Source organism: Papio anubis, chromosome 15 (genome assembly GCF_008728515.1).
Source record: "Papio anubis isolate 15944 chromosome 15, Panubis1.0, whole genome shotgun sequence".
Lineage (NCBI taxonomy): Eukaryota > Metazoa > Chordata > Mammalia > Primates > Cercopithecidae > Papio > Papio anubis.
In genome coordinates this window covers 79,442,858-80,019,573 of record NC_044990.1, presented here as the reverse complement: position 1 = coordinate 80,019,573, position 576,716 = coordinate 79,442,858, and the positions used below count along the sequence as shown (strand labels likewise).

General features: G+C 37.8%; 2 protein-coding genes and 1 long non-coding RNA gene across 9 annotated transcripts in view; 1 reads left to right on the top strand and 2 right to left on the bottom strand.

Annotated features, from left to right (window-relative positions):
* The window catches only part of ITGBL1 (integrin subunit beta like 1), a 251,149-nt gene extending 82,710 nt beyond the window's left edge, over positions 1-168,439 (bottom strand). For both annotated transcript variants that reach the window (XM_009192181.4, XM_003914046.4), the window contains exons 1-7: positions 167,926-168,439; positions 166,759-166,976; positions 60,162-60,308; positions 52,563-52,685; positions 47,850-47,990; positions 44,114-44,254; positions 28,865-29,011 (exon numbers count right to left, since the gene is read on the bottom strand). In XM_009192181.4, the coding sequence (XP_009190445.2) occupies positions 28,865-29,011; positions 44,114-44,254; positions 47,850-47,990; positions 52,563-52,685; positions 60,162-60,308; positions 166,759-166,976; positions 167,926-168,023 (1,015 nt within the window). In that variant the 5' untranslated portion in view covers positions 168,024-168,439. The remainder of the gene's footprint in view (positions 1-28,864; positions 29,012-44,113; positions 44,255-47,849; positions 47,991-52,562; positions 52,686-60,161; positions 60,309-166,758; positions 166,977-167,925) is intronic.
* A 35,764-nt stretch (positions 168,440-204,203) lies between these two features.
* NALCN (sodium leak channel, non-selective) lies at positions 204,204-546,885 on the top strand. 6 transcript variants are annotated; one of them, XM_009192178.4, is made up of 45 exons: positions 204,209-204,406; positions 221,815-221,961; positions 225,849-226,031; positions 242,163-242,246; positions 243,747-243,886; positions 243,978-244,106; positions 273,757-273,911; positions 323,929-324,071; positions 324,201-324,305; positions 332,264-332,350; positions 353,158-353,289; positions 373,079-373,246; positions 382,524-382,715; positions 417,310-417,447; positions 431,463-431,537; positions 458,405-458,541; positions 460,085-460,226; positions 477,457-477,530; positions 485,451-485,537; positions 491,546-491,647; positions 492,086-492,155; positions 494,965-495,056; positions 495,145-495,267; positions 497,820-497,876; positions 498,120-498,240; positions 498,337-498,468; positions 499,437-499,604; positions 501,922-502,026; positions 507,102-507,208; positions 512,801-512,921; positions 513,007-513,105; positions 517,626-517,719; positions 518,233-518,339; positions 518,547-518,621; positions 519,775-519,894; positions 524,967-525,035; positions 526,658-526,806; positions 527,650-527,743; positions 532,227-532,359; positions 533,011-533,126; positions 535,192-535,349; positions 538,591-538,741; positions 540,745-540,894; positions 542,628-542,745; positions 545,203-546,885. In XM_009192178.4, exons 2-45 carry the CDS (start codon positions 221,854-221,856, stop codon positions 545,394-545,396), a joined length of 5,304 nt encoding a protein of 1,767 aa, XP_009190442.1. In that variant the 5' UTR covers positions 204,209-204,406; positions 221,815-221,853; the 3' UTR covers positions 545,397-546,885. The 6 variants fall into 6 exon arrangements, with proteins under 6 accessions (XP_021785436.1, XP_003914094.1, XP_009190442.1 ...); XM_009192179.4 differs by having other exon boundaries at positions 204,225-204,276; XM_021929744.2 differs by lacking the exon at positions 485,451-485,537 and having other exon boundaries at positions 204,204-204,276.
* On the bottom strand, positions 536,862-575,942 carry LOC116270508. Its single transcript, XR_004178553.1, has 3 exons — positions 573,861-575,942; positions 549,982-550,067; positions 536,862-536,981 (listed from the first exon to the last, which is right to left on the bottom strand). It is a non-coding gene; the product is annotated as an uncharacterized LOC116270508 (long non-coding RNA).
* Between the last annotated feature and the right edge of the window lie 774 nt (positions 575,943-576,716).

The window sequence follows — 576,716 nt, the reverse complement described above, 5'->3', positions numbered from 1 at the left end:
CACAATTTCTTTTCATTTGTAAAGAAAATGTAATTAAATAGAAAATCAAATAAATTAGCCTTAAAGTGAAGATGAATATTACTGTATAATTATAGCAGTGAAAGAATTCCCTAAGGTATTTACTAACTATAAGATGACATATTTTTAACCATTTGTGGTCAAATATGATTTCATGAAACAGTAGCTCTGTAAGGTGTTTCATGGGGAGAAAAGTTCCAGGATCAATTAATTTCAGGAAATATTGGTTGGACGGAGTTAAAGAGTTTTCTTACTACAGGATATATCAGAGTCTTTAACTAACCAACAACTGCTGAACATCTCCAAGAAGAGCACAGAGGGATCAACATATGTCTGATCAGTCGGAGCATAAGATAGAGCTACAGAACTAGCAAAGCGACAACTCGAATTCAGAACACATGCTTCTGAAATTATTTTAGCAGAAACACTAAAAGAAGTCTTTGTCTTTACTGATTGCAGTAAAAGATACAGCTCCAATTAAACAATAACAAAAACGCCATACAGAAAGGCAACTAAGATTACAAGGGAGCGGGTAAGAAAGAGATAACAACAAAGAAAATAAAAGTACACTGGTAAAATTAAATTTGCCATAGAAAACAATGAACATCAGCACTTACCAGGGGAGATCTAAAAATGATTTGGAATACAAACTGAAAAATATTTCAAAAATGCAGAGAAGGCTGGGTGGGCACGGTGGCTCACGCCTGTAATCCCAGCACTTTGGGAGGCCGAGGCGGGTGGATCACGAGGTCAGGAGATCCAGACCATCCTGGCAACACGGTGAAACCCTGTCTCCACTAAAAATACAAAAAATTAGCCAGGCGCGGTGGCGGGCGCCTGTAGTCCCAGCTACTCGGGAGGCTGAGGCAGGAGAATGGCGGGAACCCGGGAGGCGGAGCTTGCAGTGAGCTGAGATTGTGCCACTGCACTCCAGCCTGGGCGACAGAGCGAGACTCCGTCTCAAACAACAACAACAACAACAACAACAACAACAACAAAATGCTGAGGAAATGAATAAGGGAAAATCATTGGAAGATGACAATAGATGTAGAACTAGCCAATCTAGGAGTTACGGGTCTTCTCTAAGAAAAATCAAGTGCAACAGTACCAGATGTAAGGTTGAAGAAACCATTGAAGTACACATTTTGTACCTAAAACCAGGTCTAAATGTGAAGTTAGAAACAACTTACCATGCTCCATGGATAAATCAATTAAGAGATTCACATCATGACAGAATTTAAATATTTAAGTGGGAAATACATGTAGACCACCTACAAAGGATCAGATTTCTTACAATTAAAACAGTAAAAAATGGAGCCCTTAGAAAGAAATATTGTCATTCGAAATATTGAATGATTTGTCATTTATTTTATTTTCAAAATAAATATTGAATGACAATACTTATTTTGAACCCCAAAGGTAAACTGTGTTCATGGCTAGGGCAAAAGGAAAAAGTAATCTTAGGTATTCAAGGTTTTAGAAGACAAATTGCCCAAATAAAATTCTTTAAAAATGTACTTTGAAATTTATAACAAAAAAATAATAATAATAAGGCCAGGCGCAGTGGCTCAAGCTTGTAATTCCAGCACTTTGGGAGGCTGTGTGGGTGGATCTCGAGGTCAGGAGTTCGAGACCAGCCTACAGCCCAGCATGGGTGGGCTCCTGTTCTCTACTAAAAATGCAAAAAAAATTAGCTGGGCGTGGTGGCACACACCTGTAATCCCAACTACTCGGGAGGCTGAGGCAGGAGAATCACTTGAATCTGGGATGCTAAGGTTGCAGTGAGCCAAGGTTGTGTCACTGCACTCCAGCCTGGGTGACAGAGCAAGACTCCATTTCAAAAAATAAATAAATAATTAAATAAATGGGCTCAAAATATGGGAGAATTGGCAAATGGGACTGTCTATATTATGTTAATCAATTCCTATAGTAGTTAGATTTAAGCACCACTATAAATATGGTTATACAACTCAATAGAAATGTCAGAATTAATGCTTAAAACAGAAGCACTATAAAATAGTTAATATTTTATTTTATTTACCTAGTTATAAAAAGCAAAGTTTATACTAATAATTTCCAGTGAGAAAAGATGGGAGGAAAATTGAAAAGATGTTGGATCTTTTATTTTAAACAGATGAAGAACAAATGACACCATTAAATTTGAGACCTTGATATAAAATAAATACTGACAATGTTTTTAAAATAACATAAGGTAAACATTAGGATAAATAAAAATATATATTTATTTGCAAAGGATTGGGCATTAAACTGTATGCAATGTATTTTATAAAATAATTGAAAGAAGACACAGAAAATTAAAAACAGCATGAAGAAAGGATAAAATAAGTTGGCAGGAATAAAATCAAATATATCAATTATAATAGTAAACTCAAATATTTTAATTCCTACCCTCTTACAGCAAAGATTTGTAGATTAGGTAAAAAATTAACAAAATCATAAATGAAAGTGTATGTTGCTCACAAGTGATAAATCTGACTCAAAGTAATGAAGAAGAATAAAATTTAAAGGGTTGTCAAAGATTTATCAAGCATATAGAAAAAATGCATGGTAGCCTAAATTTCAGACCCAGCAGAATTTAACACAAAACAACTAAACAAAACAAAAAGGTCATACGATTTTCTTTTTCTATATTTTGAATGTTAACGAATATGTGAAGTCATGAATTTTTGGTCAGTATCACTCATTATCAAGATATATGACATAAAAACTGTTAGAAACAGATGAGAAATTGATTACTATTATGAGAAAGTCTAAGCAGTTATTACATAGACTCAGAACAAAATAATTAATAAGAATAATTTAATATGTCAACTTCGCCTCTAATCAACCTTCTCTAAACTATCGACAGAACATTTATCAAAAATGGATATATCCATCATATCCTAGATCATGTAAAAAGCATTGATTTATCAAGAGAGGGCTTGGCATGGTGGCTCACGCCTGTAATCCCAGCACTTTGGGAGGCCAAGGTGGGTGGATCACGAGATCAAGAGATCAAGACCATCCCGGCCAACATGGTGAAACCCAATCTTTACTAAAAATACAAAAAAAAAAAAAAAAAACCCAAAAAATTAGCTGGGTATGATGGTGCGCGCCTGTGGTCCCTGCTACTCTGGAGGCTGAGGCAGAAGAATTGCTTGAACCCGGGAGGCAGAGGTTGCAGTGAGTGGAGATCATGCCACTGCAGTCCAGCCTGGGTGACAGAGCGAGACTTTGTCTCAAAATAAAAATAAAAAAAAGAAAAGAAATATCAAGATAACGAAAAGATAAGTCATAGACAAAGAGAAAATATTTGCAAAAGACATATCTGATAAAGTTGTTATTTTAAATATACAAATAACTCCTAAAACTCAACAATAAGAAGAAAACAATTTTAAAATGGCCCAAAGATCTTAACAGATGCCTTACTGAAGAAGATATACAGATGGCAAACAAGTATGTGAAAAGATATTCCACATTATATATTATTTGTCATCAGGCAAATGCAAATTAATACGATGAAATACCACTATACGCTTATTAGAATGGCTCAAATCCAGAACACTGAAAACATCAAACACTGGCGACGATGTGGAGAAAACACAGACTTTCATTCATTGCTGGTGGGAATGCAAAATGCTACAGCCTCTTTGGAAGACAGTTCAGCAGTTTCTTAAAAAAGTAAACATACTGTATGATCCAGCAATCACACTCCTTGATATTTACCCAAAATAACTGAAAACTTAATGTCCCCATGAAAACCTGCACACCAATGTTTATAGCAGCTACATTATAACTGCCAAAACTTGGAAGTAACCAAGACGTCCTTCAGTAGCTGAATAAACAGTGGTATATTCAGACAACGCAGTATTACTCAGCAATAAAAAGAAGCGAGCTCTCAAGCCATCAAAACACACTTTAAAAACTTAAGTGCATATTCCTAAATGAAAGAAGCCAATCTGAAAAGCCTGCACAGTGTATAACACTCTGGAACATGCAAAACTATGGTAACAGTAAAAAGATTGGTGCTTGCCAGGGGTTGCAGGGAGGGAGGGGTGAACAGGTGGGGCACAGGGGATTTGTAGGGCAGTGAAACTACTCTGTATGTTACTGTCATGGTGGGTACGTGTTATAAAATTTACCAAACACATAGAAAATATAATACCAACAGTTAATCCTAAGGTAAATTATAATAATTACTTTGGGGGATAGTGCTGTGTCAATGCAGGTTCTTGACTTGTAACCAATGGACCTACTGTGGTGGGGTGGGGGATGACGATGGGGGGGCCATGCATGGGTGACAGCAGCGAGTACATGGGATCTCTCTGTACTTTCTGTTCAATATTACTGTGAACTTAAAACTGCACTAAAAAATAAAGTATATTACAAAAAACATTAAAATATCATATGTTTTCTACAAGCTACGTTCTGTGGTCATAATTCCAAAAAACTTGTAAGAAATATAAAGAAATTTACATGATAGAGGAATCTTATAACTCAGAGTACTCTTTGAGAAGCAGTGAAAATGAAAGTACAACATGAAACCTGTTACAGAAATGAGTGAAACAGAAAACTCCCAAGTTTTAATCCTTATTTAATTCTCACAAGTGTTTTATCTTTATTTGTAGACAAGATAAAGGAGTCTCCAAAAGGTGAAGTGACCTCTGCAAAGTCATACAGCCTATAAGTGTCTGAACCAGGATTTCACTGAGGCCTTCTGCCTCCTATTCCAGGGCTCTTTTTAAGATATACCACTGTCTCCCTGTTGAAGAAACACTAGGATCAAAATTGGAAAACATTTAATTAGCCCATCCCTTGACTCTAAAACGTTGTTTTCATATTTTAAGGTTTCTGAAATTAGAATCAATTTTAAAATGATTTCTTTACAAAAAAGATGTACTCCTATTGTCTGGGAATTGGCATATTAACATCAGTAAAAGTATCGACTGATTAGATTTTCTCCACAACTAAATTATCTTTAATAATAATGTGTGCAGCTGGATTTTAATTTAAATTCAAATCCTTCATTTGTATTAAAAATATCTTTAGAAAGCACTGAAAAAGGCCATCATATATACAAAGGACTGTCACAAGCAAAGCGATGCAGATAAAGGTAGTAGAAACTGCCACGTTTCCTGGAGTAGATGGTAGTTTTTAGAGACAGATGAAAGATCTGACTGATAAAGCAAACGGACTATCTCTCCAGGACTCACATCAATCAGTCCCAAGCTAATTTCTAAGGTAGTAAGCTGCTTATTTTGGAGAAAATTGTTATTCACTTCCTATGACATTTTTCTAAAATTAAAATGTCCACAAAACTCATTCTTTTCTGTGCCATTAAATTGTAGTATAATTTTCAAAGTGCTTAATAGATCAAAGATGATGAGAAAGGCTATAAAAATCCATGGGTGGTAGTGATCCTCATTTTAAAATAGCAAAAGCATTCCAGAAAAATCTATAGGCACTGTCTATGAAGAAGACTACAAATTACCTGGGATCTCTTTGGAATGCAAATTCTGATTAATTGGGTCTGAAGTTGTATCTGAAATATGATTTGATGCTGATACTGTTAGTCTAAAAACCACACTTTGAATAGCAAAGGTACAATGGTTAAGAGGTCCGTCAACCCAACTCAGTCAAAGTTCTACCATTTATTAGCCATGTGATCAGATACAAGCCATTCCCTTAAGTTCTACTTTCTCCCTGGGTAAAAGAGAATATCTACTGCATTTTTAAAATACATTACAGGGTTGATGAAAAATATATGTGCAGTCTTTAGAACAGTGTCTAACACATCATTAAATGCTCAATAAAATTAGCCATTACTGGCTGGGCGCAGTGGCTCATGCCTGTAATCGCAGCACTTTGGGAGGCTGAGGCGGGTGGATCACCTGAGGTCAGGAATTCAAGACAAGCCTGGTCAACATGATGAAACCCTGTCTCTAATAAAAATACAAAAAATTTAGCTGGGCATGGTGGCGGGCTCCTGTATTCCCAGCTACTCGGGAAGCTGAAGCAGGAGAATCGCTTGAACCCAAGAGGCGGAGGTTGCCGTGAGCCTGGATCATGCAATTGCACTCTAGCCTTGGCAACGAGAGTGAAATTCCATCTCAATTAAAAAAAAAAAAAAATTAGCCATTACTATTATTAGAAACAAAATAGTGAGTGGGGCCTGATGAGCCCTTGCAGCGCAGTGTAGTTACACAACTATTGAGCTACCACTGCAACACTTAACCTACAGAAGAAGCAATATCATCCCTTGAAGTCAAATTAAGTCTGTTATGTGATTTGTACCTGGCCAGTTGACTTTTCACTGGCAAAGCAAAGACATATGAAGTCTTAACTGGCAGGAATATAATGAATTTAGAATTTGAGGTCTATGAAGAATCCACCCATTTATAACTAAGAAGTTCCTCAACGGCTAAAGTCTGTGCCAAGAGTGTTTACTAAGTCAATCTGTACACAGCAGGGCTACTGTCACGGGGCTTATTTCTGTCACTTTGTGACACCAGTGCTCCATCAGGCATGATGATTACATCTACAACCTTTCATCTGGTAAAACAGGAAAGGTAATTGCAAGAGTTGCAATTGCATCACTGAATGTCTTTTGCTTTAAAAAATAAATATATTGCCTTTGCCTCTGCATGTATCTACCGGCCTGGAACCATTATACAGTGACAATATTCTGTTTCAGAAGCATTATCTCTGAATAATTACCTGCTCCTTGTCTCCATGGAAAGTTGTACCGCAGAACCTCTTTTAATTTGGCATATAGCAGGATTTACAGATGGTATTTTATTACTATAAAAAAAATACCTTTCTCCACCCCCTACAAAAATGAAGGTAACTGTTGACCACGTCGTGAATGATGGACGCTGCAGTTTGGGACGTTTGCAGCCCGCTGATGGAGAGGTTCTCCTTCACCTTCCGGAAGCACTCATCAACAAAGGGAATCTGTGGGTGGCTCTAGCTGGTTGCAGGGACCAGAATTTGAAGGGAGAGGAAATCCCTGATGCTGGGCCCTCCTGCCTGATTCTCCAAATGGTGACAGGGATAAAACACAGAGGGGTAGTGAGCCCTGTGGCAGGACTCAGCAAAGAGAAAGCACAGATGTTCACTGAGCTCTTCTCCCTTTCATTTTATTCTACCTCTGTTTTTCTTTTGGTCTCAATTCATGAGCAACCCCAGGTCAATCTGTATCCTGAGTCCTCACTCACCTCCCTTCCACGGACAATTACTTCATTTCCTTTGGAATTACAGACTATTTTAAAATGCTTTCAGGTGAACACTTCATGGCTCAGAGCAGGGAAAATAAAAAGAAGTGTAGTTACTGGGGCATAGAATGTAAATGTTTATCTAGAGAGGAGTGGTTAGGAGGGAGGTGTGATTCAGGAAGTAATGGTGTTTACTTTTGCTGAAGCAACAGTTTGCACATTTGCACGACAACAGAAAGAAACCGGCAGAAACGTTTTATTCTAAATGAAAGTATTAACAGATCCATGCTAAATAAAACATATGTAAGTGAATTTGCCCAGAGGAAGCAGTGGGTAGGGTAGGTAAAGCTCAACAAGCCCAGATTTCCTCTCACTCTCCAACGCAACCTCTCTAGTAAACCTCTAGGAATATCTCCAGGAATTCTGGTGGCTTTAGGTCACCCTGTACAAATCACTAAACCACATGAATATAAGATATTGTATACATTGTAAACTGGGCAGGGGGAGATGTTTAGCCAGTCTAATGGAAAGTTTACAAAATTGGTTCTTTTAGCTGTTTTAAGCAATAGGGTTTTTAAAAATGGGATTTAAAACAGACCCAGAAGGCCAAAACCAGGCCTAGAAGGCCAGAATGTATACTCAAACAAACTTTCATTCCTTTAAAATATTCTAAAGTCAGACTGTTTACTACACTGCCCTGATGATCTCACCTAATGTGAAGGAGAAAGGTCATTTGTTAATTGTCCACTTTTAAATCATGAATCTCCCTTTAAATTTGTGCTCTGTGAAGGTTAAGTGTGATTACAACAGATTTCTTCACATCTTTGAACTACAGTGACTCACGGTGAACCCACTGCTTGTCTTCAGATGAAAGTCAACAGGAGATTTGGGTTTTATAATTTTATAGAATCATCTTGCCAGGAATCTGTATGGGAGCCACACGTGAAGGAACAACTGTATTTATCAGCCTTTTATAAAAATAATGACATAATGCTTCTCCACGTGTAATGAGAAGTGTATGTATCTCATAACAAAATGAGAACTGTATATGATATAATTGGGTAGGAATAAGAAACTGATTTCAGTATACAAAAATATGAAACTTGATTTTATTTCACAAACATTTTTATGGCTTTTAGAGAAAAGTGTAGATAATTTTATTACTGTGGGCCTTAAGAAGTAATCTCTGAACATTTCTTACAAGTTGTTGATTATATAATCAATATTAACTTACTCTGTCATGGGATCAAGCTCGATTATAAACCTCAGATTCCATTACCATACTAATATTTAATATTTTAAAATTTGTAGAAAATTATTTTCAAAAGGAAAGATCAAAACATACAATTTAAATAGATAATAATATTCATCCTAGTAACGTTAACAAGTGTCAGTGATTTCCAAAAATCACATGTTATTAATGAATTCAAGTTGTTTATCTGCAAAATATAATCTAATCTCAATTAGAGAAAAGAAGCATAAATAATGAAAAGTTCTCATATTATCTGTAATTGTCTTTGATATTAAATCACAACCACAGGAAGACACATGCACGCGCAGACACACACACACACACCCCCACACACATCCCAGCCTCATTTCAGATTCAATTTTCTTTTCCCTTCCAGATCACTGCTGGGGAACCTAGAAGTAACTGAATACTAGGCTAGAGGCGTCGTATTAAATTAAATAAAGATTTTCTATTTATGGATCTGTAACTACGTAAGAATCCATGCTAAGAACCAGTTCTGTAATTACTGGTACATGATCATTTATTCAAAAGAAGAAACACTGGATTCATCTGTGTGCTCATGTAGTCATTCATTTCACAGTCAATCATTATTCTTTACTCTGAGTCAAATATTTGCTAGATTCTAGGTTTTAGAAATACAAAGAAAATCAACACTACTCATGGAGCTAACAGTCAGAGAGACCAACATCAACAAACAATTAGAGTAAACGGCAAATACAAAACTAAAAGTGTGCACCAGTTTAGCTGGAATATGGAGGAAAATGTGATCACAGCTACATGTGAGGTTGCATTTTTTTAAACTTACAGGGTGTCAGTGGTTATTCTAGACAGAGAGAAGGGCAAAATCAAGAACCTGGACTGAATTGGTATTGATGGAAATAGGAATGATTAAATTTATATAGACAGAGAGAGAGAGAGAGAGAGAGAGACACGCTGGTGTTACTAGCTGTGTAGGGATAATCATGATACTATCATCATCATGAGGTTGATGAGATTGTTAAATGACATATGTCAAACATTTAGAACAGTGCCTAGAACTCTACAAGTACTCATTTAATGTTAACTACTATTATTCATTAAATCTTCCATCTAATATTAGAAGCGTTGCTTAAGAACAAAAGTTTAATCATATAGATGGATTTTTGGATATGGAGAAAGGTTAAGTTAATCAACAAGCCTCTAGTAACATACTGAGCTCAGTGCAGGCAAAGGAAACACAATAAATAGAAACCCCTGCCTGCTTATTTATATACCACCATCTTAAATGTTTTAAAACATTTCCTCCCATTTCTTTCTGCTCTATTATTTTTCTTTGCTCCCAACCAGCCTCAGCTCTTGACCTGAGGGTGCGCATCTTCACTCAAATCTATGCTGCCTCTGGCTTATTTCCTTGTCTGATCCAGGCTTTGGGGATAATCAGCCATACTTTTCCATTTCCTTATTTCAATTATCCCCTCAAAACTTTAATTTGTCATTGCCAACAGTCTCATTTCCTTTTGACTAAGATAAAGGTCTGCCTTTTCCCAAGAGAAGTCTTTCTGAGACTAACGTTTTTGAAAAAGCTTTCTTTTCGTACTGTCTTTGTTTCAATGCATTAAGACTGAAAAATCTCCTGTCTCCAAAGTCTTAAGAATTGAGATGGACAAGAGCATTTTAAAAGGTGGAATAAAAATTCTAGAGTGTGGGAACCTTTTTCAATGGGTATGCAAAGCTCATGTTAGGCTTAGCAGCAATCTGGGTGGGTTAGTTTCTTTATCCCTTTTTAAGTGGGAGAAAAAAAAGAAGGGCTCTAACTCTGAGTTTCTATAATAAAAGTCTAGTTTTTCATGGACAGTGAAACTAAGGCTCAAGGTCATGTTTTCATTTTGCTGGAATGTCTGCAAGGGGTTCAGGTGAGAAGCAACACTCTGTATGACAAATAAACAGAAATGGAAACACTGAGGCCCCAGGCTATATGCTTCCAGATTTTTTAAAAATGTGTTTGAAAGCTGATAAAGTGGTAGATGTTTCTAATTCCATACACACCCAGGGAGTGGAAGGATGCCTGGGATGGAGACGTCCACTTGTGCAAAGTTATTTATTCAAACAGATATTTTCCTGTTAATATTTCAGAAGAATGTGTATGATATTAGCATCAAGCAGCAGAAAGCTGCGTAGGTACAAAGGTATCAACAGTCCTTTGGGAGACCATTATAAACCCAGGCAGGCTTCACCTTGTCTGGTGATATAAAGAAAGACTGAACCACAGCACCTGCTCCATCTTTGCAATTGATGTGCTTGTTATTCTTTTGGAGAGGAAAAGTGGAAGGTCAATGACAGTCACGACACAGAAACTCACTGTTCTCCACTTTGGGTACAGCCCCAGGTGCAGTTGTTCAGTATCAATCATCAAAGAGACAGGCACATTCGCCACGGAATTAACAGCAATTCATCTTCAGATTTCCTCACTGGTGGGAGTCTCTGGCACTGGGAAGGACCATGACAATAGATGGCATACATGTTTTAAATTTTTCCAAAATAAGAAATTTTGAGTGAATTAAGATAACCGACTCTCCTTCTATTCCAACTTTGACTCAGCCACATTTCCTCTCATGTCCAGTGGCTCTGGAATGACTCCAGGTACTTCTGAGATTCAGCCAAAGAGAAGGTGAGTTGAGGACACATTCATTTTGAGATTAGTGGGGTACCATCACTTCTATGGCTTTTCAGGGTATAGAAATGCCTTCTAGAAATAGTGCTGTAGACCTCTTGGGTCATGACAATTTAAGACCAGAGATCAAGTAATAAAATTGTATGCATCCTCTAATGCACAGCCCACATTTAGGAAGTTGAGAAGGAACAAGTTTTGAAGTACACAGAGCCACTTACAACAGATGTGTAAGATTATAATTACATCTCCATATTCTAGATCTTGTGAGGTTTATGGTATTTGTCTGATATAAAAATGTAATTTGTGTTGATTGCCTTTTCATCCTAAGTTAGTATTCACCTAACTTCGTACTTTTGATTTTGAATTCATTTTGTTAAAAAGGACTCCCAAAATGTAAACCCTGCAAAATATTAATCTACTTATCTATGTTACACAAAGACATGCATCCCAAATTGCAAAGTAGAACTGTGATGCAAAATTAGTAAAAAAAATTTAGATCATAATATTAAAATATTGTAATTATGTTCATGGACTATTTAAATAGAATAATTGATTAAATGACAGAATATAATGCATATTACGCTTGGTCAAAATATCTTAATATAATGTATAATCATTAAAAACAATGTACCAAGATTATATTACAACATAAAATAAATTGTAAGATTTCAAATAGGTGCAACAGGTAAGCTATAAAGTTGTGTTTTAAAACTAGTTATAAGAGAACTGGTTTCATTTTAAGACAAAGCAAGAAAAAAGCCAAGAAGAAAATCATATCTCAACTAATCTATGTTTACACCTATAGTTGAAATACTCTCAGTAAAGAAAATAATCTTTTATACATTATTATTTTTCAGAATTTTTGTAAAAAAGCTTTTCAAAATACATGGGAATACATAATTCAGAAATAGCTTCTGATGTATATTCTGTTGACTATGCCAAAGAATATGTTCAAAGATCACTGTATTCACTTCCTAGTCCTGCAATAACAAATTACCACAAACTTTATGCCTAAAAACAACATGCGTTTATTATCTTACAGTTCTGGAGATTAGAAGTCGAAAATCATTTTGCTGTGCTTAAATCAAGGTGTCATCAAGACTACATCCCTTCTGGAGGCTTTAGGATCTCTTTCCTGGCCTTTTCAAGCTTCTAGAGACATGCTGCATTCCTTGGCTCTTGGCCCCCTTTCTCCCTCTTCAAAGGCAGTAGTGGTAGGTTGAGTCCTTCTCATGCTGAATCACTTGATTCTGACCCTTTCGTTCCCGTGTCCACTTGTAAGGGCCCTTGTGATTTTATTGGGTGCACCCAGATGATCCAGTATAATCTTTTGATTAGCAATCATAAGTACCCTTTGCCATGTAATCTAACATATTCACAGATTCAAGAGATTACAGGGGTGTCTTTGATGGAGGCCATATTCTACCTACCACAATCATCAATGAATTCTTTTGTCTCATCATGCTGTCATTTGGTTGTAAGTCTGAAAATAAGCTATGTATCATCTTTGTTACACTAAGAAGGTTGTACATATAATCAATGATATTCAAGATCAGTATCAACCTGAATGCAGTTGTATCTACTGAAAACTGTGGTCTGCTCAGAAGGACTCCTTAAAGTCTTACAGTCTGGCATCTCATTCCCCCAATTCCCACCTGCCCCCAGTGGTGACCCAAGTTTAGAACACTATCATCCCTCTATCATCAGTGATTGGTTCAAACTTGACCATTTCATCCAAGCAAAGTCAATCCGAGTTTTTCCCCTGAATTGTTTTTCTTCCTTAAACTGCTAAGGAAAAGTCTGTAATCTTTCTTGGTCAGAGCATAGTAAAACTATAACCTTAGATGATGCTAAAATTCATGTTCCTACTGTATGGAGAAAAATCCATCTGCAATAGACAAGATTCAGATTTAAGGGCTGATAAAAGCAGAAATGTGTGTGTTGGAGGCTGCTGTGTAAATCCATGTGCATGTATGTGTACATGGGTGTAGGTGTGATAGAGAAAGTGAAAGAGTAAGAGAGTCCGTGTAAGGTTGTCTAAGTCCCTTTACCATTCTTCCCCAAGGTCATCTGTACCCCTGTCCTTTTTGGTTGGTGAGCACATAAATCATGTGTTTGTTTCTGGTTGTTTGAATTAGGATTCTGCCACTTTCATCTAAGGCCTTTTAATTAAAATAGATGTTGTATAGTTTTCTTACATGCTCAGCACTGTAATTAATGACAAGGGATTTTAAAACATAATAAAGAAAGCTAGAATTCTTTTAGGACAAAGAAAACAAAGAACAACTCTATATGTCCCAAACTGGAGATCGCTGCTAAGTGTGATCTGGTACCGGCAACACCATAGCTTTTTGTTGCTAAGTCTTTGATCTATAGTAGAAATCAACCATGGTCTCTTGAACAGTTTCCTAATCTATTGCCTATGTTGAACAAATAAATAGCCAATATTCTCGCTAAACATAATTTTCCCCCATGTAGCTAGTTAATAGCATAGAAACAAAGTCCATGGAATCAACCAGAATTTATAAGCAGCATATGGAGAGAGGTAAATAGCAGCAACCCAAATTATTTCATTAAAATGAATACTAGGAAGATTCTCTCGTCATCTTATATTGCCAATGTAACTAATCACATTGAGTGAATGATTAAGTACATGAATATATAGTGAAAAAATAGTTCTAAGCCCAGGAGGTAGGCCCTGGATCATTCAATATCAACAAACCACTGTTACTGCTGCTTCATGATCCATTAATATGTATTCACTATTGTCTCCTCAGGTTCTGGGTGCTCTGCCACACTGAAATTGTCTTTGACAATTTAGCCATATCCCACACATTCACAAGATTCATACGGATATTCACTAGCCAAAGTTAAAACCATAATAATACGGCTGAAGGTTGAGTTAGCCAATCTATAAACTGGCTAAATACTAGGTTAGAGTCATGTAAGAATTGCAAAGCACCAATTATATTTTGTATTAAATTTCTGTATTTTTAATAAAAGACTATTTTTACATAATGAGATGGGTCTGCTTAAAACACTTTCAAATGAAACTCGATTAGCATAGAAATTAAAATTATTTCTCTTCTTGTTTCTGTATTCCTATTATTTCTAGAATGCCAGGTTGTACTCTTATGAGCATCCAGTGCTTCCATATTTATTAATCAGAATAGAGATCCTTCTCATGGATACACCCTAAAACCTAAGGAATTATGGAACAAAAGTCACTCTCTTATGAGAGTAAAACAGGAGAGGAGTTCTTTTCTCTGCTTCAACTTTTGCTTGTTACCAATTATTCTAAAACGAAACTTCAGTGACAAATTCTTATCACTTACAGTAAAATAATTTGGGGCTTGGTCTACCTTTTGATTCAAATATTTTTTAAAGCAGAATCAAAAACTATAAATAAAACTGGGTATCACCAGGTACTTCTATGTTTGACTACCTTTTGGATAATATACTAATTTACTTAGTAAACAATACAGTACCTAGTTAAAGTGTATGTAGCTCAAAATATGTCCCTTAATAATCTATTGTGACAGCTAAAAGTCTTTGTTTGATTTTATGCAGAGATGTCTAAATCACTGCCACCTTTGTTGACATTATGGAGCCCTTTTATAATCCAGCCAAAGAAGCTATGGACTCTTTCTGCACAAAAATATTAAAAGGCAAACACAACATATTTGTGCCATTTTAAGGGGTTCTCATTGTCTGATACCCAACCATCCTCTGGGTTGCATGAATTCCAGGCTAAGAGTCCCTGGATATGGGATTCCCCAAATCCCTCATTACAATGCATATTATTCTGGCCAAGGAAGCACATCAGAGAGTAGCTCTCAGAAAACTAGCTATGGGCGGCATGCAGTGGTGCACACCTGTAATCCCAGCACGTTGGGAGGCCGAGGTGGGTGGATCACTTGAAGTCAGGAGTTTGAGAACAGCCTGGCCAACATGGTGAAACCCCATCTCTACTAAAAATACAAAAATTAGCCAGGCATGGTGGTGCATGCCTGTAATCCTAGCTACTTAGGAGGCTGAGGCAGGAGAATCGCTTCAACCTGGGAGGCGGAGGCTGCAGTGAGCTGAGATAGCGCCACTGCACTCCAGCCTGGGTGACAGTGAGATTCAATTTCAAAAAAATAAACAATTATAAAAAGAAAATGAAAGAAAACTAGCTATGAAGGCAGAAAACAGATCTCAGGGTTCTGAGCAACTGAGAACCACAAAAGGAAAGTTTTATGAAACAGATTTATACCCCCAGAATGTATGCCTAAATACTTCATATTCACACTGGAGATCTACTTACAAATAAAGAGTCCAATCCTACCTTGGATATACATAAGCTGGATGAAACAATTACCTGAACTTATCATATCCTTTCATCTTTCTGTGCTTCGTAATGGGATTTCCTGTCTTGGACATATTCTTCCCCATTTCTCCAGGAGCAAACTTCTGACCATTCAAGACCTCCCTCACCCTCTCAATTTTGCAGGCAGAGTTCATCTCAAATATCTCCACCACAGCATTGACTACATTCTACTGTAATGATTTATGTTTTTCTCTTTCTTTTTTATGCTGTATCTAATTGAACTTTGATACTTGTCTCTTTCCATTCGAGCTGCTATAAAATATACCATAGATGAGTAGTTCATAAACAACAGATATCAAGCTTTTCAGTTCTGGAGTCTGGGAAACCCAAGATCAAGGCACCGGAAGATTCAGTGTCTAGCGAGAGTCTGCTTCCTACACATAGATGGCACCTTCTCACTGCGTCCTCACATGGTAGAATTGTCAAGCTAGCTTTCTGGGGTCTCGTTTGTTATTTATTTATGTATTTTTATTATTATAATTACTTTTAGAGACACGGTCTCTGTCACCCCGGCTGAAGTACAGTGGTGCCATCATGGCTCACTGCAGCCTCAAACTCTTGGGCTTAAGAAATCCTCCCACCTCAGCCTCCTGAGTAGCTGGGACTACAGACATGCCCTACCACACTTTGGGGTCTCTTTTGTAACAGGACCATTCCCTTTCATGAGGACTTCACCTTCGTGACCTAATCACCTCCCAAACACCCCACCTTCTAATATCATCGACTTTGGGGCTAGGTTTCAACACGTAATTTTTAAGAAGGGCACAAACATTCAGACCAAAGTAATGTGCACAAATCAGCAAATAAAGTAGTATATGGTGGATAAGACATTTATTTTCTGAATAAGTATCTCTGGTGGAAGCAGGCCTGATTTCCCCTAAGAGGGTATAATCAGTTGAATAGTGTTCCTCAAAATTCATGTCCACCTAGGACCCCAGGGTGTTCCCAAATAAGGACCCCATCTTATTTGGAAATAGAGTCTTTGCAGAGATAATTAAAGACTAGAGCTGAATCATCCTGGATTTAGGGTGGGCCCAATTGCGCTTATGGGAGAAAGGAGAAGGAAGCTTGGACACACAGAGAGACAGCCTCTCTGAAGGCTGTCTCTGAAGAGAGAGGCAGAGAAGGGAGCAATGCTGTCACAAGCCAAGGAATGGCAAAAGCCACCAGAAGTTGGAAACAGCAAAGGAGGATTCTTTCCTAGATCCTTGGGAGGGATCCTGACATTTTTCCATTTCAAATTTCTGATTTCCAGAACTGTGAGAATAAATTTGTTGTTTTCAGCCATCAAATATGTGGTCATGTGTTTTTGCAGCTCTAGGAATCTAACCTGAGGGCAGGAGTGGGGTATACCTCCAATGTGAATCCCAAGGGGTCACCTGTAGCTAAGAGGGAAGGGGTGTTTCAAAATCGGGTTCTTCAAAGAAGCACTGTGTAAATGAAGGGTTTCTGGGGAGCATCTGAGGACAGCCTAACTTTCTCTGGGCTATTTCCTAGCATTGGTCCTGAGGAGCCTCCCTCTGGACAACGTGCAATGGTTTTACTGCTAACCTAGCATTGGCTCATTGCTCCCCTGAGCATGCGCCTCATTTCTCGGAAGTGTCACCTCTGACCATAACTGTGAAAGCCCAACCAAAAACCTGGGGACAAAGCAGACAAGGAGCCAGCTTAGCAGTGGACCAAGCAGGAAGGCTGGGCTGGGAACAGATCGCAGGGAGCTGATATGGATCTGCTGGTCAGTTCTTTGATTAAATAATGGAAAATGTGCTCAAACTGCACCTACTCAGACTCATCCACAAAATTCTTAGTTTCATTAATAAGGAAAATATAATCCTGAGGAATGCCTCTCCTCAACACATAAGATAATATGCATGGGAAAAAAGACAACATGGAAAACGATTAGTCCTCTTGTGGTAACAGAACTAAATAATATTTTATTATTAAATATCACCATGGCTATTCTAGGAAAATGAGTAGCTAAATACATTCCTCCATATTATTTTTCAAAGCAGAAATTATCTATGGTGAAAACCCAAAATGCATTTCTGACAAAGCCCCTTTTCTGGACTCTTTGACAATTCTATCTATTCAGCCAATAATAGTCATTGTCCTGTATGCTGATGGTATTCAAACATGCCTAAGGTGGTTCATTGTTCAAGATCTCCTCTCTCTATTTCTCTCTATACCCCTGCCGGACCCATCCACCGCTCTTTCCGCTGACTCATTCCTTTCCCTCCTATCCTTATTCAACAAAGCTTTGGGAAGAGACACCACAGAGCAATAGGTTTTGTGCAACTTTTAAGCACTCCCCAAAGCCCTGTTTGCGCAGTGGGAAGTAGGGCAAAAACTAAAGTGTCCATCCCGCTGCAGGACCGTGCCTGTTATACAACCCTACAGAGTGGTGAGTCTTCATGTGGCTGCTCAGCAGAATCACCCAGGGAGCTTTTAAAATCCTGGACGCCCAGGCCATCTCACAGACAAATTAAATCAGGTGGGAACTCAGCACTGGTATTTTAAAAATACTTCCGCAAGCTCTCCAAGTGCTCTCATCTCCTCTGTGAATTTTTTAAGAATGAAGCCCACCTGACTTACATCTCCTTCTGGAAAACTTTATCCCTTGAATCTGAAATTGTCTTCCTGTTTCCTCTGCCATCTTCCCTGAGCTGTCATTCGGCTCACTTTCAATATTCCAATCTGGCCAAATATGACTTCCCGGGAGAGGGCCCCTGCCCACCGTACTTACAGCAGCCCCAGACTGCATCTCGGCCACGCTCTCACATTCTCTTGATTTCCCTTCTCAAGAGAATATGAGAGCTACCCGAAATCACTTGTTTTCTGGTTTAACTTATTTTCCCAAACTCTATGACATCAGTTGCCTCGTCTCTTTTTTCTCAGCACTGAGAATGGTTCTGGGAACACAGGAGGACCCTGGTAAATATATGTTGACTGAGTGAGTGAATGAAGGAATGAATGTTGACCTTGTTTTCTCTATTAAATTGTATGCCCCGAAGGTTATTTGTATGCTCTCTACTTAAATCCCTTGTAAGCCCTTACAATTGCGTATTAGTTTAAAGTTAACAAAGAAGTTTCATATATACTATTTCAAGCGTCTCTCACATTTGAAAGAAAACAGCAATTGTTATAATGCCATTTTTACAGATAACAAAATTAAGGGTCTAAAAAGTTTTTTAAAAAAATACAAAACTCTACAGAGTCGCACAGATAATACATGGTGTGAGACATCAGCTCTGTGACAATGTCATGCAGCCACGTGGCCATCTCTTCCATCCCTGCCCCCTCAGAGCACATGCCCTCACAGTCAGTGCCTGGCTGCTTTGATAAGCTATGGATGCTGAGGGAAGCCATGGCATGGGCAGCATGTGTATCTTTCTACCCAAACAGGAAACTGATGCCTGTTAGGAGTGTTTCCAGGGACCATGGCAGTGAAGAGGGGAGTATCACTGATGAACAGATGAGCAGGGGTGAATAGTGTCAGTATGTGCTCACCCTATCATACCCTTGTGTGATCACAAGACTCCAGGCCTCCTAACACATCCAAAATCTTATTTACTAAGAAGCCTAACCTAAAAACTGCAATCTCTCTGGATTTTCCTCTCTACGTAGGGTTATCCAGAATATATCTAGACTCAAGCATGTATTATGTATATATGTCACTTGGATTTTGCTACCACCTTTTTAAAATAATTATATTACACTACACTCGAGAGGGAGAGTTTTGCAATTCTCTCTCACCATTGCAACTATAACTCAACAGTATCATTAACCATACCCAGACTTCCAGCAAATTAAAGGAAGCAGTAGGAGAGACTTTACCAGGCACTACATACTTCATATTTTCTCTTTTTTTTTTCACATTCCTTTTAACTTCCTTTAGTTAACTATTATACAATACAGGGATCCAGAAAGAAATCTTGGCAAAAGAGTTAACGTCCTTATAAAGGACTTTACACATGACCTCAAAATATTTGCTGTTTCACCCTAGAGACTACCCAAATCTTAAGCAGCTTACAACTGTACCATGCCAGGCCATTTGGCATTATTTACCAACATCCACATAGCATGAATATTTTGAGCATCGAAGAGACCAAAATTATTTATAAACTTAAATAGGAAGCCAAAGAATCCTGCCTTTTTGCCTTTATCCAAATAGTAGGCAACACATGAAAAATAAATATTTATGGAGAACCAAAATCTCATCCATCTTAAATCATTATATTCCAAAGGAAAGAATGTCATAACTGAAGAATATATTAGTTTGAATCCCAAGCAGATTCTTGGTAGAAAGCGGAGTCTGAAAGAATGATGGGTTAGTCACATGGTTCTCATGAGACGTAGTCGGATCTTAGTCTGTCTAGTTAGCTACGCAAAACCAGATCCAAAGTCTGCTACGAAGGTGAGTCAGAAATGACAGACATGGTGTCCATTGAGTAGATATAAAATCTAGGGGTCCAGATGAGTCAGAACACAGTGTCAAATTCACTTATTGCAAAGAGAGGTGAAAGAGTAATTTCAAGGTCACCGAGAAGGGTTTTGCTTCCAGTTCAGTGTATCCCTTGCTGGGTCACACAACTGGCTAGTGACTGAACCCAGACTAACTCAGGGTCTACTCACCTCTATCCCAGTAGCTTACTGTTCAACTAACTGCTGCAACATGTCCCTTTGCCATTTTAAACATGTAGGCATCTATATACATACCCAATATCTAGATAATAGCAATCTCATTCTCAAAATACAAATTTGACTGCTGACAGTTGTCATTTTAATACTTTGCTGATATGAATGCCTTGGAATAAAACAATTTTGGATTTTTGCTTGTTTTCTCATCTTCTGTCAGTAGTTAAGTAAACATGATACAAGGTACAGAAGGGCACATGAAAGGATGCTAAAGTATTTGTCTTGTTCATGGAAAAATTTGAATCTCAGTAAATTCAGTTACATAAAACTTGGCATTTTAGCAATGACCCAATGGATGGGCATGAAACAACGTTAACCTGGCATTTCTGTGACATCATTTTACTAACAATTAACCTCATAAGACAATTATGACATAGAGAGCTCTGCAGAGAAGTGGCTTTTTCTGTCTGAAACCTGTCAATCATGCAAGAAGAAGTTAGGTAGCTGGGGAGAGACATATTTCACCCCAGGCTGTCTCCCACCACTTTCTTATTTTTTCTAAATCATCACAAGTATGCTTCCTGTTCTTTACACGTTATTCCCATCATAACTCAGAGTTTCTGCCCCTGCTGTTCCTCCTACCTGGGATGTCTTTTTGTTTGTTTGTTTGTTTTGGTTTGGTTTGGTTTTTTTCTAAATTATTATCTGGCTAATGCTACTACTTATCTCTGTAGACACCCACTAGGTTCACACATTTCATGAAGCCATATTTGCACCCAAATTGAGCAAATGTCATCTTCCTCTGATTCTCAGGACACTCAATCCCTTCTCCCAACATATCTGTCACAATTATCACAAATGCTTAGCTCAGGGGTAGCAGGCTTTTTCTGTAAGGGGCTAGATGATAAATATTTCAGGCTTTGTGGGCCATGTGCTCTCTGTGGCCACTACTCAACTTTGCCATTACAGCAAGAAAGTAGCTAATGTAAACAAATGAGCATGGCAATGATCTAATAAGACTTTATTTACAAAAAGAGAATGCAGGCCTAGCCCTAGTTTTCTGACCACTAGCTTAGCCCAGAGATACATGGTGGTAAGATCAATAAATATTAGATGGATTAACTATGATAAGCAACATCATTTATGAAAATATGATGTACATGTTGTCTGTATGCTGTGAGTATAGAGTATCTGTATTCATTTTGCAACTATAGCACAATGACCAGACCTATTAATTTTTGTGTATCCTAAGAGGGGCATCACAGGTTCTGATCAGCTATGTGACTCTACAGGCTACACAAAGGGATAACACTCTGCCTCACTGGTTTTCTATTAGAAAGAACATCTGCTGAGGCTGATTCTATGAAGATTATGGCTGATAACCAGAGCAAATTGTTTTCCATAAAAGTATCTGGTTTGCCTGTTTATATTGAATGGAATCAGGTAAATAACTGCTAAAGCTCTCCACTACAATCTGCACTGTAATTTTAGTGTTTTAATAGAAATAAATATATAATCATAGTAACAAAACTGTCCTAGCTGTCACACATGTATTTTAAACTTGCTTAGAGAAATTGGAATTAAATTCAAGTCCAATTTTCTATTTTCATCTCAAATAGATTTTGACAATATTGGTTGCAGTCTTTACTAGGAAGTTATCTTAGCCAAAGAATTTCACTGGTTTTCAACTTACAGCATAAAAATAATGTAAAATATAATGAAACTTGTCTATTTATTTGGATCAATTCCTATCTTTGATACAAACTGTTCTGTTGCCATAGATAAAGATTGTTTATTTAGAACAGGAAAAAAATACTCTCTCTTACTTGGTAGTAATACAGTTTTCAGGACTATTAGTTAGAAAAACCTCAGTTAATTAAAAAATATTATGTTTCTTATTTTCCACTGAATTATTTTCTACCATCTCTTAAAAATAAACAAAACTATTAAATTCAGCTTCTGGATTCTTCTTTTCTCTCTGTTCTGCTGAATATAAAAATAGCAAGATGAAAGGCAAGATCAAACACAAGAGGAGAAATAAGGAACATAAATATCCACTGCAAAGGGGAGTCTCTGAAAAATCAACTTGCATGAGATTATCTCTTCCATTTAACAAGGCTCTTTTCCATTCCCTTTAATAATTTCCTTTCACATATGCAGATTATGTCGTTAGCTTAGTAAATGCTCCTTCATCATATGACTGAGAGATTTAATACTGGATTTCACTAGGACCTTCAAGTAGACGACTACTCTGAGCACCTGCACCTTTGGCTGCCTCTATGAGAATACACAATGTCCCAACACAGAGAAATCCAAGTACACCATAAAGATAGATAAAGGATACCAGAAGCGCCCTATTTAATTCTCCCTCGATCCCAGTCTTCTCATATCAGTACTATCCTTAATAACCTCTTAATAAATAACAATTACATTCCTGAGGTGCTCTGAAATGTAGGATGCATATACAGTTTAAGATATAATGAGTACAAAGAAAGCAAATGATAAACTGGTTCTTTTATTTCTACATATAATATTACTATTGTGGGCTATTGCACGGTAATAGAGCATATACAAGCCGTAATAGCAGGCACTGTCAGTTCAAAGCATGCTCAAAGGTGCATGGAAGACTCCCTGGTGGTACGCAGGCTTATTCTTGTCATTTAATGTCCATAACATGACAAAGTCCAGGCCTTTCCTTCTGAAACAATTCACCAATTCATTTATATTTCTCCTCATTTGATGCACACTAAAAGCACAACCATTCCTCTTGGATAAGAAATAGTAAATAAGTTAATTTTACAGGGTCATTTATTTATCATCTTTGGCTACAGTTTATAAAAAACTAGATTTCAAATGGCATAATTCAGTGCATGACTACTCCAGGGTCCTCTAGTACTGGCAGAAATAATGAATCAATCTAGCAGAAAGCTCAGAATGGAATAAATCTGAACCCCACTTGCTTTCTCAAAGTACTACTGGAAGAATACATTGGGGTTCCCTTGTCACCTAAACACTCAGCACATTTCCTGCAGCAGTTAACTCACGATAAGATGGTTAATTAGGCCACAAAGGATTTTGAAATATAATCAGAATCACTATATATGGTATGCTGCTTAACTGAAAATGTTTGAAGGACTTCCCATTTTTTTAAACTTTCTCTTTGCTCCAAATAAATAACCTCTCTGTAAACATGAATAAGAAAGGTAATGATTCAATTGTCCAAAACTACAAAGAGTAAAAAACAGACAGGTTTAAAAAAAAAAAAAAAAGGAAAGGAAACATGTATCATGAAAACTTCTCTGAAAAATAAAACAGGAAATTAAAGATGGGCTTTGCCAATAAAAGGGAAAGATAAATTGTGACTTCATTGAAAAATATCCAGATGGTGAGAGTTTGGCATGCTATTATTCTTTGAAAGTATGTTCCTAGGTAAGGGAATTGAAACAATTCTTAATTCATTAATTAAAGCATGTTAATTGATAAAAATGAGGACATGGTTTCTATTTTCTAGAAGTTACAATATTAAATAATTAGCCTCCATCTATCATTCTTCCTCCATTTCAAACCTTCCCTTATGGGGGTGTATGGTTACGTGTTTAAGGAACTAAAACATAAGCAATACCTCTTAGAACAAGTCTGACAAAAGAAAACCAAAGGGCAAACCGGACAGATAAGAAAAGCACATGGGATTGCAGTATCAAACAAAAGGATGACTTAGACACAAGGACAAATGATGATCAAAGAAGGCAAATACTGAAAACACAAGCCTCTGAATAATAATGCCTGCAGATAAATCATTCGTTTTGATGATTATAGAAGTCAATGAAAGAAGTTTGATAAATGGCAAAAGTTGGTAACACCAACAGCAAAATACATTGAGAAGAGCTAGCAGATTATTTAAATTGTCACTACTAGTGGGTGAAGAAGACTTTTCTTATGCCCCTGGCAGGAGAGCATACCTGTATAATCTATTTTAGATTTTTTTCTTCAAAATATTTTTTACTGTTTTTCATTTAAAACCTATGTATTCCATATCCAAGAAATAATACTAAGAGATTTGTACATGAATCCTGCTGCAAGAATATAAATTATGGCATTTAGAACTTGAATAAGAGAACATATAGATATCTAACAAAAGGAGGATTGATTGAATTATTTTGCTACAACCATATAATGGAATATTATGCAGCCATTTCAATGACTCTGCAGAATTACATGTGTAACAGGAAATATGTTTAATATATATTGTCCAATAAATTGGCATGTAACAAGAACCTGTAAGTTATCCAAAACAACAACCTTGGAGTCAGAGAACATGTATTTTTTTTTTTTTAAACTTGCACCACTGGAATTATGTAAAATGGCAAACTGTTCAGATATCTAATTTCTTTTTCTGCAAAAAGAATAATAATTATACGTCTTCCTACCTCATTGTGTTTTTAGGAAATTTAAAAAAATGTATCAATGTTCTTATTTTACCTGTTGACTAAGTGTACATAAATGCTGTTGATAGAACAGCATAAATACATCACTTATAAAATATATGCATCTTTTTTAGACCTATGTATTACATATCCAAGAATTAATACTAAGAGATGTGAACATGAATCCTGCTCCAAGAATATAAATTATGGTATTTATAAATTATGTATATAATATAAAATATAAATTACGTAAGTATGATTTTTGTTGTGTTTGCTTACCTTGGCTTAACCATATTCCCCACATTTTATATGAGGAATCAATTATCATTCAGGAGTTCTCCTGCAATAACACCTCCCTCCAAAATCTCACTTGTTTAAAACAACAGGAGTTTCTTTCTCACTCACATCATAGGACCTTGGTGGATCAACAGAGATTTCTGCTACCCATCCTCATTCAGAGACCCAGGCTTACGGGTCAGAGACGATCTCAAGCACTGCAAATCCTCATGCCTGAGACAGAATGGCAGATTTTTCACTGCCTCTTATAGCTTCTGCTCAGATGTGATGCAAATTAATTTTACTCACTTATTTTTTTTTAAGCCAAAGTCAAATTCATGCTCAGGAGAACATCGATAATAATAATGATGTATTCTTAAATCAGGAAGAATGTAAAACTAATGTTTAGCCTATCATAAGCCATTACAGTTTTTGAGCAGAACACTAGAAGACTAGATAAAGTGTTTTCCCACCTTTACTCCCAGGAACCGAAATTAGGACGAGTGTCTTTATATCTATATTGGTTACAAGAGATACATCTCATTACATGAAAATATATCTACAGCCAATATGGCATAGAAATCAAGGAATCACAGGATACAGAATGCAAGATATCATATAAGTTATTCTACCTTCAAGACGTAATGATCACACTTAGTCACCACCAACAGAAACTAATAATTTAACTTAATTTCTGATATATTTTATATAAATATATAAATTTATTTTTTATATAAATATATAAATTTTTTATATAAATATATAAAAATATATCAGATATATATATCTGATATATAAAAAATATATAAAATATATAATATATACCAAATTTATATATAAAATATATATTATAGATATATTATATATGTAAATGCATTCATCTGATATATATATTTAAAAATATAATAAATATATCTGATACATATATTTAAAAATATATAATATATACAAAATTTATATATAAAATATATAAAATATAATATATATTATAGATATATAATGTATATGTAAATGCCTTCACCTGGTCCCTGACGAATTTCAGTATACTCTACTAGGATTTTTTTTTTCCCAGCTCGTGAGCTAATGAGGCCCTCAGGCTTGAGAAACTGATGGGTCTTATAATTGCTTTCCTAACTCATGTAACCACAGCTGCAGTTTTCATTCATAAATTGCAAAACGAACTATTTGAAAGTTTTCATACTGGTCACGTGCCTCAAAACATCCAGTGCCAATGAGTTTGCAGATGTAGCACTATGAGAAAGAAAGGGTACCTGACCTTGACCAAAAGCACTCAACTGGCCATCATAACTTCTTGGTTTTCGTTTTCAAAAATCTTACATAGTGTCATGATTTCCCGCGAAATCACTTTGCTCGTGTAAGGAAACTGATAAACTTATTTAGTTTCAAAGTACTTCTAGAGGCTGAAATGAATTATAAATAATTTTTAAAACCATAATTCTATACATTTATTCAATACCTTTTTAATAAAATAAAGTTTAAACATACTCTGCTGCTTAAAAATGGTAGCTAAATAAGTCAGTGAATCTCGAGAAAGGCAGGAAATACGCATGTTTGAGGAAAAACCTAGCGGAGTATATTAAGTCACCAATAATTTTATTTGACTTGTTCTACATATTAAACAATTTAGAGACAAACGAAAAACCATTGGTAAAAGTATATACTTACAGTGATTTTCTCTGTTTGAGAGCTATTTTGTGTGCTTTTCTTATTTTTCCATTATATGGTTTGACATTTTTAACTTCAAAATATGAAAGCATTTGTTAAAAGTATACATTTTGTTCATTTTTTTGTTTTAAAATGTAAGTGCATATCCCTATTGGTTTCTGTCCTGTTTACTTCTACTGGTGACATAACCATTTGGAGTTTAAATAATTTTACTGAATGTGAACTCTTTAACTTAAATAATGTTTTAAGATACCAGACCTCCCTTTGCTGTGTTTACCACTTTAAGATAACAGCAAAAATCACTGTACCTAAAGTTCTCTAACTTAAATGTAACTGAAAAAGATTCCTCAAGATCAAAAATCTGTTTTTGAGATAAAGTCATTTTCTTTCCCTCCCAAGGTTTTCAATTTGAAATGGAATTGTCCCGAGGATTATAATACATTTTTGAAAAGATACACAGATTTTTTTTAAAAGACACTGGTTAGCCTTCCTATGTTCATTTTTTTTTTTTTTTTAACATGGTTGGGCCCAATAGGTAAAGCTTTTTGTAAATGTAAAATAATAATGTAAAATTATTTTTTGCTGTAGATTACAAGTGTTGGTAAATCAGCAGTCTGAGGGATATGAATTTTAATCTTTGTTTCTTTAAAAGCATGATGGCTTATGCAGCACTATAATGACAATATTACAATGCAGATAGAACAATGGTTCCTGTCTGGGGTTACTAATGAAATACAGAGCTAGTCAAAAATATTTCTGAAATTAAAAAATATATATATATTATACCCATATCCTAGTCCTCTACTCTTCTACCTACAACCATGAGGGGAAAATGGATATGAGAAAATACCTATGCTGCAAACAATCTGAGAGACTTTATGGAGTTTTCTTTATAAAGAATACTGTAAAAAATCAAAAAGACAGACAATACCAAGAAATGGCAAAGATGTGGAGAAACTGGAAACTCCACACGCTGCTGGTGGAATGTAAAATGGTATCGCCATTTTGAAGATGGTCCTGCGGTGCCTCAAAAGGTACAACAGAGTCACTCTAAGACCCAGCAATTCCACGCACAGATACAGATTCCAAAGAAATTAAAAGACATGTCCACCCAAAAACTTGCACAGGAATGTTTGTAACAGCATTACTCATAATGGCCAAAAAGTAGAAACCCCATGTCCAAATGCCCATTAACTGATGAAGGGTTAAATAACTGTGGTGTATCCATACGACAGGATATTATGCAGCCATAGAGGAATGAAGGACTGACATATGCTACAACTTTGATAAACCGTGCAAACACTTATGCTAAGTGGAGAAAGCCAGATGCAAGAAGATCACATATTTTATGATTCCATTTGTATGGAATATTCAGAATAGACAAGTTCATAGAGACAGAAAGTCGACTGGTGGTTTCTAGGGGTTCTGGGACAAGAGAATGGGGAGTGGCTGCTATAGGCTAACAGAGTATTTTATGATGATAAACATTTTTTTTTGGAATTGGACAGTGGTAATGGCTGTGTAATTATGCTAATATATTAAAACACTGAGTGGTATGTGAATTTTATGGTATGTGAACTATATCCCTATTAAAAATACATTTTAAAAAAATGCAAGGTAAAATTAAATTTCTGATCTAATGTTCAAGTGAAGAAACTCTTTCTGTTTCCTCTTTCTTGAACAAAATTGGTAATAGTGTCAATTACGAGTTCTTCAAAAGTATACTTCATATTAACTTCGCTATTGTCATGTGAGAAGTGAAACTGCATTTCTTGTTTTGATAAATCAAGAGGAATGGAACCTGTGTTCTTCTAGATGAATTTGTCCTTCTCCAATTTGTACTGATCTGATACCAAGAACACACCTGAGGCTACATGCCTTCCTTCTAAAATGACAAAAGCTTATTCATAGCTATTTGTTTATACAATGAATTTTCAAAAGCCAACACTGTCCTCAAAATAATGTTACTGGGTTTTATAAATGTCAGTGGACAATTAGATGGTCTCATTCAGAAAGCTTTAAGCAAACGTCTAAACTGTTTCTTTTTTTGATGTCACATTGAACTGAACTGAACTGAAACTGAACATACCTTAAGGCTAAAGTAGACTGACAGTGAGTGAGAGAGAGTGTCTGTGTGCGAAAGATATGTGTAGAGAGAAAGAGAAATATATTTCTCCGTGTACTTTCATTCATGGAGATTGGATTTATTATTAGTTCTAAAAAGACTAATAGCCCCTCATTCAGGGATCTCAGCTGTTTTTTAAATTAAGATGTGTGTGCATTGAATTCATTTGAATCATGATGGAAAGGCCGTGGCAAGCCCTGAGAGACCTGACTTACCCCTCCCAGAGCAAGGCAGATCAGAGCTTCCCTGGCACTTCCTGATGCTCTCCTCAGGCGACAGAGTGCAGGACTGTGGGTGCTCACACTTCTTCCCGTACCAGCCTGCTTTGCAGTCACATCGTCCACAATTACACTGTCCATGACCTTCACGGTGAGAGCGGCAAAAAATAAAAATGTACATGAAGATAATGAGGTCGGAATTAGTTTTCATTCTAACAGCAAATGTCACAAATGAGTCAGGATCTTGATGAATACAATAGAACACATTAAGGCAAAGGCATATTTTTCTCAAATTCTTAAATAACTGATTTACGTGAATTGATCTTGAGGGGTAAAGGAAAGCAACCACTACAGATAAGATAAACAGTTTAGTAAGGCTATAAACTTCAAGCTGTCAAATTCCAGGAGCATGTGATTGTACTGGTCTGCTGGGGCCTTAAAGGAGTATTTGGGCTGGGCACTGTGGCTCACGTCTGTAATCCCAGGACTTTGGGAGGGCAAGGAGGGCAAGGAGGGCAGATCATGAGGTCAGGAGTTCAAGACCAGCCTGATGAACATGGTGAAACCCTGGTCTCTACTAAAAACTACGAAAATTAGCCAGGTGTGGTGGCATGCACCTGTAATCCCAGCTACTCAGGAGGCTGAGGCAAGGAGAATCGCTTGTACTCGGGAGGCTGACATTGCAGTAAGCTGACATCACGCCACTGCATTCCAGCCCGGGTGACAGAGTGAGACTACGTCTCAAAAAAAAAAAAAAAAAAAAAAAAGGAAAAGAAAAGAAAAAAAGGAAAAAAAAAAAGAAAGAAAAACAGAAAGAAGTATTTGGTGGATTTGGCAATTAATTCGCATGGAGGGGAGTCACAGGGAAGGGCAATCAATATACTTTTGAAACAGGATTTTTTTTTTTTTTTGCTCTTTAGACTCTATTTTTTAATATATAAATGTTCCTTTCTCAGTAATTAATGCAATAAGTGAAATTAAAATCAGTATGGATGTAAAAAAATGGACATTAACAGCCAAGTAGACATACTTAACATTTATAGAGCATGTTACAAACAATATCAGAGAGAGTACATATTCTTTTAAGACTTAGGTTTTTCTTAGAGCAGTTTTAGGTACACAGCAAAACTGAGAGATATGCAGAGATGTTCCATATACCTCCTTCTCCCTCACGTGCATAGCCTTCTCCATTACCAACAATCCCCACCAGAGAAGTACGCTTGTTATAACTGATGAGCATACATTGACACATCACCATTACCCAAAGTCAATAGTTTACATTAGGGTCCACTTTTAGTGTACACTGTATGAGTGTGAGTAAACAAATAGTGACATGTATTCACCATTGTAGTATCATACGGAGTAATTTCAGTGCCCTGAAAACCCTCTGTGATCTTCCTAGTCATCTGTCCCTCTCCCACGCCTTTCCCCAATCTCTGGCAACCTGATCTTTTTACTGTCCTCTATAATTTTGCCTTTTCCTCAGTGTTATATAGTTGGAGTTATACAGTATATGTAGTCCTTTCAGTTTTTTTTTTTCAGTTGGTCATATGCATCTAAAATTCCTCTATGGATAAACACACTGTGGTACATCCAAAGAATGGAATATTATTCAGAATAGGATTTTTTTTAAATAAACGATTTAATGTATTGCTATTTATTAAGGTCTCACAATCACAGTCAAATTGGGGGTCACAAACTGACAAAAAGCAAGAAATCTAGAATTCAGAAGAGGTCGCTCTTTTTTCCCCCAGATTTATTGAGGTATAAATGACCAAAAAAATTGTAGATACTTAAAGTATGTAATATGATATTTAGATATGCATATGCATTGTGAAATGATTACCACAACCAAGATAATAAACATATCCATCACCTCACACAGTTACCTTTGTGTGTGTCTATGTACAGTGAGAATATCTAAGATCTACTCTCCTCATATTGCAAGTAGACAGTATTACCAACTCTAGTAACCATGCTGTACATTAGATCTCCAGCATGTATTCATCTTATAACTTTGAAAGTTTGTATGCAAAGTCTCCCCATTTCTCCTACCCCTCAGCCCTGGGCAACCACCCTTCTACTCTGTTTCTAAGAGTTTGACATTTTTAGATTCCATATATGCGTGAGACCGTGAAGTGTTTTTTTGTCTACGTCTGGTTATTTTACTTAACAGAATGTCCTCCAGGTTCATCCATGTTGTGCCAAATGAAAGGATTTCCTTCTTGAGGGACAAATACTATATCATTGGGTACATGTGTGTGTGTATATATATAGATAACAGATTGATGTAAATATATGCATATTATGCATATGCATATCAAATCATGTTACATATATATCTATATATAGATATCTCACGTTTTCTTTACCCACTCATCTTATAACAGACACTTGCGTTGTTTTCATATCTTGGTTATTAGGAATAATGCTCCAGTGACCATGGAGTGCAGACAGCTCTTCAAGACGATGATTTCATTTCCTTTGTACATATATCCAGAAATTCCTAGATTGTATAATTCTTTTTGATTTTTTAAGGAAACTTCATAATATCATCCATAATGGCTGTATCAATTTACATCCTCACCAACAACATGGAAGTTTTCCTTTTCTCCACATCCCTGCCAACATTTATCTTTTGACTATTTGATAACAGCCATTCTAACAGGTGTGATGTCATATATCATTGTGGTTTTGATTTGCATTTCCCTCATTAGTGATGTTAAGCACTTTTTCATATACCCACTGGCCATTTGCATATCTTCTTTGGAAAAATGTCTATGCCGGTCATTTGCCCATTTTTTAAAATCTGGTTATTTGACGTTTTTGCTATTGAGTTGTATGAGTTAGACACAGTTTCAACGTTTGTCCTCTCCAAATCTCATGTGGAAATGTATTCCCCAATACTGGAGATGGGGCCTGGTGGGAGGTGTTTGGACTATGGGAGCAGATCCCTCATGAATGGCTAAATGTTGTCCTTTTGGTGATGAGGGAGTTCTTGCTCTGGTAATTAACATGAGATCTGGTTGTTTAAAAGAGCGTCCCACCTTCTCTCAACCTCTTTTGTTCGCTCTGTCTTCCTCTCTCTCGCCATGTGATGCACTAGCTCTGCCTCCACTTTCAGCCATGATTAGAAGCTTCCTGAGACCTCACCAGGAACAAAAGCTGGTGCCATGCTTCCTGTACAGGCTGCAGAAACGTGAGCCAAAATAGACCTGTTTTTGGTTTTTGGTTTTGGTTACTGATTTATTTATTTTTTTGAGACAGAGTCTCACTCTATTGCCCAGGCTAGAGTGCAGTGGCACGACCTTGGCTCACTGCAACCTCCATCTCCCAGGTTCAAGTGATTCTCATGTCTCACCCTTCCCAGTAGCTGGGACTATAGGTGTGTGTCAACATGCCTGGCTAGTTTTTGTACTTTTAGTAGAGATGGGGTTTTACCATGTTGGCCAAACTTGTCTATAACTCCTTTCCTCAACTGATTTGCCCACCTCGGCCTCCCAAAGTGCTGGGATTACATGCATGAGCCACCATGTGCCTGGCCCAAAATAAATTTATTTTCTTTATAAATTACCCAGCCTCAGGTATTTCTTTGTAGCAATGCAAAAATGGACTAGAACTCATATATTTTGAATATTAACCCCTTATTGGATATATGGTTTGCAAATATTTTCTCTCATTCCAGAAGTTGCCTTTTCATTTTTGTTGTTTCCTTTGCTGCTGTAGAAATCTTTTAGTTCAATGCAGTCCCACTCATTTCTTTTTGCTTTTGTCATCTGTGTTCTGGTGTTACATCCAAAAAAATCATTGCCAAGACCAGCGGCATGGAGCTTTTCTCCTATGTTTCTTCGAGTAGTTTTAAAATTTCAGGTTTTACATATAAGTCGTTAATCCATTTTGAGTTGATTTTTATACACAGTATAAGACTAATTTCTTTCTTCTGCATGTGGACATCCAGTTGTCCCAACAGCATTTATCAAATAAACTGTCTTTTCCCTATTCTGTGTTCTTGTCATCTTTGTCTAAAGTCAATTGGCTATAAATGTATGGGTTTATTTCTATGCTGTCTATTCTGTTTCATTGGTCTATGTATCTGTTCCTATGTTAGTACCAATTACTATAGTTTTGTAATATAATTTGAAATCAAGAGCTATGGTGCCTTCAGCTTTGTTCTTGCTGAAGACTGCTTTAGTCATTTGGGGTATATTGTGGTTCCATGTGAATTTTAAGTTTTTTTGTTATTACTATGAAAAATGCCACGAGAGTTTAAAAATTATTATATGTACATATTTATGGGGTAGAATTACATGTTTTGATACATATATAGGTTGTATTATGATCAAATTAGGGTATTTCACATGACCATCACCTTATGCATCTATCATTTGTGGTAAGGGCATTCAAAAGCTTCCCTAATTATTTTCTAATTGTAATATGCCATGTCTTACTGTTAACTGTCCTCACCCTACTGTGTAATAGAAGTTGAACTTATTCCCGCTATCTGATTGTAACTTGGACCACAGACCAACCTTTCCCCATCCTCCCATCCTCCTCCTCCCGTCTCTGGTAACCACATTTTAAACTCTCTGCTTCTGTGATCCCAATTTTATTTTTAGATTCCAATTTTTTAGTTTTTGAAATAAGCTCTTTCTGTGTCTTATTTCACCTAACATGACGACCTCCAGTTGCATTCATATTGTTGCAAATGACAGGACTTCTTTTTTTAATGGTAGAATTATCCATTCTGTATATATACCACACTTTTTTATCTATTCATCTGTTAATGGCCACTTGTGATTCCATATCTTGACTACTGTAAATAGCGCTGCAATAAATAAAGAAGTACAGATAAATCTTTGACATATTGATTTCGCTTCTTTTGGATATATATCTAGTAGTGAAATTATGGAATCATATGCATATTATAGTTCTATTTTTAATTTTTTGAGGAACCTCCATACAGTTTTCTATAGTGTTTGTACTAATTTACATTTTCACCAACAGTGTGTCAGTGTTCTCTTCTCTACCTCCTTGCCAACGTTTGTTTTCTTTTGTCTTTTTTAATTATAATTCTATAATAAAACCGATTCTAACTGGAGTGAAGAGTATCTCACTGTGTTGTTGATTTGCATTTCCCTGGCAATTAGTGATCTTGGTCATATCTTCATATACCTGTTGGACATGTGACTGTCTTCTTTTGAGAAATATTTATTAATGTATTTTGCCTATTTTTACTTGGGATGTTTTCTTGCTGTTAAGTTCCCGATGTATTCGTGATATGAATCCTTTGTCAGATACATAGTTTGCAACTATTTTCTCCCATTATGTAGGTCTATTTGTCATTCTTTTCGTTGTTTCCTTTTTTGATCAAAAGCTTGTCAGTTTGATGTCATTCTATTTATTTTTGTTTTTGTTGCTTATGCTTTTGAGGGCTTAGTTTAAAAATTCTTGCCCACAGTAAAGTACTGTCCTATGTTTTCTTCTAGTAATTTTGTAGCTTTGGGTTTAACATTTAAGACTTTAATGCATTTTCAGTTGATTTTTGTATATCATGAGAAGTAGTGGTTTAGTCTCATTCTTCTGCATATGGATATCCAATTTCTCCAGCACCATTTATCGAAAACATTATCTTTTCTCCAATGTGTATTCTTAGCACTTTTGCTGAAAATCATTGGGTGTCAGTCATTGGACTTTTCACAGAAATTGCAATGAATCTGTAGATCACCTTAGGTAGTGCGAACATTTTGACAATATTTATTTTTCTGATCCATGAACATGAGATATCTTTCCATTTATTTGTGTCTTCAATTTCTCTCATCAATGTTTCATATTTTTTGGTGCAATAATCTTTCACATCCTTGGTTAATTTTATTCCTAAGTATATTATTTTTGACACAACCGCAGATGAGATTGTTTTCTTAATTTCTATGTTGCTTACTTCACTAAAGCAAAATGTTATCTTATGGAGTCTCCATACTTTATTTTCACACACTTTTAAGCAAATACTAAATGTTTAGCCTAGAGATCCTTAGAGTAAAACCGGTAACCTACATGGAGTTTACAATCCTTGAAGATTAGCCTAGTGTATACAAAAGGGGTCAGAAAAGACATTAAATTTTTTGACACATGAATATACAGTTTGCAAAGAATTCTGAAAAACAGTGGCATGGTTTAGCAAAAATCGACCTACATTATCAATAAAATAATGGGTTCAAATCCTGGTTCTGCTTCCTACAAAGTGGGGCTGGTCAAACGACCACCTCTGAGTTTCAGTTTCTTCATTTTAAAAAGGAAGAAAATATATTATCAATCCACATTTATTGGGAAGTATATTAAATAGTTTAAATGCTACATAAAAGGGAGCTACTATTACTTGTATTCATCAGATCCCACATTATAAGCAGGTAGAGGAAAGCACAGTTTCAATGAGCTTTCTGTAATTCCTAATAAACATGAAGCTACTCATCACTGCAGATGCAGAACAAAGTAGATTTCTATAATTGCTGCAAAAATGCATGAAGAATTTTAAAAGTGGAATTACACTCTTTAGAAGTACATATAAATGTTAATGGATGAAAATGCAGACTATCTTTAGCATCTGATATTAATGTATATCATCCAATATGAAAATTGGCCTCCAGTGAAGACTAGTCCCTTTTACTAATATTCCTTGAGGTTTGTGGTTCCATCTTCTGAATTTGAAGAAACTGGACAATACACATATGTGGAAGCTTTTCACCATTTAACTAATTTTTATTTTTAAAAAATCACAAAATCATAAATCAAAGTGGAATGAGACATTAGGGATCACTGAATTTAAATCTCTTATTTAACTCCAAATTCAGTTCAATTCAGATGCTCATTTGCTGATCATCTGTATGTAACAGAGTCTATTTGACAAATTGTTGCCATAATTATCTACTCTAGACCTCAGTTGGAAGGAAAAGAAAATTGTTATTATTAATAAACATACATGACATACAAATATGATTATTTAGACCTTACATTATGGGAATTTTTGTAACAGTTTATGCTTATTAACAATTATATTTCACATGTTGTTGGGTTCTATGGCTTTTGCCATTCATTCACCTCAGTTTAAGAAGTTCCCATTGGGTGTGGTGACTCAAGCCCATAATCCTAGCACTTTGGAAGGCCGAGGTGGGTGGATAACCTGAGGTCAGGTGTTCAATACCAGCCTGGCCAACATGGTGAAACCCCATCTCTACTAAAAATACAAAAATTAGCTGGGCGTGGTGGCACATGCCTGTAGTTCCAGCTACTTAGGAGGCTAGGCAGGAGAATCGCTTGAACCCAGGAGGCGGAGGTTGTAGTGAGCTGAAACCGTGCCACAGTACTCCAGCCTGTATGACACAGGGAAACTCCATCTCAAAACAAAAATAAACAAACAAACAAAAAACAAGGAAGTTCCTATCTTTCTTTATTTTCAGCCCTCAGGTAAGGTTAAGGACAAACATTGCAAACAGATCTGCATTGGAAATGCATATATAAATAATGATTTTAACACATATATCTTTAACATTTAAAGTGCAGTCAATTCTGTTGTTTCATAGGAGCCAATGGCTTTGAAATTCTTGGGGACAAGTGGTTTTATTTCAGAGACAGTTATATCTGTTGTGAGGAAACTGGGCAAAGTACAGAACATGCTGACATTTGTGAGAGACTTGTTGACACTGGAACAATAACATCGCTTGTTGACACTTTAACAATAACATTGAAAACCAGATTGAAGAGGGAGAAAAACTTTCTCTACTCTTGAAAGTTTAATGGCTGTGAAGGTTAGAACAATACATCTAGCAGATGCAGACCCCGGGAAATCCCTAACTACCCAACAGAATGTCCCTGCCACTACAGCCCACCTGAATTCACACGCAGTAATTCCCCCACAGGAGGATTCCCTCCGTGGAGAGGGAGAATAAAGTAGAAACCTTGGGGGCAAAGGCAGGTACAGAGGGAGACCCATGACTGAAGGGAGAACGTTCTTAAGTTGCATAGTTGGAATCCATGTTCAAAAGCAACCATTATTCTCTATCTGAAGTCCATTCACATGTTGACATCAATTAAAAAAAGAGGGCAGAATAAAACTAATCCTAAAGACAGAAGTTATTCAAAAGAGATTTTTAAAGTTAGAATCCCATCCAATTAGTAACAAAAGTCAGATTAGTTGTGGAAGCCTTAATACATTTTTTTAAGTTCAGATGCTCTAGACCTGCAGGAAGAAATCATTGTCAGTCTTTTACCTTTATTCTCTCATATGCACGTTCTGTTTTCTTATCATTTTATTTTTCTTGGTCAGTTTTTAATTCTCTAAACCTTTTTCCCCTTACATAATTCTATTATTGCAGACTTATTTTTATATCCCATTGCTATTTCTGATGCTCTTCTACAAATATAAGGGGGAAATAGAGCCTATAAGCTCTCACACCTCTTTTCCTGTGTACTTAATGCAGCATCATGAACATTCTCCAGGATCATGCTTCTAACTGCATGCTTCACCTCCAGGCACTGCCAACTATAGCAAAGCTTGGAAGAATATATGTGTATCCTTACTTTGACATGTGTGTGATGACTCCTTAATAGCCTTCTCAATAACACACCTGCAGCCAATTGCTTGCACACTGGGATGAATTTAAGAGATTGTGTCATTGCTGCGATTGGCTGAAGGATAAAAGACCTTAGCCCTAAACAGGAAAATATCAAAGTGGGAGAATATTGTTTAGTTCAAGATGGCCAATGTTCCTCCTCAAATCATCCCCTGATATGTCTTCTATGCTATACCACCAGGATTTGATATCAATTGAACAAGTTCAAGCTGAGGAAAGAAGAGGCATTTAAATATGAGTGACATACGTAAGCCATCCATAAAGAATGAAGCTCCTGAAAGTCAGTGAATGTATGGTAACCAGTTTAAGTGACAAAATAGTGGCACAGAAAGTGTTTGATGGTTTTATTGTTTGGGGAGAGTAGAACTGGTTTTATTGTTTGGGTAAAGTAGAATTTTCTAAATAAGATATCTCACTGTATTTCATAGAAGAAGCAAGCCTAAAAGTGCATGGATAAAGTTTCTATAATTCTAGCCTACTATAATAAAAAATAGTATTGATAATAGTATTGCCTAATTTAAATGTTTATTACAGATTAATTGACAGAAGTTAAAACGTAAACATAACTTTTGCTTTTTCAGTAATAAAAATTATATCCTACATATTTCAAGAAGTTAGTCATGTGCTTTCAAAATATATTTTAGAATATTAGAGATATCACTTTAAGTGAAACTGTATATGTCCTATAACATCCTTCATGATATTTAATTGGTAGAGTTTAAAAATCACTTAGAAATGTCAGGTATTGGTACCAGATTCTCAGGCAGGTATTGGGCTTTTCAGATAAGACAGAAAATTATAAAACAAAATTGCAACTTTTCTTGTGAAGTTACCAGTTTCTCAATTCCAATTTTAAAAGTTATGCCAAAGAAGGAATCATTTGGTAAAGTCAAGAAGATGAAAATGTTGGGTTTTGCTATATAGAAGAGTTTAAAGATAATGACATCTATTTAGCATGAAAACCCTTTCGACTGCCAGAACTTACATCAGGGTTTTTTCTTTTTTTTTTTTCTTTTTTTTTTTTAATAGACAAATCGTGAAAAGGTCATAAAAGAAGAAATCAGGAGACTTGTGTCCTTCATCTAGATGTGCCACTATCTTTTCTGGGCCTTATCTCAAATTGCTTTATCTTTCAAATGAAAGAACTAAAAGAAGATAAATTTGTCGCACGGGTCTGAAATGCGATGCTTCCATGCTAGTTTGTCAAATTTATGTGTATGTTAAGCCTGCAGGTTTTAGTTTCATTACTTCTAACCAGTATTCCTTTAAACTGTGTAGGTAGAAGATCATGAAATAGAGATGAAAGATTCAGAGTGGTGCTGTTTGTCCCTGATATCAAACATCAGAAGAATTCAAATAAGAGAAATGCTATCTAAAGACCTCTCTGTATGTATATACACATGACACACACACACACACACACATCCCAATGGCAGAACAATACGGTGCTTGGTGTTGGTATAATCTACCTACCATAAAAATGACTGTAGCCCAAAATACCCATATGAAAAGGAAGATTTGCAGCAAAAGCAGCCACCAAAGTGGCCCGAAGACCATGCTGGGAAGGCAGGAGTTATTAAGGCTCTCAGGCCGTTACAGGAAAAGGTGTTAACCAAACCTTTTCTTGTTTATTTGTAACTATTGTGTTCTTTGGAGTTATGCTATCCAAACTTCAGAAACAGGTGCAGGCATTTCAGGACAAGTGTAGTTGCATCTATTCCAGACAAACACTTCTCTGTTTTAGAGGATACTTCTTTCTTTTTAAAGGATCAAAAAATGCGCGTGAATTTGAATCTGATGTTAACAAGCCTGTTAACATGCTTCCAAAGTAACATGAAGACAATCAATAGGGAAAAGCCTTGGGGAATAACTTAGTGCTTGCTATTTTTTTAAATTCAATATATTAATGTTTCCTTTCAAGAAAATGCAGTCTGAATATACTTAATCATTTCCTTTAGTTTCTTTTCTTAATGCTTTGGCAATCCACAGTGACAAATTTCGCCACATAATACGGTTCTATCAAAAGATTCCATTTTCCAAACTAATGTAACCCTAAGCCAAAACTTTCCTTATATTTTCATAATTTTCTTAGGCAGGGGAAGCTGAATGATAAAGTTTAAGGTCACATTGCAGCGTATTTTTTCAGTTAAGGGATTTGGGGAAATAGACCTGAGTGGCAAGCAGCCATTAGGAATAAAGCAGTTATATTAGAATCAGAAAGTAAATTGAGTGTAACAAAGAGGACAGTCGGGACACATCAGGATGCCTGTTCATGCCCTGATCATTTCAGTCACACTCAAATTGGGTCAACAGTATTATCTTTGAGGGGTGCATGTATGTGTGTAGTAAAACAGTCATGTTGGTGTATGGGCGAATGAACATACAAAAACACAGGTATTTTGTGGATGATGAACAACAGATCGGATTAAAAGAAGTAAATAAAATTTATTTATTTGGTGGGTGCAGGGACCGTGTTTCAACATATTTGTGTCCCCTATATTCATGATGTGTTAGGCATAAAATATTTACATTTAAATGCATTATTGAATAGATAAATGGAAATAATGTGAATGAATGAATAAAATGGGAATGTCAATTAAAAGAGCTAACTTAAACTAATCCTTCCAGAGATTTCCTTGGACTCAACTAAGACCAATACTCTCAGGATGGCAAGAATAGGAGCTAAAAATAAAACTTCATTTCATCCGAGCCTTATTATACTCTAGTCTTGCATGAATGACTAGAGAATATTGATGTCATTGGGTTACTTCTGTCTCATAACACAAAGGTATTAACATGCTCAATAATCAACTATATGGCACTCTTCTTACACTGCAACTTAGACTGGTAATTAGGAAAAATTTAAAGACTAATAATTCTCTAAGCGTAATACCATATAGCATATAGAATTCTACAGATTCTGTAAGAATGATAAAATACTCCAGAGATTGATGTCTGCTACAGATCATAATGATGTTCAGAGAAGCTTAGTTTCATTTAAAAAAAAAAAATCTGAGTACCCAGAGCACAGTTCTTCCTCAGAAAAATAAAGTAAAATTGGAGAATTGTATTTGCATCACCTGGAGATTAAGTTACATGAGTAGTCAGGCTATATGTGTTTACAGATGACACTTTAATGGCAGTATGAACTTTATCAGGTTACTTAATTTCTCTGAACGTATTTTCTCCTCTGCTAAACTATAGACAGTAATGCCTCCCTGTCTGAGTTAGTGTGTAAATAAAGAACTCAGTAACGGTCCAATAGAGGAGGGTATCTGTAAATATGAGTTTTTTCTTCTTTCCTCAATTCCTCATTCTCAGTGTGGGAGCCAAGCTGTGGAAAGCTGGCCACGTTCAATTCACTTCAACCAGTGGATCATAAAATCACAATAATAGATTGATGTCTTCTTGTCCAAACTACAGTCAACTGTGCCATCACCTCTTCCTACCCCTACCTGTGCATACCCACTGGGTGGAGTCTCATAGGGTACGAAAGAAATGAAAATGTGAGAAAAAAGAAAACAGGGAAGAGGGATTGAAGGGGAATAGCGTGAGGTGGAATATTAGATTCCAGGGCAGCCTCCTTAATGACAGTTCACCTGCTCAGCCTAGAGTAAGCACTCCAAGACTAAATGACTCACTGCAGGAATTGCACACAAGCTTACACAAGGATTAAAGAGTCAATTCAGGAGTCATCACCCATCTGCACCCCATGACCCCACTCCCTCACAGTGAGATGCACTGGCTCATAGGGCCCTGAATTATCACTGTAATGCAGTTAGTTTGAATTTTTCAACCCAGTCCAAAATCAGGATCAACATCAGAATTATGGATTTCACAAGAAAGTGAATACTCATGGGAAAAAGGGGCTCCAAATCAGCAAGTCACACACTTACAATTTTAACATATAGCCTTTTATATGCCTCCCTTATTTTAAAATTGTGTCAATTCACATTTATCTCAAAGGCAATCTCAAAATGACACTGTGGCCTGGCGCGGTGGCTCATGCCTATAATCCCAGCACTTTGAGAGGCTGAGGCGGGCTGATTACGAGGTCAGGAAATTGAGACCATCCTGGCTAACATGGTGAAACCCCATCTCTACTAAAAATACAAAAAAATAGCTGGGCGTGGTGGCGGGCGCCTGTAGTCCCAGCTACTCGGGAGGCTGAGGCAGGAGAATGGCGGGAACCTGGGAGGCGGAGCTTGCAGTGAGCTGAGATAGCGCCACTGCACTCCAGCCTGGGCGATAGAGCGAGACTCCGTCAAAAAAAAAAAAATTACATTGTCAAATGGCATTTCCTGAATGCCAGCATAGTTTTAACTACCAACTCTATGCTTACAACTTGAAATTCTCTTGGTTTAGCCCTGACCCTGACTCACATATTCAACAGGCTTGGAAAAAATATATAAACTTTGGCTTACCCTTTGTCCTCTATGCTGGAGATGTCTAGAAACAAACTTGACAGCTTCCTTCCATATTCCCCATTTCAGTAAATGGCACCAACATTTTCCTAGACACTCAGACTAGAAATCTGATAACGATAGCACTCTACTGCCTAAAACCATCATTAGCTCCTCATTGCCTTTAAAATAAAACCTGGGTCTGCAGGAAGGTTAAAAAAAAAAACCCAGTTCTTGTTTCTTAACCAACTTTACCTTTTACCACATGCTTCCCTACTTGGCATTCTGGTAATTTCAAACTGAGTCTGGTCCCATGCACAGATTCTATCCCTCTGTTCCTTCTGCTTGGAATGCCCCTCTCATCTTTCTTTACCTGCAAACCTATTTTTTTTTTTTTTGGATGAAATCCACATGCATTATGATCCAATAACCTCCTGCAATGCACGAGCCCTACATCGCCACCACTGTGAAGAGCCATATCACCCTAATTAAAATGTCCAAGAGCCCTCTTCCCCACGATTCTCATCATCTCTTTGGAACATAGGCGCCACTCACTAGTCATGAGCTCTTTTATTACCACTGTGTTGACAGCAACGATAATGAAGAACATGAGCATGTATAATGAATAATAGAAAAAATGCCCTCAAGAGAGTAGTGTTCACAAAATGTTTAGGAAATCCTCTGGAGCACAAGACATTATCAGAAGAGGGAAACCCTTCTACAAAGGGAAGATTTAGCAGCAGGCTTTCCCCAGTCAGTCTGGAGAAGGCTTTGAAGTTGCACACTCATAATTAAATGGGGCAGTTCTTTTATCTCCCTTTGCTGGCAAACTTTCAGGAGACCAGAGGAGTTTGTATCCATCTGCATGCACCAATCAGGCAGTCAAGCTTAACAAGATGTATATGTGTATGTCTCTACCTTATGGATTATCAAATGGAACTGGACTGAAAATCTATAACTCCATTTTTGCTAAATGATACTTTTTCAGATAGATTTCTGACTGCTTTCTTTTTCTTTGTACTTTTAGACATCCTGGACTTACGTATTTTATTTCTTTGCATTTAGATTGCAAACTCCATGAAGTCAAAGATCATGGCTGTCTCCTGTCTGCTACTGGCTTCTACCACACCAGTAGCCCAGATGTCACTCAGTCCCTAACAGACAGTATCTGCCCCCTAGTATTTACAGTCAAAGATTTTTGAAACTACTAATGGATATTTAATTATAGACTACATTGCAGAATAACTTTAGTTTAAAGCCTGTCAAAGAGTTAATGCACAAAATAACCCTGGGCGTTGTATTATCCTGTTTTGTAATACATTAATACAGCTGTCCTGATGGCAACTATCCTGTTCATTGTCAACCGCTCTGCGAGTTTTGCAGTCTCAGAGTTGAACTGAGTAGCTATCTAGAGCTAATGGTTCTCCTGGGTGAGGAATTAGACTAACTTGAAAAGAGTGGGTGCCCTCTCATCTCTAGTCTTCGCCAACTTCAGGGATTCTCTGGAGGTTTTCCAAGTCACTAGTAGGAGCATTGCAAATATAAAATGCTTTGGAATGCACATTCAGTTTCTTTTACAGGATCTGTGAGAATCAGAAATCTTAAAAACAGGAAAATATGTATTTATTTTTATTCATTACTTTTTACATTTTTGTGGTTGAACTGAGTAGCTGAGTAGCTATCTAGAGCTAATGATTCTCCTGGGTGAGGTGAATAGCAGAGAAAAGTGGGTGCCCTCTCATCTCTAGTCTTTGCCAACTTTGGGGATTCTCTGGAGGTTTTCCAAGTCACTAGTAGGAACACTGCAAATATAAAATGCTTTGGAATGCACATTCAGTTTCTTTTACAGGGTCTGTGAGAATCAGAAATCTTGAAAACAGGAAAATATGTATTTTATTTTTATTCATTACTTTTTACATTTTGTGGGTATGGATCATGTGTTGTAAGAGTGCATTAAGGGTGTTTTGATACGGACATGCAATGTAAAGTAAGCACACCATGGAGAATGGGGTATCCATCCCCTCAAGCATTTATCCTTAGTGTTACAATCTAATTATACTCTTTACATTATTTTAAAATGTACAATTAAATTATTGACTATAGTCACCCTACTGTGCTATCAAACAGTAGGTCTTATTTATGCTATCTAATTTTTTTTTGTGCCCATTAACCATCCCCACTTCCCCCTCCAGAAAAATAGGAATTGAAAGAGCCCTTACCTGAACAGAAGTCATCAGAATATCGGTCATAGACAGCTCTACAGTCCCTTTCATCGCACTCACAGGTGTCCCCATGAATATCTCCCCAGTCCCCAGTTGGATCAACATCGTGACAGGTACATTCACCACATACACAAGTCCCTAGGTGGGAAGAAGAATTTTATAAGAATCCAGTCAAGAAAAACCATGAAAGAAAGCATTTCACATATTTCTTATTATTTTCTGCTGCTTACTTTGTATTTGAAAAAAAACCACATATATTAGATAAAAATATTATAAAAAGGAAAAGCACCATCTAATATTGGCAATAGAGATTCCTTAATAAACAAAAGTTATTATATATTCTATAATTATGTGAGTTGGTAGAATGTGTCATTAGTATTGTGTTAGTTTCCTTCAAAGATAACACTAAAACAATTTATAAAAGATATAATCCTTTCCCTCAAGAAGCTTGTAATCTATTTGGCAAAAAGAAAGCTAATTAGAAAGAAAAATTAGCAAACACTAAAAACAATGTGTGACTATTTTGTAAACTAAGACATGAATGCTCTAAGAATTTGGAGAAAGAGGATCAATGAGGGTTGGAGTAATTAGCAGTGGATGGATTGGATATATACGGATTAGAGGAAATGTTCTAGGAGACATTGGAGGTAGAACTAAGAGAAAGTCAAGAAGAAAAGACTAAGCAATGAAGGGTAGGGATGGGCATAGGGACCCTGAGGTGCATGTTAAAAAAAGACTAAGAAGTAAGGTTTGCTAGATCAGATGAGTCCAGATTATAGAGAATGTTGGAGATCAGATTGAGAGATATAAACTTGGTCATTTGCAGACTTGCAGAGGGAAATACTCATCTGTAAATCATATTTACTCTGTGTGGATTATCAGTAACTGTCTTTAGGGCAACCAGCTAATCATTTGATAGAGACATAAAGTTAAATCCTTTTCTTACCTCTAACAACAAAATAAGTACCAGTTGGATTAAAGATTTAAATGTACAAAATAAAACTGTAGAATATGAACTAAACTCTTTTTATTCAAGACCCCCAATGCACAATTACTAAAAAAGGAAATTGAAAATTTCAAAAAAAAAAATGGAAAATTTTGGTTGGAAACAAAACACTATAAAAAAAAAAAAACAGACCGATAAAGCTGAAACAAGTGGTTAATATGTCTGTAAAAGACAAAGAATACTTACAAAAACATATAAATAAATCATAGGATTGAATATAGAAAGGATTAATATGCCCAAAGTGAAATAGACAAAACCAAAGAATAGGAAATTTCATACAGAAATAATGATAGATAAAGATGAAAAATGTTTATCACTCAAATGACCACTACTAAGCGGGTAGCAGTGGGAGAGCTTCAAAATAATCATGATTGGCAATTATTTCAGATGTCAGATTGTCAGAGGTGGAAAATATTGCTTGGATCCAGACTTGGTAAAGGTGTGGGACAATGGGTACTTTCTGGCCCTGAACAGAATGTACAAAATGGTACAACTTTCTGGGTAGGGATTTTACAATATGCACTTTTTATATCTGTGTTATTATTTAGACGTATAGCTCGCTTTAATTAACGTACCCAACAGAAATAAAAAGTACACACGAGTATATGTTCAGAAATATAAAATATAGTTGTATTTATATTTTTGAAAAATTACTAGTGACTGAAATATTGATCAATGGGGAATTAGCGCAGTAATGGTACACACATATGGACTAGTTGGCAATCACTGAGTAATAATTAGGTTTTTGCTCCATAAATATGGAAAGATAACATATATTACGAAATAAATAAAAGTGTAAAATTACAAATCAGCATGTACAGTATGATTCGATATTTTTCTTTAATAAGAAGGAAATACAGGGATAGGGCAGCCACACAAGTGAATTTTAACAAATAAATATGGACTGAAAGTTCATGTGACAATATGTAAAAGGAGGTTACACCTGGATGTTAGGTTTATGGGTCATTTTCTTATTTTTCTGTGTACTCTACTTTGTTATCTAGATTTTTAAAAATGAATATGCATTGCTTTCATAAGAGGATAAATGAGTTTGGTCAAGAGGAACAGGGACTAGGAGCACACAGATGTGAAAAAGCAGCAGCTTCTCAGCCATGTGTAAAGGGGTCCAATATGAAACTCAATAAACTGGGTGGGCAATAGAGGACATTTGTTCTATTAATGGCTATGTCTGCGACATTGGGTTTTTGGCCCCTGAAGATGGGGAAAAAGGAAGACAAGTTAGGTATGTGCAGGGACCAGTGTCTTTCTATTACCTATGGATGCAATGGCACAGAAACGCTTTCAGGGTAGTCAGGCGTATAACCTTTTTAGAAAAAACAATGACTCATCTCAGCACCCACTTCTGCCCTGTCTTCATGTACCCCTGAGTCTCAGAAGCGGTGAGTCTCGTTGAGGCAAGCTGCTTCCTATTATGCCTCTGCCAGATCTCCAGGTCAGAACACTCCCAGCACAGCAAAGTGGGAGGCAGGTGGCTTAGCTTATGTTTCTGAAGGACGCCGTCTCTCACAGCCAACGTAACTCTGCTGTGGAACCTGACCTTAATCCACGGCCCAACCAACTCCATTTTCCACCTCTCTCTTTTTGACAGCTAAATAGTCATTTTCCACAGTACACAGTTCAAGCTTCATATACTTATAAATGTTAACTGTGACCCCTACTGCATAAAAGGACCTATGCAGAAAACACATCCTTATACATAAAAAAAAACCATAAAGTAAATTCGTATGATACTGTAAGATTTAATCCTCACAAAGAGAGGACTTCATGATTTTGTTCCAAGTTCCTGCCTTTTTATTTATTTTCTCTATGTAAAGAAATGTGGCACATTTTATTCCTCTATGTCAGTTTCTGAAAGGCAGTATGCTACGGTTTCTGTACTAGCATTATCTATTACAATGCATGTATAGAAACGAAAAAGAAGTTTTCCACCTATCTGATTTTTTTAGTTTTAAAGAAGAAGTATAGTCACTTTTTAATGTCATCGATAGGCAATGAGAAGTTTAGGATGGCTCTCTTTATCATTATGACAGAGGTAAAATTAAGTATTTTCAAGGAATTTTAAAACTATGTTTAAACTGTTTGATTTTTTATCAAAAGTTAGTTAACTACCTTTAAGTTACAGTTTAGCAATATTAATATATTTGTTAACTTCCTTTGTAAAGTCAGTGTACATTTCATATGGCTATTGGATACGTAACTTTGTAAATCTATTGCATTCAATATCACATTTTTATTATTGCACACAGAAGTTAAATTAGTCCATATCAAATCTGCATTTCAACCAAGCCTTCCATTTACTCATAATTAAGACAAGAGGGTTTTCTGAATGCTGTCTGGATAATTAGATGCTCATGCTGTAGATGGTTCTGTTAGTCAAGAGACATTTAACAGAAGTATCTACAGGAATTGCCTTTTAGCTGTACTGTGCTATTTCTGGAGGGCTGCCAAATAAATTACAGTCCCTAAGTTAACTGTTTATTCAGTGAAGCTTAAAGAATGACAGCAACTTTCTTATCTTTCTCTTTTCTACTCAATAAAAAACAAGACAGAAAAGACTGTTGATATAGTAAATGTTGATTTACATCAAAGTAAATGATTAGAAGATAACTTCCTCCCACACTAGAGGTCATACAGAAAAAAGAAGTGTTAGCAATTAAAAGCTTTGTTTGCCTCCCCATTATGTAGTAACATGTATGAATGACACACCTCTGTTACTGCAGATTTTGCCATCTGGAGATGTGCATCTTCGCTTGCTTTCCCAGGGGGTGATATCGCACTGGAATTCACATTTATCTCCATGCCAACCAGCCTTGCAGTAGCAGTTTCCACAGTAACACTTCCCATGGCCTTTACCCAAAATGAATTTTATACAGTGAGGAAAAAAGCAACTTTCATAAGCAGAATTAACTTTCTATCTTTTTGTGATCACTTTTGCCTTCTGAAATAATGTCACAGTTCAACATTCCTTGCCTAAAATCATCAAATTATACAGCTTTCTCCAAACACATCATGGTTGTGCCTTTACCTGCTTAATTACACAAAAAGAGCAAAGTGTCCTTTAACTTGGCCTAGACAGAGAACTGACTGAAAGTATTTTTAACAAAATGACATGAATGACCATGAGAGTCTATTACTTTTCCATCTCAAATGCACGTATCAAACCCAAATATATATGAGCATTCACTCTAAGGATGTTTCTTGAATTAGTTATTAAAATATTTCATTTGAAATCAACTATTGAGAAACCAATGGTGCATATTTACCTAGATACACATTATGAAGGACCAAACAACTCTTTAAAGCAGAAGAAATATTTCATTTTTTCACTCAACTGTGTCCCACAAGCTGTTGGGTTCTACCATGTGAAAGAGGTTTTCAGCCTAGTCCATGTTTAATCCTCATTTAGACAAATAAAATACCACGGGCCCTCGGCCTCACAATCAAACTCCTTTTCGACTTGTCAAGGGGATACCAATGACAGCTAAGGGCACTCATCATTTTGTGTCCAGATGCCCTCTTTCAGCTCCTACCTCTCTGTAACCTGTCACCTGCTCATCTGCACTTGCCTCCAAGCCATCTGTAGTGAATTATCCCATCATTGCTTTCCTCATCCACATCTAGCAATCCTTCTGCAAATTCCCCAAAGATGGTATTTATCCCAAAATTTACTTCTTGTACTGTCATCTTTGTGGTTATATCACCTAAGCATAAATGTAGGTCCTTGCTCTTGTTTTGTTTTTAGTCTATTCTCTCTGTATTATAGGAGTTTGTGTTTTATCAGTCTATGGCTAAAGTCTTTGTCCTTTCCATCTCCCTTCTCTTACAGTCAAAATCCCCCAAAGACAATGCAAAACTGATTATGAGACTACTTTTCATTGTCTTATAAGCATATTTATCATTCTAACGCTATGGTATCTCTGGCCAATGGCAAGAACTTTAGTAGGACCTGTAAAACTCACATAAGAAGCAGGAATTACAATAGAATATTCTGGTCTCCTATGCTATTCACATCCAGCAGATGAGACTTCCATCAAGAAGACATACATGTGAGAGACAGAGACAGACAGATAAGGAGAAAGAGTGCTATAGTGAGACACAGAGAAAGAGACAGGGACCCAGTGCCATGTTTTCTGTCTAAATAAGTTATAATTGGGATATTCAAAGAAAATCACTTCTTAACCTAACAATCAATGACCATTTCCATAAAGAATCTGAATTTTAAATTTGTTTACTTAAGCAAGTGCAAAGGCTGTCAAGTGATTTAATCGGTACAGAAGATATCATCTATATATTTTATTTATGAACTTAAAACGGTGTCCACTTGCACACACAACTAAATCACATCCTAGTGATATATCACAGGCCTCAATAACTCAAGGATTACACTGAAGAAAAGCAATAGTGTATATTAATTGCTTTTCTTAGGAGTCAGGTTTGTAAGACGCAATCACCTTTTTAGACTACAGAATTTATTTTCTTTGTAATTTCAGAAAATTTATACAGAAGGTGCTACATACGTAATGCTTACTATATTAACAAATAATAGAAAATCTATATTTCTCACATCCAAATTCTTTAAATATTTATACAAGTCAGTATCGAAATCGGGTTCTACTGAGAAACCTTTGAGTTAAAGGTAAATAAGGAAGCAAAAATTATGTGACGATACACATCTATGCAGATATGGAAAATTAAACAGATATCCACATAACTCAAATAAAAATATTGAACAAGACACATCTGAATAATTGAGATTAAAATGTGTGCTTTAGGACAATACATATTCCACACAATAAACATAATTCTTTGCTTTGTGCAAACTGATAGAGCAAGAAAATCTCTATTTGTACTGCTTCACTGATGAACTGTAGAATCATCTCTCAGCAGATTGGTTTCATGTGAATGACACATGGAAAGATTTACAATCCCAGGCAATGTCACCCCCAGAGGGTGTTTACTAGAGTGCTGGTGTCCTTGATCAGAGACTTTGCACCATGAAATTGCTTAAGCCTCAAACAAATGGAAATAACAACTAGAAAGTTTGAAAGTTAAACATTTTCTGTTGTGTTGTTTCATGTTTCTATGTATACATGCAAATAGACTCTGCTTTGTTGGTGTGTATCACCACACACTGGCCCCAAAGCATGTTCCAGTCTTTTTTTTTTTTCATCTGTAATAATTAGAAACTAAACTTGAAGAGGACAAATACATATATTTGTGGATGGATTTGTCTAATTGATCTAATTATTTTGGATTGAGCCCTTTAAGAGAGACTTGTCTGAGTAGCATCTTGCTTAGGCCATTGACTTGGAAAAATGAAAACAACAATTTTGTGTTTGTTTGCTTTATCCAGGTGGGTTGTACAGCCAGGAGATCAAGGAGGAAAGGCCAGTCAGGCCTAAAATAAGTGTATTTGTATGACTTATAGGAATTGAAGCTACTAAAATGTAAACAAAGGAACGAGCTTGTCCTATGCTAGCCACACTTTCTCAGGGGTCTCTGGTTCCACCTGGCCCCATTGGGTCCTAATCCTTCTAGAAAAACAATACTTCTAAAACTACTATTTCTGCATGTGGGGCAGTATTCCTTCAGCTGGAATCCCATCAGATAGGAGTCAAATATAAGTTCAATCATAGCAGAGAAGAATTTACCTAAACCGAATGATTCTCTCTGCTTTCTACTTTCCTTTTCCTATGCCATTCAAGGTTGCAAATGGAAACTCTGGGCACAGGCTTGCAGGTTGAGCAGAAGAAACGAAAACTACAAGTGGTGAGGAGAGACCCCTCTTGGAGCTCTGAGCTCTGAGGCACTGATGCAGTCGGGAGTGGTGAGGCGTCAGGAACACAGACACGAGCCCAAATTCTACTATCATCGGTGGACTGACCCTGGGTTCATTACCTAATTTATTCAAGTCCCAGGTTCCACATCTATCTATGAACATAAACATAATTCTTACCCTAGAGTGATGTTGTGAGAGAAAATATAATGAATGTAAAGCACTTATTGCAGAATTTGTCACTAGCAAACATGCAAGAACTGCTACAACAGAAAAATGAATTCAGTAATGGTGGTACATAGAAAAGGTCATTGCAAATGTTATCTAAGTGTGTAGCGACAGAGAGGGGGAGGTAAACTCTAGGCTAATAACCCTGTTGACCTTCAGTGTCCCCAGTAGGATGTGAGACGCATGTTTTAGAAAGGGAAAAACAAAGAAATGAAAATATACACTTAAGAGAGTAGGAGAAAGGAGAATAAAAGTGGCTAAGGTGAGCAGAGGAGATGGTATTCCTTTTTTTTTTTTTTTCCTTTTTTTTAAAATTAATTTATTATTATTATACTTTAAGTTGTAGGGTACATGTGCATAACGTGCAGGTTTGTTACATATGTATACTTGTGCCATGTTGGTGTGCTGCACCCATCAACTCGTCATTTACATCAGGTATAACTCCCAATGTAATCCCTCCCTCCTCCCCCCTCCCCATGATAGGCCCTGGTGTGTGATGTTCCCCTTCCCGAGTCCAAGTGATCTCATTGTTCAGTTCCCACCTATGAGTGAGAACATGCGGTGTTTGGTTTTCTGTTCTTGTGATAGTTTGCTAAGAATGATGGTTTCCAGCTGCATCCATGTCCCTACAAAGGACACAAACTCATCCTTTTTTATGGCTGCATAGTATTCCATGGTGTATATGTGCCACATTTTCTTAATCCAATCTGTCACTGATGGACATTTGGGTTGATTCCAAGTCTTTGCTATTGTGAATAGTGCTGCAATAAACATACGTGTGCATGTGTCTTTATAGCAGCATAATTTATAATCCTTTGGGTATATCCCCAGTAATGGGATGGCTGGGTCATATGGTACATCTAGTTCTAGATCCTTGAGGAATCGCCATACTGTTTTCCATAATGGTTGAACTAGTTTACAATCCCACCAACAGTGTAAAAGCGTTCCTATTTCTCCACATCCTCTCCAGCACCTGTTGTTTCCTGACTTTTTAATGATTGCCATTCTAACTGGTGTGAGATGGTATCTCATTGTGGTTTTGATTTGCATTTCTCTGATGGCCAGTGATGATGAGCATTTTTTCATATGTCTGTTGGCTGTATGAATGTCTTCTTTTGAGAAATGTCTGTTCATATCCTTTGCCCACTTTAGGACTACTTCAGAGCTATGCAATTGGTCTGTTGCCATAATGACACAGCTCTCCTCTGGGGACAATTTGGCTTTGCATCTAAAAAGTACTAGTCTACTCTTAATGCCATAGTCTCACTCTCCTTATGTGAAATGTTTTCCAGATAAACATAGGTTTAAACTGAATTAGTACACCTAGAGCAGAAATTTATGTAGAGATAAAAGAACAATGTAATAGGTGAAAAAACAGGTACTTTTATTAATTTCTACAGAGCCAATATACATACCTCCACATATTTCTTCTGTTTCATCATCTATGCATTCTCTATCGTCACACTCACAAAATTTACCATATACAAGTCCACTTCCATCTGAATTATCACACTTACACCTGCCACAGTGACATGTACCTAAACCATGAAAACAAAAAAGACTATTTGTTACATGCATATAAAATTATAATTAGTGGATTTTTATACCCATTCTTTTAAGAGAGTAGATAATCCAAATCGATTTAATATTTCAATTAGATATTTCTGTGGGCATGGTGAGGTAAAGTGCACGCTACTCTTTCTTGAGGTTACTGTAGCATGGCAATTATATTTTACATCACACAACTATTATTATTGACCCCTAATGGTTTAATGAATGTAAATTTGACCTCTTTAAGCGCAGAGCTACTTTACACATAGCCATCCAACCAATGCATGAAGGTCTTCTGATCACACCTGGGTCTGAAGTGAAATAAAGCAGGAAATTCTAAGCTTTGGGAGGGAAACAACCTTGCTTATCTTCCTCACCAGTATTTATTCAATGCTTTGCACAATGTTTGAACATACTATTTATGTAGTAAATATTTGCAGAAATAATTTATTATCAAATGCATAAATAAAAATCATACGTGCCCCTGATAATTTCCCCTCCTAAGCATTAACTTATACTGATACACATGTCCTTACAATAATGGGACCAGAGTGGATTTCCTTAGGCATGGATTGCTGGGACCTCACCAGATTCTCAGGGGACTTCAGAATTAGAGAGGCATGGTAGTCATCTGGTCTACCACGAGCCACATACTCACCCAAGTCTGAAGATTCTACCACATCCCCCAAAAGTAATTTCACCAACATTAATATTGCACTCAAATAATATTGACAGGTAGAATGCTCACTTGAGAAATTCCCTTTTTAATGCAACTATTTTGAGTTTTAATGCTCATCACGGCCATCAACATGTATCCACCGAGACTTGATTACTCACAAGAAACCACCCCGGACTCTGAAAATCCAACAGGGATCAAGTCAGCCATAACCCTCCTCTCAGAGTTTTATATAAGCAAAAACCAATGTGATAAATACAGAAGTGCAAAGTGTTGCAGAAGCACACAGCAAGGGGATTTAACTGAGACCAGGAGGTCAAAGTCAGAGTCCCTGAGGAAGTAGTTGAGAACTAAAAGCCAAGTGAAAAAGCATAGCTAAGAGAAGTGAGATGGCAAAGAGGCTCACTTCCAGCACGAGACAATAGCACAGGCTCTGCAATAAAAAAGGAGGTGAAGAGAAAACATCACATGGGATTGAGGTATACAGAACAGTGTGAAAAGTGGCATGAAATGAATAAAGCAACCCGAGGTGCAGTTCATGGAAGTCTTATAGGTCATGTTAAAGATTTCCAGCTTTAATCCAACAACAATTGGAAGACACAGAAGCAAGGGAGTCCTGTGATCACGTATGAATTTTAACCAGATTACTCTGGCTGTCATGTAACAAAAACTAAATGAAGCAATAGCATAAGAATGCATGAACTAAAATGAGGCAAAAGTGGACACAAAGAAATAAGTTAAAGGGCTGTTAGATTTATCTGAAGGAAAGAAGACAGTGGCTAGATACATGATGCAGTAAGTTTAGAAAGGACCAAATGCATTTGAAGATATTTTTAGGAGAAAGAGTAGAGGGCATTTGGTGACTGACTGTAAAGGGCAAAGGATGGTGAGGAACCAAAGATGCTGTTTATAATTTGGTTTGAATTACTAGATATTGGCAAATCCATATGTGATGTATTAGAAACAGCATGAACTTGGGAGTAAGGTAGAGCTGTAGCTGAATTCAGGGTTTTAATCTTCATGAGCTATGCATTTTTAAAGGCATTGCTTTCATTTCTAATTCCCAGATTCCATATCTGCAAATAATCTCTGCTTCATAGAACTGCTGCCAATACCAAGTGATGAATATGTACCCTGTCATGTTTCTAGAAGCACTGCTGAACCTAGTACCTAGTAGGATTTGAGAAAATTCCAGGTTCTTCCTCTTCTCCCATGAAGATACAGAGTATATTCGTCATACTTCAAAACATTTTCTCCAGAAAATATATTTACGGACGCTGACAATATCCTTGTTTTCATATCCTCTGTATGATTCTGTTACCCAGATCACTTGTAACTCACTATTATCTATAAAATTTTCTCTCATAGTTACATAAAAATGGTGATTTTGCCAAATTTATTTTTCTGCCTTGCAAATACTCATGTGAATTTTCCTGCTATTAAACTTCATTTTATTGTATTTTTCCCTAAAAGCTATCTCAATTCATAAAAGTAATTTGAAATCTAATGCTATAATTTATGCTATTGCTTCATCTAGTTTTTATTCTCTAATTATCACCCTCCTTTTTCATTTTCACATTTATTCATTCTGTCTCTCAACCACCCACATATCCAGCCAATAAGCTTTCTTGTTATCTATTATGCTATTGGCAAGGAACTAGGTGCTATAGAAAATAATGAGATGCTTAAAATTAAGTAAATTATAGACCAGGAAGAAAGAGATACCCTATTAATACATTTCGTATAGCATTTGCCACAAGTCTATTGCAAAAGCCTTTGTGTCATATGTTTTCTTGTTTTATAAATACAAATATAAACCTATATAAATATTATACATGTAACAATATATAATACGGGTCTCTCATATACAATATGAGAACAGGAAGTCACTTGGTTAGGGTTGTGTATGGGGAAGTTTTTCAGGAAAGATGGGAAGGAACAGCCTATGTCTCCAAATTCTATGACTCCTCACTGAAGTCCCCCATAGGCAGCTTCCTCTCATCCATGCGTCAGAACCATTCCTGGCTGATGTGGGAAGTTTACAACAGCTCAGAGACTTCCTGTCTCACCCATAAAACAGAATTCACAACTGAGCCTCCAAGACATGGCATATGGACACCCAGGCAAAAGCTCCAGACTCCTGTGCTCATGCTATGACACACAGCTTCTCTCTCGTGGTTGCCAGTTATTTCAGCTTCTAGGATTGGTCTTCTGCCTTACACTAGATTATTTTAGCCCCTATTTCTCATAGTGCCCAATAGAGCTGGCGCTCTCTAGGATGACTGACCAGACATGTACAGCAGCCCACACCCCTGTGCAGTGGTGCTGGGGCCTCACTCTGCTCTGCACACTAGACCTCTCTTCTAGTTTTCCCAGAAAGTAAGCCTCTGGAACACTTTGGTTCCCAGTTCTATCTCATCCTGCCCTTCAGTCTCATTCCCCAATCCATTTAACTCCTCTTCCCCTTCTGCTCCAAACTACTCGAGAAAACCACACCGTGATATGAAAGGGAAAGATTAATAGAGAGACTTCATAGGCTAATGCGATTTGGGGGAAGTGGTCCTGAACTCGGATGGTGGAAGTGGGTATTAAAAGAAAGACAGGGAGAATGAAATTGCCAAAGTAAACATGAAAGGCTTAGATATTTAGACAAGAGTAAATGAGACAGAAAAGATTAAATGTAACACTGAATACAAATGTATCCTTTGGCCAATTGCATTTCTGGTAATTTGCCTTGAATATACACCTCCAAAAATATAAAAATATATGTACACTAGATCATTCTGTGCAGTATTCTTTACAATCCAAAATACTGACAACTGTCTAAATGCTCAAGCATAAGAGCTCAATTGAATAAATCACATTGCGTACATAGAATCCAGTCTTATGTTTTTGAAAAAATAACCAGAAGGATTTCTATTAACTGATTTGGAGTGAATTCCAGGAGATTATATTGAGTGGTAAAAGCAGAGTGCAAAAGAACACATGGAAAGCACAACCATTGCACAGGAAAAAAAATGGGAAACAATAACACACAAATATTTCTATTTATCTTTACACAAAAAGAAATACATGCACAGAAAAGGAAGAAAGCGATAAAGTTGGTTATCTATAAGGTGAGGGTAAGCCGGGTGCAAGGTTTGACGAAGAGAGTGATGATTCTCTGAGTATGCTTTTCTGCATAGCTTTGACTTTTAGAAGCAAGTTAGTGTACTATACATTATAAAATATATTAATACAGATGGGAAGGGATTATAAAACCTAAAATTGAAAGTGATCTGAAATAAATAAGCCAACTTGTATTTCAAACAAGTGCCGTAACCACGTGAAAAGAGAAGAAAATAAAATAAGTCTGAGTAACTTATAACACAGTATTCAATTACATACCCCAATCTTGGGCATGATTGAGGTACACTGAGTGGGGGGAAGTGGAGAGGGGTGGACTGCAAATCCTAATCTCTTCTGGTAGATTTTCTTGGTCTAGTGGTATGTCTGCAGCACTTCTAGAAGTAACTAGAGATGTAGTATAGGATTGAGCAAATAAGTAAATATGTTGGAGGTATTGGGAGACACGGTTCTCCCTGTGAAAATGGGACATGCAAATATGGAATGGAGAAAACAAGAAGTAATCCTGTGAGGCTGGACTAGAATTAGATGTATTGGTGTAAATTCATGATTTCTAAAATATGCATGTATGTGTACATGCATATCTTTGTGTAGGTATGTGTATATGTATTTGTGTGCATATGCACAGGCATATATTTACTAGTGTCAAGATAAATTAAAATGGAGACAAGGCCTAAAGAATCCCTGAGCAGACTAAGCCATTGAGGCCCCATAAACAATCCTAACTTTGCCTGATACTCAAAAATAAGTGAAACTTACGTTAAATCTTGTAAATGTCTACATTAAAGAAGAACAGAACTTACGTTTAACCAGTCAGAAGCAACCAACAAACTTATAATTATATAACTAGGGACCTTCCAAAAGGATAGACTAAATAAGGCAACCATATAATGTTAGCCAATCAACTATTTTTCTTTGCTTTCTTTTTCTGTTCACCCTATAAAAGCCTCCCACTTGCATTCCCTCAATGAAGCTCCTGAACCACTTCTGATTTGGAGCTGCCTGATTCACGAATCACTGTTTGCTCAGATAAAATAAAAATTGTATTATGATTCAATCTAGCTTTTTGACACAAGCCTGTTTGCAGAAAGGGCCAAGAAGCAAATGCACTCCAGTGGAAATAAGCATTCCTAGTGCTCACAATTTTTATTGAAATACCATTTTCACTAAAAGGAATCAGGGCTATTTGGATAAGTGGCTGATTCCAAAGGTGTGGTGAAGCAGGTCCAATATGACCCTGGAATGTGTTATTATGCCAACAAGAATTGCAAAAACAAACCAAAAACAAAAAAAAAAAACAAGGGAGGCATGTCACAAAAACACAAAAGCTAGCCCGATGGGCTCTAATACCTAATCTGGAAAACTCTGTGCACCAGAATAATTTTGTACAAAATGAATAACAAATCACTGAAATAATAAGAATTGTGCTTCTAGACTGATAATAAGTCACTAAGTAAATGAAATATCAAATAACTGGTAAATGAGAGAGGATTCCTGTTTGTGACAGAATGCTGAGTGCCAACTAGTCCATTCGGAGAGAATGTTACAGTTCTTAAATCATCATTTTCCAGTCATCATTGTCAATACTGTATCAGGTTATTGTCATCAGTGGATGATAAATCTAGGGTAATTTTAGTGAGGAATGTGATACATGTATGTTTTTAAAGTGTTTCCTCATAGAATGCACATTTGTGAAGAGGGTAAGTCAGAAATAACACAGTTGAGACACCAGCCAACACCTTGACCATCTCATCAAAACTGACATCACCACTATGAGCATATGGACATCATGTGCTTCCATATGAAACATTTGGAGAATATGAAACCATTTCTCCAGTGTTTTACCTCCGAATGTGTGAATGTGTATGATGAATCTAATCATGGGAGACATAAGACAAATCCAAGATAAGTACACTTTTCTTTTAATAAAATGGGGACAACTTTCTTCACAAGTTTCAATGCTCCAAAGGTAAAGTCTGTGGAAATGGCCCAGCTTAAGGAAGACTAAAGAGAGATATAAACATAACATTTTCAATAGACTGAATCCTGCAAGGAGAGAAAAATGCTATAGAGGACACTATTGGGTCACTTGACTAAACCAGATTATGAATACAGGTATTGCATCCATGCTTAAAAAATGAGAGAGTACAGATGTCCTAGAAATGCATTTATATTGTATTGAATATGTTTTATCATCCACTGAAACACTTCTGTATGTTTTCTCCTTTAAGATATGTTAATGTGGTGAATTACATGTTTAGATTCCTTAATATTAAACATCTTTAGAATCCTAGACTACTGCATTTGATTATAATGTTCTTTAAAAAATAAAACCCTAAATTTGATTTGCAAACAACAAATAAATAAATCCAAAAATAGATTTCAAACCCAAAACAGAATTCAGGTCTTGTTTCTGAAATAAATTTGAAAAGAATTTTTTCAAGATGAAAGACACTATGGGGTGTGTGTGTGTGTGTGTGTTTGGAGGGGTGGGTGTTATGAATTGGAAGTAGAGGAATCCTACTAAGAAGAAAGAAAGACTGAAGTGCTAGAGAAATACGATGAGAACATCATGAACACAGAAAGGGACCTAACTGCTAAGACCATTTGTCATGACCCCTGACGGATCCACTCACACCTCGCTTTGGATATGGTCCTGATTCCTATCAGCAAAACACCTTTACTGAGCTCAGTCTAAAACACACAATCTGTTGCAATCAGACTGTGGGGAGTTCTCAGCTCTAGTTAGAGGTGGGCCCTACCGACAATGTGAGCTTCGGGAGGAAAGGTACTCATTCGTGAAGTCAAATCCTCACCTTTAGCATTTAGAGCAATGGGTTGCACACTCGATCTATATTAAAATCACCCAGAGAGCTTTAAAAAAACCACCAAAGTCAAGGCCAGACACCAAAGCACTTGAAACAGAACCTCTGCTGTACTACATGAGAACTGACGGTTTATTCCTTTCCCCTTGGGATGCTGATGTTCAACCATGGTTGAGAAAAACTGATTTTGAGGTTTCACCTGCCCAAATGTAAAAATAGTATTTAATTTAGGTAACACTCACTGAATACCATTGAAACCTAAACTGCAACTCTTTTATATGATTTTGCTAATCAATTTTGATAGCATCTCTATAATTTTGTAAAAAGTATTTTCAAATAACTTCTATAAAACAAAAAATATTTTGATCAAACAAAAAATCTTTCTGAGACTATATCCTTCAAGGAGTTTATAACCAGTATATCTGAAACTTCTATCAGACTTAAAGTATTTGGTTCTATTTTGTGAAGGTAAAAATTCAAAGCACCCTTGATCTGTAACAGAAAATAATTAAGTCGGTTTATATAAATTCCTTTTAAGAGATGTAATCCGGTATTCAATATCATGGCTCACAATTTACGTAAAATGTTGTTGGGATGTTGTTTCCAGTGAATATCCTGCTAGAAGGAGGCATTTGGAACAGCTGGAAAGTATCAGACTTGCCTGTCTCAGCAAGATGGCATTTTTTTTCTATTGATTTATCTGAATTTCACTTCTAAAAAACACACTCAAAAGCAGACTCACTCAGAGATTCGACATTTCTCCATGCCCACATATTTCCATTAAAAACAAAATTTGATTATTTCACTTAAGCATTTTCACAGGGTATACTTCTTACCTGCATTAGAGCAGATGATGTCTTGTGAATTCTTGCACATTTGGTTACTTTTCTTCTTTGTCAAGTCACAGTGAGTTGGGTACTGGCAAGCATCCCCATACCATCCCTGGTCACACTTGCACTTGCCACAGTCACACTCACCATGGCCTGAGGATTGAACAACATCTAGTCAGACTCAAATTGTTTTCCAAAGATAACCATTACTATAACACATACTCTTAACAGTGACATTGATTTGGGACTGAGCTACAATAAATTGAAACTCATGTATATCACAGTGGCTGAGGGGCAATGCTATTATATAAAATGCAATGGAATGTGAAAATTTTATTTCAATAATCAACTGATAAATGATTGTGAAAACATTAATTTATGAAGACATTAGGATAATACATTAAAAGGCGTAATAAATCACATAGTCAGAAAATTCAGCACTGAAAAAACATTCTATCCAGCATCTCAGTATTTAAGAGACAAAAGTCCAATGAAAAAATACTTCTACTTAACTGTATTTTACATAACACATTAAACCACAAACCTTGAATGAAGACTTTTACATGAAACTCTACTGAACACTGGCCTTACAGTTACTCGAATTAAGCAAGTAATGAAATTTATGGATATATTATATACCAACTTCAGTAATAGGGTCATAAAATATGTATATATTTTGTTTCATATTCATCCACCTCCACAGAAATGTCTCAATCTTCAATGTTCTCAATAGTCATTTACCTTTAATGCATGTTGTTTTCGTTGTTGTGATCAGTAACGTTATTAAGTCCTGCTTGATGAAGCCTACTAGTTTTTATTGATTGCACATTAGTCTGACAGAAGTACAAAACATGTGCAGTACTTAGTCCTTGTCCTCAAAGAACTTACAAACTTCAAAGTCAAGGCTAATATACAAAGAAGCTGAGGTGATTGCAGCCAGAAGTGATTGTCACCTCGAGTTAAGTTGAGCGATATAGTCTATGACCTATAGACATAAGAGTAGAGACTTTCTGGATTTCCTTGACGGTTAACTGGCCCTTGAAAGTTGAACAGATTTTGAATGAGTTACAGGAAGAGTGTACATACATTACTCAAGACAATACTACTATGTCTAAATGTCTAAAATTCACAGGCCACATGAAGTCATTGATCCAATTCAATGTGGTAGCTGAAATCCAAGGGATAAGGTCCAGATGGTTGGTCAGTATGAATGGCTTGGAAGCTGCCCATCTGGGCATGTTCGGCAGAGTCTGAATCTGTGATTGCCTGTGACTTTAAAACTGCTCTTTATGTGGCCCAGTCCATGTAAATGTTCCTATTTCTGTTGCATTTATAAAATTAATTATTCTATTGTATAAACAAAACCTTGCAAGTATCTTAATTGAAATTCATTCTATTCGGCACACATTGCTTCGCCAAATTGATTGCATCATTTTGCATTCCTACCTGTCCTTACAAGATATTGTCAATCTTGGCCAACTTGGTATCACTTATAAGCAAAAGTGATCTCTCCTGTCAACCACCTAGACTATTTATAAAAGCATTAAGCCAAATTCCTGCAGTGGCTAAGGCTCTTTGATAAATCAACTATCTTGGAAACTGTGTTGGGCTTAACATTAACATTAGTGTATTAGGTTGAGACATAGGAACACCCACTTTCATAGGATTTGAAGATATAAGCTGTTTCTTAAGGATCCACACCAATAGAAGCAGTCTTCATATAAACATTAAAGAAAATAAAACGTTGAAGATAAAGAGCATTATGGTAAACGTATTTGGTGAATCAAGAATGAACGACTACTTAATGTGATTTTTAAAATTTTATATTGATTTGCATTTCTCTGATGGCCAGTGATGATGAGCATTTTTCATATGTCATTGGCTGTATGAATGTCCTCTTTTTGAGAAATGTCTGTTCATATCAACTGCCCACTTTTGATGGGGTTGTTTGTTTTTTCTTTGCAGGTTGTTGGAGTTCTTCTTTGTAGGTTCTGGATATTAGCCCTTTGTCAGATGAGTAGATTGCAAAAATGTTCTCCCCATTCTGTAGGTTGCCTGTTCCGCTCTGATGGTAGTTTCTTTTGCTGTGCGAAGCTCTTTGGATTTTAATTAGATCCCATTTTGTCAGTTTTAGCTTTGCTGCCGTTGCGCGGTGTTTGGGCGGTCTTTACCCATGCCTATGTCAGATAGTTTCACTAGGTTTTCCTCTGAGATTTTTATGGTATTAGGTCCCCTTTTAGGAATTCTCTAATCCATCTTAGATTCATTTTAAGTATAAGGAGTAAGGAGAGGATCCAGTTTCAACCTGCCTGAAGCTGTAATTTTCCCAGCACCATTTATTAAATAGGGGAATCCTTTCCCCATTTCTTATTTTCTCAGGTTTGTCAAAGATCAGATGGCTGTAGATGTGTGGCAGCAAAAGCTAAAATTGACAAATGGGATCTAAGTGAAACTAAAGGCTGCCACTTTGGCAAAGAAACTACCATCCAGGAGTGAACCCAGGCAACCTGCAGAATGGGAGGCATTTTTGCGTCTACTCATCTGACAAAGGGCTAATATCCAGAACCTACAAGCTCAACAAATTTACCAAGAAAAAAACAAACAACCCCATCAAAAAGAAATTAGGCCAAGGATATGAACAGACATTTCTCAAGAAGGACATTCATACAGCCAACAGACATATGAAAATGCTCATCATCACTTGTATCAAATGCAAATCAATGCGGAATTTTAAAATCACATTAGTAATTAGTTCATTCTTGATTCACCAAATTATTGCTACCATAATGCTTTATCTTCTAAATCGTTTCTATTTTTCTTTAATGTTTATATGAAGACTGTTTATTGAGGTGTGGATCCTTAGAAACAGCTGATATTCAAATGCAAATCAAAACCACAATGGGGTATACACCAGTTAGAATGGCGATCATTAAAAGTCAGGAAACAGCAGGTGCTGGAGAGGATGTGGAGAAATAGGAACACTTTTACATATTTGGTGGGATTGTAAACTAGTTCAACCATTATGGAGAGGAAACAGTATGGCGATTCCTCAAGGATCTAGAACTAGATGTACCATATGACCCAACCATCCCATTACTGGGGATATACCCAAAGGATTATAAATTATGCTGCTATAAGGAACACATGCACCACGTATGTTTATTGCAGCACTATTCCTAATATATACAAAGACTGATTAAATGTCCATCAGTGACAGATTGGATTAAAGAAAATGTGGCACATATACCATGAATACTATGCAGCCATAAAAAGGATGAGTTTCGTCCTTTTGTAGGGACATGGATGCAGCTGGAAACCACATCATTCTTAGCAAACTATCACAAGAACAGAAAACCAAACACACATATTTCTCACTCATAGGTGGGAACTGGTGCTCATGAGATCACCTGGACTCAGGAAGGGGAACACATCACACACGGGGCCTATCATGGGGAGGGAGGGGAGGGATGCATTGGGAGTTATACCTGATGTAAAATGACGAGATTGATGGGTGCAGCAAGACTAACATGGCACAAGTATACATATGTGGCACAAACCACCATGTATGCATGTACCTACAACAAAAGTATAATAATAATAAATAAATTAAAAAAAAAAAAAAAAAAAAAATTTTATATTGAATAGGACATCTTAGATCCTAAAGTATATACAATAGAGATGGGAAGTAATTTGCAGGTCAAAGGCAACATCTTCTTAAAGGTTAGAAGGTTAAAAATAGAAAGATGGGGGAAAATAAACAAAATGTATACAAGATAGGGAGAGATGCATCCCTTCCAAACTGACCCAATGAAGCATCAATAGAAGAAATATTCTAAGTAGCTTATCCCCTGAAGTGAGTTCATGAAGGCTCAGTTTCATGAAACTCTCTTCACAGAAGATTCTAGAGTAAAATAAACACGGAAAAGACTCTGCTATCTTCTGTTTTAATGTGTCATGATATACATCAGCACTCTAATGAGCCTCATATGTCCTATCATGAAAAATATTTTTAATTTTTTTTAGCTTAGAATTTGCAAAACTTTGGCTAGGAGGCCCCATTTTCTCATAACCCATATTAGCATCTTAGGCACATGCTTAAACTAACACTGTGTCAGACACTGTAATGTGTTTTCAGCTTCTTTCTTAGCATCTGTTTGGAGGCAAAGATGACATCTAATGTCAGACAGGGCCATCTGCCTTTACATTCTTTCTAAACTTTATGCCCAGTAAGGGTTCCATGATTCATTTTCTTCCATTTAGGAAAACTCATTGAATAGGAATTGATTTCTGACTGTCAAGAATTATCAAATAGCCTGTGTAACCTTGTTTAAAGATAAATATATATTTAAAAAATAGTATTCAGACTATCTTTTACAATGTTTTCTAAGGTTAGTAAGAGCTTTAGCAGACCTCAGGGGATTAGGTTGCTATATTATTGTGGCAAGGTAATCTATGTTACAGTGTTAATAATATGGCTTCAAAAAACACCTCATTTTTCAAAATAATTTATTTGTTATGTGTTAGTTTCCTGAATCTTCCATAACAAAGCACCACAAACTCGCTGGCTTAAAAAAACAGAAATTTATTATCTCACAGTGATGAAGGCTAGAACCTGAAATCAGGTTGGTTAGTTCTGGAGGACCTGAGGGAGAAATTGTTCCATGCTTCTCTCCCGGTTACTGGTGGTTGCAGGTAATCTTGGGCATTACCTGGCTTATGGCAGTGTAACTCTGCCCTGATGATACTGCATATCCTTTCATATGCTTATTTGCAATACATCTATCTTCTTTTACCCATTTTTGTATTGAAATTTCAGAGTCATTTTTATATATGAATATATAACATATATAATTATATACACATATGTACACATACACATACAAATATACCTATATTTCTACATGTATGTTTATAAATTTATATATACATGTATATGTATGTTTATCCTGGATGCAAGTTGTCATATATATGTATATATAAAAACATATATATGTATATCAACACATATATGTGCACATATATATATCCAGGATACATATGTATATACACACATAAATTGTTATATATACATTTATGTATGGATATATATGTATACAAATTGTGTATACATATATATGTATGTATATCCTGGATAGAAGTTCATTGTCACAAATGTAATTTGCAAATATTCTCTCCCAATTTGTGACTTGCCTTTTGTTCTATTAACAGTATCTTTTGAAGAGTAAAAGGTTTTGATCTTAATCCAATTTATCAAGTTTTTTCTTTAATAGTTGTTTTGTGGTATCTACCAGAAAAACCTTTGCCTAACTCCAGGCTTATTCTTCTGCTACAACCACAGTCTTGATTGCTGTAATTTATAGTAAATATGGAAATCAAGTATTCTGAGAACTCCAACTCTGTTTTTTTAAAAAATTATTTTGACTTTTGTAGTTCCTTTGATTTTCTATATAAATTCTAGAATCAGTATGTTGACATCAGCAAAAAAGCTTACACAGATTTTGATAGGGATTGCATTGAATCTATAGATAAAAGTAGAGAGAATTGCCAATCTTAACAATATTTAGTCTGTGAGTACAGTGAAATATATTGGTTGAGTTTTTAATGTTGTACCAGACTTGCATCTTGAGACATACCTCATTTGGTTGTTAAGTATTATATTTTTATGTATTTATATATTGGATTCCATTTACTAATATTCTATTAAAGATTTGGTGGTCTATGTTTATAAATCATACTGGCAAGTAGTTTTGTTTGTTGTAAGGTCTTTGTCTACTTTTAGGATAAGGAAAATGTTGCCCTAATGAAGTGATTTGAAATGTATTCTCTAATCTCCTAGTTTTTGGAAGAGGTAGTATAGATTTAGTATTATTTTATCCTTAAGGGTTTGGTAGAATTTGCTAGTAAAATCATGGGAGCCTAGAATAATCCTTTTTACAAATGTTTAACTATGATTCACTTTGCTTGACCAATATTGGGCTATTCAAGTTATCTATTTCTTTTTAATTGATTTTGGCAGATTGTGTCTTTCAAGAACTTGGTCCATTTCATTTAAGTTCCTGAAATTAACAGGCATAGACCTGCTGATATCATAAGCTTACTATCTTTTTAACACGCATAGTGTTGGATATTATGTATGCTATTTCATGCTGATGCTGGTAGTATTTGTATGTCTTATATGTTTCTTGATCAGTCTGCTTAAAAATAAATCAATTTTATTGTTATTTTCAAATAATCAGCTTTTGGTTTTGTTGACTTTCTTTATTGTTTTTCTCTTTTCAATTTCACTAATTTTTTCTCTAATCTTTATTATTTTTCTTCCTTCTCCTGCATTTGGATTTAATTAGGTCTTTTTTCTATTTTCTAGGGTAGAAGTATAAATTAATTTTAAACACTTATTCTGTTCTAACATAAACATTTAATTCTGTAAGTTTTTCTGTAAGTACTATGTTAGCTGCAGTCCACAAATTTTTGATGTTATATTTTTATTTTCAGTTAAATATTTTTATTTATAAATTATTTTATTTTCATTCATTAAAATATTTTTAATATCCCTTGAGATTTCCTATTGACCTACGGGTTATGTAGCAGTGTGTTGTTTAAATTTTTTTCAGATCTATTTCTGTAATTTCTAGTTTAATCACATTATTATACGATCATACAGTTTCTTTTAAATTTCTGAAGGCTTCTATTATGACCCAGAAGATGATCTATCTTGCTCAATTTTCCTTATGCATTTTAAAATAATGTATCGTCTGCTGTTCTATAAATGTCAATTTGGTCAAGCTGGTAATAGTTTTGTTCAGGTTTTCTATATCCTCACTAATTTTCTATCTACTTGTTCTGTCGACTACGATAAAGGAGTATTGACATCGACTACAATTGTGGATTTCTTCCCCTTTCAGTCTGTCATTTTTAAAATTTATGTATTTTGAAATGCTTTATGTGCGTATATATTTAGCATTTTTAAACTTAGGATATAATTACTTTTTCATTGTGTAATATCTGTCTTTATCCTTGATATTATTTCTTGTCCTAAAGCCTACTTTGTCTAATATCAGTAAAGTTGATTCAGTTTTCATCTGACGGGTGTTTGCATAGAATACCTTTCCCATTCATTTATATTTAACCTGTCAATGTCTTATCTTTAAAGTGGTTTATTATAGATTAGTCATGCCTCAGTTTTTATACAATCTGACAATCTCTATCTTTTAACGGTTAAAGAGGTCACATTTAACATGATTTTTTACATTGCTGGATATAAATCTACCAACTTTCTAAGCAATTTTCATTAGCTTTATCAGTTCTTGTTTTTGCCTCTTTTTTCTGCTTTCTGTTTTGTTTATTGAGCATTGTTTTTTATTCTATTTCCTCTACTATTTGTATACTTTAATTTTTAGTGGTTGTCCTATTGTATACATTACATATCTTTAATCAACCAGAGTTTACATTCAAATATTATTGTACCACTTTACATGGAATTTAAGGAATTTAAAACATTAAATTCCCAGCTCTTTCCTCTCATTCTTTGTGCCATTTTACTTATGCATAAACACACACACGTTTCCTATAGACACACAATCTACTGCCATTAATTCTGTTTTAAACAGTTATTTTTAGAGCAACTAAAAATAAAACTATAATGCTATTATACTTTAATTTATTCCATTTCCATTGCTCTTCATTTCTTTGTGTAGATTCAGATTTGTCAAGTATCACATTCCTTTTGTCTAAAGAACTTCCTTTACATTTATTTAGGGTAGGTCTGCTGTAATGAATAGTCTCATAAAAATCCTTAATTGTTTTCATGTTTGGAATATACTTTTTGCTGGATATAGAATTCAATGCTAACATCTATCTCTTTCAGGCCTTCAAATACATCACTTCATTTTCCCCAAGCTTGCATGGTTTCTGACAAGAAGTCCCCTGTCATTACTATCTTTGTTCCTCTGCATATGTTTATTTTTCTGTAACTGCCTGTAAGAGTTTGTTTGTTTTTGTGTTTGGTAATTTGAAAATGATAAGTCCACCTCTTTGTTTTTGTGTGATATGTATTCTTCGTTATTTTTCTATGTCGAGCTTTCATTTATTTATGTTCCTGTTTCCTTCCCATAGCTGCCATGGATACTCACAAGTGCTCTAAGAGCAAGAAGATTTATTACCCTTCCCCCAACAGTAAAAGATTTTGTTTTATAGGGGAAATAGGTACCAAGTGTCTGGATAGTTTCATGACCATCCTGGAGGAGTTGCTCCTCTCTTCCTTGAGTTCCCCACTTCCTGGATTTGTTTTCAAAAGCATCCTCCAGTCCTTTCTGTGAGAGCTCAATGGGATTTATAGATACAAATCTGAAGAAGATGTGGACTCTCTCAAATTCTGCAGCACCCCGGGGCTTCATGCTCATTCACAAGGGCACGTTTGGCCGCTAACAACTTTCCCACCACCCTTCTCAGCGCCTAATTGTGTCTACCCAGCTAAGCCCGAGCTCATTTCTCTCTCTCCCTCATCTGCCTATCTATCTCCAGATTTTGGGCCAGTTGCTTTTCCTGCGACTTCAGATCTTGGATGAATTCAGAAACACATGGGGATTTTTAATTGTCCCACTTTTCTTCAATGTAAGAATGGGAATCACACTTTGTAACTTTCTACATCCCTAAGTGGAAACCAGAATCTTACAGCCACTTTGCAAATAAGTTCATTAAGGATAAAGAATAACTAGAGCTCACATCCCCAACACCTGTGATGCTACACAGCCCTGCATTTACATGTATATTGGAAATAATCAATTATAGCTCAGAGATTGCAAATACAAAAAAAAAGATAACTTGAGTTACTTGTATTTGTCTTTTTAACCACTTGGAATGTTTATTTGTTTTTACATTTTAAAACAGCATACAGAGGGATGTAATGTGTAACTTTTGATGTAGGTGTAAATTTTTGTTCATGTATAAATTATTTAACTTAATTTTATAATATCTTTTAAAAGTAAATGTATTATTCTACACACATTATAATGTGTTTTAAGACTAAAAACAAATTTTTAAAATTTGATTTTTATCTTTTCACGATTACTACTGGCAACAATTTTATCACATAGAGAAGGACAGATATTAAAAATTTATTCTCTCTGTGCATCAAATAAGCTAGGTGTACCACTGCTACAGTCTCATGATAACCTTGAAATAGAGGTATTTTAATTTGAACGCTTAGTTGACTCTGCCAGCTAAAATCCATTTGCTTTGTTCAAATATGTAAATTCCCAAAACCTGTTTTGTGTCCTATTTTCCAGGTTATTCAAATATGCTCAGTTTATAATAGATAAACTCAATTTTTCTCTAGTCATTTTTGAGCCACCATAGATTCCTAAGCCTTCTCTAGTAATAAGAAACAAAGAAACTATGTCACATTCTAAGAAAAAATTGTGAAATAATTATTTATCTGATATTACAATTATTTCATGATTTGAGATAGAAACTTCACCATTTTTTTTTTTTTTTTTTGAGGCGGAGTCACCAAGCTCACCATCGCCAGGCTGGAGTGCAGTGGCGGATCTCAGCTCACTGCAAGCTCCACCTCCCGGGTTTATGCCATTCTCCTGCCTCAGCCTCCCGAGTAGCTGGGACTACAGGCGCTCTGCCACCTCGCCCGGCTACTTTTTGTATTTTAGTAGAGGCGGGGTTTCACCGTGTTAGCCAGGATGGTCTCGATCTCCTGGCCTCGTGATCCGCCCGTCTAGGCCTCCCAAAGTGCTGGGATTACAGGCTTGAGCCACGGCCCGGCCTGAAACTTCACCATTTTTAAGAAAGAGCACCAGTCCCTGGCTTGCTTCTCAAGCTGAGGGAAAAAAAAAAAAAAAAGTTCCTCAGATATTTCTGCTTTTCATTCCTGAGAACTCTTTCATGTGGACAATGGAAGAATATAGAAGGTTTCACTGTCGCGAAATTAAAAGGTCTCTACTCTTGTCCTGCCTGGACACTAACTAGCTATGTAATCTTGACAGGAAAATAAAAAAGAAGAGAAGAAAGGGAAACTAATAATTATTGGCTTCCAGTACTATGATGAATACTTTATGCAAGCTAGTCCGATTTTCATAATGAGCCAATAAGATGGGCTTTGTTTTTCCATTCTACAAGTGAGAAGACTGAGCAGAGTTTAAGTGTTTGATTTGGCTCAAGGTCACATAGCTGGTAAGCTCAAAAGCTACGTTTTTCCCATGACAGCCAACATTATCTGTTTAGTTCTGGAATTTAGCAATGGACTTGAAAGGACTCTTTTGCTCTAGGAAAAGTGGTGCTAGCAAAAGCTATGGATTGGTTGTTTGATAGCACTGGTTTTATTTTTACTGCTTCCTTTGAAACACACATGCTTAGAACTGGATTATTCACAATGCTTGGTGAAAGAACTATAACAGTAAAGTTATTGAACTTCACCATTTAAAATTGAATAATGCTAAAACTGGTACATAAAATAATTCAGAAACTAGTCATGAAATTTTTCTTGAGCTACCTCACTGTGCTCATGTGCAAAATTAAGAGATTGGATTGAATAGCCCCAAGATTCCCTTCATCTCGAAAATCCCATACTATACTCTCAATTATTTTCTTTTTCTCATAACAAAGTAGTATTTTCAAATTGGGCACTTAACCTATTAAAACAAAGGGGTGACAGACATCAATTTATTGTGATCAGATCTTGTTTGCTACTAAAATCAATGATAACACAGTTAAAATTCTATGTGTCATTCAAAGTATCCATTAAAATATTACAGATAATCAAGATATGTTTATTGTTCAGGTGCATCTGCATTCATACTACTAAAACTGGGGGCTGTAAATATTAGAATTCTAATAACCTGTAACTGAAGGATGAAGTTGAAATTACAGTACACAAAATACAATATTTTGGCTGAACTTAGAAAATTTTATAAAGTCAAACATATAATCATGTGTATCAAATTCATGAAAGTTATATAAACACACACACACAAATACAAATACACAAACACTAGTTTGGGATTCAGGAAACCTCTAGGTGTTAGTATAGATGATGTCACTGCCAGCTCTGTGGACTTCAGCCAGTTGGTTAATCTTTTAATGTTTCTGGTCCCAATATTTTTGTCTGGTAAATTAAAAATGTATACGAGATCAGAATTTCTTGAGAGAGGCAAGGCCTTTAAGAGGGTATCTGAATTTTTTCTTCCTCTGTCCTGTTTCATCCACATAAATCCCAAAAACTTGGTGATGCTTTCCCTACCAGAAAATCCATGATAATAAAAGAGAGTATGGCATATCTCAGGTGTCCTGAGAAGGGAACGAGAGAAAGGGAAGACCACTAGATTTGATGATAGACATTCTCCGTTCTCTTTGTCACCTTCTAGCTTTCAGTTCTAAGACTCTATTTGTCAGAAATCTTTAAAAAAAATTTTAGATTCAGGGGGTACCTGTGCATGCTTGTTACATGGGTATATTGTCTAATGGTGGGGACTGAGCGTCTAGTGCACCCATCGTCCAAATAATGAACATTATATCCAAAAGGTCACCTTTCAACCTCCACCTCCTCCCTCCCTCCCCCTTTTTGGAGTCCCCAGTGTCTATTACGTCAATCTTTATGTCCCTGTGTACCCATTAGTTAGCTCTTTCTCTTATAAGTGAGAACATGCAGTATCTGACTTTCTACTGTATCAGAAATCTTTAAAGATTCCTCCACCTCTTTTGCAATAAAAACAATCCTCACTTTAGTTTCTTCCTTGGTCTCTTGCCTTCTCGTTGGGCTTCTTTCTTTTTTTTCTTAAGACGGAGTTCGTGGCACTATCTCATCTCACTGCAATCTTCGCCTCCCGGGTTCAAGCAATTCTCCTGCCTTACTCTCACGAGTAGCTGGGACTACAGGAGTGCACCACCATGCCCGGCTAATTTTTGTATTTTTAGTAGAAGCGGGGTTTCACCATTTTAGCTAGGATGGTCTCAATCTCCTGACCTCATGATCCGCCCACCTCGGCCTCCCAAAGTGCTGGGATTACAGGCGTGAGCCACCGCGCCCAGCCCCTTGTGGGGCATTTTATTTAAGAGAGTCTGTTAGCATCAGATACACCAAATGACAGAAGCCTCTCAAGCCGGAGAACTTAACATCTACCAATATTTATTGGTCAATGCAAGTGAACTTGATAATCAAACAGGAATACAAGACTCTTGAAATGTATCCAGAATAGGATACCCGAGATGAGTGAAATCTCCCCAGTTTTACTGAAAAAGAAAAATGCAGCTTCACAAATCACTCTTACTTCCTCGAGGCCTCACTGTAGAGGGAGGAAACTATGTCACATCTAGAATTCTAAGAAAAGATCATGAAAGAATTCTTTATCTGATATTATAATTATTCCATGGTTTGAGATAGAAACTTGAACATTTTTAATACAGAGGCACAAGGAATCTGGCTAAATGAATACAGGCACATTTATGTGTGCATATATGTGTCTATGTATTCACATATGTATGTAAGTATATGCACAGGAGATCAGCAAGGCTATAAACTTTACCTTTTAAATGGTGACTCAAAGTAAAAGCATTGCATAATGAGATTATATTTAACATTCCTCCCAATGTTGAAAATGTTTTTCAGAACTCTTTGAATGTGCATCTTTGATAAACATTAATAATATTCTTCATCTGACAGTGCTGCTGCGTTCTTCATCCTAAGTTCCACTGGATACCTAAGGAGCAATCTCTGCCCACAGCCTTATTCCCCATTCCCCAGCAGCAGCTGTGCATTAGCATGGCACCGCTCTGTCTGTCCCATGAGGAGGGATAGGCAGGGCTGTGGAGTGCAGGCTCCAGTGACAGACTGCTTGACTCAGATTCTGCTTGTATGACTTGCTCACTATGTAACTTTAGGCAACTATTTAATCCGTCATACTAGTTTCCTAAGAACTGCCATAACAAAGTCCCACAAATCGAGTAACTCCAGACAACAGAAGTGTTTTGTCTCATATTTCTTGAGACTAGAAGTCCCAAACCAGGTGAGAACAGGACCAGGGTCTCTTGAGACTCTGAGTAGAATCCTTCGTTGCCTTATTTTGGCTTCTTGCAGTGACCTACATTTCTTGGAGTTCCTCAGCTCGCGGTTGAATCACTCCGATCTTTGCCTCTCCAATCATTCCAATTGCATGGCCTTCTCCAGTCATGTCTCTGTATGTCTCTTCTTTTTTTTTTTTTTTTTTTTTTTTTTTTTTTTTTTTTTTTTTTTTTTTTTTTTTTTTTTTTTTTTTTTGAGACGGAATTTCCTTCTTGTTGCCCAGGCTAGACTGCAATGGCTCAGCCTCCCAACTAGCTGGGATTACAGGCATGTGCCACCACCCCTGGCTAATTTTGTATTTTTAGTAGAGACAGGGTTTCTCCATGTTGGTCAGGCTAGTCTCGAACTCCTGACCTCAGGTGATCCGCCTACCTCGGCCTCCCAAAGTGCTGGGATTACAGGCGTGAGCCACCATGCCCGGCCTCTTTTCTTCTTCTTATAAGGATACCAGCCATATTGGATTAAGGGCCCACTCTACTCCAGTATGATCTCAACTTAATAAATTATCTCTGCAAGGCCCAATTTCCAAGTAAGATCACATCCTGAGGTACTGGGTGTTACAACTTCAACACATCTTTTGGGCAGACACAATTCAACTCATAACACCTCTCATGATCTCTGTTTCTTCCTATGTGAAACAGGAGCTAATAATAGCACCTCTCTCAGAGAGCTGTTAAAGGTACAGAATGAGTCAGTACCCACAAAGCACTTAGAACACTGCTTATCAATAAAATGATAGCTATTACTATCCACACTGAAAGTGTTTGGAGAGCAGGTTGCCCTAACACAACTGTCCTGACCATCACAACCCTAAACTTAAATAAAGAAATACTTTTGCAGAATGAAATAAAGGACATTAAGTGCATATTTTGAGTCTGAGTCCTTCTCTCATATAGCACACAAAAATCCCTGATCAAATACTAATAGCGCATCTGTGTTACAGAGATATGAAATTTTCCTGGAAAATGTCCATAAAACTAACAGACAAATTACTAAGAGATGAATTCAAAATCAATTGGAGCCAGATAAGAATTTAAAGACTTTAAAGTGCTAACCAATGTTTTATCTATATAAAAACACACACACACATAAAACACTGAAATACATGCACATATATTTTCTTGTGTCTATTATCAGTATATTATTTTAAGGTTCCTAAATGCCACCCCTTCCCATATCCATATTATACCTTGACATCAGCTGCCTTTGGAAAAGCAACAGAAACATAACCAACAGCAAAAATTCATTTTTCTGTGTTTTTCATCTTTAGAGCAAAGGTCCTGATACAAACTGGTGGTTTCCAAAATGTAGGGCCCTCACTGAGGGAGTTAAAAAAAAATATTTGGTATACAAAAAGAAAACACTGGAATTAATACTTATCCTTATTTTTGTTTTATCTTTAAAAATGTTTATTTTGCACATTTTAAGTGCACATGTTGACGTAAAATACGCCTATATAAATTATAAATGAATATGCATATATGTGTAAATTTCACTTCTGATGTATAATCAAAAAAGTTTTGAATTGAGGTAAGCATAGGTTTGCAAAGCTATAAGAAAAATTCTATTTTTTAAGCTGGGTGATGAACACACAATACTAATATCGTTATTTTTTATACTTTAGGATAATACTTCACTCAAAAATTTTAAAAAGAAAAAAATATATGTTACAGTCTTTCTATAAGCAATAATATTAAAGATGTTGTTTAACAATGATGGTGTTTTGGGATTTCAATGATATCAAGAGATCTTACAACTCATAGTATCCTGACATATTCGCAAGTCACTGCCTGGGGAAGACAGAGTAATACTAATCTTTGCAAGCCGAGGGGCTGTGAAGAGCCAATAGAATGTAACTACTAACTGTTTAAATGAAAAGGACACTATTATTCAGAAAAATGTTATGCCAGTATGAGAAATGTATAGAAAAGCTATGAATTGTGTGGCACTCCACAAAAGGGCCCTGTCCCCTGCCCCACCCTAGGAGGGGTGGAGTACAGACAGGGAAAGACAGAGCCTGAAGTCCAATCTGCACATCCCTGGAGAGGATTTGCAAATTTTCTCTGAATCATCTCAGAACAATTTCAACAGAATAAACTTGTGGCTGTTGAGGCCACAAGTGCCTGACCTAGGCCACCAAGTGTCCCACACACCCAGCATGGCTCAGGAGAACAACCATAATTGCTTCAAAGGAAGGTTGCTGTCCAAAGAGGGCCTATGGTGAGAACAAGTAGATGGGCCCACAAGGACTGCCAACCATTGACCACATGAGAAATACAGATGTCATCGTGTAAGACAGCAACTAGAGAAATGAGACATAAGCAGGGACCAGGTAACAGTGACAAAGCCCTGTGAGCTGTGAGCAGTTGACTCCCAAGGATTATTGTCTTGACTCCAGGGAAAACCCACATTGATTGAGAGCAACCTGAATGGAATTTAATAACATTCTGTTATGAGCGGACTGAGAGCTGTTATGGGCTAAGTTGTGTCCCCCTACAATTAATATTTTGAAAACTTAAACCCTAGTATCACAGAATGTGACCTTATTTGGAAATAGGGTGGTTGTAGATAGAATTAGTTGAGATCACACTGGATTAGGTGGGCCCTTAATATGATATGACTGATATTCTTATAAAAAGAGGAAACCTTGGCTGGGCACAGTGGCTCAGGCCTGTAATCCCAGAACTTTGGGAGACCGAGACAGGAGGATCACCTGAGGTTGGGAATTAGAGACCAGCCTGACCAACATGGAGAAACCCTGTCTCTACTAAAAATACAAAAGTAGCCGGGTGTGGTGGTACACGCCTGTAATTCTAGCTACTTGGGAGGCTGAGGCAAGAGAACCGCTTGAACCTGGGAGGTGGAGGTTGCAGTGAGCCGAGATAGCACCATTGGACTTCTGCCTGGGTAATGAGAGACACGCTGTCTGAAAAAAGGCGGGGAGGAATCTGGACACAGCAGCAGACACACAGAGAATGCCTTGTGAAGATGAAGGCAGGGATTGGGGTGATGTGTCTACAAGCCAAGGGTCATCAGCTGCCAGAAGCTCCCAAGGGAGCATGGAACAGAGCCTCTCTCACAACCCTCAGGAGGAACCAAGCCTGCCAACACTTTGATCTCAGCCTTCTGGTCTCCAGAACAGCGTGACAAAAAAATTTCTGTAATTCAAAACCATCCCATTTGTGGCACTTTGTTATAGTAGCCCTTGCAAACCAAGGCAGAAGCTCAACATACAGTCTTCAAAAATTATAGGAAAATGAAGATACATCATTTTGCATTTCTGAGTTTACAGTTTCAAAAAGTAATTGCCACACATCGACATATTCAATGCATTTTAATCTATATGCTTAAGAGGTGACCTCATAAATGAGGGTTGAAATTTATATGAATCTTGGCAGAAATAATTACATCTGAATATTGTACCTGGGATACCCAGGGCCATCCTGAAAACTACATCGGAAGGCAGAAACTTCTGAACCAAAATATATATTTCTCCTTGCTAAAGTGTGTCTAAAGGCAGTAGGGAAAAAAAGCAATAGAAATCTCCCATATAATGAAACACAGCTGAGGCAATCACTAAGTAACAAGCCAAATGCCTCTCTATGAGTTTTCTTTCTAATTCTACTTGGGATTCCTCCATTCCCCAAAGTTTGTTGTCTAAAAAACAAGACCACTTTCTTTGTCTGAAAAAGATGTCGGTCCTCTCCTATTAACAACCCTGCATCACTAAATTCCAGTGGGTTGTGTAAAGAATCCCCCACACAAAGCTTACAAATTATGCCTGAGGAGTAGATGTTTCATAGGCAGAGAGAACATTTTTACTGCTCCTTCAAATAAATTTGTGACAAGGCTAAAACAAAGATTACCAATAATCACCTTATGCTCTGCAAATGTTATGATCACTCAATTCTTTGGAATGTTATTTTCTCCTCACCCAACTAGAAAGGAGAAGAGGAGAAGATTGCAATAATTTATTTTTCTTTCCTTCTCACTCAGTTCAAAATTAACAAACGTTTATATTTTGAGTTAACTTTATTGTAAATCCTCTAATTGCAACGACTTTTCTATTAACTCTAACTCCCTAGGGAACCATCACTGTACGCTGTTGTAAAGTGGGTAGTTAATAAATGTTATTGACAGTTTGCTTGATCTGACTTAAAACAAGGCAATTATTCTCTTGAAAGCCAATAGAAGGACTTGAAGGCATGAATTTTCCTACAAAACAAGATCAGCTATCTCAAAAACATCTCGCTTGGCATGGGGACTAAAGTGAGTTCATTGCTATTTATTCCTAAAAACTTCGTAACTCGTGAAGTAGCTCACAAGATTTACAAAGCAATTCATGGACAAGGGAAAAATATTTCAAATGAGTTGTCCCTTTTGATTCTATTTTTAAAAAACACCTAGATCAGTAGACAGAAAAATTAAATTGAGAATAAATCCATAGGCCAAGCAATATTTTGCAGGATGTGATACCCTCTCTCTGCTCTGATGCCCCTATCTCATTTCTTGAGGACTATAAACTGGACATAGTTCATTCAACAAGCAGAACTCTCATAGAAATAATGTATTTTGGTAAACGGACTGAAAACTCTACTCAGGTGTATAGTTAAGGCAAGGTTGCTACAGTAGCCAGTATGCACAGATGTTTTGAAGCCATTTAAAACCAAGGCACTTGGAGATTGAGGAAAGAGCATGACAACAGTGGTAGCAATCACTTCGACAAAAAGGAATATCTTCCCATGAAAATATGATCAGTTCAAAACTCACCACCCCCATCAAGGCTGCCGTCCCTGCTCTTGACCCATGGGCTACATCACCCCCATTCTGAAAGTCTGTCATGATAGATAATCTTCACTTAGTTTTACATTTACAAAATATCTCATTTTTAATCATTCTAATTAATACATCTTGTCTTCCTTTTTGCATTGGCATACCAATATTTACTTTGGAAAATAGCTTTACCAAGTTTATAATGCATAAAATAACATACATATATGTTAATCTTCTGAGTTACAAATCACTCTGACTTGCAAAATGGCACGAAAAACAGAAAACATAATCATCCTCCTCACTTACAGAAAAGGAAATTCTTGGTGAATGTCTTTTCATGAGTCCTCCAAATTTTTAGCCAATCTCTCAAGTCACTTGCCCAGCTCAGGTATCCTGGAGCTGAGGAGCAAGACAGAAATCCCATCCCTTCCTGAACTTTCTTCCTGATCCATCTTGCTTCCTTTTCTCCAGCCCCTAAGGCCATGTCTAGGTCCATTCCTTTCAAGGAGCCTTAACTTCTTTGCCTTCTGGTTCTTTGGGTCCCGAATTCCTCTCTCTTCTCTATTTCAACCTCAGCTTCATTTTTGATACCTCCCCTTAAACCATAAAATTAAGCAGTGTCTCCTGTTGTTTACAAAATATAATCAATACTATATTAGGCAAAGGTAGGTTTCATTCCAAGTCTCACCTTTTATTTATAATCAGATTTCACCATCCTACTGACATTTCTCTAAGATAAACTAATACACTTTTTACTGCTTGGTTCAATTGCCTGGTAGATCCTTACCTCATTGGTTGCTTCTTTGTGTTTTGACAACTTCTCCTTTTCCTCCTACCCTCCCCGTCCTAATCTGTATCCTCACCCCTCTCCATCATGCCTACATGATGACAGGGCGTCAGCAAAATCCATACACCCCAATGGATATAAGAAACGATGAAGCAAATAAAAGAACAAGACTGGAACATGTATTCTGAAGAAAGTTAATTACATCTGAAGATATTCTTCACACGACTGAATCACACTACGTTTTAAGTAGGCTTGAACTAAGTTATGTTTTATTAAGTTTTGTTCTATTTTTTTTTCCTGGCATTCAGTGAACACTTGGAAAATAGGAAGAAAGCTCATGAGAAACATCAGAGAAAATAGAAAGGAATTAAAAGAAATATTTTCTTTGCATATTGGAGATAAAGAATGTGAAGTTTAATCTTCCACAAGCACACACTTACCAGTTTTCTTAAATTTAGTACTCTACCACACATACTGTTCTGAGCCTTGATTTATTTTTCCACCTAAAATATATCTTGGAGAACTTTTGTTGAGACCTGTGAAGGGGGACTGAGATTAGATTTCGCCTTACTTTCAAACTAACAAATTAGCCTGCCACGGTTTCATGGATTCTGGCAGAAGACATGAGACTCTCGAATCAGCATCAAGGGGTTTTATAACAGCAAGAGCGGTAACTGGAATATCAATTTGAGCTAATTATCGAGCTTTACTTCCCAAGGGGTAACACAATGAGAACCAAGTGGTGTTTGAACATGCAGCTGGTTGTGTTCCAGGAGAGGAACCCTCAGGATAGGGGGTCCCGACTCTTTCACAGTGGGCAGTAAGCATTCCTGACCTTTGCCCCAGAAGGAGACAGTGGTTTATTATATTAGGCTATAAATATACTTTTTTTTCTCCAGAGGAAGGCACCACGTCTGTCTTCTCATGCTATTCTCTGAACAAACAGCCATGAAAAGATAGTCTGGAACAAAATTAGTCAGGGCCTATGTTGACAAAAACATGCAAACACAAGAGTCCCATGGAGAATTTTCTCCCAATATCTAAACATATCTATATCCCAGCTCACAGAAAAACACTTCTTCTTTTGAATAGATGCATAACTTGTGACTGTATGTAGTATATAGCCATAATCAGTTAGCAGACCTTTATTAATGTACATTTAACTAGTTTTGACCATTTACTACTACAAATTATATCGTCATAAATATTCTTCCCTACATGAGCATCTTTGTGCAGAAGTATGAATAGACCTCTGGGATCAATTATTATATGTGGAATTTACCGATAAAAGCATATGTATATCAACACATTGTTAATAGATATGGCCAGATTTGTTTTCAAAGTTATATTAAATATATTTTCACCAACAGTGTGTAAGAATACACTTACCAACACATAATAAAAAAATTACCAAATAACTTGTGTCAATCTTGGCATTAAACATTATACTGGATATTTTCATGGACATGTATCAACTGTGAATAAGATTCAAAATCTTCTCATTGGTTTACAAATCATTTTTGTTATATAAACAAAAATCTTTTTAAAAATTTTATTAGAAGTTCTTATATATTTGGTTTATTTTCCATTGAGTCTTGAACATTTTCATTATTTTTACGGGCATTCAATTTTGTATGTTGTTTTCAGCCTTTTACTTCCATCATGTTGCAGCTATTTTTCAGTTTATTTTTGATCTTTTTACTTTTAATAAATGGCAATTTTCCATAAAATGTTAATATTTATTGCTTTAAAATTATTTAATTTATGAATTCTAAGTTTTGTGACATATATAAAGTTGCTTACACTCCTAAATCATATGATCAAATTCTCTTATGCTTTCTTCTTGAAAGTTTGGTTTTATGCATACATCTGGAATTTTTATACTGTAAGTAGTATGGTTACTATCCATATTTATTTTTTCCATATGGCTAGACAGGTTTTTGAAGGACCATTAATGAACAACTTATTTAATTAAAATGTCACCTTTGTTAAATACTACATTCCTGAATATTTATCTTTTTCTCAACTCTATAATCTTATGTTGAAGTCTGCCGATCTCAATGTATGCATGAATTCATGTGTGACTGCCAGACTTTTAAATGTTCAAGTGTAATAATGTATTTTTTAAAATAATTGGTAGATCTGATGTCCCTTTTGTATTCTTCATTTTAAGCCTTTATCTTTCAACTCAGCTTATTTAATACCAAAAATAAATCTTGGAATTTCTTGGAGAGGGTAGTTAATCACATTAAACATAAAGATTAATGTAAGGTAAATTCACAGATATACAATAATTTATAATATAGGAACAGTTTGCCAATTTCAATAAATTGTATACTATATTCTCTTATTACTTCTAAAAATCCTTTTGTTTCAGATATTTTGTTTTCTTTTGCTTTAGCTGTATAATAAGATCTTTATCAAGTTATTGATCATTAGTTAACTTTTTACTTATTTTGTTATTTCCCCTTCTACATATAAAACAATGTTTAAAATGATAACAGAAATGGATATATGTTTCTTATTCTTCACTTAAATGCACTAAACTTAATGCTGCTTTTTGGGGAGACTATGATGTGTATTCTTTTCATATATAGAAGATATTCACCCATTTTAGTTTATTGTCATGCATTTAAGGCATAAATTAAGTTAAATTTTATTAAATAGCTTTTCAAGCTCTGTAGGAATGATCACATGATTTTTAAAGTAGGTCAATCTATCACTATGGAAAATGATATTAAAAGATACTAAGATTAAGCCAGCCTTCCCTCTTTTGTACTGACACCATTGGTAATAGTATAGTATCCTTAAACATGCTGTCATTTCTATTTGCTAATACATTATTCAAAGGCATAGCAATCCAGTGAGTTTGGTATAGAGTTTTGTAATGTCATATTTATCTGGGGATATAGTCAATGTTTTGCAGCCTTGAGGAATAAACTTCAGAAGTTGACCTTCTTTTCTACATTCTAAAAGACTTTAAGAAATAATTAAACTTATTCTTAAAAGTTTCATATTTATCTGTGAAACACTTTGTCTTTTTTCAGCACTTGGTGATTTAGAAATTTTAAACATCTAAAACAGTAACTATGGTTAATAGACCTCTTTAGAGTTTGCTTTATCTCTTTGTGTGTGTGTGTATGAATATATATATACAGAGATATATACATATATTTAATGTAAGAAAGCATTTTTTCATTTTCCTTTTAATTGTTGTGGGTGCATAATAGGTGTATGTATTTATAGGGTGCATGAGATATTTTGATACAGGCATACAACGCATAATAATCATATCAGGGTAAATGGGGATCTATCACCTCAAACATTTATCCTTTCTTCGTATTAAAAACAATCCAACCTTTTAGTTATTTAAAAATGTACAATACATTATTTTTTACTGTAGGCATCCTTTTGAGCTGTCAAATACTAGATCGTATTCATTCTATGTAATTATATTTTTGTACCCATTAACCATCTCCAGTTCCCTCCCCACTACCCTTCCCAGACATCCATTTTATCTAGGCTTGCTTTAATATTTACTTGTACAAAGATTTTTTATTTGCAATACTTTCAGATCTTTTTGTATACTTCCAAAGAGGTGTTAAGGAAAAAAACTGTCTTTTAAAATATTTTTCTTACTAAAGAAGAAAAAATAAAATTAATCTTTTAATTAAAAATAAAGTCACTAAATATCAATTCTAAGAAAAGGAGAAGGACTAATTAAAGATAGCAGAAGTTAATAAATTAGAAAATAATCACATGAATATATGAGCTTAACAAATTCCATAGCTAGTAAAATGACAAAGTCATTAACTTTCATAATAAATTCAAAAAGGAGGAAGATAGGTATACACCAAACAAACAAGAAAAAATTAACAATAAATTCTAGAAGGAAAATAAAGTGCTAAGTAAGTCCATAAAAGATATAAATAGATAGGTTCTGATATTCAGGATTTTCATTATTTTTGTAATCTTGGTGGTCTGCAGTCTGGGTTTGACTTTTGTTGCAAGATTTCGAAGAGAGATTTTTAATAATCAATAGGATTTTATTTTGTGTTTTATTTTCTCTAGTTTTATTATTCTTTTCTTTCTAAAATTATAGAGATCTACTGATACCAAAATATTTGAGAATTGTTTTTCCTCCACATTGCTATGCTATTTTGACTTCACTTGGTAGCATCTTCAGTAAAATACTAAAAACAGTTGTGATTATACCCCACCTTATTTAATTCCTGATAGTTTACCATGTTCTATCTCTTTTTGAGTCAGATTAAAAAATATTTCTGAGAAATTGAGATTCATCTAAATTAATAAGCTTGCTAGGTAAAATTTGTTTGCTGTATTCTTAATTCTATGCTAATTCTATAGTTAATGTATACAGTTTCATTCTTAATATATTTACCCTTTTTTTTTCTTTGTTGTTTTTCTGTTAGGTTTGTTTGTTGCTTTTCACTTTTGTTTGTTTTGTTATGGGTTTGCTAGTTTTTAAAATTAAGTTTGCAGGAAGACTGTACAAAGACTTAACATTTGCGTTTTTAAATTCTTTCCATCATGTTTGTTTTCATTATCTTTCTTTCCTTTTCATGGTTTATTCTGTTCTTTTCTTACTTCGATTTTGGACCCTTAAAATGTTCATTGGTTTCATTTCTGCTATGTGAATTGTTTTGTTACACAATATCATGAACACTAAAGTGTATATATAAACCCTATCTATGGTTTAACACCTAATAATGAAATTAAAGCCATGTAACCACCACCTGGACAATGAAAACAAAAATCACAATGAATGTCCTATGTGGTCCTCTGCAATTGCACCAACCACCCTGAATTTTATGTTTATGCTTTCTTTGCTTTTCTTTACAGTTTTATTGAACTTGTAAATATGCATAAGTGGCCAATTTAACTTCACATACGTTCTAATGTTCATAAAGGTATCATACTACATGAACTCTGTCACTCAAAGCTATCATTTTTATCATAACATTTTACCCAATATTATGTTTGTAATATTTATAATATTGTAAGATTCACCCATTTGGTTACTTGCAGCTGTATTTCACTCATAAATACCTTAATGTATTTCATTGTATGATTTTTTTTTTAATTATTGTTTATTCTGCTGTGGGACTTTGGGGATTACTTTCAGTAGTTGTCATACTAGGAATGTAATTATAAACAGGTATGATATTCAAAAAATTTAACTAGGAGTAACCAATCTGAACACATGTCAGTCTAGAGGCTCACTGCTTTGCTCTGCCTTCACCCTTTAGTTGTTGAATCATGGGCAGGTCCATGAGTCCCAGGGGAGGGCCCCAGTGGAAGAAAGGCTGGAGAATCTTAAAAAACGTGGGGCAACATCTTCTCACCAATTGCTAGAGAAGTATCACAGTATTAACAGTTATTATAATTTAATCAGCACATAACAGCTGAATATCACCCTGGCCAATAAGCATTGTTGAACATAGTTTTGTTTTGTTTTTTTTAATTAATTAATTTATTTATTTATTATTATTATACTTTAAGTTCTAGGGTACATGTGCATAACGTGCAGGTTTGTTACATATGTATACTTGTGCCATGTTGCTGTGCTGCACCCATCAACTCGTCATCACCCATCAACTCGTCATTTACATCAGGTATAACTCCCAATGCAATCCCTCCCCCCTCCCCCCTCCCCATGATAGGCCCCGGTGTGTGATGTTCCCCTTCCCGAGTCCAAGTGATCTCATTGTTCAGTTCCCACCTATGAGTGAGAACATGTGGTGTTTGGTTTTCTGTTCTTGTGATAGTTTGCTAAGAATGATGGTTTCCAGCTGCATCCATGTCCCTACAAAGGACACAAACTCATCCTTTTTTATGGCTGCATAGTATTCCATGGTGTATATGTGCCACATTTTCTTAATCCAATCTGTCACTGATGGACATTTGGGTTGATTCCAAGTCTTTGCTATTGAGAATAGTGCCGCAATAAACATACGTGTGCATGTGTCTTTATAGCAGCATGATTTATAATCCTTTGGGTACATACCCAGTAATGGGATGGCTGGGTCATATGGTACATCTAGTTCTAGATCCTTGAGGAATTGCCATACTGTTTTCCATAATGGTTGAACTAGTTTACAATCCCACCAACAGTGTAAAAGTGTTCCTATTTCTCCACATCCTCTCCAGCACCTGCTGTTTCCTGACTTTTTAATGATCGCCATTCTAACTGGTGTGAGATGGTATCTCATTGTGGTTTTGATTTGCATTTCTCTGATGGCCAGTGATGATGAGCATTTTTTCATGTGTCTGTAAACAGCATGGTACTGGTACCAAAACAGAGATATAGACCAATGGAACAGAACAGAGTCCTCAGAAATAATACCACACATCTACAGCCATCTGATCTTTGACAAACCTGAGAGAAACAAGAAATGGGGAAAAGATTCCCTGTTTAATAAATGGTGCTGGGAAAATTGGCTAGCCATAAGTAGAAAGCTGAAACTGGATCCTTTCCTTACTCCTTATATGAAAATTAATTCAAGATGGATTAGAGACTTAAATGTTAGACCTAATATCATAAAAACCCTAGAGGAAACCCTAGGTAGTACCATTCAGGACATAGGCATGGGCAAAGACTTCAGGTCTAAAACACCAAAAGCAATGGCAGCAAAAGCCAAAATTGACAAATGGGATCTAATTAAACTAAAGAGCTTCTGCACAGCAAAAGAAACTACCAGCAGAGTGAACAGGCAACCTACAGAATGGGAGAAAATTTTTGCAATCTACTCATCTGACAAAGGGCTAATATCCAGAACCTACAAAGAACTCAAACAAATTTACAAGAAAAAAACAAACAACCCCATCAAAAAGTGGGCAAAGGATATGAACAGACATTTCTCAAAAGAAGACATTCATACAGCCAACAGACACTTGAACATAGTTTAATGTTCTATTCTCCAATTTATTTTTCTCTATACCATTGTTTAACTAGAATATTAGCTAAATGAAAACCAAGTTAGTTTTGTCTTGATAACTGTATCTACAATGCCTGGGAAAGGTGTTTATTAAAGGGGCTCATCTGTTACTTCCTTGATAGAAACTTTTTCTCTCATAGTTTCCCCAAAATGCTCTGAACAGGATATTCTTTCAGTTCTTCAATGTGTGAAAATATCTCTTTTGCGCATATATCTGATTGATTGATGGCTGTTTACTATAAATTCCCTGAACAAGATTTTTTTTTATTGTTTATATCTAGCTTGGTTCTCCCATTAGATTTTTTCCTTATCTTTCAAATCTACTAATTTTACCATGGAAGACTTTACTGCTGAATTATCTGTTGTTGCTTTTTTTGAATTTTTGTTTTCCTCCGGGACTTATTTTTCCCTGCCTACAGATAAAAGTGTACATCTTTTCAACAAGTAATCTTGAATTACATCTTTGAAAATTGTTCCATGTTTTCTGTTCTCGTCAGTAAGTGCACCAATTATGTTTATGTTGGATCTCCCTTTTTTCCTTCTTTGTATATTATTTTCTCTCTACTCATTGGTGTAACACTTGATTACACTTGGTTACTTTTCTTTCACTTCTACTAATATTTTTAAGCCTGTGTTTCTTGTTCCCAAAGGGCCTGGGTGAATCTATTCTTCTTGTCACTACATTCATTCTAATATTCTTCATCCTTAGAGTATTTTTATGTTTTCCCTATATTTTCCTCCAAAACACTGCCAGTTCATCTTACTGTTTTAGAAGCCGCACAGCATAAATCTCAAAGTCAAAACTCCGCAACTGTACCACTGATGGCAAAGCTCCACTACATGGATTTGCTGTGTGAACTTCAGCAAGTTATTTAGCCTCTTTGTATATCACAGAATACTCATCCATAAAATGAGAAAATGGTAGTATTTGCATTATAGAATTTCTATGTAAAATAATAATTATAAACTGCTTAAGAGTGCTTGTCACATAATAAACACCATATAAGTATTTCTTAAATCCTTTTAAAAAAGAATGTCTCTCTGCTTTCATGTATTTTTTCCCTTATGTGCCTGACATTTCTCCTTTGAGCTCTTATTTCCAGGAAGTAACATATCCATTAGCTTCTTAGAATGAAACACTTTCTTTTTAATTTTGTAACATAAAATAATTGTTCATAATTTATAGTTCCATAGTGAGATCTTTCAGGTGCTGATTTTTTCTGGAGGTTTGCTTATTATGTTCATGTTATGTATTTTTAAAAATCAATTTCTAAAGGTAAATTTAAAAAATCAAATCTTCATATGTAAGTTTAATAGATATGGCCTTAAAGTTCTTTAAAGTGGTTATAAGCAATTTTCATTTCTACCAACAACTGTAAGTCAGTGTTTCTTCTTTTTTGTTTACTACTTGAAAGGTTTCTTGACACTCAAATGGGAGAGGAAACTTTTCTAGGGCCCCCAGTATGCCTCCTCATATTCATTACTTCTAGTCCATTATCATCTCTTTACATGGTCCCCCAGCCCCAGTAAACTGTTTCCTTCTTCAAAACTAAGAAATCATCTTCTTTAGAACTACTTGTTTATGGGCACACCACTGATAAACAGCAAAAGTAGAATATTAATCTAGTTTTTGTCTCTACAAATCCTGTTTTTCTACTACACATTTCCTTAGTTATACCAATATAAATTTTAAAACTTGAGTCTAGGTAAAAAACCTGTTTTACATACATGAAATTATAATTGTCCTTCAAATGACTCTTATAAATAACTTAGTTATCCTAATACTGATAAAATTATGATGTATGTGTACATAGACATTAATAGGCTTTAATTAGTGTGAAACTTTAAAGCATGATCCAAACATAGTTTTTATCTATGTAACCAAAGTTTGACATAGGATTAACAGTTCTTCATGAAATTATGGTATAATTATTTAAGTTGATTAAGCTGCAACTAACCACCTGTCAATAATCATGACTAAAACTCAGTTGATCTTCATGCAAACAATCTTAGAATCCACTAAACAAAGCTAAAGATATAGATTACCTGTAAGGTTCATAGTAAGATAAAAATGACTGGGAGTTTATTCAAGCAATTTAATACATTGTGATCCACATGACAATTTTAATTCCCTGGGAAATGTGTGTTTTTAAATTAACAATTTAGTTTTGTTAAGATGATTGAATCAACCTTGAATCTAGGAAGTTTAGTGAAGGTACCATACTGCTCCATGCTAAGTGAAACAAACTACCTGTCATTTAAAATGTATACTTTCATTTTAATTTGACCTTTTCCAAGGCCACAGTGAGCAACAGCATCCCAAAATTGCCATATATCCTTAGGCTTCATGGCTGAGTTCAAAGCCTTCCTTGGAAATGTTAAGTTTTTCTAAAGATTAAGTTTCATATAAAATTATTTTAATATCATCTATTTGTCACTCAAAATATGTATTCTATTTTAAATATTTCCTAAGTTACTTGACCAAAATTTGTTTTGGTTCTCAGTTTTCTTCTCAAATAAGATGGAATGGCTTGGAGAGCCAGTCTCTGTGGTTTGAGGCAGTTAGAGCTGAAATAATTTTTTTGTGTCAGGACTTAAAACATACAAGTTGATTAGAATATGATGAATTTCACATGTCTCAGGAAGCTGATCATGGAATGTTAGAGAAGGGACAACTTTAACCTTGTCACCTCTATATGCTTACATATGTTTTATCATAATGGGGAAGAGAAACACTGGGTGCTAGCATAGGTTTAGGAAATAGTTTATTTTAAAATGTAGATAGTTTTCATCACAGACAAAAGCATCCTCCTCAAAGTAGAAATAAGCTAAGAATATCTATGTATTAAGTTTATTAAATGTGATACGTTTAAATTAAAACTTTAAATGCCATTCGTTTCTTAAATATGTACCAGTGACATCTGCTCCATATATTTTCTGGAAATAATTATTAGTATGAGATTATAATAAATTAATTTGACCAGAAATCATCTTCTGTATTGAAGGGTATTATTTGCTAGTGAGATAACCATAGGGAAATAATAGAAGGCTTGCATCAATTTACTCAGAAGTCTTTATGAGGCAGATTTTAAATCCTGAGGGTAAGAAAGGAGTACCTATTGTACCTAGGTCCTCAAATTTATTAGCACAATGAATTATTGGCCACAACTTATGAGTTGAGAATGAGAAAGCCAACATTTAAAACAGGGAGACCAACTGACTTGCCTCAAGTACTCAATCTTAATATCCACGATCTTCTCTTTTCTACTATACTACTCAGCTTCAACAACTGCTCTCAATTTTGCCTCTTCTCAATATCACTTTCAAGAAAATGAATGCCTTCATGGCTATTTATTTTACAATTATGTATGTTTAGAAATTATGCTAAATAATCTTTCCTCTATTAGTTACTCTGGGGATAATGGATGTTGCTTTATGTATTTCTCTTCTGGAGACTGAAAGCTTCTAGAAGTTTAAAAAAAAAAATGCAACTTGTTCTATTAGTAAGCCTGACTTCAGGGAAGCATAGGGCACAAATATTGTTTTTAGAGGAAACAAGTATATCCTAGTCTTCTGATTATTTGCCAGGCAGAGTCCTTTTAAAAGAAAAAGGCCACCAACCTTTCCCAGATATTTATATTTAAGGTAAAGAGAATATATTGAGGATCAAATACAAAATCTATTTCAAAAGCTAAAATACAGAACTAACCATGAGAAATATACTTTAAAAACTCTATTTCAACACAAATTAAGCCAGTTATCAATGTTTAACTTATAGTTCCTAAGAGCTATATGAAAACTTTTATCTTGGACTTTTAAGAATGATTATGAAGACGACGTTTGACTTGGAAAATCTTGCAAGAAAATTTTTTTTTTTTAAGACTGCAAAAGTTTTTGGAATCAAATCGTCTTTGAAGAGCTTAAGAACATATTGGAACAGGTTGTTGTTATTGTCATTGCTGTTGTTTGTGAAGATTATGTCAATTAGCTTCAACATGTTTTCAGTTCTGAAATATGAACTCTCAACTTATCCTTAAGGAAAGAGTCTGGACCTAGATTAAGTTTAGATAAATTTGCACAGGGACAAGCTCTGAGTCAGCCCAGATTCCCTCAAGTCAGAGGAATTTTAGAAAATCTTCTCTCACGATTTTAATAGGGATTCAAAGATGTTTTGAGAGAGGCTGAAAGTTCAAGCTAAAATAATTTGACCAGGATGTCTCTGGCAGCTAACATCATGTTCTCCAACTAAGGTCTAGCATTAACTCCAAGCACTCCCAGAAGAACACAGCCTCCTGGAGCTCTGAAAGAGTGGGTGAAGCCTCATCAAAATGTAATGTCTGGGAAACATCAGAGTACACTTTTCCTAGTCTTCTGCTTGAGTAGGTAAAAGTTTGCTTTTTTTGAGTTAATGAAAACATACTTAAGATTCCTAAAATATCATCTGTGAAGATTCACCTTTAATTGGGCATTATCACCAAGTAGATAGATTGAGCATAATGCAGGTAAGGGCTAATGACAGCAGAGAAAGAAAAGATTGTTCTAACCTCTTTCTGGGGTCAATTCAGGAAAGCCAATCCCAAGTGGAGTAAAAGCAATGATGCTTCTGATGAAGAAACTGTCAAGTCAAGAGGAATATGGCAAACAAAGCTACAGAATGAAGGTAATAAGCGTGGTAGTCACAATCATCTTTGACAAATGCTCCATCTCTCTTTGCCGTAGCACCAACAGAACAACTGATGTTGCACTATTTTATTCTACCCTAGGTTAATTTAACCATCTCTCCTCTTCATCTGGATTAATAATTACTGCTGGAAAAAAAGTCACACCTTTGTGCAGATTTATGGAAAGAAAGCCATGGTCTCCAGATTTCTCTGAGTACTCAACACAGCTTAATAAGCCCTTTATGGCCTTAAAAAAAACCCTCCAACACCTTCCATCAACTTTTTGACCTTTCTGAACCTTTAACACCCCCTTCCTCGTCTTCATCCTTTTCAGTCCTAACAGGCTGCCTTTTTTAATGCTTCATCAAGAAGATGGAGGCCATCACGAACTAAGATTTATTCTCACTGGTCCTGTCGGTTGTGACTGTCCTACCTCTGCACTGACCCTTTCCAGGGTCTTTCCATTTTTAGAGGAAACAGGAAGCTGCCTGTTGATTCCTTACTGGTGTATGTGAATCTTGGAGTCCTTTTTCCTCCTGGATTTGAGTCCATCTTTCTCTTACACTTTTAAATTGTCATATCTTTTAGTGTGTTGCCCTCAACCTAAAACCATGCCTATCTATTTCTTCTTCTTCTTCTAAAAAAAAAAAAAAAAAAAAAAAAAAAAGGCAAACATGAAAGCAACCTTTCTCAACTCCAAGACTTATGTACCTATTTCTTGTTTTATCCTTTCCTTCCCAACCCAAGCTTCTGGAAAGAGTAGACTATGCCTGCTGTTTCTCCTTCCTCCCCATCATCCATAAATGGTTCTCCCCTTCCAAACTTTTGCTCTCAGTACTCCTTGAACCTATCCTTTTCAACGTTGACAATGACATTTGTGCTGTGGATACAAGAACTGTAGTCTATATTTGTATAATTAGACTGTGCTGATTATGATGCTGTTGGCCAGTTACTTATTTTTCCTTTGAAAAAAAATCTTTGTCTTCCCTGACACACTATTTCCTGAACACCTTTCTGTCTCTGATTATTTCTTCTTTGTTGCCTTAGTGGCTTCTTATTTTTTAACTTGGAAAACAGGCAAAGATTTGAACAATTGGACCATTTCCTACTTCACTAATTTAACGTTTTTAATGGAATATTTAATCTTCTTTGATTTCAAGGTGTCCAATGTAGTAGCCAAGTAGATTGTTTTTATTAGAAAAGAATGTTTTATGAATCATATTAGGAAATCACTAATGTTAGGCCTTAGCCAAGATGCTTAGCCAAACTCTTATTGCACTTCAGCATTGGAAATCATAATACTCAATTACCTGCTGCAAAATCTTCTCTTTTATGAAGTTTAATATCATACCAAATCAGTTTCAGAATGTGAATAATATGAACAGAACTTGGTGTTTGGATTTACACTCAACTTCTAATAAAAAAGTTTTGACCATTACATTTAACATTTATTTATCATCAAATATAGGGAAGGATCCAGACTTTAAGGATTATGTTTCTCAATGAAGGAGTAAAGCATCAAGAGAATTTGTGGAAAATATAAGAAATCATGTTGCAATTTTAAGTCTGCTTCTAAAAATATTCAGAAACCATTTCTACCAACACTGCACAGAGCTTTGTTTGAAGACAGTGTGTCTAGTCCCTGGGTTGCAAAGGAAGTAAAGTATTACCTGAATAATTTTCTTTGAGAGAAGAAGAAAAGCTTGATAATGTTGTTACTGCAACACGACCACTAGCAGTAAGCTATACTGGCAAAGGTTGGTCTGGCTCTTCCAGAGACCCAAGTTGAAAGTCAGTGTCCCTTTAGAATGGCAAATGTGCAGCAGGGTCATTCCAGAAATAATCACATGGCAGTGCTGAGGAACTTTCACCCTATATTACAATGCCATGATTTTGAAATTTGACCATAAAACCTTTTAACGATAAAATTAATATCATTAAAGTGTTAGTCACTTTCGGATACACTCTTATAATCCTAGAAGTGTGTCCTATGATGATGACATTCAGCTTTGGCCTATGCTTAGTTTGGCTCAATGTTGATTTTAACACCCAGCCGTTGGAAATATGGCCCCTTTATTATATATTGTTAATTGTGTTTCCAACAGTAGTTCTTTATTTTCTATTCTGATAATCCTAGGTTAGTTTAATTGCATGTCTTTGAACAACCAGGCTATAAAAATTGAAACTAATATTAGGAGTTGGGACCTAATGCTCTAGGCTTCCACTGATAATTACAATCATCCTTATGGCAGTGAAATGCTATTATTTAGAGTTGTTATTTTGGTCAATCTTTTCATTTTATGAAAATAGTGTTATGCAAAAAAAGACATTTGCAAGGCAATGGTTTAAAATTCCTTTGCATATATACAGTTTCATTTGATAATTTCATGTTCAAAAAAGAATTTCGTTTGTTCAGTTACTTTACTTTTTTCTTTCTAATCTTAAGTACCAGAGAGTGAAGAAGACTTTACCAGCAGAAACACTATTTAGAACATCTGCAATAAGAACAATGTTTATAATCCATGGAACTTACATTTTAGGAAGAAAGATGAACTTGCAATTAGCATCTAAAGATGCTCATGCTGAATTCTAAAAATATATATTAATATATATTTGGAATCTGCTAAAATATAGTTAAGCATCTATTAAGCAGAACAATTACGAATTTGATGATTTTTAATTTGCGGTGAATAAACACACTACTTGACAGATAATGTACTGAATATTTACTCTGTGCAGGTTCTTAAGATAGAAATTACCTTCTTAGATAAGGAGAGAATTACTGAAAATGATTTTGTGTACTTCTTTACATATTTTGTTTTAAAAATTTATTCAACAGCAACCATAAGATTAAAAATAATATCTTCAAATAAATAGCTTCTAAGGAATAACTTGGAAAAATTCGTTCTTTAAACAGAGGAATACAACTTAATTTCAAGATGTGCATGTTGAATGTCTTGAATGTTGGAGAGTAAATTAAAAAGTATAAAACTGGCCGGTGTGGTGGCTCATGCCTGTAATCCAAGCACTTTGGGAGGCCAAGGCGGGCAGGTCACGAGGTCAGGAGATCAAGACCATCCTGGCTAACACGGTGAAACCCCGTCTCTACTAAAAATACAAAAAAAAAAAAATTAGCCGGGTGTGGTGCCAGGCGCCTGTGATCCCAGCTACTCAGGAGGCTGAGGTAGGAGAATCACTTGAACCCAGGAGGCAGAGGTTGCAGTGAGCGGAGATCGTGCCACTGCACTGCAGCATGGGCGACAGAGCGAGACTCTGTCTCAAAAAATAAATAAATAAATAAATAAATAAATAAACAATAAAACAAAAATAAAACTTCAAGAAAAATCAAAATCACTAATAAAACCTAAATTACTTAAGAGATAAAGTAAATTCCCCCCAAAAAAATACACTATGAAGTAATTGGGTGTAGCAAGTTCCAGAAACCAATCACCCCTGTTTTCGAGTGCAAATGTCTTACTTCCAATTCTGCAAAATCCTACTCATTGACCTTGACCTCATACTATATTGTTAATGGCTATTTTTTAAATCCTTTCCAGAGTATTGCTTTAAAACAGCACAACATCAACTCATAAAAGTAGCAGAACTTGGATAAATATTTAACAACTGAATAAGTACATGAATGTTAATGATTAGCAAAAACTGAAACTGAAACTTTGTTACAGTTAAGTTAAATTGCAGTTCAGTGTAGTAGCAGCAGAAATATCAGAGCCCTGAAAACATATCATGTAAACAATTGTTTACTTTTTCATATTTCATAACTTTTAAAGTCATTTAAATTACATAAAGTAATATTGACGATCTCTGATTAGAAGTAACTAGTATAAGCTTTTTGTAAAATCAACAGTTACAACTAAGTATATAGTATACCCATTTCAGTTATATTTCATAAACTTAGCCATTATTGAAAGTTTATCCTATATACCTCCAAAGTTTTTAAGATAAAAAAAAATCCTCCAATATTTCTTCCTATATTGCAGCTCTTCTAGTAGTTCAAAAAAAGAGAGACAAGAAACCTCCATGAACTTTCAAACGTGATTTTACTTTTCTTAGTGATTTGTTAAGATGAATCTAGACCCGACCAGACACTAAGTACATGTGTGGTTTGCCCTTCAAGGATCTGAAGTTGATAGTCAGTCCAAGAAGATTTCATTGGAAACTGTTGCTGCTCACATGCGACATATCCCAAAAACGTGTTTTTAGATCAATAGCCAACCTAAGGAATCAAAATCTCATCAGTGTAGTCAGAGACCCATACCTACATTTCTAAAACATTTCTCAACAACCTTAGTGAAATCAAGCAACTCGCCATGACTGTTCATGGTATATGCTGATTTATAGATTAGATAAAATTTAAGATTTAAACTCTGTGTTAGTTTTTTTGTAAACTAAAGGCTACATATGTAAATTGCCAAACATATTCGAACACATTTAGATAAAATATATAAAATATCAGGATGTAAAATAAAATAATACTGATTTCTATTACAAGAAAAATGTCCAGAGAGTACGAATCAGCACAAACAAACTTTACTTTCAGTCTTGGTTTTGGAAGTCTTCCATCAAAAGGGAAGGGCTACGAAACTAGGAGACAGTAGCAGAAGCATTCTTAAGGGAGAACCATCTAAGCAAAACCCTGGGTGAGGAAAGGATCACCCTGATACATGGCATCCAATTATGCCTGGCACAGAAGCAGCAAGGCAATTGCTAATATTATAATTACTCTTAGTTATAGGATACTAGTAGACATCACTATAGTATATTCTTTTCTTTAAAGTGAAAATGTAATTTGATTGTCCAGCAATACTCTCTCACCTACTCTCTCTCCATATATATATTATATATGTGTGTGTATATATTATATATGTATATATTACATATGTAATATATGTGTATTATATATATGTTTGTATATATATGTATAATTACATTTCATGCTTTTCCCCATTAACCTGCATTTAGTCATAGTTCTACATGAAAACTTGTTCTAGTCTTAATACTAAAGTAAGACTTGTCAACATAAGTAACAATGCTTTTAATGCTTCCCACCAGCATTTAATGTGTACCACCTGTCTCTTCTCTCTAGTCATTTTGGTTGTTTTAGGTCGTTTCTTTATTAGATTACTCAATATTCCCTGAGTTCTTGCTTATAGATAACAGTTTGTCTATGCCTTTTATACTGCAAAGTGATTTTTTTAGATAGAAAATTGTTGGCTCACAAATTCGGTTTTTTTTTTCCTTGATTATCTTAGCTGCTGTATTAGTTCGTTTTCCCACTGCTATAAAGAACTACCTGAGACTAGGTAATTTATAAAGAAAGGAGGTTTCATTGACTCACAGTTCCACTTGGCTTCCGGGACCTCAGGAAACTTACAATCATGGCAGAACGGGAAGCAAAGCAAGTCTTGCATGGCGGCAGGAGAGAAAGAGCGAAGGCAGAAGTGCCACTTTTAAACCATCAGATCTCGTGAGAACTCACTCACTATCATGAGAACAGCATCCAGTCACCTCCCACCAGATTTCTCCCTCAACACGTGGGGATTACAATTCAAGGTGAGATTTGGGTGGGGACACAGAGCCAAACCACATGAACTATGTAGACTCATTTTTTTCTGAGTATAGTTACCAAAAATGCTGACGCTAGCAGTTTTCTTTTTCCAGTGTTACATACTATTCTTTCTGGATGCCCAATTATTATTTTTTCTTTTTCTTTAGAATCCAGTAGTTTTATTAGAACATATTTTGGTCTTGGTAAATTCTGGTCAATGTGGCATTTGGTAGGCTGTTTCAACGTGTAGTTTGAAATCTTTTTCATCTTTTTTTCACTGCAGAAATTTTTTCTGAATTATAGATTTTAGGATCGGTTCTTTCCCTTGCTTTTGTTTTCTTCTTTAGGGATGCCTATTATCCATATTTTAGAACTTCTTTACTCATATTCCACGTTTCCATTTCTCTCTCAAATTATTTTTATTTCTTTCTGCATTTCTCTGTCTCATTTTTTTTCTACTTTCAGCTTTGTTTTTTCTTAAAGCATTATCCATGTGTTTGTTTGCTCTTTTGATATTTCTAGTTTAGTCTTCATTTCTGAAGTTATTATTTTCTTTCATTTCTATTTTTCCCTATGTTATAGTGCCTAATTTTTGAGTTTTTCTAATTCTGTTTTATAATGTTATTCCATGTTTTGCATTATTTTCTTAATGCCATATAGCTAGTTTCGAAATACAAGTTGATTTTTTAAATTTATTTTATTTGACTAGTTTTTATTACCTCTAGGGAAGTTATTTGTCTCATTCTCTTTTGTCTTATAATATCTTACCATGAGATTTGGCCTAAATATTTTGCTATGCTTACTTTTATAGAAAATTACTTGATCCATAACTTTGAAGTTCAGAATATCTTGTCTACCTTCACAGAGCTCCCTCTTCTGTAATTTTCATTTCAAGAACTACTTAATGACATTTACAGAACATTCATTATATACATTTAGTATGTGGAGACAAACAACTTATTTCTAAACCATAGGTAAAACCAGAAATCACAAATAAATTTTAAAAATATTTTAAGCAAAATAATAGTGAAAAAATAAGAAAATGCTAAAAATCAATGATCTAAGAGTTCTCCTTATGAATCTAGGAAAAGAAGAACACAATATGGCACAAATAAATTAATAAATATAAGGGCTAAAATAAAGGAAAGAAAAAACAAACCATAGAGAAAAATCAGTGAGGCCAAAAGCTGACTCTCTGGAAAGATGCATGAAACTTATAAACAACAAGGTACACAAACATTTGTGTTAAAACCACAAGTAATCAACAAATTATAATATTCTAAATTAGAGTAAGCATTAGAGATTCCTTGAATATTATGAAGTCAAAAAGACAATATTATAAATAGCTCTATGTCAATAAATTGAAAACTTACATTAAATGGATAAATTCATCGAAAGACAGAAAAAAAAACTGACAAAAAAATAAAAATATTAAAACCTTTAAATATTAATAAACGTATATTTTTATATAATAAAAAGAAGAAATAAAAACAATAACTTTGTAATAAAATATTTTCCAAGAAGGAAACACCAGGTTGCTTATATAGCAGACAAAACACATGAATCATTAAAGAAAATATAATCTACAAATTGGATTTTAACAAAATCACAAACATTTTACCTTCAAAACATACAATAAGAAAAAGGCAAGCTACGGAATGGGAAAAATTACTTGCAATATGTATACCTGCCAAAGGATTCCTATCAAGAATATATAAATGCTGTTCTGAGTAATGAGAAGACAAATTCCTAAATAAATATGATAAAATCTGAACATTCACTTTCCAAATGAATGTATACAAGTGGCCAATAACCATATGAAAATATTCAAAACATAGTTATCAGTGAAATCTGATACCAGTAAAATTTAACTGAAATTTGGTATCAGTGAAATTTGAGCACATTATTAGAATGGCTAAGTTAAAACTCTGAAAAAAGCAAGTGTTGACAGGTACAGAGTAACTAGAACTCTCATTGTTGAGGATTATGTAAAACTGTTTCATAGTTTCTTCTAAAATTAAACGTATTATTACACTTACTCAAGAGAAATAAAACACATGCCTACATGAAAACTTAGGAATGAATATACATCATAGTTTTATTCATAATAGCCTCAAATGGAAACAACTCAAATGAGCATCCATAGTTGAATGGTGAAAGAAATAGTGATATATTCATACTTGTAATACTACATGCAACAGCATGGATGAATCTCAAAAGCTTGCAGAGCAAAAGATGTCGGACACAGAAGAGTACAATGTACATTTTCCTTTTATATTACATTGTAGGAAATGCAAACTAACTTTTAACAACAGAAATTAGCTCAGTGGTTGCCTATGGGCTGATGGAAGGAGAGATGAATAGTCAAGGGACATGAGGAAATATTTTGGGGATGTTGTTGTTTTGTATCTTGACTGTGAAGGTAGAATCAAACATGCATGTATGGCCAATATGCACTAAGGTGTATACTTTAAATGGGTGTGATTCATTGAATTCAAATTTTAGCTTAATAGATGTGATTTTTTTAAAAAGAGACAAAAGAGACATAACTAAATAGGGTGTCTGAATTTTGGTTGGCATAGAATAAAAAGGAAATTCACTTTAAAAATATTCTGGAAACAATGGGAAAATTTTACTTTAGATATTATATTATATAAGAAATTATTGTTATTTTTCTTGGGTATGATTATGGCATTGTGTTGATAAAGAAAATGTTCTTATTTTTAGTAGACGCAAGCTGACTATTTAGGGTTAGAGTGCCATGATATCTGCAACTTACCAAATAATTCAGAAAAAATTATAAGCAGATAATACATAAATCTATGATGGCACTATAGATGAATAAACATAAAAACATATAGAAAAATGCTAACTAGTGTTTAATTTGGGTGCTAAAGGTGTTTATTGTACTTTTCGTACAGACACACACACACACACACGCACACGCACACATACACATAACTCCAATGCTGATTTTTCAGATTTCAAAATCAAACCAAAAGAGTGCCTAGAAACTAGCCTTTGGCTTTCTGTTCCTGTGTTAGTTTGCTGATAATGATTCCAGCTTCATCCATGTCCCTGCAAAGGACATGAACTCATCCTTTTTTATGGGCGCATACTATTCCATGGTGTATATGTGCCATGTTTGTTTTATCCAGTCTATCATTGATGGGCATTTGGGTTGGCTCCAAGTCTTTGCTATTGTGAATAGTGCTGCAATAAACCTAAGTGGGAGTTGAACAATAAGAATACATAGACACAGGGAGGAGAACATTACACACCAGGGGTTTGGGGAGGGATAGCATTAGGGGAAATACCTAATGTAGATGATGGGTTGATGGGTGCAGCAAACCACCATGACACGTGTATACCTACGTAACAAACCTGCACATTCTGCACATGTATCCCAGAACTTAAAGTATTAAAAAAAAGAAAAAAGAAAAAAAGAAACTAGCCTTTGGCTCCAGAGTTCTTACTGCCACAGTTTCAAGTAAAATGTTTGTATTTGAAGGTAGAACAAACTAAAGGTAAGAATGAAACAGACTTCTTGATGTGAAGCAATCAAAATAGGGTTGTTATTTTTCAAAAGTAAAAATAAACAAGTATATCAGAAATATTTATGAACATATACATATACATATGAAAATGTAAAATTTATGATTAACTGATATTGATTTGGAAAAATACAGAGAAGAGAGTTGTGAGGTACCACATATCAAAACCCATAAAACAGTCATATACGTACATATGCATATATATTTAAATGCTTAATAATGACTAGAGGTGTTACTGCTTAAAGAGGGCTTTAGTTTTAACTGTAATACTTTAATGTTATACAAATGAGAACGTTTTCATGTGTGCACATATTCCCTATTTTTTATAATAAATAAAAATTAAAATAGAAATAGTAACTGTAAAACATCACTGATTGCAATTATTTGTGCTTTCTATGGGAGTAACGCATTTCTCTTCAAAATAGTTAACATTTATTAGAAAACAGACATGGAATACATCTGGAATAGTGGAAGAATAAGAAAAAGAAACCTAACTTTTTTCCACAGTAAAAAAAAGGTGCCTGTGTAATCTAATCAGAGTAATCTAAAGCCAGAATAAGGCGGCCAAGAAAGAGATAGGAAAAGGAGCTGACAAAAATGTAGGTTTGAGTCAGTTCTATCTTAGTTACAATAGATAAGATGACCCCAATTGACTTTTTATACTACTCTTATTTTTCCATAATAAAATTCTTTCTTAAAATAGTTTTAGCCATTTGTAATTAACAACGAATCAAGTTTTGTGAGCAATGCTTGAATGAAAAGGAATGAATCCCAAACAAGAAAAGCCCATTAATCAGGATGTAAATTACATAAAGAAGGTTGTCCTTTAATATCAGTCATTTTTCTGTATACAATTATTTTATTTTTAAATAGTAAAGTCTATATATGAACTTGTATCAGTTCAATAAAAGAAAAAACTTTGTAATATCCAAGACAGCTTAAAACACACTGAGCACCCTTATGAAGAAAACTTTTTCTCTATAGCTAGAGGTACTCAAAAAAGTTTGGATAAGCACTACAAAAAGAAATTGCATAAAATTTCAATAATAGGTAGTTATTCATCCATCCTTTCACCAACAAACATACAAATGGAGTGCCAACCATGGGCCAAGGTTGTGTGTGGCCCCCCAAAAGCAGTGCTGAGTCGATGCATCTGTGATTATCTCTACATATACCTGACACTACAGTAGGAGAAACAGATGTTAATTAAATAATTACACAAACAAATGCAAAATTACATCAGTAATGACAGCTATACAAGTATGTCAGTTGGCATCATGACCACCAATATCTTTCCCAAATAAATGTAGATTCATTTTTTTCACAGTCTACTCATCAAGCCCTGGTGTCATTTTTAGTTTTGTATTCAGGAATACTTGCAAAAAAAAAAAAAAAAGAAGAAGAAGAATACATTGGGTTTTGCAATCTATCTCTCACCAGAAAAGAACTTATTTCTTTTATAAAATAAATTAGGAGAAGGGCAATGTGAGATGATTAAATAGAATCTGAAGCACCTCATGAGTGGCACTGTTTTTTGAAAGGCTATGCTCCTAACGAGGAGAATTTCTAGCAAAGGAGCAATTGTTCCCTTCTTTCAACCTTCTGCCAGAATAAGTTGTTTAACCTGCAGTGTACAGGAGAGCTAGGAAAAAAAAAAAAAAGTTTGTTTCTCCCCTTAATCTCATTAAGAAGACACAGATTAATCACACTGCACTGCAGTAAAAATGGTGCCGTCACCTCTCGTTCACCCACTTACGGCCAGAGAATGACTACTCATTTGGCCAGAGTCTACAAGTCTCTCAGCCATCTCATTTTGCCTCTACAAAAACAGACATGGTCTGAGAAGCAGTGAGTGAAGCTTTTGGAAAAGTCATCCTGGACCACACAGCAGTTGCTCATGGCAGCATGAAATGTCCATCCTTTCTACCACCTGGTCCTGAATCCCTGGAAGTGACACACACTGCTTCTGAGACCAAACTGAGGATTACTACGATGGAGCAACACATGAGCACATGATTTGATTTCCTTTCTACAGTCACAACCCCTCCAAGAATCGGCTTGTGTGCATCCATTTTAAGTTCAAAGTTTTGTCAAGTGAATAAAAATAAGTCATCTTAAATGTGAACAACATAAACTCCTCTAGTGAATAAGCAACATCTTTAGTTTTGACGTTTTGGAAGTCATCTGCACTAATAACAAGTTTATGGGTTTTTTAACATGAAAAACCAGCAGTCTAGGATCAGCATTACTCCAGAGCAGAAGGTTCACTGTCAATAAAGGTACACAGTATTTTTGTCAAAATATGCCATATAGATAGCAAAACCTCATTAATTTGACATTCAGTTAGCAAAAACACTTTCAGCTCACAATATAGTGGGTGGTGAACTGCACGTTCCAGGACATCTTCTAATCCAACTTGGAGCCGGACTCTCACAAAGAGGATGGTTTGCCAAAAAAAGGGAAGTCATGGGAAAAATGAAAAGGCTTCTGTGTTTGTCATCCAGGCCTGGCCTTCTCTTATGAACAGGTAATTTGGGGTCATTCACAGATTACTGAAACATGTCCAGCAATAAATTGAATTTCCTAAGAAATCCAGGAGCTAGGGCCAAATATTTATTTCAAGGACAAATGGAGCTAGGATGGACAAATAACTTTTGTTTCATAGAACAGATATGTACTAAGAAAGGTAGCTAAAGATTGAATTTTCATAAAGCAGCATTATTTCCATTTGTCTACATTTTTAGTTTGCATAAAAGAAAAAACATCCCTGAGCGATCTGAGGTGAAATCTTTGGACGCGAGAGGAATGCATTTTGAGATGTCTGTCCATTTGGCATTATTTTGCCCGCAGCTATGTAACCAAAGGCTTTCTTGTCCTTTGTAGACATTGCTTCATTGTCCTAACTCCAAGACTTTATTCCATTCCTACTCTCTGTGCTTGCTCTTTGCCTCTTGTCTGCTTGGATCAAAACAACATCTTCTTGTGTCTGGGTTTAAAGCTTCTCAAATCTGACTTCTCATCATTTTTATCAAAGGCAAATAGCATGAGCACAAAGAGCCCTGACTTGCTCCTGGCACCTAGAACTGGAAATGTGTTACAGTAGATACAGGCACACCATAGACACTCAGTAAATACGTGATGACTGAGGAAACCTCTGCCAACGTCCCACATAATAGTCACATCGGTGTTACAGTAGATACAGGCACATCATAGACACTCAGTAAATATGTGCTGACTGAGGAAACCTCTGCCAATGTCCCACATAATAGTCACATCGCATTTTTCTTAGAGTACTCTAAAATCTACTTGAAAAGTCTCCCTTCTCCTAATCTTCCTACCTCCCACAAAGCAGTTCATGTTTATCTTCCTAAATCATGGTTCTGATCAAGGTATATTTCTCAGAAGGCTTAAATGACTCTTCACAGATGAACTCAAATTTCTCTATGATATGTGTTAAGAGTAACAGAAATCATAACCTCCAGGGCTAGCCCAATGGAGGGAGGGAATAGTAAGAGTGTCTTTCCTCTTCTCCTTCTTTTAGTGTAGCTTTGTGGATGCAAAGTAACTAGTCTGTAAGGTCTTTAGTATAATATAGAATTTTTTAATGCTACAACTTTAGTTCATATACTATTATGGGCTAAATTGTGTCCCCCCCAACATTTATATGTTGAAGTCTTCACTTCCAATGTGGCTGTAAGCAGAGACAAGGCCTTTTAGAAGATAATTAAAGTTAAATGACATCATAAGATGGGGCCCTGATCTCATAGAGTTGGTGTTTTTATAAGAATAGGAAGACACCAGAGCACTCAACCTCTTCTCTCTTCTCTCCTCTCCTCCCTCTCCCTCTCCCTCTCTCTCTCTCTTTGCCACTGTGAGCATAAAGACCATGTTGCCGACACAGCAGAAGGTGCTCTCTGTAAGCCAAGGAGAGATGCCTCACCTAGAAGCCAATCCTAACAGCACCTTGATCTTGAACCTGAGCCTCCAGAACTATGAGAAAATGAATTTCTGTTGCTTAAGCCAAAAAGAAAAAAAGCAAGAAAGGAAAGGTGAAGGAAGGAAGGAAGGAAGGAAGGAAGGAAGGAAGGAAGGAAGGAAGGAAGGAAGGGAGGGAGGGAGGGAGGGAGGGAGGGAGGGAGGGAAAGAACTAGTCTAGAGGGTCAGCTGTTCTGATCTTACTTGTACGGATTGCAAATGGATACGTTAGGAAAGGGGCAGGGTGCTCTTCTGCACTCCCGTGGGGATCACACAGGGAACAAGGCCTTCTCCATGCTGCCCAGGGTGGAGAAGCAATCCTCCTCTGTCCAGGTCTTGAGGCTGGTTCCATGAGACTCCACGGTATCCTCTGTCCCCACCCATCACTTCTCTGACGTCATCTCCTCCCACTCTCCCTCTCATTCCCTTCGGTCCAGGTACACTGGTCTCTGTCTTGTTCCCTGGACACAAAAGCGAGGTCCTTTAAATTTGCAGGCCTTCCCTGGCCACCCAATTTAAAATTGCTGCTCTCATCAGCCCAACAATCCCTGATCCTTCCTCCCATGTAATTTTTCTATAGTATTTATCACCATCTAACCTACTTTATTTTTTACTTCTTTTCTCACTCATTGTCTGTTTCCCATATTACAATGAAAGCTGCATGTAAGCAGAGATTTTCATCAGTTGTATCTGTTACTATGTCCCCTGCTTCTAGAAAAATGCCTGGAAATGAACGAAGAAGTGAAATAATGAGTGAATAAAAGGATGAGGAATAACTTTTCAATATTATTTCAGACTCTATGCCCCAAACACAGCTCTTACATTAGCAAAGTTCTCTTCTTTTGAAACTACTCAGAGTTTGTAAATGTACTACATATTTTTCCATTCCAGCACTTTTTATTCCTCTTTCACTTGGTAACCCTTTATTATTTTATTTCTGTCAAAATCCTCTCAGTTGGCATTTTGATCTAAGACAGGAATCAGCTACAAAAGGACTATGTTCAAGCCGTCTGAAGGATGTGGGTTAATACTGCATCATCCTGCTTATGACTCATTACCACTTCCTTCTCAGGCCCTTGCCACCAATCGGTTAGAATGGAAGCCCATCTGGCCTCTAACATGGTGCATTTCCACCTCCTTTAGGCCCCATAGGTTTGTGATGTGTCCAGCAATCCTCTGGCTTTTCTCTTCTTGTTTTGGCATCTCGGCAAATGACTTGCATTCTCAGCTTAAACTTGCTTTTCTTTCCTAGCATTTGCTAAATCCCGTGGTTCCAGCGAGGCAGCCTTGCAGTGGCTCACATCCTTCCAGTATTCCCCATGGAGACAGCAAGGTGCCCTGAGCAGAGCAGTGGTTATCCTTTAAGAACATGATTGGATCCCATCACCTCCATGGAACTATGGCAACAGTGCAAGATGGAAGTCGATACATGACTTAGTCATGCTGACACATACGTCCAAGCCAGACGATTACTTCTTCCATTTTTATTCCCTAGGAATACTGGATTTTCTCTACCATCGGCTACTACTGCGCTCATTGAAAAAACTGGGCCTGAAACTCCCTCACTGCAAGGTTAAACAAAATAAATGCCTCTTTCTAAAAAGCACTGCTAATAATTGGTTAAAAAAGAGATGCGAAAAATAATCTCATCTGGAGTTTTGATCGTACTTAACCACCGATTCTAATATCTTATTTATTTATTTTGTATCAAAAAGTTGTGAAGAAATCCCCCCAAATTTATGTTTTTCATTAAATCTTACAGTCTTTCCTATTATTTTTTATGGGAACTATGATAACACAGAGAAGTAGATGGAAAAAGAAGACAGGAACTTGAGTACAAACTCTATGTGATCTGCAGCAAATCCCTCTCACTAAATTTTCATTTTATTACTAGTAACACAAGCCTAATATTTCAACCCTATACTCAAAAAGCATATGGACATGCTCAAACATGAGCAGTTACCCCATACTCATAAATCACTGTATACATACATGGCTTTACTGACAGAAAATATATTACTACATCAATGAGTAAAGATCTGACTTTTTACCACACGAGACACTGATGTAAAAATGGGGACCTCCTTCTATCCCATTTGCTAAATGAATACAGCATTAGTATCAGTATCACCATCATCATAATCATTATCATCACCAATGGATCATCATTTATAGCAGGAAGTCTACTTGATGCTTTACATATATTATCTAATTAGCTCTAAAAAATTACCATCAAAAGGACCTGTTATTATTTGTCTCATTAATCCTAAAAATAATGATATAAGTAGGTGTTGTTATTTACTGTTTGCATTTAATAAGGAAAAGCTCATGCATTTACTCAGATTATTATTAAAAAGTGAACTTTCATTTGTCTGTTCCAAACTTTATGTTTATTCTCTTTATTGGAAAGAAGGAAGAAGGGAAGACAGGAAGACAGGCAGGCAGGCAGGCAGGCAGGCAGGAAGGAAGGAGCAGTGGGAGTAAAGGGAGAGAGAGAAAGAAGCAGAGTAAGTGCAGATTAGCCTGTACTTTGTAGTACCATAGCTAATAGCTACATATGACTACTTAGATGTAACCTAATTAAGATTTTAAAAATTAAAAATTCAGTTTTCAGTTTGCACTATGCTTATTTCAGGTGCTCAACGGACAACCATACTGGGCATTACAAATGAAGAACATTTTCATCACTGCATATAGCTGTATCAGGCAGCCCTGGGGTAGACTATGGTGCCCTTAGTGCAGTATTCTCATATCAAAAACATTTTTGAAGAGACCTGGGTACTCTCTCTCATATTACCCCCGAAAAGGTTTATTTCCAAAATATTTCCAGGCTCCCCTTGATATTCCACTATGGATTTGAACATATGTATTTTTAATGCATACCACTAACTTTATTTTTGAAGTTTTGTACCTACTAGAAAAAGGAGTATTTTCTGCATGTGGGTGTGCATGTATCTGTCTTTACAATAATTAGTTTAAAACATCAAGAACTGCCATCAACTTGTATGTCTAAGTATAATGGCTGAAAACATACTGCAAGTCCTAACTGTGGTAACTAGCTGAGTAATTGGAAAAGTGATTTGAGCAATTTCCTCAACTGTGAAATGGAGATAAAATAGTAAATATCCCCATGAGATTATTTGATTAAACAAGACAATGTTTACAGTGTACTAATATGGTCTCCAACATATAGTAAGAACATAATTAATGTAAATTATTGTTACATTGATAAAAACATAAATGCCATTATTTGACTTAGACTTCGTATGACAAAATTACATTTTCTCAAGGCCAATATTATACATACCTGGGGGATCCCTGTCTAAGACAAACTGAGATGATATACTCAGTAATGGTGCTAATCAATATACTGTTCTTTTTCTCACCTTGAATTGGCTTTAAATGTTCACCAAGTAATTAATCCAAATCAATAATTAAGAAGATTCAGAATTATAGGAGCAATAATGCTGATTGGATTAAGATAAATACTCCGGAGTAGACATCAGTTGATGCCATTTTAAATGTGACTCTTACTGTTTAGACAGATGACAAAAGTACCTTAGGAAAACAGAGATGAATTAGATTGATCCAGGAACATAACAATGTATGCGTATGAACACTTTATGTATTATGTATGTTAACATAAAAATTGATGGTAATATACTTTTTAGTGATTATGTTTAATCAAATTATTGCATGCTAAAAAAGTTCTTCAGGACAAAAATGCATGATTTTATGGTTCCTTATAAATGAAAAAAGGAATTTACAAGCTTTTCCTTTAAAAAGAAGAGGAAACATCGGTTGTACTGACCAGGAGTCTCAGTTTAATGATTGGTTCCTTTCTTAACATTTTCATCTGAGGTCAAATCTCTGAGAAACAGCAAACATGTAGTCATTTTCTCAAGTGTGGGGAAGACTGAAGAGGAAAAATTTTTGAGGGACACTTCACGGCAGGTACACGCCAGCTCACTTCATGCCATAACATGGCATGGGGGAAGAAAAATGTCCTGTAGGTGGGGTAAAGGGGCAGTGCTGTGGGGACTTGGGCCACCACTGACCCGCCCTCTACAGACGCCTTGGTGCACATTTCAGCAAGGCTAGCACAGGTAAGTAGCCACCTAGGACAGAGTCCTTTCCAGCCCTACCCCCAAACACTGTATCATCCTCTAAACCCACTGAAATTCACTTGCATTCTTACGGAAAGGAAGAATCCTGAATTGGCCAAGATTAACTCTTCACCACACTGGCTGAATTACAGAATTTGGACCACACAACTCATAATCAACCTGTATTTCTTGAACATCTGGATTTGCAGTCTAAGATCCTTATCCTTTACATACGTCAGGATGTAGAATTATGATATCATTTAGTGGTCCTGGTTTACAAGACATGGTTCTCAAACTTTGAGTGCTTCTCAACCCATAGTGTAGTCACAGTCATGAGAGAGAGCTTACAAAACTACTGATGTCTGGTTGAATCCCAGTCATTCTGATTTAATTGGTCAGTGATGCAACCTGAGTATTAGGAATTAAAGAGCACCCCTGGATGAGTGTAATGTATAGCCACAATTAAGCACCAGTATTCTAAGTTAAATTTCATGTTTGTTTTTTGTTTGAGAGGCTTTAAACTCTTGAAAAAAAAAAAAAGCATCAATAGCTTTAGATAGGAAGGTCTCTGGGTACCATTGGTGGCTTTAGGAATAGGTACTGATGTAGGATTTAAGAGCTGGGTGATGCAGGTCCTCTCCCTCGCCACTGTCTCTCCATGTTGGGAATTCAGTTTTTTGGTCTCTTGCCAGAAATGTAAATATCAAATATTGCAAGGGGCAGACAGAGGCAAGGTGAGGTTGGCATATCCTCAAGTCATTCTTTTCTTCTCATACCCAGAATCAGTGAAGAGAAAAGCCACATTTCTCCCTAGTGACCAAGGAAGCTTAATGTCACCTTGAGTGCAAGAATATTGGCCATAGAAACCTTTGCAAATAAATGTCAGGAGAAGCTTTTAAGCCAAAGTTCATTCTCTGCCAATTTGATTTCACACAGGCTAGACAGGAATAAACTTTCTCTCTAAGTGGTAAATACGTACAATTGGAGTGGTATCTAAGCATGCTGAATTTCAAAACTAGAGCAATTATTCAGGAAACTTAGGAACCCAAATCAGTTTACATGGAATTGTGTGAACATACTAATTAAAACATTTCCAGGTACTTTTTATTCCTAGACAGTATAAACTTAGAAATAATATGACAATTAACAAAGATGTTCCTGAATAAAATCTATCTAACCCAGAACATTTGCCTTGCTTGTTAATTCGAAGACTTCTAAGAGGAACATAATAAAATTAGCTTGTGGGCTATGATAATATCCAATCACTATCAAAATTGGTTGTTGCATTTTTTTCTATCTTTTCTTTTGCTTGTGCATATTTTTAAAATGCAGTCAATTACTAGTTGCAATATTGTGGATTTCCTTGAGCAGAAATTGAATGCAAATGCCTGGAGAATATTATCAAATCAAAATCCCATTGAATCATCAGGACAAACTGGACTGGATTTGTTACTATGTGATTCTGAATAAAACTATTTCAATTTCCAAAATAGATTGTATACAAAGATAGTTTTATAACCACATTTCATTTAGACATGATAATCTAACCCTAGAGATTAGAGTGCTTTTTAATCACAATTGTCTCATGAAGAGAAAGCAAAGGATGGGACAGAGGAGGATTTAAATAAAGAAAGCCTGCTTTCAGAAATACCGTTTTAAAAACACGTACCAAAACATAATTCAAAACACTGCTGTAAAACTATTTCAACAAATACAAAGTACACCAAAATTAGCTCATTTTTATTCTCTTTCTCTAAAGAAAAAGTACAATCAATAATTCTCAGACCAGAATAACATAATGGATAAAAAAGGGGAACAGATTGTTTTATTTTCTTCTGCAACACAATATTGCAGTCTCACAGTCAAAAAGACAGCATCTAGGTGTGGGTGTATAATTGAGTTAGTTAATCAGGCCTTCCATGTTGTTGTCCTCTTTGAGGCACTTTTAAGTGCAGAAATAATAAGTAATGTGTTCTAGAAGAAAAGCAACTGAAAAAGGTAGACTGGTTAAATGCCATTTTCAGTTACTGATGATAAATGAATTGTAGTTTTAAAAGTACATCCCAGAGAAGATCAATCTGATGACTTATATGAAATATTTCACCTAGATTCAAAGAGTTCCTAAAGAAACTTCAAAGTTTGTTCCACTGTCAATTACAACAGTTTCACTAACGGCTAATCCTACCCTCTACTGCATAGCAGAAATATGTCTGCGTAAATAAATACTTTGGTCAGCATTTGGTCAGTACAAAACGAAACAAATTACCATCAATAAAAGAAAAAGAAAAAAATGGCAGATAACTTTGCTGCTTCTAAAACCCTGAGAGGTATTCTGGCATGTCTCAGTAACTGCAAACAGTTCTTGGCTAACACAACCCAATAGGAACTAGTGGAAAGACTCACCAAGGAAGCAATTCTTTGTTCTTCTCCAATGGAACTATTTCTTACTACCAACACACACTTAAAGAAACCCTACCATCTTGTTGTCTAAAGTTTTGTGTACCATCAAAATTCTGGGATAAAAAAAAATACCCAGAGTTTTAATTGAGGATTATTTATATAGCTAGCTTGTGATAAAAAAAAAAAAAAAAAATTGTACTCCAATGACTAGAATCAGTTCTATTTTACATCATTCATATATAAATAATGGATTTACATCCAAATTTACAAACATTAATATTTCAAATGTGGAACCACCAATTATTATTATAAGTCTTACCATAACCTCCAAAAACAAAGACAAAACCAAACATAATTTAATAACTTTATTTTAATGACAGTGTTGGGTATCCCAAGTTTGTTCATTCGAAGTATTTTGTATAAGAACACAATAGGTTTGGAACAGAGAATTATATCATAAATTCCTACAATATTTTCTATTTGATGGTGAACTTTATGTTAGTTGCACTTTGTATTTTCATACTTAGATGGAAGGAATATGGGAGCCCTCTGGTGGCCAATATTAAAGTGCTTATTAGTACAACCCAAATTCCCCTACCTGGGACCTCAGGAGCAAGGATGGAAGGAATGGAAGTCATCTAAGTTTGAATAAGTGAGGGTACACACATGCTACACCTATGTGTCTTCCGGTTTTTAAGACAATATATTTAGTGGTCATTTCAGGTTCAAGGTTAAACTTTCATATATGAGAGATAACAAAGGAATTGAAATTCAGACAATATATAGATGTGATTTTGACAACAGCCAGGGGGAGAAATATGGAAATTTCATAATATTAACAGATATGGTTATTAATAGATATTACTTTGTTTTTATATTTCTCATCATTTGTAGAGTACTTAGCTTATTAATATCTCTCACTACACAAATGACATTAAAGAAGAAATGAGAGACTTTAGGAAATAAATTATCTCCTAAAAATGATTCCTAACCAAAAAGTAACAATAATAATTCAATGTCATTCATCAAACAGCACCTTTGTAACTTAGAAAAGTTTATGCACTTCTAAAATGATTAGTTTTTTCCAAGGGAGATAATTATTCCCTCTAAGGTACTAAGTCATGGCAATTTCAATGATGAAACTTAGCAAATTTTTAACAGATGTCAACATTCTGACCGCTTTCAACTGCAAGTTTCCTTTTATCTTCCATCAAGCAATGAATTTATATCTAACTATTATATTAGCATACACCAGCCAACACACCTCCTCATACAATGCAAGAATACGGGGATGTTTAGGATAGAATATTTAGGATATAGGTAATTTTGTCTCACTTTAGAATGTGTCTCATTTATAGATCATCAAATGGAAACACAGATCATATGTTTATGTGTTTAGAAATGTTTTAACTATCACAATACAAAGCCACAATAATGCAGAAGATAATAAATTTAGGGCATTAACTTCATATGATGAAATTCACATTGAATAAATGAATACTATATATATATTTGTTTATATATGCCCTTCATTCTCGGTTACTGTAGAAAAATAAAAATAATTCTACATTACTAAATTGTTCTTTGAGATCAGGAGTATTACATGTATGATATTTTCCAAGATCATTTAAGTCTAGAATATTATTGGTGCAAAATAATTACTGCAGATGTGAATAATGCATCCTTGTTAAGAATTCATTACTTGTAGGTCAATTTCAGAACTTGATTTCATTGGGTCAATGGTTCTTCATTAATTTGAAGTGTAATTATTACTGACCATTTTAAAGGCTTTAGACTTAGAAGTGCAAGAGCATTATAAAGGCAGAGAAATTGTAGCCATAAGTAATTTTGATTAATGAAAATTATTTTAAGGAGTATATAATTTCTCTTTTAAAACTGTAACATTCTCTTAAAGACATAATACATTGGATAAAATTTTTTGGTATTTTGTCTTATCACGATCATCATGATCAACAACAAAATTTTGGCACCATGTAATAATTTTCTTAAATTTCAGTGTATATAGGCATCACTCGGGAGGCTCATTGGATCCCCAAGCTCCATACCCAGTAATTCTGATTTAGTCTTACTGGTCTTACTTTGTACCTGCCTTATGCCATAAGCAGTTGCACACCTACCCAGACTCATCATATTCACCTTCACAGTATAGCTCACATCTGTCACATCTGGTAGGCATTTGTTACATACTATGGGGGCAACACTTTTTCATTTTTATTTTTCAATATCCCTCTTCACACTCTCTGGAATATCAGGCAAGTCCCAGGTTCCACTGAAGAAAAAGGAATTACACAAAACCATGACTCATAGAGGGTTCCTTAGGGGTGTGTGCCATAGTACTGTACACTCAAAGGCTGTTCCTTTAGAAGTTCTCATTGATAATGCCTAAATAGGTGGACCCATAGTTTTTGCAAGTTAAAGTTGTTAACAACATGCTTGCCAAGTGAAAGAAAGCAAGATTTTCAGCAAAGAAAGAAGCCCCAGACAAAACAAATCCACCAGCACAAACAAAAGAATTTCCTGACACACAAATGGGCAGGACACCAAACCACTGCTATGTCCTGGTACAGGAAACACCCAAGCAATCTTCATAATTTATTCTGTTATAATATATTCTGAATCCCAGCTTCCGAGAATGAGGCACAGATGCGGGACCTGGGTGAGGCTTTGGCATGCAGATTGACTTAAGGGAAGGTAATCATAGATAAGAATCCATGTACCTCACAACGTTCAGAACAGAAAAGACATCTTCCAGTCAAAGAATAACTAAATTTCCTTGCAGTACTCTGGCTCTCAAAACAAAGAGTCAACCATCCCATGGGAATGGTCCTTGTGCTCACTTACAACCTATGAATTACAATCCCACAGTCCTAGATCTTGGATGAGGTATTTAAATACAATCTGTATCCAATTACAGTGAAAAGCTTCATGTCCACTCAAGGTTACACAACCATTTGTTCACTACTTCTCAAGGAAAATAAGTAAATTTGTGAAATATAAATCTCACAAGGCAAATAGACCTAAATCCACATTTCTAAATTTGAAACATCATTCAGAAAATGGAAATTCTTAAGTAGAGGTAAATCTTAAAAGAGACATGGAGACAGAAATTTCCTGCATGGTGAGTGGCCTGAGGAGGAGCAGGAGTGGACCCAGAATGGGAATAAAAATAGAAATAAGTGAGAAGTAAGGAAGAAATACAGAAATAACCAGGCAAAGGCAAAGTAGAAATAACATGCAGAATAAGAGAGCAGATCATCAAACACAAAGGCAAGTGGAAGAGGGATATCCATCTGAGCTTGGAAGTAAAACGACGTAAATGAGGATAGAAAAAATAGGACAAGTAGTCGAATTACAAAGAAACTCAAAATCCACAGGAGTAACTGCTACTATTAGTCAGAAGGGTATTATTTCAAGAAAACTCTCTGAAATTTTTTAATCAGGGTCCCTTTATAAAAATAGTCCACAGGCCGGGCGCGGTGGCTCAAGCCTGTAATCCCAGCACTTTGGGAGGCCGAGATGGGCGGATCACGAGGTCAGGAGATCGAGACCATCCTGGCTAACACGGTGAAACCCCGTCTCTATTAAGAAATACAAAAAACTAGCCAGGCGAGGTGGCGGGCGCCTGTAGTCCCAGCTACTCGGGAGGCTGAGGCCGGAGAATGGCGTGAACCCGGGAGGCGGAGCTTGCAGTGAGCTGAGATCCCCCCACTGCACTCCAGCCTGGGCGACAGAGCGAGACTCCATCTCAAAAAAAAAAAAATAGTCCACAAAGAAAGAAGTACAAGGAGTAACATACCACTTCTTCAGACATGAACATCATTTCAAATTAGAATGACAACATTCAAATTAATCTGCAGACTGAAAAAGAAATTTCACATTTTGGTATGTCTGAGAGAAGGCATTCTTCCTCCCTTAGCTGATGCCATCAAGGAGACCTCTTGTTTTCATTTTCCATCGTAGCATAACAAATGACCACAAACAAGATGCTTAAAGTAACATCTATTCATGATCTCACAGCTCTGCAGATCAGGAGTTGGGGCACAACTTAGGTGGGTTCTCTGTTCAGGAAGCTGACATGAAAGTGCATGTCTGGCTACATTCTCATCTGGAGGCCTTTACCTCCCAGCAACCACAGGTTGTTTGTGGAATCCATTTCCTTGTGACTGTAAGATGTATGAAAACTTGCTTCTTCAAAGTCAGGAAAGGAGGGCGAGAGTCTCTGCTGCTTTGAATCTCTAACTTCAGGGCAGGCCTGGCTTTTCCTAATTTAAAGGGCCTACCGGATTTGGTCAACCCCACCCAGTAAAATTTCTCTTTAGATTAGCTCAAAACAAAAGCTAGGGACTTAATACTTCTGCAAAAATCCTTTCACCTTTGTGTATAAGTTAACAAAATCACGGAAGTGACATTCCATCACTTCTGTCATATTCTAGTGGCTAAAGGCAAGTCTCAGGTTCTACTCAAGAAAAAGGAATTATACAGGGCATGACTCATAGAGGGTTCCTTAGGGGTGTGTGCCACGGTACTGTACACTCGGAGGCTGTTTCTTTAAGAGTTCTCATTGATAAGGCCTAAATAGGTGAACCCATACTTTCTGCAAATTACAATCATCTCCCTTTCTACTCCTGAAGTTTCATTTTTTCAAATTAGAGTAGAAGAGAATGATTATTCTAAGAAAGAAAATAATAAATTAGGAAAATTGAATGTAAGACCTCAAACTATAAAGTTCCTGGAAGAAAATCTAGGAAATACCCTTATTGACATCAAGCTTGGTAAAGGATTTATGGCCAACTCCCTAAAAGCAATTGCAACAAAAACAAAAATTGACAAGTGAGCCCTAATTAAACTAAAGAGCTTCTGCACAGCCAAAGGAACCATTAACAGACTAAACAGACAACCTACAGAATGGGAGAAAATATTCACAAATCATGTGTCCAACAAAGGTCTCATATCCAGAATCTATAGGAAACTTAAACAAATCAACAAGCAAAAAACAACAACCCCATTAAAAAGTGGGCAAAAGACATGAACAGACATTTCTCAAAGGAAGATATGTATGTGATCAACAAATACATGAAAAAATGCTCATCATCACTAATCATCCTCGAAATGCAAATCAAAACCACAATGAGATACCATCACACAACAGTCAAAATAGCTATTATTAAAAAGTCAAAAAACAACAGATGCTGGCAAGGCTGGCAGGAAAAAGAGAACTCATACACTCTTAGTGGGAATATAAATTAGTTCAGCTACTTTGGAAATCAGTTTGGAGATTTCTCAAAGAACTTAAAACAGAGTTACCATTTGACATAGAAATTCCATTACTAGGTATATACCCAAAGGAATATAGATCATTATGTTGCACTCATATGTTCGTTGCTGTTCTATTCACAATAGTAAAAACATGGAATCAACCTACGTACCCATCAATAGTGGATTGGATCAAGAAAATATGGTACATATATATCACAGAATACTACACAACCATAAAAAAGAATGAAATCATGTTCTTTGAAGCAACATGGATAAAACTGTAGGCCATAATCCTAAGTGAATTAACACAGGAAGAGTAAGCCAGATACCATAAGTTCTCACCTACAAGTGGAAGCTAAACATGGAATACACATGAACATAAACATGGATATAACAGATGCTGAGGACTACTAGAGGTGGGGATGGAGGGAGGGAGCACTGGTTTACAAACTACTTATTAGGTACTAAGTTCACAACCTGGCTCCAATATACCCGTGTAACAATCCTACACATGCACCCCCTGTATCTAAAATAAAAGCTGAAATTAAAAGATGAATTAATTAAAGCTAGTACTCCTAAAAAAAAAAAAAAGAAATTAGATTTCTTTTTTGTAGTATCTTTTGTTCTTTCAAGGTCACTCCATAATTTATGTCTAGGAAGGCACACTGTTAAATTAAGTAAGTTAATTGTTATAGTAACCAATAATATTTTTTAAAACATTGGAGATTTGAATTCTGACATGAAGTTAATAACAGGAAACCTGAGAAATGGTGTTTTTCAAAGAGATTAGACTAAAGGAGTTTATTTGATAGGTTAAAACTTTAAAAAGACTATGGGAAGTCATTTCTGTTCACTCTGGAATCAGACACAGAGGATGACTGGCTTTGTGCATCACTAAAACCAAAATTTCCCCATTCATTTTTTCTTTGGGAAGTCACTATGATCAGTTTCAAACCTGAAATTAGGTCCTTGTACAAACCTTACCATACAACCATAATAATGATATTGAATATCTGTTAATATTGAAACAATCACAACATGTGCTAAGTAAACCGGGTCCAATGGTATTATTCAATTTAGAACCTGGATAGAATATTAATTCATGTTTGTTAATAAAATCAAAATGAGGGATGAGTGTTTGAATGTGATTTTCAGACTTGCTTAATGCTGGTGCAAGAATAAACAGATATAAAAGACTCTATGGTTTGGCTGTGTCCCCACCCAAATCTGATCTTGAATTATAACTCCCACAATTCCCAGGTGCCATGGGAGAAATCCAGTGAGAGGTGATTGAATTATGGGGGCAGGTCTTTCCTGTGCTGTTCTGATGATAGCGAATGCATCTCATGAGATCTGATGGTTTTAAAAATGGGAGTTTCCCTGCACAACTCTCTCTTTGCCTGCCACCATCCACATTAAGATATGACTTGCTCCTCCTTGCCTTCCGCCATGATTGTGAGGCCTCCCCGGTCATGTGGAACTGTAAGTCCATTAAACCTCTTTCTTTTGTAAATTGCCCAGTCTTGGGTATGTCTTTACCAGCAGTGTTAAAACGGACTAACATGACAGATATAAAAGCTTTACTTTGATTTTATTTTATTTTTTGTCTGTGATTTATGTTTGGCTCCTTAGCCAATGTTTTCTACTAATATGAGCCAATGTTCATTACTAATAGGAGCCAGTTTCAAATTTGAGAAAGAGAATTTTTTTAAAAAACCTTAAAATACAGTTTATTACAATAAATTTGATTTTAAAAGTTTCTCAAAGAGTTGAAATATTGAAAAGATCAAAGAATCAAATATGGAATATTCATCTGAGCTCTGGACAAAAACTTTCTTAATAATGAGAGAAATCACAAAGAAAAAATCAATTGATTTCACTACATATAAATTTAAGACTTCTAGCATAGAATAAAACAATGTAAATTTTATATCAAAAATATGACCAAGCATAAACATCCATAATATAATAAAGCTTAATAAATATTTATCAGAAAACACACCCTCTAAGCTTTAGTGAGAAAAATTAGCAAATATTTAAATATGAAAATATTCAATTCCAGTGATGATGTGATAAAATGGAAGCTCACACTTTGCTGGCAGGAAGGTAAATAGAACCATATTCTTATAAAGCAGTTTGGCAAATACAAGACGTAAGATGTTCCACACCTACCAATTCAATAACTCCTATCAATCTATCTTATGAAAATGATCAGAAATGTAGACAAATATTTTTATGCAAAGATGCTTATCGTTGGAGTTCTTACAGTAAACTGGAAAGAAACTAAATGTATAACTTTTGGTGAATTGATCATATTACAAATGTGTATAAAATACATAAAGCCCTGGCAAAATGTTAGGTACTGAGGATACAGTATTGAAAGACAAAGTTCTTGCCTTTATGGAGCTTACATTCTAGTAGCAGAGACAGCCAAGAGACATAAATAAATAATTACAGATTGTCAGTAACGCTACAAAGAAAATAAACAGAGTAATAAGGTAGAGTCACTGGGAGAGGCAACCTGTGAGTCAGTGAGCAGATAAAGTCTCTCATCTCACCAGAGGTGACTTTTGAACTGAGGCTTGAAATATGTCAATAGGTTAGTTGTAGAGCCAGCTGCACAAAGAGAGGTCTAGACAAAAGAAAACTACAAAAATCAGTACACAAGAAAAGGTTTGGTGCATTAAAAACTACATTTCCCATACTCCCTTGCAAGCAATGCCCTGTGTACAATCTAAGTTTTATGAACACAACTTGGAAAGAGAATAGGATAAACGTGAAGTTATTTCCAAAAGCTTAGTCTGAAAATCTCTGCCTTCAGTTATTCCAATGGCTCTGTGACCTCATTATATCTATTTTGCCTTAAAGTTATTTCCAAAAGCTCAATCTTAAAATCTCTTCCTTCAGTTGTTCCAATGGCTCTGTGACCTCATTATATCCATTTTGCCTTAAAACATCAGCCAGAAAGGACGCCGTATAAAAATGATGTATACAAAGAAGACAAGAAAGACTACATAAAAGAATTAACAATTTCCTAACGTCGATGATATTGTGGGTGCTTTGCTGCCTCACATTATTCTATATTTTTAAAATATCAAATAATTTCTATATTTTTATCATTAGGAAAGGTAAAAAAATCATTCTACAAAAAGGTATTATTTGAAGCAGGATGATAGGTGAAGAAAAAATCTTTTTGGTCAACACAATCACAAAAATAAAAGCATTTATTTGTAAACAAAAGCATTTATTTGTAAATAAGTCGTTTATTTGTTCAAGTATTTTCTGGATGTCCACTCTACCACTCTATCACTCTACCAAGCGCTGTCCTTGGTGCTGGGGTAAAGCAGAGAACAAAGCAGCCTGTCCTCCTGCCCCCATGGAACTTCTGGTAGGAAAAGCAGAAAGTAAACAGCTCTGACTTCTCAACAGATAAATGAGGAATCACTATCTTCCTGAATATTTCATGAAGTTGCAAGGAAAAGGGTTGACACTACATTATGTGGGAAGACTTTACAGGGGCGTGGAGAGGGAATCTTCTCTACATGTATTCCTTTTTCTACCAAATGTCTTCTTCAGCTCAGCAACCAGGCTTTTCTTATTTCCTCTTCCTCCACCCCGACAGTTCTTCTTCTCCCGGATCTTCCCCAATGTCTGCATATTTCCTTTCCTCATACACAAAAGCTTACCTCTTCCAATTACATCTTCAACCCCCTCATCTCCACTGAACAATGACTCTGAGATTCACAGTTCTTGGAAACTGGAAGCATATTTTGTTTGCATGTCACAATGAGTAATCAGTTTACAGTCAAGAGAGATCTCAGGAGACAAGGATCCTACATGTCACACAGGTCAAAGGAAATAAAAAATAAAATGCAAGTCACAGGAAAAAAAGAGAAGGAATTCTTTAAGCTGAAGCAAATTTTATCTCAGTTACAATACTTTTGTGTTTCCTCAAGAGTCAGGAATCATTCTTCATATGGAAATGTGTGCAGCCTGCAGGTGACAGTGGGTAGAGGTATGGAAGCAGGGCAGGGACAATTCTGGCTCTGCCTACCTGGCTGTGCCCTGACTGCCCACTTGTGTACCTGCTACTTCACCCTGAATACTTGGCATGTCTTCTAAGCATCCCAATACCTTGCTGCATGTGGTCTTTCCAAGTCACTATGAAAAACAATGCCTCCCATCAAAACCACATTGCTCATCTGATACACATGACTCTAGAAACTTATCCCAGAATGAGCAAAATAGAGAGATTAAGACATTGTCTTTGACACATTTTAGTTTTGTCTTTAACAATCAAACAAATTTAACATTTCTTCTATCTTCAATGTCACAGATGCTAGATAAATGTAGAGAGATATGCCTCCCGGTCTTTTGTCCTAAATCAAACCAAATTCCAAAATTCGACACATCAGGAATGTCTTGTTTGGCTCAGCAGTACATTATCACATTTTAGGACATCTGAAGTATTCTTGAATGTCCTTAGGTTAGTTTCATAGTGAGCACATAGTAGTAGGCTTGCCATCAAAAGAATATTCACTTGGTAGGAAAGCCCACCTCTTCAGAAGCAGCTGAGTCTCTCGCTAACAGATCTCTTTCTCATGTCACTATTGCACTGTCATCCCAGGGCCAACATGCAGCCAAAAAAGGGAGCTCAGATGCTGGTGCTCTGCTACTGAAGCAACTTTCAAACCTGCAGGTCTAGTCCCAGCAAGCTCCGCTTCTTCTCTGTTGCCGGTTTAATAGTTTGTGAAGAGCTGGAAAGCTGCCACCCAAAGTTGTCAGTGTCCTCTTATTCAGTGGCCAGTTCAAACAGTGGTAGAATTGCTTTGGGGAGTATTAGCAAGCAGGAAGAGAAAGGGAAAATCGGCTATTGATGGTTTGTCAGATGGAGAGAAAGCCTTGAGTTCGTTGGCTGGCAAGGAGGGTAGAAACCTCAGATCTTTTGCAGTTCTTGACACTGCTCTCTTGTCACCCGTGTATTCCTAGCACCAAATACAGTGCCTGATGTACACTGAAGCAATCAATAAAGATTGAATAAGATAATAAATGTTTTATCCATTTCAATAAAGATTGAATAAGATAAGGAATGTTTTATTCATTATTACTCCCCTAAATCCTGCAGGCCGAGTTAGCCACACCTGCTTAGGGTCCCCAGGGCAAATGAACATCTTTCTCTCCAACATTTCATCACATTCTACTCTACAGATTATTTATTTACATCTTCTGCTAGATTATGAGTTCTTCAAAAACATGCACATCCAGTCCACAGTAGGCACTCAGGAAATGTTCATAAAATAGGTTAAAAAAATTCCATTTACATGCACACTTCTACTACAGGAATCTTCATCATTCTGATTGTCAAAGACAAATGACATGGAGAGAAGCACAAATATCCTTTGAGACAATTCCAATGACAATCCATCTGACAGCAGAGAAATCTCATTCAAATACATTTTCCTTGTGTGAATGTACTCACTGTTAATTTTGGCCTTTTGTAAAGGTCTCAGCTTTAAATGTTTATAATAAATAAGTAGGCAGGCTTGAGAGATGGTAACAGCTTAAAGCACAGCACGAACACCCAAAATGCCTCAGTATTAAACACTTCCTGGAGAGATGACCTGCTGAATGTTCTATTTTGCCCTTCCCTTCTTCCATTTAGTTAGAATTATCCCTAATTGTACAAAAAGGCTGTGTGATGATGGTTTTTTTCTTTGACATTATGTGAAGATTTCATTTTCTCCAGTATGGTGCAATGCACATTAGAGGAATTTGCCAGGTATATTTTCCCCCTAAAACACAGACAAGACAGAAGCAGCAGCTACCAAAGCAAGTCAAAGCAGTGAGTCAGCCAGCCAGCTTCTTTATCTTTCCACAGAATAGGTACAAAAGGCTAAGGCGAGACGCTCATGAAACGTTTCTGACTTCACTATTAATATTTTCACATAAAATATATATATATACAGGCTGTGTTTTAATTTACCTAAAATTAACTTATTAAAATGTTGGTTGTAAATATTAGTCATGAATGGATAATAACATTTTGATGTTCTTGATGAATAATTTGATATAGACATGGAAGGAAATGCACAGAACATTTGCTTTATTAGTGAATGGTATTCTACTTGGCCATAAGGTTATGATGCACTCTTACTATTATCTTATTTAATCTTTCAAGCATTTCTGAGAATCAGTTAGTTAAGAGTTTGGACTTGGGTGTCAGATTGTCATTTTCAGGTTCTTTGCTGGATCGTGACTCTGAGAGGCCATGATTCCTTTCCATCCACTTTGTATCTCTGGTGGCATGTGTCAAGCACAGAAGAGATGAACAGTTTTATAAGAAAAACAGATCTTTAGGCCAGGCGCGGTGGCTCAAGCCTGTAATCCCAGCACTTTGGGAGGCCGAGATGGGCGGATCACGAGGTCAGGAGATCGAGACCATCCTGGCTAACACGGTGAAACCCCATCTCTACTAAAAAATACAAAAAATTAGCCGGGCGAGGTGGCGGCGCGCCTGTAGTCCCAGCTACTCGGGAGGCTGAGGCAGGAGAATGGCATAAATTCGGGAGGCGGAGCTTGCAGTGAGCTGAGATCCGGCCACTGCACTCCAGCCCGGGCGACAGAGCGAGACTCCGTCTCAAAAAAAAAAAGAAAAAGAAAAACAGATCTTTAACTTTTTAAAAAATAAGTGTGTGTATCCGATCTTTAACTTTTTAAAAAATAAGTGTGTGTATCCTAACCACAGTACCTTTGATAGTCCTCCTGGAAATATATGTTTATAAAGCAAAATAATTATTTTTAACAATTATTCCAACATTTAGCAAAAATATGTCTTCATTTACAGTTTATTTTTTAATTGCCTTTATCTTTTACAGATTGAAGGACATGCCCATGTTTTAGCCACAACCTGAATTTTTCATGTAATCTTTACCAAGTCAAATTAGCCTGAAACCATCAAAGTGAGAATAATGATTACAGGATTTGGAGAAGGCCAGATTTGAATACTCCCTGTCTTCCTAGTGACAACCTGCTCCAGTCTATCACAGGCTGCTATTTAGTTATTGGTTGCTCTGATGTCTCAAGACATCATCATCTTTAACAGCATCCATCATCTAGTCCATCATCTTTAACAGCAAAGAAGGAAAGTCTCACCTCTACCATTCATCACTTCCCCGCAGTTTTAGCTATTGAGACTGAAGGAAGATTCTTCCCTTCCAGAGACTAACCCCTCCCCACAAAGAAAACCAGTTCTTTCTGTTGTCAGTGGTTCCTCATTTTTCGGCAAACTCAGGGTGTTTTCCCCTAGGGGGTATGTTGGAGGTCATTTCAGGGGTGCCCACCAGTGTCACTTCTAAAGGCATAATCTCCAAAAACCATGAACAAGCTCTGCATGGATCCAGCCCAGGTGAGTTTCTGGCCCACCTGGGGGCCCTTTCTTGATCCCAGCCCCCAAGGTAGGAATGTGGTCTCTTTTCCTTCATTATTTCAGAATAGTGTTTCCCATTCCTGGAGTCTAATTCTTCAAATTCTTGTTAGCATTTTTTCCACAGGTTCAGCAGCCCCTTCTGTAGAGTAGACACCTCCTGAACCCCTTAAATGGTCATGCCAATGAGAGCCTCACTCCCTGACCCTGAGTACAAACAGTCCGAGGAATAGAGGGTTAGGAAAGATGTGTATGACACTAAGTGCGCAACCATATTTCTTCAGGTGATCCAGATCCTTCTGCCTCAATCCTAATTTTACCTCCCTAAATTTCACAGTATAGGAAAACTTGGAGGACTTTAAAATTGATTTCCCCATATTTCTTTTACCAAATATGACATATGGCTGGTAGAAAATAGCACTTGCTTCAAATTTTGTGTGACTTTGAACAAACCACTATCAGATTAATGCCATTTTATTGGGTACACATAAAATAAGTTCCCAAGAGCACTGCGTTTGAATTGGAGGGAGGAAATTGTTGGAGGGCACAATCTGTAGCTGGAGGGCCATAATGGAAAAAGACTAAGGAACAATCCAATATATCTTGCGTCATTCTCTCTTCTCTCCAAGGGAATCACTGGTGTAGAAAGAAACATATCCTAAATCTTTTTTTTTTCCTTCCTGAAACCAGGCACATGAGAATTTAGGGGAAAAGGGCCTCTGGCATTCTTACTAGTAACACTTCCTTTGCATTATGTTTGGATAATGTATAATCATTGTAGAAGCAAAGACTGTGGTTTACTCGTATCTCTCATAATTATCAAACAAGGCATTAAATATTCAAAGTTAGCAATAAAAGTAATTTAATTAGTAAATGTATGAACCAGCCTACTTGTACCCAAGTAAACAGAACAACCATATAACTAGCAGTCTTTGAGAATAAATTTGCAGGCCAGGATAATAAAATTAATTTAGAATGATATCTCATACACCTAAGAGGCCATTCTGAATGTTTCAGATGGAAAAGATTTGACATATGCCAGGTGCACCATAATGCTTGTTGAATAAGTGAATAAATAAAGGAAGGAATAGGCACCAAGATAACGATCTCTTTTGAAGAAAGAGAATGGGAACAAACTTAGGATGGGACACGGGGCTCCCGCATGGCCACAAACTTTAATTTCTTAGCCTGAGTAGTGGGTGTAAGAATTTAACATTCTGATAACTTATTATATCATACTGTGTGGTTTTCTTAATATGTGTTTTATTTAATGAAGCAAATGTTTTAAATTGGAAAATAAAAAATAATAATTTGCATAAAAATTAAAGACTTAATAGCTTAAACTATCTATCTTATATAAGGTTTAAGCTATCAAAGAGCTTTGTTTTTTTTAAGTGTGTACTTATATATCTATGATATCCATTAAATCCCTAAATTAGGGTGTCTGCTTGAGGTCCAATACACATTCTTACATTTTGTTTTGTTCATATCCCACTTTCTTTCAATGATGAGGCTCACACAAAATGCCCTTTCAGGTAAGAGGGAAGCCTCTGGGGAAAAGGAACTGGCTTACATTCGACCTGGTCCTCAATTTCTCCATCTTTATGATAAAGGATTCCTAAAAATTCAAACATGAGCCACTTCAGGAAGCTGGTTAGGGAGCATGTGCTGCACCTGTCCTAGTCTGCTCACCACTGATCTAAAAGTTTATCCATTAGGACAGACCTTGGAGATGTTCTGACCTTATGGGAACACAACAATCAACATTACAATATATTCTGTAGAACAAAACTGACATTGCTAGGGAGGACAGCCTAAGGTCATACGGCCCTTACAGATCTTTCTATCAAAAAGTAGGAGTGGTGAGGGACTTTAAGGGCTATCATGGGGCATTACAATTCTCTGAAACTACTATAATTCTCTGTTCCAGAGAATTGTAGTGGTTTCCTTGCTGTGTAATATCTAAGAGTCATTTTTCTTTTTTTACAACATTGCATTTTTGTTTACTGTAATCAAGGTATTTCAAGCGTCATTGCGGATGCCGGTGTCAGCTGCATTCTCAAAAGGAAGGCTCTTCCTTGGTTTTGCCTGGAAATTGAATTGACAGGGCACTGCACGCCAGGACTCCCATTCCACTGGGTTCCTGGGAACCAGCAGATAAGGTGGCAGAATAAGTCCAGCCACGCCAGCAGTAGATAACAGGACAATCACTCTCCATACCATGGTCAACCATTACTGCAAGGATTCTGCAGAGGAGTGTAATTCAGGGAATTCCGGAAGCCTAGGCCACCAAAGAAAGATCAGGAAATATGGGAGGAATTCTTATCATCTCTTCATTTCACCCTTCCTTTCCTGAAGAAAGGTCATCAGATTGAGGCCAGATAGCCTGCCAATAATCAATTAAGCCAAAGAGCAGGAGCCAAAAAGTGAACCACCTATCAAACTAAACTCTACCCATTGTGAAGCAGAGCAGGAGACACACAGTAATAATCAGAATAACAGCCACTAATATATATATATATATCCCTTTACTGTTTTAAAATAATTGTCATTGTTATTTCATTTACTGTCAGGAGGAAACAGGAAGAGCAATTAGGTTAGATGGACGGCGAGTACATTCAGCTAGGCAACGAAGTTGGGATGGGATTCCAAGTTTAATTTGCTTTTGTCCCAAAATGGTTCAAAGGCACCCTCAGACTGGATATTGCAGTAGACTCTGATCTCTTATCTAGACACAAGCCTCACAAAGGACTTATATATGTAACCAAACAGTTTTCATTCTTATTATTTTTGGAAAAACAATCTGCTTAAAGGCTGTAAAATGCTACTTCCAACCAGGATGCCCTTCTGCATCTCCGACTGACTGACATGAAAGTGCAGGAAAAAAGCAATTGAGTGGTAACTGACCAACCCAGTATCGGAGAAGGGGCAGTTTCCCTTTACCAATGGGTAAATCTGCTCAAGTTCTTTCTTTTTCTGAGAAATTTAGGAGGATTAATTAGTAAATGATTTTTAAATTATATATAATTTGAAAGAATAATAATCTCTGAAGAATTCTGTAGCAGTTGGTTAATATTCAGAAAGAACATTTCGCTCCTAAGAAAGGATTCACACAAATATAATAATATAGCATAATGAATCTCATTGACAAAGAGCAACATGACATTTTTAACTTGGCAATGCTTTAATTGCATCCTTATAAATGAAACTTTCATTTCCAATATCAGTCAGCAGGAATTTCACTACATTAAACTCTGTTCTAAATGGGAATCCAATGGACTCCACTCATAACTATTCAAGAAAACAATTTATAAAGAGATACTGCATAATATATTTTATTGGACTTTTTTTTTTTTTTGCTGGCTCATGGGAGCAGGCAATGATCAAAAATGATCCTAACCATGAGGAATTAAATAAAGTGTATTCTGGATTTACTGTCTTTATCCTTAGGTGTTATTTTGTGAGACCACAGAAAATGCAAGGGTCTAGTGGCCAGTTTTAATAAGACAAACTGATGGTGGAAGATAAACCAACGGCCTTCAGTGGGGGAGGCATCAGATGAAAGGAGTGGTGACAGGCCCAAGGCCAGCCAGAGGCCACACCTGGAAAGCCACACTGAGGTTCACGAGGTTGAAGAGCCAGTGGAAGGAGGCTGACGCAGCAGACAGCAGGAATGTCCTTCATCTCAGGGGCAAATTAGGGGACACAGGCATCAAAGCCCTGAGCCATCTCTTATTTCTTGTTTCTCTTGTCCCCAATTATTTTAATCAAAAATTTTAAATATAGAAATCTCTTTTTTTAAAGTCAGAGTAATCCATTAAAGATTCCTATGAGGATATGTTACAAATAGAAAAATCAGTTGCCAAAGTCTGTTCATTTCTATGTGACTCACACTAAAGCGACAGGGAAAGCATGAGACATTTATTTGCCCAAGCAAGAAGTGGCAACTCTAGATCACTTCTCTTGTTCTCTTTGCTCCAGTTCCAAAATTGAGTCAGGGCATTTTATAGTGAAAGTCAGAGTCAGGAGAAATGAACTTAAGGAGAAGAATATCTGAGTGCTAGCAAACAATTTTCTTTATCCATATAAAACCATAAAAATTTGTACTGCCTTCTACTGTAAGGTAATCTCTGCAGCCATCTATGCTGCTGATACAACATATTTTGTACTGAGTACCTCTATGTAATTGCAGTGTAAAGACATGAGGGAGGGACTGACAGAACGAAAGAAAAGTAGAAGCCAAATCAGAAATATCCAGCAACACCTGGTCTTTGATAACTAGGATAAAATTTGTAAAGCATAACAAAAGGATATGTGGCAAATGCAGGAGTCTGAAACTGCTTTTTATTTTATTTTATTTTTGCAGATAGCCAGGAAACAAGCAGCATGAAGTTAGCGCACAGATAATGCAAGGCAAAATTGTGCTTGAAGAGGACATTCAGAAACTGATATGGTTTGGCTGTGTCCCCAACTCAAATGTCATGTTCAATTGTAGCTCCCATAATTCCCTTAAGTTGTGGGAGGGACCTGGTAGGAGATCGTTGAATCATGGGGGCAGTTTCCCCCAGACTGTTCTCATGGCAGTGAATAAGTCTCATGAGATCCGATGGTTTTCTAAGGGGCTTGGTTCTCATTTCTTTCCTTGCCCACCACCATGTAAGATGTGCCTTTTGTCTTCCACCACGATTGCAAGGCCTCCTCAGCCACGTGGAACTGTGAGTCCATGAAACTTGTTTTTCTTTATAAATTACCCAGTCTCAGGTACATCTTTGTCAGCAGCCTAAAAACAGACTAACACAGAAACCTAGGTAAAATCCCCATCTGTGGCCGTTCGTGCTATTAGGCTCTAGGAGAAAGGACTGGAGGTTTAAGCTGAGTAATACATCGTACACCTATATACAAGTATACAACTAAACAAATTATTTAGGTCACCTGTATTTTTTTAAACTGAATGTTTTATGACATTTAACCTCTTCCTATTTTTTTCTTCATAAAATCATAAAGCCTTGAACAAAAATTACTTGAATTCTAAACTAACACTACTACAGATCTCTAGATGCAAGCTGACACAAGTATCACCCCTTACCATCTGTCCTGGATAAACAAGTCACCGGTATTAACTTAAATACAAAAGAAAAATTATAATATGTATATGCATTTATGATTAAAAATATGTCACATATTTCTACTCTAAGACAAATCATCATAGAAGATTATTTTAACAGTCTTGGATGTACATCTTATTTGACAAGTTAAAAACAAAAAGCTTGTTCACATCTGCAAGGGAAATACATTCTCATCAGGCCATGTGGAAAGCAAGGCCACTCACTGGGATTTCAAAGGAAATGTAAGTTTGAAATGGAGACAACTCCCAATAGAAGCGATATGAGGTCTCAGATAGAGAACATTTCTTTTGGTACAAAATTTTAAAAAAAGAAAAAGTGTAACAGAGATTTAAAGTGAAAGGTCAGATACATGAAGATGTGCATACCAGGAGTACCAAATCATAAAACTGAATGGAAAACCTTACTGAGTGAAATCCCAACACAGAACCAGGCACTACTATTGGAAAAACATTCTGATCAGACAAAATCTGCCCCAACCTCTGCTGAAACTGTCGACGTATTAAACTTTGCAGAAGGAACACTCATCTTTGAATCCAAAAGCAAAGAATGTTGTAGTGGCCCAAAAAGGAAAAAAAATTATCAGCTTAATTATTGTACTGAGAAAAGAAGAGACAAAAGGCTATTTGCCTCAAGAGCCCCTCCACATCAAAGTTAATTTCCAGAAATCTTCCCTACAGACCATTTGGTCATCATCTGGAGAGATTGCCCTTGAGGTGTGTGACATGGTCACTTGGGGAGTGAGGACTGAGAACTTCCATCTCAGGACAAGCACCACTAGAGACAGTGAGCACCTTTGCTCAGGAACTGCTGGTGGCCAACTTAAATTAAAACACACCAAGTGGAATGAAAATTTGTCTTTCATTTCTAGCTTCACTTTTTCACTACTCTGCCCAATTACATAGAACTTTTCAGACTCTGGCTCCATGGTTTATACGTCCTGGTCCAACTAAACAGGAAAAATTGACATTGCAATTATATATTTTGGGGATGGCATACAGACTGTGGGGCAAGCAGAAGAGAAAAGAAAATGTCATCTCCTTATGTCTAAAGCTGGCTCCATCGCCTGCTACTCATGTGCCTGGGATCAAGTTTTCAGAACTCTCTAGTACCTAGATCATCAACCTACAATGTAGGGACTCAAAAGGATTTACTTAAAAGGAATAATTTGAGGAGTTAAATCATCCACTTACAGTACTTATCACAGTTCCTTGCACATTTGTAGTAGTCAATGAATGTTAGTTATAATAATTAATATGATTGTCAGGTAAATTTACTTACAGAGCCAGAAGGCTACTTTAGAGGGCCTCAATTCTAGCTTCGCTCATCCTGTAAAGCCAACTCTCCCTCTCTTTTCCCTCTGACCTCAGAACCCCCAGGTGGGTCAGCAGGCCCCCAGGCCTCTCGCACTATGGGCTTTGCCCTCTGCTATGCTCATTCTGGGCTGTCCTGGCTCCTTGACATCCCCTTCACTGTGATCTACATGCCTGATACTACAACATCCCAGGCTGTCCACAGGCCCCTGTGAAACAGATCCTATTTACCTAATTCCTCCATGTTCATCTCTGGATTTTTAAGGACACCTTTATTCAGGATATGGCAAGAAGCTTCCACCAAAGTACCTTTATTGGATGAAAAGGAAGGATATGGGAGAGGACTGTCCTACCTGAAAGTGAGAACAGAGAGAATTCAGTTGTGCAGGAATTAATATTCAACATAATGGTCTCTAATATATGTGTGTATTTGTGATTACTGCTATAATGACAGAGAGCAGTGGCAAGAAGGAAGTTGAGGATGGTAAGGGTAAAAGGTTCCAAGGAAAAGTCAAAGGCCATTGATACTGATTATCGATATTTAAAAAACCAATAAGATGAGAAGTGGAAAGACTTAAAAACAGATTTTTTCTCTGTAGGAGTAAAACTAATTACAGCCATTCACTGTGCCCCACTTATCATGCATGCCTAATTATCATGCAAGCACAAGCATAATTATGTCTATTGTTAAATATTAAAATCCTAGAACCAGAATTTTTAAGCTTGGGGAGACTTTTGAGATCATCTAGGTCAAGCCACTCCTTTTACAGTCAGGGAATTTGAAACACAAGAATTTAAATGACTTATAAGATCAGAGATCCGTGCTCTGGCAGAGAGAACCCCAGCCCAAGTCTCCCAACGGTCAGCCCAGGGCTGTATCCCTGCTGAACACTAGCCTGCCAGGGAGCTGATCTACCTCTGGAGTACATTGGATTGGAGTGTGAAATTCTATACTGAACACTATCTGTTGTCTTCCAACAAAAACAGGTTATGTATTAGCAAATCACTCAAGTAGAAATATTCTGTAAGGAAAAGCAACTCTGGAGAAATATAGACTGGAATATATGTATCTGTCAGAAGGGGAGGGTATCTGCATGTAGATAAATTGTGGAATTTGAAGCTGGTGGGAAAATTAAAGAATATTAAGAAAACCAATATAAGACAAGTAAGCTTTCAAAATGTCTCACTATATTATGAAATACACAATGTAAGATATATCAGTTTCTCAATGAATTGCTTTTACCTAGAATTACAGTATTATTTTTCCTGTCTTGAGATAAAGGAAAGCTATACCAGCTATGTAAACTGTAAATTTACCTACACGAATGGGAAAGCTTATTCCTTACCATGTCCCAGACAGACACCATGAAACCTCATACACCTCCCTGGTAGCTCCAACTAAAGACCCCTCCTAATCCTCTTTTAACTCCCCTACTCATGCCTATCCTTCTGGGAGGTAGGCCCTTCATATAGAATGATTGGAAATGTACCAAAAATCATTTACTTAAAAAAAAATCCCTTTTGCTAGTTACCTCTTTGTACAAAAAAACAGTGTGGATTCTGTACAGAAGATTCCTATACAAATGGCAATCCCCCTGTTGAGGAGCTGCATGGATTAAATCCGGGGAGTCAGTGAGGTAGACAGTCAAACCTTGAGAGGATGAGATGAGAACAAGCACATTTTCATAAGAGGACTCTACGAAGGGAACAGAAAAGCACACCTTGTGGGGGTGACCGTGTGTCTGTCTGTGGAATAGAGACAGAGCATGATCTGTGTGGGGCCTGGGAAACAAATGTGAATCAGTTCACAGCTACAATAATGGCCAGCTGAGATGCCACCATTTCCAACACTTCCACATCAGACATTTCTAAGTAATGAACACTAGGAGTTTTGCCCCAGCCACCATTCCTGCTACTTATTTTGGAGCCCATTTAAAGTCAATAGTCTTTCTGGACAATTACTTTGGAATATAAACTACCATAAAAGTTAAAAAGGGTTGGCAACTTCCATGCTCTTGCTGCTCACTTGATGAACATGAAGAGCTAACTGAGAAGGATTCAAAAACCTTCTACCATCAATTAAGAATGTCAATTATGGGAAGTAGAGAAATATAGCACTTGTGTGATATAATCACCATCACTCTTTGTCTAATGCATTCCCATTCTTTGTTAGTGGGTATCATACTACTGTAATCCTGGTGTGTTATGGAACCAACATTAACTTAAAAATATAAAAGTAGAAAAGCGCTTATAATATCATCAACCTAACACTAAGTATTTCACAGACTTTTACATTTTTGTCTTATGCATGTATACTTTTCATATAGTTGAAAGGAAAGTGAACACAGTGGTTTTGGCTTTTTAAACTCAATTGTTCATCATATTTCCATAAATTAAGTCTTCATACTCATCATTTTACTGACTGTAAATTACCACATTAGTTAATATGCTATCATTTATTTTATATTATTGGATACACAATTTGCCTACAACACTTTGCTATCATAGCCATCATATGTATAGCATTTTCCTTCTTCTGGATTATTTTCTTACGATAAATCTCTGGTAAGAGCTTTTTGTTGCTGAAGTTAGAGCTTTGCATGTGAGAAAGTGCATATGAAGCATATGTAATAAAAATATATTTATTTGTATAGAGGTGTGTGTATCTTTGAAGTTTTTTTTCTGACTGCAGTATTATATTTTAGTCTGTTTCCAATGTTTACCAGAATATAATTTTTACAACTGTTTAAAGATTTGTTAATCAAATAATCATAAATAAAATCTGAAGAATAAATGGTCACCAAAACTTCAGTTCTGTAGCTGATCTAGAACATGAAGGCAAATTTCATCTGAAATATGAGCTAATTTTGAGACTTTAAGTAAGCTGCATAACCTCTCTGAGTTTCAATTTACTTATCTAAAACAAAACAAAACAAAAATAAACAGGAACCTCTAAATCTCCTGTTTGCTTTTTGGCTGTCTATTAACAGGCATTATTATTTGGTGACTACCAAATAAACACATGCCGCATGTAATGTCTTACCACAGTAAGTGGCAGGTAAACAATGTGTCTCCTCAAAATGGCTGAATAGTGAATTATTCTGATAAATGATACTGAAAGGACAAACCTAAGTATGTGATCTTGGGTTAAGTACAAAGAAATAGAATTAGTTAAAATGTCTATATAAATCTAACCTGGCAAATCTCTTAAATGGATCTGAAATTAGAAACTAGCAACAGATGGCAACATACTTTGCACAAAGCCAAGTTTCCTATAACCTTGAAATTCTGAAAGGCCCCCAAAGAAGAAACATCTGATAGCCGGGATTGTCCTCAAGACAGATGAAGCTAATGGACTTGTGTCAAAAGAAAGAAAATGAGATCGATGTTCTACAGGCTTAGGTCTCCCAGGTGCAGGGACATTTTGTCATCAGGCATGTGGAATAAATCTTCGGGTGAATGGGAGGACAGATGTGGAAAAAATATTGGCAGGATGAACAGGTGATGAAGGTGCAAGTCACATATCACTCAGGAGGAGAGCTGTTGTGCGGCTGAAGCATGTCCCGGACAAAGAAAATCTTGATGCTGATGTTATCACTCCTCCCATAGATCAGAATCACTCCAGACCATAAAAGTGAGTGCAAAATGTAACTTCAATCAAAGCACTGCATAACACAATTTACTGCAATATTGAGAATCGTAATAAGAGTACATGACATGAGAATTATTAAAACTATGTAATCGAAATAGCTTTAATTTTTTTTTCAATAAGTGACACAGTTGGTATCTTCTTAAAGATACCCAGCCTTCATTCAGTTCATCATCCTTCAGCAAATCTTTGGGATAGAGGATGAAAGACAAAAATGAAAGAGCTCCATTTCTGCTAAGAAACTCATACAGTTCAGCTGGCCCTTTATTTATGAAATAGTAGAAGTGTACCTAAGCTCTAAATATCAGCTCCTTGAGTAAAGGATGATTTGAAATCTACTCATTCCACAAAGTCTGTAATTTCCACCTCCCCTCCCACCCATTAACCCGTGGATTTATTTATACAATGAACTTTTTACAATATCTACTTTGTAAACTTTGTACAATATCTACTATGTGCTTAACAGAGGATTTACTACCAGAAAAGTTCTGGGAGTAAAGGAATTCTTAATAAATGCATTTTATCCTTAGGCAGCCTGAAGCTTCTCCATTTGAACTTGGAGAAGGAAAGGGAGTGAGGAAGTTTAGGATTATTACAGAAGCAATGCAAAGAGAAAGAAAGAGTTAATATTTGGCTTTGGGAATTCAAAAGAGGATTGTACAGTGAGAAAATATACTTGAAAGCCAAGAGAAAGGATTGTCTAAATTCCTCTGGTAGCTACCATTTACTCCACCAACAGCTGAGGCTGGTGAATTACATAATGGAATTCCAGGGAGGGCAGCAAGGCAAAGAAAAGGAAAATCTCACTCTTTCAAGCTCTGAGGAATTTGGGAAAAGAAAGGCAAAGAAAAGAGGGAAGAGAGAAGGAGAGGCAGAGGAGTAGACCCACAGAAGTGAATCCAGACCACCCTCTTAGGTCATAGCTCCAGCTTCTGTTCCAGCTCCACAGAAGCTGCCATCAAAAACTTGAGCAGGAAATTAGTATCCACTGTAAATTACAAAAAGGTCCTAAAAACTGCAATAAACTGTGTCAGCTCCATTGAGCCAAATGGATTTCTGGACTCTAATAGCAACCACATTCATTTCACAGCGCTGTTCTCAGAAAATAGCAAATCACCTCCTAAATGAATAACTGCTGAGCAGAACCACAAATACCGTCATATATTGACTTAAAGCCTTTGAACTTTCAAAAGAAGGAACTGCATTTATTCCAGACACCTCTGTAAGAAAGCAATGCACTAGATCCTTGAGGAATCACTACACTATCTTCCACAATGGTTGAACTAAGAACTAGAAATACCATTTGACCCAGCAATCCCATTACTAGGTATATACTCAAAGGATTATAAATCATTCTGCTATAAAGACACATGCACACGTATGTTTATTGTAGCACTATTCACAATAGCAAAGACTTGGAACCAACCCAAATGCCCAACAATGACAGATTGGATAAAGAAAATGCGGCACATATACACGATGGAATACTATGCAGTCATAAAAAAGAATGAGTTCATGTCCTTTGCAGGGACATGGATGAAAGTGGAAACCATCATTCTCAGAAAACTAACACAGGAACAGAAAACCAAACACCTCATGTTCTCACTCATAACAATGAGTTGAACAATGAGAACACATGGACACAGGGAGGGGAACATCACACACCGGGGCCTGTTGGGGGGTGGGGGAACTAGGGGAAGGACAGAATTAGGAGAAATACCTAATACAGATGACAGGTTGATGGGTGTAGCAAACCACCATGACACGTGTATACCTATGTAACGAACCTGCACATTCTGCACATTGTATCCCAGAACATGAAGTATAAAAAAAAAAAAGAAAAGAAAAAGAAAGTAATGCTCATCCAGGTGACTCGAATTTTTCACCTTATAAATCAGCTTAAAAATCATCAGAAGAATGTGTGGCATAAGAAAATGACAATGTATGATGGAGAAGTTGTTATAATTTGGGAGGCCACACAGGCTGTCTACCATAATGTGATGAATTATAAAATCCCTTCAAATGTAACAATCTGAATAAAACTTCACTACTTACACCTGCTAGATAAAGTTGCTCATAATGATAAAAAAAATTCAAAGTAGGTTAATTTGGAAGCTATCTGCTTTATAGGGTAAGTTTTGTAGTGATGGTAATGGACAGAAGGTCTAAGGAGGGTCTGAGGATGGAGTCTTTAGAGAGTGCTAGAACTGGGCCCTGACAAATCCTACCCCCGACCTTGCAGAGGAGAATGTAGGACAAAAAAGATCGATGCATTTTATTCATAATCTTTAATCACAGACAGAGAAGCAGATAGAGTTTCATTAAGGACAAAATTATTCACAGTAATTTACATAGTTACAGGTGGGAGATATATAAGCACTTACAAATTATATTGCAGAAAAGTCATCAGAACCTGAAAAAACCATTTCTGTTAACTTTTAAGCGGTCCACCAAAAACCAAAAAAGACATTACACACACAATGTGTGTCATACCACTTATTAACAATGGGACCAGTCTGAAGATGTTCTAGAGGTTCTTTACTAAATGTCAATAAGTGTCCGTGGCCCTTGGGCAACCCTAGGGATTCCCAGCTAATCAAGGGAAAAACTTGTTATTCAGTGATGATTTCTCAAATGAACAAGAAACTCTGCCCCTTCTCTCTATAAGTCTGTCAGACTAAAATTGAGCAGGAAGATAAACAGAGCCAGAATTACGGCATGTGGCTTTGCCTACATGTGTTAGGTTTGGCATATTTTGTCAAAACACTTATTTGAAGTTTAACCTCTTCTCTGTGCCCATTTCCAATTTCCTATCTTCAGAAGCTATACCATCTCAAGGTTACAAATCCCTCTCAGTCTTCAAGACTCAGCTCAAACAGCACCACCCGCAAGATAATCCCAGGCAGAATTAATGGCTACTTACTATGTGTGAAAAACACATTACTCACAGCCTTGTTAGTAGTATTATTTTAATCAGTCTTGTCTTCACTGGCTTCAGGGTTAGACTGTTCTTTATTGCCTAAGAGGACTCTGTGTATAGTAGTTACTTATCAAGTGTGTCTTAGTCAGCTAGGGCTACTACAACAAAAATACCATAAAAAGGTGGCTCAAACAATTGACATTTATTTCTCACAGATCTAGAAACTGGGAAGCCCAAGAACAAGGTGCCAGAAGATTCAGTTCTTGGTGAGGGCTCTCTTCCTGGCTTGCAGATGGCAGCCTTCTTGCTGTACCCTCACATGGTAGAGAGAGAAAGCTCTTGGTGTTCCTTCCTTTTCTTATAAAGGTACTGATCCCATTATGGGGCCCCACCCGCATGTACTCAACTAAATCTAATTATTTTCAAAAGGCCCTGCCTCTAAATGCCAACGCACTGGGGGTTAGAACTTCAACACAGAATTTTTGGGGTAAACAAACATTCGGTCCATAACAAAATGCTAGTAAAAATTAATGGAAAACACTACTTACCTTTATTAAATGCTCTCATCACTGCAACTAAGTTCAGGAGACAAAGTTTTAAGTAAAAATATTTTGTTTTCGACTTGTTCTAAAAGCTAGCAACCATCACACCAAGACCTTCAGTCCACCTCTCACTGGTTTCTATTTTTCACCAATGAGTCAGACAAACTGAATGCTATTTTATCAGTTTGATCAGTATCGCAGCATGCTCTGATATCAATGACCTCATCCCTACCAGGACATTTAGTTGCTTTGTTTTTTTTCCTGTACTGTGAAAAATAAAATAAAAGTTCCCTAACTCTCTTCTTTCAGAATGGATCTTACCAAATGTTATTCAAAAGCATGCTTCCCTGGAATTATTTACATTCACTCTTTTCAGAAAACTAATTTTTCTGCTACAGATGCTATGCAATATTTTTCTAACCCTAAATCTGATATATATTCATCTATGTCAGCTGCTCTCTGCAAATCACATACCGAAGTATTGAAGAGGAACTAAATTATACTGAGCCCCTCCTGTATGCTGTGTATTAATAGACGAGGAAGGGTTCCATAAAAATTTAATGGGTGTGCTGAGGTGAAAACTGTCATTTCAAAGCTATAAACAGTTTATATCTCAAAAGAAGTAGAATTTGATTTCTACTTTGGAATGATTTTTGTTTGATTTTTAACACCGCCTGAATCAGACCTCCATCTACCCACGTGTTTATCCATCTATCAATCCTTTATTTCACATTCTTAGAATAGACTGGAATGCCAGGGCTATATGAAGTAAAATTTTATCTGTGTACAAATTCAGTAACCTTTCTTTTAATTGTTGGATCTGTAGATTGACATGATGAAAGCTGTCTTGTAACACATTTTAAAACAGAGTAGTAGTAATCTAGCCACCCATTACAGCTTCTATACTTAAAAATATACTTTAGAGATAAATCACATATTTTCATTTGGAGACATTAGCATCAAGAAATATATCTTACAGAAAAGGCAAAATAACCACACCTCCTAGCTTCTTTAGTGTGGCGTTTTGGCTCCTACTGGTAAACAGCCATTAACATTTGCAGCTGGGCCACTTCCATGGGATGCAGGAAAAAATGGCTTCCTGAAAACACCAAAAGATGAAAATGAACAGCCACAAATGAAAGAAAAGGAATATAACTCCCTTTTGTTGAGAACTGGGGACCTAATATTGGCATGGCTTTAGTCTTCTTTAATCTTTAATGAGTCTAATCTCATTATCACTCACACATAAACAAAAAATTCCATGAGGAAGATGCACAATTATTGCCGTTGTCAGAACATAACACATGTCTCCAGAGGTTGTAGTGGGGGGCTCATGAATAAGACATAGGGTACTTAGCACAACTCCTGAGCACACGGTACATGCTCAGTAAATAGCACTTTCTATTAACATGCTCTGTTCTTACGCTTAGACAAGGAAACTGAGGTGGTTAACAGCTCTCTCAAGTTAGAGTTGACAGTTAGCTTAGGTCTCCTGGTTCAAAGCCTGTGACCAGGAAACTCTTCCACTGTCAGTTCCTGAAAGCACTCCAGTTTTACTCCCCTCAATGCAGTGAACGTAGGAAAACTAAGCAGGCATATGCCTTAGTCCACTTAAAGATAAAGAAATGTACTTGGAAATGCCATGCAGTCCTCTCTGCCATGATAGTTAGTTAAATGTATATATAAACCTAAAAACTAGACTCCCTTTAAAGTGATAGCAGAGGATGAACAGATTGCTCTGAAAAGGCTGTACCTTTAATGTAAAAAGCAATTGCTCCTTTGTCTTCAACCTCATTTGGAATTCTATACTCCCTCGAATGTCAGTGCTAAGGCTGGCTCCTGGGTTAGAAAAGTATGGGCTGTGAAATCCAAACATCCTTCAAGAAAAACCAGTATCTGTTTACTGTAGGTCCCAATCCCTGCCACCCTCCATCCCTTCTCTCCCTTCTCATCACGAGGGAGGCCCATTTGATCTCCTCCTCCGAACCCCAGCATTCTTACCAACACCACCTCCTCAGCCTCAACCTCCCTGCGTGGCTGTTTGCAGTCAGGCCCCCCTGTGCCAGTTTCACACTGAGCATAAACCTAGTTAACTCTCCTCTGTCTTCTGAGCATCATTTGAGTTAGAAAGATTAACCCTTCTTTCTGACCTTAATGAACTGTAAGGAAATAAAGCCTACAAGCTGAGATTGAACATACTTCTATGAGTTCTCTGCATCCAGTTTCTTAAAAAGCATGAGAATTCCTTACTTTAGACCAGTGTGTCACCAGTATATCTGATCAGGAGATTCACTGAGGACACTGGTTAAACTGCACATCTATGGAATACACTTCAGAAAATGGGCTTAGGAAACTATATTGCAGAAACACACCACAGATAATGCTTATGATCACGGAAGCTTAGAATGCATGGCTTTAGGCCATCAGTGATAACTCTATATATTCCTGAGGTAGTTTAACTAAACATCACATTAATTTATATTAAATAATTATTTTGTCAAATATAATTGCCAATTTCAGCTAAATTTTTGCTACCAGGATTTCAAAAATTACAACCATATATTTGAATCCCAAGTTTCTCTTTTTAATGACATTGTGTAAACCTCCAATATGGGTTTTACATTTAAACAAGAGGGTTGGTAATGTGGCAAGTTTGGTATTACTTTAGGTCACAGGACAAGGACAGGCTGTTATCAACAGGCTCCATATAATTTCCTGTGTTCCTCTAACATCTCCCAGCAACAGACCTGATATGATTTAAAATTAGCCTGAGCAATTTGACAGGATCACAACACCTGCCTTGGAGCTGTAACTACACATTTCTCTTGTGAAATGTAATATGCCTGGTAATATGCTAAGCCTGAACATTTATACCTAATAAAGATATAGTAACAAACAATAAGATAGGCTATCAAAATCACTATGAGAACCTTGAAGCAATAAAACAAATCCAAGGTTTATGAAGAAGTATTATAATTTTTTTATTATTATTATTACGAATGTATTTAAGTAGTTCTTTACATATTTTTATAAGTCTTCCCATGTGGCTGATGCAATCTAGAAAGCATTAAAAATAAGAGCTGACATTTAATACCTACATAGGCATTTTTGGGTGTGTGAAATTAAACCAAATAAAATACGGACTACTGGATGTGTGCTTATGTTCCTTCTGGCGTTAAACAAACATGCATTGACTGAATACATGAATAGTAATATAGCCACAGAGAATAGCAATTAGCATTAATGATTAAAATTATCATTATTTACAATACTAAACATGACATTTAAATAGCATCATGAAGTTTTAAAGCTGCAAGAGGTCTAGACTTTTAAAATATGAAATCCATGTGGCAGATTTGCATTATTTACCATTTTTGCCTATTTCTCAAATAGTCCTTATTTCCCCAGTAACCTAACTCTCCTGTGCTTTCCCCAGTATCTTTTATCACTTATTTTTTGATGGGGGTCTTATTTCCCCCATATTCTTTCCCTCTGATCTTTCTTTTTTTAATTTTAATTTTTATTTCAATAGTTTCAGGAATCAGGTGAAGTTCTTTAGTGGTGATTTCTGAGATTCTGGTGCACCCATCACCTGAGCAGTGTACACTGTACTCAATGTGTAGTCTTTAGTCCCTCACCCACCTCACACCCTTCCCTCTCCCAAGTCCCCAAAGTCCATTATATCATTCTTATGCCTTGGCATTCTCATAGCTTCGCTCCCACTTATGTGTGAGAACAAATACTTGGTTTTTGATTCCTGAGTTACTTCACTTAGAATAATGGCCTCCAGCTCCAACAAAGTTGCTTCAGAAGACATGATTTCATTCCTTTTTAGGCTGAGGAGTATTCCATGGTGTATATATACCACATCATTTTTATCCACTCGTTGGTTGATGGGCACTTAGGTAATGTGCTGCTATAAACACGTGTGTGCATTTATCTTTTTCGTCTAATGATTTCTTTTCCATTGGGTAGATACCCAGGAGTGGGATTGCTAGATTGAATGGTAGTTCTACTTTTAGTTTTTTAAGAAATCTCCACATTGTTTCCCATAGTGGTTGTATTACACTAATTTATATTCTCACCAGCAGTGTAAAAGTGTGCCTTTAAAAAAAATAGATGCCTACCAACATCTATTGTTTTTTGATGCTTCTTTAATTATGGCCATTCTGTTTTGTTTTGTTTCGCTTTGAGATGGAGTCTCACCCTGTTGCCCAGGCTGGAGTGCAGTGGCACGATCTCAACTCACTGCAAGCTCCGCACCCCGGTTCACGCCACTCTCCTGCCTCAGCCTCCCGAGTAGCTGGGACTACAGATGCCTGCCACCATGCCCAGCTAATTTTTTGTATTTTTAGTAGAGACGGGGTTTCACTGTGGTCTCGATCTCCTTACCTCATGATCCACCCGCCTCAGCCTCCCAAAGTGCTGGGATTACATGCGTGAGCCACCGTGACCGGCCTAATCATGGCCATTCTTACAGGAGTAAGGCAGTATCTCACTGTGGTTTTAGCCTGCATTTCCCTGATGATTCGTGATTTTGAGCATTTTTTCATGTTTGTTAGCTGCTTGTATTTTTTTTTTTTGAGAACTGTCTATTCATGTCCTTTGCCCACTTTTTTATGCAAATTTCTCTTTAAAAGACATGTGAATAAAAGAAAAATGCACCACATATATTCACCCATGTAATTACCATTTCTAGTTCTTTTCATGACTTTGTGTAGATTCATCTTTCCACTTGGCATGATTTTCCTTGTGCCTGCAGAACTTCTCTAGCATTTCTTCTAGCTCACATCAACCAGTAATGATTCTCTTTTGTAAGCCTGAAAAAAGTCTTAATTTCACATTTGTTTTTGAAAAGTATTTTGCTGAGTTTAGACTTCTAACTTTACATTTTTTTCTTCAGTCCTTTAAAGATGTTGTTTTACTGACTTTGAAATAAGAGAAACCTGCTATCATCCTTATTTTTCTTCCTCTGTATGTAATATACAGTTTTTTTCTCTAGATGCTTTTTAAGATTGTCTCTCTGTTAACGGTTTTGAGCAATTTAATTATGACATGCCTCAGTTTAGTGTCTTCAGGTTTCTTTGTTTATAGTTCAAGTTTATTGAACTTCTTGTGCTTGTGGGTATACAATGTTCATCAAATTTGAAATATTTTCATTATTATTTCTTCAAATATTTTGTCGGTTCCTGTCCTTCACAAATTAAATTATACCTCTATTAGATCATTTAAAATTGTTTCACAGCTAACTGATGTTCTATTCATTTTGAAAACCTATTTTCCGAATAGTCCTAGGATATGATTACACTAAAAACCCAGACTTCCCCCACTATACAACATATTCATGTAGCAAAACTGCACTTGTAATCCTAAAATGTATGCAAATAAAAGTATCTTTGTTTTAATTTGGATAGCTTCTAATGCTCTGTCTTCAAATTCACCATTTTTTCTTCTGTGATGTGAATCTGCTGTTAATCCCATATAGTATTTTTTCATATCAAATATTGTGGTTTTCATATCTAGAAACTCAACTTGGGTCAACTGACAATATTGGAATAGAAAAATGACTGGGAATTCTTAAGAATTAAATAAACTGTGTAGAAAACCTACACATAATCACTGATAGGATAAATAAAAGTAAGTTCGTGGCAGGAAATATTTGAAACCAAAAATCATTATCATTCAACTCTAGGTATTTTGTAATTCCCTTCATGTTTTCCTAGGGTATTAGAGAAGTAAATTTTTTATGCTGATGGGTTTTTACCTATCCTTTTTAACCACAAAAAATAAAAATAAAACTTAGGAAAATACTAGGAAAAATTAGCTAACATGCTGCTTCTGGAAGTTTACTTTTTTTTTTTTTGTGGTATTTGCAAAAGTATCTACAATAAGCAATATGTAACTAGTTAGACAAAAAGCAGAGAAAAAACAAATATGCCATCCACCCAAAAGAATGGAGATTGATGAAAAAAATCATGACAAAGCTCCACAGAGCCTAAACTTTGAAGTACTGTTTTCCCCTTTCAAGAATATCTGCTGTATCTGAGGCCCTGCTGTGTGAATGAAGGATTTCTGATTAAGGCTAAGCTTCCTTTTAAAAAGTTAATTGATACTTTAGTTATCTTAATGATGACAAAGCCTTTAATTATCCTTTAATTGAGTTATTTAAGCCATTCCACTTAAAGAAATATGTGGTAACAATCAGATTAGATTTCTAAAATATGTGGTAAGATAGTAAAATGAGGATAATTTTTACATTAAAGAAAAAATTGAATTTTAGAAGGAAAAACATATTCAAATAAATGTTATTTTACAAACATCAAGCCTATCCTCCACACTAGCCCAAATAACCCAGTATGAATAGTGTAATCAAGGTTATGAAACTAAAATGGCCCTCTAGGTAATAGGATGTTGGAAAATGGGACTGTGCATTTTCTGTGCAAGTGAATATTTTCCCCTTCTCCAGTCAAGTGATTGACTTCTAGAGCATCTCTGACTTTTTTTTTCCATCAATAACTTCAGTTAAATAAATTTTGGCCTGAGGTTGTCTTCTGAAACAACTGAATCTTTGCTGTTTGTGACACATTGCCGATGATATTCTACATCATCTTCTCCTTCTTGTGGCAATGCCCCCATACTAAATAATTGCAACCTTGGAGGTGGATAATACGACTAGAATATGACAACTAGAATATCCCACTCACTCAGCAGCATTGTGATTGGCTAAGGGATAAAGATAATCCCTGAGTCAGGCTACCCAGGAACATCAGGACGACTCTAGGTGAGATAATTTCTCTGTCCACTGGACAGGGTGCTCTGATGATATGTATCTAATGCTGTCATTAGTCACCATGTGAATCCTGGATGTGGGGCTATCCCACTCCTAGCAGAGTCCACATTTAGATCCTGGTGGTATCCTTTGAACCCTAAGTTAATTTGCACCCAGGGATAGATCCAGCCCTACACACCAGTGTTTCTTAAACTTGACTGTGGAAGCATTGGAAGCTGGAGGACTTGTTAATGCACAGGCTGTTGAGCCCCACAGCCAGAGTCTCTGATGCTGTGAGTATGAAACTGAGAATTCACGTTTTTAACAAGTCCCCCATTGATGCGTGTGCTGCTGATTCAGCCTCCTGAGTAGCTGGGACTACAGGTGCCTGCCACCACGCCTACCTAATTTTTTCTATTTGTTGGTAGAGCCTGGGTTTCACTGTGTTAACCAGGATGGTCTCAATCTCCTGACCTCGTGATCCGCCCGCTGCGGCCTCCCAAAGTGTTGGGATTACAGGCATGAGCCACCGCGCCCGGCCAATTCATTGTTTTAAACTGATGACAACACTGATTGCAAAAAATGAACTAACAAGCCAAGAGAAAACTAATGTAAATGACAAGTTAATGGGGGTAGCACAACAACATGGCACATATATACATATGTAACAAACCTGCACGCTGTGCACATGTACCCTAGAACATAAAATATAATTTAAAAAAAAACAGAAAACAAATAAAAACTCTACACTTTAACTTCATCCACCCACTTTTTAACTTTTTATTGTTTCTATTTATGTTATTATATTATGTCTTAAAAAGTTATTGGAGTTATTATTCTTGATACGTTCATCTTTTAGTCTTTCTACTCAAGATATAAATATTTTACAAACCACAATTACAGTGCTATAATATTCTGTATTTGTCTGTTTGCTTACTATTACCAGTGAGTTTTGTACCTTCAGATAATTTCTTATTGTTTGTTAACCTCCTTTTCTTTTAGATGGAAAAACTAGCATTTCCTGTAGGACACATCTAGTATTGACAAAATCGTAAGCTTTTATTTATCTGGGAAAGTTTTTATTGCTTCTTCATGTTTGAAGGATATTTTCACCGAATATACCATTGTAGGGTAAAATTTGTTTTTGTCCCCCTTCCTTCTCCCTCCCATCAGCATTTTAAATATGTTGCACCAGTCTCTTTTGGCCTGTAAGGTTTCCACTGAGATGTCTGCTGCCAATGTATTGGAGTTCCTTTGAATGTTACTTGTTTCTTTTTCTCTTGCTAATTTAAGAATCTTTTCTTTACCCTGGACCTTTGGGAATTTGACTATTAAATTCCTTGAGGTAGTCTTATTTGGGTTAAATCTATTTGGTGTTCTATAACTTTCTTGTACTTGAGTATTGATATATTTCTCTAGGTTTGGAAAGTTCTCTGTTATCCCTTTGAATAAATTTTCTATGCTGATCTCTCTCTCCCCCTTTTTCTTAAGGCCAATAGCTCTTAGATTTGTCCTTTTAAGGCTCTTTTCTGGGTCTTATAAGCATGCGTCACCCTTTTTTATTCTTTTTTTCTTTTGTCTCTTCTAACGATTCAAATCACCTGTCTTCAAACTCACTAATTCTTTCTTCTGTTTGATCAGTTCTGTGGTTGATAATACTGATGCATTCTTCAGTATGTCAACTGAATCTTTCAGCTCCAGAATTTCTGCTTAATTTTTTTATTATTATTTCAATCTCTTCGCTAAATTTATCTGATAGGATTCTGAATTCCTTTCTCTGTGTTATCCTGAATTTCATTGATCTTCCCCAAAACAGCTATTTCAAGTTATCTTTGACAGGTCACATAACTCTGTCACTCCAGGATTGGTCCCTGGTGCCTTAGTTTGTTTGGTGAGGTCATGGTTTCCTGGATGGCCTTGATGCTTGTGGATGTTCATTGGTGTCTGAGCATTAAAGAGTTAGGTATTTATTGTTGTCTTCACTGTCTAGGCTTATTTGTACCTATCCTTCTTAGAAGGGATTTCCAAGCATTCAAAGGGAATTGAGGGTTGTTATCTAAATCTTTGGTCATTGCAGCTGTGTCTGCATTAGGGGGCACCCCAAGCCCAGTAATGCTGTGATTCTTACAGACTTGTAGAGGTATCCCCTTGGTGGTCCTGGGTAAGATCCAGGAGAGTTCCTTGTACTATCAGGCAGACTCTTGTTCTCTTCCCTTACTTTCCTCCAAAAAAAATGTAGTCTCTCTTTTCATGCTGATCTGCCTGGAACTGGGGGAGGGGTAACACAAACACCCCTGTAGCAACCACTTCTGGGACTGCTCTGGGTCAACCCCAAAGACAGCATGGTACCAGGTCTCACCCAAGGCTCACAGCAACCACACTGCCTAGCTACTGCCAATTTTATTCAAAGCCCGAGGGCTCTTCAGTCAGCAGGTTGCAAACTGAGCCAGGATTGTGTTCCTCCCTTTAGAGCAGCAAGTTACCCCCCGGCTCTGGGCTGGTCCAGAAATGCTGTCCATGAGCCACGGCATGGAGTCAGGAAACTTAAGAATCTACTTAGTGCTCTGTTCTGCTGTGACTTGAGTTGGCACCCAAGCTGCAAAACAAAGTTCTTCCCACCCTTCCCTCTCCTTTCCTCAGTCAGAAAGAGTGTCTATCCATGGCCACGACCACCCCAGGACTGGTACCAATGTCCACTCAAGCCTCAGCTTGTGGTGAATGCTACCAGGCCTTGGTTTCTCCCTTCAGGGCAGTGGGCTTCCCTCAGGCCCAGTGTGGATCCAGAAATGCCATCCAGGAGTCAAGGCCTAGAACTGTAGAACTGGGGACTCCAGGGATTCACTTGATCCTCTATCCCACTGGGCCAAGCTGTAAGACAAAGTCCCCTTTACTATTCCTTCTCCTTTCTTCAAGCAAAAGAAATCTCTCCCCATGGCCACCACCCCTTGAAATATGTTAGATCACACCTGAATCTAGCATGACCCTGGGTCTCACCCAAGGCCCACAGCAAGTACTGCCTGGGTACCACTGATATTTATTCAAAGCCCAGGGACTCTTTAGTCTGCAGGTGATGAATTCTGCCAACACTGGGTCCTTCCCTTCAAGGTAGTGGGTTTCCCTCTGGCACAAGGAACTAGGGCCTGGAATGGAGGCTCTGGTACACTATTTTATTGTGGCTGAGCTGGTATCCAAGTTGCAAGACAAATTCCTCTTTACCCTCTCCTCCTGGAGCTATGAGTTGCAGCTGCCTAGGGTCAAAAGAGGGGTGATGCACACACTCCCTTGGCTGCCCTGGCTGGTGTCTTATGAGGTCACATGCATCCCACATCCAGTGGCTCCAAGCCCAGTACAGAGCAGGACTTGCCCAGAAATCATAGTTCTTATGGTCTAGACTGTCTTTCAAGTTTATTTAAGACACCAGAGTATTTTAGTCCACAGTGGTGGTGCCAGCCAGAACTCAGGCTCCAACTGCTGGAATGGATGATTCCTCTCTGGCTGGGGCTGATCAAAATGCTCTGTCTGTGGGCATCAGCTGAATTCTGCCCCTTGTTGTACAGGGCAAAACTGAGTTCCGATCCAAAGTTCCACAATCACTGTTCCCTCTCCTTCAAGCACAGAGATGGTCTCTCCATGCTACATGGCTGCTGTCAGTGGATGGGGGAGGCATGGAGTGGTGATTCAAGACTGCCTTTCCTACCTCTTCAGTGCCTGTTTCTTTGACATGGTATTGAAACCAGGCACTGTGATCACTCATCTGGTTTTTGGTTCTCATAAAGGTGCTTTCCTGCATGGATAATTGTTCAATTTGGTGCTCCTGTAGGGTGGATGATCACTGGAGGGTTCTGTTTGGCTATCTTGTTCCACTTCCCACTCAAGAATCATATTTAAATCTTTACAACCTCTGCAGCTACAAATACAGCATCTTATAAATAGTAGTTGCTTAATAAATAACTGTTGATTGAACAAACAACATAATTACACACACAACATAAATATATACAACTCTTATATTATATCAATATATAAATCCTTGGCTCTATATATGAGAAAGCAGTCCATTTTTAGAGTTTTAATTCTTAAAGATTGTGTCTATTTGATATGGATAAATATGTTTGTCAAATATATCTATACAAATATGGACATCAAATCAAAATATATCTTAAATTTCAAAATTGATGAAACTTTATGGAAATATTAGTTCCTAAAGGACTTAAAGTTCCTCATTAAAAATATGAAACAATCCTCTGCATTAAGTTAATGGACTTCACAATAGCGTTGTCAGTTAATTTACAATAGTTGACAGGCTACCCAGCGTCTGTGTGACAGCTAACACCATTTAAAACCATTTACGTTTTCCTTTCTTCTCAAGTAAGTTGAGTTATATGGTTTAAAAAACCCCAAAACAGAAATTTGAATAATAATAAATATGTTGACTGCTTCCAACACTCTTGAAGTTCTCAAGAAACTCTTAAAAGTAGCTTATTCAAAGATCTAAGCATATTATCCTACATAAAATATTATTTTAAGGTAGAAAAAGCATGAAAATTAAAGTAATGTAACAAAAAATAGGTAAGTGACTTACTGAATGTGCATATGAAAACAGACAACTACTGAATCTGTCTCATGATTTGTACCAGTAGTTTGGTTGTAATCTTTGCTGTGCTTTATGGGATTTGTAACACTCATTTTTACTAAGAGCATTTGGAAGGTGCCATAAAGTGGCACATTGGATATATTTCAGTGCAGTGTTCTTTAACTCAAAAGACATTAAGTCTACATTTAGGAAATTAAGGATTTTTGTGAAGGGACATGAAAATTTTTAAACAAGTAAAAATATATGCAGAAGTTAATACATAAGAGAGTTCACATCAATCTCATAAAAATGAATTCCCTAAACATAGACCTAGTGTCTTATGATGTCAATGTAATTTACTATGTAATTATTAATATGGTTATACTTAAAAATAAAACGTATTTATTTCCAAATTAAATTTAAATGTCAGATATTTACGATGTCAATAAATTAATTTCACTGAATATTTGAATATCCTTTCTAAATTCTACTGATGGTATTACTGCTCTGAGCTCCTCACTCACTCCCACCCTGCCACCATGCAGAGCAGAGATCTCTGCCTTGGGCCTGGGGCTCCTTTTGCCCAATGATATTTGGATATAAACTGCAGGTTATTGGTTCAGAGTCAAAGGTTTAAGAGATCTCAAGCATTTCCTCTCCCTTTCCAGTGCTCCTGTGATCCACAATACCGAAAACATAGCTTGGGCAGCATAAAAATAACACGCAGTAGAATGCAGCCAGCCTTCAGGCTGAAGTCCAGGCTTGCCTGGCTGAGTCGTAGTTCATTTGCACACCCAAGAGTGAGACATATATATATATATATGTGCAATGTATACACACACACACATATATATATTTCTATTGCCTTTTTATAAGGCACTAAATGTTGTGGGGGTCTGTAATGAAGCATTCTTGAAGCAATAACATCAAAGACCTAAGAGAAAACCATACAGAAAATCAGATACTATTCCTGCCCTTGAGGAGTATATAATTTAATCATAGTTACACGGGCATGGCCTGATAATACTGATAACAAAAAAAGAAGCTGTTGCTGAGGATTTACTACCTGCAAGGGAGTTTTCTCAATAATAACACTATGAGATGAGGAAACAGAGGCAAAAGCAAATCAACTAACTTCCCAAAATCAACAGTTCACAATAGGCAGAGCCAGTTTTGGAACCCGTATAGTCTTTCTCCTTCAATCTCCTCAGGATTCTGCCTCTCACACTTTCACATATGAAAATGACATTTAATTATGGTAGATTAATACTGCATGTGATTATTCAAAATTCAGAAAAGAGATTTAATACTTCTTGGGGAATTCGTTAGCCGGTGTCACTGTGCTAAATGGTGTAATAACAAAGTGACTGATGGCACAGTTTTTATGTCAGACAACATGTGATCTTAAACATTTTATTTAATCTTTTTGAGGTTCATGCTTTTATCTTTAGAATGGTAAGATGATTTATCCTGCTATTTGTTTATTGGGAGAATTTAATACCACACAAGAAGTATATAGAAATTCTAAATAAATGTTAGCTGTATTATCATTACCTTATTTCAAATTCATAATAAGCATATAGGATGATTCTAATTAAATAGATTTTTAAGGGCACCCCATAGAATGTTGTCCTATTAGAAAAGGAATTATTTTTCCAGACTATTGCTGTTCTCTTCTAAACACCCCTCACACCGCTCCCACACACACCTCATTCGTTAGTTGTTCTTCAAAGTCATGGCTCTCTCGCTAGGTTGCCCAGTTGACTTTCATATAAAGGGCAGCAGAGACTATCATGGTCTTTGATAACTACACACCCAGAGGGTAAATGTTGAGATGCACACAAATATCATTACTTCATTGTGCTTTAACAGAACGTGTGCATATAGTTGGGGAATTAAAGACAAACACCAAGTCTGCCGTATAAAATAGTAATGCCTAGGCAGGGGAATCACTTGAACCCAGGAGGTGGAGGTTGCAGTGAGCCGATATCATGACACCGCACTCCTGCCTGGGTGACAGAGCGAGACTCCATCTCAAAAAAAAAAAAAAAAAAAAAAAAAAAGAAATAAATAAAATAGTAATGTCTATATTATAATACCTTTCAAGCACTGGACATGCATTAAATAATTATTCATGGATATGAAAGTTCTTAAATCCTGAAGGAAAGCAGAGCTTCCAAGGTTAGCTAACAGAATATTTTGTTTTAGCAGTCAACTATAAGAAAATTATTTCCACCCTTTTATCAAATCTGCAGTCACTGGATTCAGCTCCTGTTGCCTTCTGATGGCTGAAATCTCACAGCTAATGAAGCTACGTCTGGTCACAAGATTTCCCTATTCTTCACTAGACATCCTTTTGGAGATGTTTAATAAGTGCCTTTTGAATTTAACTGAACTGAGGCTCAGAGAAGTTACGTGATTTGTGCAACATCACACAGGCAGCAGCAACAGTGGAGAAAGATCAAATGGCTTTGTTTTTTAATTTCAATTCCCATTTTCCAGAGCATTCTGCCTCTGCATTTTCATCCTACCCAAACCTTCCTGCTTAGTTTTCCTAAGGAAAAGATTGTTAAATTCAATAAAGACTGTACTATCTTTTAATAAAAGATCAGTGCATTGCCACTCATAGGTCTTAAAATTCAACATCTGTTTTGTTTTTGTGTGTGTGTGTTTTTTGTTTCTTGTTTTTTGTTTTTTTAGATGGATAGATGGAGTTTCACTCTTGTCGCCTAGGCTGGAGTACAATGGCATGATCTCAGCTCACTGCAACCTCCACCTCCCCGGTTCAAGCAATTATCCTGCCTCAGCCTCTTGAGTAGCTGGGATTACAGGTACCCACCACCATGCCCAGCTAATTTTTCTATTTTTAGTAGAGACGGGGTTTCACCATGTTGGCCGGGCTGGTCTCGAACTCATGACCTCAGGTGATCCACCTGCCTCGGCCTCCCAAAGTGCTGGGATTATAGGCATGAGCCACAGCACCCAGCAACAACTGGTGTATTAACAGGGATATCTAAAATATTGAAAGATCACAATATCCAGAATCCCAGGTAGGCAGGATGTCCCCATAAGCCTTCATATTACGACCCACGGTCCACCCGTTCATTTCCAAGGTGCAAAGTGAACCTACATGATGATCCAATCAAAACTGTTCAGTTTTCTATAAATGCCTTTCTCCTCTCTCTTTGCAGTATTGTTGGCTCACATTGATTTCATCTCAAAAAGGCTATACATATATTAAAATCTGCATGTCTTTAAATTTTTTGAGCTCACTTTATAAAAATTAGTTTTATAAGAACAAAAGAGAATCTCTGATGTGACTTATTCATAATAGCCAAAATATGTAATACACAAAATAATATAAGGTAATGCTCAAGGAAATAACAAATATGTAGAGTCAACTCTCCTACCTTCCTTTTCTTTCACTTTTATAGACAAGAAAAATTAGGTTATGGAGGAGTTCCTTCAAAGGCTCACTCAGGAGGATCTTCTTATTTGGATATGGTTGATGTTAAATGCAATCTCTCTAAAAACTTCAACTACAGCTGAGAAAATGCTCATTATCAGTACAAGTAATTTTGCCCCAGTGATTTTGGTTATCTCAATTTCTTTAACATTAAATGCATAAGGGGTTCTTTTCCCCAGTACTTTCTTAAGATTTGAGCTTTTACACGCACTCTCGAAGACAAAAGTAGGAACCAAAATCTACTTTTCCAAGAAAAAATTCAAGAGAAGTTATATTTTTAAATGTAAATAAAGTTTCTGAAAATTATGCTTTCATTTTAGTACTCCAAAATCCATGAAGAAATTATCCCCACATATATGGTTTTAGGATAACTTTATTATAGTGCTGAAGAAAACCCTTCTATTGATTTGGGGTGGGAGGAATTTCTCCTCAGGCTTACTTAGCACAATAGTTGGAGAATAATTGTTTTGACTATCTCTTAAGAGTTATTACAAAAATTGAATGAATTCATATGTATGAAAATATTTTCCAGGATAGTATACTCAAATATAGGTAGATACTCCTCTTATTCATTTGTATTACGAATGTAGCGTTAATTTCAAGGCTTAAAATTATCCAAACAGGCAACTGAAAGTAGTCTCTCCAGTACACAGTTAACAAATCAAATATTTTCTTTCTTCAAACAAATGAATTATTTCCACGTCAAGACAGCTCTTAGAGCTTATATAACGAATGGTGTTGCCCAGAAAAGAAAAGAAAATAGAAGTCTATAACAAAATACAAGTCTATAACTTGTCTTTTGTATTTTGGAGATGAAACCGCTTAAATGGCCAAGTCACTTTGTTTATAAAAATAACTAGTTTTTGTCTAACTATTTTGCACAGCAGAAAATGATAGCTTTGAAGGAGCAGTAATGAACAATTAGGAAATACATTTACCACGTTTTCATTTTTCTGATTTTGGCTCCTTACTCTACCCCACTGACTAAGTCGTGAATTTACAGTTAATACCTTGCCATAGGAGAAGTTTTTAAGCAATGCCAAAACTCATTGACCTCTTTAAAAAAAAAAATTAGCCTACCTTTCCCTAGGAAGTTTCCAGATAAAATAACAGAACGGGAAACTAGAGTGGGTAGGTATTCACTTTGAATAATTCGGTGTTTGAACTAGTGACTATGTACAAACAATTAAAACGATAGGGCTCTTGGCACAGGGACTGACTGTATCGTATACCCTAAGAGTGGGGTCGTACAAGGTCAAGTCAGTAAGCACCCTTATAAAAGTCTTATTTTTCTTTTCTCTTTATAAAGCCCTCATTCTTCTACCCACCCTTAAGTAAGATGATTTAAAGTAGATGGAAGAATGACTTCTATTACAAAATATAGTTTCTTATTTGCCAGGAAATGTGATTCTTGGAAAGACAAAGCACTCCTTTTCCAAAGAAAATGAGATTTGCAACCTCCACGCAGCTCTCTATCTTTATCAATTTAGAAGTTAATAGAAAATAGCTTGAGAATTTATCCACGTAGAGTCCCAAAAACGCCCTGGTAAATTCCCCTGATACTCTCAGTCTAGCGGTGCCAGACTTTTCCACCTCCTTAGACGTGATTCTTGCCTTTAAATCTCAGACCAGGTTTGGAAGCTAAATTTCCCAAAGAACAAAGGCTTCAATATCCCCGTCCCACTGATGTGAGGTTTCCCTTGGCCAAGGTCAGCTAGTAGACCGGCTGCTATGATGCAAATATTGACCCATATTTTGGAACCTAATCCCCAATGTGACAGTATTAAGAAGGTGGGTGGGCCTGTAGGAGGTGAATAGGTCATGAGTGCTCCACCCTCATGAGTGGGATTAGTGCCGTTATAAAAGAGGCTTGGTGGAGCTTGCTTCCCTCCCCCCTCCCAACATATGAGGATGCAGGAACCATCCAGGAAGCTGAAAATGAGCCCTCACCATACACTGAATCTGCTGGTACCTTGATTCTAGACTTTCCAGCCTCCAGAACTGTGAGCATTAAATTTGTCCTTCTTCTAAATTACTCAGTCTAGGGTATTTTGTTACAGCAACCTGAATGGACTAAACCATCTACCCTGCAACAAATTCTGGAGTCCTTCAGGTTGACATAAAAGGACAGTAGACAGTAATTCAAAACCACACAAAGCAAGTTCCAGGAAAGATCGATCTGTATTGTTTACTCAGAACTGTGCTAAATACTTTTTTTGTGTGTGTGTGTGCTAAATGTTTGTTTTTAGTTTCCAGAAAAATATGTGAGATGGTGCTAGTATTCAGAATATTCGGCATATTTGTGAACATAAGAAATGTGAAATCGTGAAAAATGTGTTTGGTTAAGTGACAGTGGTGTTAAGATCTAACTAGACAGATGGGAGCATACAGGGTGAGAAAGAGGAAACAGGGTCAGCATGCCATTAAAGAGGAATCAGATTCTAGAATGTCTTAATGGCCAAGGAGATTGGAAGCCAAAGTTTAGAAAGATTGGAAGCCATAGCATATACCCTGCGTGTGTGTTCATGAAGTAAATCAAAGCAGGGGTACAGAATAAGTGGCCAGTATAAACAGTTAGAATGATCTTTAAAGGGAATTTGTAAAAGCACGGATACTTGACAAAATGTCACTTATGGTGATTCACCAAGTGGTGGTACACAGTATAGACAGAATGGAAGACAGCCTGAAGCCTGACATGTGATAAGAACTTAACTATTATTAATGTTCCTTGTCAAGGGAAATGAAGGCTAAGCTAAGGCACTAGCAACAGAACAAAATTCAGCAGAAAATTAAGTAAAAACATTAGCAATGTTGGCAGAATATGAGAGCAAATGAAAAGGATGAGTCAAAGTTGGCCATGGTTTACTTGGATGACTAAGAAGATCCCCATCCCCTCCAAGTTTTCTTGGCCTTTCTGACTCCACGTCTTCATTTTGGTTGGCTTGTCAACTGTTTATCAGTAACATCACTACCTCTGCTCTTGAAGTTACGAGCGTCTTTATCCTCTACCCTCTACATGGTTACCACTATCCTCAATTATTAATCTTTTCAGATGCCTTTACCTAAATAGTTATTCCACAGCCATGATGGTAATTTAAATAAGCTGAATCTCATGTATTCAGTGAACATATATTTACTGAGCCCCTACAAAGTGCCAGTTACTCATTGCAGGGATCCTCAACCTCATGCCTTCCCTTTGAAAAAGTCAGAAGTACTATACCAAATATAAATGGGTGACTGAGGCTTAGGTGGATATTTTTGTTATTTGCCAAGATCACATAGTGGATCACATAAGTGGAAAAGTGGATAATAGGGCCTGTTTCTCCTGTCTCCTAATTCAGTTATTTTTCCATTGGTGCAAGCTGCTTCTTAAGGCAGAAAGTCTTAAATCCAGACAAATCTAAAGCTGATTTATCACATTATTTTATTTCCTTTTTTCTTCCTTCTGAGATGTGACTACAAAATTCAGAGTCGTTTAGCAAAGAAGAGCATATCTGTTCATAGAAACCATAATTTATTATTAGAATCAAAATAACACAAGCAGGTATTATTGCCTCAAAGATAGAGAAAATTTATCATTAGTTTTATATTTTTAAGACTATGTCTTTCAGAGGACAGCTGTAAGAGAATCCTGAGTGATTTTTGTCTCCAACCCTAGACTCAAGGATTTCCAATGAAACCTAATTTTGGTGACATTTCCAAATACTCCACGAAAATGTATATAGCATTAAAATATATTAGTAATAAGAATGTCACTATTATTTATTTTGAAAAAAGAAAAGAAACTGTTTTCTCTTTTCTATCGTTGCACAGTTTTAGTATAACAATATGAGGACCATTTACCAACTATTAACTGTAATTCGAATGTGACTTGAGTAGCCTAAAAGCATTTAGTTAACTCCATAGTGAAAAAAGAATCCAATTATGAATCACCCAAATGATATGTCATTGTTTACATAGCATTCATTAAACAGAGAAAGACACAAAAGTATTCCCCAATGAGATACTGATTTCTAGCAGGTTTACAAATGTTGTGTCAATCCCAAGCAACCTTTATATCAAGAGTGTCAGCATTACAGAAATTTGAAAGTGGACTTGACTTCGATCTGCAGGTAGTAGTCTACCAGAAAAGGGCTTATGCATCTATGTCCCTGGGTATAGCATTTAGACTCACACATATATCCAAACACACGTATATATTTATGTTTGTGCACATACTTATTCACATATGTATGGTATATGTATATAAAATTAGGGTATCAAATATGTATGTATACATATATAAATATGTGTGTATATATTATTTATGTTTGTACAGGCAATCAAAATATATATATATACCAAATATAAATGGATGAAATATATATATTTTGATTGCCTATACAGGCATAAAAAATATATAGGAGGATATATATACACACATATACATATATATATAGAGAGAGAGAGAGAGATCCTCCCTGGGTCTTATTTATGTATACATATACATAATAAACCCGAATGTAAAAAACTACATATATACATGCAGATACATGCATATACGTCTGTATCCTTAATATCTGAGGACATCAACACTTGGGGTACAAGCCAAGACTTTAGAGGCCACGAATGGGCAAAAAATGAGATGACAGAAATCATAACTAAACTTCTTGTGAAAAATGAACATTATTTGAAAATGAAGTTAAAAAAAAAGAAATGTGATGAGAAGGAGGGGTTCAAACAGGATAAAGAAGAGAGGCTGAAGTACATAACACTGCATTGGGAGTTTTAAGAACAGGCCAGGCGCAGAGGCTCATGCCTGTAATCTCAGCACTTTAGGAGGCCAAAGCGGGTGGATCGCATGAGGTCAGGAGTTTGAGACCTGCCTGGCCAACATGGTGAAGCCCTGTCTCTACTAAACATACAAAAATTAGCCAGGTGTGGGGGCGTATGCCTATAGTCCCAGCTACTCAGGAGGCTGAGGCAGGAGAATTGCTTGAACCCGGGGGGTGGAGGTTGCAGTGAGCCGAGATCGCACCACTGCACTCCAACCTGGGTGACAGAGCGAGAATCCGTCTCAAAAAAAAAAAAAAAAAGAACTAGAATGACTCCAATTCAATCTTTAGTTGTTTGCATTCTTATGATTAAATAACACACAACCCAACGTCTCCAGAACATTCAGTAATGTTTACTGCATCTTTTTAAAAATCTGTGAGTTACTTTGATTTTTTTTTATTGTGTTGCTTTCTGCAGTTTTGCAACTGAAGAAGCAGTTTCTGGGATCAACCTCTTTGGACTCAACAATTTAGAGGAGATCAAGGAACACCCTACAAATACAGGCATCTCAGTGGAGGAAAGAGTCCGAAGCAGAACTGCACTTACAGAGTAAGCCCTGGGAGTTTGCAGATGTCTAAAGGTTTCCAGCAGAGAAAAACAATGAAAATTCCAAATTCAAAGACTAATTACACAGTTCTGAGGGTAGGGTTCTGGAGCGTTCCACGAGATCAATTATAATGGTATAAATCAGAGTGTAGATGTCAGGGACAGGAACACAAAAGGCAGGTTCTGAGACAAAGACATATACAAGACTCAGAAAGTTGGCAGTGCGGTGAGTTGGGGCATGATGCAGTAAGCCCTCAGATTCCTCATGCTGGCCAGGGCTGAGGGCACACCCAGCCCCGGCACTATAGAGCAGGCAAGCTGGCTGGGATAGAATAGTTCAAAGACTACCAGAGTAATTCCAAGACATGAATTTAGCACTGGAGGAAGATATAACGTGGAAAGAAAATTGCTTATTTGAAAATAAATATCTTAGGACCAGGAATTCAGCTAGGGTAGGAGAGGGGTGTCTAGCATATTTAAGCATAAAAACTCCAGTGATTTGTTAATCACTCATATGTGTTTGGCACTGTCATTATCCCTATTTGGTATTACTATTGCCCTCTTTTCAACCATAAGGAAACGGAGGTTGTCACCTCTTGGGTAACCTCCCCGTAGTGCCACAGTGGGCAAGTGACAATGTCAGGCACTGAACGCAGGCAACTGTTGGGCTTTAAGTCCCTCTTCATGCTTTATCAGAAATGGTGTGGAAAAGGCCAGATGCCATGGCTCACACTTGTAATCTCAGCACTTTGGGAGGCCAAGGCAGGTGGATCCCCTGAGGTCAGAAGTTAGAGACCAGCCTGGCCAACATGGTGAAGCCCTGTCTCTACTAAACATACAAAAATTAGCCAGGCGTGGGGGCGTATGCCTATAGTCCCAGCTACTCAGGAGGCTGAGGCAGGAGAATTGCTTGAACCCAGGAGGTGGAGGTTGCAGCAAGCTGAGATTGCTCCATTGCACTCCAGCCTGGGCAACAGAGTGAGACTCCATCTCAAAAAAAATATATATATATATAAAATATGGAAAAGACTGGGGCCAGAGCAATTAGATCATGTAGATAACCTCAGAAAAGAAGGAAAAGACTCAGCCTTTGCATCACCAATGCAGCATAAAAAGAGCTAGACGTGAATGAGTTGGAACCTCTCCCTTGCCATTCACACATACAAAGTCCCCTGCACTTTATAGGAGGGTAACTATGCTGAGAAGACTATGGGCCCTTCAAATATAGCCATACTCTTGCTCCTGAAACCTGTAAACATGTCACCTTATGGCAAAAGGCACTTTGCTGATGTGATGAAGTTTATGGGTCTTGGATAGGAAGGTTATCCTGGATTATCTGGGTTCAGTCTAGTTAAAATAGTCCTTAAAAGTGGAGTTTGTTTTCCAATGGTAGTAAGAAGGGACGTGACAATGGAAGAGGCTCTGGGAGATGGCAGTGTGAGAAAGGTCTGACAACCTGTTTCCGGTTTTGAGATTTGGGAGTGGGGTACTTACTTGTAAGGACCCAAAAGCAGCTTCTAGAAGACAAGAGGGACCCCCACCTGACAGCCAGCAAGGAACTAGAGACCACAGTCTTACAACCACACAGAATTAAATTATCTCAACACCAATAACCAGGAAATAGATGCTCTCCTAGAATCTCCAGAAAAGAACAGAGCCTATCAACACCTTGGCCCGGAAGTCCCATGTCAGGAGACCTTGAGACCTATAGAACTCTAGAAAAGACATTTGAGCTGTTTAAGCCTCAAGGTTTGTGGTAATTTGTTAGAGCAGCAATAGAAAAATAATACAAGGGCAGGATATGAAGCTTCGCAAAATGTCTTGTCTTACTTCATAAGTTTGCAGACAGGGAATTCCCTGAAGAATGATAACGGGGTTCTCTACTCCCAGAGAATTTTTTATTTTTTTGAGACAGGGTCTCATTCTCTCACCCAGGCTGGAGTGCAGTGGCCTGATCATAGCTCACTGCAGCCTCAATCTCCCGTGCTCAAATGAGCCTCCTGTCTCAGCCTCCTGATAGCTGGCACTACAGTCACCCACCACTGTGTCTGGCAATTTTTAAAAAATTTTTAGTAGAGAGCAGGTCTCACTATGCTGCCCAGGCTGGTCTTGAACCACTGGGCTTCAAGGATCCTCCCACCTCGACTTCCTAAAGTACTAGGATTACAGGTGATGTGAGTCACTACACCCAGCCCCTCCTAGGGCATTAATCATCCACCTCAAGAACATGAACATGCTGAGTCACAAGGTCAGATGTAACAATGTGTATCCGAGGCCCAGGGAGCTGAGCAGCTTTTGTGGGGGTTTATGGTATTAAGAACATGGGATGTCAGTTTTAGCATCGTATTTCAAAATATATTGAAGACTCTGAGAACCTTATGAGGGAGGTTTATGTTTTGCAAATTTAAAATTTGTAATACAAATAAATTTGTTTCCATATGTTCCTTTCTCATTCTGGGGAAACTTTACATAGAAAATAACTCCTGAACTTCGCACATTTATACTATTTTATCTAAATACCACAATGCTATAAATACGTTCCTCTAGATCATCAAGGTGCAGGGATGACCTAGTCCAGGGCAAAGTATATCTGTCTCTGTGTGACAGAGTTTGGAATGTGATCCCCAATCCTGTAGGTGGAATCAAGTGGGAGGTGTTTGGGTTATGGGGGCGGATGCCTCATGAATGGCTTGGTGCCCTCCGCAAGGTAATGAGTGAGTTCTCGATTTGTTCACAGGAGAGCTGATTGTTTAAAAGAATGTGGTGCCCCTCCCTCTATCTCTTGCTCCTTCTCTTACCATGTGACATGCCAGTCCCCCCTCACTTTCCGTAAGTAAAGGCTTCCTGAGGCCTCACCAGAAGCCTAGCACATGCTGGGGCCATGCTTGTACAGCCTGCCCAACTGTAAGCCAAATAAACCTCTTTCCTTTACAACCTACCCAGTCTCAGGGATTCTTTTACAGCAACACAAAACAGACTAAGATATTATGGTAGAACTGCAGAGCCTTGTCCAGATAGAGCAATACAACTGAGGAAAATTGCTGTGCACGTTTGGCACTTTCTTTTAGAATGAAAACATTTAACTTTTATATGTCACTTGGGCTAAGACGATATGCATTTATCCAACACAGATGAATGTAAGAAAGCAGAGCTCCTGAAAAATGGTTACATGAAGTGGGTGAGCTAATGGTGGAGAACTCCTGAATGTGTTTCCAAAAACTACCAGTGGTGTGAAGACCATGAGGAAAACACAGGAAAGACGCAATGTGAAAGCCAGTCTGTCTGTTCAAGACATTTATTTACTGGTGAAGGGGATTTAGGCAGATAATGTTCTTATGTGCTTGGTGCCTCTGACTCAGAGACAAGGAGGGGATATTTTGTGAAAGAGAGAGGGTGGTAAATCCAAGGTGGGCTAGATGGAGGTAAAGGAGTGGGCAAGGAAGTCAGGATGAGGACTGAAGGAAGGGAGAGAAGATGAAAAATAGAAAAAGACTAGTGAAGAAAAACCCCGAGTGAATCCACAAGTAGGCTCGGAGGGAAATCGTTCAACAATCTAAGAAAAATGCAATTGGAAGGGAAAGGCAAGTCAAACAGCCCTCAGACAGCCTCAAGAGCCAGGAAGTCCAGTTCTCATGAATAACCACATATAATTCCCATACTATTTACTTCATAGTGTAAAAGTCAAATATCTTCAAGAAAAAAATTCCTAATTTTTACATATTAAAAATGTTTCAATGTATTCTAATTACTTTAATTGTGTTATATTGTTAATGTTTACACATAAAAATCAATGTCTATAAGAATGGCTTATATTGCCGGGCGCGGTGGCTCAAGCCTGTAATCCCAGCACTTTGGGAGGCCGAGATGGGCGGATCACGACACGGTGAAACCCCGTCTCTACTAAAAATACAAAAAACTAGCCGGGCGAGGTGGCGGGCGCCTGTAGTCCCAGCTACTCGGGAGGCTGAGGCAGGAGAATGGCGCAAACCCGGGAGGCGGAGCTTGCAGTGAGCTGAGATCCGGCCACTGCACTCCAGCCTGGGTGACAGAGCGAGATTCCGTCCCAAAAAAAAAAAAAAAAAGAATGGCTTATATATTTTTTTATTTTTATTTTTTATTTATTCATTTAAAACAGCACCTCCCTCTCTTGCCCAGGCTGGAGTGCAGTGGTATGATCATGTCTCACTGCAACCTATGCCTCCTGGGCTCAAGCCACCCTCCCCTCTCAGCTTCCCTAGTAGCTGGAACTTCAGGTATGCACCATGCCCAGCTAATATTTGTATCTTTTGTAGAGACAGGGTTTCACCATGTTTCCCAGGCTGGTCTCAAACTCCTGAGCTCAAGCGATCCCACCTACCTCAGCCTCCCAAAGTGCTGGAATTATAGGTGTGAGCCACCACATCCAGCTTAGGATGGCTTATAGTCTGAATAAATGTATAAGTGTATAAAAGATATGAATATTAAATAAATTTATACATATATATATATATCATGCTCAGTGTCACCAAGAATATAAAGTTATTCATATCCGTAAGGATACTGTTGCAGAAAAAGGCACTAAATATCAGGTAAATTAAAAAACTGGCTCAAGGTTAACAGTGCAAGCAAGTTAGCCCACGTTAACAATTCAGACAAGATTCCCATCCTGCTCCAAATGTGCTGGTCAATGAAATAGGAATCTCTTTCTGCTAGCATTAATTTTTCATTTTCTATCAATTCCACTTAAAAGAACTATAAGTCATGGATTTGGTTATCTGATTCTTTCCTGTGATTTCTTGATTCCATCAGTTCCATCATACTTCCAATCTAGCAGGCTTAAAAACCCAGCATGAGTTTTAATTCATCTTACTCATCCTTGGGCACTAATTCATATTGATTCTACTTTTAAATGGTCTTTAAAAATAATAATAATAATTCTGTTCTTATTGTCTCTCCCATGGAGTTCCTCCCCATTGGTTCTCTACTTTAACTTGCCATGCTTTGGGGCACCATACAGTCAGCCCTCCATATCTGTGGCTCCTCATTGGCAGATTAAAAATACTCAGAAAAAAATAACAGTGTAGCACAAAATAATACAACTAATATATAATAGTTGTATATAATATAACTATTTACATAGCATTTACATTGCATGAGGTATTAGATGTAATCAACAGATGATTTAAAGGTTACTGGAGGATGTGTATAGGTTACATGCAAATACTACACCATTTTATATCAGAGGCTGGAACATCTTTGGTATCCACTGGTGGAGGAGGCTCCCTGGAACCAAGCCCCAGCAGATACCAAGGAATGACTGTATTTCTTTCCATGAATCAGAGCACTAATGATCGCTCCCATATTTGAACTCTTAATAGCTCTTATATGCTGTTTAATCAAGAACAAACTCTCTACAATATGATCAACTGTAATTCTCAACCTATCTATTATTACTTTCCTTACAGTTCTAAGATCCAGCCAAGCCAACCCTTGTAGCCTTCACTATTTCCCAAACATCCACATGTTTTTCTGCTTCTACACCTTTGCTTAAGATTTTCCTTGCTCAGAATTCCAACAGTTCACTTTTTGGATTAAAAAATCTCCCAGTACTTAAGTGCTTATGTCAAATGCTACCTCTTTCTCAAGAACTTTTAACCATAATATATAACCCCTGGCTCAATGGAGCCCTCACAAAAATTTGTACAAATGATATCTTGCATTGTATTATAGATATCTGGTATTTCTCTTTGTCTCCCTACTCAATGGTCAGCTGCCTTCTATCCCTCATCTTTACACTCCCTTCAACAGGAGAGAGCCTAGAAAATATGCAGTGCTTCACAAGTGTTGCTAAATTGAATTATATTAGCTCTTCCTAAATTACTAAAACCGAAACTTTTTAGGTGATGTATTTCAACAGCAATTTCAAAGGATTTCTAAGAAAACAATATATTATTTAAGTGTCATTACAGCTGGTCATGGGGGCAACCAGGAATGCTTTGGAAATATCAACTGAAAGTTTCTTTCCATGCAATCATTTTGCCATTCTTCCTTTTTTTCTCTTTTCTTTTTCTTTTCTTTTCTTCTTTCTTTTTTTCCCCGCAATGGAGTGTCGCTCTGTCACCCAGGCTGCAGTGCAGTGGCACAGTCTTGGCTCACTGCAACCTCTGCCTCCTGGGTTCAAGCAATTCTCCTGCCTCAGCTTCCCGAGTAGCTGGGACTACAAGGCGCACACCACTACACCCAGCTAATTTTTGTATTTTTAGTAGAGACAGGGCTTCACCATTCTACCAAAATTATTTTACCCTTTAATAGACCATCACATCCATAGGAACACTCACTTGCCTGGATCTTTGTGCTATAATAGTCTGAGGAAGATGCATGTGCCATGAACAAGTGGACAATGGAAGAAATAGACTTCTAATGGCGAGAGCCTAATCACTTTCAACCAGCACCAACTATAATAAGTACGTTTCTTATGATTCACAGTATAATAATCCCAATGGACTTAACTTTAAAAGGGCATAGTGTATCTAATACAGCTGCCCTGAGGCTGGGCCAAAATAATTATCCTTACTTGACCTTTTGGGCCTTGAATCAATAACAAGCCCAGACTACATGAAGAGAACTAAATTGCTCTCACTGTATTAAATGCCCGACAAACACCAGGCCAGCTATCTATCCATCTGTCACCTCCATCCACCCGTCCTTCCATCCATACTAGCCCACCAGTTATGCGTCACTGTAATAACATGTAATGTATATATACATTTTAATATGTACTGAGCACTTACTTTGTGTCAGATGCTAGTCTAAGTATTTTACGTATGTTAAACCTTACAAGAGTACTGTAAGGTAGGTACTGTTATTCCCATTTTACAGACGAAGAAATCAAGGTGAGAATGTTTAAGTAACTGCCCAAGTTCATGCAGCTATTTTTTTTTTATTTAGTTTTTATTATTATTATGCTTTAAGTTCTAGGGTACATGTGCATAACGTGCAGGTTTGTTACATATGTATACTTGTGCCATGTTGCTGTGCTGCACCCATCAACTCGTCAGCACCCATCAACTCGTCATTTACATCAGATATAACTCCCAATGCAATCCCTCCCCTCTCCCCCTTCCCCATGATAGGCCCCGGTGTGTTCATGCAGCTATTGAGTAGTAGGACTAGGATTTGAATCCTAGAAATTTTCTCCCAGAGTCCACACTTTTTCTTTTTTCTTTTTCTTTTCGAGACAGTGTTTCATTCTTGTTGCCTAGGCTAGAGTGCAATGGCATGATCTCAGCTCACAGCAACCCCCACCTCCTGGATTCTCCTGCCTCAGCCTTCCGAGTAGCTGGGATTACAGGCACGTGCCACCATTCCCAGCTAATTTTTTTGTATTTTTAGTAGGGATGGGTTTCACCATGTTGGCCAGGCTGGTCTCGAACTCCTGACCTCAGGTGATCCACCCACCTCGGCCTCCCAAAATGTTGGGATTATAGGTGTAAGCCACCTCGCCCAGCCAAGTTTATTTTTATTTGTTTAGAGACAGAGTTTCGCTCTTGTTGCTCAGGCTGGAATGCAGTGGCGCAATCTCAGCTCACCACCACCTGTGCCTCCCAGATTCAAGCAATTCTCCTGCCTCAGCCTTCTGAGTAGCTGGGATTACAGGCACATGCCACCAAGCCTGGCTAATTTTTGTGTTTTTTAGTAGGGATGGGGTTTCACCACGTCAGCCAGGCTAGTCTTGAATCCTGACCTCAGGTGATCCACCCACCTTGGCCTCCCAAAGTGCTGGGATTACAGGCATGAACCACCACACCCAGCCCAGAGCCCATACTTTTAATCACTCCATGATATAGTACTATGAGAGAAGGATTTTGTTTTCTTCTTAGAAGTTGGAGAGGTCTCTGGAAGTTACTCTATTTCTGGAAAGCACCTACAGGAAATTTCACGGAGGTGTGCACAGGTGCACATAAACATAGAAAACCTGCTATGTTTCCATATTACAGTGATAAAATTGGAACTATTTCTTAAAAATAAAACTGAGAAGCTAAATTTGAAGCACGGAATACACTGATGAGCTCGCAAGGCAGCCCTGTGTGCTACTTGTAGGGATCTTCACATGGGCCTCACAAACGTGGTCAGGGCATTTGCGAGGACAGATTCTGCTCAAGGCCCTGTAGAGTAGGCCTTGATGGGCATCAGTCAGCAAGATGAGAATAAAAAATGAACTTCGTTATTCCATTCAGTCTTAAAAAGAAGCATTTCATCTTCTATAGAAGTGCATGCATAACCAAACAAAACCATGCTTAACTCAGTCCTGCATTTTGTATCAGGAAGGAAGGAATGCAGTGACTAAGATGCTATGAGTAAACAACAAATCATTTTCTATGGGAGGGGAAAAAGAACGCTGTCTACCACAGCATTCCTTCTGCATAGTTTTGGGGAGAAAAGCACCAGCCTAGGTTCTTCAACAGAGAAAGTGAATCTGATGGTACTCAGAACTCTCCCCAGTTAAAGGTTGCATCTTACCTCTTACATCTGTAATAAAACAAGAGAAAATGCCCTGGAAAATTTGTTCAAAATTCATGATATTGAAGAGGGTTTGCCAGAGGCCATAAGTCAGATAAGCCAAGTAACAGTCAAATTCGGAATGAAATATTAGGCGATAACTTAGCTTTCATTCCAAAGGGCTACCCTTAATAATACTGCAGCTTGTAGGGCTACAAAGTTAAATAACAAGTTGTGGTGTTCAATATTTTCATTTTATTATTTATTGAGATGAATTCTCAATCTCTGTCACCCAGGCTAAAGTGCAGTGGCATGATCTTGGCTCTCTGCAACCTCCGCCTCCCAGGTTCAAGCAATTCTCCTGCCTCAGCCTCCCAAGTAGCTGGAATTACAGGCACATGCCACCACACCTGGCTAATTTTTGTATTTTTAGTAGAGACTGGGTTTCATCATGTTGGCGAGGCTGGTCTTGAACTCCTGACCTCAAGTGATTCGCCTGCTTTGGCCTCCCAAAGTGCTGGGATTACAGGCATGAGCCACCCCGCCCAGCATCCAGTATTTTTAAAGGGTTGATTCACAGCCTTCACAGGGAAAACAAACAAAGTAGATGCACCTGTGCCCCTCCAAATTTCTTCTATGACTACTTTTTGCATTGCCAAGCAGCCTGCATGTTAAGTAACCTAACTTACACACTACTGGGCCCAGGTTCCAAGAAAAAACTATTTTGCTATAAACTCATTCTTGATCTTTCTATGTTAGTGTTGGCTGACTTATTAGTCTTAGCTACATTGAGGGTAAAATAAGTGGCTAGTTTTTCCTATAAATTTGCCAAACCCTGTCTGGAATGCATTGTGTTGTGCTTTCACTAATGGAGTTCTGTGTCACTCACAAGGCACTAATTGAAGCTCTTGGCCTTAAGTAAAATGACACATTTATCTGAAACAGGTGAAGAGGTTAAGGGTGTTCTCTGGGAAGGAATTTTTTGACCCTTTCCAATATCAGAACCTGAATCACTCCTTAAAAATGTGCAAGGAAAATGAATGTATTTTCACTCCACCCTTAAAAAATACCAAGTTTCATTGCAACTCAAAAATTCAAGCAGCTAGAACAATGCAGAAACAGTCGCTTCTAAGTAAATATGTGCCTGTTTATTTTTTTCCTTATTATCGTTTTCTGATACGCACTCCTGCCTGTGAACTATATTCTAATGATGAGAGGGCTAATCAGGCTTCAAAGGCAAAACCTGCCCCCTTAGAATGGAGGAAAATAATACATTCCCCCTCCCACTGTTTCCTATGTAAAATAAAATACAGGCCTCAGATCTACAAATATTATGATTAACATTCTTGATAGGGATAGGAGAACCCAGTAAAATAACTCTATTTGTGAGGACATTGGGGAATTTAGTCTGTAATGAGGTACTTTAGAGGCAAGTGAGATTTTAGAATTAAGCAAATGACGGCCAGGTGCAATGGCTCACGCCTGTAATCCCAACACTTTGGGAAGCCCGGGAGGGAGGATGGCTTGAGCCCAGGAGTTGGGGACCAGCCTCGGCAACATAGTAAGACCCCATCTTAAAAAAAAATCTTAATTACAATAAAATATATAATTACAATAAAATATATAGTTAAGTGAATGAATTTTTAAAATATTACTTCCATTCAAGTTCGGAGCCTGGGGGATAAAAGTATTGTGATAAATGATGGCAGAATTAACTAGCCAAAGTGTGACAAGTGCGGTAACTTAATTGGTGCTTATGTGAAAGGAGGCGTGTCCCCACCCTTCACTCTTCTAGGGAGTGGCAGAAATCCCAGAAGAGGAGTTCCTACCTCCCGCAGGAGGAGACAGCGTCGCCCCCTTACCTGCACAGGTGCTCCCGTCGTAGGTCTCGCACACCCATTCGTGGCATTCACACAGGGGCCCGAAGAACATGCCCGGCTCAGTCACATGGCAGATGCAGACGCCGCAGTCGCAGCGGCCCCGGCCGTGGCACAGCGCGGCCCCCGGAGGCTGCCCAGGTGCGCGGCAGCGGCGCTCCGACTCGGCCCGGGACAGCCTGCAGGCGGCGCCCGGCCAGCTCCTGCGCGGGCGACAAGCAACCGGCAGGCGGGGTCAGACGCGGACACCGCCCCCTGCTCCGAACCCACGTTTCCTCCCCCGTGTCCCCTCCAGGTGCAGACGCACAACCCCAAGAACAGGAAGTCTGAGGCCCACATCTCTCTGCGGTCCAAGCGCTGCCTGGAAGGGCCATATTTTCCCAAGCAAGCAGGTACCACCCACCAGAGAAACGACCAGGGCCCAAAATGTGTAAGGCGGTTACCTGCCCCCCGGACACAGGTCCTTTCTCCAGGTGAACAGAGGTGATCTGCCCTGCTCTTTGGTAGTTTGTCACTGAATCTTATATACACATTTAGATTAAATACAAAGTAATCCAAGGTATGGCACTCAGCTGACTTTTCAGTTTTCCTTTAAAAATGTCCCACTGCTATCTGATGGCCAATGGGCAGTTATATTATGGAAGAGAAGAGGTGAATATATAGAAAGAATTAGACATGTTATGATAGCATCGGGCATAATTTGCATTAAGCAGTCTTTAGGAACTCTACTTTTAAAAAGTTTAGTTTCACTATTGCAATGTGCCTCCGTCTCTTTCCGAATGTGATACAAAATGTAATATAGACCTGTTGCTGCTGTTGGGAAACAGAGATCATTCTGCTTTATAGATTGTGAGAAGATACGGGTACACATAGAATTTTAACTCGTGGCAGAAATTCCTCCTGATATATATTTGCAGAAGTATAAATTATATTTTTATTCAATGATTGCATTTTTCCAAAGGAAAAGCAAAAGGACAGACATGAGGCAATGCACAGTGTAGATATAAGGAGAGGGAATGGAACAGGTTGAAAACAGTTTATCCCGTGTCCAATTTAGTAACAACTCTTGGCTTAGGGCAGCCATCCTGCAAGCTTGAGCCCTGCCACATAAGCAGGGCAGGTCTCTACTGAAGAATAACAAACCAAACTTACCTCAGAGATGGCGAGAAGCTTTGAGGAACAGCTGACAATCCAGCAAAGAGAAGGGAGGACGCCAGCAGCAAGAAGTTCCTGAAGCCTGGGGGATGCATGCTGAGCTCCTGGGCTGCTCTGGGCGAGCTGCACTTCTGCAAGGTGGGGTTCACCAAGGGAGGCGGCAGGAGGGAGAGGTGCCACCAGCAGATGGCCGGGCAGACGGACCCACGGACACCCAGGCTTGCAGGTCCGGGACTCCAGCCGGAGTTGCAATTGCGTTGATGAGCTGCCTGCGAGGATTTGGGCAGCGGCACTGCTCTGGGCGGGGTGCTGGTGCCAAACCCCTCAGTGGAGAGTCTAGGCAGGGAAGTAATTAGAAACAGTTGTACAAGCAGATGGTTTATTTTGACATTAAAAAAAGTGTCCTGTTCACAGATTTGAGAAAATCATTTCTTTCTTCAAGTACAGGCCCCAGAAATATTTGACAAGAGAATATTTGGGCTGGCCAATATTAAAGAGACCTTTAAAATAACCCCTGAGTTGTGAAGAAGAAGGGTGAGGCCAGTGACTCTGGTGTGAACACTTGGGTAGGGAATTAGTTTCACCACATGCTTTTAAAGAAGATGCACTCTTTAGAGTTTGGGCTGGGGCAAGGGCAAGGAAATCTGGCAAATACAACATTTTCTTGCCTTTATTATCCTTTGATTTAAACTGGATATTTCATTTCTTTAGTCTTTAAAAAGTGTGTCATGCTTCCAGCTGTTGAGGCCAGTAGCTTATCACACCACATTTTTTTCTTGACTTGGACAGTTTAAATTGTAGTTGTCTCAAATTCACCCCATTCTCCCCATATGTCAAATATGAGAAAAGAAAATTAAATATTTATAGCATAAATTGCACTGAGAAACAATCGGTGTCATTTACTAAGCACCTATTATGTGCCAGTCATTTAGTATGTGTTCTCTAATTATGACAATAATCACACATTTATTTGTGCATTAGCAAATGGGGATTTAGCATCTAGCAGGTGCCAAGTTTTGTGCAAGACAGAATGAATGTAACAGGGAACTAAGCAGACATAATCCCTGCTCTCTCAGAGTCCAATGAGCTATAAAGACATTAATCAAAACAAAACCACAAAAACAAGGACAAACGGTTGCAAGTGCAATGAGAAGTTACTTCCAGATGAGATACAGGCACGTGATCTAATCAAAGATGGTAGCATTTGAACACAAAACTGAAAATGGCATCAAATTAAATTGGGTGGAAATAAGAAGGAGATGGAAGAGAACAGGGAGTCGTTCTTACTCCCATTTTAAAGATAAAGAAACTGAGGGCAAAAAGGTCAACTGACTTGCTCAAATTCATACAGGAAGTTAGTTGTATTTCAGCTGAAATCCAAAGCACATACACTATCCCCTACATTTGTGGTCATCTGGGAAAAGTGTGTAGAGGGTTATATGGAAGGAGGAAAACATTTTTCATTCACCCTAAGAAGAGCACTATAGACGCAATGCTTCCTCATGAAATAGAACCATTCAAGAATCGCCTGTGGTCCCAGATCCTTAAAATCAGGGATGAGTCATAACAGGATGGGATTTCTCCCTGTCATTTACATAAGTAGGTATAAGGGCAAGACCAACACTACACTTGCCTGCTGGAGCAAGAAAACAATGAAGGTCCTCTAATCATAGTCCATTTATTTTCTGTTTCTACTCCATTCTCCACCCTGTAATAGGGGAGGTTTTGCATGGGGCACATCTGTGTGTCCCCCCACCCCCCAACCCCTACCCACACAACTTAACCTATTTCAAATAGCTGATTTTCTGGCCACCCTTAGATACAGGTGTGTACACACTGGTGGAGTCTTCCATGGCAAGGACAGACTGGGGACAGGTATGCACAGTTTTGGGAGGATGTCTGGACCAGTAATTCTGGGGTCTTGGATACCCAAAGTGTGGCTTAGAAAAAAAGGACACAGGTTCTGAGTTGGCAGGTTCCCTAAGTCACAAGAACTACAACCTGTGGGGGAAGGGTCTGTCTAAAAGAGAGACAGAACGGGAATTACTAAGTCAGTTGTTGTTAAAGTGTGGTCCATGGACCAGCAACGTCAGCATCATTTGAGAACTTGTGGAAATGCAAGTTCTTAGGCCCCAACCCCAGCTCTAAGGGATCACAGAGTGCATTTGAATAATATCCCAAGATATTTATTTTTACATAATAATAGCTTGAGAAGACTGCAAATCACAGGGCTCAGGGCTGAGCCTGAGGGTGCCTGGATCTAAGAGTGGAACTTCCACCCACCTTTAGTACAAATTCTAGAGTTACATTTTATCCTGCCCACATGTGATAGTACAAGGACATAGGAACAGGCTTTCCTGTCAACATCTAGAAACCTAGTGACTCAGAGAATATGGTAATTATAGAAGGGAAGTATCTATTCCAAAACCTGACTAGGAATTTGCAATAAAAACATGGAAGCTTTAATAAATGAGTCATGTATTGTTTACTCCTTGCATATTTTCTGAGGGAAAATTTATTGTGAAATAGGGACTTGATAGTTGAACATTTTTAATGAATTTAAGTGATTTTTAACCTACAGTATTTTCATACAGTGTAGTATTCAATAAGCAATATTATCTTTAATATATTATTCAGCTTTGAAGTGAAGTTAGTATGTACTAGGTGACTGAGAAAATGTAAATGTTCAGATCATTACATTACTGTGACTCAGAAATAATATTCCTAGTCAGTTGAAATAGTTATATTGTGGCTGACTTGGTGACTCAGCCGAAAGTCTTGGATCCACAGAAACTCTGTCAAAATGAAAGGTTAACTTTAAATTTATGCCTTTTAGCATTCTTTTTTTTTTTTTTTTTTTTTTTTAAACCAAAGTATTGAATGCCTTGGAAATACCTACTCCTTCCATTTTCCCAGTTTTCAGAATCTCAAGGACACACATGTGCCAAGAAAGGTCCTGAGTTTCTCACTTCTGCTGGCTGAGGACACAGCAGTGGGTCAGATGCATAATGAATGGTGCCTGAAAGGACCCGGTGCATCTGGAACTGAACTCAAAAAGATTGAAAACACCCTAGTCCTTGAATGTAGTCCTTCAGTCCTCAGGTTACACAGAGAATTTCAGCATTCAAGGTATTTTTTAAAGGTTGTCTAGTTCAAAACTAAATTTGTTGATAACATACCGTATATTTGCCAAGTAATTAGGGGGTCTTGGTTGAAAAAAAAAAAAAAATTAAGAGGACCACATCCTTTTCTGAGAATTGCTTTGAAGGTTTCACCCCTTGGTTCCGGGTCTAGTCTAAAAATACATTTAAAATAATATCCTAGCCACAAGCCTTGAATCAAATATTCAATGATGTAATAGTATATTCCCCAGTCTATATAACCCCCAAACAATTCTACACCCAAACAATTCTACACTTCTTAAAGATAAATATTTTCATTGCCTTCACCTCTTCCTTATGTATTATAACTTTAAGCTTTCAATGCCCTGATTTTCTGATTTTGCTTTTTCTGGGATGGATGCCTTTTGGAAAGCATGATGTATACAACTGAAACCATTCAGTGGCCTAATGGATGTGGAATAGATCAGTACTTTCAGTATTCTTGTTTCATATGCTATATTTCTACCAATAAAACTGAAGGTCATATTCGCTTTTTTGAATGCCACGCTGTCCCAGTTGTGTGCTTTTATAAGTGTATTTTTCCCCAAACACAAATTGATTTATTATATTTCATCTAAACTTAGTTCTTTTATCCAGTCAGTAAAAATAACTATGGTTACTTGTGTTATATTTATTTCACCCTCTCAAAAGTAAATATGATGAACACACATTCTGTACCTTTATTCAAATAATTAACAAGATATTTGGAAAAAAAAATAGGCTGAGGACCAAGTTTAGATACAACCTTTAAGACAATATTAGCCTCTTAGCACATATTGAATAAGCCATCCAACCACTTACAAGTGTACTGAGTTGTCTGATATGAACCTATTTCTTCATTTTGCCCAGAAAAATATTATGAAAGATCCCATCAGTTGCTTTGCTATTCTTAGTTTACCATGTAAATAGGCTACCACTTTTTTCTGCCATTATCTAAAATAGTTCCCAATACATATTACATTCTTGATATATATTTATGGCAAAAATAAATTAACTAAAAATGATATACAACATGAATAATAAATTTATGAGTCAACAAAAGATGCAGGTGATATAGTGGATTCTGGATCAGTTGTCAGATGACATTTTGGCCTTAGGTATCCCCTGAGATGACTGTGGATTCAACTTGAATCTATATAACACCAGATCCTTTTCCTATATTCCCAATTTTTGTTAATTATATCATTTTAACTGAATCCCTGTAGACACAATTGTGAGAGTTACCTTTGGTACCTGTCTACAATTCATCTGGATTTTCTGGTAAATCCCTGAATCACATTGAGCCCACCTCCTAGTAATCTAGCCTTCCACTTCAATGTATTTATTTCAGATCTTCATATTGTATCTTGTACACTATTGCTATAGCCTCCCAACTGGTCTCTCTGCATTTATTCTTATCTTTTTGTGTCTACATTTATCCTGCTCCCTCGGACATCTTTCTAGCATGCAAATTTCATCACATCCATTCCCTGTTGAAAATATTTTAGTAGCTCTCCATTCACAGTATAAAGCCCAAATACTCTCTGAGTTCATATAAGATGCTTTGTGTTTGGACTCTGACTGTCTCCCTAGTAGACGCTGTGGTTCCTCCCAGATCACCTCTCCGGGGCCCATGCACCCACCCATCTCACTGATGACACTAGTAACTGCTGATAACTCACAGCTGCCCCTCTCACTGAGACTTGCCCTGTGCTTAAGAGGACAGGCTTCCCGGAGGCTGATCACTCAGATTCGGGACAGTTCCCTAATCTCTTCCTCCAACAGTATTGACATCATTAAGCCTCTCATATTTGGAAACCGTAGAGCTGGACAGCTCCATCATTGTGCTTCTTTCAACAATGCAGAAAAGACTCAAAAACTCAAAAACTGAAAGCGATAAGATGTGTGAGGTGTGAGGTTAACAAGAAGATTTGTACAAATACTTTTAGAGGAGAAATTTGACCTCAGATCTTCACCTATGATCTTTCAGATAGGAAGTTACCTCTTTACCAACTCCACTGAGACTCCAGGCTTTAGACTCAGGAATACTGGACACGGCAGAAGGCAGTATGAAATAAAACAGGAATTAAGTGAAACTGAACCATCTGAACAGTGATCCTCACCTCGTTTCCTTACTTGGCCTATACCAGTCTTATTTCCCTCAGGGGCTATCGATTAAACTGTTAATTTTTAGAAAACTGAACATATATATATATATAAACAAACAATGGATGTGAATGTGAATATTTGAGGCTTTCGTAAAAACAAAAGCTATGATGGAGCTCACCCTCAATAGGTCCTACTAACATACTGTGAACTTACACTCTTACTTTCAAAACCACACTTTTCATAAAAAGATCACTAAGGATTACTAGTCATCAGAACTTCAAGGAGCCCCTCCAAAATAAAAGGCCCAAGTCAAAACAAACAAGCAACTAAAAAAAAAAAAAAAGCACAAATGAAAGAAACTCAGATGACATCGACGATGAAGGCAACAGGAAGCAACTTAAGTAAGAAAGTATAATCCCTCTTCTCAGAGATCTAAGAAGATCTGGGCTTGCAAAAATGTGCAGCCATAAGAATAGGACAATCAAAAATGAAGTGCCCAAAAAGTGAATTATAAATTAGCTGAAAAGAAGCCACTAAAAGGGTTGAAAAATAAATGAGGAAAAGTTTCCTAAAAATGAAAGCCAAAACAGAGATACAAATAAAGACTAAAAAATCAAATGACTGATCTATGAGATTCAACGTCTAACTGATAGGAGTTCCGGAAAGGGAACAGGAAAAATAATGAAGGGGATAAAATTATTGAAGAAAATTTCAAGAAAATTTCCCCAAACTGAAGACCGTGAGTTTCCATATTGTATAGTCTCATTTAACAGGTAAAAAGATGAATGAAAATGATGGGAACCAAGGAACATCTTGGGGAAATTTCAGAATGATAGGAAAGTAATTTTTTTTTAACTTTCCAAACGAGAATAAATGGTCACATACAGAGAACCAGGAACTAGAGTGGTATTGGATGTTTTAATAGTAACATTGGAAGCAATTTTTTTTTAAATTCAGAATGATGGTGATTTTCAGACCATAATTCTATTTCCAACATACTGCTAATTAAAATACTTTCTGATATATTGGTTTTTAAAAATGTTTCATGCTGGCACCCTTCCTGAAAAGCTGATAGAAGATCTGATTCACTACTCTCACATCAAAAAATCAAGAAAGGAAAGATAGGGGATACAGGAATTCAGATAAAACTCAGAAGAAAAATGAAGATAAGAACAAATAATGAAGTTAAGGGGAATTTCAAAGGCACGTTCTATGTTGCAGAACAACTAGTCTCGACTGCTGTATAACAATGTGCAGCTTTAGAAGGCAGATCTTCAAGAAAACAGAAAATGGACCTACCAGATCTCACCTGATAAATTTGACAAGTAGAAGTATTGGATTAAGAGGAAAACAAACCATATGTACATAGACAACCAAGCAAATAGAAAATGGGTAATATCACCAAATTGGGAAGCAGGGGTACAGAGGAAATGGAATGGTAATATGAGAGAGCTAAAGTCTTCTCTACCACAAATCAACTACAAGCAGCACAAACATATACTTAGAAACAAGGAAGTAAATGCCATTGGGGAGAATGGCACTGCAATTGATTCAGGGTAGAGAAGTTGAATGTTCTTGCCTCAGGGCAGCCATACTGGAGGAGGTAGGAGGATGGGACAGGGGATTCCTACATAAGTCTATTAGTAGTGCATCATTTGGCTTTTAAAACTGTTTTCAAGGATCATATTCCTTTAAAAATAATGAAATTCATATGTGTACCAAGGCCACGGAGTGATGAGGGATGATCCAGTTCTTAGGGCATGAATTTCTATTCAGTGAAGTCCACTCTGCACGGGCAGGGCACTACCCCTACCTCTTCTCTGAGGGTGCTGGGGTCTTCTTCCTAGCATCACCCAACAGTCTCTTGTCTACATGCATCAATTAATAAACTCATTGTGCAAACATCCCCACTACATAAAGCATTCCCATGACTCTCCCATTTCAGGGGCTGAAATGCAAGCGTAAGATGATAAATTTCCTCAAGATTTTAGTAGGAAATGACTGGAAATCTTGGTAAATCCAGTCTTTGTTGCTTCATTTCTAGTCATACACTTCTATTCATCATTGGAGATCAAAGCTCTTTCTAGGCTAAACCCTTCCTTTAATTATGGCTTGTCTGGATATAATCTCTCTTTTCTTTTACTTTAAAGTGATGCCAAGCTTTAAAAGCAAGCTGAATTGTGAGATATTAAGCATTATTATTATAACTTCTCCAGCAGATTATTCGGGAGAATATGACAGTCTGACCTCCTTCAAGCTTCTCCAAGGACTGGTCTGAGACTGTAGAAATGTAAATGTGAACCAACATGACAGCAGTTCTTACTGTCAATCAAAATGTGGGTGTGGATAAAGATCTCTCCAGGACTAGAAGATCTTAAATGATCATACCAAGCCCTGTTGTTCACTTGTTTGCTTTTTTTTTTTTTTTTTTTTGATTCTGATTTAGTTGACCAACACAAACTGGTTTGGTCATTCAGAAGGATTTTTGATAACATCAGCAGTGTCAGGTGGTTCCCAACAGAGGGACAAAGGAGAGCTGTAAGTTTCTGTCCCACAAACTATTAGGTATTTATCACAAAGAAAGCGAGCCTCAGACCTGAAATAGCCAAACATGTAGGCATTTATCAGCAAACACACAAGAGTGGTCACACAACCTATCTGGAAAAGTAATATCCCTACCCCTCTGTCTTCTGATATACCAACCTGAGCTTTGTATAGAAGCTTCCCTCTGAATCTTCTGAAGCATATTCAGTGGCATTTTTACCACCCACAGGATTGGCAAATCTCTTGTGGTCAAGGTCTTTAGTGAATATAACCAGAACCCATGGCCTCCAGACCTCATGTACCTCAAAGCTGGTGTAACTGATGGGCTGGCTGGTTTTAACATTTTATTTATGCAAGAGCATCACTCCAAGCCAACCCCTTATCTTCAACAACATACATCCCACCAATTAAAAATGGATTCTAATATTCATTACAGTGATAAAGCACATCTAAAGTATGATACAAATAAGGATCAATGTATGCACACACACCACACTACACATTATACACATGTTGAAGCAATTCAAAATAACCACGAATACAGCTAGTACTGGTTAAAGCAGATTCAAATGTGTGTTTCTCTTTTTGTGAACTTGCTTCTGTTTTCCAGCTGCCCCCTCACCTATTGTATTACCTATATAAACTCAGACCAAGGTACGCCGTGCTCTGACCATGACTATCCTTGGAAATGGCAGAATATTCTTGTTCAATTCAGTTCTAGGTACTTGTAATTTCTCTGCAAAATCAGCATTTGTATCTTTACACAATATCTCCCTTCCTTCATTCCTTCCTTCCTTCCCTCTCCCCTCACTCTCTTTCACTGATTTTTCCTCCCACTATTACATTGCTCCATAAATTTCTGTTGATCACTTACTTCCCAAATCCTACAAAGCCTTGTGCCATGTGGCTCTGTCAGCCTGTCTAACCTCATCTCTCATTACTGTTCCCCTTACTCACTCCTCTCCAACCATTCAGAGCCTTTCTGTTTCTCACATGTTTCTAGAACATCCTAAGCTTGTTCTTCGCCTCAGTGCCTCCTTTGCAAGGATCCCTCTCCCCCAGGTCACATGCTGAGTGGCTTCTCTTCGAATGCCACCTTCTTAAAGAGCAGACTGATCCCTGATTGACTGTGCTGTCTAAAGCCACTCCCTTGTCCAAGCACCCTTTACCCCATTTTATTTTATTGATAGTACTTACAAGGATCTAATATTATTGTTTCCATTTCTTTACCTACTTGTGAATAATCTACTACTCCCCCATTTCAACGCAAGTTCCATGAGAGCAGGGACCATCTCTCTCTTGTTCTTTGCTGTAACTCCAGTATCTTGCACAGAGTAAAGCCTCAACAAGTATTTGCTGAGAGAATGAATTACAAAATAAATGAATAAGTAAATAAATGGTTTTAAAATTTTGATACATTTTGATTAAACTCAACCTTTTGAACTAAATGAGAGTATTTCAAGCTTAATGGAAGGAAAAAATCAACGTGCAGTAATGAGATGAATTTACGCAATTAAAATACAAAAATCAAACAAAATTCTATCATGAAAAATATCAAGAAAGTCAATCTACAGTTAGATAATAAACAGCACCTACTGAACTCTCCATATATGTGCAGCACTAATTTTACAATCACTTACAGTCAAATGTGAAGTTTAAAAAAAAAATCTCAATTTCACTCAAAACCTACTTGAATAATATTTTCACTCAAAGGCACCTTCCAGGTTTTCAAATAGTAAAAGGCACACCAAAATTTTCAGGAAGGCTAAATATTCCCAGGCAGCAATAAAAATAAGTTTGCATTTCCAAGAAAAAGAGCTTCTCAGCTGAGCCAGATCTGTGGAATTAAAAAAAAAAAAAAAAAAAAAAAAAAAAGATGTATAGTTAACATCTTTTCCAGATGTTAGCACAGAACCAGAGGGCTTTTTTCCCTCCCACATAGCAAAAACACCTGGAAATATTAGGAGTCTCTGGGATGAGAAATATTCTTTCACTCTTCTGAATATTTCTGCAGTTCTAGTTGATGCTAGAAGGAAATTTTAAGAAAAAAATCTAGGAGTCATTTTCATTGACTTTAGGGGAAAAGAAATTTATCACGTAAATATTATTTTATGCCAATGAATAGACTTTTAATTCTTAAAGTGGTATTTAGCTGTTAATAAGCAGGAGGATATAACTAGGTACACAAGTGGCATGGAGACTGAACTGTTCAGAGATGAATTCTGCTGCTGGCTTTGTCATCCAATAGCTGACGACCTTGGCCAGGTTTCTTAACCTGCTAAATTCCAGTTTCCACAATGGCATGCTTGAAGGGAGTACCAGTTTTCTCTAATGCTGAACTTTTGTGATTATATTTTTACTATGTATTTGTCCACACTGTCTTCTAGTAATAGATGAACAGATACACATACACACACATATGTACACATGTGTGCACAGACACATATATATTATATACACATATATAAACTTATGCATATATACATATGTGTATGTTTTATATATTTATATAATTTATATATATTTCATTTCCAACTCTAATATGTATGTAGGTTTTATATGTATGTTTTATATATTATATATTTTAATATATAAGACAAAATATTTTATGTAATATTAAATATATATTACATATAATACATAAAATACATTATATAAATATATATTATATATATTTTTTAAAATTTTTATTTTAATAGGTTTTTGGGGAACAGGTGGTATTTGGTTACATGAGTAAGTTCTTTAATGGTGATTTGTGAGATTTTGGCACACCCATCACCCAAGCAGTATACACAGAACCCAGTTTGTAGCCTTTTATCCCTCACCCCATTCCTACTCTTTCACCCCAAGTTCCCAAAGTTTATTGTATCATTCTTATGCCTTTGCATCCTCATATCTTAGCCTCCAACTTATGAGTGAGAACATACGATGTTTGGTTTTTCCTTCCTGGGTTACTTCACTTAGAATAATGCTCTCCCATCCAGGTTGCTGCAAATGCCATTAATTCATTCCTTTTTACAGCTAAGTAGCATTCCATTGTGTGTGTGTGTGTATATATATATATATCATAGTTTCATTATCCACTCATTGATTGATGGGCGTTTGAGCTGGTTCCATATTTTTGCAATTGCAAATTGTGCTGCTATAAGCATGTATGTGCAAGTATCTTTTTCTTATAATGACTTCTTTTCCTCTGGGTAGATACCCAGTAGTGGGATTGCTGGATCAAATGATAGTTCTACTTTTAGTTCTTTAAGGAATCTCCACACTGTTTTCCATATTGGTTGTACTAGTTTACATTCCCACCAGCAGTGTAAAAGTGTTCCTTGTTCACGGCATCCATGCCAACATCTATGAATTTTTATTGTGGTCATTCTTGTGAAAGGTGGTATTACATTGTGGTTTTGATTTGCATTTTCCTGATCATTAGTGATGTTGAGCATTTTTTCATATGTTGGTTGGCCATTTGCATATCTTCTTTTGAGAATTGTCTACTAATGACCTTAGCCCAGTTTTGATGGGATTGTTTGTTTTTTTCTTGCTGATTTGTTTTGAGATCCTTGTAGATTCTGGATATTTGTCCTTTGTCAGATATATAGATTGTGAAGATTTTTCTCTCACTCTGTGGGTTGTCCGTTTATTCTGCTGACTATTCCTTTTACCATGTAAAAGCTCTTTAGTTTAATTAAGTCCCACCTATTTATCTTTGTTTTTGTTCCATTTGCTTTGGAGTTCTTAGAGGTCATTAAATCTTTGCCTAAGCCAATCTCTAGAAGGGTTTTTCTGATGTTATCTTCTAGAATTTTTATAGTTTCAGGTCTTAAATTTAAGTCCTTGATCCATCTTGAGTTGATTTTTATATAAGGTGAGAGATGAGGATCCAGCTTCATTCTCCTCCATGTGACTTGCCAATTACCCCAGCACAATTTGTTGAATAGGGTGTCCTTTCCTGCTTTATGTTTTTGTTTGCTTTGTTGAAGATCAGTTGGCTGTAAGTATTTGGGTTTATTTCTATTCTGTTCCATTGGCAGTTGGCTGTAAGTATTTGGGTTTATTTCTATTCTGTTCTATTAGTCTGTGTGCCTATTTTTATGCCAGTACCATGCTGTTTGGTGACTATGGCCTTATAGTAGAGTTTGAAATCGGGTAATATGATGTCTCTAGATATGTTCTTTTTGCTAAGTCTTGCTTTGGTTATGTGGGCTCTTTTTTAGTTCCATATGAATTTTAGGATTTTTTTTTTTTTTTTTTTGTAGTTCTGTGAAGAATGATGGTAGCATTTTGATGGGAATTGTATTGAATTTGTAGATTGCTTTTGGCAGTATGATCAATTTCTCAATATTGATTCTACCCATCCATGAGCATGGGATGTGTTTCCATTTGTTTGTGTCATCTATGATTTCTTTCAGCAGTGTTTTGTAGTTTTCCTTGTAGAGGTCATTGACCTTCTTGCTTAGGTAATATTCCTAAGGTTTTTATTTTTTTATTTTCATTTTTATTTTACAGCTATTGTAAAAGGGGTTGAGTTCTTGATTTGATTCTTAGCTTGGTCGCTGTTGGTATATAGCAGAGCTACTGATTTGTTTACATTAATTTTGTATCCTGAAAACTTTGCTGAATTCATTTATAAGTTCTAGGAGCTTTTTGGAGGAGTCTTTAGGGTTTTCTAGGTATGCAGCAGTATCATCAGCAAACAGTGACAGTTTGACTTCCTCTTTACTGATTTGGATACAATTTATTTTTTTCTCTTGGTTGATTGCTCGGGCTAGGACTTCCAGTACTCTGTTGAAGAGGAGTGGTGAAGGTGACCATCCTTGTCTTTTTCCAATTCTCAGAGGGAATGCTTTCAACTTTTCCCCATTATTATGTTGGCTGTGGGTTTGTCATAGATGGCTTTTATTACATTAAAGCATGTCCCTTGTATGTCAGTTTTGCTGAGAGCTTTAATCATAAAAAGATGCTGGATTTTGTCAAGTGCCTTTTTTTGCATGTATTGAGATGATCATGTGATATTTGTTTATCATTTTGTTTACGGCGTATATCACATTTATTGACTTGCATATATTAAATCATCCCTGCATCCCTGGTATGAAACCCACTTGATCATGGCAGATCATCTTTTTGATACGCTATTGGATTCAGTTAGCTAGTATTTTGTTAAGTATTTTTGCATCTATGTTCATCAGGGATATTGGTCTATAGTTTTCTTTTTTTGTTATGTCCTTTCCTGGTTTTGGTATTAGTGTGATGCTAGCTTCATAGAATGATTTAGGGAGGATTCCCTCCTTCCTTATCTTGTAGAATAGTGTCAATAGGATTGGTGCTTTGTTTATATATTATATTATATACAACAGATTAATAAACGTATATTATATATATCCTACATACAGAGTTGGAAATGATGAAAACTAGTATGAGTCTTCTGCTAATAGGCATTCATATAGAGCTATTTTATATAGCACAAGTTTCCAGAAGTTAAAAATATATTTCATTCATGTGTATTTTGATCTGAACTCTGTGCCAATACCTTTCCTACTACACAGTCTGGTTCACTAGGGCTACACTCGGGAACCACAGGCCATGAACTATATACAGGTTCCACAGGTGAAGAGAGATGCTCATGAGGTTGTGTGCCAGTGCCAGGGTCAAGAGACTCTGTCCTGAACTGTGTAAGACACTAAAACGTGTTATGGGAATAATAATCACAGCATAAAAGCCCATATGAGAGCCCAAGCATTTTCCCATAATAATATTCAACTTATAAAACTGACATTATATGGATTTTGGTGTAATTTCTTTGGCCGTAAACGTTGCCTTATTGTGATGAAAATTGCCCACAAAACTTTTTCATTTTCGTAAACAGAAAATGATATTTAGTCATAGATATTTTTATTTGATATAACAATCTAAATAAATTACTAAGAGTAAGATATGAATTAAATTTCTTTAAGAAAAAAGGGAGGGGTAATAAGACTAGTCACCAGAAAAAAAAAAAAAAAAAATAGAGTAGCTTGAGTGAGAAAAGTATTGAATGATAAAGCCAGCAACTTGTTACCTCCTCTGTGGGTGGCCCAGTCAATTATCATTTCTCCTATCCCTTTCTGCTTTCCTTTTGACCAAGCAACACAATAAATTACACTTGCCTTTCAAGCTGTAGTTGAAATGGTCAAGCAACTTGTTCCTTTAGTTACTTTGGCTCCTAAATCAGTCAGTTTGGCACTGTGGAGTCAAATGAAGCTTCACATTAAACGGTTCTTGAAAACCTAAATATTCTTAGAAGTGTCCAGATGTACTGAAAGACTGTTTAATACAATGGGAAAAAATGCAGTTGTTTTTTAATCGTCATGTTTTAAATTAACTGTCTTGCTAGGTCTATTTATAATTGATTAGATACAAAAGCAGAAAAAAAGAGCATATACTTCTGTTAATGAGAAACCTATATTATGGAACAAGAAGATATTAATTGGATGGTTTATCTTCTATATTTTTATTTTCATTGTGTTTGTTATTTTAAATAATTATTTATAATGACTTACCTAAGTTATTGAAGATTGGTAAGTAACAACTAATAAAAAATCAAGTCCATTCACTTTCATTGAGAACTTATAATATATCAATTACTTTCCATGCCATATTTATCAAATATAACCATCCATTGAGAGATTTTTCATCATTTTATGTACCACTGTAAAAGAAAAAAAATGTGCCTAACTAAACTATGACACATGTTCTTATCAGATTTTAATCTTGTATTTATTGAAAGAGACCTTTTAGACTTATTTAGAAGTGTTTTTTTTTTTTTCATATCTCCCTATTACAGTTCTGCATTGCTTAATAACAGAGTCTGCCCGGAGACATGCATCACTAGGCAATTTCATCACTGTGTGAGCATCACAGAGTGTACTTAGACACACCCTGATAGCCTACTATGCACCTGGGCTGTATGGTGTAGCCTATTTCCTCCAGGCTGCAAATCTGTACGGGATGTTACTGTACTGAATCCCGGAGACAACTGTTAACACAATAGTAAGTATATGTATATCTAAACATAGAAAAGAAACATAAAAATATGGTTTTATAACCTTAATGGGATCCCCATCATTTGGGTCCCTTGTTTACCAAAACATCATTATACTGGTATATTATTATACAGAAATAAAAAGAAAAACACAGGTGAAATAAATTAATTGAGATTTTCCTAAAAATCCTTTGGAGATTCCAACTAGTCACTTTTCAACTTGGAATCGTATGACTGTTTTTCATCCTCTGATGATATATTGTCCTTAAGTGCAGGTGATGCTGATGCAGTTTTACTTAGAACAACCTATAAAAGAAACCAAATTCCTTTGGTGCTAAGTTCTTTGTGTATTTCCATAGCTGGCCAATTTTTTATTCCAACTTCTAGAAGTTGTCTGAACTCAGTTGAGTCACCATGGCCCACTCATGCTCAACACACTCATTTGCTCTGCTACTGTCTCGGAATTTTCTTGCAAGTTCCCGACACCACTTTTGCAGATTTCAAAGTCAGAGCTTTGGATGTTTGTACATCATCATGACTTACCAACAGAGATCGTAAAATGCCATTCATTGTTATTGATCCAATTTCAAATCTGTCAAAAATGTGAACAAAATAATTGCCTCTTGGAAAAAACAAGATGTGATATTTTATCTTGTTTAACTCATACAACAACTTCATGAGGTGGAAACACGATGCTCGCAAAAGTCAGGCATACAAACCACAATAATCATGCTAGTAGATTATAGAGAATGCATTATGCTTACAGTCAATTGCTTCTTTTGGAACGGAATTAGCCTTAGTTCAAAGAATAAAGATGGTAAAATTTACTCTGCACCCATCTGTTTTCCACTTCAATTACTTCTTTCTCCTTCCCTGCCACCTGCCACGTGTTCTCAAGTAACTGTTTTCTTTGATTCAGCTGGAACACTGGATCATCCCCATACCCTTCCCATAGCAACAAGTACGTGCCTAGACTCATTCAGTTATTCTTTCAAAAGAAATTTAGTGTGCATCTATTAAGCACTATCAAGACTGACACCAGGTGTGCAAGATGATAAGAAATACACACAAGCAGGACAGACGCAAGGAATATTTCTCACAATCTGTAATATTTCTTATGATTACCAAGGTGGTTTCTATTCCATTACAAATAGTCTATGATATTGTCTCACAAGCATTCATAATTTCTGACATTTTGCACTTAGCTATGAGAACAAAAATAAAGCTATATAGCGTAGAATTCCCTTCAGAAAAGTACTTGTTAACCAGCTGGGAGGAGTAGGGTAGACTGAAAGCCACCAGCTGTTCGCCCCTTCAAAGACAGGTTTGAGCCAAGGTCACGCTACTCTCAGGATGGTCTGTCTCTGACTGTACAAAGCAGTGATCTGAGGGTCCAGCCATTTGAGCCAAACGTAGTATCCTCTTAGGGCAATCACGGATCAAGGGCCTCCCATAGGGCTGGCACAGAGGCAATGTGAGGTCAGCACAGAAGTCTGATGGCTCCCCCTGCCCAATCTTGCTTCTTCCTTTTCCCAGCAAACTTTGTGTACTCCTAATTCCATCTCAACACTTGTTTCTTGATCCTCAGAAATCTTGCTTTTGCATCTACTTGAAATGCCCTTGCTTCTCCATGTACTTAAATCTTTCACATTTTTAAAGACCTATTTAGTTCAATGTCTGATCAGTGTCATTCAGCCCATATGGTTAATCTTCACAGTCTCAATTTATGTTGAGTGTGAAGTGTCATTAACTAATGACAACTAGTTAATTAATTATTGCATTGCACTGTAACTGCCTTATATGTGTTGGCTGTATTTTCTCAGCATCTTGAAGGCACCTGCCATAGGTAGCAGACATGGCTGCTGCCTTATCCAGGTCCCCCGAGATTCACAACTTCTGTTGGTGTAGGTGGGATGTGCCAGCTCCTGTAGAACTTCAGGTCACTGCCCTCAGACTATCGGAGCCACTTTGTCAACAGAGGCAGAGTCAGAAGTGCCTGAATGTTTATTTTTATTCTGTCCTCCCTACTTACCTTCCTAAAGCCATTAGCTAATGACTGTTGGGTGAAAAACTGCAAGTCTGCCTTAGGTATAGACAACTCTGGGGTGTAAGTTATAACTGAGAATCCTCAAACATAATCATGCTAAGTTCCAGTCCCTGTGGGTCTTGTGCATAAGACTGAACAGTTCTCTTTTCTACCTCCTATCCTTCTTCTACTTCCATGTCAGTCTGCCCTGGGAGCACTTGTTTTAAAATTAATTGCACACAAATATTCATCTCGCAGCCTGCTTCTGGGAAATTTAAACAATGATGAAATGTCAAATAAGAAAACCATTACTTGAGTCCAAAAATTTAGTTACAAAGATTTATTACACCAATTGTTTGATGTGATAAAAACATAAAAATCAGATCATGTCTGTAATTTTTATTTTGTTATACAGCATCATGAAAATTTATAGCCAAAATATTTTTATAAAATAGTTTTCACTGAAGATTTTTATTTAAGAAAGGCAACAGTATTTTCGATATGATTTAGTTATCATCCTGCCTGGAAGTAGATGATGAAGCCAACAGCCTCTTAAGGGTTTTTCCAGTCCTACCATGTGAAAACGTTTTGAAGGCTAATGAGGACATACTTATTCAACATCATCCTCTATTTTATTTTCACACTAAAATAGGAAGCTTTGGTTCCCTGATGGTTTCATAATTAGACATTATCATGGCTGTGTTTTGAGACTGATTTCTGGTCAGGGAATGGAAAATTTTTAGTTCCTAATGTAAAAATGTTTGACTGTCTCCCTAAAAACATCCATTGCATCAAAGGGATCATTATTCATACAAAGCACTTAAAACTTGAACAACTGAATTTGTGACTCAATTGGTAGTTAATTCATTAGGCAAATACCAATTAAGCTCCTTACAGGGTTTTTAAAAAAAGAAGTGCAAGACACAGAAAAAGAGACTATGTGAAGGCTTATAAGGCCCTCTTTTTCAGGGCCTCAAAATCTAAATAAGAAGATATATGCTAATTACCATAAAAGACAGTATCGAACCAAGATGAGGCCAAATTGATCCTTTGGAAAATATTAATGTAGAATAATGTAGCCAGCCAATGAACATATTTCCCATATCTTTTACTCTCTAATAGTCTTATGTTTTGGTAGAGTCCAGCTGTAAACATCTCAAAACCAATTGCATAGTTTATCACTGAGGTTAATGAGGTTCGATGGTTTTGGTGCTAAACCACATGCTTTTTTCTTAAAGAAACATTTTATTTACTTGATGTGGTTCCAAATGGTTCATTTATTCCCTTGATGATACATATTTTCATTTTTCATCTTTTCTCTGAGGATAGGTATCTCATGAGCAGAAGGGCTGATGAGTTCTAAAAGCTCTATGCTAGCACACAAGATACACTGACTTGAGAAAGTCACATGAATCTGACTTAAACTTCTTACGGGAAACACAGCCACAGGAGACATTGCCACAATGACACTGGACTTGAAGATTTTTGTATTACTCTCCAGACCAAACCACAATCCTGACAAAAGCAGACTGCATCATCACCACATTCACTCACATAACTGAGCAAGGCAATGACAAAAATGTACATATCTCGATTTATATTCATGATCAATTGTTTCCAGTGGTTTTTAAAAAATATTTTATTTTAAGTTCTGGGATACATGTGCAGGACATGCAGGTTTGTTACCCAGGTAAACGTGTGCCATGGTGGTTTGCTGCACCTATCAACTCATCACCTAGGTATTAAGTCCCATGTGCATTAGCTATTTATCCTGATGCTCCCTTCATGGCTTCTTAATATTTCTAGCAATCACCCGTAGTCCAACCCAGCTTCTCCTCCATTCTTCTCGTTGACTAATGCATAACCTTCTTTTCCCCAAACCTCCAACACGTTTTCTCAATCCTCACCCTCACTTAATGAGTTTCTTCCTATTTCACTGCCATAAAATAAAATCAATTAGAAGAAATTTTCAGGAGCTTGTGTCACCTAACTACCTACTCCCTGTCTTTAGGACCTTACACTCGGCCTTCTTTCCTGCTAACGTGAATGAGTGGATGAATCACCTGCCTTCTTAGAGCAGGACAGCCCTCCTTTGTCCACTGGATCCTATCCCCACTCCTTTCCACAAGGGCAATGCTTGCTTTATTTACCAGTCTTTGCATTATCATGTTTTGCCTATCCACTAGATCAGCATAAAATGTACTGTTATGTCTCCATCTGTTAAAAAAAAAAAATTCTTTGATTTACTTGCTTCAATTGTCGCATCATTTCTTTCTCTCCATTTATAGCAAAACTGCTTTAAGGAGTTGTTTATGCAGAGTGTCTCCATTCACATCTCCTTGGTCTTGAAACTGTTGTATGTCCTATGCTTGGCCTTGGACCACTTCTCTTTTATGTTTCTATATAGAAAAGAGATTTCTTAGGTGATTTTATCCAATTTCTTGGATTTAAACACCATCTGTATGCTGAAGACTACCAGATTTATAACTCACATACACTCCAACATTACCATTTCTATAAATGATATATTCATATATATGTATGTACACACATATATACACATACATACATCTATCTTTTGTGATATGTCTATATTACAAATGCTACTGAGAGTCTTCTCTTGGAGATCTAACAGGCATCCAAAGTTTTACATGTCAAAACCAAGCTCTTGTTTTTCCCCTACCCCACATCTAAACCTGCTCCTCCTACAGCCCTCCCCATCTAAATAAATCATAACTTCATTTTTCTAGAGGCTCAGGCCTAAAACCTCAGAGTGATCTTTGACTCCTCACAGTCCATGTTCTCTCTCGTTGCCCACATGCTATCCTTCAGTAATTCCTGTCAGATCCTTTGGAAACGATTTTGCATCAGAGCACATCTCACCATCCCCACCGCTCCCACTCCTACTCAACATCTGCTCTTGCCTGAATAGCGGGAGACAGCTAATCAGGTCTCCCTGCTTCTGCCCTTATTCCCCTTAGACAACTTAGCCAGAATTATTCTTAAAGCATTATTAGACCACTACACTCTTTTGCTGAAAACCTTTTCATTTCTTGGGGAAATATTTAAAAAAAACAAAGTTTTTGAATGACCTACAGTCATTCCATGACCTGCACCTCACCTGCTTACCTCGGCGCCTCATCTCCTGCTCCTCTCTCCCTTGCTCACCTTATTCCAATCACATGGAGACCTTTACTCTTCCTTGAGATTGCCGGATGCACTTTAACTTCAAGTCCTTTGCACTCTGTGTTCTCTCCACCCAGAATGTCCTTTCTCTAAATATCTGTAGACTCCCTCTCTTTAAAAGCATATATGGTCATTTATTTCATTTCAAAGAATATAAGACATACAAATAAGACAAAAATGTCTTTCTTGTTAATACATTAGATGAGGCTATTTATTTTACTTAAGTTAATGTGCACTTCTAAATCTCATTTGTATCCATTGGTTCACGGGGTGCATCCAACTGCTGGTAATTGAAAACCAAGTAAAAGATGGTATAAAACTATTTTACAACACAGTAAGTGTCCCGGCAGGGAAATTTCAGGTTAATTTTAGCAGCTCACTGTTGACATCATGGGGCCTAGATTCTTCCCCTGTGTTTGCCCCTCATCCTCAGGCTGTTGGCTTTGGTCTCAGACTTGTCCCTTCATGGTTACCAGATGGCTGTGTCTAGTCTAAACCTCACCAACTCATAAAACTCGCTCAGAATATCCTCAGGGAAGTAAAGTATGTGTCTCTGACTTAATGTTCCTTTTTAAGAGTGAAAAAGATCTTTCTCAGAAGGTCTGATCCCTCTAACAAGTCTAGTTGGACAAAATTATGTCATTTGCTTATGTATGCCTAACACAACTACTGAAGGTGGAAACAGCATTAACATAGCTGTTCATTTGACTTGGTGATTGGCCCTTGCCCTGAGCACATGGCCAAGGGAAGAGAGAACTAATTGGTCAGACAACCACCAGTGTCTGCTAGCGTGTTTTTAGAGGGAATTTTGGATAAGAATCTTATCCAAAACTCCTAAGACTGACTTCTGCATGAAATATATGAAACCCATATAAGAGAAAATACATCCATATAATGCAAACTATCAAATTAGACTTCAATGAAAAGGGCTATGCCATTCTTCTAGACAATAACAAAGATGTCAGTTACAAAGTAACTCAAATGCTTAATGAAATGCCACTCAAAATCTTGAGTCTTATCAAAAATTCCCTCTAAATACAAACTAGTAGACACTGCAGACAGTAGACTCCAAAGCCTATAGATTTGTCAGTATCAGGTTATTTTTATCCTGTAGGCAATTTGACTTCTCCAAATTTATATTCAACAGCAATAAACAAATAGATGTTGAATGCTACTATTTTCTAGTCCTGTTCTAGGTTGTAGGGATACAGAAATGAAAAAAATAGATTTCATGTATGTGCTGAAGGAGCTGACATAAGCTGAAAGCTTTTTTGACCCAGTGCTATTTACTTCTGACAATTTTTATATATAACAGGATTGAAATCTCTCAATCTTCTTGAGAAATTTCTTCTGTGGAAATGACTCACCATAACTCACTCTGTGGTACTCATTGGTTGAAATGATAATGGATATGAAGGTGGTTAATATGGTTTCTGCCAATCATTCCACATCCCCAGGTTCATGCAAACCTCAGGCAAGTCTATGGTCTGGGAAATAGTTTTTCATTAGAGGTAGACCAATGTTAAAATCATTCAAGAGAAAAGAAAGTGTATGTTCTTTTATACTTCATGTGAAGCTTGGCAAAATAACAGCAATATACCTGAATCCAGAAGGAACTAAATACTTTTAGAATTCTTAAGAGTTCAGAAATGTAGCTTAAGAGTTCAGAAATACAAGATAAATGTACAAAACTAGATATCTATGTAAAGCAATAACAAATTTGGATATATAATGGGGAAAATCACAGAGCCAGTGGTTATCCAAATATTTAAAACTCTTAAGAATGACTTCTGCACGAAATGTATGAAGCTTTTATAAGAGAAAATACATAAATGTAATGTGAACTATCAAATTAGAACTCAATGAAAAGGGCTATGCCATCTTCCTAGACAATAACAAAGATGTCAGTTACTCACAAGGTAACTCAAATGCTTAATGAAATGCCACTAAAAATATTAATATGTTACTTTTGTGGATGGCATAAAATGGTTTTCTAAAATTAATTTGCAGAAACAATTACAATATGACTAATACATAATAGAAAAGAACTATAATAATGGCAGTTGGCAAATAGACTTTTTCTTTTAACTATTTAAGTGCATTTTATGGGGAAGATACTTAAAATGGAATAAATTTTGTGCAAGAGTTAACATTTACATCATACCACAAAAAAAATCAAAATTAAACCTTATATTCTAAATACAGTAAATGTTAATGGTTATGATGAAATATTTGGACAGCTATTTTTTTCAAAATAAAATGACCTAAGTTTTCAGTTGATACCAAACTCTAACTAAATTCTAAATGGAACAAAGCTAGATATAGATTTATAAATATAGATATATTGATACATGTTGATAGCATAAAAACAATGGGAAAATCCACAAAGGAAAAGGCTAACAGAGTTTACTGAACTTTTGATACATCACAAAAAAAGTAAAACCTATACTAAATGGGAGAAATATTTATAAAATTTATGAAAAAATTATTAACAATTCCTAATTTAAGATTTTGAAAACAGTTTTTCACTAAAAGTCTACAAATGTTAGAACCACTGAAGAGAAAATGTATATTCTTCCATGTATTATAAGCTTGGCAAAATAATAGCAACATATATGTCTTCATATACATAATTTGTCTATACATAAATGTGTACACATTTACACATATATAGCAACATATATCATCAAATTTTATAAATTGATACCAAAATGGTAGTTTTCCAACAAAATAAGCAAATTGTAGAAAAAGACACGTCATAAAAACAGGAAATACATAAAAATGTAGTTCAAAAGTTCAAAATTACCAGGTAAGCAAGAAAAGGTAAAACAACAAAATAATGAGATATGATTTTTCATCATTTCAACTGGAAAGACTATAGACAATAATGTTGAAGAGGATGGGTGAGGAAGGCTCACCATACACCGCTAGTAGACATGCAAATTAACATTCCGGAAATCCATCCACACATGAGCTCACTGTATCGGATTGTGCAAGTCATGCTCTGCCTAGACACCTGGCTCAGGGAATGCATGGGGCTGAAATCCAGGCCTTGCTATATTTTCTCCAAGCCATAATCCCTGACATGTGTTGAGTCATCCCATAATAGAGGGTGCCATTTCCTTCACAGAAAGGCTGGACTACTAGTGGCTCCATCTAAATATGCACAGAGCGTACCTTTTGCTACAAGTGACTTATATACCTCTAAATTACCGTGATAGATAGTCAGAGACTTATGTACAAAAGAGATGCTTATTTCTGCAGCAGTTTTTGCTTTGACGCCAATATCCACTTTTCTATAAACATTGTTCATTAAAGACGTAATTCCCTGTGGCCTGTCAAGACATCCAGTTAAATCATGGGTTTCTACTGACCATCCCACAAAAAGACTTGCTGAGTAAGCTGTGGCTATATTCATGTCATAATCATAATTTAATTTACTCAACAATAATGTCAACATCAATATTCATAATATCATGTATTCAAAAAGTAAACATTGCACACAATACAATATCTCTTTTGAGGGAGAGAATATAGCAGTGAACTAAACTGACAGAAATCCCTACTCTCAAAGAGCATACATTTTAAATTTTAAAAAGTAAAACTATGGGAGTAGGGAACAAATCCTCTGAAATAATATGCTTTGTACTGTTTATGCTTTCTTCTTCCAGTGTTAGGTACACTCTCTTCTACAACTGACCTGCATGATTGGTTGCTCTCCTGTTTAAGCTATCGACAGATGCCTTTGTTTGCCAGAGCCAAAGTTTAGCAAATTATTTATTTTTAGCTCTAATTCTAATTTGCTATTCCAACATTTCCATAATAATTTAATTGTGCTACATCAGTCCTGCATTTCTAAAACACTAGTCTATGTCCTTAAAAGACAGGATGCAAGACTGCAGTTGTCCCTTTATTCATTCAACACATAGTTTTAAATGCCTAGTATGTGCTAAGCTCTGTTCTAGGTATTAAGGATAGAGCAAAAGGGTGAAACAAACAAAACCCTGCCCTGACGAACCTTCTATTTCAGTGGTGCAGACAATGAGCAAGATAAGTAAAATATAGAGAACGTTGGGTATCTAAAAGAACTAAGGAGTAGAGATTATTTTAAATGAAAAAATAAGAAATACGGATTGGGGAAATGGCATTTTAGATGGGGTAGATGGTGAAGGTTTGACTGGGAAGTAATATACAAGAAGTGAAGGACTTAAGTGAACAAATGCAGAAACAAGAAACCAGAACAGAAAACTGCATGTTCACACTTACAAGTGGGAGCTAAACATTGGGTACACATGGACATAAAGATGGGAAAAATAGACACTGGGGAATACAAGAGGGAGGAGGGAGGGAGGGGGATAAGGATTGGAAAAAAACTACTTATAGAGATTAGGCACGGTGGCTCACACCTGTTATCCCTGCAATTTAGGAGGTCAAGGTGGGTGGAACACCTGAGGTCAGGAGTTCAAACCAGCCTAGCTAACAAAGTGAAACCCCATCTCTACTAAAGATACAAAAATTAACCAGGTGTGATGCCTCACGCCTGTAGGCCCAGTTACTTGAGAGGCTGAGGCACGAGAATCACTTGAACCCAGGAGGTGGAGGATGCAGTGAGCTGAGATCACGCCACTGCACTTCAGCCTGGGTAACAGAGACACAGTCTCCAAACAAAACAAAACTACCTATAGAGTACTATACTCACTACCTGGGTGGCAGATACATTTGTACTCCAAACCTCAGCATCATGCAATGTACCCATGTAACAAACCCGCACATGTTCCCCCTGATTCTAAAATAGAAATTGAAAAATAGACCAAAGAAGTGAAGGATCAAGTGAGCTCAAAAAATTTCTGAGGTAAGAGTACTTCATAGGAAAGGCTAAGTGCAAAGGCCCTGAGGTAGAAGCATGCCCTATAGTTCACAGGGCAGCAAGGAAGTGAAAACATCTACTCAAGCGTTCTGTGAAAGATTCAAAGAAGTGTCCAGTGACTTCTGTTTCTGGAGAAAAAGTGGTCTAGATTTTCCAGATAAGCTTCCTGGTAAATATAATCACAAAAGCTAAACTAAATATTAAAAATTTTAATTCTTCCTAAAAGCATCCAAGAGTTGATAAGACAGTCAGCAATCATCAGGCGAAATGCAGGCAACAAGAATGAATACTGGAATATAAGCAGAGGTTGAAGGCATTTCTAACATAAGGGAATTTGCCTATCCAGTTGAAATTAAACTTTTGTTTATAGCAAAAGAAAAAGCTTTAAATCTTCCATTGAATTCCATAGACTTGAGAAGTCAGAGGACCACAAGGAGATTTGCCTTGAAGCTGAGCATGAGGAAGCGTTGTCCCCAAGGATTTATAACTAAGAGCAAACACTAGCACAGATTTTTAAACAAAATGCCTTCCCATAGGTGATATAAAAAAATTACATGCCATGAATTTTGGTCATCCTTGTACTACGGACTGTTAGTGTCTTCAGGTGTCTGACAAAAGCTAAAACAAATCCTCCCTAGTGAAACTATTTTCATTCTAAGTCTCAAAAAATTTTGTATTTTTCAGAGCACTCTTGTTGAAAAAATAAGCAACACAGAGAAAATTAGACACCATGATGAAGAATCTTCAGAAAAAAATAGACTGCAAAAACAGATCCATAAAATATTTAGACTTTGAAATTGCCAGACATATAATATAAAATAACTATATTTATTATGTTTAGAGCCCAAATCAATAAAAAGCAACCTAAAAATATCTGTAGGAAATAAAAAAACAGCTAGCCTTATAAAAAATCAAATAGCATTTCAAAAACTAAATACTTGAAATTAATAACTGAAAAGACTGGTTTAATAGCTTATTAGATGCAGCAAGGTGGATAAGTGAACTGAAAAACAGGTCAGAAGAACTATTCAGAATGCATAATAAAGGAGCAAAGGAAATACAGATCCACAGACGTGAAGGATAACGCATGATGGGCTAATGTACAGAAACTGGAGTCCCAGAAGGAAAGGAGAATGAGCAGAAGAAATAATTAATACGAATCCATGAGTTCCGAGTCTAATAAATCTCAACTAGGATAGATAAAAAGACATCCACACATAAATCCATCATGGAGAAATTCCAGAAAACCAAACACAAGGAGTAAATATATATTTTTTTAAAAGATCAATAGAAAAACATATAGATTGAGCACTGAGTTCTCAAAAATAGAAACGTTTGTTAGAAGATGCTGAAGTGGTATTTTATATTCAACGCGCTGAGATAATATAAATGCTAAACTAGACAAGGAATTTACTTTATCAGGACAAATTCATCTTTCCAGGCTTAGTAATTAATGACATCAAGTAAACAACAAAAAAGGAACTATTTTCCAGCAGCAGGTTTTCTCTAATGGAAATTTGGGCAGATCAATGATCAAAATACTAAATCGAAAGACAAACATGCACAATCAGACGTGTATCAAAAATTAGAATTCAGAAAGGTTGAAAGTAAAAAGATAAAAAGTTAAAGTTTAAATAATAGAAAAAAATGTTTAAAGAATAAAAAGTAAAAACTTAAAAGGATGAAAAATATATAGCAGAAGAGAATTGGGGCAGCTACACTAATATAACTTCAAATAAAAAAGCTTACCAGGTGTATTAGTTCATTCTCACACTGCTATAAAGAATTACCTGAGGCTGGGAGGCCGAGATGGGCGGATCACGAGGTCAGGAGATCAAGACCATCCTGGCTAACCGGTGAAACCCCGTCTCTATTAAAAAATACAAAACACTAGCCGGGGGATGTGGCGGGCACCTGTAGTCCCAGCTGCTCGGGATGCTGAGGCAGGAGAATGGCGTAAACCCGGGAGGCGGAGCTTGCAGTGAGCGAGATCCGGCCACTGCACTCCAGCCTGGGCGACAGAGCGAGACTCTGTCTCAAAAAAAAAAAAAAAAAAAAAAAAAAAAAAAAAAAAAAAAAAGAATTACCTGAGACTAGGTAATTCATGAAGAAAAGAGGTTTAATTGACTCACAGTTCTGCAGGCTTAACAGGAAGCACGATTGGGCAGCCTTGGGAAACTTACAATTATGGTGGAAGGAGAAAGAGAAGCAGGCACTTTCTTCAGATGGTAGCAGGCGAGAGAGCAAAGCGGGAAGTGCCACACTCTTTTAAACCATCAAATCTCGCGATAATTCACTGTCATGAGAACAGCAAGGGGGAAATCTCCAGCCATAATCCAATCACCTCCTACCAGGCCCCTCCTCCAATTTGACACGAGATTTGGGAGGGGACACAAATCCAGACCATATCACCAGATATAAAGTCACTTTGGAATGACCAAAGTTTTATTTCATTGGGAAAATATAGCAATTTTAAATTTGTATGCACTTTGTAACATCGCCTCAGATCATATAAAGCAAGACTGACAGAAATAGAAAGATAAACCCTCAGTCATAGTGGGGGATTTTAATACAAACTTTTCAGAAACTTATAAATCAAGAAAGCAAAAATTAAGGTGCAAAAATATTGAACTGCATGATCAGCAATACTGACTTCATTGACACACAGAAGACACTACTGAGCAATCAAAACTGCACAGGGCATGCTCCTTTCAAATATATGGGGAGATGGAGTTCAGCTTCAGCCTGGACCTCCAGGGAGCTCTGGAGAAGAATGACACACAGAGCTGGTCCACCTGGAGGCAAGAGGCCTAGCTTTTGTACAAACATGTCCATTGTCACTGACTTCAGACTGCTCCTGGGTCAGGGTGGGGTTATGCCAACCCACGTAAGACATCTGCCGTTCAGAAGAGGGCCATTCTCTGGGGAAGAGGAGAGTTCTGAGAAGTTAGCAGACATCCTAACACAAGTTGGGTGATAATTGCACTGGCCTGTTAGGATCTGGGTGTCGTGTCAATAGTATCCAGCACTCTCTACCTCCTGTTTCTCAGGTTACTCAGATCTACTTGCTTCTCTTATTAAGTTTTTTTTCCATCCAGGGACAATTTGTCCAGGATCTTTGTTGGTCCTGATTTCTGGGCAACGTATAAGAGGAGAATTACTGAAATGAACAACAGCCACTGCTGCTACAGCTGGCCTGAACTCAGCAAATGATGCTCATCCCCTTTCTTATTTGGATCCCTCTTCCCCTCGACTCGTGCTTTTGAATGGTCGTGTCTCATGGAGTGACCCCAGCCCATCAATCCTGAAGGGTCTGAACACCTGGTTATCCTGTACTTGCTAAGATACTGTATGCAATAACTGAGTTCTTCACGGTTATTTTTGGAACCAAAGCTTTACTCCTATCTTGTAGCAGCCTTTATTAAATGGTCAAAATATGCTTCATTTTGTTGCTGAGTGATTCACTTGAAACTTGACCTTTGTTTTTAGAAGTCCACCAGTTCCTTTAGGCTATTGGCTCAGCTGTGGCTCAACACAATGAGGCCTCTGTTTTGCTCCCAGCACGAGTGCTTAATTGGCATTACTGTTTACTCCTGATTTCACAGGCTTCCTTTTGTTTTTTTCTCTAAAACCTAGTTTCCTCTGAAAATATAATTCTAAAGTACAACAAAACGGTGATGTAGAAAATATTTTTGATTAATCTGTAAAGTATGCACAGTGTGAAGATAACACGTACTTCTCCAACATAGGACTTTCCAAGCCCAGTGTGTCCTTCATCATGTCTCCGATTTCGTTAAGTGGTTAATTTTTCCATAAGAAAAATCAGTTGCATTTCTTGCCCACAGATATTTCTACCCAGTATAAACATCACAGCTTCTGTCTCTTTGGGTTTAATAGCATCTTTCTAGGAACTCACCCTTATTTTTTGTTGATGGGTATACAAATCCTGGCTCCCATCCACAGCTGATTTCAATGACACAATTAAAGGCCATATGCCAACCTTTCAAAGACCTCCACTCTGACTCAGCAGATGGATTTTTACCACCTACTTGCACTCACCTGTTTTTAGTGCTTCAGCTAACACAGCTACAATATAAGTGCAGGGTCTTTAGGGGTTGCAGAACTGGTCCAGATGATGGCTGAAGCACACAGACTTGCAGGACAGGGAGGAAAGTAGGCAAGTCCACTCTGGCCTGTTAGGAATGGAATGCCTGTGCATAGGTCCCAACCACTGGAACAGTGTTGCTCAGAAGTACACCTGTTTTATAAAGAGGAATTCTCCACAGTTGCCTTTCCTACTCCAGAGATACTTAATGAGAACCTCTCTGGAAATAGTTAAGATGGGCCAGGTGATCCTTATTATCAGAGAAGTTTGAGGAACATAGCCTTAGGGAAAAGCTACGATATGCTGTGTCTTTCAATACCTTGAAATATTTAATTATGAATAAATGTTTTGTGGTTGCTTAGAGATGCTGACTTACAAGAAGACTTACTCAAGTTTTTCATCTAGAATATCACTGGCAAGTGAAGACCACCAACCCAGCAGTTCTTTCCTCAATAGAAACTTATCACACTTGTTACTTCCCTCAAGATCCAAGACAGAGCTACATAAAGTGAGGTTGGTCTTTGGGGCTACAAAACTTAGCAACATTTCTTCTGGTATCTCTTTCCTTTCCCCAGAGACACTCCACATCATGTTTCCTGCTGGGAGATCTGGGAGGCAAACTGCCTTAAATTTCCCCACGCACTCCATTATCAAAACGCATCTATTCTGCCAAGGCTGAATTCTGTACAAGCACATCTCATTTTATTGTGCTTTGCAGATATTGTATTTTGTTTTTACGAATTGAAGGTTTGTGGCAACCCCACCTCAAGCAAGTCTGTCGGGCTTCTTCCCCAACAGCACGTACTCACTTTGTATCTCTGTGTCACATTTTGGTAATTCTCAATATTTCAGACTTTTCCATTATTATCGTATCTGTGATGGCAATATGTAATCAGTGATCTTCGATGTTACTATTGTAATCGTTTCGGAGTATCATGAACCATGTCCATGGTAGAGAACCTAATCAATAAATGTTGTATGTGTTCTGACTGCTCCACCAACTGGCTGTTCCTCCCTCTTTCTCCCTTTCCATGGACCTCTCTGTTCCCTGAAACACAGCAATATTGAAATTAGGTCAATTAATAACCCTACAATTGCCTCTAAGCATTCAAGTGAAAGGAAGAGTTCCAAATCTCTCTCTTTAAATCAAAACCTAGAAATGATTAAGTTTCATGAGAAAGGCACGTCAAAAGCTGAGATAGACCAAAAGCTAGGCCTCTTGCTCCAAACAGTTAGCCAAGTTGTGAATGCAAAAGAACAGTTCTTGAAGGAAATTAAAAGTGCTACTCCAGTGAACACATGAGTGATAAGAAAGCAAAACAACCCTATTGCTGATACGGAGAAAGTTTTAGTGATTTGGATAGAACATGAAACCAGCCACTACATTCCCTGAAGCCAAAGCCTGATCCAGAGCAAGGCTTTAACGCTCTTCAGTTCTATGAAGTCTGAGAGAGGTCAGGAAGCTGCAGAAGAAAAATCTGAAGCTAGCAGAGGTTGATTCATGAGGTTTAAGAAAAAGAAGCTGTCTCCATAACATAAAAATATGAGGTGAAGCAGCTGATGCAGAAGCTGCAGCAAGTTATCCAGAAGTTCTCACTAAGATAACTAATGAAGGTGGCTATACTCAATGACAGATTTTCAATGTAGACAAAACAGCCTTTTATTAGAAGAGGATGCCATCTAGGACTTTTATAGCTAGAGAGAAGAAGCCAATGTCTGGCTTCAAAGCTCAATGGACAGGCTAACTCTGTTGTGACGGGATAATTCAGTTGGTGACTTTAAGTAGAAGTCATTGCTCATTCACCATTCCCAAACTCCTAGAGCCCTTAAGAATTATGCTAAATCTACTCTACCTATGCTCTAGAAGTAGAACAACAAAGCCTAGATGGCAGCACAGGTGTTTACAGCATGGTTCACTGGAATTTTATTTTATTTTATTTTATTTTATTTTTTGAGACAGAGTCTTGCTCTGTCACCCAGGCTAGAGTGCTGTGGCACAAACACAGTTCACTGCAGCCTCGACCTCCTTTGCTCAAGCGATCCTCCTGCTTCAGCCTTCCACGTAACTGGGATTACAGGCATATGCCCATATGCCTAGCTAATTGAATTTTTGTAGAGACACAGTCTCACTTTGTTGCCCAGGCTGGTCTCAAACTCCTGGCTCAAGCAATTCTCCCTCCTTAGCTTCTCAAATTGCTGGAATTGTAGGCATGAGCCACCACATCCAGCTCTGGTTTACTGGATATTTTAAGCCCACTGTTGAGACCTATTGCTCAGAGGAAAAAAAAAAAAGATTATTTCAAACTATTACTGCTCATTGACAATGTACCTAGTCATCCATGAGCTCTGCTGGAGAGGGGATGAATGTTATTTTCATGCCTGCTAACACAACATTCATTATGCAGCCATTTTAACTTTCAAGTCTTATTAAGAAATACATTTTGTAAGGCTGCTATGTATAGTTATTCTTCTAATGGATCTGGACTAAGTAAATTGAAAACCTAGAAAGGATTCACCATTTCAGATGCTGTTAAGTACATTCCTGATTCATGGAAGAACATAAAAATGTCAACTTTAACAGGGGCTTGGATAAACTTGATTCCAGACCTCATGGATGACTTTGAGGGGTTCAAAACTTCAGTGGAGGAAGTAACTGCAGATTTAGTGGAAATAGCGAGAGAACTAGAATTAGAAATAGAGCCTGAAGATGTGACCGAATTGCTACAATCTCATGATAAAACTTAAATAGATGAGTTGCTTCTTATGGATTAGCAAAGAAAGTGGTTTCTTGAGATGGAAGCTTCTCCTGGTAAAGATTCTGTGAACATTGTTGAAATGACAACAAAGGGTTTAGATAAACTTAATTGATAAAGCTGTAGCAGAGTTTGAGAGGAGTGACTGCAATTTTGATAAATGCTCTATTGTGGGTAAAAAGTCATTAAATGGCATGGCATATTACAGAAAAATCTCTCATGAAAGGAAGAGTCAACCAATGTGGCAAACCTCATGGTTGTCTATTTTTAAGAAATTGCCACAGCCACTCCAGCCTCCAGTAAGCACCAACCTGATCAACCAGCAGCCATCAACAATAAGGAAAGACCCTCCTCCAACAAATAGGTTATGAGGGGCTGGGCACAGTGGCTTACGCCTATAATCCCAGCACTTTGGGAGGCCAAAGCGGAAGGATCATTTTGAGGTCAGGAGTTCAAGACCAGCCTGGCCAACATGACTGAACACCGTCTCTACTAAAAATACAAAAATTAGCCGGGCATGGTGATGCATGCCTGTAGTCCTAGCTACTAAGGAGGCTGAGGTAGGAGAATCGCTTGAAACCAGGAGGCAGATGTTGCAGTGAGCCAAGATTGCACCATTGCACTCCAGCCTGGGTGACAAGAGTGATACTCAAATAATAAAAAAAAAAAGGTCATGACTCACAGAAGGCTCAGATGATCATTTGCATTGTTTGGCAATAAAGCATTTTTAAGTTAAGATATATAAATATATATATACATTAGTATACAGTACAGTGTAAACATAACTTACATATGCACTAGAATATCAAAACAAATTGTGTGACTTGCCTCATTGTGATATGTACTTCATAGAATTGGTCCGAAACCAAATTGCACTATCTTCCAGGAATGCCTGTACATGTAAATCCATGTTAGTGAGGCAACAAGCAGGAGATGACTATTAGTTAGCCTGTTTACATTTTTAGGTGTGTATTCTAAACCTTAATTTTCCTTGCCCAAAGAGCATCTAAAAGTTCATCATAGCAGTATTTGGTGACATGTGGGTCTCGAAATCACAAAACATAATTCAGTGTATACAGATTAAAACTAATCTAAATGAGAGTCTCAAAAAAATTGGAGTCTTGTGTAGTTACTAAAGCATAATCTACTCATAAACCAAATGAAACATAATTATATTCGAGCAGAATTCTTCTCCAATTAGACTTGGTGCCTGTATTTCCATAGAGCACTGGACAGTCCCTCCATGGACTTTCAAATTTCTCTTTTAGCATGCCTATTGTTTTCTCAGTAACTCACCATGGTGTCCAATGAAATACTAATTTAAGGTGGAAATAAGCAGTAGGAACAAATGAGTTAGTGAAAAACAAATAACCTATTTTCATCAAATTCTTACTGTCTTGCATTTTGTAGCTACTTCCTGTATTATTAGTCTGTTCTCATCCTGCTGATAAACACATACTGGAGACTGGGTGATTTATAAAGAAAAAGAGATTTAATGGACTCACAGTTCTGCCTGGCTTGGGAGGCTTCACAATCATGGTGGAAGGTGAAAGGCATGTCTTACATGGCAGCAGACAAGAGAGAAAATGAAGACCAAGAGAAAGGGTCTTATGAAACCCTTATCAAACCATCAATCCCATGAGACTTATTCACTACAACGAGAACAGTATGGGGGAAACCGCCCCCATGATTCAATTATCTCCCACCGTGTCCCTCCTACAACACATGGGAATTGTGGGAGCCACAATTCAAGATGAGATTTGGATGGGGACACAGACAAACAATATCATTTTCATTCCAAAGCACTTGCAGGACCATGAACATAATTTCCCTTAAACCAAAGGCTACTACTGTCTTGGTTGTGCATTGGATTGGCTTCATCCTCTTTATTGTAAAATAAATTCCTGTATTGACTGCTTTCTCTCTGACATTATCCTTGCCCCAGTCTCATACAGATTTAATTGTACATGCAAAGACCTTCATGCAAAGACCTACATGCAAAGACCTTGCAGGGCCAGGAATTGAAGCAGGCTGGGGACATGGAGGCAAATGGGAAGTATATGCCCACCTATGGGAGGCACAGGATGCCCCTAGTGGCCCCCTGCCACTTGGAAGTGCAGAACTGGCCTGGCCAGATCTTCCTTTTTTTTTTTTCAAGACGGAGTCTCACTCTGTCACACAAGCTGGAGTACAGTGGCACAATCTCAGCTCTGCAAACTCTGCCTCCCAGGTTCAAGTGATTCTCGTGCCTCAGACTCCTACAGGCGTGGTGGCTTAACCTGTAATCCCAGCACTTTGGGAGGCCAAGGTGGGTGGATCACCTGAGGTCAGGAGTTTGAGTCCAGCCTGTCCAACATGGCAAAACCCTGTCTCTACAAAAATTACAAAAATTAGCTGGGCATGATGGCGAGCACCTGTAATCCAGATCTTCCTATTTTTCATGACAAACTAAAATTCTTGTGGTTTCCAAATGTTGGTAATTGATCTTAATTTGTCAACAATATATATTGCGTCAAACAAAACACACCTGAATCATATTCCCATATTATATTGAATCCACAGGCCAGCAATTGACTTTCACTGGATTCCAGCAATGAGTGTAGTTACAGGGCCAATTCAAACTGGAAAAGATATTTGTTCATCCTTTCTACTTTAACTTTGAGGCTGCAGCGAGCTATGACCACATCACTGCACTCCAGGCTAGGCAACGGAGATAGGCTTTATCTCTAAAAATAACAAAGAAAAAGAAAAGAAAACAGAAAAGAAAAGAGATACTGAGCAGGCAGAAGGGGTACTATGATATTTTGGACATACTTGTTTTTTAAAATGATTGTCTACTCTAATATACAGTGAATCCTTGTGCATTAGGATGAGTATGCTGGATTCCATGGCTTCCTTGAAGCCCATGAATTCTCTGAAACTGTCTCCATCATCATTGGGATTTGTCTGTCTCATAAGTATGAATTATAGAGACTTAACAGAGGTAGTTCAACCAGGGACAGAGAACGGTCTGAAATGCCTGTTAGGTGAGGCGTGGCACTGAGATTAGTAAAAATCACTGCCTTTACCACTTCAGAACATTATAAATATCTCGATGTTTAAATATTTCATTAATATAATTTTCTAACAGATAATTCAAATGAATTTCAAAGAATAATACACTATCCTTCAGCTATCACATATATAGCTATATATTTCAGTTTGTGAAATAAACTAGTATTTAGATCAAACAATTAAGACCCGCAACTAAAGATGATGAAACAAATTGGTAAATACTTTTTCTAAGCAAACTGGTTGTAGATTTACCATTGTTTAAATTACTGTCAATTGTTTTCTTATGAGGAGTGATTTCATCATTTGTTTAAAACCTAGCTTTTGACAGTTTTCCTAAAGTCTTTAGAAATTTGAAAAAGTATCCCGCATTATTCTGTGTTTCATGAAATAACAATATTTTAACATTTCCCTTTAAACAATAAAAAGTATGAATATGGATTATGAGTGTGAATAAATTGTGAATGGACTTTTTAAGAAGGTAGCTTAATTAAATATATGTGATCAGAAAATATATTTTTTAAAATGTAGGTTTTTCAAATTTTACTTCTATCTCTTGCCACATAACATTTTGTGATAGACAATTGTTCTTTGTTCAGAATTTCTACCGTAGAGAAAGCTTCAGTTTTTTCTTTCCCTTTATTTATATGCCTGTGTGCATGATGTCTAAATCACTGGTCAGGAGTTCCCTGGGGATCTTCGTATCTGACTACATGGCAACATTCCAGACCCAAAGTAAACCTTTCAGAGAGTGGGAATGAGTGGGAGGATGTCGCCCTGGGCATGGTGCTTAGGAGGCCAGATTTCCCTAAACCTGCTCTGCTGGGAACCCTAGGAAGCCTCAGATGCAGTCTGCTGTCCAGGTATACTTACAGGGCATGGGGTGGGGGACTGTTAATTTCTGAATAGACTTTGTCTCATCCACACGACAACATATTTTAATTTTAAAGGCAAATGTCAACCTATTTAGAAAACTATAAGTGTGACTGATGCATTCATTATTTAATAGCCCCGGGGTGGAATTCGAGGTGAGTGGTTTCACCCTTTCACACTCAGGAGTGGAACTAGTCCTCATCCTGGGTTCTGCGGACAGTCAGACCTCACGCTCGCACGCCGGGCTCCAAGCCTCCTGGCAGTGGACTTGAGTGTACCCCGCGTGTGCCCGGAGGACGCCTGTGCACACCGCCGCCGTGCTGTTGAGTACGAAAGACCCCTGAGAGCAGCTCGCAGATGAGAGCCCAGCTGTTGCTGTGAGACTGAGTGCGGGTGGCAGCCGGCAAGAAGAACTGCCAGGACCGACCCTGGCGCTCGCCACCAACTGCAGCGCAGCCTCCTCTGCGGTGCCCGCCCTTCCGCATCACTGCAGCCCCCGCAGCAAAGCTAACTTTAAAAATTTAAATAAAATAATAATTTTTTTAAAGGCCCGAAAACTCCAGCTCCCACCCCTCCCCCAGCCCGCCGCCACCGGCGGCGCTCAGTGAATGACACGGCGAGCGCCAGCCGCGGCCCCAGCCGGGCCGAGCGCGCTGCCGGAGCGGAGCCGCTGTAGGTGAGGGGCCCGCGTCCCCGCACGCCGTGGGCGCCCCGCCTGGCACGGATCCTGCCTGTCGCCCACTGTCGCCGCCGCCGCCCGCCGCCGCCCGCGGGCACCATGACAGCTCTGAGCGCTGGGGTTACAGGTTGGTCACCGCCGCCGGTGCCCGAGAGGCGGCGGCCCGGCCGGCTCCGTGCCCTGCGCCCGAGGCCCGGGATGCGCGCCCGTTGGTTCCTCGGCCCGGCCGGGCCAGGACGGCGCAGGGGCGCTGGGGCTGCGAGAGGGGCTGCGAGAGGGGCTGCGGGCTGGGGCCCCGCGCGGGGGAGGGTTGGGGAAAGGAGCCTCCACCCGAGAGCGGGGCGTTGGGGTCCTCGCCGGCCTGGCCGGGGCACGGAAGCCGCGATGCGCCCTCCCTGTTCCTGCGCGTGGGTGTCGGGGGCGCCTGCCGCGGGATGCACCTGGGCTAGCTTGGGAAGCCCAGGGCCGGCGAGACCTCGGGCCTGCCCCGCCTGGGCATCTAGCAGGTGTTGGGGGGCAGGTGGCTGAGGACAAGGCCACTGGGCATCACGACAGCGCTGCACTTGCCCCCTCCACACCGGTGCCGCTGCCTGGATAAACCTCTGGGCCAACGCGCGGCAGGGGCGATGGGGGAGGGCATCCCGGCTCCAGCAGGTCTCCGCGGGGGCTCCGCGGCCTTACCCCACCCCCATACTCCTGTGGATTGCTCCTTGCTAAATGTCCCTTATGGTATTCATTGGCCTTGTTAAGCAGCCGTCATTAGGGTGGCCACACCGAACGCAAAACAGTGTCCTGTCAAGCAACACCATTTTGTCACTGAATCTTTTAAGAGACCAGCAAGGATGGCCTGGCTGGGATCCCTCCGGGGGCCCAGAACCCAGATCAGGGGTCATTTTGCAGACTTAATGTTCCTCTCTCAGGATGGTGTGAGAACGCTGAACTCAGACCCTTAGTGCTTGAAATACCTTAGGATAAATCTTTCAGTTTCAGGTACAATTTTTCAGAGACTGTATTATTAAGGATGTGTGAATACACATTCACTTTCAGGCCTCAGAAGGTTTTACTCTTAATCTGGTGTTCGCGTGGTCATCAGCTAGGCCCGACTTCCCTGGTGGTGAAATGTGGGTTGAGGACCAGTGACCTTTGTGTTAGTAGTTGGTGGGTAACACCTCTAAAAGGGGATCAAAAATTAACAGGTGGCGATTTTGAAATGTGTTTGTGTGTGTGTGTGTATATATATATGTATGTATGATTCGTATGTTCGTAGCTACAACTGTGATTTGATATGGCCTGGGAGAGGAGCAGTTTCACTATGGTAGTTACCCCTGAGGCAGATGCGTCGCAGGACTAGCTTTTTAAATTCAAAGATAAGGTTTCCACAGTTCTAAATAAAAATCATGGCTTCCCAAACATCTGCAACAAGAAACATTTACTCCCTAACTGTTGGTTTTCATTCTGTGTGCCTTTCTTTTTTTTTTTTTTTTTTTTTTTTTTACTTTTTTTTTTTCTTTTATTTATTTATTTATTTATTTATTATTATTATACTTTAAGTTGTAGGGTACATGTGCATAACATGCAGGTTTGTTACATATGTATACTTGTGCCATGTTAGTCTGCTGCACCCATCAACTCGTCATTTACATCAGGTATAACTCCCAATGCAATCCCTCCCCCCTCCCCCCTCCCCATGATAGGCCCCGGTGTGTGATGTTACCCTTCCTGAGTCCAAGTGATCTCGTTGTTCAGTTCCCACCTATGAGTGAGAACATGCTAGAGTCGATTTTTCATTCTTCTGTGGTATACTTTGACCTAGCCATTGCTAAAATCAGACAGTGTGAAGACAAAATCCGGCTTTGGAGAAAAACTTAAAAAGTGAAAAGGTTCAGTTAGATCCTCTTCTGTGTTCATAAAAGGCGTAATCTGTTTGCAGAATAAATGTGCTGTCACTGATAAGGACTATGCTAAAATCTCTACAAAACTCGAGGAGAAAGCATGTCTCATAAAATAGTGGTAATACACTTATAACTTTGGATAGGACTTGCAAGATATTCAAAGGAGAAAAAAATGTACTTTAAAAAAAAGTGTACTCAAAATAATGTCATTTACTTGCAATTTAGTGAACTGAAGATTTGAGTAGCATTTTCTTCTTCTGGGGTATGGCATTTCTTTGAAATGGGTTCCAATTGATTTTTTTGTTTGTTTGTTTATCATTCCTGCATGCTTTGTGTCTGCATGTATGTGTGTGCACAAATGTACACATTTATTTTATCATTTATCAATGATGTTCAGATGATTTCAGAATTTCCATAGCTGTAATAAATTTATCCCAGGTCAGAGTCACATGTGGATTTCAAGTTTGTGAATGAAAATTCACATCTATACCTCTATATGCTAAGATAAACTAAGCACTGGGCCAGAAGCTGGGTTGTGAGTGAGTAAAAGAGATAAACCCAGAGCCTAAGAATCCTTCAGGAAAGACAAGTATGTAAGCAGGTGGATATACAGTGAGATGCCTTATTTTCTGGTTTTGGCATGGAAACTATGATATTGAGCGTGAACATATTAAGAAGGGTCCCTAAGGCCACGCACGATGGCTCATGCCTATTATCCTAGCACTTCGGGAGGCTGAGACAGGCCAATTGCTTGAACCCAAGAGTTCCAGACCAGCCTGGGCAACATGGTGAAACCCCATCTCTAAAAAATAAAAATAAAAATTCACCAGGTGTGGTGGTATACCCCTGTAGCCCCAGTTACTTGGGTGAGACTCTGTTTAAAAATAAAAAAAGAATGCCCCTGCCCCAAAATGTTATCAACATTTTAGAGCTTCAATCATGTTATACAATTCTCACCTGTCTCAAGGAACAGCACAAATTTTTATACCTTCAAACTCTGTGCAAATGCTTAAATTTTTTAAATTGATTTTTTGAATTTTAAAGTAACCAAAGTTGATAGAGATGATAGAATGATAGAGAAAAAAAGAGTAAACACCTAGTTTTAATAACCAAAGACAAATGACCACAATATCTGTGTGTTTTCTGTAGTATTTTTAAGGGCTTGACTTTAGGTAGTTGTAGTCATGGCATTGTACAACTTTTATACTGTTTTTTCCATTGAATATTTATTATAACATTTAAAATATTTCTATATAAATTTTTTACTTAAAAATTGTAAATGGCTATATAACACCATACCAGTAAATACAGCTTCATATATATAACCATACCTCTATAATTAGACATTTGCTGTTTCCAGTTTTTCATCATTATAAACAATGTCCTGATAGTTATAATGTAGAGATTTATTTCTATTTTATGTTTTTCAGTATAAATATCCAAATATGCCCATATCTATCATCTATCGATCTATCCATATCTTCAAATTGGTTTCCTGAAGAATTCAGATTATAATTTATTTATGATAAATTTCCAGTAATTATATCTTTGAAAAAAGTATCTGAATTATTATAGAGATATATGTTTGTCTTTAAATTGATTTCCTAATGAATTCAGATTATAATTTTGAATAAATGGCTTAATCTGCTTTTGAGGTAAATCTGCCATTTTACAAAAAGTGTTGGTGGGTCCTGTTCCCTCTTTTACAGAAATAAAAGAAGGTAACATAATAATTTGAATGTTTGACTTTTGTGCTATATAAAAACTTGACCTTTAGAAAAATCACCTGAAAACCAGATGCTAAAATATACCTCTTAGAGTAAAGCCAAAATAGGAATACTATAAAAGTTCAAAGCTGGAAAAAAAAAAAAAAAAAAGTCAATGCAAGTTCCTTTAGAAAATTGGCTGTTGTGTTCAGGAGTCTAATTCTGCTTGTTGCTTTCCTGCTCAGACTTCAAGTAAACAATCAAAAGGGCTTATATAATGAGAAATCTGTACCCCCACAGGTAAAGGAAGAAGAGGATCTTTCTTTCCTAGGCTGCAGAATTTTCTGGTAGATTCAGTATAGATGGAACAGGTCTGATGGGAAAAACTAAAGTTCAGTTCACGATTTCCTTTCTAGGAGTAGTGTACAAAAAATAAGGAAGAGAGGCCCCGGAAGAGCCCCTTAGTATGAAGGAGTGAAGCTGAAAGTTGGAAGCTGGTTTTTGGTAAAACAGAATTGCTTGACTCCTGAAGCAGTTTCTCCATGAGGTCCCAGGGCAAGGGCAGCCATACCAGAATATGTTCTGAAATGGGGACTGACCCCGCAGGTCCAGGGTGGGGGCGAGGGTGGGCCTCCGCAGCAGGAGTGGAAGAATTAGAAGTAGGATAGACCACAACACTGAGGCCAAGAGAATCCTTTATGAAGAGATCAAGAGTGAGAATTATTTCCAATTATGCAAGGAAAAGAGATGAAAACAGGATGTTGTTTGGAGAGAGAATGATATAGATGGAAGACAGCCAACAGAGACACACCAATAAATGTTTTTCCTGACAGAGAGGATCACAGCGCATGGAACACAGCCATGTTTTAAAGTGAGATAAGATTCTTTTTTTCTTTTAGATTAAAAACAATCCCAATCTTTGGATGAAAATAGGTTTTCATGTACCAAAACAATTAATAAAACTTAGCCAACATCTAGATATAGCCTGTTAAACACTTTGGATTTGAAAACCAATAAAAAGAAAAATATTTCACCAGCATTGTGATCAAATGCTTCAGAAATTACTTATCCACAAAGAGAAAATTTAGATTAATGTTATACTTCCTCTCTAAAATTATTAGCAAAAGTAAAATAATGTCCTGAAAATCTGTAGTTCTGAAAAATATCAGTAGACAATTACCTTATGTTGTAAATGAGTCAAAAATGAAAAATAAATAGGTGAAGAAATATATACTAGGCAAGCGATATCACTAAAACAAAGATGAAGTAGAAGTGTGTAAATATCAGAAAACAGTTCAAAAAATTGTTTCATTAAATGAGAAAAAAGTCCTTAAAGTCATAAAAGTTGCTATCTTTAATACAGTTTTAACTACAAGCGTCCCATGTTTACCAATGATCAGAGCATTATAGCATGCACAGTCAAAAGCATAATGCTAGCCGGGCACAGTGGCTCATGCCTGTAATCCCAGCACTTTGGGAGGCTGAGACGGGCGGATCACGAGGTCAGAAGTTCGAGACCATCCTGGCCAACATGGTGAAACCCCGTCCCTACTAAAAATACAAAAAAATTAGCTAGGCATGATGGTGGGCACCTGTAATCTCAGCTACTTGGGAAGGGAGGCTGAAGCAGGAGAATCATTTGAACCCAGGAGGCAGAGGTTACATTGAGCCAAGATCGTGCCATTACACTCTAGCCTGGGCGACAGGGCGAGACTCCGTCTCAAAAAAAAAAAAAAAAAAAAAAAAAGTCTGATGCTTATTTTAGGGGAAAGGGAGGGGGGAAAATGCCCATAGACTCAATATCTTTTTAAAGGGTTTTGTGACCTAAAATGGTGTTGAGAGTCAGCATTTCATCTTAAGAAGTACAAAAAAAGAAAAAAGAAAAAAAAAGAGGATAAAGTTTTAAAAATGAAAACATGAATGAATTCACTATGACGTATATAAACTCTAAATCTATAGCAAAAACTGAGAGCTATGGCATTCCAATCTGGGAGAAATATTGATCTACAGGTGTCTTTAAGGTAAATTAGAATGCCAAGAAATTGGAATGATGACAAGGAGGTTAGTGAAGAAACGCACTGGAGAAATTGAGTATAAAATTCCAAGATTGAAGAACTGGAATCAGATTGCAGTAATAGAAATCAAGAGGTGAATGGTAAAGAATAATGTCCACAAAAACTAATGCTACCACATCTTGGTGACAGAAGGAAGCGAATGAAAGGGAGTCCAAGGTTAAAAATAATTTCTGATCATCAAGCTTGGGTGATTGTGCTATTGTATTCTATTATGTCCAGTTAAAAGAAATTGTTACTGCTTTATCTTTCAGTTAATAGTATCTATAGGGTAAATCCCTTGCTTCATTTTCTTTTCTAGCTGTTTTATTATTATTTTGAAATTCACATGAGATTAGTTCCACAGGCAATATATTTTGCTTCCTTTCATTGAAGGCATTGAATAGCAATTTAAAGGTATAGTCTAGACTAGGAAATCATAACAGAAACCCCAACAAAAACCCAAATACCTTAGTTATCCTTTTATAAAGCAAGAATGTAATTCCTGTATACAATGCAAGTTAGTTATTTTAAAAGTAAATTCTGAAGATCTCTGAGGAAAATAAGAATAGAATATGCTATATATACATACAATTATAAATCAAAATTTTTGTCTCAGACTTATATTTCGCCTGTATTGCTTATAATTAGACTCTCTTATTCTTTTCCACACAAAGAGCCCTGACTATGCAATGTGAACTTTCTAAGTGTTCTCTTCTGAGCATCTAGGCTAGTGGTGCCTCATTAGTTTGGAAACAGTGATGGAAGAGGTGTGCAGGGATCACCTGAAGATGTTTTTTAAAAAATACAGTGTCCTATTTTCTACCCTTAAAGATTCTGATTTAGTATGTCTGAGGTGAAGGAGGCCTCAGCTTGAGTGTCTTAGTTAGCTTGGGCTGCTGTAACAAATAGCACAGACTAGGTGGCTTAAACTCCAGACATTGGTTTCTTACAGTCTGGAGACTAAGAAGTCCAAGATTGAGGTGCTGGCTGATTCCTGTGAGGGCTGTCTTCCTGGTACACAGACGATTCAGCTGCCTCTGCTCTTCTTATAGATTCACTAATCCCATTCATGGGGGCTCCACCTTCATGGCCTTATGACCTCCCAAAGGCCCCACCTCCAAATACATTAGAGGTAAGAGCTTCAGCATATGACTTGAGGAACACAGAACCATTCAGTTTACAGTGTTGAGAATGTTTCTGAACCTCCCTTGATAATTCATATGTTAAGCAGTCTTTAGGAATTACTATTTTAAACCATCCCCTTTTGAGCAAATTTTGTGGATTCATATTGCAAAATGAAACAACCACAAAAACATAATCTCACTTTGATTTTCTGTTATATTTAAACATAGTAGCAAGTTTTGAAAACCACTGTTTTAAACCATCCACCTTCTTTATCCAACCTTTACAGATTCATATTATAAGATTAAACAACCACAATCAAAATAAGTATTCCCTTTCTGGTTTTTCATAATATATAAATGATAGCAGCAGCTCATCAAAATAAATCCAACACTGGATAATTAATATAGAGTAGGATATATACTTAGCACAGAGTAGGAGTGGTGGCCAGGGGCTAGGAGGAGGGGAAAATGGGAGTTGTTAAATTACTGGGTGGAACCTTTCAGTTATGCAAGATAAGTGAGCTCTAGAGATCTGTGTTATGACATTGTGCCTGTAGTTAACATTTTATTGTGAATTTAAATATCTGTTAAAACAGTTCTCATGTTAAATGCTCCTACTACAATTAAACAAAAATAAAAATTACCATGATGTAGGTGACAAAAATACAACCCAGTTCCTTCTCATACTGCTTGACAGTTATAGTTTGGGCATGTAGGTGCAATACCAGTTATAGTTTGAGCATGCAGGGTACAATGGCAAAAGGGCATTGGGGCATTGTGGTGTGTATTGAATCCCTTTAGCAAACCCAATCGCTTTTAACGGCCAAAGAAAATTCAATTTTCATGATTAAAAACATAAAACAAAATAGAATCCTTGGAGAAGTAATGACAGTTTTGGAGTATTTCTAGAAATAACCAGAGAAAAATAGCCTGCTGCTTTACTTTGGAATTTAGGAAATAGACTAATAAAAAGTGGGGAACTATTTCTAATCAGTACCTTGACAAAAAGAAAACAGAAGAGTCTGTTTTTGGAGATGGTTCTTTGAAACATTTGCCTTCCCCTGTGTGGTCACCACCTTGGGTAGCCCTTGAAGTCGGCTGGGACTGGACCATGCATGTAAAATTCTGTTTTTTGCAGAGCTACATTAGGATTTAGTGAGGACCAAAACATAGATGAATGAGTACCCCAAAAGAAAAGTGGCAGGTGGCATTTGGAGGAGAGAGAGAGAAAGAGAGAGGCAGAAAGAAAAAGAGAAGGAAGAAAAGAGAAAACCAGGCAGCCAAATCAGGGCCTTGACTTTTGTACAAAATTAGATAGAAAATCACCCACAGCAGTCCTCTACCTGCAGGGGCAGGGGAGGGGGCCGCTGTTCTGTTGTGAAGACACACATTGCTGCTGTGATGCTCAGGGGGTCAGATTTTTGATGCTATCTTAGTTTTCCTGCGAACATGTTCTCTGCTGTGTTGCTGGGGGAGACGCAGGACTCCAGGCTAAATTTAAGAGAGAAAATACAGAGCTGCTGTCTTTCCTCTGAGCAGAGGCCAGATTACATGGAAAGATGCATCCAGCTCATTGAAGTTCACAAGCTGAGGATACCCGGAGGAGAGGCTTGCTTGAGAGGGCCCGGAAGGACTGGCATTGCAAGTCTAGTGGCAGGCATACTCTAATTTGGTTTTATTACTTAGACATGGAATAGGCAGGGACTTGGAGACTCCTGTCTCTGTTCTCTGGGAAAGAAGACTGTTCTATTCACAAAGCCTTGGAAGGGTCAGACTGAAAGCAGACATGGACAGCAAAGTATTCCTGGGGTGGAAATCAGAAAGACCTGGCTCCCTTGTGGTTTATCAGAGCCTAACCGTGTGACCCCAGGCAAGACACTTATCTTCTCCAAACCTCAGTTTCACCTGTAAAATCAGAATAATAGAGAGAGACACTTGCCTCATTGGGGCATGGTGAGAAATAGGTAACAGCCTCACACATAATAAACCCTCAGCAAATGTTAGGTGTAACTTGTTTAAACTGAAAACATTTGTTAGTGTTTTACTTGTTTTAAAGAAATTAGAAATAAAGCACATCATCTTTGTGAACATGTACAGAAGTTCATGTTTGTGAAATGTACAAAAGTTCTTAAGGTTAAAAAGTGAAAGTCAAATGCTTCACCATTTCTCTCCCTCCCTCCCCCTACCTCTGTTCTCCCAACAAATAGACTACTTGGATTCTAAACTTGCTTCCAATTCATGTGGGTCTGGGCATGTTTGCCTCCAATTTTTAATCTATATAGTGGGAATAATACTAAAAACTACTTCAGAGAAATATTAAATGCTTAGAATAGTGCCTGGCACAGAGTAAGCTTTCAATAATATTTGTTCTCATGTTTCAAGTTAAAAAAAAATGAGTACATAATGTCTAAGCTTGCTTCTAGTCTGTAATTATGCACAGTAGTTTATGGACCTTCATTCTACCCTGAGAAATGATCAAATGCATAAAAATCTGAGCAGTGTCAACATTAATCACTTTTATCATTGCAAGTCGCTTCGGATATCATCTATTGCAAAGTCCTGGACAGAGGAGAAATCTTTTCTGCAAACTCTAAAACGTGCAGTCATTCCCCCTGAGAGTATCCAGAAAGGAGTTTACCACCTTCCAGGATATTCCAACACATTATGATTGGAAACTTATAGAGTATGATTTTTTATCAAATAAACAGTCACCTCTTGATAAACTTTTGATAGAGAATTTCTGTTTTGTCTGCAGTTTCCTTGCTAAAAGAACAGAGAACACTACAAAACAGCATCATGACATCTGTGTTCTGGGCTTTGGATTTTGGGTATGACAGAAAGACTTTCTCAATACATACCTTTTAATTGCTCTCACACAATCTCCATAAAAAAAGATACATACATATTTTTTTAGCCTGTGTCATAGGTGGAATCTATTTTTTAGTTTTCACATTCTTAGCCTAGTCAGTCAAGAAATTATGAGACTAAAACTAACTCTAGGAAGTGAAGAAATCTGTCACTTTAGGAAGTGGAGAAATCTGTCTCTTCACTACATGGGGTGAGATTATCAAATGGGAGTTAGTAAATACGTTTTTCTCATTCTTTACCAAATTTAGAGAAAAAATAATGAAGGTATAATAGAATATTTCTATGATTCATCCTCAAGGAGAAATGAATGATAAATGGATAATATTTTCAGAAACCTGAAAGGGTCATTTAGGGTCATTTAGATAGATTTAATTAGAGGTTTGATGATTTTCTGCCAGAAAAAAATTGACATTTTTATAAGTGTGTGGTGAGAAAAATCATAAAGTGAGTCATAATAAAAATGGATTCAATTTCAGGAGATGAGAAATGTCTGTACTATTTGCACAAAAAATAATTGATGCCAAGAGTTTGTAATCACCAGGCTATATGATTTAAATATATTGAAAAAGTCATTTTCTTATTTCCTTTCCATTCTGTAATATCCTTAAGGTTTGATTCAATAGTTCTGTAAGGCACATTGTCCCGTCTTGTCTCTGTGCCTAAGTTTCCTCATCTGTAAAATGGTTCTTGTGAAAATTGAATGACACAATGCATATTCTTTTTTCATTTTTTCTTTTTGAGACAGGGTCTTACTCCGTCGCCCAGGCTGAGGTGCAGTAGTATGATCTTGGCTCACTGCAGCCTCTACTTCCCGGGCTCAAGTGATCCTCCCACCTCAGACTCCTGAGTAGCTGGGACTACAGGTTCATGCCACTACTCCCAGCTAACTTTTGTGTTTTTTGTAGAGATGGGTTTTCTCCATGTTGCCCAGGTCGATCTTGAACTCCTGTACTCAAGCGATCCACTGCCTCAGCTTCCCTAAATGCTAGGATTACAAGTGTGAGCCACCATGCCTGGCCTGAAAATGTATGATATTCTTAAACAGCCTACATGAGGCACATAATAATCCCTCAACTAACATTTTTGTTGGAAGGACTCTGTTTCTGCATGACGGTAAACATAATTGGGGTTGAAATCAACCAATGAGCTCACTGTTTTACCGTGGAAACTCTCATGTGTCCCAAAGCACTTTTGCATGGGGTGTATGTGTGTGTGCATGTGTGTGTGAGCTACTGAAGGCTATTTTCCTTTGGAGAAAGCATTCTGAGTAGGAGATAACATCAGTTTTACATCAACTTCTGTTTTTAACACTTTCCCTTAAATGGTTGTGATAATTGAAATCTCAAGGCAGTCATTGAGCAGCCCCTAAATGGAAGACAGCAGAGTTGCTGGATTCTGGTCTGGAAAGTGCCCTGTGCATGTAAGAAGCTGTGGAGGTCGTGAGAGGTGACCTCATGGAGGGAGAGGAAGAGTGTGAGCATACAGGACACAGATGATCTGGGCTCAAAGAAGCAGGGGAAGTTCAAACACTTGAGATGCACAGAGAGGACATTCAACTGGGCAGAGGGAGGTGCAGGTATCAGTAGCTCTGAGGCTAAAATGTGCCCTGGGAGCTGGAGGATGGTGCAGTGGGCAGGGATGGTGACACATGAAGCAGGTGGATGGATGTTGGATAACAGATAATAAGACAAAAATATGGGGTATTTTTTCCTAATTGAAACCATAGCATAAAATGTATGATGCTATATTCATTTGGTCTGAGTGGACATGTCTTCTGTCTGAGAAGGAACTTGGCAAACAAAATGGACAAACTTTACAGAAACAAGGACATCTTGCTGTTCCAGCCTCAGGAATAAGCATCCCCTTTTGTCGTCAAATTTTCATTATGGTGTATTGAGGTAAAACTGAAGATTTAAATGTGCATATAGGGAAAGGGCAGGAAGCTGTTGTTCAAATGCAGATTTTGGTGGTTTGTTGTTTTAAGTTCCGTGGCTATTGGAACTAAAAAGAGGAAGAAATAAAAACATTTGAAATAAGAATTAATATTGTAATGCCTACATTAACAAATTGGTAACATCAAATACATGTGTCTTCAAAATATGAGGTAATGCCTTTCTCCATACAAATTTAACACTGGGAACCTAATCTGGAAAGCTGTGCTTATATTGGTTCACTTTGTAAGGCCTTGCACGTATACACATGTAAATGAGCTATGGGACAAGAAAGACAAGGAAGGGGTGCAGATGTTTGAAGGTAGTGTTTACTTACAGTTAGGATTTTCTGCACATGCATATTTATTGACAGAGGGCGATGTTAACAGAACATATATTTTAAACATGTGGTTACAAAACCCTGTGTAAGCAGCCATTTAAAAATAAGTGTATGCATGGAAAAATATATATGGAAAAGAAAGTCCTAAAAGAGATACAATTGATATCCTCTTGGAGAGTAAGCACCCTAGCTAAAGAAAATTCCACAAGAGACCATAACTAATTATTACTTCATCTGCAGCCCCTTGTTCAGTGGCAGATACAATGTATGTGCTCAACAAATTCTTTGCAAAGCTGATTGAGTCTCTAGAAATGGAATTCCTGATGGCTTTCATTTTTGTTTCTTATTTTGTTTATATAGTTTTTCTAATTTTTCTACAACAAACCTGTATTACTTGTGTTCATGAAAATAAAATAAAAATAGAATTACTTTCTTCTAACTTAATTTAAGGTTGAAGTATTTGACATCTAGGCAAAGACCAGTCAGCTCTCCTGGATTTTTGCATGAATCTCATTATGCCCAATAGCACAGTAACATGTTGGGAATCCACCGTTCAATATTCTTTGCCTAGGAAGATAGTATGGAGCTAGCAGTAAGGTACTGAAGGAATAAGAAAACCACTAGATGGAGGTTGAAGAGAAAGTGCACCACAGTAGAGGCTCTCTTTTAATTAATCAGCCACTCTGCCTTTAAATACAGCATATTGTCTTCCATGTCAGGAATATGGAGGGAAAACACGTAGTATGTTTTGTTCAATGTTAAATCCACATCACTTAACATAATGGTCAGGATAGTTAAAAAATCAAAACAATTATGCAAACATGAATGAATGAGTAACTTCTGCTAGCAATGATGGTTGGTTTCCCAAAGACATGAAAGTCAGAATTTGAGGTGAAGGGTCCCAGAGATGTTATTGAACATTTTCTTTTCTTAATTTCCTTCTCCAACTGTGCCAGGGATACTAAGCAATGAGATAAAAACCCACCATTAAGTGTGTATGTGTGTGTCTGTGTCTTGAATAGGGCAGTTGGTAAGCAGTTTCACTTGCACTCCTAAAGACCCCACGGTTTATGCACAACAGTTATCAGAAGAGTACTTGTTGATATTGACGTATTGATAATCTTAATAATAACTTAATGATTAAAAATGAGCCAATGACTTCTGTCTTCTTTGGGGCTTTTTAGAATGAAATAGATGCTTTGATTTTATACAAGTTGTGTGTTTCTCTTCTCACATCCTTATTCCCAAATATTAAGTCTTTCAGTTATAACAAATAAATCACACACATAGACAAAAAGTCTTCATGAGTTAAGTTAGGGAATTAGAAAAGACTGATGTGGAATTGGCATTGGATAACAAAGAGGACATGACTGGGATAAAGGGTTTGAATTAGTTGAGTAAAGGTTGCAGGATGGTGAACAATGGTATGTTTAGCCAATCTGAGTGCAGCATGTTGTATGAGTGTGAAAGGAAGTGCATGTACAAATCAGTGGGACGCAGGGTCCTGGAAACATAAGGTTAAATAAAGTAGGCAGTTTGTAATCTTCAAGAATGCCTTTTTATTCAGTGCTGTATATCCAGCACATACTGCAGTGCCTGATACCACAGTGGATGCATAATATTTGCTGTGTGAATGAATGAATGAACAGATGAGTGAGTGAGAAACAAGAAGATACACTGAGGTTTTCTAGGCTACAAAAGAGACCTAAAGCATGTTTGGAAGCTGATTTTTTTAAATATAAAATGGGAACATTTTGAAAGGCATCCCAGACCTGAGGACCCATGGCCTACCTAGAAAGGAGTCTAGAAATGGGGATAGGTGAAAAAGGCCATTGTACATATATGGAATGAATGAACAAGAAAACAATCCACTACTGAGAGTGGGTGCAAAGAGAACCTGCTGGGCCTTCCCACTGCACGTGGGGAACCTGAAGAGTTCAGAGCAGTAAAGTCTGGGACAAGAGAGGAAGGAGAAAAGCAGAAGGATGCCTGGCTCATGTCACTCTCTCAGGCTGCATCTTTGTTCATGATGGTGTTGGCACCGTCTTCCTACATCTGCGGGGGAAGCAGCACCGATACCTCTCTAAATTGGTAGCTGGACACAGATGGTAATGGAAACTGTAACAACAGGTGATCACTTAAGGGGTTAAGTAAAGAGGACAGGCAAGAACAGCATGCTGTGAACCATAATTTGGAAGACAGGAGAAGATTCAAAAGACTTTAATACTGAACCCAAGAGAGCTGCAAGGGAAAGAAATGACCCATAGTGTTGCAAGGACATTGCAGTTAAAGAAAATGGAATATTTTAATTTCAATACCGTGAAGAGGGGGCTGGAATGAAGTAGGGAAAGTATATACCAATAGAAATGAAATTGCTATCACAGAATACAAAAATTGGATCTTAACCATTTAAAACAGCAATGAACATGAGATGAATGAATGTTTCCTGAGTTGCTATAAGCTGTTTCTGCGTAAAAGATTTATTAATGGACACATTGTGACTGTGCGACCTCTCTCCCGATATTGAACTATTTAAATACCAACTTCTTTTAATAAATGTAGGAAACCTTTGGAAAGCCAGGTTTTTCAAACTTTGTGTACTGTCTTATGAAGGACACTTCAGTAAACAGAAAAAAGAGATATTGGCTTATAAAAACATAATAGTGATAAGGCTAAGATACACAGAAGCAATTTCCTATCAAAATAATAAGCTTACCTAGGATACTTAAATATCCCTACTGGTTTTTATCAGAGGAATAATAGGTCTGCCGTATGCAGTTATATTGATTCAACATGAATGAAGGCATAAAACAATATTTCTGTTTGTAAATGAACATTACAGTCAACCACCTAAAATTAATTTTGAATTCCTCATGTGTTTGTAACTTAAATTTACTTTACTTTACTACTTGAATATAATATTTAATGTATTAAATCAATGAAATTTCTAGAGATCCAGGAGCTACTTGTTGAGTTTTTATATATGTGTGGATTAGCCAGGTATCTTTGGAGCTTAGATCATTTCTTGGGCACTGTTTGATTAAGTGGCACCTGGGAGCAGGTAAAGTGAAGGTAAATGTGAGTGACAGCTAATGTCATTCAGTTTTAATCACACTGTTTTGGTTGGTCAGATAAAACTAAAGTGGGAATTTTTAAAAAACAATAAATTCTGGGCAAGTATTTTTCTAGATAAACAAATCCATAATCAAAAATCATTTTTGCTTTAGATGGCGTATTGATAATAAAGGTGCATGGAATTCATATGCCCGTTGTCTCCACTGCTCAGTGAAAGAGGACTTGTGGAAAGATCTATAAAATTCCTCATATAATCTTTGAACTACATGGTGAAACCACTCTTTTACTTGCTCCTTTGTACTGTCATCTTGAAGGATTTCTAAAAGATTCTATGTACACTCAGTATTTGGATGTATAGGAGACTGTCATTGAAGAGGCATCTCAAATTGAGGCCACCAGAGTTCCTTCCCCACTACCAGTAAATCAGAGAGAGAGAAAAAAAAAAAACACTTTAAATACTCTGCATATATTTACATGGGATATCAAAGAGTTCCAAACTCCAATTATATAACATAAATTAATTAGTGCAGCCTACTGCAAAGCCCATATTCAAACTCAATATTCAGAGCAATAACAGCCTGGAAATACCTAGCATGTCTTAAAGCCAGTTAGCTTTTTTCTTCTGGGAATGTGAGGTGTATCAGTCTGTTTTCACCCTTCTATAAAGAAATGCCTGAGACTGGGTAATTTATAAAGGAAAGAAGTTTAATTGACTCCATTCTGCATGGCTGGGGAGGCTTCAGGAAACTTACAATCATGGTGGAAGACACCTTCTTCACAAGGCAGCAGGAGAGAGAAAGAGTGTGTGAAGTAGGAACTGTCAAACACTTATAAAACCCATCAGATCTTGTGAGAACTCACTATCATGAGAACAGCATGGGGGAAACCGCCACTGTAATTCAACCCCTCTCTCCACACATGGGGATCGTGGGGATTATAATTCAAGATGAAATTTGGTGGGGGACACAGCCAACCCATATCAGGAGAGTTAGGCAGCGATACCTGACCAGGTAGATAAAGGAGCACATAATGATGGAGGTAGGTGCTCAATACAGGCAATCAGATTTGGAGCTGGTTTGTTCTGAGTTTCTGTATTTTATTCTCTTTTCCAGTGAAAACTGCATCTGCGCGCACACACACACACACACACTGCAAACATGTTCTTGTGCTTTTTGAACTCCGGTGAGGACTAAGTGGCACCCATTGTCCTTAGTTAGGTTTCTTTCTCTAGATCCATGGAGCACCGGATAGGAGAGCCAGTGAACCCGCCTGATGTTAAAACTGCAGGGCTACGTTTTCGTTTTCCTGGCTCGGCACAGCTGTGCACTGCCTGAAGCGCTCTTCTTCTCTGTTACCTGCCTTGAGAAATTCTCTTAATAGTCCTCAGCTTCAGCATGGCCAACTCTAAACCCCTTACGCGTTGTAGTCAAACAGAGCTTATTTTAAATTTCAAGTTTGCTTGGATGGCCTTGGACAAGTTATTACCTGCCTTGAGGCTGGCTTTTCTCGTGCATGTATAAGAAGATGAGATTTTTTTTTTTTTAATTTTTTGGTTAGGGCTGTTGTAAAGATCAAATAAAATATAATTACTAAGTATCCCAAACATAGTATATATCTGTAGCCATTAGTTCCTCACCTTCCTTTAAGACTCAATCCAAGTGCTAATCAAATGGGAAGTCTCACAGTCCACTCAGGGATCTTCAGGTACCACCTGCCTTTATAACAGTTCTTCTCACATTGTATTGCACTTACTTGCTATTTGAGTCCTGAGGACTGACATACAATAGCCCCCCTTCAAGTGACTGCCGAGTTGTGGAAGGCGATAGCAATGGCCACAAGGAGGTGATGTCTGTCACAGGATGTAGATGTTTCAGAATTGTGGAAATTTAAGCAGTAAGCAGGCATCTCATCTCCCACCTCAATGTAATTTCATGAAAAGTTTACTTCAGAGTAGCTGGAAGAATTTAGATAATTACTGCATTCATTTAAAAAAATCTCCATTTAGAGGAGGTTCTTCCCCCATTCTTTCTGGCCTCACTCCCGTCTGGGGAGGACAAAATTGGGAAATCAGCTTGGGACTACTGTTGGAAGTAAGAGACGTCTGTGAATGTCATGTTAAATTAACACTGGGGAAATCATGGGGAAGATCCGTACGTTTCGTCTGTATTAGTCAGCAGTGTTCCAGCACAGAGCACCTGTATGTGGAGACAGCTTTAGGTATAAGAGCATATATCTAAAAAGATTTTCCCAATAATGTGTCTGCCCTAAGAAGCAAACCATTTTACTCTATCTATTCTAAATCACTAGACTCTAAACTGCTTATGAAGTGCATAAAATAATCTATTGCATTGGGAGAAAAAAATCAAGCTTCTATTGGTATTAATTTTGTCTCATCCTTTTAAGTTTCTATTTTCATGTGTTCTTTATACACTATGGAATAGAACACATGTATGCCTTACAAATACATAGATCTATGTGGGGAACTCAATTTTTTGATGAGAGGAAAGATGGTTTAGATGACAAATACAACTTTTCCTTTTCCCAGACTGTGGTTTTGTGCTTGCTCACCAAAGCTAACCTCAGCATGCTCAAAAGGAAGCAGAGTTCCAGGGTGGAAGCCCAGCCAGTCACTGACTTTGGTCCTGATGAGTCTCTGTCGGACAACGCTGACATCCTCTGGATTAACAAACCAGTAAGTTTCTTCTTTGAGTATGGAGAAGCGTAAGTGGATGTAAGAGAAATTTGATTGACAAATACAAATATCATGTAGCTTTGGCTTCAAAATGTCTGAGCTGCAGTAGAATATGGATGAGGTTCAGAGTCTGGAAGTAGAGAACAATCCAATGAAATAGTGAGATGCCGCTGTGAGTTACTCACATGGGAAGATGCACTGGGTGGTCCGATCCCCTCCCCTCCCCTCCCCACACTGCACCCTGTCCTCAGAGTCACGCGGTGTAGTGATGATACCACTTCTCAGGCTGATCCGAATCTGGGGTCCATGATGAGCAACCTGTTCTTAACGAACTTCCTTTACTTGTTGTCAACATGCCTGAATCCATGAGACAATAAGCACATGTTTGGAATTAAAGGTCTCCTTCTGATTTGCAAGTTTTGAGTAAAAGGTCAATGAGATAATGGATAGTATCTCTGACGAATTTGTCACCTTCGCTGCCTAATTAAGTTGATGAGGATTTGAGAGGAAGAACTGCTAGGCTAGGCACCACTGTATGCCAGAAAGCATAGCAACCAGAGCTAAGTCTGACAGGCATGCATGTCTATGAGTGTTGAAAACTCAGCTCTGCAAAACCGAGCAGGATCAACTTCTTACTCATCTCATGGTTGGTGCTGAAGTAACAAAAGGAAATGACCTGTTACCTCTTGCAGTGCTTGTCTTTCCCCTAACCATGATACACACAGGATCTGCTTGGACTCTTTGCTGTCCTTCCCAATCTGTCTCCCTCTAATCTGCCCTCCAGATTCCTTCCCCAGCCTGCTCACATTTGTTTACCTATTTCTATTTTTATTCACATCACCCTTCTGCTTTATAATCATGGAAACATCTGTATTACCTTCATTACAAATTAAAATCTGTTAGTATGACATTCCTGCTTCTTTTCATTCAGGACCTAACCTGTCCAGTAACTGCTCCTTTCCCATGTCAGCACAACATCCACTCAAGCCCCATCAGCAGACTCCTACTCCTCTAGGCTCTCTGGCTTGTTCACACTGCTTTCCTTTGCTCATACTGCTCCCTGGCCCCAGTGACCCTTTCCCAGCTCCTCTGATGAGTCAAATCCTCCTCATCCATTAGGACTGGCTGAGATGTCACCCCTGGCATCCTCCTCTGAAAGGCTTATTTCCACCACAGACGGAATGAACTTCTCTTCTGTTTCCACTTAGCCTGTTTTATATTTGTATATAAATACAATGTTATCTATAAATAACTGTATATTTTATATACATCATATGTGTATATTTACATTATATACATTGTAGATCATGTATATATAATACATATATTTATGGCTCTATTGTCTTATGTATATATACATGTTATATGCGCATACATATAAACATATAACAGGTTATATAGATATCACATATATACACATTACATATACACATATATGTGTTAACACTATGCATATTACCTATACATATAAATGTCATGTATGTATAACATATATACTTGTTATATATGCGTATGTGTTAGATGCATGTAAGATATACATATATGTATACATGCATATAACATGTGTGTAATATGTGCATGTGTTATATACATGAGACAATATACATAATATATGTATATTATGTCTTATCTAGAACATGTTTTATAATGTTGTATAATATAACATGTTTTTGCCTCTTGCAGTGCTTATCTTTCCCCTAACCATGATACATGCAGGATCTGCATGGACTCTTTGTTTTCCTTCCCAGTCTGTCTTTCTCTAACCAGCCCTCCAGACTACATGTATTTACATGTATGTGTATATACACATAACGTATTATATACATACATATAACATGCTATGTATATACACATATTTTTATATATATAATACATTCAAAGGTGTTTTACTTCTTGGACTGCAAAATAGGAGTCAGAAGTGTGTTGCTTCCATGTTTTGTTTCCCGCACCCAGCATTCTGACACATAGTAGGTCTTTGTTCATGCTTAGAGAACTGAATGGAATAGAGAATGAAGCGCCCCTAACTTTTTCTTAGTGTCCACCTTACTACAGAACTTTCTGCGAAGTTACGAAGAAGGTAGTATCAAAGACGTAGCCTTGGAGGCACTTACTAAAATTACTAATGCTTCGTTAAAATTCTGTCTTTAAACTAAAAATGGGTTTGTTGTTGAAGAACCTATATTTGGAAACTGTTTTGTGTAATTAGATTCTTTACGTTGAAAGTCCAGATGGGGCTAAATTCACACACCGATGTTTATTGAAGTGCTTCCAAATTGCATGAAAGATACATCAACCCTTAAAGTAAATTGAATCATCAGTGGCTTGTGTGTTATGGAATTAGCAGCATAATATCTTCATGTAAATATTATAACTGTCAGATAAATATTGTAACCCACTCATCAGCTGCAAGTGTCTGAGTCTCCTGAAAGTTCTGACAGTCTTTTCTGTTTTTCATCTTGAGTGTTTGCTAGTATACATAGCTGCAGAATCCGTCTACCACAAACCTAATTTTTTTTCAGAGACTATAGTATCAAAGAATTATCATGATTTCATATAGGTCCAACATAGTCAATAAAAACATATTTGGATTACGTTTAAGAATTGTGGGCCGGGCGCGGTGGCTCACGCCTGTAATCCCAGCACTTTGGGAGGCCGAGGCGGGCGGATCACAAGGTCAGGAGATCGAGACCACAGTGAAACCCCGTCTCTACTAAAAATACAAAAAATTAGCCGGGCGCGGTGGTGGGCGCCTGTAGTCCCAGCTACTCAGGAGGCTGAGGCAGGAGAATGGCGTGAACCCGGGAGGCGGAGCTTGCAGTGAGCCGAGATCGCGCCACTGCACTCCAGCCTGGGCCACAGCGCGAGACTCCGTCTCAAAAAAAAAAAAAAAAAAAAAAAAAAAGAATTGTGTACTAATTGATTAACTGGTGATATTAATTGTGTGGGTTTAGCATGGAGATGCAGTTAAGTATTTTTTTTAACCCTAGATATTAGTGTTTGTAATAAAATATTGAGTATGAGTGATTGTATGTCCTGTACATATATTCATGTAAACACAAACATACTTATCTTTAATTCTTTCTTCTTATTTTGGAGTTAAAGAAAATCTTCAGATAGCAGACATGCCTCTAGTGTTGCACAGAAAGTTATTTTACGGAATTTTGAAAGATGTATGGGCTAAATTTGTATAAAATATGTTCTCCAAAATAAAGAGAAAAATCTATTCACTATTTTGTTAGATGTAGGATGAGACCAGATTTTTAAAAAGTTTCTTTGTATTTTTATACAAAGACATTATACGTAAGATACAAATAGAAAGGAAATTCTAAATAGGGGATGTGTTATGTATCAATTCATTTAAAAAGCATTTCTGATCTACTATGATAGGCCCTTGTGCGAGATGTTAGGGAAGTTACAGTAAATATAGTATGACCCCTAATTCTAGGTACTTATAGTACAAAAATGAAAAAAAAAATAATGGCACATCAAGTTCCTATGTGACTAAATTACAAACACATATTTTAATTGAACCAGAATCTTCCTATATTGTAGTCCGATGCCAGGAGGTTATCAGATGTTTTGGGGAGCCTGATCAGGTTCCATCTAGGCTTTGGGTCTTTGTGATGCATGACCCCAGAAATGCCCCCACCTTTCTATCTTAATGTGTTTATGTGGAAAATAGGTGGCTTGAGAATTAAATGATATAAAAACATGTGAAAGTATTTTAGCACATTATATGCACTTAGATGTTAGTTTTCTTCTTCTTCAACTCCGTATTAGTGACCTATTTTAACTTCAGTATTATATTTTCCACTTAGTGTGGTTCATAATACAAGTTTGAGATTTCAGTTATGGCGCCATGTAATAACTCTGGACCATCATTGCAGTGGGTTCACTCTTTGCTGCGCATCTGTGCCATCATCAGCGTCATTTCTGTTTGTATGAATACGCCAATGACTTTCGAGCACTATCCTCCACTTCAGTATGTGACCTTCACTTTGGATACATTATTGATGTTTCTCTACACAGCAGAGATGATAGCAAAAATGCACATCCGGGGCATTGTCAAGGTAAGCATTCCCATGTCATTTAAACTAAGAACCTAAATGCATCGAAAATCTTAATCCGTTTATCATATTTGCATGTTCATTTCAGTGAAACAAAACATCATTTTATCTTATACATATTGAAGACCTTTTTAAAAAGGCGTAACTCCAGAGATTGGGAGAAATTGTAGCATGAGAGTATTTTAAAAGTTAAATAAATTTTATAAGACACAAAGTCTTGGAATATCTGGGAAGGAACAAGATGGTTTGACTAATAGCTGTGTGAAGTCCAGAGTAGGGTTATTCATGCCACCTAGGGCTGAGCCCGCGACCCAGCACAGGGGCTGGCCCAGAGAAGCACCTTATTTTTTGTTGGCTTATGGAGTGCAGCATCAGAGTCACATGGTAGAGTTAGAGCATGATAATATTGTAGCAGGATGTCATTTACTTGATGTGTTTTGAAGATACGAAAGTGGGGGGAGGGGAAGGACATGAGATGGTAAAAATTTCTGGGACCAAAAGGAAAATAATATGTCATGTGAAATTAGTAACAATTGGAAACAAAATAAATATAAAAATTTTTAATTGGAAAACAAAGGAAAAGAAAAAAAGAAAATTTCTGTCACTGGATGTCTTTTCCTTTTGTAGCACTGATCTTTACACAGGTTAAACATATGTAGATGATGCTGTCCCTAGAGTATTTAAAATTGTACTATTTGGGGAAACAGTAATAGCAGTGCAGATTTTAGGATTTGGCAAATGACAGACGACTCAGATCCTAGTTCTTTCACTTACTGTTGTATCAGCATCTCAAGTTAGCTAATTTTGGTGGGAAAGTGTTTTATTTTGTACAAGGATTTTGAAAATCTACTGAGACAATGTAATGATCAGTCAATTTCATTGCTTCCCTTTTATACATAATTCATTGTGTACCATCCTTGAAAGACAGAGATCACAGACAATGCATTACCAGGTTCATGTTTAACTTTTTATTGTGGACTTTAAAAAATTTACCCCAAAGTATATTACAGTTATAATGTGAATCCCTGTAACTAAACATCAACAGTTATCAACATTTAGCCAATTCTGTTTCATTTTAAAGCAAATCTGAGAAACCAAGTCATTTCAGAAATCATTCCTTTTGTATTGATGACTGATAACATTTTCTTTTTTATATAACCACCATACCATTATCATATATAGCAATATTTTATATATGATAAAATATTTGTAACAAGACTTAGCAATAATTCCGTAGTGTAGGCTAATACGTAATCCATGTTCATATTTCCTGAATTGTCACAAATTTTTTTTTAATAGTTGGTTTCTTCAAATCAAGACTCAGACATGGTTTACATAGTATATTTGATTGTTTTTGTTTTTGTTTTTGAGACGGAGTTTCACTCTTGTTGCCCAGGCTGGAGTGCAACGGCACGATCTCGGCTCACTGCAACCTCTGCCTCCTGCATTCAAGCGATTCTCCTGCCTCAGCCTCCCGAGTAGCTGGGATGACAGGCCTGAGCCACCACACCTAGCTAATTTTGTATTTTCAGTAGAGATCGGGCTTCGCCATGTGGGTCTCGAACTCCCGACCTCAGGTGATCTGCCCGTCTCGCCCTCCCACTTATGTTTCTTAAGTCTCCTTTAAGTCTCTGTAAGTCCATTAAGTTTCAGCTTTTCACATCCTGCAAAAAAATTATCTGGGTCATTGATCCATTGGGAAACATGTGTCTTTTGTCTTGTGGAAGATTCTACATTTGAGATTTGGCTGATTGCTTCCAGATGGTGCCCTTTAATAGTTTCTGTGTACTCCGTGTCCTCTGAACTGCTTTGTATTTTGACCAGCAATGCCCACAGGTGCTTCTTTCCCACGTGGTCACCGCAAAATATGTCAGACTTCTGGATATTTGCCAGTCGGAAGGGTGGGAAACGGTAATCCGCTGTAGTTTTAATTTGCATTTCCCTTTTGAGAGTGAGGTTAAGCGGGATTTTATGTCTCAAGAGCCATTTTTAAGTTACATTTTTTCATTCAAATTTTGGCCACTCTGTGTGTGTTAGAAGTATCAGCCCTTTGTGCTATAACTTGCAATTGTTTTTCCCAGTTTGCCATTGTCATTGGCTTGGTTCGTGGTTATTTGTACCATACACAATTCTTATCCACATCATGGACAGACTTTCCATTGTCTGCATTTTGTGTCATACAGGAGTGTTTTTTAGGTTTCCTCATATAGATTTTGCACATTCTTAGTTATATTTATGCTTTGGTATTTTATGTAATTATTTTGTTATCTGTATGAGGTCTTATCTTCCATTACCTATTCTAACTTGTCCTTTTAAATGAAGGCTGTTGGTTTCTATACATTAATATTATATTCTGCTACTTTACTAAATGTACTAGATTCTTGTATTAGTCGTAATAGTTTTCCCACTAATTCTTTTGATGCTTCCATATCATCATATCATATGCAAGTAAAGAAAGATTTGTCTTTTTCTTTCTAATTTTATGCCACAATTGCTTTTACTTACTGAAAGTAAAATAAATGAATTGACTAACACTGTCAGTAAAATTTTAATAGTAATAGAGGTAGTGAACATTTTTGTTTCATTTTGGTTTATCTAGAACACCTCTAGTGTTTCTTCATTAACTAGTTTGAAAAATTGGGGTTTGAAGTATGTATATATTATCAGATTAAGTGAATAAACATTAATTTCACATTTTGAGAGTTGTATCATGACTAGCTTTTTAATTTGTCAAATGCTTATTTTTAATTTGTCAAATAACTATTTTTTCCTTAGTGCTTGTAATAGAAGAGATTTTTAAATATTGAGTTATCCTTCCATTCCTATAAAGAAAAATCCCTACTGGGTCAACATACATTTTTATTCTATTTTAATGTGCCGTTTTGTTATATATGTTTTATTTTCCTTGTTTTAAATTTGGTCTAATCTTTGCCAGGTTTTTATATTCGATTTTTCATGTCTATGTAGGTGGTGGGCATGTATGCATGCTATAAAATAGTCTGAGCACTCTTGAATTGTTTTCGCTTTAAAAAGTTTGGTATAAACCACCTGTGAAACCATCTGGTCCTGCTGCTTTTTTGTGGGGCTTCCTTTGTGGTATTTCCTATTTCTTCTATGGAAATTAGCTGTTTTATTTTTAGTTTTATTTTATGTTGTTTTGTTTTGTTTTATTTTTGAGACGGAGTATCGCTCTGGTCGCCCAGGCTGGAGTGCGGTGGCACAATCTCGTCTCACTGCAACCTCCGCCTCCTGGGTTCAAGCTATTCTCCTGCCTCAGCCTTCCAAGTAGTTGGGACTACAGGCACATGCCACTGTGCCAGGCAAATTTTTTGTATTTTTAGTAGAGATGGGGTTTCACCATGTTGGCCAGGATGGTCTTGATCTCCTGACCTTGAGATCCACCCGCCTCGGCCTCCCAAAGTGCTGGGATTACAGGCGTGAGCCACCGTGCCAGGCCTATGTGTTCATTTTTTAGTAGAGACAAGATCTGGCTCTGTTGCCCAGGCTGGAGTACAGTGGTGCAATCATAGCTCACTGCAACCTCCAACTCTTGGGCTCAAGAGATCCTCCCACCTCATCCTCCCGTGTAGCTGGGACTACAGGTGTGTGCCACCATGTGTGGCTGATTTTTAAAACTTTTTTAAGAGCGAGGGTCTTGCTATGTTGCCCAGGCTGGTCTCCAACTCCTAGGCTCAAGCGATCCCCCCACCTTGGCCTCCCAAAGTGCTGGGATTACAGGTGCGAGTCACGGTGCTCAGTCAAAATTGTCTGTTTTGAACTTGCTTGGTCTACTGGGGTCTATTTGGTGAAGTATATTTTCTTAGGAAATTATCCCCTATTTATTTTGTTTAATTATTTGGTAACATAGATTTGTGTAAATAGCTTTTATTTCCTCTGATTAATATTTTCTCCTGATTTTGTATTTTTTTGTTATTTCGATTAGAGTTTTTTGTTGTTAGGTTGGCTAGTAGTATTTTTTGTATGTTTTGTTTCATTTTATTTTAGGTTAGCCAATTGGTTTACTCATTTTGTTGATTTTTTTTTTTGAAGAAGAATCAGCTTAATTAATTAATTTAACTTAATTAATTTTTGTTTTATATTTAGTAGTTTCCTTGTTTTATTTGGTTTACTTTGCTGGTCTGTTTCTAACTTTTCAAAGGCGTTTGTCTCACATTTTCATTTCTCGGGACTCTTAAATCAGCTGCTTCCTTGCCTTGTGGTTAAAATGTTAACCACAAGGATAATGTTAGCCAGCAGCATAAAATGTTACTGCTGAGAATGTTTTTTCATTCTAAGTAACTTGATCTTTTCTCCTGAATATGGAAAGAGACTTTCCCTTTATTGGTAAAGTCAGTAGTACTATGAGAATGTATGTTATCTTTTTGTTGACAGCTATGGATATATTTTCCTAGGTTCATCATGTGATATTTATTTATTTTATTTCATTATTCTTCAGGATTCCTTTGGTATTCTAATTACACCAGGATCTATGTTTTGGTCTTTGCTTTGTTTTCTTTCCATGTGTTTCTTTCCTGTTTTTATCTTTTCTACATTCTATTTCCCTTGCTTCACTCCCCATGCTGTCCTCTCACTCCTGCGTCCCCTATATTTCACTCCTCTTTCTCAAATGCTTTTTTCATTTCTTTTTCGTCATTTCCCAAACAGTTTTTTTCTTTTTTTCTTTTTAGTCTCCTATCATTTAGACATCATTTCTGTGCTTTCTTTCTAGTTTTGTTATACTTTTGGAGCTTCTCTTTGTTTAAATTTCTTTTGGTCATGTTGTCATATTCTATTATAGTCTTCATCTGCTTTGAGTGTTTATTTTCTACATATATGTTTATGTATTATTTTATTATTATTTTTATTATTTTTTGAGACCGCGCCTTGCTCTGTCGCCCAGGCTGGAGTGCGATGATTTGATCTCAGCTCACTACAACCTCCGCCTCCCGGGTTCAAGCGATTCTCCTGCCTCAGCCTCCTGAGTACCTTAGATTACAGGCATGTGTCACCACACCCAGCTAATTTTTGTATTTTTAGTAGAGACAGAGTTTCACCATGTTGGCCAGGCTGGTCTCAGACTCCTGACCTTAGGTAATCCACCTGCCTTGGCCTCCCAAAGTGCTGGGATTATAGGCATGAGCCACTGTGCTCGGCCTATGTATTATTTCATTCATCTTAGTCTACAATGTTTTCACAAGGGCTTCATCATGATCCGTCTGTTTGGTTGTTTTTCTTGTTGTTCACATGAAATGGGAATTTTTCCTGCACATTGGGTAGAGTACCCTCTGCATACCGTCAGTACGAGGGGTCCCTTCACTGTTGTTAACCTGATGGGTAAACATGGAGCCTTTCCGTGTACCGACCATCATGTTCTGAGCTCTGAAATGCTGGCCCAATTATCGAATATTTCTTACCCACTGGCCCCAGTGTCCCTGTTCTACTCAATTTCTCTTCTAAAGATGGGGCTGTGGTCTGGAAAGGAGTTTTTGTTGGGTCTACTTAGGAGTTTCTAATGTTCCATTGCCTCTGATCTTTCTGCAGTTCCTCGGGGACATCGGTAGTCATTTGTTGTTGTTTTATTCCTCTGTTTTACAACTAGTTTACATTCCTACAAATTTTGCGGTTTATATTAAGGTTCACCTTCTGAGATATCTGCTCAGCATTCCACAAGTATTTATTAGTGATTTGGGGATTATAGAATTCTACTTGTTTATGGAAGAGGTGGGCCTCCTCCATGGCTTCAATGGACAGATTTCAAGATGATTCCAACATTGTCTGTATCTTCCACAATGTGGCTAGGCTAGTTTTTATAAGCACTAGGTTTAGATAAGCATAGGTTCGGAAAACTGGGCCTGTCTCAGGAGGTCATGTTGGGAGAAAGTTGGTCTTGGGAGAATGCTAGCATCTCTTTTATTCAGTTGTAACTGTACTCCCCTGGATGTTGCCCAGCCCTAGCTCACGTTCTGTGATTCACTAGAGGGCCGTGAATGGCCCTGTCACTTGTGTGTATATTGGTTATCTGGGCCATGGCAACCATTGCCCATGCATTGAAAGATCTGAATATTCTGGGTGAAGCATTTTGTGATTGAAATTGCCATATGTTGACTTCTTTAAGGTTCCATTTGAATGAAACAAATGAGTGACATTTTCCTAGAAGAAAAGTTTTGTTTTTTAAGTTATTACACAAATTAAGACTTGGATTTCACATCACTCAAATGATAGTAGGCACCCTGCTAACTGCCACAGTCTAACGATAAAAAGAACAGAGACATAATTAATACATAAATTACATACTCATTCCCGAGTGAACAGAGCAGTGAGAGAACATAAGTTTTAATAATTTAAATGTTAGAAGTTGAAGCAATAGTTAAAACAGGAAAAAATAATTTAGGACCAAATTGTTTTCAAAATGCTGTAAATTAACCATTTCCAGTATTTTAACATTTTCACCAACATTTGGGTGATGAACTATTTACTACAACGAAAAATTTTTATTTTCAATCTGTAAGAAACAAAATTTAAAATGAAAATCAAATATGGTTTTTCTGGTTTTCATTCAGAAGTAATTGGATCAAATACAACTGTAATGCTGATTTTAGTAATATTGCACTGTTAACATCTTGAAGTAGTCAGCTCAACTTCATAGCTCAGTAAAACTGATATTTTATGTTTAAATGCTTGCTAACGTTTTAGTTAAATATGAGGTCTGCCTATCCTGAACCAAGCTTTAAATGTATCAACTCACTGAATTTTTACCATCATGGCCTGTATTATTGTTAGAGGGTAATAATTATATCAGTAACTACTGTCAGACTTTCATGATATTAAATCTAAGCCACAGCTTTATCATTTTCGTACTGCAGACTTCTTCAAACATGAATGTCATAACAGATACAGCTCAAAGAGTATATTGGCCTTGATATTACGTTCTTATATTCAAAACTTAAGTTTTTAATTAGACTTTATTTTAGCAAAATGTCCTTTGTCACATTAAATGTATGTTGCTAATTTACATTTTATTAGCTTTGCATTTTTGTATTTGTAAATTTGTTTTGCTTTTACACTTACATGAGAAATGTGTACATATTGTAGGTATTTAAGTTACATCATAATAAAAATACATCCGTCACATCGAGGCTCTATGATACCTTTTGGAGGACCTCTCTCTTATATTACTCAAGTTTGAGTTACTGTGCTTTCTTCAACTCTACCATAATTTTTTAAACTTTTGTTAAAATACCTGTCTGCTGTAAACCTTATCTTTTTTCATACTTTTTTTACCTTGATACATTTGCCAGTAGCACTGCAGTTTTCTCTCAATCTTTAGTCTCTTTACCCAGGGTAATTTGCAAATATGTGCTGTATTTTCTCGCTAACATTTAAGCTTGTATTTCTTCATACATAAATGGGAACGTTATGAATATACACGTTCTATTTTAATCTTCAGGTTACACTTTTCATAATAAGTTTTCATCCTGTTTGGAACAGAGTTGTGCAAATATGAAGTGTTTAATATTCACTGATTGCCAACTAAAATATTTCTAAGGAATAGTCAAATTTAGTTATTGAGTGAGCAGTACCTGTTAGCCGTGTGTTCTGGGTGGAAAAGTGTGTGTGAGTTAATGTGTACATATGCTAGTAATTTGGGGAATGCTAACCTGTTATTTTTTAAGGAGTCTTTTCCATGCATAAAACTATGTTAGCCCATAAGAAAACGTTTATAGAAGCAGACCAATGTATTTTTGCCCAGCGTCATGCACAATTCTTTAAAATTATACCTAGCCAATTTTGGCAATGTTGTGGTATACCTAAGAGTCATACCTAATCATTAAAGTAGTGTTATCCAGTGATACCTAGTTTATAAAATTATGCACAACAAAGCAAACCCTGACACTTTATTTTTCAATACAGACGTGTCGAAGCTGTGGCTTCCTAGTGTTGCCTACTAATTTTATTGACCTAGTCATTTGCCAAATATATATTAAAATAGATATAAATATAAAATATTTAAGATATGAAAATGTTTAAAATATTTAAGGTATAAATATAACATAAGAAGGAGTTGTATTCTTAAACCCAAGTACAGTTTCCAAGTTTTCTTTTAATCATCCAGCAACCATTTATTGAACACTTGCAATGAGCTCATCTCTGCCCTTGGGGAAGGGAAACACACAAAACCAAGCAGAGCCCCTGTCCTCAGAGAAAGGTTCACTTTGTGGAACAGACTTAGCACATACAGGCACTCTTCATTTCCAACATCCAATATATTTCTGCAAACATGCTGGATAGCATATTTTCAGAAAATAGGCACTTCTATTTCGTTAATTTATATGGGAAAACTAATAATCTATTAGGGGAGCTCTGCCTGATTTCTCCAAATATCACTACATCACCCTCTAATACCTTTGCAAGTCAACCTGCATATTTCTGCAAAACAAAAAGCATTTAAAACACCCCTTCCCCAATTATTTGCACTAATCAAACCGCAGTGGATGTTTTATATGTGCCCAAAAGTAACAGGAATTTTCTGTTATTAAGTAAATTTTAAAAATACATACATTAAAGTACCATCCACCATATTTTATTGAATTGTTGATATCATCAATTGTAAAAAAAAAAAAAAAAAAAAAAAAAAAAAAAAAAAAAAAAAAAAAAAGCATCACTTCACAGATTCACAGGTCTCTAAGAAATAATAAAGGCTTCTAATTATACTTTGACTGAAAGATGTAAGATTGTAATTGATGCATCAATTAGAAGATGCACCTGAATCCAGAAGTGTGCAACTGTGTTGGAGCAGGGTAGAGTGTGTTTTAGAATTGATGAAATATGGTAAAATGGGCCTGGGTTGGTAAACTCAGTTTTTGGATCTCGTGAAAGGCTAGCCTTCAGGGGAAGGGTAGGAAAGAGGAAGGTAACAATGCACTAGCGTTAAATAGTTAAGTAGGTAAACAGTGCTGGTACAAGATTAGGCCCAAAAGGCGAACAACAGAGATATACCTGCATTGCACACTATACCTTTGGCAGGATCCATTGGCAACTTTAATGTGTCCATTGGCACACATGCAAATTCATTGTGGTGATTCTTCTAGGTTCATAGTGATTCTGAGGCAAACATTTTTTGCAGATATAAATTGCAAATATTTGTACAGTGAGAGTCTACATAGAGAGGGACCTTCTTTTTTTTTTTATGAAAGGGCTTTAACAGTGGTGTGTAAAAGCTACGGGGAAGGCCAGCACAAAAAAGAAAAGGACCAAAACTCTCTGCCTGGGGATATCAGAGAATCTTGAAGAAAGAGGAGTGTGAAACAATGCCCTGAAGGATGAGTAAGGTCTGTGGTAGGGGTGATGGAAGTAAGACAGAAGTAAGGGATCTCACAGGGAAAGAAAAGGAATATGTTGAGACACAAAGGTGTGGAACAGTGAGGTACGTGCTGAGCTCAAAGTAGTCAGAAGTGGCAGATGGGCTGTGCATAGGAGGCAGCTGGAGAGGAGTTTGTGAAGCCAGACCTGGCGGCATCGTGGAGGGCCCGGCAGGCTCTGCAAGGAGTTCTGACTTCGTTCTGTGGTCAGTAAAGATGGTTGGAGGATTTTCATCTGAGAGTAGCAGAATCTGATTTGTGTTTAAATGGTTCACTCTGGAGGTAACATGCTGGATGCACAGCTGGGGAGAGAAACTGAAGCAGAAAGTCCTTCCGGCAAGAAATGTCTTTAACAATTTTTGTTGGAGGAATGCGTTTGTTTTAAGTGTTTTCCATCTTTTGTAATATTCCCCAAGCCTGAAGGTGCCTGCCAATCAATTCCCACTCCTCAGCAACTTTCTTCTAATTGCCTCCCTAATTCCTCTTCCTAGAAGCGTTCTCACTCACCAAATCCCTAGAGGTGAAAAGAAACTATTCGGATGATACATGTCTGTGCTGATGCAGAGCACTTCATGTACGGCAGACTGTGAATTCTTTAGACCATTCTCAGTTGTCTATTTCACATCTGGCAATAGATACAAGTAAAAGTAGCATGCATCCTTTAAGCACTGTTGAAGTAATATAAAATAATGCTGAGACATAGTGACAGATGGGCCCTGGAAACTTGGGACAATAAATCCTGTGCTCATGAAACTACCAGTGCATATCATTTTGTCACTGCAAAATATATCCCTATAAATGTGTTTCCTTTTCCTGCTTGTTAAATACTTGCATGATATGTTGTTACTTTCTTATACCTTGTCATTGATTGGCAGTCTTCAAGTGTTTACCTTTATAAAAATCGACATACACAGCTCTTGAAACACTCATCTCCTCAACTAACAGAGTGCTGATTTTTGCCCGTAGCTCAAGCACTCTCCGCCCTCCATTTCTTGTTGATGGAACAAACAAATTAAAACATTTTTTTCATATTTAAGATATTAAAATATCTTGAGTACCACTGGTCATTCATATATGTTAGCTTCTGGTTGCATATTTTAGAAGCGGGTTGCAAATATTATAACTTGAGCCTTAATACAGTAGAATTTTAAAGGATCTGTCCATGCTTATAAATGGAATCAAAGCAACTTTGACTGCTATGGCTAGGGCTTCTGACGATAATTTGATAAATATGCCAGATACAAAACATAATCTAAGGTTGTATTTCAAAGTGTCAGATTTCAAGGTCTGTATTCTACTTATTTAAAAGTATTATAAACTTATTGTGCCTTAGCGATTATTGATAATGATTAATATGATAGTAATTTTAATTCCTACCAATTCAATTGTATTTACAATTTCATGGTAATATATAAAATATGTAAACTGTAACCGTATTTGCGTGGCATGTTTAGTTCTGCTTATGCAAACTATGCTAATCCAGGAAGTATCCATAAGTCATCTCATGATCTCCTCTGTAATCTTTCATGGTTACAAAGGAGTCAGAAAGGAATAATTTCTTTTTAGAAGCAATACAAATAATTTCAGTAAATAGATGGATGGATGGATGGATGCATTAAGAAATATTAATTGACATCTTGCTGTGCACATTGTAATCTACAGAGGCTTTTTATCTAAGACATGGTTCATGTGACTATCATTCATTTAATATCTGCTGTATGTCACCCACTGTACTGGGTGCTGGAAACACAACCTTAACTTATCCTACTTAAAGTCTCAGGGTGTTATTCATCTTCAGAACATGCTCAAACATTTACCATGAGGGGTAGACTTCTTTTTTTTTCTAATATAACTCCAGAGAATACGTTCAGAGAAGATTTAAGTAGGAAACTCAAACTTCGCCATCAGATCCAATAAGTTGGAGAGACCGAATATAAATTCATGAAACAACCAGTATGGATTGCAGCGGTGTATTCTGCGAGTAACACAAGATGCACATTATTTATATACACAAACTGAGTTGTCAGTTGTTGCATAATGCCTGAGTTAAGGTGATCAGAGGAGGCTGTAGTCAGATCACTCTGGAAGAAAAGGTTGGCACAGACTTTGCAGAATTTTTCAGGAAGATGGACAGCATGAAAAACAATGAACATTAACCAGCCAAAGATGTTTTACAAATGGAAAAATGCTGAGTGTTGCTGTCCTTTGTATCTTGGGTCATGATAACTCTGCTTATAAAAGGCGTTTATGAATATTGAATGACTCGTGGAAACATGAGCCAAAAGATAATACATGAAACTTATGCCCAGAGGATTATTTCCATATTTTACTGGGAAAATAAAAAGAGGCCAATTCTGATTGACCACTGCATACCATCTAGCGTGTGCTGAGCTTGCTGGTGACACGTGAATGCCACTAAATGTTTCTGAAAAGTCCAAGGCAGAAAACATTCCAAACAAAACAATTAAATTACTTTCTATGGAAAAGAAAGTTTTCTAAATTACATAGAATTTTTGCTAAGCCAGTTTTTATAAATGAGGTCATTTGAAATTAAAATATTTGTATGTTTCTAATTTCTGATCACCACTGGTGCTTCTAAAATGATTTAAAATAATTCATTATTTTATATAGCTTGAAACGTAGTGTGGGCCGGTTTTACAACATTAATTTCCTTAGCAAACAAATCAGAAGCAAAAATTTGGTCACATCTGTTATTGATAGCTTTTCATTCTGAATTGGTGAGGCCCCAATTTTTTAATTTAAATTTATTTTTGCCAAATGGAGAAGTGATTCTTGTTAAAGCTAAAATATCCAACTTAAAAAAAAGTTGAAAAGCTATTTTTTAAAATTTAACATGTAAACATTGGTCCAGAAACATATCAGAATACATTGTGAAAAGCATGTCTGTCCTCCACCTTTGGCTCCTGACCACTCACTTGCCCGCCCACTGCCCACAACACAAAGGGAATAGCATCGTTTATCCTCATTTGTTAACATTGTAAATGAACCTCAATATAATGGTGAGCTCTCATTCTATGTTCCACTGAGTTTAATTCATTTCTAAAGCAAATTATGAGCAATTGAAAGGAGGGTAATTATAATGCTACTACATATAACATTGTCAATGACAAAAATGAAATAAAATAGTAATACTGTTCTATTTAATACTTTTGAAAAAGTACCACATAAATTCATCCTATTTGGGTGCCCATGTACTCAGCAATCTATAATCACTCTTTTCCTGCCTAATATTTACTCATGAATTGCTCCAATTTTAACATAGTTCTCTGCTGAGTCCCATAAAATTTCAGTCTTCATTTTTGGAATTCTTTGCATTTTTTAAAACAAGTCACAACTATACCTAGTTCTTAAAATAAAGATGAAGTGGTAATTTTCTTTTTCTTTTTCCCTAACACACAAGTAAAAAACATTTGTTAATTTAATAAAAGTACACTTGAAAATAGACACTTTTATTTTTCTTCATGACACTTGTCAACATATAACATAATGAATATTTTATTTCATTCAGAATGTAAATTGCGTAAAGACACGTGTTTGCTTTGTTCACCTTTGTATCCCTAGTTCTTGAACACTGCCTAGATTAAAGGGATGCTTATAAGCTGAGGGAAGGAAGGAAGAAAGGAAAGAAGGGAGGGAGGGAGGGAGGGGGTCGGGGAGAAAGAAAGGAACGACGGAAGGAAGGAAGGAAGGAAGGAAGGAAGGAAGGAAGGAAGGAAGGAAAGAAGGCAGGAAGGCAGGAAGGAAGGCAGGCAAAGCACAACTTACATAATTCATATTCTATTATCTTCTTGGGTGTTAATCAAAGGCTCAGATAAAAGTCAAATTTATATTGGCTATATTATCTGTATTTCAATTATAATTAATTTACATTTTCAATTAAGTGTGCAATATATGAGGCAAGTATGATGCTTATAGTTAAAGATGTTTGTGAGATCTTTAACACAACTATTAAAAAACACAACTATAAAAAAAGTTGAAGATGACTATAAAAACACCTTAAATTATTTGTTGTATATTTAACCTTTGTGATGTGTTTACGTGTAGCACATCAACACCAGGAGCACCAGTAGCGTCTTCATATGATGATAGTCACATAGTTTAATAGGGCCATTGTCCTTCTTGTCACCCAGAGCCAAGCTTCAGAATTTGCTTTCATATCTCTTTTGTGAGTCTTCCCAAACCCAGGAGTCACCAAGTTTGGTTGATTATCTTGCTATTGAAAACATTATTTATCCATTCATTTGGGAGTTAACTTTAGTTTCTCTAAACTCCCCATAGAATTAATCTTACCATCTTTCCCACTATGTTTATAACTTTAAGTTATTTTACCTTATATATTAGCTGGATATGTTCACATATGTTTTTTTCTATAAGATTGTTGTTCTTTTGGTTGTTGCTGGTGGTGCTGATGGTTGTGTGTGTGTGTGTGTGTTAGCTAGACATTATATATCCTCTAATGTAAAACAGGCACTTATTCAATGTTCATTAAGTTGAGTTTATACTTCATTTTTCGGTCAGAAAACTTCCATTAAGTGTTTTATCATAGTGTTAGTTTTGCATACACCATAAATTATTTCCAGAAACCTCTCAAGGAGATATTTGGACACCTATTTGTTACTAAAGGTGGAAGCTTATGTCAATATCCTGCAACATGTTTTATCATTTGATTTGAAATCTTGACATTTTATTTCTATTTTTATTTCCCTAGCAGGTTTAATCAGAGGAGGTAATGATATATGTGACTGAATTCAGAATTGAGTTACATGGATGACTACAGAATTAATGACTTAATGGGGTAGTCCTAAAAAAGCAAAGGCTTTTCTATTTAAAGTTTCCAATTTTTGACCTCATGAAGTTTTCTGTTTTATTATTCCAAAGGCATTTTTTTAAAATTCCTGTGTTATTAAAACATACATTCTAATGTCAGAACAGATTCTCTATTCAAAAATGAAAGTGGTACATCTTTATCTTTCTTTTATGTATACAATCCCAATTAAAATTAAAGTCAATATATATTTTCCCTGCAAATTAAGACGTTTCTTCTTCACTTTTTTTGGTTAGTCTTGGATTCTATTTTTATTGCACTGTGGTCCAAGAGAATGGTTGTTTTAATTTCAGTTCTTTTGCATTTTCTGAGAGGTGTTTTATGTCTGATTAAGTGTTGATTTTAGAATATGTGCTATGTGACAATGAGAAAAAATGTATATATATGTGTGTGTGTATATATCCACATATATACAGTGGAAAGTTCTGTAGATGTCTATCAGGTTCATTTGATCTTTGGGAGTTTTTGCCTTAATGATCTAATACCGTCAGGTGTTGAAATCTCCCATTATTATTGTGCAGAACTGTAAGTCTCTTTGAATATCTCTAAGAACTTGCTTTATAAATTTGGATGTTCCTGTGTAAAGTGCATATATATTTAGGATAGTTAGGTCTTTTTATTATTATTATACTTTAAGTTTTGGGGTACATTTGCAGAACGTGCAGTTTTGTTACATAGGGATACACATGCCATGTAGCATGTATACCTAGGTATATATATGTATACCTATGTCCTATTACATAGGACAAATAATGTTTTCAGCATACATACAAATACACATGGCGGTTTGCTGCACCCATCAACCCGTCATCTACATTAGGTGTTTCTCCTAATGCTGTCCCTCCCCTAGCCCCCCACCCCCTGACAGATCCCAGTGTGTGATGTTCCCCTCCCTGTATCCATATGTTCTCATTGTTTAACTCGCACTTATGAGTGAGAACATGTGGTGTTCGATTTTCTTTTCCTTTGTTAGTTTGCTGAGAATGATGGTTTCCAGCTTCATCCATGTCCCTTCAAGAAACACGAACTCATCCTTTTTTATGGCTGCGCAGTATTCCATAGTGTATATGTACCACATTTTCTTTATCCAGTCTGTGATTGATGGGCATTTGGATTGGTTCCAAGTTTTTGCTATTGTGAATAGTGCTGCAACAAACATATGTGTGTATGTGTCTTTATAGTAGAATGATTTATAATCCTTTGGGTAATTACCCAGTAATGGAATTGCTAGGTCAAATGGTATTTCTGGTTCTAGATCCTTGAGGAATCGCCACACTGTCTTTAACAATGGTTGAACTAATTTACACTCCACCAACAGTGTAAAAGTGTTCCTATTTCTCCACATCGTCTCCAGCATCTGTCGTTTCCTTACTTTTTAATGATCGCCATTAAACTGGGGTGAGATGGTATCTTATTGTGGTTTTGATTTGCATTTTTCTAATGACCAGTGATAATGACCTTTTTTTCTTCTTCACTTTTTAATCAGCTTGAAGTGAATGCCTTGTTAATTTTCCTACTAATGGTGCTAAACCTAACAGTTTTAAAGACCTTCCTGTTGACCACAGTGTGCTCTTGGTTCTTGTAGGCAGGGAGCTGGCTTAGGACCTACATAGCATATTTGGAAGAATGGCTTCTGGTTCTTTAAGTGTTAGAATTTGTGTGGCTGAGAGAAAAAAATGTGATATTTTCCCTTTACGTGAATTAAGTATTTTACCTGCAAAGTTCTGCAGTTGCTTGTCTTTTATAAAATATTTTTCTTATAAGTAATGCTACTTAAAATGCTAAACTTATTCCTTGTGAAAGTCTGTTCTATTATGATACACAAATTGTAGATAGCTTTTATTGAATTAACATTTGACATTTTCCTCCACAGATTTTTCTTTAAAATATTTGCTCTCCCTAATAATGCCATGTAAAATTTATTTTCAGGGGGATAGTTCCTACGTGAAAGATCGCTGGTGTGTTTTTGATGGATTTATGGTCTTTTGCCTTTGGGTTTCTTTGGTGCTACAGGTAATTAAATATTTTTTTAATTACAAGGGGGTGTTCTCCCAAATGGGAATTATTTTGTATTAGAAGTCTAAATAGAAATATTACAAAATATATATCAAATGTGATTGTGTAACTGCCTACAGCATTATGTTTATTTTTCTTTTAACTGATGTGATTAATCTGTTTACTGTGACATATTTGAAATTTGAAAAATTAATTTTAATGGATACATAATACTTGTATGTATTTATGGGGAACTGAGTGATATTTGATGTATGCAAGGTGTAATGATCAAATCTGCATAATTAGCATTTATATCACCTCAAACATTTTATTGTTAGAAAAGTCAATAGCTATAATATCTTAATTATTGTCAGTTACATTTGTGAATTATTTCTCAATCAGAAATGAAAATCAATACTATAGAAAATTGTTAACTATTAATCAGATATATATATTCCCTGAAATGAAGGAAACAATGTGGAGTCTTATTTCTGTATTTGTAAATAAAAAATAGAACTTAAAAATTTAAAGTCTAGTCTTCTAATATTTTGATGGGTATTAGCCAACATAAAATGCTATATTGCAAATATTAAATGCTTTATTATAAGAGATGGGGAACATACATTAAGAAGGCTTACAGGAGAGATTTGATTGGAAAATAAGTAGAATTAATTTCCGTGCATTCATTCAGACATGATTTTGCCTTTTAATTCAACTAAAGTTACTATATTCTTTTGATTTTATTTGATCTGTTTTGATTTGATTGTGGTAAGAACGCCTAACATAAGATCTACTGTTTTAACGAATTTTAATTGTACAATAAATTATTGTTAACTATAGGTACAATGTTGTACAGGTCTCTAGAGTTTATTCATCTATTCTTTATTTAAAAATTCAGAATTCAAAACTTCACAGCCCGTTCTGCCAACTCATCATAGTGTTTGTTGATAAGCTTTCCTTTCTTATTTTTATAAAGTTCACCTCTCCCACAATTTAATTTCATCACTCATATATTTTTAAATCAGCTTTCTCAGGTTGAATCGTTTCTCATATTAATATGTCCTTTTCCATTTAATAACTATTGTGTGATTGACAAACATTTCTAATTATTATTTTGCCTCTGTTAGTAAATAGTGTTTCATAATTTTAACCGTTTCTCTATTACTTTATTTTCTAGATATTCAAAAGCCTCCACCAAAGAACAATATTAATGACAAAGACAGCATACTTATTTTATATTCTAAGTTGGCACTTCTTGTAATTAAAAACTGTCTTAATGAATGAGACAGGAAATGAACAAGATTAATGATGTTCTCATTAGTTTATGTATTTGTTTCTGTTAAGATAGCTATAGATTCAAAATATACTCAAAAGAAAGTGGATTTTGGTGGAAAATAATGTAGGACTAAATTCAGAATAGAGATGCACCTACTTATGCTGCTAACATCTGTATATTCCATGAGTATGAGCAATGCTAGGGGAAAATCCAACCTCATTTACCCATCTTTTAATTTGTAGGTGTTTGAAATTGCTGATATAGTTGATCAGATGTCACCTTGGGGCATGTTGCGGATTCCAAGGCCACTGATTATGATCCGAGCATTCCGAATTTATTTCCGATTTGAACTGCCAAGGACCAGAATTACAAATATTTTAAAGTGAGTGCTACTTTACAATAAGTTAAGAGGAAAAGTTTATGAAGTTTTTTTGTAAGTTTTATGTACTTTACCTGCTTCTTTTTTTCCCTAGGCGATCAGGAGAACAAATATGGAGTGTTTCCATTTTCCTACTTTTCTTTCTACTTCTTTATGGAATTTTAGGAGTTCAGATGTTTGGAACATTTACTTATCACTGTGTAGTAAATGACACAAAACCGGGGTAAGTTTATCTGTTAATTACATTTTAATCTGGTTGATTAACAAAACTATCTCTGTAATTTTCATGAGAATAACCTCTGTGTCAGATTTTTCAAACAGTGTTTATGTCCTCTTTGTCCTGTGTCTCTGCTTCCTCAGTATTGTTTTGTCCAATTTTTATTTTATTTTATTTTATTTTTGAGATGGAGTCTCGCTCGGTCGCGAGGCTGGAGTGCAGTGGTGCGATCTCAGCTCACTGCAACCTCCGCGTCCCAGGTTCAAGCGTTTCTCCTGCCTCAGCCTCCCGAGTAGCTGGGACTGCAGGCATGCACCACCATGCCTGGCTAATTTCTGTTTTGTCCAATTTTTAAAGACAAGTATTCAAAACAAGACAGATTGGAAAATGTAAGCTGGTGGGAAAGTAGATTAAGCAAATGCAAAGTATACATTTAGAAACCTTTCTCAGTGTGGCAAAATGGGGAATGTGCTAACATAATAACAGAAACCTAAAGCTTCACTGAGGAAGTTTTTCATATTAGAGTGAGTTACATGTTAGGAAAAAAACCTCATTTTTATTATTATTATCTTTGGTCATCATTCCCTAAAATAGTTTCCTAAATGATTATAACATCATTTCTAGACAAAACACTATATACTATCTGTTGTGTTTGTCTGTTGTAGGGTTGGTGGGTAAGATAGAATGTATGTACTTCAATTACCTATTATGTATTATGCAATAGGGCACCTGCCTCTTCTACTTGGCTGATCATTGTAAATATACAACTCCAGGGATGTGATGGCAGGAGAGAGCAGAGTGGGATGTTGGCCCCTGGATGGTCCAGAAGTGTCCCATTAGGTGTTGGCTAGATATAGAGTTTGGGGTTCCAAGCACAACCCAGGAGTGCAACAGATATGACTGTGCCAGATTTCAGGGCAGCAGGGATTGGGGATAATACAACTGATTTTACACCTTGTATTCAAATCTTCACATGAAAATTTGTCTATTTATAAATGAAGAACTCATGCATAAATTACCAATTGAAAAATCTTGATTCAAATCCTAGAAATTAGATTTAAAGCACTTTATAAAATTCAAAAAGAGATTACAAGCAGCCATTCCTCTTCAAAATATTTTTAATGTATCAATATCTACTTACAAACCAATTGGGTTTATAAGGATCATTGAGTTTTAAAATATTGAAAGGGTTATGTTGTGTTTTCTGCACTTGGAGCATTTTTTTTATAAAGTCAATGTCTGTATATATATATACACACACACAAAGTAGATAAACCACAAATAAGTGAATATCTCTGTGAGTATAGACATCATGATAAGCTTGATTCAATTCCAACACTTTATTGTATGAGTTTGCATAAATTATTTAGGTTATTCCTCAGTGAAGTGCATTAACAACAGGACATACTTTCTAGAGGTGTCAGGAAGAGTGAATGAGGGAATGAATGTAAAGACAAGCAAAGTGACCAGCACATAGTAAAGGCATTCACTGTATGCTAGGCGTCATTACTTTGTTGTCATAAAGAAATATGTAAACACGCTTACATGCTGAGGTGGTAGGTATAAGTGTATCCTCCAAAAGAGAGATAACATGTTTAAGAAAAAAAAAAAAAGGAAAGAGCAATAAAGAAGACCAAAATTTACACTTGTAAGAATGTGAAAGGAAAACATCTATGACTAATTCATGGCTACGTTATTTTACTGACAAAGTAACTAAATCAATTCTGAGTTTATTTCACATTTATAATGGTCATTTAATTATTAGTCTCTCCCAGAAATAGGTTTAATAATTGAATTTCTAATTCATGCACAAATAGTATATGTATATTGTGCAACTCCTAATAATTACATAATGTACTAAAAACTGAAAGTGAGTTTAATTGCTTGCTGTTGCACCACCCCAAAGAATGTCAACTCCAAAAGGGTAGAGATTTTGTCTCCACATGTTTTTAGACCAGGAGGCATGTGCAAGTTTCTAAGAAAATAGGAATGAATGCAGTAACTTCAAAAACATCAGTATAATTTCACTGGTTAAATGTTAAACAGTAAAGCATTACCTATTAGTCAAGGCCTTATTTTATTTCATTTTATTTTTATTTAGAAGGTATATGCATGCATCTCATACCTACTTAGAAATTTACCTTAGGGGGCCAAGCACAGTGGCTTACACCTGTAATCCCAGCACTTTGGAAGGCTGAGGCGGGTAGTTAACCTGAGGTCAGGAGTTCCAGACCAGCCTGACCAATATGGTGAAACCCCATGTCTACTAAAATTACAAAAATTAGCTGGGCATGGTGGCAGGCACCTGTAATCCCAGCTACTCAGGAAGCTGAGACAGGAGAATTGCTTGAACCCAGGAGGCGAAGATTACAGTGAGCTGAGATCGTACCACTGCACTCCCGCCTGTGCCACAGAGTGAGACTCTGTCTCGAAAAAAGAAAGAAAGAAACAGATTTACCTTAGGTTCACCTAAGTGTGGCCAGATACCATGCCTTCCTTGATTATCCATAGAATTATGTTGAAGTAAAGATCTCATTTTTTCTTCTTTTTTAATATAATTTTTATTCTTGCAAGATGTGAGTGAATAATCTACTCAAAATTATTTTTAAAAGAAAAACGCTGTTGCTACTAACCCCACTCCCACTCTTCATTATTGTTGTTCAAAATAGCCTTGGAAAATAACTTTTTGATAACCATTTTCTGGACATATTATTATTTTCCCCTACTATTGAAATTATGTCTCTACCCACTTTATTGAGATTTTGGTGAATATAAAAATCTTTACATATTTATTATAGATGTCTTGAGGGAACTATTTCCTTTTTCTGTCAGAATTAAATCCAGAGAGTAAGTTATTGCATTTATTATTCTACTTTCTGAAAATTATCATCCTTCTCAAATTAACTTGTGTATTTCTTATGAGGTACTCCCTGAAAATTATGATCCTTCTCAAATTAATTTGTGTGTTTCTTATGAGGTAAGGGTCAAGATGTAGTCTTAATTTAGTGGTTGGAATGGACATCAATGTCTTAGGAGAAGCTTTCAGTATTTCTGTTAAGTGGGATGTGAGCTGTAGAGTTTTCTTTTTTTTTTTTTTTTTTTTTTTTTTTTTTTTTTTTTTTTTTTGAGACGGAGTCTCGCTCTGTCACCCAGGCTGGAGTGCAGTGGCCGGATCTCTGCTCACTGCAAGCTCCGCCTCCCGGGTTCACGCCATTCTCCTGGCTCAGCCTCCCGAGTAGCTGGGACTACAGGCGCCCGCCACCTCGCCCGGCTAGTTTTTTGTACTTTTTAGTAGAGACGGGGTTTCACCGTGTTAGCCAGGATGGTCTCGATCTCCTGACCTTGTGATCCGCCCGTCTCGGCCTCCCAAAGTGCTAGGATTACAGGCTTGAGCCACCGCGCCCGGCCAGCTGTAGAGTTTTCAAAGTGAGGAAGTTACCTTTAATTCCTATGGTGCTAAGAGATTTTAATCATTGATGTATGTATATTTTGTCCAGTGCTTTTCTGTTTTATTCTGTTAATGTACTGAATTACATGATGGATTTTTTTAATAGAAGCCAATCTTGCATTTCTGGTATATTGCTAATTTGGTCATATTGTATTCCTCTTTATGCCTTGTAAGATTTGATTTGCTAATGTTTTGTTACAAATTATTGCATCTTTGTTCACAAGGAGCATTATTTTTAGGCTTTTTTAATTGAAATATCTTTACCAGATTTTGAAATCTGGGTAATGCTGTCCTCATAAAACAAGCAGAACATGTTTCCAAGGGTTAATATGAGATTCATATTCTTTCTTTCTTAAATGTTTGATAGAATTCATGAGTAAAACTCGGGGCCTGAAATCTTCTTTGTGAGAACGGTTTTCATTACAAATTAAATGTATTCAACATACAGAGTTATGGCGTTGTTATCTTTCTTGTTCTGTTAAGTTGGTAAATTTTGCTTTTCAAAGATCTTACCTATTTTTATAGATTGTCAATATTGCATAATGTTTATACAAATGCCCTCTGATTATCTTTTAAGCATGATTATCTTTTTAACATCTGTAGAATAGTGGTAATAAGTCATTTTTTTCCTGACATTGATAATTTGTGTCTTTCTCCATTTTTTCATGTCTTCTCAATTGTATTAATCTTTTCACACACACACAAGAATCCTTGCCCTATTTAATGTTCTCTGTTGTTAGTCTGTTTTTCCCATTGATTTTTTATCTTCATTATTTCCTTATTTCTGCTTTTAGTTTTTATTTTTTTTCATATTTCATAAAACGAAGGTATATAGGCATCTTTTAACATTTTCCTAATACAATAATTTAAAAATATAATTTTCCTCTAAGCATTGTTTTACCTGCATTTCCAAAATGTTAATATGTTGTATTTTTATTATTATTCAAGTGTCTTCTAATATCATACGTGATTCCTCTTTTGGCCCATAGGTTATTTAGAAGTGTATTTTTAGAAGAATGAGATTTTCTAAAAATGTTATTTGGGAGCATAAGTTTATTCTGTTGTGGTCAGACAATAGTTCCTGTGAAGTTTCAGCCTTTTGAAATTCATTAGGAATCATTTTAAGGAGCCTTATATGGTCTAAATTGGTGAAAATTCCATGAGAATTTGAAAAAAAGAAAGTTAAGTCTGCAGTTTTTGAGTATAATGTCTATAAATGTCACCGAAGTCAAGTTGGCTGATAATTTGTTCTAGGTAGTTCTATCCTTCTTGGTTTTTAAAATCAGCATTGTTCTATCAATTTCTGAGAGAGCTATTCAATTTTCTAGACACGAGAAAAAATTTCAACTCTCTTATTTTTGTCAGTTTTTGCTTTATATAATTTTCAACTTTAATTAGGTGCATAAAGTGTCATTGTATCTTTCAGATGGGCTGACCTTTTTATCATCATGAATTTTGAATTTTTTTCCTAATTAGCTTCTGGATGCCAGAGTATATGATGGGTCAAGAACATGACATTTCAAATTTTTCAATAATCATAACTCTAATTTATAACTCTAAAATAATTTATTTTTATTTAATCACCTTTTATCTTATTAACCAATTGGTTTTTTCCCCACAATTGCTTAAGTGTGCTTTAGACCATTCCTGGATTGACAGTAAAAGGGAGCACATGACAAATTCTTAGTTTTAGAGCATGGGCTGCACAATCCTGAGCCCAGCCTGGTGGTGATGAAATGAAGCCCACTGCTAAGAGCGTAAATGAAGAAGAAACTCAGTAGTAAGAGAGCGTGGACCAACTAGTTAGATGCCCTAATCGGCAACTCTCATTCCACTTTCAAAACCTTGGAGATTTTGTGTGTTTTTTAAATAAGTGAAGTGAATCAAATGGTGCCTACCAAATTTGTTTTGTCCTCTGCATCAGTGCGTGGCATACAGCATTAACGATGAGGAGAAACTAACTCCCATAAGCTATTTTGGGGGGATAGAGGATGGTACAAATATTACAACTTTACAACAAATATTACAACTCTGTTAAAAAAAAAAAGTTGATCAGGCTGGGTGCAGTGGCACATGCCTGTAATCTCAGCACTTTGGGAGACTGAGGTGGGGGAATTATTTGAGCCTAGGAGTTCGAGACTAGAGTGAGCTATGATTGCATCACTGCACTCCAGCCTGGGTGATACAGTGAGACCCAGTCTCTAAGAAATAAAAAAGAAAGAAAGAAAAAACGTTGAACAGGCACCTGTCACATCTCTCATTTATTCCACTCCAGGTATTAAACCAAAAGAAATAAAAACGTATGTCCATACAAAGATTTACACATGAATGCCCACAGCAACTTTATTCATAATACTCCAAACTGGTGACAACCCAAATTTCTATCAACAGATAGATAGACAAACTAATGATGGTATATCCATATAATAAATACTGTTTAATAATAATAAATAATGAACTATTGATGTATACAGCATCTTGGATAAATCTCAAAATGATTATGATGACTGAATAAATCCAGATTTAAAAAGATGACATATTCTATGATTCCATTTATATAAAATTCTAGAAAATGCAAACTTATCTTTAATGATAGAAAATAAATCAGCAGTTGCCTAGCGATAAAGGTTGTGGTGGAAATAAGGGATTACCAAGGGGCATCAAGAAACCTTTGGAGTTTATTGATATGTTTATTATCTTGACTGTGGTTCTGTACATGTGCCAAAACTTATCAAACTGTACACTTTTGTATGTGCAGTTTATGTTATGTCAGTTACACCTACTAAAACTGCCTAAAATGTCTCAGTGTGAGGTAGAAATCTAATTTTTCATATGGTTAAGCAATTTTGCCTGCACTATTTATTGTGTACTATTACCCACTGAGTTAACTTCACCTGTCTCATTCACTAATTCCCCGTCTATACATGGGTCTTTTCCTCTGGGGCTCCACTGTGCTTCACCGGTCTATTGGACTATCTCTACCAATATCACACTCTGAAAGTCTTTCAAATTATGATCTGGCTTCATACATGGGGTCATATTTCCAGCTTTAAGCTTTTCATGGGCTCAAGACCTGGTCTTCTGCCTCATGTGGGCATTAAAACCCAAGCTCTTGGATATTGGGTACCTAGCTCCCATTTGTAACATTATGTCAACTCATGTTCCTTCCTTTCATACTCATTTACTGCTTTCCTTCCTATGTTTTGACATTTTGGAATGCATTTTTTTAATTGTGAGCCCAAATGTGGAGTTTTTAATGTTATCTATTTGTTTGTAGTGGAAGGAGTTGAATTTGGTACGGTCCGTCTTGCGAGAACCAGGACTCACATTCATAGCTATTTTTTTTCTTCTATTTTTCTCTAAGATCCTTGAGGATACATATGGGAAAGGGGAAGAGAATATTGTGATATATTCATCTTTTTATCCTTACTACCTAGTATCCTAACACAGAATAAATAATTAGTAACTATTTATTGAAGGCATGGTTGATAACATTATATTTAGACAGACAATATTAACATGAAGACAAATTGATAAAGAAGATGAAATAAAAAAGAAACAGAGAAAAGTAAGTTGTTAAAAGCAGGAAAGGAGAAATGGCTAAAAAATAGAAAAACTAAAGTTTAAGCAGAAAGAAGCAGTGAATTAGTTCATATACAGAGTAAGAAAATTGAAGCAAGTGTTGAGTAAGGGAGTTGACTGTGTGGGTGAGGGAAGAGACAAATGCATGGAAGAAAATCTGTAGGTAGTTGGATTTTTTTTTTCTTTTTAGTGTATGTAGGCTGTAGAATATGCCTAGATTGTTCTATGAGTGAATATGAAAATGGATAAAGATATTGTGTGGGTTGGAGACAATAAATATGGAGATGAAGAACAGGGAAATCTTCTGGATAAGAAAGCAGCTGTGTAGTACTGCGGGGGGTACAGGAGGCTGGCTTCAAATTACCGTTTTATTAAAACCAAGTCAGAATGTGAGAGTTATACAACTTGTAAATGTAGCTAGAAGATCAGGCATTATGCTGGCAAACCAAAGCTCATACTGGCACATAAATGATCACAGAAATTGAGAACAGATACACGAATGTCTTCTGAACTCGTGACCCTAGAGTTGCTTCAGTAAGTATTCTTTGCTAGTTCCATACTGTATATGGTACCAAGAAAAGAATGATACTGAAAACATGCATTAAAACGTGCCTCGTGATCTAAATATTAGCTCCAGCTCATTACTCTATCCCAAAAATGAAGTTCACCGTGAAAAATTTCATAAATGTTGACAGAGTGCTTAGTTACCTGAGACATAGCCATTATGGTGAAATGGCTGCATTTTTGTCTTTCCCATATGTGTAAAACCTGCCTAGTAGCATACACACACACACACACACACACACACACATTTATTTTGTCTTCTTTTTATGTGACTCTTCGTTTACTATTTGAGAAGAAAATGCTTAACTAGCCACTTGGTAGTAATGTTGCTCATAATCACAGTTGTTAGGAGATTGTGCCACTGCCCTCCAGCCTGGGTGACAGAGCGAGACTCCGTCTCAAAAAAAAAAAAAAAAAAAAAAGTAAATTTCAAATGTATCATCACAAAAGAGTTAAGTGATATGATGGATATGTTAATTAGCCCGATATAACCGTTACGTCTTGTATACATCTATCAAAACATCACCTGGTGCTGCATTAATGTAATACAATTATGATTTGTCAATTAAAAATAATATTATTTTAAAAATTTATTATACACATCTCTGAGTCACATATTAAGCTAAGGTATGATGGCTGTGTTTTCAGCAATCAGTGTTGCCAGCTACTGCCGTGACCTCATTTCTCGGAGGTTTAAGAGAAATTGTTAACAATTGTTCCAACTTCTGCCTAATTGATTTGCATGTATTATAGCCTAATCATGACAGAGGTTTCAGACCAGAAGCTTGCATATCTTAGGTTTCATAGCTGACCTCCAGAACTGATTCTGTTTAGTATGTGAGGTGAACAAGATATAGAAGCAACACAATATATACAGTTTTGCTTTTAAATGGAGCTTAGTTCTTGTAAGGTCCAATAGCAGGGAATCTTAGCTACGTCTTCAGTAGCAGTGCTAGTAAAGCTTTAGATTCTTCTCTGATAATGAATGGCGACCTAAGGCAATTATGAAAAGAGTAATGAGATTTGACTAAGCAAAGCAGCTCATTTCCTAAAGGAAGCTGAGAAGAGCAATGGCTTGTAGCAGAAACAGGTGTTGCGAAATACCAACTGTGATGGCAGAAATCTCCCCGAAGCTGGAACAGGAATGTTCAAAAATGAGCTGGCAGGTTAAATAGAAAACATGAAGACTTACCTGACAACTTATTCTCATTCCTGAAAAAGAAGAAAAACGTATTCATAGCTCAGTATCAAATAATGAAATCTTGTTTCCAAGAGTGACATAATTAGAAAAACTTTAAGGTAAGTAAATGCAACCATTAAATATATAAACGTTTAATATAGAGAGAGCAGGATTCAAACAGGAACTCAGGAACATATTTGCGATGACTGGACCACTAGCTTTAAGCCCGGAGGTAGGGTGATCACACATCACAGATGCCCAGGACAATCTTGGTTTATCCCTATTGTTTCAAAGTAATCACTAACAGCCTCTTACTCGATTTTAAGGAATCTCAATGGAGACAATGCATTTTATAGTCACCTTGCCCAGGGGAAGTTATATATAAACTTGGTATTTTGTAAAATATCACCAAGAGTTGAATTAGAGATAATATAAAGTTGAATTTTTTGCAGTTTGCTCTTGCTGGTCCAAATAAATTTTAAGTTTATTAAAATAAATAAAATGTATTAACTAAATTTATTTGTCACTTATTCTTTAGGGTACTTGGCAAATAAATGAAGTATTGTCTTATAAATTTTGTTGACAAAATAAAGAGTTTTTTTCATGGAATACTATGCAGCCAAGAGAAAGAATGAGACTATATCCTTTGTAGCAACATGAATGAAGCTGGAGGTCATTATCCTAAGCAAACTTACACAGGAACAGAAAATCAAATACCACTTGTTCTCACTTATGAATGAGAGCTAAACACTGAGTACATAGGGACACAAAGAAGGGAACAACAGACACTGGGGCCTACCTGAGGGTGGAGGGTGAGAGGAAGGTGAGGATTGAAAAACTACCTATTAGGTGCTATGCTTATTATCTGAGTGGTGAAACAATCTGTACGCCACACCCCCTTGACACACAGTTTACCTCTGTAACCAACCTGCACATGTATCCCTGAATCTAAAAGTCAAAAAAAAAAAAAAAAAAAAGAAATACAAATAGAAACATACTGAAATTTAGAACATTAATTTTTAATTTCTAAAGACTTTATCAAAAGACAGTTTTGTAGAATATGTGAAATCATAATTGCCCCAAATTCATGCAACGGTCTATGACATCTTGATTCAAATGTGTTTATTTATGTTTATTGACACAATAGATGTATTTTTGGAGTACATGTGATATTTTGATACATTCATGTAAGGCATAATAATCAAATCAGGACAATTGGCATATCCATCACCTGAAACATTTTTCTTAATACTGGGAACACTTGAATTATTCTCTACTAACTATTTTGAAATATATAATAGATTACTGTTTACTATAGTCACCCTACTGATTTCTCAAACACTAGGTCTTTTCTCTTTTATCTGACTGTGTTTTTGTACCTATTCACTGATCTTTCTTCATCCAACCCTGGCCTTTACCCTTCCCCCTCTCTGGTGACAACCAATCTATTCTCCTTCTTCATAAGATCCACTTACTTAGGGCCTAAATATGAATGAGATGATGTGATGTTTGTCTTTCTGTGCTTGGCTTATTTCTTTTAATATAATGACCTCCAGTTCCATCCATGTTGCTGCAAATGACAGGATTTCACTTATTTTTATGGCTGAATGGTATTATATTGTGTGTCTGTATAGATGCATATCACAGTTTCTTTATCCATTTATCCATTGGTGGGCAGTTAGGTTGATTCCATATTTTGGCTGTTTGGAATAGTGCTGCAGTCAACATGTGAGTGCCGCTATCTCTTCAATATATAGATTTCCTCCCTTTTGGATATATACCCAGTACTGAAATTGCTGGATCACAGAGTCGTTCCATGTTTAGTTTTTTTCAGTCCATACTGTTTTTGACAGTGGTTGTCAAACTTTGCATTCCCACCAAAGTGTATGAGGGTTCCTGTTTCTCTGCATTCTCACCAACTTTCACTGTCCTTTTTATAAAAGCCATTTTAACTGGGGTGACTTGATATTTCACTGTAGTTTTTATTTCCATTTCCCCGATGATTAGTGATGTTACCCATTTTTATATACCTATTTGCCATTTGTATGTCTTCTTTTAAGAAATGTCTATTCAGATTTTTTGCCCATTTCTTAATCAGATTATTAGATTTTTTCCCATTGAGTTATTTGAGTTCTTTATATATTCTGGTTATTAATCCCTTGTCAGTTGTATCATTTGCAGATATTTTCCCTTATTCTTTGGGCTGTCACTTCAATTTGTTGATTGTTTCCTTTGCTGTGCAGAAGTTTTGAGCTTGATTCAATCCCATTTATCTATTTTTGCTTTAGCTGCCTGTGCTTTTCAGATTTTATCCCCCCCCAAAAATGCCCAGACCAGTGTCCTGGAGCATTTACCCAATGTTTTCTTCTAGGAGTTTCATAGATTCAGTTCTTAGATTTAAGTCTTTAATCCTTTATTATTTGATTTTTATATGATGAGAGATATTAATGTTCTTGGCACCTTTATCAAGAATGAATTGACTGTAAAAGCATGTATTTATTTCCGAGTTCTCTATTCCATTCCATTGGGATGTTTTCTGTTTTTTGTCAGTACCATGCTGATTTGGTTGCTATAGCTTTGTAGTATATTTTGAAGTCAGTTAGTATGATGCCTCCAGCTTTGTTCTTTTTGCACAGGATTGCGTTGGTTATTCAGAATCTTTTGTGTTTTATATAAATTTTAGGATAGTTTTTTATATTCCAGTGAAGAATGTCATTGGTATTTTGATAGGGATTGCATTGAAACTGTAGATTGCTTCGGGTCATGTTAACATTTTAACAATATTAATTCTTCCAATTCATGAGCATAGAATATCTTTCCATTTTTTGTGTCCACTTCAATTTCTTTCATCAGAGTGTGATAGTTTTCATTATAGAGATCTTTCACTTCTTTAGTCACAATTATTTCTAGGCATTTTTAAATTTTTTATAAATATTGTAAATGGGGTTGCTTTCTTGATTTATTTTTCAGATTGTTCACTGTTGGTATATATAAATGCTATTAATTTTTGTGTGTTGGTTTTTTATCCTGTAATTTACTGCATTTGCTTATCATTTCTAACAGTTTTTGGTGGAGTCTTTAGGGTTTTCTAAGTATAAGATCATGTCATCTGCAAATGAGGATAATTTTATTTCTTCCTTTCCAATTTGGATGTCGTTTATTTCGTTCTCTTATCTGATTGCTCTGGCTAGAACTTCCAATAGTATGTTGAATAAATGGGATGAAAATGGGCATCCTGATCTTGTTCCAGATCTTAGCAGAAAGACTTTCGATTTTTTCCCTCTTTGGTATGATGTTAGCCATGGGTTTGTTAAATATGGTCTTTATTGTTTTGAGGTATATTCATTTTATACTCAATTTTTTAGTGTTTTCATAATAAAGAGGTGTTGAATTTTACCAAATGCTTTTTCTATATCTATTGAAATAATGATATGGTGATTGTTCCTGGTTTGTTTATGTAATATATCATGTTTATTGATTTCCATATGTTAAGCCATCTTTGCATTTCTGGGAGGTTAAATAATATGTCCAGATGGTAAGTGAGAGAGCCAGGATTTGAACTCAAGTCTAACTTCCAAGCCCGTGTATGTTTTACCATTTGAGAAACTTCTGTATTTTAATTGTACATTCATAAACCTTTATACATATAGAGATCTACATCCATATGTATAAGCTCTTTTTTTATTATACTTTATGTTCTAGGGTGCATGTGTACAACGTGCAGGTTCGTTACATATATATGCATGTGCCATGTTGGTGTGCTGCACCCATTAACTCGTCATTTACATTAGCTCTTTATAATATATGTAGTATAATTTCTACATTAAAGTTTTTATTAAGTCTGCTTTCTATCCCTATGTATATGTTATGATTCATGGGATTCAACTTCATCTAAATCTATAAACTAGTGATATGTTATATATTTTTAGTATATCTATGTATCTCTTTTAAAATTGTTGTGCACATTGATCTCCAAGATGTGAACCACCTGAGGTGCCAGAAGTCAGCCTTTCATATGATAATAATATTTATAAATATATGAATATATTTCAGAATAAATTGAACTTTCAGATGAAAATTAATACCAGCATGATTTTTACCAGAATAGCAAAAACATTTGTGAGAGTCTTCAGTACACAAAAGGAAAACCGGGCAGTTTGAATGGGGGTTTAAAAGAAATGTAATTTATTTTGATCAGTCTTTTGATCATGTTTACCTCCCAAAAAGAAGATAATATAATATTGTGGGTTATAAGGTTCTTATTATTAGTGGTAAATAACTTTTATTAAACAATTGTATGTTATTTTCTCACTTAATATTTATAACAATTCAGTAAGTTATGTTCCATTTTTACACTGTATGTTACAGCCAAGGAAATTGAAGCTCAGTAAAGTTAAATAAAATGGCTAAGATGAAACAGCTTGTATCAGAAGCAGGACTAGACCCATTTCTCCCTCACACTGCTTTCTATGCTTTCAGTTGTAACTTGGTCAGTGTATGAGATAATCTTCCTTCAACATGTGTGTCCAAACTGTTTGAATAAAATATTTAGTTTTCCTTTAGTTACAAGGAGCATATTCTTAGAAGACAAGTTCTCAATGGGACATATGAGTAAGTGGTTAGTTACAATTGCTTATTTTAAGACGGAATTCTAAAAACATGCACTGGAACTTGTGAACATCCTCTGTGAATGTGGGAATGAGGAGCTCTACCTATTCAGTCCCTCACAAATAGTGTTTACTGTGGTTGCATCCATAGAATCAATATTTACTATCACTTTTGTATCTCAGGTTCCACCCAACCAGCTTGGTTTTCCCCATGATAGAAACCATAATAAGTATGCATAACTACAGCAGCACCACTAGTAAATTTTGAAAATTAATTTTTAGGAAGAAGTCTCTTTGGTAAAGAAAATCACCTGGCAAAATTTGTAAAAAATACTGATTCCAAGCCACATTTGTGATTGATATTTTTAGGCAAGGCCGAGATGCTCAGAATTGGCAAGTTAGAAATCAGTCATTTAAAATTTTAGTTTTGCGATTAAACTCCAAAAGATTTGTTATAGAGTAGAACACAAAATTACATGGCTTTTTAAAAAAATAGACCTTGAGTCTTCAAATAAATGTTAGTCTTCTAGCTAGCTGCTTAGTGCCCTGCCTGAGGGTGGCATGCATGTCCTCTTCCCTTAAGACTATTTCCTCAGCAATGTCTAAGGAGCACCAGAAGTAATTAGAGCCTCCTGTCTTTCCTGCAAAGAGGCAGGTATGTCTTTGTTTTCCGGGATGGACAACCATCTCAATTTTACTTATTTAGTGACTCTTACATGTTCTTATTTCTAGAGATTGAATTGGGGTAGTGCACTTTGTGGTTGAGCGCGGTTGGAGTCGTCAGGGGCATTGGCACTTTTAAAATCCCTCACCGACTTTACTTTTCATGTTCACATCATTGGGGAGTGTGTAAATCCATTCTTTCATTGCTATAAAGAAATACCTGAAACTGGCAGGGAATGGTGACTCATGCCTGTAATCCTAGCACTTTGAGAGGTCAAGATGGGCAGATGACTTGAGACTAGGAGTTCAAGACCAACCTGGGCAATATGGTGGAACCCCATCTCTACTGAAAATACAAAAGAGAGCTGGGAATAGTAGTGTGCACCTGTGATCCCAGCTACTTGGGAGGCTGAGGCATGAGAATTGCTGGAGCCCAGGAGGTGGGGGAGGTTACAGTGAACCGAGATCACACCACTGCTTTCTACCCTGGGTCACAGAGTGAAACTCCATCGAAGGAAGGAAGGAAGGAAGGAAGGAAGGAAGGAAGGAAGGAAGGAAGGAAGGAAGGAAGGAAGGAAGGAAGGAAGGAAGGAAGGAGGAGGGAGAGGAGGAGGAGGGAGGGAGGGAGGGAGGGAGGGAGGGAGGGAGGGGAAAGAGAGTTAGAGATAGAGAGAAAGAAGGAGAGAAGGAGAGGAAAGAAAGAAAGAAAAGGAAGAAAAGAAAGAAAGAAAGAGAGAGAAAAAGAAAGAAAAGAAAGAAAGAAAAGAAAAAGAAAGAAAAAGAAAGAAAGCAAGAAAGAAAGAAAAAGAAAAAGAAAGAAAGAAGGAAGGAAGGAAGGAAGGAAGGAAGGAAGGAAGGAAGGAAGGAAGGAAGAGCAGGCCTGAGACTGGGTACTTTTTTTTTTATTAGTACATTTTTTTAGTTCTATATTTGTATCATAGAGAATGAGCTGTGTATATTTTTCAGATGGAAAAGACATATTGACTTAAAAGGTACCTCTCAAATTTTAATGTGTACAGTAAACTGGAGATCGTGTTAATGTGTAGATTATGTTTTCAGAAGATCTGGAAGAAAGCCTCAGTTTCTGAATTTTTGACAAGCTTACCAGTAACATCAATGTTTTGGGCCAAAGAAGAATATTTTTTCAAAAATTCAGTAAGTGGAAGAGCCTGTGGTTTTTTTGTTTTTTGTTTTTGTTTGTTTGTTTGTTTGTAGTTTTTCTGGCATGTAAACAAAGATGAGAGCTTTTATTTGCCAAAGACAGATACATGCAAAGAAAACCCAAGAAAGAAGGGCAGCTGCCAGATTAAATGTGATGGTTTATGAACATCAGCTGCATAAAGATACCTAATAATGAAGAGAAAAATAATTAACTCTGTAGTGCGACGGTCTGTCGGAGAGCTCTTTAACCAAGTGAATCATTAATGTTAACTGCACTAGGACAAATTTTTATGATGTGCTGATGCACATAGAAGGACACAGCATCACTACTGCGATATTGCCCCCTCGAAAGTAAATTATAGTCTAAATTTAACCATCAAGAGACATCGGTTTTATGCAAAGTTCAAGGTACAGGTGTCTTTCATGTTCTGTAATTTGTAATGTTGATTTTAAGTAGTCTTTCTTTAGCACCCTAGGGAGCAAGTATCTCCTAATAATTTTTTTCAGAACTTTCTGAGTAATAAATGCCATCCTGTTAAATAAGTATTTTCTTCTTTTTTTCTGCTTTGTATCTATTTATTTACTTGTTTGCTTTTTAAAAAATTTACTTGAAGTTCTGGGGTACATGTGCAGAATGTGCAGGTTTGCTACATAGGTATACATGTGCCATGGTGGTTTGCTGCACCTATCAACCCATCATCTAGGTTTTAAGCCCTGCATGCATTGTCCTAATGCTGTCCCTCCCCCTGCCCCCCAACCCGCCGACAGACCCCAGTATGTGTCATTGCCTTCCCTGTGTCCATATGTTTTCATTGTTCAACTCCCACTTATGAGTGAGAACATGCGCTGTTTGGTTTTCTGATCCTGTGTTAGTTTGCTGAAGATGATGGCTTCCAGCTTCATCCACGTCCCTGCAAAGGATATGATCTCATTTCTTTTAATGGCTGCATAGTATTCTATGGTGTATATGTCCCACATTTGCTTAGTCCAGTCTATCATTGATGGGTATTTGTGTTGGTTCCATGTCTTTGCTATTGTAAATAGTGTTGCAGTAAACATACATGTACATGTATCTTTACAGTTGAATGATTTATATTCTTTTGGGTATATACCCAGTAATGGGATAGCTGGGTCAAATGGTATTTCTGGTTCTCGATCCTTGATGAATCATTACATTGTCTTCCACAATGGTTGAACTAATTTACATTCCTACCAACAGTGTAAAAGCATTCCTATTTCTCCACATCCTCGCCAGCATTTATTGTTTCTTGACTTTTTAATAATCGCCGTTCTGACTGGTGTAAGAGGGTGTCTCATTGTGGTTTTGATTTGCATTTCTTTAATGATCAGTGATGTTGAGCTTTTCTCATGTTTGTTGGATGCATAAATGTCTTCTTTTGAGAAGAGTCTGTTCATATCCTTTGTTCACCTTTTGATGGGGTTGTTTCTTTTTTCTTGCAAATTTGTCTATATTTCTTATAGATTCTGGGTATTAGACCTTTGTCAGATGGGTAGATTGAAAAAATTTTCTCCAATTCTGTAGGTTACCTGTTCACTCTGATGATTGTTTTGCTGTACATAAGCTCTTTAGTGCGTCTAGTTTAATTAGATCCCATTTGTCTATTTTGGCTTTTCTTGCCATTGCTTTTAGCATTTTTGTCATGAAATCATTGTCCATGTCTATGTCCTGAATGGTATTGTCTAAGTTTTCTTCTAGGGTTTTTATGGTTATGGGTTTAACATTTAAGTCTTTAATCCATCTTGAGTTAATTTTTGTATAAGGTATAAGGGGTTCCAGTTTTAGTTTTCTGCATATGGGTAGCGAGTTTTCTCAGCACCATTTATTAAATGGGGAATCCTTTCCCTCTGCTTGTTTTTGTCAGGTTTGTCGAAGATCAGATGGTTGTAGATGCGTGGTGTTATTTCTGAGGTCTCTGTTCTGTTCCATTGGTCTATATGTCTGTTTTGGTACCAGTACCATGCTGTTTTGGTTACTGTAGCCTTGTAGTATAGTTTGAAGTCAAGTAACATGATGCCTCCAGCTTTGTTCTTTTTGCCAAAGATTGTCTTAGCTATACAGGCTCTTTTTTGGTTCCATATGAAATTTAGGGTAGTTTTTTCTAATTCTGTGAAGAATGTCAATGGGAATAGCATTGAATCTATAATTTATTTTAAGCAATATGACCATTTTCATGATACTGATTTTTCCTATCCATGAGGATGGAATGGTTTTCCATTTGTTTGTGTCTTCTCTTATTCCCTTGAGCAGAAGTTTGTAGTTCTTGAAGAGGTCCTTCACATCCCTTGTAAGTTGTATTCCTAAGTATTTTATTCCCTTTGTAGCAATTGTGAATGGGAGTTCACTCATGATTTGGCTCTCTGCTTATGTGTTTTTGGTGTATAGGAATACTTGTGATTTTTGCACATCGATTTTATATCCTAAGATTTGCTAAAGTTGCTTATCAGGTTAAGGAGTTTTGGGGCTGAGACAATGGGGTTTTCTAAACACAGAATCATGTCATCTGGAAACAGAAAATTTCACTTTCTCTCTTCCTATTTAAATACCCTTTATTTCTTTCTCTTGACTGATTGCCCTGGCCGAAACTTCCAATACTATGTTGAACACAAGTGGTGAGAGAGGGCATCCTTGTCTTGTGCCAGTTTTCAAAAGGAATGCTTCCAGCTTTTGCCCATTCAGTATGATATTGGCTGTGGGTTTGTCACAAATAGCACTTTTTATTTTGAGATATGTTCCATCAATACCTAGTTTATTGAAAGCTTTTAACATGAAGAGTTGTTGAATTTTATCAAAGGCCTTTTCTGCATCTATTGAGATAATCGTGTGGCTTTTGTCTCTGGTTCTGTTTATGTGATGAATTACACTTATTGATTTGTGTATGCTGAGCCAGACTTACAGCTCAGAGATGAAGCCGACTTGTTTGTGGTGGGTAAGCTTTTTGATGTGCTGTTGGATTCAGTTTGCCAGTACTTTATTGAAGATTTTTGCATTGATGTTCATCAGGGATAATGGCCTGACGTTTTTTTTTTATTGTTGTTGTGTCTCTGCCAGGTTTGCTATCAGGATGATGCTGACCTCATAAAATGAATTAGGAAGGAGTCCCTCCTTTTCAATTTTTTGGAATAGTTTCAGAAGGAATGATACCAGCTCCTCTTTGTACCTCTGGTAGAATTCGGCTGTGAATCTGTCTGGTCCTGGGCTTTTATTGGGTGGTAGGCTATTAATTAGTACCTAAATTTCAGAACTTGTTATTGGTCTATTTAGGGAGCTGACTTCTTGGGAGGGTGTGTGTGTCCAGGAATTTATCCATTTCTTCTAGATTTTCTAGTTTATTTCGGTAGAGGTGTTTATAGTATTCTGATGGTATTTTGTATTTCTGTGGGGTCAGTGGTGATATCCCCGTTATCATTTTTTATTGTGTCTATTTGATTCTTCTCTCTTTTCTTCTTTATCAGTTTAGCTAGCAGTCTATCTATTTTGTTACTTTTTTCAAGAGACTCAGCTCCGGTATTCATTAATTTTTTGAATGACTTCTTGTGTCACTATCTCCTTCAGTTCTGCTCTGATCTTAGTTATTTCTTGTCTTCGGCTAGTTTTTAGATTTGTTTGCTCTTGCTTCTCTAGTTCTGTTAATTGTGATGTTAGGGTATCCATTTGAGATCTTTCTAGCTTTCTGATGTGGGCATTTAGTGCTATAAATTTCCTTCTTAACACTGTTTAGCTGTGTCCCAGATATTCTGGTACATTGTCTGTTTGTTCTCATTGGTTTCAAAGAACTTCTTGATTTCTGTCTTAACTTCATTATTTACCGAAGAGTCATTCAGGAGCAGGTTGTTCAATTTCCTTGTAACTGTGTTGTTTTGAGTGAGTTTCTTAATCTTGAGTTCTAATTTGATTGCACTGTAGTCTGAGAGACTGTTATGAGTTCAGTTATTTTGCATTTGCTGAGGAGTGTTTTACTTCCAATTATGTGGTTGATTTTAGAATAAGTGCCATGTAGCACGGAGAAGAATGTATATTCTGTTGATTTGGGGTTGAGAGTTCTGTAGACGTTTATTAGGTCCACTTGATCTGGAGCTGAGTTCAAGTCCTGAATATCCTTGTTAATTTTCTGTCTCATTGATCTGTCTAATATTGACAGTGGGGTGTTAAAGTCTCCCACTATTATTTTGTGGGAGTCCAAGTCTTTCTGTGGATCTCTAAGAACTTGTTTTATGAATCTAGGTGCTCCTGTATTGGGTGTATATATATTTAGGATATTTAGCGCTTCTTGTTGAATTAATCCCTTTACCATTAAGTAATGCCATTCTTTGTCTTTTTTGATCTTTGTTGGTTTAAAGTCTGTTTTCTCACAGACTAGGATTGCAGCCCCTCCTTTTTTTTTTCTTTCCATTTGCTTGGTAAATTTTCCTCCATCCCTTTATTTTGAGCCTATGTGTGTCGTTGCACATGAGATGGGTCCCCTGAATACGGCATACCAATGGATCTTAACTCTTTATCCAATTTGGAGACTGGGTATTTTATAAAGAGGAAAGGTTTAATTGGCTCATGGTTTTCCAGGCTGTACAGGAAGCATGGCCCTGGGCACCTGCTCAGTTTCTGATGAGGACTCAGGAAGCTTACCATCATGGCAGAAGGCAGATGGGGAGCAGGCACATCACATGACAAGAATGAGAGCAAGAGCGAGAGATAGTGGAGGGGAGGTGCCCTACACTTGTAAATGACCAGATCACCTGTGAACTCAGAGCAGGAACTCATTGATCACCTAGGGGATGGCCCAAGCCATTCATGAGGGATCTGCCCCTGTGATCCAATCACCTCCCACCAGGCCCCATCTCCAGCACTGAGGAGTATACTTCAATGAGTTTTGGGCAAGGACAAATATCCAAACTATATCAGGGAGCCGTTAGTGCGTCTGGCCATCTTGAAAGGATGGAAGCTTATTGGAGTGGAAAAAAATTGCCTCTCTCCAGCCATACAACTCAGTCAAACCACATTCAATTCACATAAATATATTTTGACCTCCAAGTATGTAAGAGGTGATTTATATACACAATTGCTAATTTATAATGCAGTTTCATAAATTTGATCTTCACGAGAAAGATGAGGAAATTGTTCCTTGCCAAAGTTAATTGGCTAAATTACCAACTGAAGTCCTGTTATGCTTGGCCCCAAATTCTGGTGGCCCCTTTCCATTATGTCAACCAGCTCTCTTTACATATATATATTGTCACCCCGTATCTTCCAGTTCCTAAAGCAAAAGGAGAAAAGTTGCTGCGTGAGGATCTGTTGGCCTAGATTTTAAAAGTCAAAGACAGCAGATTGCCTTATAACCTCAAACGGTTTCACATTTCTAGTTTGGAGCTGATCAGTGCATCCTCTGTGTCCTGATGCTTAGCTTTTCTTTTCTTCTTCTCTTCTCTTCTCTTCTCTTCTCTTCTCTTCTCTTCTCTTCTCTTCTCTTTTTGAGATGGAATCTCACTCTGTTGCCCAGGCTGTAGTTTAGTGGCATGATGTCGGCTCACTGCAACCTCCACCCGCTGGGTTCAAGCGATTCTCCTGCCTCAGCCTCCCGAGTAGCTGGGATTACAGGTGTGCACTACCAAACCTGGCTAACTTTCATATTTTTAGTACAGACGGGTTTTCCTGTGTTGGCCAGGCTGGTCTTGAATTCCTGACCTTAAGTGATCCGCCTGCCTCGGCTCCCAAAGTGCTGGGATTACAGGCGTGAGCCACTACACCCGACCAACTTTTCTGATATTATTTTGAATATGTTTGTGCCCTCTCATTGCCTTATCCTAACCCAGCTGCAGTCTCCTGGCTCCTGACAGGTGCACTATCCCTTATCCATATTGGCAAAGTAGTTGAGGGAGTCAACTTGGGGAAAATATATTATTTTTAAAAGCTATTCAGATATAACAAGATAACTATTTAAAATATTCCTTTAAAATAAAATCATGTACTGCACTGTCACTTAAATTTCATAGCCACAATATTTGAAAAAATACTTAATTTTACCATTTTTATGCATGTTGGCTACAATTCTTTACAACTTTGCCTACCAACCCTTTCAGGAATGAGTGAAAAGAGTAAGAAAATCATATTAAAATACTCAGTTTTACAACTTATTTCCTAGAAAAAAAATGTGCCAGGTTAACTTGTTCATTAAAAGAGGTGTGATATCAATATTATTGCCTGCTTCAGAATATTTATCTTGTTTTGCAGTTCCACTAAAAGTCCAGGCAGAGCCATTAAAAGTTTTCCGAAATCAATAAATAATTTATCTCTGCAAATAAGACTCTTGCTTTCTAGGCTGGGATTAGTTTTCCAAAGCATCCAGCATTAGAATTAGCCAGACCAATTCATAGGAGTTTATAATTAATCCTGACAAGAGGAAGCTAATAGGAGTGAAAATGAAATCAGATGATTGTCTGAAATGAAGCTGAAAGGCGGTAACAGCCAGACTAAGTCTTCTGTAGGTACATGCAATGACCAGGAAAACCTCTCAATCAAGGAGTCAGCTTTTAGCAAGATAATATGTCTTGCTAAATTTTTATGTCTGCCACAAAAGGCAAGACAAGGACCATGTAAGGTATCAAAGGCTACATTCATTATTCTCTTGAGTGTAAAAGTTTGTGCCTGTGTCTATGTATGATTGTGTGTGGGTGTAATTTTCTCCATGGGTTTATTTAGAATTGTGTTCCTCCATTTTTGATTTATTTCTAGAACATACAATATAAATAAAAATGAAGACTTACAGGTGCAATGAAAAACAAAATGCTCAAGTTGTATAGTGTTATCTGTTGCATGTGGATTTGTTGGGCTACTTACTTATTTACATCATTGACAATTTCTTATGGAATGCCAGCTTCAGAAATATACTGTAGCTTGGGCTCTGCAAATATCTTTTACAACAAGTGGATCAAATTTCAATACCAAGAAGTCATTCTTAGCCTGCCTGTCTTTAGATTTTTAACAAAAAAGGTAATAACAGTGTAAACAAAATTGCTATGTATAAATTCCTATCATAGGTATATATTGTGAAAATCTAGCAAGTAAATTTAGTAATAATTTATTTTGTGAGTATCTTTTGACCTTTTTTGTCCTTTTTCACATACTAGGAACATGTTACAACCAGCTCATGCTGCATCAGTCACAGTATCCATTTAGGGTAGCACAAATCCTTATCTTTTTTTTTACGCTAATTTGTAAATCTCTAACAGTGTAGTTTAAAAATCACTTTTATATGATAACAACTGCTTGTTAACAATCCTTGTATCTCACCAAACAGCTACACTCACCAGAGAAAAGGTGAAAAGCTCTCTCTCGCTTTCTCTCACTCACTTTCTCTCTTATATGCAAATGCAGGCTCTGACATTTTCACTTTCCAGAATGCTATGCTGTTTATTCCATCCCTAGAACTAGTACCTGTTGATCCTTTAATAATAGTCACTGCAAGCAACACCCTGTTGCAAGGTTTTCCCAGTACCCACCATCTGCCACCCGTAGTCGTAATTGATGTTTCTGCTTTGAACTTCAGTTAACATCAGGAGCATATAGATAGCTCTTAAAGCAAAGCATTTATCACACTGTCCTGTGGTCATTACTTTTTTATTCTCTCTTACACTGCGCAGTAAAGTCCCTGAGTCCACTTTATTCCTTTTATTCATCTCCATTCCTAGCATGCTGTGTGGCACAGAGTAAGCTTGTCAAAAATAATTATTATAAATTAATAAACAGACATTCAAATACAATTAAGTGCCCCCCTACGAATACTGGAAAAATTTTCTGAAAAGAGGCTAAGTCATCATAAGCATAGTCATATTCATTAATGACAGTGATTACAGAAGCCCAACACTTAGTGCAGTGCAAGAAGCAGTGACGGTAGTTCCAGATATGTAGAGAAAGACGATATTGTGAATAACGAAGAGAGGAATCTTAACATGAAGTCTGAAGCTATTGCCTTTGTCATTGGTGAGCCTTGTGGTGAGAGGAGAACTATGCGTAGTGAAGCATATGTTGAATTATGGGCCGCATGCTTTCACTCGAAGTATATCCCTTTTCTTTTATATGAAAGTGTTATGAGGTCCTTCTGGGAATTGTTTTTTAAACAGCTGGAAAGTTTCTCATTTTTCAGATGAGGAAACTGAGGCTCAGATGTTTCAAGTGAATCGCCCAAGGTAATTAAGTGAGTTAATCACTGAACTGAGATGATCATTTTTGTGTTGTGATACACAGCTCGGTGCTCTGCACCACTAAGAGTTATGAATAACTTAAAACCACAGGACTCTGAGGTCCTGAGGTATTGTTTGTGGCCATTATCAACAATTTTAGTAACAAGTTTAGAACACATTTTCTTATATCTCAAACTCCTACAAAATGTTATTTGTAAATAGAATGTTTTGTTAAGAATTGAAAACAAACAGGCAAACATGTGCTAGGAGGATAATTGAAGGCTTTTTAAAAAACAATTGGCTGCTCACAGGGATTCTAGCACTCATTTTGATACATGGAAACTACTAAAGCCAGACATTTAAAACAAAGCCAGACATTGAAAATCAGTGCCAATTTGTGGATTATTACACTTAAAAATGCATAAAACAACAGGATCCACTTATTAAAGAGTTTCTGTAGTTTACAAGTAAATAATTCACCATAGATTTAAATAATGGTAGAAAGACACATTCATTCATTCATTTATTCAGAAAATAATTATTAAACATCTACTATATATTAGGTTTCTCCAGAGAGAATATAGAATATAGAATATATTTTACATATTTTATATATATGTGTGTGTATATATATGTTGGCTTAGCTCAAAAGATACATGTCTATAGATACAGATACAGATATAAAGAGATTTACTTTAAGGAATTAGCTCATGTAATTTTGTAGACTGTTAAGACCAAAATCTTCAGGGCAGCCTGGACATTTCAGCAGAAGCTGATGTGGCAGGCGAAAGGCTCTGCCAAAGATGGGGTAGGCCAGTGACCTCTCACTGCTGAGAAGTCAAAATCCTTCCTATTAATAAGATGACTCCCACTCACATTATGGAGGGTAACATGCTTTACTCAAAGTCTATCAGTTTAAGTGTTAATCACAACTATAAAATACCTTCACAGCAACATCTAGACTGGTGTTTGACCAAACAGCCGGGCATCATACTTTAGTCAAGCTGATACTTAAATTTAACTATCATAGACTCTGTGTCAGGGACTTCATGGAATTGGAAATTACACTAACGAACAGTTGAGTTTGGAAGACATTCAATGAACAGATGACCCCACAAACATGAATTCCATTTGTCTCAAGTACCAGAAACAAAAAGCGAGGGTACCTTGAGAAGTTATAGCAGGGAAACCTGGCCCAGTGGAAGGGACTTGGAGTGGCTCCCCCAAGAAAATGATAGTCAAGCTGAGGCCTGAAGGCTACAAAAATGGGGTTAACCAAAGAAAACAGGAGAGACTTCCAAGTAGAGGAGAAGACCCTGCATTAGGCAGGAGCTGGGAAAGGCCAACATGGTCAGACACTAGGATACTTGGGGAAAGGGGGGGTACAAAGGGGTGTTTGAAGTGTGGGAGGAGCCAGATCCTTCAGGATCTTGCAGATCATGTTACAGGTTTGCCACTGTTAAAGTAGGACAGTGATTAGGAAGGGTCTCTCCATGTGCTTTGTGCCAAATGTGTCAGAAAGGCTAAGAGTGGGAGGCAGAGTGCCCAGTGAGGAGGCCAGATAAGAGTGTGTCTAGAGAGGGAGCTGGAGAGAATGGAATTAGCTTAAAAGAAATTTTGAGAATATGTTGGAGAATGTGATGATTACTTATGAGGGTTGAGGGAGAAGTAGGTATCAAGCAAGATTCTAAGACTTCAAGCTTGCTCCACAGTTTGGAAGCTGGTCCTATTTGTTATGATAGGGAACTCTGGTTTAGGATTTCAAATTGAAAAAGGGACCTATTGAGCTGGAGGTACTTGTGGTGTAGCCAAGTGGAGAAATCTAGTAAGCAGTTGGACATGTAGCTCTAAGACTCTGCAATGGTGTATAGGATGACAGAGAACTGAGAAATCATGAAAGTGGATGAGATTGCCTGGGAGAGTTATCATGAAAAAAGAGAAAGGCCAAAGACAGAGCTCAGAGCAGCTCATGACTAAAGGTCAGCTCAAGACTAGAGGAGATGGAAAAGCAGAATGGCCTAAGAAATATGGACAAACCAGCACCTTCAAATCCAGCAGAGTTGCATCTCTGTCTTCTTCCCATACTCACATCTCTCTCCAACCACAGCCAGGTGAGGTTCTTTACTGTTAGGGATTCATGGGATTAGGTTGGGTCCACCTGGATAATTCAGGATCATCTCCCAAATTTAATGTCTTTAGCCTTAATCACACCTATAACTTTAGTTCCCTTTTGCTATGCAACATTATCTACTCCCAGGTTCCATATGTTAGAATGGGGACATCTTTAGGGGACCAGTATTTTTTCTACCACAGAAACAACAATTCAGAGCACTGCTGAGAGGTCACAGAAGATAAGACTAAAATTCTTCTGATTGGATGTAGTATATGGAAGTGAACAAGAGTAATTTCAGTGTCTTGGAGGTCACAGAAATGGGCTAAAAAATTAAAAGAGGGAGATTACAAGTAGATACTTTATTCAGGAAATCTGTGAGTAAGAAATGCTGGTCTTGAAACCCATTTAAACATGAGTGGATATTTACCATCACTGAAAGAATCATTGTCTATATCCAGGATTTGCCTGGTGGGGCAAGAATTCCATCCACCCCACCCAAACTCCAGAAAGTCACTTGTTCTCTATCCGGAGTACCTGAGGGAAAATGACTACAGAAATAATTAAGGGTAATAAATTAAAATAAAATCTGGAAGATTCTTGTTAACTGAAAAAAATGAAACAAAGATTAACAAATATATATTCTGAAACTCTTGACATTCATTTCAATTTTTAAAAACAGTAATTACCTTGTGGTTTTAGATATGTGTGTTCCAGGGCAATTAATCATCTAATAAATGTGTTTCTAGTAAGCATTTGCTAATAGCTTGATGTTGGTAAAAATGTTTCAAGTCTGCTGCCTCCAAAGCCAAAGACTTCAAAATAATATCTAGTGAGAGTTGTACTTAAAATGAGTATCAGCACTAATATGAAAGAAAAAGCAAATATAATAGGAAGAAAAAAGGAAAAAGTACTCTAATATTTACAAATTAGCTTTAAAAATCATAATCTTTAACAATTATTGAGTGATTAACTTATTTTTGGTGCCGTTCTGAGTGTTGCACATTGTCTCATTTAATCATTAACATGCCCCTACAAAGAATGCAAAAACTATCCTCATTTTGGAAGTGGGAGAACTGAGGCTGTACACATAGGGCTGGAGTTTGAATCTAGGAAATCTACAACTTTCAAACTGTCATAACAGTAGGTAACATCTAGCGTTGATTGTCTGTCAAGTACCCGTTTTATACACTTTACAGATGTAAATACTTACATCTCACCCCAGGCTTATGAGGTAGACATTTTCACACCATTATAGATTGGAAAACTAAAGCATGCTTAAGTCACACATGTAATAAGTGGGTCAGAACTCACACCCACGAAGATTGGCTCCAAAGTCCAATTTCTTCTCCAAATACCTGCAAGGTGATTTTTTTTTGAAACTTTTTCATGTAGACAGAGTGTTATCATAGACATTTCTGCTACTGTATTTGTAAAAGTATTTGGAATTAAAAATATATGTAATTTTGATGGGCTAGTAGACTCTTCCCTCTCTGAACTTCACTTTGCCTTCAAGAGTAAATGAAGAACTAGGTCATCTAAAGTATCTCTTAGCTGCATAGTTCTATGAACATGCCAAAGTTTCTTCTCTTCTTTTAACAAGTCTTTATTGTTCTGTTTTTACATGCTGGGATTTATGCTACATTGTATTATTGTAATGATTAATAATCATTTAGATCAAGCATGTACTGAGTACAGTATTTGCAACACATTAGGTGCTATGCAAAGTGCATTACTTGGTTTGCTTTACTTAACCCTCACACAAGCTTTGCTTTTAATTATGATTACTCTCTCTACCTTACAGATGAGGAAACTGAGCTTAGAGGCCCTTAGAGCCTTATTTAAGTCACACAACCAGTAAATAGCAGAGCTGGGATCAAACCCAGAAAGCCTCACTCTGAAACTCAGAAGCCCAGTCTCCTTACCATGTTACTGTTATGTTGTAGGTGCTAAATCATTGACGACAAGCATCGTTGATGAGGTTCATAGTATTTGTACCACACACTCTGAACCAGAGTCAGATCAGACTGAAGTAAAGGTGAATCATTTGGCCTACATGTAAGAATGAGAAATGGGGAGATATATATGACGTGTCTGTCTAAAATCTTATCTTTCTGACCCACCCCAATTGTGGTAATTTCCACAATTAGAGCCTTTCCCTTGGGTTTTGCAGATGGGGTCCAAAGGACCAGCTTAAAATATGACTAGAGGGAGCAATGATTTAACGACTTACTTCTTGACACCAGCAAACAGATAAGCTCACCTGCTGTGAACAAAGGGCAGAACCCTAAAGGAATAGCTTAGGGTGTTTGAATCATGGTTAAGGTTTCTGGAGCTTTGTTTATGACTGAGAAGTAGGCAAATATCACCAGGCGAGGGGTGTGTGTGTGTGTGTGTGTGTGTGTGTGTGTGTGTATGAAACTATGTACGTGTGTATATGCGTGGTGGCAGCAAATAGCTAAGGGATTGCACAATTAGGTGTCAGACTTTAGAGAAAGCATATTATAAAAGGGATAGAAGCAGCAACTGAATGTAAGAAGGTGTTAAAGGAAAAAGAGTCACCCAGTAAGTCTACCTCAATTTGGCCATAAACTGACGTGACTGAGGCTGTCTTAGGGTTGTTGTCTATTTAAGAAATTCCTAGAAACTTTGATGTAGTGGGAAATGAGTGTAACACAATCATGGGTTTAGAAGGCTTCCGAAATCATCTACCCCAGACTTTGTCCTCTGCACAATCCGTGTGGGCTACCTCAGATAGCAGCTATTTGGGGTCCATTTTTAACATCAACCCAGAATGAGAGTCTACAGTCAGCAATCCTATGTTATCTGTATTTGCTGTCAGGAAAGCCATTGCATATCTAAATCCTTTATATCAAGTTGATATCCAGCCTATTCCTAAGAAAGATAAAAATGGGTTATGTCATTATCCACCTAAAGGATTCTAATATTCCTAGAGATATCACTAAATCACCTCGTAATCTCTCTTTCCTATGGGATACCTTGAGTTCCTTCCATTTCTCCTTATTTATCTGATTCTTTCTAAACTAGACACCTTCCAACACTCAGAAGGACAAGTATCATTGATGAGTTTCATAGTATTTGTACCGCACAGAAAATGATTTTCATCATACAACATTGCTTAGAAGTGGGGAAGTAAAATTTGTGCCCACAGTGAGACAAGGCCACAGAGCAAGACCTTGAGACACCTTCTCATTGTGATTTTGTGAATCACAATGAATCCTCAAACAAGTCAACATTCTTTGCAAATCTGTAGAAAAATTCCTTCCTTTGCTTATCTGGGTCTCAGTCTGTAATGGCAAAACCGTCATGGTAATAGTATTCTTGTGAAGAGCCATTGTGGGGATGAATCATATATCATTTGAGAATGTTTAGTATGTAATTAATGTTATGAATATCATTTGTGAATTATGAATCTTAAAACTATATTCAGATACAAATACACAATTTTGCAAATAACATCATATATATATATATGTAGAGAGAGAGAAAGAGAGAGAGACTCTCTCAAGGTCTCATATATATATTACCAATTACCACAATTGGGTGGGCCAGAAAGATATGATTTTAGACAGACACATCACGTATATCTCTTCATTTCTCATTCTTATATGTAGGCCAAATGATCCATCTTCACTTCATTCTGACCTGACTCTATGTTTCAGAGTGTGTGGTACAAATACTATGAACCTCATCAACGATGCTTGTCATCAATTATTTGGTACCTACAACATAAGAGAAAGAAAGTCTCTCAATGTCTCTCTCTCTCTCTCTCTATATATATATATATACACACACACACACACACACATATACACACACACACACACACTCTTTGCTGTACTGTTAGAGAGAGAGAGAGAGAGAGAGAGAGAGGTCTCTCAACTCTCGAAGTCTTGCTCTGTTGCCCAGGCTAGAGTGCAGTGGCATGATCATAGTTCACGGCAACCTCGAACCCCTGGGCTCAAAGGATTCTCCTGCCTGTGCCTCCCCAAGTGCAATGATTACAGGCATGAGCAACCTCACCTGGCCAGATACGTAGCTATTAATGAAGAGTAATCACATTATTCATTGTAATCAACATTTATGTTTGTTGAAATTGTCTTAACACTTTCATGTGTTGTTCACAGGAATGTAACCTGGAATAGCTTAGCTATTCCAGACACACACTGCTCACCAGAGCTAGAAGAAGGCTACCAGTGCCCACCTGGATTTAAATGCATGGACCTTGAAGATCTGGGACTTAGCAGGCAAGAGCTGGGCTACAGTGGCTTTAATGAGATAGGTCTGTCTTACTGGTAAAATACGTTTTAAGTTTCTATTTTATGATGTTTATGAAGTGGACAGAATAATTAAATAATTGATACTAATATTTTGACTGGCTGTCATATAGAAGAAATACAAAGATAAATTTTAATTCTATGCCTGTTTTATAATATATTCTACCCTACAGTGCATAGCATACATGTTTTATATGTATATAGGCAGCAGTATTTATATGGAGTTACAGATCTCTCATTTTTAACTATTTTGATTCTTAATAATAGCATTTAAAAATATTTGTTTGATGAACAGGGTTCTGGGTTGTTGACTCAAAGATAAACAAAATTTGGTTTCCTTTCCTATGTAACTATACCCTAATAGGCAAGGTAAGTCTTTAAAACTATAATACTAGGTATTGATGAGTGCATTAGAGCTGAAAAGTGCTCCTTGATCAGAAGACAATTAATAAACTACTTAATGAATATGCATCAACTATGTAATAAATGTATGGGAAATGCTTGTGCATGAAAACTATGTACTCAAATGTGAACATTTCTTCTTAACTTGCCTTATTAAGTCCTAAAATGTGCTATTACATACATAATGAAAGAACTTAGCATCTTCTAGTTGATATCATTGCATTTGTTATAATTGATATCATTGCATTTATTATAATTCCATGCAAGTTGCACATATTGTATTATTAAAGCAAAAAATGTGTAATTCTAAACAAGTATCTTATGCCTTGAGAATTGTTATCAGAGTAATTTTTTAAACTAAATTTTCTTCAAGTCTCAGGCCCACGTGCTGAACCATAAAGTTACAGCTTCTATATAGAATATAGTACTGAACGTGGGCTGATGGTATCTTTTTTTTTTTTTTTTTAATTTATTTATTATTATTATACTTTAAGTTGTAGGGTACATGTGCATAACATGCAGGTTTGTTACATATGTATACTTGTGCCATGTTGGTCTGCTGCACCCATCAACTCGTCATTTACATCAGGTATAACTCCCAATGCAATCCCTCCCCCCTCCCCCCTCCCCATGATAGGCCCCGGTGTGTGATGTTCCCCTTCCTGAGTACAAGTGATCTCATTGTTCAGTTCCCACCTATGAGTGAGAACATGCGGTGTTTGGTTTTCTGTTCTTGTGATAGTTTGCTAAGAATGATGGTTTCCAGCTGCATCCATGTCCCTACAAAGGACGCAAACTCATCCTTTTTTATGGCTGCATAGTATTCCATGGTGTATATGTGCCACATTTTCTTAATCCAATCTGTCACTGATGGACATTTGGGTTGATTCCAAGTCTTTGCTATTGTGAATAGTGCTGCAATAAACATACGTGTGCATGTGTCTTTATAGCAGCATAATTTATAATCCTTTGGGTATATCCCCAGTAATGGGATGGCTGGGTCATATGGTATATCTAGTTCTAGATCCTTGAGGAATCGCCATACTGTTTTCCATAATGGTTGAACTAGTTTACAATCCCACCAACAGTGTAAAAGTGTTCCTATTTCTCCACATCCTCTCCAGCACCTGTTGTTTCTTGACTTTTTAATGATCGCCATTCTAACTGGTGTGAGATGGTATCTCATTGTGGTTTTGATTTGCATTTCTCTGATGGCCAGTGATGATGAGCATTTTTTCATATGTCTGTTGGCTGTATGAATGTCTTCTTTTGAGAAATGTCTGTTCATATCCTTTGCCCACTTTTTGATGGGGTTGTTTGTTTTTTTCTTGTAAATTTGTTTGAGTTCTTTGTAGGTTCTGGATATTAGCCCTTTGTCAGATGAGTAGATTGCAAAAATTTTCTCCCATTCTGTAGGTTGCCTGTTCACTCTGATGGTAGTTTCTTTTGCTGATGGTATCTTTTTAAGTTCAGTTTTGCAAATAACATCTCAAGTTTTCATCTTTATATTTTAATATTTCCTCATATTTGATTTTAAGCATTATAGTTAGATGGCATTATTCCATCTCTTTTGACCAATAATATTGTCTCCTATTTCATAAAACTCCAGAAGCCAACTGATGTGAAGCAATTTCAGTTTGCTATACTCTCTTAAGCTTATCCAGCTTTGTAATTGATCTTCAATCCTTCCCTCCTGTCTCAAAAGTACAGAGGCATCATGAATTATACCAATAACTTTTAGGCATGAGGAAGAAATCACAGATGTGGTATGGGAGGCGAGATATATAGGTTGATACACTGTGTGGAATAAGCTTCAGGAGTTCCAACAGCTGGGCATGACTAGAATGCATGCCTTCTCAGAGTCTGCAGCTCTTTCTTTCAGGGACTGAGTGTATCCATGTCTTCTATGGAGAGTGGTCACCATCCCAGGGTTAAGGTTGCCCTTACAGAAAATACCCTCCAATTTTTTAAAATCATGTAGCTAAAGCACATCATACCCTCACCATTTTTAATGCAACGATTGTACCCGCATTCAAAATGCAGCATTATATTCAAGTTGATTCACCTTTCTTCACTCTGACATACAATGGCTTCGCTTAATATAAGGTAGAATCTCTGTTTGAGAGAAAAAGTCTCCTTGTAGTGTGCTGGTTCCAGAGGACCAATTCTAGGAGGAAATTGCCTTGGAGGCAGTAGCCCCCTACTAAAGCAATTATCTTACTATAGCTGTACTGTTAATTTATCTCCCAAGGATTTAAGCTCCTTGAAAACAGGAAGTGCATCTTTTCATCTTCAAGTCTCCAGGGCATAGGGCTATGCCTGGCTCACAGGGAGGCTTCCATAAATATTTACTAATAGGCTCAACAAAGTGTATGTCCTTTTGAATTCATTGGTAACCAGGCATGTTTGTATGAGGAGGTAGAGCCACAATAGAGAATTAAGTTGTTTTCTTGTTGTTCTTTTCCCTGATTTTGTCTGTTTTTGTTGGCAATATTCATTATTCCTCATGACTCCTTCCTTTCTATACAGGCTTAATTTCATCTGTTTGCTTATTTTTCCCAAATGATGATTGAATTCATCATCACTGTATGACTAATTGTTAGATAATGAAATGTTGATCTTGTACCATAACCAAAACATTTTTAAATGGTCACTGTAATTTAGACTGAAATTGATAGCTACTTCCTGATATTATGTATCTCTGTAGATACACAAACTACTATATTTAAAAGTTCTTATGGAAACAAAAGACAATGTTTTGCCCAAAATTAGGAAAATAAAATATTTTATTAGACACATGTGATCATCTCTTCATACATGAATTTGAATGTAAAACATAATTAGGTGCCTAATTATGCATGTGAATTTGGCTAATTACTTGAATATGTAAGTAATTATGATTAGTTAAAAAGGAGCCCATTTCCTTTTCTTACTAATCAAATTACCATTCAAAACATGAATTTCAATTCACTTATAAAATTTCTGGCATAAGTAGCTTTATGTCTCATTAAGATGTAACACTGATGATGTTGAAAAATTCAAATTGTAAAATATATTAAAAGCCAGAGTCATGGAATAGAAAAAATGACAAGGAACCCCTGTTGTAAGATTGAAAAGTAAAGACATCTTTTGCCCTTTTGTGTCCCCAAAATCATCCAAATAGCCAGAAGACTGAGAAACAGAAATGAAATTTTCATATTTAAGAACTCTGAAAAACTGTAACTACAAACCACATCACAGGACTGGGTGTCTAACAGAAAACTTCCTGAGTGGATTCTGCCTACTGTGGATCTCAGACAGCACCAGCAGCAGAGCAATATTCTAAGATAATGCATGTTCCTGGAGTAACACAACCATCTCATATTTTGAGTCAGGGAATCAGAGCAAAGGCTGATTGTGGAGGCTTACCAGGACCTCATGCAGCATCATAAAGCAGAGGCCTTCATTTCTGCAAGCACTTGGTGGGGAGATAGAGTGGAGGGGACACAACTGCTTTGTGATGGGCCCTGACGCTGCTGATCTGGGTTGGCTAGAATGGGACAAAAGCTAAATGGAAGGTTTTCATGGCCACTATAACTTAGGATGACCTGGGGAGCCTTTTAAAACACAGATTCTCAAGCACCATCCTCATGTCAATTAAATCACAACCTTAGAGTTATCCAAGGAATAGATGGCTTTTAAAGGCTCTCCAGGTGGTTAATTTATGTGCATGTAGAGTTATGAACCAATGGACTAAAGAAACACACACATACACACACACCTATATTATAAAAACCTTCAATTCCATCTTGGTCCATTTTGGTTGTTATAGCAAAATGTCATAGAATCAGTGTCTCATAACCAAGAGAAATTTATTTCTCACAGTTCTAGAGGTTGAGAAGTCCAAGATCACGACAGCAGCAGATTTCATGCCTGGTGAAGGCCCACTTCCTGGTTCATAGAATGGCACCTTTTCACTGTGTCCTCATGTAGTAGGAGTAAGGGGTCTCTCTTGAACCTCCTTCATAAGGTTACTAATATCATTAATGTGGGCTCCACCTTCACGATTTAATCACACCCAAAGTTCCTACCTCCTGGTAGCATCACCATGGGGGTTAAAAATTCAACAAATGAATTTGGGGGAAACATCACCTTTCTGTCCGTTGCACTATCCTGCAATATTACCCTGTTCCTCCCCAAAGTGAAACAGTGACAGATATCTGGTCTAATAAAATTTATTTCAAAGATGAGTCATAATGAAAAGAATGAGGATCATGTCTATATAAAAGTACTTTGAGGTACTTTTAAAACAAAAAAAAATCATGATATATAACTCATAAAAACTTAGCAGGAAGCAAAGCACTGAATTACAGGTTCAAAGGATACAACTTGTCTCAGTAAGTGAACATAGAACAGTCAACACTGAGACACATCTTAGTAAAATTGTTGGAAATCAAAGCTAAAGAAAACATTCATTAGGCATCCAGAAAAAAAAAAAAAAAAAAAAAAAGGTCAAGTTAGCTATAAGGAGGTGCATCAGAGAGGCCTGAAACTTCATGTCAATATGGAACTCTAGAATGTAATGGCACAATGCTTACAAATTATTTAGGGAAAGAATGGGTCAAGCTCTTTCTGAATATTTTTGAAGAGGCAAGGACATAGAGACTATATTTTGCATGAAATCTTCTTGAAAACATTCAGCCAATCAAGAGTTTCTTATCATGAGCTAGTCTCTAGTATCCATTTGTTGTAAGAATAAAGCTAATACAACTGTAGGATTTACAAAATGCAATGTAAATATTACAAATTATGAATATCTAGAAGAGATAAGATGAAAAATGGGGGAGATAGCATAATGATGTTGATGTTCTCAACATTCACACCTAGCAGTTAAAAAAGTACCATTTATACAATATATGGAATGTATAATAGAGATATATGCATACTTGTCATGAGAAAGTTTGATAAACTCAAAAATTACTTTCTTTAGAAATAACTAAAAAATCCAAATAATGTTATCTATGACCATGTCCCAAAAAATCATTTCAATATGAGTAATAATATTGGAATCAATTCTTTCTAAATCTTGATAATAGTTCTCAAAAGAAAAGTAACAGACAGTATATTTTTTAACCTCTGAATAGAGTTATGCTGTTTGCTGTAGCATGCTTAAAACTGATAGGGGCACATGACTCCTTTGTGGTAAAATTTGCTTGAAGCACAATTATTCAAAAGAATGGCCCTGAGGTTTAGATCATGACTCCACTTTATATTAGTGTGACAGCCTTAGGAAAGTAATTAACCTCTCTGGCCTCAATCTCCCCATCTAGGAAATGGGGTAAGTGACAGACCTACTTTATAGAGTTAATGTAAAAAGCAACTGAGAAACTACACTTAGAGTACTGTGTAGCATAGAACAAACACAGAATGAGCTAGAAATTGAGATGCACTGTGTTATTTGAGGGAAAATGGCATAATAATAAGGAAGGGCAAGACATAGATGTTTTCACACTCACACACAACATCTGATCTGATTCCCTTTGTTTACAGACATCAACTATGCAGGTTTTTCAGTATCTTATGCAAGGGAGAGGCATTCAGTATCTTATGCAAGGGAGGGGCATGGGCACAGTGTTTGTTTTGTTTTATTTTGTTTTTTTGAGATGGAGTCTCACTCGTCACCCAGGCTGGAGTGCAGTGGCATGATCTTGGCTCACTGCAACCTCTGCCCCCTGGGTTCAAGCGATTCTCCTGCCTCTGCCTCTCAAGTAGCTTGGACTACAGGTGTGTGCCACCATGCCCAGCTTTTTTTTTTTTTTTTTTTTTGTATTTTTAGTAGAGATGGGGTTTCACTGTATTAGCCAGGATGGTCTCGATCTCTTGACCTCATGATCTGCCCACCTTGGCCTCCGAAAATGCTGGGATTATAGGCATGAGCCACCGCGCCCAGTCGGGGCATGGTGTTCTTAACCTTGCATCTTGCCTATGTTAACTCCTATCTCCCATTTCATTTTGTTCCAATCAGTGACTAGCATTCTAGAAGGCAAATTTTTGGTGGTGTTTGGTCTTTATTCATCAATTATTCCTCTCCACTCTCACAAATGTCCTCACTTCTGTGCTTGTACCAGTCTCTCTAGAATCTGATTAACATTTAGCCCGTGTCACTGAATTTTCTTTCTACAGTTTGATGAAGCATCCTGCATATGTTTAATTTTATTTATTTATCCCTATACATTCAAATTTGTGACCCCTGGATTTGAGCCTCTCTCTTTCAGCAGCCTTTCAACAGGCACTCCTTCCACAGAGCCTAAGTAAAGCACCGTCTGGGGCATTGAGCAGAAGGCACAGCCATGCTGTGACATGCATGGGCTCCAGCACTAAGTGATTTATTTTCTGATCTTCTCTAATTCCCTGGGCCACGCGATGACTGAGATACTGGTTATTTCTGTATCTTTCTTCCATGTATGCACTTTTCCATCTTTATTTCTGGCTAGATTTCCTATAGCTCCTTCCTAAGGACCCCCAACTAACTCATCCCCACTAAGACATTAGCCTGTGGACTCAAGATATCACACATTCCCCATGTTCCAAGCTTCCTGAGGAGTAGACATAATCTAAAGGACATCTTGCAAAATCACAAAACGTATTTAGCAGACATTGAGATTCCATGATTGAAGTATGTGTGGCGAGGTGGGTAGGAATCATACAGTGGAAAGGTTTGGGGATTGACAACATCCTAAAAGCCACACTGTAGACGTGACACAAAATCACAGCAACTCACCCTATTTAGAAAATTTGCCTTCCCTTTTCTGAATACTTACCCCACTTTCAGTTCTTACTTCCGCTGTTCCCACTTGTTCATAAACATATGAGACATACAAGCTGAGACATAAAAGAGGCGACTCTGTGATTTTCTGTAATAGCACTGGACATGAAATTACAGAAGTTTAGAGCTGGAACAGATAATGCAGTCATGCGTTTCACTGGCACAGGTGGGGATCTGAGAGTCAGAGTGAGCGGGGTTAGAGTTACAGAGAACTCCGGGCAGAGGCAGGCTGAACTCACTTCGGATTTGCAGATGTCCACCATACCTGCTGTTTCCACCAAACCATCTTACAACTCAAAATAGTGTTTAATTAAGAAGAAAATTCAAAAATAACTTGCAAAGCTTAGTTTTATTCTTAATTTTCCAGTAGAATGTTAGTATTATTTCCCTTTAGTGAAATGCTAGTGGAGAAGACCATTGTCCAAACAGAGATGATGTGCCAGTTAGAAAAAAAGCAACACAAAATATATCATATGTGGGAAAGAAATCCCAGCAAACAAACACCATCGAACTGGTGATTCCTTGTCATGACATTTTATAAAAAAGTAAAATACTTGGTACAAAAGATGAGAACAAAACTATTCAGGTGGTGGTTTGAACCCTCCATTCATTATACAGTCAGGTAAAAAATAAAACATGTTCAGTTTGGACTAAACAACCAAATGAATATCATTGGATGATAAAACTCATCCTGGAAAGTCACTTAGGAAGTAAATCGCTATCATGCATTTTTTATTAGTCTTTAGAATCATCAGAATAAATGACAAAAGCCCATTTTCAAAAAAATCCAGAATAAATGAAATTCAACTGAAACAGCTGATATCAGAGGAAGCCCACAAGCAAGATAAACTATAAATCAAGACATTCTGAAAATAACTAATAGAAAAGACATAAAACTTACACCCTTAACATTACACGAGCTCTATATGGTGGACCACTTTGCCTATTCTATATATACATACGTCGAAGGTAAAGCCAGGAAATAATAAACACTGTGTTCTTATGATGGCTAATGGTCCAACGGACTGTTGTTACTTTTGTAATTACTGTCATTACTTAGGACAACTGTCGTTATCATTTATTGATTGCGTATTATGTGTCTAGCACCAATGAAAAGGTTTTCCATCCATTGTGTTTTTAATCCTCCAAATAAGCGCATGAGGTATCATTATCCCTCAACTGATGAGTGAGGAGAACGAGATGAGTAAGAATGTACTTGCCCAGAGCCTCTCACCAGCCGCATTTGGAAGCCAAGTCTTGCTGCCCTGTGTGCTGAGGCCGAAGCCTGTGCTCTTGGTCTACAAACTACTACGTTACCAGAGAAGTCGACCATGAGTAACCTTCATTCCTGTGGCTTGTCAGGACACCTGGTCCATTATAAAGTGTCATTATGATGATGGAAGAAACACATCTTCCAAAATAGTGACCTGCCATAGTAGCATATCCTGCAACATGGTGACCACCCTCTTGTCCTGAAGTCTTTAGACAAGTCTTAGACAAAAGAATAAATGTAGGCTGGATGCGGTGGCTCAAGCCTGTAATCCCAGCGCTTTGGGAGGCCGAGGCAGGCAGATCACCTGAGGTTGGGAGTTCAAGACCAGCCTGGGCAACATTGTGAAACCCTGTCTCTACAAAAATACAAAAATTAGCCGGGCATGATGGCGGGTGCCTGTAATCCTAGCTACTCGGGAGGCTGAGGCAGGTGAATTGCCTGAACCCGGGAGACAGAGGTTACAGTGAGCCAAGATTGAGCCACTGAACTCCAGCCTGGGCAACAGAGCAAGACTCCATCTCAAAATAAATAAATAAAATAAAATAAAATAAATAGATAAATAAAGAGTAAACGTGAAGGAGTGTGACGCCCACTGCAAACTGATGGCCCCTTAAGGGGTTGGTCTCTGGCTTTAAGTCTAGTCCCTTGTATTCTGTATTCTGTGGGACAGAGAGTTGGTGCATAATACATGTTAGTTAAATGAAAGAATATAAATATTAAAGAATATACCTGGGAGGCAATGCAGTTTTATAAGCTATTGAGCTATAAACATCTGGGCAAGGATTAGAGATAAAGCCAGAAAAAAATGAGTGAATACTACTTTTGATATAAAATTAGATGGTAGACATATAGGCTAGAGATGTGGGAGAGAACTTAGCAAGCAAAAGAAAATATGCTATTTGGTATATTTTAGTGAGTTTTATGCTTATTTGAACTAAATTCAAAATGCCATGATAAGCCATGTGTTTGCTATATGTAATTTATAGCTACATGCATTAATTTCTCCTGTGTATTTGAATTTACTTTCTTTGCTTTGAGATATGAATATTTAAATTTGCTTTCTAAATTATCACAAATTAACCAGCAAATTTATCTAAGAAGATTTTGGAAATCCACATTAATTAATTTCTTGATCAGAATGTGACATAAAGCATATTTACCATATTAGTTTCTTTACAAAAAAAAAATCATAAAGCTTTTCTATCTGTATCCTCCTTAAAATATTAGATAAGAAAACTTCAAGTTGTCAGCTCCACAGGAGTTAAAATGTGGATTTTGGATACTTAGAACAAATTTAAGATGATGACTTGAAATCTTCGTGAATTTTTTTTTGGCAACAATGAATTAATTGGGCCTTTCAAGAAAATGCAGAAAACTAAAGTAAAGGGTGATTGAGTCTGCCAGATTTCCTACATTCCCAACTCACTTCTGAAGAATGTAATTATGGGTATTGAAATTTGGGACTGGTATTTTTTACAAGGAGAAATATATTGTAACTGTTATTTACTTTTGTGGTGTTTCTCTTCTTTGACTTTTGGTAGTATTGACTATAAGCTATGGACTCAGCTCCCTGTGTGGGTCATAAATCAGTTTTATTAAATATTGATTTAGAAATATCAGTTATTCTTTTCATCACTGGTGGAGTTCTGTGCTTCGGACTACCCCTGTATCTTGCTGAAATAAGACTGACGATGGATCCACTTACACGGGTCCAGTGTTTTAGTTTTAACACAGGATTTACTTGACTTTGAAATAACTTTCTATATCTTTTTCTATTAGTATTCTATTATTTTTATAATTTGTCTCTTATTACATCTGATATTAAATATGGACATAAAATATGAAAGAAAATTACTTTTATTCAAATTATAGTGGGATGTAAATTGAACTTTGTTGATGCTGCTGCTAAAAATTGATTCATCAGAGTTAAATGATATTAAACCATATTTTATGCTACTGTATGTGATATCAGATGAGAACTTTACAAATGAATAGAAAACAGAAAGTTATGTATCTACAACCATGATTTATTACAGAATGTACATTTTTATTGTAGTCACAAAAGAAAAAGCACAGTAAAGACTAATTTGTAAAATATGTAATTGAGATTTATCATGCTCTCAGAAAAAAGCACCAAAGGGTTGTTTTTGATGCATTTTTCTTGATGTTTACTGTTCCCATAGGAATTACTTAGTGATTTTTATGAAAACACATATGGAAGAGAGACCTTAGGCAATAGAATCCAACTAAAAGGGCTTCATCTATGATAATTCTATATTTGCTCTCTGATAAAAATTCCTTTATCATAGAACAAGGAAAACCTGACGTATTTTTGTTGCGTCTAGGATAAGATCAAGAAACATCCTATGAGGAATATTTGTGAAAACCCTTAGCCAAATGCAAGGGGTTTTATCCCTGTATCTTGAATCATAAGTGCCCCTAGGTTACATGAAATGTGTGCTTCAGGATTTTTAAAGGGACTGTCTTTAGGTTTATCAGATTCTCAGACAGGGTCACAGACTTACTTAAACTGAAATTAGATGTCCAGATATTATTTAGAATGTTAGGAAGAAAGGAGTTTAAAAGCAGAAATTGCAGGCATGATTTTTTAAAAATAAGGATGTGCATTGTCTGGTGAAAGATGTTTAGGAGTTCTTGTTGAATGGATGAGAAAAGACAGTGACTAGGGGAGTTTTTCATCAGACAGTGAAAGGAAATTTTAAAAGTAAATTTTGGAGGACATAAAGTGATGATTTATTTCATGTTATACATAGAAGACAGTGTTCATTGAAAATATCTAGTGGATTCCAAGAAATTAGCATTTTTATGGTTGTATTTTAAACATTTATAAGTTGCAAAAGTAATACTTCAAATAATGTAAGAGATTTAATGATTTAAGAAAGTAATAAATTCTGCCATATATAATTCCCTCCCTCCTTCCCTCTCTTCCTTCCTTTTCTCATTTCTTCTTCCCTCTTTGTAAGTTTCATGGTATGTTATCAAATGTTTTCCATTCTTCCCTTACTGATAGACATTTAAGTGGTTTTCAATCTTTCCTTGCAATAAGTAACACTGTGTTGAATACAGGCATATATACATTCTGTGTTCGTGTATGATTATGCTTTAGAACAGATTCCCAGAAACAATTTCTGGGTGAAAGGATATGCACATTTTTAATACAATAGATAGCTGGTTGTTTACTTTTTTTAAAAGATAATAAGGATTCATAGTCCTGCCCTTATTGCGTGAGTGAATTTTTAAAAATATAAGGTATTATTTTTCTTTTTTTTTTTTTTTTTTTTTTTTTTTGAGACAGAGTCTCGCTGTGTCGCCCAGGCTGGAGTGCAGTGGCCGGATCTCAGCTCATTGCAAGCTCCGCCTCCCGGGTTTTTACGCCATTCTCCTGCCTCAGCCTCCCGAGTAGCTGGGACTACAGGCGCCCACCACCTCGCCCGGCTAGTTTTTTTTGTATTTTTTAGTAGAGACGGGGTTTCACCGTGTTAGCCAGGATGGTCTCGAACTCCTGACCTCGTGATCCGCCCATCTCGGCCTCCCAAAGTGCTGGGATTACAGGCTTGAGCCACCGCGCCCGGCCAAGGTATTATTTTTCAATACGCATAAATATTGAAGGAAAAAATAATGTAGGCATTTCGTATTCTGTACTTTGTACTCTTCTGAACATCGGCAGTCCATTCTCTTCTTGAATGTATGTGTTCATCCCATTCTTCCTGGAATGCCTCTCTCCTACTCCCCGCATCACCTATGACTCACCTTTCAGGACCTACTTAGGTAAGTTTCCCCTGATCTGCCAGTAGCACTCATCTCCCTTCTATACGAACTATGATAGCAAGGTTTGTGCATCAAAGTTGACACTTCATTACTTCATTCTACATGTGTCGCATCATCATGTGTGCACACACATGCATGCCTGTGTGTGTTTTACCCTTATCTTCTGGATGAGTTCATTAGATCCAGTTGCCTCAGGTGGGAGCAGAGCCTCAGGCACTTCTTTTTGATGTCTTTTCTCACTCTCATTGAACTCGGTATATTCTTGAGGACTGGCTGATCTTATTGATGAGAATTTTATATTTGATAGATTGCCTTTTAAAAAGTCATCCTTCTGCAGAAATTTAGTAATTCAAAATTTAAGTCAAATTCAAATACAACTCTAGGCTCTAATTTCACTGTTCGTTTGAACGTAGGAGTTCTCCGTTAAGCCAGATACTCACGTGAAACAAATGTGAATAGACTAGCTTGGAAATCGTGTATGGACAGTCAAGGAAACTTTCTCTGCTGGTGACAGCAGCCTGTAGAACATAATTTCCTGGACACTCTATGAAATCAAATCAGTTTTACCAACTAATCATTTGGAGCAAAAAATAGTAATAGTGTTATGTAGGAAAGCCCTATCACAGCTCTTACCTCCAGGCTAATGAAGACCTGAACCTGGCATTCTAGGGGTTTCCATGTTCCAGCTGTGAGCCCTGCTTAGCCAAAACCCTGCTGAAGAGGGAAGAGCCTCCTTCTCTGGAGAGAAAGCCCCCAGCCTTTGACAAAGTGCTTCTAGCCTGAGCCACCTGGGCTATGAAAAAGAAGTTAGTCATCCTGAGCAGTCACTAGACAGTGGAGTCAGCCCATCCATTTTTCTCCTTTATTCTTCCCTACCCCTCAGCTCTCACTCCCTTAGGCCTTGGGGTTCTGGAATCATAAGAGCAAAATATTCTAAATATACTAAAACATGCTAAATATAATAACTTAAATATGCTAAATAAAATTAAAACTAAAATAAACATATTAGAATGAATCATGAATGGCTAATAAATATAAGCTGCCACCATTAAAACAAAAATAACAACCGCTACCACAGTTGCTACTATAAAGATTATTATTGATCGGATTTGTTTTTAGATAAGTAGAAAAGTGAGATGTATTTCTATTTTTCTGAGAATGTAACCATTCTTAAAGAATATGAGATGCTTTCTCACAGTAAGCAGAAGAATGAGATGTATTCATAAATAATATAAATAATATATTCAACAAATAGTTATTTTGCACTTACTCTATATAGGTACTGAAAATAGAATGTACCTCAAACAGAGATGTTAAAATAAAACAAGAAATGAAGGTGAAATAAATTTAGAAGAAAGGATGGATCATTAACTTGTTGTAGTTCTCACGGCCATGTGCTGGATGCAGACATGCCTGTCTGTGTGCGTGTGTACATACATTGCTTCCAAATTTTTTTCACTATGATTTTGTTAAAGTGAAGTGTAAGCACTCCACATTTGCTGCAAGTCTCATTTCCCCCATTTGTTTTATTTCTCACATTTATGTAACTTGTCTAACCTCTGAAACAAATGTTTTTATTAGTTCTGGTAATGCAAAATAATCTTTAGAGAATTACGTTTTTATTTTTGCTTTTGTTAAACAAGATCTACAGTAGCATAGATTAAGTGTGCCACCTTCATTTTGTACCTGGCTAAATATTTCTGCTTCCTGTGTACTCTTTCTGAAAATGGCTTTAATTTATCTTATTTTTGATAATTAGCTTCAATGAGTACAGAATTCTCCTTTGGTATTGATTGGACATAAAACCTGAAATATTTTCGTTGTATTCTGGAATCTATTACTGCCAATAACAAGCCTACCGTGGGTCTAATTTTAAGACTTTCCTTTTTTTTTTTTTTTTGGTTTTGTGAATTTGGATTTTTTTTAAATATCCATTTTCCTCTGGTAGTTTTTAAGATTTACCCTTTGCCTTTGCTATCTTGTGCTCTTAGTATCCTATGCCTAGACATGGATTTTTATTTTGTATCCACTGTGAACTCATTCTCTGCATATAAGACTTATGCCTTTCTTCAATTCTGGAAGGTTTCTCAGATCAGCTCTCTTCTCCATTCTCTCTATTCTTTATTTTCTGAAATACTGATTAATATTTGTTTTTATCATATATTTCTTATTCTATCCTCCATGTCTTTAAGTCATGCTTTCTGACTTCCCTCTATTTTCTTGACTTGTCTTCTTGTTACCACACAATGGGTGGGTTCAGTTGCTTAGCAGGTGGCAGTCCAATGACCACAACCAAGGAGGATTTAACCAGAGGATTTCATTACTGGCAACAAGTAAGTAGAACACTGGAGATAGTTCCCAAAGCAGTGCCTCCCCAAACACAGGTGAAAACAGGGCTTTGTGGGGGCTGCTTAGCTGAGTCACTGTATGCAGAGGTGGAGTGCAGGCAGACACAGCTGTTGTTCATGCTTCTTCATATGTTGCCTATACAGAAAATGACACATAAGCTCTTCCCTGGACAGGGCGTTTAGTATGGTAATGCGAAGAGGTCTCCAAAGTTCATCTTCAGCTCAGGCATTCCTGGATGCCTGGGACCAGTTTTTTGTGTGTTTGTTATTTGTTTTGCAGGGACTTGGCTTCATCCTAGAATGTTTTTAAACAACAGAAACTCAAGGGGCAGCAGTTAAAAGTGGATAATACTTCTTCACAGTGTGTACCCAAAAACCCAGGGACCCTAGGTTACACTCGGGATCCTCAACTGGATGCACAAGGAATCTTCTATCATTCTCCATCCCTCTAGGGGTTGTTTACGTATTTTCAAGTTCAAATTATTTGCTGAACTCTTAATTTTCTCTCAGTGTGTCTAGCCTGCCATTTATTGAATTTTCAATTCCAACATCTGTAATTTTTATACCTAGTATTTCTATTTAATTCTGTTTCAAATCTGCCTGTTCTTTTATCTTAGATTCCTGTTCTTGTTGTTTTCTTTCTAATCTTTTCTTCATCTCACCATTTGAAACATGCTTATTTTAGAATTTGTTTCTAATCCGTCCATATTTCCTAACTCTCCTTTATAAATAGTTCATTTTCTTGTGTGGTTTATAATATTGACTATGAACTCATTTCCACTGGCTATGAGCTCATTTTTCAGGGGTACTCTGGCCTGAACTATGACTGGGGTTGTGTTTGGTGCAGTTTCATGGATATCTACCATTCTTACTGATACTCATGTTACTTTTGTGGCTTAAAGAATATATTCGTCTGTTCTCATGCTGCTAATAAAGACATACTTGAGACTGGGTAATTTATAACGAAAATGATTTAATAGATTCACAGTGCCACGTGGCTGGGGAGGCCTCACAATCATGGCACAAGATGAAGGAGAAGTAAATGTCTTACATGGTGGCAGGCACATCTTACATAGGGGTAGGCAAGAGAGCCTGTGCAGGGAAACTGCCCTTTATAAAACCATCAGATCTTGTGAGGGTTATTCACTATCATGAGAACAGCACAGGAAAGCCCTGCCCCCATTATTCAATTACCTCCCACTGAATCCCTCCCACGACATGTGGGGATTATGGGAACTACAATTCAAGATGACATTTGGGTGGAAACACAGCTAAACCATATCAGGGAAGGAGAGGTCCTTGAACTATTTGCATTTTGGGGGCACTGTAAAATTAGACCACACACTTCAGTTGGCCCAAGTCTTGGATTCTGACTTCTCTTAGGAGACTCTTTTGCCCTTCTTGGATCTGGACAGAAGTCAAACAACATTCTGCTTTTTCCCTGAGCTGGAGGCCAGGGTTCTTCCAGTCCATATAAAATGCAGAACAACCCTATGTAACTCTCAGCTTTGCAGAGACACCTCAGCTCCAACCTCCTGTCTTGTATTAGGTGCCTCCCGACTCCTCTCCCTACTGGGCCCCAGAAGGCCTGAAGATTTAGATTGACTCCAAGTACCTCTGTGAACCATTTGGCTTCAGCTGCTGCTCACAGCTCTGATTTTATATTCTCCCAAACTCTCTGACTGCTGGATGGTTTGCTCATGTAGCTTTGAGATAATTTACATATTCAGAACTTATTCTCTTTTTATCTATTTCCTTGTGTTGGTTTGGCATAGGGTGAGGAGGGTAAAGGAGAAAGGTGTCTAAATAAGCATAGTCCAACACATTGACCTAAAACCTATAGTGTGTATATATATATATACACACACACACACACACACACACACACACACACACACACACATATATACACACACACAGAGAGTCTTGCTCTGTCATCCAGACTGGAGTGCAGTGGCATGATCTCAGCTCACTGCAGCCTCCTCCTCCAGGGTTCAAGCAATTCTCGTGCCTCAGCCTCCCAAGTAGCTGGGATTACAGGCACACACCACCATGCCCAACTAATTTTTGTATTTTTATTAGAGACAGGGTTTCACCATTTCAGCCAGGCTGGTTTAGAACTCCTGACCTCAGGTGAGCCGCCCACCTCAGCCTCCCAAAGTGCTAGGATAACAGATGTGAGCCACCATGTCTGGCCTATGTTTTTTTATTTTTAGACTTTCCATGTAATGTTGCCATTTTCTTTTCTATGATATGATGTATCTATGATTTTATATTCTATGCGTATTTTTATATTCCTATATAAATGCATTTTATTAATTGAGCATTAATTCTTAAAATTTAGTATTTCCATGAATTTTTAATTTTACAAATATTCTATTTTCATGTTATTATTTTTATTATTTTTTGCTGCTGAATAGTTATGCCAGCCTCTGTGCAGCCTGGGAAGACAACACATCAGCAGTTAATTTGTGTAAAGACAAAAAAAATTAGAGAGCAAGAGAATGAGACAAGACTGCAAATCAGCAATGATAATTATTAAGTACTGAGAACAATTCCATTAAGATTTGGGGTGCTTAAGCTTCTTAATATTAATTGCAGCAAATATTCAAATGCTTTCACTTTCCATAGAAGTACTTTAGCAAATAAGCAAAATATGAAATAAAAACCCTAATTCAGAATTACCTAAATATTAAACAAGTAAATTGTCCTAGGTAACTCTTACTGTCTTATGTCCAGTAAAACAATAACCTATATTTGTGCATACAGATATATTATTTCATTTAAAAACTAGCTGTAAGTCTTGACACCAAATTGAAGTTGAACTGAAAGAAGCCTTCCTGTAAAGATACTTGGGATCCTCACATTGTATGTAAGGACAGTCACCTAGGTGTGATCAAACCCAGGTGTGACATGTTATTAACTCATTCTAATGGTACAGATGTTGAGATACAGAGAACAGAAGCAGCTCTTAAGGGACAGAGACAGGACTCAGTGACAACTATATTCACCTGTCATGGGGTAGAGCTACAGTAGTGAGTATTCTGTGGATGGTCCTATCCAGATAAAAGAAGGAATTGGTTTCAGGACATAGTCTGCATCTTACTAGACGGGGTATGTTGGACAAGTTATTTAACCTCTTCTGGCCTGTAAAATAGGGATAAAAATGGTACATATCTCAGAGTATCATAGGAAGACTAAATTAGACTATTCTCCTCCTTACACCTAATGAGTTCTCAATATTTAACTGATTATAATTAGCTTTTCTAGATACATAACTAAGTAAATAAATTAATAAATTATAGAGCAAATAATCATAGGGTCACACGGATAGAAAGTGGGAAAAATAGGAGACAAACCAATGTCTATATTTGTTCCATGGCATTATATTTAGATTACCTCCATTTAGTCTGGCAAAACACTCATGATTATACAATGTAGTTTTAAAATATACAGTACTTTGCTGGGTGTGGTGGTGCATGCCTGTGGTCCCAGCTACTTGGGAGGCTGAGGTGGGAGGATGGCTTAAGCCTGGCAAGCAGAAGTTGCAATGAGCCAAGATCACATCACTGCACTCTAGCCTAGGCCATAGAATGAGACACTGTGTCAAAAAAGAAAAAAAAAATACAGTACTCACATTTTATTCTGCTAGTATATGCTGTATTCACTGGTGTATGCTCCCATGCATGGAGACTTTCATTGGGAATAAAATGTTTAAAACTATTTTATTATTTCATGCAGTACTTTGAGATACTACCAGCAAAGTTATTTCTAAGCTGAGATGCTTTGTCCTGGCAGGACTTCTAAAGAGTTAAAGCAATGCTGAATCTATGTATTTACAACTGACTAGAGCAGGGATCAGCAAACCATGGCCAGTGGGTCACATCCTGCTTACCGCCAGTTTTTGTAAACAAAGTTTTATTGCAACTGCCTGCCCATTTGTTTAGACATGGTCTGTGGCTGCTTTTCTCCAACAGCAGAAAAGTTCAGTAGTTCCAACAGAAATCCAGAGGCCCATAAAGCCTAAAATGTTTACCATCTGTCCATTTACAGAAAGTTAGCCAACCCCTAGACTAGAATAAAGGTTGGAAAAACCACTCAGCCCAAGCTTCTTTTTTGATTCTGTCTTCCCACAGCTGCATAGAATCCCTTGCAGTCTTTACCCTAGGAGGCTCAGAGCCTACAACACATCTTTAATTTTGTTTAGATTTATGAGAATCCAGTTCTGGCCCTCTTTCCCTGACTCAATATTCCTTGAACTCCAAACACGAAATTTTAAAAGAAAGATTGGCTGGGATGTGTATATCCCTGAAAGTCACCTCCTTTCTGCTGCCTCTCACAAAAACGCAGGCTATGTTCCTTAAATCTGTCATTCAATTTAAGTAAGGAATTTTTGAAGAATGGATAATACGTTAGACATAAAATCCACTGAATCTGGGTTAAATTTAATCAGTGAGAATTCTTTAAAATGGAAGTATGAGCCTGAATGATTAAAGAAATTGCTTCAAAAAATAGAATCAAAATACTAAATATCATCCCCCAATGTTTTAGCTAGAAAAATTACTTGAAAGTGAGCAAGACAAGGAGAAAAATAATTATATTTACAAAAACTAATAAAAATACAATAAACTATCATTTATTTAAATATGATAAACCATCATTTGTTAAAATACAATAAACATGCAAAAATGCTATCATTGATAGCACTTTTAATGTTTAAATAACCCACTGATTACTTTCTCTAGTGGATTATTTGCAAGGGTAGAGTAAGAATCCTCGCTTTCCTGAACACATAACCCATTTGCCATGTGACATTGCCTCCCTTACATCAAGAGGTGGAATGTATTTTTCCTCCCCTTAAATCTGATGCCTATAACTTTCTTTCCCCTTGAGATAATGGCAGAGTGGCATTGTGCAAGTTTTGGAACTAAGGTCCCATGAGGCCCTGCGGCTCTCTCTCTTATTTGAGTACTGCCCTAAGATGACCATGGAGAGAAGCCCAGTCTAGCCTAGAGGGGGATAAGAGGCCACGTGGAGAACTGAGGTTAGCCAGCCCCAGCTGCTTGACTTCTGAGCAAAGTCTTCTCAGACTATTTGGCCCTGTTAGACCCAGCTGAGACCAGCAGAAGAATCACCCATCTAGCCCAAATTGCCTTCACAGAACCACAGGCCAATAAATACCAGATGCTTTAACCCACCATATTTTGCAGTGGTTTGTTATATGGCAACATATCATTGAAAAACCCTCATTTTACCAAAGGAAAAACTGGGGGGTCATGACATTAAGCAACTACCTAAACCCACAATGTAAATGGCAAGTCAGGGATTTAGACGCAAATCATTCCAGCTAAAAATATACACTCTAAATCAATGCCCTAGATTGTGTAATCAGCATTTCTGAAGACAGAGATAGTCATCTGGGAAGTAGAGTTTTCTCAACCAGTATTTTGCACTTGTTGGGACTTTTGAGACCAGGAGTGTTTTGGAAAACCTGACATGTGCAGTCACATCTCTGAGCAATGTTTTAAATTTATTCATTCACTCATTTATTTATTCAGCAAATATTTATTGAGATCTACTAGATGTTAGGCACTATGTTTACCACTGGAAGGCAGGTACCACGTAAGTACAAATACAGAACCTGAGATGGATGGCATTGCATTTTCATTTGATTACAAATTTATTCTTGCTTATAAGTTGATTACCTACCTTATTAAGAGCTGACTTGTTTCAAGTTTTAGAACTCCAATTGTGTACTTAAATTTTTGTCTAGCTTAAAACATAGTGCTAGATTTCAAGAAGTAAATTGTCAGACAGGTTTGCTGTTTAGTTTTTGTAAAAAAGGAAACTTGTAGGCAGAAACAAAAAACAAAATAAAATCTAAATTACGTTGATAACGAAAGATAACTGAGGCATTAACAGAGTTTGAACTCTCAAGTCTCAAGCAAATTTCTAAAACTAAACTGTTTTCTTCTGTTAATCAGTTTAGAAAGGAATACCTTGTGCTAATTTTTTTTTTTTGGTGGTGGTAACATTAATAAAGCTCTATGAAATGAGGCCAGAAGGAACAGAAACTGAGTCAAAATAATGAATGACACCTCTTACATATTCTTACCATCTTGTCTCCTAGCCACACTTGCCACGTTTAAACCTAAAAGGAGACACCTGGAGGGGTTAATTAGCTTTGCAGCTGTCTGTGACTAGGCTGCAGAGGATAAAAAGGAAATCAGCCATAAGAAAGCAGCAAGCACTAGCCTGGATGATGAACAAAGAGAAGAAGCAGCTGCTGAGGAAAAGCACATTTTGCTGACCTTTGAGGAGGGCTTAAGAGGTCCTTTGCCCCCTGAAAATGGAACCTGGGAAGAAAGTCTTGATGGCAGACAGTACAAAATCAAGGGGCAGCAGCTGGCTGCTTTGTGTAAGGGGCAAGATTCAAGAGGATTTATGAATCGTTGTGATTTACAGTGACCATTAACTATTGTAATAAGGGGAGAAAAATCAACATCCATTCAGTGCAATTGCCAAGCACTGAAGAGGTACTTTCACCTCGGCCAACAAACTTAATATACAGAGAAACCCTTCAGTGTTTTGGCTCCTACAGCTCAAGTGTACTAGGTTGGTAAGTGGAAGTTCCTTTGGTCATCTCTGTTTATACACTCGTTTGAGATATTTCATAAAGTCATCCTATTTGTTACTTTATCTGTAGTATGTACCGTTTCATGTGGAAGGTAGTATTCCAAATTGATCAACCCTGTATGGATTTAAGCCACCAAGAAGCTATGAACAGACAGGTGGAGTTTTGGTGTTGCCAGGAACCAGCCTGTCCAGAAGTTTAATCCTTTAAGGAAAAGGATAGCAAGCCCAATGACAATTGTTAAAAACTGAAGTTGTTGAGGAACAGAATGTACTTAAAATATATTTATTATGTAACTTGATAAAATATTTTAAATTCTGGTGTTAACAAAGTTTTAGTGTTTCTTTTGTTATTTTTACAAAAAAGAAACCCACTAAAATGTTAGCTGATTGACATAGTTTTTGCTTTCATCAGTGTTAAATACTTGTTGCTCAGTAGTATGAGTTGTTTTTATCATTTACTCTTCTACAAGCCAGTTGAGATGTGTTATGAGGACTCAAAGTATTCTTTTATTTATTTATTTATTTATTTATTTATTTATTATTATTATTATACTTTAAGTTCTAGGGTACAGGTGCATAACGTGCAGGTTTGTTACATATGTATACTTGTGCCATGTTGGTGTGCTGCACCCATCAAGGGTATATACCCAAAGGATTATAAATCATGCTGCTATAAAGACACATGCACACGTATGTTTATTGCGGCACTATTCACAATAGCAAAGACTTGGAATCAACCCAAATGTCCATCAGTGACAGACTGGATTAAGAAAATGTGGCACATATACACCATGGACTCAAAGTATTCTAATTGGCGGTGACCAAACGTCATACAATTATGGAGTATATAAGCCATTCTAACCTTCATAGTAAATTTTTTTTACCCTCTGGTTGCGTACGTAAATAGAATTATGCTAATAATGCATATTTTCTGAATGTTAATGTCATGTGAAATTACTGCTAGGTTAAACGTTGCTTCCCATCATTTTCTGGGTGATGGGGTGTTTATTCTGCTTATTCAGTGCCTCTCTACATCAAGGAACCCATCTCACTAACTCCTGTACTACTGTACAACAAAATGGCAGAAGAAAAGTTGCCCATTTGAAAAAATACCTTACTTTCCAAACACAAGTCTTCAGACACAGTCCACATTATTTGCCTTCCTGGAAATGAGATTGCATAAATTCATAATTTACATGTCAATACACGTGACTGTTTCCCTGTCTTATCCTGAATGCATGGAAAGTCATGAAACCTATTTTTTTCTTCCCTACTGGATTCCATTATAAAACCTCTATTTGTATAGGTTATAAATTCTAACCAATAATTGAGCGTACTATGTTGAGGCTGTAGGCAGAGGATAAGATTTACATGTGAGACTTTATGTTCTGCTCTTTGGATTAGGCTAATTTTGAAAAGTTGTTGACTATAAAATAATAATCATGCACTGAGGAAATACAATATTAAAATAAATTTTGAAGAAGATGGAATTATAGTAGGGGACCTGTGGAAATAGAATCTAAGAACATATTGTACTTATGCTGAATTAGTAGAGTTGCATTGTGTTGTTCACATAGCAAATTCAGTACAGATTTTTTGGTAATGTCAACAGATTATGCCATAAAATTTGTAATTTGTTTGGCAAATCTTGACAATGCTGAGACATTTATTCTAGTTAATACAAATGGCTGAGGTCTGTAATTATGAGTTTTTTAAGCTAAGAAACTTGGCAAGTTCATTATTCATAAGTCTCTACCTACTATTCCAAATTAATTGACTGTTTTATATACTGCTACAATTAATAGTAAACTTTTTATGTTAAGTATGCATACATGAAATAAAATCATATTATTATTGGATAATAAGATGTTAATGATGGTAAGTCATGATTGTTGTTTTGTTGAAGTAATTTCAACAAAATGAATGTTACTTAAAAATGGATGCTTAGGGCCAGGCGCGGTGGCTGATGCCTGTAATCCCAGCACTTTGGGAGGCCAAGGATGGCGGTATCACCTGAGGTGACAAGTTCGAGACCAGCCTGGCCAACATGATGAAACCCCATCTCTACTAAAAATACAAAATTAGCCAGGCATGGTGGTGGGCACCTGTAATTCCAGCTACTTGGGAGGCTGAGACAGGAGAATTGCTTGAACCTAGGAGGCGGCGGTTGCAGTGAGCCAAGATCGTGCCACTGCATTCCATCCTGGGCAACAGAGTGAGATTCCATAAAAAAAAAAAAAGAAAAAAAGTATGCTTAGAGATTTTTTAATTAAATTACTTTCAATACTTCTATAATAGTTTAAAACAAGTGTTTTCTATTTAAATCACAAATGATAAACATTAGGGCTAAAACTAAACATATGAGATCATCAAGTCCAACCTTCTGCTAAGATATTAGACTTCAAATGAAAAGCGCATCAAACATTAACCAGATGATTTCTTTGATAGTCTATTTAAAAATACTGAATTAATAAACTGGAAACATTTTAAAAATGGCTGTTCTTTTGGAATTAATATAAAAACATATACTTTAAAGTACGGAATTTTATACTAAGTTATACACTGCTTAGCCTAGCATGTGTATGTTACATACTGAAAAATGTGCATTGTGCATTGTCAAATAACTTACACACTATCATTCACACATCTGTATTATTCATATTGACATACTTTATATCATATATATATTTGTGCATTATCAGTTGATTTGCACATTGCAAACCAGAGTCACACAGTTATAGATCTGTGTGAATTCCCTATATTCCACATGCATGGACATACTCATATATACCCACACAAATACACCCCATGAAATGATATCCAGTTAATGAATACAAAGGTTTTTAAAAGAGAAATTCATTAGAAAAAAATCCTATAAGCCTTTAGTTTTCTCAGACAATGAATTAATCTAAGAATTGATATTTTATTTTTTCCATGTTTGATTTGTAAAGTAAAACTTTAGTAATAAAGAGTGTTTGCGTTACAGTTCATATATTTCTTGAATTAAAAAAACTCAACTACATAAGAAATGTTTTAATTCTTTAAACTATTAAGACAGCAAAGCCTTTTTGATGATTATCTACAGTTCCTGTCCCCTCTCCAGTATCTCCAAGATAACATTATTATGAGTTTAATCTATGACATTTTTGACTTTGATACTCACTTTCATATGGGTATATACGTATGTTTACATAGAATATTTGGAGTATTGTTTACATATAATTTATACGATTAAATATACACATACTCCAGTTAATTTAGTGGTGACTGTCACACATTTTATTTGATCATTCTACAATTGATTGACACCTTTTGTGTGTGTGTGTGATTACTAATACTGGAGTATTAATATACTTGCATGAGTCTCCTTGTGTAACATGGGAATAGTTCTGTATAGTAGACATCTGGAAATAGAAGTACTGGGTATGCACATTTTTAATTTTTAGTGTATATTTCCAAATTGCTCCTGCATACTCCCACCAGTACTAAGAATGTATCTGTTTTCTTCTTAGCATGTCAATATTTGATATAATGAAACTTGTAAATTTTAGCCAACTAAATGAGTGTGATTTCTATGCCTTTCTAGTAACTGATGAGATCATAATCAAATTAAGCGGTTTTTTTTTTTTTTTCTGTTTTTGTATGTTTATTGGCCACTTGGGTTTGTTTCTTCTGTGAATTGCTGGTTCACATGCTTGGCCCATTTTCCTTCTGGATTTGTGTGTCTTATTCTTACATATGTTCTGTATACTTGACTTTTGTCTATTATGTATTTTCACGTTATAGGATTTTACAGTTAATGAAAGGATAAAATGCTAGAAGCCTAGAATTCAGAGTTGTACATAGCATTCTAAACAGAAGCCATGTTCTAAATAAGGATTTGGCTTGTGGGAAAAAAGAAGAACATGGAATTTCACAGATGAAGGGTTTAACATTTATGGGCAATAGAGAATCAAGAATAATTTTGTCATAACATGGGCACTGTTGAATGGTATTGTCACCTATACCGTGATCAAGAAATTAACAGTGTTGCTCTGCAGACTAGCAAATCTCATTGTCCTTTCTTGTAACCCTGGGAAAGGATTATCACAATGGAAAGGATATGTGACAAGAGATTGTATTAATAGGGTGTTAGAATCAAATAAAAAGAGGAATAGATGTAGTAAGAGAAGCAGATTTTATAGCTATCCCCATTCCAAGAATAAAAAACAAAACAAAACAAAAATAGGCGAGTTCATTGTGGACATCTGTCAGGAACAAGGATAGAGCTCTGAAAGCTGACTGCAGTCAGTAACAAAAACTCTTTTGAGACATATTCCAAGAACCTGAAAAACTGGTAATGGGCCATTGCTTATAATCGGTGTCTTGAAAGGCAGTAAACTGTCTAATGGGATATAAAAATAGAATCTTTTTTCTTCCCCCACTCTAATATTCTCCTGTTTTAAAAACCTTCTTTATATGGCACTGCAAATAATAGCACACAGCAAGAACTGTACTTTGCAGTATTATTGAGCATCTCAAGTGTCTGAAAGGTACAAAGCTAACAACCAAATGACTTCAGAATGGAAAATGTTCCAGAATTTTTAATTTTCCTTCTAAAACAGAAATATAAGGGAAGCAAAAACAACCTTAATCTAAAATCCAGCTTAAAATGACAAGCAGAGGTTTTCTAGCTTATATTTTATTTCAGAATGCTTAGCAAATTTCTTGACTTGTTATTAATTTTAGTGAGTTGTAATTTGAGAAAACGCATGGTTTTCTAAGATCCTTTGTATCTGAAAAGTTGTCACATACATATAAAACTTGCTTTGTTATTGTTGTAAATTGAATACCTGAAGGTAGATTTTAGGACACTAAATAATCATGGTGTACATTCTGTGCTAACAGGCAGAAAAGATGGACAATATAATTTATTGGGGTGCCAAGAAGTGCTCTGATCACCCAGCAGTGAGACATGAGATGGGCAGAAAGAACAAGATTAGTTAACTATCGTGGGAAACATAAGAAGAATTTGGCTTTAGGGATTATGTGTTTGAGATTGATTTTTAAAAGAAAAAGGCCTATTTACAAATCCACAGATGCTTAGGGAATAGAATAGCTATTTTTTAAATTCATAAATTTTATATTGATTAGTTTTCACAGCAGTGAATTATCAACTTTATATACAAGTAAAATGATAATTTGATATATTTACTGATATGAGTCCACATTTTAAGAGCCACCTAAATTTAGCCTTGTTTGTTCATTGTACATATATAAGAAATTCCTTTTTCTATGCAACAAATGGCTATATATAAAATATACATGACTTGTTGATTTAAAATCTTCTAGCTTTTTTCTCATTATAAAGGTAAAACACATGCATTTCATAAATGTTTGAAAATGTGAATGTATGTACCAAAAAAATCACTTCAAAATCATGGTTCACATATTTTCTAAAAACATGATATTAAATATAACAAAGTATATTTAGGCCAATATTTTGACTATGATAAAATCTCTTTGATTCAGAAGGTATTGTGTTTTCTGAATATCTCATTATTTAAAGCGGAAGCTTTCATCTTTCAGAAGTGTCACTCCAGCCTGGAGGGCGTATATGGTTGAGTCAAATCAGCGCTCCTGCCATCAGTAGGTTTGGCACAGGATGAAGCAAGAACATCAAACTAAAGGGGCCAAGAACAGCAGGCAGGAGAGGCTACAGGAGGAACAGAGAGGTCCTGATGATGAGGTTCCCTGAGTATAGCAGGTTAGGACTAGGCAAGCCCTGTGGCCAACAGAGGAAAGAGTTTCTGAGCACTTTCTATATCTGGCTGTACCTTGGGGGACTTCCTCCATTTTGTCTGGGCTCATCCGCAGTCCTGCTAAGAGATTTCTGCGAAATACACTGCAGTTCTCATTCATGTGCCCCTTGAGATGCATTTGAGCTGCAGGTATTTTCCCTCCAATGGTACCTGGTTTATGATTTCCAGTCCATTCAACTCATAACAACATCCAGCAACACTTTACCCACAGGCAGGTGTTTATTAGGCTTTTATTTCTTTTGTCCAGGTTTATTGAGTTTGAAGAGTAGGCAGGGATTTCTGTTTTTATGAGTCACTTGTCAGCTGTAATGAAGTCTTCTTCGTTAAAAAAAAATGTGAGAACAATCTTGCCCAGTGTCATAATTATTCTAAAAATGCATCATGCTTAATTGTACCCACAAATTTTTTAAAATTTAAGCATCAGTTTTGAGTTTTAGGGTTTTCCTCTTCGTGAATTGTTGGTAATTGTAGTGCTTTCTTGAAAAGTTCCCTAGTGTGGATTTCCTTAGTTGCATATAGTTCTTGCCTCTTTAGCCTATTAAGGATAAAAGGGACATCAAGTACCCATATCTTGGAATTAATTACATTTTTCTGCTCAAGAGTGAAGTCATTTTCAGAAATTGGTGTCAAATAGGTCTTCCATAGCTGAAAGTGCTAGGGTGTTTCTTCACATAGTTGAGATTTCCCCCTAGTCAGAAATACTAGTTTCTGATGACAATGGAAAATGCCAAATGCAACAGCTTCACTGTGTTCTAATAATGTTCATGCTTAGGGATCCTGAAACCACTTGCATTAGACCTGGTCCAGCCACAGCAGGGAGCCGGCATCCGTGCCGGTGCCCGGAGCTGACCACCCCACCTCAGCCAGCGTGTCTGGCTGTGCACAGTGGCCAGACTCCATGCTCACTCACTCATGCACCCCTCGCCGCTCCGCACCTGGCTCAACCTTGGCAGGCATGGGATCCAGGCTGATAGTGAAAGCTGAATGCTGCCTGCCAGGCTGGGTGGGCAGAACGAGCCCAGCGGGCAAGAAAAACGTGGACAAAGGTGCCACCGGCTACAGAGGTTTCTGCCTGGTGAAGTGACACCCTAAGGATCCTGTGACAATGGGAAAAAGGGTAATGAAGGGATAGAGTAGATTAAAGAATTTAAAACCCAGTTGAGCAAGTATATTTGTAAATAATGTACTTTTGTATACTACAAAATCACAAAGAAAGGATCTCCCAATTATCAATTGGGAGGGTCATCACAGTTATCACAGGGTCATCCCAGAAGAACTGGCATTTCAATGCGTTAAAAAATAAGTAGATAATGCTTTTAGCTTTTTTAAAAAAGGTGGAATAATCTATGCATATATAAAGAGTAAATATGTAACATTCATTCATGTGAGTTATGTAAGCAGAGGTAAGCATTAAAATAAAGCAAACACTGGTGAGCCACTGGTGAGGAAACATAACCTTCCTAAATCTCTGAGGCTCCCAGAGTGGCTCTTGGTCCATGTACAGGTAGCCATGCTTAGAAAGGATATGAAAGAAAGGAAAGAGAGGGTGTCCATGTTTGAGAAACCATACAACCACAGGAGTCGCTAAAGGAGTAGTTTGATTGGTTATATGGAGGAACTCGTGAGTGATGTTAGAAGATGCAATTGACCAACTCAGGTGAATCACAGAGGCCATTCTGAGCAGTACGACAGGAAATTAATCAGGGATCCCCTATGGTTACCATACCTTATGGGTTTAAACCAATGATGCTTACAAGGGAGAAGTTAGCTTTTCTGGACAACGTCCTTGGTGTGCACTTTTCAGATGGAGATTGGCAAGCCAATGGCTAAGGAGGGTGAATCAGATCAAAATTCTTCCTTGACTTTCGTACCTTTTCCAGAGGATGTCTAGTTTATGACTAAAATGTCTTGCCTTCATCTCATAAAATTATCTGTATGTACTCACCTGTAAAGATTTTCTATATCAAACATTATTATTTATACAAATAGTTATGTTTTCTTAAAAAAATCTTTTGTACAGTAAAATAAGTGGAAACAAATTTAAATGATTCAGTACAACTTTCTAAATATTTGACTAAACAATTTCAGGAAATAGAAAGCCATTTAATCCCTCGAAAACAAAATTTGACTTTGGTTAATTTTTAGAAAACCCTAAGATGAGGAGATGAAGCTAAAGAAATATATTAAATGCTGTGCATTTCAATAAAGAATTTATAGAATAGCTGGAAAAATTAAGGTTAAGTATACAACGTAATTATAGATTTATTTTAAAAATGAAAAGGTATTTAACAGTCTAAAACCTACATCAAATACATTATATTTAGCATCATGAAACTTAATTATCTGTACCTATCAGTAAAGCATTTTTTTCCTCATAAATCTGTTCTATGGGAATCTACAGGAAGACATAATTTTAAAATTAGTAAGGCTTAGAGTGGATGGTCACCTGGTCCCAACCTTTGGAACATTTGAAAAGCAAGAAACATATAAACTGAACATTAATTTTCTTCTTGCAATGTATACAAGAAATTTAAAAAAGAATTTTTCAGGTTACAGGTATAAAAGGGTAAATTCTTTACAGGGAATCATAGTGCTGACAGATGGCTAAGATTTCCATCCAAGAAACATTTGATGTTTGAACTTAAGAAAATGGAAACTTTCTTTGCTGGACCTCACATAATATTTTTAGTGATGCCAGAAAGTCAGAAAAGATGAATGTGGAAATAAAATGTTCTTGAACACATGAAATAAATAGGTAATTTAGATACAGTGGGTGGTGCCAGTATGCTCTCTGGGTGGAGAATAAATCTGGAATCCTAGGAGGTCGCCCTAACCAGTGAGGTCTCTCTCACTGATTAACATAAAATGTCTGGGCACTTACTCAGGACTCCTCTAGGCAATAAATGACCTTCAGTTAGATTAAGGGCCATTTGAACTGAGAGGGATAGTACATAATTTAATCTATTTGCTAATTAGCATGATGAATTAGATCATTATCATCTGTTGCTGTGTGGGAGAAGAAGAAGACAAGGCATTTAAGTTTTGATGAGTAGAGCATTTATTGAATACCATTTTACTCTTTACGCGTGGCTTCTCGTATATGATCCACATATCTTAGTCTATAGTTTAAGTTTGATTCATTCCTTTCAGAACTACAGCTGTCACTTGAGCATTGGGTGACTTGAGTTCTCTTCCAAGTCGAACACACTGCATGACATGGAAAGAAGACAAGGAAGAAAGGAATATATCTGGTCCCATCGCTGGTCATTTCAGGGGAGATTTTGGCACTCAGGACAGATCAGGAGCATATTAGATAAGAACAAAAAAACAGGCTTGGTAGCTTAAAAGGGGGAGTCAAGTCTTACCAACTCTGAACACTCACCTCAGCAGTGATGTTTCATTTTGACCCTCCTAGAAAGAATCTGGTATTTCTAAGTATATGCTTCCTAGTGTTTATGTTTACTATATTTAAAAACATCATTAGATCAATTCATATTAATGATTACTTGATATTAATCTTTATGATTAGAGAAAAGTTTAAAAGCATAGACTAATTTTGTTGAAGACTTTTCTTGAGAGCGTGTATATTAAATGGGTGGTGTACACATTCTTACTAAGAAAGTTTTCTGCTGTTTATATCTTAAATTAATGTAGAATTTATCCCTTAATTTCTAATTTCTACATAGAAACTTAGTATAGATAAACTTGTGTAGTCAGCTGTGAATCCATCTAGATCTCTTACCATTTCTTCATCTCTTCTTCTTTTTTTTTTTTTTTTGAGACGGAGTCTCGCTCTGTTGCCCAGACACGCGATCTCTGCTCACTGCAAGTGCCGCCTCCTGGGTTCACGCCATTCTCCTGCCTCAGCTTCCCAAGTAGCTGGGACTACAGGTGCCTGCCACCACGCCAGGCTAATTTTTTGTGTATTTTTAGTAGAGACGGGTTTCACCATGTTAACCAGGATAGTCTTGATCTCCTGACCTCTTGATCCGCCCGCCTCAGCCTCCCAAGGTGCAGAGATTACAGGGGTGAGTCTTTGCTGGCTCTTGACAGTTTCCACTTTGTTCTTTAAGGGTCATCAGATTATCTAGACTTTCTAGAACTAATGATTATTTTATCATTTTGATAATTTTTCTTTCTCAAAGTTAAAACCACATTGGCATTTTGCTAATATGATCGTATTTCTCATTGTGACCAATTTTTCTCTAGTATTACAATTTGTTAATTTACCGGCAATTAAATAATGATTAAACATATTAAACAAATAATGATTATTTCTTTTGTATTAAGTTTTATTCCTTAAAGCCTCTCTCCAACGTTAACGCTTTTCCTTTGTAAAGCTTTTGTTTCCATTCGAAAAGTCCTTCCTTAGCATCTCACTGGAGGTACGTTCAGGCACCATCACTTTGGCATCTCACCAGCATTGTCCTCTTCCAGCCAGTGGGATGCAACTAACAAGTTCACTCTCAGGCATGAACTTAAGTACAGACAAGCCAACAGATCTCATAGGCATCCAAGTGGCACATTAAATACAAAGCTTTGCTCACCTGCCTTTGTACAGGAGTCTGCTGCTGCTGGGTTTTAATGAAACTTAAAGGTTGAATCAAAGCCCTATTAGTGGGAGGATCTTTGACATGAAATTCTTTTTGATCAGTGTAATTTGCATTTTGTATTCATTTGAAAAGTTGTTCTGTGCATTTGTTTGAATACCGAGAATAGAGAACTGAGTGATTCCTGGGTTTATGTGGGTGATATTGTGGAAATAAGAGGTGCTGTGGTATGTATAGCTACCCCCCATATATGATTGTATTTTACTAGAGATAGAGAACTCACAGTGATGGAACTATTCAGGCTGTAAAATATAGACACCATCTGCCATAGAATAGCATATTAGGAAAATACCACCTGTTCCTACGTTAGTCTGGCCTTTGCCCCAAAATTTGACATGTACTCATATGTTTGTTTTCTGGGTCTCTGTGCAGCTAGCTAATGCCTAATGAGATTTTTTACACATTCCATATGTGAATATCCTATTATCTGATTCAGTTCTGACTTTATTTCCAGTATATGTGAATGTGTTTCTTTACTATTTTTCTATCAGTTTCCTTCCTGGTCAACTGATTATATGGGAAAATATTTTATTCGTTCAATATTCAAAAATAGTTTGTTGAGGACCCACTACATACCAGGCATTTGACCACAACAGTGAAAAACAGAGAAAAAAAAAGTCTTTGCTTTCATGGAGTTTACAAATTCGACCAAAAGAAACAGGAAATAATGAAACTAAGTAAGTAAAATAAATAGCATACTACGTAGTAATAAGTGTCAAGGAGAAAAAGAAAGCAGACAAAAAGAGAGGGGAAGGTGTGAGCAGGAATTGCAGTTTCAATAAGGTGGCCATGAAGGAGTCCCTTCAAGGAAAATGCAGTAGTTGGGAAGGGGCAAGCCACATGGCTCTCTGGGGGAGAGTATGCAGGGCAGCGGGAATAGCCCTTGCAAAGGCCTTGAGAAGGAAGCATGCCCCATGCTCTCCTCCTCATATGAGGAGGCCAACGGGTCTTGAATGAAGCTATGGAGAAAGAGAAAGGGAATATGATCGGAAAGGTAACAAGGAAAGGATCGTATAGAGCCTTCCAGGCCAACATAATGACCTTGGCTTTTCCTTTTAAATGAGATGGAAAGCCCATGGAGCCTTTTGAGTAGAGGCAAGACAAGGCTGATCAGGACAACTCTGCTTGCTGGGCAGAGAATAGAATCAAGGGAAACAATGACAGAGGAGACTGTTCTAAGAGTCCAGGCGAGAGATGGCAGTGGCTTGGACAAAGGTGGTAGCAGTGGAGGTCACAGAAGATGCTGAATGTAGTGTACATGTTTATTTTATGGGATTTACTAAGAGATTGGCTGTGTGTTAAATGGAAAAGATCACTCTAAAGCTTCTGGCCTCAGTGATTAGATAGACTTGCCATTAACTTCCAGAAGAGCATGTTTGAGGGGAAATATGAGGATCTTGGTTTCATTACATGTTAAGTTCCAGGAATGTGATTAGATTGAAAATGCTATAACTGGTAGAATTTTTTCACTTTTTATGTTAAAACAGAAAACGTGATTGAATAATGAGAACTACACATGCTCAATTTTTTTAAATTGTTTTCTTTAACACAGTAAAGGATCAATGAGACTTGCTTAATTTTTGTCAAGAATGCAAAGTCAACAGTGGCTGAGATGAAAATATTTTCCATAAAGTAAAATGATCAAATTTGCAAAAACTTGGTTACATGATGTGAATTTCACTCAAACCACAAGGCATTACACTAGAGTCTTGCTGAAAATCAAGACAGACAATCTTAGGAATTCTTTGCCAATAGACAAAATGAATATGGGGTGGTTGATGTGCTGAAGTGGCCAGTGAGCATGCTTTGATTGACAGATGAGGAAATGTATCCCTACGTTTTATCAAACTATGTGGTGTCTGATTTATATCACTGAGGTGGCCATTCATTATGATCATGAACTGTGAGTTCAAAGCACTTGCAATCACTTGCCAAAATACTTACTATTCCAGTACTAAATATTTCTCATATTTGTTTGCCTAGAATAACAAGATGCAGGCTTGGTAGTCCTTTCAAGAATGTGAATTTCTTTGGTATGTCTGAATTCAGTAATGTTGATAGTGTGTGTGTGTGTGTGTGTGTGCGTGCGCGCACATGTGTGTGTGTATTATTAAGACTTTGCCTGTATTTTAACATTTTATTTGGTAAAAATAGCACTATTTTGGCAAGATTTTTTAAAGCCTTGAAATGGTACAAATTAAAGTATAATGCTTTTTCTTGAGAAATAATTTATTGCTCCATGTTGTTGAATCATACCATTAGTCATGAAACTGAAACCCTATATTTAAAAAGTAACAATCTCATGTTCAAAGGATCTTAAGCAAATCTTCATGTGACATTAAATTGTACATTTTACCTTGTTATTTTAGATCTATGGGTGGAGTTCTTTCTTCGGGCTAAGTGTAGGTATGAAGTGGGAATTTCTGTGTCTTGGTATGCCAGTAACTTCGGCCAGGGTTAGTAGAGTGGCTTTTGTGAGAATAAAAGAGCTGTTTTATCGGACATCAGTTGCAACTTTGCCTTGTTTTATTTCCTTGAACTGTCCAATCTGCTTCATATAGTTATATGAAATTCTAAAATGTCTGTATATCAATAATTTTTAGTTAGCATATTTTTTCCAAACAGACATCCTTGTGAACATTAGCCATTTCTGAGAACTGGGCCCATGGGCCATAGCTACTTTGAGTCTTAGTCTATGTAATAGTTGGGGTAAAGTAAGCTTTAAAGAGAGAACTCACAATACAATGGCTCAAGCAAGACACAAGTTGGTTTCTTTCTGAAGCTGCCATCCTGGGTATGTGGGTAGTTGGATGGGCTGGGCCCATGAAGTCATCCCAAAGTACAGGCTTCTGTGGCATCTCTGCCAAACTCAACACTTATTGTCCAAGTCTGTCTTTGGCTTCTCTATTTCTAGCTGGTGGAAGGGAAGGGAAAAATGAGTCCAGGGAAGGAGTTGTTTTGTAGATGGCTTGGGAGTTGCACACATCAGGAAGAACTTTGTCACAAGGCCACACCTCCTTGCAGAAAATTCTAGGCAACATGTTCTCTCACCAAGCAACCACGTGCCCAGGAAGAAGAGAAGAATGAGTCCAGAGTCGCAAGCAGTAATACCTACTACAGGCTTAAATAACCAAAGGACAAAATGCCCAGTCCATTATAAATATATTCCAAAAATGAAGCCGTGAAATTTGACTTTACTGAAGTCAAAACAAATTTATTTTTGTAAACTAATTTCTCTATTTTATATTCTACTTCTCAAATGATTACATTTGTAACAGAGAACAAAGCCATAGTTAGAATTTCAGCAATTGTACGGAATATCCAAAAGGTACACCCAGTACACCCAAAAGCTAAACCAGAGCAGCTGCTAAATTTTATATTGTTCTGATTTACTAACACATTCGTGAAAATAATTAAAATCATACTGCTTTTTAAATTTTAAATCTCGAATTTTGGTTAGAGCTCTGAGAGTATTTAAAACTATCTTTACCTACTCTTGTCAGACAATCATTTGAGGCGCTAGGAGCGCAGGGAAGGCAGAGAAATGTTCTCCAACCCCAAGCAGAGGCACAGAAGAACTATTGCTAATCCAAAACACAGAGAGGAAATTTCACCCCTCCTCCCTTCCCTTTTCTTGGGCTAGTTTGTTTAATTTTAAAAGCAGAATTTTTGCTTTCACAAAGTATACCAGACAGGAATGTGTTCAAATTCCTCAAAACCAAGCCAAGAGAAGTTTCAGAAAGTTCAGACATGCATGGCAGAGTGGAAAGAACGTAGTCTGTGGAGGCGAGCACGGATTCCTCGGAATGCCACTCCAGACATCCACTCCAGGTGAACTCAGGGATGTGTTTAGTCTCTTTAAGCCACAGTCTTGTCATTGTTAATGTGAGAATGATAAGAATGAACTTGCCAGTGTGTTGATAGAGAATTGAAATAGAGAAAGGCCTGGCCGTGTAACAGGATGTTTCTCTCCATCTGCGTAATCTGTGACAGCCGTAGGAAGTTCAAGGTTATGACTGTTCTGGGTTTGTGGCCAAGAGTTGTCTGTGGCTTCCATGGGTTGGAGCTGTCGTATGGGGCCCAGGCCACCATTGCTCTGCCCAGAAGCTAACCCAAAACATGAGGTTTTTCTCCAAGCAACAGAGAGGAGCTAAGCACCCAAGGATCTCTATAATAGGAGCAGGAAAATGAAACTGAGACCTTGCCCTGACTTAGAAGTTCATAGCAATAATTGCCCCAAATAAAATACTCATGTCTATTGTTTGTGGTTAATAATCATGCAAGGACATGAACTTCAAGCCCAGCCTATTCTTGACTCTTCCAGGGACTGAAGGCATCTCAGAGCCCTACCCCTTACCTCAGAAACTGCAGGGAGGAGCCTGGGTTCTCAGAGTCCAAGAAAATGTACCTGATAATAGCACCTGAACTTCCTCCACATGAAGAAAGCCTGATAGGAAGAGGGGATTAAGCTTGAGTGGAGGGCAGGATCCAACCCACAGTAGCACTTCCTTGCCATGTGACCTTAGCAAATGGCATAACTTGCTTTCTTTATCAGTAAAATGGTGTTCTTTGTACTAAGGTGGCAGTGAGGATTAAATGAGCCAAGCCTGACCTACACCAACTTGTGACAAGTCTCAGACACTTTCATGAATGTGGTGATATTCTAATGTTTGGGATGCTGAGGTGGAGGACGACGGTGTCCCACCTCCTGCAAATGCCATGTAGACTCTGAAGCTACGCAAGCAATGGCTCTAAAGTCAAAACCAGCATCAGGACTGATATAAAAGAATCATCAGGACAAGGGTAGGGCAGAGGGGAGGCCAGAGCAGCTCTCTCAGTGCCTGCATGACTGGACCTAGAGGGATTTCTCGACATGGAGAGTAAACCCATGGCCCACATTTCTGAGGACTGACGTGGGAGAAGGGCCACATGAGGCCATGAAATGAGCATCTGCAGAGGAAATGGAAGCCAGTCTGGAGACAAGTGGAGCCATTGAGCTAGCGATGCGTGAGAGATACTGTGGGAAGGGATGCGGGGAATGCAGTGCCTCTCAAGGGAGGTGGCTGAGTCTGGCAATGAGGGCCTGGGGCATCCTCAGTCAGCAAAGCAGGTCTGCAGCCTTGGGAGCTCTGGCAGCTGGTGTGGGTCACCAACTGGCCTCAGGCACCATTCATGGAAATTAATCTGGATAGTCCCCTCCTGGAGACCCTCCAGGATGGCAGATGAGCAGACTGGCCAGCTTTCAAAGTCTGCTGACCTCTATAATTGTGGCTCTTCGCATGGTCCAACACACCCTTCCCTTTTACATGTGTTTTCTCTTTGAATATTTCCACCGGCCTCTCTCCCTGACCTTTCTCTGCTTTGTTACTTTCCTTTGCCCATTTACTCTACATTTTATGTTTTGTCCAGATGAACATACCTGTGTTTTATCTGCCAGGCACTGGCCCAGGCACTAGGAATATGGTGGTGACCAATACAGAGTGGCTGCTTTCGTGGAGTTTACAATCTACAAAGGGTCAAAAAGATAAACAACTTTAAACTTTAAAACTTGGAAAAACTTTTATAAACACTGCATGTTTCCAATACAATGAGATAAGCAATGGTATAACCTACATTGTACAGAATCTGTGCCTCCCTAAAATTAAAGCTTTGAGATAAAAGGAGACAAGAGGTATTGTTGGACTCGAATTTGTCATGCAAATAAGATTAAACCTTCAATATTAGCCTTTTGATTGTTGTCTCTTTTTACAGTATGAGGTAGTCAAGAATTCTAGGTCAAAACATAAGGGTTAAAAGGCTGGAAAAATTAAATAGGCCAAATGAAAGAGTCGTCTCACTAAAATGTCTATGTAGATGATGAAATGTCCTTGTGCCCCTTTAACTTCAGTGATTTGTGCTGGATATTTTATAAGTGTCCATTAGGCAATAGCAAATTTATTCAAATATAAGAGAATTACGAAACACAACTATCATAGCAGGTACTTATTTCCTTCCAACCAGTAAGTAACCACCAACGATGAGAAGGCAGAAAGTGACCAAGTTAACCAAATAAGAGAGTCGGATGCAACATTCAGCTCCATTTCTTCATGTCCCAATAAGAGACATTTGACCTACCTGCCCTCTCATTCCTAATCTTGTTGAATAAATCTAGTACAGAGGTTCATAAAAACTGTCAGATATATAATGCTGGATTTTGTCAACAAACAATAACAATAATTTTTTCTGTAAAAATTATTCCAGGCCAGGCCAGGCGTGGTGGCTCACGCCTGTAATCCAAGCACTTTGGGAGGTCAAGGCAGGCAGATCACCAGGTCAGGAGATGAAGACGAGCCTGACCAACATGGTGAAACCCCCGTCTTTACTAAAAATACAAAAATTAGCTGGGCATGGTGGCAGGGGCCTGTAGTCCCAGCTACTCGGGAGGCTGAGGCAGGAGAATCACTTGAACCCGGGAGGCGGAGATTGCAGTGAGCTGAGATCCACCCACTGCACTGTAGCCTGGCAACAGAGCAAGAATCTGTCTCAAAAAAAAAAAAAAATTATTCCAGGCCGGGTGTGGTGGCTCATGCCTGTAATCCCAGCACTTTGGGGAACCAAGGTGGGTGGACTGCTTGAGCTCAGGACTTCAAGACCAGCCTGAGCAACATGGCAAAACCTGGTCTCTACAAGAAATACAAAAATTAGTCAGGCGTGGTAGTGAGTGCCTGTAGTCCCAGCTCCTCATCCGCCTGTAATCCCAGGCGGAGATTGAAGTGAGCTGAGATGGCACCACTGCATTCCATCGTGGGTAACAGAGCCAAACCCTGTCTTAAAAAACAACAAAACACACACCAGGGGCTGTCAGAGGGTGGGAAAGAAGGGGAGGGAGACCATGAGGACAAATACGTAATGCATGTGGGGCTTAAATCTAGATTGGTTGATAGGTGCAGCAAACCACCATGCCACATGCATACCTATGTAACAAACCTGCACATTCTGCACATGTATCCCAGAACTTAAAGTAAATTTAAAAATAAAATTAAAATCATAACATAATAATAAAATAAAAGTCATTACATCTGAAATAAATGTACTTCAAATTAAAAAGAAAATTAAAGTACAAAAAAAATTCAAATAAAAATCATTTTAGATGTTTCCTCAGACTTTAAATGGAGGTTATTAAAGCTCAAACACCTGACTGCAGAGTGATTTGTAAGACGAACACATACATACACACTCTACAGAAAGACTTATGAATACCCTGCGTTGGTTGATGAAAAATAACAGTGTGTCATACCTTCTGAATAGTGAATTAAATAAAATAGTTTTAAAGTTTTAAATAATTGCCAATTGCTCCATATTTCAAACATATTTCTCTGCATGTTGGAGTTTAGCTAGCATTTCCAGGGATGATTTTTCTGTATTCCTCCCAGTCAGGAATAGCAAGTTCGTATTACTCCATCAGCCACAGCGCAAATGTCTGATTGCTCTCTTGAGGTCGTTAGCCCAGATACTTACTAGAAAGGTATGATTGCTGGCCAAATGAGCTCTGGTCTGGTGCAGCAGTCTTGCCAATGTGCCTAATGACAGCGCGGAAAGACATTTTATTCCAGGCATAAGCAGGCCAGATCACAGCTGCCCAAAGCTCTCTGGCTTTGATTAAGTTTGTTGTGCTATTATGTAATGGGTACTTGAACCATATTCCATGAATGACCGTTTTCCTTCCTCCTTCACCACTGTTCTATTATGTTTTCTGTATCTAATGTGCCTTGCAGTTAGTTGTTAAAATCAAGCAGGAAAAAACAGGCAAACATTAAAATGTAAATAGAAAAAGATGTTGGTGGGGAAGATGACTTATAACGTATTATTCTGACATAGTGTCTTGGGGTCCACCAGGAGAATCGCCTCATCACAGTTCAGCCTCCCTTGGTGCTAATGATGGCCTTTTCATCCTATACTGTTAGTGATGCATAAGCCAAATCGTGACCAGGCAGACTAGACCACATGTAAGCAGAGAACCACGTCTTTGTAGACATTCATTTAAAACTCATTTTAATAAAATATGTTCATTTATCTGTAGTATTTTTGATCTATATCTTAAAACGAAGCTTTTTTGACTTCTGGTTTCTGTTTCTGCTCGTAAAGAGCTTGGAAGTTGTCAATCCTGTCTTCACAACAAGAAAAATGCTGAGTACACTGAAAGTAACTGGAAATCAACACTGTTTTAAAAGTTAATTGATTACAATTTTCTCACATTCTTCTCTCACCTCTGTAGAGTTCTGGTCTACATTGGAAATGCTGGAAAAGTAGGACTACACAGTATAGAACTTTCTTGGTAGCATAACTTTTAATACCTGAAAAATAATTTTTAATTTTAGTGTAACCTTAATAAATCTAAACTGGAATCAGAAGCACACTGGAAAAAAAATCTAAACCAGTTGAACAAATTTCAATTTTAAACGTGTTTTCGGGCTTTGGAAGCTTACGGAAGAATGTGGATAGCAAATACAGGAAAAATTCTGTGAATATTTTTGTTCATATATGTAAATGTGAAGGTATAAGAAAAATTTCCCCATATATAGCTTCAAATTTTTAGCAGTTAACATTTTCTATTCAGTTTTAACCATTAAATTGTAATATTATTACAAATGATACTAGAACACATCTTTGCTTTTAGTGTTGTGTTATTAATATTTAAGTTGATGAAATTCAGTGTAAATTTGGCATTTATCGTAATACAAATAAGAACTTTAGTTAATTCCATACATTATTTGTATTTGTTATCTCATATATTTTTAAATTACATTTGGTCACTATCACTCAGGCATGTTTCTTTCCTCCCACTTAGATCTAAATTGGATTTTTAAAAATTGGATTGTAATATGCCTTTATAAACAAATGTCAATTATTTATTTCCAATCTTGGTTGATCTTTTTATTCTGAGATTATTCACTAGATCATTCAGCCTACCTATAAAACGTAAATAAATAATTGCTCTTGTAGCTATTCTGAGGTAGACTGACCAGGTCTACCTTATTGTTAACTTTTGCATTTTTATTTTTATTGAATGTGTATGATGGTGCAGATACGAACTATGTGCATATCTCAAAATAGGAAAAATATCTTAGTACTTTTGCCAAATACTTGGTTCTAATTTTTGGACTATTATGAATTTTTTATGTCATAACTATTATCACCTTAACATTATGCAAAGTTCTAGCCCTTTTGCCTTAATTTCCTTTGAAAAGATTTCTTTCCAATAAATCTTCCAAATATGGGTGACAAAGCTAAAAGACCCTAAGAGGAAACATATTTCTGGTATGACATATTTTGCTTACTCTTTAGGACAATTGAAAAGCTTCTAATTAACATTTCGTTAGTGCCTTAGTGGTGACCAGCAGTATCATCACTGCCCTAGTGCATCCATGGAAGTTGAGGTCCAGGGTGTACTGACTCATACAGGTTACCTAGGTAAGAAGTAATGGATGATTGAAATGTTAGGAACTGTAACTGACAGCTAACGGTGGCAAAGTGTAGGGGTTTTTTTTCTTGTCTTGTCTTCAAGTTTTGTTTTTTTTGTTTTTGAGCCAGAGTCTCACTCTGTCGCCCAGGCTGGAGTGCAGTGGCGCAGTCTCAGCTCACTGCATCCTCTGCCTCCCAGGTTCAAGCAATTCTCCTGCCTCAGCCTCCCAGGTAGCTGGGATTACAGGTGCATGCCACCATGCCTGGATAATTTTTGTATTTTTAGTAGAGACAGGGTTTCACCATGTTGGCCAGGCTGGTTGCAAGCTCCTGACCTTATGATCCACCTGCCTTGGCCTCCCGAAGTGCTGGGATTACAGGCATGAGCCACTGCGCCTGGCCTTTCTTTTCTTCTTAAGACAACTAATGGAAAACACATTTCCGAGAAGCTCTTTTGACCTGACATCACTACTCCTCAAAGGCAGAAGGCTGACTCCCAGGCCTAGAGGTGTCTGACATGATTTCTTTGTTACCCTTACTCTCAGCCTACCTGGAAATGGCCAATCACAGGGAGACAGGGAGTGCTTTAGTTGGCCTGTGGACTGAGCGTCCTGGGAACTGTTCGGCTGTAGTACCTACATTTTCCTGCCAATGTCAGCATCCGGCTTGTCAACACTTCTTTTCCATTTGTGAATACTATAGTGAAAGGCTTCACCTCTCCTTTTCTTGGAGTATTTTCCATTCAGAACTTGGAACTTAAGAAATTTTCTACATTTGAAGAAACATATTTCAACTATGATTCTTTATTACTTATAAAAAACCTAGAAGATATATGTAAACATGTGTATGGTTTAAGGTAACAAAGTGATTTTTACCAATATGGCAAGGTGTGCCAAAAGAGTGCTTAAGTGTAAAAAAAACAAAGAAACCAAAATCAAAATTAAAGCAGCTCAAAAACATAAAGTTTATAAATGTTTTTAAGACATTTATAATAAAAAGGTCCTTTTGTGTTTGTTCCATGTTCTGGAATAGCAAATACAAAATGTGGTTTTTGCTTCGTTTTGTTTTATTACCTTGATATGCCATGTGGCAGGCCTCAGGCTGGGTGTGTGGAGCACATGAGTTGAGTGTGTGGACAAGTTGTGTTGAAGGTTATTATTATAGGCACAATGTTACAGCACAGTCTATCAGGGAAAATACTGATATTTTTGTGAGGCTGAGCGTAGTGGCTCACGCCTGTAATCCTAGCTCCTTGGGAGGCTGAAGCATGAGAATTGGTTGAACCCGGGAAGTGGAAGCTGCAGTGAGCTGAGATAGCACCACTGCACTCCAGCCTGGGTGACAGGGCGAGACTCCATCTCAGAAAAAGAAAAAAAGAAAAGGAAGGAAGAAAGAGAGAGAGAGAAAGAAAGAAAAAAGAGAGAAAAAAAGAGAGAAAGGAAGGAAGAAAGGAAGGAAGGAGGGAGGGAGGGAGGGAGGGAGGAAGGGTGGAAGGTAGGTGGGTGGGAGAGAGTAAACATGGTTTACAGAGGTTTTATTCACTAGTAATTTTATTCACGAGTAATTTACTTCTGGCTGGTTCATTGTTTAATAAATCTCTGCAATTCAGAATGCACCTTGCTCGCTATTGCTGGTCTGCTGATCCACATGATCTTATTTCGTGTATGTGGATCATCCAGCCACAGTGACAAAGGTTCATTGTGTTGAGTCCAGATGTCCACCTTAAGAGTACACATCCCTCACTGCTGCTTTTTTTTTTTTAATTATCTCACGCTAAATACATTTACTTTATGATAACTACTGTTGGGGTACAATCTACTCTTACCACAGAACCAGCTCTCAGTTAAGAAGAAAGTATTGAGATGGTGTGGGGAAATTTGGTGAAGAAAAACATTATAGTAAGTTACAGTCAATCTCACTACTGACCGTTGGCTAAAATATTTTTTTAATATGTGGCTAAAATCTGCATAAAATATGGTATATCTGAGCGAAGAGATTATCAGAGGGTGAGAGAAACTGAGAGTTCACCAAAAACAAAAGAAATAATAATTTCAATATAGATTTTGTCATCAACAAGTGACCACAAATGCAAGTTGTAGCTGAATTGAAGAGGCAGCCGCTTTGTTCTAAATCTGGTGGCTGCTGCTTAGGTTTCATTGTAGAAAACATTAAACTGTTTTGCAAGTTTGTATTATCTGTCTCATGGTCCAGACAGAACCAGAGTCTATCAACATGGATTAAGAATTAATCTGTTTTCTTCTGTGTTTTTCTATGAATATATTGAATATCTCATCTTGATTCAGAAGAAAAACCTGAAAGCTTTCAAAAAAAAAAAAAAAAACCGTGTGTGTGGTTTGTCTTGGGACAGTTCAGAAGGTAGTCATTTAATTTCGTTCGGGAAAATTTTGCACTATTTATTTCATTCAAAATATGTTAATTTTCTTTTTCAATTTTAATTAATGTACTTTTGTAACGGCTCATTCTGCAAGCAGAGATAGCCTCCCTTCCCCCAAACTCTAAGATATGCATATATATAGTCATCTTATTACATAGCAGGAAGTTTAAAAAGGACTAAGCTTTTGTTTTCAGTGCCTAGTTGTTAAAAGAGCAAAATGATAAAAATTTATGTACTGGTACTATTGAGCTGTCCACTGTGTGGCAAATACTTTACACAAACAAGCGATGTCTTAGGAGCTAGGCTTTTAACCTTCAGAAATCTTTAAGGGATAATAAAATGTCATTTTTAAATCTCACCTTTGATCTCAAGTGAAGAGATTCAAGTCATTTCAAAAATAATATAAATTTTATGCTAGACCCTGTGCTAGGCACTGCAGGGCAAAAGCTGAAGGATCAGAAAGGCTGTCAAGTTAGAAAAGTGTTTCTCAATTGGGCAATTTTTCCAACAGGGACCCCTGGTCAATGTCTACAAATATTTTTGGTTGGGGGTTGGAGGGGCCGTTGGAATTTAAGGGGTAGAGGTCAGGGATGTCACTACTCATCCTGCAAGGCACAGGACAGACCTTCCCATTAAAGCATCATCCATCTGCAGATGTCACTAGTACCAAACTTACATTTTGGGTAGCTTCAGCAATTTCTCTCTTAAACTATTCATAGCTTCCTTTTTTCATTGGTTCTGCAGTTTAATAAGAATATTGCCCTATGGAGCAGTTCCAGCAGTTGGGGAGGCCGAAGTGGGTGGATCGCCTGAGATCAGGGGTTCGAGACCAGCCTGGCCAACATGGCGAAACCCTGTCTCTACTAAAAATACAAAAATTAACTGGGCATGGTGGCATGTGCCCGTAGTCCCAGTTACTTGGGGAGGCTGAGGCAGGAGAATCACTTGAACCCGGAGGCAGAGGTTGCAGTGAGCTGAGATCAAGTCACTGTACTCTAGCCTAGGTGACAGAGCAAGACTCCATCTCAAAAAAAAAAAAAAAAAAATAGCTGGAGATTAGAACAAGTTGTATATATGCAAACATAAAAAATAAATAAATTAAAACCCAGTATAGCACAACCCACCCCATCTTGAGCAAGCTGTACTTCTAATCATACACGTGTGTAAATATCAAGCTCTTATTTGACCACCATTCGGGATTGAATATTTAGTCATTGCAACTGTAGTTGAGCAAATAAATATCTATTTGGAGTTTAGGATAAGGATCATACACTTCTACAGTTAAGTCTACTGGACTGACAGTAGACAGTTCATTGAGACACTGATACAGCATAGTCATCCATGTGTAGTGGTTGAGTAACATGTAAGTTTCTTTTCCCTTCCAACTGAGGAGGATGCTCAAGCGGAAATTTAACAAGGACAAAGTCGATCAGCTTCTCTCTGAAAAGGGTGATGTCTGATTGGTCAGCTGGAGGATCAGAAAGAGTGATTTAGAAAAGTCTGAGGGAAACTGATGATCTTGAGTAACAAGAAAGTTGTCATTTTGTTCACCACAGATGAAATTCTATTCCCAGACAGTAAGTGAAGCCAGATAATCAGGCCAATTTCATAAACAGTAGATCAGATTGGAGGAGTTAAAGGACTAGATAAGAAAACAAGCACTTATAGCAGGATGATCAGGATAAAACAAAGGATGATTCACTCAAAGGGGCTGCAAGGACTAATGCTGCAGACTCCTATAGCTTGTTGTGCCTTGCAAGGCCAAGAGAGATTCCCAAAGGGACTGAGGCCTGGCAGCACCCAGTGAATGGGCTCTTGCCTACCTGATATGGAGCTGCCTCAGAAGATAGTGTGTTCCGTATCCCTGGAGGAGTTAAAGTTCAAGAACATTGCTGAGGATCCAAACACTGGGAGAGAGAAAGAAATGGATGGTCCTAAAATAAATCCTCTTTGTTCTTAAAACTCTGAGTGTGGGAGTGAAGGTGATTATTCAGACCAAGCCCCTGGGTACTGACTCATTCTTATTCCACTGTCTCGGGCCTACGTCTCCAATTCTAACTTTCCAAATTCCATCACGGTAAATCAGGTATTCCCGTTGTTAGAATAGTACTGTAGGTGGTTTGTGTTTGGAGAGAGGTTTAGTGGTAGGACCCCAGGTTTGTAGAGTGTTACTAGTTATCATCACAATTTTATGACCCTCTCACTTGAGAGTGGGATGACAATGTGGTTATTAACCTGAGACTAGAAGAAACAAATGGGAGTACTCCCAAAACACAAATATCTCACCTCTTTTTTTCATGGGAAAAGAGTCAGCTGAAGAGGGCAAGGCAGTCAATAAAATCCTAAAGGTAATCAAAACAGATGGGGATATAATTTCATTCAGAGCTATACAAAAATATCCTGTACTCATTCTCGATACAGGAAGTGTGTAGAAAGTTTCAAGGTTAGTATTTATCTTCTAAACGTAGACTTGTGGTCTTCTTATTTAATAAATTCAAACCACTAGTGGAAGAAGTCAGAAAGAATGAAGTCAGGAGAGCTGATTTTCATGAGTAACATTGTTGTGATTGCATTTCTTGCACAGCCTTAATTTGTGCCTTGAGAGGTTAAGGTCTGAGAGAGTAGTGCTATTCCAAGAGCTCTCCAGGGATATTTTTGGAACAGGCCTTATTGTTCTCTAAAAAATTAATGCGTTATATTCCCAGATGCTGTTGTCAAGCATCATTTTTCATTTAACAAAAATATGGTCGTTTAGCCAGAAATTTTAGTTCTGTAATTAAAATAGACTAAAAATATTCTGCAGCGCATCTAGAAAAAATATTTTATATGAATCATTGTGCTTCCCAGAAATTTTCCATGTTGGATCAAACAGTAGATGAAGACTTTTCTGTGTGTTTAGAATGGGTTTTTATGTTTATATATGAGCATGCAGGTGTTTTAAGAGAAATTTGAAAATCGGCAAAACGAAGTCAATTCACTATAAAATAGTTTCCAAATTGTCTGTGCAGTATTAATATTGAGGAAGAATTAATTGAAAGCAAATATTTGAGAAATGCTTTCGTATGTCTGTAGGCTACAAAATCATTGTTTAATTCATCAACAATCTTTGAGTGCTCCTCAGCATCTGGTACAGAAATGAAAAATACAGTTTTAACTTCAGAGTGCTCACACCTAGTGAGGGAAACAAACAACGTAGAGAATTCAGCATGATGAGTGACATGAGATAGGTGAATGGGAGGCTCTCTGGGAGTACTGAGGGCCATTGCCTAGTGTAGCTAAGGGCAGAGAGGAGCTGAGCTGGGCAGCTCAGGAGTCTGCCAAGAGGGTCAGAGGGAAGCAGTTCAGGGCCAGCAGCGAGAACGGGACTGTGCAAAAGACATTTCAGCAGCTACAGTTTCTTTCTGAGAGTCCTCCACTTCCCAAAGAAAATGAAAGGAACATTTATTTGATTTGTGTCAGTTTAAATATTGGCCAACCATTGGAAAATCATTTTTGAAAAGTGATTTCTTTTGCTATATTTGGCAAAGCTGGGAGTAGAAAAGTGATGAGGAAGGACCATCTTAGTCCATTGCCTTTGCCTTTGTAACTGCTACTTCTTCACAACCTTTCTACCCAGTGCAGTTCACGTATGGGAAACATTTCTTTCCATAGTCAGCATCTTCCTGGGGAGTGTTTTGGTTATATTTTCACAAATGTCTCACCTCTTTGTATTAACAAACCTTCTCTTTGAGCTGTACTGTGGGTTTCTGCTTCTTTCCTTTTTTCCTTTGTCTACTTAGAAAAAAAAATAGAGTGGAAGCTTTAAGGCTACTTGTTAAATGTGCTCTTTTTTACTTAACTCCAAATGACATCTTGTTTGTAGATGTAATTAAGAAAGATCTGGACAGAGAGAGGGAGGATAATATTCAGTGTTCCTCTCAAATTGAATTTTATGGTGACAAGCTCCATATTTTACATGAAAATGCTCAGTTAGTACAGCTGTTAAACTTTAATGGTAGATAATAATGGATTTCTATAGCCACTTTTTTGTTTTCATTCAAAAACCTAGAGGAAAATAAGGGATATAAATTATAAATTATTTGTTTTATGTTAAAAATATGTTTCATATTCAGTGCACATAAGCAAAGGTTTTGTCCAGTGTTAGTACCTATGAATCATTAATAAAAACAATTGCTTCTGTTTGCTGTTGACATTTTATATATGTGTTGTTCCTCCCTGAACCTTTTTCTTAAAAGTCAACTTTTAAGAAATGATGTGCAAACAAAAGGAACTATTTTATAGTTAATTGGTTTTATCTTTAAAGATGATCGATATACAATAAACTTAGCCATCGTAATCCCTCAGAAAAACATTAACTGTATTTAAGGATAATAAGAGAAAATAATCTCTTTTTAACATATTTATTGATACATAATAATTGTACATATTTATGGGGTACCTGTGATATTTTGTTTTATGGGTAAAATGCATAATTATCAAATCAAGATATTTAGGATATCCATCACCTCAAGCATTTATATTTCTATGTGTCGGGAACATTTCAAGGCCTCTCTGCTAGCTATTTTGAAATATATAATACATTGTTGTTAACTATAATCACCCTCCTCTGCCATGGAACATTAGTACTTATTCCTTCTATCTAACTCTATGTTTCTACCCATTAACAATTTCTTGTTAAAGCCCCAGTCTCAATCAAGAGAAAATATAAATAGCATGGTAAAGAAAAAAAAATTTATGACCCGATGATATGGGTTCCATTTCTGGTTCTATACTTTCCACCTTGGAGAGCTTCATTAACCAGTGACTTTCACTTTTCTTTTCTGTAAGATGGTATTGATAATATCTGCCCTCATGCCCACTTCCCTGTCTGCCTAACTAATAAGACAGATTTCCTTAGCATGTAAGTGTGTTACAGAGCCTAGAAACTCAACATGCTTCACAAATATCAGCTGTATGATAAGGAGTTACAGTACCAATGTACAAAATATGATTTTTAAAATGAGAGGCAGGACATTTATGAAGTTATATTCTATGTAAAGTATATGAACACACATTAACACATAATAGGTGATAGGAATATGCTTTTCTTCTTTCTCTTAGCTTTTCTTTCCAGCCTCTTTTTCTCTCTCGTCATCAAGTCTGCGGCTGGACTTGCCTTCTGTTCTGCTTGCATTGGTGTTTGCTGATGCTCTGATTCTGCTTTTCTCATGCACAGGCTCAAAGAAATAGTGAAGCTGCCCCAACTTGTGCAAAACCCTCTTCTTAGCTTGGATACTTGGTCATATGCACATTCTAGTTTAAATTCCTATGTAATTAGAAAATATATGAGTGGAGATTGGTTTTATATTCTGTAATAATAAAACTTATTTAGAGAAGTAGGATTTATTGTGGTACAAATGTTTACCAGTTTTATGAATAACAGCATATAGTTATTTTATAAACAACTTCAGTGATATATGTTTGTGTGTTTTCTCCCAAAAGCATATTGAGCAATTATTTTCAATTTTATAATCATAATGATACCTGCAATATCTTAAGAACCTACCCTATGATTTATAGGAATTAAGTCATTAAATCCTCACAACACTATAAAGTCTGTGTTATTTCCCATTTTACAGATAGAGAAACTAACTCCAGCAAGGCTATTAAGAGACAAGATATCATCACATTTGGGAGGTGTGGGGCTTTGTACCAGAATGACTGAGTTAATTCCAGTTCCCTTCATTATTATCTTTGCATCCTTAGACAAGTCACTTTATCTTTATATGCTTTAGTTTCCCCATCTGTAAAACATCTCATAGTGTTGTTAGGATTAAACATATCTTTTCCCTACATGGCATTTGAGGTTCTCTTAGCCAATGTTAAAAAATCTGTCCACATATTTTTAACTTTCCTTTCTTTCCATGACTAGAAGTCCTTTCTAAGAGATAATCCTCCCAGAAAATACAAATCCTATTTGGCGATTCACTGCCTTACATTTTGGTGTTCGGTAACACCATGGAATCCAAAGACAAGCTCCATCATATTCATTGTGGAGCCTGAGACACTTTACTCTCCCTATGAAAAAGTGATTTCAAATGAAACCCAGTTCTGCCATTTCTTTCATTTTGGTTAAAACTATAGCAGGTGCTTTTCACCTTATTGAATGTGTTAGGCTCCAAGTGGCAAGCTTAAATGGTACATATCCTTTTTAAAATTATACCTATACATACTGGGTTTGACCGTTCATTTCCTTTTCCACATTATTAGTTGCATTTAACAGCTAAAGGTATCATATCAAATTATTTTATTGCTAGAGATATTGAAATTACCCTGACTTCAAGTCGGAAACAACTTTATTAAAATTTTAAGAGTGAGAACAGTAAAATGTGTTGCATGTTTCACATTTTACTGTTTTCAATTTTTGAAGAGCTTTTGTCATTGAGAAAATGAGTGTGGATAAATATGGATTGTTTTTCTGGAAACTGCTTTCTTATTTCAAAAGTCAACTGTGACTCAGTCTGTCCTCCTCTGTCATGGCAGGAACCAGTATATTCACCGTCTATGAGGCCGCCTCGCAGGAAGGTTGGGTGTTCCTCATGTACAGAGCAATTGACAGCTTTCCCCGTTGGCGTTCCTACTTCTATTTCATCACTCTCATTTTCTTCCTTGCCTGGCTTGTGAAGGTACTGCAGAGAATTTTGCTAAGAAAGTCTATGTTCTGTGATGGTTCTGCAGATCTTTGGTTTGGTTTTGGTTGCCCTCTGCTTTGTCATTCTTAGAGTTTGATAAATCTGGTTTGTGATTTTTTTCAGAACGTGTTTATTGCTGTTATCATTGAAACATTTGCAGAAATCAGAGTACAGTTTCAACAAATGTGGGGATCAAGAAGCAGCACTACTTCAACAGCCACCACCCAGGTACGGTATGAGCAAGAGGATGTCATAACCCATCCGAGCGTGCACATGTCTCACCCTCACCATCAGTGGACCTTGGGGAAGCTCTTGCATGTCGGGCTTCTACAGTCTGACTCAGGAAGCTGTCTAAAAATACAGGCACAGGCCAGGCACAGTGGCTCATGCTTGTAATTCCAGCACTTTGGGAGGCTGAGGGGGAGGGATTGCTTGAGTCCAGGAGTTTGAGACAGCCTAGGTAGTGTAGCAAGACCCCATCTCTACAAAAAAATTTTAAAAATTAGCCAAGAGTAGTGGCATGAGCCTTGTAGTCCCAGCTACTCAAGAGGCTGAGATGGGAGGATCACTTGAGCCCAGGAGGTCGAAGGTGCTGTGAGCTGCAGTCACAACACTGCACCCCAGCTTGGGTGACAGAGCAAGACCCTACCCCAAAAAACATAAAATAAAATAAAATAAAACAGGTTCAAAGGCCCAAACCCAGAACAATCAGATCAGAGCTTCTAGGCAGTGAGGGAATGACACCTATATTTTGTAACAGCTTCATGGGTGGTTTTGATACAAAACCAAGATCGTCAACCACATTTATTACATACCTTAGATTCTGACATCACAAATCCTCAAATGGCTTGCAGATAAAATATAAGCACTATGGAATTTCTGACTTTTATGAGTGTTTATTCATGTACTTGCGAGCCTGTGTAATGTCTATGTGTAGGATTAGAATTTTGTAATGGAAAATATATCTCATTCAGAACAAACCACAGTGCAATAAACTATGACAATGATCCCTCAAACCTACATGCACGTTTGTGATTTTTTAAAGAATCCCTGTATATTCAGAAGGATTCCCGTAAGTCCCATAAGACAATATTGTTTCCATAAAACCATAAGGCTCCTGAGAATTTGAAGGTGGGCTACAAATTTTCTAAAAGCAGCAGAGCAGTTATTACATAAGAGGGCAATTCAGATCCAATGCCTTTGTTTTTTGTTTTTTGTTTTTTTTTTTTTGGATTTGTTTCATGTGTGTGTGTTCATGGTAGTTAAAAAAAAGGAAGGGCAGGTTTGTATATCTTCTTCTAGTGTGAATCTTTATAAAAGACAGAGAAAATAAAAATTCCAGAATCAGGAATAAAATGATATAATGCCTTGTGACTATTATAATATTAAATTCTAAAGGATATTTAGCAAGTTTGTAAACACTTACAAAAGCTGTTAAGACAAAGGTATCTGTCAACACTTACAAGAACTGGTAAGACAAAGGTATCTGTCAAGGAGCCGAGGTGTACAAATTTTACTTTTGAAAACCCTCAAGTTGAACTTTTAATAATTATATGTTAAAACGCAATTTAACACACCAATTTGGGAAAAACCTGATGGTGTTGAGGCATCTTTATGATGCTGTAAAAGTCTGAATTGTCCGGTCAGTTCATTATAGATGAAATAGTGTCAATCTTATTCAATTTTGACAAATAACAGTTCAAACTTCCATGAAAGGTTTTTCTGAATATGCTATCCAGGTTATATCAGAGATGCCATGTAGAAAAGCCTTCAAGAAATCAACCATACCAAGTACTTATCTCCTCTCTCCTCTCTTTCTGCAAACTATGAGAGATAAGAAAGTTCCCAGTCTGTTCTGAGGTGACAGCCTCTAGAAGGACGTTTTCACTTATGACTTTGAGACGCAAATGGAACATGGAACTATGATCTCAGCCCTTAACTCACCTGCAGTGTTCCTGGAGATGACCTAAAATGCCTTTAAAACCATAGTATGCTTATGGAGTAACTCTCAAGTACAAAATCACAGCTAGAAAAAATAGTGTTTGGAAGCACCACCAAGTCAGCCAATGGTTCTAATAGAAAGGGAAATGTGAAGAGACTTGGAACAACCTTGTACAAAATCATTTTGATGCAAAATTGTACTTAATCAAGAGGAATGAGTTGGTAATTCAGAGGTAATGCGTCTGGATATTCAGCAGAGGTAATCACACAGAGAATTATGAAAAACCTTCATTAAGAAAAATGCTATAGCTGAGGACCTGGTTGCTAAGCAACCAAAGCTCCTGCTGTCAGCCTCTGGGTGAAACACCACTCAGGCAGCCTAGCAACGGGCTTCAGGCCCCGCCCACCCTGGCTAGCCACTGGCAGGTGAGCCCTCTGATGCTTTTATGTGTAGAGAAGGGAGAGACATCATTTGCCATGATGCTATTATGTTTGTAAAATATGACCAGATTCTGTGAACAGAGACTTCTCATTCAGTGGTTTAAAACACTAAATCATAAGTTACTAATTTGAAGGAATTAAAATAAAGATGATTATTGTAACGCACACAGCTTTTCAAACATGGAAGTTCATTCTTGCCTTTCTCTAGCATATGGAAAATTTGCAGTTGTTAAATATAGGCTGTTCTCATCAAAGGACTAAAGGGTCCTGGGCTTGTTGGACTTGTTGATGTCTAAGTCTGCAGACTTCCCATAACAGCTATGTGTGTAGAAAAAAAATATGTATATATATATGCACATTTTCAGGACAAAGAAGGGGCTTTCTGTTACATTAGGCAGATCACTAGGAATTGACTCTGATAGGGACCATTTTAAGGGAGGCGAAAGGAAATCTGTGATGAAAATTGTTTCTTTAAACTAACAAAGCAATATTTTTCAGTTGGATGGTCACCACCAAATGCCTCCAAGACACAGCATAGAAACAAATTACAGAGAGATTAATGCCAAGGGTCTTTAGGAGACCACAATATAACATGTAACTGGAAAACAGAGGAAAAATGATGTAGAAAATTTCAAATTACTAAGCATTGACTCTGCCTGGACTCTGAGAGGCTTGTGATTTCATACCTGCCTAATTCTTAGCCATGGATAACTATTGCCTTGTGCTCAGCTGTGGATTAGGTTGAAGGATAAGTGATTCATACACCCATGATATAATACCCCCCTGTGTTAATCCACTGTAGGATTACCCAGGCCACAACTTTTTAGTGATATCCCATCACTGGATGTTGGGATGTGCAGATGAGCTGAAAGATGAAGCCCTGAGTACCATATCTCACTAACCCAGACCTTTCCTCCCATTATTTAGATGCTTTACTTCAGATACCTGTTACCAGTCCCATGGTCTTCTGACCTAGACTAGCTCATGATAAAGATGAGCTTATCCCAACTTTGCCTCAAGTAGAAATCAAAGAACTGCTAAACTTTACAGCCACACAAGGCTACTTTTCTGTTAAAATGATAAGAGACAAAAAGCAGGCTTCTGACAGTCAATACATATATAACTTTTATAAATGAATCATAGTCCAACAGGATCATATCGAAAGTTTGGTAAATAAATAAATATTCTGATTGTACAAAGACATTTCTGGGTCTGTTATTATCTCCAATTGAGCATTCTTGCTGACATGTGTTTTCTGAATTAATATCCCCTAATTAAGAGAGAAGACTGATAAAGGTAGAATTGGTATGGGAAGAAAGGGCACTTATGAGTTTATTCTCCTTTGGGTTTCCATCAACGTTCTTAGAACGTGGGTTATACAATGCCTAAAGCAACGTATGTATAAATGTTAAGTGCTGGGTTAAAAAGTAGAAAAAAATTGATGAAAAGACACATGATGAAAAATGGAAAGAATTTCTCCTCCAAAGAGAAAGTTACATATAACTTAATGATCAAAGACAATACTTTAGCAAAAATGTGTTTACTGTGTTCCAAGACCATTCATTCCCTCATGAATATACATCATTAAAATGTGTGAGAAAACAATTCAATGAATCCATTTCAGGGCAGGGTGCTTCTAGCATAGTGTAATAATGAGCACCTTCTAATAAGGAATCATAATAATGGAATAATGCAATCATCATAGGAAGCCATAAATGAGAATTAAATTTTGTGAGGTTGCATCATTGAATATATTATTTCATAATGAAATCAAGCCAGGTATCCACTCTCACTATTTTGTGTCATAGTGACTATTAGCTATTTTTTGAAAAACCATCAGTTTTCAAAGAATCCAAAGAGCATACAAATTGCAAAGTAAATTTTAGATTTTCTCTGCATTACTGTGTATGTGGATGTCTGTGTGTGCCTGTCCTGAGTTTGGAATTCTAATTCAGCTGCTAGTGATTCTCCATTACCATGATTCTTTCTCTTACCACTATCCATTAGATAACCTGTTATTCATGCTGTTGTTGATGATTATGATATTATGCCTATAATAGAACAATCCCAGAAGCATTTATAACTACTTTACAAACCAATCGATCAGTTATAAAACTCTAGCAGTTGCAGATGGACAGTCCTGAGAGAATTCTCAAAGTTGAAATCTGCATGGGCTTCCAAATGATTGTGCTAAGAGGAGAGTGCCATGGAAATTCATTTGTGTTATTGGTGATATTCTGCCAATTCAGAACGTCTTCTTACAGTCACTCCCATATATTGAGATCTGCGCTAGCCTAATGGCTTTACAACCTGTCTTATTTAATCTTCACAATAATACTGTAAAGCGGGCGTTATTAATGTCTCCACTTTGCATGTAAAAAATGACAATGATTGGAAAGTTAATTATCTAACCCCATGTTATATAACTGGGTAGTGGTAAAACTGGGACTCAAAACCAGGTTGCTCAGCTGCAAGAGCCTTTTTATTCAGCATGAGATGCTACCTCCTTTCAATTTAGCCATTACAAGCCCTGCTGTCAACATGCTGTCTTTGTTCTGGCCCTGTGTTAACTTTTCTTTTCTTAAAAAAGACCGTATTTATTGCTGGCTGAAAGGGACATTCGCATACATTGTTGCCAAGAGTATGAATTAAAATATCTTTTCCAGAAAACAGTTTGGCAATATGTATCCAAAAGTAAAACATATATACTATCTGACCAAGAGAGTCCACTTTTAGAAATTTATCCTAAGAAAAATTTGGGGCAGTAGCCAAGGGCATATGTTTGAGGATGTTTATGAGGCATTATGGCAATTTTTTAAAAACGGAAACAGTCTTAGTCTCTAGCAATAAGTTATCGATTATAAATTATGAAATTGGAATAAAGGCAAACCATTAAAATAAGCATTGAACTTTATTGATGTGAAGATATGCTGATGACATATTAGTACAAAAAAAGGATCCCATGTTTGTGTGTGGGATGCAGGTGTGTGTGTGTGTCTGTGTGTGTAAAATACGTGGAACATTAACTCTAAAATGTTAGTGGTGGTATATCTGAGGAATGGGTTTAAGATGTTTCTTTGGCAACTAATCCTCATTTTCTAAGCCTTTAACAGTAAAATATTTAATTATAGAATGAGAAAGGAAAATTGCATCAGTAAAATGAAAAGAAAAAATAATGGACACTCTAACAGAAACCACATGTACTAGTTAAGTTACATTCGGTTGCAAGGGACCAAAAAAGCCCGAAATAAGTTGCTTAGGTGAGGTATGCGATGAGGAATCCCGTTCTCTCTCATATAAAGTCGGAGGTGCTCATTCAGCATGGTATGGTTGCCTGTGTTGCCACAGATCCAGACACCTTCCCTCCCGTTCCAGTTTGCACAGCCTCCATTACCACAGTCACCTTGTAGACTAGCATGGCTGCTGTAGCTCTAACCCTCACATCCATATTCCAGAGCACAGGAAGAAGAAGGAAATATAGGAAAAGAGGGTTTCTGCTTGCATCCTATAGTCCTGTATGTAGTTACATGGTCAAGGTCAGCTTCAAAAAAAGACAAGAACTGGCCTTTTTTCTTGGTAGCCTAGTGACTCCATACAGATTCTCTTTGTAAAACAGGGAAAAGAGATACAAAGGAAAGACTGGCAGTCCCTGCCACAATCCCCACAAGGATTTGAGTCTCTGAGGATTCTTGGCTTCTGCTAGCTAGCCCAACTTCTGTCTCAAAGATCTACTGTAGTATTAACCAATCGAAATGTTGCATAATTCAGGGGACTAAAGAGAAATTGAACGTTTTTGCATTTCCTTTACTTTATTTCATACAAATAAATGACCTGAGAATACTTTTACTGAAAATTAAATTGATTCTTTTGATTTGGGTCTACTGAAAAAAACATAATTTAACAGAGAAAATTAGTCTGCTACTGATCAAAGTAAATATATGCCCCAGGGATCCTTTATGCCACAATTAGAGAGTACAGGAAGTATCAACAGAGGGTTTTTATTAATAACTGGTGACTGGCAATGCTGGCTTTGTCTTTTATCTTTAAAATGAGGCTTCCAGAATTTTGACAGACACTTAACAAGGTCCTATAACAGGTTTGCATCTCCACTGATGCCTGTATTCTCAGAATGAGCCTATTCAAGAAGAATGTGCCTGATTCACCCCAACAAGAGTTTTTGCAGTTTATTCTAAAGAAAATCCGAATCCTGTAAATGGACAGCTGAGATGAGCAATTTGCAGTTGACATCTTTGTCAAAGGAGCTTTATGTAAATGTGCGCCTCAATTTTATCATTTAAAAATACATATAGGAGGAAGAAGCTGGGGGACTGCCTGAGCTCAGGAGTTCAAAACCACCCTGGGCAACATGCTGAAACCCTCTCTCTACTAAAAAAATACAAAAATTAGCTGGACATTGTGGCGGGTGCCTGTAGTCCCAGCTACTCAGGAGGCTGAGACAGGAAAATTGCTTGAACCTGGGAGGCGGAGGTTGCAGTGAGTGGAGATCATGCCCCTACACTCCAGCCTGGGCAACAGAGCGGGACTCTATCTCCAAAAAAAATTAAAAAATAAATAATAAATATACATATAGGGCCTGTATATAAAAAATAAAAAATAAATATACATATAGGGCAACAGTCTCTCACCACCTCACTCATTTTATAGAAGGCAAGTTTATTTTGCACAAAGGATCTACCACCACTACTACCAGGGATTTGAAACTATCATTACAAATCCTAGGTAGTGGGATCTTTGCATCTTCTCATTCATATTTCCATTAGCAGTTACCCCTTCAAATACAGCATCAGACTATCAGGAGGACATAAATAAGGATGACAAAGGAAATATTTATTTCTGTAAAACAGTGACCTCAGGCAGGAATAAAACAGTGAGCGCTTGTAATTAGTATCTTTATTTAGAAAAACAAAAATGTTTAATTTTGCCCTATTCCTACTGTATGCACATACACACACACTTGCTCCTGAGAACTAGAAAGAAAAATATTAGTGGGAAAATACGTGAAAGTGGGAAATGTCTTCCAGCTGGGTGTAACATTGACACATAAGTAATATGTGATGATAGCTAGGAGATAATAACCTAGATATCTAATTCAATGGATTTCAGATTTCATGGGCCTGTAGCATCTTGAATTTCATCACTTAGGTCTTTAATCCAAAAGAAACTACTTGTTCCCTTCATAATATGTACATAAACTTTCCATTGAGCAGATTAATTGCTTCCTAGTTAAAATAATTACACAAAGTATATTAAGCAATGTGGCAGTCTTCTACCATTAAAATAACACCAATTCTTTCCCTGTGCCACATGCACACTTCTTATTTTATTGATCCTGAGAATATTTTTATTAGGTCAGTGAGAACTGTCCACTAAATAAAAATAAAATTTGCTACCGATAGTAAAAACACACCAGACACAATGCTTTTTAATTCTAATTTTCATTTTCTCCCAGATCTAATAGATATTTATCAATATAATGGGGATAAAATACTAAAGTACTTCTCTTGCGGAGAAGAATATTTGAGCAATTATATGCAAAGCATATGCAAGACAGAAAGTGCCTGACATAGCAAGTAGTCAATAAGCTCAAGTTATTAACGTTGTTCTTTTTTCATTTACTTAAGCGTTCAGTGTTAAAGAAATACAATTGAAATGACTTCATTCCAAATATAAATCCATAAGAAGACACATTTTTGATGACATAAAAATATACAAAGCTGGAGACGTAGAGTTCTCAATGTTCCGTATTAAATGTCTCTGACTCATCTCCCTTCTTTGTCTTGAAGATGTTTCATGAAGATGCTGCTGGAGGTTGGCAGCTGGTAGCTGTGGATGTCAACAAGCCCCAGGGACGCGCCCCAGCCTGCCTCCAGGTGCAGTACAATGCCATTTTTAAAAATCGCCCAGCAAAGCTCTTTGAATTTTATTTCATCAATGAAAACCCACAGCTCTTTAAGCTCTAGAATTGTCCAAATTTATGATCCTGAAGTTAGAGATGGTACTTCACTCCATCCTGTATTCCCAGAACCTAGCTTTTTTTTTTTTTTTTTTTTTTTTTTAAGATACACAGTAGGGATTTGATAAGTTTCTGATGGCTGCACGCATGTAAGAGGATTTCAGTGGTATTGAATAAATGAAGAATTTTCTTGACATGTGAAATCTTATAAAAATAGTCTTTACCAAAGACCTGAGTTATTTGGCGGTGGGCAAATTCATTCAATTTAATACCTCACTGAGTAACTGGAAAAAAATATGTTGATACATAGTCTGTCTGTTTTTCTGCTTTTGCAAGCTTTCAGAGGAGCATAATATAGAGGTGTTTCTTTAGCAAAGTGCACCAATAGCAAACATGAGGCAGTGAGATGGCAGGTGGGACCTGAGAGTCCTCATAAGATAGATTCTCACAGTGATTAGAAGATGGAGCCTCAGGTCTCTGCCCGTGAACTTTCTGGAATCACCGTCGTCTTCTCCAAGTTTCTCCAAGCTGCCGTTGACAACAATATGGATAACAGCAATAACAATAAGGCCCAGTAAACCCTTTATCTCTTCTTCAGGGGGCCATACTGACATCTCTTGCTTTATTCCCCCTCCCTGCCCCCCAAATATCAGTAACTCATTCAAAATAATGTCACCTTACCAAGAGCAGCACCCCTACCTTTCCATAATATTTTCACTACTTTAATTTTCCCTCCAAGCAGCCCACTCGTAGGATTGAAGAACTGATTCTTCCACCTGGAGAATTTTATTTTCTTTAGTCTTTTTGGTTTCCAGTGAAAAATTCTCATCTCACAAAGGGCAGTTTCCATAGTTCTTTACAACCCGCCCTCATAATTTGGAGAAGTGTTCATATCTGCCATGGGATGAGACCGTATCTCTTTTCTTTCTTTTGGGTCTTTCTCCAGATAGGGACTTATCATGCCACTCAAGGATTGGTACCTGAAAAATAAAATTGTACTCTGAGCCATTACTGTGGGCTTTGTTTGTATGCCCATTTTACCGTGGAGTTATTGACTTCTTTTTGTTTTTATTTGTATTGAGGTGTGATTAACAAATAAAATTGTAAATACTTAAGGTATACAATGTGATAATTTGATGTATGTACACAGTGTAAAATGATTGTTGCAATCAAGCTAATTAACACATCCATTGCCGCATATGTTCAATAGTTGCCTCTGTGTATGTGGGGTGGGGGGTAACACAAGAGCTAATCTCCTAGCAAATCTCATGTATACAGCACAGTATTATTAACCATTAATGAATCATTTTGTTTATTAGATCGTGAGAACTTGGCCATCTTTTGACTGATAACTAATATCTCCCCATTTCTACTCCCTGCCCCCAGCCCCTGGTAACCACCATCCTACTCTCTGCTTCAATGAATTTGACTTTTTGAGATTCCATATATAAATAAGATTATGCAGTATTTGTCTTTCTGTGTCTAGTTCATTTCACTTAGCATAATGTCTTCCAGGCTTATCCATATAGTTGTCAATGGCAGGATTTTTTTCTTTATTATGGCTGAGTAATATTTCACTGTATGTCTATGCCACATTTTTTTTATCCATTCATACATCAGTATACACTTAGGTTGTTCCTTGTCTTGACCATTGTGAATAGTGCTGCAGTAAACATGGGGCTGCAGATGTCTCTTTGAAATACAGATTTCATTTCCTTTGGGCATATATCCAGAAGTGGGATTGCTGGATCATATGGTAGTTCTATTTTTAATGTTTTGAGAAACCTCCACACTGTTTTCCAGAATGACTCTGCCAATTTAAATCCCCACCAACAGTGTAAAAGGGTTATCTTTTCTTTATGCCTTTGCCAAATAGTTATCTTTTGTCTTTTTGATGGTGACCATTGTAACAGATATGAGGTGATTATCTCATTGTGGCTTAAATTTGCATTTCCCTGATAATTAGGGATAGTATGCACTTCATATACCTATTGGCCATTCATGTGTCTTCTTTGGAAAAATGTCTACTCAGAATTTGCTCATTTCTAATCAGATTATTTGCTTTTTGTGTTTGTTTTTGTTTTTTAGTTTGGGAGTTTTTTGGTATTGAGTTGTATGAGTTCCTTGTATCTTTTGGATATTATCTCCTTTTCAGAAATATGGTGTTCCAATGTTCCCCTGTTCCATAGACTGCCTTTTCACTTTGTTTATTGTTAGTTATTTATTTCTGTCAGTTTAAAAAAAAATGGAGGGCAGTAAGTGGAGAAGCTTGCAATGAATATTGATAAGTATTATTTTGTGGTCCTCCTTCTGGCCTATATTTGATGTTGGCAATGCTGCTAATATAAAACTACAACTACCTTTACTCCTACTATCACTACTAATAGTATTAACAATGACAATGATTATAGTACTAGCTTCTTACCTAAAAAGCACTTTTATTGACATTATTTTTTAATCCATCAACTGATATTTACTGAGTTACCAACTATGTGCTAGACACTGAGATAGCCCGGACAGAAACAAGCACAGGCTCCACACTCATAGAGCTTACAGTGTGCTCGAGGGTGAAAGGAAAAAAAGGGAGCATTGAGCTAGCAGTCACAAGAGTGACATGGGTTTTGAAATAAGTAATACAAGATGCAATGAGGATATATAAATTGGGGTCCTCTTTGAGAGGTCAGGGAAGGTTTTAATGGGTCATCTTAAAACCAAAACTATGAGTAATCCCAACATTTTGGGAGGCTGAGGCAGGCAGATCACCTGAGGTCAGGAGTTTGGGACCAGCCTGGCCAACATGGTGAAACCCCATCTCTACTAAAAATACAAAAATTAGCCAGACATTGCTAATTTAATAGCACGCCTGTAGTCCCAGCTACTTGGGAGGCTGAGGCACAAGAATCACTTAAACCTGGGAGGTGGAGGTTGCAGTGAGCTGAGATTGTGCCATGGCACTGCAGCCTGCGTGACAGAGTGAGACTGTCAAAAAACAAAAAAAAAGAGAGAGAATGGGGAAAAGAATGGCTAAGGATGAGGTTTACTACAACACTGTGATGTAGAAAGACTGACATGCCTGGTCAGCCATTTATAGGAGACAGTGGTGACTCAGAGGACATAGTGATGTCTCCTGAAGTTACATTCAACCAAAGGGAGAACCCAAGACTAGTGGCTGGGTCTTCTGGTTCTTAGTCACATGCTTTATACAGCTGAAAAAAATATGCAAGAAATCGTAAGTTTGTGGTAGAGAAATAAGCTATCGGGGCTACTCTGAGTGCCAAATCAGAGTTGTATGGGATCAAGGGCTTTAAAATCTATTAGATCCTTGTTAATAGATGCCTCAAGGTGGCAATATGAAATTAGGAGGCAAGTCAGCCTCCTTATCACAAAGATTTGAGAATAGCAAGGAATTAATGACAAGGTGAAGTGTGATGACAAAACCGAGCAAGGAGATAGTAAAATAAAGATTGGAATGGAGTGGGGAATAGATGTCGGGCTTGAAGTGTATAGATGTGGCATCTCAGAGACCCCTATATGAGATATGTGTTATGAATATAGCAGCATGCTTATGACATCTTATGAATGTGACTCGTATGCTTAGAAACGGGGGGGAAAGGGATCAGGTAATTCAGTATGATGCAAGTTTCATTCAACTCAACTTCATGTGTTTAACCCTCAATAAAGCTTTCCAGAGGCAGCAATGAAGAGTGCATGGAAGAAAAGTGGGATGGCCAAGAAGTTGTCTATTTGTACTGAGCAGGAGCTGTGATTAGAGAGAGAATACATTTCCATGTCTAAGAAAAAAATATTAATTAATTAATTAATTAAAAGAATTAAGTAAAAATATATTGAAGATAAAATAGTCAAGAAATACTTGATGGCTTTTACTAATGATAAATGGCATCTAAAACTGGGTAACAGGAAAATTTTCATCTGAACCTTCCACTCCGTGGCTTGGACTATCATGGTATCTTACCCTCAAAGAGGAACAGGGGCATATACCACTTCTTTTTATTTTTAAAACAAGCAAAATATGAACATGTTCTCATAAAAAATTGATACTGAAATAAAATTAAAAGGAAGAGTTTACTTGAAATCGTCTTTCAACGTATCCTTCCTCATTCTTCTTCCAGTAGGTAACTTGGAGATTAATGTTGAGTCGATTCTTCTCAGACTCCTGCATTTATGCATTTTATCTCACATGAAAAAGCATTTCTGCCTCCAGGAAGCACTGACATTTTCACAGAATGCTGCTTCTTCCTACACCACTCCCTTCTCACTCATCCTTCAGAACTCAGCTCAAACATCACTTTCTTATCCTCAAAAACATAAGCCAGGTACCTCTGTTACATGTTTTCATATCATCCTACACTTTTCTTTTACGTCTATCATAATTTTAATAAAATAAAATAAATTAAGGGTATAATTAGTTGTTTGATGTCTGTTTCTCCAACCAGGAGAAATTCCATTACTTTAGAGACCATACCAGTCGTGGTCACTACTGGAACTATGCCTTAGACATGAGAGATGATCAATTATGTTTATTAACTGAGAACAAGTCTAGTGAAAGAAGGAGCCAGTACCTTCTTGGCTTATGAAAGTACTTATTTGACCTCTCACTTAGAAGCCGCTCTGTTTATCCTCCTGGTCTTGTCTCCAAGAACTAGAAATTGAATAGACTGTGGCAATAACACCCTTTTCCATACATAACAGTTATTTCTATATGCATGTCGTTGGAGTCTAAAGCAAGCAGTGCACTTGGAGTTTGCTTCCAGAAAGTGCCTCGCAGAGGTTGTAGGGTTTTGGATATCTCTGGATACTTTTGCCAGGATGTCTCCTCTAATCTGTGGTGGCAGAGCCTTGGCAGGACATAACCCTGATTTCTGTCATGTCTCACCTCTTTCAGAAGTCTTTTCATCTTGTAAGCATATAAGATAAATTTGTCTTATGTTTAGAAAAATCGTGTTAGGAATAGCATCATTGAAAAGAACCCAAACTAATTTTTTTTTTTTTTTTTTTTTTTTTTTTTTTGAGACAGAGTCTCACTCTGTTGCCTAGGCTGGAATGCAGTTGCACAATCTTGGCTCACTGCAACCTCTGCCTCCCAGGTTCAAGTGATTCTCCTGAATCAGTCCTCAGAGTAGCTGGGACTACAGGCACGCGCCACCACGCCCAGCTAATTTTTGTATTTTTAGTAGAGACTGGGTTTCACCATATTGGTCAGGCTGGTCTTGAACTCCTGACCTTGTGATCCATCCACCCCGACCTCCCAAAGTGCTGGGATTACAAGTGTGAGCCATCATGCCTGACTGGACCCAAACTAATTCTGTGTTAACAAGAAGATAGAGTTTATTGGAATGAAACATTCGAATGGCTGTATTTAAATGGAATTTGTAATTTTGAAAGTGTTGAAATAAATTAGAAAAAATGAAGTATCAATAATATCTGAGAGATAGCAAACTGATGTTTGAGTTCCCAGTTAACTACTAGGAGCTGTTGATTTTGTTCAAAGTGGGACTTTGTTTTTAAATTTCACCCCAAAGTTTAAAAACCAGAGTATTTTACGTAAAAACCCACATGTCCTACCCATCTTGTAAAACAGAATGATCTGGCAACAAAGAGCTCTCATTTCCACCTGGCTGGAGTTGGCCAGAGCTGGGTGGTGGCTGCCACATTAGCAGAGGCAAAGAGGCTTTATCGTGCCTCAGTTTCCCAACTCTCCGTATTGTCTCCACAGCACTAGAAGTGAGTGTTTTACTTACCCATGAATTCATACATTTATTTTTCTAAGAGTAGGGAAACATTTCTCTTTGTCCGTGACTCTATCGTGCAGAAATAAATAAAAGTAATAAATTCATAGATATATAAATGTATAAAGATACACAAATGTGTGGATGAATGAATAAAGAATAGATACAAGGTATTTTAAAAGCACCCTGTGATTACAGAAAACAATGAGAAATGAACCTGGTATTTTAAGGAAAAAGGTTATTCCGATGTGTTAAATATGTAACCCTAAGCCTAGTTTTCTCATTATGTTACTTGCTAGGTCTCAGGAGGCACTTGGTTGAGTGACTCATGGAATAAATGAAAATAATGTAACTTTAGATCACAAAGATTATATAATAACAAGTAGTCCACACATTTCGGTGATTCTAAAATAGTATTTTCATGTATTTTATGTTTTTAACATTTTAAAACTTTAAAATCATTACTCAGCATAATTGGAAGCTGACTCAAATTCTCTTATAAATGAAATGTACTAAAAAAATCAAAACTTCCTTCATTGATATTATGTATTATACTTTTCACCTTATTTTCTACTCTCTGAATCCTCATCCAGTTACTAGAAGTAATTAGGTAATTTAATAAAACAAGATTGATTAAGGTAGCTTAATCTTCCTCACCATTACTAAATTAAATACATGATGTAACCGATACTTCTGTGATGCTGAGTTTTTTACATGTAATAATTTATTCTCTCTTTCTCCCTCTCTATGTGTATGTATATATACACAAACATATATATACACACACGTTTATATATATACATATATGTGTGTGTGTGTGTATGTGTATGTACATATATATAGAAACATTGCTGGCATAAACCTATTAGAATTTTATGTATTTCAATGGGCAGAGATTCAGATCACACATTAGCAACTATTTTTAAATTGTTTTCCTACATTCCCACATGTGCACATACATATTTTACATTATATCAAATATTTCCATTATTATGGTATTTGTTTCCTTTTTTCAAATATTGGTTATGGAGATAGTCAAATGAATTAGGGCACATAAAACATCTTCTCACTCTTCTACAGAAAAAAATAGGCTCTATTGAGTCATTTGTAGAGGAAAATATGGGTATCTTTGGTTTGCAGTTGGAAACCACAAATTTATTTTGTGTTCTGAGACACAAATTATCATTACAATCATAGCTATAATTATAATTAGAATAGGAACCGTATGCAGGCATGCAAGGAAAAGATTCAATTTGGTGCCCTTAAAGTGATCTTTCTGTTTTTTTAATAAGTGAAAATGCACACACTTGTAAATTTAATTGCAAGACCACAAGTTTGGAGCAGGAAGACTAGCAGAAAGGTATAGTTAGCTTGCTCAGTTATGTGTGGTGAGCTCTGTCATGCTACTTGTTAAAATTTTTCGTTAACCAACTTTGTAATATTAATTTGGCCAGGACATTTCTCATGTTTATCCAGTTATTAATGAAATTTATACCATGCTTAATAAGGCTAAGTTTAATAAGATGCTGAGCATGGCAAATGTGTGCAATTCCTAATAAATTTATCCTCATGTTAAAATGAGTAAGTGAATGTCCTAGAACCCCTGGAAAACCCCCTCCCATCCTCTGTCATGCCTGCAGTGTCTTTCTGGCTGTTTCTCATCTCTGTGCATTGCTGATATGCTCATCACTTACTTAGGGGCCCCTCGTTCCTGTTCCTTCTTTTTTTTTTTTTTTTTTTTTTTGAGAAGGAGTCTCACTCTGTTATCAGGCTGGAGTGCAATGGTATGATCTCAGCTCACTGCAACCTCCGCCTCCCAAGTTCAAGCGATTCCCCTGCCTCAGCCTCCTAAGTAGGTGAGACTACAGGTGCCCACCATCACGCCCAGCTAATTGTTTGTATTTTAGTAGAGACTGGGTTTCACCATGTTGGCCAGGATGATCTCCATCTCCTGACCTCATGATTCACCTGCTTTTTCCTGTTTTTGATCCATACTGTGGGGACAAGATGACTGGTGGTGAAAAAGAAAAGCCTAGGGACATAGATAAGCCAAGCCCCGTACCTGGTTTCTTTTCCTTTTTGTGCTGCAACTGCCTAAATGCACATCTCCCAACATGACCTCCTCGCCTCTCCCTCCTGCCTCCCCAGCTACAGGTGTCCTTATCTTCACTTGATGCATAAACACCCAATACAACATCTTGTTTTGAGACTACACGATATTGTAGTCTGTTAAAGATAAGACTCTGGAAACATATTTCAGCTACACTACTTACTAGTGGCAGGCGATAGGACATGTTTACGGAAAATGGGGATGAGAATATGTCTTTCCTGGGTTTGTGAGAATTAGTGAGTATTTATGACTTAGTAAAGAATTGTTTGATTGGAAGGAACAGACCATCTGCTCAAAGGGAACATTTATTGCAAGTGTCATTCAGCCTTTCTCTGCCTGTCTCTCACTCTTGTTTGAGCCACATGATTTCTGTCTGTGAGCCTGCCTCTGTTTTCTCACCTTGAACACTGGCTTTATTCTGTTTTGTTTGTTTTGAATTTTTTATCTCCTTGCATATTACCCAAGTATGACTGGTTGTGACTGAGTTTAATGACCTCCCAATGAAAAGCCCTAATGAGACTCCCCAGAAAACACCCGAAGCTGAAGGTGCACTGGGAGAAAATGAAGTTGCGTGGGGGGCATAAGAAACGGGAGGCATGGCCGGGAGCAGCAGGTCAGGAGAGTGCAAATGGAAGGAAGCAGCAGGTCTACTTAAGCAAAGTATTGGATTTTCCTGTAGAGCAAACCCAAAGTTGTTTGAAACCTCCCTTTTTAATCCCCTCTGAAAGCCTTGCCCCATCTCTGCTGGAACCACTACTCAACCACCCTCCTTAACTTCATGGAATGGGTGGAGAGAGGACACAGCGCTTTGGTCATACTAAGTAGTGAGACTTGACTGCAGTACTTATAACTCAGCGATCATTTTTCCCGTTAAATTTTTCAATCTTACAGGACTTGAGAAGTTTATTAAGGGCTAAAGAAATAGGCTATTACAGTCTCACCTGAAGCTCAAATCATGCTGTATAAGATAGTTTCTTTAGAGAAACACCACATAGTTGCTATACACTTACAAATGGACAATTTGTAAATTGGTGCTATTTTACAATATAATATTAAGATCTACAAACTTACACATACACACACACCTCACACGTACATACACACAGTGACACACAATCACACACAGACATACATATGCACACATGCACACACATGGCTACACACATGGCTACACACACATACACGCTCACACATGCTCGCACACACCTCACAATGCACACTCATAAACAGTGACACACAGTGACACACACACACACTCATGCATGCACACAGACATGCATACACACGCTTATACAAACTCACACACACATACCTCACACATACAAACGGTGACACAGTGACACACAGACACACACATGTGATGCACACATACACATGCATAAACACTTGTACACACTCATGCATGCTCACACACGTACCTCACACACGCACATACGCTCACACATACAGGCGCACACACACATTCATTTTCAATGTCTCAGGGGAATATAAAACAATGACTTGGAGGAAAAGTTTGTAGGAAAAAGTAAATATAAAAATGGTTATGCTATAATTACCTGGAATAAATATTAAAACCAGGAAAAATACAATAGCTAAATGTGGAAAGGGGTAGCTAAAATGCTACTTGAAAAAGGCCTATTGTAATTTTGAAGCCAGTGGCCAAATAAACTAAACAGAGGGGGCAATTGATAAATCCTCAGTTCGAAATATCCCATATATATTTATTTAATTATATATTCAATATGTATCTAATATATCCTGATTATATTTCAAATAATAATTATATTTAGAATGGACACCAGATGACCAGGCATATTATAATAAAAAATAAGATTGAAATATTCGTGTTATTTTTATTTATTTATCTGTCTTACTGGCAATTAAATGGTTTTGCTTCTTTGATTTTTAAACCTCATTGGAAGAAATATTCAGAACATTTTAAGATTATTTGCGTGCCAAGTTATCTCAAACTAAATTCCTGTCTCATATTATATTTTCATCTTCCAGTTTGAATCAGTCTTGTGACTCTTGAATGTTTACAATTATATTAATTAGGAGACATGTATGCCAAGACATGTATGCTAATGTATGCCAAGAATTTATAAAATGTCCACTGGAGACAAATTATTATTGTTGAATCTACTATGAATCCAGCCTTGCAGGAAGTGAGTACTGAAGTTCAGGAATACCAGACTAAAATATACATATATATATGTGTATATATACATATGTGTATATATACATATATATCTGTATATATACATATGAGCTTTTTCTACTCTTTCTGGACACCAGGGAACATGAAAGAAAGGTATTGTGGAATAACTAATATTTTTGATTTTTATTACCCATGTCCAGCCAAGTAAGCAAAGTCAACACTTTATTGTTGAAAAGCCAAGATTTTAGCATTTTTATTCTTAATTTTTCTTCCAAGTCAATAATGAAGTCATGCAGGGGTATTGAGTTATTAATCCATAAATTATAGGTTAGTTAATTGAAAGATTTTTGTACATGTCATCATTTACTTTTCCTTTCTCCTACTAATCCATAAATGTAGGCCACAAAGTGTGAGGAAACCAGGGGATTTTAAGTAGTGTTCTATACGATAGTTTAAATTGTGAATATCCATTATGGCATTGTACTGTAGGAAATACATGTTGTCCTAAATTGAAGCTTTCATAAAGACAATTTCCCGTATTTTAAATCAGTTCAAGACAGATGATTTTATTGGACAGGATATAGGAAAAGTTCTATTTTAAATATTTCTTACTTTAACTGATATATTCAGATCTCTATAGTCTTAGTGACAGTATCCCAATGCCCAGAAATGGCTTTTGTGTGCTCCTAGTTCTTAGAAAGGCATCATAGTTATGTGACTGCCATGGCATTGTGATTCATAAGGAGTCTCTAAACAGCAGAAAAGGACTATATATAATATATATGACCCAGACTAGAGTAACAAAGTGAAACACCTTAGAAAAGCCCATAAAATAGTTTCCCCTTCCCACAAGGGTTATTATTTATGACCAATGTATGAGTTTTCAAATACCCTACAGCAGACTCAGAGATGCCATAAGAGCTGGGGGAGCTGAGTGGTGAACAATCAAGTTGAAGTCCAAGAGTCCTGACTGTTAGCATTTGCTGCTTTCCATGATGTAAATGCTCCCACCATGGCCAATTTCAAGTCACCAACATGACATCAGTAAACATGAAGGTGGAGAGAGACGCGATTGCAGCTCCAGCACACCACAGCTGGGGAAAGCTGCACTCCCACTTCAGTCAGAGATAGCATATATATACATACATGTCATACATGTCTATGTAAACACGTTGCAAAATTTTGTTTGCAAAAAGTGGAATTTTTGATGCCTCCATCCAAAGAACCTATTTTCCAACATCACTGTAGAGGGGAAGAGAGAGGGAGAGTTTTGAGAAGGCACAACCCTTTCTCAAAGCAACACATCCAAAGTGATGCATCACTTCCATTTCTGTTCTGGTGGTGAGAACCAATCACATTGCTCCACTTTAGTAATAATAAGCTGAGTGATGCACATGAGCTATACAGCAGGAAGAGGAAACCATCTTGGTAGGTATAATAGCTTTTGCTAAACAACAAGGCACCCTAAAATTTAATGGCCTGGACAGACACTAACTTTTGCTCATGAATTTGTGGATCAGTTGAACAGCCCTGCTAGTCTGAGCCAATCTCAGCTGACTACATCTAAGCTCACGCCTGCCTCTGCGGTCAGCCACTCATCAGCTGGCATCTCTGATTTTGGGTGTGGCTCGCTGTTAATTGAAATGAAGAGAATGGGAGGGCCCATGGCCACCTGGCCACCATGAAACAGGCTAGGCTGCAGGGTTGATGTGGTCGCTCGGGGTTCCAAGAGCAGCAAGAGTAAGTTCTGACACACAAGTATTTTCCAAGTCTCTGCTTACCTCACCTTTGCTACCATCTCACTGACCAAAACAAGTCACATGGCTGAGTCTGGAGTCAGTGTGGAGGATACTGCCAAGGATATGTGGACACAGGGAGGCAAATTCAATTGGAGGCTACTGGATTTTTTCACACAGGCTAAGAGGAATTTGAAAATCACTGGTTTGGCATCATAATCGATCCTGCTTAGCGGTGATTTCTTTCACACCAGCCATTCGTGGTGCATTTTTCCTTCTTGTTAAAATCTAGTTTGTGTTGTAAAGTCAAGAGGAGCTGGTAATTGAAAAAAATAACATCCACATTTGTTTGTTGATTTGTAATTTGACATCTAACTTTACTCTTACAGAGTAGAGTGAAAGCTATACTCACATGGCCTAGAGATAAAGGGTCTGTTCAGGATTCCCTTACTCAGCTCTTCATTCCAAGAAAGAGAGCCAGCCACTGATAGGGCGTGGCAGCTGACAGGTTGTCCACTGATATCATACACTCTTGGTACCTTTGTGGAGATTGACTTGTGGATTCCCTTCTGTCCTGACTCTCTAAAGACACATCAGGAACAGACAGATGGGAAAGGCAGTCTTAAGGACATCCACTGGTTCCGTTTTTGGTGTTGATATAAGTGTTACCTTTTTAATATAAATTCTTTGTGTTAGACAGAATAATTGTGTATATTGATAGTAGAAGTAATGAATATCCAGATGTGTTCTAAAGAAGGGAAGCAAAAGATGTCCCACTTGCAAATGGGAGATTTATTTTAGGTTTTATGCATTTGGTCTTTTACATTGTGTCCTTGTTCTTATGTTCATGGCTCATATGCAGGATGGTTTCTGAGAATTTCATCGTGTAATTGCATTGTTCTCCAAATACGTTTATTTTGAAATCCAATTAAAACACAACTTTTAGTACATGGCTGATGCAGTATTCAGTGGCGGAGACTTGGTTTTACTAAGGTGAGTTATTTTACTCACTCAAGTAGCAATTTAAAGACAAATTTTATTTCTGAGCTGTACTATTAATTATCCTAATTTATATTTATTGCAACCTCTAAGACCACTATTTTGTCTCTTTGTCTACAGTCTTCAGAATCTTTAAGTTATTGTTTCATAGGAAAAAATCCTGGAGAAATTTAATAGAAAGAGCTTTTATGAAGTACTTGAGCATTTATACCACAAAATAAGATAGGATAGCTTTAGATCATTTTGAAAGTTTATTAATTTTCACAGTCCCTTTCAAGATTGCTCATCTCTTCCACCTGATTTCTCATGTTACACCTTCAGACCTTCCCTGTAAGCAACTGACTGCATCTCTACTTTTAAATCCTTATAGTGTTTTCCAAGACTGAAATTTGAGAGTTACAGAGCACACTGTGTCCACTACAGGCTAGACTCTACACTAAACTCACTTATTTTCATTTTACAGCCAAAAGATGTAGATGTCATCATACTCGTTTCCTCTATGAGAAAACTGAGTCATAGAGAGGTTAAATCCTGCACAGAGACAAGATTTAAACTCAGCTCGTCCTGTCTTCCAAATTGACATTCATTAAACCATGGCAATCTTAAATATTTCTGTGAAGAACAGATTGTCTTCAGCTTTCAGATGTAGGGTTCATGTACTTATACCTTCTATCCAACCACAAATACTTGGTGAGGAAGCTGCTGTCACTCTTTTTTAATATATAGAGCGATGTTGACCAATGAATTTTGACTGCCTGATACAAGGCAAGGGACTACCTGGTTTAGGCTCAAAATGTCTAAGATGTTTCTATCTCTGTGGGCCTAGAAATCTACTTAGACTTTCTGAGCCTGTTTCTCCATATGTAAAGGGGGATGCAAAAGTATCTACCTCACAGAGTTGCTGAGGATTAAAGATGTTATTACATGAGCAAGCAACATGCTTAGAATGAATCTTGGCACAAACCAAGCACTCCAGAAAACAGTAGCTCTTATTTCAATAATCTATCCTGTTGGTGTCCATTTTAATTGCATGAGGAGCCCTCCCCATGTTTGGCTTAAACTTCCACAGTCTCCTGGAAGATTTGCTTTCACGGCAGGACTCAGAATCAATGTGGGAAAAAGTGACCTTTCTTGTTCTTCTGCTTGAGGTTGGACTCAGTCCCGTTGTTCCAGACTCATTGTCTCATGACACTTTCTGACACAAAGCAAGATGAAAGCGTTGGTTGCTATTACAAGTTTTTTATCTGTAGCTGTCAACGTTACAGAGACCCCTCACTGGCAAGTCACCTTGCATGGAACCCTATGGTCAGGTACCATTTTGTAGCCCTGGGCACTTTTATACAATTGTGTTTCATAGAAGGTGATTTGAGCTGGTGTACAGGACGATTTGAGCTGGTGTCTGTCAAAATCGTTGTTAGTTTCCTGTTGCTGCTGTAACAAATAACCACAAATTCAGTGACTTAAAACCACACACATGTATTCTCTTAGAACTCTGCAGTTAGAAGTCCAAATGGACTTCATTAGGCTAAACACAAGGTATCAGCAAGGCTGCATTGCTTTTGGAGACTCTGGGGAAGAAATGACTTCCTTGCCTTTTTCACCTCCTAGAGGCCACCTGCATTTACGTTTCTTAACTTTGTGAGAGTCTGTAATGGTGTCTTTATAATGCCTACAAATGGTTGCAAAACTAACACATGCTTTTGTTTTTATGAAGCCAAATGGATTTCGTTGATTTTTGACCATGGAGTTGGGGTACGGGGACAAGGTTGGCAGCCATTTTTGTGTTGGTGTAGTCCAACATATTACATTCCAGCCAGTATCTGTGGTATTCTGTTCTAGTCATTATAGACTTTTAGAATCATGAAACTGTGAAGCTGTAAATAATCTTATAGATCACCCAGTACAGCCTGCTATTAAGGAGTATCCTCTACAGTAGTGCTTCTAAAAATTCAGTGTGCCCACATATCACCCGGGAACCACGTTAAAGATACAGATTCCGATTCAGCAGGCCTGTAATGGGGCCTGAGATCCTGCATTCTTTTTTTTTTTTTTTTTTTTGAGACAGAGTCTTGCTCTGTCGCCCAGGCTGGAGTGCAGTGGCTGGATCTCAGCTCACTGCAAGCTCCACCTCCCGAGTTTACACCATTCTCCTGCCTCAGCCTCCCGAGTAGCTGGGACTACAGGAGCCCGCCACCTCGCCCGGCTAGTTTTTTGTATTTTTTTAGTAGAAACGGGGTTTCACCGTGTTAGCCAGGATGATCTCGATCTCCTGATCTCGCAATCCGCCCGTCTCGACCTCCCAAAGTGCTGCGATTACAGGTTTGAGCCAATGTGCCCGGCCTGATCCTGCATTCTTAATAAGCTTCCAGGATGCTGCTGGTCCAGGGACCACACTTTGAGTAACAATGCTCTAAAGCATTCCTGACAGATAATGCTGCCTCGGGGATTAATCTAGTACAGATTCTTTGTATTTCGAAAATTCCAACTGTCATATACACAGATAAGTAATTCTTGGATCAAAGCCAATCTAAAAACATATCCAAAACTCCTCTGCTTTTAAAAAATGTAAACCAAAATGACATTGCAATTAAAGGAAACTTTAAAAAATTGAATGTGTATGTAGTCTGAAGGACCTTATATTAAAATATACAAGTAAAAAAGAATATGCATACACATATGTGAATACACATATTTAGAGATGTATGTGTTTATCTGTCTACACAGATAGGTAGAGGGATACGTCATGCATCCATATTAAATAATGCAATTGTGAAGACTTCAAGTCATGTAATATTTTGTGGCACTGACTCAACTTTAACATTTTCCTTTATATTATTTTATATTAGAAAATAAAAAATTGAAAAGTACCAATTTGGACTTTCCTGTATATACAAGCATAAATCTAAATGTAATGTCATCAGCCTTTTTACATTAAAGAAACTGACACCCAGTTTCAAGCACTGGCTGAATTGAATTGAGTTGAAGTGGGCCATGCCACTAGCTCTAACTTTAACGCTGGAGTTACTGATTTTAATATTTAAATGTAGGTACTGCACATATTTATCACCTTAATTCTTATTTAATATTTGAAAGTTACTGCTTTGGAGAAAGTCAGCTAAACAATGGTGATTATAGTGTATCAAAATCCATTGTAAGTGATTATTTTAATAACTCTGAACCAACAGGGACACGTAGACATTCAGACAAAAAATAACCTAATTATAATGACAGCACCAAAGTGAAGCTGTGACAGTTACAACACCAATTTAAAAGTTTCTTGACAGCCATGGCTAAAAGCTTTGTTTGGATCTTTTAGTAATAACAGTTTACTTAAGACATAAATCCACAGTTAAGGAAAATAGAAAAAGAAAGTTGTGGCTTTTCTGCCATGCAGATGAAAATGGAAATCAGCAGAAATGTTTTTAATAGAACATTATGCTGAAAGGAGTATAGAAAAGGAATAATAGTTATGGAATTTAACTCTCACAATGCAAGAAAGACTAAATAACAATAAAAATTTTAATGCGCATAGAAGCGTGCCAGATAATTTGCCTATCTGTGTGATGAAGGTCAATCATTCCTGCAAGTAAATTGATGTGCATATAAACATGTTGATCGGCAGCTCTAGAATTTGATTTTGTATCACCTGTAAAATAAAGTCAAAGGCAAATGAATATGCATCAATAGCCACGGTGACAGGAAGCCTTAATAAAAATCTACTTTCCCAATGTCACTGGCGTGTCTCAAATTATTAGATCCTTGTCAATGTTTCTTACCTCACTAGATTCTGGGCTTTGATATGCCACATAATTAATTCTTCGACCTCGGGTAATTAATTTCTCATTCCTGAACAGAAAAAATGCTTGATTCACGAAATTGCATTCCTTTTTTCTGTAAACCTTTGTAGAATATTTGTAAGTGTAATCACCATTCTAAGCCCTTTACAAATATTGACTCATTTAAAATTAGTAACAACTCTTTGGAGTAGGTACTATTTTCTCCACTTTATCAATGAGAAAACAGAGGTTTAAGTAACTTCCCTGGGGCCACAGTGCCAGTAAGTGGTGGAGTCTCAGCTTCAGGCAGTTTGGCCCAGAGCCCATGCTGTAGGATAAGGACGACTCCATGAAACACATACATAGAGTCATAGAGACATTGGCAGTGCTCAGAGGAGGCAGTTCTTGTTCTCTTAACCTATTTTAAGGCTGTACTTTAGCTAGGCTCTTTGAGTTGCAAGGACTAAAGGATTCTCAGGTCAGATCAGATAGTAAGGGCATATGTTCATAAATACCCAGAAGAAATGAAACTCAGAAAGAGGATGTGTGGTGGTACTAGTCCCTGGGCAGATGTGGCTCAGCGGTGTGTTGTTTGCACTCAGTTCCTTCCCATAGGTCTGCTTCTGTCTCCTCTTTCTGCTGCCCAGGGCTTTCAGCCTCCACTCTCTCCGTGTAAGTATTCTCTACCCCACAGTGGGCAGTGGGCCCCAGAATGGACTTTAAATAGACTAGGGTAAGAGCCTGATTCTGTTGTGTACTTGCTGTGTGACCTTGGAAAAATGACTTAGTCTCTCTGAACTGTGTGAAATGTGAGTAACATATCTCAACATATAGAGCTATGGTGGATATTAAAGTAGATAAAACAAATAAAATATGAATAATATGGATTATGACCAAGTGGGATTTATCCCTGGGATACAACGATGATTTAGCATATGGAAATAAATCAATGTGATACAGCCTATCAACAGAATGAAGGATAAAAACTATATGATCATTTCAATTCATACTAAAAAAGCATTTGGCAAAATTCTACATCTCTTCATGGTAAAACCCGTCAACAAAACTGGGGATAGAAAAAACATGTCAACATAATAAAAGCCATATATGACAGACCCACAGCTAGTATCATACTCAATGGGGAAAAACTGAAAGCCTTCCCTCTAATATCTGGAACGTGACAAGGATGCCACTATCACCTCTGTTATTCAACATAGTACTGGAAGTCCTAGCTAGAAAAATAGAACAAGAGAAAGATATAAAGGGCATCCAAATTGGAAAGGAAGAAGTCAAATTATCCTTGTTTGCAAATGACACGATCTTACATTTGGAAAAACCTAAAGACTCCACAAGGAAACTATTAGAACTGATGAACAAATTCAGTAATGTTGCAGGATACAAAATCAACATACAAAAATTAGTAGTATTTCTATAAGCCAACAGCAAACAATGTTAAAAAGAAATCAAGAAAGTAATCCCATTTATGGTAGCTACAAATAAAATAAAATTCCTTGCAATTAACAAAAAAATTGAAAGATCTCTATAATGAACACTATAAAACAATGATGAAAGAAAACAAAGAGGACACCAAAAATGGAAAAATATTCCATGTTCATGGATTGGAAGAATCAATATTGTTAAAATGTTCATACTACCCAAAGCAGTCTACAGATGCAATTAAATCCTTATCAAAATACCAATGATATTCTTCACAGAAATAGAAAAAAATTCTAAAATTATATGAAACCACAGAAGAGCCAAAGCTATCCTAAGCAAAATGAACAAAGCTGGGGGAATCACATGACCTGACTTCAATTTATAATTCAAAGCTATAGTAACCAAAACGCCATGGTACCTCCATAAAAACAGACACAGAGACCAATGTAACAGAAGAGAGAACCCAGAAAGAAATCCACACACCTACAGTGAACTCCTTTTTAACAAAGATGCCAAGAACATACACTGGGGAAAAGACAGTTTCTTCAAAAAATGGTCCTGGACATCCATATGCAGAAGAATGAAACTAAACCTCTATCTCTGTCAATCAAATCAAAATCGGTTAAAGGCTTAAAGCTAAGACCTCGAACTATGAAACTACTATAAGAAAACACTGGGGAAAATCTCCAGGATATTGGACTGGGCAAGGATTTTATGAGCAATACCCCCATAAGCGCAGGCAACCACAGCAAAAATGGACAAATGGGATTACATCGAGTTACAAAGCTTCTGCACAGCAAAAAATACAATTAACCAAGTGAAGAGACAACACACAGAATTCAAGAAAATATTTGCAAATTACCACTCTGACAAAGTATTAATAACCAGAATATATAAGGACCTCAAATGACTCTATAGGAAAGATCTAATAATCTGATCAAAAGATGGGCAAAAGATTTGAACAGACATTTCTCAAAAGAAGACATGCAAATGACACAAACAGGCATATGAAAAGGTGATCAACATCACTGATCATCAGAGAAATGCAATTGAAAACTACAATAAGACATCGTGTCACCCCAGTTAAAATGGTTTATATTCACAAGTCAGGCAATAATAAATACTGGTGAGGATGCAGAGAAAAGGGAACCCTTGTACACTGTTGGTGGGAATGTAAATTAGCACAACCACTATGGAGAACAGTTTCCTCAAAAAACTAAAAATTGAGCTGCTGTAATTTCGCAATCCCACTGCTGGGCATACACCCAAGGAAATAAGTATATCTAAGAGAAATCTTCACTCCCATGTTTGCTGCAGCACTGTTTACAATAGCCAAGATTTGGAAGCAACCTAAGTGTCCATCAACAGATGAATGGATGAAGAAAATACAGTACATATGCATAATGGAGTACTATTCAACCATAATAAAGAACGAGATCCAGTCATTTGTAACAACGTGGATGGAACTGGAGATCATTATGTTAAGCGAAGTAAGCCAGGCACAGAAAGACACACATCACATGTTCTCACTTATTTGTGGGATCACAAAATCAATGTCATCAAACTCATGGACAGAGAGAGTAGAGGATGGTTGCCAGAGGCTGGGATGGGTACTCGGGGGCTGGGGGGAAGTAGGGATGTTTAATAGGAACAAAAAAAATAGAAAGGATAAACAAGACCTACTATTTGATAGCACAATAGGGTGACTGCAGTCAATAATAATAATTGTACATTTTAAAATAACTTAAAGAGTGTAATGTAATTGTTTCTAACTCAAAGGATACATCATTCTCCATGATGTGCTTATTCCACATTGCTTGTCTGTATCAAAACATCTTATGTACTCCATACAAAAAATATATATATATATGTATATACACACACACACACACACACACACACACACACACACACTGTGTACCCACAAATATTTTAATGTGAATAATATGGCCTGGAACATAGTAGCCATTTAATATATGATAATCTTTATAATAATACTCATTAGTTTTTAATGTTTAATTATCTCTCTCTTAACGTAGGCAGTAGACAGACTTGGACCAGACTTGGGTTCCAGTATTGAGTCTGTCTTCAATCCCTGTGTGACAGTGGGAAAGTTATTTAGCTTCTTTGAGCCTCAGTTTCCTTATTAGAATGCGTTCCTAGGGCTGTTATGAGTTAATTTATGTAAAGCACCTAGAAAAACTCCACCTAGATAGCAAGTACAATGTAGATGTCAGTTACTAGAAGTTGTAGTAAAATTTTCAACAAATATTTTTGGAAGTAATAAGTAAAAAAACAAATCTTAGGTTTCTCCTACTTCTCCCGTTGTATAATAATCATCTCTAAAATGTTTTTATCCACAGTATTCTCCCTTAACACAGAATAAAGTAATACTTGTTTTGTGTTACTAGCTTTTTAAAAGCCATTTATCCATACAGTCAGAATTAAGGATAAATACTACCCAATCAACCGATTAAAAAATTAAGATGCAAGCTATACACAAATTAAGTGATACTTATTTTCCATGTTTAGTCAAAAGTCTCTGAAACCATCTTCCTAGTCATTGTTTAGCTGTCTGAAAGAAAGGTTCTCTTGCCTGCCCAGTTCAGCAGTACGGCACATGGATGGCTTTATCTTGGAAGTTCTGTTTTGCAGAGCAGCACATCACCAATGTGCTGTCAGCCAAGGCCTAGGCCCGTCCATTACATTTAATCATGAGGTTTATTTCTTTGTTAAGAGTCTGTCTGTTTTGCCCCCTCAGAAAATGATGCGATCATCGGTTTTCCACATGTTCATCCTGAGCATGGTGACCGTCGACGTGATCGTGGCGGCTAGCAACTACTACAAAGGAGAGAACTTCAGGAGGCAGTACGACGAGTTCTACCTAGCGGAGGTAAGCAGCTCTGCGCCGGGAAGATCGCTGGGCAGCGAGCAGGTGAACCGCGGACCAGTGCCTCTTAGAGATGCGAAAGTGAAGTGTAGCCTGTTCATTACTTGACTTTCACCCAAGCTGAATCGTTGTCTGCTTCTTAAGTGGTTCCTCTGGTCATGGTGTGGCTTGATGCATTTCCTGTTGCTGTGGGCCTGAGTCATTTTCCTCACAGTATTTCACGTTGCCAAGGTAACCCTTTTTCCCTGGGCCTTTCTCTAGGATCTTGCTGTTTTCGTATCCACCTCTTATTATCTCTCCCTTTCTCAGCTTACATTAGTTTGTTTTCTACTAAGTACAAGCAGGCACAGGTTCAGAAGATCATAAACAAGCAGGTCAGCTCAACAATACCTAGAAGGGGGCTGGAAGGAAATATAGAGAGATGATAATGATAATTACTGCTCTAGAAATGGGTGTTACAACCTACATTGAAAACATCAATTAAAGGTAGGTTTCATGATTAAATAAGTAAGCATCTCCTTAGCACTCTACATATCATATTAGAGTTTTGGAATAGTACTTCCTATTGATAAAGTAATTTAGTTAATACCTGATTCTTAAAATATTTTAATTTTTATTTCTTTCAATAAGCATTTTGCATTTATAATAAAACACTTTAATAATTTTCCAAGATCTTTGTTTTTTTCAATGTAAAAAGTTACCTAAACTATATCTCAGAATTCAATGGTTGCATATTTATGAAAAAATTGATTGACAACATAGAAACCCATTCATCGTGTGAGTGAGGTATACATATACAGTTGTACAATGCTTCAATAAATCCAACCTATGAAAAAGTAAACTGAAAAAGCAGAAAAGTCACAATTTGATTATTTCATATTACCAAAGCATTTTTCACATAAAAAAAATCAATTTGTCATATAATTAAGTGTTATTAGATTCCTAGAATTCTCTCAGTACATTTAAAAACATATTTGATTAATAAAAGTTTAGTCTACCCACACACAAACTTTTCTGAAAAAGAATTGATTGCATGTACCTATTGAGTGTAGACATCTATGTGGATATCAAGAAACTTGTAAGTAGTCACTTCTGAGTTCTCCTCTTCATGGAAGTGTATCTCCTGAAACAAAAACTTTTACTGGCCTACAGTCTCTGTGATGCAACATTGGCCCAATAGCTACCTGGTATATGGAGCTTACAATCTAGCAAAAAAAAAAAGTAAACCATAAGAGTTTTGTGCTATGGAGAACTAATGACAGGGGCTGATGAAGAAATTATATCCAGCCCAGCCTCTGAAAAATAGGTATAATTTTGCTGAAAATCAAGCACACAATGAATGGATTGTCATTAAAAGCAGAGAGGTCAGGTATGGTGGCTCACGCCTGTAATCCCAGCACTTTGGGAGGTCTAGGCGGGCGGATCACAAGGTCAGGAGTTCGGGACCAGCCTGGCCAACATGGTGAAACCCCATCTCTACTAAAAATACAAAAAATTAGCCACATGTAGTGTTGGACGCCTGTAATCCCGGCTACTCTGGAGGCTGAGGCAGGAGAATCACTTGAACCTGGGAGGCGGTGGTTGCAGTGAGCCGATATCACACCACTGAATTCCAGTCCGGCCAACAGAGTGAGACTCCATCTCAAAAAAAAAAAAAAAAAAAAAAGCAGAGAGAAACCTGGACTGATACTAATATTTGCAGGTAAATTTCTAACACAGGGAAAGAACAATGAGGGAAGCCTCATCAAGTTATTTCTTTTTTTCCCAGGAAGTCAGAAGCAAGGTCTGCATCTGGCCAGATAATAAGATAATGCAGTGGAAAGCTGGAGAAGAAAGGGGAGAGGGAAGAGGTGCCTGGGGATAGGCAAAAAATTAACAATACAGCAAATGCAATATTAAAGATCCATTTAGGACTACAAATTTATAGTGACACCAAGACAGATCTGCAACTTTTTAGCCCTGTATAAGAAGAGGGAAAAGCAACATTTAAATCAATCCAGCTTTAGGGTTTTTTTTTTTTTCAGGCTGGGGGAACTGAGAAACAAGGGGAAAAGATGGATTGCTGGCAATGATGGCAATGATGACCCTGTGGTCTCTGTTGGATGTGGATTGGAGGAGTGAAGGTGAAGGATCAATGGTCTCTATATGGTTAAAGAACAGGTACCACCAAAGTGATGGAATAATAGAACTAGAAAAGGTTGTGATCAGAGAGTGGAGTCCAGGATTTTACCATTCCGTAGTAATTCTGAGTAATGAAATACAAAATCTAGGGTGTCACATGGATGTCAGTGACTTAAACACACTGATGGAGTCAAGGAAGAAATGGAAAGGACTGTTGAAGCTAAGGCACTGGCTGAGTCTTCACATGGATACTGAAGTCACTCAGAGCGAGGCCAGTTCTTGGAGAGAAGAGTGGAGTCAGGGAGCAAAGTCACGGGGAATGAGCAAGTGACTGACGAACAGATTGACAGAAGGACAGAAGGCAACACAGGGAGAGTGGGTGCCTTCTGTCCTTCTGTTGGTGAATTCATACATTCCATGAGATATGTTTTAACCTCATGGAATGCATTGCAAAGGAGTATCAAGGAGTAATGGTTGGGGCACATCTTCCTTGTCCACATATTTTACTAGAAAGGGCTGGAAAGGGCTGCAGGGGCAACTCATGCATTTGGGAGAGAATCAGTTGAGGCACAGACAGAAAGTAGATTCTGGGAACAAAGACTGAGAATGTAGAGGAAATTATTTAACATAGAAGAGACTCAAAGATTACTTCAAGACTCTGAGGAGGGAGAGGTAGGAAGATCGATGAGATGGAAGAATGATACAAGAGTAATGGCACCAGTAGGTAAAGAGCTGCTGACAAAAATGCCAGGGAACAAAAGCAAAAATGACCACAAGAGATTACAATTATGCTAATCTCTCTGGGAGGAGGAATCTGCATCTGCTCCTAAGGGAATCCTGACATTAGAGATTACAATAACATTGCTTTTGTGGTCTAGCCCAGGGTAGGCAGGTGGTCACACTAAACCAATCCTGGAGCATAAGTGAAGAGGCCCTCCACACTGGCAACAGCAAGGGATGGAATTCTTTAGTAAATTTTACCTAACATTTTCACATACAAAATTGATCCTTTCCTAATGTATTTATGTATGGTAGATGATTTATCCTCATACTGTAAGAAATTCCAACAAAATGTCAAATAATTGAATACTGTAGAGTTGACTGGTTATTATTCAAGTGTATTGTAGAGTCTAGGAGTAGTTGGTAAATCCTTGTCTTTTTTCTCTTTTATATAATATTAAAACTAAAAACAACCCCAACAACAGACAGACAGGACTGGATGGTGGAATTCAGTGTATATTATGTGTCCAATAATTGTTGTCCCTGACAATAATAAGAAGAAAAGGGGTGAGAGGAAACTTTGAGCGGTGGTGGATATGTCAACGGCATTGATGGTAATAGTTTCACGGGGGTACGCTTATTCCCAAATTTATCACACTGGTTTACGTGAATGCAGCTTTTTACATGTCATTCATTCTTAACAAAGTGGCAAATCAGTTAACCAGCTAACAACTAACTCTTTGAAATCCTGGAAAAAATAAATAAATAAATAAACTAGGTAGTGGTGGTTTTGTTCACTTAAACAACCAGATAGACCCCATCAGTTTACTCTTGAACTACTTAAGCATTCTGAATTTGTTCCACTCTAGGTTTTGGGGGTTTTGGTGGTTTTTTTGTTGTTGTTTCCTCCTCCTTCCTCCTCCTCCTCCTCTTCTTCTTCTTCCTCCTCCTCCTCCTCCTTCTTCTTGTTGTTCTTCTTCTTCCTTCCTCTTCCTCTTCCTTCTACTCCTCCTCTCCCTCCTCTCCCCTCCTCCTCCCTCCTCCTCCTCCTCCTCCCTCCTCCTCCTCCTCCTCTCCTCCTCCCCTCCCTCCTCCTCCTCCTCTTCTTCTTCCTTCTTCTTCTTCTTCTTCTTCTTTCTTCTTTTCTTCTTCTTCTTCTTCTTCTTCTTCTTCTTCTTTCTTCTTCTTCTTCTTCTTCTTCTTCTTCTCTCTTCTTTTTTTTTTGAGACAGTCCCACCCTGTCACTCAGGCTGGAGTGTAGTGGCACCATCTCGGCTCACTGTGACCTCTGCCTCCCGAGTTCCAGTGGTTCTCTTGCCTCAGCCTCTCAAGTAGCTGGGATAACAGGCACACCCAGCTAATTTTTATATTTTTAGTAGAGATGGGGTTTCACCATATTGGTCAGGCTGGTCTTGAACTCCTAGGCTCAAGCGATCCACCCATCTCAACCTTCCAGAGTGTTGGAATTACAGGCATGAGCCACCACTCCCGGCCTTTCCACTCTGTTTTTTATTTTGTGTGTTTGGCTTTCCCCAAGTATGTTTGGTTTTAATTAAAATTACATTGCCATTTCTCTTTGTATTAGAAACTTATACATGAGACAAAGTTATTTGTTTCCAATGAGTGTGAAAAAGTCAATTTAATTAAGCTTACTTTTTCATAATATATTCTATTTTTATAAGGTTTATAAAAATGGCTTGAGTTTAGGCCAGGGGTCGGCAAACTCTTGCAGACCCAGATAGTAAACGTTTTGCCTTTTGTAGACCACCCTCTCTCTGTCTCAACTACTCAACTCTGCAATTGTACAAAAGTGAGTGTGGTCTCAGAATGGTTGTTTTCCAATAAAATTTTATTTACAAAAATGGATCTTGGTTTAAGCTATAGAAACAGAGAGCATGTCAGCTAACACTCTCATATTAAAGTCAAATATTTTAACATTGACAACAATAAAGCTACCATTTTTTGGAGGGCCCATTATGCACCAAGTGCTTTAAAAGAATTCATTGTCTCATTTAATTCTCAAAATAGTTATAATAACAGCAATTCAAGTTTGTAGACTATAATGATGCAGTATTTAAGGCAATAGCATTATGTAATATTTTGAAAAGTTTATTTTTAAAATAGATCACAACAGGTCATGAGCTTTTAAAGAAGTAATTTTTTAAGTTCCTACATATTCCAGAATAAATTATTTAGAAAATCCAAAATAAATCACTTTACCCATTAGGAGCCAACTCACAGTCTAAAAATCACCCTTTAAGAATAAATTAAGCTGCTTAGCTTCTGTTGAGAAGCTGGGGACTTGTTTTGTTACTTTGGATTAATTAACCTAAATTTAGAATTAGGTAAGAAACAGGAAAAAGTTTACATCTTTTCTAGCCTATGATAAATTGAAAAAGGTAAAGTTTATTTTCCTCTGTAAGAATTTTAACTTTTCATTTTGGTCTAAGAGAATATATTATTATCGCACATAAAATCATATTGTATAATGAACATAATTACATTTTAAAATATATATTCTTGTTTTCTTAAGAAATAATAAAATATGAGCAATATTTTTCTTATTGTTATATATGAATGTATTTGTATCCATTAGGCTGTACATTTAACAAAATTTATCAGCACAGCACAGGAGATTAACAACTTTAACAAAATTCTTCTTTTGAGAAACTCACAAACAGATGGGAGATATACAACAAGCAAGCAAACGGTCCTACAGAGGCCCAAAGTTAGCTCTTTGTCACCTCCTAGCATTATCCCCAGCTATGTTCTCTGATTTCCTCTAGACCTATCTGAATGGGGAGCTCAGCCCTCTTCCACCTCCTGGTGTTAAGTTTTAATGAGTACGGTCATGTTTTCTAATGAACCCAAAGGGGAGAAGGAGGTCCCAGGACTCTGTGCTACATACTCCACAGTAAATTAACTAAAACTCCTCTTTCTCTCAACTCTGTCTGTCCCTCCTACCCAGCCTACTCCCACATCTCCCCAACTTGTCATCAGCCAGGCAGGCTCTTCCCCTGCTACTCATGCACAGCAATTCCACTCCACCCCCAGACTTGCATCTTCACTTGCTCTTTGTTGAGCTAAACAAAGAAGTCTGCTATTAAGAGGATCTAGATTCATCAGAAAAGAAAGTATCATCTATTACTTAAGCCCTCTTAGTCCCTCAGAGGAAATATTTCTTTTAAATACATTCAGAGTTTCTCTGCAAAGATTTCACAGGGATATAAAATTCTTTATCTCGTTTTAATGATAAAGACAGAGAACAGAGAGGAAGAAGGGCCTAGTATCCTTTCTTACATGGCAGTTGTGCTTGGTGATGGAGAATCAGAGGTAAATAAAGTAAATAAGGCATGGTCATGGATGTGTGACTCTAGGGACCTCTTTCTACTCTTAGGAGCTATAGTTCTGTGAGAATCTAAAGAGATTATCGGGTATAATCTTGAGTGAAGTTTATACCTAAAATTTGTAGCAGTAACATGATTTATCAAAGAAATTTTAGTGAATCTAGAAGAAGAAATTAAGAACAATTTCCAAGTCAGTGTTTATCTCAACACATCATATCCATATGAGCAGTTTCAGTTATTAAATCCATGTTTCCAGTAGATCTAAAAATCATTCTCTATTGTGGTAGAGAACAAAATTATGTATTAAGTTGTCTTGTTGGAGGGAATGAGTCATAATCTGCCAAGATGCTAGTTCGTTAAGAGAAGTTACAGCTTGAGAGAATGTTGTTTCTAAAACAGATTATTGATGAAGCAAAAGGTGCTGAGACTAAATTAATTTTCCATAAATAAGATTTGGGCAGGATTATACCTATTTATGTCAGACACCTATGATGTCAGAAGCAACCATTAGCCTTTGCATATTAATGTGATTATTTTGCAGGATTCTTTTTCTATAGTTATTTATTTTTCCTTCTTTTTGAAATTTCTATCCTTTGAAAATATGTGACTTTCTTTTACTTCCTTCTTAATTAGAAAGTATTTCATAAATTCAACCCATAGAGAAAATATTATAACCAATATTTGTGGGTCCATCACCCAGATTTTTAAAAAATTAATAGTTTTTCATGTTTGGATCAGGTTTTTCATTCAGAAATAAAATGTCATTAGTAGAGTAGAAGCTCCCTGTGTACTACTTCTTGATCTCCTCCTTCTCCCTAATCTACAGAGAACTATATTCATCATATCAATGCATGTTTTATAATAGTATGAAGTATTAAGATACCGCTTTTCTCTTTCACTCACCATTATATTTGGGAAATTGATTCATGTCAATTTAAGCATGCATTTATTTGTTCTGCATATAAGGGCAATGGGTATTTCAATTGCTTCCAACTTTTTGCTGTTGAAAACAATGCCTCAGTAAACATTCTCATTTGAGTTTCTGTGCACATTTGGGAGAGTTCTTTCTAAACATATCCCTAGACTTAAAATTGTGAATTTGTTAGATATGCTCACTTTCAACTTTGCTAAATATTGCTAAATTGAACTTCAAAATGCTTGTGTCAATTTACATTCCTACCAGGATATATGAGCAGCTCTACTTCATGCTACATTTTTATGTTCAGGATTTTTAATTTTCTTATAATTTAATATAATCATTATAGTCTTAATATACATTTTCTTGGTTACTACAGAGATTTGACCTTTTTTTCATATTCTGTCAGTCCTGAGTTTCATCTTCTATAATTTTACCTGTTTAATCTGTACCATAATTGATTTTTCAGTTATCTAGTAATAGCAGTGCAGACATCTCCCAGCATTCAGCTTGTCTTTTAACTTTTATTTGCTGTCTTTTCTTCAATAGAAGTTATTAATTTTAACACTGCAAGATATAGTCATCTTTAATTTTTTGTTCAGTGCTTTTTGTGTCTTATCTATACCACAGTTACGAAAGACATTCTCTTATAGTAAAGGCTAGAGTTTTCAAGTTGTGCTTTTTCAATATTAGACTCCAATACATTTGGAATAAGATAAGGACTTGAATTTTTTCCCATATATAAACAATTGTCCTTCAAAGATTCATTGAAAATTCATTCTTTCCTCACTCCTGTAGTGCCATTTCTGTCTTATATCAGGTTTACACATGTGCACGATTGTATTTCTGGACACCTCAGTCTGTGTCTATACATCAAAGCTTTAGTTGATAAGATGTTGTCATATGTGCTATCCTTTATAATAAACCTTGAGATATATTAGGGCAAGCTCACTGATGTTGATATTCTTCTTCAGATTTGTTTTATCTGTTCTTGGCCTTGCTATTCTTGCTCTACATTACGAAAATTTAATTCACTTTACTAATGAGATTTTAATTGATGTTAAGAACATCTCTATTCAAGTATTCTAACCTTCCTTAGCATTTTCCAATAATGCTTCATAATTTTCTCCAAAGGTCTTCCACATTTTTTTGTCAGATTCATGCCTACATATCCTACAGTTTCTTTTATGAATGAAATAATTTCAATTAAATTTTTATTGATGTAGGAATAATATTAATTTTTTTTATATTGACCTCATTCATAGCCAGCAACTTTACTACAATTTGTTGTTTGTGATCATCTATAGACTTGACTGGAATTTCTATGTAGATAATTATATCTTCTGAAATTAAGGTTTTGTCTTTCCATGTCTAATTATTATATCTCTGATATTTTTCTTCTTTTGTTGTCCTGGTGTGGGTCTCTAATAAAATGTTGAATAGTGGCAATGATAGTGGACATGCTGGGTGTTTTTCTATATTTTCATATGAATGCTTATGATCTCATCATTAATGTTGTTTGTAGGTTTTTATAGATGCCTTTCATCGTGTTAATAAACTCACTTCTATTTCTAGGTTGCTAAGAGTGTTTCTCATGATGAATTGAGTATTCAATCTTCTTCTACGTATATTGAGCTGACTATACAGACTTTCCTTTTTAATTTCTTAGTGCAGTATATTAGAATAATAGATATTTTGATACTGAAACTATTTTAGATTCCTGGGACACTTGATTTTGTAGCACTACTTTTAATAAACAAATCCAATATGCTGACATTGTATTACCAATTTTCAATCATAAGGATAGTAGTTCTATGATTTTATTTTATTTTACATTGCTAGTGTGATTATGTTAGGGAAGTTACACTTCCTTTCACAAATGAAATAAACGTATTTTTCTCTTTTTCTCTTCTGTGAATAAAGTCCCTCTGGAATGCCATGTAGGCCCATTGTTTGCAGTGGAATCCCTGGTGGAGAAAGGGAGAAGAGAGACCTTGATTAATGACTTATTTTATGGTTTGATTATTACGGTTTATCAGTTTGATGGTTTATTGCTTGCTATTTATAGAGATATTAATTTTAACTAATATCTCACATTTCCACAGTTTTCTCTCAGGATTTTTATAATCTCTATTGAAACTGAAGGTATAATCCTTTTTGCTGCCAGTATTGTTTATTTATAACTTTCCTTTTTGTATAAGTAAATGACTTCTGATGCTAACTACCTGGATTTTAGACCAAACTTTATAACACAGGGCACAGTCCTCTACAAGATTACCCTTACTTGAGATGCCAACTGTAAGCTCAGGGGGTTCCAGGGCCTCCCTGACATATGACATATGATATGGCTAATGTGGTTGATATGACATATGACATATCGTATGACATATCAACAGGCTATAAACTCGGGGGTTTCCACTAGCCTTCTCAAGTTTGATAATTTGCTAGAATGACTCATAGAAATCAGGAAAGTGCTATACTTCTGATTACATTTTTATTAAAGCAAAAAGGATACAAATCAGAGCCAGGGGGAGCATCAGGAAAACAGCTAATGCATGTGGGGCTTAATACCTAGGTAATGCGTTTGTAGGTGCAGCAAACCACCATGGCACACATTTACCTATATAACAAACCTGCATATCCTGCCCATGTATCCCGGAATGTTACATTTAATTGAATTGAATTTAAAAATAAAATAAAATAATAAAAACAACTAAATGATTGTGAAAAAAAAGTTTGACAAAATTAATTTTATTGAGAGTAAATTCATATATTGAATTTTAGAATTTTGTTTTCTTTTTCATAAGATTTATTTAAAATCTTCGCATGCTGCCTCATTTGACTTGGGAGATTTTCTTATTTCTCTCTCCCTCCCTCTGTGATCACTTCTACTTTCTTAGGGATATTACAGTTGCCTTAACCTTGAACCCACCATCCAGAGCCAGATTTTTAAGTGTCATTTGCAGATTGCTGGCCCCTTGATATGGGTGATATCACAGTTCTTGTCACTAGTCCATAGTCCATAAAAGATCTTGTTCTGATTTTTCAGATAAGCTGATTATTTCTCCTCCTGTGTCTGGAGGCCTGCAGCTTCCTATAAGGTCTTAGCCTTGGGTAGTTGCTCTCACTGTGCTTTCCTTAGCAAGGAAACCCATCCTAGTCCCTGTCTTTATGCTACAAAGGTTCGCGTCTTTACCTTATGTAAGGTGCCTTAGTCTCCTGACCCTATAGGAAACATTTGGGTCCAACATTGCCTGATTCTTGACCTAGCATATATTTCTGTTGCATTTCTGGTCAACAAAGAAGTTAACTTCATTTAGAATTCCTTCCTGCCTCTTTGGTTTCCTGTTCTTTTCCTTTGATCACAGTGTGTTTGAAACAGAAGGGGTTTCATAAATCATGAATTCATTTTGCTATCTTGCAGGGAGTCCTCTTTTCTAGAAAAGTGATTTCTGCATTCCTCTGAAGACGTTTGGTTTTATGATATTTGTTAAAATGAAGAGTCATTTATTTTGGCCCCAACAAAATCTGACACCCACGTTTGAGTTCATTAATCACAAAAAAATGACCAAATTAAGAAAATAATCAATCTTTCCATAGCAGCAGTCTTTGACATTATTGTTGAGTTTAATTTCATTTTCTGGGAAACTTCAAGTAAATAGGTTTCTTCTGACAATTACTTTTTGTGTGTGTTTCTAAAAGATTTGGACATTATCTTGTTAGGTAAAAAAATAATACAATAATGACAATCTGGACTACTCAACCATCCATCTCAAAGTTTGCTCTTTCTAACATACTGATATACACTATAAGCTAAGAGTGGGTGATTGATAGACAGCTCCAGACTGATACAGGTAATCAGCAATCACTTTTTGGTGTTATTGAATCTGAATTTCATGTAAAAGAATGGGATTGCCTGAACTGATTTTCTTGTGAGCTTTGTCCTGTAACCTTCCTTTGTGATAAATATGCATTCTTTTCTCATGATATCCATTATGTTTCTTTGAAATTAGAAAACAGAGACTGCAACACAAATATTAGATAACATATTTCAAGTATCTTTCCACGTGTGGGCAATGTCTATCTCTACTATTTTATCTCACAGGCCTGTGTTTATGAGATTAAACTCTGCCGTTGTTACCGATAGAGGGTCTTGACTGCAAGTTGTCCAGGTTCTTGACGTTTTGAATAAAGAACTGGACAAAACGCACAGAAAAGCAAGGAAAGAGTGAAACAAGGAAAGCGAGATTTATTGAAAGTGAAAGTACACTTCACAGTGTGGGAGTGAGCCCAAGCAGCGCTCAAGGGCCCCAGATACAGAATCTTCTTAGGTCCAAATACCCCCTAGAGGTTTCCCATTGGCCACCCCATGTAAATGTTCACCCCATGTAAATGAAGTGGTGGCACCCAATCAGAGGCTGAGGTTAAGTTACGAAGTTACATTCCTATGCAAGTGTCTGGTTGGGAAAAGCAACCAATCAGAGGTACTTTCAATTATCCATCTGCCGCACAGAAAAGGTAGGGGCTTGCAAAGGGAGTAGCCCCTGGTCCTTTTGTTACTCAGGCATGGAAAGTTAGGGTTTTTCTTTCAGTTTAGTTCTAGGAAGTCAGTGTGAAATGGCCTTAGGTTCCCTGCCTCCAGACCCTATTCCCCTGTCTCATTATGGCGACATCAAACCAGGTATATTGGTTGAGCATGCATTCTCAACAGGGTGTAAAATCACCTCTGAAGGGGTGCAAATATGTTCTTAGTTGGTGGGGGGAGGGGTAGAAAATTCTAACTCTTTTATAATGCAGATTGCTATGTAGACCAAACAACCAAAGTAGAGTATGTAAACAGATATATAATACATTAGAGGTATCAAAACTCCATGAGGTGGTGATTGAGAACAAAATCTCTAAAAGACCTCTTAGAAGAGGTGATTAAATAAAAAAGATTGAGAAACACTGCTTTAGGGTATTTGTAAGAAGAAATAAATATTTCTCTTCTTTCCTATGCATTGTTTCTAAGTTTTCTTAAAGTAATGCAAAAAAAAAAAAAAAAAAAGAAGAAGAAGAAAAGTTTATTATACTCTTACAAATTTTGTCTCAACTCTTAAAAAGTTAAGTTTTAACTTGTAGGTACTCGTAAAGGTGGAATGCACCGCAGAATATGAAACAGAAGAAAGGTCTCAGTGAGACCTTCTTGGTGCAGGGGCTGCAGACTGAGGAGAGCCAAAGCAGTGGAGGGCTGCCAGGCTCAGAGTGACAAATGGAAGCCAATCTTCCACTTTTCCACAGGCTGCCTGCTGAATGCCTGGGATTTGCAGAAAGCCCTGAGATTGGACACCTGCTCAGGTGACTTTGGTGGGAGCCCTCCAGGCAACTAGGTTCTGCAGAGAGCCCAGTTGCCTTCTCCCTTTCAGATGGCTCCCAGCATGCCCCTGGCAAATTCCACCCTGTCCAACTACCATCAAAGTTGAGTTTACTGCGATAATCTGGAGCTGCACCTTAAGTGGTTACTAGAGCTTGCCTCCACTGCTTCGATTTTGGTTCTTCTGAACTATTATAGTCCTCTGAATTTAAGTCCTATACCAAACCCCATAACCTACACTGAAATAATTAGTGATCATTTAAACTAATTTGATTTTCCTAATCACCTTCTTTAAATCCTGACATAGTTCTTCTCTATGGCAGAATAACCCATACCTTCAAGTAAGGTAGGCATATTTTTATGTGCATTGTTTTTCCATAAAATGTTATCACTTTGGCGTTAATATTTCAGAGCGCTAGAGTGTTGGCTTGTAAAAGTTAACAAATTATGTTCAAAGCAAGGCATTTGATTCCAAGAGAATCTGGAATCAGGAATTCTAGTAGGAAAATCAGTAAGGCTATAGCTATTTAAATACAATCACATAACAGTTTGTTAAATCTTTTAGTGCCTTTTAGTGTCTTTCAAAAGAATATCGTTTTCCCACAAAAGAAAATCATAATGCAAACAGATCCAGCTGCATGTTTTGCTATAAATTATGTTCATTTAAACAGTTCATTCCATCTGTCCTTTTGATAATATATGCAGTTAGTAAAGTGATTAATTGTATGTATACATAATTAGGCAATCTATTAGAATATCTTTCAGGCATTTATTAGTGGTGTTCTTAAAAAACACTGTAAAATGGATCACCACTCTTTCTTTCGAATGAAAGTCTCAGCCTGAAAATGCAGGTGAAGGAAGAGATGATGTCATACACGCCTGTTACTGTTTCCTCTGCTAATACAGCAACCAGGTCAGGGATGTGGATGGCACCTTCATGGCACATCAATTTCAGTTTCTCCTGAGATTCCCTAGTATCCATAGGAAAGAGAACAGGTTCAGGTCTTCCCCATATCATTGAGAGGCCAGAACTAAGAAGCCTGTGCTAGAGAGGAAGTACCACTCGCAGGACTCGCAGCAAAGTCTGAGTCCTCTGGTCCCCTGAGGCCACTGCTCAGGGCAGAGAGCATTTCATCTCCTGCAGAGGAACTGGACCTGCCTGCCTGCTGCTTGTGGTCCAGGAGCCATCCACAGAGTCCTGTGGATCTCAATAGGCCAGGAAGGGAACCTCACTAGAGACTGAATTACTCCAGGTGGAGAAGGGGGTCAGTAAATGACTCCACTCGTTTATGGGAAATCCTGTCGCCAAAAAGCCTCCTTCAGATGTTCAGCAAAGGAGCTATGGCTTTTCAGGTTTTTCGCCTCCATAAACTATGGTGCCCTCTACTACCCCTCATTGCCACTGCTTAAGAGAGCGTAAAAGATAAACGACAATTACATCAGAAACATATATCTATGGCGAAGGAAAGAAAAGTTAATTCACACACGAAGGGAGACTCAGAAACTGAGGATGAAACTCAGAGAATCAAGACAAATGTCTAGTATGGGGATTTCCCAAGCAAGTAGAATTGATGGGAGAGAGAATAGTTTGTTGTTGTTGCTGTTGTTGTTGTTGTTGTTGTTGCTGTTGTTATGTCTCAAGAAAAATAAGTGGGGCACAAAATGAAATTTCTGTAACTTCAACTAAAAATGTGCAAAAAATGAGTTTAAAAAGGGCACAGTCCTTGAGGGCTAGTTTTTAATATGGGAGATGAAGTGAGAAAAAACAACTCAAAAAGTGGTAGAGATGTAATAATAAGGGCAAAGTAAAATAGCCTATCCACACCGCTATGAATAATGGGAGTCCCTGAAGGAAAAAGAGAGCAGATAGAAGTTGTCATAAGCAACAGAAGAAAACTTTCCTAAATGAAAAAAAAAAAAAAAAAAAAAAATCTGCAGACTGAAAGAGCTCATTAAATTTTAGTGAGATTAAATGAAAATAGATTCTTACTCATGTCCTGGTGACCTTCCTTGGTTGCAAGCATAAAGAAAAAACCTTGTTCAGCCTCTGAACAGGCATAAGTAACCCGAAAAAGTAAAATAAATTTATTGTGCAATGGATGACTCATCTACAATATTGGAAAGTAGAAGGTAGTGAATCAGTATACATAGACTACTGAGAGAATAGAACGGCAGCTCCAGAATCTGTGCACAGACAACTTGTTCATCTGTCAGTGCTAAAAATGCATTTTATATATAAAAGGACTAAGAGCATACAACCCTTGATATTTATTTAAGAAAACTAAAGTGTACTAATCACAAGATAAGTAAATTGCAATCTCAATGACTACATAGAAGAAGAGAGAATTGATGGGCATTGGATCTCAATAGATAATATTAAATATGTCAAATAGGGATCTTTGAGAAAAAGAGAAATGATAATATTCAAGAAACTAGTAATAAATTTGTAAACTGTTTCAGCAAAACCAGGACTTCAGAAAGGGTGTGATATCAATGGAGAGTGGGATGGTAGAAGTGTGCTGTGATGTTTGCAGATGTGTGGGGTGGAGGGATGAGTGAGCCAGCAATTTAATTTTGAAGCAATAAGAAAAAAGTGTAGGTTTGATGTCTAACCATTGAGAACTAAACCAGGGGATTAGAAAAACCAAGTCGAGTGCCCAAATTAATGAAGGGGGAAAGAAATTAGCAAATAGTTGACCAAGTTACAAAAAAGACAAGGTAAAGTTAAAAATGAAATAGCAATGACACAAAATAAACAGGAAGCGTAAGACCAAGTATAACTTTGGTACATTCTGTTTGAGTAGGTTGAATTTTCCTATCAAAACCCTAGAAAATCTGGGTATGTTTAAACACAAAATAAAATTGTACACTGCCTATAGGAAGCATGTACAAAGTGGCCCTGAAAGGTAGCTAAAAATTGTTTCCACAAAACACCTAAAATATTAAAGCATTTTAAATGTTCAGCAGAGTGTGCAAAAAATTAAAGAAAATTCTTGAGGCCAAAAATTAAATGTGACATGAGTCCAGAATACCAGATAGGCCCCAAGGCAGTGGCTGCCCTGAGGGCATTTGCATATCCTTGTGACCAGAACTTGCAGTTTTCGGGAGTGTGTCCAGGACAGAAGAGACTAGAGGCCTGTGCAAACTAAAGAGGCAGAAGAGAGGGCCCACATAACCTCAGGAAGCAAAAATCCCATCCCTGAGAGGGAAAGGATGAGGGAACCATCAGTGTGAACCTTGACCCCTGGAAGATCAAAAATGTTATCTCTGGCCAGGCATGGTGGCTCACGCCTGTAATCACAGCACTTTGGGAGGCCGAGGCGGGTGGATCACTTGAGGTCAGGAGTTCAAGACCAACCTGACCAACACGGTGAAACCCTATCTCTACTAAATATACAAAAATTAGCCGAGTGTGGTGGCATCTGCCTGTAATTCCAGCTACTCGGGAGGCTGAAGCAGGAGAATCACTTGAACCTGGGAGGCAGAGGCTGCAGTGAGCTAAGATTGATCACACCACTGCACTCCAGCCTGGGTGACAGAGTGAGACTCTGTCTCAAAAAAGAAAAAAATAGTTATGTTATCTCCACTGAATTATGTAAGACAGGCTGCCCACTCATGGGGTTGGAACTCAAAATCCCATTATGTCCAGAACCTAGAAACAGCAGCCAAAAGTTGATTTAAGGGGGACCCAGATTTCTTTTTTTTTTTTTTTTTTTTGAGATGGAGTCTCGCTCTGTCGCCCAGGCTGGAGTGCAGTGGCCGGATCTCAGCTCACTGCAAGCTCCGCCTCCCGGGTCTACGCCATTCTCCTGCCTCAGCCTCCTGAGTAGCTGGGACTACAGGCGCCCACCACCTCGCCTGGCTAGTTTTTTGTATTTTTGTTTTAGTAGAGACGGGGTTTCACCGTGTTAGCCAGGATGGTCTCGATCTCCTGACCTCATGATTCGCCCATCTCGGCCTCCCAAAGTGCTGGGATTACAGGCTTGAGCCACCACGCCCGGCCGGGAGCCCAGATTTCTAAGATGACCCAGGTTCCCTGGAAGAACCAATTCTTTCTGGAAAAATATGTACTCTAAATGCAGATCTTGAAAATCTAGAGACAATTAATGACTTCCTGGCAAAACACAAACTGCCAAATTGATGGATAAGAAACCTGATCTGAGCAGCAGTGGAAAGCTTCGCTCCACCATCACGAAAAGGACTGTGCCCATGTGGGTTTCCTGGTGCTTTCTGTCTGCTTTTAAAGGTGTGCTAATTCTTATTTTATTTCAGAGATTATCATACGAAAGATAGAAAACTGTACAGTACAGATGATAAAGCTAGCATAATCTTAGCCAAAACCTGATAATGATATACAAGTAAAATTATAGGCCAATTTCACATACAACAGTAACTGTGAAAATTATAAATAAAATACATTACCCAATAAAATCCAACTTGTTAGCGTTATCATCTAGAGTTTTTTTCCAAAAATAAATAAATGGTTAACATCAGGAACTCTTGTGGTATATTTCATTGCCTCAGTGAATTGAAAGTTAAATCCTTTGAAGGAGAATAGGAAGAAAAGGAAAGTCTTTAAACATGGTAAAAATTAATCACCAAGACTCATTTCAACCACTGTATATGAACGCTGAAGAAACTTTCATTGAAAACAAGGAGCAAGTTATGGATTCCTATTATTACCATTTTGTATTTAGTAACCTTTATACAACTGTACCTTTATAACTAATGCATTCATATTATTAACTCCAAAAATAAATCTTAAAAATGAAATAATCTTATTTTCTTTCCAGATGAAATGTGCATATTTCTATAAAACTCATGAGACTTTATGAAAAATATTAGAATAGAAGAATCTAGTAAAGTGGGTATAGAAGGTCAATATAGAGAAATCAATAGCTTTTCTTCCCACTGGAACTAACTAGGTAGAAATAGTAAAAAAGATAGATAGATAGATAGATAGATAGATAGATAGATAGATAGATAGATAGATAGATAGAATATTTATATGGAAAAAATTTATTAAAGAATATAAAATATAGTTCAAATAAATAGGAAAAGTGTATTCCTGGATATGAAAGCTAGTATTAATCTTCTTAAAGTTCTATTTTGTATGTAAAAGATAAAGAAAAAAATCATAAAGTTGTAGACATATGTGAATATGTAAATTTTATGTTTGTGCACTAACAATATCAAAGTTAGAAACCAGACTGTTGGCTGGGGAAAAAATGTTTGCAGTGTATATAGCGAATAACACCATACAATAGTGTCAAGGTTATGAACAGTAATATTTAATTACTTTAAAAAGAAATTAAAGGGATTAATAAACATGTAAACAGATGAGCAACAATAAGTTTGATTACACTGATACTGGCATGGATTTGAGACAAGAAAACTTTCCTGTATTGTGAAAGGGCAAATAATTTATAATATTTTGAAAGTAATCACTTTAATATTTTCTAAATTTAAAACACACAAATCTGTCTTTGCCCCAGTAATACCAACTTTGGAAATATATTAATAGATATGAAAGCCTTAATACATACTGGTATTGAGGGAGGATGCTTAGTGCAACCTTTTTATTGAAGTAGCAAAGTGCTTAACCACCTTTCCTGATGATTCCTGCAAATACCACCCATCAATGAATTAGTAGAGAAAATGTTGAGTTATATAAACGTTGAACACTATGGGAAATTATACAGCTGATAATTAAAACTTAGGACCTATATCCCTTAATCTGGAGGAACATCCACGATTGTTAGTGAGTCAGAAAAGCAAGTTGCAGAGTGACATATACTCTTCTTGCATACCCAGATCTTTATCATTCACAGTTCACATAACTTTAGGTAATACCAGGAATGCCTATTTTTCTTTAGAATTTTTTTTCATTCCAGAGTAAATACCTGTCACCTTATTTTTAACAACTTCATAGAACTGTATATAATATTTATACAGAATAATTGTATAGAAAGTATGAACTTGAGAGAGACAATGACATCTTTAAAATTAGAAATAGTGCTTTCATAAATTGTAACACTTGTTTTTACATCTCATGTAAAGACATGTAATTGCAAGCCTGTTTATGTGATTACATATGTGTACATGAAGATGCAGATGATCAAGGAAAGAATATACATGACATGAACATGAAATACCTGAGAAACGTGGGCAAGGGAGTTCATCCACGTGTTTTATGGACTTAAGATCATTTCAAATTTAAAATATATTACCTTTTTATATTTTTGAGGAGGGAAATGGCAATTAAAATTAAAAAGCAACTAGAATCTACAGAAATGGTAGATTTGAGAAGTGATGCTAATTTCCTCTTCACATCTAAATTAACTATCTACAGTGCCTTTAATGTTTCATTTCTTAAAACACTATTATTAAAACTGCATTTTCCCTGCATGTTCCATGTGTGAGTGGAAGAAAATCCCTTCTGATACCCCATATTAGCCTAGAAAAAGAGAAGCAAGCTCTGCTGTATTCCTATCTTCAATAAATCATGTAGTGTCTTCTCAGAGGGACCTATTATGACTAATCCCAATAGTCACCCTCATAGTCTTTAATTAGAAGTTAATCTTTTATTGCAAATTTTAATTCCAGTTGCAGTCTCCTTTACAAAATGAAAATTCTTCTTCATAGGACACATAAAGGAAAATAACATGCTGTCTTTATGTGTGTGTTTTATAATATTATTTGGAATAGTGAATTCATAGAATGCATGTGAGAGATTAAAAGATCAAGTAAATGTGTTAATATAGTAATACTGATCATTAATTTTATTGATAATGAAGTAACATATTGATTTATTTGCTAATGCACACGTAGATAAATTGCTTGATATGAAATCCCAATTTCTCTTTTGCCATGTGGCCTAAAGCTTAAAGGAATAAATGATATTTTAACTTTTAAATTTTGGTTTAATTGTGGTTAGAAATATGTAAGTTGTTATTTTATAATATGCCATGTACATTAAAGAAATTTTATCTTTAAAAAATACAACATACAAAAAATTTCAGCCTTTTGTGCATGTAGAAAGTCTTTAAATAATAATGGTTTTAAAATAATATCAAATATAGATAATAAAGAAAGCCACTCACAAACATTCAAAATTGTAACATGTTTTTATAATTGCTTAAGATTGTTTTGGTCTACTGTGTTCTAGTTGGTGTATTTCAAATGCATTTTAAAAGTAAAATGTCATTCTTGACTTTATGGGGCTCCTTAGTGTGTATGATACTGGCAAAAATTCATACACTGACAAATATGTGAAATAATTTAGAATAAATTATAGTTTTGAATTTCAATTTCAATGTTTCTTTGTGTCTCTAGGTGGCTTTTACAGTACTGTTTGATTTGGAAGCACTTCTGAAGATATGGTGTTTGGGATTTACTGGATACATTAGCTCATCTCTCCACAAATTCGAGCTACTACTCGTAATTGGAACTACTCTTCATGTATATCCAGATCTTTATCATTCACAATTCACATACTTTCAGGTAATACAAATAATGCCTATTTGTCTTTAGAAATTTTTTTATTTCCAGAATAAATACCTGTCACATTATTTTAACAACCACATAGAATTATATATAATATTTATATATAATAACTATTATGGTATGAACTTGAGGAGGCACAATGACATCTTAAAAATTAGAAATAGTGCGTTCATAAATTGTAACGGCCAGGCGCGGTGGCTCAAGCCTGTAATCCCAGCACTTTGGGAGGCCGAGACGGGCGGATCACGAGGTCAGGAGATCGAGACCATCCTGGCTAACATGGTGAAACCCCGTCTCTACTAAAAAATACAAAAAACTAGCCGGGTGAGGTGGCGGGCGCCTGTAGTCCCAGCTACTCGGGAAGGCTGAGGCAAGAGAATGGCGTAAACCCGGGAGGTGGAGCTTGCAGTGAGCTGAGATCGGGCCACTGCACTCCAGCCTGGGCTACAGAGCGAGACTCCGTCTCAAAAAAAAAAAAAAAAAAAAAAAAAAAACAAACATAAATTGTAACAATTGCTTTTAAAACTCCTGAAAATTCAAAGGAACAATATAGATATTTTACTTACTTTTCCTAAATTAGCAGTATATAGATACAAATATTTTTGTATATGGATAACATATATCCATATATGCGTATCAAATTTTAAACTACATAAGATGTTGGCACAAACTTTAAATAGTAGGAAACATTAACTTAATCCCAAGTGTTTATCTTCCTTGTCAATAAGCCTAAGTGTTTGCTCAACAATGATTTACAATGAAAATATTAAAGGTTTATAAAACTTACCTTTACAGATTGTTATTAGTCATACAGTATTACTTATAAATGCCTGTTACTTACTTTGTGATGGCACTTATAATTCTTATTTAACTTATAATAATTGGATATCTTTTTAAAATGTGATATATTGAATCACATTGCTTTCTAATTATGCAATAAACAGTAATTATTAGTTACATTCTTTGTTATTATTGAATGTAGCAACGTGCTCACTGTCCTGGTGAATACTTAGTCAAAATGATAAAATATGTGTACATGCTATACTAGTAAAAAAATACCTTAAATATAGTCATTTTCCTGATTCAAACTTGGTCATTTATATAATTTATCATGGAAACACCAGAAAGTGCATTGATTGTTTTCTAAATAGATATTGTTAGATAGTTGGGAACTAAAGTGGCAACAGAATTTTAAAGAAGTGATGTTGAGAAACGGGACTCTAACCCCTTAGGAAAAAGAACATGCATTGCAACTTTATTGATTTTATTTGTTAGTAATACCAAAGTATTATTCTCAGAACAATATTCACTTTAGCTGCCAAATCACTTGTAACTAGACACTTTTAGTACCTGGGGAAAAGGACATGCAAATATAATTCACAAAATGTAAAAAGCAAAACCCTCCACAAACCCAGGCAAAAAGCTGAGCCCTTATAATCACAGCCAAGCATATTGAAACCACAGAGGATTTTCATGGTTCAAGTGCTCACTTCCCTCAGCGTCTGTGGATGTAAATCTCTCCTCATTTGTTGAGTTATATCCTGAAGCTTGATTATCATAAGTGACATGGCTGGGGCAACAGATATATACATTTGAAATTCTTGATACAAAATGTGCTTTCCAAACATTCATGCGATTATAAACTTTTGTGCACTGCTATCTAGATTCACAAAGTTATCATGGCCATTGAGTACCTACTTTAGGGCATCATTGCGCATAATTATAGAGAATATGCTTTATATCAAAACCACAGGATACCTTTTTTACAAAGCTATTAAAGTAACCAAATTAAGAAAATTGGTGTTGCCTATTTCAGCAAAGGTACAGTATAAAATATATTCAGGGTCTTAATATTGCTATAGTCCCTGACATACTATTTTTCAGCAAAAAGTTAGAAAATATCCAAATTTTGTGTGCAAAATATTTATTATAGAATTGTTAATGAGAGAAAAAGTGGAAACTGTTTCAATGACAAACATTTGAGGAATAGCTTAGTAAGTCAAAATGCAAATTTAACCATAAAATTATAATTATGATGAGTTTTTTATAATTTAGAAATATGACTGTTTTATTTAAATGATAAAAAGTATAAATTATATAACTACATATATATTTATTATATGTGTATGTAAAATACCTATAAAATGGAAAAAAATGACTAGAGAGAAATAAACCAACTTATAACAAATTATTAATCGTCTGTAGGTTCCTTGTCATCATGTCTTTTTTTCCTACTAGTCTGTTTTTTACAAAATATCTAAAATTAGCCTGCAAGGCTGTAACCATTTTATAGATAGATAGATAGTCAAATTATAGTGAAGTTTGCAATTTCAGTGCTGTCTTTGATTTTGGATTATACTGTAATTGGTTCTGTTTAATTTATGTTAATGATTAAGTGATTTTCATTTGTATCTCTCTACACATGGCCATGCTTATCTTTTTCTAATGTATTAATAATGAATAAAAATGATCTCAGTTAATGTGTGGCTAAAAAGTAAATCTCTTGAGAAACTTAGGTGTCCCAAGGGTTTTTGCAAATTTGCATGTGGAGAATCCACTGTACCAGACAGAGCGGCTCTTTATATAAAGGCCCACATTGGTCTTCCCTGTTGGTCCTCACACTTCTCATTTCAATCAACCTTTCTTAACTGTGTTGCCAACAAGTCTTTCCTTAGACAATTTCATATTTCTCACATTTAAATGAAGTAATGTTTAGTGCAAAGTGGCTTCCTTTAAAATATTAGTTATCGCCGGGCGCGGTGGCTCAAGCCTGTAATCCCAGCACTTTGGGAGGCCGAGACGGGCGGATCACGAGGTCAGGAGATCGAGACCATCCTGGCGAACACGGTGAAACCCCGTCTCTACTAAAAAAATACAAAAAACTAGCCGGGCGAGGCGGCGGGCGCCTGTAGTCCCAGCTACTCGGGAGGCTGAGGCAGGAGAATGGCGGGAACCCGGGAGGCGGAGCTTGCAGTGAGCTGAGATCTGGCCACTGCACTCCAGCCCGGGTGACAGAGCCAGACTCCGTCTCAAAAAAAAAAAAAAAAAAAAAAAAAAAAAAAAAAAAAAATATTAGTTATCATGTGTCTGTTGGCTGTATGCATGTCTTCTTTTGAGAAATGTCTGTTCATATCCTTTGCCCACTTTTTGATGAGGTTGTTTGTTTTTTTCTTATAAATTTGTTTGAGTTCTTTGTAGGTTCTGGATATTAGCACTTTGTCAGATGAGTAGATTGCAAAAATTTTCTCCCATTCTGTAGGTTGCCTGTTCACTCTGATGGTAGTTTCTTTTGCTGTGCAGAAGCTCTTTAGTTTAATTAGATCCCATTTGTCAATTTTGGCTTTTGTTGCCATTGCTTTTGGTGTTTTAGACATGAAGTCCTTACCCATGCCTATGTCCTGAATGGTATTACCTAGGTATTCTTCTAGGGTTTTTATGGTATTAGGTCTAATATTTAAGTCTCTAATCCATCTTGAATTAATTTTCATATAAGGAGTAAGGAAAGGATCTAGTTTCAGCTTTCTACTTATGGCTAGCATCATCACTGGCCATCAGAGAAATGCAAATCAAAACCACAATGAGATACTATCTCACACCAGTTAGACTGGCAATCATTAAAAAGTCAGGAAACAACAGGTGCTGGAGAGGACGTGGAGAAGTAGGAACACTTTTACACCGTTGGTGGGACTGTAAACTAGTTCAACCATTGTGGAAAACAGTATGGCGATTCCTCAAGGATCTAGAACTAGAAGTACCATATGACCCAGCCATCCCATTACTGGGTATGTACCCAAAGGAATATAAATCATGCTGCTATAAAGACACATGCACACATATGTTTATTGCGGCACTATTCACAATAGCAAAGACTTGGAATCAACCCAAATGTCCATCAGTGACAGACTGGATTAAGAAAATGTGGCACATATACACCATGGAATACTATGCAGCCATAAAAAGGATGAGTTTGTGTCCTTTATAGGGACATAGATGCAGCTGGAAACCATCATTCTTAGCAAGCTATCTCAAGGACAGAAAACCAAACACAGCATGTTCTCACTCATAGGTGGGAATTGAACAATGAGATCACCTGGACTCGGGAAGGGGAACATCACACACCGGGGCCTATTATGGGGAGGGGGGAGCGGGGAGGGATGGCATTGGGAGTTATAGCTGATGTAAATGACGAGTTGATGGGTGCTGACGAGTTGATGGGTGCAGCACACCAACGTGGCACAGGTATACATATGTAACAAACCTGCACTTTGTGCACATGTACCCTAGAACTTAAAGTATAAAATATATATAAGTTATCTGTTAGACTAATTACTGATGTTATTAATGTATTTATTCAAGTGATATTTACTGAGCTTCTACTATGTGTTGGCCACTGTTTCAGATACTGAAGATGGAGCAGTGGGCAAAGCAGAGAGGGTTCCCACTTTATGAAGCTTAAATTCTAAAGGCAAACAGTTAACAAAGAAGTACACAAAGGAATGTGAAGTACAAGTACTGGAAATGTCTTAAGGAAGAAGTGTGCAGGGTAAAAAGAATAGAAATTGTGTAGTGGGGGGCTATTTTAGATTAGTTGTTCATAGAAGCCCTCTCTGAAGAGGTGAGGTTTGAGCAGAGACTCAATGAAGTGAAGGAGCAAACTGTAAGGAGGTCTGAGGCGAAGCATTCCAGATGGAGAGAATCACATTGACCATGTCCTTAGGTGGGTGCATGATTGATGTGGTTCAAGGAATAGCACAAAGGCCACTGTGGCTGGGCTGCAACCAATGCAGGGCAGCATGGCCTATGGGAAGTCATAAGGTCTTACAAAATGCTGTGGTTCTTACATACCTGTATCATCATGATGATGTTGACTGGTGCTTCTTGTGAATTTTCTGTGTGTCAGCCATCTTGTTGAGTGCATTGTCTCATTTGTTTCTCACAACAATCCCTGAGATAAAGACTGTATGTGTAAATTGAGGTCTGAAGAAATCTGTTGACTTGCCCAAGACCACATACCTCGCAAATGATGGAGCTAAAACTTCTTTCCAAGAACCTGAATTTCAGAGTTCATGTTCTTAACTATGCAATTTCTACAGCATCTCACTAAAAATCAACAGAGTGACCTTTAAGAGAAAGACTCAGAAATGTGACCAGGAAAATGTGTTTTGGAGACAACCACAAAATGTTCTGAAGTGCTTATCTTTCAGAGTATGGTTTACTTTGTGTTGTATCTCTAGGAAGACAAAATCAAAAAGCTTCATAGGGTAGATAGAATGGAAAACCTACTGATCGCTGAATAAATGAAAAGGCACAATTAGACTCACTGACAGGGATCTTTCCTTTGTAGGAGTGCAGGTTTAACCCTTTGAAAATGCTGATCAAATCACCAATGTGCAAGTTATATTAAATAGTTCCATTTTTTTCAAGCTAACAAAATATTAATTCATTAAAATTGCACAGATGTGCACAGGCTGTTTTTATTAGAATTTGGGATGGGCTTCAAAATTAGACAATCTTTCAGTTATGATTTTAATACAACTCAGGAAAACTATGGAAATTTGAGCTCTAAGCTGGTAATTGATCCTGTAAACTTGTCTAGATTCAGCTGTTTACAGTTAGGTATCAAATTATTTATGTCTGAGAATAGACAAATCTGATAAAAATGTGAAATCTTTCCAGATTATTATTCTGGATATTAATATGAATATGAACTTTAATAGTTCTTATGATAAAGCTGTTTGCTTATTGTTTGTAAAGATTATCTGAGAGTAATATGCTCTGATTTGGGAATGTATGTTAAGAATTACAGCAGGAAAAATTGGTAGCTTCACCATGTAGTATGATGCTTAATTTGAACAACATAATTTCTTACATATGTTTAAAAATTTCAAATTAGCATGAAGGAAATATGCATTTCACAACTTCAGTCATTTTTTTCAATTGGTTTACTTACATGCCGTAAACCATATCATTTGCATTCTGCGGACAATAGGAATAAGACTGACCATTGATATTTCCTGTTAAATCAAAGTAAATATAGTAAGCGTGGTTTCAGGTATGGCAAAATTCAGAGGCTAATATGGTGTCAGGGGCTCAGTGTGTGTCTTCACCTACCTTCCTTCTGTTGGTGTGTCGGTGACATTCTTAAGCTGGCTTTCTCCATGTGGAGGCAAAGATGGCTCCTAGGAGGGCATAGTTTGTGTGACTCTTATAGCAGTGCCCATTGGGGATTAAAAAAAAATAGAATATTTCTTTTTTTTTTTTTTTTTGGACAGAGTCGCCCTCTGTCACTCAGGCTGGAGTGCAGTGGCCAGATCTCAGCTTACTGCAAGCTCCACGTCCCGGATTCATGCCATTCTCCTGCTTCAGCCTCCCGAGTAGCTGGGACTACAGGCACCCACCACCGTGCCCGGCTAATTTTTTGTATTTTTAGTAGAGACAGGGTTTCACCACTTTAGCCAGGATGGTCTCAATCTCCTGACCTCGTAATCTGCCCACCTCAGCCTCCCAAAGAGCTGGGATTACAGGCGTGAGCCACCACGACCAGCCAAAAACAATAGAATATTTCTTATTAAAGGCATCCAGCAAAAGCCCTAAGGATGACTCAGATGATTGTGAATACTCTGACCGGATTTGGATCATGAGGATTGAGGAGTCCTTCTTGCACCTCTGTACTAAGACTGGGGTAGGAATGATTTGCCAAAGGAAAATCAGGCAGAGTTGAAGAAGCTAGAGGCACTGGAAAGCCAAAAACAAACATATGTTATTTTAGACATGTAAAAATTAAAATTCAATTTCTTTTTTTTTTTTTTTTGTAGACAGAGTCTTGCTCTGTTGCCCAGGCCGGAGTGCGGTGGCGCAATCTCGGCTCACTGCAAGCTCCACCTCCTGGGTTCACGCCATTCTCTTGCCTCAGTCTCCCGAGTAGCTGGGACTACAGGGACCTGCCACCACACCCGGCTAATTTTTTTGTATTTTCAGTAGAGACGGGGTTTCACCATGTTAGACAGGATGGTCTCAATCTTCTGACCTCATAATCTGCCCGCCTCGGCCTCCCAAAGTGCTGGGATTACAGGTGTGAGCCACCGGGCCCGGCCAAATCTAATTTTTAAAAATGCATTTTCTGTTTCTTACAGTATTCCAAATACACTATTCATCTTTCACAAACAACTCAGTCTCTTGTTGACATCAAATAATCTTGGATGATCAAGAATGCAATTTTCCTATGTTAATATCTCTGAATTTGGGAGCTGTTATTATCAGTGATGTGTTATACTTTAACTGGCAGCAGTTTTTTATTTCTTAGAGCTATATACAAAATTGATGACATCTTAAACTCAATGAAAATTTGTATTTTTCACACTATATACTTCAACTTTTAATTATGCACTAATTTATACATACTAATCATATAAATGTGTCCTTAAAAGCTGTGTCTTTGTGTTATACTCACTTTGTAATAGTAGCCATTGAACCTATTTGTCCAACACAAAGTTTGGCATATAGTAATCAAGAAATGTTTGTTAAACAAATGAGTGAATAAATTTGTCAATTAATTACTTATTTTTTTGCAAATGTATGTATACAAAACATCTAAATATATCTATATTTAGATATGTGTGTGTGTGTATGTGTATATATACACAGTCATGCATCACTTAACAGCAGAGATACATTCTGAGAAATGCATTGTTGGGCAATTTTGTTGTCGTGTGATCATAGAGTTTACTTACACAAACCTAGATGTATAGCCTACTATACAAACATATACAAACTATACACACATACAAACCTATATGTATAGCTATATGGTATGGCCTATCGCTCCCAGGCTACAAACGTGTACAGTGTATGACTACATCGAATACTGTAGGCAATTGTCACGCAATGGTAAGTATTTGTGTATCTAAACATAGCTAAATATAGAAAAGGTACAGTCTTATAGGACCACCATCCTATACGTGGCCCATACTTGACTCAAAAGTTATGCGACACATGACTAAAATATATGTAAATATATACAGACACACACATATATAGAGAGAGAAAGAATAGTTAAGTACATATAAAGAAGATCCAAAAATACAAAACGTACATAAGACAGAAGTTTATTTCTCTGCAGCAGTTGGTGAGTATGCGGGGAAAGCAGGTGGCTCTGCCCGCCATGGTCACCCAGCCTGTTGGGTTGGACAAGACCTGTCGTATTCTATGCAAGCCTTCTATTTCTGGTCCAAAGGGGCTACGCTATTTGTTTCCATTTCCAGGCAAGAGGAAGGTATTTTTTAAAGGATTCAGAGAAAGTTTAACTTAATGCACCAAAACTTGTACAAATCATTTCCTCTCATATTCCATAGGTCTGAACCCAGTCCACTGGAGACAGCTAGCTGCGAGGGAGACTGGAACGTGTAGACTATAGCCCCAGGTTAAAATTTGGAGAGTTCTGTTTTTTAAGGAGAAAGGAGAAAATGGATATTGGGGTGATAATCTCAGTAAGAAGTAAAGGTTCTTGACAAAAGTTTGCTTCTTTTTCCATTTCCTTATGATTTTCTCATAATACCTAGGAAAATATTTTGTGAGACGATGAATATAACTAATACAGGTTGAGTATCTGTATCCGAAATGCTTGGGACCAGAAGTGTTTTGGCTTTCGATGTTTGTCAGATTTTGGAACACTTGTATATATGTGCATAATGAGATATCCTGGGAATAAGGATATCTTATCTCTAAACACAAACATTGTTTATGTTTTATAAATACCTCAATTACATTCCCTGAAGGTAGTTGTATACAATATTCTTAATAGTTTTTTACACATGAAACAAAGTTTGTATACATTGAACCATCATAAAGCAGAGGTGTCAGGTGTAGAATTTTTCACTTATGGCCTCATATCAGCACTTGAAAAGTTTCAAATTTTTGAGCATTTTATGTTTTAAATTAGGAATGTTCAACCTGGGTTTCCTTGCATACTTGAACATTAGAAAAATATTAATTTTATTTCAACAATATGTACTAGTGAATATCATTTTGTATAATCATGTAATATGTTAAAACAGTTCATCCATTCATTTGGGATTTATTGAGTTCTTGTTATGTGGCAGGCATTGAGCTAAACCAATGGTTATTCTATTGTTATTTTTAGTCACTAGATGTTCAAATGGAGAGGTATAATTTTCATAAAGCACTATAAAATAATCTTTCAGTATGAACATATTTAAGATTCAGTGTAAATAAATGGTCATGATGTATCAATAAATGTTTGTCTCTCCCTTGATAGGTTCTCCGAGTAGTTCGGCTGATTAAGATTTCACCTGCATTAGAAGACTTCGTGTACAAGATATTCGGTCCTGGAAAAAAGCTTGGGAGTTTGGTTGTATTTACTGCCAGCCTCTTGATTGTTATGTCAGCAATAAGTTTGCAGATGTTCTGCTTTGTCGAAGAACTGGACAGATTTACTACGTTTCCAAGGGTAAGAATTTTTAAAATGCAGTACGTTAAATTCATTGTTCTTATTTTAGTAATAATGATTAACATCAAAGTAATTTCACTTTAGCAGTGGTTCAGAAGTATTGTCCTATTTTTGATAACTTGGGATAATTAGATTTTAATATTTAAAATGGTCTCTTCTGCAGCGTGTAGGTGTTTGAGACCATTTTCAGCATTGTCAGATTATATATCAATTCTAATATTCTGGAAATAATCTAATAGAGTTAGATGCTGAAACCTGAATGCTAGGGTTCTTAGCACCTATAAATTAAAATACAGCAGAATTTTAAAATAAATCTTGCATTTTTGTGTTCAAAAGAGTTGACATATTTTTAATGTTTTATGGTTTACATATTATGTTAGAATCTAAAAGGAAGCTTTTCGTTTTCAATAAAATAAAATTCATAGGCTCTTCAGAATTTAAATGTCTCTCAACTTTCTCATTAGAATTCACTTAGGCTAAAAAGGAGGTTAGAAATTAAGGGATCCATTAACAAAACTCATGTAGGAGATACAGAAGGACCTTGAAATTTAACTCCATGTGGACTTAGAAACGTAAAAAAATACAATGACCAGACAAAGAATGTATATATTTTTACCCTAAGTTGAAATAGTAAGGCCTATTATATGGTGTATTAGTCCATTCTTAGACCACTGATAAAGACATGCTCGACTAAACTGCATAATTTATAAAGAAAAAGAGGTTTAATGGACTCACAGTTCCACATGGCTGGAAAGGCCTCACAATCATGGTGGAAGGTGAAAGGCACATCTTACATGGTGGCAGGCAAGAGGGAATAAGAGCCAAGCTAAAGGGGAAACCTCTCACAAAACCATCAGATCTTGTGAGGTTTATTCACTACCACGAGATCAGGATGGGGGAAACTTCCCCATGATTCAATTATCTCACACCTGGTCCCTCCCACAACACCTGGGAATTATGGGAGCCACAATTCAAGATGGCATTTGGGTGGCGATACAGTCAAACCATATCATATGGAAGAATAATATTGGGGTAAAAATAGCATATATTTTTAAAAGTTCAGCTTTGACAGCAAAAGGGTCTATACTTTTAATGGACAGCTTAGCTTTATTTTAGGGATTTTTTTTTTAATCTTGTGCTAAATTTATTATTTGAGCTACCAGTGTTGGAATTCATCCTTTTATAATGCAGATTCTTCATTCATGTGCCGCCAAGGATTTGTCAAGTGCCTTTAAAGAGTCTGATCATTTAGGTGATCTTGGGGACATAAGTCCTCAAGAAATTCTCAGTTGAGGGGAGGAAGCAGTAGGTAAGCACAGGGCACCACAGGCCTTGATGAAGGCGACACCAGATGCTCTGGGCACCCAGAGGCAAGGCCGATTCCCAGGTATGGGAAAGTCCAGAAAGGCTTGTGGGAACAGGTGGCTCTAATTGCTGCAAGGGAACAGATTCCTGTCACAGTGACAGCATGTACTAAATGTCTGTGGTGAGCAAATCCTTGTTCCAGAACTTAGAGAGCAAGAACCATCAATGGTAAGAGGAGGACAGAAGGCCAAGGAACTCTGAAGTCGGTTGAAAGTGTAGTCGTATTTGTCATGCCAAACTCCTATCAGCTCTAATAGGGAAGGCACCAGGTTCAAGAGGCTGAAGAAGAGACCCAGAGCCGGGAGAAAAGACATGGGGTTTTATGGAGGGTTTGCATACAGGGCGGGAGTCCAATGGCTGCCAGCTGTTCAGGAGAACCGGACCTGCTTGCAAAATGCATGCAATTTACATAGCATTTTTACTTAGCACACTCTTCCAGCAACCTCCACGTGGAAATCTTAATTCACCCCAGACTCGGGGCCTCAATTCCCTGTACAGCCAGTGTTTCACGGGAGGAGATGGGGACTCAGATGTTCCTCATAGAAAAGGAACCAATCTCTGGGTTGGCCACTCCCAGATTCTCTAGCTCCGAACACACATTCAGGTGTGTCTGGCAAGAAGGGTCATTCTCAGGGTATGCTTGCATTATTGCTTTCAGGTGCACTTACATACAATGTTTAAATGCTGATGAGGGCGAGTAGATAGTGAGGTTGGAGATGAGTGAGATGAGGATGATGGCAAAGGTTCCTGCAGAGGTGGGAGAAGGCAGTACCCACAGCATGAGGATAAAGATCAGCCTTAGACAGGTGTTGAGCTGACAGGTGTCGAGGTGATCCTCAGGACAGCAAGCCAAGCTGAAAGTTACAATCAAGCCTTCGTTCCCTCACTGCAACAGTACAAGCAGGAGGCAAAGGTAGGCACCACTCTCCAGCTCTCCAGCATCCAGAGGTGTTGGTTAAAGGTCAGGTGGGTCAGCAGGCAGAGGGGAGGGAGGGCTCTTTTCCTTGCTAAGCAGTCCTGAACAAAAAGTTCCAGCCATTCCTGTACCCAGGGAGGGGAAGCATAAGGAAGGGATAGGAGTAGAAAGGAACGGAGCTAGCATGGAGGAATATGCCTCAGCTGGGCTCTGATCAGGAGGCCTCTGCATGGAGGCACCTGGTCTGGGACTGCAGCTATGGCCATGAGCCCAGCTGGCCTGGCAGGACAGAGCTGACTCATAAGTTGCAAGTCCCTCCAGAAATGGCAGTGCCCTGGTCGTGCACCATGTCTAGGGTGGGGATGGCCGTGGTCCCCTGGGAGGTCTCCTAGGCAAGGCCTTGCCATTGCCTGTAATCAGGTCTGAATGGATCACACATAGGATTTTGGCCAAGAGCAGGACTCCTGGAGAGGAGGTTGGAGGGAGGCAAGCCAGGATGATAACCACATCATTAGGCCCACCTTCTCTGGGTCTGCCCCTTCACTGGGTAAATAAAAGGAGCAGCTGGCCAGCTTTTCCATGGGAACATGGGATGGTTATTGTAAGAGTTAAGGAGGTAAGAAAAACGAAAAGCAGCTCAACAGTCAAAGACGGGTTTATTTTGGAGAATAAACTTGAGAGGGGCTTCTGGCCAATTTTGCTCAGAAGCATTCTGTCTTACAGACTAAGGGTATTTAAGGGTGTAGGAAGTGGGGAGCTTATTGCAGGTTCAGAATGTTTTTATGTGAGGGAAAGTTTATTGTGGGTTTGGGATGTCTGGTTGGAGGGGAGGCTATCTCGGGATTGTCGTGTTTCTGGTTGGAGGGGGTTTATCTTAGGATTAGAATGTTTCCGGTGATGCCGACATTAGGCTGATGTTTGGGGGCTTGATTTGGGTGGTTTTTTAATCAAGGGGAACTTAAAATGGTGGTGTTTCTCCAAGATGACGATCTCCTGCTCTCTCAATCCAGTCCCTGCAGTTATAAAAAGGAAGAGGGGTGGTGTGTTCTTTCTGGCTACTTCCTGCTGAGCGGGGGTCAGAGGTTGTTTGGTTTTGGGTTGATTGTAGGAGTAATGCCATCTGTAGATGCTTTTGGGTAATTGTGAGATGGCCATGATCCTGTCAGTTAAAAAAAAAAAAAAAATCTCTGAAAAAGGTGAATTATCCGTAAGCACATTAGTCCTAGGCATATGATTAGGAGAGGGCCCAAGAATGGGATGGTCCCTGTTAGGATTTTGTTTCTAAACCAAGAATGTATGTGGTGGTTTTGGTATTCCTTTCGCTTTTAGCCCTTTAAGTTTTTCAGCAGTATCTCTTACTAGGCCCGATTGGTTGAGATAGAAAGCAACATTCCTCACCCAATGAGAGGCAGAGGCCCCCTTTTTCAGCCATTATAAGATCTAATCCCTGTCTTTGGAGGACTACTGCAGCCAAGGAGTCTAGTTGGTCTTGGACTCTTACAAGGCTTTGGGCTATATCTTCTAAAAAATCCTAAAGTATGTTAAGGAGTTGGCCCATCTGCCTGCTCCCAATCCAAGCCCAGAGGTTATACATAAGGCGGCCATTAAAGGAATGACTTGGATGTTCCTCCTTTTTCTAACATATTGAATGAATGGAACAGGTAAAGATTGATTAGGAGGAACTAGTCTAATGGAGGGAGAAAGATAAACTAGGGTACATGTTCCGGTCCATTACGTGGGGAGACAAAGATATGTGTTGGTACCACACAAAAAGAACAAGCCTTTGTCATAAATACAGGCAGAGATAGGGAAAGAAAATAAGCATATTAAAGATGGGGTGTTTTTTCTTTCCTGCGATTTTTCACTCCAGGTGGACAAAGAGGAGGCCAGGGAGACACCCACTATAGTAGAGATACAGGAAGAGTTATTTTTTTACACATTTAATGAAATCGGATGTTGCACCATTGATATTGAGCCATGGAAAAAGTTGGGCACTAAGGGGCAGCACAGGTTAGGCAGGGGGCATTGGTTGAGGGAGAGGCTGTAAACAAGCTGGTTGCAGAAATGCTCCATTTGTTTCCGTTGATACTTGGTAGTCAATGTGGTTACTTTGATTGTCAGAGGGGTGTTTAACAATGATAGTGTGGTTGCATTGGTTAGATGTTAAGGACCCTACAGGGAAATTTCCCTCCAAGGCTGAAAAGCAAAGTGAGGCTTGTTGTAAAAGAGGTGGGGGGGGGGGTGTGTGTTTAGTTATGGGTCCTTCAATGGGAGGGTCTTGGGGCTTAAGGCATTGTAGAGTGTTATAATAGGTTTGAAATACTTTGTTGGCCTGATTGGCCCTGGAAGTGAGATAATCTCAAAACAGGATGTCAGCTCTTTCAAAAAACGAAACTCCTTTTTGGAGTTTATAAGTTAGGGTTGTATTTCCTGTTAAAAGGTCATGAAGGGTGTAGGAAGGGCTGTGTAAGCTGAGGAAGACAGTGATAAGCATATCCAGCACTCGGGAGCAAAGGAAGAGTTAGCTTGCAGCAAGAGGGATTGTGTAATGTTTACAGAGCATTCTAGTTTGAGAGCAGTGAGGAGTGGTTTTATTGGTGAGGTTGATAGGATTAGGGAATTTATATTGAAAGAAACAGGCAAAAAGAGAAAAAAGTTATTTGGGTAGGAGTAAAGTCCTGGAAAGTTCCTTGAAGCCATAGTTGCCATAGAACAGTCAGAAACTGGTTAGGATGTATAATGGGAGCTTCATAAGGGTACCACCGAAGGTCTGTAACAAGGTTGGTTAGGAAGCAATGAAAGTTTGGGAGAGAAAGAGACATAAGTGGCTTATGTGGATTTCTCTTCCTTTGCCTCCAGGATTCAGGTGAGGCGAAGGGAAGTGGGTCCTGTGGAGACACAAGAGAAGCCTGAAGGGATTTTAGATGTGGTTGTTGGGGTAGGTGGTGAAGGGAAGTCTGTTATCTTGAGAGAAGTATAATGAAACCAGTTGGGGAGTCCCTGGAGTTTTGCTGCCGTGGGTGTATTAAGGATGATCTGGCAAGGTCCCTTCCATTTAGGTGTGAGGAGGGAATGGAGGGTAGGACTGGGATCTTTTACCAGAACCCAGTCTCCTGGCTGTAGGAAGGGAATGGAGGAGTCGGCGACAGGTTGTGGCAGGTATTCATCAGCATATTCCCAAATAAAATGGCAGATGGTATGTACAAGAGGGGAAACGAAAGGAGTTAGTAGAGATGGGACTTGACCCTGAGGTGGAGCAGAAGGGGCGAGTGGTCTCCCATACATGAGTTCAAAGGGGATGAGCATTAAAGATTTACGTGAGAGCACCTGAATTTTTAGAAGGGCTAAAGGCAAAAGTGTAACCCAGTCTTTACATGTCTGGAGTGAGTACCTGGTGAGGGTGATTTTTTAGAATGCCATTCATTTTTTCAACCTTTCCTGAAGATTGAGGTCGATAGGGAATGTGTAACTTCCAGGTAATTTGTAGGGCTTGTGCAAGTGTTTGATTAATGTGAGAAATGAATTCAGGGCTGTTATGAGATTGAAAAGAAAGAGGCACCCGAGACCTGGGGATGATTTCTGTTATTAATTTGGAGGTGACATTTAGAAGTTCGTTTGTTGGTTGTGGGAAAAGCCTCAACCCATCCCAAAAAGGTGTCAAGCAGAACTAAAAGAAATCAAACCCTTTTTACTGGGGGGTATATGGGTAAAATCAATTTGCCAATCCTGTACTGGAAGGTGTCCCCTGGCTTGATGGGTTGGGAAAGAAGAGTGTCTAGCGTTGGAATGGGGTGAAGCTTTCTGGCAAATAGAGCATTGATGGCAAATGGCTTTTAACTGTTCCTTTTTATCTGGGGTTATGTGTATATGGGATCTTAAGAAATGTTGTAGAGGGGAATGGCTAGCGTGGAAGAGGTTGTGAATGTCCCATAGAAGAGTTGTTTTTTTCAGGGTCAGGTAGGACTAATTTGTTTTATGTGAACCAGTTTTGTGAAACAAAAAAAAACCAACTAATTTGTTTTTATGTGCCCCTGCCATGATTAGTTGTTGTGTTTGCTGTTTTGGATAAAGGGAGGGGATATGTTGTATGAGGGACAATAAGCATCGGGGAATTGGGTGATTGGTTGAGGCATGTTTTGCCCAATAGTCAGCCTCATAGTTTCCTAAAGAAATGTGGCTTTTGTCTGATTGATGTCCTTTGCAATGAATAACTGCAACCTTTTCTGGAAGTAGAGATGCCTTTAATAGATGATGGATGAGTTTTCCATTAATGATAGACTTAGCTGTGATATAGCCCCACTCTCTCCAAATTTGGGCATTGGAATGGATGACGTTATAAGCGTATTTAGAATTGGTGTACATATTAACTTGTATGTTTTTTGCCAGGGTTAGTGCTCTTATTAGGGCAACTAATTCTGCTTGTTGGGCAGATGTGCCCAAAGGCAAGGGGGCAGCCTCTATGACTTCTCTAGATGGGAGAGAGTGGGTATCATAATGATATCCCTCAATAATGGCATATCATGCTTGGAGAGGAGGGTTTTTTGATGCACTGCCATTTATAAACCAATCTGGGGCTCCCTTTATGTGAGCAAAAGTAAGATGGTGAAACATGGTTAAGAACTTTCAATTAGATCAGAGCATGAGTGTTAGTCGGGGTCTAAAACTGGTATTGAAGGTAAAAGAGTGGCAGGAATAGGCAGGGAGCATCTGTGAAGAGAGAGAGCGGGTTGAAGGAGGGTTAAATGTAGGGCTTGCATATGAGAGGATGAGATGGGGGTGAGTGCCTTATGGCTGACCATATCTTGTAGACTGTGAGAAGAAAATACCTGAAGGGGTTTGTAGAACATGAGTTTTTGTGTCTCGGGGATAATTAGAGAGGCTGTGGCCAAAATTTTTCAGAAAAGGGACCAGCTTTTATAAATGAGGTCTGGTTTTTTGGAAAAATATACCATTGGTTGGAAGGAGTCTCCCACAGGTTGGGCTAATAGTCCAAGGGCCTCATTATGAGAACTGTGTAAGCAAAGATGAAAAGGTCTTAGGAGGTTTGGAATGTCTAAAGCGTGGGCCTGTAATAAGGCACAGTTTTAGATGAGAAAAAGCATGATAAAGGTCTGGAGTGGAAGTGAGTGGTTGGTCAAGATTTCCTTTTGTGTGTTCATAAAGGGGTTTAGCAATAATGGCAATATTTGCTTCCCATAATCGAAAATATTACACTAATCCAAGGAAGGAAGGTAAGTCCCTTTTTGTTTTAGGAAATGGGATTTGTTGAATGCCTTGCTTTCGTGCCAGCAGCATTTCTCGGGTATTTGGAGTTATGATCAGTCCTAGGTATGAAACTTTCGGAGATGTCAATTGGGCCTTCCTTTTGGACACCCGCTACCCGCATTCAGCCAAAACATTTAAAATATTGGTGATGTGTTGAATACAATGGTCAAGAAAGGGGCTGCAAAGGTGTAAATTGTCCACATACTGCAGCAAAATCCTGGGTTGTAGAGATAGTTGGGAGATGTCTAATTGAAGTGACTGAAATAGTGAGGGCTGTCTCTAAACTCCTGGTGGAGGACAGTCCAGATGAGTTGTTGGGAGTAGCCTGTGTCAGGGTTGGTCCAAGTGAAAGCATAAATGTTTTGAGAGGAGGGATGTAGAGGAATAGTAAAAAAGGTGTATTTGGCCAGGCGCAGTGGCTCACGCCTGTAATCCCAGCACTTTGAGAGGCTGAGGTGGGTGGATCATGAGGTCAGGAGATCGAGACCATCCTGACCAACATGGTGGAGCCCTGTCTCTACTAAAAACACAAAAATTTGCTGGGTGTGGTGGCATGTGCCTGTAATCCCAGCTACTCAGTAGGCTGAGACAGGAGAATCACTTGAACCAGGGAGTCAGAGGTTGCGGTAGATTTTGCTACTAAATGTACTATAATTTAAGGAAAAAAAGGACCTTCAAGTATTCTCAGAAATTTTTAAATTTTGGAGTTGTGAATAAGGGCTGTGGGCCTCTGTTTAAAAAAAAAAATGCATTTAAGAGTCTGTACTTCTGTCCCTACAAGTCCGATTGTGCATCAATGCCCCGTTGCTTTTTAGCTATGTGATACTGGGCAAATCATTCTTTACACTTTTATTTTTCACATCCAAGATGTAAGCAGAAATGTGTTTTTTTTTCCTTCTGCATTTTGTGTATTAAATAATATACAAAGATGACACATCTGGGCTTAGAAAGTATTCCTTAAAAGACTAGATTATACCCTATGTAATATATTTGAAATTGATAATATTATCTGTATAAATGACAAGGCTACTTTTTAGATCTGTTCCTGACTTAGCCCCTCGATATTTGCTCTATTTTCCAGCTATAATAGTAATCAAGTAGTATTACATTTTCGGATCTCCAATTACTCAATTGCGCCATTTTGCCTGGTTATTTTGACCATCTTAATGAAAGCAGCTCAGCAGCTCCCAGGCCCCCCAATCAGTTATTCCGCAGCTGACAACGGTGACAGCCTGCATGTGTGAAGTGACTAGAAGGAGTATATTTTTCCTTTCACATAAAAGTTATTAAAGGTGAAATCCATGAAGAATAATAAAATTTTACAAGGAAATGTTAAAAAATATTACAACTATAAAAGGGGTCATTATCATCCCTAATCAAATAAAGCACCACCAATTGGTAGTACTTGCCTGATAGAAAATCACTCAGGAAAGATGATTAAAAACACATTTTCCTCAAGGCTAGATTTGTCTTCAGACACTCATCCCTGGGTCTCTTTCCCTCCCTTCTCTAGACATTATCCAGTGGTTGAGTGCTTAAGATAGGTTGGTTAATTACAGTATTAGCCTAAGGCACAGGACATGACCAGAACAAATTTTCTGCAAGAAAAATCACATGATGTATCACAAAGTGAAAAAGAGACTTTAAAAATCAGCAATTGTCTATGTTATCTTGACTTGGGTCCAGTCCATCTTGGAGGCTGCCTACCAGCAACATTTATAGGGCTGCAGAATGGTGTGGGAAAATAAAGTGTGGAAGCACTTGGGAGGCTTGGGGAGGGCACTCACCCTGAATCTGCTTCAGCACTATTTACCAGGTGTGTAGTCTTAGGTGACACTTAATTTGTCTGAGCTTCATTCATTTTTTAAATGGTAATAATGTCTATCAGGCATGATAACTAAGAGCCCTACTTACAGATGGTAAGACTGAAGCTTGGAGAGCTTGCATAACCCACACAAAGCTACACAGCTGGACAGCTGGATTTGAAGTTGTCTATTGCTCCAACTATTAGCCATTAGGTCACTTGTAGCCAAGCAAACACACTAGAAAGTGTTCAGTTAGGAAATATTTATTGAGTGCCAAGAATATAAATATTTTGTCAGTCTGTACCTGGAAGGAAAGGCCTCTGGAATAGTTCATCACAAACTTCCCAGAGGACTTCAGGAAATCAAGAAAGGTATAGAGGTGTTAACATTTTGGGGAATAACCTGTGAGTGTTAGGAATGATCATATCAGGATCCAAAACCAGCACCTGATATTCTCTGTGCCACGGCAGAAATACCATTTGTCTAAGAAGATCCCACACATGAGACAGGTGAAAGGGTGTTTCAAGTGACAGCTTGTGAAGAGGTGTTTGAGTGGAGAATGAGTAACAAAGCTGAACCAACACGAACATCTGTCATCCTTACATACTGGGTGAGGCTCAGCATGCCAGATTCCTTTTCCCAGTATTGTTCATTCCTCCAGGATCCTCATTACCCCCGATCATTCCCCTTACCCTATCCAATGAGAAATGTCTGCATAATTCTATTGCAAACACTTTGGCTGCAAGTAACAGAAAACTTGATTCCAGCTGACTTTAAGGAAATTTATTCCATAAAATTGAAGAGATTAGGTAGCTTTCAGGAAGTAGGACTGGATCTTTCATTGAAATTCTCTTTATTGTTGTTGGAATTGTCAGTGTTCCCCCAAAAATGTATGTTGAAATCACAACTCCCAGAACCTCAAAATATAACTTTATTTGAGATAGAGGTAATCAAGTTAAAACAAAGTAATCAGGGTGGACCCTAATCCAATATGACTGATGCTTTTATGAAAAGGGAAAGGACAGAGACAAACATACATAAGAGGAAGATGATGTAAAGACACACAGTGTATTAGCCTGTTCTCACATTGCTATGAAGAAATACCTGAGACTGGGTAATTACAAAGAAGAGCGGTTTAATTGCTCACGGTTCTGCAGGTTGTATAGGAAGCATGGCAGCATCTGCTTGGCTCCTGGGGAAGACACAGGAAACTTACAGTCATGGAAGAAGGCAAAGGGGAAGCAGGCAAGTCTTATATGGCCAGGGCAGGAGGAAAAGAAAGAGGGAGGAGGTGCTACACACTTTTAAATAACCTGATTTCACAATGACTCACTCACTGCCATGAGAACAGCACTGAGAAGATGGTGCTCAACCATTCCTGAGAAACCACCCCTATAATGTAATCACGCCCACCAGGCCCCACCTCCAACACTGAGGATCACAATTGAACATGAGATTTGGTTGGGGACACAGATCTAAACTGTATAACACAGAGATATGGCCATGGGACTGGAATGGCATCTACAAGCCAAGGAACATCAAAGAATTCTGGCAAACACCAAAAGCCATAAGATACAAGGGAAGATTGTTTCCCTAGAGCTATAAGAGAGAGTACAGCCCTGCCCTGCCAACACCTTAATTTTAGACTTCTAGTCTCCATAGCTGTGAGACAATACACTTCTGTTGTTTTAAGCCACCAGGTTTGTGGAGCTTTGTTACAGCAGCCCTAGCAAACTCATACAGTGACCTTCTCCATGGGTTGTCTTCCTATGTTAGCAAAATGGATGTGACATTTCCAGGCTTCCTGATAACATCTAGAGGAATATGTGGATCCTCTGTTCCCAGGCCTCCTCCTTAGGACCAGGAAAACCTTTCCTATCATCCCTTTCCTTCTAGCAAACTTGCTGTCATCTCTCATTGGAAGGATTGAGTAACAGGGTTATTCCTAGAATTAAAATAACTAGCTTCGATTAATCACATGGGAAGAAATTGATGTTATGAAGACAACCACTTGGGTTAGACCCAATACCTGCACAAGATTTCTCTCAGCTCTGTCTCCAAAGCTGCTCCCACATTCCCCATGCAAACAGGGTTTGTAAATAGACATGTGGTAGAAAGCTGCTGTTTAACTCCTTTCGCCAGAAACATCTGGACCCCAGATCCTTCCCAAGATGCCCAAATAGGTACCTGCAAAGCAGCTAGCATAGGGCCGGACACAGAGTAGATCAGTTGTGGATTCCTGTTCTTCCTGTTTTTATGGTACTGGTCAGTTTCTGTCACATACCATTGACATTACGCACGGGTCTTATTGCCTTCACTAGTCTACAGGTGTCTTGAGGTTGAGAACATGTGCATTCCTTACACCTCCAAGAGCACTTAACACTGTGCAGTGGATCTGTAAGCATCAGTAAGTAGAGTCAGAAAGGAAAACAGCCAGGACTGCATCCATATACAAGCCCAAGAGATGGAGAAGTGATGCTCGAATTCTACTTAATGGAAAAACAAAGAATGCTATGTTGATAGAATTTAATAAAACAACTTTGTCATCTCAAGCCAATAACTTTCTGTTCTAATTTGGACCAAACAGCTACACTGCTAAATAGAAATAACAAGTAAGATGAAATCCTGATGTAAGGCAATATGCAACAGTTCCTGTTTTGTTGGGATGAATATATTGTATGAGTACGATTTACATGAACTATTCATTCTGGAACAGCCTGTACAGGTCCTAAGACAGATTGGCATAAGAAAGAACAACCACAGCCTTTCTGTAACAAAGACAAATTGCATGTTTTTCCATAATCGCCTAACAAAAGCTTATAAGCAGCTTCAGTAAGGTTTTACTCAGTTTTTCTCTCCATTTATTATAGAAAGCAATTGCCTCTAAATTACTGAAATAAATGCAGTAAACATTCACTGTCCATCTTTAACCAGCTCTGTGTCTTTATTCCTTCTGATTTCCCACTAAAATAATAAACAGGCCTCATATGGTTTGCAGTTGTACAAATGGGGATAGTTTTTATTTCTAAGTAATATATTACCCTCTATAACACAAAGAACTTAAATGTTAGTATGTATTTGATATAGGTTTTCCTAATTTGCATTCTCTAAATGTTAATTACTTGCTCTATTGAATTTTCACTTATAAAATATGTCCGAAAGAGTTACTGCACAATAGAAGCAAGAAATGCTGTAAAACACATAATGACAAGTTAACTTTCCCTTCCCCTTACCACCAAAATGACTAGTCATGCAGTTAGTTGTATTAAAGGAATTACCAAGAAGTTTGAAGAAACAACTTCCTCCTTAATTTTTTTAATTATTTGTCAGATGCCGTTAGAGTGTATGACATTTTTAATAGAGTCAAGGTCTTCTGTTGGCTTAATAGGGTCTTCTGTTGGCTTGCATTAGGAGATATACCTAATGTAAATGATGAGTTAATGGGTGTGGCACACCAACATGGCGCATTTATACAAATATAGCAAACCTGCATATTGTGCACATGTACCCTAGAACTTAAAGTATCATAATAAATAAATAAATAAATAAATAAATAAATAAGAAGTAAGCCTCCACGTTGCAAAGTGCTATGTGGCCAAGACCCTGGCCAACAGCCATCAAGAAAGCAGGACTCTCAGTCCTGCAACCCTAAGGAACAACCCTCTGATAATAACCCAAATGAAGTTAGAAGAAGACCACAAGCTCCAGATGAGACCAAAGCCCAGCTAGCATCTTGATTTCCACTTTTTGAGACTCTGAGCTGAGAGCAGGGTTATATTACACCATGCCGGCATTCTGACCTCCAAAAACTGTGAAATAACAAATGAGTGTTAAGCTGCTACGTTTTTGGTAATTTGTTACACATCAACAGAAAACTAATGCATCCGGGTGTTGGATGTTTGTTTCTAAATTTTGCAAATCCAAACAGTACTGCTCTGAACATTTTTACACATTGATTTGTGCACATGTGAAATAATTCTTTTTGGGGTATGTAGCTGGGAATAGAGCTGCTGGGTCTTAGAATGAACATATCCTCAATTCTCATAGGTATTGATAAACTTGCATTCCAAAGTACTCTTACCAATTTATCCTGAACTATCAGCAGTATAAGAGTATTCTCTACTTCACCACTCAGGAACACTTGGTCTGGTCAGGCTTTGTTTTGCTTGAAACATTGAGCTCTTCATTTAGCCTGAATTGATTTTTGTGGCTGCTGTGAGAGAGGGAACAATTTTATTTTCTTTCAATTTGGATAAACAGTTGCCACAGTACTATTTATTGACCAATCTATTCATGCCTCATAGTTCTGCATCATATGCCAGCTGTGTCATAACGTGGTTCCATATGTGAGTGCCCAAGTCAAGAAGCACAGGCTCCCTTGTCATCCCCTTTTGTCATTGTTAACTATATAGCTTTGCTCAAGTATCTCAGCAGTCTCCTCCTTTCAAGGGTTCATGACTTTGCACCTTATGTCTGACACATTAAAAACCAAAGTCTAGCAGAGATCAGAAATTCTCAATTGACTTTTCTTGATTCAAGCTGCTTCTTAACTTTTGGTCCCTGGAGTTTTTAATTATTTTCTTAGACTATTAACCTTTAAAATGATACTTTTTGTATTTTATCCAGAATTTCCTGGGGTTTTTGAATTGTTTTTTCCATACAGGATGAGAAACTGAGGTTCACTAATAAATTTTTGAGAAGAAGAAAAAAAAAGTACCCCATTGGACTCTCAGATGGAAAGACTTTTTTTGTTTTAATTATACTTAAAGTTCTAGGGTACATGTGCACAACGTGCAGGTTTGTTACATATGTATACCTGTGCCATGTTGGTGTGCTGCACCTATTAACTCATCATGTACATTAGGTATATCTCCTAATGCTATCCCTCCCACCCCACAACAGGCCCTGGTGTGTGATGTTCCCCACCCTGTGTCCAAGTGTTCTCATTGTTCAATTCCCACCTATGAGTGAGAACATGCATTGTTTGGTTTTCTGTCGTTGCGATAGTTTGCTCAGAAGGATGGTTTCCAGCTTCATCCATGTCCCTACAAAGGACATGAACTCATCCTTTTTATGGCTACATAGTATTCCATGGTGTATATGTGCCATATTTTCTTAATCCAGTCTATCATTGATGGACATTTGGGTTGGTTCCAAGTCTTTACTATAGTGAATAGTGCTGCAACAAACATACGTGTGCATGTGTCTTTATAGCAGCATGATTTATAATCCTTTGGGTATATATCCAGTAATGGGATGGCTGGGTCAAATGGTATTTCTAGTTCTAGATCCTTGAGGAATGACTACACTGTCTTCCACAATGGTTGAACTAGTTTACAGTCCCACCGATGGTGTAAAAGTGTTCCTATTTCTCCACATCCTCTCCAGCACCTGTTGTTTCCTGACTTTTTAATGATTCCCATTCTAACTGGTGTGAGATGGTATCTCATTGTGGTTTTGATTTGCATTTCTCTGATGGCCAGTGATGATGAGCATTTTTTCATGTGTCTGTTGGTTGCATAAATGTCTTCTTTTGGGAAGTGTCTGTTCATATCCTTTGCCCACTTTTTGATGGGGTTGTTTGTTTGTTTTTCTTGTAAATTTGTTTAAGTTCTTTGTAGATTCTGGATATTAGCCCTTTGTCAGATGGGTAGATTGTAAAAATTTTCTCCCATTCTATAGGTTGCCTGTTCACTCTGCTGGTAGTTTCTTTTGCTGTGCAGAAGCTCTTTAGTTTAATTAGATCCCATTTGTCAATTTTGGCTTTTGTTGCCATTGCTTTTGGTGTTTCAGACACGAAGTCCTTGCCCATGCCTGTGTCCTGAATGGTATTGCCTAGGGTTTCTTCTAGGGCTTTTATGGTTTTAGGTCTAACATTTAAGTCTTTAATCCATCTTGAATTAATTTTTGTATAAGGTATAACGAAGGGATCCAGTTTCAGCTTTCTACATATAGCTAGCCAATTTTCCCAGCACCGTTTATTAAATAGGCAATCCTTTCCCCATTTCTTGTTTCTCTCAGGTTTGTCAAAGATCAGATGGTTGGCCAGGTGCGGTGGCTCATGCCTGTAATCCCAGCACTTTGGGAGGCCAAGGCGGGCGGATCACAAGGTCAGGAGATGGAGACCACGATGAAACCCCGTCTCTACTAAAAATACAAAAAATTAGCCGGGCGCGGTGGCGGGCACCTGTAGTCCCAGCTACTCGGGAGGCTGAGGCAGGAGAATGGCATGAACCCAGGAGGCAGAGCTTGCGGTGAGCCGAGATTGCGCCACTGCACTCCAGCCTGGGGGACAGAGTGAGACTCCATCTCAAAAAAAAAAAAAAGATGGTTGTAGATGTGTGGTATTATTTCTGAGGGCTCTATTCTGTTCCATTGGTCTATATCTCTGTTTTGGTACCAGTACCAAGCTGTTTTGGTTACTGTAGCCTTGTAGTATAGTTTGAAGTCAGGTAGCATGATGTCTCCAGCTTTGTTCTTTTGGCTTAGGATTGTCTTGGCAACGCAGGCTCTTTTTTGGTTCCTATGAACTTTAAAGTAGTTTTTTCCAATTCTGTAAAGAAAGTCATTGGTAGCTTGATGGTGATGGCATTGAATCTATAAATTACCTTGGGCAGCATGGCCATTTTCACAATATTGATTCTTCCTATCAGATGGATAGACTTTTTAAAATAAGCACCATCTAGGGCAGGCCGTCCCAGTGTTTGCCTTTACCATCCGCAGCCTCACAGTCTTTTGCCTTTGTTTGCATTGAGGATATTGTGTCCTCTTTGAATATCATAGCCTCAGCTTTATCCTCCCCCAGTCTTCCACACCGTTGAAAATCATCTTTCACAAAATCTTTCGTACCTATTTATGATGAAGATAAATAAAGCATGGGGTTGATTTTTCATTCATAATTCTATCAACATTCTTTATGCAATGTAGCTAGGAAGTATACAGACATGAAAAAAATGTAGTCACTGCCCTCTTTAACTATAGCATTGTCAAGAACCCAAGGAAGAACTGAAACAACGTATCCCATAGTAGAACACATAAGAAAGATCTCAAGTAAGCCAAAGGTGACATATGCTACAATAGGTGTACTCAGTTCTAAAGTAATAGCAAAGACGTTTGGGACAGTATTTTAAAATTCTGGGAATTTACTCTGTGCTTAGTGCTTCCAAATATCAGTTCATTTAATAAGAGGAAAATATTGCTTCCAGAGAAGGAGGTCTGCAGAGCTTTATAAAGATTTGTCTTTAGGGGTGAATATAATTTCAACAGATAGGGATTTGGGTCATGGCATTAGATGAAGGCATTCCTTATAAAAAAAACCAAATGAGTAAATTAGAAACATGGAGAATCACAGGCATGGAGGGGACATATGACCAAAGGATGGCAGTAGCAATGGGAAACCAGACATGGAGGGTCTTCAGTGGTTGGAATTGGGACACAAGGGAGCCTTTGAAGATTTTTACTCTTTTTTTTCTTGGAGAATAGCAGAAGAGCTATTTTGAGGAAAGTTATACTGGAAGAAATATTATTTCTTTGAGGAGGTATTTTCATTGAATGAAATTCGTTTTTATTGATGAAAGACAAGAATTTATGATCAGTTGATAAATTTCAGGCATCTTTGGAGGTATTGTTTTTTTTTTTTCTGAGGCTATTACTATGTCAAATCTTTTACAGTCTCGTAAAACTGAGTCTCGTCTGAAGCTTTAGGCCAAATTGTTATCCATGCGTGAGCGTGACTCTGCAATAGAAACTAACAATTCATCTAATTTTAAAGTAATCCCAAGAGATATATATATATATATAGTTTTTGTAATTGTCTCCCCCTCCCCCCGAAAAAAAGCTGTAGCATTAACTTTCTTTATTTCCTTTATAACATTAGGGTTTTTTCCTTGCTCCTGTTTGAATTTATCTTTGTGGTGACTCATCAGTGGCATAATGATGAAATGATAAAATAATATCCTGTGTACTTCCTTTTAGAGGATGAATCACATAAAGTTGACCATCTTTTCCTGCTGTTGTATATTAATGTCACTGGTCCGCTGAACTGCAATGATCAGAATTATGACTTTCCTTGAATAAAGCATCCTGTTTCTACCCCTAACCCTAGAAGTGTACTCTTTCAGGGAGAACCTATTTTTGCACCTCATCTTATTTTGATGGTTTTCCACCAATCATCTTATTTGCAATTTCCCAACTATTTAATTGCCATTTTACAATAATATTACTTTATTTAATAATTTTATTAATATTATTTTAATAATCAGACTGTTCCATTGTTCAAACTTTAAAAATAAGTGAAAGTCATTAATGAAAAGTATTGTCTCATTCCATTAGAATGAGCTTCCACAGGTATGTTTTCAGTGATGAAAACATGACTGTGTTACTAAATATTTTGTTGAGTCTTGCCTACAAAAACAGGGCAGTTCATACGTTTGTTTGTGTTTGTACACCTTCTAGCTCCACTGCATAAAGAACGTTGATGGAATTTTGAACAACAAAACAGGCACATGATTTATGTAGTCTTGCCTACAAAAAATACAACCTTTAATGAGACTCTATTGTCGGTCCCTCATGGCTACACACAATTTCCTATCAATAAAACAGGAAAATACATAACTTAGAGGATTGGTAGGAGGGTTAAAGGAAGTAATCGATGCAAAGTAGTTAGCACTGAGCCTGCCATGTAAACAGGCACTTAACAAGTAGTAGCAGTTGTTCTTCTTAAATGCACGGAAAGCCCATGTCGTAGCATGGCATGCTGAATTCCTAGCAGCACTCACGTAGCCCAATATCCAAGGGTAAATGACTGGAGAATTAGCTCAACATCCAAGAGTAAATGACTGGAGAATTAATGGAATGGTGGGCACTCAGTTTTCTGTGTTGTATACAAAGTTTAAAACTTTAAAAATAGTCCCCAATTCCAGTTTAGAAGATTATTTTTAATCAATCTTTTGCAACTTTCCAGAAAAATGCAAAAGGTAAAAAAAATCATATTACAGAAAAATAACACAAACTGACAAGTTATTTCCAGAAGCTGAAATAGCTTATCATTAACTATTGCATATATGGAATGAAACAGAGACCATTCAACCAATGATATGTGTATTCATTCTTTCTCTTGGGTGTACACCTCTTGGACGTAACACCCAGAGTCTTAGCATGCCAGAAGACTAAAATGCCTATCTCTGCAGAGGACTGTCTCTAACAGGTTTTCTAGGAATCAATGTTGAAATGTTAATTTCCAGGAAGCATTATGAGATAAAGCATAATGTGTGAACATGTGTGAGCATGCATCTGGCTGAGCACATGTGTGTGCAGGTGGGGGTGGGGAAGGAGAGAGGGACCCCCTGAGCAAATGGAAGCTAATGGGCTGCATCCTATAATCTTATATTGTGCAATACAAAAGACAAAGCAGAGCAGCTGGGACCAGATACAGAAAGAACCTTAGTAGCTAGTTTAGATGGAGTTCTGCAGTATTGCTGCTGTGGTTTTTGCTGTTGCTTCTTTGCGGTGTCATTTTAGTTTTCAGAATTCCAGAGAAAAAGGCAACAGGCAAAATATAAAAATCCTGCCTCAATCCGACAGAAATATACTTGATAAATTCCTGTGAGAACTCTACAAAGTTAGCAATAAAGTATGCATATTAATATAAACCACCAAAAAGTGAATTCTGTTAGCAGTCTAGACAAATGTCACATTCCCTGTCTCTTGGGATAAACCAAGTCATTTCAAGTTGAGTAAAAAGAAGCAAAGCCAGTGGGATTATGCAAAGGTACAGCAAATGAAAGGAAAGACAACACTCTCTTGAAGAGTGAGGAAGAACTTTCCTGTATTGTTTACTAAACAAAGATTATCTTCATCTTAGAGTTGCTGCCAATTCAACAATAAGTAAAAAGAAATGTTTATTATATTTGGCCTTGTTCTAAGAGAATATAATGTGTCCAGCACTAATTATATCCAGGTCAAATAAATTTAATCAAAATTTAAAGTAATTAATCTAAAAATATACAAATTCAGATGGAAACAAAAAATGGCACTCCAAACCTAAAAAGCTCATCATGAGGACATTCATGTTTCCCAGAGTCTCGGCACAAGTGTGACTAATTTTTCTAGCAAATATACACTTTGATAGACAAACATGTTTATACAAGTTCTACAATGATTATGAGGTACAAACTCGTTCCTAGGGAAGCATAATTCTTCCTGATCAAGTCCAGAAAGACATTTTTCTGGATGTTATTAATAGTGATGGTTATGCTATGTGACTGCTTTTTTATGTGTGAGACCTTACGACAAGAGCCTTGCAGAAAAATAGATGGATGGATATACACAGAGAGAGAGGTGCACACACACACACATAGATATCCACATGTATCTAATATCATTCTCAAAACGACTTCATTAAGGAAAATTATGGATGTTATAAAAAAGAAGCAGTGAGGACCAGCACCAGAAATTGATGAGAACCAACAAGAAAACATATGAAGCTACAATAATTAGAAGAGTATGACCTATGGTCCACAGACGGATGATGAATGGGCAAACACATAGGTGTTAGCCCATTCTTGCATTGCTATAAAGAAATACCTGAGACTGAGCAGTTTCTAAAGCAAAGAGGTTTAATTGACTCACCATTCTGCAGGCTGTACGGGAAGCGTAGCACCAGCATCTGCTCCTTGTGAGGCCTCAGCAAGCTTCCAGTCATGGCAGAAGGTAAAAGGGGAGCAAGCAGTTTCACATGGTGAGAACAGAAACAAAAGAGAGAGGAGGAGGTGCCAACTCTTTCAAACAACCAGATCTCCCGTGAATTTAGAGCTTAGAGCAAGACCTCACTTGTTATCATAGACAGCACCAAGCCATTTGTCAGAGATCTGCCCCGTGACCTAAACATCTCCCACCAGGCCCCACCTCCAACACTGGAGATCACATTTCAACATGGGATTTGGAAAGGACACACATACAAACCATGTCACCATATATTCACTCAAACAATATTAACAAAGTATCACAATGAATGATTAAAAGACTCGTTAAACAAGTTAAGTTGGGAATACTAACGCCCTCTCCTATTATGTATCAAAACATTTTCTTGATTAATTAGAGCAAGGATATTTAAAGAATGAAAATGCAGAGAACAAAAAGAAATAAAATCTTAATATTGGATAGTCAAAGACCACCTAAACCTAAAAGAATAAAAGCAGTTACAAAGAAGAATGAATTTGAACTTTTAAACAAGCCAAAAATAACCACCAAAAATATTTTTTAAACAAAGGAAAATGTGAACTACAACTTTAACTTACCATTTCAGTAAGAAAATGTCAAATGGGCAAGATTTATTTGCTATATTTGGTTTTTGTTATCGACAATGCACCCTGCTGGCAAGGAAGCACAGACACTGTGATGTGCACACAGGCATGCGACGGTGAAAATTTGTGTAACTTTTCTGAGAATTGGTTTCTTATTATATAAAATGACACTAACAAGCATCTTATCCTTTGACCTTGTAATTGCATTTATAGAAATCTCTCCTAAGTAACCTGAGATGCCTACAAAGATTGATCTTCAAAAAATGTTTTTGTTGCATTATTTAATGTTTTGAAAATTTTGAAATAATTTTTCTGTCCAACCATAGTAGAATGACTCAGTAAATTTTGATACATAGTGGTTTATCATACAGTTATCAAAACTATATTTTTATAGACTAATTAGTGATGTAAGTCATGAGGGAGAGAAATGGTGATGATAAAATATTTAAAATTACACGAAACTATATTGGCAGCTGAATTCAATTTTGATTCAAGTACATTTATATGCCTGGAAACAAACTGATAGAATGTTTAAATTATAAAACAATATACATACATTTTTGTTATGTATATGTGTGTGTGTGTATATATATAAACTGTTTGAATTATTTTATTCTTCATATATTTTGGTATTTTCAGATATTTTACTATGAAAATCTTCAAAAGTAGAAACAGGTTGATTGATAAATAGTTATAAAACCTTAATTTATAGTTAAACATCAACGAGAAAAAAACATTTTTTAAATGGCAAGTGCATGTCTAAAAGAAAGAAAATACACACACACACACACACACGGACATGCTAGTTATATTTACAATAAAACTAATTTAGGTTTTTGACTTGTAAAATGTTTTATTAAAGTCAAATAATTCCAATTAAGTGTTTATTCATCAACAGCTATCAAGTTTATTTTTAAGGTATTAAAGTCCTAAATAAGCAGTGTTAGAAGTGTGGCTTTGAAATCTATATCTGCAAAAGACTACATCATTTTTGCTAAAGCTCTTTATTTGTGAACTTAGCGAAGACGTATGAGAAATCAAAGTTCATTACACAGGTTACTTTTTCACATGATAAGAGAAAGATACGGGGAGGAAGGACGGCAGGAATTGGGTGAGATTTTACAAAATCTCACATTTAAGACTTCTAAAAATTAAGTATTGGGCATGAGGAACGAGCAGAGAAAATAATAGTCACATATCCACATTTGTAAAGAGAGGAACAATAGCCAGGCAAACTCCATGTCTGAAGTGTTGTTTATTTTAATATGCAAAACATAAGCATTTCTCTGACCAAAGCTGCTTTCTATTTAAAGCTAAATAGAAAAATCTTATTCTTGAGCATAGTCATACAAATGAATAAGAGAACATAGTGAAATTTCCTATGTAGATTCTGTGCTGTTATAGTTATGGAAATATTTTTAATTAATCCTCCATTTAACAATGGGGCATACATCCGTGTTTTTTAGAGCACTGTTTTGTATATATTAGTAAATTATCATTGCAATGAAATGAAAATATCAACTTCATGTACAATTTTGTAGCACATATTTGCCAGTGAAACGCATAACTTACATTACAAAAATTTAATGTGGCTGACATTAGCAAAATCTCTTATTAAGAAATAGGTCATAAGTACTCCAAGAAACTTGACAGTCTGTTCCATGAAGAGCATTAATTCAAAAGTCCCCCATTTGCATAAATCTCCAGGTCTCATTTTCACAGCTGTTTGTTGTCAGCTAGACCGTTGCAGTTCAAAATTATTTTAACATAACCAGTGGGAAGTATACCTTTCAACTAAAAATACCATGCTCTGCAAGAAAGATTGTCAGGAGTAAAATATAAGTTCATTCGGTCGATCTTAATATTTTTCCTTAAAATAAATATTTCTAATGCAGGAACTTTAAGTCCCAAATTACTGAAATAATTTTATTAATATATATTTTTTAATTTTATATTTTCATAAAAATAAAAAGATTATGTGATCATATGTAAAAATGTTCATCAGTAGCGCTTATTTTAGCAAAGAGTGAAAAATACTGAGGATATCTATTTTTCATTAATCAGCCAAGCATTGTATGGAGTGCAAGATAGGTACCCAGGACTATGCTAGAAAAAAGAGGATTAAAATTTTTAGATATTGCTGAGAATATGCATGTATATTGTTTGTTTTATTCATTTTAATAATGGAAAGGGATCAGTAATTATTAGATCTTAAATGTCTGTTACCTGCAACACCCAAAAGGACAGCAGGAAATCAAAGTCAAGAGATCTCAGACTGGATACTAAGCAACACTATTTGCTACCTGTAAGCTGGAGTTCATGATTTAAACCCTGTGTACTTCAGCTCTCCACCTGCAGTAGGGGCCATTATACCTACAGTAATCACTTCACAGGGTCATTGGTAAGATTATATTAAATAATGGACAACTACTGTGGAACTGCAAAGCACCATACAAATGCTAGTCCTGGTTCAGTGCCTGTTCTCACGTCATTTCATCTTGGCTGCAGTGAAATCCTAGTACAAATTCATGATCTTGTCCAGTTGTCATTTATGGTATAATACATAAAAGTTAACCCAAGCATAACCAAGGAAAGAGACAACTGGACATACCTACGTATATTTTCATAACTAGCAAAAAGATTCGCTGATTTTTGCCAATGTGCTTCTGTTATTTTTTTTTCTTTTACTCTTGAAATTATATTTAAGTGTAGACTCTACTTAAGTAAAGTAATTTGCTGCTGGAATGGGCATAATGTTCTGATGTCTGCTTTGCTTCTAATTATGTTCAAGCTCATTTTGACATTTAAGGCCAATTACATTAGTCTAGATTCAGTGAGACTTTTCCTTAGTCATCTAAAATTTGAACAATAAACAGTTTTTTTCTCCTCTCTCTTTATTCATTTAAGTGGAATGCTTGGCAACAAGCATATTTTGGGAATTGTAAAAGCAAAATAAATAATGTGGGTTCATTTTGAAACAAGAACTACTTGGTCTTTCTTGCCAACATAAAAGGCAGTCACAGAATTAATTGAAACCACCAGTTTCAACTTTATTTCCTCCGAAATCACAAGGAATAAGGAATTATTTTATAGATATATTGATATTTTAAATGCCTCAGTTCTATTAACACAAAGGTAATTGACTTCAACAGATCTCTAACTTCAAAAGAGTTCATACGTAGAGAGAGATATATAAAAATAGGTACAAAAACTTTATCATTTAAAAGTCACTCATAATTAAACTCCCCAGAGCAGGACCCTACACCAAAATTCAGTTAGTGTTCCATTGCGTTTTAACATCCCATCAAGTGATGACTTAAGACATAGAGCAAAGCACTTAATTTACTTGCCTCCTTATCTTCAGTAAATTTGCCAACTCCGCAAGTTTTACTGTTGATTCAATAGAAGACCCTGATGAGTTGACAGCACCAAAAGGCAATTCATAACACCTATTAATAACAAGTCACTGTAGCCTCTTTGTTTAACTTTTATAGGTAAGATCTGGCTTGGAAAAATAGACTGGAAAGTATATTATTAAAAAAACAAAATTTTCCAATTGACTGCCATTATCAATTAATAGATCATAGAATAGTAGACCTTTATAGCTGGAAGATATGTATTGTGTACTTCAAAGATGAAAGGAAATAATGTCTTTGAAAACACTGTCAAACTTTCAAAATTATGTATCTAAAAGAAATTTCTTTAAAAAATAGTTTATCGTGTATAATTTTTGAACTTTATAAAAATGAAATCACACCATATATGACAAAACATTTTAAGTCATAAATAATACATAGGAATTCTGGGCCAGGCACAGTGGCTCATGCCTGTAATCCCAGCACTTTGGGAAGCTGAGGCGGGTGGATTACCTGAGGTCAGGAGTTCAAGACCAGCCTGACCAACATGGCAAAACCCTGTCTCTACTAAAAAATACAAAAATCATCCAGTTGTGGTGGTAGGCACCTATAATCCCAGCTACTCAAGAGACTGAGGCAGGAGAATCATTTGAACCTGGAAGGTGGAGATTGCAGTGAGCCGAGATCGTGCCATTGCACTCCAGCCTGGGTGACAAGAGTGAAACTCTGTCTCAAAAAAAAAAAAAAAAACAAAAACAAAGAATACATAGGAATTCTGGAATTCAACCAGTGGGATAGAAGTTGCTTTTCCTTGTTACAATATTTTTAAGGCAGATTTCAAAATTATTATTTAAACTATTCTTTATATAATGCTTTATTATTTTTAAAGTATTCACATATATGTTATTTTGATTTTCAAAACAATCTTCGGGTGACATTGGGATTGCATATTTGAGGAAGACTGGTCTCAGGACGGCTGCGTGTTTTACCCAAAGCCATTAAGTAAGTCAGTGACTTAGACTCAGACCCTGTGAAAGCAGAGGCTGGGTTCTTGGTTCTTGGCCTCACTGATCTGCCAGCTTACAGAGCATCCTGGTCTGCATATTCAGTGATTCAATCTCTATCTTAAACGCGGTCCCTCAGCCATTCCTTCTAGAAAGGTGATCTCTTTAGAGAGAGCAGTGATGGAGGTGGCTGAAGTTATACCAGGGGGAGAAGCTTTGAAAAGCTCCTGACTGATAGGCACATGTACCAATGGGAGCAGAAGGTTTGCTGGCAATGTCGAAGTCACTTTGGAGGCTGTGTGAGAAGGGAACCCATTTCCCTGGGATATAGCGCTCTCCAACAGGGCAGCTGGATGGCTAGGTGCAGCCATGGAGCATCGGATTCACCTAGGAATTGATATTTTTCCTGAGGGTTTCACAAAAAACAAACAAACAAACAAACAAAAACAGATGGAATTTGAAGAACTGGGAAGAGTGTGATTGAATTGGAGGGATTTGAAATAAAGAAATAGCTACGGTCAATGGCTTTAACAAACAGTACTATATTTATACTGCAAATTCCATATCCACAGTATTTGTATTTACGTACCATTTAGTTTAGCCACAGTAAGTTGTGGCTCTTGGAGCTTTTATTTACCGTGGGATGTTAAATACATTTCATGTCGTTTTCATTGGTTTTCCTTAACCTCTAATTCTCCATAAGATCTTCATCCTGTCAGTTATGACTTTGCCAATCAATATACTTTTTAGAAATGTAACCCCAACATTAGATATGTCCAACATTTACCGTATATCAATATTATCCTAAAAATTGCTGAAGTTTTGAATAGATGAATAAGTTTTAAATCAAAGGAATTATAAAACAAAATATTAACAGATTATGAGGTCAGTGGGTTTTTCTGAAGAAGAAACTATTCTAATTATTGCTGTTTGAGGAAAAAAGAAACAAGGAGACTGAGTAGGTGAATCATTAAGGCAATTAAAAGCAGAAGAGATGTCGCTTTTACACTCAGTGAGTACCATCGAGGCAAGTCTTCTATTTGAGGGCTGTCTTATAGGAAGACATAACAGGGACTCTCTCACTAAAAAGGCTGAGCTACTATATAAATTTTCAAGTGGATTTTATTTTGAAAGCAACTTTTTTTGTAGAGAGAGAGTTCTTGAAACCAGTTAAAGGTTTAAAAAGTAGATACAAGTTATGTTGTAAAATCAAAGTTATATGTGGATGGTACCAGTTGTATTCCCCACCACATTTTAACATTTTAGTGTATATATTTTTAAATGAAAAAATGTACATTTTACATGTATTTTAGTACAAACATTTAAAAAAGTATCAAGCCAAAAGTAATTTATCAAAACATATGTTTACACAAAAGCTTGTCTACAAATGTTCATAACAGCATTATTCTTAATAGCCAAAAGGTGGAAACAACCCAAATATCAACTGATAAATAGATAAAATGTGGTATATCCAGTAATAAAATATTATTTGGCAACAAGAGGGAATGAAGTTCTAATGCATACTACAACATGGATGAACCCTGGCCACATATTGCCTGATTCCATTTATAGAAAATATCCAGAGTACAAAAAGCCATAGAGACAGAAAGTAGATGATTGATTTCCAAAGGCTGAGAGAGGGAGAACTGGGGAATGGCTGCTAACAAGTGTGTAGCTTTTTTGGGGGGATAAAGAGAATGTTCTTAAATTAGATAGTGGTAATGGCTGGACAACCCTGTGAATAAACTAAAACCCACTTAATTGTACACTTTAAAAGGTGAACTTTATGGTATGCAAATTGTATCTCCAAAACCTACTTCTTTTAAAAGTAAAATAAATAAATATATATATATATATACCACTTCCCTAGTTCCTTAGTCCTTTCCATTCCAGTCCTGAGAGCTACAGGTTTATTGTATATACTTTCAAGCATTTATATGCACACAAAATCATATCTTTGTGCTTGGGATATAGCATATAGCTATATCTATATTGGCATATAGATATAGCAAAGGGATAGTACTATATATTCTACTTACTCTATTTTGACCAAAACCTAAGATGTTTAACCATTCTACTTTTTCTGAATATTTGACTATGTTTTAACTTAAATTGATATCCACACATACTAAAATACCAAAATATGCATTGAGTCATCAAATTTCAAAGGTCATCCATGATATTTTTAAGGGCTTAAAACTCCTTTGCAAGATCTTTCAGCCTGTTTATTTCAGCATAGGAAAATACCCTTGCTTTGCCTTCACCTAACTCTAAGGAAGTCTATTAGAGATATTCAGGGTCAGAAATGAGTCCTCGGGGCTTGAGAGAGAAAAGGATCTTCTGCGATTGATGATCTGGCTCTGCCATGGCCCTGTGGCATGGGTCCTCAGTGGCTCTGTGGGAAGCCTGGTGGAGGCAATGTGGCCTAGCCCACCTATGTTGATGTTTAAGGGGTGCTAGGAACAAAAGAGAAGCTATAGAGGCTTTTGCTTATCCTCCTTTCTTCCCTCTTTGGTGGTCTTATTTTTATCCAATGCTCTTAATCTCAACTTATAACCAGAAATTACAGCACCAAAATGTGAGGGCACTTAGGGGAAAACTGTTTTCTGTTTTAGTAGTAATATCAAGGAAGATCGGGGACAAATGCAGAACTGGAAGCAAGGACTAAGGTTGGATTTAGCAGGATCTCCTGAAAGATTGGATGTAGGATGTGAGGAAATGAGATGAACCAAAGATGTCTTCAGGGTCATTGGCCTGAATAACTTGAAGAATGGATTTGCCATTTTCTTGGCTAGGAGGGAGTACAGAAAGAACAGGTTTGAAAGTGGGGCAAGAGGAGTTTAATATGAGACATCACATACTTGAGATTCCTGTTATCTAACATCCGTCCAAGTAAAAATGTAGAGTTGATTCTGGAGGTGGGACTGGAAATACAACTGCAGAAGTCATCAGTACATACATGGGATTTAAAGGCATTATAATGGATGAGATCAAGCAGGTAGTGAGTACTGAGATATAAGAAAAGATCTGAGGTCAAGCCCTGAAGCTCTGCAACGTTTAGACGTTAGGAAATTGAGGAGAAACCAGCAAAGGAGCATGCAAAGGGCTGGCATTGGATTTTGTGGCTCTGTAGTGTACCGCTTTTCTCTGTGTTTTCACCTGGAGCATCCCTGTGACATTTCTCTTCCTCACACTCTCCTGTTGTGCTTTCACCCTCTACTCTCTGGTTCTCACCCTGTTCTCATATATCCAAGGAAGATGATACAGTCTAATTAGAAAGAAGAACTGAACTCAGCTTACGGTTTTCAAAATCTTTCTTCTCCATTAGGTGAAAATCATTGCAGTCTGTTTATTCAATACGTTTTCTTTTCCACTTAAATTCTGTTCGTGCAGAGACTGATTCCTGGGAACATCAATGTGCTGGCAACTTTGACTTTGTAATTTCCCTTTCGTTGCCCCACTCAACTGCGTGGCTGATCTCCATTCATTTGTTCACTTCCAGAGTCTACTGTTGGCAATCTGATTTTTCTTCATAGTTTTCCATTTAAATTCACTGGAGATGCTTTTGATTTACTTAATTCTTCCCTGGCAGGGTAGAGTTGCTTGGTCCTGATCACCTCATAGCAAACTGGACCATTCTTAAGTAAACTACTCATCTCTGGTGCAGTTATCAGCAGGGAGGCATCTGCAGTATTAACAGTGATTGACCTGTATAGTGATGTTTAATATGTGATGATGTTACTAGCAGCAAACAAAATAGCACTTGTAAACACAGTTGTTTACCCCTACTTATGTGTATAGGTTTGGACTTGAGGGGTAAAATAGAAAAATAGGGCAAAATTACCCACTTCTCTGCCCCTAAAACCTAAGGAAATGAATAAAATGACCTGAGAAAATTACACCAGCATAACCGCAGTAAGGAAGAGCTACAATTTCATGCCGTTTTCTCTGAAAAGCAGCTAGGAGGAAAGAAAAGAGAAAGATGAAGGAGGAGGAGAAGAGAATGAGAGAGAGCCCAGAGCACTCTAGGCTCATCCCTTAAGACTGTCTTCTAGAAGAAGAAGTTAAGAAGAAAAAACGTTGGAAAAGCACTAAATCATATACTCAAATCCTCCAATCTGTGAAGTTTCTGGCCAAGGGGCTATGCAGAGCCCTGGAAAGTGATAGGAACCACTTCTGGGTAGAAGCCACTTATTCCAGAGGCACTAGAGCTCACCATTTTTATTTTTTTCAGCTGAAAAGGCTTGAGAGTGAAGGCAAAATGTCATACCTTCTGAAAATGAATCATCTCTCATTCTGCTACAAAAATGTAGCATAATGAAAATATGAAGAGATGAAAGCAGAAGGTTCAAGAGTACAGGAGGCTCAGGATGAAGAGGGGTGTCGAAAGCCCCAGGAGCTGTCCTATTCGCCCATACAGAGAACCAAAACCAATAGGAGGACATTGACTTCTCCCTCACCTGGAGTCAGTGGAGTGGGAATGATGGCTGGAGAGAGGCCAGTGAGTTTGGGGAAGTGAACACTTAGGACTGATTAGTTCTGGCTGTGATAAAGGTTGCCTGAATCTACCTGAATTGAAGAAATATCTGAAGTCTGATATTTCAAGCATAATTGTCCATACACAGCCTCAGCTAATACTTCTCTCCCTATACCCCTCTCCTCATTACTGAGACAGTAAAACACAGAGAAGAAAACCTGGTTGATAAATTGAAAAAGGACGCTAATGAGTGGGGTGAGATATTTGGAATAATTCTCTGCCACTGTATTAGAAAGAACAAAAGATCTAGATAAAAGTGTTAAAAGTGGAAATTATGGCAACTGTGGAACCAGTCTAGAAAAAAATTAGTTCAAATTAGAACAGGTAGTGAGAGGACCTCAAGAACACTATCTATGAGAGTAAGAATCAGATGGTTTCTGGGCAATTGATGGTTTAAAGAAGAACATATGTAGAATAGTAAGAAGGGTTTATTCTGAATGATAAGTGTAATGCGTGAGAATATGGAAGCTACTTGAGGTAGAAGAAAGAAAGAATATATTTATTTTCCCAATAGGACATGTGAGAAACAGAAAATCTCAGCAAAAACAAAACCAAACCAAAAATTGCATTAACAATGGCTCAAATAGCGTGAGGTAAATTGGCCCAGATTCTGAGCAATTAATGGAAAGTAAGAAAGGTTCCATTTAACCTTGACCATTTACTGTCTAATAGCTTACATGTCATTATATCAGAGTCTTAGAGGGGAAAGTATAATTTTAGAACATTACCTCGACCAACAGTGAGCAATGTTTTCATAGGAAACATTGACTATCAACATATTGATTGTCAACTTGCTGAGAAGCACAGATGACCCAATTACGATAGAAAAAAACAAATGTAAATATTGTCTGGCCGGGCGCAGTGGCTCACACCTGTAATCCCAGCACTTTGGGAGGCCGAGGTGGGCGGATCACGAGGTCAGAAGATCAAGACCATCCTGGCTAACATGGTGAAACCCCGTCTCTACTAAAAATACAAAAATTTAGCCGGGCGCGGTTGCGGGCGCCTCTAGTCCCAGCTACTCGGGAGGCTGAGGCAGGAGAATGGCAGGAACCCGGGAGGCGGAGCTTGCAGTGAGCGGAGATTGTGCCACTGCACTCCAGCCTGGGAGACAGAGCGAGACTCCGTCTCAAAAAATATATCTATATCTATATCTATCTATCTATATCTATCTATATACAGTGAAACTTGAGGATGTAAATGTATACACGACACAAGATGGAAAATGAAAGCAGAGAGAAAAGGTGACCTGACAGGTGGCAGTGGTAATAACTTCATCTCACACTGGAAGGGGTCAAGTCTTTCTAGTTTGATGGAAAAAGAAATAGAGATTTACATACAAATTTAGGATTGGTTAAGGGAAGTGGGGAGAGGTGTTGTGGCTGAATGAAATCTTCACATGTCACAGCAGAAGTCTATATCTGAAGTGGATAAATCAAGAAATCCTAACTAGGGATAGGCGTAACACCATCAGAAGTGAAAACAAAAAATTCCTGTCTTATTACTTATACCAAAATAAATTTCAGACTTAAACTGATTTAAACAGCCACTTCAGGTTCAACATGTTTAAAATAATAAAACAAGGAAAGTGTAAAACTACTGCACAAAACCGCGGGTAAATTTCTGTCTAATCATGCAGTGAGAGAAGTCTTTTTAAGCAAAATAAAAACACTTCAAAGGAATGACAAATTAGACCACACTGAAATGTAAAACTGATCTTTGCAAAAATGTAAGAAATGTATAGGGGAAAATGCATTGAACATACATGGCAGATAAAAGATGAGTTTTCTTAATTTGTAAAGAGTTGGTGGAAACCAGTAAAGAAAATAAAATGGTCAACAGGGCAGAAAAATGGAATAACATGCTAATAGGTAGTTCAGAGAAGCACCTTCCTCTCTGCCTTCTTTCCACTGAAACTCTACTCCTCTGCATTATACTGAGGTCAGTTGCTCTCATTTTCCCAAAACTTTTCTTGATTCACCCAAGAGGACTAAATTGGCTCTTCTCTGTTGCCCCTCAGTAGTTTTACCATATTTTGCTTACACACCATAGTTAATATTCTTCCCTTTCTTTTTATTTTCTTTTTTGTTTTGAGATGGGGTCTTGCTCTATTGCCCAGGCTGGAGTGCAGTGGCACAATCTCAGTTCACTGAAACCTCCGCCTCCCAGGTTCAAGCAATTCTTCTGCCTCAGCCTCCCCAGTAGCTGGGATTACAGGTGCCCATCACCACACCTAACTAATTTTTGTATTTTTAGTAGAGACGGGATTTCACCATGTTGGCCAGCTGGTCTGGAACTCCTGACCTCAAATGATCTGCCCACCTTGGCCTCCCAAAGTGCTGGGATTATAGGCATGAGCCACCACGCCCGGCCAATATTCTTCCTTTTTGAGAATTGATCCTGTTCATCTTTTTCTTCCCCTCTCGATTATACAGTTCTTAAGGGAAGAAACCATGTCTTACTCCACTAAATCCCCAATGCATCAGACCTTTAGGAGCCACTAATAATCCTTTTTTGAATAAATAAAGAGCACAGACCCTACAGACAATGTAAGTCAGTAAGTGCACTTGAGTCACTATCTCAAGCACGCTATCATTTGAATTTAAATTTCTGGATAAAAATCTCAACAAAACTGTTAAGGCACCCTTCAAGCAGGACACAAGTTAATTTTCAGCCTCTAATAGAAGTATTTGTTGGCACTACCTTTCATTGGTTTATTCATTTCAGCAGCTAGAAACACACAGATCCCACTGTCACAAAAAGCTTTGTTCGCAAATATAATTTAGTGCATCTCACAATATGAGCTTTCAGGTGGTTGAGCTGTGTGGAAATTAGATTTTTTTTCTCCTGAGACTCTGAAATGAAAAGAGGATAACCCCAGCGTTCTTGCCCACATCGCTTATCTCACGACAACAGATTACAATCCCATAGCTCCACGTTCCCGAGCATCTACTGACCACATGATAGCTGTGTTGATCGAATGTAATGCAGCAGATGAAAAAAAAATCAGCTGGTTCATGCCCAAGACAGCTGAAAGGTGCACCTACGTTTTAAGTCTCCAGATACCAAAATAAATCTGTTGGGCTTCATCATGAGCTGTTCTACTGCTTTTGGGGAAAGAAAGCCATGTCCATTGAAATTTCTTTTATACTGGCAGGCATTTTGACTCTTCACCTATTGCTGTTGAATCTTTAGGATATGTACATGTTTTCACACTGACACCTTCATTTAAAAAAATACAGCAATCTCATATTTTTAAGGAAATCATCTTTGGAATTTGTGTTCCTCACCTTTGGATACAATAAATATTCAAGAGAAAAAAAATACAGGAAAAAAATAATTGCCCTCAGTGATAACTTCTGAAATAAGGATAAGTGATGTGTTGAAAAATTCTCAAAAGCAATTTTAGAAGGAATACTTTTTTCAGAGAGTGGCCGTCTCTTCGGCACCATGGCAAGAAAAATAGTATATTGCCCTTGGTGGTGCTGGGGTCAAGAATCAATAACAACATACTTCATACTTTCATGAACAAAACACTTTGTAAGATAATGAGATTACAGAAAAATCAACTCAAGGTAAAGATAATTACTTTGCACACAAAGAGTAAGTGGAAGAAGTTATCTTCTAGTTCGTGGTTCATTTAACAATTAATTGCTCCTTTTTCAAATAGGTCCACTGTGTTCTGGGCCTTGAACAGTGTACTTCTAAGGAAGTTTATTACCCTTACTGAAGGAAATTGCACTTAGGTCACTTCTCAGCCTTTTGGCTAAGATCAAGTGTGAAAATTATACTCAGATTACTATGTAACTATGCCTGCGTAGATCCTGGGTAGACTTCACTGAATGCAGGATGCACTTTTTGGAAAAGTACTCACTTTGGAGTCCTAATGCCTGGTGCTACTTCTATTCGTGCCAGAAACTAATAGAGTGACTTTGGGATAATCACTTGGCATCTGTGAGCATCATTTTCCTTATCTTCAAAAAAAAAAAAAAAAATCAGATTAGATCATCTTTACCAGATTAGGTCTGTCTTTAGGTCCTCTAGTCTAGTGTAACCGGGTTTCTGTCTTGGTCTCAGTCCATCTTTGCATTATCCTGGACTTTATTTATTGGAATCCCAATATCCGAGAATTCAATTTATGTCTTTATTGTACTTAAGCCTATAAAGATGTTTTTAAAGAGTCATTAGACTCCAATGGGCAACTTGTTCCAGATATCATCATAGTCTCATTAAAAAGTATTGACTACTAACGTGTATAGGATACATGAGTTGGCGATTCATGGATACACATATATTTAATTAGAAAAATATGTAAGAATGAAACTAGTCAAAGATCTTGGCAGAAAGACTATGAGACTTTTAGCTTGGCTGGCTTTTGTTGGAATGCTCTATTTTTTTTTCTTTTTTTTTTTTGGGGGGGGGGGGGTCTTGGTTTCTTCAGTGATCTTGCCCCTGTGCCTTGAAACTTTTTTAAAATCATGAAAAATGTGTTTCTCTTTAAGCTGTTCAATGTGGCAATATCACTTAGAAATATTTATTTTTTAAAGAGTCACATGTTTTTAATATGATAGCTAAAATAATATGATAGATGGGTACTATAAAAATAAAATTAAGGTTATTGCTCTTTTATATGCTTTAGACAAATGTAATTCACTATAAAAATAAGTTTCTCTTAGCAGCAGGAACAAAAAAAAGTAATCTGTTGAAAATGTTAGATAGCTTGCTGAAAGGAAAAAAAATTAACGGCAAAAATCAAAGATCTTGAATTTGTTTCTAATTTGCTCAACAGTATTTACTGCCAACAAAACTAATTTTAATTCAGGGTAATTGTCTTCTTATTCTACATCTAATAGTTAAATATCACATTTTTAAGATCTTTAGTCTCATATCTTTCCTATGTGTTGAATCAAGACTGTTCTTGCCCTGATCAATCAGATAAAAATCAATAATATTGAGATCAAAGTCTTCGAACATCACATGCTAATTTGAAGTTGTATGCAAGCCTAAAGCTAGTGTGTGAGACCTTTGTTCTTTTCCTCTTAGGCATTTATGTCCATGTTCCAGATCCTCACCCAGGAAGGATGGGTGGACGTAATGGACCAAACTCTAAATGCTGTGGGACATATGTGGGCACCTGTAGTTGCCATCTATTTCATTCTCTATCACCTTTTTGCCACTCTGGTGAGTTTAGCATTTCTTTTCAATTATATCTTGGATTTTATAATGGGATGAGCATCAACAGATATTTGACCTATTGGGTCAATTTCAAAATGGGAGCCAAAGGACTAATGCCGACTAGTCTGGTTGGATGAGATCCCTCCTTCCATTCTAAGTTTCTACACATCAAAGAACTGCTTGATTTGTTAAGTTAGAAATTTTCTCCATCAGGTACCAGTGTTTGCAAGAGGGAAAACAAGATAGAACAAAATGAAAATCTCACATTTACATACCAATTTAAGTATCCCCAAGCATTCACACCTAGATGATCTCAGGATCAAACCGGAATTCCATTATTATTATTTTTTCTCATGTAGAGACACTGTCTTCAATTTCACTGCATCCTCTTCACAGCTGTAATTAAACTGAAGACAGAAGCTGTAGACCTCAGGGGTGCAGTCAGTTAATTAGAAATCAGCACAGTGTTTTTGTGCTATGTGCGACTGGAAAAAAACACATGGAAAAAAATAAAACACATCGCTGCAAATATTGTAAAAGCACAGGAAAGTGGAATACCAAAGTCCAGTAAGAACCGACTTCTGTCACACAAGCAGATTTTTCTCTTCAGTGTACTTCCATTAAAAACAAAGAAAAAATGTTATGAAATGCAGCCTATGACTTACGAAGGAATGTAATACCAAATGCACATCTCTATGTAATAAATTTGTTCATATTTAAGAAGCAAACCTAAGTTGTAATATTACATTAGAAGTTCCAAGTTGAGGGCTCAAATGTTTCCCTTTATCAGGAACACAAGAAATAAAAACAACTACTACTATTGTTTTTGGCAATATGTCTTACAGTTACAAAATATCTTACCGCATTATTGCTAATCTTTGGAACACCCAATTAGATAGTATTCCCAGTTAACAGATGATAAAACTGAGGCTCGGAAGAGTTTAGTGATTTATCCAATGTCACATAGAAAGTAAATAAGACCAGAGTGTTCCCAGGTCTGTCTGATCTAGATTTGGCCCTTAGTCTTGCAGCTACTTATTACTGCTTCCCTGGATAATGAAGTTTAAAGTTGTCTGAAAAATGTCATTGTCAAGTCAAACTGCTGCCAAAGAATCACTCCCATGAAACAAAGTACATATAATCTCTAAGGTCAGTTTTAATTCTAAATATCCATGAATGAAATAAGTCCTTGATAAACAAGATATAACCTAGAAGTTGTGTTTGCTGTAGACAGACAGAGGCTTTGCAAACTAAGACATGTCCACTGCAAAGTTTATGAGAATGCATTGTTACGTGATGTGAAGTCACGGACTCAAACAGTAGAACTACATAGACATAGTTTTGGCCTTTTTATACATGGAGCTGACTTTTAAAACATTCACAAAAGACAGGAACATTGTGCAGCAGGAATGGAAGCCTGGCTTGCAGAGCTGAATCTGGCTGTGCTGGTGTTTGCACAACACTTAGCCCTGAGGTCTTTGCATCTTCCCTTCCAGGACTTTTAAGCCTGTGCCATCCATTCATTTACTCATCGTTCACGCATTCAATTAAGTTTATTAAGCACTATGTGTTTAAATTACTCTAAAACTATGGAATTACTCAGACTGTTGATTGTGGCTTAAATGCAGGATAGATTTGATTGAAATCATCTATGTCAGGGAATATCAATCTAATTATTTTATAGTAATCAACCTAATTGTTTTCCTAATAAAGCAACATAATCATTTACTTTCCTCACTGAAAATGTTCCACACTCAGATATTCGTTTGATTCTTAAATCAGAGGCACAAAATATGAAAGCTGGAAGAAAAAAAACTAGCCTATTAAATTATTTAGTAAAGTAATATTTTTTCAAGTGAAAATTCTACTGGGGTAACTGATATGATAAAATAAAATATTAAAACTGGTATATAGCCTTCTCGGGTAATTTAAATCTTCTTTATGGGCTAAAATATGGCATTGGTTATAAAACACTTAAAGTTCATCCAAGGACTCCTGGGGTTCACCTGAGGCTTTAGGAATCCACAGAGCACAAGATGAAAACCAATCTCTAATTCCACTCTTTCCGTTTACTGATTTAAGTGTCTACCCAAAACATCCTTCTAACTTTTTTAATTGCAATTTTCAAAAAACAGTTGTAAGTTAAAACTGAAAATTGAAATAATTTGTTCTTTTATTCACACTTTTTAAAAAGTCTGTAAGGCAATTGAGAATTCAGACATCTACATGTTAACGAGAACAGTTCGGTAAATGTGGTGTTGTACAAGACTATGAAATTGGAGTCCAAAAATCCAGATTCAGGTTCTAGCTCTGCTGGTCACTCGATATCTGATTTCTGAAGAATCAGATAACTTCCCTGACCTCTCTGTTGTTTGTATGGGAAAGTGAGGATAATCATTCACAGTACACCCAGTTTCCAAGGTTGTCATGTATCTGCGAGTTAACCCTGTATTTCTGAGGATGTTTCAGAGCTCCAAAACTGAGCCCCTTTAGTGTAAATAAGACAGTTTGTGCGTGTAAAGCCACATATTAATAAATGTTAAATTTATATTATGTTCAGATATTTTTAATTTATAGAAGTAAAGTACCATTTATTAGGGTATCATTGATGCCGCTTCCTGAATTAATTTCCACTCTTTCCTTCTTTCTCTCCTTCCCTATACCTCTTCTCCCAGGCAATGACTATGATAATTTTAATATTAATTCATTTTCCAATTTTTGAAACATATTTCACTAAATGTAACATTCCGGCATTCATAAGAAGACTCAGTTTGTGTAACACTAAAGAGAAAAACAAACTATACACATAGAGGATAAGGTGCATCCCTACTTCAGAGTTTTTAAAAGGTGAAAGAAAATGTGCACCTTAAAATCAATGGAATGCACAGGTTTCCTGCACATACATGCATCCATTCAAAATATAGTATTTAGGGCCAGCACGGTGGCTCACTCCTGTAATCCCAGCACTTTGGGAGGCTGAAGTAGGTGGATCGCCTGAGGTCAGGAGTTAAAGATCAGCCTGGCCGACATGGTGAAACCCTATCTCTACTAAAAATACAAAACATTAGCCAGGTATGGTGGTGGGCACCTGTAATCCCAGCTACTCAGGAGACTGAGGCAGCAGAATCACTTGAACCTGGGAGGTGGGGGTTGCAGTGAGCTGAGATCATGGTATTGCGCCCCAACCTGGGCAACAAGAGTGAAACTCCGTCTCAAAAAATATATATATATATATACACACACACACACACACACACACGCACATATATACGCACACATATATACATATGTATATATGTATATATTTATATATGTGATATATACATATGTATATATGTGTGCGTATATGTGTGTGTGTATATATATGTATACCTATAGTATTTTAAACTTGAGCTTAACATCTAAAAACATTTTATACCCAAAATTGTGAAGATTTACATTAAGTTTTCTTAGTTTGCAAAGCACTGTTCCAGTCAACTGAGGGCCATCCCTGGGGGAGTGGTCTGGTAATACGTATTTATCTCCCTGTAAGCCCATGCTGGGGCCAAGTTATATATGATCATATGTTTCCCTCCTTATCGATTATTTGTAGCAGCAATTTTTAGAATAAATGGTATCAAATTCAACATATATTCTGCAGTTAAGTTTTTCACCAGATATTTTTTTCTGAGATCTTTTTATCTTACTACACATGAAGCTAATTTGGTCATCGTTGTAGAGAGCCGTATAGTACTTCACAGACTCCGAATATGCCATATTTGTTTATCAGTTCCCTTTCTGATGGATATTTAGGCTGTTTTCCAAGGTTGTGCTTTTATAATGCTGCAATACATGTATGTATTGTGCCCACTTATGTGAATTTCTCTAGGATATATGTCCAAAAGTAGAATGCTTAGGTCTTACGTACTGCCCAAATTGCTCTATACCAGGGGCCTGCAAGCCCAGATACCAAATCCAGCCCGCCACCTGCATGATACAACCTGTGAGCTGAAAAGGGTTTCTATAATTTAATGGTTATACAAGTACCCGCATAATATCAGTGTTGCCTCATGACCCTCAACATCTAAAATGTTTACTGTCTGGACCTTTGAGAAAGCACTGTGGATTCCTGCTGTATAGGTAAATTGTGCTAATTTACCCTCCCAAGTGCAATAGTTGAGAATTCCCGTGTTCTTACATTCTCGCTTAGACGTCGCATTGTTTGACATGTGAGGTTTCGGCGATCTTATGAGTGAACAGTGGTATCAATTGGGCTTGCATTTTTGCATGTCTATAATTATTAACAAGGGAGCACCTCTTACTATGGTTATTGACCATCTTTGTTTTGTGACTCACTCCATCATCTGCTTTACCTATTTTCCTAAAAACTAATTTGTCTTAACTCATTTATTGGATATTAATCTCTTGACTATTACCTGTTCGCAAATATCCTCTCCTAGGCAGTATTTTGTCTTCCACTTTGTCTGTGATGTCTTTTGACAGTCTATATATTTTTATTTCATTTTTAGTTAATGAATAATAATTGTATATATAGCAGTCCTCCTTTGTCCCCAAGGGAAACGTTCCCAGATTCCCAGTAGATACCTGAAACCATGGATAGTACAGCATCCTATATATACTATGCTTTTCTTATATATACATAGCTTTGATAAAGTTTAATTTATAAATTAGGCATAGTAAGAGATTAACAACAATAATAACAAAATAGAACAGTTATGACAATATACTGTAATAAAAGTAATATGAATACTCATTCTCTCTGTCTCCATCTCTCTATCCTTTTCAAAGTGTCTTAATATTTTCATGCTGTGGCCGACCACAGGTAACTGAAATTAGAGAAAGTGAGAGAGTGGAGAAGGGGGGCCTACTGTATCTATGGGGTACCACGTGATGTCTGGATACACGTACACATTGTGGAATGATCAAATTAGGTCAAAACTATTAGTTTTTCACTGATAGTCTGCATTTCTTTTGAACTCATGCTTAAGAAATTCTTTCCCACCTGAGGTAATACAAATATTCTCCTATATCTTCTTCTAATTGTTTATAATTTTTGTTTTTCCATCTTTAAGTCTTTAGCTCATCTCTACTTTTTAGATATAGCGTAAGCTAGATGAAATATACTGTTTAAATAAAACTCAAATCAATTTTCTCAAACAGATTTATATGAGAAACTACAAGCTTTAGCATATTTGATTTATCTAATTATGAAGTCTAAAACAAAAAAGTAAACTATTCAAACTTTTACAAGTTATTTTTAAATGATATATAATTAATTGAATAAAAGGAATACTATATAACTAAATTAAAACAAAGAATATCACTTCTATACTACCAAAAAAAGTCTAATACTGAAGTCACTTCCCCAGTTCACAAAAAATTTTGCTTAAAACATGATCAGCAGTTGTTTTTCTTTTCCTTTATACCCTTAGACTAACAGTTACTGTAATGAGGTCTACCAAGTGAGTTCAATTTGATTTGATACAGTTTTACTGAACCTCTACTACCAAGTGCAGGTACTAACCTATGTTCTGGCCAAAGTGGGAAAGAGTTTAATTCGTGTCCTCTTAGGGTCTACAAATAATTGGAAATTAGCAATAATGAACACAGACATGTTAACCAACAATCAAATAAAACCTGTGGCTCAAACTCCTAAAGATGCAAATGATAAGAGAGGCATATATACATTGCTACTTGCTATGTGATCAATAGTAAACATCTTGTTCCCAATCTCGCTTATGTGAAATATCAGAAGTAGTGGCAGTAAAACAGCTGGAGATAGTCTGTGGACTAACATTAATACACACGTGAGGGTGACAGGTCTGTGTTATATGCATATTGCATGCCCCTAAAAACTAAACTTCACAAGTTAAAATCTCTATTCCACAAACCTATCTTTAGAGCTAAACTTACCTTAAAATGAGCATTTTTGTTTAATTGTATGTTTCTTTTTACAAAATACTACAAAGCATTTTAACCCAAATGGGTGAGAAGGGAAAAAAAGGAGTCTATGTAAACATACAAGCTCTGATTTGTCTTTTGTTCACACTGAACAGTGGTGCCATACAACTTGGTGAGTTCCTGATTTAGTCTTCTTAGGGACAGGCATGTGCCAAGCAGCGAAAAACAAAATGTGTGGTTGCAGCTTGTTCTGGAATAAAGAACAGCAGGCTATTTCATCACCCCTCGGGGCACCGATTTGTCAGCCCACAATGAAAATCAAGCTTAAGTATATAGCAAATGCATATTCATAACCACCATGTATTGTCCCTTTCAAATATCTCTCTCTTCCGCCAGGTACGTATTCTGTATTTCTGTCCTGACTGATTGCAGTTTATCGAATGCTTGTTAAATGCATCCTTTTCCCCACCCTTGCCAATGATTGGGGGATAAGAACTATTGAAGATCTAACAAGTTGAAAGACTCCATTTTTCCTGCAATGTTTTTCTGTCTATTACTGTTTCAAAGGAAAGCCCAGTGATGTGAATACTGAAAAGAGAGAAAATGTAATTAAGTGTTCATTGTGGGTAGTCTTTTTGTCACCTTTGAAGTGCTGAAATTAACACAGCAATCTCTTGATTTTGCCTCCGTAGTGGCAGCTTGCTGAGAATAGTCATATTTTGCTGACAGAAATGGGCATTCCAAAGCGTAAATTAAATAAGTGTATTTTATAGAATTCATTTAAAAGTGCATCTGTGCTGAACGCATCCCATTTTATACTGCTCTGATTACATTTGGCTTTTTGTTGACCCATATAAAAAGTGAAATTGTTTCATACTACAGGCTGCAAGACAGCTTAGGATAGGGTGATTATAAATGGTGAAAAGGAAAAGAAAAACACAAGATTGTGGGACATCGATTCCTGCTGTATTTCTATTGTATATTTGAAAGTAATTTAAAGATAGAAATTATTAATGAAGTTTACAGCAAAGAAATAAATAAGATTAAAGGTGAAATTTCAGCTAAAGGGCCATCTTTAAGCTATATAAAAGGAAAAAAGTCATAAATTAAACTTCATAAAAAGTAAAGATGAAAAGGGAAAGCTATATAGTGTAAGGTCATGGCTATCTACAGAGTCAGAGAGAATGTAAAATAGGATATGTTGCCACAGGGAGAGAAATTTTCAACCAGAAAACCTCTGACTCCCTGATTCAAGTGATTCTCCTGCCTCAGCCTCCCAACCTCAGAACTTTTAAAAGGAAAAATTTAGCAGAAAGAAACTGATGTCATCACTTTGTGACTATTCCAGCCTCCCTCTCTTATCCATGACCTCTGTGGCACTCAAGACGCCTGCCCATACTGCCTTCCTCTCCAGCCTCCAAGCCCTCTGGCTGGAAGCCAGACTCTGGCCAGACTCACCAGGCCCTGACCACGCCACCTGGAATGCCTTTCTCATAGCTCTTTTCCCAGAATCAGTCATCTCCGTGGCCTCTGTGTGGCTTTGGAGAGCATCCTTGGGTCTCTGTCATTGTCTCACAATCTTCAATAAGTAGTGTTCAGAAAATGCCCCCTTGGCCCCTGTGCCCAGATGGACTCTCCAAGTCTAAATGCTTCAAAATGATACAGAACTACATGTGTGAATTCGGATGGGGCTTCATTTCTGGTCCTCCTCCTTCACACTTGCGTGGCCGCCCTTCCCCTCTACGCTCCAATTTTCTTTCACATTTCTGCTTTCTGAGAAGAAATAGGACTGATTTCTGGGATGGAGCATAAGAGAGAGAAAGCCCTGGAGAGATAGACAAAGCATGTTTCCATGGGAGATGCCCACACACCTCACTTGGGGCATCGGCAGTGTTGGTACCCACCCAGGTGTGTTTTGACATCCAAGACTTGACCCTAATTCTTCTTGGAACTTGATGGGGAAAGAACCTTGCTGGGGCCCCACATGGTCCTGGGGCAGCCGGGGCAGAGTTGGGCAGCTACCTGAGAGTTCTAGGTGGAGAGGCCCAGAAGATCCCACAAGAACAAGTCTCCATTAGTTCCAAGTGGAATGGCAGCGCTTTCTAAGTTTCCCTGAGAGTTGAGAGCTAATACATCTGTCGTGGGAACAGCAGCCCGAGCCAAAGACCATGTGGTGGCCAGGCACGGTGACTCACACCTGTAATCCTAGCACTTTGGAAGGCCAAGATCCAAGGATCTCATGAGCTCAGGAGTTCACAACCAGCCTGGTCAACATGGTGAAACCTTGTCTCTACAAAAAATACAAAAAAAAAATGTAGCCAGGCGTGGTGGTAGGTGCCTGTAGTCCCAGCTACTTGGGAGGCTGAGATGGGAGGATCGCTTGAACCCAGAAGGTGGAGGCTGCAGTGAGTTGAGATCGCACCACTGCACTCCAGCCTACGTGACAAAGTGAGACCCTGCTCAACAAAAAAGACCAGTCAGAGAGTATAGTGAATTAAATGGGCCTCCCCAAAAGATATGACCATGGCTTAATCCACAGAACCTATGAACATGACCTCGTTGGAAAAAGGGTCTTTGCAGATGTAATTAAATTAAGGATCTTGTGATGAGATCATCCTGGATTATCTGGGTCGGCCCTAAGTCCAATGACAAGTGTCCTTGTAAGAGACAGAAGAGCACAAGACACAGAGAGAAAGCCTTGTGCAGATAAAGGCCAAGTGACTGGTGTTACAAAGCCACAAGCCAAGGGACAGTGGAGGCCACCAGTAGCTGGAAGAGACAAGGAACCATTCTCCCCCATGGTCTTTGGAGAGAGTGTGGTCTTGCCGACAACTCAATTTTGGACTCTGGCCTCCAGAATTGTGATCAAATAAATGTCGGTTGTTTGAAGCCACCAACTCCGTGCACTGTGTTCCAGTACTCTAGGAAGCACATACAGAGGACATCAGTGGGAATCAGAGCTCTTAGCTTTGGGAGCTGAGATGGTGGCCAAGTCAGCAGAGAGAAAGCCCCAAACCCCCAATACAGCCTCATCAGTTCCCCCGATGGGGGATGGAGGACACTTTACCCAGCTTGTTGTGGGTAACCTTGATCTTAAACTACCCCTAACAAGAAAAGAAGCATTCATTCAAATGTAACTGAGCTTGAAAGGACTGAATTGAATTGATGTAGCAAGATGATGTTTCCAGCCACCAACAGAAATGGAGGGATTGTGCACCAAATTCAACTCGTTTGTAGAAAAACCAAGACATTTATTTTAGCTTTGCATAACTAATTTTGTGTCTGTATATTTTCAGACATTGTATAGCTATACTACATGTCAGGGTTGCTCGAAGAGAATTAAATGAAAAGAAAAATCTGCAATTTGTTGAGCTATTATTAAATATTTTACAAACGAGGGCACCAGAACTCACTGTGGGCCAGCAGTTGCCACATGGCTTATAGCTGGCAGAGCCTGTTTGCTACCTGAGCTCTGTGACTCCAAGCACAGTGCTCTCTTCTATGTTTGCTTAATTCAATGATAAACATCATTGCAGTGAGTGCAATATCGTATTTATGTTCCTGACCAGGCAGTGCCTCAAACATCCATGGAGTCCAATAAACTGTTTGTCGAATTTAATCGAATAACATAGCCTTGCCGTCCTTAAGTAGCCTGCCATCTGTCCGGTTTGGGGGATATAATTAAAAATGAAATCTGCCAACCCATGAAACCTCTCCTTAAAGGTAGAGGAGAGAAAGCCCAGTTTTATTATTGAATAAGCACTAACACAGGCTGCAATGCACATCACTGGCAATCTGTTAAAGAGATCACAGAGGCAGAAAATACCTCCCTCTTTTATATCACCACTTTCCATACGTGTTCTCAAAATAGAAATAACTAGTCCTCAAGTAAGAAGACTTGACAGCACCACTTGTTAAATATAGTTTATCCTAAATTCACCTGGTAACTGGGGTGGCCATCTGTGGGAGCTGATTGCCTTTATCCAAAGGAAAATTAAAACTTCTCATATTTCTGTGACAAGTAGGTAAGTTTACAACTTGGAGCCAGATGTCTAAACTCCCACCCTCCATGGAGAAGGGGAGATGGAGGCTCTGTCTTCCTTGATGTTTACGTTACTTCAAGGAGACAGCCCTCAAGGAAAACATTCTTTTAGGTTGTAGAACTGGTGAGAAGCTTATTTGGCTTTTAAAAGTATTTATATACATCTCAAACGGAAAGGGAAAGAATTTGCAATTCCAAGTCTTGTAAAGGAAATGCTCTAAGAAAAGGGAGGCGAACAGGATCCCTTCCGACCTCCCTTTTTATAGATTCGTGTTTGCACTTTCACTAGAGAGATAGGAAACCCGATTAAATTAGGACGGAGCAATGCCTGCCCCAGTGCGCAGGGGTGAAAGAAAGGGTATAAGATATCCCCTTCTGCAGAAGGAAACCAGCAGGTGAACATCTCAGAATTCGGCGTGAGAAATCAAGGCAAGGGAAGGTAGACTCTGCCTCTGATATTACTTTCTGTCATCAAGGTTTTGGGAAGTGGGCTGAACATGGAGTGAACTTTAAAATGTCCAGTTTGGAATCATGTCTAGTTCAGAATAAGCCTGATGCCCAGTTACCAGTGGTGTACTAGTCATGGTGATGTTAATAAAAACCCTCCAGTCTAGATCATTCTGTATCTTCTTCAAGCTCTGATAAGACTCCAAAGGGCATGGCTGTTGAAAAGAAGGGTGCTGGCATTTGTCCCAAGCCAGGCATGTCCCATCACAATTTAATCATGTTGATGTACTCATTAAAATTGAAAAAGAGCTAGCCATTAACTTCTGCATAACTTCTCTAGCACTGGCTGAATTATCTCAACTTTCTGACCTTCATGCTTAACCACCTAATATTAACAAATGAGAATAATTCATTAAGAAGATAACTGAAATGAAAAATATAAGTTAGAAATGAAAAAGATGATCAAGTGAATGTGGGACTTTAGAAAATTCAAAGTTGAAGAGGGACTAGAAAGTAAAATATTTTTTAAAATTATACTATTTTGTTGTTTTATTTACCTGTTCTAAAAGAAGCATACATTTTTTAAAAATCAGAAAATCATAAAATTTTTAGAAAAAGGAAAAAATGTATTACTCCAATACACAAAAGCAAGTACCATTAATATTTCTAAAGTACCTCCTTCAAGCATTTTCTCTATTACTCCATTATATGCATAGTTATGCTTCTACCATTTATATACTCTTATTTACTATTATAATGTAAGTGTTTTCAACACCATAAAAATTCCTTCTAATAGAAGAAAATACCTAGGAATCCAACTTACAAGGGATGTGAAGGACCTCTTCAAGGAGAACTAAAAACCACTGCTCAATGAAATAAAAGAGGACACAAACAAATGGAAGAACATTCCATGCTCATGGATAGGAAGAATGAATCAATATCATGAAAAAATATAGGAAGAATGAATTAATATCGTGAAACAAATGGAAGAACATTCCATGCTCATGGATAGGAAGAATGAATCAATATCGTGAAAAAAGGTAATTTATAGATTCAATGCCACTCCCATTAAGCTACCAAGGACTTTCTTCACAGAATAGGAAAAAACTACTTTAAAGTTCATACGGAACCAAAAAAGAGCATGCATTGCCAAGACAATCCCAAACCAAAAGAACAAAACTGGAGGCATCACGCTACCTGACTTCAAACTACACTACAAGGCTACAGAAACCAAAACAGCATGATACTGGTACCAAAACAGATATATAGACCAATGGAACAGAACAGAGCCCTCAGACATAATACCACACATCTACAGCCATCTGATCTTTGACAAACCTAACAAAAACAAGAAATGGGGAAAGGATTCCCTATTTAATAAATGGTGCTGGGAAAACTGGCTAGCTATATGTAGAAAGCTGAAACTGGATCCCTTCATTACCACTTATACAAAAATTAATTCAAGATGGATTAGAGACTTAAATGTTAGACCTAAAACCATAAAAACCCTAGAAGAAAACCTAGGCAGTACCATTCAGGACATAGGCATGGGCAAGGACTTCATGTCTGAAACACCAAAAACAATGGCAACAAAAGCCAAAATTGACAAATGTGATCTAATTAAACTAAAGAGCTTCTGCACAGCAAAAGAAACTACCAGCAGAGTGAACAGGCAACCTATAGAATGGGAGAAAATTTTTGCAATCTACTCATCTGACAAAGGGCTAATATCCAGAACCTGCAAATAACTCAAACACATTTACAAGAAAGAAACCACCCCATCAAAAAGCGGGCAAAGAATATGAACAGACACGTCTCAAAAGAAGACATTTATGCAGCCAACAGACACATGAAAAAATGCTCATCATCACTAGCCATCAGAAAAATACAAATCAAAACCATAATGAGATACCATCTCACACCAGTTAGAATGGAGATCATTAAAAAGTCAGGAAACAACAGGTGCTGGAGAGGATGTGGAGAAACAGGAACACTTTTACACTGTTGGTGGGACCGTAAACTAGTTTAACCATTGTGGAAGACAGTGTGGTGATTCCTCAAGGATCTAGAACTAGAAATACCATTTGACCCAGCCATCCCATTACTGGGTATATACCCAAAGGATTATAAATCATGCTACTATGAAGACACATGCACACGTGTGTTTATTGTGGCACTACTCAAAATAGCAAAGACTTGGAACCAACCCAAATGTCCATCAGTGACAGACTGGATTAAGAAAATGTGGCACATATACATCATGGAATACTATGCAGCCGTAGAAAAGGATGAGTTCATGTGCTTTGTAGGGACGTGGATGTGGCCGGAAACCATCATTCTGAGCAAACTATCTCAAGAACAGAAAACCAAACAATGCATGTTCTCACTCATAGGTGGGGATTGAACAACGAGAACACTTGGACACAGGAAGGGGAACATCACACACCGGGGCCTGTTGTGGGGTGGGGGAGTGGGGAGGGATAGCATTAGTAGATACGCATAATGTAAATGACGAGTTAATGGGTGCAGTACACCAATATGGCACATGTATACATATGTAACAAACCTGCATGTTGTGCACATGTACCCTAGAACTTAAAGTATAATTTAAAAAATAAAAATAAATGGAAACGACTATGTTAAAAAAAATTCGCTAGTGTATTAGTTATCTATTGCTATGTAATAAATTACCCACACATTAGAAGCCTACCAGTAAATAGATGTTTATTATCTCAATGAGTTTCTTAAATTTGGGAATCTGAGACAGGCTTAGCTGGGTGTTTCTAGTGCAAAGTGTTAAGAGGTTGCAGTTGAGATGTTGCCTACAGCTGCAGTCACCTTGAAGTTTCACTAGGACTGGAGTGCCTGTTTCCAAAATGGGTCACTCCAGTGGCTGTTGGCAGGAGGCCTCAGTTCCTCACCACGTGGACCTCTCCAAAGGGCTGCTTGAGCATCCTCACAACATAGCACCTACTTCCATCAGAGCAGGTGATCTAGGAGAGACCAAGGGTAAAGACACAGTGTCTTTTATTGCCTAGCCTCATAAGTCACACACAATCATTTCTGCAGCCTGCTGATGACACAGGCCAGCCATATTTAGTGTGGAAGGTGACTACACAAAGGCATGAACCAGGAGTCTAGAACAACACTAGAGGCTATCTTGCAGAGTAGCTACCACAATGGGAATTTATAATGGCTGCATGCATCTTATCACATAAATCTCTATAACTGTATTGACTATTCATGCACGGTTGGATGTTATTTCTAATATTTCCTTATTACAAACGACCCTCTAATAAGCACCTGTGTATATTAAGCTTTTCATCAATAGTTCAGATCACTTTTTTAGAAAATAATCTCAGAAGTGGGATTGTTGAGTTCCAAAAAATCTTAATTTCCTTTTTAAGTAAGTTGGCTTCATAAAGCAAATTAGCATTTTATATTATTTCAATGAACATATGCATTTCATGTATTTGTGATAAATACCTTGAAATGTCTATGCAATGGTTCATAACTGCATGTTTATCTTTCATTTAATGAATTCTATATTCAATATATTTTAGGTAGCTATATTATATATGTAACATTTTGATACTTATGGCATGTGCATTGTTATTTCACCATTTTATAGATCCTCCTGAGTTTGTTTGTTGCTGTTATTTTGGACAACTTAGAACTTGATGAAGACCTAAAGAAGCTTAAACAAGTAAGTAACATATGGGAGTTTTTAAAAAAAAAAAATGCAAAAAAAAACAGGGGCAAACCATTTGCTTATAGGCAATATTAAAAGTTTGAGCTTCAAAGTAAAAATAAAATTTAATAAGTTAAGGCTATCCAAGGTGGTAAAATGGTGTTAAGTTTAACTTCTATCTAATACTAACAAGGGAAACTTTCTGTTACTCTGTAAATATCCTAGGAATCGTTTTATTATTTTTGAATAACAGTAAGATGGGCAGAGTATGGTCAATTGGATTTGGAGACTGTTCTCCTTCTGCCATTAAATGAAGGTTGTTTGGAAATGAGATACCTCAAGGCCATATTGCCATTTTGCATAATTATATGTAATACCCCTTATCATCATCATAAAAACATTACAATCAACCTGCCTGGTCTCTAGACACTAAAGGAGAATTTAGTCTGGGTGCCCTTAGTGAGTATAAGAAACAGAGGAGAATAAATGATGAAATGTGGGCCCAGTTATGTATGAAAACAGACAGGATGTCGTCATGGTGAAAAGTATACCCCCAAAAATGAAACTAGAAATAGGCGAATGCTATGTTCTTAATGGCAGGAGGATTACAGGTATAGTCAATCATTCCCATAGTTTCTGTGGCATGGAGGATATTTGGCTTGAATATTTGGCTCTATCAAAGAGTACAGACCCTTTGAGAAGAAGAGCTTGCAAGAGGAGTGGGACAATGAGTGGAATGTTCTTGTATCACCCCCCGCAACACTGAGAGAATAGTTGAAATGTTAACTACCAAACTCTACCCAACTGTTAGAATGTTGACAGAACCACAGCTGTTATAACGTTAACAGAACCATGGCTCTTAAACTTTCTATTCGGAATTATAAGCAGGCCCTCCATGTTCAGAATTTTCCAAAGCTCTCTATTTTTAACAAAGCAAGAAGTATAACCTATTTAAATTTTTTTTTATCTATCTCATGATCAGGTTAGGCATTTCATTGTATCACTCTTATCTTTAAAGCCTATGCTTTTAACAGAGGCTATCAATAAGGGAAAAAAACAAAACATTGTTATGAAGATTCCCACTCAGAGCATACCAAAAAAGGTTTTGAGTTCTTTACCATCCTACAGCTACCCAGGCAAATGGGCATCTTCCCGGCTCTGCTGGAGATGATTTCTTCCATGTCTTTTCACTCTGTGGCAGCAGTGATAGGTTCTTCAAATAAGAGTTGGGACATCCCTTTGTGCCATCAATGAAAATACTTTGTGTGGCTTCTAGTTGCAGAAAAAATATCTAATAGGTGAGTTCAAAATTGTAATTAGACATGACCAATAAAATCTGCTGCTGTAGAACCACTTTAGTCCATGCTTTACAAATCTGGTATTTAGCTGTAGCCTTTCCTTCATGCCGTGTTTGTTATGCACACAGATATGTACTATCCTCAGAGAGTACGTTACAATATGTATTCTATAGATAAAATTTAAAATATCCAATTTATTTCTAGCTAGTGCTACTGCCAGTTTCCATATGCTTTTAAATAACCATATAACTCCGGCCCGCATTTGTAAAATAATTTTTCTGCTGGAAAGCAACAAAATAAACGTGTATGTAGCAATTTTTTCAGGATTATGAATTCAAACCTACGGATATTTTGCAGTGTTAATTTTTTCAACATTTTAACTTATTTTCATATACACGTATATGCGTAGCCTACTTACATTGGTTGTCATCTATATATCTAATGGTCACAATAGGCATTTCATATCTGACCCGAAGTAAAAAAACCAACAATAATTCTTCCTGAACTATAAAGTTTTAATAAACTATATGGCTCTTCACTTTGAATAAATGTCATTATTTATAAAAGTGGCTTTTAATCACTTGCTAGATATTAGTGAAGCTTTTTGTTTCTGGAAATTCTGTATATCAGAACAGGTTATCCAATTGCACTAGCCTACAATTTGGACCATATACTCTGGGTATTTGGGCATTGAAAACTCCAATCATAACGCAGCAATTCCATTTTTGTTACTACTTTTTACACTGTTCTTTATTCATGGTTGGACTGAAACTATGTAGCTATTAAATTCTTCTATTAATTTCATACTTGAAACTCATTGAACCTGAAATTCATTAGAGCAAATATTATTAAACTAAGTTAAAGTGTTCCTGGTTAACTTTCTCTCATTATTGTATGATTATGTTTTGTGTTTTCACTAGTTTTTAACAGCTGTGTCATTTTTTATGCCCCTGATTTTTCTTATTTTCAGTGATCTTGGCCTTTAAGGTAGGGCTCATTTGCATATTTTTAAGAACACACACATTCACGTGAGTGCACTTTCATATATACGCATAGTAATGTGGATACCTCAAACTTTAGACTGTCTTTTACAGATTCTTTTAAAAAACAGTAAAATTGTTACCCTAAATATTTGTTTCAGTTGTCCATGTACAAATCCAGTCCTTAAGATTTAAACTTACATGCTCTATTTTTACTATTCCCAGATAGAGAGTAGAGTGGAGGAAATGTTCAAAAAAAGTGTTTGATTTTCTTAATGTTTCACGTTTCAGAAAGCCCTATGCATTCCAAATTCCATCTTTGCTCCATTCAAACTTTTTGCTTCTTTTACCATTTCTGCCAGTCTGTAGATTCTCATAGCTATGGTGACATTGGTTGAATCCTTGCTCAGTATCAAGTGTTTTATGTTTTCACCTATTTTTCAAAACAACCCATTCAATGCAGGTATTATTATTATGTCCATCTTACAGATGAGGAAACTAAGACAGAGAGGTTAAGTAACTTGCTCAACGTTGCACAGCCAAGAAATGTCAGAGCTAGAATTTGAACCTAGGCAGTTGGACCAAAAGCCCACACTCTTAACCTCTAAACTGTATTGATTCAAACTAAAACTATATAAAGGCCAAACATGAGTCATGCATACTGTTGAGATTCATAGGACTATGAATTATTTGTTTATAAATAATGATGTTGTAGATAACAAAGGCATCATCATATTCACCAAGTAACTGTTAAAATGAAGGACAGTTTCTGAGGAATAGCAGTAAATGCAGCAACCCAGTCATTAAAACTATCCAGATTAGTTCTTTGTTTCCTCTCAGAACCCAGAGGATCGAATCAGAGCCATGGGAGTTACAGCCTTGCTGCATCATGGCAAATACCACACAAAGTGCCATTTCTCAATGATCTTCTTGGAGTGATGATCCTCCTCAGACGCCTACATAACAGGCTTAGCATAGCAACATTTTAGTGACTTTAATGTCTTTTAGTATCGATATGTTTTTAACTGTGTTAATATATAAAAGTTGGTTCATAGATTTTTTTCAATAATAATAAAAGCCAGTGGCAGTTATCTCTAAAATGGGGGTATTGCCCGGGTGCAGTGGCTCACGCCTGTAATCCCAGCACTTTGGGAGGCCGAGGTGGGCAGATCACCAGGTCAGGAGATCGAGACCATCCTTGCTAACACAGTGAAACCCCGTCTCTACTAAAAATTCAAAAAACAAAAAAATTAGCCAGGCGTGGTGGTGGCGCCTGTAGTCCCAGCTACTCGGGAGGCTGAGGCAGGAGAATGGCTCGAACCCGGGAGGCAGAGCTTGCAGTGAGTCGAGATCACGCCACTGCACTCCAGCCTGGGTGACAGAGCGAGACTCCATCTCAAATAATAACAATAATAATAATAATAAATGAGGTTGTTAACATGCAGCACTCAGTAGGGCTCAACAGAGGAAGAGGAAGCGGCCCTCATGTTGGGGAGAGGAGAGGCTGCCCTTAAGCTAAAGGTGTGAGATGGTGGTAGAAAGTGAAAAGGTACTAGTGAAGAAATTATAATGGAAAAACACCAGATATGAAATAAAGAGTATGAATATAACACAGGGATGAAGGTGCAGGAATGTGGCCAAATCCAGAGTTAAGAATGTGAGTACATCAGTGGCCAAAAGTCAAAGCCCACCATGGCCTTCCCCTCAGAAGCTCCCTGAGGGCAGGCATGGGCTGCATGATGGATTGTCGGTGGGCCTGTGTTCTCCTGAAGGAGAAGCACGGCACTGTATGTCTTTTCCCATTATTTTTCTGTGCAACCTCTGTGTGCATCAGAGGTAGTTTCTAGCCAAGGACTGCTGAGCTCTAGGGGTCCTCAGGAAAAGCTATGGTGTCATTTTTAATACTTCAGAAAGCTGGAAGAGAATTGTGCATTTACCTAATATAAGCCCGCACCTGCTAAATAAAATGTCAAGTTTAATACTTTTAGCTGGAAATCTGAAAATTCTAAGTGGCAGCACGGTTTCCTTAATACTGTAGTTCTGCAGTGTTTTCATATATACTTTCCTTTAAGCAAATTTGTTTAAAGCTACAATGAATTTCTTATTGCTTAATCAAGGCATCTTGGCAGGAAAAATGTTTAGATTTTAGAATCCAGGGGAGAAAATAAAAGGGCTTTTTGGACACAAATTTTGAGAGGCTCTTATGTGTTTATTCCCATCACTCCCTCTCCAAGATATCACCAGTGTGTGCCATGATGGTCACCTCTATGGCTTTTCCTTTGTCACTTCTTGCAATTGTGTTCCAAAAACTCACATCAATCATGTAACCATATGAAATTCCTCTATTGCCTTCCCTGTGTGTTATATATAGGACACAACTGTTTCCTAATAGCAATAGGGCAGCGTAATCTTTTCATAGCTGCCATCATTTACATGACCCCCATATTGAATTACATAAAAACCATATTTCTCTTTTCAGCATCCCCAAAAGCCAATACAGAGACCTGGGAAAAAAATATATATATATGTGTGTGTGTGTATATATATTATTACATATATGTAATATATGTAACATATATGTATATATCATACATTAAATACAAAAAATGTTATAATTTTGTATTACATATATGTAATAACTATACATATATGTATATATTAAATATAAAATTATATATAAGTAATACATGACAAATTATATAATGTGTGCTATATACATAACATAAAAATTATATTTTTATATTTAATATTTATACATATATATATAACATTGTTTCTGCATGACATTTAAAAATTGACTAAAAATGAGAGATTGTCTGTGGATGTGTGATTGTGGTAAGCTGAGGAGATTCCTGATAAATCAGTTGCTATAGAGGCTACAACACAACCCTCGACCTAAAACTTCTCTGAACAGTAAGAGTTGATGACCATGAAGCTCAAGTGATGCAGGAATAACACTGGAGAATGTAGACAGAGTTTTGCAAGGTTTGAATATGAAGATAATTCTTGCAGCTTTAATGATTTTTGCAAATTCAGTGCAAGACAGATATAAAGGGTTTTCGTTTAAGCAGTATAAAATTCATTAAACTTTGAGGGAAGAAAAACCCATGGAAAAGCCTGAGGGGAAGAAGCATTGAAAAGAGAAGTATAGACAGTCTGTTTAGATTAAATTCAGAGCTGTGAAACTGAAAATGGTTTCCCCAGCTCTGTATCCAGTCTCACTTAAATCCTGGTTCCAATTTGATGATGCTTGGTCTTTGCTAGAGTCCGCTGCATAGTGGTGGGTAGATACTATTTATTAAGAAGCTTTCCTCTCTTATTGACTGTGATTTTTTTAAAACAAAAACCATAAATATCTTATATTCTCTTTTGTTAAAGTATGATCTCCAGGGGAATGTTTTTGTTTAGCCTTAAGCTGCGTGATCGTTGATTTTATGTGTCACCTTGACTGGGCTAACAGATGCCCAGATAGCTGGTAAAACGTTGTTTCTGGGTGCCTCTATCGGGTGGTTCTGGAAAGATTTGCATTTGAACTGGTAGACTGAGTAAAGCAGATCCTCTTCCCCAATTTCGTCGAGCCACTTCCAAAGCTTTGAGGGCCCAGATAGAACAAAAAGGTGGAGGAAGACTGAATCTGCTGTCTGTCTCATTGCCTGCACCATGTAAACAACCTTCTCCTGCCCTCAGGAAACCTGATTCTTAGGCCTTCAAACTGTTGCCCTGGCTTCCAAAGGTCTCCAGCTTGAAGATGGCAGATGGTGGGACTTATCAGCCTCCATCATTACATGAGCCAATACCTTACAATCAATCATGATGTATATTTTATTGGCCCCGTTTCTCTGGAGAATCTTGCCTAACACACCCTGAAGCTCTCATTTGTGTCTCCATTTTGTCGCCTATATTGAGTTCATTCCAGATTGAGGGTGGTAGCAAGGTGACAGGGATGCTGCTGGAAGATGCCATTCAGCTGAGCACTGGTTGCATCTCCTGGTGTTAGTTGAATCTTCAATCTTCTCTGCATTTTGTCAGCCTCTCATGAATGAACTCAAACTTATGTAACCTTAAAAGAGTGACATAGCTGCTACAGGAGCAAATGCTATCTATTGAGAACTGCCTTGTGTAGGCTACTTTATGTTAAATTATCACATTTAATCCTAAATATTAAAGACGTGACAACTAACATTCAGGGGAGTGAATTTCTTGCCCAAGTCCACGCACTTCATATGTGCCTGAGTCAGGGCCACAAAGGCTGTCTAACACTAAACCAATGTCCTTGCTGAAAGAGGCCACACTGCCTGCAGAGAACCACCTCTTTCATTTATAATGAAAAGCATATCTAGCTAGGTGTGGATTAGATGAGATGCTTATCCATTTTTTAGATCAGCATATTTTCTCCCTGTGGGTATTCAAAGAAGAAGCCAAATTATAATCAGACTATAGCTTAGTGAGCCAAGAATCAGGATAGAAAGGGAGGGAAGAAAGGTTGTGTGATTCAGATACATAGATGATGGTTTGATAGGTGCAGCAAACCACCATGGCACATGTAAGCCTATGTAACAAACCTGCACATTCTGCACATGTATCCCGGTATTTAAAGTAAAATCTAAAAATAAATAAATAAAAATATTTTTTAAAATGCATAATGGCATAGGCTAAGATAGGCTGAGATCATCTGAGATATCTCTTTTACAGTTGAGATATTAGTGACCCAGAAACTAAATCTATTCATTCTGTGAAACTGGGGTCTGGATACTCATCTACTATCCTATAGATATTGTGTTGGGGCTAGGGACATGTGATAGTCAGGACACTGTTTCTACCCTCAAAAATAACTCATGAACCAGTGGCAGAAAGAGACAAGTAAACAGGCAGTTTGGGTTCAGTGGTGATCATTATAAGGATAATGTTTTGGAAGCACACAGAAAACATCTAAAGCAGACTGAAATCAGGGACATTTTCTCACAAGCAGGTGCAGACTGAAATCTGGAGGTTGAGTAGTGCTAATCCAGGTGAAGAGGATTGGAGGAAGATGGCATGAAGAAGGGTACTGAAGACCAGGGGAACTGCAGACTCTTTCTTAGTTGGGAAAAAAACAGAGTGGCTTTGTGAACACTAAGAGTTTGCTGTGGCTAATGTGTAGAGCAAGAGAGAAAATTGTGAGCTGGAAAAATAAGCAGAGACCAGCACAGGAAATGCTTGAGCAGCACTAAGCATCTTGATATTATTCTGATGGCATTTATGCACAGGGTGTCATAATCGTACCTACATTTTGGTGTCAGTATGAAATGAAATGGAGAGCACCTAGACTGGAGATGGAAGAATCAGTTCTTGAGGCAAGTGGTGATGGCAGCTTGAACAAAAGGAAATCAGAATGAGAGAATATTGGAAGTGGTGGAGAAGAGGATTTAGTGACAAATTGGATATAGGAAGGGAGAAAAACCAGGACACAGGGATGTCACCCAGATTTCTAGATTTCTTTAAGTGCACTGATGCAGAAGAAATACAAGAGAAAGAAGAAATGAGAGTTTTGTTTATTTGGGGTTTTTGAGGGGGAAGAAGATTGGTCATATTTTCCCTGAGATGCCTGGGAAATATCTATGAGACAATGTCTATGGAGAGATATAAAGTTTAAAGTTTAGGGGGAATGTCTAGGCTGAAACAGATACTGAAAAGGAGCAAAATCAACATGCAGATGGTAATTTAAGCCTTTAGTGAGCCTGAACTTACCAAGGGAAGGATGGTTCCCTAAGGGGTAATAAATAAATGATATGAACCAGTGAGGAGGAGCCAAAATGTGTATTATCATACCTAAGTCACAGCACAAGAGGTAAAAGGAAAGAATAGGTTTGTCATCAAAATCAAAAGGTGAAAGAGTTTCAAGAGAGGGGCTTGTTCAACAATCTCAAAGACTTCAGAGAGGTCAAAAAAACAGTCACTATGGAAAGCGATCCCATTTACAGTAGCACGAAAAAGAATAAAATACTTAGGAATAAACTTAACCTAGCAGGCAAAAGACACATACCCTGAAAACTATAAAATACTGAGGAAAGAACTTAAAGAAGCCACAAATAAAGGTGAATTCTGACTTACAATGAGTCTACTTAACAATTTTTCTTTTTTTAGACAGTCTCAACCTGTTCCTTAGGCTGGAGTGCAGTAGCATGATCTTCTGCTCACTGTAACCTCTGCCTCCCAGGTTCAAGTGATTCTCCTGCCTCAGCCTCCCAAGTAACTCGGGTTACAGGCATGCACCACCAAACCCAACTAATTTTTGTATTTTCAGTAGAGACAGGGTTTCATCTTGTTGGCCAGGCTGGTCTTGAACTCCTGAGCTCAAGTGATTCACCTGCCTCAGCCTCCCAAAATGCTGGGATTGTAGGCGTGAACCACCTAACCCAGCAACTTACTATTTTCTGATTTTTTGACGGTGCAAAACAGATATACACTCAGTATGCTCCTCAACTTATGATGGAATTACATCCAGAAACACTCATGGTAAATTGAAAATATCATAAGTCAGAAAAATGCACTTTTAACTTACAGTATTTTCAACTTTTAATGAGTTTATCCAGATGAAACCCCATCGTAAGCTGAGGAACATCTGCAAGTGAAAATACATTCTGTGTTGAAGGACTGGAAGACTTAATATTTTTAAAATGTTCATACCACCCAAAGTAATCTACAGATTCAATGCAATCCTTCTCAAAAATCCAATGGCATTTTTTGCAGATATAGAAATCTTAAAATTCATATGAAATCCCAAGGGATATCAAATAGCCAAAACAATTCTGAAAAAGGAAAACAAACTTGAAGACATCATACTTCCTTATTTCAAAACATATTACAAAGATACAGTAATCAAAACAGTATGATACTGGCATAAAGACACACATATAGACCAGTGGAACAGAATAGAGAGACCACAAATAAACCCTCATATATATAGTGAAATAATCTTCAACAGTGGTGTCAAGACCACACTGTGGGGAAAGGGCAGTCTCTTCAACAAATGGTGTTGAAAAATTGGATAGCCACACACAAAAGAATGAAGTTTGGCCCTTACCTTGTATGATATATAAAAATTAACTCAAAATGGTTTAAGGACCTTAACAAAAGACCTAAAACCATAAAGCTCCTAGAAGAAAACAAGGCAAAAGCTTCACGACATTGGAATTGTCAATGATTTATTGGATATGGCCAGACAGCAAAAGCAAAAATAGGGGACTGCATTAAGCTTAAAAACACTTGTACATCAAAGGAAACAATCAGTAGAGTGAAAAGCCAACCTATGGGATTGTAGAAAATATTTCCAAATCTTATGTCTGATAAGGAGTTAATATTGACAGTATGAAAGAGCTCCTATAGCTCAACAACAAAAATACAAATAATCTATTTTAAAAATAGGTAAAATGCTTAAGTTGACATTTATCTAAAGAAGATACACAAATGGCCAAGTAGATGAAAAGACGTTTAACATCACTAATCATTAGAAAAATACAAATAGAAACTACAATGAGGTATCACTTTATACCTATTAGGATGGCCACTATCAAAAAAACTGTTTGGCAAGAATGTGAAAAATTGCAACATTTGTACATTGTTGATGAGAATATAAAATGGTGTTGCTGCTGCGGAAAACAGTATGGCAGTTCCTCAAAAAATTAAACATAGCATTGTCATATGATATAATACACTTCTGGGTATGTATATCCAAAAGAAATGAAAATAGAATCTCAGAGATACTTGCACATACATGTTCATTGTAGTATTTTTCACAATAATCAGAAGGTGGAAGCAACCGTAGTATCCACCAGTGGATGAATAGATAAACAAAATGTGGTATCTACACACAATGAAATATCATTCAGCCTTAAAAATGAATAAAACTGACACATGATACACATGGATGAACCTTGAGGACATTATGCTAAGTGAAATAAGCCAGTCACAAAAAGACAAACTATGTATGATTTCTCTTTATATGAGTTTATCTAAAGTAGTCAAATTCAGAGAAACAGAAGACAGAATGATAGTTGCCAGGGGCTGGGGAGAGGAGGAAAAGGGAGCTGTTGTTCAATGGGTACAGAGTTTCCATTTTGAAAGATGAAAAAGTTCTGGAGATCTGTTGTACAACAATGTGACTATTTAACACTACCGAACTGTACACTTAAAATGATTAAGATGGGGCTGGGCGTGGTGGCTCATGCCTGTAATCCCAAAGCTTTGGGAGGCCAAGGTAGGCGGATTGCTTGAACCCAGGAGTGTGAGATCAGCCTGGACAACATGGCGACACCCTGTCTCTACTAAAAATACAAAAAATTAGCGTAGCTGGACCCGGTGGTGCATACCTGTAGTCACAGCTACTTAGGTGGCTGAGGTGAAAGGATTGCTTGAGCCCAAGAGATCAAGGCTTCAGTGAACTCTGATCATGCCATTACATTTCAGCCTGGGCAACAGAGTGAGATCCTGTCTCAAATAACAGCAACAGCCACAACAAAAATGATCAAGATGGCAAAATTTATGTTATATGTTTTTTGCCACAATTAATTTCTTTTCTTTAAAACTGCTCGCCATATTAACAATAAGGAGGTGGTTAGTGATGGCAATAAGAGCAAGCTCAGGGCCTTTGATGATACAGAGCTGGGTTGCAGAGGATAGGGAATCAGTGACGGGTAAGGAAGTGAAGGTGGATCACCAACCTTTCCCTCAAACTCCTCATACTGTTTCCAGATAGACCACCTGGTTGCTGACTGATTCTTAATTTTGTTAGATATGTTAACACCATTTGCTACAGTGCTACCCAACCTTTTCCCATTGTGATATGCATAGAGAATATTTGTATAACACACTGAAGTCAATAGGTAGGAAGCACAAGCAGCTGGAAATATGAGATATCAAGGATGCCTGCTGCTCCAGGGAATGGCTGCCCAGGAGCTAGAGGACCATACCCTGAAGAACCTATAAATAAGTAGTGGCTGAGAGTTGGAAAACTCTGCGTGTCACTCAAACCTGTTGATGCTGCCTAACTCCACGTGAAGCCATTCTTTCAATCTTTTGGTCAGAGATGACTCTTTTCATGTCAGTTTATTATTGCCCATAACTTTCCATGATGTAAATCTCAAAAGATAATTTTAAAGAGCATTTGATCTGCTATTTCTGAAATAGCTACTTACTTTTACGATAAATTCTTACTTTTATAATAAATGTTAGGCTTTTTATAATAAATTCTCTGTCACACTAAGATATGAACAGCAATAAAATTGGTTTGAAGAAATGAAATGGCTAAGACTGAGAACAGTTTAGATCAAGGTTTAAGCCAAGAAGTCACAACAGAGGCTCAAAAGTTGGGAATATCAATTATCAGCATAAAAACAACAGCCTAGGAATCTAGAAGTCAATCAAAAAGTGGAAATATGGGAGGCCAATGTGGGAGGATCACTTGAGCCCAGAAGTTGGAGACCAACCTGGGCAATATAGTGAGGCCCCAACTCTACAAAAAAATAAAATAAAAACTATTGCTGTGTGGTGGTCCATGGCCTGTGGTCCCAGCTGCTTGTGAGGCTGAGGTAGGAGAATCACCTGAGCCCGGAAGGTCAAGGCTCCTGTGAGCCGTGATTGTGCCACTGCATTCCAGCCTGGGCAACAGAGAAAGACCCTGTCCCCCCGAACCCCCCAAAAAAAGATAAAGATAGAAACAGTCAACTGGATTTTTACAGTCAAATAAGTAAAAGTGGGAGATTCAGAAGTCAGCTGAAAACAGGAGAAGTACCTGTTAGAATTGATGTCCTCCTGACATGAGTGGAATTGTGTCCCTCAAATAGATACATGGAAGTCCTACCCCTCAGTCCCTGTGAATGTAACTTGATTGGAAATAGGGTCTTTGTAGATGCAGTCAAGTTAAGATGAGGTCATTAGGGTGGACCCTAGTCCAATATTACTGGTGTCTCATAAAAAGAGAAGAGACACAGACACACAGGGAGAGCACCGTGTGATGATGGAGCAACAGACCGGAGTGATGTGGTCCACAAGGAACACCCAGGATTGCTGGGTCCATCACCAAGATCCATCACCAGCAGTTGGAAAAGCCCCGTGGAGTAGACCCCCCTCAGAACCTCCAGAATGAGCTTGTCTTGCTGACATCTTGATCTCAGACTTCCAGCCCCCAGAAATGTGAGACAATACATTTCTATTGTTTTGAGCCACCCAGTTTTTTGGAACTTTGTGGCAGCGGCCCTAGACAACTAACACACCTCCAGAGCCTTGTTCTCTGGACTCAAGAAGAAACGATCCCTTCTAAAGCTGGCAAGTAGCCTGGCTGAGAGCGTGGGGCAGCAGGGAACAATGGACATACCTTTGGAATCCTGCGCCAGCCTGCACCACCCTGGAGCAGCTTTCTCAGCAGATGGAGTTATTTTATTCTGCCTTTCTTTGATTATAGGAATCAAACCCCATCATAGTAAAATTTTATAGACTTCAGACTTTCTTAGAGGAAAGGTTTCTGTAAGCCCTTCCAAAATTTCATTTCATGTATGATTAACCCAAACCAGAGGGACTTTGCTTTAGAGACCTTTTCTTTGCCTCATCCACGGATACTCTGGACTGTTTTGTTAGCATGATCTCTCTTACCATGGAACAAACATGAAACTACACACCTAAGATTGTCCACTCGAGTTCACATTGGTGGGTTGTCGGTTGTATCATTCTTTAATTGTGCTAATTCAAAATTACTTTCATTCCAGTTTCCACAGCACTCTGCAAGGTAACCCTTCAATTAAAAAAAAAAAAAATAGGCCAGGCACAGTGGCTCATGCCTGTAATCCCAGCACTTTGGGAGGCAAGTGGATCACCTGTGGTCAGAAGTTTGAGACTAGCCTGGCCAACATGGTGAAACCCTGTCTCTACTAAAAATACAAAAAATTAGCCGGGTGGCATGTGCCTGTATGTAGTCCCAGCGACTCGGGGACTGAGGCAGGAGAATCACTTGAACCCAGGAGGCAGAGGTTGCAGTGAGTTGAGATCGTGTCTGCAAATCTCCATCTCAACAAGAGTGAAACTCCATCTCAAAAAAATAAATAAAATAAAATATAGTGGGATTTGGAGGGGAAATGTGCCCAAACTGGAGAGAAGCTCACACTTCAACTCCAACTGAACACCACCCACTGCTTAACTATAAGGATGCTATTTTATTTTGTTTCCTTTAATCAAGAGAACAAAATTGTTAAGAAGCATGAGTTTACTGCACTGTACTGTTAAAAACATCAAGGATGATAATGAAGAGCAACCTCACAGCACTTTTTCTTTCAGATCCTGTCACAGGCAATAGAAAACTAGGTTTGCAGTGGTTCTAAGATAAAAGCATGACAATTAGTTTTCAGTTTTATGCAGCACCTGACAGTTGTTGAATTACAAAAAGGCTTTCTTATAGTTGTGTTAAGATTTGTTGTGAGGAGTTAGAATAGTAAGGTTTACCCTGTGTGGACCTACACATTAAATAGGAACGTGCTGGAGCTGGAGTCACTGCCCTGATTCCTTTTGGACTCAAGCTTCACACAGTCCATTTGGATCTTTTTTCAAGAAATTCATGTACTTTTCCATTCTCCTGGAAGCATCCTCACCATCTGCTTTATCATCCATTCTTCAAATATTTGAGTCCCTACCATGTGTACAAGGCTAGGCCAGGTACAATAATAAATAAGTTCTTTGCTCCCATGGAGACTTCTGGTCTAATAGGGGAGTTGGATGTAAATCAAGTAATTAAAATAATTCCTAACTATGTAAAGGTTGAGATGAGCTTTCTTCAGAAAATAACATCATTTAAGGAGAGACATTCGTAGAAGACCCTGACACAAATGGTGGTCAAGGGTGAGGATGAAGAAAGTTACAGGAGAGCTAAGTTTTGCAAGATGAGCCTTATGGACTTCACAGAGGTGTGGTGGGTCAGGGGAGGGGAGCACACCTCCAGGGAGAAGGGAAAGCCTCTGTGCACCCAGAATGCAGGAAGACCAGGGTGGAGTGGTACAGAGTAAGTGTGGAAAAGTCAGCAGGGCATGAACCATTCAGTGCCCTGAGAAACACAGTAAAGACATTTACCTTTTTTTTTTTTTTCCTCTTTAGACAGAGTCTCACTCTGTCACCCAGGCTGGAGTGCAGCCGTGTAATCTTGGCTCACTGTAACCTCTACCTCCCAGTTTCAAGCGATTCTCCTGCCTCAGCCTCTTGAGTAGCTAGGATTACAGGCGTGCACCACCACTCCTGGCTAATTTTTATATTTTTAGTAGAGACGGGGTTTCACCATGTTGGCCAGGCTGGTCTTGAACTCCTGACCTCAGGTGATCCACCTGCCTTGGCCTCCCAAAGTGCTGGGATGACAGGCATGAGCCACCATGCCAGCTGGGATATTTACCTTTAATGTTTACCTTTGACCTGAGCCACTGAAAGCTTATAAGATGGGAGGCAGTGGTGAACCAGAGAGCTATTTGGAAAATAAAATCAAGAGGGACTTGGTGATAGGTTGGATTTAAAGACATGAGTGGGAGAGTCTCAAAGATGACTCCCGGTTTCAGGTTTCTACTAACTGAGTCAAGAAATACTAGCATACAATCATGTTTGGGGGAAAAGTTCATCAACTCAGCCTTGGGCATGTTGAGTTGGTGAATCTTTCAAGATGTCTAAGCAGAGATACCTAATAGTTGTGTATAGGTCTGGAGTTCAGGGGAGAAGGATGGCTGCCCGGAGATATAAATGTGGAAGTTCAATGTAATTCTTAATTATTTATTCAGGTGCTGTTCTAGACATGTGGGGTAGGTCAGTGAACAAAATAGACAAAAATGACTGCCTCCTTTGAGCTTCAGTTCTAGTAAAGTTCTCCATATTTTCATAATAGTGGAAGGTATAAATCTGGATGAGGTTGTATAGGGTGGGAAGAAAAAAGATACTGGAGCCTTGAGGAAGAACAACATTTAATAACTGCTGGTGTTTGCCTTTATGGTAACTCAGTCTGTCTCTGTTTCCCTCCTTGTGTATTTTCACTTTCAGTTCCATTGCAAATAGTAAACATTTTCTGTGTCTCAAGTTCAAAACTCCCAACAAGAACAGATCTGATTGATCCAGCTAATCAATATGATTCCTTTTAGGCAGGAATTTCATCTCTGATTGCCTCGCAGTGCTGGCCGGTCTTATAGAAAGTCCTTCTCTTTGGCCCAGTTTCTGGCTCAACCAGCTTTGACAACGGTAATGGGTGACTTTGTAGAGCTTTAGAGCTGAATTAAAGAAAACACAAGATGAGGATAGGACATTTTTGTGGTGCCAGAAAATAAAGAAGAGCTAAAAAGGAAAAAAAAAGAAAAAAGAAACAAACAAAATAGATATATGTCTGAAGACTAGAGAAACCGACTGAAAGAGCCCCTAGTGGCCAAAGCAGGAAGACTTTGAGCAGTGAAATGAATAAGGACAGTATTGGGTTATAACCCAAAGAATACAATAAATAGTCACAAATACATATTTATATAAATACATGATTGAATACATAAATAAAGGAGAAGGGACAACTGATTCTTACAGAATAATTCCAAGTAATAAACATAGAGAAATAGAAATAATAGAATAATAAATGAAGGAAACAGAAAATGGCCATTAGGACACCATTGTAATTGCCACAGGCAAGAGCTAACGAATACCAAAATTAGTATGTGAAACTTTAAGGAGAAATAGAACACTTGCGTGGCCTCAAAGTGTCCTCTCCACATCTTTTTTAAATTATTGTAGCAGCTTTAATATCTGCCCGCAAATTCTTTGATACTCCTCCTTCCTAAGAGATAAAGCTTTAATTCTTCTCTTTTAAGTGTCAGCTAAAGTCAGTGACTTGCTTCAAGCCAATGGAGTAGGAAAAGAGAAACATTGAATGTAACTTTATAATGCAGAAACCTGGCAGGCGTCACCTGACCCAAGTAAGGACAGTTAACCTCAATGTCATGTACACCCTGATATGATGAGAAGGGTGTATCATCTCCATGATATTCGTCCCAAAAATGTATAAACTCAGTCTAATCATGAGAAAACTTCAGGCAACCCAAAATTGGGGGACACTCTGCAAATTACCTGACCGGTACACCTCAAAACCATCAAGGTCACTCACAACAAGAAGAATTAGAGGAATTGTCACAGCCGAGATGTGACAATGAAATGCAATGTGGTTTCCAGGATGAGCTCCTGGATCAGACGAAAGTCATTCATGCAAAAACCTGGGAATTCCCAATGAGCTCTTTAGATAAAAGTATTTGACCAAGGTTAATTTGCTAGTTTTGATAAATGTTCTACGGTATATAACATGCTAGGTCAAGGTATACAGGAACTCTCTGTACAATCTTTGCAACTCTCGTGTAAATTTTAAATTACTTCAAAATAGTGTCGTTGTAAATAGGATGAGAATTTTTTATGGTAAGCTGTAATAATGCAACATATAAATTAGCTCCTGTGTTGCCTTGTTCAAAGATACATACATGTATGTAACTTTATGCCATGAATACGTTGTATCAAGTTTACACTTTATTATGCTTTTTTGATCTCAGAAAGCTGGGAACACACACTTTATCAAGAGCCACATGTGATTTTTGTGATTTTGTTTCTAGTAGAAAATCTGATGTAACTTGTCATTACTCCTCTTTCATCTTTGCCAGTAATATAACTCGTCTGAAATTGGAAGACTTGCTTGTGCTGGATAATATAGATGATTCCATATTGTAAAGGCTCTAAGAAAAGAATAATAGAATTAGGAGAAATATTACAAATGATCCTCTTCTGCCTGTTGATGGGAGTCTATTAGTGTTGCTTTCTTGTTCTCATCTCATCACCACTGGATTGTCATTGTATCGTGTGTACAACGTGAGGCCACAGGGCTACAGAGAGTTCTGCCCTTAATTAAAAATGTGTCATGCTAGTAGGGGAAAGCACACATAATTAGAAAGTTATAGTGCAAACCGCTGAGCAAAGTGCACAGAGGAAGATGTGGCTAAATGCAAGGAGCACACAGGAAGATGTGACTAAATGCAAGGTGCACAGAGGAAGATGTGGCTAATTTGGTTTAGAGGCAGGTCCTGGAGGATGTGTCTAAAAATGAAGCATAAAATTTTCTTAGGAAAGTGAGAGAAAATATCCCATATAAGAGGAACAACAGGCACAAGATTCAGAAGTAAAAGCGTACCAATTGCTTGAAAATGTTGTTTGGATGTGGCAGTATACAACAGTTTTAGAAGCTCAAGCTCTGGAATCCAGAAGTCCAGTTCTGTGTGACTTCAGGCAGCTGATTGAAGCTCCATGGACCTGTTTCCTCATCGATGACCTTGCATAACATGGAGCTGATTATGGTACCAACATCAGGGAGCTAATTTTTAGGGTTAAATAATATTAGCATAAAGTGCTCAGCATCATATCCAGCATGCGTGTTTACTGCTTCCTCTACCAGTTGTTATTCTGAGAAATATTCCTGGAGAAGATGGTTTTAGAGGGATTTACAAGAGTTAAATACGTGTATTGCAGGCATGGGGAACAGTATCTTCATGTGACATCCCTGTGTGAGGGGGGCACAAACCTACGGGTTAGAGCACAGAAGGCAAAGCACTGGAAGGCCCACTTATGCCATGCTAAGAAGATTAGAATTTCTTCTATACATAATTGATAGTCTTTGCATTGCTTTAAGGACCAGAGGGACATAAAGGTATTTCTTTTCTAGATGTTCTAAAAGATTGGTTTAAAGGGACAAGACTAAGACAGAAAGCCAGTTAGGAAGGTTTCAGGAGTCTCAATGAGATGAAATTTGGATGACCGAGTGACCACTGGGTTCAGCAAAATAGGAAGTGTGCTGACTTTGCCAAGAGCAGCCTCAGTGAGGCAGGGGGGACGCCTGAGACAGGAGAGGATGGAAGAGGGGTGGGAAGTGACATAATGGTGGTGTACATTCATCTCTTTGAAGAAGCAAGCTTAAATAGCGAAGGAGGCATGATCACGAGAAATGGTTTAACTGCCTATTTTCATTTTCGTTTTTACAACCAAGAGTCTTGAGAAAACAATCCAATCAACGTAGCAAAGGAGAAGAAATTGGGGAGAGAGGGAGAGGTTGAGTGGTCTCAGATTAGCCAGAGGAAAGGGACTCAAGAGCATGTACCTGTCACCCCATTCATATGGGTGAAGTCATCCTCCTGTAGAGCAAGCAGTCACTGTGGCATGGTGATAGCTTTGGTTTGTATGGCACATTTCCCTTGAGTAATTCAAATTACAGGCATATTGCTAGCTCGCTTATACATCTGGCATTTATGTAAAAGACTAAAGATCTCATTTTTTGAGAACACTGAAATCCAAAGGGGTGAAGAGATTATAAAACCGAACAAAAGTTTAAATCCATGTCTTCTTACTTTTTTACTGTTTTTACTTATGCTATCTATCTCTGATGTTTTATAAATTTAAAAAAAGAAAAATTACATGGGAGTGTGTGTGTATGTGTGTGTGAGTGTATGTGTGTGTGAGTGTATGTGTGTGTGTATCTGGGAGGGAGTGTGTGTGTGTGTGTGTGTGTCCTGAATTCCCTTTGGTATGACATTTTCCCCTAGCACTTATGAATAATCATCTCATAATAAGAACCAAGTATCTAGTTTACGTGAAATTCTAATATAATTTCATCTGAAGTGGAGCAAAAAGATATATACTTTTTTATCATACTGAGCATGTTTCTATGACTCAGTAAATTCTCTAATGGAAACAACTGTGTCTCAGTTGAATAACAAAGGAGAGATACAATATAAAATAGAGATGTTTGGGACCTAGAAGAGTAAACCTACAAAATCAATCTTTATTTATCACCACTGTCTCTAAGAAATTATTAATGATATTAATGGGATATTAAGGGACAATAATGTGAGCAAAATGTGTTCATTCAACATAATTAGGTATTCTGGTTTTTGAATAGGTTTTTTTTTCTTTTACTAGTTTATTAGAGTTGTTGGTTAGCTTAGCCTTGCTGCAAATATTATTTATGTTGTTGCACAAAGTAACCTTCTGAAGGACATTTAAAGCTTGTAAGATCTTAAGGGTTGTGATAACAGCATGAAAGTAAACATTTTATGCACATTTTGGGGATCTCATAGATGGCATAAATGCAACAGTCTGTTGTAAGTGCTCTGCTGAGCTCCCAAACCAACAAGCACAAACAGCCACTTAATTGCCCAGTGTACCCGCTCCTCTGAAAACAGAGCTTCTCTTCACACTTACTTCAGGAGCATATTGCTTGGACGAATGAGTAACCAGCCAGGATACAGCACATGCAATTAATCAGCTAATGTTATGAGCATTTTGGGTGTCAGCTGTCACATAAAAATGTAGCTTTTATGGCCCATAGGCTAACCAAGAAATGAGCCCTCCAATTTATATCTATGACTTCAGTTGATGTGCCTAAATAATTGAAACCCCACTTCGACCTTGGGCATACTGGATGTATTAAATATTTTTGTAAAAGGGGGCAAATTAGTAACTTAAACATGTTTTTAAATGAAACATTTGAAAAGTCTTCAGTATCGCTGTCTTCTATGCACTATTTTGAGTTGGTTGCTTGTTGTCCACAGCAGAAAAGACAATGCCCACCCACCTGAATAAATTCTGTGTTGGATTTCACAGGTCAGTGAGGGATATTCTTTATATTTATATATTAAGGTTTTATAATTACACAGAGATATTATTAAAAACCAACATGTGTGATCATTATTCCAGATACCCCATCTGTTTTGACTGTGTAATTTGGGTTGTAAAATCACATATACAAATTAGCAAGAGAAACTCCCTTGAAAAAATAATAGTTTACGCCTTAGGAAGATGCTGTGTTCTGAATTGCTATGTCATATATATAGATCCAGAAAAAACAGCCAAAGCCACTGTGTAAAGAAGCAAAGAGAATTCAGCCGTAATTTATTTGCATAACAAAGAGGAGGAACTCCTTTCCTTTCTCCTGATTGAAGATAATGTGGTTATTTTTCCTATATGGAACAACCACAAAATATTCTACAGTTATGTCAACTCACAAATCTACGCACAGTTTTCAAACTAACACGGACTGGATTTCAAAATGAGAATCTCCCAAGTCTGAATGTTTTTTAAATTGTTTTCTTTTGGGAAATCATACAAAAAAATTACAAAAATTTGTATTTAAGGTAATTCTTCAATTCAGCTATTCCTCACAGCAATCAGAAAGGAACTGAAATTGAATAATGTTTGAATATTTTAACAGAAGAAAGCACAGGCTGAAATAGGGAAGATTTAAGCGATGAGGCAGAACACAGTATGTGTCATGCAGAGCAATTACACCCGAAGTCTCTTGAGAAGCCAGGGGAAGCAGAGGCTTTCAGCCGCCCAATGTATAATGATATCTCAGCCAGGCAGATGCTGAGGCGTAGAAGAACACTGAGCTTAGATGACTTCTAGTCTTAAAGCTCAAGGTTTGAAGTTTGTTTCTTTGATTCTAATTTCATTCTTGCAAATGTGCTTTTCTTTACCATGTGAATGTGTGACAAAGCTATCATTTGATCTCTCGGTTGCAGTCAGACTTCATGCTCAGCTGAGGCCATTATAAACTGCCTTTGTACTGTTCTTTACATTAGATTTTTCAATATGAAAAATAAAATCCCAGGATTCTCTACACTGTGTTCTTTCCCTTCAAGAATCATGATCTTTAAAACACTTTTGAAATGGACATTTACAATTATAATTACTTTATGTTAAAAGATCTTCTTTTCTTGGTGTAGTATAATGATCTTAAAAATTCAGATCCACTTCTTATAATCTATATTATTCATTCATTTGCATCAAAGTAAATTTAATCTTGGAAAATCTTTGCTTAAATGCAAAAAAATGGGAAAAGAATTTGGATAAAAGGTAGAATACGATTTCATTACATTTTAAAAGCTTAATAGTGTCTTCAAAGTAATGTGTAATATTTTATTTGTCATGGTCACCTCATCCCCCACCACCAGCACATACCCTGTCTACTCCCATCTTACTCTTTCTTCCTTTTTCTCTGTCTGTAGTTTGGTCAAAATCATGGGTTGGGAAAGAAGTCAGAGTTCATGGTGATTGATAGTGCTGAAGTAACAATTGAGTAATTTTGCTTAACTATATCATCTTCCCTTTTTAAAAACTTTTAACTGAACTACAATATACATATAGAAAGATGTATTTTATACATTTTTGCAAACTGAACACACCCAGCACCCTGCTCAGGAAATATTGACTGTGCCTTAGAAGCCCCTTTCCATACTCCCTCCCCTTCCCCTCCACCCCCACCCAGGACACCCACTCTGCAGACACCCGGCAGCACATGTCAGTGTCACCTGCTGGTTTAACTTCACCTGCCTGGAATCATTCAGTATGTACTCTGTTATTGTGTCTGGCTTCCTTCACTCACTGTTATGTTGTGAAATCCACATTCTTGCATTGAGATGTAGTTAACTCATTCAAATATTTAAATAAATCCAAATGTATTTTTCCATTCAACTGCTAGTGGGCATTTGGACAGTTCACATTTCGGTACTCTAACAACTGGCACTGCTGTGGCCAAGGGATGTCTTGTGCCTTATATGGGTGTGCACTCATTTCTTGCAGGCACTCACCTAGGAGAGGACCTACAGGGCTGCTGGGTGTACCTGTACTCATTTTTAGTTGATGCTGCTTCTCTCTCAATAACAGCAAAGAGTGCATAGGAACTGCCGTCCAGAAAGAGAACACTTCCTTGCTTTTAGGAGGTTTGATTCAGTGCCTCAGCGGTGAGATTTGAAATACTTACCCTTCAAGCAGCCACTCATCTTCCTCTATGTTGACTGGCCCTTATGCACATCTGTACAGCAATGATGCCAGGTTTGCAAAATTGTGAAGAACCCTCTGAGTTTCCAAAAAGAGCTTCTCATCTGTTCTTTGTAGTTTCACAGTGCAATGACCAAGTGGTGCTGAGTTCTAATTCATTTATTTACAGAGTTCTATTTCTACTCCCTAGAATGTACTAGAGAAGTAAATTTAAAATGGTATCTTGTTCCTAAGGAGCATACAAGCTTTGGGGAGTGTAAATATCTCTAATACCAATTAAAATGGGGGTGGAACCCGTTTTTAAAACATGTAAACAAGGTGACTGTTGGTATCCTACGTATGTTAATATATTCAAGGATATTTGATAAAATATATCTTGCCATTTCCCTGACATGTCCCTTTACAAACTTTTTTTTTTTTTTGAGACGGAGTCTTGCTATGTCCCCCAGGCTGGAGTGCAGTGGCACAATCTCGGCTTACTGCAAGCTCCGCCTCCCGGGTTCACACCATTCTCCTGCCTCAGCCTCCCAAGTAGCTGGGACTACAGACACCCACCACCACACCCGGCTAATTTCTTTGTATTTTTAGTAGACGGGGTTTGACTGTGTTAGCCAGGATGGTCTCAATATCATGACCTCGTGATCCGCCCACCTCGGCCTCCCAAAGTGCTGGGATTATAGGCATAATCCACCATGCCCAGCCTACAAAATGTTTATATCTGTACTTTGTCTCAACCTTCATTAGTTTGTTAATGACAGATGCCATTCAGGTTAAACAACACAGGAGTCTAATTTTATTCTCTTCTGTGAATCTAAGGACACACATACTCCACACCAACAAATTTATTCAATCAATCAATAGATATTTTATGTTTATCTCTCTACACTTCAGGGTATATCTACAATCTTTTATTTCCCATTCGTCTGCTGGAGAGTTTAGTTTAGAGTTGAGTTCCACCACCTGATCAACGCCATTATTCCTTCACTGAATATTTGCTCAGCTCACCTTGTGTCCAGCGCCATGCCAGCCACTGGCCCTGGAATAATGAGCAGATCCCTACATGGTTCCTGTCCTCACCAAGTTTACAGTCTCAGGGAAAAGAGATCTGTTGTTCAAGGGATCACACAATATAGCCTCAAACGACAGTACGTGTAGGGGGTTTAACGGCATTCTCCCAAAATGTGTGTCCAGCTGGATCCTCAGAATAAGACCATCTTTGGAAAGTGAGTCTTTGCAGAGGTAATCAGTTAATTGTTCTGGATGATCCAGTGTTTGGCATTTATAAGGAAAAGGAGAGTGGGATCAGACTCAGAGACACAGAAACACACAGGCCAAGAAGGTCACGTGGAGACAGAAGCAGGGATGGGGCATTACAGCTACAAGCCAAGGACCTCCAAGCATGGCTGAGAATCACGAGAAACAAGAGAAAGGCAAGGAAGGACTCTCCCCTGGAGCCTTCAGAGAGAGCATGGCCCTGCTGGCACCTTGATGTTTGACTTCTAGCCTCCAGAATGCTGAGAGAGTAAATCTCTATTGTGCTAAGCTAACGATCTAGTGGTAACATGTGACAGGAGTCCTAGGAAACTAATGTAATGTGGATTCAATTGAACCGTAAGAAAATGCAGATTTTCAACTGCTTTGAGCCACACAAACAGCAATATTACAGGATTCATCCTAACATGTTATGAGCTTGTAAGAGGAAAACCTTGTCAGAGAAAGCTTCTCTGAGGAATTTCTAGTAGAACTGAAATCTGGAGAACAAGTAGAATTTGATGGAGTTCAAGAGAGAAAGAAGAAGAGAGGGGAGCCCGGCAGAAGGACGGGAGGTAAGGAGGTTCTGAGGTAGAGGGTGCAGATGTTTCTGAGCAACTGAAGGATGTGACTGATGGTGTGGGGATAGGGCTAGCTGAGGCTGGACAGGCAGGGAGGCACCAAAAAAAGGCCTTTGAGCCTAGATCAAAGATTGAGATTTTGACCAGGCATGGCAGCTCACACCTATAGTCCCGGCTACTCAGGAGGCTGACGCAAGAGGATCGCTTGAGCCCATGAGTTTGAGGCTGGCCTGGGCAACATTGCAAGATCCCATATCTTTAAAAAAAAAGTTTCTATTTTTGTTTGTTAAAACAGAAGTTTTTATTTTTGTTTGTTAAAAGCGGTGGATAGCCAGGCGTGGTGGTGCATGCTTGTAATTCCAGTGACTTAGGAAACTGAGGCTTGAACCAGAAGGCAGAGGTTGCAGTGAGCCAAGATCACACCACTGCACTACAGCCTGGGCGACAGAGCAAGACTTATCTCAAAAAAAAAAAAAAAAAGAAAAGAAAAGAAAAAGGCAATGGATTGCTATTGAAAGGTTTTAAGACAGAGCATGAGAAATTACAATAACCACAGAATGAAGAACAGATTAGAAAGATCTGAAGCACGGAGAAATCACTGCAGGGAGTGCAGGAACCCAGTGGTACATTGGCCAGGGAGGCACTGGTGGGGATGCAGGCAGTGGGCAGGCCAAGAGGTTTTTAGGAAAGAACTCTGTGTTTTCATTTCAATGACATGTCCCAATTAATATACCATTTGCCCTTTTGTCTCTTCGAAGACATTGAATTCTCATAAAATATACATACAGTGCTGATACATCTAGAGCCCCCAAGTCAACTCTTCTGACCATGTGTCTCTATTCTGCTGCCCATGAAGTCTCTTGGAATAGAAGTAGTGCCTTCATTTTTTTTCTTATTTCTCTCTTTCCTCTCTACCTTGTGTTTCCAAGCACTTTGTTCCTATATTTACCCAGAGTGGCCATTCTATTTTATTATCATTGTCTGTTTATAGAACTATCTATCCAGTTATACTGTGGGCTCCATGAGGGCGAGTGCCTGACTTATTTGTTTTTATATCCCCTGAACTTAGCGCAGAACCTGACCTATAAGATTTGATTTATAAGTGACAGTATCCATGCATAAATAAATGAGTCGGCAAATGCATGAGTTAACAAATACTTTATTTCTGCTTTATCTTATCACCTTTGGCCGGATATACCTGCCTTACACTCTGATCTGATCTAATAAATTAACTGCTTTTTCTATTTCTGCTCTATTTACCACTGACAAATATTTTTCTACTAGTTGTATCAACTTATAAAAAACAAGACTCTTCCTGGTAAATCTCTTTATTCGTATATGGAATCGTTTTTCTGATTGTGTACACATCACGGAGATGCTACTAGTTTTTGTTTTGTGTCTTTGGGAGCTAATTCCTTGCCACTGGCATCATCATAACCATGGAACTGTTGAGAACACTCCATTTTGCACACATTACTGTGTTGAGCACTCCAGTTAGGAGGGGAGGAGGCAATGAACAGCAGTGACTCCTTCTCTAAATAAGATTACCATCTAAGACAGAAAAACCAAAGGCTACCCACAAAATCAAATCAGACTTACAAATGGCTAAGGTAAATGTTTATGTTACACAAAACAAAAATGTAAGAGCAATTTCTGCAGCCTACTAAGAAAACCAGAAATCAGGATCATCTCATCATGAGCTCACAACCAATTGCATAGTTGAATTATCCATCATACTGAAATGGGAATGTTTCCCCAAAAAGAAGCCTTCATCTTCTCCTTAGCCAATTTGTATTTCCACGTGCAAGAGGGGTGCATTGCCAATTCTCTTCCTGTTTTAAAATCTCTCTTGGCCTCTAATTCTTATCTTTCCACAACATCTAAGACAAATTGTAGTTATAGAGTAAAAGCATACCCAAAAAGGAGGTAAATGAGCAGATAGTTTTTGAAACCTGCCTCCCAAACCCCTCCAAAAAGGCAGACTGAACTAAATGTACTATTTGAAAGGGATCAGCGTTAAAAGATGCAGTTTGGGGAGCCGGGACAGAAGACAGGGCAGACATGGGGAAGTGTGTTCCAGTCTGCAGAAAGTCCGGGAGAAGGGGAGAGGTAAACAGAAGTAAAGAGGGACTCCAAGAGACATCTGCACTGGGAGAGAAAAAGAGAGCATAGGAAAGTGAAGCATGAATTCTGCAAGCCACAGTCCACCTTCACAATATCTTAGTTCAGCCTTGTTCCAGTTTATGATGTTAAACCTGAGCTTCCCTGAAACTCAATTTGTAGAAATATAAATATATACTCTTAAATAAATCCATTTGATTGTCATTTCTCACAAAGATATCGTATGGCATTTAAGTTCGTCGTGTCCAAACATGTTTGCAGCTAAATAGAAAACTCGCTGCATGGACCAAAGGTGGTGGTTCTGTTTTGAGCTTTTCTGTTTTAATCTGCTAGATGACATAACCAATTGTCTTGCCATTGTCTCTCTTTACAAATGCTACTTGGTATGATTCTGTAATTAATTTTTTTTTATTTTTCATGTTTTTTAAAATTTTTAATCCTAGCTTTATACGTGTGTAAACAAATTTTATTGTTTAAATATGCAAGTAATAGTGAACCATTCAAAATGTCTGAGATGAAAAGAGGCTTCTCTTTGGGAATAAAATAACATAACGTTTTCCTTGAATTTTTTTTCCGGTTTAGTTTTTTGTTGTTGTTGTTAAGTTTTATTTTTGTTTATTTCTGTAACTCAAAAGTTTTAGCTCATGGAGCAATTTATTTCGGGTAAGAGTCATATACTTGGTAGGCCTTCGCTGCCATCTACTGGCATTTCATGTAATTACTTATTATTGCTTCCATTCTAAAATTAATTTTGTGTAACATGTATAATAGTATTATAGATTCCCCCTTTTTTCTTCTTTCCATTTTTTCTTTAGTTAAAGCAAAGTGAAGCAAATGCAGACACCAAAGAAAAGCTCCCTTTGCGCCTGCGAATCTTTGAAAAATTTCCAAACAGACCACAAATGGTGAAAATCTCCAAGCTTCCTTCAGATTTTACAGTTCCTAAAATCAGGTACCAAAGTATTCCTTTAATTGCGTGTGTCACATACATCGTAAAAGATTCACCATCTTAAGTCTCATTTAACCCTTCTTTTAAGTATATGTGGGTTGGGTTCCTTTCTATTTTAAGTTATTACCTATCTTTCTACTACCTCTACCTCTATTTTTAAAAAATAAATAAACAAACAACTTTGACCTTTTAAGCAATGTATTCAGAGAAGAGTCACTTTATAACTGCAGTACCCTAAGCAAGAAGGCTGCTTCCCATCGCTTCTCTCTGGGATGACTCCTCGGGAATGGGACGGCCCAGGAAACTGGAGAAGCTGTTCAATGTTGCAGGGATGGCAGGTAGACATCCATCTCTGACCCCAACCATAGAAGACTAAAATTGCCTCTGTGGCCCTTTTATCTTCAAGCAAACAGAGAAACCACAGCTGGCCCAGTTTGTGTACTACTACAGCATTTATTTAGCCTACCATGTCAGGTTACCATATAATTTGTCTTCCACTTTTTAAAAGAAGAACCACCGCATTTCTCCACTCATACTATTTTGATTTTCTACCATGTTTGCCCTCCAGTTAAGCAAATGCATAAAAGATGCTTTAAACACCTATTTTTAATAATAAAAGGAAATTCTTCTAGTTATAGCTCAAGAAATTACAAATAGAATTATAGTCATATGTTACTAGTTTTAAAAATAATTCTTTGGAGGGTTATAAAAGTATGAGACTGGATGTGGTGCCATAATATTTAAAATTCAGATAGAAATATATTTGCATTTCTAATCTTAAAAAACAAAATTAATTGAATTTGGTAATTTGAAGAGACGTTACTTGAATTTTCATTATGCTTTGAAGATCAGATGAAGGCACTTGCTTTTGAGTCTTAAAATGTAAAATTCTCTCTTAATCATTCTTATGATAAATGGACATTTAGAGAGAGCAACTAATTCTTCCAAGTCTTAGAGGGGAAAAAAGGTGTTTTATTACCACAATAAGATTCCAAAAACTGGGCTGGGTGCGGTGGCTCACACCTGTAATCCCAGCACTTTGGGAGGCCGAGGCGGGCAGATCACCTGAGGTCGGGAGTTCGAGACCAGCCTGATCAACATGGAGAAACCCCATCTCTACTAAAAATACAAAATTAGCTGGGTGTGGTGGCGTATGCCTGTAATCCCAGCTACTCTGGAGGCTGAGGCAGGAGAATCGCTTGAACCCGGGAGGCGGAGGTTGCAGTGAGCCGAGATTGTGCCATGGCACTCCAGCCTGGGCAACAAGAGTGAAACTCCATCTCAAAAAAAAAAACCAGATTCAAAAAACTACCATCAGTTACTGAGTAATATTGCTTGAAAGTTATTTCAAGGGTTTTGCTTTTTAAGCAGGAGTCACTGAGTTTCGAGGAAGCCGTTGCTAATGAAATATTTTAGTCATGATCTAGTTGTCTATGATCTTTTGTCACTGCTTTATCTTTGCTCAAGCAAACTTATCATTGCAAAATGCTGTCACTTGCTCCATTCCATTAATAATGCCTGATGTGCGTATACTTCATTTGCAAAGGGAGAGTTTTATGAAGCAGTTTATCGACCGCCAGCAACAGGACACATGTTGCCTCCTGAGAAGCCTCCCTTCCACCTCTTCCTCGTCCTGCGACCACTCCAAACGCTCAGCAATTGAGGACAACAAATACATCGACCAAAAAGTAAGCTCCGCTGTTTCAAATAACCAGGCTTCTAAAAAGCATGTGTGTTTGAGAAAAGAACTGCAGAGTTCTTTAGGGTCCTGGAATCCAATTTCTCAAGAGAATAATGAAAAAAAAAAAATGATTTCATTTGTAAAAGATATCATGAAACCTAACATTTTTTACTCTGTGCGGTAAAATTTTGCATTTCTCCGTGTCAGCTTTTGAGCTGCGCCATGTAGCAGCCATGAGACTTTGTAAACATCAAGAGCCTCCCAAATCTGCATTTTCTCATGTGCAGAATAAAGGGCCAGGATCTCCAAGGCTCAGTCCAGGTGTAATGACCTGCCACCTCCTGCAGGTACAACTGCTTATGTATACTTAATAAATCAGAGAGAATACCAGAGTAGGTTTCTCTAAAATCAGTCAAAAGAATTGCCATTTATTCAATGCTTAGTATGTGGCAGGAACTTAGGGTCAAGAGCTTATTTGTGTTCTAGTTTACCTATTTCTTTATCATTTGAAAAGTAGATGGGAAAATTTTTTTTTCAGATTCCACAGCAAAATATTAATAGGGAACTATATATAAATAAAGCAAATTTAGGTAATAATTTTAAAGAAATGTAACTTTTCATTTATTCACTTTTTTAAAACATAATATAAGGGCTGGGTGCCATGGCTCACACCTGTGTAATCCCAGCACTTTGGGAGGCTGAGGCGGGTGGATCACTTGAGGTCAGAAGTTCGAGACCAGCTTGGCCAACATGGTGTAACCCCATCTCTACTAAAAATACAAAAATTAGCCAGGCGTGGTGGTGGGTGCCTGTAATACCAGCTACTTGGGAGGCTGAGGCAGGAGAATCACTTGAACCTAGGAGGCAGAGATTGCAGTGAGCTGAGATTGCGCCACTGTACTCCAGCCTGGGCAACAGAGTGAGGCTCCATCTCAAAAAAAAAAAAAAAAAAAGACATAAGACATAAAATGTATTGCCTGGGTACAATAAGTAAACATTTATATATACACACATATACATATAAATATAATTATATAATTATGTAATATATAATATAAATGTATATGTATGTATATATTATATATTATAAAATATATATTATATATTGTATATTAATAATATATAAATATGTATTATATAAAAATATAATATATAATATAAATGCATATGTGTATATGTAATATATATTATATAATTATATAATATATAAATGTATTTGTGTGTATATATGTATGCATAGTATCAAACTGTATCTATCAGCTTGGTCACATAACGTCAGTTCAGTTAGAAAATGAAAGATTAATAATTGTATGTTAATATTAAAGAGATTAAACAGTAGAGTTTGCAAAAACATCTAGCTTACTTGCAAGCATTCACTTTGGAATTCCTAGAGTGTTTTTTATTCCTTTACATTGTTACTGCCCTTTTTCTTTTGCTTATAACAAAATCCATATTTCTCTGTGGTCATGTGACAGTAAAATGCCAACTCTTTCATCCTCCAGGATCTACTTTCTCTCTACATTCTTTCCCTTCCCACAGGGATGAACCCTCTGGAATTCCCTTGCCTTTCTCTTTATCTTGCCTCCCCTTTTTCTCCTCCTTATTCTTGCCTCCCCTTTTTCCTCCTTTTTCACCTCCCCCTTTTCTCCTCCTTTTTCTCGCCTCCCCTCCCCTAATGTGATACTACTTCTCCCGTTTACCTCTCCCCCAGTTCCCAGGTTCTCTGCTGTAGTTCAGTCATGTTGCTCTTGATGAAAATGATGATGATTTTCTGTGCAGGATGTCTCTTCTTTTTCAAGGATTTCCATGTGTTGATTTTCCTTCAGCCATCTAGAGATGCTATTCTACTATCTTTGCAGAATCCAAGATTGTAGATGACAAGTCTGATGCCAATGTCTTTTTTTTTTCTTTTTAGTAATTAGGCTTTTGTTTGGTAGACTTGGTTTGCTTGTTTCTTTGGGAAAACTTGCAAGATTTTCTGTGTGTCATTGGAGTTCAGAACCTTTCTTAGGATATTTCTTATATGTCTTTTTTCATCAGAACTGCTCCAACTAGAGTCTTTTCAACTCCCAACTAAGATATTTGCTCAGGGAAATTTCCATTTGTTTTACATTCAATTGTTACTCTTCCATCTGCTTGTTTCTCCCCTAGGATTGCCATCTCTCTGTTTTTGCTTTGTGCTTGGTCTTCCAGGACACTAATTAGATTTCAACTGAGATCATCCTTTGCTTCTAAATTTCTAGTGAAAAATTATGATATGGACATATTACACTTAACTATCCTTAGAGGCTTGCATATTACTCTTAGCTATCCTTAGAGGCTTTACTTTTATCTTTTATTTTATTTTATTTTTTTAGAGACAAGGTCTTGCTGTGTTGCCCGGGCTGGGGTGCAGTGGTTATTCACAGGCACGGCCACAGTGCACTATAGCCTTGAACTCCTGAGCTCAAGCGATCCTCCTGCATCTACCTCCTAAGTAGCAGGGACTACAGGCATGGCCACCATGCCTGGCTTTTTTTATTTTTATTTTTTTTAACTAAACTTGTCACCTCTCTTCTTCACAGTTATAATCCACTCAACACTGTGCACAGGGCATGGAAGCAGAACGTCTTATGTCAGTGAATAAACAAGTGGGAAGATAGTGCCTTGCCTTCAGCCAGTCAGTCTGAAATTGCAGTTTGCATAGACTAGAAAGCAGGTTTTGTTTTGTTTCCAAAGCAGATTGTAATCCAGAAGTCTGGGCTGTGGTTGTGACCACTTATCTCCAGGAAGAGGATTGAGAGCTGATAGGCATTATGGCCAAAGTCACAAAACCATGACATGCTTTTAAAAATCTCTAGTAACACTATCCCACCGGAAACAGAAAATTGAAATATGAGTTTATTTTCTCTCTAAAAGGAAATGTGATTGTTTCTCATATTTCCTGAACACGGTATTTTGATTTGGTGAGGACAAACATAAAAAGATTCTTGAGAGGTGTGTGCTGGGCTGAGGAGGAGTCTAAAGAGAACGTGACCTGCCCCTCTGAGCGCCCGCCCGAAGCGAACCCTCCCCAGGTACAGTTGGAATAACACGGTTTATCCCGTACAGCATGTATTATTGCTCCCACTTGGAAAGTGGAATGTCAAAAACGTATTTTTTCTTCATCAGAGGACCCTATATGGGAGGCAGCAAGACAACTGCTCCTGTTACTTATCCACGCTTTCCTAAAGCTTTGACTTGATCTAGGTTGTCAGAAAAGTAGACTTAATTCTTTTCAGGATCCACCATTTTCGGCAATAGTTCCCACCGTTCTTGGTGTTCTTCATAACACCATTGTCGAGTGCCCCTGGGCCAGGGAAATCGAAAGCAGAAAATCCCTCTTCAAAGGATTTCCGTGATAAGGATTTAATTGAAGCAGAAATTGCGGAGACAGCATTCTGGCATTTGTATTATAAATACGGCAAGCCTTTTTCATTTTTATTAAGAAACTTGAAAGCCGCTTAAAAACAAGAGTGCATAAACACAGAACAAAAATTCCAATCATAGACCCTACCACCATTAGCTCCCCTTATAAAGTATTTTCCGGCGAGCACTTGGAAATTTCCATTAAAATCCCAATTGCCTTTGGAGATGCTAGTCACAGTAAAGTGGCAGGCAAGGTTCTTCACTCTACATGAAAAAAAAACCACCCAGCCCTCTGCAAATTGTGCAAATGGAGGCTATTTTTCCTCAGTGACTGGAGTGAAAGGAAAAGGACATTAGAGGATGGCTTATCGGTGATTCTCATAACACACACAAAGGAACAATAAAATAAAACTGTTCTCTTAATGGTTATCTTGTACAGGAGAAACTTCTGACTTCGCTGTGCTAGAGGGAATCACCTTTCTCTTTCCAGGGAAAATAGTGAAGCCCCAGGTACCTGAAGACTGTAAGTTAAGGGAGGGAAAAAAACTGACAGCAACCCCGCAAGGGGGCTGGAGTTTGATGAAGCATTGCAGAAAACACAAAAGCACATTAGGCAAGATTTTCTCCCAGTAATTACCCCGGCTTTGAACAGGGATGAGTAATTCCCATGGCAACCTCACTTTGCAGAAACCATGTTTTTAAAAATAGCCCCGGTGGATCACCTTTATTATGCAGTTTAAAATACCTGTCCTTCTCCCAGAAAACAACCAGCAAACAAAAATCTTTAAAATCTTGGGATTGACCCAGATCCTAAAAGGAAGAGACAGGAAAGAGTATTTTCTGCCTGTCATTTGAGACTCCATAGAAACGACCTTCCCGAGTGATCATTCCCCCATCCCTTTATCCTGCTACCTCCCTTGCCTGTGAGCAATTGTGAGACGTTCCTTTTCTTCCTGATTCAAGGATCTTGAGAGGGGCTTTTCCAGTTTCCAAGCAGAAAGCAAGCAAGCAACAGTTTCTACTTGTATTTTTCCTCCATATTATTGAAATTAAACTCTAGATTCCTTAAACAGAGTGGTGATTAATAAAGTGAGATGTGAACTTGATTTTCCAGTAACCCTGTAATAAAAGCAGCCCACTCTATCTTCCGAAGCGAGACATCCAGTCAAGGTCAAGGTCTCACCTGTGGTTGAGTCTAGGGCGTCTCACTGCCCTGTGGCCTGAGGATGGTTCTGTGCTGCTATCTTGGCTGATGCACCATTTCCTATGTCAGAACCTGCAATAGCCTGGGAAGCATGAGTGAACCTCCTAGAGCCACGCCAGCCTGAGACATGTGGAGGATGAGGGCTGTCCCAGCACCTCCACCTCATGCCCCTGTACTTCCCAGCATAGACTCTGAGCCCATATAATAATGAACAGTGAATATTTCTCCAACAGTAGGGCAATGTCTGCCCACCCTCTTGTCAGCCTCCTTTCTGCTGAAGCAAATAGATAGTTCTTTAATAAGCCTTCACAATGAACAGCTAGCTTAGGTACAGTAAAGTGGAAGATGAGCATTGGAATGACTATGTGTTGTTTACCCATTTTATTTTATAACTCATCGACATTCATTCAGTCATTCGACAAACATTTATAGAGCACCCATTATTCATTTGCCATTCTCTGGGCTGTGGGAATTCAACAGTGAGCAAGATGCGAACTGTACCCTTGAGAAGCTCATAGTCCAATGGGAGGAGATGCACACACATGCGTGAAAGTAAAAAGTATTACTGGAACCATGAGGCAGAACCCCCTAAGTTCCCCTTACAGAAGAAACATGATTGATTGATAGAGGAAGAAAGCACCCCAGGCAGAGAGGGACATATCTGCAAAGGTATGCAAAGCATCAGGTGCTTGATGTAACTGTTTGAGGGAAACCGGGTAGAAGAGTGATTAAGTGGTGCAGGTTCCAACCCTCATCAGTGAAGTAGAGATAATTCTCATTTTCAAGGTTTGTTGTGAGAATCAAATAATGTAATAATGTTAAATACCTAGCGTCACCTGGGCTAGCATATGTTCTGTGCCTCTCCAACCAGATAAGAAAGATTACTGTTATTAAACTGTACCATGAAGTCAGACTCAGCAAACAGACTTCTATTCATCAATTAGGACAAAAGACTTTTACATACATTTAACCTTCAGATGTAACAGTCTAGTCGAGTGCAATATATTAATTACTGATCAATTTCCTTATTGTACATGAATCTGATTTTTTTTTTTTAGAGTTTGATTTTTGTTGATATTTTAGTTGCTATCACCATTGTCTACATAGTGTCTTCAAATCTGAAGAAGTAAGTTAAGTCATTCTGGAAAGATTTACTCTTCTGTTTTGTTGATTGTCATACAGCATTTTATAACGTTCTATGTGACTGTAGAGTGCTTGATAATTTGTTCTGGTAAATCCTCGCATAGCAAGTTACTCAGCCTGATCTATAATTTCCAGGATGAATGAATGTTCGTTCACCTTAGAGAGAGAGAGAGAGACAGAGACAGAGAGAGAAGGAAAGAGAACAGCCTGTTTTCATCTTTAGGGCTTTTGCTCTCTTGAAAGAATTTTTTTAAAATAATGGCTTAGCATCTCTGCAGTACCATTCAAGATGTATCTCCAGGAAAAGAGTGACAGATGACATGATGCTACCATGTAACTATGGGTTGTATCTCAAAGGGAACAATTGGTGTTCATCATGTCAAATATGAAAACTCTATACACTTCTCTCTAGCTTTAGTAGATAATGGACTCCCAATTTAGCCACAATAATGGAAAGGAAATAAAAAGATGCATAATATAAAATCTAACCAATTTTTCTTCTTACTGGTCTTTGCAGTACATCCTCAAGCTAAAAACAAAGTATCTATGTGTGTGAGCACTCACCCTTTTGTCCAGCAATCATTTTTGCAGACCATTATATGCAAACAGTTTGCTGGGCCCTGAGTAAACAAACACACCTTTCTATCCTCAACTAACTTAAGAGTAGGAATTCCCTCTCAATGGTTATTTTTGCAGAATATTTAATTGTGTAACCATTTTTAGGTTGGAATTATATATCAGCTATTTGTATTCCTTAGTAAATGTTCATTGAGAGTCAAAAGTAAATCAGTCTAGGATTAAGAATTTTTTATAGGTAATATAAAAGAGTTTTAATCACATTTTCTATATTATGTACAAAAGAGGTATCAAGGAGTTAAGGCTGCTGCTAAATCTATCTTGGAAATTTACATTTTACTCTTCCTTTTAAACTTTTTCTTATTCCGAGTATAGTTTTACTTATAAATTTTCTCTTGTATTAAGTGTCATGCTAGTCTCAGTGTGTTGTATTTGCTGCTGCTGATGGTGTTCAGTCCAAGTCCTGTTTCGTTGTGTTGCCACAGATTTGAAATTTGGAATTTCTACACCCATAATCCCAGCACTTTGGGAGGCCAAGGCTGGTGGATCACCTGAGCTCAGGAGTTCAAGACCCTCCTGGGCAACATGGTGGAACCCTATCTCTACTAAAATACAAAAAATTAGCTGAGCATGGTGGCACACACCTGTAGTCCCAGCTACTCGGGAGGCTGAGGCGTGAGAATTGCTTGAGCCTGGGGGCGGAGGTTGCAGTGAGCCAAGATCGTGCCACTGCACTCCAGCTTGGGCGACAGAGCGAGACTCCATCTCAAAAAAAAAAAAAAAAAAAAAAAGTGGAATTTCTAAATTCACAAACAGGTTAAAAGCATCTGACATTTACTCTAGAATCACAAGCCCACTCACCTTCTTTTGTCTGTGCAGATTTCCAATCTTTGCCTTCCTGTTTATATTAGATATAATCATAAAGTCATTTTGTCTTTTACTTTTGTAATTAAAATCTACCTAGCATATATTTATAGTTTATCATTAAATACTATATATTAAACCTATCTAAATTTGTTTCAGTAATCAAAGATATTGCTTTTCCCTCATTTTTTGCACAATTAGTTTCATTATTTGATGTGTAAGATGTTAGACTTTTGACCACAGGGACCCCACGCTACTGTGTTAGTGGCCGAAGCATTGTCATAAAATTCAAGTGCAAAAATAATCAGATCAATTAAGTTTTAAATTGTTTAGTTTCTAATATTACAAGATGTTCCTATATATCAAGTTAGTTGATTCATTTCAGAATAAGCAGTCCTTCTTTGTAATTTTTACCTCATTCATATTTTTTATTTTCAAGGACTAACTACATTAAAATACATAAAACAGAAAAAGGAGTAAAAATTGAAAATAATATTTTAATATGAAATTAATTCAATTTTTGAATCTGAAATGAATTCAATTTTTGTCTAGCACTGTGCACCAACAATGCACAGTGCTAGACAATGAAAGAAAATGTAACAAACAAAGAATACATTATCCATATCCTAAGGAGTTTACAATCTATTGGAATTCACAGAAAGATAAAAAGATGTTTCACACAGGGCAGGGATCAACTTGTACTGGGTGCCTTGGAGCCCAAAGGAAGGGTGAAGATTTAGCGTATGTGTGGCGTGCACACACGTGCACATGCAGGTTTATATGCATATTTTAACTCCTACACATAGTGTTTTTACAGAGTTCAGAACATATGATATCGAAATAACTTACAAGAAGAAATCTTGACCCATCGTCTAAAATTCTCTTTTCACAAAATTCTCATTTTAAGATACTCTTCAAAGCTTCATAACGTGGCATTATAATGGTATTCACTTTTATATATATCCATAATCAAAATTTTAATCTTGCTGATGCTCACATTAATCACCTTTTAAAATTTTCTTTCTAAGCGTAACGTCAATTCCAGAGAAAGTTTATTTTATAGAAACATCTTGCCAAACACATGATCTGTCGTATGCACTTTGGGATTTATTTTGAATTCATGGGTGCATGAAAATTCAACTACAGTCAAATGAGATATCACCTTCAACCCATGCAATTTTAAATAATTGCTTATTCCCAATTACTATATTTTATTTGGGAGACTTATTCAATAAAGTGACTCATTACAATAATTACACTACACCTTTCTAGCAGAAATGACATTCATCAAGCCGTATTCATTGGATGATGGTTTTGTGCCTTATGGTCATATGTTTTTATAATCACTTTCCCATTTATTATTAACCTGTTAATATTTTTAAAATGAGAAAAGAAAAATGGAGCCACTCAAATTTTTCTCAGTTAGAAACAGAAATGTATTGTTAACATTGTAAATCAAAAAAACGACTGAATATTTATAATACTCGTGGTATGCTTTGTCAAATATATATTGATGGCTTCATTCTGAAGGTGGTTTCTAGGGTCAAGCTATGGTTCTTTAATGCAGCATCTTTATGGGTCTAAGCAGTGCAGCATCCCAAAGGAATCTATATTCAAGATAGGTCTGTGGTTACTTCTGGGTGATCGAATTAATCAAATTAATATTCTGATTGATTGAGAGTTTTGATGGATCCCAGATTTTAAGGAATCAGTAAGTGTAAAATATAAAAAATGTGATCATACTAGCTTTAAAGAGTTAGGAATTGTATTGATCTCTCTCAGTGCTTCAGGGTCATTATACTGAAAATGAATTATACATATGTAGAAGAAACAAAAAGTTGGTTAGTTTCGATTTTGCATTAGGATGTGAGAATAGCAAAAGTTTATAATATGTGTAAACCAAATATTTCAAGTCAAGCAGGTAATATTTTGTTACAATATAGTTTAGAAAATGATTTTTTATACTAAGCCTAGTGACATTTTAGATAGACATCATAATGCAGTGAAAAGATTTTAACACTGAAGCTGCAGGATCCAGAGTTCTAGTAATAATTTTGCAATTTATTATCTGAGTGAACTTACACAACTTAATTTTTATGAGTCTTAGATCTTTAATCTGGAAAAAAAGAGATAATAATACCTTACCTATGAGGATTAGTTTGAAGATTAAGTTTAAAATATGTGTATATCCCCTCAGCACAGATCAAGGAGCCAAAAAATACAGATGTAGAAGCTTTAAAATGTACATTTTTAAATGCGCAATGGGCATCTATAAAATTCTTCATTCAATGACTAGAGAATAACATTCTAATTCAAGAACACATGAATGATTTTTAAATGTAACCATTTACTATACCACAAGGACATCTAAACATATACACATCAATGTCCTAGAAAAAATAATATTTGACCAAAATGTAATAAAATCCAAAACCTAACAATAAGAAAATAACAACCACAAAAAAACCCTACACATTCAGAAATTTAAAACTACTTTCAAATAAGCAAAGAGGAAACACCAATGAAAATAAGAAAATATCTACAACTAAAAAATGATGAACAAAAGATACATCAAACTTGTGGGAAGTAGTTAATGGCATTTTTAGAGGAAAAAATATAGCCCTGAATGACTATCTAGTAAAGAAAGGCTTAACTTAATCTTCCAAGCATTCATTTCAAGAATTTAGAAAAATTAACCAAGAAAACACTAAGAGAGCAGAAAGAAAGAAATGATAAAGAGAAAAGCAGATATTAATCAAATGGAAGGAAAAGAAGTGATAAATAATATCAACAAAATTGAAATTTTGATCTTTGGAAACAGTCATAAAATTGATAAATCTACTTCAAAATTCAAGAAAAAAATTAAGGAGCCTTCTTCTATAAAGATGACAGAGGCATTGGCATTGTTTTTTAATCTTGAATTCCCACATGAAAACAAAAAGAATACAGATATATCAAAACCCCAATTCTATAGTTAATATTTACCATAAAACTCGGTAATCCACAAACCCAAAATAAAAGCAAGTGTAGACAAACAAATAGCCACATGATTTGCATGCTATTAGTGTCTGTGGGAGGAAACCAAGCTTAGTTACATAGCATCCAGTGTTCATGGAACAGTAGAACATCTTCTTAGCTCCATTCTGAAATAAAAAATCCAGGAGCGCAATCAAAATTGAACAAGCCAGGGACAAGAGTGATCAGGATAAAAGCAGAGCCAGACAAAATTTGCAGGGGGAGGAGGATTGGGAAACAGAGCTTGGAAATTCCAGAAAGAAAGCTACCATATTTGATCACTATATTAAAACAACAGAAAAGGAAACTCTGAAGTTAGAAGAGAAATACTAAACTGTTTGGGAAAGCTAATTTTGTATAAAAACAAGTAAGAGAAAATTATCAAAGCCAAATTCCTTGCAAGGGTTATTATAAGAAAAAAACAATGAGCAGAATACTGTCCCCGTAGACAAGGAAAGCAGCCCATAAAAACGTGCTCTAACCAGCTCAAACTGTAGCGTACTATTGAAAAATTAGTTAAAAGACATTAAAAATTACATCAGGATGAAATAGCTCAAAAGAAAAAGTTAGAAAAACTCAGAAATGAGGTGCCAGAACTCAGAAAAGTTATAAATTAAAGCAATGAAGACTAAACTAGAAGGAACATAAAGAGACCTCAGATGATTCAAAAGTGAGAAATAGAAAATGAAGAAGAGGAATTTTTTTTAAAATCAAAGAGAAATGAAAAAAAAAGATGAAAATGGATTTGCAAGAAAAATGACAAATAGAAGAAAGTCTAAAGCCCAACATCTGCATTATAGGTGTCCCTAAGGAAGAAAAACCACAGCAAGAGAATAAAACGTGTACTAAACTTTCCTGAAACGTAAAAAGATTTGAAACTATATATTGACAGCACACACCTAAAAATATTGGAGTAAATGATTAAAAGCAATACATACACCAGACAAATGACAGGTCTTTAAATTAAAAAAAAAAAATGGTATCTAGCCCAAATAAGAACAAGTGATTTATAAAGGAAAGAACATTAGATTATCACCAGATTTTTCAGCAGCAATGCTTTATGTCAGAAGGAAGTAGAGTAACATATATAGGATGCCTAGGGAAAGAATATCTGAACCAGATTTTCTCCATCCTGAAAACTGACTTTCAACTTTCAAGGTCAGAGAAACTGCTTTCAGATCTAAGAATATGAGTAATGTAAGATACAAGTAATCTTGTTTCAATGAGCCTTTAATCTACTAAAAATCATGCCTCAGACAACCTAAATGAACTCCAAAAAGGACTCTTAAATCATTTGGCATAAAAATTCACATTCATATGTAAGGACTAAGACTACATAAAGATAACAGGAAGAGTAAAATATGTAACAATTATTTGTTCTAGTATGGATAGAGTACAGATATACAAATGAGGAGGTGAATGGGAAGAAGATATGCAAACCCTTAAGATATTCAGAAGTTTTCTTGGTTGTGTATTTTTATTCTGAGACTATTGTTTATGAAATGTAAAATAAAACTGAGTCACTATGAGACAATCTAATTCTGGCATCCCTTGTGCTCTTGATAATCAAGAGTGCTCTTTGTGGAGAAAAAAGGGGAGACATAGATATCATATAGAAAAGCTTAGGTAAAAATAAAAATCCTAAGGAAAAGGTGGCACGTATATACCATGGAATGCTACACAGCCATAAAAACAAATGAGCTCATGTCCTTTGCAGGAACATGGATGAAGCTAGAAACCATCGTTCTCGGCAAACTAACACAAGAACAGAAAACCAAACACTGCATGTTCTCAGTCATAAGTAGGAGGTGAACAACGAGAACATATGGGCACAGGGAGGGGAACATCACACACCGGGGGCCTGTCAGGGGATAGGGTGGCAAGGGGAGGGATAGCATTAGGAGAAATACCTAATATAGATGACGGGTTGATGGGTGCAGCAAACCACTGTGGGACATATATACCTATGTAACAAACCTGCACGTTCTGCACGTGTAACCCAGAACTTATAAAAAAAAAAAAAAAAAAAAATCCTGGGTCCTGAATTTAAATTGAAAACATCAGAATAAACCCAGGCAAAATCTTTGAAACAGTGACCAACTCCATAGCAGTGAGCGTCTGTGGACTCATCTAGATATGTTCTTGAAACACCGTTTTCCAATTTTCCAATAAGTAAACCAGGGCTTCTTGAAGAAAATGATTGATTTTGAATAGGAAGTGTACAAGATGACTTTGGAGCATCTTGTACTAGGAACAAGGAAGCTTTGTCAAAGACAACGAGGGCCATATAAAAAGAATCTATGGACTGACCAACTTGAAAAACTCCCAATGAGAACAGTAGAGATAATGTGACTTAGAGTAAGATTGGTAATTAACATGGACTGAAATCCATTAAACATCAAATATGTTTAAATCTTGAGTTCATCATGACATTTTAAAAACAGTAATTGGTTACCTTGAGAGGATGATACAAAATCAATTAACCATATAAAATTAATAAGTAAAAGTCGATAATCAAGCATTTATCTTGGCTTTTCCATACCAATTTTGCTACTGGGTAACCAAATAATACAGGAGGGAAAGCACCTCATTATAAAACTGTCCCAACTAATAAAAATAAATGACAATTTTGCAAACTGAATGAAGTCAACGGATCTAAGAAATGAACATCAAGACCCGTAACATCACAAAAAGAAACACACACGCTCTGTTCCTTTCGGTGGAAGAATCTGATGCCACCTATGGCCTTGCCAAAGGGATGAAACCAGAGTCTGTCTGATGAAACCTCTGGAACCAGCTGCCAATTTTCAGGAAATAGAAGACAGAAGAACGTGTTGAACTGTACCAAGAGTGTACTTTCGGCAAAATCCAGACTCTCTTGGCTGGGTGCGGTGGCCTACTCCTACAATCCCAGCATATTGGGAGGCCACGGCAGGAGGATTGCTTGAGTCCAGGCATTTTAAGACCAGCCTGTGCAACATGAAGAAACCCCATCTCTTTTTTAAAAATATTACTTAGCTGTATGTGGTGGCTACTCAGCTACTCAGAAGGCTGGGACGGGAGGATCGCTTGAGCCCAGGAGGTCAAGACTGCAGTGAGTCATGATAATGCCACTGTATGCACTCCAGCCTGGGTGACAGAGTGAGACTCTGTAAAAAAAAAATCCAGACTCTCAAAAACTATAGGTCGAATGGCCCAGGTTTCTCTGTTTTAAGGGGAAAAAAGAGTAACATGTACATTAATTAGAAGACATTGCCAAAAAATCAGCAAGATTCATACATTGGAATGTCTTTCAGGTCCAAATTATTCAATCACAAATAACTCTATGGAAATTGAGTTGAAGTTTTGAATTACGTGTTAAAGTATATAATTCTGGAAACGTGTTTTACCTTAGAAGTTCAAGACTTTAAAAATATCTCTATATTGTTGATAATTTAAATTTAATTTACTTGTTTTGAGTTATTAATCCTGTCAAATAATTGTTATCTGAGGCAGTTGGATGTTTTCAGTTTACAAACAAAACCAAAGAAAATCTTTTTCAATGAATCTTTGACTTTTTTCAAAGTAAACTCGTCGTAATTACATCATTCATCTCCTTCCTTTGTATTCCCACATCTCTGATATGTTTAGATCCAGAATTAGCAATTACTCCTTTCATAGCCGTAATTTACAATTTCAGATCTGAAATTACTTATCATGAAATGGATCTCTGTATTCTTTGTTTTGCTAATTATTTCAGGTGATTGTCAATAGCTTTTAGAGCCAGAAGAGGGCACTGCAGAGCAGTGTAGCTCTGAGTTTTTGCGGCTAGCACAGTCTAAGAATGCCCTTTGCCAAAAAAATGTGCAAAGCTTTACTATAGAAGTAAGAAAATAAGAAGGGAATAACTAGATAATCACTATAGGCTTTCTTTATTTAGTAGAAAAAAACAAAGTATGTAACCATCTAAATACATATCTAGGACATCAAATATAATATCAAATATATATATATGTATAAATAGATGAAAGAAGACATATATATGTATGTGTGTGAGTCCTTTCCTTCTTTTAAGAACATCCCAAAGGCCAGGTGCGGGGGCTCACACCTATAATCCCAGCACTTTGGGAGGCCGAGGTCGGTGGATCACTTGAGGTCAGGAGTTCGAGGCCAGCCTGGCCAACATGGTGAAACCTCGTCTATGCTAAAAACACAAAAATTAGCCAGTGTGGTAGTGCGTGCCTGTAATCCCAGCTAATGGGGAGGCTGAGGCCACGAGTATTGCTTGAACCCAGGGGGCGGAGGTTGCAGTGGGCAGGGATCACGCCACTGCCCTCCAACCTGGGCAACAGAGTGAGACTCTGTCTCAAAAAACAGAACAAAACAAAACAAAAGAACATCCCAAAGCTAAATCTGATGTTTCTCTGTTGCAATATTTATTCTCCTGCTACCTCTGGCTTTAGTTATAAAAACAGTTCTCAAGTACTCCCTTGTGTGGATTAATACTGTATTTTGTCTTAGATCAAGTTCAGGACAAAGGCCATTTAGTAGCCTTTTAGCAATCTTGTTCAGGGCAGAAATCATTTAGGCAATAGTGTACCAGGTATTATCCCAAAGGTTTTTCCTAACATGAAATTGCAGGGGCAGTAGATAAGTGACTGGATTCAGACTCTCATCTTCCACTGAGGGAAAAACAACTAACACATGTCTTTGTCCTTTCAAGACGAAATAAGAGTTGTGGGATCTGGAGGCCTCTCTTAAAACTCACTGTCACAGGGCCTCTGTGCCTGGGTCTGCCTCAGGACTATGTGTGTTCTTAGGTGTCTAAAGAGCAGATGCACCATGATGATGGGACCACCAGCTGAGTCTTCCATCTCCAAAAGCAGCTCCAAGCAGCTTTCCTTAGGAGCTGAGCTTTCAACTCAGAGAGGTTAAATCCATGCCAAAAGTCAACTCTTGGCCAGGCACCGTGGCTCACGCATGTAATCTCAGCACTTGGGGAGGCTGAGGTGGGTGGATCACAAGGTCAGGAGTTCAAGACCAGCTTGGCCAATATGGTGAAACCCCGTCTCTACTAAAAATACAAAAATCAGCCGGGCCTGGTGGTGGGCACCTGTAATCCCAGCTACTCGGGTGGCTGAGGCAGGAGAATCGCTTGAACCTGGGAGGCAGAGGTTGCAGTGAGCCGAGATTGCGCCACTGCACTCCAGCCTGGATGACAGAGCAAGACTATCTTAAAAAAAAAAAAAAAAAAAAAATTATGCCAAAAGTCAACTCTTTCAGGAGGGGAGAAGTAGGGAAGTTTCACGATTTATCATTGGAAATAGCATATATGTGCTACCAAGAAAATGGAATTTCCAAATGGATGGTATCCACTCTTGTCTCCTTGTCCACACATTAATTTTTCTCCTAAGAATTCTCGTGAATCATGAAACCAATTCAGTTTTTTCATTTTTGAACAGAAAAATGAATGAACCAACTTTCCTCATGAGGGGGAAATTGCCAGTATGTTCAGTGATGCTGATCTTTATTACATATTTGCTGTAAAATATGAAAAGTGGATTGCTAGTTTTGATGTTATCCAGGTTATCATTTGTGACTAAAAAGACCTGTTTGTTACTCTGGTTCTTCTCCACTATGGCTTTATGAACACATTGGTTGACATTATAGCATTTGTTCACAGCTTTGTTTGTAGAATGGGGTGCTGTGAGTTTGTACCTCCACATACCTAACCCTTGTTGAAAAGAAACTAACTGGGTGGTCTATTTTTACTGAGTACAGAGTTTTCTGTCTTCCGAGGGTTTTCTTTCCCCGCTCAACTTTGAAACACAGGATGCCCTGGAGGGCTTCTTGCCTGGTTTCAAGATCTGGCTAGCACAGCACTTATACAGGTAGTTTGCACCAAATTAACTTGCCCTGTGCACACATGTCCACTTCAGTCCTTCACCCAGCGCCGCCTTTGCCTCTAGGACCCTTAGCCTTCCTTCAAGACCCAGTATAACCTCCACTTTTTCAGTGAAGCCTTTGCTGACTAGTCCAGACTCGCTGTTCCACCTCAAAGAGCTCCAGCCCCTCTCATTTGTTTTTTCTCTTCTACGTATCATCTAGCGCTGTGCCATCTACTGCACTGTACTTGTCACTGATGATCTCATGTGTCCTACCCTCGTCTTCCTATCTAGGCTATTCCCTACTAGAAACCAAGAACTCCAAATTCTATTTACCCTAAATCTCCTATGGTCACTAATACCATGCTAAGTACTCAGTAAATCTAATCTATTAATCTATTGATCAAAATGAACAAGTTTCAATTACTATCTTCAGTCTGACTACTGGAGTTACACTTTCCAGTTGTTTATTATTTGTTCTAGTTATTTATTATTGTAAATCTATTTATTATGTATTATTATGAGAACATAATGGCCCATGTCCCTGTTTTCTCTTTGCCCTTCTTCTGCCTGCTCTAACTCCTTGTACGCCTTCCACCAATCTAACATCTGCAACTAGTAAGCCACACAGAACTGACCTTGGGGAGTGTATCTTTGAATTTATAGTCAGCATCCAGGATGGTTTTCTCCTTAGTTCTCTTCTCTGGAGTGATTTTATCATCACCAACTAGGAAGCAAGCTTGAATGCCTGTTTGGTTCATTCCCCATGCCTGCAAGCAAAGCAACTCCTAAACTCATTGTTCAGATTAGTGTGAGATTCCAGGCCAAGAACCTGCAGCAGACATAATATGGATTAGAGAACAATGCACTAATCAAAGACAAATAAGGAGTCCAGTATGAGAGTCAATATTAAAGTCTTTGGAAACTGAAAAGTTTATTCAGACGAAGGCCATTATCAGAGTGAGGCACAGCCAATGCACCACCCGTGGCTGGGACGTGGCGCCCCACAAGTTTGTTCATGGTACTACCCAAATAAAAGTAAAAATAGAATCGTCAGTCGTATGATGATGTTTTAGCAAAAGATATTCATGTTTCATGTTTTAACAATGTCATCTATTGAATGATTTGACAGTATATTATTTCTTAACATTCCATAACTAAAGTCATACTTTTATCATTTTCAGCTTCGCAAGTCTGTTTTCAGCATCAGGGCAAGGAACCTTCTAGAAAAGGAGACCGCAGTCACTAAAATCTTAAGGTAACACCAATTAATATTGACACATATTTAAACACAAGTGGGATTATATTAAATAAAAAACAGCTTTTTGAAAAATGAATTAATGTTCTGGGCCTCAGCATATACTTTCTGCCAGAAAGTAGATTTGAGTATCTATATACTTATAAATAATATAAAAGACATTATTAATGTCATTTCTAAAACTATATATATTTTATTAGCTCATTAGGCCTTTCTTTCAAGTATTTAAACATAAATGATAAGTATAAACATTGGCCAAAAGGTGAAAATAACTTACTGTTATTTTTAACAGTTTTATATCTTTTGTGATATGTAAAGGAGAAATCACAATCTGAAGGATAAATGGTGAAAGAGCAAACGCTTTCATTATAGTTCATTACACTATTAAGAACACATCTATTAAAAATCTGGAAAGAATAAAAAGTATACCCATCTTAGAATGCCTATGAAAACATATACTTTTCATGCTACTTTCTAGAAGATACCCTGAAATGAAGTATCAATGAGAAAATTAAGCAACCCGCTTGAGTATTTTATAAGACGGTATGTTATATTATAGAGTAGCATGATGAGTATAAAAACACATAAGCATTTGGAATATCATGTTTTGGTACATATATTACATAGACATGTGTAAATGACACAACTCAAGATTGGGAGCTGGAGGTAGGATCGCTCGCAAGGCGAGTGGACAGATTCATGCCAGGAAGTCCCCTGCAAACCTGTGGTGAGTGGTAAGGAGTTCTAGCTCCCCTCTACTAGCTTCATTACTAGGTATAGACATTAAAGCTTTCTCTCCAGATGCATGTTACTATAACTTGGAAGACTGTGTGAGGAAATAAAGCTTAGTATATATGATCTTTAAAACTATTCTAACTTTATAATACTACCTAAAATTTGTGTGCAAATAAAATTCCTAACTAATCAAGACAGTGTTTCTCTCTATATTAGCTGGCATTCATGCATAGAGTTAAGTTTGTGTTGGAGTAGCTGTTATAAGATGAAAATAAGTATTTCTAGGGCTTGTGTATTATCACCACAAAATGTGATGAGATAAACAGACAAGGTCTCATCGAAATAGACAACCTGCCTCCCAACTTAGGCTTGCTCCTGACTGGCTGGTAACTCCATCCTGGTATTACTATCAGATCATGCAGTGAGACTGGCCTTGAACCACACATGTTACATCAGGATCATGATTCCAGCTACATGTACACCAGACAAGTTCATGGGTAGGGCTCTACAGCAATGCTGATCCACTCACTAAAAAGAGAAATTCACCCTCAAGCCAGAAACTACCTACAAGGACATCATAATTCTTAGTCTGCATTGAGAATCTGCCTGCCAAGTCAGGAACTACAGGGACCTTACTCATCTTTCCAGAGCCACTGCCTTGCAGTATAAATGGGCCTTCTGTGTCAATGAGTTCCCAGAGACTTTCTGAGGCAGATGCAGAAACAGATACTTGCAAGGAAGCTATTTCCAGACCTCATCTCCCTAGGAACTCTTTCTTAAAACTGATCTGTCACTTTACCTTTTTCACCCTCCTGTCCTTATTTACCCCTCTCTCAGTTTACAAAAGAAAAGTGAAACTCTCACTCATCCAGAAACTATGGTGTGTATTAATCTGGGATGTAAAAATCCTCTGGATTGCCAAGCAAAAAGACTGTTCCCACCTGGCTTTCTCCAAAAAGAGGGTCCCATGGGGCCATGCCTTATTATTTATCCAGGTAACCATGGGGCCATGCCTTATTATTTATCCAGGTAACAATTTTATGGATAACTTCCTTCCCAAAACTATCTACCTTAGAGTTAGGCCTTAGAAACAATGTGATTGTCACAAGGGCATGTGGTTACATGTTGTTTGAATTGAAAAATAAAGTCAGACTTTTTCTGACAGATTCAGCTGATTGGTTCAACAGTGAAAACTGATTTAATAAGCGCCCAATGAATTGAATAGATTGGATGGCTAAGAGTCTCCAATTTATTCTCAAAATTATTTTCAAGCACAAACACAATAATTACTAGAATTGCTAGAAATTACATTCTTCTATTTAACATGATACAAGAGGAATATAGTTGCTCATTTTTAAATATACAGAAGTGTTTTTGTTTTTTCAATTATATAATGCACATGAGCAATATTTTTTTTTTTTTTTTTTTTTTTTTTTTTGAGTCAGAGTCTTGCTCTGTCACCCAGGCTGGAGTGCAGTGGCGCAATCTCGGCTCACTGCAAACTCTGCCTCCCAGGTTCACGCCATTCTCCTGCCTCAGCCTCCCGAGTAGCTGGCGCCTGCCACCACGCCTGGCTAATTTTTTGTATTTTTTAAGTAGAGACAGGGTTTCACCATGGTCTCGATCTCCTGACCTCATAGTCCACCCGCCTCGGCCTCCCAAAGTGCTGGGATTACAGGTGTGAGCCACCACGCCCGGCCTATGAGCCATATTTTTAAGACTATCAGGAAATATAGACCCCTCTAACTTGCTCAACAATAGCGTAGTTTAGGGGATACTCAACAGCCAATAATACTTTACTACAGCCCAGCATACTACAAAATGAGAGGCAGCGCCCTAAAACTACCTGAGCTATATCACCTTGTGAAACTCAGGAAATAAAAAGCCATAATTTGAAAAAACAAAAGACCTTAGAATTTTTTAAAATACCAATTTGATTTTGGAAAGCCATTTTGCTTTTTGTTCTGTGCGAATGGTTTCTTCATTGCTTCTACACTAGTTTCTGCATGAATTAAGGGCAAGTGCAAAAACTCAAACTGATATTTTAGGAATGCTTATCTTTTCACCACTAATTGTAGTAATAGTAATGGCCATGATACCATACCTTCATTATAATGTGATCCATCAGTTAAAAAGTCAAGAATAGATTGGGTCCATGTCAGTGAGTGTTTGTATCGTTTTATACTGTTTTTCAAGGAACAATAACAGCTAAAAGGAAAAAGAAGAGGGGGAAAAAGAATTTTTTTTTACAAAAAAAGGAAAATAGTTGCAGTAACCTCGGGACAATTGCTTTGAATAACCTTCCACAAAATTGGGAAGGAGAAAAAGCTCTCCACCACTTTATCAGTGTCTTTTTACTGCCTCTAGAGACTCCTCTCTCCTAGGCTCCAACCTTGCTGTCCATTAAACTCTGCCAGGGTTCCTGGATAACTTAGCAGTGGGGTCTCCCAGGACCATTTGCATTTTGAAAGAAGGCTTTTAAAAAATGAAAGGGCTTTTAAGACAAAGAGGATGCAGATTCCATCTTTGAATAGATGGGTCTACCTAGATATAAATAAAAGAAGTCTGGCAGAGACTGCCGTTTTAGTGTTCTATCCCTCTTAACTTTCTAGGTGTTTTTATTTTCATAGAATTATTGTCTTTAGTCTTATCCAAGAGGTTCATCGCCAGGGAGGTAAGTAACAGCAGTATAGGGAGGCTTGAAAAAGAGACCTGAGCTAGATCATTGTGGCAAACATCACAGGTTGACATTCGTCCTAATTTGTGTGCAGATAGAGATAAATCACAAAAACCTTAAATCCAGAGTGATATAAGAAGTGTAAGCTTTTATGAAGTATTAGCGTATTGAGATAACTTTCCAAAAAATAACAAATATTTGGGAAAAAATAAAGCAACTCCTTGACTTAAGGTTTCTGGAGGCCTGGCTGTGTAAACAGGCAATTAATTTCAATTGTCAACCCTCTTGTCCATTCCATGGGAGCTAGGAGGAGGCGATATTCAGGGCCCTTCCAGTTCTACTGTAGGATACTGGACTTGGTGTTAAATCCCCCTTGACTGGCATCAAGCTTCTCTGTAACATTGAACAACTCACTAACCTGACCCTCAGTTTTCTGATCTACCTTAAAAAGGTTGTCTGAATAATCTATTGACCAAGCAAAGTGAAATTTAATACTTATTCCAGTAAAGGAAACTGCCACTTTGTTTTCATAATGTCTCAGAAGGGATAGGTCAGAGGTGGATATATGTAAGGTTTTGGGTTTGGGTTTCAGTGTTTGGAGGATGGAGGTCTATTTGAGATTGGGCAGAATTCTTGGTATGAGTTGAGGAGTATTGAAGATGCCTGATGTGGACAAGTAATAGTTACTGTTCTGAAGATGGCAGTGCTGTGGTTGAGGACCAGGAAGGGAAAGTGACTTGCCTGGTGCCTCTCCACTGCTTTCCATGTTCTTTCCCTCGGCTTTGGTTCAACATCTGAGTAATCCATTCTTTACAGGGAGTTTGCCCTTCTGTTTTCATTCTCCTTCTTGACTTGGGTGATCTAAGAGAAGAAAAGCAAATGGTGACCTTATGATGTCCTCTTCACATATGAAATTTATTTTTTTGTGTGTGCCTTTTAGATTTTTAACCAGACACAACTGTAACAAACAAATACAACTGATTTTTATAGTGTTTTTTTTTTTAAGTTTTGGATTGATCCCCATTGGGTAGAGTCTTGACAAAACATCCTAATGAATACCAATTATTTGTATGTGACTAGCTTGACCAGTTGAGTGACCTATTGTCTGGAGAAACGGGTTGGTTGGCCCAGCAGTCTATAGTTCAGATAAATGAATTTGGAGGAAGTGCCTGAAATCAACAATGAAGTTGCTGACTGGTTAACAGCTTTACCTTCCTGGACAAGTCAAGTCATATTGATGCAGAGCCCTCAGCTCTCAGCCCTGGAAATTAAGCTGGAGAGCTGCCAGGGGTCTTAGTTCTCAGGGGGGACCCACATTTCCAAATATCCATCTTCCATTTGAAACAGGATCCACATTATTCTAGCAGAAAGTATGTTATATACATTACTATGAACAGGAAATTCCAGCCCACAGAGGAAGAAGTCTTTCAGAGAGGAAGGGCCCTAGAGCCTGAGGTATGTGATTCACAGGTAGAATCACCCATTTCTATGTATAATCATCTTTAATTCATGTTGTTGTACTTTTTAAAATTAATTGATGTTTTGAGAAATAGAAATGAATTTTTAATATATTTTAGAACTCTTTGATGAGAAAAAAAAAAAGTGGGCCATTTATACAGAACTTGAGGCTACCGGCCCATGCTAAAATGCAGATGATTCACTTGGCACAAACAGGCATCTGTGTCATTGTTTTATAAGACTTATCTGAAGAGGACTGTGAGAGAGAGGATGTTCCACTACCTGAATTATAAAATCCAAGATTGCTATTAAATTTGTTGTTCTGACTTAGACTATATCATTCAGCTCCACTAAGGAAAGCTTCTTTTCAAAAGGCAGTGACCTTTTCTCTGCATCAGGCGAAATCAAAAACAAATAGCAATGTGCTTTCAAAAGCGTCACTACCTTTGTTGAGATTTCCTCTCATTCAAAGCCCTGAAATTGAGCAGAAATGCATTATCATTCCTGCAAGGCTGAATGAATAGAGAAATGTCAAAATAATTAAACATTTTACATTATTTTAGAAAGTTCCATCTTTTTGTGGTTGGCCATGAGTACCTCCTTAGCGAGGACCGTATCTTTATAACCTTTCGAATGCTCAGTCTCACATGATGTTTGCATTCTGACGTTTGGTTTTATAACGTAACTTTCTTTACTATGCACTTATATTAATAATTGTTTAAGTCTTAAGGAATAGTCCTTAATGCTACTTAATACAGAAATTAAATGGATTTAATAAAAGACATAGAGTTAGTATTTCTCTTATTCATCATTTTAAAAGAATCATTTAATGACTATAAATACAATATACTACTTACATATATAAAAAATCACTATGTATTTATTAATCTGCAGTTATGTAAATGACATTAGCTGGATTTCTTTCCTGAAAGAAAGTGCCCCTAAGAATTCACGCATTCACTCAAGAAATATCTCTGTAGTGTCTTTCACATGCCAGGCATTTCACACCATTTGCTTTTTCCCATTTGGAAAGTTCTCCTTTCATAATTATTGTTCCATAGGTTAGCCAGCTATTCAGCAACTTTGGATAAGGTCGTGTTATTTCTCTGCAGCTCTGCATTCTGGGCAGAACTAGCAAGACACCCTTTACGCTACTGGAAGGGCCCGAGTGCCTTACAGCGTCCCCTAGACCTTTGAGCTGGGCTTCTCAGTGGAAAGGCAAGGTGCTGGACTGACCCTACAGATGAGAGAAAGGACAGAGACCCTTGCAGCCTAGGGTTTGCGGCAACCCCTGAGATAGCAGCGATTTTTTTATTAGCATTTGGTATGAATAATCCCAAGTTTTAAGAAAATAGAGTATTGAAAATGAATGTCATAAATATTTATCTTTGTAATTCTATTAAGCCTGGCTGCTTATTGTTGGCTTTTTCTTAAGGTTTTCCTGACACTTAAAAACTCTAGTAGGTTAGTTGAAAGACTATTTGGAAATAAACTAAGTAGATAGACGAAAATTAACTGTATTCAGACAACCATAAACTAAGGAGACAAGATGTGTAGGCATATGTTTTTGCATAAAACATAAAATAGTAAATATTTAAAAGTGGCAAAATATAACTAAAACAAAAATAATATAAATACATTTTTAGATAGTACCTGATTTGTGGTAATCAAAATATATTTTATGAGATAGCATATGATTTATAGATTGTTTTTGGATAAACCCAAAAGTGATGATAATAGTGTTATGGATTAGAAGGGCTACTATTGAGTTTTACCAAACAGATGTGGGAGGATTTTTTTAATAGAGTATTTTTTGAACAGTTTTAGGTTTGCAGCAAAATACAGCAAAGGTACAGAGATTTCCCATGTACCTTCTGCCCCCACGCAGGCAGTCTCCCCAGCTATCAACATCCCCATCAGAGTGGTACAGTTGTTACAATTGATGAACCTACACTGTCACCTCACTATCACCCCAAGTCTGTAGTTTACACTAGGGTTCACTCCTAGAGTAGTACATTCTGTGGGTTTGAACAAATATATGAGGACGTATATCTACCATTATAATATCATACAGAGTAATTTCAGTGCTCTAAAAATCCTCTGCGCTCCACCTATTCATTCCTCCCTCCCCACAAACCCTGGCAACCAATGATCTTTTTACTGTTTCCACAGACATAGAAATGAACATAGAAATACATAGATATGTGTCTCCATAGACATGCATTGATGTTTATGGCAGCTTTATTCATAATTGCCAAAACTTGGAAGCAACCAAGATATCCTTCAGTAGGAGAATGGATAAGCAAACTATGGTACATCCAGACAGTGGAATAATTATTCAGCATGGAAAAGAAATGAGTTATCATCATGAAAAGACATAGTGTAAACATCAATGCATGCTACTGAGTGAAAGAAGTCAGTCTGAAAAGTCTACATACCATATGATTCCAGCTATATGGCATTCTGGGAAAGATAAAACTATGGAGACAGGAAGATATTTTAACAAGGTCTTTCTTTTGTTATTTTATCACCGGAGAGTAAAGTAGTAAAGAAAAAATGGAATACATATCTGCTGAAAATTGGCCAGTGCAGTTTCTGCAACATTTACAAAATCTCACTTCCTTATTGTAGTAAAAAGTTCAGCCTTTGCATTGTAATCTGCACATTTCTGAGTCAGTAGTTGGGTTACTAAATTTGAATCCCAGTGAATGATGCGGGGTTGCAGACATTTTTAATGCTGAAATTTAATAGATGCACTAAAGGCATGGATTTCTCATGAGTTAATTTTTCTTTTTTGTTTATAGTATGGGTATAAGTGCATAAGATAAAGACATTCAAGGTTTATTTTATTTTCTGCCTACAATGAAGTTCTGGTCGCCCATGTATTTACATGCCTTTCTATGAAAACATTTTTGTGAATAACACAAGATTGGGAAGAACTAACCCGCGGTTGCTATGAAAAAGCCAGATCCACTTACTCGGGACAGGGCTGACTCACAAAGGAGTGGGGTATCCACTAGGATAAAAATGCAGCTTTTTCCTCATCTCAGCAAGAGGCCATTACCGACGAGCTCACCCATTAGCATCCGCTGTTGTCTCTACTTGGGAAGATCACATTGTCACTCTAGTGGAGTCAGGTAAGAGCCATTTCCAGGAAATACTCATTATCTATTCTCTTAGTTATACAGTCATAGTTTTACATAATTACCACTGAAAGACCATTTTCCTGTTGTCTGCTAATGTGATTACATTACATTAACCAACCTCGGATAATACTTTCAAATGTATTACTTGTGGAGTTCAAGATTTGAGCAAAATCCCTCAAATGGAATGCTCTGCAAAGTTATACTGCCGTTCCTTCAGATGGTAATTACATTTAATACCAGATGGCATTGTGTAATCTAACTTTTCTATAATGAGTGAAAGTAATTCGAAGACTCATAGGCCTCTCCCTTTCATTACAGAATGTATAGGCTTTTCCCACACCCTTGTTCTGGGACATTAAGAAAGAAGACATGGAGACAAAGAAGAAACGAACCGGGGACCCCCTGCTACTGTGTCTATAAACAACTAGTGGTGTTTAAAGGCTAATAAAGCTCCAAAGATCTCTCTTATAGCCATAATCTTTGGGCCAATTTTAAAATATTTTAGATGGAGAAATGTCAAGAAAAATAGAGACAATTTCAAGACATGATTCTCTTTCCCCAACCTCCATAAAAGATTATATATATATATGGCTGTCATATAAGGAGCAATTGAAATTCCACAGCACAAAGGCAATGCAGGGGGAAAAAAAAGGATCAATCTTTCATTTTTTTTTTTTCCTCAAAGGCTTGGCAAGAAACCAGGGGTAATATTTTTGCAACTGGGAATGTGTGTTTGCTGAAGAATATTCCCACATTTGAATCATCCTCAGGGGTCCTCATCTTGTTTTACTTTCAAAGGTAGAGAGGGCATAACATTAACCCCAACTGGGAAAAGGAAAATGCCTCACTGTAATTCTCCTCCAGGGAACAGGAATAAAGGGATTACATATGCCTGCATAATGCAGAATTTCCTCACTCAGACAAGACAAAAGACTTCATTATTTTTCACCAGACACTTGAAGTCTTGTGCCTCCCAGTTGCAGAAGCCAAGGAGGCAGGCCAATATTTTATATTAAGCCACTAGATGGAGTTCCTAAAAAAGTGGCCTTCTAGTACTTGCCATTATGAAGAGATCTAGGGAAGATGTTAAGAACCTTGATACCTGACACTACCCAGTCTTTCCCCTAAGAAAAGTGAGACTGTCCCTGAAGATCACAGTATTTTTCCAGCACCATTAGCTTTGCTCTTACTCTGGATGACAAATAAATGAACATTTTCTTCCTGAAAACGTACCTCGTTTGTGCTTATGTGAGACCAAAAGGCATCTCAACCCTAATGAAAAATGAAAAGTGGCAAAATATAAACAAATGGAATATTCGAGTATTTCTCCTTCTGCGTAGGTCCATTACTTGGTAACTTTAAAGATGTATGCATCTCATTTCTTATATAAAATATTAGAAGTCTCAAATTTTGTAGTTATTCACTAGTGTGGCTTGCAAGTATTCGATTCCTATAAGAGGAGGTATATGGAGACCACGTTCCCAGCAACAGATCTGATCTCCAGTTAAAGGAATAGAAATAAGTTCACCTGCTACAGCCTGCTCTGCTTCCACGTTGGCTTTCAGGCTTCCGTAATAGCTTTCACATACAACGTAGAGAAAGATTTATGCATTTTTCAGTTGTAAGGTGCAATGTCTTTTTTTTTTTCATTACTGTCTCTTCTAGCGTAGGTATGCAGCCCATTATTCCTGAGTGGCATCATATTCTAACTTGAGATAAAATTAAGATTATTTAACTTGCCCCTTTCAAAAGTATATTTTAAACACATGCTGTTTTGTCCGTGATGATTTTCATGCTTCAGAAGCATGGAGTGATCAAAAAAGAAAATATTTGATCTTCACAGAATTTCAAGGTTCATTCATTCCACAAATATTTATTGAGCACCTACTGTGGATAAGAGCTGAGAAATAATCATGAACAATTGTAAAGACAATGCCTGCTCTCTTGGAGCTCTTTGGAGCATGGCATATGTGACGAATATAAAAGACCAAAGAAAATGGCATGGAGAGAATGAGGTTCCTCCTGGTAAAGACGAGACCAGAAAGGGAGGTTAGAGGGAGTCTAAACAGGGCTTTGTAAGCCACACTGCACATTAGGCTTAGTCTTTTTAAGGCAGTGATGGTAACTGCATTCGTGATCTATTGCTGCATGACAAATTACACCAAAACTGAAGTGATTTAAATGACACGTTTTTCATCTCACAGTTTTAGTCAGGAATCTGGGCATCACTTAGTCATGTCTCTGTCCAAGCTACATGCATTTGGACTTGAATGGGAAGAGCCCCACTCAGTCGCATGGTTATTAGTGGATTCAGTTCCTTGTGAGCTGTGATGTGAAGGCTTCAGGTCCAGCTGGTTTCATTCCTCCCCAAGGAGAACTCTCCACAGAGCACCTCACAAAATGCAGCTTGCTTCACCAGGGCAAGCAAACAAGAGGGCAAGAGCAAGTCAGCATGAGAGAGAGAGAGAGAGAGAGAGAGAGCTCTAGGAAGACAGAAGTCATAGTGTTCTGCAACCTCTCCCATTCTTCTGCTCCTTAACAGGAAGTCACTAAGTGCCACCCACATTCAAGGGGAGGGAAGTAAGTACCCAAGGGCGTGAAACCCAGGAGCCAGAGGTCATCAGGGTAATCTGAGAAACCTGCCTGCCACAATACCATTATGGACGTTCATTCCAGAGAACATTCGGTTTGGGATAACAATGCAGTATCTTTTCTGAGGGTGGAGGCATGGGTCCACAGTGGACATCACTATCAGTCAGAACACAAAAGACTTAGCTTCTGCTATTATCCTCTGCCAAACTTGCTGCTCAGTCCCCAGTGCTATGTAGAGTGTTATAACATCCACCATGACACAGGACAAGATACAACAGGAAATAATAGCAACTAAAATTCAAAGAAAGTGTTGATGTTTCCAAAGTGCTATCACATTCATAATCATCTTTACTTCTTCCAACTCCCTGTGAAGTCAGAAGGAAAGGCATTATTGTTCTCTACATTTTACATATGAGAAATGGAGGCTCAGAGAAAGCACATCACCTGTCTAAGGTCCCACAACTTATAAAAGCTGAAGTCAGAAGTGTGTGCTTCTAAAGCTTATGTTTTCTCAACTCATCTTCTCCATTAGGCTTCCAGAAAAAGGCAGAACTTTCCATCAGCAGCTGCACTGCAGGGTGGACTTCTTTGAACCGTGAGAGACTAGCAAGTTAGGGATGGGGTCACACAGTCCCCATGCACCTGATGCTACTCTCCCTACTCACCCCTCCCCACCTTTTCACTTACTCATTCTGTTCAGCAGGCAGCCTGAGGGCCAGGAACTGAACTTCCTAGGAATGGGAGGCTGAGTGATAAAGTGGTCCCTAATCACCTCACAGCCTAGTAAGGGGAATAACTAATGATAACAAAATGCCGTAAGCATTAAACAAGCTTGGTTAATAACATACTGTAGGAACATGGAGTATAAAACAAGTCATTTTTTTGTGCTTTCACATAGGTGAAATATTCATTTTTCATTTCATGTTACTTTTCAGAACCCATTTGTATCAGTCTGTCATTATATTGTGCATGTTAAAACACTATTTGGTATTTCATGGTTTGCCTTACTGTATATGCTTATCTATGGTAACATTGTATTTCCTTTAAAAATAATAAAGCAAACTTCTACCATCCTTTTGTATGAACCTGGGCACATTGGATTAGAGTACATGTAACCTCTTAGCAGGTATGATTGTGTCCAACTGAAGTTCATAGCTTTCTGGCAACACTGTTATTTTCCAAAATAGCAAAATTTCTTACATGGCCAAGGAAAGTGACAATGGCTTAGGCAGTACAAGGCTGTTTCATTATGCAGAAACATCCTATCGTGGGCATCTTTCTATACCTGTTTCAATGTCCAGGTCAGCTCCAGGCCAAAGGGTTATAAAACTTCCTTTCTATTCCCTTCCCTTGCTCCTGCATCTACCATCCAGTCTCAGGTTTATAACTTCCATCTGCTGTCCTTCCCTCATCCACCAGGAACCTGTGTGTGGCCAGTGGTCTCCTTGTATAATGGAGTGATATTTTTCAGAATGTTCTCTTTAGACATATTTATGCATCTGTAGAAAAGTTGCTTCATGCTGTAAATGAAAAATAATGATTATTTGGGGTTTGTTTCCAAGAATACATTTACATTCAGTGAATTTATATGGTTTTTCATGGATATTCACCATAATTATCTTCATCCACATTAAAAGCATTTTTAAGGACTTAAATATGACATATTTAATAAGTTCTTATATAATGTATTATTATATAATAAGTTCTTATATGATGTATTATTATATAATAAGTTCTTCTGTAATACGTGTTATATTTAAGTACTTAAAAATGCTTCTATTATACATGTATCATAAGCACTGCTATTTTAAGTGTGCTAAGCACATACAAATCCTTTTCTCAAAGATCTTAACTCTGAGACAGACAGTAATCATATTATTCAAAGCCATTCAACAAATGCATCTTAAGAAACATATTAAATATGAAAATTATATGTAAAAAATGACAGAATTATATGTTCAGGTGTTGAGCAAATAGAGTATCATTAGATTTGCATATGATAAAATCATTGCATTTTCAACCTGTGAGCTGTCTTTCAGAGCAAGCCTTTCTCTTCATTTTACCAATAAGGAAGTTGGGCCCAAAGATCACCCAACTGGTTCATAGCAATGTAACTTCTGGCACACAAGTCTTTTAATCCCTTGTGTTATTTTCTTGCCACTTACCAACTATCTCAAGGGAATTCCTGTCATTCCCAGTTGGAGAAAATTTTCTGGAGAATAATTTTTTTTCTCACCAAAATCGTTCATACCACAGGTGTTAGGCCACCCAGTTGTCTTCACTCATTAGCAAATCTGAAATTAACACAAGTCCAGTTATGGTCCAAAGAGAACATGTTTTTAAAAGTCTCCATGGTTTAAACAAGTGGTAACTGGTTACCAGTAAGCTGCAAGCTTCAGACTGAGGTTTCTGTAGGTAATAATTCCAAAAACTGTGTGCCTTTCTTTTTAGAACTGTGATTTTAAAAACAACACATAACATTTGCCATCTAAACCATTTCTAAGTGTACAGTTCAGTCATGTTAAGTATGTTTACATCGTTGTGCATAATTCCAGCTTTAGTTACTGCTCTTTATGACTCATTTTTGCTTCTAAACTTTATGTTTTCCTAAAGTTCTGCAAAATCTCCTTGGAACATATATTTCATCATTCCAGGAGCCTGAGTGGACAAATCCTTCCCAAAGGGCGTTTATTAGAAACCTTGTTTAAATTCAAAACCGACATCATGATTGCCTGTGTGTATGAGTCTGTTTTCATGCTGCTGATAAAGACGTACCTGAGACTGGACAATTTACGAAAGAAAGAGGCTGAATTAACTTACAGTTCCATGTTGCTGGAGAGGCCTCACAATCATAGCAGAACGTGAAAGGCACATCTCATATGGTAACAGACAAGAGAGCTTGTACAGGGAAGCTCCCCCTTTTAAAACCATCAGATCTGGTGAGACTAATTCACAATCACGAGACTAGCACAAGAAAGAGCTGCCACCATGATTCCATTACCTCCCACCGGGTCCCTCCCACAATACGTGGGAATCCAAGATGAGATTTGGGTGGGGACACAGCCAAACCCTATCACTGTGGGTAGGCTGGCCTTCCTTCTTATGGCCTCCTGATAGAAGCTCTACCATTATTTTTGGAGAGGAGGGAGGAGGCAGAAGGAGGAGGGGCAAGAGGGGAGCTTTCTGTTTATTTTCCAGCCGTTCTTCAAAGCCGTGACACTTCCGCTTTGTAAGTGTTCTTGACACAGAACGTAAAGTTCATTTTCCTTTATAATTATACGTTATTTGCTGTATTTTGTTTTCATTGGTGTTGCCTTTAAAATAATAAAAGTAATGAGCACTTATGTATTATTCATCTCAAGTGTACAAACCATGCATTTATCTTGGGCTCCTTTTTTTGTTCCTAGAGCTTGCACCCGACAGCGCATGCTGAGTGGATCATTCGAGGGGCAGCCGGCAAAGGAGAGGTCAATCCTCAGCGTGCAGCATCATATCCGCCAAGAGCGCAGGTAAATACTCGGAAAGACAGGGCTTCAGCGACTGTAAAAAAAGAGGGGGTTTTACAGGAAATGGTTGCTGTACACAGCCACCGCTGTCAGCCCTGGCTGCCAGACAGGCACGGCTGAGGAATCGAGTTCTATTTGCTGTTTGTTACAACAATGAAACACCTACTCAGATCCAAAGATTCAAAAACATCTCTACTTCACAATCCTTTTCCTTGGAGATGGCCAAATTCTCACTTTTAAGATCAGAAGGAAAAATTCTGAATTTTGTTAGATGGGATCAAAGACATTTGGAAAGAGTATAAGCTTCTGCTACGAAAAGAAATCATAGGCATTTGTGGTGTTGTAGCAGAAAAAGTGTTTTATTTTGAATTTACCATGGTCACTGCTTGAAAGGAGGGTTTGATCGTGAAATGTATTAACCAGTGACTGTGGTTGTTTTAGGTCACTAAGACATGGATCAAACAGCCAGAGGATCAGCAGGGGAAAATCTCTTGAAACTTTGACTCAAGATGTAAGTTGTAAGCAGTGCTTTGGATTTCAGAAGCGTGATTATGAAAATGTATTTAAATGACTGCTTAGACAGTGTCAGTGCCGGAGTCTTTCTGCCGCATTCGCATGTCTCCTTAAGACTTCATACCAGAGGGAATCAGGAAACTCAGGATATGAATTATGTAGCCAAGTACCAGAAGTAACTGTTAACAGCAGAAAACTCCAGTCATCCCACACAAAGCACATGTCTTAGTTAAAATTGTAACACAAAAGTGTCATATCAGTTGCATTTGACTTGAAATTAAAGACACTTTAAGCATTTTAGATAGGTTTGATTTGCATCATTGACTTTGAATATTCCCTAAGAATCAAATATTCTAGAATCTAGATCAAGGGTCTATAATTTCAGGGCTTTTATATGAGGAAGTGAAATTTTATTTCTAGAAGAATTTTTCTGTCAAAGACTAACTAGTATTTCCCAAGAAAGACTCTAGGCCATGTATTTATTTACTAGCTCTATAAATAGTTATCAAGTGTTTGTTATGTGCTGGGTCCTGTTCTAAGGAATGAGGAGCAGTGGGGAAATAGGATAGACTCAATGCCCTCCTGGAGCTTAAATTTTAGAATAGGAGACAGATGGTTCGTAAAAATATAAGGGAATTTCTGGAGTGATTTATTTTTATTTTCCATCATCTCTTCATTACTGTGACAGATTTGTTTTGTAATGTAAAGTGAAATGAAGTTATGTAAAGAAATCAAAGGTGGGGATTTGGGGGCTGGGAATTTTAGAGATGATGGTTATCGTAGACCCCTCTGCGTTATCCCAGAGACCCAAATGAAATGAAGGAGCCACGAAAAAAATGCATAGAAGCCAAGCGTTAGATGGCCCAGCAGCTATACCATGCAAAGATTACAGTGAAAGGAAAGGCATATTAAATAACTGTAATTATGAAGTCCTGATTAAAAGACAGGCCTTAGGTTGAATCTGGATGAACTGGCTAAAAAAGTAGTCTTGAATGTTCAGAGTCAAGGATGGCACTTGAGAAAGGAGGGCTAGCAAGAGAAAGTTAGCAAAGCCTTGGGGTTATTTTGTTTTTCTCTTTTTCACCACTGACCTCTTATTTCTTGAGTTTTTGGAGTGTTGGCCTACTACATCTGCTTTCATTCTTTAGACACTTGTGTGTTTTAGTCTGAGTAGATGGTTTTTATTAAGTGTTCCAGGCAAAATCAAGAGCTAGAAGTTAGCAATGAGAACGCCTGGTATCACCAGTACCCTATAGACATGGTTCTAGTTGGCACAAGATCTGTTACTGCCATGATTTTTAATATCCAGAGCTCTATCTGATTGGCTACCATATTGTTGACATGGAATTGCCATCAAATCCAACACATGGCCTGTGCACTTAGAATTGCAGAGTCAGCCATATTGCATGGAGAACATTTTCAGGTAAAAAGTCAAAGAGGCAACCCTCATTCAAAGCGCCATCAATACGTTTCAACCGAAATGTACAACCTACTTAAGAATCAAATCAGAACGTGTCTTTGAAAATAACGTGTTTAAACATAGACAGCAAAGGCCCTGTTTGAATAGTCTAAATGCCAGAGCTTACTTCTTCAGAGACTTCCTACCCTATCTTTCATCTAGAAGTAGAGCAAAAAAAGTAGAGCAAAAGTAGAGCAAAATCCATCTCCCACCTTCTCCATAGCAAAATGTCATGGGGTTCTGATCATTTCCAATAAATTCTTATAAGGTCTTTTCTCCCACAAAGGGGAGATTTAAATTAGAGAATTTTAACTTTTTCACTTATTCTGAATGAGAGCAGACACAGATAATTAAGTCTAAGGAGAGCTTTCTATAAAATCTACTGAGTTACTGGAACTCTGGCCCTGCACCTTCCATGGGGTCCATCTAAAGGGCTGTGAAGGGCCCGCATGGCCTGCTCACCTCTCTTAGATTTACCTACACTGGCATTCTGGCTGTTCCATGTGTAGACATGCCGGGCCTGCTCCCAGCTGTGGAAGAACACATGTCTGCAGCCCTACCACAACCTATACCCTCACATCCTTCTAGTCTTTCCTCAGATAGCACCTTCATATTGAGGTCTACCCTGACCTGTTCACTTAAAATCACAATCTTCTAGCCTGTGAATGCTTCTCTGTTCCTCTCACCCACTGTGATTTTTTTTAAAAATCAGATCACTCAGCATCCTCTAATATACTTATTTTGAATTATTTTTTATCTGTTTCCCACTTACTAGAACATCCTATGAGAACAAGGATATTTTGTTTCCACTTGCCATATCCCACACATTAGAACAGTGCCGGGCACATAATGGGATTTCAGTCAATATGTGCTGAATGAATTACTTTTCAGAGGAAAAAATACTCTTGCTATGAAGACTGTGGCCATTAAAGATATATATTTAATCGTATTATATATACTGTAAATTTACATATTTAATGTAAATATATACATTTAGTTTAAGTATACATATTTAATGTAAATATATACATTTAGTATAAATATACATACTTATTGTAAATATGTACAACTCATAGATATATATTTATTGTAAATATATAGTGTAAATATATTTATTGTAAATATACACATTTAGTGTAAATATACATATTATAACTATACATTTAGTATAAATATACATATTATAAAATATACATTTAGTATAAATATATGTTTAACAGTAAATATATATAATTAATATTTAGACTTTATATCGAGGGAGATAGTGGTTTTAATTTTTTTAACTGATAATATATTTTGCATTCAAAACCCTCCTATTTTAACATACCCCCTTTTAATTTATTTCTAGCATTCCAATACGGTGAGATACAGAAATGCACAGAGAGAAGACAGTGAGATAAAGATGATTCAGGAGAAAAAGGAGCAAGCAGAGATGAAAAGGTACAGGTTGCTGCAGTGTTCCATGGCTCTCATTTGGGAATGACAACATTTCCCTTAGCCTTATTCTCCCACGAATTTCTCCTCCAAGGAAAGTGCAAGAAGAGGAACTCAGAGAGAACCACCCATACTTCGATAAGCCCCTGTTCATCGTCGGGAGAGAACACAGGTTCAGAAACTTTTGCCGGGTGGTGGTCCGAGCACGCTTCAACGTGTAAGTAGTACACTTCATTTCAGCCAGGTGTTTGGCCTGAGCCATGCAAACAGCAGGGGTGTTGTCATATGAAGAAGAAGGAACATGTAATCCTAATGGGGTCACAAAATAAACTGTGGACTAATTAATCATGCTGCTCCTTTTTGCTGAACACCCGACCAGGTGGAAAACAAACAAAGGTCGCAAGTAGTTAACATTTATAGAAAACTCGCGTTGATAAAACACAATACAGCCATTTTTGTTTGTGCATTTTAGCAGTTTCCTGATACATTTATATCGGCATTATTAACTCCATATTTTATTTTGGAAATACTGAGACGAAAGGAGACTAAAGGACATGGTGAAATGAAGGTCATTGTCCATGTCTTCCATCAGGCTTGTAGTTTCTTTGTGGTAAAAATACCTCAATTGGTTTATTGGAGAATAATGTAAAGTTGACTAGTGCTTTCATTACCAACTGTTATATGAAGGAAACCCACTGTCCGCTGTCTCTACTCTACCAACATGGAAGAAATGTGTACGAAGCCATCAGTAGGGTGAATGCTGAAGACACTGTATTTGTGGACACCTAAGCCAAGTTTGACGGGCAACTAATGGATGAAATGGATTTTTGTCAAGCATACCTGTGTTAGTTCATTTTCATACTACTGATAAAGACATACTCGAGACTGGGTAATTTATAAAGAAAAAGAAATTTATTGGACTCACAGTTCCACATGGCTGGGGAGGCCTCACAATCATGGTGGAAGGCAATAGGCACATCTTACATGGCACAGACAAGAGAGAATGAGAGAGAAGTGAAAGCAGAAATCCCTCATAAAATCATCAGATCTTATGAGACTTATTGACTACCACAAGAACAGTATTGGGGAACCACCCCCATGATTCAATTATCTCTGACTGGTTCCCTCCTACAGCACGTGGGAATTATGGGAGCTACAATTCAAGATGAGATATGGGTGTGGACACAGAGCCAAACCATATCAGTACCTTTAAGTAAATATTCCGAAGACATTAAGAGTCATGGAGGAAATGAGAAAACTTTCCATGTTCCCATTATGTAGTTGAACTGTCCCTGATGCCATCATTTAAGTAAATTGATTTCTTTGTTATTAATTAGTAGCATATGATAATCGCTATCTATTATGGACTGAACTGTTCTCCCCCAGCAAAATCCATATAGTAGAGTCTGAACCCTCAGAACCTCAGAATGTGACTATATTTGGAAATAGGAATTTTAAACAGGTTAATTAAATTAAAATGAGGTCATTAGAGTGGGCCCTAATCCAATATGATTGGTTTCCTTATAAAAAGGGAACATTTGGACACAGACATATACAGAGAGAAGACCTTGCAAAGACACGTAGGGAGAAGACGGATGTCCACAAGTCAAGGAGACAGCCCTGGAACAGGGTTATCCCTCACAGCCCTCAGAAGGAACCAACTCAGCTGGTATCTTGATCTTGGATTTCCAGCCTCCAAAACTATGAGAAAATAAACTTACGTTGCTTAAGCCACCCAGTCTTAAGCACCAGTGGTACTTTGTTACAGCAGCTCAAGGAAACTAATACAAACTATTATAACATTTCAGGGATGGAAGAGACTTCAGGGACCACTCAGTGTCATTTGTGTGCCCCCTTCTTCAACAGAGGAGGACATTTAAGCGTGCAGAAGTTGAGGGCTTTGCTCAGGGACCCAGCTACTACCTGGCTGTCTCTTGATTGCCAGAGTATTGTTCTTTCTGCTTCTATAAAGACTTTCACAATTTAAAACAACTGAGTCATAATTATTAAAATCTTCCATGAGTTTTCAAAGTAAAGGAAGAAAATGCCAGTTTAGAGATCGATTTGATCACTTCTCGAAGTAGGTTTTTTATCTTGAATTATCCTGTTGGCTGCCTGCACCTTAACATCTCATGGCTAATTCTCCACTTCACTTAGTGTGGTGGAATTTCCCTTTTATCAGCAAGGCAGCTGATGTTGATTACAATTGATGAAGACTCTGTTGTAACTGGGGACACATACGCAAAGACTGTAAGCAATCTCGCTGACAGTGCTCACAGGCTTCCTGAAAGTAGAAACAATGAATCTCCCTTCCAAGAAATTCTAAATAATCATTCTACAACATCACAGTTAAATGCAGGAGGAAGAAGTCTATTTAAATTGTGGAGATTTAATTAAATAATTTCAAAGAACGAACATTCTTGAGCTATTAAGACAAAGATTTTAAATGAGTATTTTTAAATGAAAGTCAAAATTTAATTTGGTACTACCCATGTTAGAAAATTCTGAACAAAGTCACTAAGTCTAAAACCAAGTATTTTGAGAAACATAAAACTTTATTTTCATAAGCATCAACTGCAAATTCTTTGGATTTTTTCTTTCGTCTAATGTTCTCTGACCTCCAGAGTCACCTACAGTTAACATATTTTATAATGGACATTGTAGAGAGGATGTACAAGAGATTTTAGGTAGATGTTTGCAAATATGATTTTTAGCAAGTTAAAACATGCTTGCTGTGTTGCAGAATTTTATATATGTGTTCTCTTACAGATCTAAAACAGACCCTGTCACAGGAGCTGTGAAAAATACAAAGTACCATCAACTTTAGTAAGCATTAAAAACTTCATTTTCTATGCACATTTGAAGTTTTCATGTACTATTTTATGCTGCATACAAATATTAAAATTCTCTTTTGTCTTCTTGCTACATAGTGCTATGAAAGAGATGATTGGGGAAAGATGTTTTTAAAATACCAGTCATGTTGATAGAGCCACAAAAGCCATCATCTCTAACTCTTAGAAGCCTTTCCTGGAACCTTTATGTTTCTCAGTTTTGTTTGGTCTTTGGCAGTGATTTGCTGGGATTGGTCACTTACCTGGACTGGGTCATGATCATCGTAACCATCTGCTCTTGCATTTCCATGATGTTTGAGTCCCCGTTTCGAAGAGTCATGCATGCACCTACTTTGCAGGTACCGCTGCTAAATCTCAGCTTACAACTAGGAGGTAAAATACTGACCTGCCGTTTTTCCGTTCATTGTAACCACACTGCCTTTTGCCCATTTCAGATTGCTGAGTATGTGTTTGTGATATTCATGAGCATTGAGCTTAATCTGAAGATTATGGCAGATGGCTTATTTTTCACTCCAACTGCTGTCATCAGAGACTTTGGTGGAGTAATGGACATATTTATATATCTTGTAAGTTTTTGGTTATTTCCTAAATGAAAAATGTAATGGTGTTGTAAAATCTCCTGCATTTCTTGGTATAAGTGCAAGATATAGTATGAGTCACAGAGGTTTAGATTGCCTAACTGAATTCTTAAATGGACTCTAGAGTAGTTCATAGTTCATTATATACAAATAAGGGCCATGCATGTAAAATCTAAATGAAGAGCATCATAAATATCTATGGATAGTTATGTTGTTCAAATACACTAATCACAATTTTATGTATGAATGAGACATACACGAATAAGGTGTAACATAGCAAACCTAGTTTGCATCCCACAAATCTTATGGCTTCTATACTAAAAAAAAAAAAAAAAAGTTTGTCTCATATAAACCATGTTATTGATTATGAGCCCCTTATTGTTGAAAGCCAACTAAAGTGATTGTGATTGGACCTCTCTCCTGATTCCAATGCATAAAATACCTGGCTATAGCAGGTGCCCATTCAACTGTCCAGTGAAACAGGCTGGAAAACCACAGAAATGGGCTCAAAGAATTTTTTATTTTTTCTGTATGTCCAAGAAGGCATGAAATCATTGTCTTTGCAGACACAACAAGGAAAATTGTGATCATTAACAGGTAGCATGTTGCAGATCATTGATAAAATAGCAGTAACTTTGATCAAAGCAATTCCAGCCATACTGACATCAGCGGAGCCTCCAGAGTAGTAAGTTAAAAGAATGCACTGGTGTACACACACACACACATGCACACACGGTGTGGACACCTCCATTTCTTTCCTGCATACACATGATGACTTCCCTTTGAGGTATCTAGCAAGTCCAGATGAGGTTTGTTGTTTAAAGTTAACAGATTGCACGTATAACCAGTGAGTGGAATCTCTGCTAAATGAAAAGTTGTGGCCAGTTCGCTCTCAGAAAATGTAACTAGCAGGAGATGAATTGTATAAATTCCAGAGGTTGTTTTTTCCCCTTTAGGTGAGCTTGATATTTCTTTGTTGGATGCCTCAAAATGTACCTGCTGAATCGGGAGCTCAGCTCCTAATGGTCCTTCGGTGCCTGAGGCCTCTGCGCATATTCAAACTGGTGCCCCAGATGAGGAAAGTTGTTCGAGAACTTTTCAGCGGCTTCAAGGAAATCTTTTTGGTATGTTACAATTATCCTTTGATTCTAGTTCACAGTAATCCAACTCTAGTAGCTAATGAGGAAAAAGTGAGTCTTGCTTATCAAGGTCAATTCAATAGTTTTGGTTATTGCCAGAGGGTTATAGAGGCACTAACAAAACACAGTGCACCTTCAAACACTTTACCCATGGGCACCTCTGGCGTGGGAGTTTATTTAATTCACCTAAAGAGAAGCACTCTGAGATTTGAAAGAGTTCGTATCTGCTGACTCTTTCAGTCCTACCTCTTGACTCTAATTTATACTCTGGGTTTTAGTTTCCTCCCATCTGAAAATGAAGGATAAGAAGATTCAACACCGTGTACTCCACAAATGGGATTAGGAATTCATGCATTTGGGCTCCTAATTTCATTCTGTGTGTTCTTGAAAGAGTACAGCACAGAATTCTTCTCTAGATCTCAGGAGTGTTAACACGAAACAACTTTAAAAATGCAACATATAGGTATAACCCACTTTAAGTAACTTCAGCATTACAGTCATGAGTGATTACAAAGATGATTGAGCGGGCAAAACGTACTTTTTAGCTGGGCAAATGTTGATTTAGGGTCTTCTGAAAACAAGGCCAGAGATAAAACAACAAGAAAGAGGCTCATTGTTCACAATCTGTTACAGAAAGAGCTTTGCCTTACAAAACAGTGATCAAAAGATTCTTTTTATTATTGATGAGGTCTGCTTGTGCATGAGAAGCATGAGTTAATTTACATAGGCTCGTTTTGGATCTTGCTTTCTAGAGACATACCTGTAATGAGAAAACAGCTCTAGTTGTGGTTGATACGAATGTATTTTAGAGATAGATTGTGATGTTACTAGAGGTATATCATTGCTGATTTTTTTTTCTTTTTTTTTTTTTTTTGAGACAGAATCTTGCTGTGTCGCCCAGGCTGGAGTGCAATGGTGCAATCTCAGCTCACTGCAACTTCCACCTCCTGGGTTCAAGTGATTCTCATGCCTCAGCCTCCTAAGTAGCTGAGACTACAGGCATGTGCCACCACTCCCAGCTAATTTTTTGTGTTTTAGTAGAGACGGGGCTGCACCGTGTTACCCAGGCTGCTCTCAAACTCCTGACCTCAGGAGATCCACCCACCTCAGTCTCCCAATTGCTGATTTTTTTTTAAGATGTGTTTAAAAATTCTTGTTTTCTTTATGCAAAACCATAAAACGGTGGCTCTTCACACAGCTGGAATTAAAAGAAAGTATCACCTGACGACTAATGTACATGAATCTTTTGATCACTAATAAATTTTAGAGGAGAATTTGTGCCTTTCCCTGATGGTGGTCAGTGTGATTTTAGTATACTTAGGTGTATGTTTAGGTTATTCAACAAGTGCAGTTCACTTGTCCCAAATTTTACCCTCTGTCACTCTTCTCTGCTGAGACCAAAGAAGTCAGCCAGCAGAGGGAGCATGAGTTAATTAACAGATTTGCTTTTCAAGACTGAATTCTCTCCTTTCCTCTGTGCATAGAACATTCTTCTAATGCACACCTTCACGATTACAAGACAGCTAAGCCACTGTCCGGCTCATTTGTGCTCTGCTAATAAAAACATGAATCCAGGCCGAGCACAGTGGCTCACGCCTGTAATCCCAGCACTTTGGGAGGCCGAGGCAGGTGGATTGCCTGAGGTCAGGAGTTCAAGACCAGCCTGACCAATATGATGAAACCCCGTCTCTACTAAAAATACACAAATTAGCTGGGCGTGGTGGCGGGCGCCTGTAGTCCCAGCTACTCAGGAGGCTGAGGCAGTAGAATTGCTTGAACCCAGGGGGTGGAGGTTGCAGTGAGCCAAGGTTGCGCCATTACACTCCAGCCTAGGCGACAGAGTGACACTCCATCTCAAAAAATAATTATTATTATTATATATATATGTGTGTGTGTGTGTATGTGTGTGTGTGTGTATATATATATATATACACACATCCATTTGGGAGAAAAATGGACAAAATAAAATTATTTAAACATTTCTTCTTTTCCATTAAATAAAAAAGAGCAAGGTGTTGATTTTAAAATCAGAGAAGTTCAAGCCATTTCAAAAATACCTTATTCCATTTTCTTACATGAAATTCATGTTTCCATTTTAAAAATTCAAATCTTGTTAATTTTCTCCTTTTGACCTTCCATAAGGCTAATTATATGGCCTCTGGTGGAAAAGTTAAAATATATCATCAAAAACCCATGATTTTTATACAATGTTATCTTAAAATTCCTATTTATGTCACTGTTTAAACCAAACCTAATATTTAGTCTTTACCAAGAGATTTAACGTTTCATCAATTTCTTTCAGGTCTCCATTCTTTTGCTGACATTAATGCTCGTTTTTGCAAGCTTTGGAGTTCAGCTTTTTGCTGGAAAACTGGCAAAGTGCAATGATCCCAACATTATTAGAAGGGTAAGATGTACCTTTCTGTCTTTTGAAATAAAAATTAAGGGTCAAGTGTGGTGGCATGTGCCTATAATCCTAGCACTTTGGAATGCCGAGGAGGGACGATTACTTGAACCCAAGAAGTCAAGTTTGCAGTGAGCTATGATCACACCACTGAACTCCAGCCTGGGCAACAGAGCAAGAGACCCTGTCCCTAAAAAGAAAAAAAAAAAAGGTAGTTTACACTCCCTTGGCAAATATGTGGTACCAGTGGCTGCCAAGCCTACTTTAAGAACTCCCTATACAACTCTAAGAATTCTCCTCCCACAAACTCCTTTTTGCTTAACATATGCGATATGTCTCTTCTGGCTAGAAAGTTTAATAAGATGAAAAGCACACCTCAGAGAATGTCACTCCTCCCTTCTATTCCATTGTCAATCCACTGCTGACAACTTGAGCGTGGTCACCCAAGATTCTAGCTGTTGTAGCTGTGAGCTTCGGATACTTTCCCTTGAGGTCTTAGCTAACTTGATCCTCCTTTGTTGTCATATAAGACTCATATCAGCAAACAGCCCATGCAAAAATGTCCAAGAGGCAGCGTTTGGTTCTCACCCCTTTTTACTGCTTCCCCACTCCAGCTTTCTCCCCATTAGAAAGCCAGTGCTTTTATATTAGCTCTAGCTGCCCAGAGTCTCCCTCTTTATGACAACCAACAAGGACCTCCACAAAGACCCAAACTTGAATACTTGCACCACAGCGTTTCTTTCTCTTTCTTCAGTCATTGATTATAAGGGGAGGCTCACTGCTGTAGCAAGCCCAATATTTCGGTAACTTCACATAATGAAATGTATATATTGTATCTTGGATCAGTTGCAATATATACATTTGCGATATATACGATATATACAGCTCTCCTCCAAATGACCACTCAGGGACTCACATGCCTTCTATCCTGTGTCGCCACCCTTTGCCATGTCTTCAGAGCCTTCTTCAATGAGCTGGAGATAAGAGTGGAGAGCCATCTCCATCTGAATGGGCTGTGGGAGAATCCTCTGCACCCATGTTCCTCTGTGAAGAGCAGGGATACTGCAAGGGAGATTGGAATTTAGTTGTGTATTCCAGAAAAAAAAAGGGGGGGGACACAGTTTAGTTAATAATTAGACAATTTTTGCAATATCATACTGTGTCCCATTCTCTTAGGATTCTTATGTTACAAATAGATTAATAAAGTAATCCAACTACTGCTGATGTGTAAACTAGAAAAGTATTTTATCTTTGATCCCAATAAAATGATGCCTTAGTTCCTAAATGTGTATCTTCAAAAGGCCTACTAGACCTGAACTACATTATATATTTCCAGCAAATATGGGTATCTAATACAGATTTTAAATGATACAAATTGTTCTCTAATTGTTACAAAATACAGGTTATATCTTTGTCCAGCCAAAATACACTATAAATTATATTAATAATGAGAATTTGAAACAAAGGCCAGACTGGGAGAGAGATTCCAGGAGCTTTGATAAATCTGAGAAGACAGAACAAGGAAGAGGCCTGACGGTCATGCTGTATCAAATTAGCTGATAAAGAAAGTGACAGAGACCTGACGCAAACATCCACAAGCTTGTGTGTGGAAAGAAGAGTGATTTTCGATCCACACTGAACAGAGGCCAGAAAGATAATACCAACACTTCAGGATGAAGCCTGCTAGGAATCTTGGATGACTCAGTATATTAACAGTGGCCTAAGAGCATGGTGATTTTACATTAGCTAGTCATCCCCAGCCAAAGCTGAAGATTGATGGTGACAGCAGCCAGCAGATGAGCGTAGACACAGATTTCATGAAGCATTTATCCTGTTTCCTAGAGCAGTGAGGTCTGTGCAAGGCTCAGATGGAAAGCCTAAGGAGACTTAGCCATCACAGAGAGCACCAGCACCAAGCAGAATGATTGAAAAGAAATTGGCATGGTGAGACGGGGCTTGAGTCCTTGTATCTTCTCAAATCCAAACATAAGAGGCCAAGGCCAAGAACGCCATATGAGCGAAGGTGACGTCAGTTCTATCGGAGGACTTCAACCCATCTTACTAAAAGAAGAGATAAATCCAAAGAAAAGGGGAGAGTAGATACGCCGACATTTAGATCACACACAGTTCCTCTTAAAGACAGCGAAGCTTGAGTTGCTGCGCCCATAGTTTCCAGTTGGGAAAACATGTTTTTTTGTAGGAGGCTGAGCACTTCCTCCCTCTGCTCCTTTGTTTGTTTTCTTAAAACTCAACAGATGGCATGAGATCAATATAGTCATAGATATGGAGCCTAGGACTTAGTCACCAAAGCCCTGTAAACAAACGCTGAGGATACCTTTTGACAAATAGTCATGAAATATCAGTTGTGTCCAAGGCACTGTGATAGGTGAAATGAAATGTGGAATGGAAACATTAGGAGGTCTTTGCTTCTGTTTTGCAGCATTTTCTGTCCAATCAGAACATGTGTTTCATGTTCAAGCAACAGTAATATAAAGTCAGCAGTTTTCAAAAGCCTACGAGAAGCAGAAATAACGTGGAATCTTTGATGTCAGCATGGGAAATTGTGCTTCCAACTGGGAGTACTGTGCTGGGAGGGCTCCAGGGAGGAGGCAGGATTTGAGATGAGCAGGAAAGGACCTTCCAAGCAGAGCAAGCAGTGAAGAAAGACACAGAGCATGCGACGAAGAGTCACAGTGTGGAGGCAGGGACAGAACAAGGAGGAAGGAGCATGGGCTTCGAAATCACAGCTTCTGAGATTGGAATCCTACTTTAGGAGAGGTGGTGGCCTGGTCTGGTCACTTAATCCTTCCAAACCTATGTCTGCCTTGAATGCTTCTCACACAATGATATTGTGAAGATTAGATTACCTTGTTTATGCAAAGTACCTAACCCAATCTCAATTGTGAGTGTTAATTTCATTCCCGCCCATGTAGGAAAACACTGAAAAACAAGGCCAGAAATGTAAGTTAGGGAGAGATCCTCAAGCACCTGAAATGCCTGGCTAAGGGGTTTGGAATTTTGTTGATGAGAAGAGAAACCACAAAAGGTTGGTAAGAAGAGGAATCAGACACGTCCTAGTGCCCACAAAGTACAAAGCACTGTTCCTAGTGCTGTTTTTGTTACCCATATCCTAATGAGGAAAACAGGTGTAGAAAGATTAAATAATTTGTCCAAGGTCACCCACCTAATAAGTGGAGAAGCAGGGAACTAGTGTCCAGGCACCCTGGATTTTCACCAAGATACCAGACTGCTTCATGCAATCAAAGATGGGCTCAGGTGGGTTCAGGAAGACAGATTGGAAAAGGCGGTGAGGCTGAATAGTCAAGGGACCTTTATATAATACACTACAACACAGCCTTTTCAAATAATGTTCTACGTAAAAAGGTATGGTTATGGAAAGATAATCACAATAAAGTTTTAGCTGAAAAAAGTGGGTGATGGAAGAATGAAAACTTTATGAGCTCAGATACGTATAGGAAGAAAGACTGGCAAGGTATATTCCAAAATGTTCATCGTGTTTGTCTGTGGGCAATTGTAGGTAAGTTTTCTTCCTTTTATTTGTCCAGGCTTTATAAATTAAAGATGCGTTATTTGCACTTAAATGTTCTTATTTTAAAGAATTGTGCTGATAATCCAGAAAGAAGTGATGTTGGCATTACTGAACTCATCGTAGTAAGAATGGAGACGTGGGCCAGGAAGGACAGGGAAAGCCGAGGGAACCCTAAGCTTGATGCTGGGCTACTGCCAGGATGCTGGTCCAGGGACAGAAAGGAGGAGGCTAGGAGGAGACATGGTTTAGGGTCAAAGAAGGCTTTAAGCAGATTAAAATGGAATTTCTGTTGAAATATTCAAACAGTGATCAAGAATTTTATCATCTACACCTTGAACCCAGAAAAGAGATTTAAGTTCAAAATATGACCATCATGGCCAAAGAAACAAAAATAACCAAAGGGAGAATAGGAAATGGGTCAAAAATTTCCTATGGATGTTTAATTTTAAAAATCCGTTTAACATTTTTATTGAGATGTAATCCACATACCACGCAGTACACCCACTTGAAGTGTACAATTCAATGATTTTTTAGCATATTCACGGAGTTGTATACACGACAGCCACTTTTAGAACATTTGTATCTCCTTAAAAAGAAACCGTATATCTCTTAACTGTTACCCCCATCTCTTTATCTAGCCTCCACCTCAAGCCCTAAACAACAGCCAATATTCTTTTTGTCTCTACAGAGTTTACTGTTCTGGACTTTTATATGAATAAAATTATAACATATGGTCTTTTGTGACTTTTTTTCTCAATTTGCATATTTTCAAGGATCATCCATGTTGTAGCAGGTATCAGGACTTCATCCCTTCCTACGGCTGAATAATACTCACTTGTATGGCTGGACCACCTTTTGTTTATCTATTTGTTCAAAAATGAACATCTGGATTGTTTCCACCTTTTGGCTATTGTGAAAAACACTTATGTAAACATTTTGTACAAGTTTCTATAGGGACATACATTTTCATTTCTCTTGGGTAGATACCTAGGAGTGTGGAGTTGCTGGCTTATATGGTAACTCTGTGTTAGTGGTTTGAGGACCTGCTAGACTGTTTTCCAAAGTGGCTGCACCATTCTACACCCGCCTCGGTATGTAAGGGTTCCAGTAAGAGGACTGCAATTCCTCCACATCCTGGCCAATGCTTGTTGTTATCTGACTTTTTGGTTATGGCTTTCTCAGTGGGTGTGAGGTGATATCTCATTATGGTTTTGATTTACATTTTCCTGATGGCAGTGGCGTATGATACTGAGTATCTCGTCATGTGCTTTTTGGCCATTTTCATATCTTCCTTGGAGAAATGTCTACTCAGGTCCTTTGCCTGTTTAACTAATATTCTCAGCATCAACTTTTAACTGCCTGTCTCCAAAGTCTTTGTTACTATTTGCTGGGTGGCTGTCCACATCACTGTTGTTAGATAAAGGACTTTTGGTATTCCTATCAAAGAAGATAGAGTTTCCTATCCTTTATCTTTTCTGAGTTCATTTTCTGACCAGGTTCCCCCTCTCCCCTTGTTTTTCTACTTTAGGAAGACTGCAATGGCATATTCAGAATTAATGTCAGTGTGTCAAAGAACTTAAATTTAAAATTGAGGCCTGGAGAGAAAAAGCCTGGATTTTGGGTTCCCCGTGTTTGGTAAGTATATTAGAAAAAAAATATTCTGGAGAATGCTGTGTTTTTCAATATAAGGCTTTAAATAAGTATAATAAGGCATGTAACTGAAAGTAATTTTGCTAGAGATGTGAAAATGATCTTAAGTCATACAGGGTGAAACACTAGGTTATACTGGAAGACAGAAATCAGGTAAATAAGAGAGCAAGTAGTACACTGAGTTCTACATAGCTTCATGAAACTAGAGAAATATTATCTCAGTATTTTCTAATACTTCAAAAATATGCATCTGGATTCAAATGGCTTTAAAAATTAGCGAGGCTTAACAAAGGATTTTCTGTCAAATTAAAACTGAACTTATCCTGAGTTTCTATCTTTAAAGGAGGATCTGATGTCCTCATAATAGAACCCTAAATCATAAAGCTGTTTCCATTTTAAAACCCATTTACACTGAAGGATTTCCATTATTCAAACACTGGAGAGGAATAATCAGTTACAAAGTCGATTGCTTCTAACTTTCCCTTTAATATTCCTTTTTCTTGAAATTGAGTTTCGGAAGCACTTAGATCAAAGCTAGATATACCTAGTACCTTCTGTCTCATCTGTTTTATTAATGACCATGAGTGGATCTCTCAGTCTGTGTCATTGACAAATTGAGTGTTCTGTCAGCTTTATTTGTCCTTTGAAATTGTTATCTGTTTTTTAAATTTTCTTTTAGAAAATTTCTTAGAATAACAACTGAGCCACAGCAAGTCTGCTTTTGTCACAATTGATGTTCTTTTCTAAATGTCAAAACTCTTTAAAAGGAATAGCATTTCACCCAGCTGTACCCTAGAACTCACTGTTACCTTTCTTTGGCATTTTTCTAATATGAAATTTGCTTTTATATATAATCCAATATAATGCATATTGGGTTTTTATTTTTTAAAATATCCAAGAACTAAGAAAAAGGGTTCATTTAGGGTATGTGGCTTCAGCTTGGAGAGAGGAATGTGAGACATGAGAATATCCTCGCCTCACTGCTAACTAGAAAAGCCATCCAATTTCCACTGAAACAAAAATTAAAAGAGCATAAAAATTTACTTCCATGAAACAAAAATTAATTATAGCATAGTTATTTATGTTATAATTTATTAATATTCATTAATTCAAAGATAATATCATGGAAGTAAATGAAGTCAGGAATAGAGAACACTGCGGCATTTCATTCCTTCACTATAGAGAAAGGTGGAGGATGCCTCCCACGTCTGCCACGTGAGGTACCCCAGGGGGATCACTTACCATCAGAGACGGGCAAGGCAAGAAGAGAGACTCTTGTAGGCCAGGCTGCTTATCACCATCTGGAGAGCAGGGTTATCTGGTGTTCCTGGAGAGCCCAGTAGTCACTGCCTAGGACCGCATCGTCTGAGTCTTCTTGAGCGCTGCTGCAAAGGGCTTTGTGCTGGGAAAGGGTACCCCCATCCAAGGAGTTCGTAGGTGTGTTTCCAGGAGCCAGACCTGAGAGTGACCCAGAGACTGCACACTCACAGGAGGAAAGGTACAACGAGGCACTCCTGGGCTGGGGAGGGGGTTCAAACTCTTGAACACCTGTGGCCAGAATCCAGTTGTATCGGTTGCACAAGACTTTAACTTCATTCCTCCATTTCTTTCAATGGCATCCCACCTCAGCCATGGGATAATCTCGTGGTGGCCTGAAGAGGAGGAGTGGAAGTGAAGAAAGTGGCCAACTTTTCTTCCTTTCCTCAAATCAAGGTCCTTGAGCTGCTAAGGATGGGATTGTTATATGAGTTACAAGATCAGTTGGATATAAAACTGAATGACTGAAAATAACCAAAAAGCTCTGGGACCTCTGCAAGAATTCAGAAAGGGAGCTGGAACACACTTGAAGCTAACATTTGGAGAAAAGTAAACCTGCCAGTTGTACCCTATAGCACTCAACCTATTCCATACAACCAGCTCCATGGGATTTTTTAAATCGAAGTTAATTTAAATGCAATATTTTATGGAAGGTATTATTAGGGGTTTCAAAGGCAATGCCATTCTAGAAGCATAAGCAAATAGGCATTCCTTGAACATCATCACAATTGCTCTTGTCCATTTCTCCAGGATCATGTGACTTGGATTGTAGTGAAATAGACACCTTTGATCTAATAAATGTCATCTGTAACCATGATAACTTTTTACACTTTCCTTCTTTAGTAAGCTAATCAAGAGTTAGAAGCTGAAATTTTTTGATTTTATATTGGCTAAATTCTGATTAAGGAAATAACATATCTAGGAATACCCCTAGAGGAATGCTTTGGTAATTATAATTAGGACATAAATATGCACTAATTCAGAGACAGTCTAGTTTCAATACTCTCTCTTCAGATTAATAAATGTACTTTCTTCTGAATCACTCAGACTTGATGAGCCACCTCAGTAAAAAGGATTAAACATATCATAGATTATAAATATGGTGTGACTTATTTTACGAAGAGGTCTGGAATATAGGAAAATGGCATGCATGAGAGAAAAATCAACAAAGTATTCAGGCTTATAATAAATGTATTTATTGAGTGCTTGCTATTCACCAGGTAGTATGCTTGTCTCTGTGATATGACCCTGAATAAGCTATGGCCCCTACCCCTTAGGAGCTTAAAGTCTAGTGGTAAACAAAATAAAATTACAAATAATTTTATATAATATGTTAAGGGCTTTAATGCTGCACAGATAAACCCCTCAGCTTACCTCTGGCTCACCCGAAACTCATCTCCATGTAATTTTAAGCTACACTGTGATACATTCTAGGCAGAAGGTGATCAGGTTTTATAGGGTTTAAGGCCAAAACAATTTGGGGTACCAGGGTCTTGGAAGGGCCTGTACAAAAGAGGGGTCCTACCACTTAGGTTTCTTTGGCTTCATGGTATTCCTGCCTCTGATTCCTACAAAAAGGCTAAGGGTACAATGGACACACAGGAGAAGCACCTAACCCCAACTATGCAAGGCCAAAGAGAAGGACCAGACAAGAAGACACGCTAGGTTACCTTTTGAAGGACAACCAATAGGAACTAGCCAGGTGAAGGGGGCAGGGTCAGAGGCAGATGAAGAGGAAAGTCTAGGCATAGATTTGGTATTACAAGTTAAGGCAACTCTATGGCCGAAGCTGAAGGCAAAAAGGGTTGGGGTGCTGTAGGAAGCTCAACGTTTCTGATTTCTTTTAGGAGAGATGGTTGTGTAAGATACAGCACGCTGTTTTTGGACAAAGTCGTTTTCTGCATTTCCACATCCAAGGGCAGAGGCTCAGTCATGTCTTCAGGGTGCCCCCATGTTCCTCAAGGGAAGAGCAGCTCTCCCTACCATGATCTTGGGGGGCTTCGAGCACCTCCTCTGGGAGGTTAAAAAGCTGACAAAATTATGTGGTCAGAACTAATGTCTTAGTTTTCTGAATTGGACAGGCAAGATTACAGTATTTCACAAATTAACTAGAAAAGAATGACAACCTTTTCAATTCAAGGAAGGGTAGCAGGTAAAAATGGCAATAATGGAGGACATTTGGAATTTATTGAAGGACTCCGTAGTTATAGGTAAAGGTTCAAACTTTGCAATTTTGCTAACACGAGCAAAGCATAAGAAAACACCTTACATGATTAAAACTGAAAAAGACTTATTTTTAAAAATGTGATAAATTCTTCCAACTGTTGAAGTCTTTGATGCTACATTTTGTTTTTCTTGGTTTAGTTAGAGTATTTTTCACATATTCTAACTTCTAGAAGATATGGAACATAAAAGTAGTTTAAGTTGTTGCAAATTCAGCTGAGAAAGCACTTCTACAAAAAGAAAATGAGCAGGTATGGAAGTCCAACATCAGCTCTGAGAACTGGTTCACTTGGTTTTAAAAAATCCTTATTCAAGAAAACTGTGGCGTCTGTAGAATCCTTATAACTTCTGTCTACTGTAAAATATATGAAATTTAGTGGAAACATCCCAAAGGAAAGATTGTTGGAAGCATCCAAAAGAATATATTTGTACTTTCATACATAAAAAATACAAAGCAGAATTCCAAAATATGAATTTCTGAGTGGGGCTTTTGCACTATATTAAAGACCATCTCCACTAATCAGCCCTAGGCCGTTAAGAGCAAATCAGTTTCAGTTTAATGTTTTCTTCTTATAGCCTCATCTATTTAATATTCAAAAAACTTATGAAGGCACATCTTGTGATTGTCTCTATAGTTTAAAAAACACGAAAGATGGTAGAAAAGTACAGAACCAGATTTTCCCCAGAGCGTTGCCTGTCATGAGGGTTAAATTTTGAGAAATGAGCTAGCAGGGCGAAAAAATGATCAAAATATAATTTAAATAGGCTCCACGGGGCCTACTCTAGTCAATAGTCCAGAGCTCAGTTCTTCATTAAATTCAGGAAATATAGTCCATGATTTTCCAGTGTTTGGTTGTGAATATCTTAATTATTTAAAATTAGTCTCTAATAAGAAGGAAAGAGGGGGCAAAAAAAAAAAACCACTGAAACCTTCTTTTATTAACAACAAAAATGTTAGCTAAAACCATAACAATTAAAGAAGGTACACTCTAGTAAAAAGGATCACTTTTATAAGTGGGAAGAGAAAAGTATAACCATGTTAAAAGAAGAAGAAATGAGACATCCTTGGCCCCCAAAGAAGTGGGAGATTAACAGTGCGTACACATCAACATAAAGATGGAAATGCCGGACCGTGGGGACTTCAAACGGGAGGAGGAAGGAAGGAGGACATAGGTTGGAAAAATTACTTGTTGGATTCTGTGCGCACTATCTGAGTAACGGGTTCATTAGAAGCCCAAACCCCAGCATTATGCAATACACCCATGTAACAAGCCTGCATGCGTACCCCCCGAATCTGTAAGAAAAAAGAAAATGAATAATAAGTCAATGAGTTCAGGAATCAGGAATCAGCGGTGGAGGTAGAAAGCATACCACACGTAAAGGGGACCAGACTAAGAGTCTACTGAGAAGACTCAGAGTTAATAAGAAAAACAATCCAACTGGAAGACAGTAATTTGGAAAAATACAGACTACAAGCAAACACCTCTTGCTGTCTCAGTGACCTCTAAATGCATCACTACTTTATGGTCCTGTGTTCACAATGACGACACAAAGTGAAATAAAGTGACTAAATTCTACTCTACGCTTTCTATACTAACGCAGGCAATTGTAATTTATGCCTTTAGAAAGGTTTTCAGTTACAAAACTGTTTCAAAATCCACATCCAAAATCCAGTGCTTCTTTGTGTAAATCGATAAAATCATCTGTCCAGTCCTCAGGGTAATCACGACAAGGTAGAAATGTTGCAGAACCTCTGAAGCTAGAACTGGAGCTGTTTTACATTGAGATCACCCCATCATTACCTAATGAACACAATAATAACACATCAATGCATTGTTATGATTTAGCAACTGAATGCCATATAGTATAAAAGTGTGAGTGTATACATATACACACAGATGTGTGTGTGTATATGTGTGTGTGTGTGTGTGCATATCCCACACATATCCCACACCCATGACTGGAAAGGGCTACAGATATTTGCCTCGGGTGCTTCTTATTGGAATTTCACAGAACATTCCTGTGTTGGAATTGCAGGGCAAATCCTCGGAACTTTAATTTCGACAATGTGGGAAACGCTATGCTGGCATTGTTTGAAGTTCTCTCCTTGAAAGGCTGGGTGGAAGTGAGGGATGTTATTATTCATCGTGTGGGGCCGGTAAGCAAGCACATCAAATCCTTTATAACACTTCAAGAGCAGCTTTCATTTGTCTTGATGAATAACCGTATTTTCCTTTATGCAGATCCATGGAATCTATATTCATGTTTTTGTATTCCTGGGTTGCATGATTGGACTGACCCTTTTTGTTGGAGTAGTTATTGCTAATTTCAATGAAAACAAGGTAAGAATTTTTGGTTTGGATACCACGGGGTTTAGCCTTTTCTAGCCTCTCACTTTGAGCTATTTCTTTCTTTTCACACGCAGCATGAAGCCACGTTAAACTGTAATGTGACTGGTGTAAATAATCTCTATAACTGTTTTACAAGCAACCTTATTGCTGCTTTTCAGACCATCATTTAAGAGTACAGTTCTCTCGCTAAATTTACCCTTTTGGTAACAGTGTCATTAATTCACCGACAACTGAGAGGCGCATCTCCTATTGTTCAAAGTGAAAAGATGTGCAGCAAGTTATTAAAATACAATAGATGAAAGTGATTCACTAATTACAGGTAATATTACTTTCACTAAATGTAAATTGTATGCTTCTGTGTAACTCAGTAGGTGAACTCAGAATTTTGATGGGGATGAGGGGAATCTGGTAGAAATTTTAAAATCCTAATTCACAGAAAAAAGATTTTGTGGCAGGGCATGGTGGCTCACGCCTGTAATCCCAGCACTTTGGGAGGCCAAGGCAGGTGGATCACTTGAGGTCAGGAGTTCAAGACCAGCCTGGCCAACATGGTGAAACCCTATCTCTACTAAAAATACAAAAATTAGCCAGGCGTGTTGATGCATGCCTGTAATCCTAGCTACTGGGTTGGCTGAGGCATGAGAATTGCTTGAACCTAAGAGGCGGAGGTTGCAGTGAGCCAAGATCACACCACTGCATCCAGCCTGAGCAACAGAGCGAGACTCAAAAAAAAGAAAGAAAGAAAAAAAAAGATTTTCTAATTTCATATGAACTTGACATACTTTGTGAACTCGGGAAGCCTGTTGAGTTTGTAACAGCTCTAATGATTAGAACAAAGACTCACAAATGGGAAAACAACAATGTAGTTTCCTATCAAAGCGTGAGTTTGGGGAAGAACATTCTATTAGCACTCCTTGGAGAGGTACTTGCTCATCTAGGCACTTGTGCTGTGCCCTCTATTGTTTGAGAGGCAGTCTTTGGAATCGTAGTAAGAGAAATGCATGCAGTTTTTGAGCACACACTGTGTACTAAGATTTTATATATTCAGTCAATTCTCACAACTCTCAAATGCATGGTTGCAGGAAAAGCAATGACTAGTCTGAGGCTTAAAAGGTATGATAAACAGGGCCAGAATTCAGAATTGGTGCCTATTACTTACTGCAGGCTCTGTGATTCTTCGAAGGCATGAGTATCATAAAGTCAGCCTTCACTCTGTATTAAGTTGACGCTAGATCTGCCTGTAAAGCACCGTGCTGTTCGGTGTTATTCACGGCTAGGACTGATTCCCATGCGTTCACATCAGAGCTCTTCAGTTTCTGTTGCTACACATGGGACTGTATCTGTCATTCACTGTCCTCAGGCTCAACGTGTGTGGTACCAGTTACCCAGTCAATTGACACCTTTGATGTGTGGCTAATGAGCATGTCATTTCATTCAGGCTTTCAAAGGGTGAGATTTAAAAATTCCTCTTTTGGGCCCCGACTCTACTTGGACCCTCAGAAACATGGGATGTTAGAGACAGAAAGAACGGTAGTGATCGTGTCACCCAGCCCCTTATTTTACTCCTATCCCATTCATTAATGAGATGCTTTGAGCCCTACAGTGTTTAGTTTAATACCAAGCAGAAAGAGGAAGAAGGGTCTTTTTAGATGCGTTTGAGCCATGTAATGCAGCAGACACTGAGAATTCTAGAACATAAGCAGAAGCTAATCAGTCAATTAACAGGAGAGTTTAGGCACTGCTTGCCCAGAACACCGTTAAGAAGCCCTCTGAGCAGGCACCTGATTTCAGGAAGATTAGAACGTATCACAGCTCACAATTCAGCAACATACATAGAACAACATAAAATGTTCAGGAACTGGAAATAAATGTATAATTAATTGCAACACTTGAGCTTAGAGAAAGTGGCTGAGGTAAGCAGAATAACCAGGGAGGTCTCCATCCAGCACTGTATTTATGTTTTGCAGGTAGGAAAGACCAGCTTGGCCTGTTTGGGGATCTGGGGCGTATGTTCTATCAGCTCAAATGGGCACTTAAAGGAGAAATTGACAAGAAATTATATTACCAAGCTTTACAAACTTGATTTGTTAATTGGAGGTATCAACTGCTAAATTATGTGAGGCTTTTAGAAAAGTTTATTTTTCTGCAAGTTTTTTTTTTTTTTTTTTTTAGACAGCATCTCATGAGCTGCCAGGTAACAGCATTTATATACTATTCAATCATTCAACAGATGTATTTGAGCATCTACTAGGTGCCAGATGCTGCTCTTGACACTGAGGACCTAGCAAACTAACTGAAACACTAAACACAGAAAAGTTATTTGCCCTCATGGAGCACACATCTTAATAGTCATACCCAAAGGCACATAGGTAAATTTCCAAATATGGAGACAACAGAGATAGAAAATGAGGGAATCTTTAGGGTACAATTCAGAATCATACAAAAAGATGTCTTCTTTTGAAAATGGAAACCTCTTTAAAAAGTTCCAAGTCTATACTAGTAATACAGATTTTTTCTGATTTCTCTACTATATAAGACAATGTCTGATTTCTCTACTATATAAGACTATATAAAATAATGTTTTTGCTTTTATTATTATTTTTAATCAACACATAGTTATTGTACGTATTTAATCAACACATAGTTATTGTACGTATTTATGGGGTACGGTGTGATATTTCAATTCATGTATTATAATGTGTAATGATCAAATCAGGATAATTAGCATATCCATCACCTCAAACATTTATCCCTGTTTTGTGTTGGGAACATTCAAAATCCTCTCTTCTAGGTATTTAAAAATATACAATTAACTGTTATCAATTAGATTCATACTATATTACCATGGAACACTAAACCTTCTTCCTGCAATCTAACTGTATTTTCGTATCTGTTAATCAACATTTGACTATCCCTATTCTAGTTCCCCTCCCCACCCCTAGTAAGCATTTGTTTTTTACCCTGGAGTTGTTATGGATTTCATCACATTAGCCACCAAGTAAAATCTACAAAGGAAATAAGTTATAAACTCGATTATATTTAAATTAAAATTTTCTGAATGAAAAAAGACACTCTAAGCAAAATAAAAATACAAGCCAAAACTAAGAGAAAATATTTACAACTTACATAATTGACAAAAGATTAGTATCAAGCATTTATAAAGAATCTCTACAAACAATTAAAAAGTAAATATCAAAATACAAAAATGAGCAAAGGATATGAATAGGCAATTCACATAGGAAGATACAAGCATCACCATTTACACACATACAAATGTTTCGTCTCATTAATATTAAAACATTAGATACATTTCATACCTATCAAAGTGGTCAGATTACAATGTCTAGTAATATCGAGTATTGCAAGAATATTAGGATATGGTAACACTTGTATATTGCTGGTAGGAGATTTGTTTTGGTTATCGCTCTTTGGAAAGCAAGTTGGCAACATCTGGTAAATGTAAAGATGTTTAAATTCCTAGATCCCATCAATTCTTCTCCTAGAGATTTACAATGGAGAAACCCTCACAGATATTTACTGTGAGACAGTACATGGATGCTTATTGCAGAACTGGTTATAGTCCATAAATGTAAAATGAATAAATTATGATATTTGTACAGTGGACAGTGTGAGCAGTTGAACAAGTTAGATCTAGTAATCTAGTTGTATGGAAAGTATACTGTTCAATGAAGGTATAAAGAAACAGCATAAATAATCACATATTGGACAGCACTTCTATAATATTAAAAAATTCAAAACAAATTCTTATGTATTGATACATACATAAGCACAAAAGTCTGAAAACATAGTAAGGAGGATGCACACCTGAAGAGTAGTGGTTAGCTCTGGGTAAGAAAAGGGAGAGTGGGGTTTTTGTCTAGTTTTTAAAATTACACTTCTGCCGTTATGATAAAATATGATGCACTGCAGTGCAATAAAATATAATTTTATCATATGCATTTTAATCAAGTACTCCATTATATAGAATATGGAATTCCATTTAGGCAGTTATCACAGCACTAATTTCTTGAAATGCAAACTCTGTGACTTAGTATCTCTCAGAAACAGTTTTGCAATTGCACATATTAGACATTTTTTAAAGAAAGACAAAATACCCTTAACTAGAAGCCATAGCATTGACAAGCTATAATTTTGCTGCTATGAAATGAAAGGAAACTAACTACTATGAGTGAGTGTCCTTTTTTGAAAATGTAATTATGTAGAAACTCCTCTTTATATTTTCCCAAACCTGAATATTACACATCTCCAAAGATACAAGTTGAAGGCTGCTGAATTCTCTCTGAAACACCTGGTCATCATTTTGGGAACTCTTCCCAAGACCAACTTTGAGCATTCTGACCATGTTTTCTAACCACCACGGTTGGAAGAACATGGTCAGCGCAAGCCCCCATATCAGTCCTGTTTGTCTCCGCACCCCATCTGCCATCTGCCATGTTCTTGGTGCAAGCACATGACAAAAGGCCGTTTCCTGCTTTCCTTTGTCTGTTAAGGGGACGGCTTTGCTGACCGTCGATCAGAGAAGATGGGAAGACCTGAAGAGCCGACTGAAGATCGCACAGCCTCTTCATCTCCCACCTCGCCCGGGTACCCAAGATGCTCTGATTTTATTCATGTTGGGCACTAGTGTGCACGATTCCCCAGGAGTCTCAGATTTAAATTAAAATAATAATTGTGAGGCCGCTGGGAGGCTGTGCATAAGTTAATACAGAAACAGCCTCCAAACCACAGATCTCTCCATAAGGCTATTAAAAGCAACCACCCAAAAGCTGTGCTTCAGTGCTCTCAGACTAAGCCTTAATGAAAAAATGAATTTTTTAAATAAAATATATTTGCGCTTGCCTTTTAAAAATATGAGTGAAATGTATTAAACTGACAGAAATTGAATGATGCACTTCTCTTTCCAATATAGACGGCGTCATGCACTGTCATTTTAAATATTCAGAGCCAGCCATTGCTGCAAAAACACCTCACAATAGATGGAATTGTTTGGGGAGGAAAATGTAATGGGTTTTAAGATAAGCATTTAAGAAAATAAATGGCAAGAAAGTAAATGTGACCTGTGTCTAACATGCCCTTGCCCAAACCTTTCTTTTCTAGATAATGATGGTTTTAGAGCTAAAATGTATGACATAACCCAGCATCCATTTTTTAAGAGGACAATTGCATTACTCGTCCTGGCCCAGTCGGTGTTGCTCTCTGTCAAGGTACTTAGTTTCACCCTAAGGCTCCGGGAATGAATTGTGTATTCACTGCTACATCCGAGAGTATCACGAGCTGCTATATGCATTCACAGTTATGTTCTTGGGTATAAAAATTAAGATTCACTGTCATGGCAAAGTGGGCAGAAGAGGGGCAAGCCTGTATGTGTCCGATGGATGTGGGCAATGACTTGTGTGCTGTTTCTGTTGCAGTGGGACGTCGAGGACCCGGTGACCGTACCTTTGGCAACAATGTCAGTTGTTTTCACCTTCATCTTTGTTCTGGAGGTACTGTAATGAGTCAGCTAGCTCTAGGGGAATCTGTGCACAGTTTTAAAGTAAATCAGCATCCCTCTTTGATGCCACTTACTCTCCTCTCTGTGTTCCATTGCCTTTGAAGCTTTGCCCTTAGGATATTTCCTTCTTAAGCGGTTCTGCTTAACTCGAACAAAGACATCACTTTATCCATCAGATTTTTCTAACTACAGAAATGCTGCTGTCGATTGTTGTGTCTGAACATTGGCCTGTCTAGTTATGCGAGTTCTAATATTTAGAGGGAATGGTGCAAGCCACTATAATTCATTGACTCAAATTGCAATAGAGTAGCAAAGCAAGTTGGCCCAGACAAGGTTATTTTAACATGTGATTCATATAATATCACTTTCCAGGACAATCTTCTTGAAATACAAGCAGATTCTCATTTTGCCCTATACTGGTTGATGTTTCCCAAAATCTATGGACTTCTGCTTAAGGAAGAAAAATGTCCCATTATCAGAACTAGTCATAAAACAGAGGAGAGTGTAAAGAACAGATTTGTAAGCTACTTAGCTTCAAAAATAAAATCATATATCTTGGTAATAAACTCTTCTTTTTAGTTACTACATTGTTTATAGTTATTCTTTAAATAGATAGCATAACTGAGCATGCTGGCTCACTCCTAGAATCCCAGAACTTTGGGAGGCCGAGGTGGGTGGATCACCTGAGGCCAGGAGTTTGAGACCAGCCTGGCCAATGAGGTAAAACCCCATCTCTACTAAAAATACAAAAATTAGCCAGGAGTGGTTGCACGTGCCTATAACCCCAGCTACTCGGGAGGCTGAGGCAGGAGAATCGCTTGAACCTGGGAGGCAGAATCTGCAGTGAGCCAAGACCGCGCCACTGCACTCCAGCCTGGGTGACAGAGCGAGACTCAGTCTCAAAAAATAATAAAAAATAAATAAATAGACAGACAGACAGAAAGTGTAGGCCTAAAAGGAAACCTCAAAAGGCATTAAAGTATTTGTCTCATTTTCAATGAAAAAGATATTGTGTCCACATCAAATAATTTAGAATTTTCTTCATTTGAAAAAAAAATACATACACATAATGCATCTCAAATTAATACATTTAAATATGTGCTAAACCCTCCCTCTGTTTATTTTCTTCTTTGCTTTTTCTCCAGGTTACCATGAAGATCATAGCAATGTCACCTGCTGGCTTCTGGCAAAGCAGAAGAAACCGATACGATCTCCTGGTGACGTCACTTGGCGTTGTATGGGTGGTACTTCACTTTGCCCTCCTGGTAAGCGTAGAAGTCAAATTGATTTCAGCTGATTATTTCAGTTTGGTTCAGTTCTGCTCAGTCCTGTTTCCAGTCTCATTTTACTCCACATCAACCTGCTCTGAGGTGTTAGATGGACCTCCCTAAAGCCCAGTTTTGACTGTGATGGACTCTCAGACATGCTTGTTCTACATGTACACACCCCCACACACTTCACACAGGCAAAACCTGCCCCCTCAAAGCCCTAGATGGTGCAAGCTAGAAAGAGGAGGACCTTCAAGATCTTCTGATTTAACCCCTCATTTTACCAAAGGGGAAAACAAGGAAGAAAGAAAGAGGAAGATTGCAACAGAGATTGAGAACTGTCCGAATTCACACAACAAGCTAGTATCAGAAGACTACAATCCTGTTTTCTCAGCTGAAATACAGCATTCATTCCAGTTCGCTATAGTCAGTATTTCACGATGTAATTCTCAAGTACTTCCACTGTTTCATTTTCTATAAGACATTTAGCCTCCACTTCTCTAAAGCATATGATTCTCCATCTCTATACCTGTGTTCTCACTCTTTTACCTAAAGTGCCTTCACCATCCATTCAGTCCGAGATCCCACTCAAAATCTGCAGCTATGGGTGTACTGAGCTGTAATCTAGGGCCATATTGTCCAGTAAAAATAAAATATGGCCACAGATATCACTGGATAATTTTCTAGAAGCCACAATAAAAAAGAAGCAATTATTTATTAATTATAATTATTTATGTAATTATAATTATTAACAATTTAATGATTACATTTTCTAAACTACTATATCCAAAATAGTATTATTTTCATGTGTAAGCAATATAAAATTATTGAGGTAAGTTGCATCCTTGTATCTGTGTGTGAAGTCTTTGGCTGAGTAGGTATTTTACATTTACAGCATATCTTCATTTAAATTGCCACATTTCAAGTGCTCAATAACCCATATGTGGTTCCACATGGCTGGTAGTTACCATGTTGGACAGCACAGCCTGGAAGATATGGGTCCTAGTCTAGGCTCCACCATTTTCCAGCCTTGACTAATTTATTTGCCTTCAATGATCCTTTGTTTCCTGCTCTGAACGGGCAATATAACTTCATAATCCACCTATTTCCTCTGGCATTATGAAGGTCAAGTGAGATAATATAATTGAGGCTTTCTTGAACTAGAAAGATTATACAAGTTTGTAGGCATTATTATAATTACCTTCTTTTTGTTAGTCGTCCTTGATCTCATCCCAAGGAATATTATTAGTTTTTCCCTGTTTCCTTCTATCCATTCTCCCATTCCCTTCATGTTAGAGACATGCTGGGAAAGACTTATTTACACATCCTAAAGGGCTTGCCTTAATACGAGATGCTATGCTCATGAACATAGTGAGCATCCTTCTTAAACCAGTGGTTGCCTTCAGCATCAGGAGCTGTATGAAGCCTAGGTGAGCTCTCAGTCACCCTGAACTATTTTCTCAGCATTAGATCGTTCTCAATTCCTAGTACAAGATACAGTACTAGTAATTGAGAAGAATGTTATAAGCAAAACAAATACAGTTGCTGCTCTTGCGAACCTTAGGTCCTGGAAAAGTAGACAGTCATCAATTGCTCACAAATCTATGAGTATAATGACTATGATGAGGGAGATGAAGGAGAGCCTGTGTTCCTGTGACAACTTAGATAATAGTGGGAGATGGCTTCATCAGAGAGATATTGGAAGACATCCCCAAGGGAGTGATGGCTCCATCTGTAGGATAAGGGGAGGGCATTTCAGGTAGCTTTCCCTGTGATGGAAAGATGACAGGGCTGGAAGAAGGATAGATACATAGTACTAGCATAGTACAAGATTTGGATGGGTAAGAAGGTGTCACACTTCTTAGGACCTTGCAGTCCAGGTGAAGAATTCAGGTTCTCATCCTAAAAACTATTGGTTGTCTTTACTTCCAAAGCATAAAGAGGGAAGGTATCTGCAATAGATCTTTAGCGAATGTGGAAAGAAGAGGCAGCAAAGCCCATGTTTTTCCTTTCTCCAGATAAAATGTGTGTTAGTCCCTTCTCACGCTGTTATGAAGAAATACCCAAAACTGGGTAATTTGTAAAGGAAAGATGTTTAATCGACTCACAGTTCCACATGGCTGGAAAAGCCTCAGAAAACTTACAATCATGGTGGAAAGGGAACCAAACACATCCTTCTTCACAAGGGAACAAGAGAGAGAAGAATGAGTGCCCAGCAAAGGGGGACGTCCCTTCATAAAACCATCAGATCTTGTGAGAGCTAACTCAATATCATGAGAACAGGATGGGGGAAACTCCCCCATGATTCAATTATCTCCACCTGGTCCCTCCCACAACACATGGAGATTATGGGAACTACAATTCAAGATGAGATTTGGGTGGGGACACAGCTAAACCATATCATTCTGTCTGGACCCCTCCCAAATCTCACGTCTTCATAATTCAATTTAAAATCATACCCTCCCAACAGTCCCCCAAAGTCTTAACTCATTCCAGCATTAACTCAAAAGTCCAAGCCCAAAGTCTTATCTGAGAAAAGGAGAGTTTCTTCTGCCTATGAGCCTGTAAAATCAAAAGCAAGTTAGTTACTTCCTAGATACAATGGGGGTACAGGCATTGGGTAAATATACCCATTCCAAATGGGAGAAATTGGCCAAAACAAAGGGGTATAGGCACCATGCAAGTCCAAAATCCAATAGGGCAGTCATTAAACATTAAAGTTCCAAAATAATCTCCTTTGACTCTATGTCTTATATCCAGGGCACCCTGATGCAAGAGGTGGGCTCCCATGGCCTTGGGCAGCTCCACCATTGTGGCTTTGCAGGGGACAGCCCCCCTCCTGGAGTGGTGTTGAGTCTCTGTGGCTTTTCCAGACACACAATGCAAGCTATCAGTAGATCTACCATTCTGGAGTCTGGAGGATGGTGGCCCTCTTCTCACAGCTCCACTAGGCAGTGCCCTAGTAGGGACTCTGTGTGTGGACTCCAACCACACATTTTCCTTCTGCACTGCCCCAGCAGAGGTTCTCCATGAGGACTCTGACCCTGCAGCAAACTTCTTCTTTGACATCCAGTTGTTTCTATACATCCTGTGAAATCTAAGCAGAGGTTCCCAAACCTCAGTTCTTGACTTCTGTTCACCCACAGGCCCAACACCATGTGTAAGCCACCAAGTCTTGGGGCTTGCACTCTGAAGCATTGGCCTGAGCTGTACATTGGTGTCTTTTAGCCATGGCTGGAGCAGAAGCTGCCGGAAGGCAGGGCACCATGTCCCAAAGCTGCATAGAGCAGGGGGAGCCTGCCCACAAAACCATTTTTCCCTCCTAGGCCTCCAGGCCTGTGATAGACGGGGCTGCCATGAAGATCTGTCACTTAGAAATTTATTCTACCAGATACCCTAAATCATCTCTCTCAAATTCAAGGTTCCACAGATCTCTAGGGCAGGGGCAAAATGCTGCCAGTTTCTTTGCTAAAGCATAACAAGAGTCACCTTTGCTCCAGTTCCGAATAAGTTTCTTATCTCCACCTGAGACCACCTCAGCCTGGACTTCATTGTCCATATCACTATCAGTATTTTGGTCAAAGCCATCCAACAAGTCTCTAGGAAGTTCCAAACTTTCCCATATCTTCCTGTCTTCTTCTGAGTCCTCCAAACTGTTCCAACCTCTGCCTGTTACCCAGTTCCAAGGTCGCTTCCACATTTTCAGGTATCCTTATAGTAGCCCCCCTCCAAGTATGAATTTACTGTATTAGTCCTTTTTCATGCTGATATGGAAAAATACCCAAAACTGGGTAATTTATAAAGGAAAGATGTTTAATTAACTCACAGTTCTGCATGGCTGGGAAGGCCTCAGAAAACTTATGATCATGGTGGAAGGGGAAGCAAACACATCCTTCTCCACATGGTGGCAGGAAGAGGTATGAGTGACCAGTGAAAGGGGAAGCCCCTTATAAAACTATCAGACCTCGTGAGACTTAATCATCACAAGAATAGGATGAGGGAAACCACCCCGATGATTCAGTTATCTCCACCTGGTCCCTCCCATGATACGTGGGGATTATGGGAAGTACAATCCAAGATGAGATTTGGGTGGGAACACAACCAAACCATATCAAAATGCAACCTAAAGCTACTCAGTCCAAGCAAAAGTCAAGTAGACTCCCTAATCCCAGATAACCTCAGAGAGGAAATCTTAAACCCAAAAGACCGATTTGCCTTTTCTGCCTAACTGCTTTTGTTCTTCTCCAAGAACCTCTTTGGCCTTGGAAGGATGCTCATTCTCCACCGTATTTTGCAGTGGACTATTGGGAAGGAAAGTTCCCTATCCAAAAATGCTATGTGCACATTCATGTGCTTGGACCTCACCAAGGATCTTGCTGGATCCCCTTCCCGGGGCCCATCTGTGACTGTCATCATTTGGCTAGGCAAGCCTCCTTGAGAGTAATCACACTCTGGCATCGGCTGAATGTTAAGGTTGTTATTGCAGTTATAGCTGGTGGGATCTTTGTTTCTCAAATGAAGCTTTCTTATTCATAAAGTGCAGTCATCTCTTCCTGGTAATCACGCCCTTGAAGAAAGAGCTGGATGTGTTCCTGAGCAGGGAGGACCTCTCTGAAATCAGCTTAGAGGAATGAGTGTGTATTTGTTCTTCAGTGGTGTCTAGAATCTGACTTCTGGCAATCTTTTCCACCACCAGCCCTTTCTTTTTTCCAGGATTCCTTTATCTCCTATGTCAGTTGACCTTCCTATGTTGCACCGTTATCCTATGTTTTTCACACCATATATACAAAAGAGCTGGTCACCATTTTATGTAAAATAAATTTCAAAATACAGAATTTAACTGAGTAAAACAGAACCTGAAGTTTCGTTTGAGATTGAATTTTAAATCTAATATTTATTCATGAGTTTTTGCAGTGACCTTTTCAGCACCTTTTTTAGATAACTTTCTTACAAGAATTTATACATATTCAGCTAATTATTCAGTATACTTCACGGAATACTTAAAAAATGGAACTGTAACAAGATCTTTTGTGCAAATTATGAGAGGCTGTCTTCTGTTTAAATTTCAGAATGCATATACCTACATGATGGGCGCTTGTGTGATTGTATTTAGGTTTTTCTCCATCTGTGGAAAACATGTAAGTACCTTGTGAAGAATCTTATTCAAGGTTATATATGTGTTAATGAAAGAATGGTGATTAATTGATTACCGCCTTACCTCCAGGTATTTAGGGATGTAGTCACAAATTACTAGACATCATAAGTCAAGATTAACAAATATTAAATATTGGCTGGGCGCGGTGGCTCAAGCCTGTAATCCCAGCACTTTGGGAGGCCGAGGCGGGCGGATCACGAGGTCAGGAGATCAAGACCATCCTGGCTAACATGGTGAAACCCCGTCTCTACTAAAAATACGAAAAACTAGCCGGGCGTGGTGGCGGGCGCCTGTAGTCCCAGCTACTCGGAGGCTGAGGCAGGAGAATGGCCTGAACCTGGGAGGCAGAGCTTGCAGTGAGCCGAGATCGCGCCACTGCACTCCAGCCTGGGTGACACAGCGCTAGACTCCGTCTCAAAAAAAAAAAAAAAAAAAAAAAAATTAAATATTATTAAATGAATCATTAATAAAAATTAAATAACTAATTATTAAATGAATTAGTTATCATTCAATGTGTTTCCTGCCATTTATGTTGCCTATTCTTTATATTCAATAATTAAATTTATTAATTTAAAGATAACATATCAGTCATGAAAAAAACCAATATTCTTAATTCTTAATGCATTTTTATTTTCAATAAAGTTACGTAACTTTACTTCACAGAAAAATAATCTTTAATGAATTTGTATGTTTCCATGATTCCAGTTTTTTTTGTTTTTTTGTTTTGAGACAGAGTGTCTTGCTCTGTCACCAGGCTGGAGTGCAGTGGCGGGATCTTGGCTCACTGTTTTCTCCACCTCCCAGGTTCAAGTGATTCTCCTGCCTCAGCCTCCCAAGTAGCTGGGATTACAGGCATGCGCCACCACACCCAGCTAATTTTTGTATTTTTAGTAGAGACAGGGTTTCACCATGTTAGCTAGGATGGGATTCCAGATTTTTAAATATTATTTGTTAATGTTCATGGGTATACTCCACATATGTTTTTCATTTTTTACAATGCTGTTTCCTTTTTTATTATAAACATTATTTCATATATACATTCCATATGTACACATAACCAATATATTTAATATTTTATAGTTATTTAGTATTATACCATTGCTTAGGTTTGTTTCTGTGAAAGTCTATTTGTGGAAGAAACCTGAGTTTACTTGCTATCAGTCAAAAATGTGTAGCCCGTATCATAGAGAATTGAGGAGCAGGAGAAGAGAAAATGGAAGGTGAAAATGCTTAATGTTACTCTTATTAATTTGTGTGAAGAGGCTGAAATGTTTGAAGTAAGAATAACATTCACCCAATGCCTGGTGGGTTTTGAAGAATATTTAGATTTAATACCTTATAGAAAGCAACTTCCAAATGATACACCTAAGAATCACTTTTGAGCCAATCTGCTTAAAAATTAGTTGCTACCCAGGTCTTCCATAGCTTAATGGATTGAATATTCTCTCTCTCTCTCTCTCTCCTTCTCACTTTCTCTCTCTCTCTCCCTCTTCCTCCCCCCTTCCCTCTCTCTCTCTCTCCCTCCTCTCTCTCTCTCTCTCTCTCCCTCCTCTCTCTCTCTCTCTCTCCCCCCCCCTCTCTCTGCTTCCCACCCCTGGTCCACAGGTAACGCTAAAGATGCTCCTCTTGACAGTGGTCGTCAGCATGTACAAGAGCTTCTTTATCATAGTAGGCATGTTCCTCTTGCTGCTGTGTTACGCTTTTGCTGGAGTTGTTTTGTTTGGTACTGTGAAATATGGGGAGAACATTAACAGGTTGGTGTATATTTATCTTTCTATTCATTTATCAAGCAAACCCTTTAGTAATAAAATTTTAAATAAACAAATGTTTTTTGTCTACTAAAGTCTAGGAGAGGTAAAAGGGAAGTAATCTGTTGGAAATTAAAATAAAATAGCCAAGTTTTAAATGATATTTTTCCAGTTGAAAAAGGTTATTCAACTGAAAAGGTCTAATTTCAAAACCTTAGAAAATTTAGAAATAAAAGAAAACAAAAAGAAGCCATAATTCCACCAACATTCAGTAATCATCACTCCCAATTCCAGCACATTTTCTATCTACATATCGCCAAAACATGATACACTATTTTTAGTTGGAACAATTTTAAGATAACTTTGGGTTTCTTTCTCAGGAAAATATGGGAAGTTAGAGCCCCCCAAATGGTTGTAATATATGAAAAGCAGTTTTCAATGATTTGCCTAAGTTTTATGGATGCATCTCATTGTTTTTTTTTTTTTTTAAGTCCTGATACAACAAAGTATATACCGATATGTCTGGTTGTAGGAATTAGCTACATGGCTGCCCCACCTTTTATAGCATCCTCCAAGTGAAAGAAGGAATCACTTAGTTGCCAAAGCCTGCCTACTTAGTCATTCAAGATGAATGGCAATAAATTAGTGGTCATGCCAGAGTAGAGGTTCAGACAGCTATATTTGGAGGCAAGTATAAATGACAAACTAATAAAAAGGTATAACCTTTGGAAAAGGTAACTTAGCAACCAAATTTACTACAACCTCCACTTGTTTTGGTGGTGGCAAACTATGCTATTTCATGACAAACCCTTCTATTCACATTGTGTTAATTTTTTTTTCTTAAATTAGGCATGCAAACTTTTCTTCGGCTGGCAAAGCTATTACTGTACTGTTCCGAATTGTCACAGGTGAAGACTGGAACAAGATTATGCATGACTGTATGGTAAATATCTCTCACCATGAACAAAGCTTAGACTTAGAATCAGCATGAAAGTCTTGCAACCCAGTGTTGGCAGGATCATCCTTGTTAGCATCAAGACTTTGTGTATGAAATATAAATCCTGACACTTCAGTCCATAAAATTGCATTATTATACATTCCAATGCGTGAATATTTAGGGCAAAATACTCAATTAACCCAACCTGAGCTATTGTAGTTCCATTCAACAAATATGCATTCTGTGGGTGTTGTTCTTTCCCTCCCATCTTTAATATTTTGGTAATCAAAGTCAAACAGGGAGCCCTTTAATTTAACATATTCAGTAGATAGTTCACTGCCCCTCAGCTATATGCTAGGTGCTAGGTCTTCAGCAACTCCAAGGCACACTCCGGGAGCTTACCTCAAGGGCTCTGAGCTACTCTTCCTTTATACTATAAAGTATACTTTATACTTCCTTCGTACTATACCCTGTCTTCCCCAAGCATCATCCTTCTGGTATCAGTTTAAATATCCATTCCTTCAGGTCTTTGCCTTCAGCTAAGACAGCCAGCTATATGTTCTTATGCTGCTCTATAGTTCTCCTTTGTAATAAGTATCACAGCTGTAGTGAATTATTGGCTTACATTCATTTATTTTATCCCTTTCTCACTATAGGACAGACCAATGCTATCTTATAAAAGTTCTGCAGTGGTGGAAATCTGCACTGTCCAATTCGGGGAGCCACTAGCCATATGTGGTTATGGGGCACTGAAAATATGACTAACACAACTGAGGAACTGAATTTTAGTTTTAATTTTATATTATTACATTTTAATTAACATAAATTTAAATTTACATCGCTGCATGGAGCTAGTGGTCACCATATTGGATTACACAGCATCCAACTGTCAGCAGGAAGAAGGGACTGGGCCTATGTCTTTCTTACCAGTCTCTCCCCAAACTTGGCACAAACCTAGCACAGAGTAGGAGCACTAGGACTTCATGCATGAATTAACAAGGAGAATTTGCCAAATCAAATAGAACACAACGCAAAATTTAACGAATCTTAAATAAAAATACAAGCAGAATGCTGGGATTAAAGAAGAAAGAGCTAGTTTCTCTGGCTGAGAAAAACCAGAAAGTGCTGTCAGAGGCATTGGCATTTTATTGAGCCTGTAAACAATGAGAGAGTTTTTGATGACTTAAGTCTTGTGCTATTCCATAGCATCCCATGACAGTGTTCCAGGAATGGGGCTCACTCCTTACACAATTTGAACGTCAATTTGCTATGTACAGGCACACCTTGTTTTACTATGCTTCACTTATTGCCTTTTGCAGACTTTGCATTTTTACCAAGTCTTGTGTAAAAGACTTTATGGCAATCTTGTGTTGAGCAGATCTATCAGGGCCATTTTTCTAATAGCATGTGTTTGCTCACTTTCTGGTTCTTTATCACATTTTGGTAATTCTCACTAGTTCAGACTTTTTCATTATTATTATATCTGTTTTGGTGATCTGTGATCAATGATCTTTTGATGTTTCTTTTGTAATTGTTTTGAGGGGTGCCATGAATCATGCTCAATAAGATGGAGAATTTAATTGATAAATGTCATATGTCTTCTAACTGCTGCACCAAAGAGCTGTTTCTCCAACGCTTCTCTCTTTTCTTGGGCCTCCCTATGTCCTGAGACACAACAATATTGAAATTAGGCCGATTAATAACCCTACAATGGCCTATAAGTGTTCAAGTGAAAAGAAGATTCACACATCTCTCACTTTAAATCAAAAGCTAGAAATGATTAAGCTTACGGAGAATGGCATGTCAAAAGCCAAGTTAGCCCAAAAGCTAGGTCCCTTGCACCAAATAGTTACTCAAGTTGTTAATTCAAAGGAAAAGTTCTTGAAGGGAATTAAAATGCTACTCCAGTGAACACATGACTGATAAGAAATAGCCTTATTGCTGATATGGAGAAAGTTTTACTGGTCTGAATAGAAGATCAGACTAGCCACAACATGCCCTTAAGCTAAAGCCAAATGCAGAAGAAGGCCCTTACTCTCTTCAGATTTATGAAGGGTGAGAGAGGTGAGAATGCTGCAGAAAAAAATATTCGATGCTAGCAAAGGTTGGTTCATGATGTTTAAGGAAAGAAAGAAGCCATCTCCATAATGTAAAAGTGTAAGTGCTGCTGATGTAAAAGCTGTGGCAAGTTATGTAGAAGATGTAGCTAAAATAATTAATTAAAGTGGCTTCACTAAACAATGGATTTTCAATGTAGACAAAACATCCTTGTATTGGAAGAAGATGCCCTCTAGAACTTTCATAGCTAGAAAGGAGGAGTCAATGCCTGGCTTCAAAGCTTCAAATGACAGACTGACTCTGTTGTTAGGGACTAATGCAGCTGGTAACTTTCAGTGGAAGCTAATGCTCATTTACCATTCCAAAAATCCTAGGTCCCTGCTATGGTTTGACTGTGTCCCCACCCAAATCTCATCTTGAATTGTAGTTCCCTTAATCTCCCTGTGTCATGGGAGGGACCGGGCAGAGATAATTGAATCATGGGGGTGGTTTCTTCCATCCTGTTCTTGTGATACTGAGTGAGTTCTCACTATAGCTGTCATGAGATCTGATGGTTTGATAAGGGGCTTTCCCCCGATTTGCTTGGCACTTCTTGCTGCCACCATGTGAAGAAGGACATGTTTGCTTCCCCTTCCGCCATGATTGTAAGTCTCCTGAGGCCTCCCCATCCCTGCTGAACTGTGAGTCAATTAAAGCTCTTTTCTTTATAAATTACCCAGTCTCAGGTATGTCTTTATTAGCAGCGTGATAACGGACTAATACAGCCTCTTAAGAATTACGCTAAATTTACCCTGCCTGTGCTCTATAAATGAAACAACAAAGCCTGGATGACAGAACAGCTGTTTACAGCATGGTTTTCTGGATATTTAAGCCCACTCTTGAGACCTACTGCTCAGGAAAGAAAAGATTCCTTTCAAAGTAGTACTGCTCATTAACAATGCATCTACCTGGTCAACCAAGAGCTGTACCAGGAGATGTATAAGGAGATTAATGTTGTTTTCATGCCTGCTAACACAACATCCATTCTGTCCATGGCTCAAGGAGTCATTTCAACATTCAAGTCTTATTATTTCAGAAATAGATTTCATAAGGTGAATAGCTGCGATAGATAGTGATTCCTCTGATGAATCTGGGCAAAGTACATTGAAAAACCTCTAGAAAGGATTCACTATTCTAGATGCCATTAAGAACATTCATGATTCATGGAAGGAGGTCAAAATATTATCAGCATTAACAGGAATTTGGAAGAAGTTGATTCCAGTCATTATGGATGACTTTGAGGGGTTCAAGACTTCAGTGAAGGAAGTCACTGTACATGTGGTTGGTAGACATAGCAAGAGAACTAGAATTAGAAATGGAACCTGAAGATGTGACCAAATTGCCACAGTCTCCTGATCAAACATGAAGGAATGAAGATTCCTCCTTATGGATGATTAGAGTGGTTTCTTGAAATGGAATCTACTCTTGCGGAAGGTGCTATGAACGTAGTCATAATGACAACAAAGGATTTATAATGTTACATAAAATTACTCAATAAACCAGCAGCAGGGTCTGAGAGGATTGACTCCAAATTCGAAAGAAGTTCTATTGTGGGTAAAATGCCAGCAAACAGCAACATATGCTGCAGAAAAATCTTTCATGAAAGGAAGAGTCAGTTGATACGATAAACTTCCATGTTGTCTTGTTTTAAGAAATTGCCACAGCCACCCCAGCCGTCAGCAGCCACCACCCTGCTCAGTCAGCAGCTGTCAACATGGAGGCAAGACCCTCCACCACCAGCAGAAGATTACAACTCACTGAAGGTTCAGATGATTGTTAGCTTTTCTTAGCAATAAAAATACTTTTTATTAAGGTCCGTGCCTTTTTGGACATAATGCCATTGTGCACTTAATAAGCCACAGTATGGTATAAACATGACTTGCATATGCACTAGGAAACCAAAACATGCGTGGGACTTGTTTTATTGCAGTATTCACTTTATCGCAGCAGGTTGGAACTGAAACTGCAATGTCTCCAGGGTATACCTGTAGAGTGTGTATTCCCAAATCTTAACCCGTTACTTCAGTCAGAGAAAAACTTGCAAATGTCTTTTTATTTGATTTTCTGCAGTTTGCATCACAGTGGCTACTTATCACTTGGGGCTAGTGGCGGAGGCAGAAAGAGTATCTAGTGGAGATCAGTTCATTTTCATTGTGCTTTTAAAAATGGCAGTAACCTTGGGATTCTACAAGATAACAGCATATAATAAGTGAAATATTCTTTATTTTTGCTATAGATGATGTACCCAATGTATGTGGCTTTTGAAAGCTTACTTTGAAGTTAATTATATTCTATATGTTTAGGAATCTATTCATTAACTATAGTCAGCTAAAAGAAATTTCTATTCTCTACTCTTATCCTCTCCTTCTTCTTCTGCCCCAATGCCCCAAAGGTTCAGCCTCCTTTTTGTACTCCAGATGAATTTACATACTGGGCAACAGACTGTGGAAACTATGCTGGGGCACTTATGTATTTCTGCTCATTTTATGTCATCATTGCCTACATCATGCTAAATCTGCTTGTAGGTAAGTGATGTTACTTGAATACTTTTTACTCTTTAAACTCAGGTACTTAGATAATTATGTATGATTTTCAAGCAATTATCTTGGATTGCTTGGGGTGGGTGTTTCATGGCATTAATTATAAATTGTTGTCTCTCAATCCAGAAGCTGAAAAGACCTTTGAAAGGCATGTAAATGACAGTTGACTGCAATTTTAAGAGTTATACCATTTATTATGATCATTAATTTCAAAAGAGATCTTCTCATGGACTGAGTTGAACAAATATCAGAGAGGACTGTCTAGCCTTGAAATATCACATTTATGTTTTTGAAAGGTACACCTTATTCACCCAGCCATGGGACCACGCAGAACTCAATTTGACCTTTAAAAATGGCCCTGGAACTCTCAACTAAGAGTTAAAGCCAGCTGGCATGACTATCTCTATACACAGAATGTGTGTTTGTGCTTATGACCCTCATGCTTTGGAAAGGCAGGAGCTGCAGCTTAGTCCAAGTGTAAACATGCCAATTTGGAAACCATACTAAAAGCACTTTAAAAATCTGGCTTATGATGTAGGTGATAGAATCCATTATTAATAATAGATGTTTTACTCTTTCTGAAATATGACAGATTAGCATAATTGTCTAACTTCTGAATTTTTCTTTTTTTAAAAGCCATAATTGTTGAGAATTTCTCCTTGTTTTATTCCACTGAGGAGGACCAGCTTTTAAGTTACAACGATCTTCGCCACTTTCAAATCATATGGAACATGGTGGATGATAAAAGAGAGGTATGGGAGTGGGTGGTTGTTTCATGCCCCACCTCAAAGAGACTTACCAACATGTCTCAAACATTTAAATGGTTTTGAGGCTGGCAAAGATTTCTTAAAATTAGCCAAAGTAGCTGCGGTTTGCTCTTCCTCTTCTTGTCATTGGCCTCATCAACCTCCACTTCCTTCCCTTCCTCCTATTCCTCCTCCTCCTCCTCCACCCCCTCCTCCTCCTCCTCCTCCACCCCCTCCTCCTCCTCCTCATCCACCCCCTCCTCCTCCTCCTCATCCACCCCCTCCTCCTCCTCCACCCCCTCCTCCTCATCCACCCCCTCCTCATCTTCCCCCTCCATCTCATCATCTTCCCCCTCCACCTCATCATCTTCCCCCTCCACCTCCTCCTTCTCCTCTACCTCTACCTCCTCCTCCCCCACCTCCTCCTTCTCCTCTACCTCTACCTCCTCCTCCCCCACCTTCTCCTCCTCCACTTCCTCCTCCTCTTCTCTCTTCCTCATCCTAGCAAACACTCAGGCACAGTTCTAGGCACTGAGGATATAGCAATGAACAAGATGGAACACCTCCCATACTCACAGAGTTTACATTCTAATAGGTGGAGACAAATAATAAAAAGTGAAATAATAATAGTATTAGTAGCAGTATTTCCAGAAGTTAAAACTATAGACAGTAGTTGGGGTTGGGCTGCGCCGGCAGGAATGGCCATGAAGGTGGCCTGAGGGGTGCTGTGGGACATCATGTCTGAACACCACAAGGAAGGTTCTGCCAGAGTATTTGGAGGGAGATCTGGAAATAGTTCAAGAAGAGTTGATGAAGGGCACAAAGACCAAGGAGCCAGCATGGGCGTCACAAATGAGGGACCCCGTCAGTGCCCTCACCCCAATTTGATCCCTCTTCTTGGTACCCCCACCCACCTAGGCTCCTGTCTCGAGGGCTTTCAAGATAGTGTGTGCCCTGCGTGCAGGGGATCTGAGCTCACTCTCAGCTCCTCAGGACCCACCTGTCTCTCCATAACTGTCACCCTGCTTTAATGTAATACACACATGAAGAACACACTGCCCTGCACACTGAGATGTCAGTAACTGGCAGGCAGTCGTGGTCACCAGTGTTCTACCCAGCACTTTCATTCAAAGATCCAGCCAGGGGGCCATGGTGGTTTGTGTTGCGTGGGAGGTAGCAACACATCTTAGATTCTCAGTGTCTGGATCAGTTCTAACCGAGAAGAGGGCAGAGCTGGGGGCCTAATTCTCTTGTATATAGTTTTTCTAATCCTGAAGAAGACATGAAAAGGAGTTATGTCTTTTTTCTTTTTCTTTTTGAGATGGAGTCCCACTCTGTCCCCAGGCTGGAGTGCAGTGGTACAGTCTCGGCTAACTGCAACCTCTGCCTCCTGGGTTCGAGTGATTCTCCAGCCTCAGCCTCCCGAGTAGCTGGGACTATAGGCACGCACCACTGCATCTGGGTAATTTTTGTATTTTTAGTAGAGACCGGGTTTCACCATGTTGGCCAGGCTGATCTCGAACTCCTGACCACCTGCCTTGGCCTCCCAAAGTGCTGGGATTACAGGCATGATCCACCACAAGTTATCTTTTAAGGGCAGAAAAACTTGCAATAAACATTGAGACATTCCTAGCATCCAGATTGAGTGAAGAAGAGGATTACATGTCTGTGTCTTGTCCATTACCTTGTGTGAGTGCATTATGACCCACTCAGTGCATGCGTTGGAGGCGGAGTCCATGAGACAGGCCACGTGAGCATCAGCCTGGTGAGAACAAGAGCAGCGTCCCGGGGGGCTGAGGGGGAGCTTCCCATGCCTCACTCTAAATGCTACAATGTGGTGACATCCCAGAGAGAGAAATTTATCACTCAGTTTTCCATCCTCTGCTCTTCTCAGTGCACTTAATTCCACCAGGCTCCAAGGAGGTGACCAGCTTTCTTCACATCTGGTGCTAATTATGCTAGCTTTTGAGAAATAGCACCTTTTTTCTTTTTTTTTTTTTTTTTTTGAGAAACTCAAGTGCATCACTGAGGCCTGATGATGATTTGCTGCTGCTTGTGCTCTGCCCCACAGGGGGTGATCCCCACATTCCGTGTCAAGTTCCTGCTGCGGCTGCTGCGTGGGAGGCTGGAGGTGGACCTGGACAAGGACAAGCTCCTGTTTAAGCACATGTGCTACGAAATGGAGAGGCTCCACAACGGCGGCGACGTCACCTTCCACGACGTCCTGAGGTACAAGGCAGGCTTTTGCAGGGCTGAACAGGGCCAGAAACTACAGCCGTCAGCCTTCAAGGCCTCTGCAGTGTGTTTCCAACCCAAATGCCACATCTGCTGTGGTTGTGAAGCAGGGTCACATGTCCCAGGCGCTAAGTGCCCTTTCCCGCTGTCCTCCAGTGATCATTTCCAAGTAGGTGCCTCACATGGGAGGGCTGGGGAGCTGTGCCCTGAACTTCCCACAGGGGCCCCTGCCCACTGAGGTGCTCCCTGAGGGGAGAGATTGAAGGGATCTGGGAGAGCACAGTCCCACCCCTTCCCTATGATGTGGGAACTGCCAGGAAGAGCTGAATGACTTGCTTGTGGTTACAGGGCTCTGGTAAAGCTGGGACTAACGTGCAGAGTGCCTCACTTGCACAGGTCTGATAAGAATTCGCCTGACCTGCTCTGTGATGGTTGCCCCATTGGCTAAAACACCAGATTTTCCAGGCATTTCATGAGCACCCAGACAGGACAGAGGGTCAAATGGAGTCTCTGCCTTTTCTTCTCCCTGGGAGACTTCTGTATTTGTTGCCTTGGGCTACTGTAACTTGGTACCTTAAGCTGAGGGGCTTAAACAACAGAAAGGTATGGTCTTGAAGTCCTGGATGCTGGAAGCCCGAGATGGAGGTATTGTAGGGCTGGTTCCTTCTGAGGCCTGTGAAGGAGAATCTGGCCCAGCCTCTCCCCTGGCTGCTGGGGGTATGCTGCCAATGTTGGGCATTCCTTGGCTTGTGGAAGCATCAGCCTGGTCTCCATCTTCACATGGCATTCTGTGTGTGTGTGTGTGTGTGTGTATATCTATGTTCAAATTCCTCCTTTTATAAGAACATCTGTCATATTACATTAGGAGTCCATCCTACTCCACTGTGATCTCATTTTAACTTAATTACTAATTACATCTGCAGTATTCTTTTTCCAAATAACATTACATTCTGAGGTACTAGAGGTTAGGACTCCAACATATCTTTCTTTGGGAGGAAACATTTAACCCATAACAGCTTCTTAAGCAGGAGTCCATGGATAAAACAGAGGCCCATGGACTTGCAAAGGGAAACAATTACATCTTTATTTTCACTAGTCGGTCTTTGAAATGCGGCATTCTCTTCCATGATGAATGTAGGCAACAAACCACAGTCACATTAGTAATATCCATGTCTTTGTTACCAGGAGAAATCATAGATATTTTCAGGTTACATAACTGACTGCCTTGGCTGACATCTTAAAATATCATTTATGCTCACCAGTGCTTCTGAGTTAGGGTAGTCATTTGAGCTCTGCTAGATGGTATTATTTAATGGAATAATAAAGAAGCACTTATGTTACTATATCACTGCTGTTTTAAAGTAATTTGAGAATTGTATTTTAATATAATTGGTTTCCTTTGTAATACTGTATATTTCATTCTGTGCATCTAAAGCATCATTTTAAGAAATGTCCCATAAGCTGCACTGCCACAGGGGCCCATGCCACAGAAAAAAATAAGAGCGATTGACTAGCAGTAGCTATTTTAATCACATAGCAGTACCTACCAGTAGTGTGTGGGGTACTGTGTTGTGTCTCAAATTTCAGGAGAACTCAGGTGTACAGAAATATGCTTGTGGCCAGAAGCTAGAAAAAAAAAAAAGATCAGATCAGCACAGGAAGAATCTGGGAAAAGTTCTCACGAGTTATCAATTTCACCTCCCACTATTCAGTTCTTCCACGAACAAGCTAAAAAGCAGAAAAAGATGGGACGGAGAAATGCATATGAATCACAAAGGATGTCATCTCTGTCAGAATGTTTCTGAGTCTTTCCTCCTAGTGACAAATTTTTTTAGGTTGACATGAGGCAGATAGGCATCCTGTGGTCATAGCTAATATTCAGCCTCTTTGGAACACACTGGTGTATCTAATAAAAATAGACCTAGGCAAAATCAATGGTGGGGCTGTTTCTCCCCTTCCTATTTATTCCCCTAGCCCAGTATATGATAAAAACAGTGAAGATAAAAGCAATGAAGTTTTGATGAGATTCTTGATGAGTCAGGAAAGAGAAAATTCATTTTGTTCCCTCTGTGGTGGGAAGAGATTCAGCAAAGAAGAGAAGTCCACTGTACCAGTGCTCTCAAGAGCCTCCATGCTGTGCTTTGGGCTCTAGGGTGGAAATGAGCTCACAGAAGCGGGTAGCGCACAGGTGCACCAGGGTGCATAGGTCTGAACCATAACCTCGAATCCTGTGGTTACACCTGGGTGCATCACACTGCCAAGAGGGCCTGTCTTCTCCTGTGGTGGTGGACTGCTCAGTCCAGGCATCCTGGGAGCTGCCTTACTGCCCCGTGACCCGCGATGCAAAACATCTGCTGTGTTGGCTTCATCTACCACTGCATGGGCCTGTTGTGTGTCAAGGGTTAAAAGGGAGTGGATATTCAACCCTGGGTTTGTTTTGTAGCCTCTAAAATTAATAAAGAAGGCCAGGTGTGGTGGCTCACACCTGTAGTCCCAGCTCTTTGGGAGGCTGAGGCAGGCGGATCATTTGAGGTCAGGAGTGTAAGACCAGTCTGACCAACATGGTGAAACCTTGTCTCTACTAAAAATACAAAATTAGCTGGGCGTGGTGGCACATACCTGTAATCCCATCTACTTGGGAGGCTGAGGCAGGAGAAATGCTTGAACCCAGGAGGCGGAGGTTGCAGCGAGCTGAGATCGCACCATTACACTCCAGCCTGGGCAACAAGAGCGAAGCTCCATCTCAAAAAAAAGAAAAAAAAATTAATAAGGAAGATACAGAAGGATGAATGAGATAAACAGAGAGGGAAATGGAATGCAGTGGGTAGGGAGGTGTGATGCACAGCCGAGCATATTAACCATCACCACGTGGGGTTAAGTGTGAAGAAAGTATTCGAGGCACAGTCTCCCTTCTGCAGAGAAAGTCCCGAGTCTTTACCTAGCCTGGATCTTTTGTTTTACAGGCACTTAGATGGCACTGCTATAAGAGCCTCACAGATATTAACTTACCTAGTCATTAAATAAAGAAGTTACCAGGACTATCTTTATTTTACAGACGAGGAAAGGGAGACACAGAGAGGTGACAGGACCCGCCCAAGACACATGGGTGGTGAGGGGTGGCATCAAACGCTAGACTCGTTAGACGGAGTGATGTCCTCTCTGGATTTTGACATATCTAAAGGTGTAAATCTCAGGTAAATCAGAGCTGCGATTGCGGGTGTGTTCCCCCCACCAGCATGCTTTCATACCGGTCCGTGGACATCCGGAAGAGCTTGCAGCTGGAGGAGCTCCTGGCAAGGGAGCAGCTGGAGTACACCATAGAGGAGGAGGTGGCCAAGCAGACCATCCGCATGTGGCTCAAGAAGTGCCTGAAGCGCATCAGAGCTGTAAGTGAACTAACTGCACACATGCAGGTTGGGTCCCCGCCCTGCCCCGCCCGGAAGTAGGAGGACAAAAGAAAAGAGCTTCATGAACATGGGATTAGCTCCTTCTGTGATCGGCCTTCTGTCCCTTTAAACTACGTCCACTACCTCCACTTACAGTGGTCAGATCTTGATGCAGACTTTCACTCTGGTCCACAGTCAGCCCTGCCCTCTGTAGCAGAGTCCATTAGGAGTTTCCATGGAATCCCATTTTTATAATATGACATGAAGACTTAAAAAGCAGTTTATTGGCCAGGCGCAGTGGCTCATACCTGTAATCCCAGTACTTTGGGAGGTCAAGGAGGGAGCTCAACTCACTTGAGGCCAGGAGTTGGAGACCAACCTGCCAACATGGCGAAATCCCATCTCTACTAAAAATACAAAAATTAACCGGGCATGGCACACATGCCTGTAATCCCTACTACTCAGGAGGCTGAGGCATGAGAATCACTTGAACCTGGGAGGTAGAAGTTGCAGTGAGCGGAGATCGTGCCACTGCACTCTAGCCTGGGTGACACAGTGAAACTCCGTCTCAAAAAAAAAAAAAAAAAGTTTATTAATATTAAAATATGTCCATTTATTAAACTCCACTGTACAAAATTCTAGAATTTTCCACGTTGAATTTGCAAAACTACTTTAAATTGCTGCTAAAAATTTCAACAAACTGTGATAATGTTGTTTATTCTGAAAAGACCACCTCTCAAGATTAATGATGTTTCCTGCTTCCTGAGTTATAAGCCTATAAGATTCTCTAACTCATAAATTAATGAATGTATACTGCGTTGGTATATACTGTGTTTACAGTGAATGCTTCTATGAGATAATTACCTTTATGAATGCTTTTGGCATGTTTCACGGACGGGTAAAAGAAACCCAAAGCAATCACTAAACATTTATATATAACAGCGATTGTTTCAATCCTCTTCCTCAGAGCAACAACATCAATTGCAGAAACATGTATTTCTATTGGAAGAGAAAAGGTTCCCAGAGAAAAGATACAACTCAACCTCCTATAGCAAGGCCAGCTGCCCAGTGATGTCCCGTCACTGCTGGCCACTGTAGCTATGTTAGCTGCAGGGATCAATCTGTCCTCCTCTAGCTCTGAGAGGGCACAAGGAGCCCTGGCTTTTGTATATGCCAAGACAGATTGGTCTCCTGGATTGGCCTGGAAACTTCAGAACCAAGACAAGCACGAAGGTTTTCTCATCCACCCAAGGCACTTTGCCTCTTACAATTTGCAGGAAAGTGGGAAAGGGGTTGGGGTTGTATTGGCTTAATGAGCCTAGAATAAAATAAGAGGAGAAAAAATAGAATAGCTACATTAGTAATTTTAAATAAGATACAAGCTGGGCAGTGTCTCATGCCTGTAATCCCAGCACATCAGGAGACTGAGGCAGGAGGATCGCTTAAGACCAGAAGTTTGAGACTAGCTGGGGCAACAGAGTGAGACCTCCTCTCTGGAAAAAAAATAATTAATTAATTAGCCGGCCACAGTCATGCACACTTTTAGTCTCAGCTTCTCAGAAGGCTGAGGCAGGAGCATAGCTTGAGCCTAGGAGTTTAAGGTTACAGTGAGCTATAATAAACACACCACTGAACTCCAGTCTATGGGACATAGTAGACATAGATCCCATCTCAAAAAAACAACAAAAAACAAAAAAACAGAAAACACCAACAACAAAAAACAAACATAAATAAAACACAAGCATCAATGACCGTCACTATTCCTATTGTTACACAAATGAAAATGGACTGAGAAGTCAACACATACCTCTCTAAGCCCACTTTTGCATCAGCCTACCTTAATTGAACGTTGAAATTAGTTCAGGATCTTTACCTGGAAATTCCTAAGAGGTCACCAATCATGCAGGTCTTAGGAGAGGGGAGAAGAAAATATGATTTGTGTGTCGGTGGGGCAGGCGGGATGCTGGGTTTATTTTACTAAACAAACAATCGCATTTCCATAGAAACAGCAGCAGTCATGCAGTATCATCCACAGCCTGAGAGAGAGTCAGCAGCAAGAGCTGAGCCGGTTTCTGAACCCGCCCAGCATCGAGACCACCCAGCCCAGTGAAGACACGAATGCCAACAGTCAGGACAACAGCATGCAACCCGAGGTATGGGCACGAGGCGTCCTCCATCCCAGGACACTCCGTGGGCTTCTTTCTTTTAATCAAAATAAATAAAATGGGTGCTGGTCACATCATTCAAACAAGGTGACAATATTTCTAATAGGAATATTTTCATTTAAAAAAAAAGACAATGGAAATCCATTGATCCAGATTACGTCTGTGTCTTTGCCATCTTGGATGCAGTTGAGGTTATTTAAAAATATTCTGATTCATATAAATGCCAAAAAACAGTTAATGCCCTGAACTTTGTAATTCTGTAGTTTTATTTTTGTCTAAAGAGTGAACATCAGATCTAAGGGCTGCATTTTAATCTGGAAATATTACATGGAGTATGGTTTACATGAAACTCTGCCCTAAATGTTTTCCTGTCCTCACTAAAGTCATAGAAATTTGTGGTAGAATCAGTGAAAATGTTTGTAATTGGCTTTCAACCTCCTTAATCAGACTCATTGAAGATGTATCCTTTCTTGGTTGGGTATCAGAAGAACATATGGAATTCAGGACAGTTGGCTTGAGGAGTTTCTATTTATTAGGTCACGGCATATTTTCATTTTCAAACTCGAGGTATGTGTCTATTTAAAAAAGTAGAGGGAATTATCAGTGTCCTGGAGAGTCCTGTGCTGTGAGAAGCAGCTGCCTGGGAGGACCTGCCCCTTTATGAGGCAGCAGTTACAATTTGAGGTTAACAACGTGGAGCTGATCCTGTACTCTGTGCAGAGCCCCAAGAGCACCAGGCTCCGTGATGTGCAGCACTGCAGCCAGGAGCCGGGAGTACCTTTGGAAGCCTAAGGCTCCATGGCCCAGCAGGGTGCTCCAGGAGGCCCACTGGTGCCATAGCCCAGTTTTCAGTAGATTTCATGTTTTGGGCTCCCCAGCCTTTAGAAATTATCTGCCACCGACTGCAGGGATTTCTGTGGAGTTAGTCAACCAAGGGGCAAGGTGAGGCATCTACAGTGGCCTTGCCACTGGTCACCCTGAAGATGGTTGGCAATGTCTCGCATGGGGGAGGGAGGCAGGCTGAGGTCAGGAAAGACAGTGAGACAGGGCCAGTGAGGCCGGGGAAAGTGACGATTGTAGAGGCCTCTGTTTTTAGATGAAAAAGCCTAAGAGGTGACACACACACACAAAATCCAAGAGGGGATATCAAAGAGATGTGAAGACCAAGGCTTTTAGAAAAGGGAGAGGTGACAGGTGAACCCGAGAACAGGTGAAATGTGTGGGAAGTCTTGGCATCTCTCTTTGACTTTAGCTTAGATTGTTACCGGCTCCATCCTCTGCCAGGGCCCATCATACAGCTTTGCCTGAAGAGAACTCTTTCCCTGAGGCTCTAAGTGTGGATCTCCAGGCTGGTGAAAGTAGACTGCCCCCGTCCAGCCGGTCCCCACGGCCCCACCTTCCTTCCTTCAGTGTCCCGTCCTTGCCCCCTGATTTGCCAGCAAAGATATGAAGGGAAACAATGACATTCTCAGGCACGAGGGGACTGAGGCAGTGGGGGTTTCCTGGGAAGAGCGGTGTCCCCTTCAGCACGACGTGCAGTGGTGGCTCTTTTGCTTCTGTGACCCTTTATACCCATGTTCCCTTTTCCCCATTATGGACATTCTGAGTCCATGTTGTTCTTCCCGCTTGTCCTCCTGCCATGTGTTTTCCTTTCTTATAGTAAAAGGAGGAGAGCACAGGGTTGAGAAAGACAGTAACTGCATGCTTCTCCTCCCATGCAGACAAGCAGCCAGCAGCAGCTCCTGAGCCCCACACTGTCAGATCGAGGAGGAAGTCGGCAAGATGCCGCCGACGCAGGGAAACCCCAGAGGAAGTTTGGGCAGTGGCGTCTGCCCTCAGGTAGGTACATCCAGGCATTTCTCCAGCGATCGAGGCATTTGAGAGGTATTTACTCTGTTTGTGTGTTTTGGGTCTTGCCTTTCAAAATGCACGTCTGCATCTACAGTTGTTTACAGACAGCAACATAATGAAAAATGTAGTCTTGTCAAAAACACTGTCCCCAAAAATAACTTCTCTAAATATGACTTACATTAGCCCCCATTTTCTGGGTACATTTCAGGCTATCGTGGTTGAGAAGCCAGCACCTATGAAAAAGCCAAGATTTAGAAAGAGGGAGAGATTTCCAAGGGCTTTCTGTGTGCCTCAAGGCATGCTCAAACATGGGCAAAATGTATTTAATTGAAGAGGGAGTGGGCAGATGCACTCATTCAGAAAATGCCACCAAGTTCTCCAAAAAGGGACAGGCCCCCTATTTGTCTCAGAACACTTTGCAGCTGAGCTGGTCACTGGCTTTAGGCAAGCTGCTTTACCTCCGTACAGTAACAAAACAACAAAAAACATGTGGTACTCACTGTATGCCAGTCACTCTCCTAAGTGCATTACTTGTGTTCTCTCATTCAATCCTTTCCTTTAATAAACCCATTATTTTCCATATTTTACTGATTCAGTCAGAGAATTTTCTTCTGTGAGCTTCTTCTGTATAGGGTTTTGGACAGCCAGGATAATCCCATTAAAAGCACTCAGGAATGGAGGGAGAGCAGTGTTCCCCACAGCCCAGTGTCCTTGTACATGTTTTTCTCTATAGATAACTAACTTCATGCTAAAGCAGGAGCTTTATAATGATCTTTAGCTGTGCCCCAACGTCAGCCCAATCGAAGTTAGATGTGTAGCATATGTGTTCCACAAAGCGGACGACAGCACAGCTTACATTTTGAGGCTGACGATGTTCCGTGGATCTTCACTGGGACTACCACCAAGGAAAGTATCCCCTTTCATATTCAAGAATTTATTTTTCAGAGATCAGAGAAGATGTAGGTTCTTCCTGATTCAAACACAGCAGAGAATGACAGCATCAAGACAAAGCAGATGGTGGTACCAGGTCACAAAAAGCCTTCAACTACAAGCTGACTAGGTTCAATTTTATCCTGGAGGCAATTAGGAGCTAGCAAAGATCTCTGAGCCATATGTGATTTTTGGAATCTATGCTTTAGGACATTGACTTGGCACCAAAGGACGAATTGTCCACAGCAGAGCCTGGAGGCAGGTTACAAGCTGGAGGAAGTTACCACTGTGTGAGCATGAGGCAACAAGGGCATGGACAGAGCTGGGGGCCAGATGCTGCAGGGACAGATAGGAGAGGTGACCTGGGGAGAATGCACAGTCCTTGGTATTCATTTAAATGGACAAAAGAAATGATGCTGTCAAAAGTACTTCCATTGGGCCGGGCGCAGTGGTTCACCCCTGTGATCCCAGCACTTTGGGAGGCTGAGGCAGGTGGATCATTTGAGGTCTGGAGTTCAAGACCAGCCTGGCCAACATGGGGAAACCCTGTCTCTACTAAAAATACAAAAATTAGCTGACCGGTAGTGGTGCTTACCTGTAATCCTAGCTACTTGGGAGGCTGAGGCAGGAGAATCGCTTGAGCCTGGGAGGCAGAGGTTGTGGTGAACCAAGATTGTGCCACTGCACTCCAGTCTGGGTGACAGAGAGAGAGAGAACCTGTCTCAAAAAAAAACAAAAAAAAAACAAAAAAAAAAACTTCCAGTGGTTCATGCCTAGGTGGTCCCCACCAAAAACTGATCATGAAATAGACATGCTCTTGGGGTCAGGCTGAGTTTGGGGAGGCAGAGGGAAAGAAAAATAGTATTTTGAAGGGGCAGCAACAATGTCACCAGGTGTCATGCTATGCACTTTCTTAAGTCATCTCATGTAACCTGTTTTAATCCTGACAATAGTGTAATTAGGACATTTTCATTGTCTTCATCTTACAATGGAGGAAACTTGGATTCAGAGAGATGAAGTTGCCCATAGCTACATATCCACAGGTTACAGAGGTGGGTCCCAAGACCATGACTGTGAGGCCCCAGAACCACACCTTTCCTCCCGTGCCCTCACTGCATCCCTCCTCGCCTTTACTGTGGGTCACACTCTCCTTCCTTTTTGTTTTTTTCTTTATTGCATATGCTAATGAATGCACAGGTTTCTATGACACTTAATAGTTCCCAAATTGGAATTTTTAGCCATTTTCTAGTTTTTGTAATTATTTCAAAATGAAAGGGGTGAACAGCACTTTCTTTTTCCTCCAAGTGGCATCATGAGTTGTCCATGAGCATAATTTAAAAAAAAAAAAAATCGTGAACATAAAGAATCAAGTCCTGAAAAGGATGTTTACTTAGCGTCTGTGGATAGAACATGTTAGCCAAAAGTATCACTGATGGGAATATCATGGGTTTTTAGGAATGAGTACAATAGGGTGGAGCACTACCAAGTGGCTCATAGGACTCATTAATCCCACAGCACCAAAACCAATAAGCCATTCAGTGTCCTCAGTCAACTTACGGTTTGGAGGGAGGACAACCATGAAATCTGTCGTGTGCAAAATGAACCCCATGACTGACGCGGCTTCCTGCGGTTCTGAAGTTAAGAAGTGGTGGACCCGGCAGCTGACTGTGGAGAGCGACGAAAGTGGGGATGACCTTCTGGATATTTAGGTGAATGTCCATGTGGATGAATTTCTAGTGGTGAAAACTGTTTTCTAGTAATTTCCTTGATTGTCCAGTGAGCAATCTGTAATTGATCTATAGCTGAATTCCAACTTGTCACAAGATTTTTATAAATTGATGTTCATCCTGCCACAGAAAGGCATAAGCTGCATGTATGATAGGTCACTATCATTGCTCAAAAAATTTTTGTATACTGACTGTACTGATAATATTAGAAACGATACAACAAGCAAATGTATATCACTCAAAACTGTCATATATTCTGTCTGTGTAAACTAAGGTATATATTCATATGTGCTCTAATGCAGTATTATCACCACCCCCCAAAAGAGTGCTAAGCCCAAAGTGGCTGATATTTAGGGTACAGGGGTTATAGCTTTAGTTCACATCTTTCCCATTTCCGCTAGAAATATTTCTCTTGAGAGAATTTATTATTTATGATTGATCTGAAAAGGTCAGCGCTAAACTTATGCTAAAATGATAGTAGTTTTACAAACTACAGATTCTTCTTTTTCTCACGTTATATTTTAAAATATACACAAGACATTTGGCGACCAGAACAAGTTGATTTCTCTCCTCAGTTATGCTAATGAAACTGTTGCCTCCTTCCGAGAAAACTGCGTATGCAAGCACCAGGCAAAGAAATGGACTCAGGATGCTTACTGGTTTATAACAAACCTGTAGATAGATCACCTGAGTGACACAGTTGTACAAAGATGTTAAGTTTCTTAAGAAGCCTTTTAATAACTCAGTTTAGCAAAAAGAATAAAACTGTATAGCTCAATTTATTTTTAAAAAATCTTTGCATGTGTGATGTTATTGTTGGTTTCATTTCTTACCCAAGGTATGTCTGTTTTGCCACAAATCAGCTGAGTCATTTCATTATGGGTTGCTCCTAACACACTATTGCTATGTTACATTTGAAATGACATCTCTGTTACCAGAATCTCCTATGGAAATAATGGTGCCCTGCAAAATCTTCCTCTGAACTCACAGGTTAGGGATCACACAACTTAATCATTTTTCGTTTTTGTTTTTTTGTATTTTTTTTTCCTTATATGTCAGTGGCCCATGTCCTCTGGGAAAATTAGAAAAGCCAAATGATTACAAAGTGCTGTTAGATTTCTTGTGCTGGGTTGGCCAAGTAGAAGTGGACTCAGACCTTTTATTACAGATTGGACATTTGCTATTCAGATGTGTTTTAGCAGAGGGATTATCTCAGAACCCTCTGACCTCCAGGTTGCTTTATGATCTATTTTTCTCTATTTAACATTCCTCAGACAGGCAAATAGCACATTCCTTCTGTGTCACAGATGTGTCATGGTGATGGCAGGCTACAGTTTATATGATTCATTGTAACTATGAGATAAAGAACAACCAGTCCCTGTGGCCAAAAGGATTAGATTTGATTTGATGTTCACTTGGAGTTTACTTTTTGTACATACAAGATAAAATAAATATTGGATTTGTAAAATAATTTATGCTGAGTTGACCATTTTTAAACCCTTTTCTTGGCGGGGCAGGCACTCGGTAGCAGCACATTGCAAACCCTGGATTGAACATTCAGTCCATAATTAGTTGGCAAAAGCTGTGTCCCTGATATCCATTTCAACTCAGTTCTCTGAGCCAGAATGTTCCTTTTACATTTGTGCTGATAAGGCTGAGTGAATACCCTGCGCCTTCCAAGCCTAAAATGAACAGAAAAGGCATTTACAGGTCCAGGGCATGGGTCTGTACTAGTGCTGCATAAAAACAAGATGTTTTTGGCTCATTACACTTGAGAAATACAGCTTCATTCTCACGAAACTGCTGAGCCCTTCCTAAAACGTCTGGAATTGATGTTCAGCAGAACATCATTGTTGTTCATTCTGCAGTGAAGCCAGGGGCAGAATACCAATGTATTTAAAGCCATAGCACTCTATATTTTCAATGAAGCAAAACAGTCACACACTTCCTGTGGGGCTCCTCACCACAATTTTCCCGAAACAGAGCAGATGCAAGCCAGAGAAAGTAAGCGCCACCCCCTTTTAGATTTTACCCCTAGATACACAAACATATGAACAATCCCGTTACACAGATGGGAAAACTTGGGCCACAGTGTTCCCTGGTCCTTAGGGAAGCCAGACACTGATACTAATCCTGTCATCACACCACCAACTGCCTTTAATTAGAGGACACTGTCGGTTCCAAAGGCACCAGAAAGCGTATGGGGTGGAATACTTGACTCAGAGCCCCTGAGAGAGCAAGCCACACACGTGTGGCCCTTATGGCAATTCAAGGGGATTCAAAGGGAACAAGGATGGACAGAATGGAAGGGCTGATGCTATTCACTCTATTCTTAATGGTGCTTCCAGATCAACATCCATCAGCTGGCTGTGCCTTGGCCAAGATGATGAGATAAGGGCACGTAGAAGAAAAACCAGCATTATAAAGCCTTACAGGAAAGCAGCTTTAAGCCAGTGGAATGTTGTGTTTTGTGTTTGCCTGTTTCTTTGTAGGAAGTGGCATTCTATACTTGAGTGATTTTCAATATATTGGTAAGCAGTGGAACTGTTTCTCAAAGTCCTTCAACAGATCCCAAAATTTTAACCAGCCAAAAGCCAGGCAGCCCTGGTTGAAGTTGAGGTGAAGATGAAAATGCCACTCATATGGTCTCTTCTCACTCACTATTACGGGTTCCCATGATATAAGGTAATTGTTAAATCTGCCATAGGAAGGTGGAGTGGTGATCAGAGGAGGCTTTTGGAGTGGTAGTGCCATTTGAATTAAGTATTAAAGAAAGAATAATTGGATTTAAATTGTCATAGATGGGGAAGCAGCAGACAGAATGATGCCTGGAATAATAAAAGGAAAATTATCAAGGAGAGCGTCAGTTGACTCTATTCAATGAATTCCAAATCTTCTGAACAGGTGTGCAAAGGCAAGACTGGAGACTTGGTCAAGGGCATGAAGAACCTTGAATGCCCTACACTTCATGTGGACAGTGCTCAGTAGAAAAGGGGAGTCTGTAGAGGTGGGGAGGGAGGAAGATTATAGTAATAATGCAAGACACAGGCTTTAGGAGGAGCACACCGGGAGCAATGTGCAAAATGGAATTGAGGAGGGAGAGACAGATGCAGGGTGAATGTTTACAATACCCCAGCTCTCCAAGAGAACTGTGGTTCTAGTTCTCCAACCTCGAAGTTGAACTTCTATAGCAGCACAGGACATGGAAGGAGGATGGAGATGTGACAGGGACTTACTGAGATGAAAGGGGCTGCAGGACCCCACCACACCGGGCTCATTCATCTTGCACCAATGACTTGCTCTTCCAAACAACACTGCCCTCTGTTCATCTTTTCTTCAACCAGTACCCACAGAAACACCCTGACCATTTTCTGGACCTAATTCCAGAGGACCCTTTCTTTGCTAGCTTTCTCCCACAGGCCTTATAACTTTTATTTAACTTACCTTTTTTGTTTGACTCAGTTCCCTGCATCACTTGTTAATCTTTTCCATTATAATTGCTTGGGGGTACTACTCCTGGATCTTGCAAGCTGAATGGAATTTACAAGTTGGGAGTTTACTAGGTGGAGTTTTGTAGTTGATGGGAGAGGGATGGCGCCTCCAGACTCACCTTCTCTTTACAGCTATCCCCCTATGGAACACCCCTTCTCTCTTTGACTTTAGGATTGCATTTTGAGATATGGGCATCAAACTGCTCAGATTTTATTGCGGGGATGGGATGAAGAAGAAGAATAGAGGTGTTGGAAGAAGAGAATTAACTAAGGCAAAAAGAAACAAAAGTTACCTAGAAAGACACACATTCTCCCTTTATCTACTGACCACAGTGGTCTGGAATGAGGACTTATCATAAATAATGACAATTAATTTTTCCTGGACAGAATTATGGTCCATCACCATTGACACCTATTCACTCCCTATCTCTGACCTAGCTGGTTCCAGGTCTCGCAATATCTTCTCCATATCATCTAAGCACCTCAATAGTCCCCAGACTTCTCTCCAACCATGCTCAAGGTCATGGCTTCCTATTAAAAAAACAATTCTGTAGGCAGAAAAGTGCTTTCAGTCTCTCTCCTTCTCTCCAATGTGAACCATTCTATATGCCCTCCTTCCTCCTTGGCTTCAAACACAGATGCTCCCTCTCTTCCAACCCTTTCCAACAGAGCTTTCATCTGTGCCAACTCTCATTTCTGATACACTATCTTTTTATTGCACCCCCTACATTCCTGAACAGAAGTCACACCCAGCCTGAACATGCTGCACGCTTCCTCATTCCTGGGACATTCTTCTTCCATTGGGACAGAGCTCAGCAATGTCCAGTGCAGATTCAGTACAAAAGTTACACCAGAGAGATCTCCTTTCCTATGATGATCCTCTGAGAATTCAATTCACAGATGGAAAAACAAACAAAGTAGCTTTCCAAAAGACAGGTTATTCTCTAATTAGGAAGAGCTGTCTGAACTCTGCCTATAGTAATTTATCAATGGAAAGTCTAAATAACACAAGACACGCTGTAATTGCCTGAGATCAGCTATTGTTCGATGAATGAATCAGCAGGTAGTTCACTTACTTACTCATCCATTCAAGATTGGGGCAGTCACGCTTCTTGCTCTGTGAGTCTACAGATGGATGCTCTAATCTCATGGTGCTCATGATCTATTGGGGAAGTAGAAAATAAACAGGTAAATATATAAGTCAGAAGGTTTTAAGTGCAATGGAGAAAAATTAACTTGACTCAGAAGGACAGGCCTTCCTCTTGGATGTAATTTACTATTAAAGGACTCACTGCTCAGTTGCCATTTTGGCAGAGACCTGAGGCGGTGAGCATGGCAGCCATGGGGATTAAATTAAATTAAATTAAATGATAACTTCCCATTCCTTCCTTCTGCAAGCCTCGGACCTTCTAATCTACATTCTGTCTCTATGGATTTACCTGTTCTAAATATTTACCATAAGAGAAGCATACAATATTTGTCCTTTTGTGACTGTTTTATTTCACGGAGCACAGTGTTCTCAATGTTCATCCATGTGGTAGCGTGCGTCCATACTTTACTCCTTTTCATGGCTGGGTAATATTCCACTGAAAGTGCACACTACGTTTTGTCCATCCACTCATCTGCTGATGGACATTTGGTCATTTCTCCCTCAGCTTTTGAGTGGAGGCCACATGCTTCCTGGATAATCCTCAGCCAGTGATGGAGCACAATAATAAAAGGGCTTGCCATTTTCCAGGCAGCATGGGACTCTTCCACAGGCAATCTCTGTGGCAAAAGCTCCCTGCTGGGCTGGCTGACACTTTCTCAATGCAGTACGCATGGAAATCTGAGGCTCTTCATCCAATCCTCCTATCCCCTCCTCTCCCTGCAAGGATGTCAGACCTGCACTGTGGTCTGAAGGCCCACCCTGCCCACTCCTGTCCCTTCTCCTCTTTATCTTTCACAGGCCTTACCCCTGATAAATCTCCAGCTTTCCTAACACTGCCTTGGAGTCTGCTTCCCAGAAGACTCAGCCAACTTAGTGAGAGAGTGGGCCATGGAAAGGCCTCGGGCAAGGGTGTGCTGGCAGAGGAAACATGAGGTGTCAAGGCCTTCAAGTGGATGTAGGTTTGGTCAGTTGGAGAAAATAGCAAGGAGGCCATACTGACTTGGAGTCCAAATACTAAAAGGGAAAGAGGGATGACATGAAGTCAGAGATGTCACAGGAATCATATCATTCAATACTTCCTAGCTGTGGTAATCCCTCACTATTCCTATTTCCTAGTAATTCAATGAAATATTAACCTGGCTACTGCTGTGATGAAATTTGGCAGATGTAATTAAGATAGCAGACCTTAAACCAGGGCGTGGAACCCACTAAAATTAGAGAAATGGCTCTGGCTGGAGTGAGAGAAATGTGGCTGGAGTAAGAAGGGTAAGGAGGAAAGATCTAAAGCAAAAGACGGACCTGGACCCTACCTGCTGTGGGTGGAGGGGCCACCTGGAAAGATTGAGGGATGCAAGCAGCATCTAGGAGCAAAGGCCGCCTTCGGCTGACTGCCAGAAAGGGAATGGAGAGCTCATTGCTACAACCATGGGAACTGAATTCAGCGAATAACCTCAATGAACAAAGACACACATCCATCTCCAAAACTTTCGAAAGGGAATACAGCCTTGTTAGCCCCTTGCTGTCAATCTGATGAGACTCAGGGCAGATAAAACAGCTAAGCCTACAGGACTCTGACCTGCAGAACTGTGAGTTAATAAATGGGTGTTGTTTTCAGCTGCTAAGATGGAGACAATTAATTATGGCAGCAATAGAAAACTAATACAAGAGAGTTGGCAAGATGGCTGAATAGGAACAGCTTCAGTCTGCATCTCCCAGCGATACCAATGCAGAAGGTGGGTGATTTCTGCATTTCCAACTGAGGTATCTGGTTTATCTCATGGGGACTGGTTAGACAGTGGGTGCAGCCCATGGAGGGGGAGCAGAAGCAGGGTGGGGTATCACCTCACCCAGGAAGTACAAAGGGTCATGGACCTCCCTCTCCTAGCCAAGGGAAGCCCTGAGGGACTCTACTATGAGGGACTGTGCTATCCAGCCCAGATACTATGCTTTTTCCATGGTTTTTCTACCCACAGACCAGGAGATTCCCTCATGTGCCTACACCACCAGAGCCCTGGGTTTCAAGCACAAAACTGGGCAGCTCTCTGGGCAGATAAACAGGTGCAGGAGTTTTTTTAATTCACCAGCAGTGCCTGGAACCCCACTGAGACGGAACTATTCACTCCCCCTGGAAAGGGGGCTGAAGCCAGGAAGCCAAGTTGTCTCACCCAGCGGGTCCCATTTGCACAGAGTCGGGCAAGCTAGGATCCACTGGCTTGAAACTCTCGCTGCCAGCACAGCAGTATGAAGTCAACCTGGGATGATTGAGCTTGTTGGGGTAGGGGTGTCCACCATTATTGAGGCTTGAGTAGGTGGTTTTCCCCTTATAGTGTAAACTCTGACTGCAGAACTCACCACAGCATGGCAAAGTACCTGGGGCCAGACTGCCTCTCTAGATTCCTCCTCTCTGGGCAGGCCATCTCTGAAAGAAAGGCAGCAGCCTCAGTCAGGGGCTGATAGATAAAACTCCCATCTCCCTGGGACAGAGCACCTGGGGGAAGGGGCAGCAGTGGGGTGCAGCTTCAGCAGACTTAAACATTCTGCCTGCTAGCTCTGAAGAGAGCAGTGGATCTCCCTGCACAGCGTTCAAGCTCTGCTGAGGGATAAGGGGGTCCCTGACCCTCGTGCCTCCTGACAGGGAGACACCTTCCAGCAGGGGTCAACAGACACCTCATACAGAACAGCTCCAGCTGACATCTGGCAGGTGCCGCTCTGGGATGAAGCTACCAGAGGAAGGAGCAGGCAGCAATCTTTGCTGTTCTGCAGCCTCCACTGGTGATACCCAGGCAAACAGGGTCTGAGTGGACCTCCAGCAAACTCCAGCAGACCTGCAGAAGAGGGGCCTGACTGTTAGAATGAAAACTAACAAACAGAAAGCAGTAACATCAACATCAACAAAAAGGATGCCCACAGAAAAACCCCATCCAAAGGGCATTAGTATCAAAGATCAAAGGTAGATAAATCCACAAAGATGAGGAAAAAACGGTGCAAAAATGTTGAAAATTCCAAAAAACAGAATACCTCTTCTCCTCCAAATGATTGTAACTCCTCTCCAGCAAGGGTACAAAACTGGATGGAGATTGAGTTTGACAAATTGACAGAAGTAGGCTTCAGAAGGTGGTAATAACAAACTCCTCTGAGCTAAAGGAGCATGTTCTAACCCAATGCAAGGAAGCTAAGAACCTTGATAAAAGGTTAGAGGAATTGCTAACTAGAATAAGCAGTTTAGAGAAGAACATAAATGACCTGCTGGAGCTGAAAAACACAGTATGAGAACTTCTTGAGGCATACACAAGTATCAATAGCTGAATCGATCAAGCAGAATAAAGGGTACCAGAGACTGAAGATCAACTTAATGAAATAAAGTGTGAACACAAGAGTAGAGAAAAAAGAATGAAAAAGAACAAACAAAGCCTCCAAGAAATATGGGACTATGTGAAAAGACCTATGATTGATTAGTGTACCTAAAAGTGATGGGGAGAATGGAACCAAGTTGGAAAACATACTCCAGGATACCTTCCAAGAGAACTTCCACAACGTAACAAGACAGGTCAACATTTAAATTCAGGAAATATAGAGAACACCACAAAGATACTCCTCGAGAAGAGCAACCCCAAGACACATAATCATCAGATTTTCCAAGGTTGAAAAGAAGGAAAAAGTGTTAAGGGTAGCCAGAGAGAAAGGTCAGGTTACCTACAAAGGGAAGCCTATCAGACTAACAGTGGATCTCTCTGCGGAAACCCTACAAACCAGAAGACAGTGGGGGCCAATATTCAACATTCTTAAAGAAAATAATTTTTGACCCATAATTTTATATCCAGCCAAACTAAGCTTCATAAGTGAAGGAGAAAAAAAATCCTTTATAGACAAGCAAATGCTGAGGGATTTTGTCACCACCAGGCCTGCCTTACTAGAGTTCCTGAAGGAAGTACTAATTATGGAAAGAAAAAACTGGTACCAGCCACTGCAAAAACAAACCAAAATGTAAAGACCATTGACACTATGAAGAAACTGCATCAATCAATGCGCAAAATAAACAGCTAGCATCATGATGACAGGATCAAATTCACACATAACAATATTAACCTTTAAGTAAATGGACTAAGTGCCTCAGTTAAAAGACACAGACTGGCAAATTGGATAGAGCCAAGACCCATTGGTGTGCTGTATTCAGGAGACCCATCTCACATGCAAAGACACACATATGCTCAAAATAAAGAGATCAAGGAATAGTTACCAAGCAAATGGAAAGCTTATTAAAAAAAAGCAGGTGTTGCAATCCTAGTCTCTGATAAAACAGACTTTAAACCAACACAGATGAAAAAAGACAAAGAAGGGCATTACATAATGGCAAAGGGATCAAGGCAACAAGAAGAGCTAACTATCCTAAATATATATGCACCCAATACAGGAGCACCCAGATTCATAAAGCAAGTTCTTAGAGACCTACAAAGAGACTTAGACTCCAACACAATAATAGTAGGAGACTTTAACACCCCACTGTCAATATTAGACAGAACAATGAGACAGAAAATTAACAAGGATGTTCAGGACTTAAACCAAGCAGATCTAATAGACATCTCCAGAACTCTCCACCCCAAATCAACAGAACATACATTCTTCTCAGCACCATATAGCAGTTATTCTAAAATTGACCACATAATTGGAAGTAAAATACTCCTCAGCAAATGCGAAAGAATGGAAATCATAACAAACCGAATAGATCAAAAACAAGTTCTGAAATTGAGGCAGTAATTAATAGCCTACCAACCAAAAAAAGCCCAGGACTAGATGGATTCACAGCCAAATTCTATCAGAGGTACAAAGAGGAGTTGGTAGCATTCCTCCTGAAACTATTCCAAACAATAGAAAAAGAGGGAATCCTCCTGAATTTTACAAGACCAGCATCATCCTGATACCAAAGCCTAGCAGAGACACAGCAAAAAAAGAAAATTTCAAGTCAATATCCCTGATGAACATCGATGTGAAAATCCTCAATAAAATACTGACAAACCAAATCCAAGAGCATATCAAAAGGCTTATCCACCACAATCAAGTCGGCTTCATCCCTGGGATGCAAGGCTGGTTCAAACATATGCATATGCAAATCAATAAACATAATCCATCACATAAACAGAACCAATGACAAAAGTCACATGATTATCTCAATAGATGCAGAAAAGGCATTCAATAAAATTCAACATCCTTCATGCTAAAAACACTCAATAAACTAGGGATTGTTGGAACATATGTCAAAATAATAAGAGCTATTTATGACAAACCCACAGCCAATATCACACTGAATGGGCAAATGCTGGAAGCATTCGCCTTGAAACCTGGGACAAGACAAGGATGCCCCCTCTCACCATTCCTATTCAACGTAGTATTGGAAGTTCTGGCTAGGGCAATTAGGCAAGAGAAAGAAATAAAGGGTATTCAAATAGGAAGAGAGGAAGTCAAATTGTCTGTTTCCAGATGACATGGTTATATATTTAGAAAACCCCATTATCTCTGCCCAAAATCTCTTTAAGCTGATAAGAACCTTCAGTAAAGTCTCAGGATACAAAATCAATGTGCAATACCCACAAGCATTCCTAAATATCAATAATAGACAAACAGCCAAATCAAGAGTGAACTCCCATTCACAATTGCTACAAAGAAAATAAAATACCTAGGAATACAACTTACAAGAGATGTGAAGGACCTCTTCAAGAAGAACTACAAACCACTGCTCAAGGAAATAAGAGAGGACATGAACAAATGGAAAAACATTCCATCCTCATGGATAGTAAGAATCAATATCATGAAAATGGCCATATTGCCCAAAGTAATTTATAGATTCAGTGCTATTCCTATCAAGCTACCATTGATTTTCTTCACAGAACTAGAGAAAACTACTTTAAATTTTATACGGAACCAAAAAAGAGCCTGTATAGCCATGACAATCCTAAGCAAAAAGAACAAAGCTGGAGGCATCACACTACCTGGCTTCAAACTATAGTACAAGGCTGCAGTAAACAAAACAGCATGGTACTGGTACAAAAACAGATATATAGACCAATGGAACAGAACAGAGGCCGCAGAAATAACACTACACATCTACAACCATCTGATCTTTGACAAACCTGACAAAAATAAGCAATGGGGAAAGGATTCCCTATTTAATAAATGGTGCTAGGAACACTGGCTAACCATATGCAGAAAACTGAAACTGGACCCCTTACACCTTACACAAAAATTAACTCAAGATGGATTAAAGACTTAAACATAAAACCTGAAACCATAAAAACCCTACCCTAGAAGAAAACCTAAGCAATACCCCTCAGGACATAGGCATGGGCAAAGACTTCATGACTAAAACATCAAAAGCAATGGCAACAAAACCCAAAATTGACAAATGCGATCTAATTAAACTAAGGAGCTTCTGCATTGTAAAAGAAACTATCATCAGAGTGAACAGGCAACCTACAGAATGGGAGAAAATTTTTGCAACCTATCCATCTGACAAAGGTCTAATATCCAGAATCTACAAGGAACTTAAACAAATTTACAAGAAAAAAACAAACAACCCCATCAAAAAGTGGGTGAAGGATATGAACAGACACTTCTCTAAAGAAGACATTTATGCAGCCAACAAACATATGAAAAAAAAAAGCTCATCGCTGGTCATTAGAGAAATGCAAATCAAAACCACAATGAGATACCATCTCATGCCAGTTAGAATGGCAAACATTAAAAAGTCAGGAAACAACAGATGCTGGAGAGGATGTCAAGAAATAGGAACGCTTTTACACTGTTTGTGGGAGTGTAAATTAGTTCAACCATTGTGGAAGACAGTTTGGCAATTCCTCAAGGATCTAGAACCAGAAATACCATTTGACCCAGCAATCCCATTACTGGGTATATACACCCAAAGGATTATAATTCATTCTACTATAAAGATACATGCACATGTATGTTTATTGCAGAGCTATTCACAATAGCAAGGGCTTGGAACCAACCCAAATGCCCATCAATTATAGACTGGATAAAGAAAATGTGGCACATATACACCATGGAATACTATGCAGCCATTAAAAAGAATTAATTCATCTCCTTTGCAGGGACATGGATGAATCTGGAAACCATTATTCTCAGCAAACTAACACAGGAACAGAAAACCAAACACCACATGTTTTCACTTGTAAGTGGGAGTTGAACAATGAGAACACATGGACACAGGGAGGGGAACATCACACACTGGGGCCTATCAGGGGATGGGGGACAAGGGGCGGGAGAGCATTAGGACAAACACCTAATGTATGCAGCGCTTAAATCCTAGACAACAGGTTGATGGGTGCAGCAAACCACCATGGCATATGTATACCTATGTAACAAACCTGCATGTTCTGCACATATATCCCAGAACTTAAAGTTTAATAAATAATAATAAGAAGAAGAAAACTAATAGATAGGGCATGGTCACATTTTGAGATGTTACTTTAAGAATTGTGGGAAGTCATTAGAGAATGGTAAGTTAAGAAATGACGGTCTCTGATGTATGTTTTGAGAGTAATCTGGCTATGTGTGGAGACTAGACAGTAGAGGCAACACCAGAGAGAAGGTGTTGTCCTAACTTACAAGAAATAACAGTGACTTTAGCCAGCATGGTGTTGGCAGTGGTGAAGAGGGGCAGGATCCTATATGAATTTATTTCAAAGGCAGGGCCGACAGAGTCGTTGACCGATGATATGAGAGAAAGAACAAAGTCCAGAGTGACCCCCACTGAAAGAATGAAGTAGACATTTGTTGAGGTGGGCAAGGCTGATTGGAGGTGGGGGACGGAATCAACAACGTCAAATTTGAAATCTCAGTTACACACCCCAAACACAAAACCCAAAGGGAGGAGTCAAATCACCCTTTGGCAAATTTCAGAAGAAATGCATGGGAAATATTTTTAAGACTCTTGGATCCCTAAGCCAAATCTGGATTATGAAAAGAAGTCAAGCTGTGGAGAGATGGGAGGATGGTTTAGAAGTGTGGTTTTTGTTTTGTGTTTTGTCTGTTTGTCTCTAAGAGGGAACCCTTAGAGGGGTTAGACATACCTCATTATACCACCTCCCTTTTGGAATTCAGGAAGAGCTGACCAGCATTTAACATCAACACAAACCTTAAGTCTGATAAGAAACATTTACAGTCTATTCTCTCTGGAGCCTGCTACCTGGAGGCTTCATCTACATGATAAAACTTTGGTCTCAGCAACATTTTATCATAATTCAGACATTTCTTTCTATTGATAATAAGTCTTTCAACCAATTCCCAATCAGAAAATGTTTAAATCTACCTACAACTTGGAAGCTGCCCCCCAACCCTCCCTGCCACTTCAGGTTGTACCACCTTTCTGAATCAAACCAATGTATATCTTAAATGTATTTGATTGATGTCTTGTGTCTCCCTAAAGTGTATAAAACCAAGCTATGTCCCAACCACCTTGGGCACATATTCTCAGGACCACCTGAGGGCTGTGTCATGAGCCATGGTCACTCGTATTTGGCTCAGAATAAATCTCTTCAAATATTTTACAGAGTTGGACTCTTCTCATTGACACTATAATCTGATCCCAAAAGCTAGTGACCAAATTGAAGCAGCAAAACCATTTCAATGCCACCCTTAAATTATGCTTCCCTGACTGCCTGCTTTCTACATTAGACCAGTTTACCTGATTTAAATTTTGTACTGTAGTCTCTTGGTGGAAAAGACCCTTGCTGTCATTGAAACCAGCAACAGTATTTTATTATTTTGCCCCAGTGCTGTGTGTTACCCATTCAACTTAAAAATCCCCCACAGTATGCCTGGTAAATACCTAAATTCCATTTGAATGCTAGAGAGCTGTTATCCCATCCCTTGATTTAAGCCATGGATGATTTACTTAGAGGCAGATTTGAAGTTATTTCTCATTCTCCCTTTACGGGCAGTGGTTCAATGTCAATGTCAATTTTTAAGGCTTGGTGACAGAATCAACTAACCTACAAGAGGAATTATATAATTTCATTGTGTTCCTTTCTCAAATTGGTATTTGTCACTCCATTTCCTGTACGATGTGGATGGTGACCCCCAAATAACACTAAGTGGAAACACTTGTTTTGTTGCATCCTTCCTAGCAGTGTTCCTAATGCCTGACCAGCCACCGAGATGTTTAGCATTTAAATGAGATTAAACCCATCTATGGGTGCAGAAATGAACTAAGGCCCATTGGTTCTCTGCAAACAAATACATATTAAAAGATGATAGTTTTGCATTCTAAACCATGTCAAAACCATCGAAAATATTAAATTAGCAACTTGACCAAGGACTGCCAGGAAAAACGGTTTCCAAAAAAGTGTTCTTTTTTTTTTTTTTTTGAGACGGAGTCTCACTCTGTTGCCCAGGCTGAAGTGCAGTGGCGCGATTTCGGCTCACTGCAAGCTCCGCCTCCCGGGTTCCCGCCATTCTCCTGTCTCAGCCTCCCAAGTAGCTGGGACTACAGGTGACTGCCACCACGCCTGACTAATTTTTTGTATTTTTAGTAGAGACGGGGTTTCACCGTGTTAGCCAGGATGGTCTCGATCTCCTGACCTCGTGATCCACCTGCCTCGGCCTCCCAAAGCACTGGGTTTACAGGCGTGAGCCACTGTGCCCGGTCCCCAGAAAAGTCTTCTTTAGCCAAGATTCCAAGGAAAAGTGTTGAGCACGTAAATTATACCAAGGAAAAGAGTTGAGGACATAAATTACACAAGGAAAGGTTGCTTTTTGGTTTGAATTACCTGCATACTTTCAGGCACTCTTTAACTTTAACTTTGAAGACAGAAAATAATAAAAGTAGGTAACACTCTTGGAGCATAATAGTAAGTTGTAAAGATTAAGATAAGGATAGAGGACAGTGGAACAGGGAGATGGGAGGAAAAAAATCACCTCTATTCTATCCTCTATTCTGGGCAATAGATCATGCTATCTCATGCTTGCAGGTAATGAGGCTAGTGTTGGCCAACGAGTGTGGTCAAGGAGGACAAATCATCTGTAACAGACAGAATGATTATGTTAATTGGGGTTATCCAGAAAAACAGGGCCAGTAGGATATATTGGAGAGATTTATGTTAAGGAATTGACTAATGTCGTTATGGGGAATGATGACAAGTCAAAAATCTGTAGGGCAAGGCAGCCAACTGGAATTTCAGGCACAAGATGATGTTGCAGTCTTGAGTCCAAAATCTGCAGGCTGAGAGTCTCTGTGTTAAAAGTCTTGAGGCAGAATTTCTTCTTCCAGAAACCTCAGTCATTCTCGTAAGTCCTTCAACTGACTGGATGAGGTCCACTCACATAATCAACTTTACTCAAAGCTTACAGATTGAAGTGTTAATCACCTTCACAGCAACATCCAGCTAGCATTTGATAAAACCATAGCTAGGCACCATAGCCTAGCCAAGTGGACATATAAAACTAACTATCACAATGACTATCATTTTCTTAGTCATAGTTGTTGGTTACTATAACCTTAGGCCACTGTCTGCCCATGGAATCTAGCCAGTTGTCTTTTGTCCTCAGAATGAAAAGCAAATAATTCTGATTTTATTCACTCACCTTCTTGCATTTCTTCTCTGCAAGGAAGCTGGGAAAGGAGACTGAGGGAGAGAGATGTTTAATGTGACTTTGCTTTAACATGTGTATTTGTGGTCAAGTGCTAATCCGAATTCACAAGGCTGTGTCAATGAACTTGAAGATGCATCGCCTACCACAAGGTACTTTCTTGACCTCCTCTGTCTTATGGGTCTTGGGAGCATTAGCACATTCATCTTAGGATAGATCATACTTGAAGCATTGTTTCACAGTATGCATATTTTATATTAGAAACATGACGTAGGGACCAACCCAGGGTAACACTGGAAGCGCAACAACAAAACAGTCATCTGGGGAGCATCCGGCTGACAACAGGTTGATAATGTATTTCACATATAGCAGGGAAATCTGTCACACTGAGCCCAATTCCCTTTTCTGACACCAGGGAGCACTTAGTGGTGGGTTCTCCAAGACACAGAGAGAAAGCCTCTTTCTGTTCCTGGTTGAGCCAAGAGACATGTGTACAGAAAGGAGTCCTCACTCTTTTGACACCATCCGTGAGATGTGCAGTTTTTTTTTTTGTTTGTTTTTTGTTTTTTTTTTTTTTGAGATGGAGTCTCGCTCTGTCGCCCAGGCTGGAGTGCAGTGGCCGGATCTCAGCTCACTGCAAGCTCCGCCTCCCGGGTTCACGCCATTCTCCGGCCTCAGCCTCCCGAGTAGCTGGGACTACAGGCGCCCGCCACCTCGCCCGGCTAGTTTTTTGTATTTCTTAGTAGAGACGGGGTTTCACCGTGTTAGCCAGGATGGTCTCGATCTCCTGACCTCGTGATCCACCCATCTCGGCCTCCCAAAGTGCTGGGATTACAGGCTTGAGCCACCGCGCCCGGCCGAGATGTGCAGTTTAACTGAAACATTGCTTATGAATTCTTTGCAAGGGATGTGTTGGTCTCTTCTCACAAATCGTCTCTTTCTGGCCTTTGTTTGGGGCACCATAGGGCCATCTCGAAAAGCTCGCCCTTGCCTCGGTGACACCGGATGCTCCTGGTACTAATCCTTCCTGTAGTCATCACTGGTTGCAGAAGAATGCCTCATTTCTGTGTTCTACTAGCCTAGCTTCAGAACCAAACCCATGTAGCATGTCAAATCAGGTGTTCTTTTTGACTCACTCACTCTTTTTTTCCAGGGCAGTGGAAAGGGGCCTTGCTTAGGGACAGGTCAAGAGATAATTGGGAATTTTGCAAAGCCCTAATGAGCACAGCCTGAAGGTCCCGGCTGTGTTCACACTTCCAACAGCCACTATGTGTCGACATGTCATACAACCAGCCCTGATTCTCCCATCCCGAGGTCTCCCAGCCCAGGCAGGGCCTCCACTCCCCTCTGCAATTGCCTCACACCCTTGTCTAACTGTTAATTAGATGCCTCATTTCTTGGCATGTGTATGGGCTTGAGCCATCTGCTTATTGATCACATCCTTCAGAATATATTGGATTTTAAGGAACCCAGCCACAAAGCAGGTTATGTTGCAGGTGGCTTATTGAGATTTCTCCAGAGCAAACTCAAGAGTGTATAGTGTGTGGTGACCTGTAGTCAGGCACATGAACCAACAAGGTATAGACATACTGCCTACAAAGCTCAGAGACTGTCATCATTATAAAATGATACAAAAACAACACTCAAAATTCCTACCTGAAATCCTTCCACAATATTTGGTATTGCACAAAATAAAAATACATAAAGTAGGCAAACAAGGTACACATTTACCGAGACCTCTATACCAGTACTAAAGACTAAATAGTGGATTGCCTAGCTTACAGACAATCTGGAAGCTCAATCCTCCAGGCCAGGTCCTGTGTCTGAATCCTCCACCAGACCTTAGAGAGCTGTTAGGGGCAGGGGCGTCTGTCCATATTTGCGTCTCTAGCCTCTCTAAACTGCATGTTGGAACACATGTGATTCTTGATGCTGCTCTTTAAACAGAAAACAGTGGAAGTGCTTTGGATCTTTAAAACTCACTTCTGAATAAGAATGTCTGATATCCGTGGCATTCATGATAAACAAAACAACCACCGTTGGAAATATTTCTCATTTTTTTTGTCCCAAATTCCTGTTTCATTCCTCCCTTTAGCTTGCTTCATTTTGGATCACAACTTTTCTTGGGTCAAGGTAAACCACCAGCCTAAACAAAACAACATAAACTTTCCTGGAGAACATTTGGGATTATTCTTCAACTAATTAAAATATCTCAGGACCCCTCCAAAATTCTTATGCAAAAGGGAAGATCACTGCAACCCCTTCTCCCAAATGAATACCTGTTACCAGCATTTTGCATTAGGCAGGTCCCCAGAGAGAGGTAAAAGGCCTCTGGTGAGGTGGACTTGGAGCAAGATGGCAGAATAGAAGACTCCACCCATCATCCCCTCTTCAAGGACACCAATTTAACTACACACACACACACACACACACACACACACACAACCTTCATCAGAACCAAAAATCAGGTGAGCCCTCATAGTACCTGGCTTTAACTTCAGAGGCAGGAAAAACCGTTGTGATATGGTATGGAGAGCATCTCTGGGCACTAGAGGAGGGAGAGCACAGCAATTGTGAAGCACTGAACTCAGTGCTGTCCTGTTAGAGCAGAAAGGAAAATCAAAAGGACCTAACTCAGCTCATGCTCACCCACAGAAGGAACATTTAAACCAGCCCTAGCCAGAAAGGATTGTAGATCCCAGCCGTGCAAACTTGAGTTTCTACAAACCTTGCCACCAGGGGCTACAGTGCTCTGTGTCTCCAAGTAAACTTGAAAAGCAGTCTAGGCCACACGAACTGCAACTCTTAGGCAAGACCTAGTGCTGAACCAGGCCCAGAGACAGTGGACTGGGGACATGTGACATACTGAGACACAAGCTGGGGAAGCCAGGGAGTACTGGCATTGCCCCTCCCCTAACCCCAGGCCGCACAGCTTGTGTCTCCAAAAGAGACCCCTTCCTTCTGCCTGAGGAGAGGAGAGGGAAGGGTAGGGAGGACTTCGTCTTGCATCTTGGATACCAGCTTAGCCACAGCAGGATAGGATACCAGTCACGGCTGTGAGGCCTTTGATCCAGGACCTGGCTCCTGGATGACGTTTCTAGACACATCCCAGGCCAGAAGGGAACGTGCTGCCTTGAAGGGAAAAACTCAGTCCTGCCAGTACTCATCACCTTCTAACTGAAGAGCCCGTGGGCCCTGAATTAACAGCAGCAATACCCAGATACTATGTTGAGGGCCTTGGTGAGCCTTTGAGACTTGCTGGCTTCAGGTGAGACTCAGCACATTCCCAGCTATGGTGGCTCTAGGAAGAGACTCCTTCTGCTTGAGAAAAGCAGAAGGAAAAGTAAAAGGGACTTTGTCTTGCACCTTAGGTACTGGTTTGGCTACAGAAGGGTAGAGCACCAAGTGGGCTCCTTGGTTCCCTATTCCAGGACTTGACTCCTGGATGACATGTTTGGACCTGCCTGTGTCCAGAGGGGAGCCACTACCCTGAAGCATGAGTCCCAGGCCAGGCAGCATTCACCACAAGCTGATTGAAGTGCTTTTAAGCCTTAAGGGATCATCAGCAGTAGCCCGGCAGCACTCCCTGTGACCTGTGGTGGCAAGGACTTCAGGGTGGGGCTCCTTTACCTTTGGAACGGGGAAGGAAGAGCAGGAAGGACTGTGTCTTGTGGTTTGAGTGCCAGGTCAGCTGCAATACAGTAGAACACCAAGTAGACTTCTAAGGTTTTTGACTGTACTCCCTGACTCCCAGATGGCACCTCTAGACCTACCAGGGGCCTAGGCAAACTTGCTGCCCTGAAGGAAAAGACAAAAGCCTGGTTGGCTTTGCCATCTGCTGACTCGAAAGCCCAAGGGCCTTGAGTGAACATAGGCAGTGGCCAGAGAGAGGTTACAGCAGACCATGGGTGAGACCCAATGCTGTACTGGCTTCAGGTTTGACCAAGTGCCGTCATAATGATGGTAGCCACAGTGGTGCTTGTGTCACTTCACCCCCAGCTTTACATGGCTCAGAACAGAGATAAAGAGACTCTGTTTGTTTGGGAGGAAGTAAGGGAAGAGAACAAGAGTCTCTGCCTGGTAATCTAGAGAATTCTCCTGGATCTTGTCCAAGACCATCAATACCTAGAGATAGCAGATGGTGTATCTCCGCTAGCCTGCAAGAACCACAGTGTTACTGTACTTGGGTGCCCCCTAAAGCAGATACAGCTTATATCACAACACCCAAGTTCTTTGAATATCTGGAGCCTTCCCAAGAAAGATGGGTACAAACAAGCCCGGACAGTGAAGACAACAATAAATACCTAACTCTTCAATGCCCAGACACTGAAGAACATCTACTAGCATTAGCACCATCCAGGAAAACATGACCTCACCAAATGAACTAAATAAGGCACCAGGGACCAATCCTGATGAAACAGACATATGTGACCTTTTAGACAGAGAATTCAAAATAGCTATGTTGAGGAAACTCAAAGAAATTCAAGATTTTAACACAGAGAAGGAATTCAGAATTCTATCAGGTAAATTTAACAAGGAGACTGGAATAATTAAAAAGAATCATGCAGAAGTTCTGGAGCTGAAAAATGCAGCTGGCATACTGAAGAATGCATCAGAGTCTTTTAATAGCAGAACTGATCAAGCAGAAGAAAGAATTAGTGAGCTTGAAGATAGGCTATTGTAAAATGCACAGCCAGAGGAGACAAAAGAAAAAAAGAATAAAATACAATGAAGCACACCTACAGGATTTATAAAATAGCCTCAAAAGGGAAAATCTGAGAGTTATTGACCTTAAAGAGGAGGTAGGGAAATAAATAGGGACAGAAAGTTCATTCAAAGGGATATCAGAGAATTTCCCAAACCTAGAGAGAGATATCAATATCCAAGTACAAGAAAGTTGTAGAACACCAAGCAGACTTAACCCAAAGAAGACCACTTCAAGGCATTTAATAATCAAATTTAGGATAAAGATCAAGGATAAAGGACCCTAAAAGCAACAAGAGAAAAGGAACAAATAACAAGCAATGAAGCACCAATACTTCTGGCAGCAGACTTTTCAATGAAAACCTTACAGGCCAGGAGAGAGTAGCATGACATATTTAAAGTGCTGAAAGAAGAAAATGTATACCCCAGAATAGTATATCTGCCAAAAAACAAATACCCTTCAAACATGAAAGAGAAATCAAGACTTTCCCAGACAAAATAAAGCTGAGGATTTCATCAATACCAGACCTGTCCTACAAGAAATGCTAAAGGGAGTACTTCGATCAGAAAGAAAAGGATGTTAATGAATAATATGTAAACACCTGAAGATACAAAACTCACTGTTAATAGTAAGTATACAAACTCAGACTATTACAACACTGTAACTGTGGTGTGTAAATTACTTTTATTCTAAGTAGAAAGACTAAACGATGAACCAGTCAAAAATAGTAACTAGAACAACTTTTCAAGACATAGTACAAGAATATGTAAAGAGATAAAACAAAAAGTTAAAATGTGGAGGGATGAAGTTAAGATGTAGAATGTTGGCCACGCATTGTGGCTTATGCCTATAATCCCAGCACTTTGGGAGGCTGAGGCAGGCAGATCACTTGAGGTCAGGAGTTCGAGACCAGCCTGGGCAACATGGTGAAACCCCATCTCTACTAAAAATACAAAAATCAGCTGGGCATGCTAGCACACGACTGTAATCCTTACTACTTGGGAGACTGAAGTATGAGAATCACTTGAACATGGAGGCAGATGGAGCAGTGAGCTGAGATTGCACCACTGCACTCCAGCCTGGGCAACAGAGCAAAGACACTGTCTCAAAAAAAAAAAAAAAAAAAAAGTGTATTGTTTATTAGTTATGTTTTTGCTTGTTTACTTATGCAAACAGTGGTTAAGTTGCTATCGGGTTATAATAATGGGTTATAAGACAGTATTTGCAGGCCTCATGGTAACTACAAACCAAAAAACATACAATGGATACACAAAAAAGGAAAAGCAAGAAACGAAATCATATCACCAGAGAAAATCACCTTCAGTTAATTGAATACAGGAAGAAAAAGAGAGAAGGAAGAGAAGACCACCAAACAACCAGAAAGCAATAACAAAATGGCAGGAGGAAGTCTTTACTTATCAATAATAACACTGAATATAAATGGACTAAACTCCCAAATTAAAAGGCATAGACTGGCTGAATGAATGAAAAAAGCAAGACCAATTGATATGTTGCCAATAGGAAACATATCAGACTGAAAATAAAGGGATCGAAAAATATCAAATTTGTCTGATATAAGCAGGAGTCACTATACTTTCAGACAAAATAGATTTTTGAGACAAAATCTATAAGAAATGACAAAGAAGGTCACTATATAATGATAAAAGGGTCAATTCAGCAAGATAATATATGAATAACAATTTTAGATACATATGCACCTAATACTGGAGCACCCAGATACATCAAGCAAATATCAGAGCTAAAGAGAGAGATCAGCTCTAATACAAGAATAGCTGGAGACTTCAACACCCCCTTTCAGCACTGGAGAGATCTTTTAGACAGAAAATCAACCAAGAATCACCAGACTTAATCTTCACTATAGGCCAAATGGATCTAATAGATATTTATAGAACGTTTCATCCAATGGTTGCAGAATATACGTTCTTTTCCTCAGTGCAAGGATCATTCTCAAGCATAGACCATACATTAGGTGAAAAACAAATCTTAAAACCTTCAAAAAATTAAAATAATACCAAGCATCTTCTCTGACCACAATGGAATAAAACTAGAAATCAATAACATGAGGAATTTTGGAAAGTACACAAACACATGGAAATTAACCAATATGCTCCTGAATGACTAGTGGATCAATGGAGAAATTAAGAGGGAAATTGAAAAATTTCTTGAAACAGATGATAATGGAAACAACATACCAAAACCTATGGGATACAGCAAAAGCAGTACTAAGAGGGAAGTTTATATCTACAAATGCTTACATCAAAAAAGGGGAAATTCTTCAATTAAATAATCTAATGATACATCTTAAAGAAATCGAAAAACAAGAGCACACCAAACTCAAAATTAGTAAAAGAAAAGAAGTAATAAAGATCAGAGCAGAAATACATGAAATTGAAATTAAAAAAATACAAAGGATCAATAAAACAAAAAGTTTCTTTTTATAGTGAAACACAATTGACAAACCTTTTAGTCAAACTACTTAAAAAATAGAAGATACAAATACACAAAATCAGAAATGAAATAGGAGACTTCACAACTGATACTGCAAAAATTCAAAGGATCATTCGTGGCTACTATAAGCAACTATATGCCAATAAATTGGAATTTCTCCAAGAAATGGACAAATTTCTAGACACATAAAACCTGCCAAGGTTGAGCCAGGAAGAAATTCAAAACCTAAACAAACCAATAACAAGTAATGAGATCAAATAAAAATTCTCTCAGTAAAGAAAAGCCCAGGACCCAATGGCTTTACTGCTGAATTTTACCAAACATTTAAGGAAGAACTAATACTAATCCTACTCAAACCATTTTGAAAAATAGACGAGAAATGAATATTTCCAAATTCATTCCATAATGCAAGTATTACCCTGATACCAAAACCAGACAAAGACACATCAAAAAAAGAAAACTACAGGCCAAAATCTCTGGCCTCAAAGTCCTCAACAAAATACTAGCAAACTGAATTCAACAACACATTAGAAAGATCATTCGCCATAACCAAGTGGGATTTATCCCTCGGTGGCAAGAATTTTTCAACATATATATATATTAATCAACATGATACATCATGTCAACAGAATAATGGATAAAAGATAAAACATAATAAAGGATATTAGGATCATTTGAATTGATGCCAAAAAAGCGTTCGATAAAATTTAACATCATTTCATGATTTTAAAAAACCCTCAAAAAACTGATGTAGAAGAAACATACCTCAACATAATAAAAGCCATATATGACAGACCCACAGCTTGTATCATATTGAATGGGGAAAAACTGAAAGCTTTTTTCTAAGATATGGAACATAACCGTGACAAGGATGCCCACTTTCACTAGTATTATCCAACATACTACTGGAATTCCTAGCTAGAACAATCAGAAGAAAGAAATAAATGGCATCCAAATTGGAAAGAAAGAAATGAAATTATCTTGTTTGCAAATGATATGATCTTATATTTGGAAAAACCTAAAGACTCCACCAAGAAACTATTAAAACTGACAAATTTAGTAAAGTTGCAGGATATAAAATCAACATACAAAAATCATTAGCATTTCTGTATGCAAACAGTGAACAACCTGAAAAAGAAATTTCTGTAAATCCCATTTACAAAAGCCAAAAATAAAATTAAAAACCTAGGAATTAACCCAAAGAAGTAACGGATCTCTATAATGAAACAACAAAACACTGATGAAAGAAACTGAAGACAACACCAAAAAAGGGAAAGATACTCTATGTTCATAAATTGGAATAATCAATATTATTAAAATGTCCATATTACCCAAATCTGCAGATTTAATGCAATACTTATCAAAATACCACTGAACTTCTTCACAGAAATAGAAAAAACAATCCTAAAATTTATATGGAACCACAAAAGACCCAGAATAGCCAAAGCTGTGCTAAGCATATAGAACAAAACTGGAAGAATCACATTACCTGACTTCAGATTATACTACAGAACCATAGTAACCAAAATAGCATGGTACTGGCATTAAAACAGACACGTAGACCAATGGAACAGAATAGAGAACACAGAAATAAATCCACACACCTACAATGTGTGAATTTGCAATAAAGGTGCCAAGAACATACACTGGGGAAAAGACAGTTTCTTCAATAAATGGCTCTGGGGGAAACTGGATATTCATATGCAGGATAAAACTAGACCCCTATCTCTAGTCATATACAAAAATTAAATCAAAATGAATTAAAGACTTAAATTTAAGACCTCAAACCATGAAATTACTACAAGAAAACATAGATAAAACTCTCCAGGACATTGGTTTGGGTAAAAATTTCTTGAGTAATATCCAACAAGCAAAGCAACCAAAGCAGAAGTGGACAAATGGGATTACATTAAGGTAAAAACCTTCTGCACAGCAAAGGAAATAATCAACAAAGTGAGGTGGCAACCTACATAATGGGACAAAATATTTGCAAACTACTGATCTGACAAGGGATTAATAACCAGAATATATGAAGAACTCAAACAACTCTATAGGAAAAAATCTAATCATCTGATCAAAAAACTGGGCAAAAGATTTGAATAGACATTTCTCAGAAGAAGACATGCAAATGGCAAGCAGGCATATGAAAAAGTGCTCAACATCATTGATCATCAGAGAAATGCGAATCAAAACAACCAGGAGATATCATCTCACCCCCGTTAAAATGGCTTATATCCAAAAGACAGGCAGTAACAAATGCTGGCGAGGATGTGGAGGAAAGGGAACACTCATATACTGTTAGTTGGAATATAAATTAGTACAACCACTATGGAGAACAGTTTGGAGGTTCCTCAAAAAACTAAAAATAGAGCTGCCATAAGATCCAGCAATCCCACTGTTGGGTATATACCCAAAAGAAAGGAAATCAGTACATGCAAGAGACTTCTGCACTCTCATGTTTGTTGCAGCTTTGCTCACAATAGCTAAGATTTGGAAGCAACCTGTGTCTATCAACACATGAATGGATAAAGAAAATGTAGTACATATACACAACGGAGCACTATTCAGTCATAAAAGAGAATGAGATCCTGTCATTTGCACTAACTTGGATGGAACTGGAGAACATTATATCAAGTGAAATAAGCCAGGCACAGAATGAGAAACATCGACAATAAGGTGACTATAGTCAATAACAACTTAATTGTCCATTTTAAAAAAAGTAAAAGAGTGGAATCAGGTTGTTCGTAAAAGAAAGGATAAATGCTTGAGGGGATGGATACCTCATTCTCCATGATATGGTTATTATACACTGCATGCCTATATCAAAACATCTCAAGTACCATAAATATATGCTCCTATTTTGTACCCCACCCCCAACCCAAGAAAAAGGACTCAGGCATCAGGAAAGGACAGTCCCCACAGATCATTCCTAAGTACGTTCTTCACTGGCCTCCCATTAACAGGACCACCAATTATAACTGTGGGTCTACAAACTAAGCCTAGCTCCTAAAACTAAAGTTTGTTGATTCCACACTGATATCATGACGGACTTCATCCCAGGTGCAGAACAAAGACATATGTAAAATAGACTATTCCTTTACTCTCTGTCTTCATTCTCCTTATCTTATGTAAAATGTAGTATTTGCCTAACTGCCTACCTGCTCCTCTTTCCACATGCCTTTCCCTCTGAGGAAATGTATAAATACCAAATCTCCTAAAAACCTCTTTGGAAAAACAAATCCGGATGTATCTGTGGCTCATGTGTTTCCCAGATGCACCCTAAGTAGTTTAATAAACCTTGATGATTGACGCTACGCCTCAGTCACTTATTCCAGTTGTCACTGAATTCTGGTTCCATTCCTCCCTTTAATTCCCTTCTTTGAGGATCACAGACAACTGTTCTCTGGTTAAGGTAAGACACCAGAGCATACAAAGTAACAAATTTTCCTGGAGCACCTTTGGGATTGTTCCTCATTTCTTGCCAAAGAGCTTTCTTCCAGAGACTCTGGCAGGGCGCAAGTTTGCAAGAACACAGAGAGCAGCTTATTGTGAACCAAGCCCACAATAAGCAACGCCTGGAGTAGGGGCCACAATGCAACCCTGACCACTGGCAGGGATGGCTATCAGGCCCTGTGGGTGACCATAGCCGGGTGGCTGGCTGGATGAGTGACAGGAAGCCACTTCTGATCCTTACCCTGTGCCCTGTGTCAGATAAAACAAATCCCAAGTTAAGTAAGGAAGAGCTTTCTTAGGAAAGACTATTGCAATATCTTGATGAAAGTTTAGCATTTTGGGCCAGGCACTGTGGCTCACACTTGTAATCCCAGCACTGTGGGAGGCTGAGGCAGCAGATCACCTGAGGTCAGGAGTTCGAAACAAGACTGGCCAACATGATGAAACTGTGTCTCTACTAAACAAACGAAATTAGTTGGGTGTGGTGGTGCATGCCTGTAATCCCAGCTACTCTGGAGGCTGAGGCAGGAGAATTGCTTGAACCCAGGAGGCAGAGGTTGCGCTGAGCCGAGATGGCACCACTGCACTCCAGCCTGGGCAACAAGAGTAAAACTCTGTCTGCGTGGGGTGGGGCAGGAAAAAAAAAAAGAAAGAAAGAAAGTTTGGCATTTCAAACTTTTAAACAGGTCAAGTTAGCAAGTACCTTGTCTAGATTACTCAGTAGATACAAACAGTTCAACGGATTACATATAAGGCAAAGAATGGGAGTTTGGAGGATCTGGCACTGTGTCTGATTCTGTCATAGGTAAAAAAAAAAAAAAAGGGGGGGTCACCTGTGAGGGTTTTGTAAGTTTTTATAGGGAAGGGCCAGTCATTGTGGTTGGCCATTTCCTGGAATGCAGAAAGGTTTCCTGACCATGGCTTAGGTAAAGCTGAATGTTGTCAGACCTCCCAGAAGTGGATGCACCTCTCAGGGCTTCCTTTTCTCTTCTGTAAAAGGAGATTAGCAATAATAGCTTGCTTTATCCACCTTATGTTGAGATTATGAGGATCAAATGAGATCCTGTTTGTGAAAGTATTTTACAGCCTGTAAGGCATCGTATTAATAATGTCAGCTGTTGTTATTATCTCCGATAGTGGCTATCCAGCTCTCTTGTTCACAACGGGTAAATGGGTGAACAGGTTCCAGAGATCACCCTGGCTGACATTATTGTCTTAAAATCTCCATACTTCCTGGCCAGAGGCCATGAGTTATCTGTGTGTGGCAGCGGTGGGGCCTCCTTGTGACTCCTCAGTAAACCTCGAGATGAGGCGTGACTTCCCCTCAGAGCCCATTTCCCAGTCTGCAAAATCCAGCTAAAGAGGTTGCCCTGGGCATGTAATGGAGCCACAGTGAAGTATTTTGTCAGCCCAAGGAGCTACTCAGCTGCTGACACAGAGGCGTTAGGACCTCACAGAAGGCATCCTCCACACACCGAGACAGGCAAAGCAAGCACCTGCGAGAGGCTTTACATCCTCAGAGGGCTGAGCTCCTAAATCACTTTTCTTTCAAAGGGCTGCAGGGCTTAAGTCAGAGATTCAGACCACAGCTGGTCAGAGGTAGGAGGCCGGAAGCACCTTGCAGCAGGTGTGGCATCGGTGGCCGCAGGAGAAGTGTGAATAATGCTTTGGTCAGCAAACCAAATAAAGATGCCTGGAGAGCAAAGCTTTTTCAGAAACCCAAGGAAGAAAATCAATGTTCCTGGAAAGGAGAGAGGGGAAAATCTATAGAAAGGGAAATCAGTGGTATGTAATGCAATTTGAAGATTTTCTTTTTCTCCCCTCAAGCAATTGACTCAATGGAGAGCAAAACCTAAAACCCTCTGATTAGAAAGGTGAAGGCTTCACTAGAAGAACCAGCTGGTTCTCGTATTGACTGGCCACTGGTTGACTGGGCCACTGCTGGTGTCTGGGCTTCTTTTTCTTTTGTTTTCTGTTGTTGTTGTTGTTGTTTGTTTTGTTTTTGTTTTCTGATTTATAAGAGTAGAGCTGATATGAATCTTCCAAAAATCAGACATCGAGTTCAGATTTGAAAGAATGCTGTCAGTTTTTAAATTATTCTCTCTGCTATGAATAAAATCCAAATAAATATGATAATTTCTGCATTTGACTTCATAAGTGAATACAGGAAACTGCTTTTCAACAGGGTCTTGAGCACTAATTTGCAGCCTGCAGAAGCAATTTCATCAGAAATATTCTAGAAAGAATATCCATTTTTGCGTTTAAGTGATTGTGATAGAGATATGGATGGCCTTTCTTAAATGATCAGGTCTAGAATATGAATTCATCATTATTATATTATTGATGTTGGGGGTCAGGTTTTAATTACCTTTGCATGCCCACTACTATGAATACATTCATTCATTTTCAGATAGTGAAAGCAGCATCACTGTTTGTCACATAGACTACCGACCACTCTGGCCCACCTGTTTCTTCATCAATATACACATTGTTCTAACAACTGGTTCTCCATCACATATATGACTGACAAAGGCCAAATATCTTCAAACAAATATAAAGAGTACACAATGACTTACTTTACCAGATCCTCCTCATATCTGCCTTGTTCTTCTGCCTGTGAGACCCAGGAATCCATGGAAATGATGGACAGGTAGTGCTTTCTGTCAAACATGTGAGAAATATTCTCCTAGGAAAGGCTGTATTAGAAATGACAGATTGAATGTTCACTGTCATCAACAGCATTGACTATTAAAATGACCCATCTCATGAAAAACAAAAGAATAAAGCTCCTGGCTAAATGAATAAAATGTAAGAGTTCTATGTTTGTAACCTGGTCCTGTTTATCATTCCTCATCTCTTCAAATCAACTGAATATGACAAAGGCAAAAGTTAGCCAAGGGAACAATAGCTTTTAACTCTGATTTCATTTTGATGTGTTTGTTCACCAACCAGGACCCCTGGGGGTTAACCTTTCTCTTGTAGTCATTGATCCTTTAAGATCTGAAGGCTTTTAATAAAATTGAGCTGACCAAGGCCTAAATTTTTTTTGATAATTTGTTTAAATCATAGACTGCCTCTCAGATTGTAATGAAACCCCTTACATCTATAAATGATGACAAGGAAACAGGCCCAAGATAATGAATTTCCAGCTGTTTTTTTTTTGTTTGAACAACTGACCGGGCCATTTTTTAAGCATAAAATAACTTCTGAACTGGCAATGTAAGGATACTTTCTCACTAGATATGACTTTTGTGCCACATGGAGAAGAAAAAATGATTACATTATTAGGGGACTCACATGAGACATGCCCTATATACCAGCATCCTAGTTAGCCATGCCAAGAAAACCCCAACCAGTAGACATCATCCTGCCCTCCGAAAGAATCTTAGCTTTGTAATTATAGTTCATTCAGATCACATCGGTTTCTTTGCTTTTGAAACAAAGAGAATGAACTGAAAGATACTCACCAGAAGAAGGGATGGTTTGATGATTCTCCTTAAGCTTCATCCACAGGAGCAGGCTAACTTTCTCATCACAAATGTGAGCTGCATCCACATGATTTGCCAATATTTCCTGTCATTTTTCCAAACTAATTTCATGATTGAATTGTAATTCAGTAAAAAGTGTTTGTTTTATGAATTGGTTGTTTTCTAAATTACATTTGAAAATTGAATGACTGTCTTCTTTACGAACAATAATTTTTAAGACCTGAATGAAGTACTTCTCTGAATTTCAGCAGAATTTTTCCTTCAATTAGCACAATAGGTGGGCCTATTTTTCGGTCTAGGGCCCACTGCAGGATTCAGACGTTTGCATCCTATCTATAACTACTCTGCTAGTTTCTTTCATTCTATCCTAGTAAATTTGTTTCCTAATTAGACCACAAGAATGATCTAAACAAGAAATTATAAAATCATGGTAATATAAAGAGAAAAGTATGAAATTTGGAATCAGGAGACCCATTCTTCAGTCCTGAATTTTCTATATTCTGCTTATAGGCCCTTGAACAAATAATTAAACTTTCTCAATCCCCCATAAAAAAGAATAATAATACCTAATAAAGGTCTTGTATGAGACCAAACAATATAATAAATGTGAAAGCTCCTTGATAACTATAAAGTTCTCTGAACAAAAAACACCTTTGTTCTTACCACTGAAAGACAAATTAGTAAAATAGTGTTAATATAAGCCTTAGGATCAGACACACCTAGATTCAAAATCTGACTCTAAGACTGATGTATAAGTGGCATGGTACATTGAGGTAAACAGAATTCTTAAATTTCCCCCAAGACCTTCAGCCCTAATCCCAGTGACTGGGAATAGATGAGATAACACATCTAGGGAAAAAGGAATTTTGCAGATGTTATTAAGGTTACTAATCCATCAACCTTGAATTAGTAAAATTGGCGATAATGGAGGTGAGTTTAGTATAATCACATGAGCTCTTTAAAAGCTCACTAGCTAGTAGCAGAAGGAGGAGTCAGAGAGATCGGAAGCATGAGGAGGATGTGATTAATGGTTGCTAACTTTGAAGATAATGTAAAAGTTAAAAGGAACTCAGAGAGACATCTAGAAGCAGAAGGCAACCCCTGGCCAACAGCTCACAAGAAAACAGCAACCTCAGTCCTACAACTGCAGGAAGCTTGATTCTGCCAAAAACGTAATTGAGCTTAAAAGTGGATTCCTTCCCCAAGCCTGAGTTAAGAGCCTAGCATAGCAGTACCCTGCTCTGGGCCTGTGAGACCTTGAGCAGAGAACCCACTTGAGTCTGCCCAAACTGCCAATCCACAGAATTGTGAGAAAATAAATGAGTGTTGCTTTAAGTTACTAAGCTTATGTTAATCTGTCAGGACAACAGTAGAAAACCTACACAGGCAAGTTTAAGTGCCTGGTGTGTACTAGAAGAGAAACCTGTGAAAACATTCATCCATTCCTCCTTTTAGAACCCAATCTCCCCAACTTTAATGTGTTCATGAATCACCTAGGGATCCTGTTATAATGTGGATTCTGATTCAGTAGGTCAAGGTAGAGCCTGAGACTGTGCATTACTGGGAAGTTCCCACGTTGTGCTGATGCCAAGTCCACTCATCAAGAATCATACTTGGAGGGCAGGGCTGTGGAGCTCACTTCCACCAGTAGATCTGAACCCTGACTGTACATGAGAATCCCTCGGGGGAAATTTTAAAATGCTCAGAAGCCTGGATTCTGCTTGTAATTTAATTGGTCTTAGATGGAGCCAGAGGGATCAGTATCTTTTTAAAAGTTCTTAGCATGAGTCTCCTCTGAAGCCAGGGATGAGACGTATTGCCCAAGACTTCTGCTACTCAAAGCATGGTCCCTGGACCAGCAGCACTAGTTTTACCTGGGAGCATGTTAAAAATGCAGATCCCACTCCAGACCTATTCAACTGGAATCACTGGGAGTAAGGTATA

What these genes read in the sequence shown, in the direction of transcription:
- NALCN (XM_009192178.4), top strand. Translation starts at nt 221,854, where the DNA reads ATGCTCAAAAGGAAGCAGAGTTCCAGGGTGGAAGCCCAGCCAGTCACT. An exon ending in TGGACATATTTATATATCTT is followed by an intron (nt 498,469 to 499,436) that starts GTAAGTTTTTGG and finishes TTTCCCCTTTAG; the next exon opens with GTGAGCTTGATATTTCTTTG. An exon ending in GCTTCAAGGAAATCTTTTTG is followed by an intron (nt 499,605 to 501,921) that starts GTATGTTACAAT and finishes AATTTCTTTCAG; the next exon opens with GTCTCCATTCTTTTGCTGAC.